Genomic DNA, 412,191 nt, shown 5'->3' on the forward strand with positions numbered 1-412,191 from the left:
TGTGATATTTACAAATTTGGAAGCACTCAAAAATATTTAGATGATTGAAATACCTGAAAATTGTAACTGACCAATAGACCAGACTGATTGCCCAATTCCTCTGTTGGAATATATTAGTTTTATTTGTAGTGTTTACATGTAGTTAACACCTGTTAAATGACGTTATCTTGTTTTCTTTTAATCCCTTTTTCTTGTGGCAATTGAACTATTAAATGCAAGAGATGTGGACTGTGACATACCAAGTGATGGCCCGTCATGGCAGATGAACAGGAGCCATTTATCTTAAATATGTCAACTAGGAAGTGACATTCAAAATTTTCTGGGGGAGCAACAGATGTTTTAAAACCCCATTAACCAGAAATCAGTGATGTAAACAACATAAACCTTCTCGCTCAGCAGTAGAATGACAGTTAGTGGTGTCGTGCTAAAATCTCTGGCTTTAGAGACAGCTCCTGCTTATAAAGAAATGTAATCACAACAAATTGTAAAATACTATCCAAGAGTAGTGCGTCACTCAAATGCACAATATTGAAAAAATATAAAAGCTTGAAGACCAAAAAAAATTATTTTAACTAAAAATATAAATTAGGGAAATATTTCACATATTCTGAGAATATCTCATTCTAGATAATAATAATAATGATAATGATAATAATAATAACGTAAATGCATGAGTTTGTTGTGCAGTTTTTAATGGGACTTATTCGACTGCAGACCCCTGAGTAACCTGACAAATTACTGCTGAGTGGAGAGCAAAGTGATCACCATCAGAAACAAAAAGCTTAAAATTAGTCAGAAAAATTTAAACCACTGTACAGCCTGATATAACAAAGAATGTGTATAAAATATCACTGTATTAAAAGCTGAACGTCAGGTACAAAGGCAGAGCCATGTCAGCTGTTAATAAGATAATTATTAACTTAATTATTAAGATGATGTAGGGTTTTTTCTCAAAGATTTATTTATTGCTTTTCCAACAACATTTTAACCAACAGGAAGAGAGAGTTCAAATGAAATAGAGGAGGAAATTAATAAAAAAAATTGAGTGTATAATAATAATAATGTATGTACATCGTGTATGAACAGTGTTGGGGAAACACATAGATATGTATGTACATATAGTTGTACATACTCTCCCATGTAGATCATTCAGATATTATTCCAGAAAAAAAAATAGATAAGTAAAATAAAATAAAACAAAGCAAAACAAAACAACCCCCCCCCCCCCAAAAAAACCCCCAAAACAAACAAACAAACAGAAAAAAACAAGGGGAACAGACAGTGCTCCAAAAAAACGGGTATAACACAGTGAGACAATAGGTTTAAGTGCATTATTCCAGGGCTTCGGGCTGAAGTTTAGTCCAAGGGTGTCAAGTTAGTTAGAGAGGCATCCGACCTAACGGTTGCAACGATGAGCTGTGTCCTCTTCAGTTCCAGTCCATTTAATAAGATGATGTGTAACTCAAATAGAAACACTCTCAGTACTGTGATGCTGTCTGTGAATATTGCTCTGTCATAATGCCTTGACTTTTATATATGTACGTATATAAATTTAACAGTCCTCCTTGGTCTTCCTTTGAAAAACATCAGGTCAGTTTTTTTAAATGTGAATTTGTTGTGAAGCAGGATTATTACAATGAAACAGCAAAAACAAAAAACAAAAACTACAAGAAAACTTTTCACCAAAACATATTTTACATGTAAGTGCATTAGTGCATTTGAGCAAGTTCGAAATGAACTATGTCAATACAGGATTCTTTCTCCCACAATGTGGAATTACAACATTTAATCTAAAACAGATACCGAATGTCCCAAATGAAACTTATGACCACATACATGCTCATATTTTGCAAAGGATGGAAGAAGGCATAAATGGTTATGGGCTGAGTTAGGGTGATGATGGTGAACTGATGTAGGGTGGTGGTGCTGGTAGTAGTAGTGATGGTAGTGATGGTAGTGGTGGTGACGGCGCTGGTGACTGGTTGAGGCAGGGTGGTGGGTTGATGTAGAGTGGTGGTGAAGGTGGGTTGATGTAGGGTGGTGGTTCAAGCTGAAAAACAGGACACATTTGATGAAGGAGCGTGCTTATTACTGGATTAAGAATAGACTCAGAGCCTCATCATTGTCATCATCATCATGACGTCATAAATGCATGAATACTTACTATGTATGGAGGAGGAGGACTGTCATTTCTTAAGTTGTACACAGGAGGCTGAAAATACAGTTCATAAATGTGAATTACTTCCTCCTCGTCCCGCTGCTGCTCGTCCAGTATAGGGATCGTGTACACAGCGGGAGAATTATTGTAACTAGATGAGCAGTATTGTCCTGGTTCTCTATTATAAGTTAGGCAACAAAATATGCACACAAGGACGAGGACAATCAACCCAGGAACCCTGGAAAGAGAAAGGCAACTTAATCATTAACTAACATTAATAAAATGAGGTGTTTGTATCAATCTTGCCCTGGAAAGAAATACTTACAAAAAAATAAGAAGGTCCATCAGATTTTTCTTTAAACCTAAGTAAGGTTTAAGAAAAAAGAGCACAAAATAAATACATTTTCAATCTCATTTTTAACTTTATGAACTTAACTCTTCTTTATGGATGTTATGCAATCAGGTGTTCACTATCTGAGTCTTACTAAGGAGAGGTTCAAAGGTAGATTTTATCTTCTTCTACTGTCAAACTATAACAAAAAAAACCTGGAAATACTTTATATAATATGGCCTACAACTTAAGGTATAATTTCCCTGTAACTACAAGGAATTTAATGTATTTTACTTAAAATTACAATGAAATACATTTACCTACAAATACTTAAAGCTGGGTACAGGAAGCACTCATTTCCTGTATTTAGAAAGTTATGTTTAAACAGTGATGACTTGGCTCTATCATTATATGGTCACATAGGCCTGTAAAAGAACAGCTGACTTAGAGAACATCCATCATGAACATCAACATATTGAGTATTAAATAAAAATGTAAAAAGGGAAGATTTATTCCACACCATATCACGGCCAACGCCCCATAAAATAAGGCGTGAGTATAGTGTTTGGTATTCCACAAAATGACAATGAAATTTTACACTACTTTAAATTACTTATGCAGTACATACATTTATTTACCGTAACATTTATTTACCATTTAATTTCTTTATTTCCTGTAAAAACCCGAGTTGTTGCCCACCTATTTTATTCAGTTATTCCTACCTTTAAGTATTTGTAGCTTGATATAATTACATTATGATTTAAAATAAAAAACACTGATTTAATTACAGGAGAATTACACCTTAGTCACAGCACATATTATAAACTCTTAGCGATGGTTGTTTAAGGTAAAGCTAATCAACATTTACGTTAAAACTTCATTTAACACAGACGTTTAATTGTTGCTAACACACTTTATATCACACCTCAGTACAAAATTAAACCTCAACAAAATTTGGATCAAACAAAGTGGAGGAATACAGCAAGCGAGGACAATTACGAAACATTTATTTTTCCTTTTGAATGACATGTAATGACACAGGCTGTGCGTGACCAGGCTTCTCCTCGTGATATGGGCCTCGCTCAAGAAAAACCATTACTAATAGATTCATCGAATTATTTCCATTTTTAAAATAAAGCTTACCTTCAGCTATATGTAGGTTAAGCAGAATGTTGACTTATATCAATGTACAGCCTCATGGACTTGTTTAAGAAGCGGAAATCACCTAGATTGACGCAACTTATCATCAGTTATGCTCTTGCTACACAGTATATTGACAGCTGCGCTGGGCTAAAGTCCACTGCAATTAAAGGTAACAATATGCAGGTGTAATAAGGAAAGGAAATCACATTTTGGGGTGGGGGAGATAAGCAGACAAGGGAGAGCAAGAATCCCTGTTTCAGCTTGTTTTTAAGGAATGCAGTCGAGGTGTTGTTGAGACATGTTGGAGGAATCTGTAGAGCGGCTGTCTGTACCAACAGAACTGCCATTCAACAGGCTAGCTGTAAACCACTGCAAGCTCTCAAACTAAAAAACGAAACAAAATGAATGTTGATCTCACGTCCTTGTTCACAGTCTGAGTAACTGCAAGTAATATGAGAAGTTATTCTACCAAGTACAAGAAACACTGTAATGTTACAGTCTTAGGGGAGGTGGGGGAGGCGGGGGAGGCGGTGGCGGTGGTGGCGGCACATTAACAGAGGTGCCAGTGTTGAGATGTGGTCCTGAAAGAAGAGGAGGCGGAGGAGGAAGAGGGAAACCTGCAGATACGGGACGAGGTGGCGACGGGAAGGTGCTTGACGGGCTTATAGCTGGTGGAGGGGGAGGTGAAGGGGGAGGTGAAGGGGGAGGCGGGGGGAGATCTGCGGGCGAGGGGAAGGTGGGCGGAGGGGGGAGGTCAGTGTCCATGGAGAAAGAGGGAGGCGGCGGGGGAGCAGGCAGGTCGGGGTCCAAACAGGCTGAAGAGGCCGGAGGAGGAGGAGGCAGGCTGTTGTTGGTGGGGACTGAGGGTGGTGGCACAGCGATGCCGTGACTGGAGCTGTAGACAAGACATAAACACCATGAGCACTACTGATAACCTGACAGCGAAACTGTGGTTTAGAATGGAACAGTCCACATTTGTGAAATAAAGAGATTTAGAAGAAGTTGGAAACATGAACGCCACTCATGACCATGAAGGAGACTAGTGCTGGTGCACTGGTGCTCACAGAGACCACTCACACTCACCACTCACACCCAGGACCTCACAGTGAACCCAGGACATTACTGCTGTGATGTGAGAGTGCTAAAACCCCCACAAACATACCAACTTTTTCCATATCATAATAGTTAATTTTCATTAAGTTAAGGGTGTTAATTAAAACAACAATTATGTCAGTGTTTCCATAAAAAACTAGCCACAAAGAAGAAGGGTCTACATACAAAGAGGTGTCTGCAGTGCTCTGTATGCTGTCTGCAGTTCCTGCTCTCTTTCTGGGTGCTTCAGTGACCTGTGGAGTGAAGAAAAATGAAGGCCACAACACTTCACCACATATAACATGTACCATACTGGGAAAACAGAGACAATTTTTCTATAAAGCTTTCATCTAATAAGAAGGAAGACAAGCCTATCAGATTTTGCTTTACCTGAAAACTGTGTCCTATGTTGTCCAGTATGAAGTACGAGATTGGCTCCCTTGAGTAGGCTTCCATGGGCTCCTTGCCTGAAGCTGGTGGGGTCATAAGCTTGGAAAAAGTCTTGTTTTTGGGGGTAGTGAACACACCGATCTCTCTCCTGGCCACCTTCTCACAGTGGATAGCTGCATCCTGCAAAGCACAGTGGAAACAGCTTCAGTCAGAAAGATGCAAAAACTCTCAATCACATCACTTGTTCCCCTGAGAACCTCTGACAAAGTTACTCTGTGGCTTTAAACAGAAATGTTACATTGTAAACGACCAGTTTCACATACATGCAGCTAGCACTGTACTAAAAATATATGGCTATTTACCAGTGACAGCAGGTTGATGGAGGACTCCATGTCTTTAATCTTCCTGGCCTGTAAGTCCAGCAGTCTCAGCACAGAGCTGGCCACATTGTTAATCTGATAGGTCACACTGGCCAGCGACTGGTTCACCAAAGCCTTGATCTCTTCAACCGCCTTGGATTGATCTTCTGCCTGAATTGTTTAAAGATTAATTAAAATAATGATGATGATGATGATTATAAAAGATCTAAACATGCAAACCTATGAAAACTGTTTTTGTTTATATACCCCTTATGGCCCTTTTTTGGGAGTGGGGGCATTACTCACCTGAACATAATTGTTATCACAGTAATCTGCCACTCGGTGGAGGTTGCTGCAGTTATCAACAAGGTCCTTCCTGGCAGCCGGCGCCTCTTGTAATATCTGAGTAATAAGTTCCGAACAATTCTTTTCCTCCGTCATTTCTCCCATGGGTGTCGCTGAAAAAAAAAAGCCCCGTAAAACCTTTAAGTGTACTTGTTAGTATCTGATGAAGATGGAAAAAGTTTTCTGGAAAGAGGCAGCCGAGGCTGGGGAATGTGTGGTCGGTGGGGAACGCGGAAAAATACTGCAGGGTACAGAATTTAGAGCAGCTGGTCCCAGGGCAGGGCTAACAAGTGAGGTCTCGACTAGGACTGATTAAGCAACATCTGTCTCGCGAGAAACAAACAAACAAAAAAATAGAGTACCATTTTTTACATTTATTTTTGGTGGGGGTAATGTTTTACACGCCCCATAGTTTGCTTGATAAAATAATTTTAAATAATTTTGCAGGTTTTTAAGGAGCCCGGATGAAAGTCACTTGTATTATTCGTTAAGTCCACTAGAGGTCAGTGTAGTCTAAATAAAATAACTCAAGGGCTGTCGACGGCGGTTGCCCTCTGCGGTGATAACAACGGTGGGGGTGAGGATGATGATCGTCGCTCCACACGTTTGGATGCAATCTGTGGAAAGCAGGTATTTTTTTAATGATAAATTCAGGTAAGTATGAGCCAGAGAGATGATGACTTTTGTAATTAGGTTCTTACATAATTGCGAAACGCTTCGCCAAGTTTAAATACACTGCATTGTTTTACATATCCTGTATAAACACATTCAATTCCCGAACATCCTTCTTTGAGTTCTGGGTAAAAGTTCACAAGTCCCTGACTCCAGGTTTCCAACAACTTTGCGTTGGTTTACATGCTTATGCCCTTTTTGGGGCCATGCGATAAACTACAAGAAGAACTGACCTTAACTCCAGTTATTTTGAGTTTGATTACAGCCTTTTATCTAAACAGTAAAGAGAGAGAGTACGAATCATCATAATACTGCAAGATATATTTAAAAACCTTATGTTGTCTTGTTCTGATCACCCATTCACTTCAAATTAGTTCAGACAGGTCACTTGAAATATTTCCTACTACTGGATTGACTGCTTTAACATTTGTAGACGATCCCTAGAGGCATCATAACAATCCCCTGACTTTCCCCTAGTGGTACCATGAGTTTGACATTTGGACTGTATTTGAATCTCTTAATCACGATTACCTAACTGGCACTTGATACAGTTCCCTGGAGTTCATAGAGGAAAGCTGCAGACCAGCTACTGAGTTAATAAAAACAAACAATTTACAGTTAACAAGAAACATCAAGAGGCTGTGGCAAGACAGCCACAGCCTCGTCTGTACCAGGAGCATCTGGAGAATAGAAAACAGCCAGCCTGTAGTTTACTGCCACTAACACAGGGATGGTTCTAATTTGACAAAACAGCTCTGTGATAATCGAGCTTTCTTGCTGCCAAGGTCTTGTGAGGAGACCCTGACAGACGTAGTTAGAAACCCTTTTGGATGTAGTTCCATGCAGCTTCAAGCCCTAATCACACTTTTATACTGAAGTAGGAGCCATCGCAAAATGAATGTATTCTTTCTTTATCATTATTTTAACTGGCATCTGCTTTTTTCGGTCTTTCACAGCACACGAGATTATAAATTGAACTATAAACACTTACTTCACTGATGTTAAAATGATTAATTGTCCCAGAGATATCTTCTTCTTCTTTTTTTTTTATCTGGTTATAAATTTCTTTATCTTTTAACTTGAGCCTAGAATTCAAGTCATGCTTATGTTTGGCTAGTATAATAGATTTTTGCCACAGTGTGTACAGTTATCAGTTTAGCTGATATTACAGAGTTATTAGGAGCCGTGGTGACTGATAAGACGTTTTTGATAACTTTATTTCTTTATTGGATACTTGTTTCACAAGACTAATATTCAGCGCAATATCAAAGCTATCATATGATTAATGAACTCCATCTTTATCATTTCATTTATTTTAATTTGTCGGACATTTTATCTTATTCCTATCCTTAGTTTGACTTGAGTCTTAAAGGCTATATTTTAATTGATATGTAAATTCCCTCCAAATTTGTTTGATTTTCTGTGTTTCTGCACTCTTTGAAAGGATTTATAAAAGTAACGCAGAAATGTGTTGTCACATGTGCAACACCTTTTGCGTGAATTTTGACACAACATGTGTAAAAAAGGCTTAAAATTACCTTCAAACAACTTTCAAAATAAACACGTGTGTGACAAATCTGACACAACGTGTGTTGTCCCTGAGCTGATGCAACACGTGTTAGCATTTATGTGTTGTTGTTGATACATCTGTAAGAGTGCAGGAAGGGCTTTTTAAGGCTGGCTTTGATTGAGCACTATACAAAGAACATTTCTTCTTCTTCTTCCTCTTCTTTTTATTTGGTTATTATATTTGGCAGCGTTTGTGTGCATGCGTGCCATCATTCTGTCTGTAAACACAATAAATTTGAATGATGTTTTGAATGAATTCTGATAAAACGTTTAGGGAAGTAGAGTTAACCATCAAATAAAATTTGCCTTACATCCAGTAAAGTCTACAAGGTCAGCTCATGTATTGGTGAGAAATTGACAAAAAGCCTCAGAAGTTTAGTGTTTATTGGGAATATATAGAAAGCACCGTATGCAGATTTAAAATATGTCCCATTTGACCTCTGACCTGTCTTTGGAAGCCAATAGACTGACCTGAACATAAAGGCATTTGAGGGAATTCTGAAAATCACATTACAATAACAGATTACAGTCATGTAAATGCATAACATTTCTAATATGTGTGCAGTGTTTCTGAATAAGTCTAATTTTTTAATAAAATAAAATAGACTGATGATCAAAACCTTTTTTTGCTTGCTAAGCATTACTAAACATTTAAACCCATTTACTAAACAATGAAATGAATGCTACAAATGCATTATATGAACAAAAATACAAATAATAAAAAATAATTATACTTAAAATAATGTCAGATATAATAAAATTGGTTTCAACAGGGCAAATAACAAAGGTCAGATTTTTTTAGGCTTTAGCTTCAGTTGAGCAGATCTTTCATTTCTTTTGTTTTATTTTTATTGATCGTTTTATGAATGCCAACACCAGTTCTGCAAATTGTGCCTTGTGCTGCAGCAGCACTTTATCTAAGCTCCCCAGTCATGACAAGCAGTAGTGATCCAACACACTATGCCAAGACAAGAAGTTGTGGGCTCACAACATAACATACTACAGAGCAGCTGAGGAAAGGGAAAACACTCTATACTTACCTTTCTGCACTCTCACTGACCTCAGACATTATGTCAACTTAAATGCACAACTGTGGTGTTTTAACCTGTTCATTAATGGTTGTGACTGTGCTTCTTTAGTCCTCTCGGTACTGGAAAAAGAAAAGGTATGCGTGAAGAGTGTTAAGTAATGAACAAGTTCGCTACTTTAGCTTTGACCATCTGATAAGATCTGAACTGTTACTTTTATCAGTGAACCCCAACCCACTGCAAATGAGTAGTATTCAAATCTAAGTCCAACGTGCATATCGGTCAGGACAGCACGAACTGCTGTTTTATGGTCTTGTTTACACCGTGGAACTATTCAAGTGAGAAGTGTTTATTTGCTTGTAGTCCCTCAAAATACATCATATTCACTAGAGGGCATGGATAAATATATTCTTGGTCATTTTAATTAAATATCAAAGAACCTGGTAGAAGCAAGTCAGGTTCAAATGTGTAGAGCAATGCTGGGACTAATATAACATCAACAAACCCGAAGGAGAAGTCATATAGATTAGGTTTGTAATAATTGCAAGAAAAGTGAAATCGAGCCTCTTGAACTGAACAAATCTACGGTCCCTGGCGCTGGTTCATGCTGCATACTTATTTGAACAGAAGCAAAAATTGTAAAAATAAATGTTCTGTTGACATTCTATGTCTGGGTGTATTCATGAGGGTTGAAGAAACAGTTTCCATAACATTTAAAAATATTTTCAATATGACGTTGTTTATATGGAGCAGTGTTCTCCTCCGTTGCCTTTTTTTGGGCTACTTTTTACTTCTGTTGGCATGTTATCACTACCAGCTGTTGAAACCATTGCCTGGATGTGGTTCATGTTGCACTCAAGGATTTTTTGTGTGCAACATTGCTCCGATTAATGCCCTGCTTTGATACTTCTATGAATCTTAATGAAAGGTTCTTTTGGCTGGGCCCTTGTTTCCCATGGGGCTGCAGCAGTAGATAGACAATCATGTCTGATTTTTATAACACATGCTCTTCATGACGCAGTGCTCCTATTTATCTCTGCTTGGGACTGGTACTAGCAATAAACTAGCCTGAAATCCCCCTGATGCTTTTTTTTTTTGGACTCTTGAACTGGAGATGTCCCATTATTCACTTTTTCTGCTTCACTCTCCATGTGTTTATACACTACTTTGCATTTAATCATTAGTTATTAATCCCTGGCTCTCTTCCACAGTGTGTTTTCTGTCCTATCTCCCTCCCCTCTTCCCTTCACCAGAAACTCGAGCCTGGTTATGCTGAAGGTTTCTTCCTGTTAAAAGGGAGTTTTACGTCCCCGCTGTTGCCAAGTGTTCACTGATAGTGAGTTGTTTGATAGTTGGGGTTCTCTCTGTATTATTGTGGGGTCTTTACCTTACAATAAAATGTAATTACTGTTGATTACTGTTGTTTTGATTTGGTGCTATAGAAATAAAATTTAATTGAATGTGTTAACCACTACATCACTGTGAATATTTGCTGACCATTTAAAAAACCCCGTCAAGAGTTCCTTTTAATACCAGGATTACACCTACCAAGTTTGGATCAACTGTCTTTGAGACAGATGAAAGAATAACAGATGTATAGAGATTCCTTTATTCATCCATAAGAATAAGTCAGACAAATGTTGATTCATCTGGAATAATAATAATAATACAGATGCCTAAATAGAGTTTAGGTTGTTGTAATCGTAAGGGAAGAAACTCCATCCTTGTTTGGCTTAATGTCATCCTATACACTGCCATACCTGCCTGCATACACTGATACACACATACAGCCCAGCAGCTGACATTTCCAATGGCGTGCAACATATAGCTGTATGTGAAGATTGGATATTCTGGGCTATCACAGTTTCTCCACACTTCACAGACTTCCATTAAACGAAAAGCCAAATTTAATTATAGTTCTAGGGAGTGCAGGAAGATTGCATTAAAGGGACACATATCACACAGAGACACACACAAAAAAGGCAGCAGTTAACACTCTTTCATTGTCTCTCTGGGTATGCGCAACTGACAACTCAATTCCAGTTAGTCTTCAGGCACCTGCTGCCCTAGTCATAAATAGTTTTTAGCCTATGAGCCACTGGCTTACAAAAAACTCAGAACTTTGCGTTTGATGAATTTCTTTTCTTATCACAGCTGTGTCATTCTTTCAGGATACAATAGCTTTCTTTACACTTTATATAGATTGTGGTTTTCTTAAGTACAGTCAGTGTCACAACAAGATGCTATCAGAAACACGTGTGAGGACATGAAAAGTCGCTCACCGTCATACCTGATTAGATTTCCATCAGCTCAGCTAGGAAGTGTTCAGTAAATAAGTGTTCAGGGTCGTTGCACGTGCTGAGCATATGGCGCACGTTTTCAAAGAGGTCAGCAAGTCCGAGCGCAGAGACTTTAAAATCTCTTTCAAGATATCAGCTATGTGGTGTGGATATCCATGACTTCTAGTTGCCTTAGTGAGATAGATGGAGATTCACATGCAGGACAGTACAACCTAAACTGCTGTCACACAGTTACCCACTTAGCTTAAAAGACAGAATGGCTCTGATTTAACGGTTCGGCTTTAATTTTCTGTTACAAGGATCATACTGCGGTTGTCATTTCAATGTTAATTACCTTCACTGGCTAAAGTGACCCGATCATAATAAGCTGGCCAATGTGTTATAGCTCACACAAAGTGCTCAAGAGTTCATTTACCTCGTAAATAAAATGTCAGCATCAACTCAATTACAGCTGTTATCTGCTTCAGAGGGAAGACGTTATCAGCAGCAGTGCAATAATTTCCACCAGCAAAGTCATCTGGTGAGACATTAATTTTATATCCCCCCCCCTCCCCCCTCCCCACAATCCTCCAAACTCCTTAACATAAAAGGATTAGACATTTTAGAGCCCTAATCTATTAATTTACTGTAGTCATGTTAAAATCAGGGTTAATGACTTGGCTAACTGTCTTTAACAGCTGTTATAAATCAAAGTACATGATGCCGTAGGTTAGTCTGAAGAAGTATAAGCTGCAAGCATAAATGACTCTTAAACAAGCAACTGATGCTTTGACCTATAGAAAAATATGATTGATCGAGGTGCCTTATTTAAAACAAAACAGTAAACTAGTGTCTTAAGAAAATGTTGTTCTTCACTCGATCCCTTCTTATGGCCCCATTTAGTCACTGCACTCACTACCTGTGTTACCCAAGTGGCTTAAAGACATAATCCCTCATTTTCTCACAGGACTCTAGAGTGCATATGATAAAACAACAACATCATCAACAACAACAAATCAAAAACAAAACAAGCAAACAAAAAAAGTCTGATTTCTTTCCTTAAATGTCAGGTTTTCAAACTTAACACACATTCACATGTGGGCTCAACATCAGCAGCAGGACAATTTTGGATTTCAATGCTTTGTTTTTGTTTGAAAAATGTACATGTATCTAATAATAACAGTGATGCTTACATCTTAGCTTAAGAAACGCTTTGAAAAGACATCAGATCTTATTGGATATCTATATTGATATGAACTGGATCTCTTCCCAGACCTGGACCAGTTCCTGGACAGTCTGAGGTGCAACCTGGTGGCCATCATTTACCCAGAACGATAATGTTAAAGGCAGCATGTTCTCCACAGCTTCTCCAGATCCTTTTACATCTGTCATATGTCCTCAAGGTGAACCTGCTCTCATCTGTGAAAACACAGGGTGACAGTGGTGGACCTGCCAGTTCTGGTTTCCTATGACAAACGCCAATGAAGCTCCACGGTGGAGCGGTGAGCACAGGTCCCTCAGACCACGTTAAAATTTGTTTCTGATTGTTTGGTCAGAGACACTCGCATCAGTGGCCTGCTGGAAGCTATTTTTAAGGGCTCTGTCTGTGTCATACAAAATCCCTGTCATTTCTGTTCCTCTTTGCACAAAGAAGCAGATACTCATCCTGCTGATGAGTTCAGGACCTTCTTCAGGCCTGTCCAGCTCTCCTAGAATCTCCTCCATGCTCTTGAGGCAGTGCTGGGAGACGTACCGAACCTTTTAGCAATGGAACATACTGATGTGCCATCCTGAAGGGGCTGGACTACCTGTGCAACCTCTGTGGGTTCCAGGTATCACCTCATGCTACCAGTAGTGACGCTGACCAGTTCCTGTTTTGGGGGTTTTCTCATAGTTATCACTCTGTTGTTAATTTCATTTACACCAAAGCAACTGAAACAGTTTAAACCCCCCCTTGCTGCTTAACTGACCAGATCAATAACCCACAAGTTGAACTGACTTGATACTATACTCTGATCAAAAGCGTTCCTTTCATTTTTTTTTTCATAGCCAACACATATGATATAAAAGTAAAAAGCAACAAAATGTCCTTTCTAACACTATGATTTACTTTTTTCCAAGATCTCGTTTAAAGTGTAACTAAAGTCCGGTGAATGATCTGCTGGTTGGTAGCAATAAAGCCAGCTGACATATTTCAGTACTGTCTCAATGTAGCTTCATGTCACATAAAAGTGTGAATGTAACAGCAACATAATTTACCTTTTAAGAGGACTGTTTTGTTTGTGCATACCTGGTGACACAATGAATGCACCTGCTGGTGCAATAAGGTAAGTCACATAGCTACAAGCCTGTAACTCTGCGCAGTACAGGAGGGTGACTGCAGTATGCTTGAAACCATGTTGGAGAGCAGTGAATGCAAACATTTATACAAAGCTAAAATGATTCAGTTAGAACAGTTTATTACTTTTGTTTGTTTAAAATTTGAGGTCAGTTTAAAGCTAAAACTGGTGACAATAAATGAAACCGCAAACCAGTGCTAGGAGAAAGTGAATATGGTGAACAAAGTGGAACATTGGACTCCTGAAGAGACAGCTATCCAAAGCTCTATGAGGTTTTAATCATGAGGTGATGGAAAACATGACTGTTAATGAGTGTCGGCTTATGTTCGTGCAGCTGTTAACTGTTAACATACCTGATTCATACTCCCATCCTCTCCACACCTTCTCACCCAGCATTACCTCTTTGGCTTCTTCAGCCTTGTGTCATGATCCTGGGTTGTCATTGTAGTTTTCAGTTTGGATATTACATTTGCATTATGTTTTCATTTTGATCTTGTTAGTTATTAAGTTTTTCCTGCCCACCTATTCACCCCCCCCCATGCCTAATCTGCATTTCTATGTTATCTCCCATGTTTAGTCAGTTTTGTTTTTGTAGTTACTTTTGTCTGTCAAGTTCATGTGTCTTAGTTTCAGTCTCAGTGTGCTTGTCACTTCCTGTTTTATTTTGATAGTCACGTGTGTGCAGTTAGATTATGTTCAGCTGTGTTCCCCAGGTGTTTCCTCTTTGCCCCGATTCCCTCTTGTATATAGATAGTCTGTATCAATCTCTTTCTAGTGTCATGATCTCCTTCATCCCTCTACTGTGTGTTCTGCCAGTTTGTATTCCTGAGTTCCTGTTTTTGTCAGTCTCCTGCATTTTGGATCCTACCCTGCCTTCTTCACACAGCATTAAATGACACTTTGAAGGTCTAATAAAGGCAGTGAAAATACATGTATGTATGTATTGGGCTGTAAACAGGGTTAAGAATGCCAAACATAGTTTTTGTCTTGTTTCTTAGGTATTTATAAGCTGTAGATGATTTCACATTACTCTGCTCTGTAATGCTGTGTGTTTACTGTAATTTTATTCAAATGGCTTTGTCAGGGGATTACTGGGAAGTGAAATACTGTAGCAGTTTGGTTTGGGATGAAGAAAAACTCAGTGAATTTGGTTTGTCTACTTAATTATGGCAGGAACACGTGCACATGGTTCTTATTTTAGAGAAAGGAAATGTCTCAGAATATTTCCCCTTTACTGAATAAACTTCCACTATTATTGTTTTGCACAAATTGCTCTGACGGTTGCTGTGCAACAGCCAGTGAAATAAGGCTTGTTACATGCTACATTATAGTGGGACTGTACGCTTAACTGCAGTTGTGTCGCATAGCCTGAGTGGTGTAAACATCCTCATTCTAGGTAATCTAAACAGTGGCGTTATGAATGTGTGGGAACCAAGAACATAATGATGCACACTGACCACAATATTCAACTGAAGTTACTCACCATTTTCTTGTTACTTGCTTCCTTTTTCTGCTGATCTCTCAGTCCTTTTCTCCAGAGTCCTGCCACCCCCCCCCCCCCCCCACCCTCTAGCTTCATTCCCTTATCCCCTCTTTCATTTGCCCTGTCCTTATAACTCCCCCTCCTGACTGAGCTAAAGGAGGGAACTGAGAGCAAAGTATGTGGAGTCCCTCCCAGACACTCCACTGCTGGTTAGTGAGGAGCCACTGCCAAGCAGGCAGGCACACTGCACCAGTGTGTCATAGTCTGTATCTCATCTTGCTCTGTTACCGAAACTTCTGATCAGCCAGCCATCCAAATCCTCTCAGGCTGGTGAACAGAAACGGAAACAAGGGAAGGGAGAAAATTACAGAGGAAGGGGGTGTATGGGGTACTTTGTTCAGTGGTGTAAAGTAGTAAGAGGGAAGGCTGCAGGGAAATGTGGGCTGGGTTACACTGGCACTTAAAAAGAAGCTCGCGTTGGCTCCTGTGCATTTCACCAGCAGCCAGGCTGGGAGGCAAAGAAGGGAAGAGTGAAGGAGTGGATGAGACAACAGCTTCAGGGGGAAGGTGCACTCTCACTTCATTGAAGCAAGTGTATTTTTAGCCCTTCCACCCAACTACTTCACTTTACGGCTTTTTCTTTCACTTTGTCTTGGTGGGGGCTAGCCATGGGTACTGGTTTGGACAGGTTTCTGTGGTCAGTACTGCTGCTGCTGCCAGTCTTTGGGCAATCTGAGGCTCTGCCAGAAAGCTGGCTGCCTGGGGAATATTCAGACACCATCAGTGATGCACAAAGGTTCCTCAGTGACTACAACAGCACCGCCGAGGAGGTGTTTTTCCACAGTGTCTCTGCCAGCTGGAACTACAACACCAACATAACAGACCACAACTCAAAGCTTCAGGTAAGACATCTGCAGTCTCGAGCTCACAAGACAACTCGGTGGCCAACTCTTTCTCTCATGCTGATGTTTCATTGTCCACTGTGCATCACTCTTGTCAGTACTAGCATCTTGTCACCAGAAATGCAGAGTTTTCTGGGGAACTCAGCTCTGCTTGACTTGGAGATTACTACTATTCATCTCTCTCCAGCATTGCATGCTCAGTTTCCTCCAAACGCAGCCAACTCTGCTTGCGCTTTACTGGAAAATAAATGAGATCTGAATGCCTGTGGTGTGAATGTCTTTAAAATATAATTCTAATGGGTCTCGCCTGCTCTTATGTTGGCCTTTTTTTCTCGAGTAACTGTTTGCTTTATGATTCTTCTGCTTGAAGTATTTTGTCCTCATGGTAGCACTCTCTACTAAATGTAGTTTTGCACACACCAGTAGTCTTTATAGCCCGTTGTGGCAATATTTGCAGCCAGTAAAATGCCCTTTTAAAGCAATTTCAAAATGTGTTTTCTTAGAAGGGAGCTGCGACACGTTAATATCAGATTGCAATTGTTCTAAAACTGCATGTTACCACAGGTTTGAGAAACAGTTGCATTAAAAGCTTAGGGACACGATAAAGCCAGTAAGGCAGCAGAAAAGTACAGTGAGACTGGAGACAGAAACCAACAAAGCTGCTGCGGTGTGGAAAAATCACACCCATGAAATAGTCAAACATCCAAGTCCTGTTGGACAGCTGTCGAAACAGGGATTTGGTAAACTATCTAGGCTTTGAACACTACTTCCCTGACAAACACACACACAACAGGTGTCCCACACTGAACTCCTTGAACAGGGTCAATCTACAGAATGTGTTTTGTTCCGCAGCCTGCTTTTGTGATGGAAGGTGAAAGACAAGCAGCCTCGCACATGCTGCGCATGAGCATATTTTCCTCCTCTGAGTTTATTTTAAAAGAAGGATCAAAGTGAATCTGAGCATAGAACTCCGTCTAATCTGGCAACCAGTCAGCTTGACAGAGACATTTTGCGATATGGGCTGCTCAGCAAATCTTGTGCAGTTAAATATTTTGAAAAGTCATATTTGCACACTGATCGTTCACAAAAAGCAAATATGTGCATAAACACACTTTACTTGTAGCTCCATTTCATTGCAAACATACAGAGCTTCTTTTTTTCCAATGCTACTTGTATGTGTTCATATTATAGAAAATGTTGCATAACTTAGTGCACATTTTTCTTCAACATTAGTGTTTTTTGAGATGCAGATGTTTTAAAAATATCTTTAAAAAATTGAAATGTAAGGACTGTATTTCTGTAATCAGTTTAAATGCTAATAATAGGTGAGCCAGCTCATTCCAAAAGGTAAAATTGAATTTAAATTTGTAAACTAATTTATTACTAATAGAAAATATATAAATGTAGCAGAAATTGAGTGCAAGCTTGCAGAGAGAAAATGATTGAGAAAAATAGAGATTGAGAGGTAGAGCACAAAGGTCAGAGTTAATGCTTCTCAGCCGCACCGTTTCTTTGTTTTTTTCCCTTCTCCTGCAGCCTGTTATTTTAGGGAAGGCTGCTAAAGAAGCAGATAAGAAAGGCTTACAGTGGAAACATTACTTGTGAGAAGCTACTGTTCTGTCAGCATGTGTGTGGTTGCATCAATATGCGTGTGCAATTATTTTGTAATCTTTTTCATACTTATAGAAGCTAGTCTGATTTTCTCTACACCTACTACAAATAATAAAAAGCTGCAACACCATTAAAGGAATTCTTTACAAAAAAATTCAGAGGTGCATATAAGATGCACAGTTTATAGAGGAGCAAATGAGTGTTGAATGGCACAGCGGCCTTGAGTGCATCCATTCTTCTGAGACTTATTGTTCATGACCTATGTCTTCTTGATCGCTATAAAAAGAAGCTCTTGACACTTACTGGAGCAGCAGATAAGCATGTGGACTTGAGTAGCTATAGTATTTTTTTCTTTTTAGAGATGTTATCCTTGAACAAGGGTTATTTCACTTAGCACTTGCTCAGTAGATAGGTAGAACTCTTTATTGCCACCACGGGGAAGATGTATTGTTACAGTTATCAATAAACCAGCAACTTGAAGACATATTCTAGTTACACAGTTACTGGACAAAGACAGAAGGCTGGTAAAACAAATGGTTAAAGAACTGGAAAAATTATGGCATTAGATGAAAAAGTAGAAATGACAAAGATTAGCTTAAATCCTTGCATCAAACTCCATGTTCAGCCATCCAGCAAATTTCAAGAAATCTGCATGATTCTTTAAGGGAGACTAAATGTAGGCTATTGCTCTTATTTTTAAATGTAATTATTTATTTTTAATAGATTGTAAACATAAATATTTATTTATTTTATGTGGGAGTCACTTTTTAGTTCAGGCTCAGTAGTTTGACTGCGTATTTCAGTATGCCACTGTAGTTGTGCTGCTTGGGCAATACAATCCCAGTTTCTCGAGGACCCACACGAGAAACTGGGACTGTTGTGGAGGGCCACACCGACCAGTCCTATTGAGTTGGTGCAGCCCTCCACAACAGTCCCAGTTTCTCGTGTGGGTCCACGGAAAAATTAATTGCAGACTCATGATGCAAGATGAAGAAAGACACCCGCGTTGCACAAGGTATGTTTTACACGGATGCTGGCAGTTACATTGCTTTGAAAGTGCACTCTGGTCTATAATAGCAGCTTGTAAAACTGATCCGTCCTTTCATTTTCTGGAGGATGACAGTCTTCACAAAAAACTGGCATGTGTTATAACAAGCTGATAATAAGAGTCCAACCCCGTATGTCTTTGTGCCAACAGCTAGTTCCTACAGTACAGCTCAACAGAGACTTTCACCAAGTCTGAGTTTTCTCAAGTGTTCACTTATGCTCTTGACAGATATCAATAATTCAAATATTTACAAAAAAAAGAAAGAAAAAAAAAGAATGACCCTGCACCTTTGGCTTTTTCATGGTTTAAAAAAACACATGCCATAAATATTTTTGATAATTATTATTTATTGCTACCTCTTGAGAGACCTATCAGTGCACTGTTTAAAATATTTAGTAGCCGTATCATTTACGTCTACCTTGTTTTGTCTTTAGGTAAGTGCATTTCTTGAAGAACAGGCATTTGTGGAGGCATGGGGGATCAAGGCTAAGCAGGTCTTCTCTTCTGGAGTTCTCGACACCCTTCCTGACCCTAAAGACAAAAAACTGATGGAAAAGATCAAGCACCTCGGTGCTGCCAACCTTCTCCAGGAAGAAAGAGAGGAGGTTTGTCTGTCAGATATTTAACGAGTCGGTAACCATGTTTGTGACACTGCTAAACTCTTTTGTATCTTTTTAAAAAATTCTCTACAGTATAACACCATTCTGAGCACCATGGACAATATTTATTCGACATCTAAGGTGCACCCACAGCCAAACATCAGCTGGAGTCTGGAACCTGGTGAGTTCACTATAATAAATGCTCAGTTTTGAAGATCAAACAAGACAAGCAAATGATATGATGCAAGAATTTTTAAGATGTTCAAGTCGAAACAAGGCAGTGTTAAAGAATATGAACAAGTCAACGATGCCTGGGGAAGAAAACACTTTTAAGTGATTAAGATCTTATCAGCTTTTAAAAGTAGCAGGATGGGGATATTCACTTCAGGGAGGTCTCCAGAGGAAGTGCTGTGGTTATGTTGAGGGAAAATCTAGAGAAAAAAACACATGGGTAGCTTTTAACTTCAACATTGTTAATTGTGAATAATGGTCCTTTGTGCTTTGCTGGCAAAAACTTCATAAAGTAACAGTGAGGCAAGAGTGCAAAAACAATTAGTTCTGCTACAATTTCTTTGTTTGTATAAGTAAATGCATTCATTAAGGTGCAGTCCCTGTACTTGTTATTGGTTTCTTATTCTTGGAAATCATCCATCTTGGGTTACTCCATGACGCATTCCCCTCACAAAAACACTACTGTCTCTATCATAACAAAAACTTCCAGGTGTCGCTTTTCCCTGCCATTTTCTGTGCAGCTCAACTTTCACCTTTTCCTAACCTTCATTTCCTCTCTCTGGGATTTTGAAGAAAATTGTTGGTTTAAGTAATTGTCAAAATAACACTGAGTTATCACAAGTCTTCCTGCTGTGATAACGTGAGCAGACAGAAATCTAACCACCAGTACATCACCATGTGTTCAGGAAAACCTGAAGCTTTTGAGTGTAATGCACCGGATTAGCATCTTCCTGATTGTGACACTTTTTCCACATCTCTTTGCATTTCTATTTTAAAGAGCTCACAGAGATCATGGCTAACTCCAGGAGCTACAAGAAGCTGCTGTATGCCTGGGAGGGCTGGCACAATGCGTCAGGCGTGCCACTCAAACAGTACTATCCAAGCTTTGTGGGGCTCAGCAACAAAGCCTCACGAGCTGATGGTAAGTACTCCTTTCTAGCTGTTGATATCGAGCAGGAGATTCCTAATGGAGGGAAGAAGAAGCAGAGTGAGGACACAGAAGTAGAAATGACCACATTAACATTTTTGCCCTGTTCAGGATTTCAGGACACTGGAGATGACTGGCGCGCTTGGTATGAGACTGAAACTTTTAGGCAGGACTTGGAAGAAATCTACAAGACCATTGAGCCGCTCTACCTGAATCTGCACGCCTTTGTGCGCCGCCAGCTCTATAACCAGTATGGCCCCAAATACATCAACCTTAAAGGACCTATCCCTGCTCACTTGCTAGGTAAAATGCATGCAGTATCCATCCAATATGAGCTACATGTACATGCATGCATTACTTAGGAGTTGGTCGGCCAAAACAATATAGCAAAAAATGAGAAAGGGCAGGGTGGTCTTTAATTTGTAATTTATTACGATGTATTTATTTTTAACATTAATGTCTTTAACATAAACAGTAATTTTTTTACTTTTTTTTTTACTTTTACTGTTTTTTCTGTAGTAAACACATATGCCATGGCCAATATAAGCTCAGAGAATTAGGATGCAGGCACACCATGGGAGTAGTATAATGCTCTTATCTCATTGCTGTGCATAAACATGCTGCAGCAGGCATTTCCTACAGTGCTTGTGAGTGGTCCACAACACAGTAAGTCAGAACTGTTGCTTAAGTGTGTTTTCTTCCTCACCCCCAGGAAATATGTGGGCCCAGACCTGGAACAACATTTATGATATGATGATCCCATTTCCTGACAAACCTAACATTGATGTGACTGATGAAATGGGCAGACAAGTAAGTAGGACGGGAAGCTTTTATGGAACTAGATTAGGTTAAAGGAGGAGGGGAAAGAACATTCTCTGGTTCTTCCAGACCATCAAGCTTTCACTGCAATTCTGATAATTTTGTCAAACAGCAGTAATTGCGACTAGTCTGATTGTTTCCACTTCGCAGGGCTATAACGCCACACACATGTTTCGTGTGGCCGAGGAGTTCTTCACCTCTCTGGGTTTGGAGAGGATGCCTGAGGAGTTCTGGGAGGGATCCATGCTGGTTAAGCCTCAGGGTCGAGAGGTGGTGTGCCACGCGTCTGCCTGGGACTTTTACAATCGCAAGGACTTCAGGTAAAGTGAATTTTAGTTGTGCTTCCCATACTTTTCATTGCTAATAAAACATCAAATTCTATTCACATTGCATTCCCTATTTAAGAATTAAGCAGTGCACCACAGTCACGATGGAACAGCTCTTCACTGTACACCATGAGATGGGACATATTCAGTATTACCTGCAGTACAAGGACAAGCCTATGGGCTTTCGCAGTGGAGCCAACCCTGGTTTTCATGAGGCTATCGGTGATGTTTTGTCCCTTTCGGTTTCTACGCCCAAGCATCTGGAAACCATTAATCTTCTGGAATCTGTGACATCTGACATCGGTAATAGCATGAACACAGAAATAAAACCTTTCCATACCACCAACATCCCTTCTGGTGGGCTTCAGTACCATAACTAAGAAGGCTTCCGTATAAGGGCATCTTTTAGAAGCAACACTGCAACACTGTGTAATTTATCCCCAAGACTCTAATACCAGAAGTGTAATAAAATCCAGATTTTTAGACACTCAGACAACTGAGATTAATTCTTATATCAATATCTTTCTTATCCTATTTGTTTGTTTGTCTGGTTTTACTAAACTACGCTTTGTGTTTCTCTAGAAACTGACACCAACTACCTGCTAAAAATGGCTCTGGAGAAGATAGCCTTCCTTCCCTTTGGCTACCTTATTGACCTCTGGAGATGGGATGTCTTTAGTGGAAAGACCCCTCAGGAGCGTTACAATGCTGACTGGTGGTATCTCAGGTAGGAGGTTATGCATAGAAACTGTTGTACAAGTTAAAAGAATTGCTTGTGAAATATGTTTGGACAGAATGGTTTTCTTGATAAGCCTATAGTCGAGTAACAAAAGGCATCTTTGGGTGCTAGGCAACCAGCATAGACTCAAGAAAGTTAGTGCTTTATTCATCTTGGAGGGAAACGATTGCCAGTAGGAGAAAAGAATTACAATGACTGACATGGGACAAACTGGTAATTATTAGAGCAGGGGTCTCAGATTTATTGGCTGGCTGGATTAACCTGTCTCTTATTTCTTTTAACAGGACAAAATATCAAGGCATCTGCCCACCCACCAGGCGTACAGAGGATCACTTTGATGCTGGGGCAAAATACCACATCCCTGGGAACACGCCGTACATCAGGTAAGCATCCTGTGATGGAGACGATCGATTGGATTATTAATATTTTCAGGACAGCCATCTGTAAAGCACGATAGAGGCTCTGTCATGGTTTGGGGCTGGATGTCAGCCAGTCTGACAAGGAGATCTTGTCAGTATTATTGGAATTATGAAATCTTTAATCCACCATGTAATATTATGTTATAGATTTGCAATGACTTACATTTTCAGCATGACAGTGATCCCAAACACACTGCCAGTACATTAAAAGTGTACCGGGATAGGAAAAAACCACAACATGGAACAAGATCAGTCATGGATCGGCCTCCCCAGAGTCCGGACATGAACATTATTGAAGCAGAGTAGGATCATCTATACAGAGAACAGAACAAAAGGCAGCCAACATCCAAAAAGGAGCTTTGAATGTCTCTCAAGAAGAAGTTTGGAGAACTATTCCTGAAGACCTCTTAAAGAAATTACAAGAAAGTTTCTCTAAGAGAGTTCAGGCTGTGTTGAAGAATAAAGACGATCATATTAAATATTGACTTTCATTGTTCGAATCACACAAACTATGTTTTTGCCTTGTGTACTGCATTTCTATGTGTGCAGACTTTGCACAGTACTGTATTAGTGCCTTAATAATAGGTATTGTGTGAAGGGCTCTGTGGCTGAAGTAAAGGCAGTGAACATGCAACAATGCCTGACAAGCTGAACACTTTATTGCGGTTTTAAAACAATACTACGGGCCTACAATAGCAGGAAATGTAGCAGAAGCTGGGGTGGTATGAGAAAATCCTCTGACTCCATCTGGTTTCATTTAGGAGATGGAAATAAAAATCACAGAATCAGTTACTTTAACAGAAAAAGATTGCAGAGCTTTCATATATGTGGCCTCAAACACATAATTTATATAATTCGTATCCTCTGAATAGTCATTATTTTCTGTCATTAAATTTTTTTTCTTCATTTTTTTTAAACTTTTTTTTTTCTTTTACCTTGTTTGGTATACGACCTTCATTTGCAAAAGTTAAAGCTTTTCTCCCCCCCCCCCCCCCCCCCCCGCAGATATTTTGTCAGTTTCATCCTTCAGTTCCAGTTTCATGAAAAACTTTGCGAAGCAGCCAAGCACACAGGTCCCTTGCACACATGTGACATCTACCGGTCTGCAGAGGCGGGAGCCATTTTAAAGTGAGCTGATTATACCTTCAAGTTAAATACCAGGATTATAATTAATGGCTTATGGGGGAAAAAATAAAGATGCAATGCAATTTCACTCTTATCCCTCCAGGAAAGTCCTTCAGGCCGGCTCATCTGAAAGCTGGCCAGTTGTGCTCCAGGATGCTATAGGCACTAATAAATTAAATGCCAGCTCACTCATGAAGTACTTTGAGCCAATTATTGAGTGGTTGAAGAAGCAAAATGTGAATGAGACGTTGGGATGGCCAGACTTCAACTGGGTCCCACCTATGCCTGAAGGCTACCCAGAAGATATCGGTAAGTTACCGGATTGAGCACAACAAAGATTATTTACATCTTATAAATGTCATCACAAGTTGCAGCATTAGAAACGTGAAACATTAGTTCGGTGACTTATTTTTGACTGACTTTCTTTTTTCCTGTTTACACAGACAAGAACACAGATGAGCTTGATGCGCAGAAGCTTCTGGAAGAGTACAATAGTACAGCTGAGGTGGTATGGAATGCATACACTGAGGCCTCCTGGAAGTACAACACCGACATCAATGAAGCCAATAAGCAGGCAATGGTGAGGCCCACTGACCAACCAGCTCAAAGGAGATTACCTTAACCATGCTCAAGCATCAGCTCTGCTCATAGTTTTGCCGAATCAATAAAATGAATTTTCTCGATCAAACTGTGTCATTGAATCAATAACTGATTGAGTTGATGTGTCACTAATAAATGCATGTGTGCATGATTCTAATTACCTATACACTGGTCCATCCATCCATCCATCTGTCCATCCATTTGTTGATCTGTCTGTCCATCCATCCATCCATCCATCCATCCATCCATCTGTCCATCCATTTGTTGGTCCGTCCATCCATCCATCCATTCATCCTGCTTTCATTGGCATATAATGAAAATGGTTTAATATAAAATAAATGCTATTCATTATTCTTCCTTAGCTTGAAAAGAACCTGGAGATGTCAGCACACACCTTGAAGTATGGACTGCAGGCCCGTCAATACGACACCACTGACTTCCAAGATGGCTCGGTCAAACGCATCATTAAAAAACTCAGTGACATCGAGAGGGCTGCGCTCCCCTCTGCAGAACTGGAAGAGGTGTGAAGGAAGTTCCTAAATTCCTGAAATGTGTGAGAGTATTCAGAGCTGCTTGCTTGGTGTTTAAAACACCTCTAAGTGTTCCTCAACAACGATGGACATGCAAAAGGGAGGGACAATATAAGCTACCGCAATCAGAGACTATACATGAAATACATTTAAAGGAATGTCTCTTTGTTTTGACCCCACTTGCACCAATGTGAATATGTTGGCATTGTTTTAGGAAGGTGCAAATAACCCTACTCTATACTAAAAGAAATGCATTTATCTGATGAGGTCTTGGCTCCAGAGCAGCTGTAGAAATCTGTCAGATACATTTAATAAATGTCACAACCTACTAATAATTTCACTTGGATCAAAAGTAGTTTTTTTTTTATTTTTTTTTTTACCTTTTTAGTACAATACGCTCCTGTCCAACATGGAGACCAAGTACAGCGTGGCTGAGGTCTGCAGAGAGAATAATGAATGCCTCCCTCTGGATCCAGGTATGACTATGGAAAAAATGCTGCAGATTGACTTCCAGATAAATAATGGCTTTTGGTAGCTGATACACGTGATAAGGCTAAATAGTGCAATTATTATCACACTGCCTTAGAGAGTATACAGTGAGCAAAGTTTGCATGATGAAATATTTTAAAATCTGTTTCAGATCTCCAGAAGATCATGGCAGAGTCCAGGGATTACGATGAGCTGCTATTTGCCTGGAAAGGATGGCGAGATGCTGTTGGCAAAGTACTCCGTCAGGATTATAAGAGATATGTTGAACTGGCCAACAAAGCTGCCACACTAAATGGTATGACATTTAAATGTAATTTTACACCTACTGTGAGATTCTTCATTAATCTGTCCTGCTGGAAAACTTTCAAAAGTTTGGCCTTGATGGAGACGGCAGTTATAGAACAGATTTTTTTCAGATGCATGGCAGTCAAAGTGTGGTTAGTATAAATAAGTGGAGTCAAGGAACTGCTTTAGTCAGTCCATCATATTTATACTCATCAGATACTTTGTTAGGTTCTGAGTTCAACCCCCTTTTGCATTCAGAACTGTCTCCTTGGCAGAGATTCAACAAAGTGCTGGAAACATTCCTCAGAGAGGCATTTCACCCAGAGAACTGCTGCTTTTATTCTCTATAAAACTCAGAAATGGTTGTGTGGGAAATATCCAGTAGATCAGCAGTTTCATAAATACTACAACATTGAAAACTCACTCATATCACCTCTCTTCTTCATTTAGATGCTCAGTTTAAACTTAAACAGGCCGTCTTGATCATGTCATATACAGTATCTCCAAAGTGACAGAGCTGTGTGTACACAAAAGGTATCTGGCTGATGGTATATCTAAACAATGAGGACATATAAGGATTTGCAGTTAAACTGTCGCACACAGATTCACATTTTAGACCAGGAGTTAAATCATTTGCTCCACAGCACTTATCCTCAGCCAGAGTCCCAAGCTTCATCACACCCAAGGTTTTTCTTTTTCTTTACCTAAAAGAGCCTGAAAATTTTAAACAATTTGTCTTTTAAAAAATTGTCCTGTCAGGTATTTTATCAAAGAGATTTTTCCATTTTGCAGTGACACAGCAGGATGTATTATCACACCAGGCGGCTGACGTTATATAGCAATAAAAACACACTTTATGGTATATAGTTTATGATTACACATTACTTGTCAGTGTTTAGGAAATGAAGACTTAATAAAAAGATATCTGCTATACAGTCAGCAGATTTGAACTATATATACTGTTAATTATTTACTAAAAATTGTTGGACATGCTAGATGAATGTTTTACTCTCAAATAAACAGCAGCCTTTTTCTGACACCCCAGTAATATGAAATAAATCACTTCTCCAAATCAAAACACTTTACATGATGATGTTTAAAGTATTCCTCTGATTACTATTAAGATATTTCTCTCTGGCATTCTCTGTAGGTCACTCTGATAATGGAGCTTTCTGGCGTTCCCTGTATGAAACGCCTACCTTTGAAGAAGATCTGGAGACTCTGTGGAAGGAGCTGGAGCCACTCTATCTAAACTTGCATGCTTATGTTCGAAGGGGTCTATATAATAAGTATGGCTCCAACTATATCAACCTAAAGGGGCCTATTCCTGCTCATTTACTTGGTAAGTAATGCGATTTGACTGCACTCGAGGCTCTATATGGACTTTAGATATTTAGTTTTTTTGATGATAGCAAGGTCACAGGACAGAACCACTTTTCAGCCAGCGTTTCACTTTGGAATCCCAAGTATTCTAACTCTATAGACAAAACTCTCCTTTTATGTCTGAGAGTAGCCCCTTCATATTCTGTCGTTGACTGTAGAAGCGTTTGGATTTAGCCAAGATTTAATTTGCTTTCAGGGGCATCAAGCGTGAGATTGTGTGTGACAGTTCCACATGGTCAGGGATTGGAGCGACTCACAGTCCTAAATCCCACTTGGTTAAACACTGGCACAGCCGATGACCTTCTACCTGACTTCTTAAGACTAAAAATATGGAACATGAGTACTGTTTTTTCTCTTTTTCAGGCAACATGTGGGCACAGACGTGGTCTGGCATAATGGATTTGGTCATACCCTACCCAGACGCTACACAGGTTGACGCCACCCCAGCCATGGTGCAGCAGGTGAATCGATGCATGAACCAGCCGTTGCTTTAAAGCCATTACTGCACACTTCCAAATCCAAGGAAGCATGCAGAAAACATATGCAAGCATCTTTTCTTACAGTCTTTCTCATTTCTCTCACTCAGGGATGGGATGCCATCAGAATGTTTCAGGAATCTGACAAATTTTTCACCTCACTTGGTTTGGAGCCAATGCCGCCGGAATTCTGGAGCAAATCTATGCTGGAGAAGCCGTCTGATGGACGCCAGGTGGTGTGCCACGCCTCTGCGTGGGACTTCTATAACCGAAAAGACTTCAGGTTGAGCCTAACTTTTTTCCCCTTCAAGGTAGAATCAAGAGACACGTAGCAGCCTGGAAGCCTTACCAAAATCTTACAGAATATCAGTCAAATCTCAGAATCTTTATATGATACTTAACAAAGGCACTCCCCGAAGAAGCCTGGTAATGAAATGGGATGCCATGTACGAAAAACTTTTATAGTCTTCTTCTTTTCACGCATGTTCAGCTAATGTAAGAGCCTCATTTGCTTCACTAATACGGTTGGTTTAGAATCAGCAGCTGCCCTAACATGCTGCTCCACTGTGGCATCCACCTCAAATCTTCTCCAACCTTTGCTCATTTCTAATATAATTTCCAAACTGTTGGAGATTATATCATATGTCTCTTTCCAGTTTGACCTCAAAGAAAAACTATTGGCTCTGAGAAGGCAAAGATAGGCATGGCTAAGTAAAAGGGTATTTTTGTATTACTTTGGATATTGTTTTAGCAGAACATGTCAACTATATATGTTTACTATGTCTGTTATTAGTATTATTTGTGTGAGGTGGAGTCATGAGTTTGTCTTTGAAACATTTTCATAATTTGCTCTAATAATTTCTTTGTTTGCTTCTCCAGGATCAAGCAGTGCACTGTTGTCACAATGGATGACCTGATCACCGTGCACCACGAGATGGGCCACATTCAGTATTTCCTGCAGTACAAAGACCAGCCCGTGTCCTTCCGTGACGGAGCCAACCCCGGCTTTCACGAGGCCATTGGAGATGTACTTGCCTTGTCTGTGTCGACACCCAAACATCTGCAGAGCATCGGCCTCCTGGACAAGGTTGAGAACAACTATGGTGAGTGATGTTTGCAGCAAAAGCAAAATCTTCGAATGCATGTTGCTGTATTACAGCATATGATTTTGGCATTTATAAACACCTCATTTAGAGAGTGACATCAACTTCCTGATGAGCATTGCACTTGACAAGATTGCCTTCCTACCTTTCGGCTACCTGATGGACCAATGGAGGTGGAAGGTGTTTGATGGACGCATCCCACACACCGAGTACAATAAAGAATGGTGGAACCTCAGGTAAAGTTTATATCACAGAAAATGCATTTATTGCATTCATAGATGATGGTTCACTAAGGAATTATAACAAGCATGCATGCCTCTTTTCTTTGCATTGCAGATTGAAGTACCAGGGATTGTGCCCACCTGTAACACGCACTGAGGAGGACTTTGACCCAGGTGCAAAGTTCCACATCCCAGCTAACGTTCCCTACGTCAGGTAAGGCTTTCTGATTCTCAAGAACAAACGCATGTGATATTTTATCACTGATAAGTGATAAATAGGGATGGGTATCGTTTAGGTTTTATCTGATACCGGTGCCAAACCGGTACTTTTGAAACGGTGCCGGTGCTTAAACGGTGCTCGAACCGGTGCTTAAAGAATGGAAAACACAAAATTGGTCCAAAAACCTCTCATGTTCAGCTGTTTTTTTTGTAAAAAGATAACAATGTTAGCCTTTTCTGCAGCTATAGGGCATATATGGTATCACTCTTGGCTGGAAGCAGCTTAAACAATGGAAAAAACACAAACTTTGTCCAAAAACCTCTCATGTTTAACTGTTTCCCACTTTTTATTTGGTCATTTTAGCCTTTTTGGCCAGGGTGAAGGGAGTATCTGCCATCAAACAAGAAGACAGCCGCATGTAACTATGATGATGTTTGCTAGTTCACCTTACATGCATTAATGTAATAACGTGGTTAGCCTACTCAACATAATTATACACGAACAACATTAAGCTACTCACGCAGAGAAGAACGGCTGCTGCTGCCATCATCATCCTTCATCATTTCTGCTACACTGGCAGGGCTAGGGGCCAGGACTCTCCTCTTCAGCTTTTTGGGGGATGTTGCTAACTCTAGGTCCGATAACAGGCACCACACCCACCGTAGATGTGCTCGGTGTGAGGTCCCGCAGCAAGCTATCAAATACGGCGCATTTTTCGGCTTTTAAAAAAAACGCTATGCGTCGCCAGGTGTTTCATCAGATTTGAGGTGTTACCTCCTTTGACAGTATCACCTTAAAGCACTTGTTGCAGCTGCTGAGTTTGCATCTTTTGCTGTGAAGTACAGCCAGACTTTTGACCGCTTCTCCTTGGGCATTTTTTATCTGTAGCTCTGCTCTAAAAGAACGTACGTACCTGTACCCGCCTACTATCCTCGGAAACGTAAAATGATTGGCTAGAATTCAAAGTGTATCACATCTCAGGAAAAAAAAGCACCGAAATAAAGCACCGAAATGTGCGCTGCTTTTCGGTCTGGTTACTACCGTTTGTGTCAGAACCGGTGCCATCATGGCACCGGATACCGGTACCCATCCCTAGTGATAAATGATTCAATACTCACCACCTCATCATCATCGATAAGATAAATATGCTGTGGAACACAACACGATCTTACTATTGTGCAGTAGCACAACTGTACACTGAGCATAGTGCTAACCCTACTTTTTTTTATCATCTTCAATCAGGTATTTTGTCAGCTTCGTCATCCAGTTTCAGTTCCACAAAGCTCTGTGTAATGCTGCCAAGCATAATGGACCTTTATACACCTGTGACATCTACCAATCCAAAGAAGCTGGAAAGCTCTTAGGGTTAGTACGCACACTTACACACACGCAAGTGGAGACGTTCATATGTATGCTATTTTTTTGTTTTCAGCACTGGCAGTTTAATTGTTTATCCGAGACATCCTTATTAGTTATCCTAGTCTTCTCTGACCTTCTCTCTAACCTTTCTATTGCTGTTTTCAGTGATGTAATGAAGCTGGGCTTCAGCAAGCCCTGGCCTGAGGCTATGGCTATGATCACTGGCGAGTCCAAAATGAGTGCCCAGCCACTCATGGAGTACTTCCAGCCTCTCATTGAATGGCTTGAGAAGGAGAACAGCAAGAACAATGATGTTCACGGATGGCCAGATTACGACTGGAAGCCTTTTAGTATGTTAACAGAAACACATACATGTATTCACTCATCAAAACTTTGCTAATAAGTTTTCCATAGTCAAGGGCAAAAGTTTCTGAACACCTACTCTGAAAAAAAAAAAAAGAAACACACATGGGACTTCTTTGTGTGTGTGTTTCTCCTCTGCTGCAGCTGAAATGAATCTCCTAATCATTTTGTTTTACAATGCACACGCTCTGACTGAATTGATAAAAACATTACCAAGAAAGTGAAAGAAAGGCCCTGGTAGGGATAGTGGAGAAAAGTGAACACATCTCTTATTGGAGAGATTAAATTATGAAACCAATAACTAGATGCAAAACTAAATGAATTAGTATGGAAATGATTTTTAATGCTTTTTAAAAGTATTAATTTCATTATTATTTTTCATTATTATTATCTGAAACTAGTACCAACACAGAAATGTTGTTACACATGTGCATTGTTACTCACAGAACAGCAGTTTTCTAATTAAGACATATCAGCTTGCGCCACCTCTTGGTATGAAGAGGAATAGCTCTTGTAAATACTTAGCTACAGCTGGGCCTCTTGTTTAAGCAGCTTTTACTGATCTCTGTAGATGGAAACGTTTCTTCCCCATAGCTTTCCAAAATAAGCACAACAAGAAGCCATTTGAAAATGACTGCACACGTACCCTTTATGTTTTAATTGCTTAGTGAAAAACAACCATTTAAACATGTTTGTATCCCCAACAGGTGAATCTCCGACAGGTGAAGCTAAAACAGTGGATTTCCTGGGTTTAAATGTGAACAGGTCGGCTGCCATAGCCGGCCAGTGGATCCTGTTGGCCCTCGGCGTGCTGCTATTGGTGGTCACCATCCTTATGGCCTACATGTACAGGAAGGCAAGAAAGCCTGAAAAGTCCTTGTCTACTATGGAGCTGAAGCAAAAAGATTAGCCGTGTTTGAAGACTGAACGACGAGAGTGAAGCCTGACTTACTGTAGCTGGCACAATACCAACCTCAATGTGAACATCAGTGTTTTTTGTGTACTGCACAACATCTGAACAAATTTTCTCCTCATGTTTTCTCTGCCTACCAAGTTTTGCATATTTATTGTATACACAAAAACACAAAATTCCTTACTTGCCTATGCAAAAGAACACATGCAATTTTTTTTGTAATTTATTTGTAAGCTTTGATGTTAAAGAAGGAAGAGTTTTAAAATGAAAATTTGTAAAGTCATTCATTGTGTAAGTGTTTCTGAATATTTGATTTTTTTTCTAATAAGTTGAATCCTCAGCATTTCTACAATAAAGACATTAAATATTTATTCTGCCTCTGGAGACGTGACATGAATGAATTACAAAAGTTATTAAAAACAATTTCATTACAATAAAAAAATGCACAGTAACATAAAAAAGGCAACACCACACGATGAAAAAAAATAAGAGCTTGTGCACTGTTTTCAGCCCTTCCCTCTTTACTCACAGAGTCAATACAACCTCTTTAGTGGCTACAGTTGCACAACAGAATACAGTACCTGCAGGCTCTCAGGTAACACAGACTGGAGCAGTAAAGCAACACTTAGTCCCATCAGAGACTGTTTAATAACAGGCTTATAACAGCAGTCTATCATTGGTCTTACAGGTTTGCCTTAACGGGGGCCACAGAGGCCTAGAAACAATCCAAGAGAAGGCTTACTGTCTTTTAAAAATACAAAGCTCAATGAGTGAGAAAAGAAATTCATTAAAACAGTCAATTTAACGCAACTTGTTACTATATACAATTTGTACGTACCTATGTATGCTGGATCGTAAAGTCTCCACATAGACATCATCCTACTAAACTAATCCAGTGTTGTGACTCCCTGTATGACATTCTTTAGATATGTATGTTAATGTATTAGCCTAAGATGATGTAATAAATAATAGTCAAGTTTACTCCCTGACTAAATCAACACACAGACATGAAGCTATTGCTTTTCAACTTGTTACAAACCTGCTTTCGGCGTTCACTGCTGTGGAATTCAATGCAGGAAATTACAGTGCATCCGCTGGGGCTGTTTAAAGTATTACAAGTATTACTCACCTATAAGTACAAATCCTGTTTCCCTGAAACCAGGCAAACAATGCAAGTACATAACCTGAACAATATATAATGTCACGTTCTGCATTTGAGGCTAGCGCCAAAACCATTCCAACGCAAAGTCAGGGTACATTTGATGTGAACATTCACTTATAAGAGAGCGGCTGCTGGTCATTATGTTCTAAGTGTAGGGGTTGAAAATGATCTACAAATCAACTTATCTTGATTTAAATCCCTAACAGAGTCACTGACTCCTGACCACAAAGTGATAGAAGCAGAAAGGACATTTACAATCACAGATTAGATATATACACTCAGATTAGATATGGAAATAGGCACGGTGTGAAACAGCACAACAAATGACCAGCAACATTTCTCAGAAATTTTAGGAAAAAAAAAGATATAAAAAATACACATACAGAAAAAAATTTCAGTACATTAGCTCCTACAACACAATCAAAACCAGCTACTTTTGTATGCGACACAGCTTCTAATGTACAAAGTACATGTGCATTCACAAGCGCTTAACAAGTTACAATCTCTGGAACAAAATGTTCAGTGTATTGCACAAAAAAAAGAGTCTATAAAAAATAAAACCATTAAAAAAAAATGAATGCACTATCCACAGTTGGTCCATGTTGGTCCATGTGGCTCAGTCTAGCCCAGGGTTTTTTGGCCTCTTGACACTGAGCAGTTCAGGGTTTAAAAAAAAGGCCTCAGTAGTAGTAATGCTGCATCTCTGTCCAACTTGTGATCCAATACTTTTTCTGTGGCTCCTCGGGCTGAAACCCCAGATTGAACTGATAACGCTCAGCCCTGCGAATTTTCACTCCCTGGTGCTTTGGCATTATTCTGTAGTAGATGGCTCTCTTGAAGAAGCCAAGCTAGCAGGAAAAAAAAAAGAAAGGAAGAAGGTGACATTAAAAAGTTTGAGAGCTGAGTTTTTTAATGGCTTAAGAAGAAGATTTAGGATTTAGAAGCTGAGTAGATTCACGCTGACAGAGACAGAAATACGCACTACCCTGCTGATTAAGGGAGGATTCACATTCACACACAACTTGGGAGTGATGTCACTTCCAAGGTGACTGCATTCCAGTTGTAAAGTTGGAAAAGCGCGTAAAAAAATGTTTTTGTTCTGCTTCTTAGCAAGGTAGAGCCATTCATTCATTTATTTAACCAGTCATAAATACAAAACAGTGGCAGCAGAGATCAAATGTTTTACATTTTTGCTACTGTTTTTCTTCACTGCCACCATCTTGTCAACTTAGGAACCTGGAACCTGTCAACCTGGAACACACCAAAGCAGCCGGTTGGCTGCTTTGGTGTGTTCCAGGTAAAAATTCTAACTGGGAACTCTGAAATTCCATCTTCCAACTTAATCTGGAATGCACTAAGAGTTGCTGGTGCGATCATCGATGTGGCATCAACCAATCAGTCCCAAGGCGAGCTAACAGAGCTTGAATGAGCATTTAAACAAGCTAGCTGTCTGTTAGCTCTCTTTGTTCATATGCTACATGGTGATTATTTATAGCAAGCATAAACGTCACCAGTTTCAAGCCAAACAAAAAGTTGTGCAAGCACCTTCCATCTCTCTTAATAACATTATTATTTTTATTATTATAACATTATTTTTCTCAAGTATTCAGCAAAAGCAGCGCAAGGAAAGCTAGGCAGTGTATATATGTATATGTGAATCCTCCCCAAGATGGAAAAGAAGCAGTGAAAAAAAGTTAGCCATACAGAGATCAACAGTGCAGTGTTAGCCTGCAAGGAAAGCAGTCGAAGTGGTTAGTTGAATCACATCCCAAACTCGGTGCTGTCACTGACAGCATCTACAGAAAAATCCTTTCAAAGGGGTGTTTTTACCCAAAAGCCCCAATGGTGTATGCTGTTGGGAGACATGGGGCCTCAGTAGTCCTCAGTTAGCCTCTCTGTCTCAGAGGGCTGGATCTTCATCTCAGCCTTCTGGGCCTTGGCCTCATACATCTCCCTCCTGCTGGCTCTCTGGAAGAAGCCACACTGGAGGAAGGCGCATGAATTCTGGGGTTAGACTAAGGTGTCAAAACAGAGGTTAAAGCTCAATAAAACAATCTCACCTTCCATAGTATAAGAATGATGATTCCTAGCAGTGCAATTCCTGCTACAGCTGCAGAGATGATGATCCACAGGGGAAGCTCATAGGGCGTCTCCACCCTTTCCTCTGGTTCTATTTGTACTTTGAACTACAAGAAAAGTGAAGAATGTAATATATTATCATATCATAAGCATCATTTTCATTCCTGCCATCATCATCACATACCAAGGCCGTCTGACTCTTCATCTTGATGTTTGATTGATCATTAATAAGCTTCAGTGTGGCTTGGCCTTTAACTTCAACTACAAATGCATCAGAATAGTCCTGTAGGCACACACAGACACAACATCAGAACATTTTCCCAAATGTCAGGGCATAAACAGTAAAATAGGATTGCTATTTCAATTTGCACTTATTTATATTTGGTCATATAGCTCTTTTCTAGAATAAACTCCTTTCACATGTGTACAAGGAAAGCATGCAGTGGGTAGGAAGCACCTCCCTGCCCTTCTATTTGCACACATGGAAATCCTGAGGCACGGACATGCCAGAGACAGACAGCAGATATCACAGTGATCAAGTGAGACACAGCATGAATAGAAGACAACGTGTTAAAGTGTGAAGAAGCTTACACAGCACCTTGCCAAGTGAGTTTTTGGCCTACCAGATCTAACAGCACACTTGATATATAATTAAAAAATTACCATGAATCTACAATATATATTAGCTGGGGAGCTCACCTCTAACATTGTACTATTCCACAACCGGGATCGGACATAAATTGTGGCTGAATTCGAAACATTGAGCAGCGGGCAGGTAAACGTTACACACTTTGCTGTCCCCTTGGAGCAATCCTTTAACAGGCCATAAGAAAGAAACTATTAGAGAGTGAACATATACTGACAGTTAAGACTAGATTTAAAAAGAAAAATCCTACTATCTACAATGGATGACTCAATTTGTATATTAAATGTTAATCCTACTGACGTTGGTATTTGCCACAGTGTGAGGTTGTCAGTCCACTTATTTTGAAAGATATTAAATTCTGTACACAAGACTCCTCACATACAAATGTCACACATATACGCATGATTATGTTAAGGGAATATAAAGCTAGGACTTACCAACAGGTAACTCTTTTTGGGAGTAGAAGACAGTGTGACTGCTGCCTGTGGCTCAATAATATTTGAATGGGTCATGTCATTCTCACCTTCAACTCTAATCTGTCGCTTAGTACGCTTAGGTCTTCTCTCTGACAACTGCAAGATGGGAGAAAAAAAAGAAGAGAGAAAAGGGAAGAAAAAAAAAGAGGAAACAGAGGAGACAGAGACATTACATCAGAGGGTTAATTACTGGTTTGATAAAGACATTACTACATTTTTCTCAGAATAGCATTGTCATTTCAGCTGTCTATATATAGGCTGCATGCACTATGGCTTTCTATTTTGGGGCTTTGTGAGGTCTCTGTGTGGCGACAGATGTTTTTTTCCAAAATGTATTTCTGAACAGTGGTTTGGCATTAAGACCATTTTCACACCACTTTTATAAAATTGACATTTATTCATACTGCGCTGACTTGAGTTCATGCTGACATCGGCTTGAGCAACACACGTAACAAGTCGATGACCCACCTAGCTTAATGAATTCATGCTAATGAATTTCTCAAAGATTGATATTTGAGAAATTGTATTTAGAGGTAAGGTTCATGGGTTTAAAATATATCTCACAGTTTATGGTTCAGTACCTAATGTTTGTTTAAAAAAGTAATGATAAGCCTTGGCTGTACTTTCTGTTTAGTGCTAATGAGTAAAAGCTAGCATGCTAATGTGCTAAATAAAGATGGTAACTGAATTAAACATATGCACTTTGGCTTATTTGGATGCTGATGGAATTTAGCTCAGAGTATATGTCATATATTTAACTTTAAACTGCTGTTTAATTCTCTGCGTCTTTTGACACTGTCAAAGAGACTATGGAGTCCTCCTTGTTTAAATACCGCAGTCGTTGGTCAAACTATTCTTGACACTGTCACTTCTGTTCTAAACTGAAACCTAAACAATGGCTGAATGAAAACGTTCGCAGTGTCAGATGAGACCACAGGAAAACAGAACATCAATAGCAAAAGGTAAAGTACAACTGTTTTTTGATATTCTTAAGGAAAACTTCACGTTGTTATCAAAGACCTGTAAAAGCTGAAAAAAACCAAGCAGATAATATTTTTAACAACTGTCACAGACGCTTAGTGAAATTAACTCTTTGATTAAAATTCCTCAACTTACTTAACTCATGACATGTTTCAACGAGGTACACCGTGGCATGTGGAGTTCCCCAAGGTTCGATTCTGGGGCCAGGCTTGTTTTTTACCTTTACCCCTAGGATCCATTTTTAAAAGACATGGCAGTTCTTTACACTTTTATATTGATGATCATCAAATTTACCTACCCTAAAAAGATCTTTAAAAAACACAGAGTGTGTCCGGTGACGTCATCCCGACGCATGGCAGTCTAACGAGTAGCTCTCTCTCATAACTAATTCGTTCACCCTGTGAAGTGTCAAACTCAAATTCTCAGTTATAACTATTGCTCTCCGGCTCACTTGGTTGTTCAATATCCAATGAGTTGGCAAGCACAATCATTGAAATATTTAGGAGTTGTTATTCCCAAGGATTTAACTAAACTATTTGAGGAGAATTTTGGTTCCCTACAAAGGAGAATAGTGGGTGATATTAGACGATGGAACATGATCCCCTTTCTTTCTCTACACTCACGAATTGAATCTATCAAAATGAATATTTTGCCAAGATTATTATATTTATTCCAAACACTACCAATACCTATTGATTCAAGCCGTTTCAATGAATGGGATAAAATAATATCGCGGTTTATATGGGGGGGGGCACATCCCACCCATATTATGTGGGACTGTCCTGTGCTACGGACTTACTGGAAGGACATTCATGGTACATTACAAGGCATTTTTGACTGTACACTCCCTTTGGACATGAAGACAATCTTTTTTGGTTGTATACCGCAGAACTGGTCTAAAAATGATACATGTCTGTTAAGAGCTTTACTTGTTGCAAGTAAGAAAAGTATAACTAAGAAATGGTCCTTGCAAGATATACCGACCTTGTCATTATGGTGGGAAATTTCGCTAGAGATTTATAGGATGGAGGAGGTAACAGCTCATGTCAATGACAGGGTGGGTTGGTTCCACTTGTTTTGGGATAAGTGGGTTCTATATGCCAATACCCATAAACCGAATCTTCTTTTCAAAGCTTGAAACCACCAACCTAGCTAACTGGTCACTCCTGTTTTTTCTTTTTTTCTTTTTTCTTTTTTTTTTCCTTTTCTCTTTTTTCTTTCTCTTTCGTTTTGCTTTGTTTTTCCCTTGTAAATTATGTTGATTAATGCCTGTAATCACCTTCATGAATTAATATTTTAGAAATAAAGAATTTAAAAAAACCAAAAAACACAGAGTGTTTCAGGGACATCAAACCCCTAATGGCTCTACATTTTTAAATATTCAATGACAGTAAAACTGAGGTTGTGATACTTAAACCCAGTGATGCTGGCATTGCCTCAAAATTGGGCTCTGTGGAACCTTATATTACTCCCACTGTAATCAACTTTGGAGTTCAAGTGAACTGTGATTTTAAACTGGATAAACATATATCCATAAATATACAGCTTTATCCATCGTCAGATCACTTAGTGATTTTGAGAGTTATAGAAGTGTTTATTTGTATGTAAAACGTATATATTTTAATTATGTTCTTACTGTGTGAAATTAATATTTTGGGTCAGTTTTTTAATGTGTTTTATAAACAAGGTTGCATCAGACTGAACTGGATTGAAGGTACAGCTAGCCTCTCTGTATGGCTTCACAGAGAGGCTAGCACAGATGTTGACTCATTTTTATGTGACGCTCAAGTTTTTGAATGTCTTAAAAGTTTGATTTGTGTATTTTTTGTTGCTGTTAAGTTTTTGTTTTTGGTCTTACTCTGGGTCATCTTCACAGATATCACACGTTTCAAAAAGTGTTAAAAAGAACCTTACAGTTAGGTTAAGCATGTTGACCACATTTCCAGGAGGTTTACACTCCGTTTCAGAATCCCCCTGAACAACAATCTTCGTCAGGTACAGCAGCCACTTGCCGTTTGCTACCTCACAGGGCCACTCAAACTCCACAGCCAGGGTTGCTATGTCTTGCAGCGATTGTCCCATTGTGTTCATCTAGAGGTGGAAGCAGTCAGAAACATTAAAAATAGAAGTGAAATACATCAGATGGTATGAAATAACAACATGGTGACTGTAACTCCTAAACAGTATCCACCCCTGCTCACACTTAAACCACAAACCATGGCTGACACAACAATCCACAGCCCACGCAATATTAAACTTCTGAAGTGCTGGCTTCAAAGAAAGGGTGGGGATGATGGAAATGTGGGTGAGTAAAACACATAATAGATACAATGTACAATCTCTGAGTGGTGAAGATGACTCACAGTAAAGGTGAACTCCACCAGACTGCCCACGTCACTTGTGTTGACCATGGCTGACTCGCCCATCACTGTCCCACCAAACTTTACTGTTTCCACCTGTGTCTTTTCACTGGATAAGCTAAAAGACAGATATGTTTCACACAGTGTAAGTAAACAAACTGTAAGGAGGGTAATATGATGCACTGACCATTTTATTTACCTACTCTTTATGTACAACAGGGGTTCTCAGATTTTTTGATGACCGAGTACCGATTTAGGAAGATGGTTGATGGAAGGAAGGAAAGAACCCTCCCCCAAAAAACCACATAAAAAAACCTAAAAGTCCTCTAGGGGCACGGGAGACATGCCTAACCTAACAGATGTATAAGAAATATAGTAAATGCAATGCATATACTTCCCATGATGCCTGTGATTACTCTCAGTAATCAGGTGGTTTATGTGCTAAATACCTGCATTACTTTTCTACTATTTCTCACTGTTACTGAGAACCCTGAATGTACAGTATGTCATGAAACATTTGCGATTGGGACTTACAAGCTGAAGACTGGCTCAATGGTGTTTTCAATCAGCAAGGCCATAGGAACAGGCGTTAGGTCACTCTGCTCACTAAGACTGGAGAAATTACAACAGTGTGCATTATCTTAAAACAGCTTAAAAATTTAAACTTCATTAAAAAAATGCAAAAAGCAGAAAATGAACTTAATTATTATACACAACAGTATTATATTGACTTGTTTTCCCTGTTTAGTATTAAGCAGGAACAAAATACAATGTGCAACCAACATTATAAAGCCCTTACGTTGACAACAGCAGCTGACACTCAATCTTTCGTGTGTGTAGGGTGATTCCTGATGTCTCAAACTTGAGCAGGAAAGACACCTATTAATAAAGCAATGCAAGCACATGAGAACTGTTGCAAACCCAACTGTCCAGTAGAAAAATATAAAAATAATTGTCACCTGTTCAAACCTACCTTTTCGTTTTTGCTAATTGGGTTCCCCACCTCACAAATGACTGTATCAAGAAGAGTGCACTCAACTTTGTTATTCTAAACACAGAAGAAATAAACAGAATTAGTTTTAATTTTTAAGGAACTGACATGACCAGAGATGTGGCTATGTGTGACATGACCAAACCAAACCAATACAGTGTGCATCTTGTAAGAAGAGTAGCGTTAAAAAAGAAAGGACATTTAAATAAAAATGGCCATCTCCTGCCCTCCAGTGGACCTACCAAAGAACTGACACTGGCATATTTCAGCACATCAGGGATAGTGACATTGAGCAGGACTCTGTGGGCGTCTTCAGCTAGCTTCCCTTCAGATTGATAGTTGGTAACGTTTACCGCGAGCCCTATTTTCTTTATGGAGCTGTTGAACTGGAGCACTTGAACTTTGCCCAGACTGTAGAGGGACAACATGTATTAGCTTTGTTATTTAATGATTATTTTGCTTAACTAACACATTCATGACATGACATAACAAAGAACAAAATGGCTAACGATGGCTAAAGTGCTAAAATGGACCTTTCCAATGGGAGTCCATAAGCAAGGGGGAACCCTCACAAGTTCACACATTTCACACTTCACTTTGTTTTCTATGTGCTAAGCTAATGGTAAGCTGGTACTGGTGGTAGCTTCATATGCATTATATATACAGTGGGGCAAAAAAGTATTTAGTCAGCCACCGATTGTCATCATTTTAAGTGGGGGAACTTGCACAGAGGTCAGTAATTTGCACCAGAGGTACACTTCAACTGTGAGAGACAGAATGTGAAAAAAAAAAAAAATCCATGAATTCACATGGTAGGATTTGTAAAGAATTTATTCGTAAATCAGGGTGGAAAATAAGTATTTGGTCAATAACAAAAATACAACTCAATACTTTGTAACATAACCTTTGTTGGCAATAACAGAGGTCAAACGTTTACTATAGGTCTTTACCAGGTTTGCACACACAGTAGCTGGTATTTTGGCCCATTCCTCCATGCAGATCTTCTCAAGAGCAGTGATGTTTTGGGGCTGTCGCCGAGCAACACGGACTTTCAACTCCCGCCACAGATTTTCTATGGGGTTGAGGTCTGGAGACTGGCTAGGCCACTCCAGGACTTTCAAATGCTTCTTACGGAGCCACTCCTTTGTTGCCCGGGCGGTGTGTTTTGGATCATTGTCATGTTGTAAGACCCAGCCTCGTTTCATCTTCAAAGTTCTCACTGATGGAAGGAGGTTTTGGCTCAAAATCTCACGATACTTGGCCCCATTCATTCTGTCCTTAACACGGATAAGTCGTCCTGTCCCCTTGGCAGAAAAACAGCCCATAGCATGATGTTTCCACCCCCATGCTTCACAGTAGGTATGGTGTTCTTGGGATGCAACTCAGTATTCTTCTTCCTCCAAACACGACGAGTTGAGTTTATACCAAAAAGTTCTACTTTGGTTTCATCTGACCACATGACATTCTCCCAATCCTCTGCTGTATCATCCATGTGCTCTCTGGCAAACTTCAGACGGGCCTGGACATGCACTGGCTTCAGCAGCGGAACACGTCTGGCACTGCGGGATTTGATTCCCTGCCGTTGTAGTGTGTTACTGATGGTGACCTTTGTTACTTTGGTCCCAGCTCTCTGCAGGTCATTCACCAGGTCCCCCCGTGTGGTTCTGGGATCTTTGCTCACCGTTCTCATGATCATTTTGACCCCACGGGATGAGATCTTGCGTGGAGCCCCAGATCGAGGGAGATTATCAGTGGTCTTGTATGTCTTCCATTTTCTGATGATTGCTCCCACAGTTGATTTTTTCACACCAAGCTGCTTGCCTATTGTAGATTCACTCTTCCCAGTCTGGTGCAGGTCTACAATTCTTTTCCTGGTGTCCTTCGAAAGCTCTTTGGTCTTGGCCATGGCGGAGTTTGGAGTCTGACTGGTTGAGGCTGTGGACAGGTGTCTTTTATACAGATGATGAGGTCAAACAGGTGCCATTCATACAGGTAACGAGTGGGGGACAGAAAAGCTTCTTACAGAAGACGTTACAGGTCTGTGAGAGCCAGGGATTTTCCTTGTTTGAGGTGACCAAATACTTATTTTCCACCCTGATTTACGAATAAATTCTTTACAAATCCTACCATGTGAATTCATGGATTTTTTTTTCACATTCTGTCTCTCACAGTTGAAGTGTACCTCTGGTGCAAATTACTGACCTCTGTCATCATTTTAAGTGGGGGAACTTGCACAATCGGTGGCTGACTAAATACTTTTTTGCCCCACTGTATACATGAGCACTGCAACAATCTTCTAACCTAACTGAGCAAGCTAACTAGTGTATTTTAACCTTTAAAAGTCAGCTTTGTGTCTATACATGAATGACTCAAAGGATGCTTGGTTGCTCACTATATAAATTTACCTGGGATAAGGCTTTTCTTCATTTTCTTCAACAAACTTTGCTGTTAGTTGCAGGTTACTGGTACATTTGTTGTCTGAGCCACACGCCTTTTGAAAGTGAATCTGCAGGAAATAGAATAAGCAACATCATCTCAAATCTTACAAGGGGACACTGGACTGTACCATTTCTTTACCATCTCCAAGTTACTGAAAAGGAAACCTGTAAATGAAGTGCATGCAAGACTCCATACCTCAGTTCTTCGGCTGGATTTCTGCTCTGGGCTCAAAATTGGGAAGAAGTCCAGGTTCTGTAGGGATCGTCTGGCTCTAGGTATTGGTTCGTATAATGAGAAGTTGAGGAAAAAGACCACTGGTTCCAGTTTGTCCCTCACAGGTTCCTGTGAATTAATTAAAGAGTTTCTTTTTGCTTGTCTCAATAAGCACAGGACTATCAGGTAGCCGCAGTTTATTTGTTCTCTCCAATCACTCAGCAAGATGATCATTTGCAAATAGCACAAAATGCACGGCTCAGTCAATACAACATCTGCAATAGTTGCGTTGTGCACTTACGACTACAAACAGCTTGAGAGTTTCACACGCAGTTTTGGAAGCTGTCATGGTCAGGTTGCCAGTGTAAGTGTTGATGTCATTCTGAAAACGAACACGAGAGCTTCCTCTTCTCTCCCTGTCGGCCTCTACTATATACGTCACCACTTTACAGAGTGAAAACAAACAGAAAAGATTTCCATGGTGATGCACTTGTTTGTAAGTTGGAAACACTGTTCATTTGAAAAAGAAAATTGAACACGGAAAAACTTACTGACAGGTCTCTTGAAATTTGTATTTCCGGTGCTTAGAGTGAAAGACATGCACAGAGTAGCTGTAATGCTGTGAAGCACAAAGAGAAAGAGAAGAAGAACTGAGACCTGAAAAAACACTCAATAAGCCAGTTTCAGAATGACATAAATTTAGGAGACATCTCACCATGGTTTATCTCCAGAGCACATTTTATCGTCCACAATCTTAGGCTCGACAGTGAAGTCTTGGGTTAAGTGCACAACCGGTCGAGCTCTTATTTAAAAAACAAAACAGAACAAAACAAATAAATTAATCATTATAATAATAATAATAATAATAATAATAATAATAATAATAATAATATGAGAAATAACTCCATGAATACTGAAAAATAATAGATGTCATAAAAATAGTTTGTCGTAACTTATGAGACAAATGTCACTGTAGAAAATCGCTAAATATTATATATACAGTCACTGGCCACTTTGTTAGGTACATTTGTTCAACTTCTTGTTAATACAAATAATAGACAGTCACATGGTAGTGACCAGCCCACAACCTTCCAGCAGAATAACGTACTATGACACTACGTCAGAAAGCTCAACAAAGACTTTGCTGCACTCAAATGATCCCGAGATCACAATAAAATTGCCCAAAGAGCACCTCTGTGTTGTGGTGGAACAGCTGTGATTGTTTTGATTTTGTTTGGGAATCAGTAAAGTGTGAAGTTTTTTTAGTAGAGGTTTCAGATTATTTCCTGATAAGCTAGTCTTTGAGTGGTAAACTACTCCATCTTTAAAAGAATTATAATTTTTTTTTAATTACTTTAAATTACTGTAAATCCTGCACATTCAGGATTTACATCATGAATGTGCAGCCGATACATCAGCAGTGTGTGTTATGCTATGATGTCAATAAGGGGGTCCAACTAACATTGAAATATCTTGTTTAACTTTGTTTTTGATTGTGTCTACCTGAGGAGGGCGATGTGATCATCCAGAGAGCCAACTAAGATATCAGGGTAACTGTTATCATCCACGTCCATCCCTCCGCTGATGGAGTAGCCGAAGGTCCGGAATTTTTCACCAAACGTCCTACCCATAATGGTCTGCAGAGGGAGTCATTGACACAGGTTTTCAGAAGAGTACTTTGAATAAAGTTTTTAAATGACCACAGAATGTCAGACGTTACCTGACTAGGCTCCCTTGATATTCCCTTTTTGCTTCCCATCCATATGTAGACCATTCCTGTCTGGTGGAATGGCGCTCCAACAGCAAAGTCTGGAGACATTAGCATTACAGTTAAACAAGTGCTGGAAGCATGGCAAGAAAAGATGCTAGAAAAGAAAACTAGGCACTCTTTGTGTATAGGAAATATTTGTCCTCTAGGTGGCAGCAGAGAATGTTTTCAGGACTCATTTGAAACACGACAAGTTAAATACCTCTTGTTTGCAGCTGAAATGATTTCAAATTACAGAAATATTCCTTTAGCGTGCTTTATGCTCACACCACAGTTTACCTGTGGTCTGGTGCACCACTTTGATTTCACTTTTTAAAACTAGAATATTATCAGATGTAGGTCCAAAAGAGATGCTGGGTTCATGGTCACACCTTGGAATCCGTCTTGGTTGATGTCGCCAATGGCGGCCAGTGCAAGGCCAAAGGCAGAATCAGATGGGCCCTTCAAAACCATTGAGGCGGTCTTCTGGAAAAATCCATTCTCGTTCATGAAAATGTACACTGCTCCCCCCACTTCATTCTTACGGTCAAAGTAAAAGGGGGCACCCACAATCAGGTCATTCCAACTAGAATATGCAAGACAAAAATCCACATATGCATGTAAATACAAAAATACATACACATGGCTAAGTATAGCTAAACATTCAACACAAGTCACCAAAGCTATATTAACTGCATCTCAAAAGAATGAACTACCTAGAATCTTAATGACCAACTAGATTTCTAGATAGAGAAACACCTGATTTCTTCATAATTTCAAAGTGAATCCCTCATCCCTGCCACAGAAAGTCACTATTATCATCTGTGTTCAGACACACACTGCTTCACTGTTATGCACCATATGCATAAAAAGGCAAATCACAGCCAAATCTATGTGAAAAAAAAAATCATTGTTCATTTCCCCACAGTTTTCCCCACAGTTACACTCTCCGGTATAGAAACGCACCTGTCATTGTTCAGATCTGTCACTGCCAGGCTGTTTCCAAAGTAGGAACCCACTTGTTCCCCGAGGATGATCTGCTCCAACAAAAGCTTTGGTTGAGTTTTATTTGAAAAAATCACAGCACCCTTAGACTCATATCTGGGAGCCCCTGTCACAACTGTCGAGTCATCATAACTCAGCAGCTTCTTTCCTTCGAGAACTGAATAACCTGTGAATGAAAGTGCTTGAGAATCAGAGATGTTGTTTTTGACAATTGGATGCTTATCTGACGGTAGGGAGATTGAGTGTGAATCTCACTAAGGTTCCCAATGATTTGCCATTTGAAATGTTGTAAAGACACACCAACACTTACCTATATAACTATATGCTTTCTCTACACTTTCAAAGTTTTTGTAAGCATAGTTCCAGGGGTTTTGTGGATCTATCCGTATCACATGAGCATCTCCTTTAAGCAGAATCACACAACAATGTTAAAATCAGCTTAATACACAATTCAAGAGTATCCAAGACATAACACAATCAAATCCAACAGACTTGCACAGTGTGCAAATAATGAGTAACCCCATTATTTCAGCAGTAGGCAAAACAGGTTAGCTCGACAGTTCCCACCTTGCCAATTGTAGCTGCCTGGAGAGCCTAAATAGACATCAGTTTCCGATATACCGCCTGAGATGCCCATGTTGCACATGCCGTCCAAGTTGTGGTCGTTGTTGTGATTGCAGACGTCATAATTTTCATCCTGCCACTGATCATCTTGGTCAAAGGTCAGGTCATTACTCCTTACATAACATTTTCCTAACATCCGCCACTGATTCTCTGAAATAACCTTCACATATCGATGTCCGCATGCCTGGAGACCAGAGAAAGTATTGAAGAAGTGCAGTGTGTCATATCAGAAATAGACAGTGCTTAAACTGAGATCAATTCAGTGACTAGGAAAAACAGCTTCAAGTAAACTGAAGAATCTCAAACATCAATATAATAAGACCAGTGTCGCTGCTTTTTAATTTACACAATGGAAACGGTCCTCCCTTTGAGCAGTTACACGAAATAATCATTTTCTATGAGCCAGATATCGAGTTTTTCCGTCCCACGGTCACCAAGTGCTCACTCATAGGGGGGTGTCTGATTGTTGAAGTTTTCTCTGCAGGGTCTTTTCCTCTTACAATATAAAATCATTTAAGATGACTGCTGTTGTGATCTGATGCTATTTAAAAATAAATATAAAAAAATATATATATAAAAAAAATAAATGCATTAATATGTAAGATAGAAAAATAAAAACATGGAGATTACACCAATTAGTGCTTGAACAAAAACTGAAACATATTGACAAAGACAGACTAGGAACAACATGCTGTTAGTTTCCCCTCACTGTAAGTAAAATGTGTTCTCCAGTATATTGTAATTGTCTAAAATGTAAAAGTAATAAAAAAAATCTCTTGATCAAAATATAATTTCTCCCTAAACATGAGACATTATTGCATTTTCTCCCTGTGTGTATCATCCTGTCTCAGGTGTGTGTGTGTGTCTACAGTAATTAAACATTGCAACAAGTCAAATGTGTCATCTCTTAGACTAAATAATAAAAAAAACATCCTGTGTGTCAGCTCACCCTGCCTTGTACATAATATCACCGGTAGTAGTGACTCATAGAAAGAAAACAGGAAGTCATCTTACCAACACGCGTCCATCTGGCTGGCCCTTCTGACTGGACACTGTCACACCCAACCACATGCCCTCCACAATCTCAGAGGTAGTTGCTGTGGATGCGTCATAAGGAGGTAGGTCAATTATTAAGGCAACTGTTTTAATTTGTCATCAAGCTGGTGCTGACAGGTAGGTCTTTACATACAGAGTAATTACCTTTTTTCTGCTTTATAATGTTCCCTGTTTTACTTCTTGTTCTTTTATTTCAATAGACCGTTTCCAACCAGATTTCTATTTGCCATCATACACTAATCAAATCAAACCAGCATGCAGTACAAAATCGACCATTCCAGACTATTTATTACATTAAAAGAAACATTCAGCATGGCTATGGTGATCACAGTCATCAGAACACCTACTCAAACTGTAAATGCAAACCTTCATGCAGCCTGGATCATGCCCTGACAAATATTAACCACAAAAATGTGCTGAGACTGCAGCAGCACTCATTCTAACCTCAACATGAAAAGTGATTCAGAATCCTCTTATTATACCATTTACCCCTAGGTTTGGATGGGAGGGGGGTGGGGTCTAACATTTAATAACAGTCTGTTCATGTAAAGGTGGACAAAATAATTCCAAATGCTCCAAAGGATGCTTGATGATTTTACTGAAATGATCTGACACAGTTCTGTAGTCCTTACTGTAAAATGAGGAAGCTAGCTAGTGTTCATTTAAAGGTTATTATTTTTTGTTCCTCACATTAGCTACATCCTTTTGAGGCCCTGCGCAGGGGAAACCCAGTTTTAACACATGAAGTTCACTCAGGGAGTACAATCCTAAATAGAGCTGAGCTGTGAGTCTCCTATGGCTGTGTGAAGTAAGTGTTGTTGAATGTCTCAATCATATGAGCGATTCCTAAATTTTAGTTTAAACCCAAACTGGTTCTGAACAGTGTGCTAAGTCAGGAAGGAGGGTTTTAAAAAATGTATGTACAACATGCAGTCTGGGTATACCATGGCTAACTGTTTGGGGGTTTCGTTTTTTTTAAATTTGCTTCTGTTGGAGATCTCTGCGTTTGCCGTTTCATTTTGCACCACCATCTGTTATGTTTGCATCAAATCTATGGAAGTGCTATACAAACTCAGTTAAGGTGCTTTTAAAGTATTGTGAAAGATGGCTCCTTGCTGGTGCACTGAATATGAAAATCTTCAGAAATGTTCAAAAGCACTCTCACTCACCATCGATCATCAGAATACCAAATAAGTGAACATCTTTAAGAAGAATGGTGTTCAATCTCATCATTATTTTCCTTACATATATAGATGTATTTTAAAGGAAACCCCCCTCGAGCTCGCTAAAATCCCTTAATGGAACAGTTCAGAAACAGCTACAACACTGCAACCAAGCATTCCCTTCATCACATCAGTGCTTCGCAGTGATCTTACTCGAGGTAACCAGGTCCATTCTGGAGCAGTCAGTGGTGTCGGTGGTAATGGGACAGAAGTAGACGGCGCCTGTTTCATTGACTTCCGGCAGAGATTGTGCTTTTTCTTTGGGCGCACCTATAAGAAGCCTACAAAGGCAGAGAGGAACACAGAAAGAACAAAAACACAAAAAGAACAAAAACACAGAAAAAAACAAAGAGAGAAAAACAGAAAGAAAGAGACAAACAATGTTTGAAATCACAATGGAAGTGTGGCACAGTGTTAGACAAAGCTATGACACTATCAGCAACGGTTTATCAGATAACCTTCGAGACACAAAAAAAGCACACCATGCAGCTTAACAAGTCAATCATTTATATTTCACCTCTTGAAATTTAGCTATTTGTATATATTACAGCTATTTATTATTTTTCTAAATGTTCTAACATATTGTATTATTTAACTAGTTCAGTCTGTTACTGTTGTTGTCTTGGAGGAACTGTAACTCACATTATTTCCTTAAGGATTATGAAAGTATTCTGATTGTGATTAAAGGCACAACTTTTATGCACAGCATTTACCCACTTAGAGTGTGTGACGTGACCTGAGATGTTAAGATTCAGGGTCTAAACACACACAAAAAAGCAGACTCATTTCACATGAAAAGAAAGAGTGAAGCAGTCGGACCATGACCTGTGACAAGCTTGGGCAGCGTACACACACACGCACTCACCCCCATGCACGCACGCACACATATATAGAGAGAAATTTGCTTCTTGGCTCTTTTTGTCCACTCATCGAGACACTCCCTGCATCTGCACCTCTTACCACACCACAGAGCTTTGAAGTAAAGAGATTACTGCTCTCTGAGGCTCTGTGCAGGAACACACCATTTAACGTCAGCAGAAGATTTATTAGCTCCACTTTGTGGGCGAAAGGTGTGGACAAGCTAGTTTACAATATGTGAGCGAGTGACATACGCATGAAATGAAAGCACTCAGTGCTTTGGTCAAAGTGGGTAACACAAACATGTCATTCTTCTCATTTTAGCGTCCTGAAAATGATTTCAGTGCTGTCAGTGCTGACAATGAGTTATCAGCATTGTGGGAAAGAGTAGAAAATGAAAAATAAGTAAGTCAAGATGTTCACGATTGTTGACCTAACTGCGAGTATAGTGGGAAGCCAGCTTTCTCTCTTATTCACACTGACAAGTTAGAATAAATAAAGGTCCCAAATGTAAAGTTAAAAATAAGTCTTCACAGTAAAATCACTGTGCTTTTAAAATCCCACTTTCTCCCACGAGTCAGCCTGGGATTACTCCAACTTGGGGAGAGATCATTTCTCCTGAAAGATGAATCACAGCAAAAGGCTGTGCTATGCTAAAAACTGGAGGTCTGAAGACAAAGCGGGAAATCACTGAACAGGGTCTGTTAGCACTTGCTCTTGGTTATTCATATCTGATTAAACACTGCTCACAGGTTTCGTGGTTTTTCATTCTGTTTAAACACAGCGAGCCCATGTACCAGGCTCCACCACTCCACCACAGTCGTCTACATATATACACACATTCACAGTGATATCGACATTAACATGCCCCTATAAACATTTACAATCTTAATCTGACTGCAGGCCTAAGAACATAGACAAAATTATTCTCTTTTTGATGTCTCACCTGAGCATGCAGAGAGTCAGACATGCAAATTAGTCACATGGCCCGACTTCCACTGATTTTAGATCAAATTACTCTAAAAAGTATATGAATTGTGGCACATAAGCTGACAAAACACTGAACTCAGATTAGACGCTGTGGCACACATAGCTAATTCCTTGACATTAGATCTGATCAGATATGTTTATAGGTAAGACATCATCCCTTTCCTTTTATGAACGCAGTATGACAGCACCGGCACCAGCACAAACACTTCTCAGTATAACGACAACCACAAAGAGACAAGACGGCTGCTGAGGGCCAGCAGTTTCCAGGTTAAACTGTCAGAAGAGACCTTGGGTGTGGTAATTATTCAGTAATGTGGACAGTAAATAAGATACAAGATACCACAGAGGTTTGCAGTGGTGGATGGACATAACAGAAACATGGAGAGGAGTCCCATTCAGCGTGGCGTTGACATTCTTTTGTTTATCTGAGTACATGTCTATGTGTGTCTATGTGTGTGTGTGTGTGTGTGTGTGTGTGTGGTCTTACACTACAGATTAACTAAGCCGATGAGAAGCAGGCGTGTAAAGCTGTTGTGTTTTTGAGCCGCAGGACACAGTGTCCCAAAACACTAACTCAGATCTTATTGTAAAGCCACACAAGGCCTCATGGGAGCATTATCCAAAGCACTCATAAAGGGAACAGCGTCAAGCCGAAGACTGGGCAAACTTGACACACAGATAGCAGTTTGAACTTTTCTCACTCTGAATAGAAATCATGAGGAAGCAGGGAAGGGTACAAAGTCCAGTATTAATCATGCATGCTTTAGGGCATCTGAAAATCTTGGCTAGCAGGGTGCTGATTGGAGAAAACTAGAAAAAAAATACTGTCACCATCTTACTATCTCAGTGGCGCCATGTGGGTCATCGGTGTTTGTTGATGAAATTTAACAAAGCTGTGTGATACCATCACATCTAACACAGGACAGGGGTTATCAGCTACCTTAGGTTCATGTACGTGCTACATGAACATTTAAGAACAGGTTGACAATTCGGCTAACTGACAAATGTTAGATGAGAATTCTACGTGTCAGGCAAATATGAACAATCAATAAATATTTTTTAAATATCATTTATTGTCAATACTGGAGGATAATATATATCATATATTAGGCTATTTGTCATTAGAGAAAAGTGTTGCAGATTGCAAAATACAAAAGGTTTACCAAAACGCCTTTCTCCATAGCTTCAAGTGTATGCTATGTTGTGTATAGGACTACATAAACAAAGAATTGTACCAGACACACGACACAATGAACCTACCCCTGTTTTTAAAAATAAATGAGAGCAGAGTTAGCTCAAAGATTCAAAGGGCTATCTTTATAGTCAACCAAGATGATACCAATACATGCTCATAATTTTGATATATTGACTAATATTTATTTGTTTTTCTTTCAGGGACATGACACATAAACGGATCTCCCTAGCAACATTTATGCGTAGTTATATACTACAGATGAATTAGACAGGCTCTAGTTTTAGCATCTTTTAGCAACTTTTCTTTTTAGTCTTTTTTTTATAATTTTTTGATCGAGTTAAATCCTGCGGTAGAGAATCAGGGAGATGAATGTCCTTCCAAGAGAAGCTTGACATGTGCATTTATGTTCATATTTGGCCCCTACATGTCAACTCCTGCTTGTTAATGTATCACTTGGCATGTTTGATTGTTTCTGACAGGCCATAATGATCCTAATCCCACTGAGAAATGTCCCAGTGCTCCCAACAATCAGACTGCCACTGTTAATTTTTAATGTAAACACATAAGAGTAGCTACTTTTGGCAACAACAAAAAAAAAAGAAGAACGAGCTTAATTTCCAAAATTTCGCTTGAAAAGTGACCTTGATATCCTCATGATCATGGATACATGGAGGACAATAATAACTGAAGGTTTTCACTTTTTCAAGTAATGCAGCACAGAACCATAGACTAAACATCATTACTAGCCCGCCCTTCACATTCCTGATCTTGAGTGAACAACTTGCAACCAAATGTCAACTTTTTCATTAAAAGCAGATCTTTTTTTTTTTTTTTTTTTTTGATGAACCCACATTTCTCTGTTGCATATGTAACCCTCATAAAATTGGCGCACACCTGATTAACAACGAGGTGACTCGTACGTCATATTCCGTCCTGTCCTAGCTGTGTGCTCTCCTCCTTATCTCCTTTCATGCTCATCACCTCCTCATAAACAGGCTGTCAAAGGCTCGGCTAAATGGAAAGGGAGAAGCAGGCAGCTGCATTCCAACTCCAGGACATGTTGCAATTTGCCCCTTCTGTCTAACAAGTCATCCAAAAGGCTGGCTAAACCAAACATTTACTGTTTGCACCCAGCTAGGGGTGGGCAATAGTGATGTGTCGGTCGCGAACGAAATGGCTTTTAGAGCCGGTTCTTTGACGTGAACGACGCAAGCCGGCTCCTTATCGCGAGCCATGGGTTTTTTCTTTCTTTCTCTCGCCCTCTCTCTGGCACTTTTTCCCCGCTTCACTCCGCATGTGGTACTCCGCAGTGCGGTGGTTACACTCCGCAGTGTAACCACCGCAACCCGCAGTGGTTACACTGGCAGTAGCACAGGAACAGAGCGGGAGGGAGAGACGGAGAAAGAGAGCCAAGGACAACAAGCCACATTAGAAAGATATAGTAATCATCCGCAACTGAAAATAGTTGTGGATAATCCTTGATAAAGGATTCAGAAAGTTTATTCATGCAGGCCCATATGACAGAGAATATGCATCTTCTTTTTGTTTTCATACTTTAATTTATATTTAATTGTGTTGTGGTTTGCAGTGTTTTGTGTTGTTTCACTTTAAATTTGTTTAAAAGGAAAAAGCTGAAAATTTAAATAGTTAAATATTGAAATGTAAATAGTTGTTTTTGTATTATATGATTTCTTTATTACATTTTATGTGGAGTGAATAAATAAAAGTATATTTACGGTGGCCCTAGAGACAAAGCATGTACAAACTTGAAAACACGTAAAAACTTGAAAACACGTAAAAACTCTGAAGCACGTACAAACTCCAAAACACGTAAAAACTCAGAAGCACGTAAAAACTACAAAACCCGTACAAAACACAACAGAAGTGCTCCAGGATGCTAGGCACAGTGTTGAGCTTTTGTTACCTAGTGGCTACACAAGCCAGCAAGTACCAACGACCGGATTTGGTGTGTAGTAGTAACAGGTAAATTAACTTTTTTTTTTATTATTATTATTATTTGAATTAATATGGGTGCTTGTGTATAAATACACAAACCATGCACGTATGCTTTCAATTGTGTAATTTAAGTGATCTAGGTAGCTCTGTTTTGGAAGTTCAGTTAACGCTAGAAATGTGTTTTGGAGTTTGTAGGTGCTTTTTGGAGTTTGTAGGTGCTTTGTCTCTAGGGGCCACCGTATATATTTATATATAAACATATATAAATAAGACCACTTTTTTTTACATTAGTAATTCCTTTTGTGCATAATTTTAGATTGTTGTTAATAATAAATAAATTAAAGCTACAAAACAACCTGAAGAGCCGGTTCGGAGCTGAAAGACCCGGGGTTTTTTAGTGAGCCGAGCCGAAAGAGCCGGTTCTCTAAAAAGAGCCGGAAATTCCATCACTAGTGGGCGATATAAACGACATACATAGAAACTATATAAATTTGGCCAACGATAGAGATTTTGACTATATCGCTCTATCGCGATAGCGCATGTTGATGATGTCATCAAGCTGCGCCTGTTTTGGTCAAAGCATCGCAGAGGCTAAAACCATTATCATCTGCAAATTATGGCGAGCAACAGCCATAGAAATATGGGGAAAGCCAAAAACTGCGCTTCCTCCACTTCCGTAACATTGATTCATTAATGTTGAATTCTCTCGCAGCTGCTCTATTCCCATGTTGTTGCAGTATATTAATAACTAACCTTGTATTGTGGATGAATAATCTCAGTTGTTCTCCTGACTGAAGTTTGGCCCGTGTTGGCGTTGGCGTTCATCCTCCAGCTTCACTGTGCTAATGTTATGCTAACATAGCTGTGTCGCTAGCAACATTATATACCAGGTAGTCCAACTTCAGTAACCCTGCAAACACCTGAAGGGTTTAGTTTTCTGTCTTCATTTATGTTGGAAGTGGTAGCAGCTGTACGTTTTAATTAGTTTCAAAAATCTCTCAGTCAGAACATGGTATGAAATGTTTAGGTGTAAACTAGCGAGCTAACTTCCTGTTAACTTCTAACTCCGTTAAATTTAATAAATTCTGTTTTCATGGATGCCTGGATGTAAAACTTAATTGTTACACCCGATAAAGCAGCAACGCTGATGATTTAATTAAAGAATTTAGACCGTTTTTAACTCTTAGTGTTCGTTTGACTTTGGGACCTGAAGTTGACGGAGTTTTGGACCCAGATTACTCCGCGAAGCTCCTCACTACGGCAGCCGTAATGCGCTGACAATCCATCAAGCAGTGCGGCTTACCAAAGTTGTACTAAAACATTTTTTAACAGATTTCTGCACGCCCAAATCGGTTCGAGGTCAGTAAGCACAACCAGAATTCATACATAAGGCACACTCTCGATTTTTGAGAAAATTAAAGGATTTTAAGTGTGCCTTATAGTGCGGAAAATACGTTATACAGAAGAAAAGAATGATATATATGGTTACCGCACATGATTCAAATTATATCGCGATATGAATTTTAGGCCATATCGCCCAGCTAAGGTGAGACTCAATTAGGCTGCATTCTTGACAACAGGACTAAAAATCTTAGACAGTTTGATGGACTACTGTATATTTGTGTCAGCCATTAAGTTAAACAAACAGTGGTTCATTTATCTAGTCATGTTAGCCGGCACTGCCTCGGAAAAGCCTCTAACTTGAAGAAAGAACAGATAGTGGGAAAAGTCTCTCAACAAATGAGGGGAGCTGCAAGGGAAAGGGCTGATTGTAAGCTAATGTCAGAGTCAACACAAACAACTTCTCTTGCAGTTAATTAAAATTAAGCCACGCTCACCTATAATCTTTACCCCCCACATGTCTATTTGCTGCTAAGATAACACCAACAACAGTGAAACCAGGAAATCCAACTTAATTAAACCCTTTTTGGGATGACATTTCCTTTCCAACTCACAGGATTTTGAGAGATTATCAAGACGAGACAAAGCGCAAGTTAGTCGTGTTTACAGTCAAACTGGCGTCTCATTAAGAATACACACATCTTCACGTCAATCAAGTCGGAGCCGTTATGAGACACGGGATACAGGTGTTTAACGGGCAAATTTGTATTTTTTTTCCCCCCCTTAAAGGCCTTTATCTTATATGTGAAGAACAGGAAACATTTAAAAGTGGGTGAGGGAGAGAAACCACCACAAAGAGATTCAGATGGCGGAAGGAAAGGTGAGCGACACGAAGCAAAGTGGGAAACTTTCTGACTCACGCCTGCTGTTTAATAAATTGTGCCTGCAGAGTGTATGCTGTGGTGTTACAGCTGCCTGTAACATGCGTGATTGATTGCCCTCCGGATATAGCTTAAGGCAACATGTCTGTCACAGGATTTGAACGCAGCCCTTTTAATAATATTAAAAGTAAACCATGTGCCACCGATGACATGTCAAGTTTGCATAAGTGACACTGATTTTGCACAGCAAACTGAAATTAGCTAAAAAAGAGAAGCTATGAGGTGATTGTAGCTCAGTCACCAGTCTGCTTACCAAAAATCCTCGGGCAAGACACTAACCCCAAGTTGAATGTGTGTAAATGTTAGACTAGAAGCACTTCCAAAGAAAAGAAATAACTGCTTGTGTGAATGGGTGTGAGTGAGTGAGTGAGTGCTCAGAGTAGAAAAGCACTATATAAGAACCAGTCCATTTCAATTGTCATGACACCAGGTAAAGATTGTAATATTTCATAATATTATTATTATTAGAATTATACAGTAGTCACAGCAAAACAGTAGTTCTATGAAATATTTTATATTTTACTGTTGACCTGGACCAGCACAGCCATTTTTCACACCAGTGCTGTACGTGGATTGGGGTACAGTATGGTGACACCACACTGTATCACTCTAACTACAACACAAGGTGGGTCACTAAATTACCCAAAATGCACAAGCAAAGAAAAATGCAATAAAATATTATTAATCTTCACCCTTTATCTTAAAAACACAACATCAGACACACATACATACAAAAAAACCCTGCATGGTCTCATCTACTGCATCCTCATTGTTTTTCAAGGAAACACTGCTCTTCTACTAAAGAAGAAAATAAATACAGATCATACTAAATAGTGACTCAGTTTGCAGATTGAATTAAGCCTAACGATGAGAAGAGACTAGACGTAAGATCTTTTTATGATCTTCTAATGACATAATGACTTCAGTGGACGATGAGAATCTCTGATCCACCTCTCCCACCGCTCATGAACAAAAACCCTGAAAACTCCTCCACTTGGGGCAGCAATTCCTCCCCAACCGAGAGTGGGCACTCCACCCTTTTCTGGCTGATGACTTGGAGGTGCTAATTCTTATTCCAGCTACTGCACACTTGACTTGTAGAAGCACATCCTCTGTGATACATACAGCACGTCATAACCTTACTGACAAAGATGGCAAGGGATGAATCATGGCAGCTTTCAAGAAAATGAAGGTGAATGCAGAATGCCGCATTTTCCAGGAAAAATGAACAAATTATTTTTTCTTTTTTGTGAAAGGCAAGCCAGTGTGCTTCCTTTGTGGTGAGGCACTGGCAATAATGAAAAGGGCAAAGGTTGAGCACTCTTACAGTTTGAAACATGCTAAACTTGATGAGTAGAGAGGAGAAATGCACTCGTAACTCAAAATGAATCTTCATCTTTTTGAGTTTGAGTGCTCAAAAAGCGGCTTTCACACAACAACAGACTGACAGCGAGAATATTACGTGTGCAGGTTTGGTGGTGAGTGCAATTTATAGCCAAGAAGCTGAAATCTCATGGGGCTAAGTAACACAGTATCTATAGACTTTTTTGTTGGTCTTTCGTTTTTGCATCCCTCGGTATGTGTTCATAATAGTGTGGCCCTCAGACAACTATATAAAAATTTAAATGGCTCTTCACATGAAAAAACAAAACCCAACAATCAAACACATGGAGAGTGAAGTAGAAAACACACAGTGCAACATAGGAAGCCCCTCAGCCTCAGCCCATTGGGAACGTTACTTTAAAGTGCAGACTTCACAAAGGCCTGAAATAATTATCCACTGCCAAAAACACACAGCACTTGCAAATTCAGCATTCTGACACAAAGGTAGAGAAGAAACCCAGAGTCAGAGGGAAGTGAAATGTGAGCGGCTCCTGCCACAGCCAATCAGCGTGCAGCCTTTATTCCTACCTGTACCTGTGTCTACTGAGCTGTGCCAGTATATGCACATAATTTAGCCTATACTTTATAGTCAGTGCTAATTATAAGACAAAGCATTTCAGTCTTTTCAACATTCATGCTGAAAGACTTTCTTCAGCGAGTAATTTAATGCCTTAGGAAACGAATAAGTGTGTAATAAATTACTTCTTTGAGTAATTACTCAAACAATGAGTACAGCTGTGATGAATCCAGGTCACTGTACTTTCAGGAAACAAAGAAACTACATGAGGCGGTGAGCACACACTTCGCTTTCATATCATTCACAGTAAGCACACCTAGTTCTTAACACACTTAAAGAACATTTGCCTGCATTTACAGAACAAAGTCGATGAGTCATCTCTGGTCAAACAGTGATGAAAGAGTGTGCATGAAGTAGAAAACATGGCTCACACAGACTCACCTTCACTTTGCATCCCAGGATTTTCATATATTTATGTCAGGGCAGGGCTATATATATATATATATATATATATTAACATGCCAGCATGAACAATAACAGCAAACTACAAAAGCCTAGCCTATCACAATGTCAAATTATCTACTTTAAAGATTTACATTCTTGCAATATGGACTAGACTACGATTAAATGTCTCTCTATAATGACAAGCATCACTGTTAGTGCATTTAAATGTTTATACAAAAGGGAGAAATGTAGGAATGCACTGCAAACCACTTTCACACATAGCAGACTGCTGCTAAACTTTGTTCTCTTTTTTTCACCAGGGTACTTTTTTAGTGGAAATGAAATGCAGACGAAAGAGGAGATGACAACAATGTCATACAGTTGAATAAAGAAAAAAGAAAGGACTCTGCACCTGTAGACAGGCACCCACACTAACAGGGTATCTCAGCTGGACAAACATCCTGTTTGAAAACCACCATCTGTCTTTGGTGAAACAGTAACAGGAGACCAAACTAATTTAGAGCCAGCTCGACAAATTAAACATGGCAGGACATCCCCTTGATGATAAAGAAACTCACTTTTTATTGGCAACAAGTGAAACCTAGTCTGAAGCGGGCAAAGAAAGTTTAGCTTGTGGTTGCAGGTTTGTCTCCTGTCACTGGATGAATAATTTCGTCAAGTACTGCTGCAGGGTGTAGCCCCCCCCCCCCCCCCCCCCCCACACACACACACGCGTGTATTTTTATCTTTGTGGGGACATCTCGTTGACATAATGCTTTCCCTAGCCACTTACCCTAATAAGTGGCTAGGGAAAGCATTATGTCGTCCACCCTAACCATCAAAAATGAATGCCCGACCGTGACCCTTACCCTAACCCTAACCATAACCTAATTGTAACCCTGACACTAAAACCACATTTCGAGTCTCAAAAATGCTTTCAAACTGTTTGTCCTATACTTGTGTTTGTCCCCACAAGTATAGTAAACTACCAATTTTTGGTCCCCATGAAGATGTTAATACCCGTCCACACACACACACACACACATAACTGACATAGAGAAATATACCGATCAGGCAAAACATTGTGACCACCGACAGTTGTGATAAATAACTGATCTTCTCTTCATCATAGTATCCGTCAGTAGGTAAGATATATTAGGGATTAACTGAACATTTTGTCCTTAAATAGAAATGGGTTAAAAGCAGGAAAAATGGACAAACGTGGGGATTTGAGTGAGTTTGACAAGTGCCAAATTTTGAAGAGCCTGGCCTGTGTTGTCTGATCCAACAGATGAGCTACAGTAGCTCAGATTGATTAAAAAATTAACACTGTTTCTGACAGAAAGGTGTCAGAACACACAGTGCATCACGGTTTGTTGTGTATAGGGCTGCATAGTCACAGACCAGTCAGAGTGCCTATGCTGACTCCTGTCCACCACCAAAAGCACCAACAATGGGCACACAAGCACCAGAACTGCAACACACAGTAATGGTCCAGTGACCTGGTCTTATGCATCACATTTTCTTTTACATCAACGGGTTTGTGCCCATCGCTTATCTGTATAACACCTGGCACCAGGTTGCACTATGGGAAGAAACAAGCTAACAGAGCAGGCTTGGGCAATGTAACATCCTTGGCACGTACCATCTAAATGGACTGGTTCTTATATAGTGCTGTTCCATCCTATCAGAGCACTCAAAGTGCTTCACACAACTTACCTCATTCACCCAGCCCTTTTTTCTATGCTCTAAGTGCTTTCTATTTAACATTCACACACATTCACACTCCAATGGCCAAAAGCCACCCCATGGTCTACAATAATACCTAAGCATTGTTGTAGACCATGTACAACCTTTCATGGAAACTGAATCCTGTGAAGGCTGTGGCTTCTTCAGCAGGATAATGCACAGTGCCTCAAAGCAAAAATGGTTCAGAAATGGTTTGAGTAGCACAACAATGAGTTTAAGGTGTTGACTTGGCCTCCAAATTCCCCAGATGTCAATCCAATCACCCATCTGTGGGATGTGCTGGACAAACGTGGATGCCCCACCTTGCAAAACTGTTGCTAACATCTTGGTGCCAGATACCACACTACACCTTGAGGGGTCAAGTGGAGTCCACAACTTGATAGGTCAGGGCTGTTTTGGCACCAACACAATATGAAGCAGGGGTCATAACATTATGCCTGAACGGTGTACATACAAATGTATACATGTAAACAGGAATACACATACCCCTGGACTAAACCTGACCACATGCTTCTCAGTGATGCCATACCTCAGTAGTGAACCATGAAGCCAGAAATCACAAGAGGCTCACAGTATTAGTAACAGTATTACTATTAAAATGTTGTCCATTGCTTTATGTAAAAGAAGAGAAGCAGCTGTGGGAGACACAGATGGACAGTCAGCCACACAGCTGTAACAGAGCTGACAGCAACGCATGTTCGCGTGCATGTTCAGTCCCAAGTTTCTCTCAGATATTACTCAGCTTATATAAAAGAAGTGCAGGTGTGCATGAAACATCTGCCTTTACCTGCTAATGCCTGGAAATTTTCCAACGCCAGATTTTTTTTTATCTCTCTTTGTTTACATATTCATTTCATACATGTATTTATTTATAAATATTTATTTAGCCTTTTATCAGTAATAAGCGTTGGAACATCCTATATTTATAGCAGCACTTATTTGTATTTTACGGACGCACAACAAGTTGCAGCACACGCACACTTCCTAAAAAAAATACCAAGTGTAATCCAATACTTGTGGATCATTTCTCTCTTCAAAGGTGAAAAATGGCATGAAGACAGAGAGGTACTGGAGCATATGGGTTTTTCAAGCTACAGGTAGCTCCCAGTAGCCTGAAGGCTAGCTTCTTTTCTGTGCAGCTGAGGGCATTTATGCAACCGGGGGAGGAAAGAGGGAGGGGATCTCTTACACTTTTGTTAAGATAAAAACAGTCCTCACTGCAGGTATTTCTAATGAAAGCGCCACCATAACCAATCTCCTCTGTGGAGATTAGCGGGAACCCCGAGCCGTGCTGGGATCCATTTCAACATGTTTTAGAAGCAGTTTTTGTGCTGCTACACAGAATGCAACTCATGTCATTACCAGCTGATCAGATACAGCGAATAACTGCGTTAAGATCAGGGCCCGTAACCATGGTAAAGGGATTTTATAACGACAGCAGTCGCTCAGCATAAAACCACTTTAACCCCATTTTAACCTACTTGTTACTCCAAATTTCTATTTGATCTTCTATTTGAAAATGATTCTGTGTCAGTGTAAAACCTACTGGCTTGCATGGGATAGACATGAAAGTGTTGCATCGAGGCATGACACTAGCCCTTTGATAGACCTCGTTCAATGACAAAGACCACTATGATATATGTATTAGCAGGAATGTTGGATTACAGTCACGTTTACGGCCCACAGGCTTTTATCACTGATCAGTCCAGTGAACAGTTCTATTGAGTGTATAAGGCCCTTACAGAGCTTACAACCCATTGCACAATACTGTACTGGAGCACGTAAACGACACAAAAAGTTGTGATAAAAGATTGAAAAAGTAAAATCACCGGGGTGCTTTGAAAAAAAAAGGGTTTGCCAGAAAAGTTTACTTCTATTGAAACATATGACGAAAGGTGACGTATGTTCCTGTGCATGTTCTAACTGAACAGTGGGTGGACCAGTTTAATTTGCACCTCGCAGCAGAAAGGGGAAGGCCCCGTCAAATTAAATCGTTGACTTTCATAGCCTCTGGCTGCTGCAGTCAGACAGGGATGATCCTCGATCCCAGCCACGTCAACTCTGATCAAATATTCATCAGTCAAAAGACTGTGTTATAATGTGTTATTTTTTCAGCTTTCATCTGTAAAATGAAGCAGTTTTTGATCAGTTTGAGTCAAATATTTGGAGTTTTTATGTGTATTGTCTCTTGGATAATCATTCTCCCTCCTGTCTTGTCTCAACCTGAAACCTGGCAGGTTGTAACTGTGCAGAGAAGAGTAATACATTCCTAAAATACCATAAGGTCAGGGGACTGGAAGAGCCAATAGGTGGCCAGCTGACTGCCCTGTTTCCCCCCCTTCCCTGAAACAACAGAGAGAAAAAAAAGACCTTCTCGGGAAAAAAAAATCTCTCTGAGACCTTAAATGGGTGATCCAAACAGAGAGGGGGAGTGGGGAGGTGAATAGTTGGTACAAATTGGCTTCAGGTAGTTCTTGGATTATTTGGTAAAGCCCATCCCCAACAAGAAGCAATGCTGATCTACTAATTGGATGTGCAACCCATATTCAAAATATATTGTTGAAATTCAGCTCAGCAACCATTTAGTATAACTGGATAATAACCTGCATCTTAGAAGGTTTCAATTAAAAAAAAAACAGCAACAAACAAAACTCTTTATTCCAGAAATGGGAGTGGAAGCCATTTGACTCGACTGGTATCCTGAACTCTGACTCACAAGGACAACAAAGAACAGTGTTCTTCTCTGTACATGTCATGACTGGTGCATACGTCTTGGTGTTTTTCAGATATTCACACTGCAGTTCTAGCCAGAGAAAATATGTCGCTAAAAGCTGTGAGGTTCATCGAGACAGACGTGCAACCACAAAAGAAACTTATTTTAAAATCCCTTCCTCTAAGATATTGCAGACACCAGCACACTGTTATGTCTTTACAGAGTCATGCACTCTTATCGCCTATCGACTCGGCCAACTATTGTTTTGTGAGCGCCACTATCTCCAAACCACATATCAAAGCGGGTTTCACTTATGTCTCGTAAGATGAAATAGGTGACATCAACAGCATTGTGTTTTTTCCCTGCAGATGTGTGCTACACTGCATGCCCACAACATGACATGCCCTGCTGTGTGATGTGAATCTTTATGTTTAAGCAAAAAAGGTATATTCAGTGTGAGATTTAGGCTACAATTATATTAATATTGCAGTAACGTTAGTTTTTATGGGTTAAACAGAGCTAGCAGCATAGCTAACACTGGCCAATAACCAGCACATATGGACTTAAGCTTGGCAGTACAGGAGTATGTTATTCAGGTAATTCATGCAGACATATATTTCTTCCCCTTTCCAGTTTTATGCAGAACCATCTAGGTTTATACCTACAGCTCAGACATGAGAGTGAGTTTGGTCTTCTAATCTAATCTGTCATTGCATGACTTGCAATGAGAAATAAACCTTATATCTAACTTCACTGATGAGAGCACAGAGGAAGTGGGCTCTGATCTGAAACGTTTCTTCATGCTTTACTCTTCAAAGCAGAACGACACTGATAACAGCACATTACAAACATGCTGTGTGATCATGGAAGCGGATGGATGAAGGGGCTGCTCTAATTGACCGAGTGAAATCCTATACCGCACAGTAACACAGTTTGAGGAGCTCTCATTAGATATGCCACGAGCAAAGATGTGACATCCCTGAACATCAACAGATACAAAAGCAGTCACTTCCTATGTAAACCCGTGCAAGTGCTCCACACTGGTGTTAAGTTGTGAAGTGTCACAGGCCAGTAAAAGCTTTAATAGGAAACAACCCCAAGTTCTCTCTAGCCGATAGCGGCAACAATAGTTCCACCCAAATACAGAGTAAGTAGATGTGCAAATGTTTACTTTACAAATATTTAATAACTGAATATAAAACAGCCACCCACATCATGACTGAAAGTTCAATCGCAATGCACTGAAATGCACATCACGATAAAAATGCTCTTATTGTACCAGGACTGGCTTCCAAACTAGAAGCATACACGTGGTTTACAAACCAGGAGTTATCTGTGTTCAGAGAATTGTGAATTCTGGTTAAAAACAAGTGTGTTTGTGAGTGTGCCAAAAGCTGGACCAGCAGCAGAAACTATTAAAAATAAATCTCATCTATTCATTTTAAACAATGCGATTTTCAGTTTCGTTCATTATTGTTGCAACAATGAATAAAAAAAGACAAACCGAGCAAGTGAGAAGAAGAAAAACTGACAGTGAGATAAAACAAAGAGAGAAATGTAATTTGTGTAAAAGTCAAGTAATATGGTGATCGTGTAAAACTGAAGAAAAAAAAAACCAGTTTTGCTTTCAAAACAGGTCACATCAGGCCGGACGTGTTATGAGACACGTTTTCTACAGGTTGACAGTGCACGGCAAAGATTTACAACGCCGCCGGGTACGAACTTCGTCGAATTACTTCCAAAGAGCGTAGAGCACCTGTCTTATATTCTCACTATACTAAAAAAAATGTCTGGTTTGGTCTAACTAAATATGCAGACGTGGTCTCCAGCAGGTTGTTTCTCTCACAGGTAGTATGTAAGTGGAGCACAGAAACGCTCGACAGGTGACAATAAAGCGTCTCCGTCTCCGTATCGTATGAGCAGTTAACCGTGCCCAGTACGAGGTGAACAGAAAGTGTTGCTTTACCACGACTGTTTGCCTGCCGACATATTACCTCTAAATTAAAAAAAAAAAAGAAAATATAAAGCAATTTCTGAAAAATGCATTATCCGACTATACTTACAGATACTGTCTGGAGCCCACCGTCTGCTCATGCAAAGCTACAGAGAACCCAAACAAGCTCCCCCTGGTTTTCCCCTCTTTGATCACAGGAAACCGTTCATCTATATTAAATCCAGTGCAAGTTTGCGTCCAGTGGCACACGGCCAAAACAGCGCAGAGTAAAAGTCTTTCAGACATGTTTCCGTTGTTTTCTCCCTTGTTAGGTGCACTCAGCTCTCGCAGGTCCACGATCAGCGAACGAGCATGGGGTCCGGGTGGCAACTCTGCCGCAATGAGCTCCAACAGGTAGGCTGCTGCTTCACAGAGACCTGCCCATTAACAGCCCCTCTGTGCAAAGTCACTGCCTAGGTGTCGGCGCCTCATGCTCGCTCCGCTGCCCTGCCCCTAGTGGTGTCCCTCCCTTCCTGTCAGATCTCGACATCCTTCAGAAGCAAGTGCATTAACTACAGGGAGCTGCAGACTCTAGTGGTGTGCGATACAGCGAATTTTAATATCGATCCGAAACCAAGTAAATACAGAGCCCGTTTTGTTGATACCAATACCGATACTTGTAAAGGCAGCTTATACAAGGAGAAGCAGTGTGCTATGATTTATGAAATGTATCATCAATTTGGAAATTCTCTACACATTTTAATGACCGCGTGATCGGTGCGATTTTCATTTCCCACAATAATTAGCTGATACAACAAAACACACCTTTCAGCTTTTCATCTCTTTTAATGTAATTTGAAGCTAATTTTTTTTTTAGGAGACTTGAAATGTAGACGTGCCTATCTCTAAAGCACTTTATGTCAACTTCTGTTGTTTAAATGTGCTATAGGCTGTATAGGATTTTTTCATTGTGCACGTTTGAGGTATATTTTTTCATTTCCACGAAAATTATTTACCTAAATCAGTTCAGTGGGGTGAATACTGAACTTGGGGAAGAGAAATAAAGTATCCTATCCTATCACACTAGTATCGATCTGATACCAGTACCAGCTTTGGTATCAATATATATTTGGACCTCTAGCAGACATTCTGTAAACTGTGGTTAATGGTGTGAAAACCTCGTCTCTAACTATAACTACTTGTCACTCTTTCAAACCTCCTGTTCCTGCTCTCTATCGCTCTGCTGGCTGACAGAATCAGCAAGTCACTCTACAGAGGAAGACTTGTTAACACTAAACAAAAGCTACGGACGTATGTAGCTTTTGTTTTTTTTTGTTGCCACACACACACACACACACACACACACACACACACACACACACACACACACACACACACACTGCTGCAGTGGCGAATGGTTTGCTTTAAAAAAAAATAAGGAAACAAAACTCAATATGAAAGGATTTCCGCTCGTAGCGGACAGCTAATTTGAATCAGGCATTTCACACATCAGGATTATCTTGAATGCTCTGACTCTAAAAAAAAAGATATTTAACTTTTCCATATGCTTATCAACATCAAGAAACCATCAGAGGAGTTTCTTCCAGCTAAATAATCTCTGTTTTAGTTTTTTCAGTTTATATTTGGAGTATTTTTAATCTAAGAGTTGCATGATATACATGGCTCGCCCCTCACATGAGTACTCTTGTGACAGCCACCGTTTGCCTCACTCCGCTGCCTATTGCTCAAACTGCTGGTGTCCAATGGGAAGTTTATTAAACCCTTAATCTCCTTAGTGAGTTCATGGAACAGGCCAGAGTTTTTTAAAGCAGCCTTTCCTTCTCTCAAATCTCCCTCCACCCCAGTTCCTCTCAGGGTTTTTTTGTACTTGCTTCCTTTCTTTATCAAGAAACTGCAGCTCCATCTCCTCCCTATTTTCCTGTACTCCACAGCAATGTGCTATCTTTCATCATGTCTACTTTATTGGCTGACCACTGGCTAAAACCTGGCCTAGCTGACCTTCTCTAATTGATGGAGTAAGCTCCCACTCTCCCCCTTCATCCTTTAGGAGCTGCTCTCTCCCAGAAGTACTCTCTCCTTCATCCCCAGTGAAATAATGCCCCTTGGGGGGGTTGTAGTTCACTGTGCACTTTTCACAGGCAAATTGCAAACACTTTATCTACTCTTTTTAAAGAAAAAAGTGTGTCTCAGGTATTTAGCGCAGGTTTTTTAGTCATTGCAACTGCTCATAGGTCTTCACCATCACTGTTTGGATATACACAAGAAAAAGTGTGTTGGAAAACAAAGAGAACAACTGCAACGAGCAGGTTAAGTTGCATTCCACAGATTTTAGTGTAGCATGAAGTCTGCCCTGGATCTTTGTTGGAGGTCATGTGTCTGACACCCTATACTTTTCAATCAGTTGTAGTATAGTAGCATTGGTACATTTGGGGCACTATCTTGCAAATGAATGTTCTTCTTTTACACAGGTGAGTGCACAAAATGTCTGTGTCTACAGTGTCAACATCCTGTTGTGACCTTATCGAGGCACTCATGTGGTACAGCGCTGACGTTAAACAGATACGAGCGTGCTCCAACTCAGCGGAAGACAAATGTCCTGAGAGGAACTTAAAGCGAAAAAAGAACAAGAGATGAGCAGCCTGACCTCCCCCTTTAGATTGGTCTGTGCCATACCATTCCATAGTAAAAGGGCTGCAGAACATCTGATCCTTAACCCCTTTAGCTCTTAGACCTGCCTTTTTATCACCTGAGAAGTGTCCCCTGGGTAGCTGACAGATAATGACAAACCCTGTCTCTATGTATTAGCAATGAATCATACAATAAACTGTGAAATTGCGCTGACAGCCAGCTGTAAATCACTTTTATGACTCTGTTTCTTTTCATAGAATTAATGGGAGTTTAAAAAAATACAAAAACTATATCTAAATATCTAAATTAGTCACAAAACAGGAGTTCACTTTAAGACCCTACATACAGCAAGAAAAAAAATGTTCCAACTTTTAAATATGTATTCCCCTGACCCATCTGTAAGCTAACACCAGTCTCTGTGAACCATGGGGAAAAAGAGCTAAATACACTCGGTTCCCCTAGAGTCTGGTACTGTTAACCCACAAGACACACATGGAATGTAATTTGCAATTTATCTGCCTGCTTCCTGTTTTGTTTTTTTCTCTACCAAATCAACCACCATCCCCTCCCCCATCACCATAGTACATAACCCACTCAAAAACCTAAATTCAACCCTTCCCCTAATTCAAATTACTACAATGTTTGTCTTTCTGCACCAGAACATTCACTTAATTCATCAGGTTAGGATTATATGCTTATAGCATCTCCATGCTCAGCTTTCCTGCTGCTTTGTGGTTTGTTACATACTCCAAACTGAGCTCTATGAAGGCCTCCTTTGACAGAATGCTGAAGGCTGATGGGATGGGGTGGATGCTATGTGGAGTTCTGATCTGAATGCCTGATAGTGGAAATGGACTTGTGTATTGTAGAGGGCTGTGGAAAGAGCAGAAATGTGAGGGCATGATTATCCTCCATAACAGTCCCATAATAATTAATCTTCCTGACAGGACTTTGTACTGTACTCCCCTGCCTTGTAAACCTGAAATTACACAGATTTTTTTTAAAAGCATAACTAGATGGCATCCTCATCTTGAATTTCTATGAATATTAATCCACATTAGCTGAACCGGAGAACAGAACATACAGAGCAGAACATTGACTAAATATGAAACACAGCACGCTCTCACACCGAGCCCTGAGTGCCCGGTGACGGCTGAGCTGCCTGTTGCCATGGAGCTGAGAGTTGCTATGAAGGCAGTATGTTCCGAGCGGTGGTAATGTCTGTCGAGGACACTGTGGTCTGTTTAAACTCCAGCCAGTGCTCTTGCTGGGCTCAAATGACCTTTCGCAGGACAGAACACAATCTATTCAGGAAACCTAAGAGTATTTATGCACACAGCACACGTATAATGTGTCCTTTATAGCAATGTGGACACAACTTCTTCTGCACTCTTATTATACCTATATAAAGTGAACTTTTGTCCAACCAGCAGGAGACAAAAGACAACAAACTCCATTTTTTTCCCATGTTGTGTGACTTGAGCTGTCTGGCCCCAGAGTAATCTATTTTTATAACAAAATATGAATAAAACATGAGGATAATCTAATAATATGACATTTATTCTCATAAGCCTGAATATTGTAGCCAACTTCCATTCCCTAGTTTTTAAAGAAAAAAGTTGCAGGCAGCACTGCACCACTGTAGGGCAGTCCATTAAGAGGTCATAGTCACATTGCCCCATTATATCTCCCAACAAATGTTCACAACAGTAAGAAACAACTGACAGTTTGGTATGAAGGCAAGAATTTTACCCATTTTATCAACTGAAATCTCATTATTAGACAGATCTTTAGCTTGAGATTGAGGAAGCAAAGGATGGAACCCCCTTTAGGGCCACCACACACATTATGTATATATATGGAACAGTTTGCCTGAGATTTCCATCTTCCTTGTTTCTGCGGTTTTACAGAATCCTCATTTGGGAGTGGGAGTGGGGCGTTTGCAGTTTTCCATGCATCTGTGCCGTATACAAATGTGTGCATGGTATGTGTCTGTGTAGGTGTAAATATTTGAGAGTATATGCTCACATTTGTTCATGTGAGCGTGGGGGGATCTATGTCAGGATTCACATGTCTGTGTTTGGTTTGTGTGTGTAACAGGAAGGAAATGCAGCAGGGGTTTAGGACCCACGCATGTCTGGGGTGGGGGTGTAGGGTGGTCCTCTAGTGCTGTAGCATAGGAATGTATAGCCTGAAGAAGAAGGCGTGGCCCTGAACACTCTCCCTACTGTCCAGAAGCACCTGTTTTTCAGCTTAGCTTTCGGATAGAGAGCTGGGAAACAGTGGGATGTAATGACTGCATGACAGCTGCTTCAATCCCACAATTCACAAACTCATTTCTACTTCAGTCCCCAGATACCGAACACATTTTATCTTTAAACTTCTTTAAAAAGTAGTTTTGCATTTGGAGAGTTGACTTAAGGATTGATAGCAATTTCATATCTTTTACATTAAAACTGAAAAAAGGAAAACATAATTTTACTTGCCCAAACCAACCAGTTATTGGTTAATTTATCCTTTAGCCAGTTCTGTAAGCTGTAGAAAAGCCAAACTAAAAAAGAAGAAGAAAGAAATTAATGATTTGAGCTTTAACAGGGAGTGCCAGGCTATTTCTGAGGAGTGAACAGTAACTTCCTGGCAACCTCAAGGTGACAAAGACTCTAACAAGACAAATAAATAACATAGTACCCAGTGACCTTTAAAACGGACGGATTTTTGTTCCCCTCAGAGAGAGCTACGCCAAACCCCAAGAAGCTCACTGGCTGCTTGCTATAGTTTACTACACAGCTATGAGAGAGAAAGGCTGAGCCTCCAAATAACCTCTTAAAGGTGCCCTTTTGCACCTTTAAGAGGTTATTTGGCTTGAACCAATCACTGTAATCTCAGGAAGAACTAACAACTGAGATTGTTTTTGCAAATGCTCGGGGTGACAGGAATGTTCTTAATGGACTATATAACCTGCTAGAAATGCACTTAGTGCGATTTGCTGACAGGAAAATAAAATAACAAATATTAATCAATTCTAAACTGTCATGAAACATTGCGTTAAAAGTAAGAGGAATGTAAGTAAACGATTGAGGAGCAAAAATGAAATTAAAGCACTGACACCCTCTCAGCAGGGTTTAATCATTAAAACGGAGCGACTGGATGCAGCATTCCTTTCTGTGCTCGTAGAGAAACTTTTGTTTGAAAGAACAATTCAGTGCTGAGGAGTCATAGGTAGGTCTACATAAAGAAATGCCCGAGGGGAGGCTGGGTTTGATTTGGCTTAATGCCCAGAGGGCCGATAACCTTGGGCATGAATTCTCAGCCTGAAAGATAGAGAACGAATAACCACAAGAAAAATGTCCAAAACAATACAGTTATCATTCACCCAGTGCAACTTAGTTATATATGACAGTTAGATCTTCAAAAGAGTGGCAGAGTAAAGGAGCTATTTCTCTGGGGAGTGATACCAGCTTGACCTTTAGTCAGAAATCAGTCATAACAAAACTCCCTCTGACCACACTAGTCATTAGGAATAGCTTTTGTATGTGTGTGAGAAAGCAAAATATCTCACCCCTCTTCCTCCACCCAGGGGGACTCATTAACTTAGAACTTGATACTTAACAACCCTATGAAGCCCACACCGTCAGTTGGCTGCAATGTTTACTAAAGGAGCAGCTATCTATCTCAGAGACTTAAACAATCCCCTTTCTGTCACAGAGGGCAACATTATGTTTATGGGTACACGGGGCAACATTGTGTGCTGCAACAGTGTAATCGCTGGAGATGAGGCATCATGAAAAGATGGGGAGCTGGTATGCAATTGTCTCTGAAAATAGCCTCGACAAACCCCCAAAATGATATTCCCATTTAGATTCACCTAATCCAATTGTTAACAACCTCAATATTCTTCACCCCGGATAATAGGTAGATATACAGGGCAGTAAATCTGATGCATGTTGCTGTGACTGGGCGTAATTTTATTCCGTGGACAGACCATTGAGTGATGAGACAATCTGGAGGGCAAACGCAGTAAATCTGAACTGCAAACACAGTGTGGTGGCCCATTGCTCCTTCTGTCTCTCTGCTGTGGTGAAATGAGTTGCTGTGATTTACAGTGCTGCTTTATAAAGCCTCCTTCCTGTCTGTGCAGCATATACTGTAGGCTGTCTGGTTTCCTGACCCCAGCTTCACTGGTTATCCCTTAGACTTCCTATAAACACTCGCCCTCTTTTGATCGGCCGTTTGCTGTGGATGCTCCGTGACCACATGGTGCCGTTTTGTTTATATCTTGCACGACCTGCAAGTAAATGTTGGGGCATAAAAAGATGTGTTTTTTGATTGGAAACATGTGTTGGGTTTTGATGAGCGGCTCTTGGTTCTCCACGTGTTGAGATTAGATGGTCAAGATTGGATTTGTAATAAAACTGCAGGAAGGTTTCATAAACTGACTGCACAGTTAAGGCAACTGTAGCTACAAAGATTTATATCTGAAAGACTTTCCGTACTGGTAAATTGTGAAAATATTCTTAAAACCTTGTGCGTACAACTCTTGATACAAAACACTGTGCCTGTGCGCTAATCCACTCTGTCCCTCTTTAACTCTGTGTGTGTGAATGCAGAGCTGCCCTGCGCATTTTCCACTCAATTGAATGGCCCTCTCAGATCATTAAATATCCATTCATTTGTGAGGGACACTGGGAGGAACTCAGCAGCAAGGCAAATACAGAGAGGCCTGTCTGAGGGGCACCGCACTTCACAATGTGGCCTGGAAGAGGATGGGTGGCAATACCACTCAAAAATGCCCACCGACTCAGTATGTAGCTATATATCTATATCTATATCTTAAAAAGTTCAGATTCAGATAAAGTTAATTAGCTAATCTACTCTAAAATCTGTATCTGTAGCAAGTAAATGTACCCCCTGAGGAACAAGTGCCTCTGTTTTTCTGGTCTAGACTTGGTGTTTTTACTTCTCTCCTGGGGACACCAAATCCTGAAAAAAAGGAAAGGGGGAAAAAAGAAAACCCGCCAATACAGGAGGGAGTGGTGGTAGGATACTCATCCCCTGCAGCAAAATATTTCTGCATATACTTTCACACTAACGCTCCAAGGCTGGCTTTAACACCTGATTGTCTCAGATGCGCAACATTTAATTCAAGGGACATGAATTCAAAAACACGGAGATGAGAACACACAGAGTTTGAGAGAGAAATGTGCTGGAATGGGAACTCCCGACTTTCGCCATGCTTAGACATGCCTGCGAAAATCTATGCTGTGTTTACAAGCCCACCAGATAAGTAAAGTAGGTGGATGTCTTACACAAGACTTTTCTGTGATTTTTCTTTCAAGCATTCATTTTCCAGTCAGAGGTAGACGGTGGGAGCAATATTAGGCCACAGAAAGGTGCTGAACACTAGCTGATTTTATGTGCCTTAAAATGTGAAACTCTTCGGAATTTAGCATTTTATTATTAACAGTTACACCACAACTAGAAGTGAATTACTGTTAATGTGTGAGGTCAGATCAGAAGCAGAAATGCCAATACATTTGATAGTGTTTATGGGAAAAAGTGGTGTCACACTGACTGCAGATTTCTTATAGATAGGCTGCTTCCAAGGAAGCACTTTCATCTAATTCGTGTGTTTCAGTCTAAGCCCGAATAAACATGTCTGGATTTGGGTGGGGCTTCCTGCTTAAATCCTGGGAGAGGGCATCTCAACCCAAAGACTCAGGAGAGTGTTGCATATTCACTCTCCAGGGATCAGTGCTAGAAGAGACTATGACAAAAGGGGTGAAGGGTCGAGATGGACTGTCAAAAATTGGTACCGGGAGTCATGAGAGACAGAGACATTTGCAAATATTACACATAGTTTAAATTAAAGTTTAGCAGGAGGTTCTGGATAGCAGCTGGCTGAAGAAGCAGATAGCTTTAAATTACAAATCACAGCAAGTCTAGCCTTGTGAATCCACTTGGCTCATGGCCCATTTAGAGAGTGGCCTCAATGAATGGAAAAGTTTGAGTGGTAGGTGAACAAAGGGGTGGTAATCAAAGAAGTCTCTCTCTTTTGATCACTCCCTGAACAGCTGTTTCTGCGGACCGCTCTTACTCATCCACTCTTGGCAAAGTGGAGCTAGAGAATAGGCGCATTCTTGTCAGGGAAGCTGGGGCTGCCAAGATGGGGACACTTGTACGGATGCATCTGTGCAGCTTCTGGTTTCGGTGCCAGCTGAATCGATGGAGTGGACAGACTATGTGAGGAACACAAAAAGATGTAATACTGCTAAAAAAATTAAAATGAAAAATAAACAAACAAACAAAAAAGGTTAGCAAAGAGGAAGTGGCCAGAGGATGCACAAGATATTGATGTGGACACCTTTTTTTTCCCTGTGTACGAAAAGGAACACACAAACAGTGCGTTGTTAGGCTGCCTATTGTTCAGCTCAATGGAGTTGGCTCTGCTCTCGCACACCACTCAATTAGTGCAGTGCAGTGTTTCAAATACTGACTGACATGGAATGCTATACAGGTCATAGGCCTGTTGTCTCTATCCAGGAGGCTGTTTGTTTATGTGCCTGCTTTCAAACTGTTAAATAGTGGATACTTGTTGAAGTAGTGTGTCATCACAGTGGGAGGTCTGATTACAGTGGAGTCATACTGGACAGCTTGGTATGATTAAAATGAAAATAACCAGTGATAGGTTTTTAATATGCATATAAGCACCACTTTCTATTACTACTGGCTATTTTATCTATTTAGCCACTGATTTTAACTTTTGATCAGTTATCATCGTAATTTGACCAGTTTATTTTTAGAAACATATTTAAACTGTTTATCAGTCACCTTTAGCCTTTTCAACATTTCAACTACTTCACAGGGTTTTTTTTACTACTTAAGGTACTTCAGTTATTGTCTTCAGGCACATATTTGAACTCTGAGTTACTGGCTTGAGTCTTTTCTACAGTCATTTGCTCAAATTAGTAACAGTGGTTAGTAAGGTTTTATGGGAAGCCAAAATAATTCATGCACTTGCCTATATAGGTGCATCTGACAGACACAGATAATAATTATTTCTAACAGAAAGTATCACTGTATTTCTAGCCACCAAAACAGTCTTATAGACTGCAAGAGACCTTTAGGATACAGCAGCTGCTCAAGCACCCCAAATTTCATCACAGCACTCCTAAAAATAACTAATAATAGCATATTTAGTATTATTTTCTGACATTGCTTCCTAAATGCTATATATTCCTAACTTGTCTATTGACGACAGTAGAGAATATAATGAAAACAGGTTTTGTAACCTGTGTTGATGTCATGATGTTGCACTGCACTGACGCAGAGGCGTTGTTGCTGTGGCTTGTCATCAATAGCCTAATAAGACTTCCGTTGCCTCAGCAGAAGGAGAATGCAGAGGCAATTTAATGACGCAAATCAGTGATGCAGATTTAAAACACACTTTAACTGAAAAACAACAAAAGTTCAAACTGTTCTGATAATGTGGGGATGTTGCTATGACTTATAAAGTGTCTGCTTATTTTTATTTGATCAAAAAATAGCACCAAAAACATTCGCTTAGCTAATTTTAACCTTCTGATCCACTAGTCTGCTGGTATATCTGCCAGCAAAGGAGCTGATATATATGCAGCAGCCTGTATTTAGTTTGAGTATTGCTATATATTATTGCTATATATACTATATATATATTGCTATATGAATCAGTTTGTCTTTCATTCTCTGTAAGATTTAACTTTTGGGTGATGGTGCAAAGACTGAGAGAGGAGGACAGGGTAACATGTAAGAGTGGACATGTAGTCATATTCACCCAAAATCATAAAGCTGTAGCTTCTGTTTTACCCACACTCATTGATGTTGATTTCACATAACTAAGTAGTGTGCTGTACTCTTATAATAATTACTATAAGATTATATTTTTGTGTTTTATAACAAATACAATTCTAGTTGAGCGAGGAGGATGGTTGGAGAGAGGACAGATAGGATAAGAACAGGAAGAACAAGGAAGCAAATTGTGAAGCTAGCTGGAAAAACAATAGTTATTTTTTCACGTGTTTCGTGGATATTTTTGCATGCTTTCCAGCAGCACACTTAAAAAATGCCAGTGCACATTCTAAATAGAGCATATTGATACGAATGATCGCATTTTACAGGATTTATACCACTCTGAACATCAACACTACATTGATGTGATGACTGCAAATCTGTTGGGGTACATCATGGTCAGTGCTGAGTCTGCATAATAAAGGGAGGGTTTGCATGAATTAAAAAAAAACTTTAATATAAAACTTTATTATTCATTTTTTTATGTACAGGTCTGTGGAGTGACAGGGTGATTTTCCAGTGTCGGTACTGAAATTGTGTACAGACACTGTACATTTGATTGTTGGGTTTTTCTCTGTGTGTATTATTGTAGGGTCTACCTTACAAAATAAAGCGCCTTGAGGCGACTGTTGTTGTGTTTTGGTGCTATATAAATAAAATTGAATTGAATTGAATTGAAAAATGCTACGTTAAGTGATTGATGATTTGCTGGACTGCATCTATGCGGTTAAGAGACTAAAATAATGTTGTTTCTCTTACTTACCTGCTTTGCCACAAATATTTATTTTACTTTAATGTCTGAGCCTTTGCCTGGGGTTTGATAACTAATTTAGCTCCACCCTAAAAGGGGTGGATTATATTGAAATCTCTGATTATTCAAACTGAATTATTCTTAGACGCTACAACAGGTCATCCAACTAATTTGGCCGATTTTTGTCCAGTTTAGTGAAGGTTGGCAGACACCTTATTCTACCCCCAACTATCATTCAAAACAGTCCTGCCCCTCTGTTGCATTTAAACCAGGGATGTCAAACATAAGTCCATGGTAATAAAGATTCGGCCTGGCAAAGACTCTAAACCGACCCAGTGGACAACTTCAGAAAATATGATGGATGGCATTCAGTTTTGGATTGTGTGCTGTGTTTTTTCCTGCTGATATGAAATGGGGGAATTTAGCTTCAGAAAATAAAGCTATTTTGGTACTAGGCTGTAAACATGTCTATTCCTGCTTTAAAGTTTGGCCTTTTAATGTGGTACTCTGTGGGGACAGAGTCAGTCTCAGAGGTCCACTCAGTAAACCATTTGGCATTTTAATGCTGGCTTCATTTTTCAGCCCCAGAGGTTATCACTTGGATTTTAAGTGCTCAGAACTTTTTTTTTACTGAAACACCCCCCCCCCCCCCCCCCCACACACACACAAAAACAAAACAAAAACAAAAACAAAAAAACATTAGTACTTATTTTTGGCCCATTATGTTTTGCTCAAAATTATCCATTAGCACAGTTTGATTATATATCAGCACAATAACAGTGACAAGTAAAATAACAACAAAAAACATAAATTAACAATAAGTAACAATGCAGAATAGGAGATGATGCTAGAAGAACAAAGACAGATGTTCAAAGGAAGTGGGTTTCCTCCTTAGCGTGACGGCAGAGAGACAAGTGTCATTAGTGCTCCATTAAAACAAGCAGATGGCCAATAGTCGTGGATCAATTCTGACTTTCAGCCCACAGGAAGAACCCAGTGTGGGTGGAAGACATCCTGCAGAGGAGCATTTAACTTTAGTAGGTGTTTTGGATATGTTTACGTGTGTGTGTGTGCGTGTGCGTGTGTGTGTGTGTGTGTGTGTGTTTAGAGAAACGGGGTATGCCCTTTAACTTCTGGCCACATATGTCTTCCATTAGCTCAACGGGCAGCTGTGGACCCCTGGGAACACATACCTGGGCTCTTTCCTCTGGTCCACTTCGGTATACAGCACACACGTGTACACAAATCTTTGCACAGAGCACGCTGCTGTGGTGTGAGGAAGCCTGAGAACAGCTTCAGTTCCGTGTAACCAAGCCAACTTACAACACCACTGGGAAGCTGGAGCCATCATTTGTTCCAAAAAAGGTCCCAGATCAAGTCAAGTATTTTAAGCTCAGGGATGGGAGCCCTGAAACTGGCAGACAGTTTCAGGGGAAGCCAGTTATTGTAGTAGCTTTCCGATGACCTTGAGTTTCCCTTTGAGCATTTATACTAAGTCTTGCCCGGGTAATGCATTTTGCAGACTATGTATAGTTACCTGGAAGAACTTAGGGAAAATGCTGGCAAGCGTTTAATCACAAAAAGAAGTTGAAGTTTAAAGATTCAGGTGATTTTCTCTGTGTGCACAGGCCTACATCATGTAGATGTCAGAAAGTCCTTGACTTTCTTTTTTTTAAATCTCTAATCAGAACTAAAAGAAGATACACGAATGAGATAGCATTTAATAGACTTCCAAGTCTCCCACTCATGAGAGTGTTCTGACTCCCTCAGGGAGCTGGCCATTCAGTCAGATCAGCACAAACCGGGCACTTCATTATCTCCGGGAGCTCCGCGCTGCTGCCTTGAAGTTTTCAAAGGCAGATAAAATTGCGCTGATTGTTGTGGGGGCGTAGGAAGCAATAAGGTTGTTTCTCTGGCGACACAGACTCGGCGTAATTAAGGTCTAAACATCCTCCTCGATGTAGGTGTGTGTACGTAGGACCACGTGCACATTACTGATGGGGGGTCCCTTTGTTTAATTTATGTGTGTAGGCTGTAAATATGACACTCAGAGTTGCTGTAAGAGTTGGTAGTAAGCGCATGCATAAATGTGCCATTTCTGAGTGAAAAGTGCCGTTCTGTTATTCTTTCTGAAATGTTAAAGAAAGAAGGAATGTAAAACATTTGTCCCGAGGGCTTCCTAATTTTGAGGGACACTCATTTCACTTTGGAGTGCGAAGGTGGTGTTTTGAAAATCAAAAACCAGAGAAGAGGTGGGACAAGACACACAAGGAATACTTATACTTGGAATTAAACTTTGATAAGTGCAGTACAGCAATCTTTATCTTATCTAGGTGCTGAGAAAAAAAAGGTCAACTGCCTCTGATCCCCTCTTCATGTGTCATATGCGAGGGTCACTGTCCATAGTATTTGTCCTTTAATCACACTGATGACTCTGTTTTAAAAGTTTAAAATGGAAAAAATTGCTTTCTCTGGGGGAAAATTGCTTCATTTGTAAGGTACAGTACAAAAGGTACTTTTTTTTTTAAGGTCGACAACAATCAGGCTGAACCCAGTCGATAATTGCAGGGTTTTCTCCCTGAAAGGTTTGAGCTTTTGTCCTGTGTTGGCCCAAAGCCAGTTGTTCCACTTTTACACACTGCATTAGAAAAGTACAAAACAGGACCCTGAATGCTGTCTCATGTTACCGTGTTGTGAGGGTTTGATCAGCTTACTTGCTGAGAAGTTCATTTGACCAAAAGATTCTCGCCTATATTGCACATTTCCTTTTAAAGTTATTCGAGACACAGACTCTTACACGCATTTATGACTGGCTTCTGCAGCAATATGTGGAACTGGACATGCAAAACGAGAAATGTAGGAGTTCTTGGTGTGTGGGGGATCAGCACTATCAAGTAACAGTAAAGTCAGTATCACATTCAAAACACAAATGGCTTTTAACAGTCCAGCATCAGTTGTTCTGCACTCAGCCTGAAGCCCTTTTTTTTTCCCACTAATATTAGAAGGTCCCATGTCTGATATGACAGAGAGTTTAGCTTAAACTTTAAAAGATAAATCCAGTTCAAATTAATGTAGTCTAATGGGACCAACTTTGTTTTAAGACATGTATTAATTCAACTGTGGGGCATTTTGCTGTTGAAACATGAGGGGGTAAACCCAAACTGACTTTTAGTGTTTTGTCCATTCAAATAATGTAAATACAGGTGAATGGTAAATACAGGCTAAATTGTTAAAGCACCCTTCTGACGAGTGCAAAACAATTTGGTGTCGCTGGTTATTCTTCAAAAATACCATATATTTGAATTCATGCGGAAAATGAGATCCTCTGTAAAGATGGGATTTATTGGAGGACAGTGTTAGCTGGTTATACATAGTACTCTGACAAATGATTGTATATTCACTATACTTCATAGAAACGTGCATGTGCCCTGAGATAAAGAAACTAGCTTTAATGACTTTTACAACATTTGCACCATCTACTGGTAACTCTGTAGTATTACAACATCTGTTTCACAACAAAACTGGAACTTCCATATGTCAAATGTTGTCGCTTATTAATTTCATTCTATTTCTTTGCTTTCGAAAGGCAAACAAATGACATTTTTCTCAAGGTAAAACTCGTAGAATCACTTGTTACAAGCAAGGTAGGGAAAAGACATCTATGAACACACATCACATTAAAGAAGATGGGTTACAGCAGAAGAAGAACACACTGGTTGACCACTCCTGCCAGCTGCGAAAAGAAAACTGAGGCTACACTTTGGCTTGGCTCACCAAACATAACATTGGGAAAATGTGTCCTGGACTGATGATTTCTGCTGCAACATTTACAGGGTCACAATTTGGCATAGACAACACCTGCAACACAGCCATGTGGATCACTTTATGACCACAGAGTACCCATCTTCTGACAGCTGTTTCCAGCAGCATAATGTGGAATGTGACAACGCTCAGGTCATCTCAAACTGGCTTCTTGAAAATGAGAGTTAGTTCACTGTACTCAAATGGGCACCACTGTCACCAGATCTGCCAGTAAGGCACCTGAGGTATGTGATGGACCAGGGATGGACTCATCTACTCAAAGATGAGTTGTGGCCGGTGAGCATAAATAATGCAAATCAGTAGGTGAAAAATATAAACAGACAGTGTGTGAGGTCTGAAAGGGCAAGGACAGAAGATGAGTCTTAATAAAGTACATGCATGTACGCCATACTGAATGCCGTAATGTACCGGTACCAAAGACCTCCATCCCAAAGACCTCAGCAGCTACAGGCCGGTAGCCCTGACATCACATCTGATGAAGACCCTCGAGAGGTTGGTTCTAAACCATCTGCGCCCCCTGGTGAAGTCTTCATTGGATCCACTGCAGTTTGCTTACCAGCCTGGCATCAGGGTGGAGGACACCATCGTCAGCCTCCTGCACCGAGCTCTGACTTACCTGGAGAAGCCTGGAAGCACTGTGAGGATCATGTTCTTTGATTTCTCCAGTGCTTTCAACACCATCCACCCTCAATTTCTGAAGGACAAGCTGGAGCTATCAGGAGTGGACCACCACATGTCCCAGTGAATACTGGACTACCTCAGAGGATGCCCACAGTACATGAGGACACAGGGCTGTGTCTCTGATATGCTGGTCTGTTGGCACTGTTCTTCTTCACTCTCTACACTGCAGACTTCTCCATCAACTCCCCACGCTGCCACCTACAGAAGTTCTCTGACGACTCTGCCATAGTCGGCCTCATCACAAGTGAGGACGACTCAGAGTACAGACAGTGGACTCTGGACTTTGTGGACTGGTGCCAGCAGAAACACCTGCTGATCAACACCAGGAAAACCAAGGAGTTGGTGGAGGACATCTGGAGACGCAAAACCACCACACTGACACCGGTGAACATCCAGGGAGTGGACATTGAGATAGTGGACTCTTATATGTACCTGGGTGTTCACCTGAATAATACACTGAACTGGAACCACAACACTAATGCTCTTTACAGGAAGGGTCAGAGCAGACTACCTGCTGAGGTGGTTGAGGTCATTTGGAGTCCAGGGAGCACTTTTAAAGACCTTCTATGACTCTGTGGTGGCATCTGTCATTTTTTACAGTGTGGTATGTTGGAGCAGCAGTCTATCAGCAGCTGAGAGGAAGAGGTTGGATAAACTCATTAGGAAGGCCAGCTCTGTTCTGGGATGCACCCTGGATCCAGTGCAGGTGGTGGGAGACAGAAGGACTCTGGCCAAAATAACATCTCTGATGGACAGAGTCTCCCAACCCATGCATGTAAATGCTGCTGAACTGGAGAGCTCCTTCAGTGACAGGCTGCTGCATCCTCGATGCATGAAGGAACATTTCCGCAGGTCCTTCCTCCCTGCAGCTGTCAGACTGTACAATCAAAACTGCTCCCAACAAACATAGATGTTTACATAAGCATAATTTGGACTAATCAACCGAACAACTACTACTGTTATAACTTACACATTACGTTTCTTCGTTTATATATACTAACTCATTGGAAGTTTACATGTCTACTTTTTAATAACCAAAACAATAAACAATCTGTACTTTTCTAATTATCCTAAATATTCTTAACTGTTTAAACATATTTCAGTATCCTGCTCTGTTTGCACACTACAACTTGGTTTTGACACTTATCTGTACTTGAATTTTAATAACTGTACAGTACTGTTTTGGTAACTATTGTCCATGATGTAAATATGTAAAAAATTTGTGTACTTCTGTTCTATGTCCTGTGTCCTGTTCTGTTTGTGTTTGTATTTTTTTTTGCTGCTGTTACAACCAAATTCCCCCCAGTGGGACAATTGAAGGATATTCCATTCCATTCTAAGTCAATATTTGATGCTCATGGTCTTGAGACCATCAGGTGACACTGGATTAAGTCAGTGAATGAGCTCAGGAACACTTCCAGAAATGACCGTTTTCTGGGCAAAGCTCTTTGTGCCATACCAATACAGGCTAAAGCTCTATCATACAAAGATGAAGCCACATGTGAGCATGTTCCAGTTATTTCAAATGAACAGAGGCAAAGTAGAAAACTATTCTGTGATCAGACAAAAATTGAAAAAAAAAAACACAGATGCTGTGTCTGCTGGACTAAAGAGAAGAGAGACTCTGTAGCTCATTATCACTGCCCTGTTCAAAAGCCTGCATCTCTGACAGTATGGAGCTGCCTATGGAGTTGGCAGCTTGCACATCTGGAAGGGTACCGTTACTGCTGAAAGGCATATTCAGGTTTTACAGCAATATATTCTCCATCCCTGTAAGGTTTTTTTCAGAGAAGGCTTTGAGTATTTGAGCAAGATGATGTTAAACTCCACACTGCATCTATAACAACAGCACAGCATAGTGGGAGGAGTTAGGGTGCTGAACTGGTCTGCCTGCAGCCTAGACTTTGCACCAATTGAAAACATCTGGCACATCATGACATGCTATATAGCAGGTGCTGTCCATGCAGTGCTTTATATGTTAAAATGGTTTAAAGTGGATTCTGATTTTCACGGGAAGCCAGTGAAGAGATGCGAGAATAGGCGTGATATGTGAGAGATGCAAAGATGAAAGGTCTCTTCATCTTTCATGAAGGGAGAAAATTAAAGCGTGTACTAAAAGTTACAGTAAATTACAGTAAAGATTTGATTTTTTGCAATTTGCAATATTTATAAGGTGAAGGAAAAAAAAGACTGGACGGGCTTTGAGATGTGAGATACAAAATCCAGATACTGGTACCGAGGTTCTGAGCAGATGATTTGTTGTTACGCTTCATGACTGATTTATGTTTATCGAAAGGGTTGGTGTTATTTTAATGTCTCTGAAATTACAACATCAGGTTATAGGCTTCCACAAATGTAGGCAAATATTAGTCAGCCTTTTTTCTCACTTGTCATAAATAATTATTTAAAAAGGGTTTACCAAACATTACACTCCCATTAGTGCAAATTAAATAAATCAGTTGTCTCATTGCCATTTAAACATTTAGACCTCTTCTTTTAGAGTTCTTTTAACTTTGGTTCTAACACTGGATCAGATTTTAGCACCAACCGGGTATCTCCTTTAAATTTGTCTCATTTAAAATTTCGTGAACGGAACTTTTTAAACTACAGAGCGGCGCTGCAGGAATTTACCTAAAGAGGGCGGCAGTTAACAACACATGAGAATCTAGAGAGTTGCATAAAAGCGAATCAGAAGCTTCACTTGACAAGTTTTTAAATAATCCTTAATAGTGAGTCTATGAAAGTTGCTCATTCAAAATTTTAATTTTAAGCTGTAGATAGAAAAACAATCTTCGTACACCTTTAACTGTATGAAGCTCCAGGTTTTCCTTCTTGCAGGAAGAAAATGAAAGATACATTTGCAATCTCGCACAGCAGGGGGCGCTGTGCACTGTGATTTCATCCGGAAGGACCTAAGCCAAGAGAAACACAATGAAAATTAGAATGAAAAGTTGTATAAGTGAGAAGGGACGGATTTTAATCATTGATAATAGAATAAAAAACATTATATAATAAAACTACAGTTTACCTCTAATATTATCTAAAGACTGTTAAGAACTGGTACAGCGCAGTTCTTAACCGTCATCTTAAACAGTGTTGGTGGAATTTGCATTTACAAAAAGCAAAACACGGACAGTGTGGAGGAATTCAGCCGTAGGCATTATCAGTTGAACGAGTCTTTTATCTATTTGCTGCATCTCTTTCACGTAAAGTCCATCGTCCGCCAACACCTTTAAATGACAATAGGAGTCTGTGGGAGACGGGTATGCAGCTTTTCAACATGCTGAGCAATGTCTGATCTCTTGGTACTGTTACGAAAACATTGCATAAAACATTGAGGAGACGACCTGACTGAAGGATTAGTCTTTAGAAAAGCTCTGGGCTACTTTTGTGTTGAAGCACCACGACCCCACTATGCAGCCTGTAGAGCAATTGGGGAGAAAACTGGGCCTTTGGTTAAAGTTTGAACACAGTCTCTAAATGCAATACTTCACGTTTCCCACGTGAACAGGTAAATTCAAATGTAAAGGGAACGAAAAACTCGGGGCAATGGGCTATGAGTGCACATACGCGCTCTTAGCTAAAGGCTGGCTTTCGCCAAGGCTTCGCCCGGAGCGCAAAGGAGGAGGAGGAGAGGGGGCAGTGGAACCAATAGGAAGCCAGCACTAGCTCAGTTCTTTATAACTGTGTCACAGGGGCAGAGCAATGCCACAACCAAGTTTCTGCAGCTGGAAGAGTTTCAGTGGACTATAGGCTCGTCACAGTCGTGCGTTCAAAGAGCGCGCACACAGCAGTTCTGCGTCGCGAATTTGCTTTGCACAATCCGCAGAAGAAAGGATCCACCAGTGGACTTTCTTTATTCTGGGGGGACTGCTTTCACAATGAGCGCCGGACAGACGTACGAGAAGAAGATTGCGAGTATTTTGACCGATCTCCCAGGATCTATGAGTTGCCATCCGAACTCGAAGGACTCCCCTACTCTGCCCGAGTCGTCCGTGACGGACATGGGCTACTACAGTGGACAGACGGCCCACGGCCATCATGAATATTATCAGAGTCAGCCGTACGGGCAGCCCATGAACTCTTACCATCACCAGTTTAATCTGAACGGAATGGGAGCTGCTGGAGCGTACGCCACCAAATCTGAATACCCATACACGAATGGCTACAGACAGTACGGACATTACAACAGAGATCACCTGCAAGCTTCACCTCCGGGCTCAGGTAAATGATGAGATAATCACAAGCTGTGTTTTGTTTTGTATATCTCCAGTGTGCATAATGTGATCTACGCCAACTTTAAATCTAATCACTTGTTGCCCTCTTGCATGATCTGGTTAGACATTTTTTTAAAAAGAGGCATCCCTTATAACAAGTTACATTTCATTATAAACTTTATTTCCTATTTGAATGCCAACATGGCGCACGTTTTGTCATTTTGATTTGATAACAATTGGTAGATATCCAAGTAATCCAAACATAAAAGTATTACAAATATAAAAGCAACGTGGTGCTCATTGATTATTTTATTTCTTGTGCAGTCATGCGTAAAAGATAACATTTTTTCAGTGGTAGTGTGCCGTTTTATGCTACTGTGGTGTTATAATTCCCTACCCTGGACTGAAACAGCAATTAATAGGTATGCATAAACCGGTAAGGGTTAGAGATGGTAATATATTCACTTCATAAATTTTTAATGTTACCAACGTTTAACCTTTGAAGTGAAATGCAAGTTTAGACAAAAAGATGTTTTAAAGCGTGAACAGTTACAATTTGGTTTCCTTCTTTGCCTCCGATGTTCTTACTAAAGTGCCATACTTGTGTTTTCAACTGAGGAGATTTTATTATTATTATTATTTTGATTTAGGAAAATTATTCTCAGTTGTTGTTTCCCCCCCTCCCTGGCTAAATTCCCATATCGCCAAATGTCTTACTACCGTGAGACTGCTACCGTTTTGTTTTTTGTTTTTTTTTATTTTATTTTCCTGGTGTTTCATGTTTAAGCCTTTGAGGCCGCTCGAAGTTTTATTCAGTGGTCAATATTTATTTATTTATTTATGTGTGTATGTATTTATTTATTTGCAGTGAAAGAAGAGCCAGAGCCGGAGGTTCGTATGGTAAATGGAAAGCCGAAAAAGATTCGCAAGCCGAGGACGATCTACTCTAGCTACCAGCTTGCTGCTCTGCAGAGACGCTTCCAGAAGGCACAATACCTCGCCCTGCCTGAAAGAGCGGAGCTGGCGGCTCAGCTTGGCCTCACTCAGACGCAGGTAAGCCACCTGTAAACACCTCACATTTTCCAACTGATCAGCGCTTTAAAGTCACGTGAATCAGGGTTTCCCCAGTATGGCCAATAATGTAACCTTTAATAACACCCTGGTGCGTAATTACGCACAGCATATATGCTTTTTGTGTCTGCACTGGATATCCCTAATTTAGGTAAACGATTAACAATTAAATGCGCTGTTATCCTGAAGTTAAACACTCTTTGAATAAACTAGAATCATCACAAATATTTTAACATAACAGTTAATGCTGATCCTCTGATTCTTAGGTCAAGATCTGGTTCCAGAACCGGAGATCCAAGTTCAAGAAGCTGTACAAAAACGGCGAGGTTCCCTTGGAGCACAGCCCCAATGCCAGCGACTCCATGGCCTGCAACTCCCCGCCATCGCCCGCAGTCTGGGACAACAGCAGCACCCCTCAGAACACCCCGATCAGCAGACCTCAGGTGCCGCAGCCGACGCACAGTTCATCGCCGCCGTACCTGGAGGATTATAATAACCACTGGTACCAGCAGGGATCACACCTACAACACCCGGGAGCCGTGCACCACCCAGTCCCGCAGCAAAGCGTGGGAGCTGTTTATTAACACTGACTCAAGAGCAAATTTCTGTCTTCGGTTTTATTTCAAACGAGGTCTCTCCACAATGACTCTGCAGAGAAAACGATGACTGGACCGGGAGACAAACCTGAGATGAAACATTGCTGTGTTTTTTTTTTTTTTTTTTTGTTTTTAGATGATCAAGAATGTTTCAGAACTGGGTTTCCATTCACAAAAGCACATAAGGGATTTCTGATCACTTGTGGCAGCATATTTAACGGACATCTGGCGTGTTTTTAAATTATTTATCGCTTCATTTTTTTTCCTTACCTTCTTTTGTAAATGAATAAATGGTAAATATGCAAGTTTTTTTTTTTAAAATAAATAAGATGCCTATACACAAACCGAATAATAGCAAAAAGAAAAACAAAAAAACAAAACTGTGCGGTTGATCCATGCTACATCAAATCTTGTGGGTTTGTAGAGAGCGCTCAAAACAACTCAGGTCATATTTATATGGATTTGTACAAAATGTCGAAGGCTGTAAATACGTGTTTATATGCAGAACCACTATGATCATATTTGTTCAAACGGAACGACTGCACTGTGGTGCTTTCAAAAACCTTCTTTGTTTTTTGTTTTTTTATATTCATGTAATTAGTCCACTTGTTGCCTTCCTGTCAATTGAATAAAGGTGTTAATTGTACGTGGTGTGTGAAGCCCCTTTCATAAAGAGCCTGTCGAGAGACGCACTGGAAAACCGTGCACACATCTCAGTGTTTTCAGTTTATGTCACCTTAAACTGCGACGCATTTTCAAACCAGTTTGAACTGGATTGAACTGTGGAAGATTTATTTGCACTGGAAGCAGACATTATAATTACAGCTTATACGGACATGTGTAAAGAACAACAAATATGCAGGCGGTGGCCTATGCTTTAAATGTATATTTAATATATTTGCTATATGTATTTTACGTAACTTTATTTCAACTTCTAAACTGGCCAGTGCCAACATCTGTGCCGAGAGGCGTCTGCTGTTACAGGCGCAGGTACACTGCGGCTTTCTTGGGATTTAGTGGCGATCTGACGTGTAGACACGTTGGAGTCACTCGGTTTTATTACGATTCTGCTGCCAGATAACAAGACAGAGTTCAGTGTGTTAGTGGGGGAGGGGGGCGGGGTGGTTAGGTGAAGCAAGACTGTTCCGAGGGGAATCTCCCACGCGCGTAAGAACGCACATAAGAATGGACGAAAACAGTGCCAAATATTGAAGGTACGACAAAACACAAGCGTGTTTGTGTGCGTGGGGGAGTGCGCGCACCCGTTTAAAGTTTTATTCATTCCTTTTGCGTTGGCAGACTAGGTCTCCTCGCCTTCGCTACCGTCATTCACACAGTGACATAAAAGACACATTTTTATCTCACAAAAGGGCTTTCCCAGGTGATAACATAAAACAGGCTCGGCTGTGTGTGCGTTCACAAAAGCTGGGGGAAAACACCTATATGAATTACCTGAGAGACGCTTCATAAACACGACAGCGACTGTTGTGACAGCTACAATAAGGCTGTCACAGGAAAAGAAGAAGAAGAAGAAGCAGAAAAAAAAAAACAAAACAGCTTCCCCCGCTACACACCACCCTCTTCCCCAGCCTCGACCCTTGCGTCAGCTAATAAATAATGACAGTGGACAATAACCTCGGTTTGGCCACATAAACCCTGCGTTATTAAATATGCAGCCCAAAACTGACATGATGGAGAGCCGCTAATGGCGAGCTTATCCACATGGACCACCAAAGCGCCATTACGCACTGAGAGAAAACGTAGGGTGGGGCAGGGGCAAGGGGTGTGAGAGGTTTATAACCTTTTCTACTGCTTCTAGTAATAAGAATGATATGCCTCCATGAGTGGAGCTGTTAATGTATGAAACTTCATTACAACATGTTGTCGGGTTTCCCTAAATAATTTCGCTGATTTCTCAATTTACCTGAGACAGGAATAAAAAAAAATGTTTGAATAAGGCTTAATACTGATATCAGCTTTAAAAAAAATAATTCTCGTTTCTAATTAATAAATAGTTTTATGTTAGGAAATCAAACCTTGGATAATTTAGCTATATTAGCCAAACGTAAATCTCAAAGTGCAATATTGGAAAATAGTAAATTAACGCAATTTACAATAAGAAAAGAGCTTTAAACTAAAATAATAATAATCATTATTATTATTAATATTATTATAAATCGGTAATCAGAAAAAACTTGTAGGGATAAAACAATAATAATAATAATAATAAAAAATATTATTATATTATTATTGTCGTTGTTGTTGTTGTTCGATATAAACTGTTTTCAAATTGTTTAATTATTTTACATTTAATTTTTAATTAAAAAAGAATAAATAAATACACAGCTATATTGACTCAGATAATGCAAATCTGAGGGATATTAAGAAATATAACGGCAGCTATAATAATAAGTATTGGACTGTAGAAAAAGAGTTTATACTTTAAAATATTGGGATATATTTCCCACGTAATTGTCATTAAGCTGTAATAAAAACCAAGTGTTTTTCCACACCCTTTGTAGTGTGTTTAGAGATTACGTTTATCCTCAAAGTTTCTGCCAGACTTCACACACATTCTCTCATAATTCTGCTGTAAACAGTGAAATGTATCACAGCTCCCAGTTCTGTTTCCCTAATGTCCTCTTGGCTTATTTCTCTGAACCCAACACCAGTTGCCTATGGCTTCAGTCATCATGTCGGTGCCCTGTGCTGATTTGACAAAAGCACTATGATTACTATTGCCTTTTAATATCAATGAAATCTCATCAAGAGCACATGTGACCTCCCTTCAGCGGCTCCCTCAGCGTGTGTGGGCCTCGGCCGTAGCTGTCAGGGGAAACATTTGTGCACTTGTGTGTGTGGGCTGTAGGACATGTCGATGTATGTCATGCCTAAACATCAACAAGTGTAAGTAGCCACGGAGGTGGAGGTGAACTGTTGAACTTGAATGTGATCCTGCATGGCACGACATCACAGCACCCTAAATAGAGCTGTTGCTCAGGCCGCTGTAACCCTTCTTCTCCTTTTTCCCACTGCAACAATCAACAGTGTGGTGTCAGCACTTGTCCCCAGGGTGCAGCAAAACGGGTTGATGCGGAGGTCGGCAACTCAAATGTATCCATGGAAAGACTCTCAGCAGCTGTCCTGCATTGAGTCCCTGCATGGGCTGGGCATTGGCTGCATTAGGATCACTCATGCTCTCCATTTTGCTGCAAACTTGGATGAAATGATGGGAGAAAGGCATTCTTGACAGCTGTGGACTTGTGAACCCTGCCTGACCTCAGGCCATGGCTGGGCCGGGCTGTGTGTTGATGCTTCACAGCCAGTCGTCACAACCCGATGAAGCCACGAGGAGACCTTTGTGCATCTTACCTTGGCCTATAAATTAAAGCTCAGGATTTAAAGGCTGTCAAATGCTGAAAAGGAGATAAGGAAACTATATTTTCCCACACTTTCATTTATGATAACCCAGGCATGCTCGAATTGAATTCACTGAATCTAAGTGTGAGTCAGTGTACATACCTTTCTGCCTGCATTGTGTTTGTAATCCCTCCAGACTCTGTGTGCATCATGCCACAGAGTAAGCCAGGCCTTCCTTCAGACGAAACCAAATCATGCATTCACTCTCTCTAACAGGGAAGCTGCTCACAATTACCCGAGATGTCAGATCACTCAAGTTAATAACAATAATCACCCCAGAGACCTGCTATGCCATTCACCCATTCAAAGCAAGTGGGATTTAATAACAAGCTATTTTCCCTCTTATTGCTATCCTGCAATTAAAACCCATCAGACAGTTCGTATCTGATAACCCAGACCATCCACATCACTGATACAGTCAGACTTGGCTTTATCATTACCCTTCAACCCACCACCCCAGCTTCCACCCCCTCCTCTTTAGCCTGTCTATTACACCAGGAGTCTTTTCACTTTCTCTTCAATCCGCCTGCATGATAATTGCCCCCCCGTTTGAAAGGTCCTACTCTTCTCTGTCCAACTCCACAAGCCCATTATTCTAATCTGGAGATGTGAAATTGCCTATAATTTTCCCTGATGCCCCGTCACTTGCTTCAGCAATGCTCGCCTCTTCTTCCCTGGGTCCGCATGTTTAACAAGGCACATAATCATCAGGAATGAGGAAAAGGGCACGAGGGTGTATATATATATAAAGAAGGAGATGTTAATGTAACACAATGCTTGTCGTTATGTGAGAAAATCAGCTCGGAGGAGCGAAAACACGGGGCTATGGTGTGGCTTTGTTCTTCACAGGAGCACCACAGAAGGCTTTAGAGCTCCTGAACAAGGCGGCACTTCTCTGACTAGGTAAGGCAGGGCTGATTGCACGCTGTGCGACTGAGTGTTCTGGTGATTTGGTGTGGACATGCAGCTAGAAATGGGTGTTATTTTACATGTTTTTGTATCTAAAGAGGCTGTTGTGCAACTAAACCTTGTTTTTACCAGGTGCTCCGCTAGAAGTTCACTTAGCTTTTGTTTAGAATTATGAAAGGTGGCTGTCTGGATTATTATGAATGCATTTTCTGGGAACTTCTCTACTTCAGCATGAGGCATGAAAATCCTTACACCACACAACTAAAATATGCAGAATTTTCAGCAATACAAGTTCAGGATAAATATTTCCAAAAGGCTTCACTTTATTTTTTTAAACCCTGAGTGTGACATCAAGAAAAAAAGATAGCTAATGTTTGCCAGACAGTTTGAAGCAGCAGAGTGATGAATGGAAAAGACAAAAAGAAGTCACTGGCTGTTTCTCTAAGCTTCATTAAGCAGAAATCAGCTCTCCATTTAATCAAGAGCATCAGCCCCGATTGTTTGCAAAGGTATAAATAGCTAATTCTCCGTGTTTAAACAGTCTAAGCACTAGAATTAGCAAATCATTTCAAAAGACTATAAATCAGGCGAGGTTTATTGTCAGAGCAGAGCAGCCATTTATCATCTGATTATGATAAGGGCGAGTTTGCTTTTTGATCTCACTGGAAAATAAGGGAAATATTGGAAAAATGCTGTCTTGTACGTCATCTCCGCTCTCCACTTTGATGATGAAAAAAGGTGGATGGTGGATATTCTCTTGAACGTCTTTAAACGCACACAACTGTGTGTTTTTAGACTAAACACATTTTATAACAAACACCCAAAACAAGCAATAAAAATGCAGTGAAATGTTATTTTTGAATAATATTAAAGGTATTTTTAGCTGTAATACTGGCTTTCAGATAAAAGCATTTGAACAGCACGTGTCTTAGAGTTTTTATCCTGCGCAGAAATGTTATGATAAAACTCAGCCACGGTGCGTAAAGGTGGCCACTCGGATCCCACCCTCTCTTTTTTTTGTCTCAGCTGGAAACAACTGCTTTCCTGTAAGGGAACAGCCTTCCTTTCGATTTATATCGAGCCCAGTCAAACGTGCACGGTAAAACCAAAACAGCCTACGAAACCGAAAAAAGATACCAGGGCCGATATTTGCTTATTGTCTAACGGAAATCAATCCCCAGGTGTTTTGACAATGGCTGTCGAAATTCAAGCAGGGTCGCAGGTTTTTGTGAATCGCAGTTCAGGAGTGTTGATGGACAAAAGACAGCTTTTATTCTCGCACAGGCTGAGCTGTGCAGTGCTCAGAAAGCTCTGAAGAGTTTAAGCTTGTGTTTGTCAGTGTCTCATAGCACCGGTTGTTATTAATCCAAGCTTCTTTAAGGAACCGGCAATTCCATCTTTCTTTTGAAATTACCTGAAAGTGACGGGAAGATAAAGAAACCTAAGCAAAGACATTTAGTGACAATAAAGTGACAGCTGGTTAACTGCTGGCTAATAAAGCAGACGCACGGACACAGTATATTTGAAAAAAGTTATTTTATCCAGAATGTCTTTTAAACTGCAAACACAAACCCACGTTCCACTGATGTCAGACCCTTCAACACGAGCTTGCAGTGATATAACGCCCCCCTTTTTTTCTTTGATGTCTGAATATTTCTTGTAGTGAGAATTCTAAAATTCAAAACACACACAAAATACAGTGAATATAAACAAGGTCTCCTTAACTCTCAGTTCTGAGAGGAGGCCTCTGGAGGCACCAGCAAGTTCAGTGCAGCTCGATGGACTCAAGTGTCCAATAACTGTCCACTCACATCATCTGAGGCCTGTGCATCGCGTCCTGATGATGAGGGTGATGATTCGGATACCAGTGACCGAAACTGTTCATGTAACTGCTCGGATGGACCGGGCCTCCTTTGTTCGCCATGGAGACCTCCCATAGCTGTGGCAATGCGGGCGAGCAGGGAGAGATGGAGCTGGTGCCGTGGAGATGTTCTCCCTCTGATCCGCTGCCATGCTTCATGATCTTTTTGTACTTGGAGCGCTTATTTTGAAACCATATTTTCACCTAAAGTGGGAGAACAAAAGAGAAAATGGGCATAATTGTCACTGCAGTTAACAATCAGCAGCAATATAAAAGAAATCTCATTGTCGTTTTCTTTTTATAAGCATATTTCCCCCGCATTAAACTCGGTGCTCTTTTCATCATAAACTTCCCCGAAGGGAACACTGTGAGCAATAAAGAAAGTAAAACTCATAATAACTCATCTTTTGGGGTTGTTTTTGCAAGTCCCAGGCCTAATCTTGGCGCACAGTTAGCTATTCAGCCTTGCAGATGAGTGGCACTTGTTACCCATTAAAGCTAAGCCCTTTTATTGTTCGCTGTTTTATAAGTCTAGTGATGCATGAGTGTGACAGCGACAAGCCGGAACTGAGAGAATTGTGAAATAAAAGCGGCTCCAAACGCGCCGTGATAGGTCAGCGAAAATTTTTGTGGGTTCAGTTCATGATGGCTATTTTTATACCCGAGAACAATGGTGTGAATATTCATTAAAAAAAAGAAAGCACCAAAGAGCCCGCTGGATATCTAGGCAACAACAACAGCACCAACAACCATACGAATGGCAGAACAACTGGGAGATAATTGTCAAGTGTTCAGGGATTAAGAATAAAGTGCAGGAGGCGGCTGAGATGACAGGGTGGATTTCACAATATTGTTTATCTTCTATTTTAAAACTCTGACGACTTAATCGTTTAACTTTAGAACTCAACTGAAACAAAAAAAAGTGATCCAAAGGTCTCATTTTTGTCCCATCCGAGGGGGGTCAGTTGACACGTGCACCTGTTTGTCTTGGAAACGCGTGTAATTATTATAGTGCGTGTGCATGCGTGCTTGTGTGGCCTATAGGTACGTGAAAGACTTACAACTACACCGTAAAAAAGTACGTAAACACGAATAAATACAAGCATATCTCATTGTTAGGGGCTGGTTTAATGCTCTATAATAAACTACTGCAAAACATCTGTCAACCACTGCTTTTGCATATATTTTTTCCTCCTTTTGGTCATTTTGTTCCTACTGCAGCCACTGATCACAAAAAACACTTCAAGGACCGCAAATGACAAAAGAGATTCAGCCAGAAATTAAGTAAATAAGAAATGCATTAAGGGATAGGGGTATGAAATTGCTGTGATCCTCGATAATGCTGCAAGTATTTCTTTTCAATAATATCCAACACTATCCTCTTTCACTAATACATATATTTTATTCGGTCGACCATAAGTCACACTGATTCAAAATTGTTGTATAGAAATTATTAGTCTATAAAAGGAGTGGAAACTTTGCAAGGGAGTCATTTTAACCATAATATATTGACTATTTCTAGCTTTCACTACATCCTCCTAAATAATCCGGTTATTAGTTAATATAGTGCATAAACGATAGAGAGCCTCGCAAAGTGATGCGTTTAAGGCCTACCTGAGTTTGTGTGAGCCCCAGCTTTGCCGCAAGGTCTGCGCGCTCCGGTAAGGCCAGATACTGAGTCTGCTGGAAGCGCTGGTGCAGAGCCTGCAGCTGCAGACTGGAGTAGATGGTCCGAGGCTTGCGAATTTTCTTCCCTTTTCCGTTTAGACGAATGTCTCTGCCTTCAATCACAGCGGACTTGTCGTGGTCTTGAAGATGAAACACAGAGCACAGAGTTTGAGCAGAAGAAGACGTCCGATTTATGAGTTTTCATCATGTCCGTCAAACCAAAGCGTAAAAGTCCCATTGGACAAGCTTTGAACGTGGTCTCTGAGCAAAACCTACAGTTTCAAACAACACGAAGACCAGAGGAGTAGTTCGGTTTTACAGCCTTAATGCATACAAATTGTAGTCCCCGGATACTGCATCTGATAGGCCCTGGACGCCAACACAAAACGCCAGGGCCTGAAACGAATTATATTTGAGCATCAGATATTAATCTAATGCTCCCAAATTCTACCTTAATCTGGACGGAACATCTTAGTGCGAGCTTCACGTGGCAATGTTTACACTTCTAAGCTTTCTGGATCAGAAGGCCCTAATGCCAACAACACACGCAGCAAATTATCACACACACAAGGATGAAAGGACGGTTTTATTCCGACACCCCTGGGTTAATGTGCATTAACAATAGGGGTTCCTATGGTAGGCCCAGACCATACTCACAGAATATTATTAATATAATAATTAATATTTAATGCGACTGCATATCTTTCTTATATAACAAGGCAAAGTAGAACACCCCACCGAGACTTAATCCTTTATTATTTCTGCATTAATAATAATAAAAATACCCCAATGTGAACGTGCCTCCACGAATTTTGTTTTAGTAAATCTTTGCATTAAAAAAATAAAAATAAAAATAAATAAATAAATCTATCTATCTATCTATCTATCTATCTATCTATCTATCTATCTATATATATATATATATATATATATATATATATATATATATATATATAAAATCAACTCACTACACATCTAAATGCGCTCCCCCCCTCTCCCTTGCCATGTGCGCAAATAGACTTAAGGCATATCAGTTTATGGCCGTTAATGATTTACAACAGTTCAGTGATTTTCTCACGTACCTGTGTGCTCTAATCTGCTGTGGGTCACACTGTTGCTGTTGCTGTGATTGCTGTGTTGGTAGGGCATGTAAGCGGACGGGGGATGAGTGTTCACCGTGCCGGGGTAGGCGTAGCCCAAAGAGCGGCCATAGGACGCGGTACCAGGAAAAGGGCTTTCGTGCTGGGAATGGCCAGCAGCTTGCAAGCCGTGAACCGGATAAACGTGAGAGAGTCCGGAGGAGTGTTGCTGGTGCGTCGAGTGTCCGTGTCCGAACTCTAGAAAGGCCGACTTGGAGGGATCTGAGCCATTCAGACTGTCAGGGATAAAACCCACAGACATCATTAGCTAATGCGTAAGTCCACAAACCGTCGCTCTGAAGAGGGTTTCATGAGTTCTGTCGGACAGCCTGGAAGAAATCCACGCGTAACTCCAACGCATCATCAGCGAGAAAAGAGCCCCCAGTGGTTACAAGTTGCGGGGTGCATGCTCATAACTGTCGGGGAGTCAAAAAAATCAAATAAAAGCGAAAGGATCCGTCTTTACATCACGAACAGAGCTCACATGGTTCTTCAAACACCTCCTGCCTGCAGAACCTCAAACTCACACTGGCTTCCATCTACAAGCTCTCTGATTGGTCTTCGGCAGCCGGCTGTCACTGAAGCTCCGCCATTAACTTCATTAACATATGATAGAACTGGGCTGCAGGATGCAGCTCTGCAGCCCAGAGGCACCTCCTTCCATAGATTAGCAAATAAATATAATTGCTATTTATTCCTTTCTCCATTAAGCAATATAAACAACAACTCCCAGGACAATAATCTAATTTTGAGAATTTGAAAAAGAGAGAAAAAACGAGCCAAATGAAATTTATTTGACTTTATTTATTGAATAATATGTGTTTGTGTGTTTCCATGTGCCCGACGCTCTTTTACAGAACGAATCGGACTCATTCGGGGGTATAAGCAATTTAATAACCAGCAGAGAAAACATCATGTTAAGTTTTGCTCATTCTTATGTGGCGTTAATGATCAAGATTAAGGTCGGAATTGTGAACGCTGGTTCTTTTTCCAAAGCTCCAATGTTTTTCTTCTGGTTTTAATAATCGAAATTAAGGCAAACGAAGTTTCTAATAAATTCTTCCTGCATCAAATCTGCGACAAAAAGTTTAATTTCTAAATTTCAGCAGTGTACTCAACGACATTCCTGCACTGTGCTGCCAGAAAAAAAAAAAATAGTAGTTTACTGCGAATAACCCCTGAACTAACTCTAAAATCGTCGAGAGACATTTTCCAGTATTTGGAAATTCACTTCTTTGATATTGCAACAAACACTTAAAAAATCTTAATAAATGGTGCTTATATGCAAGTACATATACAACTGCTTACAAAGCATGCTTTATTTATTTATTTATTAAAGTGTAGCAGGAAATGTTTTTGTTCGTTTAATGCTCATTAAAATATCATATTTTCATTATTTTAGCTCGTGTAATTCTTCTACAGTCAATTTAAACGCAGGGAAATACGGGCAATAAAACACAGATTCACAGAGTAAAGTATGTGTCATTTATTAGTCTTAGAAGGTTCTGGCTACTGCAGATGTGTGAATGTGACAAATATTTCCAGACATATTTCCATACCCTGGAAGCCAGAGGGAGAAATAGAAGACAAAGAATAACAAAGTCCGGTATTTATTTATTTTGATCTGTGAAACTAAGAAAAAAAAAAGGTCAGCCCACACGTCACTCATATTGTCACCACACGATAAGGTTTATAAAACAAGGGAAACTTGCCAAAAGAGGGCAGAATTGCAACTGCTTGGTCAGCAAAATCTAGAAGGTGCACGCGGATGCAGATGGAGAGACAACTGTGGCAACAGGCCGAAGTAGTAATAACTGTTTTTATATTTTCAGGCATGCCTGTTTCAGTCTGGAGCTGCAGTCTCAATCGACTACTACGAAAAAGCTACTGCGGCTACCGAGGCTTTTGCTTTCAATAAAACCACGTTTTACAGCACAGTTTGATACAGATCGCAGATAAATCACATATAAGCTGCAGCGAAATTATAAACAGAGTGTTTGGTGGGTTGAGTGTGGTGCTGCGCTGCTGTCCAACCCCGTCATTTTGGTCATGTCCCTACCCTGCCTGAAACTACTGGGAATCCAGCAGCATTAAAGGGCCTGCTGGGGGCTGGACTGCTTCCCAAATCTCCCCACAGGCCTCAGCCATGCAGCCAGTCAGAACAAAGCCACAAATTATTATCACAGTCAAATTTCAGTCACAATAAAAGAAGAAGAAAAAAAATCGGCAGTGAGGCCAGTTTCATATTGTGGGCGACGCTGGCTTCACACATAAGAGTTGTAAATGGAAATGGTCTCTGGGAAATTAGAGGTATTACGTCCATTGGCGTTTTACTGCAACATTATTGCGTTACTGCAGCGTGGAGATTGGAGTTGGAGGGAACTGATGTGACTTTTGGAACAGGTGTTGCTTTCACGGCTTAAAACACCATTGCGCACCGCACAACCCACGGCCTCAGTTTAATTTTTTGAAGGCATGGCCCTGTATACAGGCACGGCTCTGGTCTTAGGCACTTCCTGGATGTGTGTCAGAGCTAAGGGAAGGGAGAAAGCAAGGTGAGGAGGCTCTTTAAGGTTTGTAATTATGCCTGTATTACCGGTAAAGAACAAAGGCGGGCCCTGCAGTCATAGGGCAGGGATGGATCCTCGCCGTTGCTCTATTAATACACGCACAGGGATGATGTTAGAAACAGTCACACTCCTGAATGCAGCCCAGACTTACTGGCGTCTTACTGTGCTGCACAATGCGCATGAGCGTCAAATCTGCAGAGGTGTGTTTGACGTAGGTGTTTTCTCTCTCTCTCTCTCTCTATCTCTCTCTCTCTCTCTCTCTCTCTCTTACACACACGCACGCAAACCGATCGAGTTTGTCCATCTCTAATGCAGAGTGACAGTGTTCTTTGTGTACACACCAGAAAAAACACACACTCCCAGGCAACTGCCGCCACTGTGATCTTCCCCACTGTGGCACGTCTTGTTCTACAAGTAACCCTGTGCTGCTGGAGCTGAGCTGAGGCCCAGATACAGAATGACAGTCCATGACCCCCGCACACCCCGAGAAGTGGATGCAAGGATTTATTATCAGGCTCGACTCAGCACATAAAAGACCCGAATAAAGACCCACATGTCCAATTTAAGCGGCACAGCCTGATGGCTCTGAAGCCGAGGCGTGCTTTGACACAATTATCCAACTAGGAATGGATCAGAAACAACATCCCAGGATTTTCTTAAATCAATCTGTGAGATTGAGGAATATGTATGTCGCATATGTGCATACTTTCGTATTTCGTAAGTGTTAGGATTGAAGAAAGCTTCCTGGTTTGCCGGAAAAATGTAAAAAAAAAAAAATTAAAAAATAAGAACGTGTCCGAACGAGGCGGCTGTGTTTCATCTGTGCAGACAATAAGGCTGAGATTTTTCTGACTGTTCTTTGCCCCAGGAAAAAAGAAAATAACGAAAGAAGTAGAGAAGAGAGAAGGTTCCAGAGTGGAGCTGAGGATGAACAGCCTTAATCTCACCTCCAGGCGAAGTCATCACACAGAAACACTCATATCTGCACCGGCCGGATCCTCATTCCTTAAGTGCCGTGCCTTTGCTGGCAGCCTGTGAGGGCCCACAGAGTTCAGCTGTGTCACATGATCAGCATCATTCCAGTGCCGGGTACACACAGATCTAATGTGTACTCACTGGTTCCTCTGACTAAAAATAAAACACCTGCTCATTGGATTATTTTTTTCATCACGCAATTTCCTCATGAAATTTGGTTTTGCCATTCGGACAACAGAGAAGACGGACTGCGGTTTCATGTTTCCCCCATTGCTCATTAATTTAAATGTTATTTATAATTTCACAACAGAACAGCTCACCACTCACCACTTCAAGTTCATGATACCTTTTTTTAAATAATCTCCTCATTTTCGAATAATAAAACTTACAACTAAGTTTTTTTTAAAAAAAATTCAAATACAAATATGTCTTTCCTCCTTAAATTCAACATGTTTTCGTTCGTAAATATATAATTTTCAATAAGTTTTGTTTAATAAGGTAGTTTTGTGAAAACGTTCGTGTCTGCAGTCTAGCTATTATTATTTGCAATTTAATTAAATTAATTCTATTCTGTTTTCACTTTTTTTCTTTTTTACTAAAAAAAAAGTTTTGGAGCCAATCAATAAATAAATAATTAAATATACCAGTGTGCTAGCAATCAATAAAATGGAAAGAGAAAAATGCTAATATTACTATTCAGCATCTTCAAATAATTAAAATGCAGAGAGAAACGATCTTTTTCTTGATGAATTCTTTGCGAAATATTCAGACTAAAATAGCCCAAAGATCCAAAATATACATTATTATAGCAGTTATAGTTCTTATGACGCATTTTTGTGCAATTACAAGTGAATTTATTATTTTTTTTAGATTTTAATCCGACCCATTTATTGAGCTATTTGTCAAAATTCGGCACCAAAATAAAGACGAAACGAGAAAAGGGGACACAGGACATAGAGAAAATGGGTAGATAGCCTGAATAGCTCAGAGGAAAAAGACACACGTACAATTAAATCTAAAAGCTAAAGTGACTCGAAGTGAATATTATTGCGTGGGAAATGCCGGAATGTGCCTGGTTTTCCAATCTTGACTCGAGCATTGAATTCATCATTGGCATAATTGTTGCCAGACAGCAGATGACAGCAGCATCGCCCACTGCCGCTCACGGTTAAACTTAAACTTAAAACTGACTGGTTAAATACAGATGTCTAAGCAACTCTGTACAAAAAAAAAGAAAGAAAAGAAAAAAGAAAAAGATATAAATAAAAATCCTTCAGGAAACCGTTAGCCGCAATATGCAGGATGAACCATTCTAGTGCAGCCTGAGCTTGATGACACAGGGGGGCATCTGATTTAAATGGCTTCATTTGCATTTGGCATATGGGTAAATTATGCATTGCTGATTTTTTTTTTCTTTCTTCCAGCCTTCTTCTCTGGTTTGGTGGCGGCTCAAAATACCCAGTTGGTATTATTCTGACTGTGGGTGCACACCGTGACCAGTGCACGCACTTATCTCTCCATGAAAATGCCACTGTGTCAGCAGGCACTAACCTGTCCGCATGGATACAGTGAGAGCCCAGCTGATGGACAGGCAGTGGGAGTGTATAGAGGTACATCTCCAGGCCTGCTCCACATCTGGAACAAAGAAGCCAGTATGGGTCTACCCTCGGTGTTTACAGCTCTGTTGTTTTTTCACACTCCTCGCAAAATCTTGCCCAAACACACATTCCAGACTCACCAGCTCAACATGGGGGAAAAAATATACTATATTTTTCCACTGTAAATCTTGCCCCCAGTACCAAGGGAGGCGAGCAGAACAACAAAAGCTTGAAGCTGGCATGGATCAGTGGAGGCGACAGGAGGGTGGCAGCGGCTCCAGAGAAAGAGAGAAAATCCTGTGGCTGAGTGGCTGACACGGCACATGAGTTTAACTGAGGTCGAAACGGCTGATGGGATGGTATCACAGGCTTTTACAACATTTCTGAAGACACGTGATGCTAGATTCAAGCAGTATTTTTTATTAATATTAATTTTTATCAACAGTGATTTTGACAGAGAACATCTTCAGGCCATAAATCTCCTTCTTAAACAATAAAAAGATTCACAGCACTCATTAAGTCACAACAAAGGCCCACAGGTTTAACAAGCTGCATATGTTTAGACAAGTAAGAAAATAAAATGTGCACAGCATCACAATAAAAAAAGCAAAACACTTTTTCTCTCAGTCGAGAGCAGATGAGGTGATGGGAGGTAGAAATGATAAAAACACTGGGCGATGATTTCCCTTGGGGGAATCACAGATGCACACCTGATCAACATACAATGACACAGGGCTCAGGGTTGCCAGGTTTAGACACTAGGTCCTGTTAAAGACCGGTTTACCAGGTCCAAGGATTATCCATCTGAAATTACCTGCCCCTCTGGTAACTTGAACTCCTTTTGTGGTCTGCAGGGCAACTGTGTGCAAGACAAGCATCGGTTTGAAATGCCAGAGGTGACGGGGATGACAAACCGTGGAGGATGGGACGCCTGTCTGAGCAGCAGAATGGATCACACGGGCAGCGGCTCCAGGTTGAGAGACACGGCTGTAACCTTTATCTCCCATCGACGAGGATCTTGTGAGAATTTCTGACAAGGAACATGTAAACTAAGTGTCAAAACAAGTTTCCAGTAAAGCAGAAACACCTACAGCAGATCGCCTATTATGCATGACTATCCTTTAATAAGGGAATTAATATTTGGCCCCATATAGATCTTTCACAGCCGTGAGGTCAAAGCCCTTTCTTTATATCTCTTCACTGGGAACAACTTGACTGGATCAAGTTTAGCTCCTGACAACAAGCCCTGGCTCTGTCAAGTGTTAAGTTCCATTGTGACCTACAACAAGACACAATGCCCCTGCAGCACCCTGCCTCTACTGGGCTGCCTATCAAATGACAACATCTCTCGGAGAAAAGCTTGGCAAATTGATATTAAGAAATGCATCTTGGAAGTATCATGTGCTCCTTTTTAAATTTAAAAAGAAAATAATAAAAAAATCAGTAAAGTGTACATATAAAATAGGAACAATGATGTGTACAGTACAGATTCTATCCTGTACCTTTACTGCTTCCATAGGAATTTAGAGGTTAAGGAGCAGGTGGGTGCTGCTAATCAAATGCACTTTATTAACTGATCATCAGCAAGTGTGAGCACCTTTATAAAAGCAGAGGCTTTGACAGTTCTGATCCCTCAAGAGCTACATATCATACTCTACAGGGCTCAGTTAGCGTGTTAGATGTTAAAGTTTGTGACGGTACGATTACAGAAAGACTTCCTCCAAAATTCCTCCACAGCAATGCGAGGGAGTCATAAAGTCATATGGAAAACAATGGCTTCAAGTTACCAAGTTATTGCTGCTAAAGGTGCTGCTACAAGCTAACGAATCATGGGGGGTACTTATTTTTTGCAAAAGGATGTCGAGTACAAACTTCTATCAATAAGGAAAAAAATGTTGGTCACATGACAAATATATTATGCCAAGGTGCCACTATGACAGACAGCACTCAGCACAGAGTGAGGCAGTATAAGCTGGACAATGACAAATTCTCTCTCCTCCTGTTTCGGTTATTATGAAACGACAACTGTGATAAAGCTCAGAAAAAAATTTATAATTATACAGCACAGCATGTAAAAACGATATCCTACATACAAGTACATGTAACATAGTATGTATAGAGAAATATATGAACATATACATTATCCATACTTTTAATTCTGTTTTCAACTACCAGCTCCTGTGCCTGATTCTGTAGCTGCTAAATCCTTGACATGCACACAGACTACAACAGTGGGAGTGAACCAAAACAATAAACTTTGTTCCTGAAAACCAACAAAGTGAGTTTAAGAAGGTTATAAATCTTAACAGAGCTGAGAGCGACATCTGGAGATAATTCTCCGTAGGGTTGTCACAACAAGCAGGCAGCACCCTTCAGTTCAGTTCAGTAGTCCTGTGATGATCAAGTCTCAATATGAAGATATTGATTAAAGCAGATTTGACACTGATGATTTTCCTTGAGAATAAATTGACGAATGAAGGGGACTCTTTATGCTTTAAACTGTCATAAATAAATGAGCAGACTGTTCAACTAGAAAGCTATCCCAAGATTAAAGTTGCTCCCCTGACCTTGGTTTCATTGTGACATTTTGCTGCAGTACTTCAGGTGTTTAACCTTGTCACATTAAAGCGTTTGTAACTGCAGGGCTAGACGACTGGGGCCAGGATGGGGCACGGTCTCAAAAAAAAAAAAAAGGCCTGCGCTCCCAGATCATCAGATTGTCAGTGGCCGCCTAAAGCCTGCCAAGAAACATCAAAGCCTTCGAGACTGTCTCGTTTTATCTTTGAACCTCACCAAAACACGCCTTCTCCGCTCCGCTCCCTCCCTGCATCCTTAAACCACCGGTTTAATTTGGTAATTAAAAAAAAAAAAGGGAAAAAATTCTAAAAAGGAGAACACAATCAAATCAAGTAGAAAGATAAACACAGAAATCCACTGAGGGTTTTGTTTGCGTGTAGTTTTTGTGTAGATGCCTGACATGTCATGCCATTCCTCTGTCACGGCAAGGAGACAGTCTCAGTCTGAGCAAGTCCGTCCTCACAGGGAGCAGCCTTCCATCAGCTCCTGGCTAAGAGTGATGGCTGTGAAAGAGCTACCTGAGGCAGAGATCAAAGTCAGACAGGATACATACGCCCCAGCATTTAACTCTTTTCATCCCTCACCGATTCTCTGTGACTCATCGTGACCCTTCACCTGCCTGTCTGTTTGGGCTCGGTGTGACGAGCGGCAGTGGCATTGAAGTGATTATGAAATGTTGCTGTATTGGACAAAAACAAAGGGGAGAGAGCCTAAAGTTTGGAGAATGGAAATCTACTGTCTGATGCCGCTCTGACAGCCAGGACTGAAAGTAGCCTGGATGTGATTTTTGGCTTTTATTATGTGTTTTTACCGACTCACCACAATAAGCGGGACCTTGGTTTCTCCACTTTCGGCTCACCTCGCAGTGGAGGCCAGTTGCGAGGGCTATTTGCATTCCAACAGCGAGAGTGAGGACAATTAAGCCATTTCCCCTCCAATCTATCTCCCTCCAGCCAGCTATCCCAGCATCCCCTGGTAGATCAATGGGAAGTGCAGCTGCGAGGCCCATGTGTGCCAGGCTGTGAGACGAGGGAGGAGAAGATTGGGGTTAAAACCCTCCTGGCCCTCAGATTGGCTCCATACCTGAGTCAAAGCGCCAGACAAATCCACAGCTGTTGCCGGGCAGAGGAGGGAAGCAAGAGGCTCTCACCCCATCTGTATAAGCATTACATGCTTTCTGGCTTCGGTCCACTGTTTATTTTCTTAATGATATGAGTTCAAGCATCTGCATTTTGTATTTAGCATCTTGCAATTGAAAGGAGAGAGCTAATGTAGACACAGGTTAATTTCACCACCTGTTACACATAAAGGAAGCAGCCTCTGCTTCTATCACAGTACATCTTTGTGCCCCCCCCCCCCTCCCTCTGGGCACTCAGACTGGCCACTCCAAAATCAATTAGCCAAATCACATATCACAAAAGTAGCTGAGCTCTGCTTTCAGTGGCCAGGCCCCTCAGGTGTCATGGAGTCAGCTTAAAGGGGCAGGCGACAAATCTTGGTTTAAGTTGTGTGGGATTAGACCAAACAAAGAGCCATAGATATCCAGCCGCACCTGTGCAACTTGCTCCTCAAGGACCGTTAACAGGGAGACGATTTGGTCCAAATGGTGGTTTGCTCAGAACTTAATCTCCCAGCTCTCGCGGGCAGTTGCAGGTATCTGTTTCCACTGCTCCCAGCAAAAGAGACTGTCCTGAACACTGACAAAAAGAATTGCAGAGCCATCGTGCAACAGGGACTTCCATCAGCGCGGCCCCCGCCGAGTCCAGGTGATCAATCATTTACATGTGTAATTAGGAACGGGTGTCAAAACAGAAACTGTACACTCACCCGGGGACCCTGTGTGCAGAAGGCTGACATCAGACTTGGCAAGTTAGTGGGTAAACGGGCAGAGAAGAAGACAAATGAGATGCCGCAGGTTTTTCTGACACTTTCAACTTCTTAGCACCCAAGGGGAAATCTCCTCTTTACCATATCAAGTTATGTAAGACCATGTAATTAAATAATACTGTGTTTAACTTTAGTAGTACTGTAAGCGTATCCCTATATTTCTGAATTCAACTTGGCATACTTTTCCACATTTAGTTTTAAAGCTTTGATGTTTTATGATTCGCTTATATTATGTTTAGCTCACCTTGTTGGACAGGTGACCATATGCCACAAGGCTCAATACAGTAGAGGCCAGGGTCCTTTTCCTGCATGTCTTGCCCCACTCTGTCTCTCTGTCTGAAAAATCTTCACTGTCGGATCAAATAAAGGCAAAAAACACCCCCTAAAATCCTGGGGAATAGGAATTTTTTGCAGATCAGAGAGAAACACAAACGTAACTGTCACCCTAATGAACAAGTCAAACTACTTCTGTTTCCCTCAAGTGGCTAAATGAGCTTCTAAGTGCCCAAGCAGCCATCCATTTGAGCCCACAACAAGGGATTACACAGCAACAACAAACCTGTCTCAGTGAAAGCTGATACTTTCAAGACATATGATAAAACAGTAAAGAATGCAAACTTCTTCCTGTACCATAAAGTTTTAATCTTTTGTACAGGTCATCTTACACTCTCTTTTTTTTTTTTCATATATCCTGTCCTGAGATCAGAAGTGAAGCATAGTTCAAATCTTATGTAATCGCGTTCCAGAAATATAAAACTCGCTTAACTGAAACAATCTGACAGGAATTCGCATAAAAATGATGGTGACATTTTCCCACGCTCAGTGGGCGTGTTTGTAGCTGGACCAAAAAATGCTGAAATACCAATGCCCAATAATCCACCCATCACCTGAGGGGGATAGGTGTGGTGCTGCAGGGCTGAGGAGGAGATATGTGCGGGCTGCCGTGACTTACGTGGACTCGCCCAGCCACCACCTCACTACCTGGGGGGGGGGGGTTTCAGGAGCCTATCTGGGGGCCTAAGTTTAAGGTTTCCCAGTGCAGAGTGGTTCAGCTTTGAAGAGGCAGGTTCAGTAATGAATTAGAGTATTGTCTACGTGGAGGGAGAAGCCTCTGGGTGGGACATCAGATCAAAGGAGGTCTTACTTTATTACTGACTGTGTGAGTTCAGGTATGCAACTGGACAGCACAGAGGGCAGACATGCTGACCCTTAAAAAGCAACGCAAGCACCCTGACGTAAATGTTTAGGATAAAAGATTGTTGTTGCAGCCCAAGTGAAATGCAGAGATTAAAATAGGAATACTATAATAACAGTATAATGGCACCAAGTGACCATTATTATATTTTAAAGCTTACATCTTATGCAGAACTGTAAGTCGACGTCTAGTGAAGAAGGTAAGTGTTTTTTCCCTTTTTAAAGATTTCACTGGTTAAATTGTTTTTTGTAGACAGGAAAGAGTCACCAGTTTTGTTCTCATGGTATGTTGTGTGCTGCAAGGTCTGTAGCTGAGACTGTGAAACAGGTTCTTTCTCTCAAGCATGTGATGACTTCTTGTCTTAGCATCGTAGGGCCACTCAGCCTTTACGGTGGAATGCAATGACCTCTCCTCTCAGGTGACTCCACATTGTCCTGGGGCTTGATCAGCCTCTCGCCGGGTCATTCTCCCATGACACTCTCCTTAGTGTGGAGAGGGAACAACACACCTTTGCTTTGAAGTCAAAAGTAGTCAGGTTTAGGGGATAGGGCAATGATGCGAGAGACAAAAGCACCTGGAAGTAGCGTAACTAAACAGGAATGCAGCTTAGATATTACATGAGCGGGTGCCATCAATAAATCTAAACTATTTTTTAAAAAGTAGTACACTAAAAGAAATTAGACTGTTTAAATCAATGTTAATGTTAATGTTACACAAAAATGATTAACAGTCAAAGGGCATAAATGAGCTTATTACTAAATAGGCAAAAGCTCTTGATTGGTTAAAAACGTAGACAGCGCGATGGTCACTTGTATGTGTCTCTAATGAGAGAGCCTACAGTGATCAACAAGTGCATAATTTCCAGCAAAGGTAAAGCATATTTCATATTTCATATTATGCCATCTCTGAAGCAGCAGTACATGTAAGGGTCTTTATAAGATGATGGAGCACTCTTAGAAGAAATGTATTAACAATAACCTAAAAATAAATGCACTGTCGCACTTGTAGCACAATTTAACACACATTTAACAGAATTTATGTGTAATTATGTGTCAATCCTACTTTTAATTAAATCAAATTGTGTATTAATTGCTGTATAATAAGAATATAAGCAGAATAAAAACTGAATCAGTCCTTGCCATTTTTATTTGGGGCAACATGTGTACTACATTTAGAAAGAGATTGACCCTAATTTAGTTAATCTTTTACTTCTCAAGTGGACATGGAACAACCAATTAGGGACCTTGTAGGCCTACTATAAGCACACAAATCATTTTCATAATTTAAGGTTCTAGAAAAAGGTACTAAAAAACCACCTAAATCATTTTATTATATCAGTTTCATTGCAACAATGTGAGCTTTGATTATTGCAGTACTGGAATGATCATCATGCATTGTTGTATGATGCAACTGTGTTTCACTAAAATGATCCCACACCCTTAAAACAAAAAAACAAAGAACAAAAAAATTAACAAAACCAAACATGTGACTGCTGTTGTGGACTTTGCTTTATTTTTCTTATTCAGCTAACAGTATTCCTGTGGGACTAACAATAAAATTCTAGCTTCAATAGCCTCAGCAAATATAGAAATTCTCACAGAGTCTTTAAAAATTAACATAAAAAATTTGCCTTTACAACTTTCAGCTGCTCGCTTAACTTCTTCAGAAAATTGCCAACCATATGTGGTTTAACCCAAATTTTTTATCCCAGATGCAACGCTCCATTTATCCGAGATTGGGACCAGCGTGGTCCCAATCTCTTATGTTGTCGTACAGTTGCAAAGTTGCCTTTTGCTTGTGTGCCAAACATGTTATCCCCTAGACGATGGAAACACATAACGTTGTAGCTAACTTTCAGCTGTGTCCCCTTCATTTTCATGAGCGTGAACTGCAAGCTAGTGTGTTTTCAGTGCCCCTCCAAAGCCCATATAAATGAGAGCCTCAATCAAGAAGAGTGTCTGGTATTAAAAATCTTTGCCAAACCAAATATTTCATTGTTAACTGCACAGGGCTTACTGTAACTCAAGTCAATAAAAACAGTAAAAAGTTCAGAAGCTCAAAAATCTATTGAATTATGTTGCCTTGATATTTTTGGTTTTCTGTCCATCCATCCATCCATCCTTATTGTTTTGCCTTTGTTTTATATGTTGCTCACTTATGTCAATCTCCATTGGTTGACAAAAGTCAAACCCAACAGCTAAATGAGACTACAGTCCTAAATTGGCTGAGGCATGAGTATACTTAGTAATCTGTCAGCAAATAAAAGTTTAATAAATGTCATCCATTAACTGCAAAAATACACGTACTGAGGATGAGGCCCGATGACGAGTGCTGACACCGTGCCTGATATTTATCTGTGTAAGTTATAGTTAATGGTTGTGAATATGAAAAAAACAAAACAAAAACAAAACCCCCCACACACAAAACAAGTTCGTCTGCGTCGAATCTTGAGCTGAATTGGATCAGATCATTACAGCTCTAGTCAAGCATCCATCATCACCCACAAATGAAGAACATAGTCTTTCCATGTGGTGGATTGCTTTCCTGTTGGAACAGTTGCTCTCTGGTTGCCCATTTCTCCCTTCTGTTTCCCACCAGCTGGGACTGCTGCTCAGCCACCCAGCCATAATGTCATAATTGTCCTGTTTCTCTGCTCCTCTTCAGCAAGCCTGAAACAATGGACGACAGCTTAGGCTCAGGGCCCGTGGCATACTGGGTGGGTCTCCGATTATTCCCCACACCTGCTGCTCTCACCTGGGCACTGTGAAGATCTCATTCAAGGAGTAGAAAAGCAGCCTGGTGCTTCAAGTGAAAGTTGTAATAATCCCTAACTGGACAAATATCTGACTAAAGGAATATGTCAACTCTTTTCAGTTTGGGCTAATGCATGAATGCCATCTTAGTCACCAGACAGGGAATTTACTGTAAAACAACTCCAAAGCAGCTAAAAATGAAATCATCCTTCAGTGGAGTTCCCCAGGTCTCAATTAGGCCTGATGACTAACCTAGAGGGAGCTTGTGTTTAAGTCAGCGGAGGAAATTATTGCTGGGGAGGTGTGTTAATTGATTTTTGGCCACAGAACCACAAAACAATTACTGATCACTTATTTATGTTTTGCCAGCCACGACAAACAAGGGGTTTCAATAAAGCAGCAGGAAGGGGCACACTAAAGCTGTACACAGGGGATCAAAGTCACACTGGGAAACTATAATTGCAAGAATATTTCATTCAAAGCTATGATTAGATTTCTTTTTTGACATTCATTTTATATATCTGGCCCGGTGGCGCCAGTGTCCGGCAGCCTCGCCTCTGTCAGTGCACCCCAGGGTGGCTGTGGCTACAATGTAGCTTGCCATCACCAGTGTGTGAATGTGTGTGTGAATGGGTGCATGACTGGTTGTGTAAAGCGCTTTGGGGTCCTTAGGTACTAGTAAAGCGCCATACAAATACAGGCCATTTACCATTTTACCATATCTAACAGCGAGCATAAAAGTTTCACTGCAATGACACAATGAGCCAAACATGTTTCTACATGTTTTTGAATATAAAAACATCATCCCTTGTGGATCATCTGGCTAAAAGACAAGCGCACATACAAAATGGGACACAAAGGACCAGGGAACAGGTGTCCTGGATGTACTGTATGCAGCTTCATCAGGTAAATGAAACCACAATACCATCTGCCTCAATCCTCTATCCCCCTCTTGCAGGATAGGTGTGCTGAGAGAAATAACGCTTACCATGTACGCACAACTGCGGAACATTTCAGCATTTTTTTCCCCAAGATTTCCTTATAAGCTCATTTGTGGTAGACGTGACCGGCGTCGGCAGTGATGTACTTCCCGTTGGTTTGTCCCTCCGTCTAGCCTGTGGAGAGATCCTATGATAAAGATTTTAAATGGGGCCTGTTTCTCACCAGCTGCCTCCTCCGGTCACGTTAACTTGGACCTCATTAGTCATAATCTGGTCCCCAGGGCCTGCCTTGAAAAACCTCTGCCTGCCTGGCAACTGCATAGAAATGCTCCGAGCAAAACGTTCCTCTCATGTGCCTGACCCAGAGACGAAAGAAGCAAAATCTTTTATCTGATGGATGGAGCTTTGGCAGTTTTCCTGTTCGAATGAGGCGGAAAGGAAACACTTTCTCCAAGAGCTGAACTTCAGATAACAGATACAGCCACTTCTGAAAATCTGAATGTGTGGATACATAGCTGTGCAGTCGAGTGATTGAAAGCAAAACATCAAAAATAATGTTAGTATATATTTTTTTGTGGCTACACCTAAAATGGTAACCATTTTTAAAAGGCAGGGACAGAAGCCGAGAAACAAGCAGTGACCTGAGGATAGTAATCTCTGGCTGGAGAACAGACATGATGTAGTGATAACAGCAGCAGAGTCGCTGATCCTGCTCATACCCAAACATGTAAGCTCTTCGTTGGCTGTGTAGAGACTAGCATGATATCAAACACATCCATATTTCAGTGACAGCAAGCTTTAGGCTAAAACAACCCAATTAGATGTATGTACCTGTTATAAATACAGCCCACAAGGAGATGTAAGCCCAGCCCTGGGAGGTTGTCTGAGGAGATGTGCGTTTCAAAACTGCATCACGACTTTGATCCCATTAGGCCCAGGGAATCTTTTTTTAATGTACCCTAAAACCAAATGCTCCAAGTAACCTAATTAAATTTATATTATTATACCTTAAAAATGTTGCTATCTTAAAATTGATAGTTTCTTGTAGAATTTCTCTACTTAAGAGTTATTAGTTTTGGTTTGTGAATTAAGCACCAAATAAAATGACACATATAATGACAAATATATAAAATGATCGAACATTAATGAGAATAATCAATAATTAAAGGAGTATTTGAATTATAATTTTGCTGAAAATTTCATGTCATCTAGGTCTGATTCAATAATTCAGAGGTAACAAGTGAAAATATAATTAATAAGAATAAAAACTTAAAAAAACATATAAAACATTGCACGGCCACGCTGCGCTAATTATATATTTAAAAAAATAAATGTAGAGGTAGGAATTGCAATTAATATAAATCTCAAAGTATTCACAACATTCCTGAACAGAAATAGGCCTCTGCACCTGGGGTGAGGGTGTGGCCATGAAAACAATGTGACATGCCATTGGATGTTGGGACACATAATAACATGACGCTAAGCATTGGCCAATGAATGTGAACTAGCAACCACAAGGTCGCGGGTATGGCTGCACTGTAGGAAAAAATCCTAATATTATAATAAGTATTTTACTGTGCATTTTACAGTTTTGTTCTGTTCTTCTAGAATATCATTAAAGTTACATAAATAGACTGATTTCACATTTCAAACGTAAATTAACGTTAAATCACTGTAATGTAATAAAATATAATTTTCATGATTATTAAATGTATCTGTCTGTACATATGCATATTTAGATTGTTAAAATACATTCACAAATGTATCATGATTTCACAAATATCGGTCCGTTATTTGAAAGATTGAACTGTTGAATTCAAATGTAATGCTATGGAAAAGTATATAATATGGTTCCTATAAGCTTGTGTTACATCACATAAGCATTATTATCTCTCGGTATTGTGTCCATGGTCAAGACTCTTCACCTACCGCCTACTGATGATGGCCAGAGGGGCCGATGGTGCGATATGGCAGCCTCGCCTCTGTCAGTCTGTCCCAGGGCATGCAATCCATTATTATTTAAACCAACTGTATATTTCTGTACATTTACGTATTATGATTCATATTGCCACATTCATTGACCTTGTTTATAGGTAATTTCATTGTTTGATCACGTTAAAATGTTCCTAATTTAATGTCTAAAAGCACTTGGAAAAGGCAGAATCCCATGTAAAATCAGTGCAACAAACTGTATTGTCATTACTGGAAATAACCGTATTTTTATGAGGAATTTATTTTCTGTTATTTTACGGTAGTATTTTGGTGCTCAGCTGCCGGAATATTACCATTTTTTTAAGATGTTTTTTTTTAACAGTGCAGGCTGAAATAAAAAAAATGAAAAGAACAGAAATAAGCTAATAAAACTTTTAAGAAATAATGGTGTTTAAAAGTAAACCGTTTAGTTTAAAACATGTAAATCAGCCTACTTACTAGTTGTCTAATACCATTTATGCTGCTGCATACAGTGTAAAGAGTTGAAAAAAAAAGTAAACTCAAAATATCAACATGATTCAGTAGCTTTTTGAGTTTTCTCAACTTTTGCCAGTTTATTACATTTTGTATTGCTTTATTTTAATTTTATTTTTAATTTACTAAGATATACAAGATTAAACAAGAGGTTTGGCAACTTCATTTTTCCTCATCACATAATTACAATATACCTCTGAGGCTAACAATAAAATTCCAGCTTCAGTAGTATGCATTCCCAGCTTCAAATAAAAAAGAATATCTTGTTAAGTAACAAACAAACAAACAAACAAACAAACAAACAAACAAACAAACAAACAAACAAACAAAAAACTTTAGTGTCAATAACATCTGCAGAATTGGTTTGGCAGTTTTTTTTAAGCTAGATGCAACCATCCTATCTCTCCTGGATTGAAACCAGCAGGGTTTGTACAATAATTTGTAACCACTGACTTAAAATTTGCTTTGCTTTTCTCTCAATGGCGAAAAGCAGACGTTTTACAAATGAGGTGAATGTGCCAACACCTACACTATTATAACACATAACATTTAAGCTAACTTTCAGCTGTATGCTCTTGATTTCATTGATTCAGTAGCAGAGATACAATTATAGCAAAATTTTAAAAGGTTAATGTATTTCAATATTGTAGGGGTTAAAAAGTTTACATAGCACATGAGAGGTCCCGAGATCACTGATCATTTGAGATCACTTGATACCACTGCTGGTACCAAACCTGAATAATTGCCAAACTAAATATTTTACTGTTAAACTTATGGAAATATTATAAATAATAAAGTTCAACTTGTCAGTGAACAACAACAGTCAAAAGCTGAGGAAACTCAAAGGTTGTTGAATTAGTTGCCTTGATATTTTGAGTTTTCTTTCTTCTATTTTTACAGTGTAGGTCACTGATGAAACACATTCCTTTGGAATTGCATTAAATAGCAGTATTGACTCATTTTGCCTGGAGATTCTTGGCATATTGCAACGCCCTATTAATTTTTTTGGTCTGTTTTCTTTGCCTGTATCTCGCCCATCTATGCACTATAGTCTGCACATAGTTCATTAATACTGTAACACATAGAGAGTGGGATTAGCATTAACAAATCTTAGCTTTGCTACACATAATTATTATATTTTTTTTATTTACAGTTAGAGTTCAGCTGCTCAGCTTGTATTTTATCTGCCATCATATTGGAATAGGTTTTGATGCCATGTGTGAAATGAGTTGCTAGGTAGATTACTATCAGTGTGTTTGAAAAGATTCATAAAGTGTGCCAAAAAAGGTAAGATATTTGAGGTAAGATGTCTTATGGAAGTTGATACAAACTCGGTTATTGCTCAGTAAAGAAAATATGAAAAATTATTTTATGGAAATATTGTAAATATTTTAAATACAATATTGTAAATATTGTAAATATTAATTAATCATTTGATTTGAGTAGAAATTATGTTACTTATAGCTACATAATGTAAGGTAATTAACCACAACAACAACAGCTTGGTTTACGCAGAATATTTACAGCAGCAGCAGAATATAGCTGGAGTTTGACGTCTGGATTCTGAGATCACTCCCCACTGGGATGCTGGGCTAGTGAAGGGTTGAAAGAGCCGGCAGGTATGCACGTGAGCAGCAGCACTGACATGTCAGCTTAAATGACGTGGGGAGAGGGAGGTATTTTCCTGTTGTATGACGCTTGAGTTGACTGCCTGAATTAGCTCAAAGGCTTCGCTTTTCAAACTGAAACTATGTACTTACGTGATCTGGCTGTACTCAAATAGGACATATGACATGTACGCAAAATGTTTAAATTCTTAAGTTTGTCACTTTAAGCCAGTTGCTTTGATTTTTTTGTTTACAGTGTGCGTCCCATTTATTGAGTGTCTTTTGCAGGTTGCCATTTTCATTTTCAAAAGGCAAATCAACCTTTTTTGATGCACAGATAGACATTTTCAAAGGGGAGTGTGCATTTAAGATGAGCAAATATGAAAAGTGTGATGTTAAACTGTTGATATAAATAATGACACTGCAGCTAAACAGTGAAATAATTAACTGTTGATTTCAGAGAGAAATATAATATTTAGTAAATCATTTTTAGGCAACCTTTTTCCCTGTTTACTTTTTTAAATCTATTTTTTGTGTTTGAAGCCCTGAAGGCCACAAAGTCCCCAACTGCCCGAGGGAGGTCACCTTCAATTGTTTCCCATTAGATTTTTAAATCCCGTTGTTTTGTCATCTTTGTCCCTTCCTGCTACTGTTCTCTAGTGCACACTAACTCCAGAGCCAGGAGGAATGTTGGAGTAAGACTGGCCAACAATGACCAAAAAAACCCAACAATCACAAAAGCCAAAGGGCCAGATGCGACTTAGTCACCGCCCCTACATACACAATGCCCATACTTGCCTCAATGCTTCACCCTGCCCCGCCATTTCAACCCAATCCTTGCCCCCCTGCCAGGTCAGGAATGCTGAGGGACAGCAGCCCTTTCCCCCAGGAGTCCCACCTGGGTTTCTCAGGAAGATTAGGAGGTGGTAGAGGAACTGGGAGTGTCCCAGCGAAGCTCGCTGTTGTTCCCACTTAGAGAACCTTTTGGAGAAGGACCAAGTCTGGAATTCTCAGGTCTTGAATTTCATGCTGTATTGCAACAACCTTGTAGGCTTATTTCCGCTTCACTGGTTTGGCAACTATTCAAAAATGCGAAACCAACGCAACTGCAACACAGCAGTTTTCTATTACTGAGCTTTCCATTATGAATAACTGAACACAGCCTCATTAAAGGGGCTTCTCCTCAGTGGCAGCAGACTGTTAGCAAACATAAAAGTGTGATTGCTGATTTTATGGGCTTTGCTTTCAAACTTGGTTTCCCTTGACTCCCGTGTTGGCGTTGGAGCGTTGCTCAAAACCAACGTTCCAGCCGTCTGCCAGACTCCCAGGAGAAAAGAACCACAGGGAGCACCATCAGGTGTGTTCACCGTGCTGAGGCACTCATCAGGTGGCCTGAGGCTCCACAACAGCTGTGTGGGTGGCAACACAGGGCCACCAACTGCTGACATTACATGAGCACTGCTGGTTACACAGGGAGCATGACAGCATATCCTCAGCCCCCGCAGACTGTGTGCTGAGCATGAAATGAGAACACACACACACAGCGTGTATGGACAGCATGTACAGGAAAGTCAGTGTGTGAGAGTGCGTGGGTGTTTAATTCTTATTAACTCTAAAACCCACTTATATTTCCTTCGTTGTGACTATAAATTTCAAAATACTCTACTGGATGTCAATGACTAGTAAAGTAAAAATTCTAGTCTGTCGAAAAAATGTTAAAAACAAAATGCCTTAATGTTAAAAGAGCAAAGGGGGGAAAAGCGCTTACATCTGCACGGCACATTTAAGGATTACCTCAACCATATAAAGTCTCACCATGTTACACACTGGCGAAAAGACAAACAACAGCAATAGTGGCAAGAAAAGCGAACTGAGCGAACTCCAGATTTTAAGATCGCTGCTACAGCTGGGTGTTACCTCAGCAAACCAAACCAAGGAGCCAAACTTCAGAGTTTTCCGCAATTAAACTGCAATGTCTGAAATTCCAGCGCTGAGATAAAAAAGTAATCCACATCCTTCGGTCCCGATAGCAAAAGTGTTACCAGACCAGACAATGTGATCATCTGTTCTCACATCTTTGCACTTTAAGTTTTTTCATCTCACACTTTCCTCAGCAACCGAGTGTTATTCAGTTGGTAGCAGTTTGATCTGAATATGAAACTGGGTTCTGGTGTTTCGTAAGCATAGCTTCACATGAATACATTTCAGCTATATAATAATAACACTAAGTACACTTCAGTGATCGAGGGAGAAGCGCTGACTAGTAATTGTGCAATAGTCTGCAGTTTTCTCAATCTTTCTGTGAACTGTAGGAAGATTTAAGGAATCTTTTTTAAGCTGAGATATAATCTTGCACTCCTACAAGTGAGCCACTGAACAGCATACATCATAATATAGAACATAAAGCAGTGAGATTCAATTTCACTCGTTTGAAGGCTGTATGTGCATAATTATACATTTAAAAATGAGGTAAATAGCTGGAACATCATATACTTATTTTACAACAAAATCATCAATTTTATTGCCTCTTTCAAGATTAATTGTGTTTCAACTTGTCTGAACATTAATAAAATGTGTCATAAATGTCCATGCTAAATTCCAGTAAGGTGCAGCTAGATTTACAAGCATGAAAAAGTACTTAGACTCACAGCTTCACTGTACGGTAATAGACTGTAATATACTTTAAGTCTATTAAAGTGATGCATTCATAACCTGTGTGCCAATAAATCATATCCAAGGGATACAATTTTAAGACCAATTAGTTAGAAAACCCAAACAATCAATAAAGGTTTTTAATTGTTTTCGCCACAAATGATTATACCATATTTGCTGTGTAAACAAATTAGTGATTCCACAGTGTAAAGCTCATCATGCAAATGAATTGCCAGTCAAAATCAATAACTCCTAAAGTTGCCAGATCTTATCCATTTAGATGTCTCTTTTCAGATATTGACCATGAACACAAGACGGATTTTGGCTTAGGAAACTTAACATCATAATAGCTACCTTAAAAAGTTTAAGTAGTGTAATGCATTGCTCTCGAGTGAATATCTATTTTCACCCAGTAAATGATTAATCTCAGCAGGACATAGCAAGTTTGTTTGCATCTAAGTGAAACGGAAACCCAATCCATCAGGGCAGGGTGAGGCCGGTGGGCCTGTGCTGTGTGACATAGTCCAGACTCCTTCCTGACAAATCTGGATTCACAGCTGACACATGTGTTACTAACAGCAGACACTGAGGGAAACAAGGACACCAAGAAACTATCAGAAATCAGGACTGACCATTATCTTACTCTGCTTTATTATAGCTAAAACAAATTAATAGCTAAATTGTTAATTTAGAAATTGAAACAAAGATGGTATATATAACTATCCCAGCCTCTCATAATGTGTTTTATCATAAAGCTATTTAATAAAACAGGTTGAGAGCAGTTTATTAAAATGCTAATTTAATGACTTACTATTATGATTACTAATTGTAATTTAAAATGTTTGCAACAGCTCTCACTGCCTCTTTATCCAGGCGCTGATAATCCACAGGATCCTAATGCAATCAATCCTTTGTAAACTTTACAACTTAAGCAAGTTGGTGTCCTCTGCTGTTTTATCTCAACCTCTCTGTGACCACAAATAGGTCTAAATCAACCCAATTACTTACTGCTTCCTTAAATGCTTAAATGTATGCACTTACTTGCCATAATCTTACTTGTTTAATCTATATGCCTTTGTCACAAAACCAGCCATGTCTCCTTTGGCATCTATCCTACACCTCACTTGTCAAGGGTCGCATTGCAGACCACAACCTTTTTTTAAACTTAACCAATTCGTTTTTGTTACCTACACCCCAAACATAACTAAACACCAACCAAATAAACTCTCAAACTGGAAACTGAACCAAGGTAGCTTAGTTGAAAAAACGTACTCTAGACTTACTCTACTGTCCTCTCTGCAAACTGCATTTAAGCATGGGGATATTGTGTTAGGCCACCAACATAGACGGACACTTGTGCACATCTTTGAGATGCCGGATGTAGTAATCTCTCACTCAGTAACTCAGAGGTTTTACATTCTTTATAATGTTTATAAGATTCCATTTTCCACAAAACTTTCTATTTAAATCCTCACTGAAGATATTTTAGAACACGCTTGCACATAGTTACACCATGCAGTGCTGCATAAACAGAAAAAAACAGAGAGACAGTGAAGGTGACAGATGAGATTCTCCTCTCTGAGTGGGTTAACATATGGTAGCAATCAGAGAAAGTGAGGGTCTGCCGGCCCAACAGTAATTAGCAGACGGCCTCATGTTCATGTTTCTTTTAATAGCTCAACATGGCCCACTGTGGACTAAAAATAAACAGGGCAATTAGAGGCGGCAAGGAAGGCCGTCATTTGAGGGTCTGACCTTTGAACCTGGGTCAGAACCCATATAGAGGTGTCCATGTGGACCACCTGCATCACCTTGGACTGGGGAAAGGAGCCCTGTAGTGTTTATGTTAAGGGTCAGACACAGAGGTAGGCCTTTGTTGGATAAACTAGACGTGTGAGTAAATACTGTCTATTTATATCATATGAGGACTCTATAAAGCCTTGTTGTGCTTAGGATCCAAGATGCAACAGTTGCACCAGCTGTCTGCAAGTTCGAACTTGTCCGAGTTGTTTACTAAGTGAAGATTTATGAATTATTAAATTAAACTATGCCATGCATGAATTATTCATCACATGCACACAGGTGTAACTGCTGCACAGCCATCTCAACCACATAACACAGTTGATGTTAGATTGCTTGTGACCCAACAGTAAGAGGGCGTGGTCAACACTTCTGACCAGACAGTGGACCCTATTGCTAGAGGATATTTCACTGTATTAAAATAAAAAACAACAAAAACATTACCACTAGCCATTACATAAAGATCTGTTATAATAATTCAATGTGTTCTCGTCAATGCAAGTAGTACGAACTCAATGAACACCAGCCTTTGCATAAATTTTGCATATATAAACCTATACCTTGTTTTGCAAAATAGGTTTAAAGTTACAGTTAAGTAAGTTATTAGTTTGGAGTTTAGTTACAAGTTACTTAAGAGATTTTTAATGTAACTGCACATATTGTATCCTTTTATGTGATGCTTTTATTCACCCTGTGTGCTCTTTGCCTGTTTGAAGCCACACGTTTGACTGTCATGTGTCCTAGACTTGGTTTCTCTTATAAAGTGACACAGAATGTGAATGAATCCAGGCCCAGTTCATAGGCTATGAAACATCCCTGTAAGTAAGAGAATATACATGAAGAGGGTGTTGGGCTTGGATCCAACAATCAACAGAATACAACTCTTTAACAACCAACTATATCTCCTTCTTCCTTTCCAGCTCATGACATGTCCAGACATTTGAACTAGTTTCACATATGAATTCCAGAAACTGTTCAGAGAATCAGGTCATGACATTGCCAGAAGTTGCCTTTTCTTAAATGCAGCACACAACAGGCAATGGGAAATGTGAGTCAGGTGCATTCACACTTCTGGAACTACTCAGCTTGGTTTGAGCAGCGGTGCTTCCTGGATGGGACGTACAGGAGGCAGCAAGCACGACGCCTGCTTGTACACATACGTGCCCCGTTCTCATGTGGACTCAATCAGATATTACATTTGTACTCTGGAGCTGGCAAGGTAATGAGCGTCTTGTGTCCAGACCTCCTGCATCAGATATTTGCATTTTCACATGAAGGGAGGGAAACTTCTGGGAAAGGTCAGGGCTGCAGAGCATGTGTGAAAACAGCTTGGCAGTCCGGCACAAGAACTTTAAAACAGATATCCTCGGTTAGAACAATGAGACAGAAAATTGGGAAAATATCAGCCAACATCCACAGCTCCTAGTATCGGCTATTAAAAACCATGAAGTCGGTTGCTGTGCAAGTATTACTGCAGTAGGTAAATGTTTTTAAACATTAAATCAAATATTAAATTTTCATATTTGATATTTTTACTTGTCAGATTAAAGATCTAATGAGTGAAACACTTTTCTCATTTGGGCCTTAGTATTTGCTTTAGTGTGTATCATTATGGTTATATCCTTATATCCTGTCACACTGTACCCATCACAATTAACCAGTAATTTATTTAATGCCACTGGAGGACACAAACTCCTGTAGCTCACCAAAGGGCATCTCTATGCAGTTTATTTGATGCCTGTGAAGACTGTATTATGTGAAAGTGTCAAAAAGTACTTTAGCGAAGAAATGCAAAGAGGTTTAATTCCCTAGCCATTTCTCCACCCATAAGTGTATTTTCTCAAAATTACTGTGTTTAAGGGGATTTCAAAGTCTCGAGCTTCAGCGTGACTCTTATTCTCTGCACTGGCTAGTAGTCCGACACAGATGTTCACAAAGGCCCAAGAACAACAAGAAAAGCTTCTCACACATGGCAACTCTCAGGCAAAACTTGGCACCAGAGAACATACAAGGTTGTCCCAGATTGACCTTTCACCTCTTGTGATGTCAATGATCCTCTCGACCAATTAGATGCTGGAACCTGCCCTTGGATTTGCCGGCTCCAGACACAAAGACAAATGATTCTATCAGATTAAATGTTTTTTAATGGCAGACAGAGAGGCCAAACGTGGGTCTTTCACTTGAAGCCATATGTGCATTTCTCGGGTTATCATTCAAAATGAGGCTCATTTGTAACCAATATGTGAATGAAAGGCTAAGTTCTGGCAGACATGCAGAGGAAAATTTCTTGTTTGTTAACTCAGTAGGGGACAGCACACAAAAACAGCAATGTAACAATTTATTTCCTTTGGTCAATATTGCTGCCTCATCTGCATGTTCTCAGATTTGATTGACTGTGAGAATAACTGGCAGGCTGTAGTGACACGGAATCATATTATGCAGCTTTGCATATGAAGCGGATTATGGGTAATATGCTCTGACCTCAATCTGCTAAGAGAAACAGTGAGAGCAAGCCACACATCACAGGCCTCTCTATTTTTAAACCCACATTTGGACTCGGCGCTCAGTTCCTACCACAGCAAAGGCTGCTGGAGCCATCATTGAACCCAAGACGAAAACATTGTCCCTGAGGCTGGAGCTTCAAAGGATCAGCAAGGTCAAACACTGTAGTTTTAATTGTTGGTTCTGGGCTGCGCTGTAGGGCCAACTGGACCTCACATTGATTTTCCATGTACACAGACGCAGACCTCTCGTCTCTCACTCATTGCACTATTATGAGGGAGCAGGATTTGGGGTTCTTTACCTGAAGATGTGGTGACCCAGTCACTCTCATGGTCCTCTGTCGGTAGATTAGCTGCCCCTACCCTCAAGAGAAGAAAGATCCATAAGTCTCTTATGAGGAGTTTGTTCTTCCTTGTCAGCCTTCAATTGAGGATAATTGTGTCCTTTAGATCTTGAGCGCCTGTGATCAGCCATCCATTCAGCCCAAAAGGGGGTTATGTTTCACCTCAGGTTGGACAGGGTGCTATTGGAAGGCAGTGATTTCAAATTCAAACAGGAATGCCTTGATATTATTAAGAGAGCAGACTCAAACCAATATGGCAAACCTGGAATGTTAAGAGAAAAGTTAACATCTGGGACTGATGATCCAAACATTGCACACGATCTTCAGAAGAGGGTGATTCATGGAATTATTCAGGTTGAAAGTCACCGGTACTCAGTAAAGTGCACGTTTTATTGAGGGTTTAGTTTTCTTCCTTTTTATATTCTGTTTGTTTTATTGTTGCTCAGACACAGCCATATGCTTGCACACACATACAAACTACTTCCTTTCTACTCCTTCCCCAAGCTGAACATGCTCTGCATAGCAGTCAGTTAAAATTTACATTTACATTCCATGTCCAGGACTGCTGACATCAGAGAGGGTTTCCTGCTCTTCCTGCCTTTTCTCTTACACCTGCAGCTGCTCGGGTCACATAATCAACTCCCAATGGCAGTCCTGTAGCAGAACAGCTGTGCACCACTGTGGGAAATTAGCATAAGCTGAGCGTCTAAGATCATCTGTGCATCTGCACAACATAATAATTTTCAAACTCCAAGTGCAGCCTGAATGTTGCCTCAGCTGTCGTCATGCATGCACCCACACAACATATAAACACAACACCCCTCCTTTCTCTCTATCTCTCCATCGTCCCCTCCCTCTCTCTCTCTCTCTCTCTCTCTCACACACACACACACACACACACAAACACACACTATCTAAATTGCGGGGCAGTACCTCATGTGGTGACAATGTGTGCACTATGCTGTGGTGGTGGAGGCAGCAGCCAGTCTGCAAAAAGAGGAAGTGGTGCTGTATACCCCGGAGGAGTAGGGTCCTAGGGAAGAATGTTTATCCTGTCCACCTCCTTTGATCTTTTACTGTTAATCACTTCCTGCACACTGTATATGAACTAAACAGCCACCAGTGACAGGAAGTGGAGGATTTTTGGATATTCTCCGCACTCACTTGCATACTTTGTTTAATATGTTAATTTTCATGCAGCACACTATGTACACAATGTACTTCCTTACATAGTGCATGAATTTCAACACGGTAGTGTTGTCTCAAATTAGACTCTTCAGTTTTGCACAATTTTTCACTGGGCCTGTCCCTAGTTGCTAATTTTGTGCAGCAGCTTTGTGAACATTTGGAAATTGAGTATTATGTGAGGTTGGACCACACATAACACTCAATTATTCTGTGGCAAAGATAAGATTTAAACCTTTGTAAATACTAAAAGAAATCCCACAACTAATATAGTCTATAGTTTTATCTGCAAAGCTTGAAAATAAATCTCCAGATGTTTGCTAGCTCGATATGCTATGGATAAAAGTACACCTAGACGAGCTGCTTGGCCATGGCATGAAGCTCCTAGCACAGCGTTTGCGCTGATGTTAATGCCAGAGGAGGTTTGTAATTCTACATTTATTGACTAAGCAAAGTGTTGGTGGCCTTTACTAGCTAGCTAGGCGCCTCAGAACTCAGTGACCCGGCTCTTTAACTTTGTGGCTGAGTTACTGGGCTAAATACTTCCATTTTGCAGTAATAACAGTTACAGTTGATCACGAAATTTTAGAAGACACTTGTTGAATTCAAATTCCGTGAGCTCTTTCAACTCATCTGTTCACAAATGTTTCTAACGGTACACTTTGTTGCACAGTGTCCAATTTTATTATTGGAATTCAGGTGTTTGGGAGTGCAAACACCTGAATTCAAAGATGAAGAGGTGTGGCCCAGTTTTCTATATAGTGAAGCATTGGCATCATCATCGGCGCTGAGAATGAATCATCCTCCTTTTCGCCCATGTCGCAAAGATAGCTCTGTTTAGAGGGCAAGAAGTGTATAGTGTTCCTCTTGTAGAATACCTCGTGTAGTTGTACATGTTAGCATGCAGTGAAAATAGCAAACAAAGAAAAATGTCTGACAGCAAAATAGTTAAAAGAGTGAAATATTTTGCTGTGTTGCTTTATAGACCACTAAGAACAAAATATATTAAAGTCCAGAGCTGCACAATTGTCTTTTAACATGTAACAGCATCGTGTGGGAGTTCCAGGAAGAGCAACCATGAAGAGTTACAGTAATTCTGCCGTGCTTGAGACTTACGAGGCCCTTATTTGCATCTACCAAACCGTGTGGTTTGACTGGCGGTGACAGTCTGTGGCAATTATAATCCAAAATCTCTGCCTGTGTTATGAAAGTCTCCAAGCCAATGCCACCAATCGCATGAGGAATGACTCAGACGTTCTCTCATGTACAGACTAGTGGCCTGGATTTTGCTTTCCATCTTTGTCTCTTTTTCTCTGCCTTGCTGTCAGGACCCTGCGCAGCACATCTAACCAGTGTTGGGTAAGTTACTTTAAAATAGTAACTTAGTTACATTACTAGTTACTTCTATCAAAAGTAACTCAGTTACTTCAAGTTACTCGTTACTTTCAAAGTAACTAGTTACTAGGGAAAGTAACTTTGGTTTTACTCAGAATTCTCTTGTTAATCTGTTGCTTCCATAACTTTGCCAGTCTTCTAGCTTGCTTACTTGCCACAAGTGCACTGTGCCACCTACCAATAGAAAGGAAAAGATAATACATATTTCCACGAGAGAAATCCCACGCCTGGACCGTCATTGACTGCTGCCATGATTCTAGCCTACGTCACAGCGTCATGTGCGCCTTTTACATCCAACACAAAAAACTGCAGTCGTGGTGCTTTCGATTGTACTCAGAACTTGGAAATTCTGCCTTCTGAATAGGAAGATGTAGGTAACACCAGACTGCAGATGAGCTGCATACAGGGCTGGACGGGGACAAAAAATCGGCCCGGGCATTTTGACTAGAGACCGGCCATTATAGGAAAAATCATAAAGCCTTTGAATGAAAACAAACGCTGTTGTGACAGTGATGTACACTGTTTTGATGGTATATATGCATCAATCATTTGTTGTAAGATTCAGATAATTCTTTTTTAAAAGCTAGACATTTTAAATGAGAATAAGAAAGAAAAGTATTTCTTTGTGCCCCCCTCTCCCTGTTAATGCCCCACCTGGCGCCCCTGGCAAAACTTTGCTAGATCCGCTCCTGCACAGTTACCAGCTGTCAGCTACCTAAAAAGGATCCTGGGGTTATTTGTCTCTCAGAAACAGTTCATAACTTCCCTTCAACTCATTTATGTCACCTAAAAGGTAAACCTGTTTCTCCCTCACCTGTTCAGCTCTGATGATTCAGTAAGGACATCTCCTGGTTTCATCTTCATGTTTCCCTCTCACCAGATAACCAAACCGACATCATGACCAGCAGCTTTTTTGCAGCTGTGGCTCCAGCAAACATCAGCTGATACTAGGAATTAATATTAAATAAATCCTAACAACAGCTGATCAAGCTTAAACGTGCTGCTGTTGTTTAACGCGACATCGGCTGGTTTCCTCTTTCTGGCGCAAAGTGGGCGATAAACAAACAAGAGAGCCGATCAGCTGATCATTGATCAGTTTTCATGATTGAAGTAGAAACGGGAGAGGGAGGGGGAGAATGAAAGAAGAAGAGGCAGCTGTGCAGCAAAGACACAGAATAACTCCAGCTTTGTGCCTTTTTCAATGTAGCCGAATTACGGGACAAACTGTTCCTTTTCACCTCAATAAGAAACGCGTAATATTTTCTCTGAATACCAGACGGGACGGTTGGCAACTCTAATAACTTATGAACAAAATAAAGTTTAACATCGTTAACATCATAGCACCCACCCAGCTGTATAGAAACTCCGTCATGCTAGCTAGTACGCAGTACGGAAAAAGTCAGAATAACGAAAATAAACTCCACCTAAACTTGGTTTATATCTGACCCAGATAGACTGCAGGTCATAACTTCTTACCTGAAGTTCAGTTCACACTTGGACCGGTGGCCGCTTCGGGTCTCTTTTCCTTCTCTTCCACCTGCTGCCTCCAACACTTGCTAATGTTATTGAATCTGTGGAAGCTCCGCGATAGCCACCACACGAAGTAACGAGTAACGACCCTATCTAAATCCCAGTAACGACTAACGCGTTCCTGATTTTGGCATAATAACTAGTTACCGTGCTCGTTACCACAATAATAACGTAGTTACTGTAACGCGTTACTTAATAACGCGTTAGTCCCAACACTGCATCTAACCCCCTGCCCATTTTAACCCCCAAGCATCTGAGAGCATTTATACAGCTTAGGAATTCAGAGGGTCTAAACCCCACACCTGGCAACTAAAATTAGGATCTGCAACCAAGGACATTCAGACTTAAATAACACCTTCCTGACCTCTTCAAAAGCCACAGCTTCATGTCTGACTTAAGCTGGGTAGGGCAGAAAAAGAAAACATTAGCTTGTGACAGGTTGAACAGCACCCATCGCCTGCTATGGCAGTTGCCAGTTGGTTGGCAATTGCCAGTGGGTGGATGCACCGCTGAAAGACAAGGCACGAAAGCCTTTGTCAAGTCGTGACCGCTGTGTATTGTGTGTTGCCATGGCAGACTGCATGTGTCATGAAATGCTGTGAACAAATAATTGTCATCGCAAGACGAGCTGACACCAAACAAGGTTGAACCGAGGTGAAGATTTGTAAGGATTCTGCTCTTATTTATTTTGGATTGCATGTGGCAGTGTATGTATTTATGTTTGTGCAGATGAGCGGGTGTGTCTGTGTAAACTGTGTCTGTGTCAGAGAGTGAGTCTGTGTTTGGAGTTTTGTTTTAAACGTGTCTCCTATCAGTCATTCAGCAATGCCCTGCAGCCTGTTCTGAAGCATGTATCCTGCTAGAACAGTCCCTCCTCTCTCACACTTTGTGCTTCTCACACATTTACTGAAATATGCAGCACGCTTAGCGACGCTCCACAAGGGAAATCACAGTAGCAGTGTGTCGTTGTTACAGTACTTCCAGTAGATATGTGAACTCAACTGCTCATGCAAATAAACAAATCCTAATTATCCCCACACAGTTCTCACTTCTTCTCTGAGGCCGAGACAACCGAGAAGTTCAGAAATACAAAAATCACGGCCACAGAGAATACGAGAATTTCCAAGAATTCCGCATAACCACACAAACCACAAATATGGCCTTACACAGCATGTAAAACTACCATTCCGAGGTACTCCTTTGACTCATTTCATTTAAGTGTGAGGTTTTCGTCTGCGAGCTTTCCTGTGACTGTGCAAGTGTGCGTGCATGCACCTATCTCTGACAGGGCTTGCGTGACTAGTGAGGGAGTGTGAGCAGAGAGTGGAAAGGTTCCTCTTCTGCCTAAGGGAAATAGCAGTGTGTTGTGTGCATCTAACCTCATTTAATCCCACAGGAACTTTTAAAAGGCCATGTAAAACAGCGAGCCCCTCAGGTAGCTGCACACACATGCATTACCATAATGTTAACATGCGTGAACACTACAGCTCCCACAAAGCCTTTGAGCCACCATGTCATGTTAGTGTAACGGCAGTATTGTTCTTCAGTTTATAGTCTTAAAAACTCTGTTAAAATCCTGCAATTCTGCAAGTAAACTTTTACCAATTTAAAGCGTTGCGTGCAGCTCCGTACTTTTCAATAACAGGTTTCAGCAGCTCTCAGCTGCTTGGCACCGCGGCCGTGAGTCAGAGTCATGCTGTTCACGGTGACTCACTGCTTGTCATTTCTCCACCAAAACATTTATTTCCTTTTAAAAATAGTAGTTACTTAATGAAAATTAACCAAGCATGTTCACACCAAGCATATTCATACCCTCAGGCCACTCGCTATGTGACCTTCAGCTGATGCTGAAAGGTAGCATCCATCTACCAGAGCTGGCTGGATAGTCTATACCCAACAATACACCCAAGGTTGTTCTGTTATAGAAATAATGTAGAAATGAGTTTTAAAGATGAGGAAAAAATGATATAGAGCGTTTCAGTAGCATGTTTGGTCACTGTGTGCTAAGGAACAGCTTCAGTACTTCTTGGTAATGAGTCTCCAAGTTTCTGGAACTCTGCTGGTGAGATCTAACACCCTTCGTCCAAATGACAGTTTTGCATTTGGTGTGTAGTTGGTGTGTATGGTAGCGAATGCAGTTCAACGCAAAAGCATAATTCATCCATAATTCATCCACTTGCTGCACACAATGCCACTTACTGCACATCGTGTCCCCCATGTATATTCACTTAATGTATATAATGTTCTTCTCTCCCCTTTTGCACATTCGAGGAGTGTGTCAGGATACATTTCACTGCGTGTTATAAAGAATAAAGAATCTTGAATCTTGAAGTTTCCAAAACTGGGTGTAGACTGCGAAGACCATGCATTATGATTCATACAATTTTCATAATGTACTATTTGATGACACCTAATGCCCTTCAGATGATGTCACTAACATCCTAGAAAGGACTACTCCCATCATGTTAGGAATATTTCACCATAGGGAAAGGTTATTTTCCTTTGCAGTAGCCGTTCCCACCAAGTCAGTGGTTTCTTTCTAGCCCCACTTCAGAAAGCAAAAGAATTCATGCCCCACTATTTACTTTTTAAAAAGTAAATAATATAACGAGAAAAAAAGGTCCAAGATGACCAGCAACCACCTTCTTTGTTTATTTATTCATTCCACTTATTCTCCTGATCCCCTGGTCATCCACATCTAAACTGCAGTAGCTCCATACACCAGCCCTAAAGTTTGCAGAGAAATAATGGACCCAAGCCTTGCCAAACAACCCCCACACACCACCACCAGCACCTCGACACACACACAAACCCGCACCTCCCTGCAATTAATGCTACCACATTTTAGCCCCTGTTGCGCTAAGTAGCTGTAGTGTTTGTGTACTGCAGTTACTCAGAGATCACTTGCTAATCAAAGGCTGTGGGCAGGACTGCGGTGTCTTTTTGGGATTTGCTGTTAATGTTGTTTGTGTTTCTTTTATTTGTCTGTCCAAAAGTGGCAGATGTTGCTGCTCACGCTAACTGCACAGATCAAACCACTGCTGCTGTTTCTGGAAAAAGGAAGGAAAATGGTATACTTGCTGAGCAGACCGTGGATAGTTTTCAACAGCAGAAAGAAAACTCTGGGCACCTTCAGAAAGCTCTCAAGCTGGATGTCTGGAAGGCAGCAGTAAACTATAAAATTTACTATTAAATTAAAAGCCTGCAGAAGAACAAATAACAATTTATGGTAAAAAAAAAATTGCAGCGAAGCAGTTGGACTTATATGAGAATGGGTGGGTGTAACAGAGATGGAGTATGTAGTAGAGGGTGGAAAGGGTGGAGGGAAGCACCCTGCTGGTTCTTAGTCCAAGTGACAGAGTGACAGGTGGAGCTGTGTGTGTTTGAATGCAACAAAACAAGAGCAGGCAGGGCCTTAGGGACGAGGAGGGGGGGCTCTTACCTGTTCTGCTCGTGTCCTGACAGGTAAGATCCCCTTTCTGCCAAAGACCCCACCCCCAGCTCAACTACTGCCAGACTCCACGGTTTCTTTTATTTCTTCTCAGGGTTCAGTTTGGTCAGCAAAGCCCCCCCTTATGTTCTGGTTCGTGGGCAGATGTTCTGAAGCATGTAGATGGCAGCTTAAGGATTCCCATCTGCTGTCCTTGACGCTGTGCCAGAGGAGCTGGGAATGGCTGTCTCTGTTGCAGGAGGTACAGGGAATTGTTTTCTTACACAGGGTCAGCAAGGATTTCAGGACATTGATACAGCAGGATGATGAAAAACAAAAAATCAAGATGCTTGGAATATCTGATGTGTCTGTGATGAATGTATTGAGACATTAAAACCTGACAAAGTCAATAACACTTATCCTTTTGTTACAATAAGAAGCCTTTAAACAATGTTGCAAGCACACATAGCCACATTACCAAAACTACACAGAAATGACTTTGAGGAACTTGAAACTTAAAAAAAAGCCCAAACCAATGACCCAGCATCCAAACTGCCCAGGTCCATGAGATGCACAGGAATAAGCCTCATCCACCACAGCACCCAAAGGATCTTCCTGGTGCCAGACATCTAAAAAAGGATGTGCCCCAGAGGTCCTGTGTCCATGCCACAATGGGTCAGAGCTGTTTCAGCAGCACAACGGGGACATATTAGACAGATGGTTTTAATGTTTTGTCTATTCTGTCTCCACATCATTTTTTTTTTTTTTTTTTTTAAGAGAGTGAAGGTCTGAAAATGCTGACCCAACCCTTCAGTTTGGATTAATGTCCCTGGGGTTGAAGTTAGATTAAACTTGATATGGTTTGGTTTTGGGTGGTTGTGGAGAGGTTTTGGACACAGTTTCACCTTCTTTGCTCTTAAATGCCACCCTGGTAGAGCTGCTTTTTATATGTCATCATATGAAAAACTTTCATCTTCTCACATAAAAACTCTGGGATAGTCCTTAATGATAAGACAACATCTTGACTTCTAGGTTCTCGTACCTTTCGAAGGTTGCTTTTCCCTTTAGTTGTTTTAGCAGTACCATGATACAATGACTGTTTTACTTTAAATGCTCTTAGTAGATACAGCAATTATCAGCAAACATCCAAATGGCATTATGACAAATAACCACAGCTACGTGCTTCTCTGTTATTCCGTCTGTTATATTTCTGTGTGTTCCCCCTAAGGTAGACAGGGAAGTGGTCACTTGGTGCCAGTAAACACAGAGCTTTTGTTTGTGGGAATCGGCCTCAGGTGCAGTTGACCCCTGACCTGTAAGCCTGTAGGTTGAACAAAGGGCCATTAAGGAGCGCTGGGTATGTCTCCACTCCAAAATGACTGAAACAGAGAGGTTTGTGGAGAGCATTCAAAGGGTCAAGACTTCAGAAAGGCGGGTTAAAGACATTTTGGAATTTACTTTTTTAAGATTACAAAACAGTCATGCAGAGAAAAGGAAATGCTAAGCAGAAACGCCTCCTGTCTTGTTTGTAATATTTATCAGTTTATTGGCATTTTTGAGGGACACCCATCAAAGAAGTGCTGACAGCTGCCATCAACACTTGTGAATCCAGAGCAAGACACTTCATCATCAACCGATCTCTAAAACAAGGTTCCCTTGGAAGTATCTCCTTGTCCTCGTGTCACTGTTATAACAAAGTAGAGACAGAGGCCCTCTTCTTAGGGCTATAGCTGGTGACAGGCAAGTCCCTCAACCTCAGCACTCACAATGCCTTCAGTCTCTTGCAGCCCCCGAGGAAACAACTGGGTCACTTAGGAATAAAATAGTTTTGTGCGTAGTGTGGCCTGTCCTTACACCTGAAAATGAACAGGTGAACTATGGCTGAGAAATCATTTAATGAAAACAGAAAAATAAGAAATCTAAAGCAATTTCTCCCTGTAGCGTTGTTTTAATGAACTTATTGTTGCTTGTCAACATTCTCATCTCGCCTGTTGAGGACATACTGTACTGTATGTGCATGGAGCCACAGTCCTCCTCTCATCTTTTCCCTCCTCCATCTTTCCCTCCATTTTGGCTCAACACTGCCACCCAGTGATCCAAACCAGCGGGCTTCAGTTCCAAGGTCTGTGGTTAGGCAGACAACATGACCTCACTGCCAGGGAAATACAGAGGACAGGACAGATTGGGATTTTCCATTTCACCCTGAAGGGAGTTTGCTCAGACCCCTCTCAATCCTCAAATGATGAGCTAACGCAGACAAGTGGTTGACACAGCCAGAAAAGTCTGCAGCAGACACCTATGAAGGTCTGAAAATGTGATTTACACCACAGAGCTGCTTTTTGTCCTGAAGCTGCTCTGATTTTCTTTCCCGTCCTTCTATCAGTCTTTTTTTTTAAAAAAAGCCATCACAAAAGCCAAAATCAAGGTAGACATCTCCCTACGCTGCTTTCAGATTTATTCCGAGGCGCAGTGGAAGGTTTGTGTGTCTGTGCCAAGTGTGATATGCAACAAAAAAGTGCATCAGTGGCGCCAGCACCAGAAGGTTGAATGACACGAAACATATATTTACATCTGTCATGTATACAAACAAAGCACTCCAGGAAAATAGGTCATATCTCAGGGATGACTGTGCAAGTGACTGTTCCCTCCGAAGTAGACATACAACTAAATCACGATGGTGTGGATGAAAGGTTGTCATTAAAATTAAATATATAACATGCTAAGATGTTACTCCACACTGAAAGGTAATAACAGGCAATCTTCACTTTTAAACAGGCCAGTAAAGTAATTTGCGAGGCATTAACAAACTGCCCCTGTACCCAAAGTGCTTTAGATTATCATCTTCTGCTATTATCCTAACAGGGAGCCTTTCAATAGTGGTTCCTCTGAGAAGACAAGGCATACCATGAAAGTGTAGATGTAATTAGTGCTGTGGAAACAGGAGCTGACGGGGGGCATCGTACTTCCCGGAGATCAGCGGCAGTGTCGGTAAAGATGTTTAAATAATTCAAAGTACAGCAATAAAGCTGCTGCTCCCCATACCCCTGCCTAACTTGTTAGTCGATGAATGGGGACTCAAGCATGCAGGTCAGAAACATGCATGCACAAATAGACGGGTGTTCTAACATTCACACGTTAAAGAACTTGACAGAACGGTAAGTTATACATTTTATTAACAATGACGACATACAAAGTCATAAACTACTCTGAATACCATTGGCACAGCTGTCATTGTTGTTATCGGTAGTGGAAAGGTTGAATCCAAAAACCTACCTGTCACTTCCTCGCTGTGAGTTTTATTTTCATACACCTACACTATCCTGTAAAGAGCCTTTTTGGATTAGAAAATAAATCCATAATAATTCACACAAATGACTTGGCGAAATAGAAGAAATTGTAAATATATAACTTTGCAATTATTTTGTCGAGTTTTTGTTTGTTATTTTTTACTAAATATCAAACTTTTTCCGCAATTTCCAAATGCAATATACACCAAATCTACAGGCCTGCATGCACAGATACTGAATGTTTGCATGTTTTGAACATTTAAAAACACATGAAATTCAGAGCGGCGGCGTCCTCCTCCTGCTCGACACCTCGTAGGGATTACAGGTGTTGGTTTTCTTTCCACTGTGCAAGAAGAACCAAGGTCCTACTCCCCATGCACTGGAGGATTTGTAAGTATACAAGAGCACCGGAAACCTGATCCTATTTAATAATTCATGACAACACTGAAACCCCTTCACCTCCATCCATTAGTTCCTCTAAGACCTCTGGCCTAACACTACTTTGTAACTTTTGAGTGTGTCTTCCCACGGCTTAACATTTAGAGTGACTAATATCAGCTGTTGCTTGCAACTCTGGGTCCCACTCATCAGCTGTGTGATCGTGCAATGCACATTTTCAATGATATTTCCAATTAAACATGCACAATGGGGGGTAGAACGCCAGTATAAATGAAGTGCCATGATGTCCAGCTACACTTTGTCTCCATTTCCCTAATTAATGTGCGCTTCTTGCTCCTGCCATGGACACCGGAGCTATAAATCCTAGCTGTCACTGACAGTGCGCATGTGGTGGTGCTCGCTAATAAATAATTCGCACAGCATACCTAAGAGTGTGACTAATCCAAAGCTCTTGACACGAGATGGCCCAGGCTTAGCCGTGACAGCCGCTGACAACGTCCTGCGCTCTGGCGCCTCTTGGCCTTGGAAGTGCACGCGTATGTGCACCTTGTTCCAGAATAAGCAGAAAGAAAAAGAAAGCATAATAGATGGATTTTCAACATGGACTGAGTCCATCTGCAGTAACAAGCTGGCAGCACAACAAAGGAGAAGACTGTCACTGGAATCGTGCCCTGAGCGCTCTGTAAACTCACGAGTTCGTCTGAGGTGAATAGCTGATTACATTCATCGGTGCATTCGTTTTAATCCAGAGTGCCACCCTGTTCTTCTAGTAACACCCCCAACACACCCTAAACAAACTTCTTAAATATTAAATAACTTTCTCATGTAAAATCGACTATTAGAAACTCTTTTATTTTGCTCTAGAAAAACAGGCTTAGAGCGAGAGGCAGTTATTTAAATTGTTTCTCAGGGTAATCTAATAAGTGCAGTCATAACAGTCGGCAGATCCAGGCTCATGCTGCACCTGCTGGAATGCAGGTTTCCCTTGATAATTGGAGCAATTAGAGATTCCCCCTGCTTCAACTATCACTGGTCATGGAGGAACCCTGTTATTATTATTATTACACAAGTCAGCTAGGAAAGACTTACCTGAGGGTCTATTACTAGTTCGTGCTAATTATCATATCAGCTTTCCTGTTAGCCAAATGTAAATTATTGACAAAAGGATGTAGGCCCATTACAGCATAATGAGTGCTATTACGAGGTAAATGAGGTTGCAAATGTGTGAAACACTTATCTAATTTTAACTGGCAAGAGACTGGATATGGGGATACATTACATTAAGTTAGTCTAGGCGTAATCAGTGTACGTAACTTTTTAATGGACTATATATTTTTGTTTTTTATGTTATTTTCACTGTTTAATCACCTTCCCACTGCCAGAGAAACTCTTGAATAAAAGCGTGTTACACTGAAAGTAAAGAACACTTTCGCTGCTGTTCATGAAGCCAAAAAGTGACAACTGAGATCACAAAGAAGGCAGCGTTTAGGTGTGGCTGTCCTAGAAGTGCAACTGTAGGAGTTGCTCTGGCATCTCTCTCTTGAGCAAGTGTTTCTTCTTGTACCTCGTGACAGCTGATGTCAATCATTCACTTTTATTTGCCAGCTATTACTTAAAGACCCCGCAAATTCTCACACAGGACGGGCCTTTCCTCTCAACTGCCAAGTTAGATTAATATTCTTCACCCACCTTTTTCCACACATTTGAGGCCTTGTTGTTGTTGTGGCTTGGCTTTGGGAACGCTTCACAGAAAAGTCTGGGGGATGACATGGGAGAGAGAAAATACAAGAGGAATATTGTGAGTGATGGAGTTGTCGTTTCAACATGAGCAAAACCAAAAATAAACACGAGATATGTAACGAAAAGCTCAAGCCCAGGTAGGAGTACCTGTCAGATCCACTGTCTCCACTAAAGCTCTTGTTTTACAATACACAGTGATGGAGACAGCAGACACAGTAAGTAAGTGTTTGTGTCGGGCAAGGCTAAGCCCCTTAGACTCCGATAGTCCCCTGACGTCTACTCCGGTTCCTCAGGTTCTCAGGGTTGGACCTGTGTTCTGTTCCCTGAGTGCTATCATGACACTGGCCCTCAATGCCCACAAACACAAACAGTAATTGTGATAAAGTCACACAAACAGGCACAGTAGCGCGCATGTACACAAACACACTCGGTGTACCACCCCTCCCTTTGCGCAAAAAAAGCATCCCAGTGGAATGTAGTGGTGTGTGTGTCTGACGCCACGCTAAGCCACCTCAGTCCTGCTGAGGAGTCTACTTTTGCAAGCCCTGTCGTCTGCGTCTGGCCATCACAATCATGAGAAAATCACTAGGTGCCTGCAGGGCACATCTCCCTGGTTACAGGTATGCCTGTTGACACATGCCAAATCCCCCTCTTTCTCCCAGCTTGGTGGTGAACGCGCTGGAACGCCCTGTCTAAACCGCAGACATCACATAGGCCGCTAAAGCAGGGCAGGACATGTCGGGTCACGTGATGGAACCGCTGCCTGCGTCGATGCCTTGTAAACATGCATGAGTGTAGACCTGTCTGCTGATCTTTACCTGCACGACAAACACACACACACTTGCGCATGAGCATTCTAGCTGATTAACCAGGTAAGGTGCTGCTGCCCCGAAGGCTCTCTGGGGCCTACAGCGAGCCACGGCTCTGCCTGATCTAGTCGAGCTACTGATGGATGGGAGTGCTGGCACATTCCTCTGACAGGTGATGGGACCGACTCCTATTTGATCTGCCACCGAGTGCAGAGAGAAGAGGAAGAGGCAGAGAAAATAAAGCTGGCCTGCATGCAAATCTAATGACAAACCTGTTGGGTGGTAGCATGTTGATCTTCAGTAGTTGTCGATGAAAGCTGATATGACATCTGAAATAGAACCCAGTTTCCCCCCCGCCCCCCCCCCCCCCCCCCCCCAAAAAAAAATTGGTCTGCTGTATAAAATGTTAAGAAAAACACAGCGCAGTGATTTGCAGATCATTTAAAAAGCCTCTGTGAGTTTGAAAATACGTAGCACTTGTTCTCAGAAAATGTCACGTCCTTTTGAAACTGATGCCAGTTGCATATTCGAAAAAAACAAAATAGTTGAAAGAGGAGCATGTTTATTAGAACCTGTTGGGACGCGTATATATCAGTCAACTTTAGCGGCGCCTTCAAAGCGTTGCACCATTAATGTGCCCGCCCATGCTGTGCCACTCTGGCATCAGATTCAGAGCAAGCATTTATTTTTCAGATGTCTTCGACGTGTGATGTGACATATGCTGTCTAATTCTCTGGATTCCATGAATCTTTTCATCGTATTATGCAATGTAGATGGCCCGGAATGAGTTAAACAAGATATTTTCCCATTTTTGTCTTCAGTTATAAAAGACCCAGTCTCTCCCCAAAGTTGTTTTTCACTAGCTGGCCCCATGTCCTCATTTTAGTTTTGACAGCGTCTTAGTAGGGAAAGGTGAATGCTTGGACATGCATTGAGCTGCAGTTTGGGGAAGGCCTCAAAAGGGACTGGCGACGGTTCCCGGGCCTGGTTTGGAGGCGTTGTCGCGCTACTGAAATTTTGATACATAATCTCCAATTATATCCTATTCATGCTACAAATCACGCTAAGTGTGAGATGTTTCAGTTTTGTTTTGTTTTTTCTCTGCTATTTTATATTAAAAATTATATCCGTGCATCCATTGTCTTCTGCTTATCCAATTCAGGGTCGAGGCCTGGAGTCTACCCGAGCTGTCATAAAGCAAGAGGCAGAGTACACCCTGCACCAGAAGCCGGTTTTTCAGGGTGAAAACAGTGAGGAAGACAATCATTCAAACTCATGGCCAATTTTAGAATCACCAATTAACCTAACGAGCATGTCTTTGGCCTGTGGAAGAACACCAGAGTGGCTGGAAAGAACCATGCAAGCGCAGGGAGAATGTGCAAAATCTCCACAGAAAGGCCTGAACCAGCTGAAACTGAAACCCAGAACCTTCTTGCTCTAAGATAGCATTACTCATCACCACACATCTGTATCCTGGCATTAAGTCATTAGTGGAGGAAAAAAACAAAACAAAAAAACCCAAGTACATTCATTTACATATTATACTTTTAAATATGTAAATATATAGATATATAAATGACCTACAGATAAAATGGTGACAATTTATGTGCAATCTTTGTTATTCTAAAATCTTCCTACAGATTACATTACCCTATGAATGTTCCATTATGACCGCTCTGATCCCGTACAACAAAAAAGTCTGCTTACATGGAACAATGGAACAGTGGTAATATATAATAACATACCTAAAATATAACCCAGAACTTGGTCTTTCAACATGAGTGCATTTATTCATTTTGCTGTTTGTCTCCAGTTGCATTTTGAATGCACCAGTACAATGACTGACTGGACATAAACACTTACAAGGTTGAAAACTGATCCAACAATTATATTTCCTCGTAGCCAGACGTGTGGGTACTTCTAGTCAGCTCACGTTTCAGAAAGTCATTTAACCAACTCTGCCAGCAGCATCTTAACATTTCACCGTGGCCGTGACATCACAAAATTCTCCCATTTATCGTCAGTTGTGCTTGAAACCGCACTGTGTACAGCACAATGCACTCTAAGTCTAACAACCACAAATGCAAGCAGTGCCACAATGCATTCTGTACACCTTAATGCACTATTGTCTCCGCTCGCAAACCATAACATCCTTTAATGTGGGTAAAAGACGCCGCTTTTGTGATTGAAATGCTACCTCTAATGCGAGTATTTGTTTTGCCGCCATAGTGACAGAATCCAGGCGTAGGAGGGAACATGAACAAGCATGGAAACAGGAACAAGGAGACTCAGGTGATCAGTTTGGCTTTATATAAAAAACACAGGATCAGACTGTTATCATCACACACTGCAGAATATGCTACATTATGCCAAAGAGAGAAATGCCTATTTCACAGCACACACTGTGTATGTGTTCCTATCAGCACCAGCTCTACTTGTTGGTTAGCCCCTTGCAGGTATCTGTCATTCTAGCACTAGAGACACAACAAGCTTGTTCACACCCCTGGCGAAGTATTGCATTTCAAAGCCAGGCTTGACATATAGGCAGGCAAGAGCAAGTCTGAAGCAAAATGAAATTCAGTGGTGAGCAAGGGGGGAAAAAATTTGATTAAAAGTGGATATCATCAAACAACTTATTCTTCTTTGAATGTGAAGTGTTTAATTAAATTTACTCTCTTGTGGCATCAGCCTCTCTGGTGCGTGTAGCTGCTGCCATCACATGCTATCCTTGTAAATAAGGCTGGCTTGTATTTGCTGCTGCCTGGCTGGCACGCCATCTTTCTGCATCCACTGTGCTGAGGAACTTGTAAGAAGAGAGGAGGAGATGAAGTTGGTGAATTTGTGCAAGCGTGTGTGTACTCATGTGCTTTTCTGTGAAATGCACTCACCCGTATATGTGTTTGGGGAGTGGGCTGGATTGTGGAGGGAAGGTGGTTCAGCCACCGCCCTGACTGACTTCCAGGCTCCCGGCAGAACCGCAAAGCCCGCTTCCCCCCTCTCTGCTCACCTCTGCAGAGGCCGCTGCCAGATTCAACACAGCATCCACGAAACAAACACAAACTCCCACTGTTCTCCTCTACGTGGCTTGCAGCGGTTGTGCAAGACGTTTGGTAGAAAATCCTTGTTTATATCTCAACCATAAAACAGTAGATCTACAAAGAGAAACTCCGGCCCACGCCAGAACCACTCAAAACATTACTGACCACCTTTTAAACACTGAAATTGAGCCTCATTGCAATGTAAAGGTTTGGGGCTATGGAGGTTTGGCTCACCCTTACACAAATTCTGTTCATACTTTTAAATGCGTAAAAATATTAGGACACACATTTTTAAGTTTAAAGTTTTTGAGAAATTTGTTGGAAAATATAAAAAAAGTCTTTGGGTATATGTCATATTTCTGCACCAAAGCGTGACATTTAAGACTATATACATCAGGTTGTAAGAGCCTCAGGAGGGCTGGTTCCCTCACGTCCCTGCTCCTCCATGTCCCCCTCTATAAACCTCCAGCACGCCTCTCAGTCTAAGCACTGCCACTCTGTAATTGTGGGGAAACCACAGCACACAGCCCCATATATAAATACTCTATTCTCCCAGCCTTGTCAAAATAAAGGTTATGTGGGGAGAAAGAAATAGGGCTTTTTTGGTGGCCCTCTCCCCCACTTTGGAGCTATTTTTGAGTAAACTAACTCTTTACCTTTGGGTGAAGCTGCACAGATTGAATATGATGCTTGAAGACAAAAGTGAGGAAGTTCCTTCCTTGTGTGAGTATTTTTAAAGCATAGCTCAGCATCAAAAGAGCTAAAAATAAAATCGCGTCCCTCTCTTGGAGTCGAGAAATTTTAACAGCTGCACGAGAAAGGTGACTGCATGTAAATATGTTGACACAGGCAGTTCAGAGTACGTGTCATGGTGCTTGTGGGACAACACACAGGTGAGCTGATGTGACAGGTTTATGAAAAAAAGGTATAAATCCTTTGACACAGTGACAAAGAAAGAAATACAGCGATTTGTAAGCCAAGGCCTGAACTATGTACACAGTGCAGCCTGTTGATGTGCAGCCAGCTTTGATCTGCGTTTTCAGTGTGCCGAGACTTCCTCATTGTCTTTCCAGCCCACTCACCTGTCTGTGTCTACAGCAGGTCTCGTCTCTTCCAAACACTCTCTCAAAACAAAAACCTCTCCATGAAACCTGTCCAATGTAGTCTCAGACCAGGTGTCTTAGAACTAAAACCACATTGTTTAACTTTTGCCGTAAAGCTCCGCAAGCGGGGCACAAACTTGCAGTCACTGTCTGTCACAAGCAGCAGGGTTCAGATTAAGATCAGAAAATTGCATGTTACACTAACAAGGCATTATCTAACACTGCATGACCTGCCTGCTCAGTATGGAAACCTGTTAACTTAGCACTTAAATGCAGACAGGTTAATGTTAAATGGTTAAAGTAGGCCTTGATAGATTTTAAGCACTTTCTTCCTTCTGTAATACAAACTTACACACTTTGATTAAAATGATAGAAACTGAAAATGTTAAAAAAAAAAAAAAAGCTGTAAAATTGATGCTAATCACAATTACAGTTTATAATATGTCAAATATCAACATACTTTATCTTTCAGCTGCACTCATTACACTTCTGGAAAAAAGTGGGATGCTAAGTAGTAAATAAAACAGCAAACAAAAAAAAACGTATAGTTGTATAAATAATATAAAATTGTGCCAATAAAAAAGAATTTTGAATTTTATGCCAGCAACACATCTCGGAAAAGCTGCAACTGTGCCATATTTAACATCTGTTGCATTACCTTCTCTTTTAACAGCACTCTGTAAGCATTCAACAACTGAGGACATCAAATGTTGGGCGTTCTTGCACAATCTTGGACTTCTAGTCTTAAAGTTTCTATTCTCATATTTTTTTATTCCATTTTGATTGAAATCAAGGTCTGGACTGCAGGAAGGCAAGTTTAGTACCCAGTTGAGTACTACTATGAGCCATGCTGTTGGAATACATACAGAATGTGGTTTGGCTTTTTTCTTTTCTTTTTTAGCCAAACAAGCAAGGCTTCACCTGAAAAGGCAACATCTGTATGGCAGCTATGCCAAAAACTACAAATGTATATTCATTTGGCCCAGGTCTTAATATTATTTCCAGTGATTTAAATGATTTGCTGATACTCATATTATATTTATATTTCCATTCAGTGCCTTAATCTTAAGCTATATCATAAAATAAAGCCAAAATGCTATCACCAAGGACAGTTAAAATATAAATTATATGTTATTTACAAACAATTTTAAAAAGTAGGGGGAAAGATGAGGACAAATCTGAAAAGTATTTCAAACAACAGCCTTTCCTGTTCATTTACTTATCTAAGATTTTATATTAAAACTGCAATTTAAAACAAACATATAGGCATGGTGGCAGCAGCATTATGTGAAAGGGGCTTTCCAGATTTACCAATGTGTCTTAGTCTGTTAAATGTTAAATCTGCTAAATTAAAGCCCAAGTTTCAGAGGATTCGTGATGCTACAAATTCATGTTTTCTGACTTCTGTCTTTAGCACAGTTTTTCATCCACTAAGAGTGAAACTAAACTGCTTTGCTTTAAATAAGTTGCACAATAATAGACTGCTTGTTCTAGTCAAAAACATTCAAGAGCAACTCATGTAAGTTTTCTAAAGATGTTTGTCTGTACAGTGGCTATTTAATCAAGTTGTTCTTCTCCTTCTCAGCCTCAGATATCACCACAGTTACTGCTTGTTGTCACTGATCTGGCCCTGTTTTTGCCTTTGCTGCACTATCCACTCAGCAAAAGATGTAAAACATGCACACATCCTGTGTACATATGTTTATGAACATGCAAACATATTGGATATTTCACACATCTCCTTCCCTTGCTCTCTGTCTTATTCATATCCACACATACACATACAGGCAGGCAGGCAGCCATGGGAGGAGGGAATGTGAGGAATGCTCCAAACCCCGGGCTGGTGTTCTGACTCGTCCCAGACTTCATGCCGTCACCGCCGGGGTCTGTGGCCAGACCTCCCTGTGCCAGACCCACTGGCTCCAACACCCGCCCAGGCCAGCCGAGCAGCAGCTCGCGACCCATAATTAACCAGCAAGCCGCACTGCAGAGCATATCCCCGCCCCCTCCCCACACTAGTAAGCCAAGGGCCCCTTGGAAAATCAGAGGAAGAATATATGGACTCATACTGCAAGAAGTGGAGAAGAAGTGGAGGTATCCATAATGCATATATACGTGTATTAACATCCTTACACGGCAACAGTCTCAGTCATTTGCCTTCGGGTGTCACAAACTCCCTGGTTGTAATTTAGCCTCTGCTGCTTAACTCATAATTATAGCCAGCAATCTTGGCAGAGATCAAAGTCGCAAAGCTAAATGGTTTTCTGAAGAGTTTACCAACTGGAATCATGAGAAAACAAGAGTGTAGAACCTTTTGATACAGAAGAAGCAAGTGTGTGTGTATCTTAGCGTGTATTAGAGGTAATGCCAGGGTGCCTGTAATTCTCCTAGACTGGCATAATTATGACTGAGACGTCTGGAGTTGCACTTAAAGAGTAAGCAGTGATCATCTTCATTCTTCTAAAGGCTGATCTCTTGTTCAGGCAGGAAAGACCTTTATTCAGGGTGAGGTTTCTTTAAATCAGGGTTTTATTCACGAATCTCATACCAGCCAAGTTTGGTATGTACGAACATTTGCGCTAAACCGTGACAGAGGTGCTTGACGTGTCTGATTTATCGCTTTTTTTTCTTTTGAACTCAGAGCCAAACTCAGTACTTTGATTACTTGCTCTGAATCTGATTAATAGACAGTAAAGATTTTTGAAAAGCAACAAGCTAGCTCCATCAAGCGCTAGACATCAAGTCATAAACCTCCGTCCATGCCTCCTCTTCCCTGTCAGAGGAGTCTCCTTCCCGCTGATGTGGGGTCATGGCTTGTAAATTTAACAGGGCTTCCTCGAGGAATACCTCATCCTTTGAAAAAGAAACGGGAAAATTACACACTAGACAGCCCACTTGGTTTTTCACCCCCTTTCTTGCACTGTAATTTGCTGCTAGAGCAGGTCGGCCTAAAATAACCTTAACCTAATATTCACAACATAAGAAGACTTTGAGTGATGCTGGAGGTCTCCCCTTGGGTGGCAGTGCACTGTCCTCGTCCCGTGGGCGTCAAGAGATTGTTTACTTGCTTACCTATCTCAGATACATCAAAAGCACAAAGACAGGGTACTCATTTGAACTACTGATTTATTACAAAAATCAAATGACTTTCCCACTTCTCAGTACAAGTCATGTTTGAAAGAAGTAGGCGTGATGTGAATACAATATATCGCATTCTCTGCATCTTGGTGAATGGCTCCAAGGCTCCGTTTCAGCATTATTTCCCGAGTCTCAACCAAAAAACCACTAAACCAAAGTGATGGGCATCAAAAGAGAATGCCCATGATCTCACTTGAACCAAAGTTTCCTACAGGCAGGTTTCTCATTAATCTGAGGCTCCGCTCTTCTCCATATCCTCATCGTATTTCCATGCTCAGCAACCATGACGCCCCCAGATGTTTATGCAGGAAAGGTTAGAAAAGGATTGGCTCGATTGCAGCTCCAGTATTGTCTCTTTATATACAGTATCCATAAATTTGAGAGGGACTGATGATTTGTCATTCACAAAATACCGACTTGTAGCTCCTATATATTGCGTAGCATGTGCCACATGAATCAGTGAAGGTTACTGTTTTGTTTGTTTCAGGGTATAATTTAAGTGTAACGTAGACAAGGTGTAAAGTTTCTGATTATAGAATAGCATAGTTTTTTAACAACGCTTTAAATATAAATGCTTTTGTATGCTAAGCCACGCCACACATGCCAGCACATATAAGTGTAAAGCTAGCATTTCCTCATAAAAGTATTCACACACACAGGCACATACAAACTTGCCCCACCACCCCCTTCTATTCCTCAACCCCCAACATTCACATATACCACAAGTCACCACACACACACTGATTCTCATATGGAATATCGTGGGTGGTGCTGGACCGGTAGAGGGCTCTGTAAATAGCTCGGGAGCAACCCCTCCATTTCAGCGACCCAAATTTCCTTTTCTGAGGTCGGCTGCCTGGGCTGGAAGTGCTGTGCAGCAAGCCTCCAGTCGCCACGGGAGACCACAACAGCCACGCTGACAGCACTTCACAGGGACCACGGCATGGCATGGGTGACCAGATGGCCCTCCATGCACATCACATGACAAAGGCGGCCTGAGCCCTCACACACACCTCGTGCGTGCATACGCTCCATGCTCCGGTGCTTTTAGCCATGCACTCATGCACCTTCATGTCTTCAAGTCTTTAAACACTCATTAATTCTGATCTGTTGTTAAGCTTACTGGGAAATATGTGGGACATGCAACAGAGATCCATGCACAAAAGATATGCAACTACATTCTGTCTAAGACACTGTCAAGGAAACAGTGGGTGGGAAGATGGGAGGATGCATGTGGTGCATGTTTGTGTGTTTGGTTTGTATCTGTGAGTGTAGGAGGTGATTAGTTTGCTTTACTTTTTGACTCTAACTATTTTTGACATTGGTTTGTATTATATATGTGTGTTTGTTGTGAGGGTAAATCTTGGAATGGAAGAGGTTCTTTCCACAACCACCACAGATCGCTTCAATTTTACAGTTATATGTTCACATTGCAGGTATGCTGAACACTGGTAAAACTGGTAACTCAACTCATTACTGGCACTTTAACGTTTTAAAGTCTGACAATGTTTTAAATTTTTTCTGGTTTCATATGTTTCATTTACACCGCTACTTTGAGCACTAAGCTGGTGCTTTGATTTGTTTACGCCCACTGGAGGGACTTCATAGTTTGCATTTACATGACCCTGAAAAGCAAAAACACCATTACAGCTAACTGGCCAATGCTGGATAGTAATTTTTCCAGCAGTTTCAAACAAGCATATTTAGACCACGTCTTGAAAGAAGAGCAACATTTAAGTATTTTTTATCCATATACCGGATCTTCCAAAGTATTTTCATAGCTAAAAACAACAAATTTACTGCCAGAGGAGTGAAGAATCCCACTTCTTACAATGTCACTAAGATAAAAGCAAAGTACAAACAGTCATGCATATTTTCTGTCAGGATGTGTCAATAATGTAAAAGCTAATTAGCTAACCATAGCTAGTTATCAAATGTTCATCCATTTGTCATTCAGAGTGCTTGGGGTAGTAGTGACAAGATGCCAATATGACTTAACCTATAATAATAGGATATGATAATACTTATTTCTTATGTAAGTATGACTCACCATTAACAAACTGGGATTCTCTGGAGAAGGAGAGATTTATGCTAGTATAACAGCATTCCTGCATATAATGTAATACTTGTAAATAAACGGTTTGGCTTATAAATGTATCTTACTGAACAACTATTCACCCATTTGAAAAAAAAAAGGCAGCAGAAGGAAGCCTTGATTTCCTCCTACAGGTAAGTTATCCTATAATAAATCAGTGTAACGTAAAATTAAACCATAAACACTGCTTAACACAAACAGTTTTGATCAGGCACAGGTTCCAGCGGTGTTTCTGAGGGATGAAAGATAGTCATCAATTGTTTTACCCTGCATTATGGATGCAACTAAATTGCAATATCGCTCTATAAGAGAAAACAAATACTTGTGTCCTGTTTTTATGGAAAATATTAGTGGTATTTTTACAGAAAGGCAAATAGAGACGATGTCTGCCTTTCTGTAAAAAACAAAATAGAAAAATCTTCGTCACAGAGTACTCATTTACCGGCTAATGCTGGGTCAGTTTCCACACAATGTGCAGATTGTATTGTAACAGATCTCAGAGTAGTGAAAGCTGTGCCAGCAGCAGCTTGTCTAGCACGCTAGTCTCCCATGAATTTCACGTGAAAGACCAGAGGCTTATCCACAAAAATGGCAGTAGTTCAAATAATGATGACTAGAATTTTTATGACCTAATCATGTTTGAGCGCTAAGAAAGGAAATCATTTTTACTTAGGTTTTAATAGGTTTTAATTTGTTGCCTTTTAGATTTCACTGGATAAGCACAGCTAACTTTGCTTGCCCTGACACAATGATACTGGTAAATAATATGTAATACTTTTTTGAGTTCAATCATTAGCATTTAACACCTGAAAAGCTTGGCTAAAGGAGCACCATGAAGCTACATCATTAATTTTTCCCAAACACATTTGGCTGTTATGAAAATAGTCTGGGTTTTATCATATACTTTTACTATATTTCCAACTAATATAAAACTGTTTAAAAAAAAAAGCAATCACATGGATTTCACAGACCAAATTTTATAAGTGATGATATTTCCAGGTAATTTGAAATCATTACTATACAGAGGTGATACTAAACAGTTAGAAGTACTATTCTTTGGGGTTATTAAACCATATCATGCACAATATCTCTGCAAGAAAGCACAGAGCACTTACTACCAACATAAAATGAACTATGAGAAAAGTAAAACATAAGTGCCTGAGCAGCAAAGGAAGAAAAAATAACAATGACTACCCAGTGTCTGTACTTCAAAAACCCTTTTATTTGTAGTGGAGAAACTGAATGTTGCCATTCACCTCGGCCATTTTTACCCGGGACAATATTTTATAAGCCCTTCAGAGAGAACCTTTTTGCTTCCTTTTCCTGTGGTTTGGCCTGGGCTGAGCTGTCGGCAGAGGGGAACAGCCAAACCCAAATGTAGATGCTCAACTTGGCAGGCTCTCCATGGAGTGTCCTGACCAGACAAAAGCAGAGAGAGAAATACAGCCATTTATTTATATTCACTGTGGTTTTGCGTGCTGCGTCCTAGACTTCCAGACCCCGGGTGGATATTCCGTCTGAAGACGAAGACAGATGGATGGCTTTCCATTGACATACTTAAAGGAACCTTGAGGATTAATGTCAGATCCATATGTGTTAATCGAGTGTGAGCATTTGATGTGTGGTCCACCCTCATCCCCCAATGCCATCCTTTTTTTTTCTAAACAGAATGCTGTAGGTCTATCTTTAAGACAAGCTTATGGCTGACGACAGACTATCCTCTTGCTGTATGATGGTCTATAATAACAGCACTGCAAAAAATATGAAATTTGAGCATTGTCAGAATCACTGGCTCTTTTTTTTCTGTGAGGGATGACCTCATCACTGTCAGCCTGTATGGAAGCAATTTAGAGGAGCTCCCCTGAATTGCCTGTGTTCATATTTGTCAAACTCCAGTACATCTGGGCTCACTTCCACTTAAGTTACATGCATACTTTACTATTGCGGAGACTGTGTGTATGGATTGGGGGTTATAACAAAAACTGAAAATTCTTCCAACAGAAACTTTACTCGAGCCTCTCTGACTCACACCTGGGTACTGTGTCTATGTGGGAGAGCCCATAAACGAGGCAACCGTAGCTATTTCTATATAGTCTTAGAAGCTGGAAGGGGGAAAGGGTATATATGTTCACACACAAACACACACACATACACACACAGTGGCTGCGGCTAGCTAGACCTCTCTGGTCAGGAGTCGATGCCAAGACCAAGCCGAACAGTGGAACACTGGGAGTCTTGTGACTGATTTTGGAGCCTCTGGCTCTCTCCCGACCTTGCTTCAAAATACACTGCGGCTTCGAGGAACAGCACTCTCAGCAGTAGGGAGGCCAGGCATGGAAAATTTAGACGCAACAAGAAAGAAGGAGAGAAAAAAGAGGCCGGCAAAATTTATGTGCTCATTCACATTTGCGGCCACGGGCATTTTCTTAATGCTTTTAACACACTTACTGTAAAGAGAAAAGCTCACAGAGGAAATTTCAAATCTGAAAGTGAAAGAATAAAAGTGCACTGTAACAGCAGGCTGGTTTGTGACTTTATCCAAACAATTAAGAGACTCTGTATATGCTGCAATGTGATGACAGGTTTCATAACTAGACATTTCAAAATGTCATTTTGTATCAATTTTGATTTATTTTTGAATGTTTTATTCCAAAACCAACCATATTTTCTCCAGAAAATATCAGCTAATCAAGCTATGAAAACAAAACATTACTTTTCGTTTAGAAAAGATTTATATATTTGCCTTTTTGTTAATGTATTTCAGAGAGCAGGTTGACTCGTTACTGTGTAAGTCTGCTGATCTAGCAATTGTAAGCATGACACACAGCCGCTGCTCTGACATCTCACCTGACACCAGAGGCATAATAACACCTTGTCTTGCTAATAGTGTGTGTTATTGCTGCTCTACCCTGTAATCTCTTCCCTTTCTGACGCTCGCAATGGCTTGAAATATCAAACTGGCCTGCAGTGAAACAATCCATACAAATGCATGTAAACACAAACAGTATGTCATTCAATGATATAAACACACACACATGCACACACACACATACATGTGAGTGTTTTAGCAGCAAGTGAGCTCATCTGATGAGAGAAGGCCACATATTTTGGTCAACAAGTGACGTCTATTTTGTTTTGCATCCTCGGGAGTGTTATTGTCGTAATCTAACTCTCAGTAGTTATCTGTTTTTTATTTTATTTCAGTATGTATAAAAGCATGTACTCAGATTTGTATGTTGACTAAAGAATCTGCATTAAAAGCACTTCACTTCAAAAGAATAAAACCAAATTTCCATCTTAGATCCAGTATATCTCAGTTGGTTATCTCAACTCACTTTTAAGATATGCAAATGGAAAATGTAGGGAAACAATGTATTTGTATTTGTTTTTTGAGATAATACTAATAATACGTTCTGTTAACAAGGTTGCCAAATTTCCAAATCCGAACATAAACTTACAAATTCCTATTTTCACAAATGTGTGCACATGCCAGCATTTTGTAGCCATTTTCTTTCTTTGGAGCTCACAAAAGACGTCATCACATTTAGATCAGATGAAGTGTTATCAGGCTGCATTAGCTAGCTTGGTTAGCATGCTACATCCATAGAACTTTGGGCTAACGCTAAAAAAACTAAAAATTCACTCACCAAAAGAGTTGCCAGGTACACTTATCAGCTCTAACTAGGGAGAAAACAATTTATAAATTTTTTGTGCTAGGTGGTTTAGTTCAATGCTGACATTAGATATTTTAACACAATAGTCAATATGGATTTTGTAAGCCTCAAGTGGCCACTGGCGGAAATACAGTTTTGCTGCTTGCCATAATATATGGTCTGCAGAAAAACAGACTATGAGTCACCACAAAGGAAATGCAGCATGATTTTAGACCTGACAAAATAGATAAAGATGATGCTTAATTTTTATGAATGATGAGAGCCAAAAATGAAGCCACTGTAGCTGTCTGCATTATAATTTATCAAAGCATAACAGAGTCAGCTAGGGCTAAATGTAGTAAGAGCTACATTTAAAAATACAAACATACTAGTGAGTACACTGAGGCTCAACCAAAACACTCAGTAATTTTGGATACATTTAAAAGCATGTCAGTGTCTCTTTGGGCACTAACCAGTAAATCTTTGATCACAGCTCAGACATTTTAAAACTGTCTGTGTTTTCATGTGTGCTTTACACGTGTAACTGATATGTCACTGCTTTGAAAGAGCACAGGTGAGAAGGCAGCCACAAGAGTGGTGGTGTGGTTGTTAGAAGCACATATCAAAGTCAGTGGGATTTTTTTAATGCCACGGTGAAGACTTCTGTGTTCCTTTCATCATTTTATTAGCTTGATTTGGAGAGTCACTGTGAGCGTCTTCTGTTTTCTCTGTGAAACAAACAAAGGCAAGACTACCTCTTTCATTCACCAGAGCATATCTGACAGGATGTTTGATCATTTGTGTGCGGCCCCATCCTGTCTACCTCAGTGCTAATCCCATTGCTCCGATACACATATTAGTACACAAACCCCACATTTCTCCAGTGGGAATATAAACAGTTAAATACCTGAAAGCCCAGATCACATTTGCTGGTATTTTTATTAGGATTTTGTTTTATTAGCCTTGCTCTGTGGGAATTTTACAGTTATTTTAATGGCACCGGCTTTGTGAAACATAGCGTATTAAAATGCAGTGTAAGGCATGTATGGTAGCCATGTATGCATGGAAAAAAATACACCTAGATTTTTTTAAAGGAAAGATGAGTAATACCAAAATCAAACATGTTTTGTCTGCTAGTCACTGACAGTTTACACCTCAACACACCTCAACACACCTCAGCACACTTCAACACCAAGTGAGTTATGATGCACAGGCACGCCTGTGGGTGAGGAAGACAGACAAAGCGAAAGAAGGGGATGAAAAGAAAAAAAAAGGCAGTTTACGAACAGAAACTTGGCCCTGAGAAGGGAGAGAAGAGGTGCAGAGAGGGAGGTGGAATAGGAAAGAGGAAAAGGGGGTGGCAAAGCGGGGAAGACATGAGGAGTGAGCAGAGAGCTAAAGGAGGGTAGGAGAGGATGAAGGGAGGAAGGAGGAGGGGTTGCTTCCTGTCGCCATTCCTGCCTGCCCACATAGACAGCCCGAGAAGGAGAGAGAGGGAGAGAAAGAGAATATCTGGGCGGACTGCAGGCCACATGACATTCTCTCTGGGTCCCTTGCTTTTCCTCCGCGCCGAGTGATGTGCTCCTTCCCTTCCCGTTCCCTCCCCCTCTCCCTCCCTTCCTCTGCCCTTCAAAGCTTCGACATGTCATCTCCCACCACAAAAACAGAGGTGGGAAGACTCGCTGGCGCTACCGCTGCCTCAGGGTGTCTGGCACTAAAGCTGACTGCAAATACAGCAGGGAGAGGAGGAGGAGTGGGAGGAGTGAAGAGACAGAGAAAGACAGAAGGAGGGAGGGAAAGAGGAAGAAGGAGATGGAGACAGAAAGCTAAAGAGAGATAGACTGAGGCAGCAAGCAGGACAGTGTGCATTAAGCAGGACTCATAAAGCCGTGGGCATCAAAGTGTGTGTGTGAAGAGGAGCTGTTATTAAGGTGGAAAGACTGACATGAGTCCTGTCTGTTCTTTGTTTTTTAAAGTGACACTGTGACAACCGTGCTGGCTGCATCTTCTGTCTCGCACACAAACAGAGTGAAGTTTATGAAGAGGGATTTAGGGACACATCTCAAACTATGTGGTGGGAAACCTGTCAGACACAGAGCTGGGACACTTTTCTAGCTGTGTGGTCTCTCCCACAATCAGAACCGCAAAAACACAATGATGCCCTTAAAGGTTAACAAATAGGATGAATTGTACTAAGGCTAATATGAAATGCATGGAAACCACAGGCTTATAATTGAATGTATCATCCCCAATTCACATGTAATTTCCTCCAGGACACTGTAATATTTTCTGCGACTCTAAATGCATACTATGAACAGCTGTTCCTTGTGAATAAACGATTCCAGGCCAACTTGCCGCTCGGATACCACGAAATTTGCAGATTGATTTAAGGAGCAATTATGCACTTGGCTTTTGAACCTCTGAGGCTTTGGGAATGAATTGGTGATTGGCTCCCCGACAAAGTAAGCAGATCTGACCAAAAGAGGCCTTGCCATAGGCTGAGAGTGTCAAAGAAGCCACAAGAGCCCAGCAAACAAGAAGACCAGTAACGTTGTTTATTATGGGCCTCTGGAGACCAGTGGGCACTGACCGACCAACTGATGTTGGAGAATGCTAAAGAGAGGCTGGGAAAAGACAACAAATAATCACACTGAGACAGAGGAATCCAACATATAAATGACACAGACAAGAAGTTCAGTACAAGTCTAATGCCTTAATACTAAAAATGAAGCTACATTCTGCATTCAGTTCATGTCAGAGTTAGCATAATTTCCAGTTCTCCCCACCAGTGAATAGGGAAACAGCTAGCATGCTTCAAGCCAGAGCTATATCATGAGCACACCTCTTTGTTTATATGAGTAAAACATGAAAAACATCAATTTTAGAGGTTCTAACATGTAGATTTATTTGTCTCGGACTGAGCAGAGCTGAGGCTCAAAAATTAGGCTAATAGATACCAACCCAAATGCTAAAACTGCAGTTCATTGTGTGGCCACTTGGGGCTGGTGTCAAGAGAAGACAAATCTCATAGACTCTCATGTTCAAGTTTTACAGTATTAAAAAGTTAAAATGCTATATATATATATATATATAGCCTGGTGCAAAGCTGTCACCAAATCTATGGCTCACAAGAAAACTTCATAAAAACTCTTCAGAGGTTAATGTTTTTCTAAAAAGCTGTTTAGATTAGCTTTCCAGCGTGAATTAGAAGGTATCTGTATACCTGGGTTTATCTTCCTAATGAAGTGTGTTTATGTTAGCAACATCCCTCTGTTATAGATGAACAGAACCAAGTAAACTGGTTCCCTTGTGTTTAACTAAGAGCTAAATTATACTTTCCACATCTGCAATTCCAATAAGGTCAGCTTGAGACCAAGTGACATAAAATTTATTATCAATTAAAATCAATGAAGTATCTGTACTGTCACAATAAGCATACAGATGAGTGTGACATTTATCCTTTCTTCACAGGGCACAATTGACAAAATGTTAGCTTATCCCTTAAGGCAAAGGATGTGTAGTTAAATCCAGTGAACAGAGTAAAACAAATCGATTTTGAATGGAATCTAAATTATTTGACCTACCTCAGAAAAGAAATAGTAAAAACTTATAAAAGACTTGCATAAGATGTGGCCTACTTCATATAGTGAATCATATAAGGCTTATATGATTTACTCATGAAAGTGGCCACTTTCTCATTACTTTCATATATTGTTTTAGTAAATTATCCAAAACATACAAGTTTGATTTATATAATTTTTCAAGGGATCTTATATCTGTTTTCACTCTTGTATGTTTTTCATACAAGTTTCACAAAAGACAGATACAAACTTTATAAGATTTATATATATCTTTTCCATATGGGACATATCTGAAAACTAGTATTAAGAACACTTTGTTTCCAACAAAGGTTAATCGTTAGAATGATCAGAATAACCCAGTTGTGTAACGTCAAAATCAGCTAACATGGCCCACAGAAGTTAAGGGTGGAACTGGTCTAAACCGGTAAGACAACGGCTATGTTCAACCAATGCAAAGGAAATTTATTTTTTAAAAATGTGAGGATTTTCATAATACTAAGGGAATGATAATTTTTTTTGATGATTTTATGCGGTAACACTGAAACACCAACCCTCTAGTAGTGATTTTGAGGAGCTCCAAAGTAAACAATCAGCTGCTTCCAGCACACGCCTCTCAGAGAGAACATGTTTCTGTCTTTGACAAAATTTCTCCACCTGACATCACTTCCAAAAAAGCATGACCACTGCGATAAGATATACACACAACCTGCTGATGTATGAGGCAGTGGAATGCCTTTATCATCTATCAAACAGGAAACGGCTCTTTATAATCTGTTTACACTGAAGACTGCTTACTTTTTAAGTTGCGTGAAATGCTGCCATCAATCATGGCAAAGGTATCTGTACTTTTATTTTTTTTCCAATTTTTTCGAAAGAAGGTTGAGATGACAGTGCTGGAGCAGCTGGTGTGGTAGAATCAAACACATCTTATGCTTCTTTTGGTTCAATCCCATGACACCAGGCTGTCTCACACTACTGGAGAAAGCTAGAGCCACCACGATCAGCCTGAAGCCCCCAGTCTGAACATGCAAAGGCAGACAGTGGTATTTCATTCTCAGAGAGCCTTGAAGAGCCAAATTTATGCCTCTCTAGAGAAACCACAGTAAAGTGCCACAGGGCACCAAACGAGAAAAACAACTTGGGGAACAAGAGAGTTAAGAGAGGCGTTCAGACTAAGTGAAATAGTGAAATGTTTAATATTATTTATAGTTACGTGTATACTGCTTTGTAATGCCTAACATATGAGTGGACTCTTCCACACAAAGGTTGTTCCTGTGTGATTCATGAAAATGATGGGCATCAGGTCTGTATGGGGGTTACTGACAAAACCTGATCTCTCTTATATCGTAACGATATTTTTATATGCACTTGTGTTTTTGCTTTTAGGTATGCCTTAGTGTGCTCAGAATCTGAGCGAAATATATAGAATAATTAGCATTATTACATAATTTCCTACCGGTGCCAGTTTTGAAACTTTCTGACTCGGAAAGTGTTGAAATGTGTTTCACATTTATCGACACTGCGGCCTGAGCAGATGCCATCACACAAAGTCTCAAGCATTTATTTATGCAAAATGGGTACTTTCGCAGCAGCAAAAGTTTCATGTTTTAATGGATGTGGTTTAATGCCACTTCACAGTGTACAACAACGCACAAGCAGATGTCTTTGTAGTGGTAAAATATTGTTTTCATTAAAAAAAAGAAAAAGAAAAAAAGACACAAAAAAAGACAAAAAAGAACCACAAAAATTAAAGACAAATCATAACATGTGTGATGATGCCCCTGACCAAAACAATACTGCCACATTCTTTCATTTTTGACTATGCCATATAAATAGACAAAAACAAGCCCATGGGGAGGAAAATATACTCATCAAGCCTGGTCTCTCCAGTGAGGTTCTGGTGCTTTGAATTTGTGTGTTAGACAACACTGACACCTGCTGGATAAGATGTTCACTGTATACAGGTACACATACGTTTATATAGACATAACATGACTTCTCCAAATTCATACTTCTGCTTTCTAGTCAAATTGTTCCAAATCCTAATTTAACTGCATGATCATTTTGTAGGAGGTAGTTTGTAATAAACTAACCATCCTTAATTCAACCTTAATTCAATGAATTCAGTTTAATTACATCACTTTTTTATGGAGCTACATGGTTTTGACACTATTCATGAAAAAAATACATTGTGATGTGCAGTACTGTGCAAAAAATTAGAAATAGGTGAAATGATTTATTGAAATATGCAAACATTCATGAAAGTCAAAGTCAAATTTATTTATATAACACATTTAAAACAATAACTGCCCCTTGAGTTAAGTGCCTTTTTATACTTGAATGATTCATAGATCAGTGTTAAATGGCTTAACAAACAAGCACAAATCCTTCCTTTGGAAATGATCAATGCAAGAACTGGACTGAAAATAAGTGAAAAAGCAGCCAAAGTCCAAAGAAAGAGAGAGGGTACCTTTGGAGAAGTCTGAAATGAGGGGCAGCCAAAGACTTTTGCACACTATTGTAGCTCCTACACATATTATACACTATTTTATACCAGCACAGTGACCATGCTTTGCCACATTTTTAAAAAAAATTCATTCACTGGTTCATTCAGTTCAACAACACCCACTTAGTTTCAAATGAATGGACCAACTTGTTAGTATTAAGATGGATTAAGATATGCAGATAAGAACTGTGACAACCATAAAACCACCCCAAGGCAGGAAGAGATCGTATCAGTCCAGATGACTAAAGTTACCACAGCGAGACATCTTACAATACAGTGTCTGTCAGCAGGATATTATGACCCCCAGCTCTAATGAGAGATCCGTAACTGATGTTGTCAGGTTGTGCCACCTTGTTTCATGTATTGGCATTTATGTATGTGCCTGTAGCCTTTTAAAGCCACTTTAAAGTCTATCTGAGCTGTCTCAGAAAGTACCATCCCTATTAAAAGAAGAGCGTGGTGATATGTGAACACCATATGAAACCAGTTATGTAATGGACTCAACAATACAAAAGAGTATGGTTTGCATTAGTTCAGACCACTGATAAATTATCCACAGACAGCATATTGGTTTCTGTCATGCATAATTTCCCTGCCTGATGTTGATTAGTGTAATACAGTGGATGTGTTTCAGTGCTAATATAAGGAATAGCCCCATCTGATTACTGTTTTATTGAACAATGTTTACACATGTGAGGAAAGTTCTAGCAGTCTTTGAAATGCGGATAAAGAAGTAGACGAAGAGGATTTACTGGGAAATGCTGAATGCTCTATTAGAGGCCTGGGTAAACATGACATCAGCATGGTTGCTTGCTGTAGAAAGCTCCCACCAGAGACACAGAAGACATTAAAATGGTTTTCAGAGGCTGCGTAGTACTAACAACAGTGTGTGTGTAAGTTGTAATTGTATGTCTCTTTTAATATAATGAAAAGATAAGAACAACGAGAACAGTCCTAACCCATATTTCACTTATTTAAAGGTGAAATGGATCACAGGTGAAGTTCAAACTCAGCGCCCCACAGTGAATCACTGTCAGAGCAGCGCAGATCCTGAAAAGGCCTCTACCACTGCGTCACATGCAGCGTTCTGTCATTACAGGAGCTCTTTGTGACTCAACCATTTCATATGCAAATGCCGTGCCTCTGATTTCTTTTGATTCGCCACTCCACGTTAGCCGTGGCTTAGACTACGTGCACACGAGGGCTGTTCAGGTGTAATTGCCTTTCAGGGATAATTGTCCCGGGCTCGTCTTCCTACAGAAGCACCTGTGTGTGGATCAAAGCATTTGATGTGTGTGTCAGCTTTGTTTCAAGTGGGTGTCTTTGCAGCACACAGATTGTCAAGTAATTGCCCCTCCAGAAATTTCTATGACCAGAGTGTGTGTGTGTGTGTGGGGGGGGGGGGGGGGGGGGGGATGGTCAGCTTTCATTAAAACAGAGCATTTAAATGGCTAAGTAAGTAAAGAGTATCAAAAGGTTTAATAACAGTGTAATTATCTCAGGAGATGGAAAATAAATCACCTTGGTGACATATCGCTTAATGGAAAAGTTACAAATATTGACATTGCCAGCATTTTCCACACATCTGAGGTCACAAATGTCATGTAACACAATTCATACATTCTTCATTGTGCTTGAATTTCATCTGCGTTTTTGAGAACTTCATCCATCACCTTGTTGTGTATGACTTCTGACCATCAGGTGCACCACACAACCTTCAGCGCCTCCACGTGTGTTAAATCGTAATAAGTCAACGCACTTTTATTTCAGTCTATTTGACCTTTGAGGTCACAGCTGTGCTCTCCTGCTTAATAAATTCCCAGCTAAACATTCACCAAGTCAACTGGTGACCCAATAAAACCTTCAAAGTAGACGGGTATATTTACAAAGCATCACTCAAAGACCCGACACGCCGGCGTGCCCTGCCCTCTTCCTCTGTAATATCAAAGAAGCATGTGAACATCACAAGGTCACAAATGAGCAAGAGGAGAATATTTTTAGACCAACCACAATCTAGACGTCTAATAAAGATGGAAATGAAAGGCGACCTTCTCAAATGTAAATATTTGATATTGAAGAGGTGGGATTTTTTTTCTTAGAATTGAACCCTGCCTGTAAATTTTTAGATGACGTCTTATAGGTCCAACTATTTAAAAAAAAAATAGTTTAATTGTTAATTCAATCACATTTTCTCCCATTTAATGACTACAAAGTATGAGGGAAAGAATTTTAAAGCTTGATCTTTTACAAATACTCCAATACAATAAATTAGGGAGTTGTAATAAATTGAATGGTGGCAAGTGAATAGTCCTGTTTAGAGGGGAGGGGTCTAGTAGCAGGGGTTTAGAGGTATAAAGGCGCCATGGATGCAGCTGGCACAGACTGAATAATACGAAAACCCTTCCTGCCAACATCATCTGTAATGTATTATTAGCTTTTGCTGGGATAAAAAAATATATTTGATTAAAAAGAAGTAGAAGCAGAGCTTTTCTCTTTGAGATAGCAATGGATAACTGGAAGATCCAGCTGGTTATTGTGACTTTTTGTGCTGTGGTGCAAACCTATCAGAGATTCTCGTGCAGTGCAGAAGAGCAGAGAGGACTTCTGAAAGAGTGGAAGGTGAGAAGCACTATTGTTTTTATAATGGGTTGATCAATGGACAAATTTAAATATCAAAGCATTGAGTTCATTCACTTATTCTGTTCAAGCTAAGGTGAAGAGGAGAAAATCTTAGATGATTGTTGAGATTTCTTGCTTATATACAAGAAAAAAATATACGTTCAAAGAAGTCTGAAAGCTGTGTGTTTTAAAATTCTGCATTTGTTTTTTTGTTTTTTTTACAAGAGCCAAAGTTTTGTAAGTAACACATATTATAATGGTGCATATGTATTTTTAACATTTTTGCAAATGAATCTGTATTTCCTTTTTTTTTACTAATTTGAAAGAAGATACAGAAAGAAAACTCAAAATGTTAGACGACCATTGCATTAACAATGCGTTTGCTTGTAGACTCTTATGTAGATATACTTTTTAAATATAAAAACTGGTTTACTTGAAGTAAAATAGTGAAACGTTTCTTGCAGGATGAATCACTGCAGACAAGCCTGACCAGCCCAATGTCCAGTGTAATAAAAAGATCCAAAGCCCTTCGATTCTACGGACTGATGGGTAAACGCTCAGGTAACCTTGAAACTTATCCATGCATAACATGTCTAATTTTTGTGCTTATCACCATTTTTATGTCTCATAATAAGTATTAAAGCCTGTTGCAGGACAATAGATTTAATTTATCTCTTCACAGATGCAAAAAAACCCTACCAAGTAAAAAGACGTGAGTGGCTTGATCTTATTGAAGCAGAACTCTTAGCATACTAACGGTTTTGAAAACTAGTAGTTCCAGAAATTGTAATCTAATATTTAATCACAGCATTATTGCATATTTCTTATTCTTATAGGAAATAAAGGAGAAATGTTTGTGGGCCTGATGGGAAGAAGTATTTCCAGTGGTGGTAAGCATAAAATCAGCAATAGACCGCATGTAAATTGTAGATATTTAAAAATATCAAGGCAGCTTTATTGATATTAAAAATATCAAAGTGCTAATACACATTACACAGCTATGATTCAAAGTACAAGCCGAAAACCATCCTAGTCAAACGTTTCCTGTTTATTACAGAATCTCTACCCAAAGTAAATCGTTCTGCAAAGACCACTGCGATCCATGATTCAGAGAACCCATACAAGCAAGGTACGATTGTACCAGTATAAAAACCTGAGGCTGTTTTGTTTCTATGTGCATTCATATAGTGGTGTTACATTTTTATTTTATATCCTCAGCAAATTAAAAATCTCCTCTTTCCCCTCATCATTGGCAGGTTCAGCAAAGGAATGGATCAGAATCCTGTATTGATGGAATTAGATAAAAAAAAAAAAAAAAAAGACATTATGACGAAGATCTATACAATTTTATACCAACCAAAGGCGTGTTACCATAAATCATACTCATTAAAAGTACACCCTGCTCAATTTCATGTTTCGATTCATGCTAACAGTTACTGTAAAAAGAATAACCACCATTGTCAAAAAGCACATTTCTCAGAGTAAATAAAAATAACCTCTAAATGCACTCAAATGTAGCTATTCTAATCTAACATTAATGTTATCAATCACATTGGACCGTTCATCATTTAACATTCAGCACACAAAGGCAGTTTTAAAGCAAATCCTCGACACTCATGTTTCACAATGCTGACAAAAAGCATTTGACTTGGAACGTATGCTGGTTTGGCTAGAAATGACAGTAAAATATAAAAAGGTGTTTAAAAAATTCACATTACAGACAAGAAGAAATAAACAGGGTCAAAGGGATGAAAGAAAAAAAACACTGATCTTTATTGACAGTTCATAGGTCTAGGCTACTTGTGGCTGGTGAGGCTAGAGGCGAGTGTTTTCAGTAGCCTGAGCTTCTCAGTGTTTATGTCCCTTTGGGAGGGGTCCATTTTAGCGAGCTTGGGTCGATGGTTTTGTTGCTATTGCCTCGCTTGATCTCCTTTGCTTTCCACTCATCAATCAAGTCCTGGGATGAGAAACAGGGTAACAAGTTAGATTATCACATCTAATTTTTCCAGTGGGATAGAAATGGAAAGCAGGGCCTGGTATAAAACGTGTTTTACAGCATTAGCGTAAAATTTTACTTCCAAAATTAATCAAAATATTAGAAATAGACAGGTAAATGATCTCAGTAACCCAAATAATTTGATACAAAAGCAATTATTTCAATAAATAAATACAAGCATAAATAAAACAGAGAGGAGCCAGCTTACCTGACGCTTCAGTACTAAGTGCTTTCCCTTCCAATACTTCAGCATCTGAAGAGACTGCAGGGTGCTCACAATGTCCACCGGGTTGACAGCAGTTTCCTGACTGATCTCTGTGCAGCACGCAAATATTAAAACAAATATTCATTGTATGCATTTGTCTTGTTTATTAAATGCATAAATCTTCTTGTGCGGATTCATTATGCTCTTCCTTTTATCTATCATCGATATACATTCTGAGATCAGTGTATGTACAAGTAATCTTTAAGGGCCTAAAGCTCAAGCTTCAGACTTCTCTAAACACTCTGGTTTAGGCATTTTTTCCTGCTCTTGACTGTCAATGAGAGGCAGCTGCTGCTGCGCAAATCTTTTACTTGCAAGGGACAGCCAAACAGAAAAAACATAGCTTAAGAGGTGAGCTAAGAGCGAAAGAAGCTAAACTGGCTTGTTACTAGACAGAAGATGGACTTTGGGACTTCACCAACGCCAATATAAGCTAAAATTAAGATTATTTTAAACTGGTAATTGGTAACTGGTAACAAAGTACAGAGCCAATTTCAGCTTTTTTTGTAAACATATAATTTAAGCTGCCAAATTATAGGGTTTGTGCTTTCACTTACCTTTGATGGAGATCTCCTTGCCTTGAAAGTTGTACATGTATCTGAGTAATACCTCCTTCCAGTAACTCCTGTAACTGATGAGGCCCAGATCAGAGAGAGGTCTCTCTGGCGAGCCCACCTTCTCCTCAACTTTAGACAACAGATAACCTAAATAAAGCACAGGACAGTCAGAATGAACGCTTTCGGAAGGAAGAGAGAATTATCTGTATTTCATTATGCAAAAAGACTAAAATGCAATTTAATTATTACATTGAGAATAGAATAAATTAACATATATACATACTAAAGTCAATGAGCATCTTTCCAAAGCCTTGTCTCATGTACTGTGGCATTGTCAGGATACAGGATACATTGTAGTTCAGGAAGGAATTTTTCTCCTTAAAGAAATAAATAGAAGGAAAAAACACTTTTTAGACATTTCTGTTCTGGAAAATAAATTCAATCATTGTGTGGGTAAAAACGAGACCATTGTTCTTCTTTACCTTTGAAAAATAGCCTACTAAATGGCAGCCAGTGTTGTCAGCTTCAGTCATGACGTAGAAGAGAAAAGGCTCCACGTCATAGTAAAGTGTTTTGTGGTCCAGAAAAAGCTTGGCAAGTAAACACAAGTTCTGACAGTAGATCTGGGGATGATATGACCCTTGATTACTTTAAAAGTGGCTTATATATTTGATTACAATTTAAAAAGAAAAAAAAAATGCCAGTGTTCACTAAGTAAGACTCTTACCTTATTCTTTTTGCCATCGACTTCAAAAACAGATATAGACCCCTTTCTGTACACCTCATCTCCTGGAGGATGCTTCCACACACATTTGGCCTGAAAAGACAAATAATATACTGTACTTCCAAACCAGTGAGTTCATAAAGATAAATTATTCTTATTTAAAGGCCACCGTGCAGTAAAAATATATAATGTAATAAGAGCAACGGTTGTTTGCCAAAACTGAACTTTTTATAAAAATCATTTCTAAGTGTAGCACGACTCCAATGACTTGGGATTACAGTCTCTCTCACCATGTGTCGCCTAAGGATGGTCTGGCTCTTCATGTATTTGAGGCAGAATTCACAGACGTACAGACGACCCAGACGCGCATACTCCTCAGGATAGGGCGAGTGGTACCAGGTGTCCAGCTCGTAGCGACCAAACAAGATAGTCTTGATCATGTTACTGCCCTCGGTGATCTGACCCTGGATGCGCAGCTTCTCCTGCAGGCATGAAGATGGGAAACATTAATGTCCAATGTGTGTGATGAGGTTATCAATCAAAAAACTGGAATGCTAACAAACTGGCAGTTTAAAAAATAAATAAATAAATAAATAAATAAAACAAAATAGTGACAACTCTGTTTTTAAAGACAAATAATGTAACTGGAACAATGAAAGGCACCAGTTCTAGCTTCATTTCCTTTTATCTTATTCTAAAATGCTAAAAAGCAAGTACTTATGGAGATGTGAAACCCCATCATTACCAGGTCTTCAGATGCTCGGGCCTGTGCTTTCCTGAACAGCTCCAGGTCATATTCACTGGTGATGTTCTCCAGCAGAGGCTCTCTGGTGTTGCCGTGTGTTTGCCGATGCTCCTGTAGGCCACGAGAAAAGGCAAGCAGGAAATGAAGTAACACGCCAGCTATGAAGTGGAATAAGCTTAGAAATAGCAAAACAAAAGTACTGGTGATGTACCACATGCTTTTCTTTCTGCTCCTTCTGCAGGCCAGAGTTTCGACCCTTCCTTATCTCAGCCACTTGCTCCTTGTAGCGAATCTGTTTTGGTGTTGGTGTCTACAAATAAGGATAAATAACCAATTCACTTTCCTGGTATGAGAGATTATTGACAGTAGTTAAAATAATAAACAGATAATTAAGCAAAGTTTAAAATTCAATGTCATGCTCTCATTTCTAAAGCAGACCTACCTGGTGACGAGTTGCATGGCGTGAGTTGCTGTCCTCCTGTGCCTTTACCTCCTCCTCTTGTTTCTCACGGCTAATGGCTTTTACCTGAAAAATAAATAAATACATACATACATAAATAAATAAATAAATAAATAAATAAAGCATGGATTATATCTCTTCTTGGTCTCTCATTTCTCTCTGATACGGCTCAGGCAGCCAAATACTCATACCGGCCACTTCAACCTACAAAATTAATAACATTTGCTGGGAACATCCGTGTTTAAGTGATGAAGTGTGTTACTTGTGGCTGTTTTTACTGATAGCAAAAGACATTATGTACTTGTACTACAGCTGAAATTGTCTGTTACTACACTCAACCTTGGGAGTATCAGTTATGTGCCAAAGAAAGTTGTACAGTCCAGCCACTGCCAGTGTTTTTAGGTTAATAACTGTATAGATAAAGTAAATTCACATAATATTGTAAAGTATTCTGAACAACCAATTTAGGTGTTACATCAGAAAGTAACTAAAAGATAAAAATATCAAAGATGATTTATAATAATCACCTTGCATTCATCAGCAGAAAGATTGTGGTAAAGAGGACAGCCTGACACAGCAAAATGACGTTCATGCTTTCCTGTGAGGTGACCTGAGCAAAAAGAAATATAAGCATGATGTTTGCTGATATGCCATATTTCCCATTTTCAAACTTTTAATAACACTTTTTTTGGCAAAAAAAAGTAAGATATTTTACCAAGGGAATTGCACCCAGGGGTTGGACATTTCATGTTGAAATTATAGGTTTCGTGACAGCGGCGGCGTTTAGGTCGGTGGGAGAGATCTTTATCCGAATCTCTGTTGGCTTGGTCCTTGGCCTGGCTCTCATCATGTGAGGCATTGGGACTGGAGATGTCCAACTCTGATTCAGAGGAGGGTGCGTTTCCAGTGGGCGTCAGTGGTGGAGATTCATCGTGATCCACAGCTCGCTTTAATTCCTGAGTATCTAATGGAAAATAAAATAAAAGTAATCTTCAAATCACTGTAAAAGTATATATATACATATGTGTGTGTGTATGTGTATATACACATGTATGCATATGTATAGGCTATGTTGCCAACCCTGAGAGCTTTGGCTAAGGCGAGTAGAGGCTCTGGTGAGGCGCTGTCTCTTGGGCACAGTCCCTTCACTTTCTGAGCTATTGGTCTGTTCTCTTTCAGCAGAGGAGTCAGAGTCTTCAGTTCCATCTGAACCACTCCCAGCCATGTGTCTCTGTCAGCGGAACAAACGGTAAATGAAAGGTACCTTTTACTAAATAATGTCAAATAGAGGTGCGGAAAAAAACAAGCATGGATAACACTGATGGTATCCACAAGCCAAAAAGACAGAGTTGTTCTGGCGATAGCAACTACAGTTTTACAGAGCAGTTAATTCAGCATTCACAGCATATCTATTCATTGTTGAGTCATAAATCCACCAAATTAAAAGCGTAGCTGAGGTAACACTGTAAAAGTGCTGTTTGTGAACATTTTTCGTTTAGATTTCTGACTGGCTACAATCAAATGATAGCTCTCCATTAGCTTTTTAATTATTATTATCAGCATAAACAGGTCTTAACACCATCTACCCCTTACTAATACCAAAGCAATATATTCCGCCAAGCTAGTGTTAAAAACTGGCCAAATACTGTCACACGTGTAGTAATTACCACGTCAAAGTAACCAGTCTGCTTAGCACGTCAACTGTTATTGTTGTTAGCTTAGCGTTAACGGTTAGCTCTGTTCTTGGTTTTTAGTATTTGTTTTTTTCCCAGCCAATGTGGCACAACACTGTATACACAAACAGAACAATTTAAGCAGCACTGGTCTTGTTTTGGTCTTAGGGCAAAGCCTACATATACATGAACCGCAAAGCGCCGTTACATTTCACCAAACGTGAAGTAAAAGTTTTAGCTGCTTTTAACTGTACACTGGGTGTTTAATGAGCTCGAACAATACCGACACAAGCTGAATGTGGCAATGCAGTTCAAGTCAGTATGTTTAAATTATTCTATGCAGATTTATCAGCTGATGCTAACACCGTGTTTTAGCGCGTTACACTGTCAGAATATTGAATGGAATATGGTGGAACCTTCTGGTTAACCATTAGCGCTAACTTAGCTAACGTTACCCTCTTGTGCGACCTACATGTACTCTTACCTGTCTTCTACGAGGCATGTTCTTCTTGATGGCTACTACTTCACGATGGTCTAAAGCAGCAAATGTAAACGTTAAGTTTTAAAAATAAACTGTTTAATGATTTATATATTTTTTACTTTATTAGTTTATATGTACACAGCGTTTAGTAGCTCGAGCTGCATTCCTCGCTCAGACAGAGCGAAGAAATGAATTTCCGGTAACCACTAGACCAGCAGGGGGCGACTTCCGGATAAAATAAATTTATTACTAATGCCTGTCTAAAATCTGAAGTGGGTTGGGTGGGGGTTAATTTGAAATGCACTGTTGTAGCATCGTGTCTTTTTTGTCTTTTGTCTTTTTTTTTCTTTCTAAATATGACTCCCAAGGAGCCAATCTTTTTTGCCATTTTTGAAAAAAGTGTTTATGTTCAATAGATCCCAAGGCTTTCTCTGGGACATTTTCAGTCCAGTCCTTGTACCTGACCATTTTCAGAGGAATGCTTTTTTGTTTGTTAAATCACTGAAAATTGAGATTTACAGCAGATGAACAGTATCTGAAAAATCATGTGCTTAAGAAATAGGGGGGGAAATCCATCAAGGACCTGAAGATTACTTAAAGAAGTTACAAGATAGCTTAACTAGGAGAGTTCAGGCTGTGTTGGAGAATAAAGATGGTCATACCAAATATTGACTTTCAAACTTGTTAAAATTATCCAAGCTGCCTTTTAAACTTGTTAGATTTTTACCAACTCTGTTTTTGGCCTACCTATGTTTACACATGCTCCAGTCAGTTCCTGCACATAGTTCCAATTTCCTTACCAAAATATAAAGAAGGGGTGGTTCAAGACTTTTAAATTGAATCTATTAAATTTTGCTTTGCCGAATTTACTGATTTTACTGAGCTGTTTCACTTAGAAGAGCCATGTTATTGTATATTCATATTTTGTTTGGTTAACTTCAATTTGGTCATATCGTTATTATCATATATTGTATTTTATGAACATGTTTACTTATTGAGCCCTGTTATTTCATTTGAATTTATTTTCCCTTTTTTGTGCTTTTTTTTTTTTTTTTTTACCTTATTGGGTTATTGTGTATTTGACACATACTTTATTAATATATTCTACTCTATTTAACCTTTTTTATATATATGTAGTGGATGTTCTGGCTGGTCTACCACGGGAATTTTTTAATTTGAAACTAAATCAAGTATTTTATCTTTACTGTATCTACCTTCCTATATCTACAGTTTACATTTACAATTCTACTCTTTAAAAAATATCAAGGTATAAATATTTAAGTAACTTAATTTTGTTGCATAAGATTTAAACTTAATGAAACACTGTCAAATGAAATTCACTTGATTATTCATTTAATTGTATGTTGGTAAATGATTCATAAATTCAGCAAAATCAATTTTAAAATTATCAATGTGTCCAGATTTTGTCCACAATTATTAAAGTTCCATTGCATCCCTCAGGCAATGTTGGTCAACAACCTCCCATGTGTTGAAGTGGGTCCCATTAGGTAATTTTCTGTTTGGATTCTCCCTGCCCCCACCTCCATCCTCTTAAACAATCAATTAAAGGTGGCTGAACCACTTTGAGAACCCAGAAAATGCATCTGTTTTCCTGAGTGTTCCACAGTCAGGCTATAAAGGGCACGGAAGGGGCTGTGGCAGGCAAGTGTCCTAGCAGCTGATACCAGATGGTCTATATATAGCTTCTAGGGCCTGGCCACTGCATCAGAGCACACTACTAACTCAGCTGGACACGTGTGAGTTAGCTTTCTCTTGGTAAAAAGGAATTGTATAGCAACTTCTCTTTTATTTAAAAGCAACAACAAGAATGAACAAACCTAAAATTGTCAGACCAGAGGAAAGGTAAGTGCTGCCAAACTCACTGAGCAATAAAGCATGTTTTTTTTCCTAAATCTTTCATTATGAAAAGGTTTCAGGTTTGATTCATAAGCAGTTTCTTGGTGTTTTAACAGCAAGCCAGCACATGCGCTGTGGTTTGACAGGAAGAAATACGTTACCATCAACTTCATGGTTCAGAAACCTAAAGATGTCCAAGTTGATATCCAGCCAGACAAACTGATTCTGTGGTGAGTTTTTAAAGACGTTCCCTCTCTTGAAGTCTGCGCCGGTCACATGTGATTCAGTGTAGAAAATGTCTAAAATGGTTTCTTTGACAACCCCATTGCCTCTCTGCAACAGCTGCAAAAACGAAACAGATGATGTGTACTACAATGAGCTGCACTTCTATGACAAAGTCCAGATCCACGTAAGCATCCGCATTATATTCTGTATTCTTCATTGTACAGAAAGCAGGCTGTTAAACGCTCCTTTGTCCTCACTTGAAAGGACTCCAGAGAAAGGGTCTATGACCGCACCGTCAATGTCTTGCTAAGGAAGATGAAACCTGATTGTGCTTGGCCTCGTCTTCAGAAAGATCCAGCTAAGGTAAGCACACGTGTTTGTGTCTGTGTCCTTAAACCGATCAGTATTAAGGTATTCTATTCTTCTCAGCTGGTATTTACTCAGGTTCATAAAATAGCATGGCTCATGTTAAGACTGTATTTATGAGGCTGAAGATTTTTTTTTTTTTTACCAATGATACTTCCTCACTATTCATTTACCAGTTTAGTAGTACACTTCAATCCCAAACCCTAAGTTGAAAAAGTCTTAGCTCACTGTTTCCATCTCATAAAAATGCATTATATAAGCAAAGAGAAGCTTTATATAAGTATTTATCTAAAGCTATTAATAGAGTGCCTGAGGATATTACAACTAACTAAGTAAGATGTTCTGTAATCCTTGCAACTTTACTTTTAGTAAATAATACCTAAAATGGTGCTGTTATGTCTTCATTCCATAGGCCAGTTGGATTTCAGTTGACTTTGATAACTGGAGGGACTGGGAGCACGAAGAAGATGAGGGAAAGGAGGAATATGACCATTATGTGGATGTGAGTGAATTCAGTCTTCTTAGTAATAAGATCAGTCAAATTCCAATATTGCTTCTGATCCCAGTGCATGTAATATGCAATACCCTCCATTATTTTTTGTTTAAATGGCTTTCCTTTTACAGATGATCCGAGAGATGGCTAACAATGACAAAGGAGAAGCTCCAGATATGGGGGATCTTAGTGATGTAAGTGAAGTGTTCTCCATATAAGTGAGGAGTGTACAATGTAAAATTGGGAATTGCTTCTGCAGTAGTCTATATTTAAGTATTCTACAATCAATGCAGACTGAAAATCTCTAACTTATATTGATCATTTGATTGTGGAGACTGACCATTCATCCATTTTTTCCCTTTCAACAGTCTGACTGATACTTTATCCTCTCTGGTGAAGCCTGCTGTAAATGTATAGCTCAAGATACTGAGGACAACAGTTTGTTTGCTGAAAGCTGTATTATATGCTAAAAATGGATGTGCTATTGTCCAAAATGCTGTTTTTACATGTATGATGATATTTTATGTGAGATTATTTATTGCTCTGTATTTGTTTACTGTACACCGGCATGTGATTGATAATAAAAGTTTTATTAAACACAAAATTGCATTATGTTGCTTGAGGTAATAACACTGGCTGAATGAACTGGGGGATATAGAACATGATTGTCTCGGTAACTCCAGAAGATGGCAGTAACGTTGCAGTAAATTTAAAAGTCTCAATCAGTAGCCCAAATTTAGTTTACACTTGTAGTAATGCACTAAAAACACAGCCTCGCTTTTTATACGTAGTCATATTAGTTACCTGTTGCCGGTTAACATAACTAGTTGTAAAAAAAACTTTTCCAGCCTTTTGTTGCCATCGTCCAAACTTTTTTGAAATGCTGTCTAATTTGAAATTACCCGATTTTTTTCTTAAATCGGTACATTTCATCACTTTCAACATTTGGTATGTTGTCTGCGTTCTACTGAGAATCATTTATGGCTGTATCAGATTTTAAAAATCATTGCATTCTGGTTTTATTTACATTTTACAATTCGGGTTGTAGTTTATTCGATTTTATAGAGCATATCCTACGTTTTTTCTCTTTCTCCTGTTAAAAAAGTGCATTTAAAAGATGATTAAATAATAGTGGCTTAATTAATCTTTCTCGCTTAAGTTAAAAAAGTTATGAAGCGAAAGTCGAAGTCATTAAGTTTGGGCTATTATGGTACCCGTCGGCGTCAGCTGACAGGTGTAGGCTTCACCTCCCCGTGCTCGTGCTACCGGCTGGCGCAGTTTTCCTTTCAAAAACAAGACAAAATGGCTTTTCAGTGTCAGCGAGACTGCTATATGAAAGAGGTGCGAAGCTTTTAAAAGCATGCGAAAAGACCTCCCGGAAATTTATCAGCAGTTCGGTGCAGAAGTGATTAGCATGCCTGCTAACTGATGCACCTACTAGCTACCTTTGTAACCAGAGCAAGGGCTGGCAACTGATTTATAGCTCGTTTATATAGTCTACGAGTCGCACTTTTATCTTACATAACCTTAGATTTATTCAGTTTAACTTTGTTAGAGGTTGTAATTGTGTAATTTCCACACTCTATATTTCAGATCGTATTATTTTTCTCCTTTAAAACGCCGCTTAAATGTAATAAATCACCTTAAATGCTATGCATTTAGAGAATTTAGGATACTGTCTCCTTTTTTAAGTCTTCAGTCTTTGTACTTGCTGTCACATAAATTGTCCTTTACAAAGCCAGACCTTTATAAAGTCTTGTATGAGACTTGCACACACTTAAACAACTGCAGTACTTTAAGAAGTATGTAATGTTTCTGGTTGTAAATTTTATATGACACGATTATTATCGTTATTTCTCTGGTCCCCTTCCAGTTTGTTACCTCTGTAGTCTCCTGCTGCCCGGCGGAACTAAAACAAGAAGTAAATGGAAAGAAAGAAACTATTAAAGGATTCCACATCAAGCTACAAGATACCATCTTGTTTCCTGAGGGAGGTGGCCAGGTAAGCGTGTTCATTTTCTTTTTCTTTCAAGCTCTTACTCCATTATTTAAACGTGTACGTCACATGTTCCTTCATTGCAAATGTTTATGCAAATGCAAGACTGTACAATGTCACTTGCAAAATTTGCATGCTTTACGTTGTCCTCCTGCAGCCAGATGACCATGGATTCCTTGGAGATGTCCCAGTTTTGAGAGTGACGAGGCAGGGACCAGACGCCCTGCATTTTGTGGCCTCACCTCTGGAGGTGGGTCAGGAGGTTCAAGTGAAGGTAGACTGGGAAAGGAGATTTGATCATATGCAGCAGCACTCGGGTAATAATCACCACAGAGACAGGAAAAAACGCCATCGCGCATTTTGTTTTACCTGTTGCCTAAGCAGTGATTGTTTTCTTCTCGACTCTTAGGTCAGCATTTGATTACAGCTTTGGCAGACACAATGTTTGGATACAAGACCACATCCTGGTACTTTACCACTGCATATGTTCTTTTCCATGTAGCCACTAAGCCTTGTAGGTTTACAGATTTTCTGGGTTTTTATCAGGGAACTGGGTCGTCAAAGAAGCACCATTGAGCTGGACACTCCCTGTGTGAAACCTGGCCAGCTTCAGGAACTGGAAGAATGTGTAAATGAGAAGATCAGAGCTCACATTCCTGTCATAGTTCAGCTTCTCTCTATAGATGACCCAGCTGTGGAGAAGGTACAGATATTGCACTTACTGGTTGTAAAAGAGACCTGTTGCCCTGTGTTAAGTGTATTACACAATATGTATTTGTACAAATCAGGTGAGAAGTCGAGGGCTGCCAGAGGACCACGCAGGACCCATTCGGATCATTGATATAGAGGGCATAGATGCCAACATGTGCTGTGGAACCCACGTCTCCAACCTCGGTCACTTGCAGGTACAACATTGACATTTTCACAATTATATTTAGTGTTTGTGACATTAACCGTTGTGTATCAAATTTCTTTGTATTCAAATTTGAGGTAATAAAGCTGCTGGGAACTGAGAAAGGAAAGAAAAACAAAACCAGCCTAATTTTCCTGGCAGGCAAAAGGGTACTAAAGTATACAGAGAAAAGCTACAACACAGAGCGGTCACTGGTGTCACTTCTAAAGTAAGTTCTAAATCTGAACAGTCAAAATTTAACTTTGGATCATTCAGAAATTCTAAGTGAAAACTCCTTTTGGTCATTTTTCATCAGAACGGGACCAGATGAGCACGTTGAGGCAGTCGACAAGTTGCAGAAGTCTGTTAAGCTGCTACAGAAAGTAAGAACATTTTCTTTCTAGATTACTGTTTGACAGATTTGGTTAAAAAAAAGAAAGAAAGAAAGAAAGAAAGGGTATGGTAATAATAAATTAATAATAGAATTATTTTTTGACAGGGTAAATATGCTTCAGCTTAAGATATTGCATATAAGGCTCCTCAACTACTACAAAACTGTCTTTGGCAGACTAACCTGGGCCTGCTTCGTGATATGGCGGTTCTGATTGCTCAGAGCTTTAAGAATGATCCTCACAAAGACTTCTTCACCTTCCACAAGTAAGAGGTTCTGCTTAGAGATATCATTGCACACTGCACTAACCAGTTAACCATTTTTTAAAAAACCCTCAGAAATGATCCATTCTTTACAACCTGGTGACGTTTTGGCATCAAGGTGAGTATGTCAATAACAAAACGGTGTTCTTGTTCTTCTTGTAGAAAAGAGGGAGACAATGAGTTTATGAATATCATTGCCAATGAAATAAACACTGAGGTAAGATCATAATTTCACTGCTTTACTGCTAGGCATTACCACGTCAGTATATTTATTTTCAATCCCTACTCTGGTTATAGGAAACACTGGTTTTCCTGACTGTTGGAGAGGAAAAGGGACCTGGTTTGTTTCTGCTGGCTGGACCCAGTGAACTAGTCACTGAGATGGGACCACAGTAAGAGTTTTCATATTTATGTAGCTTCTACTGTTAAAATCTTAATGTAGGTTGGCACTGTATCTGTGTGTTTACTTTCCAGAGTGTTAGAATTGCTCCAAGGGAAGGGAGCAGGGAAGAACGGGCGATTCCAAGGCAAAGCCAACAGCCTGGCACGGAGAGGCGAGGTGGAGGCTTTACTGAAGCAGCGCTGCAATCAACGCAACTCACAGGAAGAATGATTTTTCATTAGAAAGAAATGTTTTATACTTCCAAAAGGGGAACATTAAGGTTGGCTTACATGGCTGTTTTATACATCCATAATCTGTGGTAATCACTAAATGATGTGTTGGGTTACACATCATGAGGAAGTGACCATTTTGTGAAAATGTATGTAATTCGACTTCTGTACAACATGTACTGTACATATTTCAATATTAAATGTAAAGTGCTGGCTTTATTCAGTCAAAATCCAAATTTTTGAACCCGTCTTTTATCCAGGTAGGAAATCTCAGAAAGTTGTTTGTCTTTCTGGTTGTAGCATTTTCAGTGGGAGAAACATTTCATCACTTGTTCAAGTGACTTCCAGCTGGACAATTGTCAAAGCTTGGAAGGTACCTAAAGAATCCAGGCGATCCAGGAGGGGAAAAAAGGACAACTGCTGCCTTAGAAAAAACCTGTAGTGAGTCCTCAAGTGTGAGGAGTATCAGAACATCTAAGATACATTTTTTTTCTCAAAACAGCATCTCTGTAGCTTTTAAAATCCAAAACACACTACGCCCTAAGGATCAGGTCTCCATTGCGAGATGAGAAAGATGGAAATTTCCACATTGCAATTTTTGAGCAGTCAAGTAATAAAAATACACTTTAAAGAAACTTTGAGCTATTAATTGTGATCCCATTTATATATAATGTCCACAAATATGGAAACATTTTAATAAAAAGAAATATTCATTTTAATAAAAGTGATCCCGAAATATCACCCAAACTGGGCTAATGGCAAACACCTTTTCCATACAGTGTCCTAAACAAAACCCTTTGCAAACTAGACTGTGATGGACTGTATTGTCACAGTTCTGTGGTGTAGAAAATGTGTTCATATGTTGAAATAGTGCAAATGTGCAAGCTCCCCTTCCCATTTGTTAAAAAAAAAAAGTTAAAAAAAGGTACAAGTTGAGATAATCTGGCAGTATCTGTGTGGAGTTCGTTGCTCCTGGTGGTCCTTATTGCTAACTTAAGGGTTTCACGATCTTCATTGAGATGTAGTTCTGTAAAATGCAAGAAATAACAATCAATCACACATTGACAAGTTTCCTATAAGTACAAAGATGATAAGACTGAACAATTTCATAATATGAGAAAACTTTGTTGTCCAGTGGTTCGCTTTTGTCTGTCCTTACCGGTAAAGAATACAACAGGATGGCGATGAAGAGGACCACTATGATGAGGATGATAAGTCCAATAAAGACCCACTTGAACCTTCTCCACACAATGAACTTCATGGTCTTACATGGGTTGGTGAACCAGAAGAAGGATGTTTCTGGGCGACTAGTAGTTGACAGAAAATGTATTTAGTAGACATCATAGCCTGTATACCTTTCAAAATTCAGCCCAGCTAATCTTGTAAGGCTCTTACTTTGGAAGGTCCAGTTTTGGATTCATGTTGGGTTCATCCCGTCCTTTTCCTGCAGGTCGCTCGTCTGCATCCACTTCACTCACAATCTCCAGTGTCATCTCCACTTTGCCCTGAAAACCCAACACAAACAATGGAGTGACAAGACAACAAGGACCTGCGACATTTTTGGAATACTTCAACTAAATTAAGACCAATTTATCTGACAATCTTCTGCAAGTAACCCATTTCCAATTTAGGAATTTAGGACTAGTCAATAGAAAATAAAGTAGAAGTATAATGTTGTCCAAAGCTCTTAATCTTTTCTCTTCATGGCACTTTGGGAATATTGTATTTTAACTCTACATTTCCAAATGTCTTGTGGTTCCATCTTATCAAATGAAAACTGAAGTTTCTATTCATACTTACACCCAGGACCTTCTTTCCATCTTGTTCGATAGAGCAAGGCCACCAGCCTCTGACTGACTGCTGAGCAAACAGAGACTTGTTCTGCTCTGCCTTGTGTGGACCTATTTCCACATTATCCATCATATCCAGAGAGCATTTCTCTGGGGTCTTCGCAGGAGCAACCAGCTTACGCAAATCCAGCTCCACAGTACCTGGGATCACAGTACATTGTACTCAGGTTTTCTAAAGGTTAGGCATAGACACACAGGTTGGACTTGAAAGTTTCTTACCAAGGTAATCATCCAGTGAGAATTTGTCATTATCCCAAATCTGAACAATCAGTTTGGGAGGAATCCGGAACTCTGTTTTATCAAGTCTCCAAAAGTGTTCCTGTTATGAAAAAAAGAAGAAGACATTAAAACAATACCTGTGTTATTTTTTTAAAATGGTATTAAAATAATCTTTGATCTACAGTATGATAAACCAACTGGCAACAAGCCTCACCTTCTTGGATACAAGGCAGAGTTGTTCAGCTGGCAGGTAGTCAAGCCCAAAGACGAATCGCCAGTTAAAGTTACCATCGCCATCCAGAGACCTGTAGTGGACATCAGTCTTCTGCTTGTCCTCCTCCATTCCTGGCATCCAGCTAGCACATAAACAACAAGCATGAATAATCATTGGCCTTTGACCACAGTAACCCTCTAACACAAAGTGCTGCTACCTCCTAAAGGAAGATTTTGGAGAAAGTAAACAACAATAGATTTGGACAAACAAGGGCTTTGATGCAGAATTAACACACCCTTTCACATAGATGTCGCTCATGCGCTCTCCAGTGATACTGGTCTCATCCAGAGTCACATCTGTGGTGTTCCAGATGACAGCACGCAGGAAATACCTGAATATTTGAACACAGTCATTGTTAGCTCTCAGTGACATATGCAGCGATGAAGTACTGAAGAGAAACACAGCACTTACTTCTTTGGTTTGCGTGGTGTGATGTCAAAGGGAGGCTCGGGGAGGCCTAAGCTTTTGGGAAAAACATCCACCCACATCTGAAGTTGTCCCTAAACCAATGCAACATATACATTTTACAAAAATAACTGAGCCTGAGTCATTGCAGCCAGAAACAGGTACAGTATGAGATGTCTAACCTGAGAGAGGTTGGGCTGGAAGGTGCTGTGAAGCGTCCTAGTTTCCACATGTTCAGGGACGAGACCCTGTGTTCTGAGCACGTGCAGACAGAGGCGTTCATAAGGTGGACCCAAGTGCTGATGAATTTCCTTGTTGCTCTCTTAATGTAGAAAAAGAAATCAATCACTAGATTGGTATTAAAACAATCTAGTGTTATGGGGCAAAACAGTTCAGTCACAACAATATTGTTTTGTTGTTGCGACCTACGCATCTACTAATCAGAGGGTTGGTGGTTCGATGCCTGCCGTTGCATGCCAAAGTATTCTTGGGCAAGATGATGAACCCCGATCTCCTCTCAGTACATTCATCGGAGTGTGAAAGTTAGATACAAAGCCCTTAAATGTAGAATAAAGTGCTTGTGTGAATGTGTATGTGATTGGATGAATGAGACATGCTGTACAAAGCACTTTGGTAGCTGACTAATGTGCTGTATGATGATCAGTCCATTTATCATTTAAACAGTAAGAGATTCAAATGAACTGATTCATCTTCTTGAAATCTGAACATTGGAGACACATCTGAATTTCAAAACAATTCTGCTACTTTAGCTGCATTCAAATAAATTTTGTTTAATTAATAAAATATATAGTATTAGATGTTTTAGGGAACTAAACTATAACAATATGTAGCAATGTGAAATGTGCTAAAGACAAAACGTACTGTTAATCTTTGCCAAACAATGAGGGCATGTAGACGGGCATAATAGGGCTTAATTGTTGCTCATTTTTCAACAAAAACAAAACATCTAAATCACTCATTTATACTATTATACTTCTAACCCCTTACCAAACTGAGCCAGTGTGTATTCTTTTCCATTGAAGATGAGTGAATTTCCATTATCTTCCGTCCTGGGCTTAGAAAGTCCTTTAAGACGAGCCAGATTCTCAAGAATCTGAGATGGCTTCAGCTGGTCCCGCCACTGGTTGATGCCAGAACTAGATGACAGGACAGTTGGAATTAATATTTCCTCAGCTCTGACTCCATGTTTTCCAAAAAATATTAAAAGGTTTCCCACTCAGGCACATCTGCTTCCTTACATGCAGTAGCTTTGAGGCAAGCCGCAGTATGAGTTATATCGAGACAGGAAGCGGTTCTCCAGGTCGATCACTGTCTCGCCGACCTTCTCGTCATGAGTAAGCAGATCATAGTCATAAACAGAGATCTTCAGGTCCTTGTCCTGGGGCAGGAAACACGTCATCTCAAACATCCTAAACAACAAAAAGGACGGTTATAGAAATCTTAAGATGTAATACATTTTCTATTTATACCTGTTTGAATTCATTGACACATAAGGTTTACCTTCCAAACACAGGGTTGAGGGTGTTGGGTAAGTAGTGGTCTCTGTCATCGATCGTGTTTTTTCCCAGTGATATCTTTATGTATGGATCGCACTGAGCAGAAAAGACAAGAAACGGTACTGACCGTACTATGTTTGACAAAATTTGTATTACTGTAGGTAATGCAGATTAACACTCACGCTGCCATTATTGTCTTTGGGCTGGAGGTCCATGCCCCGAACCACATAAATCCTAACCAGACACTCCTGAGGTCCGCTATCTGGGAGTTCTCTGAACTGACGCGGTGGAGGAGCTACACCTGGGTCATCTGGCAGGGGATACACTTTGAACGAACCCTGCAGGTACAAGAGTAAACCCCACACTCAAACAAAGAAATCAAGTTCACTGTACTCCCCCCCCTTTGTAGTTAATTAATGTTTTTCTCTATCTCCAAATATTATTGTTCTAAATGATGTTAGACAACCTTAAACTCTCCAACCACAGTAGGATCATCATCGCCATTGTCGTTCTTGCCTCGCTGGAGTTTGAAGGTGTCGCAGAAATCAGTAAGCCCTTTGAATTCTGGGACATCTTCCAGTTCGCAGTCATAGATCTGAAAATGAACACACTCACATTCAAGTTGTCTGTAACAACCAAAGAGGAGCGTACGTACTATTTGAAATACATAGACCAAGATGAATGATTAGTTTATGAGTGTTGTGTGAGGAAATGGAGCTGGCTTACTTTGAGGGTATCGTATCCTTTCTTGAGGTAAGGACCACATTTCTCCTGGTCTCCTAGCGAGACGTAGAATTTACTCCACCAATCAACTGTCTCTTTTTCCTAAAGATGGAATTGTCCTGCATTTTAATCTCACTGCATTTGGGAAAAGAAGTTGATTTGTCTGCTATTAAATCTTATTTCATCAACTACTAATAAGTCTTACCTTCTCAGCAACCTTTGGCGAATGAAGATGCACCAAAAACAAAAATAAAAACAAGTCAAAAATATTTATATCAGTAAGAAAAAAAAGTAAGAAGACAAACATTAAATGGAACAAATACTGAAAAGATAGCAGAAAATCGAAATGCAAAGAAGAAAAAGTTGATAAAGTGCTTTCAGCCACAGTTTGATGACTGAGTGATTCTGTGAAAGGGTGTAGCAATCAGCAACAACAATAAGCTTTTAACACAGCAGACATTTTCACATATCATACTGAGATCTATTCATTTCATTTAGTGTATACCCTAATATTCGACATTGCTGTTTTAATATCTTACTAAATAACTTACTGAATCAATGTTGATTTTATTTTTCATATATGCCCTTCATGCTATGCCAGTTTAAAATGTCTGCTGTGAAAAGGGTGCTAATAGCAGGTAGCGTGGCTCTGGTGGTGAGGCCCATTGCCTGCCATGACTGACATCTGTTTTTAAAGAAATCAAAGGACTAAATTTTCACTTCTTTCATAGATTTCATAAGTTTCATTTGTGGTCAGAACAACAATGTATTTATTGGTCAACTAAAAAAAAAGACATTTTGGGAAATACAGTATTGTCTTGAGCCGCCCCTCATTTCTGCATATTTTACTTCCAAGCATAATTGTCTGCGCTGTGTCCTTAAAGAAATTTAAGGACACTGGACAAGTGGAATACAAAAAAAACTAAGTGCAATGCCTCTTCTAGTATCCGAAGCCTCATTAGAAATGGTCTCGATGTAAGGATGGCTGTCAAGAAGCCATTCTTAAGGAAGGGAAACAGGGAGAAAAGGCTGTGTTATGCCAAATTGTACAGGGGCGATTGGTCTGACAGAATGATGAATCCAAATTTGAAACATTTGGTTCAAATCTTTGTCACCACAAACAAGAGAGAGGTACAACAGTGGCTGTCTACAGCCATCTGTAAAACATGGTTTGGAGCTGCATTTAAGCCAGTCAGGTTGAGCATCCTGTCAAAACCGATGAAATTATAAATGCAGAAATGTAGCTTCTGATTTTGCTCCCATATAAAATAGCATGTGGAAAGCATTGAATCAGCAACAGCCTCATATATGAATGAGAGGTGGCTTTTGCACAATACTGTACCTTTATTTTCTTGAGTCACAAGAGTTAGATGCAAACCGTCATTATGATTCCACACACATCTATGTGCTAAATTTGAGTCTACTGCCACCACCCAGTTATCTCTGCATAAAGACTGCCGTTGTTAGTAGTAGTAGTATTTTTTTACAGATTTAATACTGGCTACTGTTTGAACTGTTGAATGAATTAATAATAGCACTTAGACTGTACCCACGGACAATCCCAGACTAGCTTTTTCTACCTAATTTGAGTCTGAACTCGAGTACTAGCAGTAGCATCACATTTAGCATTTAGAGCAGTTTCAATTTTCAAACTCTATGCAGGAAAATATAGGAAAAATAAGGGTATTTCCCAAAGTATCAAACTTTCTTTAAGTAGGAAACTTGTAGGCAAGTTATTTTTGAGGTTTCAGTAGCAGCACTAGCTTCTAAGTTTAGATGCCTGAACATCTATGCTACAATCGATGCTACAATAACAATGTGCTCAATAAAATATGCCAGATAAAACTGCAGTTATTGTGGCAACTCCCCTGTAGATTCATGGCTTTGTGATAGGATTTTTGTTCAGCTTTCTTTAGCTCTGTGATTGTCAGCCATTCAGCATCATTGGAGCCCCGCCTTGTGAATTAGAAAGCCATAATAAGTAACCATACATACAAAATGGGAGGTAGGGGATGCCATTTTGTTGACAGCAGCTGACATGCTGTACATAAACTGTAAGCCAGAGTAATCAGAGTAAGTTTGTCAGATTTGACTTGATAGTCAAATTCTGCTCTTACGTGAACAGAGGAAACTTCTGAGTGTTAGGAAAGGTGGTGGGGCTTACCTGAGCTTCTAGCAGTGGCCTTGTCTCCTCCATGGTGATAGAGACATGTTTGTGAGGCGACGCCATCATCAGAGCCACTGTTAACATTGAGCAGTTACTTTTATCTCTGTGCATAAACTGTATCAAAGTTTGTACCTAGCGTTTCTCTATTAACATACTACAGGCTGTATAAACAACCCTAATTCAAAAAAGATGGGATGCCGGCAATAAAAAAGGATAAATAAAGATTCAGAAATCTCATAAGCCCAATAAAAACATATCAAATGGATTAATTTAGGAAAGAAAATTAGTTCCTTTTGAATTTGGTGGCAGCACTGTTCACCACTGTATAGCATCCCATCTTCTTTTAACAAACAGATTGTAAACATCTGGGAACTAAAGAGACCAGCTGCTGGACTTTTGGGAGGGGAATGTGGTCCCACTCTTGTCTGATGTTAGATTCTAGGTTTTTGAACTTTTGAGTGCTTACAACAAGCCAGACAGTTCCTCTTCTATGTAGTCTGGAGGATGTAGCGTTCATGCTTTGTCTAACCAAGGAGCAGCTTTCCAATTTTCAGGCTTGCACACAGAGATTTCTCCATAATTTTGGAATCTTTTGGTGATATTATGTGCTGCAGATGATCAGATATTCAAATTCTTTGTAATTTTACATTTGTAATTATAAGTTTTTACACACTGGTTAACATCTGCCCATCTTCTGAGAAGCTCTACCTCTATAAGATAGTACTACTTGCTTTTCCAGGCTTTTATTGCCCTTGTCTGAACTTTTGAGACAAGTTGCTGCCATCAAAAGTAATTTTTTTCTGAAAAACACTTGACAAGTTTTCTATTTTCTGTTGTGAATAAAATATGGCTTGATGAGATTTTGAAATCATCGCATTATTTTTCTATTACGTGGTTGCACAGTGTCCCAACTTAAGTGCCTTAAACTTAAATTCTTTCTAATGGCCGTAGGGACCAATTCCTCTGGTCGCAAAGCAAAAGTTAACTGCTAGTTTTTCAACATGACGTTCATTGCAGGTTGCTGCAGTCTATGATCTGCTCTTACTTTTAGATGACATTGCTCCTTCGGCGGTGACGACATATGGATCACATCTGAACTGCTCCAAAGAACTGATAGTGCACTGGCCTACCACGGGCTTCCTGCCAAATGGACGGTGGTCTATTACCTTCAGCACAATTGGAGGTGTGTACATCTCTTGCTTCGGAAGGAGCTGGATGGAGAGTATAGAGGAAATGGAATAAATAATCAGGGTTTAAATCATAACGTATCAACTTCTTGGGATTAATAATTGAATCTTAAATTGAATGATTCGGGTGTTGGTGTTTTTTTAGACTTTTTCAGAGCAAGAGTAAAGTTTCCTTTTTTTGACAGAGCATATAGTTGGTGCTTGATCGGGTGACCCCATATCCTCCCTTAGTTACACTGCAAGAGGTCTAGGTTGCTATGGGCTTCCCATGATGCACTGATTTTCTTCTTCACTCACTGAGCGTTTATACACAACTCTGCATTTAATCATTTACTTTTAATCTCTGGCTCTCTGCCATAGTATGTCTTTGTTTTGTCTTCCTCACCTCACCCACGACACATAATAGCAGATGTGCCTGGTTCTGCCCTGGGTTTCTTCCTGTTAAAAGGTTTTCCCTCTCACGGTTGGAAAAGTGCTTACTAATAGCGGGTCTTCTTATTGTTGGGGTTTTCTCTGTTTTTTCTATTTTATTGTAGGGTCTTTACATTATAATATAAAGTGTTTTGAGGCAACTGTTGTGCTTTCGGGCTATATAAACAAAACTAAACTGAAATGAATCGAAAAAAGTTTAAACATACTCATTTCAAAATTAAAAGTTAATTTAGTTAAATTTTTCTTTTTTTCAGACACTTATTTTCCTAATTCTTATGCATAACATAGAGCTTGTGTAGTACTGCCATTACCACTTTGATGAAGAGGACAGAGCTCGGGAAGTTTGGAGTCTTCTTCATGTTCTTGATGACGGCTGACTCTACCCTCTGCCCCCCACATTCCACCACGAGGCTGGGTGACGATATTGCTGCCAGTTGGTATGGCTTCATGTTCCTCAGGCCCCATGCAAGAATCTGAAATCAAACATAGATTGGGGAGTTTTAATGAGGTCAAATTCCATGCGTGTCCATCACTTTAGAAGGGAAAGTTATATATAAGGCTGCATTTTACCTCCACAGCAGTCAGTTGCACCACAGGGCGAATGCCCTGAGGTACCATGTAGATGTTCTCTCTCTTTGGGGGAACTAGTGGAAGATCTGAGTCTCCTGACTACAGAGACAGAGGCATTCATTAGGCTTTATTTTCTTGTTATTTTTCCTACAAGATTACACTTGGTTCCATGGGAGTTATGAAGGAATGACGAAAACAACATTACACCTTACATTTCATATAAGAAATGTCAACAGTAATCACCAAAACTACATGGACATGATAAAAGGAGATGAAAAGATGAAGACATTGTTTAAGTTAAGGATTTATTACTCAGTATGTATGTATGACAGACTGCATGCGACAGAGGTAACACAGTTTTGAGGAAGACCTGAAGGCCCAGAGAACAATTTTTAAAAAATGCTATAAAACAGACTATTGTCCACTACTTTCATTTCAAACCTTGTTTTTAAGAATGAGTTCAGCAGCCACAAGAGCCTCCCCGGCTACCTTCCCTTTCTGGATGATGGGATGCCACAACAGTTTTGGTGTCTGATCCATACCAGAATTCAGTTTTACTATTGGGGTGCAAATACTGCGGCCCAGTATTTCGTCCTTCCCCTGAAACAGAAACTTCCAAGATTACCATACATATTCTGATATGTGTGCATAATTAAATAAACATGAGTTTTACAGAGGATGTTGTAAGAGTAACAGATGAATGGTGTATATTGCTTTAAAGACAATTAAAACTGTGTAAAGGAAGATGTCAAATGTTTTTTCTTATAACTTAAGCTGGAAAAGTAAAAAGTTTCACTGAAGTCAACTTCTGCGTGATTTCAAAATACAGTTTTACTGTAAGTATCTGCACAAAATCATCAATCAGGGATCTTACAACACTGTAAGCACTGAACAAACAGATTCATTGTGCAGAAGACTTCTCTATATACGGTCAATATCCCTCAGCGTACCACTTGGTCACTATCGTAGAACTCCAGGACAACATTGGGAGGGCGGTAAGCAATCTTCTGGGGGTCTCCGTAAATCTCTACATCATTAAAAATCAGAGTCTGGTCCCAGGTTGGGTTCAGAGTTGCTCTTAGCTTCTCTGTTGTCTTACTGACATGCAGGAAGGAGACATGTGCATATGGATCTGTGGTGGGAAAAAAAAGTAGTTTTACCTTTTATTTAACAAAGGGCTTTTGCAGTGATACTTATTTAAGTTCAAATCTAAATCCACTCGAAGTCTTAAGTTTTATATGCATTAAATTTCATTCTTGATTTAATCTTACCAGAGAAACTATCTTTGTCCATGGAGGTCATGTTGCGTGCCTGATGGACGTAGACACGGAGATGGTACATATATGACCCTAAAGAGGAACACAACATGAATGAAGCGGACAGTCAAAAATCCTTCTATGCAAATGCAAAATGCATTCATATGTTCATATGTTGTATGTGCATCACTCACTGTCAAAGGAGCAGGACACAGTAGGCGTGTTGGCACCAAACAGCTTGGTAGCGTCACCCTTGGAATCTTTCTCTTTCTCCTCTGTGTCAATACCCTGCCAAGAAAACCAGAGAGTTATTACCCATTCATATTTCACACGCTCCCAGGAACAAAGAAAACACACACACACATGACAGCTCTGTAGATGGGGTTAATTCATAAGCAAATATTTGGTGACTCAGCAAGATCAAGTTGACTTCCAGCTTTGTATAACATCCCATCCTCTCTGGCTTATTCTCGCACTATTACTACTATGCCATTGTCAATCAGATATTAAAAAAAAGTAGTTCAACATCAACAAAAAAATCGATTTTCTCATTCTCACCAATGCTCCTTCCAGCTGGAAGATGGCAGCTGCTCCGAGGCGACTTTCCGGTGCCATTTTTCTCCTCCAGCGCCTTCGCCGAAATGTATCTGATGACCTCTCATTTCTGTGGAATTTCCAGCCAATCAGAGAAGAGAATTCCCAGCCCTCAGGGTTGCCTTGATCCCGCCTCTGCGTGCAAAAAGGGACTTGTAGTTAACAGGTAGAAACATTTGTTCTACCTGGATCTAAGAACTAAATTGAGCATAGCATTAGTTCAGGCAGGCCACCAAGTCAAACACAGCCACAGCCCTGGCAGATTATTTCATGTATGTGTCAATGCTCATGGAAGTTGCAATTGTATTTTACAAAATCAGAATAGATTATAAAAGAAATGGCAAAGCAGTACATAGCCCTGCCCTACTGTGCAGTGCTGACCTCCACAGCTGCTCCTCCGGGGACTTTACTCCTCTTGCGGGGTCGAATCAGCCTTCTTCTGCGGTGAATGTGGTACATCTTCTCTGCAGGAACCCAGGACCGAGGCTTGTCATCTGGAGGAATGGTGACTCCATATTCCCAGCCTTTAAACACCACACAGACATTCATACCAAAAATGTCCTTAGTTATATGGTTTAATTTTTTTTTTTTTTTTTAGTTACGCTGTGAGGTGAGTGTCTGCACCTTGATCATCCACAGCTCTGTTGATATCCACAGTCCACTCATCCTCCCAGATCCAACCTGGGGGACAATCAAACTCTGTAGGGTTGCAACTTTTCTCTCCATTCTGCACAACCAAAAAGAGCCACTTAGTGGTATATATGTTTATAAATGTATCTATATTAAGAGTGTGGGATTATTATCTATTCCAGCCATTTGGGTGAGTCAGCAGTTAACGTGTAGGGTTACATTAATGCCTCGATATTTGTGTATCAAGGCGAAAAGAAAACTGTTCTCACCACATCAGTGAAGGGTTCAGAAGCAGCCTTCCAGTCTCCACCTGGGAAGCGGGTCTCATTCTGGAAAACCTCATCCATGAATTCAGTGTGTCCTGCATCAGCTTCTGTTAGCAGACTGAAATAAGAAATAAGACTAAATATGAAAAGAGAATTCAACAATGAGAATATCTACTATTGCAAACGTCAGTATCAAAAACACAAAACACGCGGCAACATCAGTGCACTGTTGCGTGTGTGCGTGTGGTGTGAAACACAAGGAAGCGTTTAGATAGTTTGTCGAGCAGTGTTTACATGTTGGGAGTTTCCTGACTGATAAGTTAGCTTAACAAACCCTGTGCTCATCTTACTGAAAGTATGTGCTCCATATTATTACTGTTAGGCTCACGTCTGACACCCTCCATCAAAAATTTTTGGGAGTTCTGTTTTCTTTACTCTGCTTTTTTTGACAGCTAGAAGGTTGGGTATACAGTGAGAGGCAAAAATCGGCTGGTAACACTTGGAGTGCAGAATGTGTTTGCCTCTGAGTTTACAGATAGGTTAAAAAGATTACGTGAATGACTTCCGTCAGTTTGATACATTTCCATTAATTGACTGCTCAATGGCATGAGGAGAATGTAAACATGAGAGAGTCCATGTGGCCTACTTCCTTCACTGCGCAGACTCAGTGTTTACCAAGGTAAGGTAGTGGTGAAAACATCAAACAAATCCTGCTTAGATGACCAAGTCCAATTACACTCACGCTTTCTCTGGATCAATGAACCACTCAGACTCCCACTCCCATCCTCTGGGTGGAATGAAGTACTCCTTTTTTAGCTTCAGTTTGCCGGTTACATCAGAAAACTTATGGCGCCCCACCAGTCCCGTAGTCCCCCACTTCCCGAACACCTGAGCCTGATTTTCATACTGTAATACACAGGAAGACGGGCTTGGTTTTAGGAGCTGAGAACACTTCATGTAATAAGACACATGTATTACAATGTAATACTTGTGTGTGAATCCCAGGTATGTGTGGGAGAAACATACCAGTTCGGCAAACACACTGAAGCTTCCCTCGGAGAATGAGCTGAATTTTTTCTCATGTGCAGACAGACCCAGCCACATGTTAACTCTAATCTGAACTGGCACCTTTAAGCCCTTGTTCTTGTCCATGGGGTACTGTGGAGATGGAGAATAAAAAGCATAGAAAAGCAGCTGATTACTACATAACATTCAAACATTTATTTATTTAGCCTGTTTTTGACAGTTCATGTGTACCTGTAAATACACAGTCTGTGTCTTGCCGCAATGCTGCCCACAGGCCTGCTCACTGAATGTAGAGTAGAGGATCTGATGAGCTGGGATGCGACTGCAAGCCACTCTTTTCTCACCCCGTAGCATCCAGATGATCACATCAGGCATGCTGATCTGGGGCTGGACACAGAAAAACCATGTGAACTTATGCAGTGCTTATGGAAAACTGTGAATCATGCCTTAGCACACATATTTGTCCAATAATTAGATGAATGTCTTGCATTCTTTTGACATGTTACTGCATCACGAGGCTTTTGCATGACACAGTGTATATAATCAATGCTGTACAGATTCCTACAAATACTATTTTTCCTACTAATACAATTTTTTTTAATCAAAGAAGCATTTGGCTGGTGTTTATACCTCTTCAGCCAGCGTTTTGAGCTTTTCTACCCAGGACTCCAAGTCGGACAAAGTGTCACGGATCTCTCCGGCCTCCTCTCTCATGCGTCTGGCTCCATCTTTGATGCTGGTCAAAGCCCTGTCTCGCAGCTTCTTGATTTGGATGTCCAGAGTTGTCAGGTTGGAGTGGCCCTCGAGCTCAGGTGTTGGGAAACTCAAGGAAAGCAGACAAAATCCTAATCATTTCAGCCAAAAAAGTTAAATAATTAAGCAGTTAACTCTTCATAACTGAAGCCGGTTCTTTCTCAGCCTACTATCATCTTATATACTCAAAATCCTCTCAAGCAAATATGTGGCATATCTCAACTGTTATGAATTGCTGTCAAATTAAGACAGTGTTTTATGTAAAATCCTTTTTCCCCCCATTTTTACCTAATATATAAATCATGTACTCTAAATAGTTTGTGTACTTCATGTAGGAATCAGGCCAAGTAGTCATTATACACTGCATGTTTCTTAGGCAGTAGGTCACTCTAGAGATAAAAAATGACCATGATCTCTAAACAGTTGCTACACATTAGAGATATGACAGAGAATTCATTCACAAATTAATCTCAGCTAGTGAGTCTAAAGGGAAACTTTTCAAAGGCTAAATTGCCAAGTGTGTGTATCCATAAAATGTTACAATTTTTTTGAACAACCCTCCATGCTAATGTCTTATGACCAGTACTACCACATATCTAAGAGTGGCTATAGTAGAGGATAAATAAGACTTGAACTAAAAAATGCAATTCAAAACAGGTGAGATAAGTCACAGGTCCTTTGATAAATGGATTTTGGAGAATTTAAGACAGTAAATTTCAATTTTTAGCTGTCAAAGAACAAGCTTTGTGCTCAAAATGCTGCTTAAAAATACAATATATATATATATATATATATATATATACACACATACATACATACACACACACACATACACATATATACACATTTCTATTCACGGGATCCATCCTGTGACTCACCAGGATGTACTTGTGCTTCATTTGTTTGTATTTCTCACAACATGTTCCATTTACCTTTCTAGGTCTTCAATCAGCTGATTGAGTAACTTCAGCCACACCTCAGCTAGCTGGTTGTCTGAGACTTTTGCCAAGATTGCCGTTTTAAATTCCTCCAAGTTTGATTGCTGCAACAACAAAACAGTGGTGAGGATTATGTTCCCACCTCACGGAGTTACAAACACATGTCAAACATTAGCAGAGCTGTTTCAAAGCAGGCTCTGTACAGGCAATGAATCCTAAACTCAACTGAAAGCATTCATTGCAGTATTACCAAGCGGTGAGTAATGTAGAGGATGATGTTGACAGAGTCCAGACGGTGGCTGATGTCCTCCCAGTATGAGGTAACCACAACCACTGGCTTAGTGTTTGCCCAGGGCAGGTAGTAATAATGATTACCTGGAGAAAAATTACATGCCATTAAAAATCATGTGGTCATTCAGTGCTTGAGAACATGTATTCAGTGCAGATTTCACCACTCACCATCAAATATAGCACAACTATATTGTGTGGTGGAGGCCAGCGGTTTGCAGGTGGTGTCCAGTTTGTTGCCATAATTACCGATGCTGACCTCAAACTGGATTGGTTCTCCAGGTTCCTGAATCATTGAGGCGCTGTGGAAGACTGCACAGAGGCAGTATTTTCTCCTCCTCTGGTATTTCTGATTAAGGAGGATACACAGAACAGAGAAAGAGAGGTAGAAAGTTGTTGACTATAGGCTGTATATAAAAGATGGCCATAGCTTCTGGTCTTAAAAACTGAACCCAGAGCTAAAGGTGCCTTAAAAATGCATTGTTCCTAATGGAAAGCAGGAGGTGACTATTGGTTCCAAAAGGAAACCCAATTCTATGTCCATGAGAAGTCTCTGACAAAATTAGTCAGCCTTTCACACAATTCATTGGCTCATTAAACATTTTTCTAAAAATCTTATGATTTCAATAACTAGCTTATAATCTTGTTGTTTATTTTCTAACTTATGGGCTCATTCAGAATAACATGGAAGATAAAGCAGGGCACACCTTAAGCCAAGATTTACAAGTCACTCATATAAGGGTGATATCCAAATATGCATCCATCTTTTATATACAGTCTATGGTTTTGACCTATGAAAAAAGTAACTGGAAAAGTGAAAATGGAAACCAGCCACACGACAGTCAATACCTGTACCACCAGGACGTCATCACTGTGGATTTTGTCTACTGCTTGGTCTGCTTTCCCCTCTAGCTTAGTGGACAGCTCGACCAGAATCCTGCCTCTGTACGCCACGCCTTCTCCCTTTACAAGGACAACATAATGAAATCTTAAAAACCCAACAAAGGCGATTGAAGAAAAAGCATGAAAGAGAAATTCATAAGATAGCAGTTATTGTGTCTTCTCCACTACCTTGCCCAAATTGAGATCCTCATAGGGGTCTGGGAAGCCAGTGAACTCTCTGGGGCTGCCATACAAGTTGATATAACAGGGCCCAAACACAGGCAGGAAGCCCACCTCAGACTCCCCTGAGTTACCTGGAGAGAGAAAATGGCAAAACAGTCAAGCTGATATAGTGAAGCAAAGTCAAGCTAAAGCAAAAGGTTTGATGCCACTAGGTGTTACTAGGTGACTATTGGAGGTGGCGGGTGGAGGCAGTGAATGGTGGGGCAAGCAGGTGCAGAGACTCTGACAGCAAAACATTCAATATGAAAACTGAGCAACGCACAGTTATATTGGCAACAGGGAACAAAGAAAGTTAGACATAATCAACATTGTAGCACGAGCATCATGCGCTATGACCCATGCAACACAGAGCAAAAAGAGAAACCTTCATAAGACGCCGTTCCCCCATAATCCGGATGTTCCTCTATTCCAGGAGAAGAAAAGGACAAGTCGAGTACCATTTAGAAGGGAACACAATGAGGCACATTGGTATAATGCATTCTTTCATACACTCATACAACAATATCTAGATATGCGAGATGAAGAAAAATTCAAATTTTTTTATTTATTAATTTAATTTAAAGCTAAAATGTAACGTCTTGGTCCTGTTTTCTGGGATAAAGTAGACATAAATAAATGATTACCTTCTATCTCTCCACCAGAGGAGGCTATGTTGGCCAGATTCAGGTACGTGGTGCCGATGGCATCATTTCCTGTCAAACGATCCCTGCAGTCACACATAACAACTTCAGGCCCAGTCCGCACAAACATGCACACATAGACACATAGCCCGCACTCGTGTGATTAACTGTAAAATGACATGCAAATGTCACAGTGTATCTGCGGTGTTACGCTCTGCTTTGTCCACTACCACTATGAAGTAGGACATTGAACAATGGCTCACATTTTATTGCTTTTTGTTGGAAGTTTTGGGGTGTTTTGTTTTTTCTCTCTTTTTTTCACAGTGGACTTTATTGCCCTCTCAGTATATTTTCAACACCTAACAGACTTTTTTCTAACCTTTTCCTCTGGCACTTTTTTTTCTATCCAGCTTTCCTGGAGCCGAGTTATCTGACAGTTGCTTTTCTCAGAAACACACAATAATGTCCCGAGAGTCAGTGCCAGCCGAGCATGTTATTCAGGGAAGGGTGTGGCTAGCACAGCATTATTCTCTTAAAGCTAGTATTAGGACAAGGATATGCACACACATGCGTGCACACACACACTGACAACACTACACAAACTTTGTGCAATACTTTTTCAGCCAAAAGCAAGTGCCTCGTATTTTCTTTAGTAATAATAAAAAAAAAGAAGAACAGAAAATTACATTTAAACCGTAATCGTATTTAACTTACCAATCAAACACCGTTAGTTTGACACGCTCACACATGGAGGGGAACTAGAGACACACACACACACAAAAAAAGAAGCTTAAACACACTAATTTCTGTTACTTTCTGCTATTTAGCTTTTATCTTAAGGAGCACTACCTTGACTTGAAGGTTCAGTACTTCGTTCCACTCTGGGTTGGCATTCGTCTCAATGATTTGTGTGCACAACTGGAGAGGCAGAATAACACACATCAGCATTTTTTCTCTATAGGATAAGAATAAAAAAATCTAATTTTCTTAATCTAACATTATAGCCCCAAAAAAGGAGGAAAATCGAGAACCTTTCTGCCAGCAAAGCTAGCCTCCAAAAAGGGATCCACCAGGTTTTTCTTGTTTGCTTCTCCTCCAAAAATTTCTTTCAAATTCTGGACAAATGCATCATCCACTGTAGCAAGAAAACAGTTGTTAGGTAATAAATATATAATCTTAAATGCTTATATGCTGATTATTATTGGTTTATATGAGAGAGGCCCAGACTTTAGTGTAAAACTAGGTTACAGGCTGACCAGAAACTGCATGTTTTTGTAGAATATGAGCTCCAGACAGAGTGAAACAATTCAGACAAAAGGGTGACAGGTTGCCCTCGCAACAGACTTTAGAAAAAGGAGGTTATTGCAAGCTGCACAGGAAGTTTTAGTGCACAGGCATATCAATAAAATCAGACACAGAAAAGAGGAACTGAATAGAAGAAGTTTTGTGTGTAATGAACAGAGATGGGCAGTAACAAGTTACTGTAATCCGATTACTTTTTTTCAAGTAACGAGTAAAGTAAGGGATTACTATTGCAAAAACGGTAATTAGATTACCGTTACTTTCCCGTAGGAACGCTGCGTTACTAAAACCGTGATTTTTTTGCGAGAATGTCTCATGACAGTGACGTAAGCAAGTGTGACGTTGGTGACAACAGCTGTGTGCAGATCAACAATGGATCATATATCGAGTGCGGGAGAGAGTATGAGCGTGCAGCGTTTAAAGCGTGGAAGTACTGACCTTACTTTAAGTTTGATTCCATAAAAAGTGACAAAAACATTAGCGTCTGTTGTGCATGGGAAGAAAACTTTTTACAGCGAACCCCCCCCCCTCCTAAACTTCCAAGCAAGCACCGAATGCACTACGATGTAATGGGAAATTCACAGAGAAACTCGCGGATTCTTCCACTGACCGCTGCTGCACACCTGCACCAGGGTAAACCTCCGCCTACGCCACTCCTGCTTTACAGGTGAAAATAGAGCAAAAGGACCGCTAGTCTTTGACTTTATTTATTTTCTGCTGTGTTTTACTTGCATCTATTTGAAAGACTGAGTGTAAACACAAAAAAATATATATTTTATGTGCTGGAATGTGCAGAAAATAGGTTTAAATATTAAACAAATTTCTTCCAGTCAGAGAATGTTGCATTTAATTAAATTTTTGCTTGATGCATAAAGTTAAAAGATTAAAACGAATAAAACAAGTTTTAAAAAGGGACTTTTCCATTTGATTACATTTTGTATGATGGATTGTAGAAAAAGTAGAATTAGGCTGAAAGATCTATCGCTTTATCACCTATTCAGGTTGTAAATCGTGTTTTTAAAAAGTAACTAAGTAATTAATTACTTTTGAAAATAAGTAATCAGTAAAGTAATGGGATTACTTTTGGGGGGAAGTAATCAGTAATTAGTTACTAATTACTTTTTTCAAGTAACTTGACCAACACTGGTAATGAAACTGTGTGTGACTAAGTGACGTCGAGAGGTACATAAATAACCTGGCTTCCTGTTTTCTGTTTGAGACTGGCTGATGTGAGCAGGCGTTTCTGTGTGTGCTCAGTCTCCATATCTCGGGATATGTAAATAAAGATATTTTTTTAAAGTAAAAGACCACTTTTGAGCCGTGTCTTTTTGGCCCTATGAATCAAAAGAACCGTTTTTAACACAGTGCAAGAAAGAATCAGTCTTAATTTATTTAAGACAATAAAAACATCAGTTTAATAGGGTTAACAAGGAGAACTAAACTTCATTTTATTATGATTTAAATGACCAGTCGGTTTGGTACAAATGCAGAGTGAATGCTGATCTAGATCTGCTCTTACTCTGGGGAATGTCCTCAGCTCTGAACACCTTCAGTGACAGCATGGCCCATCTAAGAGTCACGCCCGCTGGAAGCAGCAGATTACTCTCTATGTCATCCTGGTCGTCATTGGACTCTCTCTTTTCCACCTGCAGCGTTTGAGGCAGAACAAAGAAAGAATGCATGAGAGAAAGCGAATCGTGTAAGCAGCCTTTTTACATTGTGAAGGAGGAAGCAAAGAGCTGCAGTCAAAGTCCTCTGAGAGCTGCAGCTCATCGGTCATACCGGAGGATCATCGCCAGTCCCGACAACAAAGAGGCTGACTTTCAGGTAGCCTTTAGCCCCAGAGCTGGAGTCATCTAGGTCATTCAAAAGGAGCCACTTCCTCAAGACACAATGGGCTATAAAAGGACCACGCACATAAAAACACCACATAAGATAAACAGACTTTATTAGGGCACCATCAGTTAGAGTGTGTGGAGAAGTTAAAAAGCACTTCAGACTTTGTAACTTTGAAAAAAACTCAGAAACAGTAAAAGAAAATTAGTTTTCAGCATTTTACATGTGGAGATATTAAATAACATAGTGGTTACTAAATCTGGCACAAGCTTTTTGGCCCCTTGTTGGCACCGGTAACACAGTACTGACATTTTGCCTACAAAGTTGTAACTGGTCCTAGTTTTTGGTCTGGATTTTGACCTTTAAACTGGTCACTTCGTCTAAGATTTTCTCCTCCACCATGCATTAGTCTCTCCACCAAGTGAGGAGCAATTGATACTCTGTAGTTTAACTTCACTTCAGTATTTTCATAAGATGGTAGCTTCTTTTTTTTTGTCTGCGTGCTGAGTGATGTTGAGCTTTTTCACTGCGTCAGATTGGAAGCGACACTGACAGCAGCCCACTGCATTATGATCTCCACAAAATAAACTAAAGTACCATCTGTGTGGATGCAAATGACACTCAAATCTGTAGTTGAACCAGCTTACCTGGCTCATCATAAACATAACCAACGTCCACCTGTTTGAGAGAATAAGATGAGATTAGCCAGACTTGTTTGTCATTTTAGATGTTTCAACATTTTGTATGGAGGAGATTAGACCGGGTACCTTGAATTCTCCCATAAGACTGTCAGCCCTCAGTGAACAGGAGTTATACACCTGCAGAGAAGAGTGCAACCATCAGCAGGTGGTATAAATGCTAACAGAGGACTTCAACATTTCCTATTAATACTAACCCGAAAACTAATGTTCTCATCAAACAGATCGGACGGTAACATGTGGACATTGTAGAAGAATATCTGCAAAAAAGGAAAAAGAAAAAAACACCATACAAGGTTCAAACAAAGCAAAACATTTCACATCTCTGTAGAATCTGGTGTCGCATGTTTGGATAGACTCGACTTTAATTAGTTATCATGAGATTGACAGAATAAGAAAAATATTTTTATCCATATCTGAGTTTTGCGTAGTCACTCTGTGCAAATAAATGGCAGAACCTCATCGAAGAAGGGGTTGTTTCCCCTCTTAATCCTGGTCCTGTGGGTCTGCCCACAAACGTAAATCTTGACTACTGGTTTGATGTTGTTGCCAGGCAACTGACGGGCCTCGATGATCCGGACTCGAATCTGAGAGACAGAATGAGGGAGGATACATTTACAGGCACACCACACAAAAAGCCTTTTGACTTCAGACCTGCCTTAATTCTTCGTGGTACAGATTTAACAAGGTGCTGAAAATATTCCTCACAGATTTTTGTCTGAGGAATATATATCTTGTCTATAAACAATCTTCTCCCATGAAGGGCGATCGTGGCTCAAGAGTTTGCATTGTAATCGGAAGGTTGCCGGTTCAAGCCCCGGCTTGGACAGTCTCGGTCGTTGTGTCCTTGGGCAAGACACTTCACCCGTTGCCTATTTGTGGCCCGGTGGCGCCAGTGTCCGGCAGCCTCGCCTCTGTCAGTGCGCCCCAGGTTGGCTGTGGCTACAATGTAGCTTGCCATCACCAGTGTGTGAATGTGTGTGTGAATGGGTGGATGACTGGTTGTGTAAAGCACTTTGGGGTCCTTAGGGACTAGTAAAGCGCTATACAAATACAGGCCATTTACCATGACCATAGAATCAATGCACTGTACAAATCTGTACACCACCAACTACATAAATATTTTAGTAACGTCTCAATCATGAAGGGCTTAATTTAAAGCTCACAATCCTCATGTTCTGATCCTCACCAGCACATCCAAAGTTTTTTTCTGAAGTTATTGATCTTTAATGATAATCAAACTGACCTGAAAGTCCTGAGGTTTATTTGCAAGTCGATGTCGACTCTGTGCCCTGGCAACACCCCGACGAAGATTAACTGACTGACCACCGGATGGGGACGTCCCTGCAGGGCCACTTTGGCTCCCATCTGGAAGAGTTTCATTGCCCTCCTCACCGCCACCACCACCTCCTAAAAAGCACAAAGACAGGGCGATCACAGGTCAAATACCTGACACCTCTAAACAAATGTAATACTCTCAGTAGACACATGCTGTATTGTGCAGTATTACTGGAAATTACATAAACATACCAGCATCCACTGTAGTTTCTCCTGACGGAGGATCATTGGGGTTTGGTACAACGTTTGCTGGAGCATCATAGCCGACCAAAAGATTGATTGTTGCCTGAAAGGAAATTATTGGCTAGTCTTCTATTTTAAAAATATAGATTTTTTATGAAATTATATTTTGCTTATATTTTTGAGTTCATATCAAAGGATGAAAACTTACTCCAATATTCTGTCCACTTTCACTGACCAGGGGAACATTTTTACACGGCAGTGATCTCGCTTGACCTGAAGCGAGGTCTTTCAAATAGATTTTAGCAGACCCGAGGAATCTATTGGAAAAAACAAACAGTGTCAGACAGCCTACTTTTCTATACATGCAACACACACACACACAACTTGGTGGACTTTGCCTGGTGACCATTCTGTTTCAATGTCCTGATTGAATCAGGCAAAACATGTGCTACCATTTTAGTCAGCAAATTCACCAGTAATCAGATTACACAGATTACACAAAAATTAAAAGCAGCATGTGTGCACAGTGAAGACTACATTCACACAAAAAGCCGTGGAGAAGGTCACCACGCAGAGCTAACAAACCATACCTGTTCAGATGCACAAACACAACACTATGAGCTACCACTCACTCAATACTACCAGCCTCTGTTTTAAACAGCAACAACTTTCTGCACCGAGGACGGAAATGAATTAACGCTTCCTATTTGGGAGACCTTTAAAAAGTGGGAGTGATAAAGTTTAAACTTCCAAATAATAATAAATAAATAACACAATACAAAAAAACACCACTGCCATATGTATCATGCAATGATCGAATAAAACAGGTAAATCATGCGTCTTTGAAGGCATCAAACATCTACTAAAAGTAATATTACTTACAGCATTACCCAATTATTTCATCTCCAAGGTCAAGTAATTATTAACCCGATTAATGTTCATTGGGAAAAACAGGATTGTGTTCCTCAGTTAACGTGTCCTTTAATGTTTTAAAGAAAAAAAATTAAATGAAACTATGTGAGCTATGCCCAAAACACCAGTGTCACACAGTGTATCTCAGCATTGTCCTTTCATTGCTTATTGTGTCTGTGTCTGCCTTGGCGTGCAGCCAAAAACTACACTGTTTCCTGTTTATCTAATTATTCTTTCACAATTACAAGAAATTTGACAGCAACTACTAAAATTGCAAAACTTGCAACTAAACGTATAAAAGGCCAGAATTTCAAACCCATGTTTTCTCCTCCTGATACAGACAGAGAAAGCATTACTGTGTCCAAAAGGAATACAGCTAACCCAATGGAGTGTTATGAACACCGTGTAAGTTGTCTCTCTTTGGGTGGACACTGTCATTTTATTTTGGCAGCATTCCTGGCGGAGGAATTCCTGCAACATAAACTTGCTGCTGACCTACATCTGACACCAAAGGCTACAGCATTTAAACATCTTGTGTGAAAGCTTTAAATATACTACTATCCATGCACTATAATAGTGTACTCAAAAAACCTCTGCAGTGAGTGTGACATGCTGATATGATGAGCAGTAACTTAACTTGTCGAGATTACTTTAGGACACTGTACAAATACTTGGACAGAATTTATTGTGGGGAGGAGATCCAGTCATTATTCCACATGAGGAAGGAGGCCGACACTGGTACTCCCTAGACATTCAGTGACTCATGAAACTGGCATTTAACCTCATATTAAACCAGCCCTTTTTGTGTATTTTATTGCACAACAGAATTTAAAGCTCTATCAAATAGTGTTTCCAAGCAGGAAGAGCCTGTGTTAGAGCTTTTCCTTGCATAGTCTGACCAAAATCTCTCGACAAATGAAGGCCACTCAGCGGAGAGTTTGATGGGTCATTCAAAATGCACATGACTTTGCATATCTGCTGTTTTTAGAACATTCAAATACTAAGTAGTGCCGTACTAACTGTGTTAGCGTCCTCACTGAGCAGTGGGAAAATCATTAGAGCCCCGGTGTAAGTGTAGAGTAGGGAAATGATATTTGGAGTGCCAACTTCCCATTTAAACAAATAACAACCAGCAGACTTTGTGACCATTGTCGAGGCTTGGTGATGTCATGTTCAAAATATTGCTCTCGCCTACATGCAGGATAAAATCTGAACTCATACCGAGTTATTATTGTAATAACTCAGGGTTTTTTTCACTTTGTCAGATGTCTAAGAATACAAATATACAAGGGTGCCTCTGACACAATGACATTCTCACTTATATCAGTTCAGTCACTATAATTAACTATGTGTTAACGGGAATGAGTGACTTACAGTACAAATAACCTTGAATGTCTGTCACCCACCCTCTGTCAACATTCATTTCCCTTTGCACGACCGCTCGGCTTTTAAATATTGCGGCTCGTCTGAGATACATTTGTGACAAGAGTGTGAAAATCACCCATGGTGCACTTAAAAAGCTTAAAAGCCCAGAAATATCTTTCATCGGCAAGTGAAAAGTGGTTTGAAATATTTGCACAGACCAACAGGAAATGAGACTACTTAAGCGTCTGAAAGACGCTTAAGTAGCCAAAAACTGTGACAAACTGGAAATCTCTGCATTTCAAATATACACAGTCAAATTTTATACGCTTACATTTTTTTTTTTTTTTTATTGTAGAGTCATGAACCATTCAGTTATTTCTAAAAGCCTACAGCTCTATTTGAGCCTCAACTGCATAACAGGGGAAATGGAAATCTATCAGGGATTGATGCAAAGCACGTAAAGGGAGGATAGTTAAGACCACAAGGTTTCAAATGGACTTCCAAGGTAAGTTATTAACCAGAAGCTGTGGAAAACAGTGTCGCAGTTACAACGAAATATGCTGTAGATATTCATTGTCTGCAGGGTATGAACTATGATGGCTGTTGATACTTGGACTCTTTTTTTCTCTTCAGTTTCATGTTAAAGACTGCATCGCTGTTTGCACTGGGAGACTTTATCCCACAATCTTCTGATTCCTCCCAAAATCAAATTAGTCAGGAAGAATGCTTATTTTCCTCCCTCCTGTTGCTACAGCGACAGGGAATACCCATAACAGTATCTGCAAAGCTATTTGAGAAGGACAAATCCTCCTCTGCTTCCACCCTGTAGCTCTTTAGAGAGTGTGTCAGATGGCCAGCTCAGTGGAAAACTTTACTCTGTATGGAGACACATTTGCAAAGCCCCTCCTTCAGTTATGACTGTCCCATGCACAAGGGAAACTTTTACTCAGTTTAGCACATGTGTGCATAAATCCACAGAAGATCCATCTCAGGACTGACATGTTTCATACAAAACAAGAACTTTTAGCATCATCGGTTTTCTTAGCATAAAAAAGACCTTGATCGTGATAATTAGTGATGTTGGGGAAACATTCCTTGTGGTTGGTCTGAATCAGTCCCATATGGGATTCTGGCTTTAGCTGGAAGTGAAAACCTTTTAGAGTATTTTTGGAGCAGGTTCAGGCTTTTTCAGACATCTCACTCAGACGGTATTAAAATAGCTCATATCACTACATCTACTACAACAACTCCACATTAGCTTTGAGAATTTGCTTTGTTCTCTATCACACTGTGCTCCATTGTTGCACAAGAAGGCATCCCACACAGCTCTGCAAGTCTCAGCATGGCAAGAAGGGTGTAGCAGGCTGTGGGGGTTGGAAAAAACGAACTACATAGCTGCAATATTGAGTTATTATGAACACATCAAACTTATCAAACTTCTTTTTGTTTATATTGGTGTGTCCTTGTTCACACACACACACACAAACACACACACACACAATATGTTGATGCTGTTATGTTGTTCTGATCCTGCTTCTAAGCAACTGGTAGTAGCAGCCTGTGACATGTTCAAATAGCAGGTAGCCCATGTACAGCTCAAGCTATGATGGCTCTGCAGTAAGCGAATAATCAGTTTCTTAAAAGCAACAAAAGAAAAAGAGACACATACCTCTACCTGTGTTGACTAATCTGCTACCTGACTAAACAGGCTCAATTCCTACAAGCTCCTGTTTCAGACAATACTAAGCTTGTATTGTAATTCAGTAAGGTGAGGCACAGCTTTTCATGACTTGTTGCAGAAAGCTGAGAGGGGATCTCAGTCTCCAGGCATGCAGTGTACTTACTTATCTTTCCCAATAGTTTCATAGTCTTTCACAATCACGTCGATGTAGGAGCTGGAGTCCAGTGCCTTGCCTTTTAGATCAAATTCAACCAACTACAAGCAAACAAATGTGAGAAAAGCATGCCATCAGATACAGAACCTAAACTGCTGTCATGTCTTAAATAAGCACATTTTATCAAGGAACAACATATATATTACAAATAATCATATATGTGTGTATGTTAGCCACGTGGTGTGTGGGACTGCAATTGCAGTATGGAAAGTTTGCATTAAGTATTGCTGCATTCCTGGCAATGCATCTAAACTAGTTAAAAAATAATAAAAACAGGTAAAAGTGAGTGAAGTATTGCAGAGTGTTTCTTTGTCTGTGTGATTTACCTCATTCCACACCGGATTCAACTCTTTGTCAATCGATTTTGTTTTCTTCTTGTCATCTGAAAGGGGAACACATTTTTTTTCTTAATGCTGCAACTTTCCCTTTTTATTAAAAAGTTAAGAAAAGTAACATTCACATCTTATTGTTTTAAATCAAATGACACGGTGCCTTTATAGCAACAGCAATGCTAGGATCAGTACTGTAAGTCAGTACTGTGTCTGCTCTGTCTTGTGCAGAACTGTCATATATGATTTTAATTCTGTGGCTGAAGCCAACTTTGAGTACAGACTCAAACTTGTCTGTTCACTTCTTTCCCCGAGCTCATTTCACTCTATCACACACATGCAAACAAGTCACTCCCCAGCTATGCATCAGGAAATTAAATTATTCTTGGATAAAATTAATTAATTAATTAAAAAAACACTTGTTTTTTAACATTTGTAATCTGGCCAGCTCATCTGATGAGCTCAGCAGCACCTCTGTACCTCAGCTACCACAAACCAGATGAAAGAATATTAAATTAGGTGCCTTCAAACTTCAAGCCCTGCAACAATCACTATTACAATTTACTTTTTACTGAAGACAAGAACACACCCAAACTTTTTTACACGTAGAGAAAAGAGACCTACCTCTAAAAACCACAGTGGTAATTGGATCAGGAACTCCAAGGGTCTTTTTAGGTAGACCCTTAGCCGACTCTACTACAACCCGCAACATGACACCAAATGAGTTTAAATGAAAAGAAAACTAAACTAATCCGTTTAAAAGAAGAAATGTCCACGCAAGACCGACATCCTCACGGCCCCATCACAGAAGCTGTCAGGGCAGGGCTGACAAAGTCTAGCTCCAGGATTCAGGAACAAGGGCGGATCGCGGGTCTATAATTACGCTGAGGAACAGCCTTAACTATTGCTGCCTTCTGTTGGTGTGAGTGGAAAAGAGAAAACGCAGCTGGAAAACGGTTCACTGGGAAATAGTTGTTTCATTGGCTACAAAAGTGTATTCACATTCCTGAAAAAGAAACGGATAATAACTTAAAAAATAAATCTTTAAAAACGTTTGGCAAGTGTCTTTTTCAAAACAAAACAAAATTAAATTAAATTAAAAAAATCCAGCTGTTATAGCCAAGATCATCATTGCAACCGTGGCTGGCTCCATCTGGTGGCAGTACCCGGATGCACGACCTGGTCTCTCAGCAGTTCCTGAAATAGTCACAAAATGTCTATTGGACACGAATTTTCATGCATTTATGGATTTTAACCAAACTGGAAAAAAAAAATCGGGATCAAACATGTGAGTACCTGAGTAGCTTTCATAGGTCAGTTCATCGTTTTTTCAAATTATGGCTTTAACTACCATATTTGTGTTTTTGAGGTCTAAATTGCTATTTACAAGTTTGTAGTTAATTCTCCATGTCGATGTTTGTGTTAGTTTCAGAATCTTACGTCTTGTGTGTGTGCGTGTGTGTGTGAAAACGTCGGGTTGTTTAAGCCATGTAGATAAAGGAACTACAGTACCCATAAACCCCATCGACCGAGGGGTTTATGGGTACAAGGCGTACAACTGAAAGTTTGGGAGCGTCCAGGTAGTAGTTATGCAGGTTTGCAGTTAGTGGGGTTGGGTTAATTGGTGACACTTAAATTGGTGTGAATGTGTTAAGCTCCAGTCTTCCGGACAGGATGAGTGGGAGACAATGGATGAGTAGTTCTGGGTAGTTTTTAATAATGTCTACTAACAGTATATCATATTTTAAATTATATATAATACATATACATAATGTTTCCTCTAACAGTTTCTGCCTGTGCAGGTTATTCATTCTGGACACACCAAAACCAAATTGGGGGTACTTAATAATATAATTATTAACAAATGTGTTATCATTTCCACTTGTCCCTTTTTATTTTTACGTGCATTATAAAGCATTCAGTGGGTCAGTACTTTTGAGCTCATTCGTTATTATTGACTTCTTGACTGTTATTGACTCTTTTATCAGAGGGATAGAAGAAGGTTGCTGTGATGGCCAAACCCGTGGCCACACTCTAAAGTCTGTAACTTTTGTATTTTCATTCTTCATTTGAACATAGTAATACATTTTAGTTACCAATAACTTTATTGATTGGTTTGGATACATTTGTTCTATTTGTAAGCGCACACATTTAGTTTACTTATGTATTCATACTACTTCATTTCTTTGATTTTTGACTAACCTTTGTCTTTTCATTTCCTACCTGGCAATCACCCCTGGGAGTTGCTGGACAAAAGATGGCAGCCAGGGTTTGAAACCATTAAATGCAAAGGAAGATAATTGGACCACACCACCACTTCCTGCTGAAGGGGAGAATGTGTGTTTTCTTTACTTTAAAAACAAAGTATTTGTATTTAATTAAATATTTGAGTTTAGGGTTTAATGGGGTTTTTGATTTTCTTCTTTGGTGTTTAGTTTATTAACAAACTAGATTGTACTGCATCGTTTGTGATTTATGATTGTGTTTTGTTTGTTACCCCTCATGTGTCACAATGTTCTGATCAGCCATTATATATACCCTTGTATGTCATTTCATGTTTTAGGTCAGTTATGTTTGTTTGTAGCAGTCATTTGGGTTGTTAAGTTTGCAGTCTTTGCCTGAGTTCAGTTTTGTTTCTTTGACCTCTTTTATGAGCTCAACATTTATTACTCTTGTAAATATAATTTTAGGGGGTTAAATAACTTGAAACTATATTTTTCTAATAATTCCTGGGACTCCTCCTGTTTTTCAACTCGGTCCATCACAGTTGTTTTAAATGACATTGCAAGCCTAAAAGGAGATCAAGTTCAAGGACTTGCTCAGCAGACTGTGAAACACTGGGACTTGAGTATATTCATTAAACATTAGTAAGACAGCACTTTTGATAGCTCATTATAAGGAACCAAACTGCTGCTGGTTGCCTGGCAATGATTAAACTACATCAGTTGAAGAACGGTAAGAATAGCTGAAAATATGCCACCATATCATGACTTTTTCGCTTTTACCCTCTCTTAATTTTGAATATAGATGTTCCTGATTTAATATCTAAGATTTCTGGACTACTTATGCTTGATCGGAGAAACTATATCCCATATACATAGATTCTTGATAAAGCTCAGAAAGCTCAGCCTTTTCTTGGTGGTGAATAACTTTGCTTCTTTAAATGATTAACCCACAGAGGGCACGTCTGTGGGGTTTGTGGCTCTGTTGCCCCAAATAGACTTTGGAAATTCTCAGGTCTCCTTGGCAGTCTCTTCAGAGATGTGTTGACTATCTTTTGTCGGTGTGGTCAAACATTTGCGACCGATAGCGTCTGTGGATGTGGACATTCCTTCCCTGTCTGAAGACAACAGGCTTTGTTTGAGGACTGCATGAAAAGCGAGAGGAGTGGACAGAAACAACGGCTGCGCATGGTTAGGCTCAAGGCACAGCCAGGATCGCAGAGTCGACTTAACTCATTTATACAGAAGTCTTGGCTTCTTTCTTCATTTCTTTTTTCATGCTCACCATAAAATACAGATAAAAGAAGAGTTTAAGAGTTCAGACTGTGATAAAGGTAGAATCGGGCTATCACTATGGATACTTTTAGAAACAAAAAAAAATTGTGGACACTTTATGAGAAAGAGGTGCCACACAGCAGGTTTTGGTAAGTTTCTTTCCCCTTGTTTGGTCTTGGCAAACATAAAAGATTATTTTTAATTAGGGATTGCTTTATGTAGAAAATCTGTTTATAAACTTTGCACATTGATATGGATTTTTGTCACCTCTGGATAGTAGTGCCTGCTAACACATTCTTATATCTGATTCTGTCCTATATTTTCTAATAAGCTAAAAAAAACAACAACAACAAAAAAAAAAAAAACGTAGGAAAACATTTTAACTTTCATTATTTGTACTTCAGTCCATTTTTCCACCTTAAACAATTCATGAAAAGTCAATAGAAGCTGAACACTGGTATCAAACTTTCAAATAACTTCTTAAATTCACACGTTTCTCCATTAATTTTTCTTCCATTTACTCCACACAGTTTAAACTCAGAGACAACAGCTTCTTTATTACTTAATTATTTTATTGTTCCATTTGCTGATTGTAAGTAATGTGTATGATGCAAAGGACCACTCATGCATGCCCCAAAGGACCAGGAAAAGACCTCACAATGGTAAGACATGTGACTTATTGTTAGTTTCCCTTAGCAACAGGCCCACACCAGAGTTGCTGGTGGCAGGGAGCGCTTTTCTTAAAAACACATCCCCCTAATTTTACATATTCTTTCATTACTTATTCCCTTTATTTGAAAAGAAAATGTGTTATATCAAAACTACCACATGGGAGTGCTGCATTCATTCTGCAGTAAGCTTTTTACTAGCTGTCAGTGATGTAATGGCTTCAATAAAGAATCAGAAATAAAAAATAAAATAGGGGTTAGACACTGAACTTAACAGTTCTTTAATGCTTAAGAAATGATCATGTTTTTATGCTCAGTTAAGCTGGGGTGCTGCCTTATTGGCAATGTCCTCTACATTTATTCTACTTCTGCTTTTTCGTTTCACTGATCATTGATGTGCTGCTTTCTGCAGTGATCCAACCTGCGGTGTCAGTCCTGCAGAGAAACTGAGCCCAGAGCACCTACAGCTTCTGAGAAATGCTTTTACCTGTTCAAAGGCTGGACTTGAGACACAGGAACACAAGTTGAAGGGAAGCAATAGAGGTACAAGTGAAGAACGTGCATTGATGTTTGAGGAGTTTTGGGACATTCTGAAGTCTGTCGTCGGCCCAAATATTGAGGACACGTGGTGCAAGAGATTCTTTGATGAGGTAAAAAGTAATAAAGTTTTTTTTTTTATAAGTCTTGACAAAACTGGATACGGGTTATATTGTAATCCACGATTAAAAAAAAAAGTTTATAAAACAGCATCCTGTCAATCGATTACTGTTTTGAAGTGACTGTCCTATTAAAAGACAACAGTGGCGTATTGCTGATTTGACTCTTACATTCATGTCTAGGTAGATATCAGCTGCACTGGACAAATAAAATGGCAGCAGCTGTGTTCCTACTTGCTTTTAGAGTACACTGAGCGACAGCGGGCGTCCAATCCCACAGCTGCTCTACTGGAGGCCCAGCCTCAGATTAGACACTGCTCTCATAACAAGGTAACTCTGGTGCATTGTGGTCAGATGGTCTGATTTTTGGACAGTTTTTTCTAATTACTTACCAGAATTAGGAGACTACCTAGTCAAAATTAACATTTAGAGAATTCAAGTTTCAAAAACCTCCCAAAGGCAAGAGCTGAGTACAGCAGAAAAAAAAAACTCAGTCTCAAAGCAAAACTGCTATCCAAATACTAAAATGAACAACATTATAATATGACTTAAACTAACTTGGGGAAAAGAAACTCAAATGGATTAGAGTATTTTGTAGCTCTAAAGGAAAAACAGTTATAGAGAGTAAATGGTCAGTGACTTCAAGTTAGTATTTGGGAAAGGACATAAAACTTAAAACAATATGTCATCACTTTTTAAGATTAACAGTATATTACAAAATGGAACATTTATATTTTACTACCCAGTAAAAAGAAATACAGAGGAAATGGAATTAACCATTAATAAATGATTTGTACAGTATAAATATATTTGTGGGTTCACACTGGTTACAGTAGTGAAACACATGATTTGTGATGACTTTCTTGCCTCAGCCATAATGGTTACAGGCTAACCGGGCTGCACTAAATGGCTAAAGAAGCTAAACAGACCTTGGAACTTTATCAAATTTTAATTATTTTCACCTGGCCTGTGAAGATATTCTCATATATTATTATAGTATCATTCACTACTTTTGGATTTCACCCTGCAGGAGTTAAGCAGGGCAGTTTGCCAAACCTTTTTAATAACTCTAGGGTTCATCAGGGTCTGTTAAATCTAACCAATGTAAGTATAAAAGAGTGCACTCAGCTGCTCCTATAAATTATAATGAATAAAGTGTTCCATTACTATAATAGATGAAAGATGAAGCATCTTAATTTTTCCATTTCTCTGCCCTGAGTTATATGTTGTTTTCGACAACCATTACTTTTTTCCTCCTGTAACCTTTCTCTAATTGATTACACTTGTCTCATACTTATTGCTCTGCAGCGGGAGCCAACAGTTCGTGTGGTTGCTCTTTCCCATCCTCCTCCACTCCGCTATATTAGCATCAGTAAGGGGGGTCAGATCACCGCCTGGAACAGCAGCCTACACACCCTCAAAACTTTAGGGGTGAGTGACATCATGTTGCTACTTTAATATCCACGTGGAATTACAGCACACTCACTCACATTTTTCTATTTAAACCAGCTTGCTGGAGACCCAACAGAGGAAGTGGCAAACACAAGGAGATTCAGGGGTTGGACCACTGATGCTGTGTACATGGGCAACGTCCACAAGATTGCCATAGCAACTGACTGCAGGGACTTGCGCTTTGTTACTATTTCTTCAAACTGTTTGTTGGAGGAAATTCACTTATATGGTACTTTTATTCCTAACAAAAACCACGTGAAGCCCGGAAATATTGTTAAGTCTTTGTCCTATAATTGCTCCCAGGGTTTCGCAGTGTGCCGACCTGTCTGTGTTACTGGTATGATGTGCAGGTAGGACAACTGTTTGTACGAGATGTTACTGTTTTAGCTGGATGCCTCCATTTGGAAAGCACTAAATGCATCACTTCAATCTAAAGGGTTTTCACTCCAAGAGTCTAGAACAGCCTCCTCTGCTGCTACTGGGGGATGAAAAAGGAGGAGTCCACCTGATGTGGTTCCTGAACTCATCCAAGGGACTTTTTAAGAAACCATCAAAGAGAGACAAAGGTCCACAAAGGATCTTTTTCCAAGTAGGTTTTCCCTCCTCTATTTACTGAATTCTGTTACAGAAGCATGGAAGCAAGAAGCTTTGAAGTGTTGCTGCTTACACTACAACTTTTCCTTAAACATCATTTGGACTCACTGTTTTTTTCTTGTTTCACCCTCATTCCTCACAGGATCTTGGTGAACACAGCGACATGGTGTCTTATCAACACATCCCCAGCATGCACCGGGAACCAATTACCAGAGTAATGTTTGAACCCAGCACCAATGTCATCATGACATCGTCAGAAAGTAACACCACATCTGTGGTCTTTATGAATGTGTCATTGAAGCAGGAGCCTTACATTTGGAAATTTAAGCAGGTAATTAACAAGGTCAGTTTGACTGATAATACACTCATTGGCCACTTCATAAATACATTTTGCCAGCACCAGGTTGGACTACTTTTGTGAGCATTATTTATTTATAATATTTCATAATTATTGTAGCACTGAACATGTAATATGTCATCTGCAGTGAAAACAGTTGCTATAGCTTTCATTTTAATGTGGCCTCTACATGCTAGAGTGAGCCAAGCCTGGGTCAACTCCGTTGATTTGTCAGGATTTAAGCTCATTAACATTGCCTGTTTTATTTTGAATAACAGGCCTCAACGGCTACATTTATTATACCTGAAGAAATTAAATCAAAGGTGTTCTTATAAAACAACTTCTAGATTAGTGTCTAAATCAGTATCCTCCCCTTCCATGCAAATGCATAATATACATTTTAGTTGAATTGTTTTATTTATAAGATCTGGTAACATCACTGCCTGTTGTGGGCTATTGTTCACACAAAATACAGTTTGGCTCGATGTAGCAAAAGTGAACTGTGATTAAAGGTCTGAATACAAAAAATGTTAGCTTAATGTAGTTTCACTTTGGTCCGGTATAAAAATACACACCCAGAACATGTGATTGGGAAACTTTTATCTTTATTTCATATTTTATCATTTTAAATTACCAGTATGAACAAAAGGCACACTTTTACTTTGAAGGTGAATTGCTTCTTTTTCCTGTTTGTGACATTTTTGTTTAATTTTCACTGTGCAACTTGGAACAAAGAACAAGTAGTAAATTGTACTGCATGTCTCCATTCACAGCAACAGTAAGAACAGCAAAGTTGCAATTTGCAGTTTACATATTTGCATTATTGTCCTACTTACGCTAGACATGAAAGAAGGAAATGTCCCCAAAGGCTGGCATTTCTCTGTATACAATTTCAGCAACTTCAAATCAACTTCTCATGTTGTGGCTATTATTTATTGAAGATGTTGAAATATCCAGATGAGAGAAATATCTCTGTGGCCGCCTGTCAAATTTTTTTTTGAAAAAGAAAAGTAGAGGAAATCGGCGGATTTTCGTAGTTATCCACTTCTGATCTGGATCAAGGTCAGTCAGACCTGTGCTTCACAGCACTGGGGACTGGGTGACACAGACCTATGAGGGCAGGTTGACATGTGAAAATAAACTCTGTTTAAGAGAGAGAGTTTTATATAGTATTAAATGTCCTAGTGTGACAGTGTTACAGTGTAGTAAATGCTGTTATAACTGGCCAGTTTTATCTAGAAGAGCAAACACGGCATGCGTTGTTTAATAAAGTTCAGTCCCACCCAGTAGAAGCAGACAGTGTCACCGGCTGCTATGAAAGGAGTAAAACTGGGTGGTTTTACTTGCTCACAATGGCTTGTTTTTTTGTTTTTTGTTTTTTTTGAATGAGTACCCAAGGTTTACTCTCCAAATAACTGTCTGAACATTGTAAAACAAACATCTCAGTCATGTATTTTTGAAAGGAAAGAAGCATTTACCACCACTTCATTTATATTTTCACCTGCATAAAACACCATCTTCTGTATACTATACGGTATTAATGCTTTTGCCTCATGTCAGGGAGCCAAGTGTTTCGACTACAACGCGTCCCTACAGTTGATGGTTACAGGAGGCTCTGACCGAATAGTCAGACTGTGGTCACAATATGTGACTTCAAGTCCTGTGGCTACACTGCCGGGTCACCACACCACGGTACTAGATGTTGCAATTTACCAACATGTCAGGCAGATCTTCAGCTACTCTAGAGATGCTGTGAGTGAATTAGGATTTACCATAAATGCACACATAATTGTATATTTTATGTGAATATATGCCGGTAGAGCTTGTTTATGTTCAAATTAATGATGATGCATTTGTCTTCTTTTGCCAGGAACTGAGAGTTTGGGACATTTCTACCCATCAGTGTTTGAAAGTTCTCCGCCTGCAGTTTCCCTGTCTGCAACCAGGTCGCATCCCAGAACATGGAAATTTCCCTTTCCTGTTGCTTAGCCCTCCTCTTCCTGATGAGATGCAACCTCATTTAGTGGTGGCCTGCAAAGATTACCTGGCAGTGCTCAATCTGTCAGAAAAGAGAAGAGGAGGAGGAGGTGGTTGGTTGACTGATGAGGAATTCAGGACAGAATTTAAACAGGGTCCATACCTCTCCTGTGCCTTGTACAACCCCACCCTGAGGCAGGTGGTGACTGGATATGCTGACTCATCAGTCTTTCTGTGGGATGTAGAGACAGGAAAGAGGCGGCTTTACATTTTAAATGCTCATGGAGAAGAGGTGCTCTCCTCGATGGCACTGGACTCCTCTCACAGAAGACTAATCACGGGAGCTCGTAATGGCACTATTAAGGTTCAATACATCTTATTACTTATTATTATATAAAGAAAGAATTTTGAGTGTAATGCATCAATGTGTAAAATACTTAAATCAGAGTGTTGGCCACTCCCCAAGCAGGTGTGGAATCTACTAAATGGCCTAAACTTACACAAGCTGGAGCCCGTCACCAACTCTGAAGTCACTGGGTTGACCTGCCTCCATGACAACCATTTACTGGCTGTGGGGTGGAACCAGTGCATCGCTCAGTACAGCATTGCAGGAGACAAGGTAAAATCAAGGGTGCGTTAAAGTTATAATCCACAGTGTCACATAAATACAGTTTTAAGGGTTACTGAACACCAGGCTGGAAAACAATGTTTTTCTTCCCGCTCTAGTTTTGCAGAGAAGAAAGAAAAAGTATTTTCAGGAAGGATTATAGTTTATCTTTCCATCCTAAAATATCCTAAAATTAAGATTGACTTGGTACTCTTGGTTTTACTATCCTTTTCGGCTCTGTCTTGTCTTTTATCTAAAAAAAAAAAAAAAAAAAAAAAAAAAAGCTCCATGGATGCCATTTATGCAGTCAACACCCATCCATCCATCCATTTTCTTTACTGTTTCAGGGTCAAAGAGCCTATCTCAGGTGTCATAGGGTGAGAGAGGCCGGGTACACCTTGGACAGGTCACCAATCAATCACAAGGCAAACGGCAAAGAGAGACAAGCATTCACAAATGCGCCTAAAATTATTATATTCAACCTAACTTATATGTAACGTGTATATTCAACACAGCAAGAAACCAGCTGGCCTGTGGTTTTGACAGGGATAACTGTAAGTTTTCCAAAAGCAGTAATCTCTAATCGTCACAGGAACACGCTGAATTTGTAGGCAAACAGCAGAATGCGAGCTACTGGAACTTTTCTGTTGTGGCTTGCAGTATTGACCAATCAGGTTTGATCAGGCATTGGTTAAGTGCAGATAAACAGTCCCGTAAAGAACGACAAGCATTGAGAGTTTGAAAGAAGGCGGCAGAATGTCCTATATCTTATGCTGCTTGTATGAATATATAGAAACATAGGTAAGGTGTGGTAGATGAAGCACGTAAGACAAACGTCACCCTCATCACCAGAATTCCACTGTACCGCACACTAGTATCGCCCATTCTTCTCTATGGATCCGAGACCTGGGTCATCCTCAAGCACGACCTCAACAAGCTTGAGGTCTTCCACATGCGCTGTTTGCATCAGATTCTCCGGGTGTCCCCCCATGACCGTCTCAGCAACAGCACGATGCGTAGTCAATGTCACCATCAGCCCTAGATGGAAGAGCTGATCCAGAAGCGATGACTGCAATGGTTTGGCCACCCACTAGGGAATCAAGCATGACGCTCCCAAGAAGACTTGGATCAAGCAAACTGAAGACTATCTTCAACAATGATGTCTAACCCTCAAGCAAGCAAAGGTCAAGGCCAGAGATCGGAAGTCCTGGAAGTGCATTGCTGACAAAGATGGAAACCCTGCGGCACCCACAGCGACGTATTGGCTTCGTGGACGACCTTCCCCGCTGACCGCCAGCTAGGGACAAAAGAAAAAAAAAGAAAAATAGTTGAAGCATGTGGGGAAGTGCTGTTAGCTGGAACGACTTTACAAATCTAAAAATGTCCATTTGCTTTTTGCTTTTCAAGCTCTCAAAGCTACTGTGATCTGGATGACTGAGAACCTCCATAGGCAGCAAAAGGCACGCTAAAATGTGTTCTCAGAACTATTTTGCTATAACTTGATAATGATTAACTTTTATATTTGCTTTTAAAATTTACCTGCATTTGTAACACTGACCTTCATCTCCACACTCTTAGTCATCTGACGGTAGCTGCTGGTTCTCAGATTGGAAAGGCAGTGAAAAAAATTCATTAGCTGTGGGTCAAGAAAGAACAACATAACAAAGTATTAAATGCATTACATAAACTTTTGATTGACAGGTGATTCTGGGTAATGCAGTCCACCCATTTACCACCAAGAAGCTCAGATATATTAAGATGCTATAAAATTAGTCTCACAGAGTTTTAGCCTTGACATATTTTTTTTCTTTGCTACAATTTCTTCCCCAGATGTTAAAAGCAGCGTGATGAGTCCTACACAAACAGCTGTCACCATAGTGACTAATCTAGTACAGACTCAGAAAACATTTAAGTGTTTTTCTTAAGAATGCCAACAACAACTTGGGCTTAAGAAGACTGGTCCAAATTAGGCTCAGAAAATATTTCCTCCAATAGTAACACTTAACTTGTCCCATCATATTCAGTATAATAATTCAGAAGTCTTGTGTTTTCCTGTCAGTAGTGAAGAAAGTCTCTAAAGTCTTTTCAGCGCATAAATACAAACCCACATCCACCTACAGCTATGCATGCTGCTGCACAGGTCTCAGTGTATAAATATATAACAGTCTGCATTTGCACATTATTCTCAAGCTTCAAATTCTTGTGTTACATTTTACCTTTCAACCTTCAGCTGCCATCTGCTCTGTGGTTGGAGTCATCTGTTAAAGCGAACAGTAGTAGCACTGAGTATTTATGCTTCTGCAGCAGATTCTTAATGCTGCTTTTTTTCCTTTCCTCCGCCCAGTTACATAATGTTTCTCACTGTAAAGTCCCTCGCTTAACCAGAACTTAGCTTGTCTGTTTCGTTATATTTTTTTTTCATTTCCAAAACCTAGAGGGGCAATCACAAATCAGTAAATTGCACTTATATATATGCATACGCTATATACGCCCCTGGTAAGTTCAAATTCTTCAAACATCCATAATTTGTTTAAAAAAAGTCTACTGCAACATGGTACCCTTTTTCTGAGCAACCTGGGGAAGTAAGTAGAGCTTCTACAGAAGAGACAATTACAGGTTATTTCACCTCATTTATAAACATAGTTTATAAGCACATAGTTATCATCATTTCAACCAAAATGCTTGTGCATGAAGCTGTGCTTTATCTTTCTTTTACTCGTGCACTGAAGGACTTGAAGGTGAGAGCAGACACGTCCTGGAAGTCCAGCGGTGTCCACAAATCAGACATCTTGGCTGTGTGTCAGTGCTCCGCTCTGAGCGTTGTTGCTACAGCCAGTTATGATGGAGAGGTAGTGATCTGGAGCATGGAGACACAAGGACCGATGCTCCACCTGCAGAGAGGGACGCAGGCACGGTAAGGAGATGCAGCTCTGAGTGCTGTCTTGCAGTCAGTGAGCGTTTACTATTAAACTTGATGTGTATGACTTGCAGGTTTTGACACGAAACAAATCAGCATGGATCAGTTTACTAATGATTTATCTACTAATTTACATCATGTTTCATTATATCCCAGATCAAATTTTGTTACTGGCGTGGTAAGAAATTATTTATCTTTGGCTCTCTGCAGTCTTTATTGACGATAACGCACAATAAAAGCTTAGATTAACAAATGTTCAAATAACATGCAGATTATTATTGAAATATCAAATAGATGTAAAATGTCAGAACTCAAAGGTATTTCTTTTATCATCATGCATGAATGATAAAGGTATAAAAGAATAAGTAATTAAAGTAACGAAGACATAATCAAACTAATTTCTCATAAATTTTCCTGACCGTTAATTAAATGATGAATAAATGAAGTCAAGTATCTTGCATCCTTAGCTGATAGTGACATATTCATGATTGTGGTTTTCTTTCTGCTTGCGCGCGTCCAGGTCAGCTCTCCCCGTGGATAGCATCTTGTTCCTTCAGCATCGAGCTGGCAGGAAACAATTAAGAAACCAGGGTGTCCTAGTGTCATCCCAGGGTGGTTGGCTGTGCTTTTGGAGCGTCACTGATGAGAATCACAGTTATGGTGAGTGGGATGCACAAGAAAAAGCTTAAAGAAGAGATTGATGTGAGGTCCTTTGGGGGGAAAAAAAAAAGATGCTGCACTAGAAAACATTAATCTAAGATAAAAACTCTTAATCATCTGTCACTTCTAATTCTCCTCCTCCCATAAGAAGGATTTACAAACAGCCCTTGCAGGCAGTGACAGTTAGGCTGAACTGTCGACTTGGCTGCCTGCCGGTACCATTCCTGGCAGCCCACAACTATGTCTCTTTCCAGATCCCATCTGTGTTTAGTGGTGTGGGATTCATGCACTGTAACCACTGCATATGGGTACAGGCTTGCATGAGTGCATGTGAGTGAACTGTATGTCTGTATAGATTTATATATGTATCTATGTGTCTGTGCATGCTTCCAGCAGAGAGGGGGATTTGAAATCATGACATAAGAGGAATGCAGGTGACAACTAAAATCTGTTGAAGGGCTTGCAGTTTGTCTCAGAAGTACTTTTGTTATTGAAGTGAAGAAAGAATTCTTGAAAATGGTACAAAAACAGAATATAAATAGATTTGCTTGCATGCAGTTTTGAGTGAACCAGCAGACTTTTTAACTGCCTATAAAGATACATCCAAGCCTATTGTTACAAGCAAATTTCTTTTAGATTGTACTTAGTACTTTATGCTTGGATGCGTTTACGAGCACAAGTCTATTTTTTCTGCTTTTTTTTTTTTTTTTTTTCCCCTCCAGGTCATTTCTACGCTCCAGAGCAGCCAGGTGAGCGTGTGCTTAGCCTAAACTCAGATCAGTCTAAAAACACCATTCTGGTCTCAGGTGACACAACGGGCTCACTTCAGATTTGGGACATTTCTTCCTTTGCAGTGGACATCCAACCTGAGGTGTGCTGGGAATAAGATTGCACCTGGTGTACTGCACCTCATATCCCCATATACTTGACATAGTTTTCTTCATACAGGCAACTTGTGAACAACCTCCACTGCTGCAATCTTGGAGGGCTCACACAAGGGCTTTGATATGTGTGGAAGTCCTTGAAGTGTTTGACAGACTGTTTGTAATGACAGCATCAGTTGATGGTTCAGCTGGAATATGGACAGAGGACGGCAATCATGTGGGGTTTTTTGGGCAAGAGATGATGTGGAATATCGCTGACCCAGGAACTTATCATAGGTAGGTAAACTGGCTTGTGTCTTTTTTAACATCTCTCAGCACGTTACCTTCATTAATTATTAAAAAAAACACATAAAGAATTACAGAGAGCTTTTTTGGATGATGGTTCTGGATCCGCTATTTGAGTTATTTTGGCTTGCTTCCTCTGCAATCTGCTTTGCAACCCACCTCCTCCATTTCATGCTGTTCATGCTGTATCCAACTTAATCAATGTCAGGTCTACCGTGCATTCCCATGCCCCTGCTCATTTCTGCATCTTTCCATGCTTGTGCACGGCATGGTGGAAGGTCCCAGCAGAAGGCCGTACTTCCAGATATAAACAGCTGTAGATGGAAATAACATTTTTATTGTGACTAGTGGTCTTGACAGAAATGTGTTTAATACACACGGGGGAAGAGGTCAGTAGAGAGAAAATAAAATTGAGCCAAAACGTCACTCCTTGTTCATTAGAGGCAATAAATGCTAAAAGTGATTGCACACATAATAATTTGAAGCACAATTTTTATTATACATGCCAAGTTTCAAGATGAGGCTTGCAAACATGGCAGTCTTTTGAGATTAGATCATTCAAGAGTATCAACAACTAGAAGAGTGGCAAATTAAAGCTGCCAGTGTCAAACAGAAGACAAGTCCAATAAGTGATAATATCAACAGTGAAGGGTTTGTACCAAATCTAATATAAGTATGAAATGTAAGAAATGTACGTCATGATTGAACATGTTCTCCAAAATAAACTTCCCTCACTGTTCCACAAACATTTGAGTCTTTAATAAAAACTTCATTTTGGTTAAAGGTCGTAAACTCTGGCTTGGCTCACATCTTTGCTCTCTGTATTTCTGTCACATGCTGGGTAACATGGACCATGAAGGAGAGAGCTGTCAGGAATAATTTAATTTCAGGGGATGGAAAAAGCACAGTTCAAGTTAAAGACAGAGTCAGCACATGCTTAGAAATATAAATAAATGTCTGCATAAACCTCACCGAGGAGCAAAATCATGACAACAGTATTGTTTAACTTATGGAGAGTGTACATTTAATGTCTGTGTGAGGAAGAGAGTGACCGAGCCAAAGTGTAAATAGAGAGCTGCAGGGATGGTGGTTTTTTTTCATTACTCATTGTTTCATATAAAAAAGGAGACTTTTTCGTAGGTTTTTGAATTTAGAATAAGCTTTATGTGAAGTTTGTGACATTTACAACAAGATCATCTTCATGAATTATCACCAATATTAGGCTATAAATAAGCACATCTGGAGATAAAAAATCTTGGATGCAGTAAAACTTGCAGTTGCTCCAATAGTAGAAGCAAACAAGCTCACAGCCTTTTGTTTTTTTTTCCCACCTTTATAAGATCCAAGGGGTGGTGGGGGTGGGGGTGGGGGGGTTAGGAGTGAGGCCACGTTTAGTGATAAGTAGTGACCACCGACAATATAAAACCTGGATGTAACTTCCAGGTCTGTCTGAAGACCAACTATTAGATGTGGTTGCAAAAAACAGAATCAATGGGAAAATGGCTTTATGTCTTGACCTTTGTGGACTATTTTCTAGAAAGGTTCAGTCACTAATTTTGGGTCACATTGAATAAAAAAACAAAACAAAACCAAAAAAACTTGCTTTGTAAACACAGTACTAGTTTCTCGCTTGTCAATCGTTGTGATTGAAAATAGTACTGTGTTTACAAAGCATGCACAGACACATATACCAGGGCCAATGAGCATGGAGTTCCACAGTTAGACCCGCCCTTTCTAATCACATCTAGAAAACCAACACGGTGACAGAGGAAATGCTCATCATAGCAGTAATTACTAATAATTATTTGCGTATGTGCATTGTGCAATTTATGTAGCAGCTTGCTACTATAACATTAAGCAATAACTTACCATGTGGCCATCTTTTATATATAGTCAATGACTGCGATGATGTTTAATAGGCCTAATAACATCCATAGCCTCATTTAGCCACTACAGGTTTGGGAAGTGTAAAAGATTTAAAATTGTGGTTGTTTTGTTTTTATAGATTTTATATTATAGAACAAAATTCGAAAATCTCCTAAATTTTTATTAAAGACAGACCTTATTTCAGACAGAGAAATTAATAATAATAATGATAATAATAATAATAATAATAATAATAATAATAATAATAATAATAATAATAATAATAATTAAAAAATAAATAAAATAAAAAAAACCCATTAACTTTGATACAACAGAACTTGAAGTGGAAAATAATAACTCAGTTCTGAGTTTTAGCACTCATTCAAGCAGCTTGTTGTCAGTTATACTCTTTGTATGGATGGCACTTCACCACTCTCTGCTGCTGCCACTTTGGCTTCAAATTCTGTGGGTGGTTTAATCAGCAACCCACAGAGCACTAGACAACACGCAAGTGTCCTTTAACATACTCTGGTTGTAAGGGCAGGTTCACAAAGCCGCTTACATGTTTGCTTACCAGTTTTTAACCCAGCAGTATGACCAGGATTTTTCCATCATTCCAGCCCAGCAAGCTCAACGAGGAAGCAATGCAACACACCATACCTCATTCAACCACAGTGTAGGTCATACTATGCATATAGCAGCACAGACTGAGACCTAGGAAACAGTTTTCTTCCATTCGAGTCATCCTAGCTGACTAAACCTGTATAGCCCTAATTAATAGAGTTGGATTTTTAAAATGTAGTACCCACCTCAGCAATGATTATAAACATGTACAAAAGTGACAACTACTGACATAAGGCACCATTCTTTGAACAACCAAATTCAAAACAACTCTTTAGGGCATTTTTACTGTGCAGCCATAAATCAAACGCTGGCTCCCTAAATTGTCACTTAATTATTGTAACTTTGAGAATTCATCTTTTATATCTGACACAGCAAATGTAAACATCGTAACTTCACATTATAGCAGTTTTTCATGTATGTAACTGCGTCACAGATGATACCAATTAACTTTTAAAGTATCTTTAGCCTCATTTTACCACTAATGTCAACTGCTTAAAAATGCTCTGCCGGCACTTATTAACTTGTAAAGTTGTGAAGTTGAAATCTTGCATATGTTGAAGTCATTATGTCAGTTTTAACTCATCCACTAAAGCAGCGCGCGCACAAACACACACACAGACACACGCACACACAGAAGGAGCACACAGCGTACTCAAATGCTTCACCACAGAGATCGAGAACAGTAACAGCTCTGGTTTGAATCAAATCTAACAACAAATATCCTCACAGATATCGGCCTCTGTGACAAATCTTCATCCAAAAGGATCACTGACCCATGTCTTGTCTATCAGGAGATTGACGTGCATGAAATTGGCAAACCCATATCTCAAGTAAACACTGGTATTGTTTTGCTCTGACACTCTCAGGAATACACGGAACAATCTGAGAGAAGAGAGGAGGACTGAAGGTGAAAATATGGAAGCCAGTGACGTACAAAGTCAAGTACCTGACCCTACTAGCCGCGATCAGACTTCACAGGAAGAATGGTGTTCTGAAGGTAAACACACACACGCACGCACGCACACACACACACACAATCAAGGCCGTTTCCAGTAACATTTGGCTACCCCTTCCAGTAATTAGCCATTTCATCAGATAACCTTCTGCACACATATGTGAGTTTGCACAGCTGCTGCTGACAATATTCATAAAAAGGGGTTAAACAGTGCAGGTCAGGATGACCTTCTAAGCTAATCTAACCTGATACTCAGATTCTATCATGTCCAATTTCTCCACATTATGAAGAGAAGAGTCAGAGCATTCTTCACATTCTCCTCCTGCAAAGTTTGGAGCTCGGCTCTGGAACATTTGGGCAATGTTCTCCTTTAGACACACAGGCCAGAATGTTTTTTCCTTAACAAAACCCACAAATACTCAAGGTTGGTGTGTGAGGGTGTGTATCTGCAAGACGTTTCCTACACTTTCCTCTCACAGTCTGCCATTGCTCAGGACTTGCCAATATAAGCGATTAGCTGTGCTTTTTCTGCACACACACCCAGGCAGACATACACATGTATGCTTTTACTCACTTTTCTTTGTCTTTTGTCATCCATCCTCTTTCAGCTTCATCCACCCAAGCAGGAGTGAATGACCACGAGCAACCTCAGCAACCTATGGTAACCTGGGAGCACAACATCAGCTGCTGCTGAGTGCATTTGTCATATTTAGTTCTATTGTTTAGCTACCCCTCCTCATGCAAACACAGTTTTTCATCCTCCATCTTTACCTGTCTATGCGTGTCTCAGTATTCATGTGAGGACCTCTGCCAGACAGTAGCTTTGTGTTACGAGAGGAGAGGACTCTTTGAGGACATCGACCACAGCAATCGCTGCTGATTGGCTGTGTCTTGTCTCTTCAGACTCAGGTGGTCCTGCTGGTGAGATTTGTGCTGATTACTTGATCTTATCCCCTCTCTTCTGCTCCTGCTGGCTTCATGAATACCTTCTTTTATGTTCTGTTGTAAGAAATAACTCATCTTTTTCATCCTTTTTCTATCCACTCTGTCCCAGACAAATGCCAAAAATTCTGCAAATTGAACTTACAAGAATAGTTCCACATTTTTGGAAATTCATTGTTGCCAAATGTTCCATGAGAAGATTTATATTGTCCATTGCTATTCTAAAAATATTAAGCTACAGCAACCAAATGACTGAACTTTTCATAAAAGCTGTGTGAATTTGGAAGCTCTCTCCAAAGGTAACAAAATGTGCTCAATGAACCAATAATGCTCACTAGTTAACACATCAGCTTGGTGATCGTTGCCTTGGTTGGGGAATTACTAGAAAACTGCTGGTGTTTTGTTTGAGGGTTTGTTTGTTTCTTTCCAGTCTTTATGGTAAAAATAGTTTGGTATACTAGACTACAGACTTTGACAAATGATGCCCTGTCCAACCATGTCAAAGTCTGTAGTTCTTCACAGCAGCCAAACCTCATGGTGTGGTGAAAGGCAGCAATCATAAACAAGAAAGAATACGGGATATAGTTTAAATGCTGGAAATTTTTAAACACTCCCACCTGGAAAACATTCATAGTACTGCATTTGTTTTTGTTTTTAAATGGGACGATGTTCAAAATACAGATATAAAATATGTTCAAACCCTGGGTTCCTATATTTTACAATTATTTGACCATTCACTAATCACACCTGGCTGTTGCTTCTTTTTGTCATGGCAATATGACCACCACCCTCGCCCATGTCACGTGTAGCTTGCTTTTTGGAAAATGAGAATATACACTCATAGGGCATTTTATTAAATACACCTTGCTAGTACTGGGTTGGACCCGTTTTGCCTTCAGAACTGCTGTAATTCTTCATGGCAGCGATTCAACATGGTGCTGGAAACATTCCTCTGAGATTTTTGTCCATATCAACATGACAGCATCATGAAGGTGTTGCAGATTTCTTAGCTAGATATCTTTGATGTAAAACTCCTGTTCCACCACATCCTAAAGGTGCTCTGTTGGACTGGATCTGGTAAGTGTGGAAGCCATTTAAGTACAGTGAACTGACTGTCACATTCAAGAAACCAGTTTGAGATGATGTGAACTGACATGACATGTTATCCTGCTGGAAACAGCCTGGAGAAGATGGCTACTCTGTGATCATAAAGAGATGACCGTGTTCAGCAACAATATGGAGGATATTGGACCAAGAGGAACCAAAAATTTGCCAGGAAAATATTGATATGAGGCAGGATGAAATGCTTATGCTTGCATGTTGTTTATGACAAATTCTGACCCCACCTTTCTGCTGAATGTCACAGCAGAAATCAAGACTCATCAGAGTCTCAGCTTCCTCTTCTGTGGTAACATCAGTGATATTTGGTGAAGTCTTCTGCTGCTGTAGCTCATTATGTTGTGTATTCACGGACGCTCTTCTTACCTTGGTTGTAACACGTGTTTTTTTTGTTTTTTTGAGTTACTGTTGCTGTCCTGTCAGCTTGAAGAAGTCTGGCTATTGTCCTCTGATCCTGCATCAACAGGACATCAAGTGTCGCTAAATGGATATTTTCTTTCTTGAAGCATCCTCTGTAAACCTGAGAGATGGTTGTGTTGGAAACTCCCAGTAGATCAGTAGTTTCTGAAACACTCAGAGCAGCCTGTCTGGCACAAACAACCATGCCACGTTTATATTCTCTTAAATCACCTTTCCTCTCCAGTCTGATGCTCGGTTTGAATTTCAGTATGTTGTCTTGACTATGTCTACATGCTTAAATGCAAAAAGTTGCTGCCATGTGATGAATAGATATTTGTATTCATTTATATTACAGCAGGTGAACAGACAAGGCTTCCGGATCTGAAAAGTAAGGCCAAAGTGGAAGAGGCATAAACGTGCATTCGTTGTCCAGCAGGGGGCGACTCCTCTTCTTGCTAATTGTCTTGAAGTTTATGAAAAATGCACCCACTGTTCATGTTTCTCTAATTATGTTGTGCTTTCATTTGCTAGTTTCAAGTTGCATTGAGCACGATGTGTAAATTATGGCTCCATGTTGAGCAAAACAGACAATAAAATGGGGTATATTATGGATCACAGCTACTGTGTAGTACTAGCTTTGTAGTCTAGGTTTCTGGACAACACAGATACACTGGTCAGCACATGCAGCTATAAAAGACTCGATCAATTTTGCAGGAATGCGACAGCTCGGTTTCACCTCCTTCAGTCAGTCTAAAGTTTTCCAAAAGAGCTTGATTGATGGGAAAGTAAAATGGGACGGAAACAGAAGCAAGAAACTAGTTCTGCTACTCTATTTAGGATGCATCTGGTCAGAAATTTGTCTTTTCTGATTTTCTTGCTTTTCTCCCTCTGTTGATCTTCTTCATCCTCTCTCACCCTCTTCTTCTTCTGCCAGCCCTGTCCTTTTCTTAAAACTACCACATTGTGCATTTGTGGCCTAGACATGGAGGATGTTTTTTCCTGTAGCTGCCAGTTCAGTTCATGTGGACTGACCATTGAGAGGTCAAGAAGGAGCCCTGCACTGATTAATCGAACATTTTTATTTGTGATCTGACTTAAGAATGCTGAAAAATGTCTTCACGATATCGATCTGTGAAGTCTTATATTTGTGTTTTCTGATATTGAAAAGTCTGGTTTTGATTTTTTCTTCTTTTCTTTCACTCATTCCTTCTCCAGGAGGCTTTATTGAAGATTTGCCCACAATCGGCTGTGTGTTTTATCAAAATTTGACTGGCAGCTCAAAGCTCAGCGTGCAGCGTCTGAAAGAAAAAAGTGAGTCAGATGTAGAAAGAGATTCAAACGTGAACATTGTTCCTTTGTGTTCCTTTTATGAAGTTATTTTGAAACAGCAAATTGAATGTCCTTTTGAATATGCGATGAACTCACTGTGCTGGAAGGATTTTCAGTGTCACTGCACTGTCTCTTCTGCATTTCATATGCTGTATTATTTTTTTGCCCTTTGTCCCTCGCTTTCAGCTTTCATCTTACATCTTATTCCACTTTAATATTTGCAAACTAATGTCTGTTGTTTGGCCCATTTATTCATAATATACTTCTTTTATATGCAAAAAGAAAAAAATACACATTGGGAAATATCAACACTGATGGTGGTGTGCTAGCCTAGCATAGTAGAGTGTAAATTATGTAAATGGCTTGCCTGGCTCTGTGCATCAGTATTGAAATTTGCCTAATCAGCACCTCTAAAAGCTCACAATGTGTAACAATGAGAAGAAAGGGTTGGGGTGGGATTGTTCTCTGTGCTATTCTTGTTTTTGGTGCAACTTAGTCATCCTCCCAGGAAATGACTATACTGTATTTCCATTTGTGTTTGTATCTATTTCCCATTTTCCTAGCAAAATATGAAGAAATGATGTGCTTTTGTACAGTATAGTGGGATGCTTAGCATTTTGTTACCTTTGGAAAAAGCTGAGCAAACTGTTTCGCTGTAATTCCCCACTTTATGCTAAGCTATAGCAAAAATAATGATATAACTATGGAAGGACAGAGAGCTGAAGTAGTTTTAAATGAAGTCTAGCTGTCTGACTTGTTGCAGCTGTTTGTAGATAATTTGAAGCTTCCTGATATGATACTTCTAGGTCATCCAAACAGTCATCTAGACAGGAAAACATCAGAGCCATCGCATCGCTTTATCTCAACAAAAGCCACCCTGTACTTATCATCACAGTTTGGCTAAATTGCAGAAATTGGTGACACAAGACTCAATGTCCTATTTTCATGTGTTTTCTTCATACATTCAATTTTGAAACATCTTTGCACGCACTTTTCATGTTATTGAAGAACTGGGTTAGTTTAAGTATGGATGTTCAAGCCGGGGTGGAGGCATGCTCAGAGCTTCTTCCCTAGTGTGCTTCCCGGGGATAAATGCGAACAGACACAGCTGGGACAAACAGGGCAAGTCATCCGCAGAGCATTTTGCCCCCTCCAGCATCTTCAAGTCAACAGTGCATGAGTGAACTCCACCAAATGTGTTGTCAGAAATATCTCCAGCCTGCTCATGAACACGGATGGTTTGATTTTAAGTCATTACCACTTAACGTTCCTGTCTTTTTTTTTTTTTTTATGCGTTGGCATAAAAGCATAAATATGGCTTGAATTTCATTTTGTTGCCTTGAAAGCTTCCAATAAGACTGTTGCCTTAAAAGTTAAGTACAACCAGGAGAAACTTAAATAGATTATTTATTCAGTTATGAAAAATGTGACCTCTCCTTGTACTCTTTACGCAAATACGTAATGTAAAAATACAATACTGTGCAAAAGTCTTGAGCCACTCTCATTTGTTTAGGAGGTGTTGCTTTTAGCAATAGTTCTCCAAATGTTCTGAAAGTCTTTCGAAGGTTTTATTTGGACATTGACTACTTTTTCACTCATTTTCAGTTGAGTCCTAGTATCTGACCATCTTCAGAGTAACTTTCTTTTTTTTTTTTTTTTTTATTTCAAGCATAAAAAACTTTTTTTCCTGACTGAAAATTGTCAAAGATAAAAAGAGTTTGATCAGCATAAAATAATATTACACCAACAAGATGATTTAAAGCATGGTGTGCAGTGTGTTCTTAAAAAATTTGAGGAGACTGGAGAAATGGAGGGCAAAAGAAGTAGTGGCAGAAAACACAAATGTTGAGTTTTCAGGGCAGTTTCTGTGGTATGAATACAAATAAACCTAGACACATTCATTTGTCTTATGGAGTCCATGCTTTCCTGGGTCAGGGCTGTTCTGGCAGCGCAAGTTCATGTTTCTTGTAATTCTGCATACTTCTGGCCTATAAATACATCTACTACAGATTGACAGTATCTGAAAGTCATGTTGTTAAAAAAATAGACAAACAATTCCAGCAAATGCCTGACACAGGCCCTGAGAGATGCATCTGGTCCTTCAGCTGATCCATCTACTGTTCATTGAAGACTCACCAGAAATGGTCTCAGTGGAAGGGTGGCTGTCAAGAAGCCATTTTTAAGGAAGGAAAACGGGGAGAAAAGGCTGAGGGATGCCAAATTACACAAGAACAGAGTGTCTGCAGCCATCTCTAAGACACGACAGAGGCTCTGTTGTGGTTTGGGGCTCTATCTCAGGCAGTGGTGGAGATGTTAAAATTGATGGAATTATAGAATCGGAAAGTACCATCAGATTTTGATCCACCATGCAATACCATTTGAGTGGCAATGGCTTCGTTTTTCAGCATGACAATGATGCCAAGCACATCACCAGTGAAGAAAAGAAAAGAAACATGACATAAAATACAAGAACACTTGCCTGAGAGACTTCAGGCTGTGTTGAAGAATAAATGTAGTCATGCCAAATCTTGGCTTTCAATGTTAGAATTGTACAAACTATATTTTTCCCTTATATATTGTATTTCCATGCAAGTTAGTGTTGCACATATTTCTCATTTTCCTTGCAAAACAAAGGAATGGGTGGTTTTAGAAATGGTGGCACAAAACTTTAGCATAGTATTGTCTGCTTTTAGACAACAGCATCCCCTTTTCTTTGACTCGTAAAAAAGACCAAAAAAAAAAAAAGGAAACTGTGGTTGTAGTGGCAAAGCTCATCTACAGTCTGGCTAATTGGCAGGTTAAAGCTTCCTGTCACTGATTTCCAACATCAGCAACAGCTTCTCTCGCCCTGCTTTCTCTTCTGAGAGGGTAAAACACCCTGGAGAGCTGCTCCCAGACATCAACACATCACTTTGCCAGAATTACACCCAAACACATACAGCCAAGCAGACGACAGATGTTCCAAAATACCACAACAGTGCAGATGCAGGCTGGGAAAAGCCCTGTGAGGTTTACATTGCTTCACCATAAAGCTGCCTAGGGCTTTTAGGGTTGACGTGAGCGACAAGCAGACTTTGTGACTCAGGAATCAGGAAGACAAAGAATAAGGAAAAGTGTCCTAACACAGTGAGGTATTGGATTTCTTTTTATTTCCTCATTTCAAGTTGTGCAACAACTTCTTTTTTTCCCCTCCTGCACTGCCTTTTATGAACGTTTGTATGAGTGTGGTTCAGTGCAAGAGAGGTCAAGGAGTTGTGTGTGGGAACTACAGCAGGAAGGAAAGCGCAGCTGGGAGTTTTTGCCTGGAGCGAGACAGACTGGAGGTCTGTAGCGTAAAAGGGGGCAAAAATAGAGGCAACATAAAGAAGAAAAGGAGAGAGAAAGAAACGAGCAAGGAGCGCAGACAATGAAGAGAAGATGAGAGGACTTAATGAGCTTTGACAAGAAGTGAAAGTGGACTTCATGAGGAGGAGTAGGGTGGAGACAAGAAGATAATATAAGGAAGGGAAACTTTCCTCCACACCCCTCTTGGGGAAAAAAAGAAAAAGAAAGGATGGCAAGGCAAATAACACAGTCACGCCACCTTAACTCATTTCTACACCTGTGCATTTTAAACATGCAGATTTAAATCTTCCTGTCAGAAATCACGCAGGAAGGCGGCCAGCTTAAACACACGATAATGAAAACCGGACCTGGACCTGCACACAAGCGCTGGCACTGCCTTAGACCCGCCATGCCAGCTGGACGGGGTTTTATTCAAATCTGTTGTAATAAGCAGAAGTGCGTTGTGTTGCTTCCGAGGACTTTGCTCTCCAAGAGTGTGTGAGAGTTGTGTTTTCTGCACCCCCCCTCTGCACTCGCCGCTCTCTCCCTCTGCTAACCTGTAATTTGATGTTTGTGTACATACCTGCACATGCACACCCACACGCTCTGCTCTCTCTCTCTCTCTCTCTCTCTGTCTACCGCTCTCGCTTATATGTACACTTGCACACGCTCTCTCTCGCTCTTCCTCTGAGCAGCAGGTCCCTGGAAGCAGCCAGACTGTCACTGACTGCTGTTAGCACATGTTCGCTCTCAGCTCGGCACTTTCTTCAGTAGCTGCCAAGAGAGGAGGAGGAGGAGGAAAAGTGAGGCTGGAAGAAACAGACTGAAGCACAGATAGAGAACAGAAAGAGAGAGACTTGGACCAACCTGTGACTGCTTGCCTCTGCCTGGCTGACTGTGTGTGTGTGTTTGTGTGTGTGTGTGCGAGACTGGAGGGAGACTACAAGTGATGCCTCACACAGTCCCGAGCAGCACATAGCCAGGACTTTGCTCAGCTTTCTTTGCCCCCCCCCCCTCCCATACCCCCCTCTTTCTGTTTCAATGATGAGAAGAGATCGCATCTTTTTAGCTGTGACCCTCACGGCCGTCTTCTCCGCCGACCTCTACTTCATCCTCTTGCCAAAGATGCGGAGCAAGGGCCTGACATCGGGACACTCCTGCTCATGTGGCCCCAACCAACTCACCCTCCCCCCCAGCCAGGGGGGTCTGGCCACGCCGCAGCTCTCCAACTGGACTTCTGCACCACTCCTGGACGGCACCACGTCTGAGCCTGCGTACGGAGGCTCAAAACTGGTGAGGCTTTTCTCTCACCCTCTATACAACATCCAGACTCCGGCTCTGGGGCCAGAAGAGAGACTGCTGCAGGTGGAACAGCTGATTGACTACTATAGGAGGAAGGTGTCGCACTGGGAAAGGTCAGTTTCTGGTGTCATGTTTCATCATTCTAAATTAAGATATTGTTTGTTGTGACAATAATGCCACTGATTTTGCAACGCGTGACTTGACGGAGTTACTTCACTTTATTGTTAAATCGCGTGTTCGTTTTGGCTCAGAGTTCCCACTGTGGTAGCACGTGTTGAGGCTTGACTGTGGTCAGGAGGCAGGGTCAGTGACACTGGGGCCAAACCCACCCGAGGCACACACACAAACACATATCCATGAACTTGGATGCACTTTGTTCGTGGTGACAGGCATACACCCACAGGCAGACATCCGGATCTGTAGACAATTCTGTGCGTCATAAAAAAACTCCAGTGTCATGTGGGCTGGGTCAAAAAACCTCTGACAAACACGTCACTTCTGAGAGCCAGCATCTGGAACGGTTTCTTTAAGGTAAACAAGGATTTTTAAAACTGCCGGAGCCCATCTCAATCTTTGGGACTTGTAGCTGTGTTGGCTTGTGAGGCTGTCTGTCTGTCTCCCTCAGAGAGATATAGATATTGGGCTCTCACAGTGGAAAATAAGAAGAATTATGAGCAATGGATCTCCCCACTGTGCTGCCTTACAAATGTGCACTAAAAAAAAGGCAGCTCACAGGCTTGTTATTGCAAAATATTGCAACAGCGTCTAAACATCGCATCTACTGCACTTTTTGACAGAGACTGCATTCGTTGTGTGCATTTGTGACTTATCTGTTTCCCACAGTGTGTGTTTGGATGCACGCTCTGCGGTCTACACTTGTCCAGCGTCCTGATTACTCTGTGTCGCTTCAAATTAAATGAATGAGGTGGTAGGAATGACAGAAAAACAAACTTCTATTCTTAGCACTTTGCTCCATTATCTCATTTTGTTATCCGGTCTGTGATGGAGTTTGTTTGGGTGGAGAAATGGCAATCCCACTCACTGTGGTCAGCCCTTGTCATGTGGTGCCCCTCTTACCACAGACAGTATTTCTTTTGGTATCAGTTTATTCTTATTCCTACTTGGAGGGGAAAGGGGGCTGGGCAGTTTAGATTTGTTAAAACTCAATTTAGAAACAGTAAAAAGCCTGTATGTAAGAGACTAATAAAACTTGGCTGACTATAAATGGAGGCAGGAGTAAAGTGGTAAATAGAACAAGTACTTTATAACACAACATGTTTTTCTTTCCTTTGCTTTAATGTATGACAAGCTCCAAAAAACCTGTTGAATGTGACTTTATGCCAGGAAAGTCTGGCACCAAAGCATGCAGCTCCAAACCTGTGGCCCATGCAAAATAAAATACTAACCATAATTATTTAATACAGTCAGGACAACTCTTTTCAAAAGAAGATTGGGTTGCAAAGTGGCATGCAGAGAAAGCAGCATCTACAGGCAGGGTAAAGCAAAAATAAATAGCATGCTTTATATGGTGAATATTCTAGTTAATACATATTAATAACACTCAGATGCCTGCCTGTCAGTCCCTACCAGCAGTTCTTAAGCTTGTCATCTTAGGTTCAGTGTAAGCATCTCTTTAAATCAGCTACTCTGTTGTTTCAAATAACATAGGATTAACAATGGCTTTACAGAAAATTGATGTGTTTACAAATGTTAACCATTTATTTAGGGCTCTGGTAATAGGGAGTTGACAGCATCCTGTATCCCACAGCTAACATCTGTCCTATGTGTTATTCGTCTTCCTCAGACATATGAAGCTCTACAGTGTGGCAGCAGCTCTGGCTAACATCACTGTGACTAAGCATGAGGTGACCTACGACCCTGATGCCAGCTGGCTGAAGTTCCACCTGGGAATAAACCGCTATGCTCTGTACTCCCGTGATGACCCTACTGTCCTTCAGCTTGTCAAGGACATGCAGAGCATGACAGTTATCAGTGCAGGTGAAGGTCAGATGGGATTTGGAGCGTCTAGCTCGATGATGTCAGGGAAAGAGTATCGGCTTCCTGTGTTTATGCTGTACTGTCATATCCCTCATGGGGTCTAATTTTGTGAACTGGGTGGAATTTTACATGTAGTGCAGTATAATTGAATAAATATGCAATGAATGCAGCTGATTTTATTGTATTGTAAAGCTCCTTTACAGCACAGGACTCTAATGTTTTTTACAATAAGGACTGTTCAGCTAGCGTTTTATGCAGATGGCAAATCTAGCACCCATTACTTTTCTGTAATTAGACAGGTACATTCCCTGCACTAAGTGTGCTAATTTATTACCTAACAAGTTCATTGTCTTACAGATTACACTCAAGATGAGAAAGCCCTAAAAGGAGCGTGTGATTGCACCCAAGGTATGACAACGTCATCGCCACCTGTAATGAGCCTTTTATCCGTTCGGGGACTTTGGGCTTTTATTTTCTTTACCTCATATCTCATGTTGTGCAACCGCATGAGTCTGATTTCTCACTAGCCTCTTTGTTTCTCTTTTTGTTTGTCTGCCTCTCTCTCACTCTGCCTTTTCTGCTTGGCAGTACCATGAGAGACAAACACACTGTTGCCTTTGTGATAGTGAGGATTTTTGGTTTTTCTATTGGCACCAAAATCCAGATTTGTCTTTCTGTATAAGACACTTTGCTCTGGGGGCAAGGTGCAGCAGGTGCTCAGCACTTACTTGTTCACTAAGTAAGTGCTGTAAAAGCGTCGCAGGTAGAAATGTAAACATTAAGGAGGACAAATAGCTCATTATTGGTTTTATATGTTAGATTTTTCTCCCAGCTACGTTTCTTCTTCTTCCACGCTGACTTGTCTAACCTGTCTCGTTTGTGCTTTGTCAGCATCCCTGCGCAGTGAAGTGCATGACCACACTAACATCACTCACTGCCAAGAAGAAACAAGCAACAAAACAATCGCTACCCCCCACAGTTTGAATTTAACCTTCTCATTATTTCAGTCACCAAAGAGCGACGTAATTCATCGGCCACAGAAGCTGTTTGTGCCAGTTGGATTCGCGTTGAGTCATTGCCAGAAATGGTTTTATATTATAAACCTTGCTTGATTGTTAACTATTAAGAACCTGGAGTTTCACTGAGCACTGTGGGGAGAGGCTTGTATGTGCTGATCTGGACTACTGCTGTGACACAATATGGAGCCAGTCAGAGAAAGCGCAGGGTGCATCCAATTACCTTATTACTCGGGCGAGGCAATGATTCACATTTTGCAAATCTAAAATCTTAAAATAATGAGTCAGTTTGCATGCTGCTCACTGTTTGCTTTTCCCTGGCCAAAAACATTGAGATAAGTGTGGAGTGGAAGTCATGTAAGGCAAATGTTGTGGTACAAAAAAACGTCTTGATCTCGCACCACACATCATGTTTCTGCATGTCTTCCCGCAGTGGTGAAGCCCAGCGGACATCACCTGAAACTGGCCCTGAAAATGCGCAACCTAGCTAAAGCCATGTTTAAACCAATGAGGTGAGGAAATCTAGTTGGTCATTTTCAGTTGGTGAAATCAATGAAATCACACAAAAACATGAAATGCTGAGTTAGGTTACATAGCATGCTATTACAGTACTCAGTCTATGTCATGTTCTGTGTGAATTTATGTCAGTCAAAAGCCCCGAGTTGGCCATCTGTAATGTCTTGATTATATATTGCAGAGTGTTGGAACTGACAGTTTGATCGCTCTTTGTGCGTGCACGTGTGTGTGTGTCAGGCAGCAGAGGGACGAGGAGACTCCAGAAGATGTCTTCTATTTCGTTGACCTCCAGAGACACAATGCAGAGATTGCTGCTTTTCATCTGGACAGGTGCAGCCTCATTATCCCTCACTGTTTTCACGTCTTCTCAGTCATTGCTGTTAGACTGGGTAATTTTAATGTCCTCTCACTGTGGTTATATGACTGCTTTGCTTGCTGGGGTTAATTTTAGTTTTGATTGCACACATGTTATTTTATTGATCTCAGTTACGTCCTTGTATATACAAAGGTACTATGGCTGTTTTTGGAGGGAGGACGAATGCGACCAAATGGGAGGAAAAAAAGCTTATTTATCACTTTGATTCATTTTCTTTTTTTCTTAGTCAATTATCCAATTCATTTCTTGAGGGGAACGATAACATCTGATCCAGATTTCATTATAACCCATAAAAATGACCAAAAGCCAGCCCCAGCTTCCTCCCACAGTCAGAAGACTTGCATGTTGGGTTAATTAGTGAGTCTAAATAGCCAGAAGGTATGAATGTGAGTGACAGCTGTGGACAGATAGCCAGTCTATTGCAGTGCCAATACACTGCAATAGACTGGCTATCTGTCTGTGGTGTACCCTGCCTCTAGCTGTATGCCAGCTAGGCTCTGCCACCTCTGTGCCTCTAAATAACTTCAGTGACTGATGTCATCACAGCAGGCAGCATGGTGGTGCTATGATTTGCACTGTTGCTCCACACCAAGAAGTTCCTGGGTTTTAATCCACCATCTGGCCATGGCCTTTTTTGTGTGAACTTTCCATATTCTCAACATGTCTGTGTGGGTACTTCAGCTTCCTCCCACAGTCCAAAGAACATGCAGTTAGTGGGGTTAGGTTAATTTGTGGTTCTAAATTGCCCATAGGTGTAAATGTGAGTGTCTGAGTTTGCCCTGTGACAGACTGGCCAGGATGTACCCCACCTCTTACATTATGACAGCTGGGGTAAGCGCCGCCTTGGTTTGTGATTGGTTACATTAAGAATGTGAATATAGTAAACAAACAAGCTTAAAATCCGCATGGTTAGATGACAGTATTTGGACACTCAACGATAGACTGTATATAAAAGATGGATGCATGACATCACATTTTTTAACTTCTATTCTAAAGGCTCAATTTTGTTATTATGAAGCCAGAAAAAAATCGCATTTGAGGGAGGTGACAAAATTCTTAGTTATCCCAAATGCTAGCTAGCTAGGCTAGCAAGCTGCATCCACATACACAAATGTTTGCTAATTAGTGCTAATGAATAAATAATTGCATTAAAATGCTCCGAAAGGTACTGCAAACATAATAATAATGGATTGCATTTATATAGCGCTTTTTCGGGACCCCTCAAAGCGCTTTACAATACCACTATTCATTCACTCTCACATTCATACACTGGTGAAGGCAAGCTACAGAAGTCACTGAGCAACAGGTGGCATGCAGCTGGAACAAATGCAACTAACGAAACAGGGGAAACATAACTGAACATAATTCACTTGAGACAAGGGACTGTCAAAATAAAACAGGAAGTGACATGCACACTGAGACTCAGACAAGGACATGTTAGCTGTTAACAGAGGATAAACAGACATGGAAACACACAACAGACTGGGAAGACAAAACACAGACTGGACATGAAAAGGGGAACAGACATAAAAGCAAGCAATAACCAAAACTAGAACATAACCAAAGCGCAGAAGCTCCTAACTAAACATAACCATCTCATAACTCCAGAGAATAAGAAAGTTGAAACAACTTCATAAACCTGGATCAAAGACCCACAACCATGACACAAAGTATGAGTGACAGTAGCCGTCCTCCTAATGATTCAACTCTGAGCCTTGGCAAACTTTTTTTGTGGGTATGTTATATAAGAATTTGCCCCAAGTGACCATTCACAAAATTCTTATTTTAGATTTTTCCATTTCCATGCTGAATTTTACATCCTGATGTTAGGATCGGGTCTAAACTTTGTGAAACTCTTTCTAAAATGTATAAAACAAAAATCCTAAAATTGACCAAAAATGAATCCAATTTATTTCAGTTTTTTTCTCTAGCGCCAAATCACTACAACAGTCATCTAAAGGCACTTATGATTTTGTAAGGTAAAGACCCTATAATAATAATCCATTTTTAGATTTATGGATCCATCCATTATGTCTTAGAGTGGAAGTGATGAAATTAAAGAATCCTCAGAGACGATGTGGCAGCATTCTTAACAGCGAGATTCAAAAACATCCTTAAAATCCCAAACCGTCTCCAACAATTAAGTCTAAAAAAACAGGTCCCCCTGTGCAAACGAATGTATCATGGAGCCTCGAAAAAGATTGCAACATCTTGGCACACCCTCAGATTTCCCAACGTGCTGATCAGTTCAAACCACAGTGTTTGGACACAGATGAGGACACACTTATCTTTATGCAATTACACATTAGCTGAGGCGAGGTGATTCACTCATCTGAACTAGACGGTATCATTAACAGACCCACACACACACAGTGTTAAGTCACAGACAGAAAACAACTCCAGCACCACGTCAACAGCTCGAACAATTACTGTAATTACTCTCAAACGGTGCCTTTTCACCTTATCTGCTCATACTTTATCTGTTATTCTTTAAAAAGTGAGAATGTTGTACAATTCCTGTTCCTATTTGCCATGTGTGTAATCTGTGGCAGTGTGTTGCCTCTCTCTCTTCGTTGTGTCTCACTTGCCAGAAGCCCTCATCATTATCACTCGCAATCAGGGGCTGGGGAATGCCAACCATTTTAGAAACAGCAATTCGGCATGACACGCTGATTATTGTTTGATTACTATTTGCGAGACGTGACTAAAACTCTGCCTCTGGGTAGTACAAGCTCTCGATAGTTTATATGAACGCAGCCAGCTGGATTACACAGCACGGCGGCTGTCAAGCGGACTCATTCACTGATAAGAATCAGTAAAATCAGTGAAAGTGGAGCGTGGTCTCCTGTGAGATGAGGATTTAAAGTTAGATAAGACTACCATCACCTTTGGAAGGTTTACGCTACATTAATATTTATGCCGGCACAAGCTGTCTCCCTACACGAGTAAAAGGTTTTCCTCTGAACCACATCAATATATTTTCTAGGATCCTAGACTTCCGGAGAGTTCCTCCAGTGGTTGGCAGGCTGGTGAACATCACTAGTGAAGTCCTAAAAGTAACTCAGAATGAAGACCTGCGAGCTGTGTTCTTCACCTCCCCGGGTAAAAAAGCAAACACATCAGTTCCTCAAAGTAATACCTTTAGATTAGACTCAACGCTTATGCCTGTATGTTAAATATAAACTCCTTTACAATAGTTCAAATACTTGATTGACACATGAATAGTGTTTCTCAGTAGCTGTGCATCTGATCGGCAGCTTGTTTATCTTTGCCCTTTGCATATCTTTGCAAACAAGCATGTCTGCGTGAAGCTAAGCTGATCCGCGAGTTATTTTTTACTCAGTTTGATGTTTGTTTGTGTTTTTCCTTGCTGTTGATATGGCATCCAGCTAGAGGGAAAGGCAGAGCTGATCGGAAAGCATGTAATCGGAAGTGAACAGAAAAACTCATTTTGCATTCTTCCGTTTTTGTTCTGCTTCCCAAACAGCGAACAACACATGTTTCTTTGCCAAGTGCCTGTATGTGTGCAAGACAGAATATGCAGCGTGCGGGAGCCCCGACCTGCTGGAGGGCTCCCTGTCCGCCTACCTGCCGGGCCTCAGCATTGCTCCCCGCATCTCCATCCCCAGCCCGTGGATCCGTTCCTACACCTTCACCGGACGGGAGGAGTAAGACCTCTTTTTTTTTTTTTTTTTAATGCAGCACAAAACTGTTTAACTGCCAGCAAGCATTCTGCAAAATGGTGAGCTGGCAGTTGTTGATGGCAGTTGTTCAGCTTGAGGCTGAAGGGATGAATTTTTCAGCAGTTGCAAGACAAGCTGGTTGATGCACGAGCCAAATTCTTAAATGATTTCAGCTTTACTGACACCAGTTATTATGCAGAATGCTTGTAAATTCACTGGTAAACAGTGCATTCAACTTCATTCTTGGCACACAGTCCACTGTTGCCTGCAAGATTTTAGACTTAAAGTCTGTTTTCCAGTGACCAAGCCTGTCATCAACTTAGGTTAGGCCAAATCTTGCCATGTAGACAACAGAGAACCGATGCAAACATCACTTTAGTTATGAGAGTTAGTTTCATTTAGTTTATCCAGACAGGAAGCAATAAATTCCACATTTATCAGAAGCTCCTTAACCAACACACTCTTCCTTTCCTGCCTAGATTCCAATCAGTCAGCAATTTTTATGGACGATGATGTACTCTGTCACACTGCAAAGCAGCTAAAACCGCTCCCTTCAACCTGATAACGTTAAAATAATGAGACGCTTGTCTCAGAGTCCTTATCTTAACACAGTCGAGAATCTGTGGAAGCTCACTGAGGACAAAATTAAGGCTCCATCCTGCAGGAACAGATGTCCTCAAGTCATTCCAAGAAAGTGGTGTCCATCACATCCTGCCGGTTTTTGAAAACTGGAACAATAATAATTTTCTGTATTTTGCTACTACTTGCTGCTGTGGTTACTGTTCTGTGACTCGGATCACAATTCTTTATAAAACTTCTTATTTAAGTTTTTAATTCTGATATAGAATATTTTAGTTTTGGTCACTTTAAACAAGAATAAGTAGTGGCGGTGGAATTCAGGAAAATATAATAATAATAAGACAACAATATCTCTGCTGTGTATATACAGTTAATTTAATGGATACTTCTTGCTACTAAAACACGAGTGTCATTTTCCATAAATCAGAGTGCAAGATTTCAAAGACTCTTTTATTTACTATAGCATCCATTATTTTTAAGGCCTCCAGATTGCGCCAGTCAAATGAAAACCACTTCCTGTTTTATATCATTAAAAAAAACCCTCAGTAACTTTGTCACACAAAATAAATAATGCAGTTTAGAGGCCTCCTGACTCGGTTATCAGGTTACATCATTGTAATAACACATTAACATTGCACTGTATAATGCATTTTAGAGCATCATACATCCAGTTGATGCCTTTTAAAGGGAAGATTTTGCTTATTTTTGCAAGACTAACCAGATTCTGCAATTACCACAGGTCTGTAGAGTTATTACCAGTTAATTACATTTGGGGCCTTGTGAAATTAAAAAATGTGGCAAAGCAAGCACTAAACTGTTAAGACGTAAATAAAATAAAATAAAATAAAATACAGCATCTGTCTACTCAGTTCTGAATGCTTGCAGAGTGTTAAGAAATGAGGGAGGTAACACAGTGTTAAACATCCCTTTGTTTTGCTGGATCATCACATTGAAAGTGAGCAATAAAAAGTTGTGGCTAATTTATTTTAATTGCTTCATTTTCCAAAGAATATTCTCCATCGGCTCCTTTTAATTTCCTCTCGTTTATGCTTCTTTCAAAAGGTGGGAAGTGAATCCTTTCTACTGCGACACAATAAAGCAGCAGTACCCCTATAACTCAGGAAACAGGCTCCTAAACATCATAGACATGTCCATCTTCGACTTTCTCATAGGTATTTCATTACCTCTGCATTATAAACTGTTCATGTAGCGTCAGATATTTTATATTGCGACAATCTAGCTACATGTGTAGAGGTTTGTTCCCCTCGCTAAAGTCACGCCTTTGTTACAGGGAACATGGACAGACACCACTATGAGATTTTTACCAAATTTGGGGATGAAGGCTTCCTTCTTCACTTGGACAATGCCAGAGGGTGAGACAGAACCGCTGCTGAGCACTAAATGATGCTGCTTTTGTTCGCTGTCGGGGTTTAACGTGTGTGTTGTTTATGCACCAGGTTTGGGAAGCACGCTAAAGATGAGATGTCCATCCTGTCTCCACTGTCCCAGTGCTGCATGTGAGTATGACTCAGTCTATGGAAGTTGTGTACATAAGGGCATAAGTAAAAAAAAAAATTAATGAAATCTGTGAAGGAATTAAGGAAACTAATTTCTCTTCTCCTGTTGATCATGTGTTCTGCCCTGTCCTCTTACCCCCAGGATAAAGCAATCCACCCTGCTGAGGCTGCAGCTCCTGGCCCAATCAGAGTTCAGGCTTAGTGATGTGATGAGGGAGTCCCTGCAGGAAGACTCTTTAAGGCCCATCCTGACAGAGCCCCACCTGTTGGCCCTGGACCGCAGGTTGCACAAGGTCCTCCGAGTGGTCCACCGGTGCGTCCGGAGGCTGGGCAAAGACGAAGTGATCACTGAGGACTTTTTTAAATCCACAGGGACTCCCGAGGCTGCCACAGACGGCACGATGCAAAGGTAACAGAGGATGCGCTCGGCTTCTGGCTGCTCGGGAAGAGACTCGTATAAATAAGACTCGATAAATTTTTAGGAAAAAGACGTGAGTCTTCATCACAGAAGGAAGGAATCTCTGACACCTTCACATGTTTAAATAAAGACCCTGTTTTGTTTTTTTTGTTTGTTTTTTTAAATGAAATAAAATGAAGCTTTGTGAGTGGAAACTTACAGCATCTGATACGTAGAGCCACCACTGGATCAGCTTCTTTTTTTTTTTTAAATGATTGCTGGTTTACACTGTGGATGTGGAAAGAGAGCTCTGCGCGTCCGTGACATATAATCACAAAATAAAGTCTTTATGTGATGATTCTGCAAGTTCTGAGGAGAAGTTATCACCTTAGAGCGGCAGACTGTGTGTGTGCGCGCTCAGACATATGTTTGTGAGAAAAGTGCTACCTATTAAACAGCCACTTAGTTTACTCCACCCTGTTTTCCAGACTTGTAATCCTCCGTCTCATCAGAGTGTTTAAACAGCTTCACAACGTCACCGTCAGCTCCAAAAGGCAAGGATACAGAAACAGCAAACCCAAAGCAATTAGCAAATATGCATTTCGTTGCACCACACAAATAACTCTCACCCAAGCGGACTTATTCCTGGTATAAATTTGTGAGTGTGAGGTTTTCGTCTGAACATGTCAGAGCTTTGACCCGTTCATTCCCTTTGTTCTCCTCCAACTAACCTGATAAGTCTGCGTTGCTCTGTGATGTAGAGTAAGATAAATAACCACAACTATTTTTAAGAGACTTTAGAGCCAAGTGGAGTCAGACTTGAGCTTGACAAAGCAGACAGAGTGGCTGATAAGGATCCTTTACTTAAAACAGGCCCTCGAGCACAGGTAAATCCCTTCATACCGAAGCATTTTTACAATACGCCTTCTCTAAAAGCTTTCAGTGAATGAATGTCTAAAATAAAAGATTTACCAAAGGAAAGCACAGAGAGGATTTCCAAATAACCAGTAGCTAAAGTTTAGAGAAATATAAATGTTGGGTCATAGTGCCAAATACAACAATCTAACTTTAAATGTGCTCAGTTGAATAATATCTGCTAAAGACTGAGTTTTAAAAAGCTTGAGAAAGAAACTAATTTATTATAAACTGGACAACATTCTCAAATGAGGAATGAAGAATTGTATCTGTTGTTTAAATTGTTTAATTTGGGCTTTTGCTTGTTGAGCAAATCAATGTTGTTTATTTTTCTGTGCAATACCTCCACCTAGTGTGCAAATTTGATATTACATCTTTTTGAAAATACAGGGACATGGCGGCCAGGTGCTTTTTTTAAACTTTACTATTAGATATTTCGAGGTGTTGAACTGCTGGTTGGGTATTTTATGAAATAAGAATGACGTTTGGACCCAGACAAAAACAGAAACAAATCTGTCCACCATCGGCTCCAATTTAATAATTAAATTCTTAAAACAGTCTTGTAATGATGATATTGTGATGCAAGGAATCTTCCTGAGGAAAACATGTATTTCACAGTTATTTGTCACAGTTAATTAGTATATTCTAATGTCTTAAACTATCCAAGTAATTATTAAAGCACCTAAAGCTATTACACTACAATTATTACAAGGATTATACATTGTACTGTGTAAAAGTCTCGAAACACCAGTCATTACTTTGTTTCACTAAGAAAATGAAAAATAGGTGTAGTGATTTAGTGAAATATGCAAACATGCATGTACATACAGTATATAAAGCAAAAGTTTGTACAATTTTAATGAGCTTGAAAGTCAATATTGTTGTGACCACCTTAATTCTTCAGCACAGCCTGAACTCTCTTAGGCAGCTTTCTTTAAATAGTCTTCAGCAGTAGTTCTCCAGGCTTCTTGAAGGACATTCAAAGCTCTTCTTTGACTGGCTTTTGTTCTGTTCTCTGTGTCAACATGATCCCACACTGCTTCAAAAATGTTGCAATCCAGGCTTGAAGGAGGCCGGTCCATGACTGATAGAGTTGCACTGTGTGTTTGGTACGTTTTCCCAGCATCATATGTTTAAAAATTAAACCACTGGCTATCAGATTCTATCCAGGTGATATTGAATGGTGGATCAAAATCTGACAGTACTTTTCTAAGGTCATAATTCCATCAGTTTGGACAGGATCTCCCACAACACTGGCTGAAAATGCAGCCACAAACCATGACAGGCTCCACTGCAATGGCTGTAGACACTCACTGTAGTACCTCTCTCCTCAGCTTTTCTTAAGAACACCTTCTTGACAGCCACACTTCCACTGAGACCATTTCTGATGAGGCTTCAGTGAACAGTATGAGATACATATTTTTCTTCCTATTTCTTATCAGGACACGTGATGTTCAGATACTGTTCATCTGCCGTAGATAGCTTTTGAGTCAGCAATGCCTTCTTCTGTCCTCCATTTGTAGAGTTTCCTCAATGTTTTAAACACATTTGACACCATGCTGAGATATAGCAAGTTTCTGGGTAAAAGCTCAGCTTGTTGGTGCAAAAATACTATTGTACACCTGTCAAACTGTGTTTTATCTTGGACATTTTTCATTCAGTGAACTAAAGAAATGAGAACAGATTAAAAAAAACAAAAACAGGCTGCTTGTAACAAAATGCCCACAATCTACAAGATTTTAAGTTATCTGTTATGTTGTGTAGACACGACACTGGTCAATCCTTTTAGTTTCAATGATTCACAGGTCCATGTTAAGTGGCTTAAACAAAACCACTCTTCTGAAAATGGTCAGGTATGAGGACTGGACTGGAAATGAGTGATCAAGCAGCCAATGTCTAATGAAGAACCCTGCACAGTATTGCAAGTCTGCAAAGGAAGAAGTCTGAGACAAAGCCGAGTTTCTTTTTTACTATTTTATTGCTTAAACTGCCATCTGGAACAATCTATACCAAAAGGATAAACATCTTTGCACATACAGGAGGTCAAACTAAATACAGGACAGAATAGAAAAAGAATGGTCCTCTTATAATCTGCAGCTTTCTGTGCTGCAGGCCTAACAAATTCACTGAAGGTCAGGCTAGCAGGAGTGACTGACTTCTACTGTAAGCCCAGGTTAGGTAAGCTAAGGCAAACTGGGACGACTGCAGTGTGGCTAAAAACTTTTGGACTCAAACCAATGATGCAGCTATTTACACGAAAACAATATTCTGACAGAAAGGTGAAACCCTCACCCCTAACGGAGCCATTTCCCAGATGTGTTGTCAGTGGACACAAATCCACAGGTAAGCCACATCCGCAAGGTTTAACCTGAGGGTTAGGGGCATGATGATCAGATTTAAGCGTGAAGAAACATACACTCACATCCATGAGTGTCCATTCTCACCAACCTGACTACCCTGCAATCGGCACATAAAACCAAACACACATCTCAGCTGTAAGAGAGTACAAACGCTCTGAATGAGAACCAAAAGAAACATGATTACAGGTCATCTCTGTTAACAGACAGTGATGCAGGAATGTAGAGTTAAGCGTAGAATCCAGAAGTCAACATCATGTGATTTGGTAAAGGTTTTTTTTTTTTGTCTGTTTGTTTGTTTGTTTTTTAAAAGAAATATTTCATTTTATTATGGCATCTAAATAGTTGTGAAGCAGTTTAGCTAAGGAGTAACAAACCAAATATTCGACAGGGTTCCTGCGTCTGCAGGACTTTTTTTCCTTTTTTTTTTTTTTTTTAAATACACACTTCCATTCATACCAGATCACTGGATGCCTAAAACATCATGCCAGGTAAGCATAGAGAACAGGTCACAAGCTACTCTGATGAAAAGACAGCCACCTTTTCAAATAGGCAATAAGCAATGACACTAGTTTTAAATAAATATTCGCTCGCTCTGCCTGTCAACTCGCCCGTGCCGAGCTGTGAAACAGAAATACTTCAGATGTCCTGAAAAATCCTTTAAAACCGCTTTGTACTCCCCGCTTCGATAAACCTTTAATTATCCCTTTGATCTATTTTAAAAAGTTTTTACCCATGACATTTTACACAATACAATTACATACTGTTTCATCAGTTGACAAGAAGAAGCATTTATTTTTACTTTGTGGCACTGGACACCTAAAATAGAATTTATGGAAAAATAAGTGTTTACAAAAAGACAAAGTTCAACATATTTTTTTTTAAACAATCACCATCACTCCAAACCATAAGTTTATCATTTAGTCAATGATAATAATATAACTAGGATCATTTTAAGTATACTATAACATTTTGATTACAAACCATAGCAGAAGAGTGACCAAGTTATTTGGTATATACTAAAGAAACTGAATACTGAAATACACTTAATACTCTTTTTTTTTTTTTGTCTTCCTTTCTTTTTATTTATTTATTTATTTTCCTCAGAGTAGTCAAGGCAGTTCTTGTATGGTCGTCCTATTGATTAAGATGACTACAGGGTGATAACTACTTCCTGTTTGGAACAGAGCACGCATTGCATTCCCACGGCTATGCATCTTTGCATTGAATGACAGTAATCAACATTTGGCACGAGCCTGGTAGCTGCACAATAAAAAATATTTGTTGTACAAGCTCTCTCGAACTAAAAGAGACATTGTTTTCTTGTCGTACCAATCAAACGGTAACCAAAGTCGAGCATTAGATCTTCACGCCCTCTACAGTTTCCCGGTTCTGCTCTCTCTATGTGTGTAGTCAAGCTAATTGATGTCCAAAAAACCCAAAAAAACCCAAAAAAACAAAAACAAAAAAAACCCGACAACAAAGGAAACTTTTCTTCACTTCAATCTGCAACAAAAATAATAATAATTTTACTGAAAGCGCAATGTAAAGTCTGATTGTCTGTCTCATCAGTCTGAGAACCTTTCAGATCTCCCGCTTCGTATCGAAAAAAAGAAGCTTAATCAGCAAATACATATATAACATAAGTTACATGTGGTGTAACTGTGCCTACAAGGTAGCGTACAGCAGCTGGTACAAGCGCTGGTGAATGGCTAAAAAAAAAACAAAAACAAAAAACAGTCACAGCAGCGTGACCGGTGGGAACAATAAAATGATTTGTGTGTGAAATTAAGAGTGGGAATGGGGAACTGAAATCAGAAGAAAGTGACAGAAAGCAAAAAAAAAAAAAACTAAAAAAAAAAAAGAAAAGCACTGGTGGACCCCTGGGTCTGAAAGGAGAGAAGAAGAGGTGGAGAGGGTGCGGCGGGGGCGGAGAAGTGAGTGTGAGGAGAAACGCTCCCTCAGACAGACAGCGACACAAAGCTGTTGTACTGTTGGATGTTGCGTTTGAGGATGTCTGAGCAGGGACCCAGGACACGCTCGAAGCGAGGCCGATCGAGCTTGACGCACTTCAGGGGGCCGCGGGCAACCACGGTGGCGGCGCGGGGGCGGTTCATCAGCAGAGCAATCTCACCTGGGGAAAAAAAACAAGTGTCACAGACTTAAAATTCAAAATACATGAAAACATCCTTCAGTGTCACACACAGAGACATGTATACAGAAATATAGTGTTGGTCATAGTCACAAAGATCTGTTTTTCCACCATTTTTAATGCTCCCTATCTTTTTTTGTTACTTAAAATAAAAAACTACTGAGTTAATGGCATGACACATACTTACATACATGCATATATATGTAAAAGACTCCTGTGTAACACTTTAGTTCTTACCAAAGTAGTCTGATGGTCCTAATCTCCCAACTTCCACAAACTCCTCATTCTCTGAGCGACGCTGCAGCACAGCTGCAGAGCCCTGAAAATACACAAACATCAGCTTATTATCATAAAAGTGCTTTTAGTACATTGATGAATCAAGACTGCGACTAATGAGTGTTTTAGTTGTTTAAAACAATGCTTATTTTGTTCAGTGGTACATTTTTATAAAAACTACAGTAAAGAAAAAACAAAAAAGTTGTAACAACTTCATAACAACCTTAAAGCTAAAGATGTCCATGTTGGAATAACGCAGATAAAGAAAAGCTAAGCTGGAACTGAAATATTCCATAGTGTGGGATTATTCCATTTTTTCCTGTGAATTAACTTTCTGACACTAACAGAGACCGATCATCTGTCAATCACATACATGACCACAAGGGGGAGTGTGTGGAAACACAGGTCAACAACTGTAAGCACTAAAGGGGAAGATATTGTTCCAGCCACTTATATTTATTCATAGAGCAGCTTTGCATGATTCAGTTTAAAATTAGTCATATTTATGTCATTTTGTAGCTTTGTGCGGCTCATTAGTTTATGTAAATATGGCAGAAAAGCAGGAAAAGCAGGAGCAGACAAGGTCATTCAAGTCATTGACAAATGTTTGATAAAGTAGCCATTTACATTTACAGAAATGTAAAATGTTGCTTGCTGCCAGCATTACAAGATATAGAAACCAGGTAACCAAAGGAAGCTGAGCAAAAATTCACCTATGATCCTACCCTCTCCCTGCTGGCATGCTGCTAGCACTGATGCTAAACATACTGGTGTGCACAAGACATACTTTGGCCAAAAAAAAACAGAAAAAAGAAAAAAAGATTTCAACTGCTGGATATATTTAAAGTGTTGTCTGGGCGTACGCTGCTGTCACACAGCTCTTTCTGAAGAGGAACTGAAGCCTCCATCTCTCTTAAAGCCGTCAGACTTTGATGAAAAAGAAAGCAGTAATTTAACACTGCTGAACACAAAGCTGCTGAAGTTTGTTTGTGTGACTTTAGGATATGAGCACAATTATGGTGTATCGCACTAAAAGCTGTTAAACATCAGAGCTGCACAGGAAACCAGTGTTTGCCAAAGTTAGTTTGGATCATTTCTGGAATCTGGTTGCTTAAAATAAAGAAAATATGAAAAAGGTCTGCGTAACACCAAGCAAAGCGTTGAAAATACAGCCCACAACTAACCAAACTAACACTTTCATGTATTCCTGTCACCTTAAGAACTGAAAGCTCAGTGAATTACATTAGCCAATCATGTCACCATAGGAAAAGGAAATCCTGTTGTTTTCTAGGGAGGGCTCATGTGACCTAATTAGTACGCACACAGGTCAGAGGTCTGGGGGCAACATAACGATGAGAGACAACCACAAAGTGTAGAAAAGGGCTGATTCATAACCAACAGAGAAGTAGAGACGTGCGTGTTCATGTCATTTTACGTGTTTCCGTTACATTCAAATGCTGAACAGAAATCCAGCTGAGTGTGTCTTCTCCTGTCCTGCACTTCACACTCATGTACATATTTATCTGTTTCCAGAAAACATTGTGATCAGAAAATATTGAGTTTAAAGACACTAACTACAAGGGGAAACTGCTAACATAGTAATGCACTGCACTGCTGAAATTGAGATTTTTATAGCTGCGAGGTAGTCGAACAAACTCTGCATTCACAAACACTGTGCTGAGAATTTAGCTCTATTCAAAAGTGAAATATCCACACACAAAGAAAGAAGCCACAGAGTGTCTCGTGCATGAGTGTCAGCAGCCGTGCACTCTGACCTCACTGAACTGAATGAGCGCCAAACCACAGATACACAAACGTGTGGCTCAAAAAGCAAAATAACGCTTTGAAACTTGAAATATTCTGGAGACAAGTGAGACTAATACTAATATGTCATAAAGCAGTACAACGCGGGACCTTTAATGTGCGTAAAAGGAGACGAATGAATCAAGTGGATACCTCTAAGATGATGAAGAACTCATCTCCGGGCTCTCCTTGCACAACAATCTTTTGTCCATCCTCAAACTGGACAGGCTCCAAGGCATCGGCGACTGTCAGACGCTCCCATTTGTCAAGCGACTCTGAGGAAGGAGAGCAGAGCAAAGTTTAATAATGAGACATAATGATGACAGAATAAAAAACAAACCAAAAAAGAAATTCTTCTGAAGGCATGAACCTGTTACTGTTTTTCTTTTAAAAGTGAGATATTTTTAAAGTTCTTTTCAGGTTATTTTAATCTCAGCAACAGACACAGGTAATGTGCTTCCCTTCCTCTGCTTTAATTTCTGATATGGTTAATTTAAAAACAAATAACCCACCTAAAATGGAGACTTTTCTGAGAAATTCCTCATACATCTTCCTCTTTCTCAAAGTGCTTCCCTAAAAGAGAAGGACATTTTTTAAAAGTGTAAATGCTTAAAAAGAAAAACAAACAAACAAACATAGCGTCAAGAATATGCTGGTGGATTAGAAGTGTGAACATGAGAACGATGGCACACCTATAAGAAGAAATTAGCTCAATACAACAGCAAAAGAAAAAAAGAGCAAACAGTGAATCTACAGTACGAGAATAGATCAAAAACATTTCAACTTCAAGCTTTAGAAACGCTGGTCTGCAGCCGCACATCTCCTCACCATAAGTATTCTCCTGTAGCTGTCTCTGTCGATGCCCCACAGTTTAACGTTGGTCTTGGCTCTGACAGTAGCCGCTCTTGGGGTGCCGTAGATCAGTGCCAGCTCTCCAAAGCTGCCACCTTCCCCTATGCTGGTCACCCATTCATTGTTCACATACACCTACCGGATTGGAAAAGGGACAAACCAAAATAAATACTTGCAAATGTTAAATGTGATTTTAAATGAGTCATTTAACAGAGCTACTTGACAATCCAAACACTCACATCCATCTCTCCTTGGTCGATGACGTAGAAATTGTCACCTTCGTCACCTGAGGGCATAATGCCGAGTCAGTTAGCATGACAGAAAGCAGTGCTATGATTTTGGTTAATGCTTTTTTATGATCAATGCTGACAAGCTGTAATCGTACCCTGCAGAATAACTGTTTCCCCAGCAATGTAGGTGACTGGAAACATTGCGTCAAATATGTCACTAAATAAAGAAAAGAAACAGAGGTTAGCCAGTCATCCAAATCATCCCCACGAATATACTTTTTTAAAATTATAAAAAATATTAAGTCTGGTACCTCCGCTCATTGTCATCCAGGTGTGAGAAGAGAACATTCTTTTCAATAGCTTTGGCCAAGGCAGCCATTGTTTTGTAGTCTTTTGGAATGACCTTCGGAATCAAAAAGAAAGCAGATGTCAGGATGCTGGCACAAATATAAATCATATGTGCCATAGCGTCGTATCTACTGTATGCATTTACCTTTCTGACATATGAGGCGGCATCCTCCTCTGTGTAAACCTCTGCGCTGAAGGCGCCTCTCCGCCGGCGGCCCTTTACCACGGGGTTCATGGGTGGAGACACCTCTTCATCACGAGAGTCTGAACGGGAACTGCTGGCCTTCTGCTGGTTCTGAATCTGCTTGGCCTCCTCCTAAATAGGAGGGACAGGACTGAGTCAGTCAGGGAAACAAGATTTATACAGTCACAACTAATTGTATGATAGAAAGCAACGCATCCTACACTCAGGACTCATGGTAATGTTTTCCTCCAGCATGCATCAGATGGGTGTGTTCCTCTATTGCAGACACTACACTTTTGATTTATATGCAATTTATTTGGACTGCAGTTCACATGAGGTGAAATCAGTTTGTTGCATTTGGTTGAATCTGAGCACACAAGAAGCCACTGTGTACCCCTACACTCATCCTGTTGTTTCTATGAGCAGTGAAATGATCAATACGTTTTATTGTCCCAGTTCCACTGGCAGTCACATGTGCACAAGCCACACTTTCCCCTTTCCATCGTTCTGAGGTCGATTTTTGCTTCATCACTCCATATAACATTGTGAAATCTATGAGTTCCACTCTCGCCCTTTTGTTTTTGTAAGCTGGACTGTAGCCTTTATGTTGTGATGATTTCACTGGGTCTGAAAATTTTAATAAATCCTGAGAGGTTCTGGTGCAGCCCATTATCCAGTTGTTCATGTGTACGTAACAAGATTTTTCATGTTTTTTGTTACAGGCAGTACAACTTTGAAACATATGCATTTCAATAGGAAGTATGTTTCCTGTTTGCACCATGCATGCTGCTGAGACTCTTCAGAAGGAATTCATGAAACCACATTCTTTTTATAACAAACACTAAGTATTTGTATTGCCCAAAACTGAGGCCCCTAGTGTATAGAAACACACACAAAAAGGACAAACAAATTGAGTTTAGAAAACCAACAAAAGTAATTAATATTGTAACTATTTTATGAAATTGTGTTGTCTGGTTTATTTTAATCATGTGCTGGACAGAAATCTAGACTAGCCATGGGGTTATTTGAATAAAATAAACTAAAAAGAGTCGTCTTTCCCATGCAAATTACATCAACAGTTTCTCTTTTAGATCTAATAGTTTATTTGCATTTGGCAAACCAGATATTTGTAATGTTTTTATTTTGATTCATCATTATTATCTTCTTCTGCTATCGTTATTTTGTTATTCTTCATATTGCCAAGACAATTAAACTCATTCTAAGTCGAATAAATCATCTCTAAATCACCTCTGAGCTACTCCTGAGCTCTTTTCAGCAATGAATACAATGAAATGACATGGCTCAAGAAACACTTTGGAGCCAAGCGTCCGATTACTTTTTAACCTTTTATAATTCAATATTGACAAAAGCCTCATGTGACAGACTGGCGACCTGTCCAGGGTGCACGCTGCCTCCCACCCTGTGGCAGCTGAAATAGTCCGCAGCCACACTGCCATGGTGAATTGGATAAGCGAAAGAAAATAGATAAAAAGATGGACGAAAGCCTCAAATGTTCTGAATGTTGAATGTAAATAACTGCAAACCTAAAGAAGAAAAAACTGTGAAACTGTCCATCTATGTATGATCATGCCTGCAGTTGAAGAAAATAATAATATAAAATAAACAAAATAGTAGCTAAGGTATTATTTCATTTTCCTGTCTCTGGAACATAAAAATCTGCAAAAGATCTGACAGTAACCAGACTACTAATTAATTGTTTTACTTATTCGCTGTTCCTTCATATGAGCTATTGCTGACTCTGGCTGGCAATATTTTACTAATATTTAGAGTAAACTATAGCATCCACTTCTCAAGAGTTTTTTGGAAGTCTGTTCTCCAAGTGTGCACGCACATTTGGTGGGTCTAAATATTTTTCCACAAGATGTGTTTTGAAAAAAAGAAAGAAAGAAAAGAAAGGGGAAAAGGTATAATCTAGGGCTTGTCTGTTTTCCCCCATTGCATGCTGAAAAAATTAAAAATCAAGAACCAACTGTAAATAGAAAAAGGTCAATGTGGGAGGTTAGGTGCTGTCAGCCTGCTGGACCAAAAGCTAATCATTCTGCTTTAAAGTGCTATGAATTTTGGCGTCACTGTAAGTGACACAAATCAGAAGGTAGGTTACAGTAACTGGCAGTAGTACAGTCCAATACAAGGGTATAAGATGCCCACCCTTCACTGACAAATGGCTTGCATTTGTCCAAGACACAAACATACATTAGCACACAAACCTTCTCCAGCCTCTCGAAGTACTCCCTGAGGAAAGCCATGGGCCTATCTGGCCTGGAGGTGCACAGCTGGACAATGCAGTCCTTCAGCAGCTGTTGAATGTTGTGTTTCTGCACGTACTGCTCACACTCCCTCAGGCTCCGCTCCTCCTCACTGCTCGTACTTCCAGATGCCATGACGACAGCCGCAACCCTGCTCTGTGACCTCTAACCTTTGTGCTGAGAGGAAAGGAAAAGAAGCATGGTGTCAGATCATCAGCGCACAACACTGAGGACAGAGAGTGACACGGGGTAAAAGAGCCTGAGCGACTCAATGTGAACTGGACACACAGAAAAATGTGAGAATGTGAGAAAAATGGAGCCGGAGTGAGAAAGCACAGCATGTTGTTTTTGTCACTATGGAGCCCGAGTGCTCCTAATTGTCTGGAGCGAAAACTGGTCATATGATGTGATCACACACAGGCAGACACAACAAAACTAAAACAAGCACACCGTTTTTCTTGGTTTTATTTACACAAAACAGTTCAAGTTTTTTTCCCCCCCAGACTGAATTAAGCCCTCTATCAATGATAGAGCAGCTGGCTAAGGCTGAAACATTATCATAGACAAGGCCTAAATTTAGACGAATGGTGAAATGTAAAACAGGCCAAAAGCAAGCGCACATGATTGAGGTTTCAACATTTGACGCCACAATACTGGTGCTGAGCAAAACAGCCTGACAGCTCCTTAGATCATCTGATCAGCCTCTGTGATATAAGTTTCTTCAGACAGCTCTGAGCTTGATCTGGCTATGTAGTCTAAATCAGGAAGGCCTCTAAAGTCCTGATGTAACCCATGTCTGCCATTTAGAAGGGTAAATGAGTAAACAAGTCCTGCGGAGTGAGAGTACAATCTATTCTGTGCCTGCAAGTGTATCGTGCATGTGCATCAGTATAATAGGATTCGGATAATTTCTAATCTGACAAGGCCCAGGGGAGATTACTAGCCATGTTATCAAAGATGAAGCTCGCACAGCCGTTATGCACAACTAACTACGCTTGTGGTGGAAACTTGGCAGGCTTGCTTTAATCTAAACCCAGCACAGGAATAACTATGTGGTAAACGATACTGTTTTCGGACCAGGTGGTATAAATTAAGAGCTACGGCAACCTCTACTAGGAAAGCTCTCCTGTCTTATGCAATAAGAAAGTCTTACTTTATTTGAAATGTCTTAAAATAGTTACATTTATATTTAAATGTTGATTCTTTGAATCAGCTACTATCCTGCAGCATCGCCTAAAACTAACTATGCAATTAAACAAAACAACAGCGAGGCACAATGACCTTGCTAAACAGCAGACAAATGAGCATAGTTGATGATGGATTGTAATAACGCATTTAATGGTTTAAAAAGTAGTGAAATACTACCACCGTTAGAGTAAATATGAAGCAGATGCCCTGTCTGTAACACTGTCTAGGTCAGGAAGGCTTCACAAGAAAGCTGACGGCTGTAGTCAAGTAACTTACACGAGCAGATTAATGCTAATAAAACGAGCAACCCGACATATGAAGAAGCAGCAGAAAACCCCTCAAATGAGCAACACGCGTATCAGAGGTTTGCTAAACTACCTTCGGCCTAGTTTATGTATGTCAGGTTTGATGCCTAGCTCGCTAGCTCCGTGCAAAGGCAAAGCGCTCCTCCAATGACGCCATCTTGAGTTCTAGCATAAACAAACGAGAGACGGAGGAAACAAATTTCACCTATACAGAGGTCATATGTTCCGCGAACCAAAACAACACGAGTACTCACAAGAAACGGTAAAATCCTGCCGAGCCTTTAAACGGTGACTCGGAATGTAAGATATTTCTCAAAGCGCACCGTTACCAGATCTTCCTCCTCTTTTCGATTTTTTTCCCCGAGCCCTGGACCGCTGCCCCACCGGATACGGCTGAGAACCAATCAACAGCCGTCACTGACGTCAATTCTCCTCGTTCTGACATGTGAGCCGGTAACCCGTGGCAACCTTAAAGGAGACCGCACGGAAATCGTGACGTCAAGGAAAAGGCAAAGAAATCGATTAATATTTGATTTCAAAAAGTGGTCGTGAGCGCAAAAGCAACAACACTACAAACCTCAACTACAAAAACAAATCTTTCATTTAACTTGTAACGGTAAACAACTTTAAAGAAGTAGTATCAGAAGCTGAAGCAGCTACTCATTGGGGAGAAAAATGTCTCATATGAATGTTATTCGTTATTTTTACAGATATAGTGTTATACCTTATTGGGTTATTCAGTAATACTGCATGTATCCACAGATGATATTGTGATAGTGATCTATGGTGAAAGTAAGGAGCAGGTGGAAGAGAGCACGGAGAGGTGACCATATAATCTGAAGGAAAGGGGAATGAAAGTCAGTGAATAAGAGGACAGGTGTAACAGTGAAGCTGCAAGGAGCAGGGATAGTGAAGGTAGAATGAGTTTAAATAGCTGGGGTCAACAATCCAAGGCAAAGGACAGTGCACAAGAGAGAAGAAGGGCAGGGTGAGGTGGGTGGAGATGAGTGTCAGGGATGATTTGTGACAGAAGGAGCAAGAGTGAAAGGGAAGGTTTACAAGATATCAGTGAAACCTGCTATGATGCATAATTTGGAGATGGTGACAGTGACAAAAAAGACATGAGACTGAGCTGGATGTGGCAAAGGTGAAGATTTTCAGTGGGAGTGACCAAGATAACCGAAATTAAATGCTATTATATGCTGAACATGGAGCTGCTGCTGGGCAGGAAGAAAAGGAAAAGACTTCAGTGGAGGTTCATGGATGCAGTGAAGGAGAGCATACACAGGGTTGGTGTGACAGGACGCTAGGGATAAGGTACAATGGAGGGAGATGATCTGCTTCGGCAAATTTAGTTTATTTATTATTTATTTAACAAGATTACTGCATGAAAACATTGCCCTGAAATAAAATCAGTGACATGTTCATACATGTTTGGGTACTGACATCACTTTCAGGTCACATTTGTATATTATGGATATAACCCTTATTTCAATGGAATCGTGTGTCACTTTAATACGTTTTTTTAAATAAGAAATGTATTAATTAATAGGTTTCCTGTTTCCAAACTCTGTTGCTGTTTCTTTTGCAAGACTGGGATATTTATTCACAATTTCAACATCAGTTAAGTATTTAAAAGTCCGAAACTGATGCCAAGTGTGCCACTGAATTTGAAAGCTATTTCTCTCAAAAAGAAAAAAAAATCCCTTATTATCATATATTAAATTAAAGCAGGAAGTCTGCACTTCAACTGCATCTAGACGTGGCTCATAGAGCTAACAATAATGACTCAGTAATGTATTGCACATCCAAGTTTTTAATTTACATTTTTATTTTGTAAGCATGACAAACGAACATAGACACAACAGAGATGAACAGCCAACGCAAGTAGGAACTGAAAGAGGAAAGACTTTCTTTGGGTCACAGTTTTATCTTAATAGTAAAAGCTTTAAACTACTTAATCTTTTGTTTGTTTTTATGGTTAGTTTTATTAGTTGTTTTAAAAACCTGAATTCACGTCAATGCTTTAAACCAAAACTTTGAAATAGAAATATTTTCGTATAAGAATAAATTAAAAATGTTCTTACATAAAAATATTTTTACATATATATTATAATAGTATATTTAATTTCATATTACTTTTTTTTTTTAAGTAAACTATTACCAAAAATTGCGTACTGTAATTTAAGCTGTTTGCGTGTCACTGGGTTTTTATCCAATCAAATCATCAAAACAATTCCTCATGACAAGACTGAAAGCAAAACTGGCCAATCACCAGTTTTTCCTCTTAAACAAGCCGCTCGGTTGATTGATAGCTGTTTGCTAAAACCATTCTTGGATTTTTATCAACTTGACCAATAGAAAAGCCAGAGAGGCGTGCAGACGTATGGTTGGAAAGCCAATCACGATGTACCTCAGGGTGACGCATCCTCCCATCAGCTGTTTTTGTTTTCCTGTGTGGACACTGGAAGTTAATAACACAATAATAACAACGGGAGTGTAGCCTCTCCGAAGTGAAACGGTCGTCAGTGAGCTGTTCCTGTTTATCTTTGCTCCCGTTCCGGTTAGCCATAGCAGCTCACGCTCCTGTTTACGATGTGCACCATCTGAGCCAGCCTGCCCGGACATTCCTGTCCCCGAAGAGTGTGAGCGTGGCGCTTACAGTCGGGGAGCAGCAAAAGGGGAAGCGGGTTCCGGCGGGGATCGACCCAGGCCCAAGGCCTCCGACCTCTAGAGGAGGGGGAATTCAGCTGCTGGGATGGAGTCACCGGACTTATCCGACGACCCCGGAGTGCATCGAGGTTTCATCTGTGCCTCGTTTAACCAGGACACCACGTAAGCGACCTGCGAGCTGGGCCCTGCATGAACTCAATCTCCTTGATACACCTGACCGTTGCATAATTATTTTCAGCTGCATTTCTATAATGTGGTTTATTTTCTGATGGGACCTGCAAAGTGAGCGCATGCAAAATGAAGTAACCTTTTTGTGTGCACCATTTAAACTTCTAGACGAGAGTCCCATAGAGCTGGATATGAAGTAGGCCACTGTGTGGCCTATTGCACTTTAGAGTAGTCTTTTAGTATTATAACCAAACTTGTAGTAACACAGATTAACAGTCTCTTGCTTACACTCCCAGTCAACGTGCAGTGCTATTTGTTAATAATGAAAATAAAGGAGCTTTAAGAAAAATCTGCTTTACAGTATCTCATACTGAACCAAGAATTCACAAACTCTTGATTTTAATGTGTGTCTCCTTAAACAAAGAACTCCTTTGGCTAAACGGCCAAATAAGCCTGCTGACCACAATGCTATTGTGCTCCTCTCATCTCCAGCTGAGCTAGGAAGGCAGGCATCTTTATGGAAATTAACCGCTTTTAATGGTAATTGCTTTAAGGCTTTGTTGCCTAAGCATGATAATGACTCAGGTGCCAAAGACTTATGCACATAAACAGATGTTTGCCTGAAATTCTTTGTGGCAGGCTTAAGCTGCCCTAAGCCTAACAAAGTAGTTCTGTGATCTGATAACCATGTGCTAACCCTGTTGTCAGTTATGGTCATGCTACTATTGCATCATGGACAATGATGGGTTAGTTATCAGTAGAGCTGTAAGGAAGTCAACTCAGGCCACAGTGTATTATTTTCTTGCTTAGAAAGTAGCTATTACAGCATTGGTATCTATGATCCATTATAACCATTCACAATGGTTTACAGTATTATACTAGTGACCATATGTGTGTGTTGGTGTATAATACTAAAGACATTATTTTTTTTAAGGTATTCCAATGTATCCAACTTAAATTAAAGGCTGATGGTATACTTTGTAACTACAGTGTTACTAAAAAAAAGCTCTGTATTTGGGTGTGCTTCCATTGTAGCTCTCTATCAGTGGGCACTAAGACTGGCTACCGGCTCTTCTCGGTCACAGCTGTGGACAAACTGGACTGCATCCATGAAGGGGGTAGGAGTGACACTGTTCTTCACTCTCTTTAATCAGCAAACAAACCAACCTGCATTCTGCCCCCTAAATATGACACGAGTACACAGTGACAGAGGTCTGCACAGCATAGCTTGAGCTGTGGTCATGTTCACCTTAATTTAGGCTGTTCAAGTCATGTTTAGTCTGATGTGCAAGGTAGGTAAACGCAGACGGGGCACTTCTTCTTTTTTTTGTACCAAAAGGCTGCCACGAAGACTGGCAGCAAGTCTGCGACAGGTCAAACCATTCTCACAGCTCACAAATAGATGGGATACTGTGAATGTACTATGAATGAATTTTGACATGAGGTACTTTCCATAACTTCTCTGAGTAGAAGTATGCAAGTATTCAAGAGATTCATCTGTTTTTCTTTCCCCAGTGGAGTGTCCAGATGTCTATATAGTGGAGCGGCTGTTTTCCAGCAGCCTAGTGGTTGTGGTCAGTCTGTCCATGCCACGACGAATGAACGTCTATCACTTTAAGAAAGGCACGGAAATTTGTAACTACAGCTACTCCAACAACATCCTCTCTGTCAGGCTCAACAGACAGGTAAAAACAAGAGCGACAGCTTTGCATACCCCTTTATCATCCCGGTTTGTGCTGATAATTACATGTTCTTGTGCTCGTGTCTCTTTCAACATCAGCGGCTCGTGGTGTGCCTCGAAGAGTCGATCTACATCCACAATATCAAAGACATGAAGCTCCTTAAGACGCTGCTCAACACACCCACCAACCCCTCAGGTAGACTACAGCTTTTGGAAGAAATTAAAGCTTTGCCTGCTGAAACATGACAAAAAAAACCCCAACTGTTAGAGAGACAGCCAGATGTTGCCAAATTGTTCTGTGGGCTGGAAGACACTGAAGCATTAATAATAGTACAGCACCTTTAAAAACTCTTTAGAAAGTTTTTTAATTAAGGCAAAAGAAGGATGCTTAGAAGGTAAAGCCAGTCTGCAATCGCAAACAATAATAGATTAAAAAAAAGAAGATAAAATTGATACAAGAAAAAGGGGCATAGAACTGAATGCAAAATGTCAGTAGAAAAAGAACAAAAGCAAAGTAATATCAGAAAGACAAACAGACACATCGCATAAAACCTGGTCTATAAAACATGTTTTCAGAAAAGATCTAAGGGAAGTCAATGAAGCTGCGAGCCACAATAGCCGAGAGGCCCTGATGGCAGACACATGGTCACCTTAGAACAGCCAGAAAGGGCTCAGCTGAGATTTTAAGGTTGCCATACTGTTTATGAGGGCTGCATACAGTTCAGATGGGATCAGCATGTCTTTTACGTAGCCTGCCGGAGATTCCAGTTGGCTTTAAAGGTGATTAAGTGATTAAAGAGAGAGTTAGAAGTTACTGTGTGCAGAGAAAATAAATGCAGCTACAATTTGGTTTGACATTATGCTATCCAATGCAATGAAATTTATGCATTTTGTGACACTTGAATAATATATGGGAATATTTGGGGGACTGTAAGGAAAAGTATTATCAGCTGTGTATTTAATCATGCAAGTGGAATTTACATTACTTTTTTGACTGGAAGCCACTGTGGATACATTTTCAATTTACAAAACAAGCAGACAACAATCATAAAGTCAGCAAATGGACTCTGCTATATCAATACTGATTAAATTTGACAAGGCGCTTCAGTTCCTGTAACAGTGATAAGAATTTTGCATTTCATAGGCTTTCCAAAGCACTGCGTTTAAAAAAGCATGCAACAGTTGCTTGATCCAATGTATTCACAGGCCCGACAGCATTATTCTTTATAAGTAATAAGTCAGATTAGATAATGCATGTTAACTCCAATAGGCAAAAAAGCCAAATCAGTGATTATGAAAAGAAAAAAAACGATAAAATACTAAATAATCCTCTTGTCTCCTTTATAGGTCTCTGTGCACTCTCCATCAACCATGGCAACTCCTTCCTGGCGTATCCCGGTAGCGCCACCATGGGAGAGATCACAGTCTATGATGCCAACAATCTGGTGAGGCAACAAAGGAAAGAAATGCAGCTGTTTTCATGTCACCTGGAAACCCCATGGGGGAAAAGAGCAGCCTTGTGTTAAAGAGCATTGTTGCCCCTTTAGAGCACTGTGACGCTGATCCAGGCCCATGACAGTCCCCTGGCAGCTCTCACATTCAACGCCTCCGGCACGAAGCTGGCTAGTGCTTCGGAGAAGGTGAGGGCTTGATTCCCTTTTTCACCTTCCTTCTCTTTTGTTACACATCAGTCCCTCCTGACCACGCTTTCCTCCACAGGGTACTGTCATCAGAGTCTTCAGCATCCCTGAAGGACAGAAGCTGTTTGAATTTCGCAGAGGCATGAAAAGGTCTTTACTCTTCTTTTCTCGTAGTTTAGGCATCAAGTACTGACCAGCAGTCAGAATTGAAAAGGAAAAAAAATCATTGAACAAACATGATTCATAATGTAGGGAAGAGGTTTAATAAATTTCTCGTGACATGAAGGTGAGCAGTGCAAATGAATCTGGTAATACTCACCAGCAGTGTTGGGACTAACGCGTTATTAAGTAACGCGTTACAGTAACTACGTTATTATTGTGGTAACGAGCACGGTAACTAGTTATTATGCCAAAATCAGGAACGCGTTAGTCGTTACTGGGATTTAGATAGGGTCGTTACTCGTTACTTCGTGTGGTGGCTATCGCGGAGCTTCCACAGATTCTGTAACATTAGCAAGTGGTGGAGGCAGCAGGTGGATGAGGGAAAGGGGACGCAGAAGGAAAAGAGACCCGAGGCAGCCGCCGGTCCAAGTGTGAACTTCAGGTAAGAAGTTATGACCTGCAGTCTATCTGGGTCAGATATAAACCAAGTTTAGGTGGAGTTTATTTTCGTTATTCTGACTTTTTCCGTACTGCGTACTAGCTAGCATGACGGAGTTTCTATACAGCTGGGTGGGTGCTATGAAGTTAATGATGTTGAACTTTATTTTGTCCATAAGTTATTAGAGTTGCCAACCCTCCCGTCTGGTATTCAGAGAAAATATTACGCGTTTCTTATTGAGGTGAAAAGGAACAGTTTGTCCCGGACTTCAGCTACAATGAAAAAGACACAAAGCTGGAGTTATTCTGTCTCTTTGCTGCACAGCTGCCTCTTCTTCTTTCATTCTATCCCCTCTCTCTCCCGTTTCTACTTCAATCATGAAAACTGATCAATGATCAGCTGATCGGCTCTCTTGCTTGTTTATCGCCCACTTTGCGCCAGAAAGAGGAAACCAGCCGATGTTGCGTTAAACAACAGCAGCACGTTTAAGCTTGATCAGCTGTTGTTAGAATTTATTTAATATTAATTTCTAGTATCAGCTGATGTTTGCTGGAGCCACAGCTGCAAAAAAGCTGCTGGTCATGATGTCGGTTTGGTTATCTGGTGAGAGGGAAACATGAAGATGAAACCAGGAGATGTCCTTACTGAATCATCAGAGCTGAACAGGTGATGGAGAAACAGGTTTACCTTTTAGGTGACATGAATGAGTTGAAGGGAAGTTATGAACTGTTTCTGAGAGACAGATAACCCCAGGATCCTTTTTTAGGTAGCTGACAGCTGGTAACTGTGCAGGTGCGGATCTAGCAAAGTTTTGCCAGGGGGGCAGGATGGGCATTAACAGGGAGAGGGGGGCACAAAGAAATACTTTTCTTTCTTATTCTCATTTAAAATGTCTAGCTTTTAAAAAAGAATTATCTGAATCTTACAACAAAGGATTGATAGATTGATGCATATATACCATCAAAACAGTGTACATCACTGTCACAACAGCGTTTGTTTTCATTCAAAGGCTTTATGATCTTTCCTATAATGGTGGGCCAGTCTCTAGTCAAAATGCCCGGGCCGATTTTTTTGTCCCAGTCCAGCCCTGTATGCAGCTCATCTGCAGTCTGGTGTTACCTACATCTTCCTATTCAGAAGGCAGAATTTCCGAGTTCTGAGTACAATCAAAGCACCACGACTGCAGTTTTTGTGTTGGATGTAAAAGGCGCACATGACGCTGTGACGTAGGCTAGAATCATGGCAGCAGTCAATGACGGTCCAGGCGTGGGATTTCTCTCGTGGAAATATGCACATTATCTTTTCCTTTCTATTGGTAGGTGGCACGGTGCACTTGTGGCAAGTAAGCAAGCTAGAAGACTGGCAAAGTTGTGGAAGCAACACATTAACAAGAGAATTCTGAGTAAAACCAAAGTTACTTTCCCTAGTAACTAGTTACTTTGAAAGTAACGAGTAACTTGAAATAACTGAGTTACTTTTGATAGAAGTAACTAGTAATGTAACTAAGTTACTATTTTAAAGTAACTTACCCAACACTGCTCACCAGTTACATGTTTTGGTGAGTAAGATACTTTACTGCTCTTCTGCTCAACAGCCAATGATACATGGCTGTGAATGTGCTGAGCAGGTTCCAGTGTCAGTGACTGACTAACAGTAATGTGAGTGGTGGTGTCATGGAAACATTACACTGTAAGATAGTATGGAGGCTGTCATACACAGCGTTTCAACACTCACACTGCTGTGACCGGACTGTGTGCAAAGGTTTGCAGAGTCATTTCTTATCTCAGACAAAAATCCTTAAAGGCAAAGTCGTGCACGGGCTTTAATAATACATCACTGTAATGTTAGTTTTGGATTACTTAAAAGAAATTAAATCTCACTGTTTTGTTTCTCTTTCTATTTCCTGTGTGTGTTCCAGATATGTTAGTATCAGTTCGCTGTCCTTCAGTGCAGATGCACAGTTCCTGTGTGCCTCCAGCAACACTGAGACGGTCCATATCTTTAAACTGGAGCAGCACAGCCCAAGGTTGACTCTCTCTTCCTTTTTCAAGCTTCTTTTTACAGTTACTCACTATCTAATTTTGAAAAGAAAATTGTGTTGAGAATAATATTAATCCTATTGTCCTATTATATAAAGTCATATGTTAATTAAATGTAAATATTCACAGTCACTTTATTAGGTGCATCTAAAAAAGTAGTTGGCACTGGATTGGACCCACTTTTTCTCTTCAGCATTAATTTTTAATGGCAGAATTTCAACACGGTGTTTCTGTGTGGGGTTTGCATGTTCTCCCTGTGTTTGCGTGGGTTCTCTCCAGACACTCTGTCTTAATCCCACAGTCCAAAGACATGCAGTTAGTGGGGTTAGGTTAGGTGATTCTAAATTGTGAATGCAAATGGTTTTCTGTCTCTAAGTGTTAGACTGGGGACCTGTCCAGGGTGTACCCTGTCTCTTGCCCTAACAGCTGCAGCCTTGTATTGGATAACCAGAAGATAATGGATGGATGCTGAAAATATTCCTTAGGTCTTTTGGAGCATATTGACTTAACGGTATCACACAGCTGCTGCAGATCTGCCTGCTGGTCAGCTGTAAATTTCCTGTTCATCAGATCCCAAAAGGTGTGAGGCTGGAGGCCATTTGAATACAGCAGACTCCCTGTCATGATCAAGAAAGGGATGGCTTGAGCTTTGAGATATAGGGTGTTATTAGACAATGGTGCACCGTGTATAGGGATGTTCATGCTCAGTAACAATACTTTGGTAGGCTGAGTAACATTTAGATGATGCTCAGTTGTTTCTAAGGGACCCAAAGCTAGCCAACAAAATACTCCCCCACACCATTACATGTGTGGAGGAGTATTTTCTTGGCCAACTTTGCCTAAACCATTGATAAAAGGTAGGAGGAATCAATTTTTTCATGTTGTTTATGCCAAATTCTGACCCTACCATCCAAATATTTCAGCAGAAATTGAGACACGTCAGATTATACAATCTTCTTTTGTCCAGTTTTGAAATGTAGCCTCAGTTTCCTGTTCTTAGCTGAAGGAAGTGGCACTTAGCGTGTTCTCCTCCTGCTTCAAGGTTTGATGTGTTTTGTGTTCAGAGATGCTCTTCTGCCCACCTTGGTTGTAACAAGTGGTTTTTCGAGTTGTTTTTTTCTTCCTGTCAGCTTGAAGCAGTTTAGTAATTTTCTCCTGACCTTCTGACATCAACAAGGCATTTTCACCCAGAGAACTGCTGCTTACTGGACATTTTCTCTTTTTCAGATTTTCTGTAAATTCTAGAGATGTTAGTGCGAGAAAATCACAGCAGATCAGCAGTTTCTGAGATGCCCATCTGGCACCAACAACCAAGCCTCATTCAAAGTCACTTAAATCATCTTTTTTCCTCTGATGCTCGGTTTGAACTTTAGTAGAACTGGTGTACCTAATAAAGTGGCTGGTGATAACTGATAATAAACCATTATTTAGATGAGTATTATCCTGCTTCACCATTACTATTATTTTATTTTGCACGGGGGACTCACTGACAGTTGAGATGCTTTTGTCTCAAACGTTGTTCTTCCTAACCAGAGTAAATGAATGCCTAGCCCTCTCTGCTGTGTTATTATTAAAAAACAGCACTTTTTTCTAACTCTCATTGCTCCATTATATTATAAAACTGTTATCTTTAGTAGTCATTTATTCATGTTAAATGTTTTCTTTCTCTTTAACTACAAAGCATCTTGTTTGATTCCAGCCAAGAGGAAGAGTCCCCTACATGGTCAGCATATGTGGGGAAAATGTTCACAGCAGCCAGTACCTACTTACCCACTCAGGTATCTGACATGATGAATCAGGACAGAGCCTTTGCCACAGTGCGACTCAACATGTTCGGTCTGAAGAACATTTGTGCCCTCGCTACGTAAGAGAACTACAACTATACAGGTATATTAAAAAAAACAAGTCTGTATCTGTGCAGGTTCATTTATATTGTGTGTGTGTGTGTTGTTTTTGTTGATGCTGTTGTCAGGATTCAGAAGCTTCCTCGCCTGCTTGTGGCATCTTCAGATGGGTATCTTTACATCTATAATGTAGATCCACAGGATGGAGGCGAGTGTGTCCTTGTTCAAAAGCACAGGTGTGTATATCTTCGTGGGATGTACAGGTTATAAATATGTCAGGAAATCCTAATTCTAAATTAAAATGTATACTTATTTTGGTTCCCCTTGACTTACTCTAACTGAAAAGTTAGACATCTTGAGGCAGAAAGAAAGGTGAAGATGAAGATGTAAATATAATCACATGTAGGAGCTGAAAGGGCTTGAATGCTATGTTTTTGTATCTGTATGCATTTAAACAGTTGTCCATTTCCTTACTTCCATACTTTTCCATCTTTTGTTGCTGTTTAAAAATCTCACATTGTTGTGTATTCCTGTTGTCGCATTATCTTCGGTGTTAAATCCTATTCAGCCCATTTCTTCCATGCTTCCTCAGGCTCTTTGAGTCCAATGAGGAGCAGGTGGACCAGAAGGAAGAGGAGAACCCCGAGAATGTCCCTCCACAACCAGCTAGCCAAACATATGCTGCCACTGTGGCTCTCCCCACGACCGCACCCTCCTCCACCACTCTAATGGGTAAGATTTAGGGCTGGCATTATAAAATGAGCATAGTCATGTTTAAAGGCTATTAAACACAGCTGTAAATTGTGTGTGTATGTTCAACTCTTAGTATTGTTGTCAAGCGACTCCTGTTTAAATGAAGCTTGTTTCTTTATAGTTAAAACCCTAGCCATCCAAATATGATCAGAAATATTTGAAATTTTAAAATGCTCTTTCTTTGCTTCTTTCCAGGCTACTCCGAAGACGGTGGAGCTCAGAAGGGTGAAGTCATCCCCGAGCACGAATTTGCTGAGGGCCCCGTTTGTCTGGATGATGAGAATGAGTTCCCTCCGGTTGGAAACCAGAATAACTGACCAAATTCCCCAGGGTACCCTCCCTGCCCCTGCACACAAACCAGACTTACCTGTTTCTAGTAGGAAGGTTGGACAAAATATTCCTAATGTGTTGCGACATTGTGGCTTCCCAACCCTCTCACAAGTTACCCTGCACACCTAAAGTTAAATCTTGGAAGGATATTACCTTCTTGTATTTCTGTATTTTGTGTACCCATTGTTATTTGTAAAGGATATAGAAAAAAAAAACACTAAAACAGAGCAGAAGGTCCATTAATCCTAAAGAAAGAAAACACCAACAGAACATTTGTTCTTTAAGTCAAAGGCTGTCTGAACCATCCTAATGTTAACTCCCATATACTACCACTAACAACAGTGTTAAACATGTTGAAATAATCACTGTGCACAGCTAGAAATTCTGACTTTTATACTACTGTTGAATATATATAATGTCCAATGACAAATCATTACTATGGTAGCAACCTAAAGAGCAGGTAAGTAGTATGAGCTGACCGACAATACTTAAGCTCAATAATATCCAGGGGTTAAAATAACAAAAATGCTCCTATGGGCTCAGTCACACTAGGAAAAAATTGGCAATCGCTAGTGTTTTTTTTGGACCAAATACAAATTGTTGACCAAGTGTGTACAGTGCCCCCAACCTCTGATATGATTGCAAGGCATTTGCACAGGTCATCTGGGGGGAAGCAACCTGCCTCCAAATTATTTCAAGATTTCCAAATAATTGCCAGCTTATTTATAAATGCAAATAGATCGCCAAAATGTTGCAGTAAGTTGCTGCAAGCCGGAGTCAGTCTGCGTGGATGAGCATCTCGTCTGCACCATCATGTTTATTTCTCCAAGTGAGGATACAATGAATCGTGTCAGTGTCAGTTACAAAGATTTGTGGTGGGCAACTCACTGCAAGCTGCACTGAATTTAATGCTGTAAAGCATGTCTTATGTTCAGACTTTCAGAAGGCTGTAGGAAAACCACATATGAGTATACAGCTTGTTATCCTTTTTACAGTGAGTTACAGTGTTTAATCACATTTTAGCGTTGCCTTTTCTCAGCAGCGTGCACACAGAGCAAGATTCATTTTTCTTTCTTTCTCTTTCTTTCTTTCCCTCGACAGACACTAATACATACATTACATGTGTCTTTCAAAATGGAGCTATTAGTGGGACTGTGCTAGTGTATTATAGCAGTGTCTGAATGTTATAGTATGTTAGGATTAGTTAAATTAATATTTTATGCTTAACAGATGCCTTAATTCAAGGTTTTCTAACTGTGGGATGTGAGACAGCAGCCCAGGTGCATAACTCCAATTCAGATTCACAAAGTGTACATAGATTTCAGGTATATGAAGGAAGTGTTTGCAGTGAAGTAAATCTCTGGATAAAACCTGGGCTCCACCTGAACCTTCTCAGGGCCACACAGTCCCCAGTTATTCATAACAAAATAAGAGATCACCCTTATCCTTTTAAAGTCTGAGCAATGAAATTAAGACTGAAAATTGAGCGTTTATTGACCCTTCTAACGCTTTAAAATTAATTAAATATTAATTTTGATATATGAGTTTTAACTTGTATCATGCTTACCACATCTGTGTTTTTCTTTGCAATTTATTTCTTGAAAAAAATTTTCAGGGGGGAAAGAAATCACACTGATGATGTAAGATTCTCTAAAACTCATGTATCAAGTTTGACACACTAGAAGTTAATGTGTTGTAGCATAAACATGTTGATTCTCCTTCCGCCTTCTCTCACTTTTCTCAACTGTCCCACTGTTTTCAGAGCAGAACGTCCCTGAAGTCTGAATTCAAACTGTATTGTGTTGTTATTACATTTCTGGTATCCTCATTTTTGAGCCACACAATTACGTTGCTTTTGATATAATGTTGGTCATTAATGGAATGAATTAGCTGCAGCTGTTTGTTTATAAATTTATAACGTTTTCCCAGTCCACTGGTGCTGAGTCCACCCCTGGCTCTGGTAGGACTGACTGAGGACTGAGGTAGACGGCAACAGATTTCAATTAGGGTATTGCATACAGCGCTTAAGTGCCAACTTAACCCTGTTTAATCAAAATTTATAGCAGACTGACTTCGTCTTATTACCGTTTTATCCCAGTTTTATTGCCAAATTGATGCACCAAAGTTGGTTTAAAGGCAGCAGCTGATCATCGCTTCAAAATGATCTGTCTTTGAAGAGACCATTTCAAAGGCAATACCACTGCAAGTTAATTGCATACAGGCATAATTTTTTTTTCCCGCACAGCAGTCTCCAACCACTGTTTTCCCTAGTGTGACTGGACCCTGGGAGTTATGCTTAAAACTCACCTAAGATTTTACTTCTTAACAAGCCAAGTGCAATGTTAAGTCTTAGGACATTTATCAGGGCCATTCCTGTGTATGGGGCTCCAGAACATTTCAATCAGTGGTCATAAAAATGTATGATACCTCAGGAGAGACAAACAGTAGTTCACTCACAATAAATTATACATAGATATTATACGATACACTATTTAAATCACGATACATGCCATAAGTATCATATGACTTGCCGATGCAGCTGTGATACTAATTATGGTAGCAATACACGAGACTGAAAAATCCTGCAGAGTCACAAATGTAACCTGATAAAATATTTTGCTCTGTGGGTGCAGCAGTCGACAGCTAAATGCAAATCCTGGGACGAGCTGTACACGACAAAGCTACAGGTCCATTGTTTTCAGTGCAAGCCTAAAAAACGTGTTATTTACTTAATAATTCTGAATATGTTAACATATACGTCAAGTTATTTTTACATTAATGCATTAAGTATCCTTTTTGTGTAACGTGTTACACATCAACACATAGACCTAACATTTGTAAAATATATGTTAATGGGTTTTTACAGTGTATAATGTGTATATAACATTTCTTTATAGTACTGTTGTAATAAGTAACATAGTAATATGACTTGCCAGAAGGTGGCGCTGTTAGGGCACCTGTAAGCTGCATTGAGCTGTTCAATACTGGACATTTACACCAGAGACTCATTAAATCTCAGAAATGATTTGACCTCTGCAACAACTTTTGTTTTGTTTTGTTTTTATTTGTAATTATATTATAAATGTTTGAATATTATATTAAAAGTCATCAAATATTCAACAAGATAACAATAAGGATCTATTTTCAGAAGTTTGGTCTCCAAAATTTGATTATCGCAACAAAAGTCTCTCCCCTAAGCCCAATCCTATCCACTAAATTTAGTATGTCTTATGATCTGATATAAGATGTGTTATTTTTCTAAAATTACTGAGAATTACTCCAGTTACTGTTTTACTAACAGGCCAAAGTTCATCCACCTACTTCTCTTTGCCCTCTCTTCCTGTTTGTACATGTCCTGTAGCCTCTGGCCATTGAACCCCTTCACTAATGGCTTCTTCTACAAACAAAGTGCTAATCACATTTTTTTAAAGAGTGAGACTTGTTTCTCCATCTGTGAGCCTGTCTTATCAGCCTCTTGTGTGAGTGTTTACATGTGAATCCCACCCTCAACCCAGCCTGGGGCAACGACAAACAGTCTGTGTCAGGTCACAGCACGGTGCTGCTGACTCGTCTGTCCTGTAATCTGCGATGGACACTGACTTGTCAGTGGCGATGTCCCATAATAGCTTCTCCCTCCTCCGTGCGATCCTCTCCGCTATCACCTGGTATTCAGTTGTCTTGACATCCAAAGGTGTTTCCTCAGCCTCATCACGCTCAAGATTAAATATTAGTGGAGGATCATGGACCTGCTGCTTTCCTGTTTCTCCACCGCATGCTTCTGCTGCACCTATAAAGAAACAGGAATACATGCATTCCCCATAAGCCCCTTTTCGCCTACATTAAACTGAAGAGTGTTCTGAAACGCTGCTGAGTTACTACTTTAGTTCAGGGTTTAGAATTATTTAAATAAATGCAAAGATAGTCATTTTTGCAATATGATGCTTCAGGATGAGAATGAATCTGCTACAATGAAGCCTTTAGGGTTGTTTTTCTCTTTTAAACATCTGTCTGCAGAGCAGGGTCACCAGTCTGGTACCACCATGATGACATTATGTAAACAATCCACCACAGTGGTAGGGCATAACAAGCAGCACTGCAAACACACGTGAATAAACACGTCATCAGCATTAGAGAAGTTTGTTTCTCAAGCTGTTTTAATAACATGACATCATGCCCGACTGTAGTGTAATGGATTGTGGATGGTGGGCACGCGTGCCCTCCATTTGACCAGTACCTGTGATGTAGAAAGCTTTGTGTCTCCCACTGCGAACTGTCTGAAGGTCACCGAACCTCCCTGCAGCACCACTGTTAGGGTGGAAGAGAAACTACAGAAAAGAAGGATTGATGTCTGTAGGCAACTCAAAAATACAACATCACTGTGAAAAGTACACTCGCAGGCCACTTGGTAATACACCTTGCTAATACCAGGCTAAACCCTCTTTGGGATTCAGAACTGCCCTAAATCTTCACGGTATAAATAATCAAAGCATTCAATAAGTTGTCAAAACTCTCAGAGATTTTGGTCCACGTTGACACGATAGCGTCAAATAGTGGCCCAGATTTGTCAGCTGCATGCCCATGATGCAAACTGCTTGTTCCACCACATCCAAAAGGTGTAAGAGATTGTGAGGTTTGCGACATGGCATTTTATCCTACTTGAATGAGCTATCAGAAGATGGGTACATGTGGTCATAAAAGCATGGATATAGTTACAACAATACTCAGGTTTTGGCATTTAAACGACTGGTACTCAATTGGTTCTCAGAGAATATAAGAAAGTATCCCTCACACTATTACACTACCAGCAGCAGACTGAACCATGGACACAAGCCATGATCGTTCTATGCTTTTATTCTATTCAAGCCAAATTCTGACCCCGCATTTAGATAGCTCTTCGCATAGCTCTTCTGATAACCCCGGTTGTAATGAGTGGTTATTTGAGTTACTGTTATCTTCCCATCAGCTGGTCATTCTTCTTTGACCTATGTCATCGACAAAGCAGTGTTGACCAAAGAACTGTCGCTCACTGAATATTATCTCCTTTTCCTGGACCATTCTTTGCAAACCCTAGAGATGGTTGTGCAGGAAAATCCCAGCAGATCAGCTGTTTCTTAAATACTCAGACCAGCCTGACTGGCACTAACAACTGCTGAACAGGTGTACATAGCAAAGTGGCCAGCAAGTGTATACAGCTAAATATAAATTCAAAGTGAATTTTTTTTTCACCTCATGGCCCAACTGTTCACCATGTAGGAGGATATTTGTGGCATCAATGCCATCATAACGTCTGTCAGAAGGGAGTGTTACCCCCGCCAGAGACAGAACAGTTGGGAAGATGTCCATACCACTGCACAAAGAGATAAGGAGTGAGTAAGCACTGTTCTTAATGGCTGGTAAAAGACTGTTGGGTGAGTCAGTAAACAAGGTTCTTCTGTACTCTTTGGCTTTATGACCGTGTAGGGTAGTCATATATTTTATAGGATCTATAAAATTGCTCATCTATATTCACAAATATATTGTATGCATATACCTATTTAAATGATATAAACTAGCCTTGCATGCTACTAAAGTGGTGCACCTGAGCAGGGCCGAGCTGGTGGTATTTGCAGGAATCCTTCCAGGCCAATAAGCCACTGTAGGCACTCTGTGACCACCCTCCCACGTAGTCCGCTTAGCTGAACCGCCACCTAGTACACAGGCAGAAAAAAATGTAAATATGATGATGCAAAGCAATAAAGTGGACGTTATACTGCTCAGAAAGCTTATTTTATTTACCTTTGCTGGTCTGCCATTTGCCTCTGAAGGGCCCTACGCTTCCTGCATACTGGCATTTCTGTTCCCATGGACCGTTGTCACCTATAAAGAGTGTGCACACGAGGCAAGACATTCAAGACAGTATTACAGGCTTTGTCAGAATATCAGACATGAATCCAGGTGACCAACCAGTGAACCAGATGAGTGTATTGTCTCTGTCTGTGGCCTCAGAAGCATTCTTTATTGCCCCAACCAGACTATCCAGCTCTCGCAGACTGGCAGCATACACTCCACTATTTGGGTGATTATCAGTGGTAGGGGCATCTGGAGATAGTGGAGGGGCCAAGGGGACGTGCATATGGGCAAGTGCTATGTAGAGCAGATAAGGCTGTCCTCGCTCACTGAAAATACAATTAATAAAAGGAAACTGTGTCAAAAAATAAGGCTGGCAGATGCTGCATTGAAAAAATAAACTATTGGCTTACAAGCAGATTTGTATTAAAGCTAAATGACCTGACAAACTCTTCATTCACTGACTGCCAAATGCTATTTCTGACACTTGTTACAGCAACATAACAGTAATCCTGGACAAACACGGTTATGGGGTACTTGGAAAGCAGCCATCAGCGGTGTATTTCCTGCTGATGATGCCTCAGGATATCTGCCATGCTATTGTGCTGTATTGTGCTTCATTCAAAAGCTCCAAACCAGCTTCTACATCAGAATTACCCATTTTTACTCATGCTTAAACTGAAACAAAAACATGTCTGTCAAAAAACAAGCAGTTCTGTGCTTGCAATTTAATTTTTCCATCCAAAACACAGCATTATCAACTTAAAAGAGCTTCACTGATAAGAAAAATACAAAAAAAACCTTCTATGTCTTTGCAGCTCATTACTTATAATCACAGCTACACTCGTTCAAATGATGCAGTCATGTAACATAAAGGCATGTTTTTTGTTATGTTTGTAAATATAATATAGCATATTTCAAAAATATATACTCTACTGCTCTGTTAGCAGGTTATCCTGTTATTAACAATTTCCATCAGGAATGGTTCAGAAGTCATAAAGCACACCACAGAGCCATACTAAAACATTGTGGTAATGTTCTTTCATTATGTTAAACATAGACAACTGTGTAGACTGCAGCAGTTTCTCCTTTTCTCATCCAAGGCAATCAACTACAGATGTCTGCAAGAGCTAGTACCTGGTTTCACCTGATTTTCCTGGCTTTTCCTGCTTTTTTGGCTCAGACACATGGTTGCAAAATAAGGCTCAGGAAACGCTGTGCTGCGTTAATGTACATTTTTTACAGCATATTTGCCCTACAGTAACCTTTCTAAACTTAACACAGGTAACTCATGAGGTGCAAATATGTTTTTAGCTCATACAGTTCTGTACTGGGTTCAACCCAGTACTAGGAAGGTGTAAGGTCTGTGTAAATTAGTGCAACCTCATTGTACCTTGCATTGTGTATAATCCGGAGTGCAGCAGACTTGTATTGCTCTGTTAGTGTCCACAGGTCAAGCGGCTGCTCCACAATAGTGCTATTTTCAATCAGAGGAAGGCCGATTCTGGAATAACAACCTCCATGTATGTTCCTCTTCAATCTAGAGCACAAAAACAATAGATTGTAATAAAACTACATTTGGCTTGGTGAGGCCTTGGAAGAAAGAACTGGCATCTATTCATGGTTGTTATAGTATAGTAAAAAAAAAATACTTCTAATAAATAAATAGCTACTTGCAAAGTATTGCTAGTCACTGTGCAACCTATACTTTCATTATTGTTTGACACTGTCACAGTACTATACCTTATCACTTGTGGTCCATATGAGTCACAGGGGAGGCACTGGGGCAGGTTGTATCCTGGGATATCAGTACATCCCATGTCATTACTGAAGGGAATACCTAAGTAGTAGTCAAAACCTGCACAAGAGGTATATAAAATATTGCAAATATTGATCAAAGTATCAGCATGTTATCACCTTACCATAAAAAAGGTCTTATTTTTCAACTCTCTACATGTGTCCTTATGGTAACTAGAGTAGTCAGGTATTATTCCTGCACTACCTGTTTATAACTGCCTGAGCACAAGGCCAGTCAGTGCTTTAAAGATGCTGATGTGAAACTTTTGTGGTTGTGGTGCAGGGAAGGGGATGGGACGGGGGCAATTGCAAGTCTGTCCTGTGTGTTGTCAGGTGCAAATATGTTGTTTCACTAGACACAGCTGGTTGGAGGATGTGATCAGTGACCCTGTGCAGTCTGCTCCCTGCAGTGAGGTTGGGAAATGTTTCACAGATACCAAACAACAAAACTTAAGTGGAAAGATACAGCATTGTGCAACAGGAAAACTGTCTACATTAACCCACTGATCACTGTTTTATGTGAAACACACAAAAAGTATCGAATGCTCAACTGATAGATAAATACCTGCACATTAATTTTTTCAGCATTTCTTCTGGCTGTACTGCTGCCATTTTGCTAACTCTTAGCAGCTCTTAGCAGCTGACTATACACTCTTATACTTCTATAAATTCTCAAAGTATAGAGTAGCTTGTGGTTTCCAGTTGAAACATACAATTTACTGTGATTTAGAACAGATTTTTTGAAACCTTATCAGTACATTTAAATAAAATTGCGTATCAAATTGCGTATCAAAGGTTTACATATTGAAGTGACAAAAGCAAAAGTCTAATATACTGTCATGGTAAAAGACAGCACAGTGTGTGTCGTTTCAAAGGTTTTAAAGGTAGAATGGTTTAGTTTTGTAATGTTAAATGTGAACAAAGCACAAGACTTCTGCATTGATTTACCAAAGTATTCTAGAGTGAAATGTGAGGCCATTTGTCTGACAGCCTGTCCAACACATTACAGTGATCCCACATGTAGCAGCATATCCACATCAGAATGACTGACAAAGACAAAATCAAGATGTTATAATGGCCCAGTCAAATTCCAGACCTCAACCTGACAAAAATACTATGTTGGGGCATTAAAAGAGCTGTGCATAAATGTCAGCAACCTTTGAAAGCGAGGGAAGACAAGATGGGGGACAAAGTCACTCAGAAAATGAATATTTAAAGTTATTGCTGCTAAAGGTGATTCTATAAGCTATTAAATCATGGACTACACTTATTTTTTAAACACTGCTTCCAAATTTTGGCTCAGTTTTTGTTAAATAAATGATGACACGGTGTAATATATCATTATATTATTTTATTATATTATATTATTATGCTTATATTTTGCACTTAAATAGTTCTTATCTAAAAATAACTGCTATTTTTTCCACTACATGAAGTTGACAGACACTTTGCTTAAATGTCCCACATACCTCTGTTAGTTGGACTGTATAGTCCATTGTGTCCAAGATGCCATTTCCCGATCATGGCAGTGTGATATCCTGCCTTCTGCAGTAGCTGGGGTAAGGTAACTTCAGACAGAGGCAGGCCAGCTAGAGAATTCACCCCGAAGTTGTGAGTCACCCCGTTTCTTAGGCCATAACGACCTGTCAGGATAGCAGCACGGGACGGAGAGCATGTCGAGGCTGGGGAGTGGAAGTCGGTCATTCTAGAGAATTAAAAACATAAAAATATTTTATCATCATACCGTCGTGTGGTTTTGTGTTATTCTTGAATTTTTAAAGTTTCTGTTTAGTTTTCATTATTATTCTAACCACATCAAGCTTCACTTTTGCTTTATTTCACTGTCATTTTAGTGAAGTTTTCTTGCAAAATCACTGACTTCTGATTTTATTATTCTATTTCCCAGACTGTGTTCCCTGTTTTGTTTATGTATCTGTACTTCATAACTTTCATTGTCTCTTTCATCTTGGTTAATGTGCAGGAGTCTTCTTGTCTCAATGTTATCTGACTTTTGCTTGTTGGCAGGTTTACATTGGAGATTTCTTTTTAGTGTCTAGTTCTGGTTATCCTTCCTGGCTTTGTGACTGTATGCATCTCTCATACTGACTCCTCTTGATATGAACCGTTTCCTTGTGTGTTCTGCTCTGTGTTATCTGTGTAAATACATGATCAAGATGCTTTTATGTCCTGTGTTTCATGTTTTCTGGATTTCTGTTTGTTCCGGTATTGCCTGATGCCTTCTGTCATGCTTTGTTGTTGTTGTGCTTCCACTTTTGTTCCTTTTCCCATGGTCTGTGTGAGTACTTTGTCTTTAAAAGGACTCACAAATAAAGGCTCCACTTGTAACTTAACTTCCTGCCGCAAAGTCTTCCTCTAACATAATATCCCATATATTTTCTCTATGGACTTCAGGTCAAGCAAACTGGCTTGCTAATCAAACAGTAATAACATGGTCAACAATTTATTTGGTAGTAGTTTTGGCATTGCTGCTGTGACGGCCAAATCCATGGCCACACTCTAAAGTCGGTAACACTTGTGTATTTTCATTTCTTCATTTGAACACAATAACACATTTTAGTTTCCAATAAGTTTATTGATTGGTTTGGATACATTTGTTCCATTTGTAAGCGTGCACATTTAGGTTATGTATTCATACCAGTTCATTGTTTTGTTTGATTTCTGACTAACCTTTGTTTTTTTTTCTACTTACCTGCCATCATCCCTGGGAGTTGCCGGACAAAAGGTGGTGGACAGGGTTTGAAACCACTAAATACAAAGAGCGATAATTGGACCGCACCACCACTTCCTGCTGAAGGGGAGAATGTGTATTTTCTTTAATTTAAAAAAAGCTTTTGTATTTGATTAGATATTTGAGTTTAGTGTTCAGTGGTTTTGATTTTCTCCTTTGGTGTTTAGTATTGCTAGTCACTGAACTGAAAAAAACTCTCAAATGACATCCTGTACTTGTGTACAACTTAGCTTAGAGAATAACTTGACAAGGCAACTATTTAAACACAAACCTGGCGGTACTGCATCATTTTTGTGGTTTATAATTGTGTTTTGTTTAGTTACCCCTCGTGTGTCATAGTGGTCTGATCAGCCATTATATATACCCTTGTGTGTCATTTCCTGTTTAGGTCAGTTATGTTTGTTTGGGCAGTTGCTTGGTTTGTTAAGTTTGCAGTCTTTGCCTGAGCTTCGATTTGTTTCTTTGATCTCTTTTATGAGCTCAACATTTGTTACTTTTGTAAATTTTTGAGGTTAAATAAATGGAAACCCTATTTTCTATTCATTCCTTTGAGTCCTCCTGCTTTTTCAACTTGATCCACAGTTGCCATGTGCTATGCCTTGCTGGAAAAGGAAATCAGCATCTCCATAAAGAATGTCAATAGATGGGAGGGCTCAAAAATCACTAAGCTGATTGTGGATTTCATCAAACACACTGAACCATCCGCCACTAATATGAGAAGATAGTATGGCACTCAAAATCACAGACTCCCACCGGACTTGTATTCTTAATCTCTCTGGTGTTCCTCTAGAGTGTAGGTCCTCGATTTCTAAACAATATTGACTTTTGTCTAAAAAGAGAACGTTGGGCCACTGAACAACAGTCCACTTACTTTTCCCCTGAGCTCAGATAAGATTAGACTTAATTAGAAATGCAAAGGTCACAGCTCTTTTTCAGAAGACATCAATGTGTGCTACCTCTTGATGCACTGACAATATCCTCACTCCACTCCTTGTAATGCACTGGAGGTTGGAACCATCCCTGTTGCTTGTACATCTTTTCCTGTGACACTAATTATTAACTAATTGTGGTAGTGTGGTTAATAATAATTACTTATTATTAATCTCTAGCTCAGTTCCAGAGTGTGCCTTCATCCTGTGTTGCTCACCTCAAACCCAACCGGCCGTGACAGATGGCCGCCCCTCCATGAGTCTAGCTCTGCTAGAAGTTTCTTCCTGTTAAAAGAGCATTTTTCCGTCCCACTGTTGCCAAAGCACTTACTTAATTGAATTGTCCCCTCCAGTCCACCTTCCATTAATATTTTTTGATACAGTACCCTGTGAACACCAAGCCTTTTTAGCCTTTATGACTGTCAAAGCAGATTCTCCATCACTGAGTTTACTAGTACTGAACTATATATGCTGGTGTACTGTGCCTCAGATAATAGTATTGAAATACTGACATCAAAAACACCCAAGGGTAGAAACATCCGTCTGATACATAATGAATATAAAATAAGAAAAGTTTCATAGATCCGAATCAAATTCTGTACCGTAGTCCTTGCAGGGCCATCAGGTTGAGGTAAGGTGTGTTGTTTGCCCTCTCTTCGAGCTGATTGGCATCCAGATCACCCCAGCCAATGTCATCTGCCAGTATGATGATGAAATTGGGTTTCTCTTTGGGTTTATCAGCTGTGGGTCCATGCTGGGACACTGTGTGGAGCAGCAGCCCGAATAGCAGCATTGCAGCAAGAGGAAGCTGGGGTGTGCCCTCCGCCATTTTGAATCAAAACCTGCAAAAGATTACTCGCAATTATAACCTTAATTCCCAGAAAAGGGATGCTTTGTAATAATAAAAACAGAAAGCAATGATCTACAAATCTAAAAGCCCATATTCTAATCCCAATAGAACAAATAGAGCAAAGAAAACATAGAAATATTTCACAAAGACTGTTTGTTCACTTTCAATTGTATGGCAGCAACACAGAGACTGAAAAGGAAGGAACAAGACTGAAAATCAATACTGGATGCTCGTGATAGCTCCTCCGTCATGGTCGTGGATCTTTTGACTCAGCATTTTGAGTTATGGACTAAGATTTATATTGTTTAGTATTCTGAGTTATTAGTTCCAATTTTTTTATCCATGGATTGTAGATATCAATGGTGTGCTTCTTTGTTTATATCCTTAGGATGTAGTTTAGTTCTTGGTTTTAGTTTGTTTACATTCTCTTCCTTTTTGTTACATCTCCCTCTGCATTTCCTGTGACACCTAACTCAGAGAACTCTCCTTTTCTGCGTTCAGTGTTCTCTCATTTTAGTTACTTCCTGTTTTATTTTGGTAAACTTTGTCCCAGGTGTTTAGCTTTCGGCTTTACTTTCCCAAGTCTTGTTTCCGTGATTGGTCCCAACTATGCTCCCACCTGTTTCCTCTTCTTTGTCGTCGTCTGAATGTCCCCTTGTTTTTTGTCATTTCTTTCCCACTTGGTAGTGTGTTGTCCTTGTTCCACGTCCACTAGTGATTATTGGTTGTTGATTATTAGCTCAGCTTTTGATGTAAGAGTTCCATAATAAACCTGCCTCTGGAGCTTATTTTCTATCAAGAGTCCTACATTTTGGTCCACATACTTCCCACCACACTGCCAAATTGTGACAGCCTCAGGAGGAAGTGCATTAAAATCTGCATATGCAGGTTAAAGCTCTACTGTACAAAGCAGAACCAGTGTTTGCACATGATCCAGAAACGCTGCTGTCTGCTGAAGGGTATATACAAGTTTTAGAGCAACATCTAGATTACATTTTTTTCAGTGAAGTCTTTGTATATTTGAGCACGATGAAGATAAACCACGCACTGCAACGATTACAGCAGCATGACTTCATAGGAGAAGAGATCAGGTGCTGAAGTGAAGACCTTTCACCAGCTGAAAACATCTGGCACACCATGACAGGAAAAATATGACAAAAACGACCCAGTACAATGTGACCATATTTCTCTCTCAAATGTCCAGCAGCTGGTCTCCTCAGATTATAAGCTGTTGTTAAAAGAAGGCTTAATGCTACAGAATGGTGAACATGCTAGAGATCCCTGTGTATCAACACAACACATCAATAATACAGCTTTATTAACTAGTATCAGGTATTGACCAGTGCTACTAGTTTTAAATCTGAGTGTTTGTGACTGTTGTGCAGTCTAGGATCAGAGTATTATAAACTAGCATGGACCAAGATGCCGCCATGTTTAAGCTTCTATGGAAAATTACTAACTACATTTCAAGATTTTGAAGAGTAAGTTTACACAGAATAAAGAGATCAGATCCAAATTACCTTAAATCATTTCAAAACCTGTTACATATCCTGTAATAAGAGACGCGATCTCTCTAATCATGCAGGTAGTGTTCCTGTTGCAACCCACTTTTCATCAAAGCAGCCTAGTTTGTTGAGGGCAAATCAGTTCGCCTCTGATCACGACCCGTGCTCAACTTTCTGCTTCATCACACCAGCACGTGTGATGTTTGTCTAGTTCCTAACAGTTTTAAGATGGTGTCAGCATTTGTGGTTAAGAATTAATCAACAAAAAAGCTGAAATTTTATAGGTGCATCGAAAGAGTCATCAGTAAGCCCACTGGGTCAGATGTCAGTGAGTAAAATCTTTTGGCATAGAGCAGCAGAGTTAGTGCCTTGGACAGTATGTGTTTTTTAAAGAATCCTTAAGAAAAAAACAATTATTACATTGTGTATGAATGGACAGTGTAACTGTAGAAGGATACCCTAAAAAGTGCAATCCTTAATTCAGGTAAATGGCAGTCATCACTTTTTAATCAAACAAAGTTTAGGGATTTAAAAAACAAACAAACAACAAATCTGTAATTTTCTGATTTGACAAAACGTTTTTCAAATATTCAAGCCTGAGGTTGGGCGCAAACTCCCTGTCTGTCTCTCTCTCTCTGGCCAGCTATTAAATCAGAGCACCGCTCAAACAACTCAACACCCCAAGTTAAAGAACTTTGTGTGTGTATGTTTGTTTAGTTTGCCGGGGTACTATGAAGAACTGGCTGCAACCAGATCTCTTTAACCCCTTCTTCCACTCCCCACCCCGTTCTCGTTCATGAATGTCAGCTTTTATCTGATACAGCATGCTTGTACACGTGCTTACATATATGTAATATATGTGAGTGTGGGTGTCTGTGTACACGTGTGTGTCCTTGTGAAAAAAAACGCCTGTGGAAATATGTGTACCATAAGTTAGCTTAAGTTTGGAAGTTCATTGACGTCGCTCGCGCGCCACTTACGGGATTAAAGCAACGAGCGAAGACAGGACCCTCTGAAAGTAGCTTCTTACAGGTGAGACAGCTCAGTCCGACTTATTACAGCCATGTCATTACAAACGAATACGTTCGCTTTTAATTAGCTGCTTCAAATAATTATCCGGCCAACACGCGACGCACGAATACTTACAAACTATTTGTGAGCACTTATTTAGACGTTATTGCCCAAGGGTATCACGCGCCCCCGCAGACGGACCGGATTGCGTCAGTCGCACGAGAACGGACCGTTGGGGTGGGGCACCCAAAGGTTAACATTACCACCCGCGTCTCTGGCTCTTAATTTAAAGTTATTTCTTTACAGCTAAATATTGTTCAGTGGTCAATTTCCGGCTGTAATTAAACCGTTATATATATATATATATATATATATATATATATATATATATATATATATATATATATATATATATATATATATATATATATATATATCATATTTCTCTATTAATTCGGATCCACACAAAGATGATAAAGGTAGAAAAATCCCCAAAAGAAAAAAAAAAACAAGCTGCAGTCTGTGGTTGTCAGTTGGTATTTTTCAAGGCCTTAAACATGTGTGACCCATTGTCCTGTAGGAGCCATATGAGTTGTTCCTTTTTGACTATGTGGTTTGGTTTAAATGGACTCACTGTATTGGTGCACGGGTGTGGGGCGCGTCTCATGGGTGTGGTAGATGATAAATGTGGTTGCACTCACCTGTTCACAGCACCTGATGTTGATGAGCAGAAAGGTAGGGTGAGCATGAGGCAGAACTTTCTGTTGACCGCAGCTTGATCGCAGCTTGAGCGCAGCTCGAATTATTTTGATGTATTTTAACTGGAACTTGATGGGTTTTGTGTATTTGTGCACTAATTTGATGCCATGGACCAAGTTGTAATTTGGCATAGTAGTTAGTGCAGTTATTGGTGAGTTGCAGTTATTTGTTTGTGGTCTGTGCATTTGTTTAATAAGTTAATCCCAGGCACTGATTTGTATATTGGACAGTTGCATGTGGAATAAAAGGAGCAAATGGTACAGAAGTGTATTTTATGTGTTCATTGTTGCGCGTCATCTGTGTCCTCATGTTTAGCCTGCCGCGGCCATAGGTTGGAGGAGCCGCAACATGTCGATTATATCCTTCGGGATTAGTTTCGTCTTGTGACTACTTCCTTGATGCATTTGATAATATTTAAGAAACGGATCACTTAGGTTATGAAATGATACTTTTAAAGAGCCGAACCATTTGTGCTTACTGATTAAACATTAGTTAATTTGTTAGTAAATTAGTTAAATGTTGACCTTTAAAAAACAGTTTATTAAAATCAGTTTTATTTATATATCACCAAATCACAAAAACAGCCCCCTTGAGAGGTTTTATATTGTAGTTATATATATATATATATATATATATATATATATAATTACATAATTACATAATTACAACAATAATAGAGAGAAAATCCCAACAGTCAGACAGTAGGAAGGAAAAACTCCCTTTTAACAGGAAGAAGCCTCTGGCAGAACCAGGCTCAGGGAGGGCAATCCATCTGCCACAACTGGTTGAGGGTGACTCACCAGCTATTTTATTAGGTACACAACACCAAAAACTATCCCCCACACCATTACACTACAACCACCACCAATCTTTTATGTTGTTTATGCAAATTCTAACTCTACCGTGTGAATCAAGACTTATCTGACCTGGCAACATTTTTCCAATTTTCTATTGTCCAGTTTGGACATGAGTGACACCCAGTGTGGTCTTCTGCTGCTTTAGCCCATCTGCTTCAAGGTTTGATGTGCTGTTCATCCATAGATGCTTATTTGCATACCTTGGCTCTAACAAGTAGTTATGTTATTGCTGCCTTCCTATCCACTCAAAGCAGTCTGGCCAATCTAATCTGACCTCTGTAAAGCCCAGAGATGATTGTGTGGGAAAATCCCTGCAGACCAGGCCATCTGGCACTAACAACCAAAGTCAGTTAAATCACCTTTCTTCTCCATTCTGATGCTCAGTGACCATGTCTACAATCCTAAATACACTGAATTTCTGCTATGTGATTGGCTGAGTTAACAGCCAATCACATGTTCATCTGCTTGAGATAACAAGCAGTTTATCTAATAAAGGGACGTGTAAGCATATGCATAAAATTAAAATGTTAATGGAAGATTCACTGAACAGCTTAGTAAGTGTCACAAAATATATGTTAAAATGTTTTTGGGAGTTTGCCTTGTAATCGGAAGGTTGCCGGTTCAAGCCCCAGCTTGGACAGTCTCGGTCGTTGTGTCCTTGGGCAAGACACTTCACCCGTTGCCTACTGGTGGTGGTCAGAGGGCCCGGTGGCGCCAGTGTTTGGCAGCCTCGCCTCTGTCAGTGCGCCCCAGGGCGGCTGTGGCTACAATGTAGCTTGCCATCACCAGTGTGTGAATGGGTGGATGACTGGATGTGTAAAGCGCTTTGGGGTCCTTAGGGACTAGTAATAGTAGCTAGCCATTTACCATTTAACTGAAAATTTACAGCAGGTGTACAGAATGCCATAGTTGTTTGTTTGTTTTTCAACAATATATGACATGTAATATGAGAAGCCTGTATATCAAAAACAGGATTTACACTATGCTTAACATACCAGCACAGCTTATGAAGGCTAGGTTCAGAAATTTTACAAAATCTGGTAGGAGGTCGATACTTACACAACAGGTTTGCAGCTCTGGAGAGTTATGAGGTTAAACAAACCACGCTGGAGATTATAAATCCAAACACAGGTAGGTTGGGAGACCTGGGAATCCCATAAAAAATACTCAGATGCATGGAAAATGTATAATTCCTGCACATAATTTCACAAAGGAGCTGTATTTCTATATCACCTGGTGGTACATTTAAGGATTTAGGATTTAATCTGTTATTATTGCTTCATTTTTTCTCCCGTTCTTACAAAAATAAAAACATATTTGTTCAGCTTCATTAATAATTGATCAGGGAGAATGGAGAGGCTGAACTTCAGCGGCTGTTGCCTTTCCCCCTCCTGACCATCTTTGGTTGCAGCACTGCCAGTGTTTGTACATTAAACAGATGTCCGTAAGAATGTACAGAGAGACTTTATTTAAGAGGCAAGCAGCTAAAGAAAGACCGATATAAAAGAGGGTGTAACACTATATGAACTTCTACTGGAAAGCCCAGCCAGTTATCAAATCAGCTGATTTGAGCAATTTGACAAGGATCAGGCTTACCACCTCTTACTCAGACTGTCTGATCAGAAGAGGAACACTTCAAAAAGCTTTTTCGGGGAGAGTGACTCAGTCCTCACAGAGCTGAAGCTGGCTTTTGTGCGGCAGGTACCTACAGCACCACAGCAGCACGTGCGCCCCCTGATGCTGGATCGTTTATTGCTAGAAGAAAAAAAAGGCAACTCGCTTCTCCTTACATTTACCACTCAGGCTGCCGAACCCGGAGAGCAATTTCCAGTTTAAGATGAATTTTCCCCGAATGCGTCATTAAAGTATTCCTGCCGTTTTGTGTGAGCGAAACGGAATTGTGGGTTTGATCTGTAATAACTTACTGCGAGTCCCGACCAGTGTCCTGCGGCTATGGGCGCATTCTCGTTCTGCTCGCGTTGACGCGTCAGAGCGCCTCTACAGTAACAGTCCAGCATTTGTTGCCACCCTACTTTGTGGTTTTGTCTTAATTCGATCATCCATTCAAAGTACGCACATTTGATTTATTATTATTATTACTTTTTAAAAAAATTGATTACTTTGCAGTTATGCTAATCCGCTGTTTTTCTTTCCACGGCATGGGATTGAGTGGTTTCTTGGGGCCCAATGTGTACTCGGAGGTCCCTGACGGTGGCTGGGGATGGGTGGTGGCTGTGGCATTTTTCTTGGTGGAGGTGTTCACCTATGGCACCATCAAAAGCTTTGGCATCTTCCTCCAGAACTTGATAGACGAGTTTGGAGAGACCAACAGTCGAGTCTCCTGGATTGTTTCCATTAGTGTGTTTGTCATGGCATTCAATGGTAAGCGTTGTGTCGTTGCTATGTGGCTGCAGCTTTACAAAACTTAACATTACATGCATACAAAAATAACATTGAAATAATGAGAATCACTGTACCACTTAGCTCCTTTTGCTTCCATGATGACCAACCGCTTTGGCTTTCAACTTGTTGTCATGACTGGAGGACTGCTTATTACTTCTGGCACCATCGCCACCATCTTTACCAGCTCCATAAACCAAATCTACATCACCTACGGATTAGTTGCAGGTATTCATTTGGTCAATTTTTCACTACTTTTCCACTTCAAAAAACTTTGCACATAATGCTGTTATTCTTTGAATTTCTTGTGCATATTTATTCAACTGTGCAGGCATGGGTTACTGTCTGACCTTCCTCCCCACGGTGACCATCCTTTCTCAGTATTTCAACCATCGGCGATCTCTGGCCACTGCTGTCGCTTCTACTGGAGAGTCCCTGTCAATGTTTGCTTTGGCACCAGGTGGGATATTTTTTTATAAAGACGCTTTAAAGACAAGTGTGAGTGACAGGGGTTAGAAAAAACGTGATTAATATTCCCAAATAATATCAAGAAAAGATTACAGTTTCAAGATCACATTTTCATTTCATAAAAGCCAGATCTTGAACATTACATACTTAATACTCGTGCAGATTTGTTTGTGGACACTCATGGAATGCCTCTTCTTCCCTCTTAGCCTTTGCAGCCTTAAGGGACCATATTGGCTGGAGAAATACCATGGCAGTAATAGGAGCTTTGCAAAGTGTCATCATCATCTGTGGCGCATTGCTTCGGCCGATAATTATTAAACCCAATGAGACGCTGAAACCAGAGGCTGACACCTTAACCTTAAAAGATCTGAGCAAACATAATGACTGTACAGAGGGCACAACTTCAGGGGTCTCTGTGACAAACAAGGCATTCTCTGATCAAAATACCTCCTGCAGTTTGACTAATGAGCTAACTACAGGCTCTGTGAGCACTGCAGACTCTGGTGTTCAGTCTCTAAATGACACTGACAGCGGCAAGCAACAGGAGACATCTTTACCTCACAAAGAAGCAAAGGTGGAGATTGAACGGGAACAACTGGAAGAAAGCAAGGGAGAAATAAAAACATCTGAAAAAGAGGAAAAAACAAGCAGAGCTGCAGAAAAACAAGCGATGAAAGAGGAACTAAACAATGCAGCTGACAAAAGGTTATCTGAAAACAATTCCAAACTCTTGGACTTCTCCATCCTCAAAGAGTGCAGCTTTATTTTCTATTCTCTCTTTGGACTGTTTGCCACTCTGGGCTTTTTCGCTCCACAGCTCTACATCATCCAGCTGAGTGAGAGTCGAGGAGTCGAAAAGGACCACGCGACCTACATGCTTTCCACCATAGCCGTGGCTGAAATCTTAGGCCGATTCTCTATCGGATGGATCCTCACACGGAGGCAGTTTAGGAAGAAGAAGCTTTTGGTGCTTTTAGCATGTGTGATTACACTGACTGTGGTGCTGGTGGGATTTACTTTGGTCACAGAGTTTTACGGCCTAGCTGTGTGCTGTGCTCTCTACGGGTTCTTCTTGGGAACTGTGGTGTGCACCCACATCCCTCTGCTGGCTGAGGATGATGTGGTGGGCATAGAGAGGATGACTTCAGCTGCTGGCGTCTATGTTTTCATCCAGAGCTTTGCTGGGCTGGCAGGACCACCACTTGGAGGTACTGAGGAATGACATATTTACTGGAGATAACCTCCAGGATCAACTTTACTACAGATGATACAATATCTTAAAACAATATATATTTTAGTAGTGAAAAACACACGTTCATTTATGGGATTCATGGTAATCTTATACTTGTAGTTACAGCCCATAATCTTGCAAAATACACACACACCAAAAGTCCAAGTGTGGCTGGATCATCCAGATCAGGATATTTGATTCAGTCCCTGCAGAGCATAACAAGACACAATACAATTGCTTCCAGCCTTTGTTTAAGATGAGTACATAGACCTTTTGACAAGCTGGCTTTTTAGTTCTTACTTCTACCTCTATTCTCCTTTGCTCGTCAGGCATGCTGGTGGACATGACCCATAACTATGGATCAGCCTTCTACTCTTGTGCAGCTGGCATGGCTCTGAGTGCTTTGTTCCTGGGTTTGGTGAAGCCTGCTAAGAGAGGATTTTCCTGTATGAGGAGAAGACGCTCTGAAAGCAATGCAGCCCACAAGGAGGAGAGTGAAGAGGAAAGATCCAAATGATTTCTGACTTTGACACTAAGTGATGTAGAGGGTGTTTTACCTTTTAAGCTGATGTAAAATGAGAGTAATAAAGGGTTCAAGCCATAGAACGGTAGTTAAAGGCTAATGCTGATAAACTGTAATGGCATGAAAACGCTGAAAAGAAAGACGCTTACTAAGTGCTTAAAATCTGCCTTTGTAGGTCTGGTTTCTGAGAGCAATCTCAAAATTTTTTAGACCACAGAATCTAAGTAATAATCGTGCCTTAATTACCTGATATACCAAACAGTGTTTTTAATAGTGTCAGTACCTTTAAATTATCTTTGAAGAAGCTTCATTTAGTCTTGCACTTAATGTATGGCAGTGACAAAGGGTACGCTCAGAGTGATTAAGCGTTAAGGGAGGTGTCTTAGTTTGACAGGAGACTTTAACACTGACGCTCAATAATTACCTCAGTGATCAGTTCAATAACGATAGCCAGACAAAATGTGATGCTAATGTAGCAGCAGGAACAATCAGCTGTACAGATCTTTGTTACACTTGTTATGGGAAATACCTGAAGCTCAGGAGAATTTGATTATATGTGTCTTACTTGCAATCAAATCAAACTGTCACTAAGTTAACGGTGCACTGCTATTTAATACGGGATGTCAACCCGCAAACAATTTTTGCATAAAAAACGTGTTTGTTCGTAATAAAGCAACACTGTGAAACAGACAGGTGAACGTGGTTTATTCTCTAAAACCCAGGAGACAAATTGACAACATGTTCATTCACTGAACACAACATTTATTTGAAAACATGCAAATTAATCCCAGAATGCACAGATACACTGACAGAAAAGGAATTTGCTGGGTTAGTCTTCCAAAACCTGTAAACCTATAAATGCTAACATTATATGATAAATCTTATATACATACTACATGTTTAATTGAATTTACATTGTGCAAACACAGGTTTCCAAAGTGCTACCATCATGTCATTAAGTAAAATAGAGTTGTTTAGTGTTTTAGTCTATGATTTTAAGTGCTTTCTAAGCATTACATTGCACTGGGGGCAATATTTTTCAGATTGAAGGAGCTGAGAAATAAACCACTGACTTTCTGATCAGTAGATGACCCACTCAACCACGCAAGATGCCCATTACATATGGTTTTGGGTTCTAATCGGCACAGTTCAGTAGACGTTTTACAGTGGTTAGCCAATACTTAGACTTTGGATACATAGAATCTACTTTGAAAATCAATAGAAAAAAATTGGATGGCGGGTGTAAGAAAGCACTCTCAAGTACCTTCATCAAAACACCAAATGAGGAGGTACGGCTTTCTATTACTCCAGTAGTGTTAGACCTGAAGAATGAAGATATAAACATTTTTGGGATCGTAAAAAGTGCTTGTATGACTGAGTGGATGAATGCAATTTATAAAGTGCTCAAACAGAGTAGAAAAGAACTACTGATCCTTTTCCAGAATTTCCAAACACCTGCAGACCCAAAGTTTGGATGCATTAAAGGCTTCGGTGGGTTTTGTAAAGTGAGGTGCGGTATGACTCGCTGATGCCTTCACTGATGTTTGAGTCTGATCCTCTTCCATCCAGTGAAGTAAGGCCTGATAAACAGTAAAAAAAAAAGAAAAGAAAAAAGTTAACTGATGTTTATTATATTATTTTACATTATTAAAAATATAAATATTATAAAAAATATAAATATTAAAAATAAATATTATTTATTTTTTATGATTTTTATTTGATGTATTTCTGTGTATCTTTCCATTTTCAATACTGTGTGGGAGATTCTTGCATTCTTGCTTAGACAGTGACTGTTATGCTTCATAAACAACAAATAAGTGAAGTGTGATGACATTTCCGCAAAACGTGGAAAACAAAATAAAGTATGAGAAAAAAACGCCAAGTTAAAAATCAAGCTGGCACTGTGAAGCAGCCTGTGTGAAATATGTTTTTTACTATCTACTTGCTCAGCAAGCATGTCACGTGGGCTGAGGACACAGTGCAGCGCATAGATTTTGCTAGAAATCTGAAATAATCAATATTTTTAACCCATGACCCCACATCAAACAAGTACCCAGATGAACTCTCACTATTCCAGCACAGAGTATACAAAGACTATATCTTTGTTAAAATAACAATGGTCTGATAAACTCCTTCCAATTAAGGTCTTGCTTATTCAATAACCAAATAGTAAAGAGAGTAAAGGGATTAATATTGTAATTATCTCCTTGTCTTCAGCAATAAATGTGTCATTACCTTGTATCTTTCAGCTATATTGAAGCCGATTGCGAACTGCAGTTTGCGAAGGCAGATGGGACAAAAGTCCAAGGGCCTTCGATCAGACTCATCGAGGTGGTTGGAGCCTTGCATGACACAGCTCAACCACTGGCAATGTGAGATTCCAAACATGTGGCCGATCTCGTGAGTCATGGTCTGGAGCAGAAACATCAAAGTTACAATGAAGACTGAAAACAGACACAAGAGTGAAGGTTTACAAAGGTCTACGGAAATGAGTGCTTTGGTAAGACGTGTTGATACAAGTGGGCAGATCACGACCACTGGCAAACCAACAATAACTAAATACATTAAGTAAACTGAGATGTTTCTTAGTAACCTTGCAGGATCGAAGCAGCAGAGTGCTAGTGATCGGTGGAGTGTAATAGCCATCAAACACAGAATAATCCTCCTGCCTTGGCTGAAGATGCTTCTTCAGCCTCCCAGCATAACTTCTCTTATAGAAGTTGTCATCATATCTGGCAAAACTGAAAACTCCCATTCCTGTACACATTTAGGAAAAATTTGAGCACAGGAAGCTATCTCCCCTCTAATGTATTTCACTTTAGCACTATCTAGTGGCTACTCAGTCACATTGCATCACACAAAAAACTAAGCATCTCCTCCCCAATGCTCATGGAACAAATTGCATCAAGATTGATTTGTGTTTGAATAACCTAATGCTTTTAGAAACCTCACCCTGTGTCAGAGAAGCTTGTCCAAAGACAAAGTTCCATGAATCTTTGGGGTAGAGGTCAATCATTGTGATTCCAACAATACAAAAAGCATCTTTTGGTTTCCTCTTCTTCAGAAATTGTAGCAGATCGCCTTTAGTTAAAGAGAAAAACAGTACTGACAAAGACAATTGCACCAACCCAGATTGACACTGCAAGGAAAATGTCCAAAGTCACTTATTGATATGGAAAATTGTTAAATGTACGTTTTTTAAAAAAAAGTCATTACCAGTAAGGATTTGAAGGTTGTAAGAGTTACTGTTGACCCTGAAAGAGCACTTTGTTTCAGACACTGCAACTGCTGGAAGCAACTTCACAGAAAGCCCGTAGAAGAAGGCTTGGCAGTAATCTCGCAGCCACTCCACATACTGGTCTGTCTGGGCAGCAACTTCTCCAAAAGAACCTACAACAAACAAAGTGCAGAATTAAGCCTAAGTAACCAAGTGGCATGCTGAATTTGGAGACCACACCCTTTTGTTGCACACAGTAGACATACTTTACCCATTTGTAATGCCCAAAATTAACTGACTATAGTTTTTTCTTTCTCATTTTTTCTTCTCATGCTCTCTATGTCCACTGCTAAGGGCATCAACTGAAAGCTACTGAATCCTGTGAGAAACATTTCACAACTCCCCACACATACTCCGCTAGAACTGAGAGAAATAGAGATTCTAAGTACACGATATGCAAATATGCACACCTATGGTTTGAATATAAATAGTACTCTGGCTTTCATTTGGGGTCTTGCGATAAGGCTTTCTGTAGAAGGCCTCAAAGTCTTCGGGCTCCTCGGGGTGAGCGAGGATCCAGTCAGAGTCAGAGTGCACGGTGATGAGTTGGAAAAGGGAACCCGGCTGCCCTGCGTGGAATCCTTCCTCCAGAAGGCGCTTTTCTTCTTTTGTGTACTTACTGTAAACCTTAGTTAAATACTGAGAATTGGAGACCAAAGCTGTTTGGAGTTTCTCTGGAGTGTACTGGATCACCTTCATCTGCAGGAGAAATGCATTGCATTAACTTGATTACCCTGCAGACAAGACAATGTTTTCCCCCATCTTTTATCCCCCCTCACATAAATTGATTCTTTATACTCCTTTTACATGGATGTCTTGCTCTCTTTGGATGCATGTGGCAAGGAAAAGTTTGACATTTTCCTTGTATTACAAATACATTAGAGAAATGTATTTGCAAATGTTTTTGCTTTCTTGCCGAGAGTTAGATAGGAGGACTGATCCACTCTAGTGTTTTGTGATAAACATTAAGCCACCAAGAGATCAAAGTAAGCTAAACTAAAATTAAAGGGAAGTGACTGCACCTGGCCAAAACAATTACAATTACGGTTCGACTACCTTGGATTCTCTGAAGGGAGGTACTGTGTGTAAAATGGCTGTACTTCCTGAACAGTTATTCTAACTCTTTTGTCAAACCCCTTGAATATAAAAGCTAAATACTTATGCACTAATTGTAGGCTAATTATATCAGGTCAGTCCAGTTCTGTCAGCAGCTAAATAGCGGAGACTGGAAGAAGAGAAAACCATTATCACACATTAATTACAGCTACATTACATTACAGTAAATATAAACTCACAAGCTAGCTTAATGCTATATGATATTTTCTAAAGAATAGTTAGCAAACGCGTTTTTGCACTTTTGTTCGACACACAATAAAAAAACACTTAAAACACTTAAAAGTACAAATAAGGCAAATGGGTCAATAGGGAAGGATACAATAATGAGAAAATACCTTAACCGACACTTCTATTTGTTCACACCGGAAGCTATATTTACGTCATGTAAACAGAGGGGCGGGGCTAAAGAAAAAAGAAAGCTCGCTGTCGCGATTGTCTTCCAAAAGACTTCGGAGTATCGCGTATTGTAGTGCAGACATTAAAATCAGATTTATCGTAAACTTCCCGGTCTGGTTTCTCGTGGCGGACTGTTGCAAACTAAAGAGAACAATTCAACACGCTTATTGGCAAGTAGACGTCATACGAAAGCGGAAGAACTTTCGGTTAGTGCAGCTAAAGTTAGCTAGATAAGTGGCTACTCAAACGGTAGCAGGTAGCAGCTAGCGGGCTAGCTTGCTTCTTTGCTGTCATGATCGGGGCTCCTCGAGATTTCACAGCGTAAACGAGAATACCTAGCAACTTGCTTGTTAGCTTTTATTCGTTCGGCTAAATTTGTGGCCCCGCCGAGACGCTGGCAGAGCGGAGATTTTTTGCTTTCCTGTGGCTACCGGTGCTTCTTCAGCCGGCTGAAGATAGCTCATTTTACACACCCTGGACTTCCCAGTGAGATGAGAGAGAGCAGCATTGCCAAAGCATTTAAATAAGACATCTTAACCCGGCTGACAAGGAGTGTCAACCTTTCTGTTTGCCAAAAATAAGCATCCGATAAGACTGGAGAAATGCTGACTGACAGCAGGTAAAGACGAGAACATACATTTTCACAATATTTCACAATTATTTATTATAGGATCATCATCATATGGAAAAATACACTGAGCGATTATGTCATTGTAATTAAATTTTATGACTAAGTCACATTTTGCAGGCATCCAAGTTCTAGTCATATAATTCATAGCTTCATACAGACCCCAGTAAAGCTGTGTAAGTCTGTATGGTCTCATAGTACCAGTGCCACATGCCTGTTCATATAACTGTTTCAGTCTGTGTTGCTATTTTTGGTTCCTCGTCATGTACTCTCTTTCTGATACTCTTGGCTTCCTCCGCCCAATCTGTCTCCCCCTCCCTGCATCATTTGTCACACAATCTCTCTGTTCCTTGCATCGCTGTTTTGTACAGGAAAAGGCACCATAGCTGCGACAGTGAGGAAGACCAACAGCTGAAGCCTCAGGCCAAGAGGTCAGGAGGAGGTCCCTCGTTGCTTGTATCAGATTTGGACTCAGAGGTGCGACACATACATAGATTGTGGATTTGCTCCTGATTGTCTATAAAAGTTGACGTCTTTTACCTTATAATGTAAATCTTGCGGCATTTTTGCAGATAGAGCACATGTCTTGGGATCACATACAGTGCGCCGCTGTCAGAAAGAGCTCAGACCGTCTTTATTCACAGGATGTGCATCCATCATCCATCTGTGAAGCTGCTGTTCAGACTCCAACTCTGTTCTGTGTTTGCAGTCTTCCAGCAGTGACAGCAGCAATGGGATCAGCAGTCCAGAGAGAGCAATAGTGGCCACCACCAGACCATGCATACACAGCCAAAACAGCTGCAGGACCCAGGACCCCGTCAGCCCAAAGCCTGAAGTCTCTGCCAGCTCCTTGCAGCACGGTTTCCATGGTGACGGAAGAAGTGTCTCATATGACTACATCAACAGAGTCCTGAGGGAGGCGCACTTCAGCAGTCTGCAGACCAGAGGACGACCAGGGTCGACATGACCGTGACCTCCGGCCCTCGCCCGACCTTGCCTCCTGACCATTTTGTCCCTCACCCATCAGTGTCAACACTGCTGGCATGATGGTGCCTCCCAGAAAGCCTCAATAACACCATGGGGTCAGGTGTAAGGCGATGATGTGTAGGGAATAGGGTTGCAACAGTATGATATTTTCACTGTCTCTGAAAATATCATGGTATTACAAAGTTCTTGTTGTTATTATTATTATTAATAACAACTCTTAAAGTATTTTTTATTGATTGAAATGTACGTGGTATGATAACTTTCAGTTGTCGTACCATTGCACACGACATATTATGAAAACAGCATACAGCTGCAACCCCACTGGGGAGGTTTATGGATCCTGGGCTCATCCCCACCTCGACATGTACCATTTGTCAAGATCATGAGCACATCCGCCTTTCCATGGCCCAGCCACTGTGGTTTTCTGTGCAGTATCGATGTGTACGTGTGGATTTGTGTGTATGTGTGTGTGTATGCATGCACCCCGTGCACTTTATGAAGAGGTCTCCTTCTCTTTACATGCGTGCGTCGATGCGTGGACATTTTCATTGGTGCTAATCACAAGAAAAGTGTGATGATGATGATGATCCAAAGTGCTTGCAGAACTAAATAAAGCTAAGCACTTTACTCTGTAAGTCTTTCTGTTTACTCTTGACTGGGACAGTCGGTCGCTTGTTTCCATCAGAGAAGTGGGAGTTATTGTGATCCCATATGGAGAAGGCCAATGGATTCACTCCTAAGGAGCACGATCAATACAATCCATTAAAGAATATTCTAGGCTTTATTTGTTTTCTCTAACCAAAGCTATAAAGTTAGAGCATGCTACTTTTTGCAGTCACTGGCTAAATGAATCTAAAATGTCTAGGTGTGGTTGGTCAGTGGGTTTAAGAGGATGGAACAGAGATCCTCATAGACTTTTTGGCTGAAGTCCAACCTTAGATTAAACCCTGGCTAATTATAGGTCCATAAGAAGGCACTGTGGAAAGTGCAGGTCAGGCAGCACTCCGCTCGGCACAGCGCTTCTAACAAAAACAGACTCTTTAAAATAATTTAGAACCCAGTGTTTACTTGTTCCACATTTTCCACATTGTGTATCTGTGTGTCATAAGCCGGTCAGCCATACTTGTTTATGGGTGGTTTAATATGACCAGTACACTGTGTTTGGAATAAAATGAAATGTAAAAGTGATTCATATGTAATTTCCCTGAATCATTTGAAATAAAGTGTTGCCAAAAGTGATGTGTGCAAACATGTCAGATTAAAAAAAAAAAAAATCACATCAAGACTGCGTAGTGGTTAGTGCTGTGACAAAAATACAGCATGCTTTATTGTCCTGCATGTTGAACAGCTTGGCTTGTGTTCACTGAACTGAAACACATCAGTGGCGTTCATTATAGTACAATTACGCTGAATTACGATTTAGGCGTGTAGTTTGAACTACATTCCATTGCAGTAAATACGTAACTGAAACAATGAAGGCAAACCTTTGCTGAAATGAGAAATCCTTTATGACTGCTTACATATGATCAAACAGTCGAGACATTAGTTATGCACACACAATAACCCAAAAATATTAATTCCCAAGTTTTTTTTTTTTAAATCATGCACTCTACAAGTCTCATTTTAGTCAACAGATCAGACATAATAAATAAATTTCTAAATTTACACTTGGAACATTTACAATGACTTAATAGCTTAGTACCAAAAATAATGGAAGACAACTCTCTTTTGATTTGAGTTCATAAGAAAAGCGATTGTAGTGCAAATTTCAAACAGAGGTTCTCCCCCTCAGAGGTTCAGGCCGTGCTGCAGAGGTGGAAGTTGTTACATAAAAGAAATCCTGAGAAAAAGCAACCACCAGTGTGCCCCGCAAAGCCAAAACACAGTAACTGCGTACTTTATTAGATTTAAATTTAGGCCTAAATCTGTCATTTTACTATTTAAACATTATGATTTCACAGAAGTGTCATAGGGAAAAATGGAAAAGTAGCTGAGTGGGAGCATTTTGTTTGCAAGGAAATAAAACTGGTGCTGCTGATGACTAGCCTCGCTTAGACTTTGGTTTGGACTTTTATTTGATCAGCCTTCCAGATATTGAATAAGCCTTTTCATAAACCATGAATTTATTTTTTTTTTAAAAAATAAGTATTTATTTATTAGTTCTTTTCCCCCTCATGCTTAACACATGTCAAGGCTGTGTTTTCCTTGCACTATGTAGAAAGGGGACCCATTATGTTTTTTATTTGCTTATACAGATGGTGGAAGTTTCAAATAATGAGGTCAGTGTTTGCTCAAGTAATTCTTGTAAACTAAAAGCTCAGGCTTCAGATTGATCGAAACATTTTTTTCCTATCCGTCTCTGTATGACATCAGTGAGAGCAGATACCCCTAATGAGACCACCTCAGGTACACAGATCTGGCCATGAGCACAGAAGAGTAAAAGACAGCTCGTTTCTGACGGTGAGGACGAACTGATGAGCTGCACTGAGGCCCAGTATGACATAAATAAATGTGATTTTGAACTGTAATGTCATGCAAAGCGGCACAAGAGTCTTGGATTAAAGATACGGAGGTGGAAAAACAGCATAAGTCACCCCCCTTAACAGTTAGGTTTTCTAAAATAAATGTTACAAAGATCTCTCATTTCATGGTTTCTGCAGTTATTGTCCTGTGACTTTGTAAGGCAGAGTAAAGACCTCTTATTCAAGACAACTTCAGTCATTAAATACTTTTAAAATATACTGCAGCAGACAAAGACCTGTCTTTAAGAAGACAAACCATCCATAGATGGACATGATTTATGAGTCCCAAATCTCTCTCTTGGCTTCTGAAGAGGCACACAGATAAAAGAAACTGAATTAGAATCTGCTATCCACTTACAACTTAACTGGTTGGATCTTGGTTTGGAACATTAAACAGGTTTCCAAAAGGATCAACACATGATGACATCATTGGTTTAAAGTAGAACAGCTCTAAACGGTTGCCTGCAATCAAAAGTTGAGAAAGGAGAAAGCTGATACTGACTGGCTGCAATTAGATGCAGAGGAACTGCAAACTGAGGGAACATCCTCACTGGTTTTACTGGTGATAGACGAGTTCACTGAACAATCGGACTTATGCACAGCGTCCATCTTCTTTATCCTGTCGCCTATTTTGTCCTCCACTTCTTCATGTGATGTTTCACTGTTAAACAGCGACCTTCCTTTGGTCACCAGCTCCATGCCACTGAACAGAGACAGTCTGCTCTGGGGGTGTGGCTTTCTCTGAGGTTCACATGAAGCAAGGGTGCTTTTATCTTGAACAGACTCTGAATCGTCAGCATGCAGTCTCACCTCGGCTGTCCTTACTGGTTGGACCTGATCTTCTGCTAATTTGTGGCTCTGAGCCAGATCCTGACTAGGAGGGGGAGATGGGTGCTTTGGTGGTTGAGTGACACCTGCAGATGAAGTGTCCGGCTGTTGAAGTTTGAAACTGTCAAACAAGTGTGTTGGCAGTAAATTGCTGCAAGAGGTGTGAAGCTGATTCACTGTTGCCTGATGGCTGTTCAATGCATCCTGCCTGGTAGCATGCAGAGATCCGCCCATCAAAGCCTCAAACTGTCGCAAGATCTAGTCAGAGGAGATACGCAGATTTAAAAAAAAAAAAAAAAAGCACAAATAAGTATTATTGGGTTTACTACTTGTCCTCAAGTAGTAAAGTAGTCTCCTTCTGCTTCGTTTACCTTGGTGGCTTTATTTGCCACCGGTCCTGGAGGGCCCTCGCTCAGCTGGCGAAGTCTGTGCTGTGTGGCTCCAAACATTTGTTCCAGAGAGAGGAGGTCAGAGGTCATCAGGGATGCGACAGCACACAGCGCCCGCTGCAAGAGTAGACAAACAACACTATAATCCGAGTAAAGCTGAAACAAAGAATTCTGATTTTCGATGTCTTCTCATTGTTACCATCTTAATGGTGTAGGAAGGATCTTGAAGCTTGCAAGACAGCAACTCCACCACAACCTCACAGTTAAGAATGGAGCACCTGACAGAGTTTTAAAAAAACAAAGAAAAAAAAAAAAGAGAGACTGAAATCGTGCCACAAGTCCCAACAATTTACTGCATCACAGAAACCAAAACAACCAATAAAAAAGCTTAAAATAGAATAGAGTAAAATAGTTGAATTAAATAAAAATAACACAAAAGCAGGAGCACAAAAATATATAATAAGATGAAAATAGCTCAATTAATAATATTAAAAAAGGCAACTGAATACAATCAGGAGTTTACTAAAAACAAATTAAAAATGAGAAACCAGCTTGTAGAAAAGAACCAGCTGTTGTGTTTTCAATGGGGTTTTGGTGCACTGACTCTTTGATGAAGTGTTGGCTCTCCTCTCTGGAAAGGAAAACTTTGGAGCCTTCAGTCAGTTTATTGATGAGTGCCATCTCCTGACCACAATCCCCTAGCTGCAAGGCCTCCACCCTGGAAACCACACAAAGTATGAGAGGAAAGTAACAAACTTAAAGAAAACACAGGCTTATAATGCTCAGGAACATGCCTTACTGCATAAAAAAAATCCTGGCAAAAGGTTTATTCTTAGGTGACCAGTAAACAGTAAATTGTACAAACTGCACACAGAACATTTGGAGATTATGCTACAAGCTCCTAAATGTGACTGCACTGGAATAAAAACAGCTGGTTTAACAAACTAAAGCCCTCTTCAAACATGAACAATTTTCTGATGTTTCCTTTTCTCGTGTGTCACACAACAGGAGATTAAATGCACTGTCACTGTACAAGCATTGTGTAAAGTCTGTTTAAAATCCAGTACCTGCTCTCAGCCAATGCATTAAAAAGGGAAAAAAAAGGCTCGAGGGCATGATGTGTTAAAAGGGTTAAACTTTTTTGACACTGACCGATCTGATAGGTCCCCACTGCTCTCCCTGCTGGCCCCTGATTGGCTTCCTGTGCCAGCTGACTTGCTGCCCACCGACGCCCTGCTATTGGCAGCGATGTCCTGAGAGGAGTTGTGAGAGGAGCTGTTGCCACTGTCCGTCTCTTCCCAGCCACCTCCTACCTGCCCCGGACACCACTTAGTTACTGGTGAAGTGAAGACACATGAGGAAAACCTTAATTTATAAACATCTGTTCGCTACTAAGGCTTCAGTTTATACTTTTTCTCAATCTTGCCTCAATAAAATGCGTAATTGTGCCAGCTTCATTTCTGACCTTTCGGTCTACAAGCAGGCAGATTATAGGCACACGCTGGCACGGCCACCTCTATGGGTGCAGAAGGCGCCACCACGGCCCGGTAATGGTTGTCATGGAGACGGATCCCCTGATGCTCAGTAGGGGGAAGGACAGCGCTCGCCACCACCTCAGCTGCTTTCTGAATCTTATCCAGAAGTGAGTCGCTGCCTGCTGCAAGGCAAAGGTCCAGAAATTTACACACGCAGTAAGTTTGATTTGTATGTACTGTGCAGCTCGGCTTCCCTCACCTGTCCCCTGCTTTCTTGGACTGTATCCAAAACCCTGCATTCCTGATCTGTGGGAAGTGGCTGATCCCATACCTAAAGAGAATGAAACAAATTAACTATTGTACACACAATGCAATTTAATGACTACTTCTTTCATCCCATCTACAGATACCCATTCTCTTCTATTACTTGTTTATTACATGGAGCTAAAGTCAAACCTGGTGGCAAAGTGATGTACAATAGTTTGGCATAGAGGACGTAGTACATATATTTGGGTCTTTAAGTCTTTAAAGCTTATATCTTTCATCAGGAAAATTATACTTTCTAATTCATTTTTGAGTTATCACTTTCACAAACTTTGGTGTCCACGTCGCCCGCCTGCCCATCTTTGAAAGATGAGTGCCGTTTATGGTCATAATCAATGTGTGTTAGCACTTACCCATTGTCGGGGGGGCAAGGTTAAGTGAAGAAATACTGTTTTTGGAGGGAATGACATCTGTGAAAAGTAAGCGGGCCACTTCCTGTAAATGGATGAACAGCAAAGAAAAAAAGTTCTTATTCAAGCCACCTTCCCTTTCTGTGTAACTAACTATATTGAGATGAAAATACAAAACAACCCATGTCATACCTGTGCTGTATTCCTCACTTTCTCATATAATGCTGTGCCATGGATGGGATCAGGAGGGCCGCTGTAAACTTATCAAATAAAAATGACCCAAAGTGAATATTTATGAACGATGGCAGCAGCAAAATAATGAAAGTTGAACGCACAAATGAGAAAAATCTAACCGGATGCTTGCTGGATGAAGGTGGAGTTCCTTCTGAGTTCTGTGAGGAAATGGTTGGACCCATGACCACAGAGGTGGACAAAGATCTTCAGCACCTGATACACCAGAAGCAAGAACAGAACCCACACTTACTCATAAACTGCAATCAACAATGTACAGGTCCTTTAAAGAGACAGAAACAGTAGCAAAAGCAATTCTCTCACCTTCAGTTTGACATGACAGGACTCCACTTGTAGCCTCTCCAGGAGGTATTCCAACAAACACTGACCACAACCTGAAGACTCATGGGAGATTTCTACAGTGTGCTTAGAATTAAGGATATAACACTTCATCACACAGGAATTACTATTTCCATGGTTTAGCGGGTATATCCTAGCCATGCTCAAGGTATGTACCCATCAGTGATTATGTAAAGTCATGGCCACAGCCTACTTATACAGCTCTAAGATGCAAAAGAGGCCAGCAGGAGTATGAACTTTTTGCAGATCAACAGCAGAAGCAGCTAAAGGATACTTCCAATCTCCTGGAAAAGGTAGCCAGGACAGGGGTTTTCATCATCTGCTGTAGCCTTCATCAGGGTGGGCACCTTGGATAGTTAGACGAAATTGTGGTTTACCACTTCAGTTGACCGCAAACTGACCCTTAAACCAGTGTGCAGCATTAAGTTTTAACGAAACAACCTGACACGTCCAGTGAAAAACAGAAAGTAAAAAGCCAAAAGATGTTGGTTAAGGTTGTTAGCTAGCAGGCTAAAAGAAAGCTATGGTTTCGCAAAAGCTAATAGATTTAAATAATAAGTACGTCAACGCTACGTGACATTCAACGTGTTCGTTTCGGGTTCTCTGTGTTCTTTTTTTAAATAACGACTGTCGATATTACTTACTTTCTGAAGAAAGGCTAATCGTTCCATAAATGTTGCCATGATTTAGCAGTCCCAGCTGCGGGTTACTCATCTTCCTTCGAGGTGTACGATGGAAAGGCGGGGCTTGAGGTGACCGCTAGCCAATAACAAAACACTAAGCAGCAATCCTCGACTCTATTGGCGTTCTGGTTAAACCAGGAGTTGAAACATGACGAATCAATCTTCAGAAATGTTTTTTTCTGACAAGGAAATGAACGAATCATAGTTCAGATTTTTTATGGGCGTAAACAGTCGTCAACATGGCGCTGCCCAGGGTTTTCACCGGAGCTCCGTCTGTTAGTTGTATGATAAAAATAATTTTGGTTCTTTTGAGTTGTCAGAGATCTTAAGAAACTATTTGACACGAAAATATTGCTGCTTCGTTTTTTAAATCGTTGACTTAAAAAAATTATCAGATATTAAAACAAATCTATTTACGCCTGAACAGCACCATGTCTGGGTCAAATGTCTGGAGTCGCACTAGGGAGAAAATGAGACTTTTCCCGGAACGTTTTGCACAGTGTGCGAACGAGGTAAGTACATGGTGGAAAAATACTGCTTGGTAGATTATCCTTTGAACGGGTTCAACTCTGGAACCTCTCTTCTTCTCATTAGATATGATTAAACTTAGCTGCCTCTCCCATCAAAGCCAGCTGCCATCTCTGCAGCAGCTCCCAGTAGGGGACATCCTAACTATTTCCTCATTTAAGCTTTTAACAATATACACGTGCTGCCATGTACTTTATTATCTCAAGATGTAGTTTACAAAAAGACATACCAGTTAATTATTCTTTAAAGCACACATAAGCACTTGTTTGTATTGTATTATTATTTTTTATCACTAGATTTACCTAGTTAACATTTTAGAGCATGGTTTAGCTTCTGGTGAATTTTTGGCAATAAAGTTAATGTGCCAATTCTTAATAAACGAAACAGTGGATATTAAGTTAATAAAAATGGGTACATTTGTTAATAAAACTGGTCCAAATAATTAAAGTAATGCAGTTATTTATTACATTGACAAATGTGCTTCCTGTGACATTTTAATTTGTGTGTTATTCAGGCAGCAGTGTATGGAAAGTGTGTAGCTGCAACCACAACAGGCACACAGGAGCTGAGGAAGGATCTGTGTGCCAAAGAGTTTGAAGCACTGAAGATCTGCTTTACCAACGCAGTAAGTGCCAGCGTCAGCAACTGTCACACTGAAAGTTCTGTTTAATGTTATCCATTTAACTATTTATATATTTGATTTTATTACAGGCCAAAAAAAGAGCCAGATGAATGGAAATCAGGCTTATCTGGACCAATCTCAAGAAGACCAAGTGACTGACTTTTGATGCTAAGAACAGTTTTTCGTCAGTGTGGTTGAGATAAGCCATTAAGAACTGCCGTAGTCTTTAACGTGAATACCTGTGTGTGTCTGTGTGTAAATAAATAAAACCCTGACTTTGATGTTTCGATATATGAGCTTTATTAATTTTTATCAGCAAAATGTACAGAAATAACATGCATGTAGAAAAATAGTCACAAAAATAGCCTCTTTTATAAAGCAAAGGTCTAATGTGTTGAAGTGCTAGCCAATGAAAGACAATACAGAAGTCCAAAATACCTTCCATTATTATATCTTCAAATAAGATCATTTAGTGGAAGAAAAAGACCAGATATTGAGGGAAAAAACTGCACATTTTGTTTGAATAAAATATACGTTGTAGTATGTTAAGTAAAAGGCACTAATAAATCAACCTGGAAGAAATACTAGGAATAAAGATGGAATGATTAGAAACTACAGGTATTGATCCAGGTTGTCTGGTTCGAGCTGCTCTGTTGTCCACAGTTTATGGAAATAGTAAGGCTACTCTATATCTCAAAACTCCAGCGTGTAGTTAAATACCTCATTTTGAAAGCATAAAGCAAAAACACTATCAAGGGGCCTGAAGCCACAGTACATTAAATTTGGGGTAAACGGGTTCTATAAGAAAATACATGGATCACATTTAAAAGCATTTACAACATTTACAAAGACCAAGGAACAACTGAATGACAAAAGGAGTACATGTCAAAAACACTCCACAGAAAGGTAATTGCATAGATGTATGTACACTTTAAACATTGACCTCTTCAAAATTTTCTCTGGAAACAAAAATAAGTTAATATTTACATTCACTTTTGCTCTTTGATAAAGACTTTGGGTTCCTGGTAGATTACACAGTATCAAGAAAAACAACACAGTCCACTTCTTAACAACTCCGAAGGCAAAAGAGAATGTAAGGCAGCAATATCACGGTCCACAGTATTAGAGGTTCTGCAGGTCTACAGTATGTGTTTGACCGCTAAATAAGAATGTGTGTGTGTTATTTAGCTTCTTCATCCTCTGAGGCCTGTTTAATCTGCCGTGTGTGTAGCCTTGCCCCAGCCAGTAGCTGCCCCTCCAGGGCTGCGTGCAGATCTTGCCCCCCCAGCTCCAGCAGGGGCTCCAACCCTGGAACGCCCCTGGACGCCTCAGTGTCCTCCAGGGGCCCTCTAGCCTCTCCGAGTGACCTACGCCTCCGCTTCAGATCTATCTCTCCCTGCTTCCTAACTTTCTCGTGGGAGCCCTGGGGGTGAACCTCGCCATCTTCCTCCCCTTCTCCGGGTTCTGGCTGAGCAGCAGCTTTCTCTTTGAGGTCTCGTCCTCCTTTCTTCAAAGCCTCACCATCATCTATCTTGCCCCCCTGTGCAGCTTTTCCAGCATTTTGAGCTTCTATGGCCTGCTGCAGCTGAAGCAGCCTCTCCTGAGCCTCCTGCAATGCCTCCTCTTTCTTTGCTTTATCAAGTATTTTATTGTCAGCTTTCTGCAGCTCCTGCTCATATCGCTCTTTTGCAGCTTTGTCGCGTGCAAGTTTCTCTTTTAATGCTTTTTCATTCTCAAGCTCTTGCTCTCTGATCAGATTCTCTTTTATTTCCCTTTCCAGTCGTTCTTTTTCCAGCCTTTCTCGAACTTCTTTCTCTATCTTTTCCCTCTCCAACTCTTGTTTGGCCACCATTTCCTGTCTTTCCTTTTCTATCCTTTCTTCCTCTAGCCTTTTCTTTTCTTTTCTCTCCATTTCTAGCCGTTCTTTTTCTAATCTTGCCTGAACTTCTTTCTCTATCCTTTCTCTCTCTGATCTTTCCCTCTCTAACTCCTCTTCCCTGGCTAGCTTCTCCTTCATTTCCCTCTCCAGCCGTTCTTTTCCTTGTTTTGCCTGATCTTCTTTGCCTACCATTTCTTTCTTAAGTTTTTCAATTGCCTCTTCTTCTGGTAACTGATCATTCTGAGCTACAGGTTCAAGTTTTTGCTTTCCCAATGGCACTCCCCTCGCCCCAACCTCACTTTCCTTATGTGATTCTCCTGCGAGTGCAACATTTGCATCCTCCTTGTAAGCTGCTGGTATGGCTACTTTTGCAGGGTTAGCTTCAGCACCTTTATCTTCAACCTGAGCTTGATTCTGGGCCAGAGCATGAGCCTCATTTCCTCCATCCTGTGGAGCTCCAGCTCCCTCCTTGGGCTGCTCGAGTCCAGACTCCTTAGGTTTTGCTGCTCCACCTTCCATCATCTCTGGTTGTCCTTGGATGCCTTTCTCACCATCGCCTTCAGCAGCGCCCCCTTTAAATGCAAAAACATTACATTTACGTTAAGGGCCACCACCTATAATAGCTGTGTTTTCTTTACAAGTTGTCATGACTACAAAAAGAAAAAAAAAAGAAGGTATATACACACCAGCAGGTTGTTTCTGGTGGATTTCCTTGTGTTGTTCTTCTATGACAGCCAATAGTTTTTCCTGTTGGTCCAGAAGCCTTTTCTGTTGTTCTTGTTGCTCCTTAATGACCTGCAGAAGCACCGCATGGTCCAGCTGACCCTCTACATGGAAACAAATTCAAAAATATTTAATTAAAATAAGTAACGACCTGTTCAGAGAACAGGGCATTAGTTAGGAGGCTTAATAAAACTAGGGCCAGACTCTGGGGGTGAGGGGGGCAGACAGGAAACAGTTAATAATCTACTACTTCCAGTTAACACGCTCTTCTAGACTGTAGCCTTAAACAGGCAGGTGTGGACACAGATTATGTTAAGAGGTAATGTGAGTGGGTGCTTTGTTTAGTTTACTAGTATTAAGTTTAAATATAAACACACACAGACATAAAAAACACACAACTGTATAAGCAATCATTTCTTTTAAAAAAAGATGAGCCATTTTATAAATGTTTAAAAATTTGAGTGATAGACAGATTGAGATAAACTGAAGAAGAGGCAAGAGGGAGTTCATACCTGCAACCAGCTTTTTTATCACTGCGACAGGAGTCCGGCAGAGACAGAAAGAAAAGATGGAGAAAAAAGGAAGAGAAGGCAAAAGTAAACAACAGAATAACAGAATGAGAAAGTCAACAAAAGCCAAAAAAGAGGATCGAGCTAAGTCAAGAAGTGAGAGGAAACATCTGTACTTCTTTTTCCTTTTTAACACCATCAAACAGGGAATAATAGGCAAGAAGGGATCATTAAGATAAAACAAGCGAAGCAAGAGAAAAGAAAGAGAGGAAGTGGGCTACACAGCAGTCTAAATTAGTCAATAAGAGGAATACTGCATCATCACTCTCCCACCCAGAAAACAAAGAGGTTAAATTAAGTGTTTGTTATTTATTTATTTATTTATTGAGCCTTTCCTGTAACCTGACTTCATATTTAGATTTTAATGTCCAGCATTTCATTTTTAAATAAAGTCCTCATATATCACTTAGTTAAAGTTTCACAATTTTACCAGTTTGACATTTTTAATGTTCAAAAACACATTTTTTCACATGCTGATTTTCCTGCAGCAGATCCTTTTACTCTGAAACAACATTTTATCTCCAGTCTCTTCAAATCCTGCCTCTGGAAAGCTCAGTCTGCTCTGATTGGTCAGTCGATACCACATTAGCGAATCAACATTGGCTGCATACATCCAGTACAGCTCTCTAAGAGCTGGAAACAACAAGTCGTCTTCTAAATATAACCAACACCAACACACCTGCTGCCTTAAACGTCAAATTCAGCAAAGTGATTTTGTAAGAAAATATTTGATATTTGAAAATTAGAACAATATAAATATAAAGATAAATGTACTGGGATTTTCCCATTAATGTTGGGACAATGTTGAGGCCATAAAGGTAATTCACTAGGTCTTCAGCTTCTCAGATGCAGTGAATGCATGGAGACTCTTGTATTGAGTCTTGCTGGAAACAAGAGAACGTCTCGTATGTGTTGCTCACAGCGGAAGCAATTTAAAGTCAGAGTTGGCGGAAGTGGCTCTAGTGGGACAATTAGGGTGCATCTGGATTCCATTCAGGCAGCAGCTCTTTCCATGCTTAGCAAGCTCTGCTACAAAGTTATTATGCCAGTGTTACACAGTGACACAGATAAGGAAAGCCTGGACCACATTTTAGCAAACTATTAATATAAAATAAAAACCCAAGTCTGTGTCTGCACAAATGTGAGGGCATCTCCCCCGACCCAGAGCAGGTCATGGTTTACAAAACGCTGCGGCTACATTTTAGGTTTGACATCACTTTCAGCATCTTAATCTTTAAATTACTATGTTACATTTAGCTGCAACCCCCCCCCCCCCCCCCAAAAAAAAAAAACAAAAAACAAAACAAAACAACACTAGAATCTGTATGACTGTTAGACAACAGTCCATTAACTGCAGAAATCAAGAATATGAAAAACTATCAGCCACTATAAATGCAAGTGCAAATTGATTTAGGCTGATTTTTAAATGTGGATGTGATTAAGGTTTTTCACAACATGCTGAAAAAATTGGCAGCTACTAAATAAATGAATTTAACTTTGAATTTTATTGAACATGTCTACTCCACTTACCTTCCATCTTGTCATCTGCTGCATCTTTGCCTTCAGCAGCTGGAGCCTCTTCTCCAGCAGGGCGATGCTCTCCTTCAGCAGGTGGAGCTAAAAGGTCATTACATATCACAAACAATCTCTTAGAACGCCTTTTTCATCATTTTGCTTAACCAACAGTTAAACAGCTTGAAATGCTCACCTTTCTCTGCAGCATCTGCAGCTTTCCCCACTTTATGGACTTGGGCTGCCGCATCCTGATTGGCTTCTGCAGCCTGATTGGCTACTACACCTGCATTATCTGCAAGGGGCTCTTTACCAGCATTGAGATTCTCACCCTCCTTTAATGGGGCAACATCCAACTTTTTGCCTGCTTCTGCAACAGGCTTATCAACCAGCTCGTTCGACAAGACTTCACCTCCACCCAGATCCTCTTCTTTTGCAGGTTTTTCATCAACCTTGTCATCTTTGCTTTCTACCTTCAAAGCATTCTCGAAATCTTGCTCGTTGCCTCTTAGAGGTTTTTCTTCACCACCTTCTGCAGCAACAGGTTGTTTGTTTTCATCTTTCAGCTCTGCAATGTTCTTTCTTCTGTCTACCATGACTTTGTCATGAGGAATGGGTGGTTCATGACGATGGGCCTCTCCCTCTGGCACTGCCACACCTAGATAAATAAGAAATGGAAATCCTTACAAGTTCGACATCCAGTTAATGTTCCGATTTTGGTTCAGTTTCCTTACCCGCATCAGGACGATCCAACTGCACCTCCTCGTCCTTCTTCTCCTTCGATAGATCAACTGGTCCTTTAATCTGGGGGGGCTCACCTGGGTCCCGCTCCACAGGCTGCACCACCTCCACAGGCAGATGATTGTCAGGCTTTTCTATCTCCACTGGCTTCTTGTTTGCAGGATTGTCTGCATGTAGGTGCAAAAAAATGGAACGTCTCATTAATGCTACTGTTCTACTGTTTCACTATGGTCAGCTAATCTAATGCCAGATATCATCCCAAAATTTCCCCATATTTTCATCACAGTTTTCTGACACAAACAAGACGATAGGTAAGCAAAAATTTATGCAGACAAATATATGAGGACAAAATCTGTGATCGAATGTATTGACACTTTCGTCAATGATTAAAAGTTTCTGGAGAGATGAGATCAAATCAGAACTAATTAAGTTGTGAATAAGGCTGGGACGAGTTTAGTGATCCAATTAGAAGTTCTCTTTTTGGAACAAGGCTAAACAAAAATTTGATCTGCCCCCAGGTAACAGTACAGGTCTTTTTGTTTATTTCCCTGATTATATTCACTTGGGAAGAAAAGAAAACACGACACATACCCACGTTTCAAAAATAAGAAAAATAAGCTGCTTTGTAAACTGTGTGGAGCAACCATCACCGGTAAAAACATGACAAACTTTACACTTTATCTTTTAGTCGACCGAATCAACTTTAGATTTTAGCCCACTATAGTCTTATGACATTTAGTTGATTAAAAGTCTAAGATTAAAACAGTTAATCATAGACTTAATTTCTTGGTGCTATAATTCTCATACTAAATGCCATCTGAAAATATGGAGATTTTTGGTTTTGGACGTGTACAGCCACTAGGGGGCAGCAAATACTGAAAATGGCAAGACTGGCATCAGTGATGTGTAGAATTAATGAGGGTGACAGGAGAGAGAAATGATATCAGAGTGTGGCAGAAAGAAAACAAGTTTTTATCCTGGCTCTTGTGAGTTTAGTGTGAAGCAAAGCTGGGGGGGAAAAAACAAAAATCCACAAATGAGAGTTTCTGGATGGGAGTGAACAAGAATGAACTGCACAGTAAGAAAAGACCACGAGAGCTGAGGATGATTAACTGTCAGGACTCCCTCCATGCTCTTCTTCTTTCACCCTAAAACTGGAAACATCAGCTCAGAAGGTTTCCTCTGGGTCTCGTCTCCATTTTTTTTTTCATTTCTCCCCAAACCCATATCATCATCACCCCACACCCCATTTCCTTTTATACAGCCAGCGCTTGCAGGCATTTTATAGCTGCCATGTGAGATATGCAGGGAGAAAGGGGGTGTAGACAATGTATTTTGGGGGGAAGAGGTTTGGAGAAGGGTGGCAGGAGAAATGAACAGAGGTAGAGGGGTGGAGAGAAATTGCTGGAGTTTGAAGGGCATCAATCTCGCTTCATCAGTGTCAAGCACTCAACACTGCTTTCAGATATTATCAAGAGGTTATCTCCTCACCCTGCCTGTCTGTCTATCAGTCACTCTGTCTGTCTCCATCTTTTCTTCTCCGAGAGATAAAAGAAAGCCTTTCTTCTGCCGTGGCTTTGTGCTTTTGTTTTAGTCTCACTGGCCCTTTGCTACTGGTTCACATTCTCTTTACAATGCGCCTTCAAGGTGCTGCGAGCAGTCTGTGACTTTAAAAATAAGACAAGAAACAAACATGTCTCTTGTACTGCTGGCGCATTTTAAAGGAAATAATTACATGCAACTCTGCTGTCCAATCTCAGATGCTACAGACAGCTCCGGCACTGGCCCACTGAGGTAAATGTTTCCATGGCTCATTAGTAAACCACTTTCATTTACAGCCCATCTAGTTCCTAAGTGATTGCCAGCCATTACAGAAACTCGCGATCTTTACCGTGCAGTTCAGAGATGTCTGGTAGTTCTTGCTGGCTGTTCTTGCCAGGTGCAGGAGGAGGAGGTTGGATCCTTGGACCGGGGCTACTGGCCGAAATTGAGAGAGTGGTAAAGGTGCTGATCAGCAGGATGCCCAGACCAACAAAAAGCACCAGCTACAGGACAGGAAGTGGAGAACAACAAATTGTCAGACAAAATATTTTCCCCAAATAAATATACTGGAAAAGTGCAGAACCAAAGCTTCTAACCTGAGCAATGATGCTGTTCTTTTGGATCTTTCTGTAGATGAGAGCAGGACAAATGAAGCAGATGAGGCTGCCCATGGTGGCTCCAGTCAGACCCAGAATAGTTTCCACTAAAGACAGGAAAACCGGTTTTAAAAAAAAAATCTGCGGGCCTGTAGTGCACTAGTTCCAAAACAGAGGTGCTCACCAAGTGTTAATGGATAGAGTGCTGAAAGAGTTAGCTTAAATGTCTGAAATGGTTATAACAAACTGGACAAAAGTTGGCTTGACAAGCAGTAAAACAACTAAACTAACAGGAAAATGATCTGGAGATCCAAGGTGTGCCTCCCCAGATGTTGCAGTACAATGAAAACATAATTAAACCAACCTAAACACTGTTAAATCAACATGGCACCAACGTTACCAGAGCTGAAGCGTTTCTGTCTGTTTCAGTGCACCGGTTCTGTTTCTTTGTGCCAAAAAAAAGACTGGGTGAAAAAAGACTGCTAGAGTCCCAGATCTGGGCTCCTCATTACAAACTGGATTCATAACGGCCCCTCACAGACGCCATCCGTGGCACACTGCTGCTGGCAGCAGCGAGCCGTGGCCACACCCAAGTCACAACGAATGGGCCTACTGGGCGTCAAGCCCGGAAACCCATCGTTCATCTAGAGGACGGACACCATATTGTTTCCCTCAGATTTAGTGCCCATTCCCCCCAGGGTCCTTACCTCCTTTCTCCGCAGTCTATTAGCCTGATTAAATACACAAAGAGCCAATCTGACCGGCTCTGTGTGTGTCTCTGTGTTCACCCAATCAAAACTTTAACAAACAGTGGGTGGACAAAACACAAAATAATGCTAAGCTTCACATCTATGCTATTTTGGAGCGTTTTGTGAGAGAGACAAGGACTTAAGGAAGCTGACGGAGAGCCAATACTGTTGTGTACTGGACGTTTGTTTGTGTGCGAGTGTGTGAGAAAGAGTGCGGGAGAATAATAGCCCTATCTTCCTGTCTGCCCATCTAAAAGGAGATAAAAGTAAGGGCCCTGATTTAAGGACTGTGTTAGAGTGTGACAGTCACTGACTCGTAAAGTCACATTCACACACATCGTAAAGCTCCCCAGCTACGCCCACATAAAGGAACACATGCACCTTAAGACCTCCAGCGAGCAGCACACATACACACACCATTTTATTTTAGTCCATGCAATCCACAACCAATTTTTCACACACACACACACACACACAAAGTATGTACCGTTGGGGATGAGAATACCCCCCAGCATAGTGCCAAACACAATGCACAGGGTGATCATCTTGAAGCGCAGAGGAGGCATGTAACCCCCAGCGGCAAATGTCCCATCCTTCTGCTGTAAGACAAAAACGGTAAGATAGAAAAAAAGAACTAAAGAGGGGATTTAGTGATGTAACAAATCTCACATTTACAAACTGATTACAGATTCAATACATTTATGCTGCGCACAGCAGGGAAACACCTGCTGTTTGTGTTTATGCAAAACACTTCTAAATGCATGTTCAACCTGCATGAAAGAAAGAATGGGAGGTTCTCTTTCACAATCTAATTTGTATCCAAATTCTCATCCCTCTACTATTAACAATTCAGTAAAGTGAGAAAACCATCAAGCAAACGAGCATTAAGACTTTCTTTTTTAAAATGTAGAGGACAAAGGGAGCGTCTGAGTATATCTGAACTCACTTGCTGCTCAAAAAGCATAGTGTTGATGGCCTGGCGGCAGGGCAGGATCATCATGGGAAATCCAACAGCTACAGACATCATAAAACCAACGCGTATCATCTCTGTCACCAGGTTGGATGGAAAGTTCATCAGCACGTTCCCTGCGATGTTGTCTGTAAAGCTGACGTATCCAAAGAAACCCACCTAGAGACAGAACCAAACGTGGTGTTTGGGGAAAGCAAAAAGAAGGAGAAATGAATATGGGAGAACTTGTTTTTTTATTTTATTTTCTTCATTTCTTGAGTTTTCTTTTTTTTTTTCTTTTAAATGTGAAAGTGTGTACACATGGATGAAATCTTTATAGTTTCTGATGTCAATATCAGCCATCAAGACAAGTCTTTGGTAACTAGTGAGTGAAGTTAAGGTGGCTGTTTGCATCTTTTATATACAGTCTATGAATAACTGACTGATTTGCAAGCTCCAGATTCAAATCAATGCCTTACACCAGCGGTCTCCAACCTTTTTTGCGCCATGGACCGGTTTATGCCCGACAATATTTTCATGGACCGGCCTTTAAGGTATCGCGGATAAATACAACAAAATAAAACTAGAACTGGTACCGAAAAAAATAAAATTTATTCATAACACACGTGAAAAGACCCAGGAAAACCGAGTAAACGATAAAAACAATAACAAAATAACGCTGAAAACCGATAAAAACCCTGAAAACCATACATTTCACACCTGAGCCTCAACTCTCGCGGCCCGGTACCAAACGACTCACGGACCGGTACCGGTCTGAGGCCCGGGGGTTGGGGACCGCTGCCTTACACCATCCAGATTAGTCTGATATTGTGTAATCTAATCCCATTAAAAGACCTTAAAAAAAGTGAACTCATGTCATTAGCTTTTTTGGCAGTGACCTGTTAAAATTTTAAGATAAGTAAACTCAGATACTCTTTAATATTTCAAAATAGGAGTGGTGTGAACACAACTGAGAAAGAGTGGTTCCACTCACTGTGATGTAGAAGATGGTAACAACGTTGAGAGATGAAGTGAAAATGGTGCTCATGCGCTTAACAGACGGCTCATCGAGGCTGTCGTAGGTTGGTAGCACTTGCCTGTAAGAGATAGTAAGCCAAAAAAAAAAAAAAAACACCCTGTATACTGCATGGCACAACACTATTGTTGCAATGTGATCTTATACTGTCTGAATTATCAGACATACAAATTCTACAATGCAACAGTTCTAGCAGGGAGATCGAGGAACGTAGTCCTACAGATGTTTCATTTGATTTTTGTCCCCCCAAACAGCTGGCAATATGACAGTCTTCACGGCCACTTACTTCAAATTTAGAAACCGCTCTGTAGCGTTCCTTTATTAAGCAGCCATATGGGGGTCCATTTGCGCTGCTCAGTAATCAAATGATGCATCTCTTCCCTCATGTCCTTGTCAATATCCACATATATATAACACTGGATAGTTTAATCTACACGATTTCATCTTCTTTGTTTAGCCCATTAAAAACATATGAATGCAATGCCATTATCAATAAACATTTGAAATTAACACTTCAATCTTCTACTTAGATGTAATCAAACTACTTTAAAAAGTCATTCGACTCAATCAATCATACAACATCATATAAATGAAGGTTTTTCAACAATTGGAATCTTCATATTGAGAATATGAATCTTAATTCATATTAATATCAATTCATGCTTTAAGTTTTATTTTTTTAATGCAGTCATTTCTCACGATGGCAGTAGATGAAAGTAATGTAATGGCAGTGGTAGTGATGTATGCACAAGTGTTTGTCTAGATACCACTGCATATGTGTTTGTGTATGTGTGTGTGAGAGACACAGTATGGGTGACAGTAGTGAAGGCCGGCTGAGGCTGAAATGCTCGTCTATTAACACAGGTGTCGACCTCCTTTCATCATTTCCTGTCCTGTGCTTTAAGGCGAGTGTGGGAGTGTGGAGGGGACCGTCGGCACATTAACCAGTGAATTTACAGGCTTTATATATAACTGCAAGTGGCTGGACAGGTTTTAGAGCATTATAAACTTTCCTGGCAGACTCTTTTTACTCGCCTCCTTTTTCTCTCTCCCTCCCTTTCTCTTATACATGTGAGAGGCAAAAGACAGAAGAGAGAGAGAAACCATAACTTTCACTGGCCTTTGTTCTCCCTTTGCCTGACTCTCTGTTCACACACTCGGTTTTATTAGCTAGCATGATGCCATTCCTTGTGCTTATTTAATGTGGAAACCAGTTAATGTTATAACCGATGTTAAATAAAACGTTATACTGCAAGCGCAGTGCAAAAGCATCTAATGGTTGCTCAATAGACCTGACTCGGAGGCTAGTCCTTGAACACAATGAAATCTCAAATATGATGCAGACTGACTGTGGGAGAAGTGAGTATGTGGAAGACAATGTCATTAAATGGGACTGGAAAACACAGCAGCAGTAGCATCATAGAAAGATGTTTCTGCCATACATGTTTTTCTTATGTCCCTCTATTATGAGCTAACTGCTCCTCGCTGTTCAGACGCTCAGCCAAAAAACAACAGGGCCAGCTCCCATCCCATCATAATGGTGATGTTAAGTAATGTTTTAACTGAAAGTAAACACATTTCATGAATGTAATAAAAATCCAATGTGCTGAGAGCTGTTTAATCAGCCTGTGAATACATCAGTGTGTCTGTGAGATGGCGGCAGTCCAATGTGTTGATTAGTGGTTTGGCTTAAGCTGCCTGCCGCCTAACGGAGCGCTTGCCTCGCTCAGCCTTACCACAGGCCAAGAAATCGCCATGCCAAATATCACTCAGCACTACTAGTGGGACGACGGAGGAAGCACACATAAACACATACAAGCTCATACTTTCTTCTTCTTGGATCACATGCACACCTCGCTTGCTAATGATCACGCCTGTCTGCCATACCATAATGTTATGTTAGCTTTGTGTGATTACATTAATTAAAAAGTCTTGTTTCACTCCCAAGGCTACAGTCGCCCACTTCTATCACTTACCTCACTCTTTCTCACACAAAACAAAACCATACACTGCCACCACCCAAACATCTGGCCCCTGATGACCTCACCGTAACACCCTACAGCCCTCTCCAGCACCAAAGATTAACTTGCTCCTGTTAGACATTCATGTCTAACAGGATACTGGTGCAGTGAGCTGAACCACCTGCTCAGCTCACTGCACGCCCAGAGTGGGCACTGAAGCGTAGAGGACAGGACAAAAAGAGGCAGTGACAAAGCATGCAAATGAGTGAAAATGGAGACAGTAAAGAAGAAGAAGCTGTGATCAGTGAAAATAAACCAGTGAGCATTGTAAACAGCATGCAAACGCTGTGTTGGAAACCTTCCTATTATTTACTGTTAGTAAAGACTGCAGCACAGCATTCATTACATATAAGAGCCCAACCGATAGGACGCTCAAACTTTGCTAGCTCTTTTGACCTAATAAATACATTATTACCATTACATGTAGTGGTATAGCATCAGAGCTGGGCACACAGCGGTCTGGAGTCAAACAGGGTCTTTACACTAACACGTTTCTTAATAAAACATTGCTGGAAAGTGAAAAGAACACCTCATTTCCCCCCATCATTTTTCACTTTCGCTAATATTAGGGTTGATATCAGATGTTCACCACACGAATATCAAGGCCAAAAGAATTCACTTTTATCCTTAACCACTTATCCAATTCCAGATCACTGGGGCTCCCCGAGTCTACTCCAGCTGTCATTTGCTAAGAGACGGGGTACTTTATTTAAAGTGCACTTTAACTAGAGCACCAGACTGCTGTGACTCGATCAGGTGAGTAACAAACTGAAGAAACCTGCGACTTAAAGCACAATAACGGAGTCTCGTGTGGCGTTAGTGTTAGCTGACGAATGCAGAGGAGAGAGGAGGAGCAGCGGCACAAGAAGGCAACAACACGGAAGCTAAATTAAGAATTAATTCCTCAACAGCTTAACTCTCCCTGTGTGAGCATCGCAGTTTGATTTAGTGGGATGGTTGTGGAACGTGAATCTCTCTCTGCGTGTAAGAGAAAAGTTATCACAGCTACAGAAAAATTCATGGATTATTAAAGTAAGGTGACCACCTCACTTTAAAAATGCATAATATGTGTAGGCAAGAAGAAGCTAGTGATGGATTGCTCACATATATTATCAATTGCTTCTTCTGTATGTCATGATTATCATCAATAGCCATATATTTCAACACCTCTGGTGCATATTTATAGACAGCAGCTAATGCATAGTCAGCTTCAAAAATCCAACATGCCTTCCTCTCAAAAAGCATCCAGTACTTTGCAGCTTTTGCAAATCTAAACCATCCCCTTGATTTTATTTTTTCTTATAAGTGTCCGCTCATCTTCTGTGTCAGATTACGTCATTTTCTGACTGAATTGGAAAACACAAAACGAAAAGTAAGCGCAGATGGTTAAAACTAAAGAAAGCGCATCTAAGCAACAAAAGCAGCTTCTTTTTACAAATAGCGATGCCTTATCAACCACCTCCACCACAAATCTGTGTTTCTCTTTACCCCAAATCCTCCACCGTGGCTTTAAAAAAATGCTGTGAGTATTCATGCACCAATTGTGAAATTTTCTCTACATGCAGCGATAAAACATTTAGTTCCCTGTGTGGAAGAGCAGAAAAGCCCACGTTTTGGGAGTTGCACTGCACATATTTATAAGACTAATATCGAGCGTTCACTATAGGTCACTGAGCTTCCAACGTCAGAATTCTATTTAGTCGTGGTTGACATTACTTTCATCATGTGATCCTGCACAGGTGGAGGAGTACTTACGACTGGCAGGCGAAGGCCATCCCACAGATGGGGAGACAGCGAAACACACCCTCCCAGCGCACCATATTGATGTGCCCTAGCCACCAGCCGCTGAGCAGCCCATGTTTGAACGAGGACAGCACCATCTGAGGGGAAGGAGGCGGGGGGAAGGGGGAGTTACAGCCCAAACCAAATGGAGAAAAGTTGGGGAAAGAGTGAAAAGAAGAATGGGAACAATACCCTCGCTTATGGCTCACAGACAGATAATGAAAGTAATAAATGGGGAGAGAAAAACCAGAGAAAATGAAGAGCTGGAAATAACAAAGAGACGTGACAGGAAATCCCACACTGAACAAAACCTGCTGTAGTGGAAAAACTGGAGTAATGAAGATGATACAAAATGAATAAAAGCAAAAATCATAAATTTGCAAGAAATAAGAGGCATATGAAAGGAATATGTAGACAAACACTAATTCATAGGTTTTCATCAGCATGTGCTCTGTCTTGCTCCTCACAGCACCTGATAAGATCCCAAAGGAAAACCTGCCACACCCACACAGACCAGGACTGAAGGTGAAGGGCAGCAAAAATGAGCCTGTCACTTCACTATGTTCTCTGCCTTATTACTACTGCCACCAAAAACACACACACAAACACACAGAGCTCAAATGGCTCAGACCAGATCACAATCAAAGGTGAGATTGCGGATGATTGAAAGAAGGAGGAAGAAGGCTCAGGTAGGTCGGAGGAGGGTGTAAGGAGTGTCACACTGCGGGGGAAACATCGCGCTTCCTTCACTGACCCCCTCTCCATCCCCACCGCCTTACAGTGGTATGTTATATTTTTGGGGAGGGGGAGGGGGGTGGATTCCATGGTTTACTTACGGGTGACAGCAGAAGGTTGTGGCGATAATAGGCAGGCACTGAATGACCCCCTTGAAGCGCCACAGGTGAACTCGCTCCACCCAGGAGCCCGAGATTATGCCGTAGCGCAGAGACGACAACACTATCTACAGCACCAGAAGCAGAAACAGCAGCGGAAAAGGAGGGGGTGGGAGGGAGCAAACAAAGGGTGCGGAAAGATGAGGAGAGTGGAGTGAAAGAGTGATGGTGGGCAGAAGGACGAGAGAGACAAGACGGGAAAGAAAGAAGTAAAGTAGTACAATGGAGAGAAACGAAAGAGGGGGACAATTAATGGTAGGATGAAAAAGGGAGGGAAGCAGGTACATCACTGTTAGATGGTTAGGGGTCTGGGCCAGGCCGGGCCTGGATCTAAAGCCAGACACACTCCACACCACTGTTCCACCTTATCGACATGCCACAGAGCTAGAACTCACATCACACAGAAATAGTACAAACAGCATTTTGAAGTCTGTGGAACCAGTACTGCAGGTCAGTAAAACAGAGCTACCCACGCATGCACGCACCAACTGTGTGTGCATATTTAAAGAGTAAATGAGTTGAATCACATGAGCCAGAAAACTGCTGCTGGATGGTTTCTACACTCAAACTTTTCACCTCTGACCACACTTCAGACTAAATGCATCTTGTGCAGGGGGCTGTGTGCAAATGCAAATGGCAGCGTGCTCCTGCGGTTCTATCAGAACGTGCTGCATAAAGCATCATTTCTGGTCCCACCAGAGTGCATGTCTGCATACACGCTTTTGCTTGGATGGGGTGCAGAGAGGTTTTTACGGACCAGACGTGCTTCCGTGTGCTGTTGTGTGGGCCAAAATAGTGGCGCGAGCAACAGTGGAGGTTATCGCGAATGGGAGAAACATGAAATACCTTCAAAGATCAAAAATTAAAGTATGCAAAGCACAGATAGTGTCTCAAATGGACACTTTTCATTGTTTTTAACAGTTTGGCTTGTTGTATGCTAGAACTTTGCTTTTCTCTGCGTCGGCCTAATAGACTAACAACAACACAAACAAGAGTGGCCCACAGACCGGTTGTACCACATTCTCTGTTGTTAAAAGGAGAAAATGTGCATAGTTCCCTGCAGGCCAACAGGCCATCTCCGCCCTGCCAGCGGACTGTGAACGCGCTCTTCCTGCTGAACCATAAATTTCGCCTTCGTGGCATACAACTGCACTTCTTTTAGAAACTGTTCAAAATTCTGAAATCTGTTGCAAGAAATGTGCTCCGTGCTGCACTGACGCCTATTTAGACTGAACTCCATATGCATGACATGCAGTTACTGTGGCCAGAAGTGAAGCTTCATTTAAACATTGGGCTTGGCCACAGAGCAAAAGTTGTAATTTATGTAACTTCACAAACTGGAAGGTTATATTTGGATTTCTTAAAGGAAACTATGTCCCAGTAGTTACTACCGCAGCCAGCTCATGTGGTGGTGCTGTCAATCAGTGCTGACTAGCTGCTCCAGAAAGATATGCACACACACTGTTTGGTCTTTAAAGAAAAAAAAGCATTTTACATGCTGCATAAACAGCCAAAAGTTTAAGTTTGATATATGTAAAATAAATCGGACATATGTGGGAGTTTCTGTTCTACAGTTGAGTTTGATGTTTATTGCAACTGACCATTTATTCTCCACTTACTTTCCATTTACACAACTTTTAATGTCTCTTGTGGCCATTTCCAAGTAGTGCCTTCCCAGGGCAGAGCCTTTTTTCAGTCTATAACGAGCAGCGCAGCAACTGTTCTCTGTCTCAAATGATTTCATGCAGATTTTCTCTTTAAAAATAGGAGCAAGACAATATTGCATTGCACGAGGATGTCACAGCTCTGTACAATGGTGCGCATAAGAAAGAATTAACAGGGAAGACAACAAAACGACCACTTGGCCAAATAACATTTTAAAAATCAAATAAGCAACCATGGCTAATAAGCTGTGCTGCAACTTACACATGCTTTAAATCTATTTGTACTCTACATGCTGTACTAACAGACAGGCAACAAAAACAATCATTTTTAATCTTTTTTACTGATAATTATGCTTCAACTATTTGCTTCTCAAGATCTACAACCAAAAAGAATTTCTGCTACAGCCTATTCACATAAACTGTGAAGTTTAGATGTATGTGTGTGTGTGTGTGTGTTGGTGGGCTAACCGTGAACATGAAGAGGGTGTAGAACATCAACGCCATAGCTGAGAAGGACTGCAGAGTGGCCATCATGTTCCTCTGCAGACTCAGAGGGAGTACGATGAACAGCGACACTATAATCAGCAACAGCACGCGAAAACTGCCGGTCACCTATACACAACAGAGTGACAAAACAACACACTTGCTTAGTTTCAGTATTTTTCCTGTTTTCACAATAGATTTTGTGATTGACTCCATTCAACATTTATTACAAGTGTTGGTCGCAAAAGCCTAAAATTATGAAAAAGTAGAAGCGAGTAGCAACAAAATCATGATATCAAACCTGTAAACCCAACAGCTGAGCAAAGAAATTTGAGCCCAAATCAGCAATGACAACATAGAAGGCGATACAGGTCCCCAACATCAAACCGATCATGCTGCAGGGACACAAAAAGAGAGAGACGAGAGAAACCTTGTGAAAATGTGTGTTTTTAAACATGATCTGCATAATCTAAATATCCATTGTAATGGATCCATTGTTTCCACTGAACATCTAAAATGTTCCAGTGATCCAATAACTGTATTACTGTTAGGCAGAAACTAAAATTTGTCAATGAACTTGCCTCGTTTCCACCAGTGCTTTTCCTGGTTTCCCGTAAGCGTGGAAGGCTGCAAAGGATAAAAGTGCTATCAGTGTGAGCTACATGCAGAAAAACAGAGGGCAGTGCACTAAAAATATTCCGTCCTGATAAAACTAACAATCAAACAAGATTAAATGTGCTCATTCATCGTTTGTAACACATATGGTAGCAGCTTAAATATTGTCCTTGTGGGCAGAGATTTGTTTACTTTACTGTTATTGACACTTCTGCACTTGATGTCATCTAACATCGTTATAAGCAAATAACATTCTGCGAACAGTTATTTGCTTATAACTGTTCGCAGAACTAGTGACAAGTAACAACTTCTTTCGCCACTTTAACCAGGAATCAGCTGTTGCTTAAAATGGGCACCATTCCCTATAAAATATCAGGCTTTTCCACAAACATACTGGCGACTGAAAACATTACATAACAGAACAAAATGAATACAAGTAAATATTTCTCTTGTTTGCCACTTTAGCTCACCCAGTCCAGCATAGGTCCTTCGTTTGGTGCTGCTGGCCGTGTGGACCAGAAACATACAAGACTTGTGGGTCATCCATGAACAGAAGAACAGCAGGATAGTTCCCAGCACTATCCCACACTGTGAGAAGACAGATGGAAAGTTAGCAGGCGTGTCCTCAAGCCAATTCAAATGAGATCATTCTTAAACTTCAAACAACAATATTTCTTCCTTCAAACTACCTGAAAAGAACAATACAGGGGAGGAAACCTTCAGCCAGCTGTAAAACAAGTATACCCTGGAAAAGATTCTGATGCTAGGCCTACAGAAAGGAACAGCCAAAACGAATACAAGCACACTTGGCATGACTTGACATGCTGATCATTGTATGTATATCTCCAAACATGTAGTGGTGCTAAAAAGGCATGACAAAGTTAAAAGTTTGGGAATGGCTTAGTTGACTAAAAAGAAAAATCATGTAATAAAGCACTAAATGTGATGTGAAGGCATTACATGTTCATAGAAAGTGGAGATATCCTCCAAGATAAATCTGCTAAATCTGCTCCATCCCTACTGTCATAGGCTGAGAACCTAACATTCGAGGAAACCAGAGTACCCGGAGAGCACTGATGAAACCGAGCACCACTGTGCTCCCCAGAAGGTGAAATCCTTCACATGAAAACACCTCCTAATTTCATATTGTGATAGCGATGATATAAATCCATCTCTCTATGAAAAGTGCTGCTGATGGATGGAGATGCTGCTTACCAAGTGCTCACTGACATTCTGAAGAAGCTGGCGATTCTCACAGTCACTCATTAATATCCCGTCATGCTTATTCACTTTTATATCTCGTTTTGTTGTTATTCTTCTACTCTACTACCTTTAAGAGGCAAATAATGTATTTCTTTTTCAATCACATAACCCTTTGACATTGATTTATATTATATTTGTACTGGTAAAAATGAAGCTACCTGACATTGAATAACACTGTTAATATGTTAAAGTGAGTTTTCCTTTTAAAAATTAGAAGATGAATGCAGTAACAGCAGATCTTTCCCCCAGCAGTCCCTTTCTTATGAAAGATGTATAAGTTACTAATGTTACTAATGATATTAATAAAGGCCTTGTTCACTTCAGGAGCTTAGTAACACCTGTTTACCTGTTGTACCTTACTAAAACGTTTGTGAAACAAGATTATGACCTAATATAACAAAAGGAGGAGAAAGGGATATGAGCATTCCCTCTGATCCTGCAAATATTTTAACAGAGAGTGGGGGTTTTCGGAGAGACTTAAGGACAAGTCCCGCAAGGTAAGCGTCGCAGCAGCAGACCCACCTGTTTGAAGCAGAAGGGCATGGTGAGCACACTGACTCCAACGATGCTGTTCACCACGTTCATAATGAGGCCCGAGTTGGACGCCGTCATCTTTAATCTCCTAAGCGACGCTTCTTCCTCCTTCAGTAAGAAAATGTCAAGCAAAGCGGGACAGCAGCAAGCTGCAGGAGTGACGGCAGCGCACAGCTGGGACCAAACTCATCCGCCGATTAATGACGTGGCGCTCTGAGAGGAAAAACGGAAACAACAGAGCTTAACCCGCGACACACGTCCAGCCTGTCTTCCTTTCAAATGTTACAGTAAAATCGGTTCACACCGCCGAGCTCAATGTTTACAATGCGACCGGATAAAAGTATTTTAAGTCACAGGTTGACCCTTTAGTAGTGGCACCACTGTAGTCTCATTAGCTCACCTTTCTCTTCCACTTCTGTTCCTCGCCCTCCGCCTCGCTGTCCTGTTTACGTTATCATTGGTAATTTTGTGACATTAAAGGTCAACTGTCGTCTTTTTGTGTATATAAAAAAGGCAGTATGAAACGATGATAAGTCCACCAAGGTTGTTTTTCTGAACGCGTTTCCAGGAAGTATAGATGGCAGCCGAGGAGGTGAGTGAAGACAAGTCAGCCTGCTAGTTTCAGTACTGTGGAAATGCATGGGCGCCCACTAGTGGTCACTTTGTTATTTTATTTTTTCTTTATTAGATAGATAGATAGATAGATAGATAGATAGATAGATAGATAGATAGATAGATAGATAGATAGATAGATAGATAGATAGATAGATAGATAGATAGATAGATAGATAGATATTTCTAACTTTTATCCTTGTTTAAAGCCACTGCAGTGTCAAAACACAACAGCTAAGTAGACTACATTGATTTTAGGCACAGACTAGCTCATTTTTATTTATCCTTGCTTACTTCACTACATTTCAATAGGGGATTATTGGGGTTTCAGCATATCAGAGTTTATCTAAAAGTTGTGGTTATTTTTCAGACAAGATTTCATCATACATACAGATAATAAGCTTATAAATGAGCTCACAATGACAATTTCTTCACATCTTTTCCATACTTCTCATATGGTTTAATTTAACGGTGCTAAGGGTGCAAAGGGTGCAAAGGGTTATCCAATTATTAAATGGTTATAACAACATTATTTCTCCAAATTATAGATTAAGGGAAGAATGCACATTTAAAAAAGTAAATCTTGTAATATCTTTTTTTTTTTAATTAATAAAAGAATAATCATCTCATGACCCATATTTATTGTGCCCCTTTGGATATATATATATATATATATATATATATATATATATATATATATATATATATATATATATATATATATATATATATATATATATGTGTGTGTGTGTGTGTGTGTGTGTGTATGTATGTATATATATATCCTATCCTATCATATAGTCCTATGATACATTTTTACAGAGTGCTTTCAATACTACTTTTGTTTCTTTTCCCCTGAGTATTTTGGCATTGTTGTATTTGCACTTTTACTTAACTAAAGAACCTAAATAGTTCTTCCGTCACTGATGAGCTCTGTAACCACAACAGTACCAACAACAGACACGCTTGAATCCTGTTTTTCCAGAGCCCTCAGATATTCCCGTCAGGAAAGGGAAACAAGCAACAAAAGCTGAGAAGAGAATAGACCAAACTTGAATGACGTTGGAGAAAATATTCAGCCTTGCACCTGAAACGTTGCTGGCAGTATGGGCGGTTTATTTCCGTTAGCTTTAGTGCCTGCCTGGTGCCCTCTCTGATAGATGACTATTGTGTTGTATGACCAGGAAAGAGAAGAAGGAGCCCCAGGTTGGACGGGGGGAGAGGTGGGGGTTTGACCTAAGAGCGCTTCCCCCCCACACACCAAATTCGGGTGTGCTTCCCCCCGGGGACAAGGGATTTTCAGCAGCAGGGATGTGATGAAGCTTTAAGAGGCGCAGGAGGGGAATTTTGAATTGTAGAGAGGTGTGTGTGTGTGTGTGTGTGTGTGTGTGTGAGAGAGAGAGAGAGAGAGAGAGAGAGAGAGAGGAATTTCCAGCCTTTCAGTATCACCTTTATCTGAAAACACACTTTTATTTGAATATATTTCTCCATTCTCCTTTAATCGTACTTATTTGTCTATTTTTTCAGCACTTTGTATATTTGCCGTTCATTTTTTAAAATTTAGATGGTCTAATGTTTATTATGTATACATGTGCATGAGTGCGTGCTTGTGTGTTTATGTGTGTGTGTGTGTGCATATGTGTATGATCAGAGAGGTTAAGACAGGAAAACCCTGGCCATTGTGCGCCAGTGACCCCTCAAAATCAATGTGACAGACCGGCTGATTGGCTGGAGGGTCCTGTCTCTCTGCACATAATCCCTCAAGGTAGACCCTCAGCCAGGCCTCCTGCGCTTGTGTGTGCTGTGTGTGTGTATGCTGTGCATGTGTGCGTGGCAATATCTCTGCTCGTATGTGTGTCTTTCTGCACCTAATCCCTCTAGATAGACCAAAGGCCATGGGATGGGGTATTAGTGCAGTTACAGCAGGTCGGTCCAGTGTGTGTGTGTGTGTGTGCGAGCGTGTAGGAGATAGAGAGCTTGAGTGTGGGGACTACTTCACAGTAGCCCAATTAGGCTGCAGAGTGCTTATGTATTTCAGTAGGGCGCAGTTATGTGTGGAGGCAGTAGTGGGTTTTAGAGGGAGAAAGGGGGGGGGGGGGGGCAAATTTTAGGGCAGATTTGGACGGATAACCCGGTTGGGGTAAAATTAGACGCAGGCCTCTGAATTTGACCTCAGGCCCTCAGCATGACCCCAGGTCACTTAAGGGTCACGGGGCACAAAGCAGAGCACTGACCCTGCACAGGTCAAGCATGCAGGCGGCTGAAAGGACGCCTTTGTGGGGCCTGGCATACTCACTATTTCCCATGAGCACCAGGGGGACTGTGTCTGCCCAGGAAACTGGACCGGAGAGTGAGCCAGAAAAAGGTGTGTGCGTGTGTGCATGGAAACCATAATTGATTTGTGTTTATATTTCTGCTTGTTTGCCTTACGATTATCACCAGTGAAGGTCATAGTTAATGCTGATTTCTTAAAAAAAAAAATTAAAAATTATTTACCTTTGCATGCTGTGGTATGTGTTTGTTTTTGTGCATTTGTAATAACACAACTCAACTAAACTTCATGTTTTAAGTTTCAGCTGAAGGATCATTTGGTTAAAAAAAAACATTTTCAGCTTCTCAGCCAATTAATCCTTTGGGCTTATTCCCTGTTAAATCCAATGGTGCTTTTCTTAGTAGCCGGATGGTTGAAATTTTAGAGTTAAGTGATATTTTACTTGTATTTGAGTTTGTGTCAGAGTGAGAGATGGCTGGGAATTTTTAGGTACGCCTGTGGTTGTTGCTCGTGTACATCTGTTAGCGCCTCCTTATTGAGCGCATGCACGCAGCCTCCAGTCCTGTGTGTGGCCCTCAGAGAGGGAGAGAGAAGCCCTCTGCTCCAGTAATCACATTTAATTACGCACCAGCATTAGACAGCCTATGAATAGGGTTTTTAGGCAGGCCTCTCACACAGAAATTGGCTGCATCCAGCTGAACATTGCCCACCTTTGTCCTGCCCGTCCTACTATATTCTATTAAGACTTTGTCATTTGACCATCATCAAAGCACCACGCTCTAGCACTAACAACTGCACGACTAATGCTACACATTAAAAAAACGAGAAGGTAAAGGGAACAATAGGCGTTTTCTTGGCTGAACGACTAGCGTCTGCCCCATTAATGAAGCAAATGGACCACACATTAGACTTCATCCACAATTACGTAGCACCTAAAATCGCAGATAAAGAACACATAGTCTCAAGAAAATTCTCCATGTCTGCTTATCTGAGGTTTAAGCAAAAATCTGTGGGTGCTTCTTTCAGACACAAGAAGTGGAATTTACTTTGTTAATCTCCAGGAGGAGGGGAGGGGTACGGGGGCTTCCTGCACTGTGAAATCAATTTGAAAGCAGAACAATTTTTTTTTTTAAGATGATAGGGGATTTTGTGTTGCAGAGAGGAAGATGCCAAGTCACCATCTGCACCGTTCAGCTCTGTTTGCATGCGTGATGCGTGTTTACGTGTTAATATCGACTTTAATCACTGTGTTTACATGCGGTAAGAATTCTCGGTCGGCGCCTGTAAACATCACAACTCAGACAGTTTGCGCCCTACATTAAACACGTTATTGTCCACTGTGTGAGGCTACTGTAGAATTAATGGAGAAAGCCTGGATAGCAATGCAAGTTAAATATCTACGCATTAATACTGATAAACAGCAAGTCACTGTACTTGACTTGAGTCTCGGTCTGTTGCCAGGATCTGCTCATATATGAGCACAATCGTGTTGCATCACGTCGCACTACCTCATTACCATGCAGGTGTACAACACTGCAGCAACCTGAGGAGAGTCTCCCTCTAATTATGGGCAGCTTTGTGCTGGCACATGCAAAAACTTACGAGAGTGTAAATGTTAGATACAGATAGTTCATTTAGTAGTACCGTGATGGTTATGTGATTGTTGGGGATGTGTGATGTGGTTTTCAGTGTTTGCGCAGGCAAGAACAATAGTTTCAGACAGTAATTGGCCACCATGACCAAGACTCCTGGAGCCTCTTAATCAGAGCCAGCATTCATCCTCAGGGTGGGTAAAAGATGTTGAAAACCGATGCAAAGTTTTAAAGATTCAGATCTGCAGGATTTAAGACATTTTACAGTATGAAACCATCTATGAAGATAAAGCTGGCAGTGTTACTGCGGCCTATTATAATTTTTTACAGCAATAAACTGTTGTGGTATGAGCACATTGTAAATTAACAGTTTTATGCTGCTACTTTTACTTTACTGTAATTTCATGGGGAAACTTGTTGGTGTATGGCATTAAATCATTTTAGTGCTTATCTTGTACTCTTTTGTTCTTTTGTTTGTCCCCTTTTTGCTGTTTAATATGTTGTTTTTTAAGATCGAGTTACTATTTTTCCTAATTTTGCATAACTGAGAGACCAGTTAAACAAGCATCCAGTTGCATCATCTAATAATCCTTTTACTAAACCAGAGAAACTTCAAATTGTGATCTATATTGCAAGAAAATATAATATTCTAATAAGAGAAGGATGTAAGCACAAATGGCAAGTAAATGTATTTATATAGTCCCTTTTATTTATTTATAGAAATAAAAACCAGAGCATTTATAAAGCAACATTAAGAAATAAACAGTAAAACAAAATGAAAGCTTCAGCTGTTTTTGAAAGAACTACACAATAAATTAAACATTGCACAAAATAAGTATAGCTTTGCAACTTTTATATTTCAAAAAAATCCAACACAAAACATCTCTTTACTCCTTTTTTCCCCCTCAGTGAAACACGCTGTGGTGTTGAAGTAACACGTGGCGCTGCTAATGATCTCGCCACTTTAAATGTTTATGTTGTTAAATTCACTTCTCTTGACAGCAAACGAGACAAATTCTCTACTTGAGCCCCACACACCGTCTCTGAGATAGTGCCCAAACCTGCCATAAATCCAGTGTGTTTTTAAAAGGCCAGACTCATAAAGAGAAGGGGTGACAGAGCAGCACTGATGGGTCAATATTACCCCCCACCTCGTTGCACACACACACACACACACACACACACACACGCGCTAAGATGTCACTTGCACGGTTAACGTCCACACATACAGCTTAAGTACACCCACAGTCACATTTGCATGAAAACACCTTCAGTCAGATTCATATACGAACACTGTATATATATCCAACCAGCCCCCCACACACTCACAGTGCATAGTGAAGCGCATAATGTGCAGTATGTTCACTCCTGTATGTGTGTCTATTAACATGCACACACTGGCCCAGTGTGTTGTGAATGGTGTGTTTGACTGGAACAGAATGACTGTGGGGATTCATGCTGGGTTTCCTCTATTAAACTCTGCAATAAGGCTCACTGTGTATGAGAGTGCTGACGTCCCTGCCCACCTCAATGATCTACAGCCTGTGTGCGCATGCTAAACTCTCTACCTGTTCCCAATGATCTATGGCTCCGGGGGATTTTATATAGCATATACGAACATTTGTGTGCATTTGTGTGTGTTTAAATCAATGTTTGCGAGTGAGCGTGTCCACATGGGCGTGCAGCTGCATGCTTCACAGACTCCGTTTGCAATGGTTTGGGGTTTGGCACACAGAGGGAGGGAATTCCTTTAGATTCGGACCGAAACAGAGGAGGGTCTCACTGGTGACTCCAAACCGCTCCAAACCTCGGATAGAGGGGGGTGATAATTTACAGTCCGAGTGGGCTGCAACTAAAGGGGACTCAGTAAAGTGGTTGAAACAGGCCGGCCCGTATATCTCTCAGTAATTGACGGCATTTAAGCCGAGTGCAGAGTTCAGAGCCAGGAGAGATGGTGTTACCCCAGGTTCTCTTCAGGTTCCTCCACTCCTCCTTTCTCTCTGGCTGTTTGCGGCTTGCTCGGCAGAAACAAGCTTTTCATTTGAAACGCTCCTTTATGTGGCTCTCTGGTGCCAGCGGCATCATTAGGATTTTAGGAGGGTACTTATCACATGAACAGCCAGGTCCTTACCCACGAATATGAGGATTTTTCTGCTTTTTAAAAAAAAGTGCTTTACTGATTTATTACGGACAGCGATAGAATAGACAGGAGTCTGAATGGCCTCAACAAATCTAGTAAACAGCCTTTATGATAGGATCCAGACTAAAAACATGGCTTGTTAATAAATATGTATGTGAAACTACTATCACTTTAATGGTTGAAGAGTTTATCATCACTGCTTTCAACTCTGTTGACCATTTACCAATCATACAAAGGACTATTCACTGCAGAATATAGTGGGCTCACTGGGGGGGGGGGTAGCAATTATGGAAAATATTCAGGGATGATTCCTTTAGAAGCTTTATTTCTGGTTTTGTTTATTTGTTGTATTTGATTCATTTATTTTTGCATTTTTTGCTTTTATTTCAATAAACGCAAACAATCCCAGATCCCTGATCACTGCACTAAAATTCACAACAGCAAACCCTTCCACCAAAAAGTCACATTCTTCTTACTAGCACATGACAAGGGGGAAAAAAAGATTAAATAAAGATTAAACTAATAATTAAATAAATACACATTAGGAATGCATCAAAAGGAATGTTTTTTTTAAAAGGGAATTAAAAAAATTGCTGTCTCTGGGTGATTTTAGAAGTTCAACTGGAGGTAATATTTCTTGTAGGAGCAATTCATTAGGCACGCCGTTTACTTTTACTTTCATATCTAAAACTTATATAACAGCAAGCTGTTCTAAATTGGATGTTAAGTGTGGTTGTTAGTCTGTTTTGGTTTGGTTTAGTTCGGATCGGTTTGGTTTGGTTGTCCGTCTCTGTGCGCGTGTGTTAGCCCTGTTAATGGGACCAGTCCAGGATCTGTCCCACCTCTCACTCTATGACAGCTGGGATTGCTTCCAGCCCCTTTGCAGTTCTCCTTCTAGAGTGCTGAGGCCTTAATATGAAAAATCTGAGCAAAAATCGTAGGTCACAGTCAAACTCACAACTCCAGATATGTGTTAACATCCCCAATAACATCACGCCAGGATAGAAAAAGAGTGACTGATGATGCGAATCTTAACTAACAGCTGCTGGGTTTGTTTTTTCTATTTATTTATTTTTTGTTGTTCTTTTCTGTCTCGTAATACTTGTGTGTTAATGGATGCGGCTCCTCGCCCTATAAACAGGAAATATCTGTTAAATCTCAGCAAATAAGACACATGCACAGCCATTCATTTGTCAGCACAAATTATGGCCCGAGTCTCACAGTTATGAATGTCATCTCAGTCTTGCCAAAGCGCACATCCAAACACCTCAAAACGCACTCACTGAGGTTCGTTTTCAGCATCATAATCTTATTTATTTAATTTTTAATTATTTCTTGCTCTATTTTCAGTATCAAGACTCGGAAGGGCCTACGCACTCTCGTTCGGTCCCCTACATACTTTTCCACATTCCTCCCATTTCTTTCTCTCCCTTGAACGATAGATATACTATCCTCCTTCCCTCTCTCCCTTTTCACATGCCTTCCCCGCCTCTACTTGTTCTCCCTTCCTCTTCCTTTCTTCTGCTCTCATCGAAATTCAGCGGTGTAATTCTCTCTCCGAGGACACCATTGATCTCTCCCTTCCCGCATGTTTGAGAAACACTGGGCGGGCAGAGCTGGGATTTTTAACGTATGAGGGGAGCAGCGGGGAAACGGTGAGAGGAGGAGGACGAACAGGAGAGGGGATGACAGAAGCGAACTAGAGAGGAACAGGAAACAGAAAGAGAAAAGGGGGGAGAGAGGAGAGAGTGAGAGAGAGAGGAGAAAAAGCAGTGGGGGGAGAAGGGGGAGGCAGAAGAGGACTGCCAGGCCCCCCCTCCCTCACTCCCTCTATAGTGACTGCAGAAGAAAAGACACGGGCTTTCCTCGTGATCACATCTTCCGCCCCTCTTTTTGAAGCACAGAGAGACAAGAGAGCAGCTATTTACTGGAGCACACACATAATGGCCACTTTTATTTACTTTCGTCCATTTAGCTTCTGCCAAGGACTCTCTAGTGTGTGGGCCAAAAACAGAAACCCGAGGTGTTTTACAAAGTACCAAAGTCCCCCTCCTCCTCCTCCCCCTCCTCCATTTTCTCCTCTATATGCATGTATTTGGGTTCCTTATTTACTTGCTTATAGCTAATTCTTAACCACCCACAAAACAAAACAAAAAAATCCAAAGCAGAGGTGATATCCAAACCCCTGCTCAACATGTGACCACATTTATATATGACCTGCCTTCAATCCTCCTTCAGGCCAGGCCACATCCAGATTCACACACACACTCCCCTACTCTGACATCAGAAAGGTCACTAGTACTACCCAGGCGGTGATGGAGCTGACCCTCTGTCCCGAGGCGAGCCCGATGACCAACCAGCCTTCAGCAGCAGCAGTCGTCCTCTCTTCTAAGTTCACCGCTGACCTTTAAGAGAGTTTCATTGCTACCAGACCTCAGACAAACTGCAGCTCATCAGGCAGAAATGCGTAATCCCCTCAGCCTCACGCAAGTCAGACTTTCTGTCTTTACACAGGTTTCGTTTTTGTCTTTGTTTTTTTTCCCACCTTCATATGGAATTTATTTAATTCCTTTAAACTCAACATTGAGAAATAGCTACAGTTATTTATTTATTTTTAGATTTTTGTAAAATTTTGCATCTTAGTACACCAAATCTGATCATCTCCTTTTATTTTACACATATACATTTGTTGTATTTATTTATTTTATCTCTGCACATATTGTACATTTTATTCTGTATGCGTGTTATTTATTGTGATCACTGCTTGCCTTTCTTTTAGCACCAGCATGGGAGAGTAGCCTACTCTAATTCTGTCGCACTATTATACAGAGAATAACAATGAAGGGGTAAATATTTAAGGAAATTCCACATTTTAAATTTTATTTTTAATATAATTTTAATATCAAATTTCTACTAGTCTGAATAGTTACAGTAAAAGATTTTTGTTCAGGTCAGGAATAAATTATTTGAGCTTTTAGTTACCAAGGAAGGTGACACTTTTTTATTTTTTATTTTAGTGCATCTACAGACTTATTATTTCAAACGTGTCGTCTTCACTGGTTGAATAATGACGCAAAATAATTTCATATTTCATTTAATTTCTCAACTGCTGAGTTGCGGTGAAGAGTTTTCTTTTAAACGTCTGAACAGCCTTCATTTATTTATTTAGAAGTGGTATAAGCGGTCTTAATACAAAGTGCTCGTTTTGCAGCCTGTAAACTGCCCTCACCAAAAATTACAGGTTTTCTGACCATATTTCCCTCTTGGTTTTGTAACCGGATCGCATCCATTTCTCACTTCTTACTTTTTCCCCACTCATTGTGCTCTTTATCACCGAAACTTCATCTGTTGTGTGACTAATCATTCCGCTCTTGTTTTCTCTTTCGCGAAAAAGAGAAGCCACTTTCTCTCAAATGAAGCTCACAAGGGGGCTGATCACAAGACGGAGCAGGTCGTGTGTCTTTCTCTCTTCCTGCCTCGTTGTTCTGTGTGTGTGTGTGAGTCTGTGCGTGCGTGTGTGTGTCTGCTGACAGTATAGTGACGGATGCCCCTCTTGCCCTGTGCTTGATGCCTTTACTTAGGGGCCTCTGAGCCTCCTGCATTCAAAAACAAATAAGCTGCCACATAAAGATCATCCCTCATTTCTTCTCAAGTCACTCAGAGCCTCGTCCCCCGACACAAACGCACACAAAGATGTACCAATCACTAACGTACCAACTTCCTTTTCAAAAGTATCCCGCGTTCTCTGCATTGCATTTGTGAACCAGGCACACACGGCTCAACACACACATACACACAAGCACACACCAGGGGCTAACATCTGTAAGGGATTTGTACAGTGAGATGATACTCAATAATAAATAATGTGAACATTTGAAACTCATTTCAGTCCCCCTCTGTGCGACCCCAAACAAGGTCAGAGAAAAATGTGTGTGTGAGTGTGTTTTGCAGGAGAAAGGCAGAGAGAGAGAGAGAGAGACCCCCGCGCCCACGTTTACGCTATATCTGAGTATTATTCATGCATGTCTGCGATATGACGACTCCCAGAATCTCACAGGTGTTCCCAATTCCCAGTTACAGCAGTGACCTCGGCTTGGTGTCCCCACTCTCACCCTTCACCATTTCCTCTCAAAGAACTGGGAGAAAAAGTCATGTATCATGTTTTCTATCAAATCTCACCTCCTCTGCTAACTTTTAATCTTACGGATCCTTTAATTGGTTTACTTAACGAGGTTCAGATGATTCAGGATCAGACCCCTAGCCCCCCCGCATTTTATCTTTCCTCCTCACAGTGTGCTTTGGTATGTGGCCAGTAGGGGAGGCTGTGGTCCATCCTATAAGGCTCCACAGAGCACAAAAGCAGCTGATGTTGCTGGTCAGAGGTCAGCAGACAGCCTCTGAGAAGCACCAGGCGTTCCAGTTGAGCTGACTCAGAATTTAACAGGCCAAAGAAACCCGAAGAAAGGCAGAGAAGGGGTGTGAAGTCACTTTACACTAAGAGAGAGGAAAGGACCCCTCATCTGTCCTCCACCTACTCCTCCAGCCTTTGACCTCCTTGTCCTCCCTCCGTTCTTCTTCTTAAAGGACGGCCGCTTGCGTATTTTGTTGTGGCCGTGGAAGCTGGAGGTCTGCTTAAAACTGTGACGAGATCACCTGTTGTGTCATCTGACCCCACTCTGAAAACACTCAGGTCTAATGTGATGTCATCTACAACAAGACCTCACCAGCATCCACCACCCTTAAAATGAAGCTCAGATTCAACGTGAGCGTTCATGTGTTTGTTGCACATGTGCGTGTGTGATTGCATCCTATAGAGGAATGCAGAAAGGCAGGAACTGAATGTGTGTCTGTGTCCAGTTTCTGGTAGGTGAGGCGGGAGAGGTGGGAGATGACGTGTATGTCAGCTAGGGGTGAAGGAAGATGGAGTAAATCTGACTCTGTGGCACACCTCACCATGTAAACACACACGGGTAAATGCACACACACCTTCACATCTGGTGTGGTCATCGGTCCACTTCTCAGTGGATGTGCCCCTCCTCCAACACACACACACACACACATTAATTCCCCCTGTAGTGCTGCTCCTCACCCCTTTCTCTATCACTGGCAAAGTAAACCCACCATGTGAGAATGATGAATGGGCTATTCTGCACCGGAAGCACACGTTGGAAACCTCCTGCCACCCCTGCCCTGCTTCTCTCTCTCTCTCTCTCTCTCTCACACCCACACACACACCTGCACACACACATGCTGCCCCACTTGCTTTCTCTTACCCTCTCGAGTCTGTTATCGTCTCTCCTCCTCTTTCTCCCCTGGTGACCTCACAGGCCTCCTTCCTTCCTGGTCGCCACATCTCTCTGCACACACAAGATCCTGATGTCTGTGTGTGTGTGTGTGTGTGTGTGTGTGAGAGAGAGAGAGACTAATACAGAGAGCGTAGTGTCTTGCAGACGGTGTCCAGTGTTGCACACACACCTGCAGGTCATGTGCTTGTTTATTGAGCACTTTGTGCAATTAGATGTCCAAAAAAAAGAGAACCAAAAAAAAAAAAGAGTTAAAAACTATGTTTGCTTTTTAAAATCTTTATTTGAAAACGTTAGCATGACTTATAAATTATTAATTATTGCAGATGAAACAGAAAATAACAGCATGCAATCCACGAAACACTATATGAATTTTTGAATTGCAGATGAACCCCCCCCCCCCCCCACACACACACACACCACCACCACCCCTTTTCATCTGTCTTTTCTTCAGCCATAGACGTCACATTGGTGTGAGGGAGTCTGAAATCAGCCAGGGGAAATGTTGAAACTCCAGGTGGTCGGCAACCAATTAAATAAAGCGTCACTGTGCTTCTTCTCTTTTCTTTTTTTTTGAATTGCACACACTCCTTTTGATGCAGAGACAAAAAGTAAAAAAAAAAGGTAATCTAAAACAAACACACACGTATATATGTATGTATGTATGTATATATATATATATATATATATATATATATATATATATATTCCTTTTACAAAACCTCGACCCAATGTGGAGGAAAACGGGGGGAAAGAAACAAGTTTCATTTGCTGTCGAAACATTTGTAGTGGAATTAAACATATGGATGCCACAGGCAAACTGAGGGCTGGAATATATTAGAGCCGCACAATGTTACACTAACCCTCCAGTATCTTACACCGCTCTGAGAGATTAATGGAATAAAGAGGAGAGAGGAGGTGGGGAGGTAAGGGTGTGGGGGTGTAGAATTGGGGGGAGAAAGAAAAAGAGTGAGTGAGTGTTCGTCTGTCTTTCTCAGGCTACTGCAAAATCAATATTTTGCCATGATACACAGCTCTCTCCTCGCAGCTTTTTTGGCTGAATACATCCAGATCTGTCCATCTAAACCTAAATATTAGGTATCCCGTGCCGCAGTCAGACTTCAAAGGCAATTACGCACATCTGTTTGAAATTGTAGTATTTGATTTGTTTATGAATCTGTTCATTTGAGGTTTTCCTTTTTTTTAAAAAAACAAAATAAAACAGAGGAAAACATACAAATAAAAAATAAATCCCGTCACATTGTCTCTGTGCAGCTTTTCCACACGCTCCCGCAAAGTGTAAGTGGGTCATCATTCCTCACTTTACAGATAATATTTTGCATCCTGTTCCAACACGTTGGGTCTCATCATGCCAGCATGTTGGTGTCTGTGAAGAAGAAACCCAAGGAGCAAAACGCTGAAGTGATTTTATTTTATTTTTTTCCTATTGTTAAATTAGTGATTTTCAGCACAGCAAGGTAATTGAAGGGAAAGGCTTGTATGAAGAAATGTCACAGAGAAGAGGAGGAGGAGGAGAAAAAAGGAGGAATGTGCAGATTTGTTCACAAATGAATAGTGTGCTTGTTGTTCTTTATACCCCGAGTAAGGAGAGAATTGAACTGTCTCAAGGGGAGCAGAGCCGGATGTGAAGAGCAGCTCAAATCTCGGGTTTAAAAAGTTTGCATCATGAATTTAGGTAGGACAAAAAGTGTGACGTTTAAAGAAAGAAGAAACAAAAAGAAGTCATTATGGTTTTCACTTCTTCTTCTACTACTATAAGCTCATGTATCTGACAACAGGGAGATCCCACTTGCTGTGATATGAACTATGAATATGAGTCAGACACCGAGTGTTGTGGTTTGACCTCAATGTATTTACACGCTCGCTCGGAGAATCTGACTAATATCTATCACAGTTCATGCGGGTAGTTTCATAAACTGCTGTGAAATGAAAGTTCACCTATAATATGATACGTATTATATTTTAACATGTGATCTTTTTTGTGGTATTTTCTTCATATTCTGATTAACAGAAGGCTGTGAGGCTGCAGAAATTTGAATTTCAGTTTTTATCTGATGGTGAAAACAGCTGATTGAAGGGAAACGTGGTGTGGAATTTTACAGAACAGCTGGTCAGGGATCAGTCCAAACGATAATTCATCGTTTATTCATCACAGCTGATTTATATAAATGGTCCTTTTAAATGTTTGATCAAAATTAGTCTCTTATTTCATAGTTTAATTTACAGCGTAATTAGAAAAAAGGGGGCCACACGTTCCTGCTCACATTTGGTTTCAGTAATAACTGACACACACCTTTTAGATTTCAGTGCCATCTCATAATTATTAACAATCGACCGAATAGATAGTCATTCTTTCTAGTTCTCCCCGCTGATCCTAAAACTTAGCGCACAGTTTGCAGATTTCACGCGAAGGACTGTGAATGCGCCCAAAGAATATTTTTAAATGAGTTCACGTGGTTCACACACAATCCACCTTCCATTCCCCTCTGACTGGGCTCTCCCTGCATTCGTAATTATTGTTTACATCGTTTACTGCTAAACACTTTTTTTTTGCCATGTACTAATTTCACGCTAGACAGCTGCAAAATTATTCAGCATTCTCACAATATGCAAAAGACGTAAATAAATACATTTTTATTTCCTCTCTCGCTCTCTGGGTAACAATGTGCCAGTTCTGGCCCCCATGTAGCAGTTTGACCTTAAACACGCGCTTTTAGGCACAGACCTGGCTACTGGAGCAGGAATTCCCGGACAAAAGGCGCAGACGGCCTTGCCGCCCCCTCCTGGACTAAATTTGGTAAACCTAGTCCCTGCGCATATTTTACACAACCTCAGCTCGTCCAGATCCTACAGTGTGAGAACGACCCGCCAATTTATCATTCATTGCGGCAAATCACGGCGGAGACTGCGTTTAATTGAGTTTGCATTGTATTTCGTCGCTGGGTGCCTTTCTCGCTATAGGGTGTGTGTGTGTGTGTGGAGCGAGGGGGTGAGGGGGATTCTGTCTCAGGCCGTCCCAGTGCAACTGCGGTGGGAGGAGGAGGTGGTGTGTATGGAGAGGAGAGGAGAAGAGAGGGCAACCTTACCCTCCCCCCCTCTTCCTCCAAGACCCCCCCCCTCACTCCTTTCCTCCCGCACCTCATCCCCTCCTCCCCTCAGCTCCGCCTCTGTCTTACAAAACAATCAACTGGTAGTGAATAATGTGCATTGCTCATGTAAAGCGGAGCAACAACTGCATATTGACGTATCTAAAATAGATTTTATAAATGCAAAAGCACTTACTGATAATCACAGTGATCGAAAGAAGACGGTTGACAAATGTAAACAAACAAGGCTGAAAAGTGTGTCTAATTTCTCCAAAGCAAAGCTGACCATGTAGTGGGAATTTTTTTTTCTTTCTTTCCTCCCAGATGATCAGTTGTTAACATTTCACGTGCTGCCCATTTGACTCAGTTGTAGGCTACTCCACTTCACGGGCCCACCACTTTGTTAATTTGCCTCTTAATTGTCTGCGATGCAATTACGGCGATACGGATGGGCTGCGTGACGCCCATCAGTGCCGCAGGAGGACCGCGCAGGGCCGCTAAATCAGCTCCTTGACACCCAGAACGTCTCCGGGTTATGCCGACAAAACTTGCTGTTTTTGGACCTCGACCGGCTGCTAAAAAGCACCTCAGCGGGCACACATCCCAGCATGCCCCGCTGCTGCTGTTTGCTGCTTGCTCCTTGTGGACCCATCCCACTCTACAAACCCTCCACCCGACTGATAGTGGAGTCTAAAAGAAGAAAAACGGACATTTGCACTACATTCAGTTGAAGCCATCTGGTGCAGACTTCTTTCATTGCATATATTCAAACACACGCAAACACACACACAAAGCTGTGACGTTTGTCTTCCAAATTCTTTTTATTATTATTTTTTTAATAATTCAGGTAGACCCGACCGGGCTACAACAACTACAGTCACACACACACACACACACACACACACACACACACACACACACACACACAAGCATCGCTTTAAGGCACCCAGACTGCGGCTGACAATGTAACCCCCGCCCCCCTCGTTTTAATTACATTATGAATATTCATTGTGACTCAAAGACAAGAACCGAACGACAAAATAAAAATGATAAAACGTTTAAGTCTTGGAGTTAGTCAGCTGGTTTTTTTTTTCGAATAAACATCAAATCTGCTCGGGCTGTTTCGTCTTCATTCTAGTTTTCTGTTTATTTGTTTGTTTCTGTGAGTTTTTATGCGAGAGAGGAGAAATACAGAAAAAGAAAAGCAGTGATGTGCTGTATGCAGCCCGAGCAAATTTCCCCATAGCAGAGCAAAACGGGTATTAAGATACACGTTACAGCTCGGTGTAATGTAAGTACTGTAACTTTAAAAGAATAAAAATAGAACCAAAACAAGAGCAGAAAAAAAATGACCATATTAAAAAAAAATTGTAACCTCAAGGTACACACACACACACACACACACACACACACACACACACACACACACAGAAAACTTCAGCTCACAACAATAAACAGCCTCAAATCTCGGCTCTGATACGGTAAATTGTTTTTCTTTTTATTGGTCAAGTTTTTTTTTAATTTATTAATAAAAATAAATTAAATTAATTTAAAAAGTAAATAAACGTTATACTGGCTTGACTGTAAGCGTGTTACATTGACGTACTTTTACAGCTGCTTCATTTTATGTATTTTTTAAAAATATCAACTATTATTATTTTTTCTTTTTATTATATATCTTTACTGTGTTTTTTTAAATTCACATTATTAATGCAGGATTTTATTATTATATTTTGTATTATGAATTAAATTAATAATTTAAATGAAAATGGTCAAATATACGCTTTTAATTGCATGATTTAGGTAGCTAGGCAAAAGAAAAACATTCACAGTAAATGCTATTATTATTATTATTATTATTATTTTATAACAATAATAATAATGATTATTATTAGTAATAGTAGTAGTTTAGTTTTATTGGGATTGTGGTATCTGTAAATCACTGTGAGGTCCACTTATCAAACACACTGTGAAGAAAAATTATATATAATTTATATATATATATATATATATATATATATATATATATATATATATATATATATATATATATATATATATATATATATATATATATATATATATATATATATATGTGTGTGTGTTTTAAAGTCACCCTTCCACGACTGCTTGCTGTCTGTAATGTTTCCCTCAGTCCCCTTATTTCCCCCCTTCTCCGTGTTGTGTAATAGTTGTTATTGCTATTATCGCCTCATCGTGCTGCCACAGAAGAGCTGCCTGTCCTGCTGCAGTCACTTTGAATTAACTTCACCAACACGGAAACTCCTCACAGCCACAGAAACGCGCAGGTTACTCTTTTTTTCTTGGTGCAAACTGACTGAATGTCATCCAAAATCAGCTTAATGCGGATACGTGTTTAAAGGCGTTTTTCATTAGAAGAGACTCCTCAGCCAAACTCTCGGCGCTCGCGTGTGTTGACGGCGAAACAAACGATCGGAGAAGTGCAAACAAAACGCCGCCTTTTGTCAAAAATATTCAAACCCAACTGTAAAAAGTGCGAATAAGATAATAAGGATAATATCGGCGCATTTTAATGAGCGGCTGTTGCACGCGCTCTGATGATTAGGAGAACTAAAAGCGTGTTCTTCAAAGTGAGCAGACCGGTCCACCGTATGTAATTATGTAAAACGGGCTTACTCCTGCAGCCAGCTTGTAATTTTAGATTTTTTTTCTTGCTTTTTCTGAGGACTGTAGGCTTTAATAAAAAGATACAACGTGAGATCAGAAGAAGCAGGGCGAGAGGAGAATTCCCTAAAATTAAATCTTTCAATGTGGAAAACAGACACACACACGCCAACTCTCTCTCTCTCTCTCACACACACACACACACACACACACACGATGAAATCATCATTGTTTTGGGTGGGAAAATATTACTCTCTCACTGGTGTCAGATTTGGTGAAGGTTGTTGTGTTTAATGCAACTAATATCTTAATTCTTTCCTTTCATTTAGTTTGTTTTTGTATTTATACATTTAAAAGCATTATTAATGTATTTAACATGTTTATATTTTTGAGTTAACAGAAAGGTTAGACGCACTCACATACACACTCTCTCTCACACACACACAAAGGATATCAACATGGCGAATAAACCTCGGCTACAATGATCGATTTATTTGCCGGGTGGGTGAGGGGGTTGTGCCTCATTTAGTGAAACGGTAATATATTTAATTTAAATTCAGTCATATTTTATATATATTTGTAAAGAAAAATGACCGCAAAATTACAGGTTAAATAGACTATAACCGAAATAAATATAAAAATATTGAAATATTTTAAAGTCTGTTATAATATTCTATAGCGTTAAACAAGCTCAGGATTTTTTTTACAAATTTAAAAATTGTTTTTTCCCCCATCTATAGCTTTTACAGTTAAAGTCTGCTTAGCTTTTTTGTTTGTTTACGTCAGAAAGGAACTGTATGGAAAAGTCAAATTCCATCTAACTAGCGCTGATATCACGGCCTTGCTGATTTGCGGCTGCTTGTTGTAAATAACCTCCCTCCCACCCCAGAATGAAATCTTAAAGCTCCTCACCTTTTGCAAGAATAAAAACAAACAAACAGAGAAAGTGAAAAGAGTAATAGATGGCGTGGTGGAGATTCCGTCCACATTCCTTTGTTTTCTTCAGTCCGTGCTCTCCTTCGTCAGATAAGTGTGTAACATGAGAAGGCAGGACGGGCTGCAGCCCTCCTGCAGCAAAACACACACCTCGTAGGCAAAAGCAGGCTTTTGAAAATGGCGCCCCAGCAAACGCCTCCACCTCCCCTCCCGCCTCCCCTCCCGTCAGTGTGGAGCGGGGAGGAGGCGAGAGGGGGGCGTGCCATGTGTGCCGTGTTGCGCGCAACGGGGCTGTAGCCTCTGCTCCCGTGTCGGTTATAGAATCTGGATATAAAAAACCGTCCCCGGTAGGCTGTTCGCCCGGCACGGCCGCATACGTTGAGCTCCCCCTCCTCCTCCTTCTTCACGTCGACAGCGAGTCGTTGGAGCAATCGGGGAGGGAGACGCGTCGTGTCATTACGCACCGAATAAAAGCGCACTTTCGGGCATCCGTGGATTTCCAAGCCTTTCCCCACCCCCAACAGCCTACCCTCCCAACCCCTCCTCTCTCCCTCGCTCTCTTTTGAAAATCACAGAGAGGTTTCCCGTTTTCGTCCGCGGCTTTCGTGCGCACACGGGCTTTTCTTCGTCTCCTTCGTCTGTCCGTTTAGATCCGTGGCCGCTTTGGCGTGAAAACGAGCCGTCCGCACGTCGCCATTCCTGTTCGCAGGCAAGCTGCTTGTGTAACCGCGCGGTCTAGCCAGCAGCTGAGGCTTCCGGGGGAGAGTTGTGAAGTGGGGATCTCTCTCTCTCTCTCTGGCTCTCTCTTTCTCTCCCTCCTTCCCTCAACGGCGGAGCAGCAGCGAGGGAGAAGAGAGAGAGAGAAAGGAGGAGGAGGAGAAGGAGGGGGAAGCCCACGCTGATAGCTGGAGGGAGCCCCAGCGCGTTGATCCTCTGTGTGTGCGTGTGCGTTGTGTGCGAGTGCATTATAGTCGTTGCTAGGAAATCCTTTCTGTTAGTGTGTGAGGGAGGACCTGCAAGCAGGATCAGAAGTCAGCTGCAGAAAAAATGAAAAAAATGAAATCTTTTGCTAAATGAACTAAACTTTCAGTGCTTTTAAATATAGATTTTGGGATTGTTTATGTATTTATTTCAAAAAGCATAAAATCTGGATCTGTTCAGGAATGAGTAGGAACACATGCAGTGCGCGTATGTATTTATAAGAGCAAGTGCGCAGCTTTGTGCGAATACACAAACTGATACACGGTGGTGATGAAACAGGCGGCTTCGTCTATAGTAAAGGAATTGATTCAGGACATTGTTATAAGTGTTAACAATGCGTGTATGTGTGTGTGTGGTAGTGGTCTTGGCTTGCAGAACAGTCAGTCCTCACCTATGTAAACGCACCCCTGAGGGTAACAGATTTATCTGCAAGAGGACCATCCTCCTCCCTCTTTTACCCCCCACCACACACACACACACACACACACACACACACACACACACACACACACACACACAAAGACACAGGCACACATACCCTCCCCTTCACCTCTTTCCCTGTCTTTACCTCTTCTCCCCCCCACAGCATGGAGATGGATGGCCCATGTCCCCTTTGTCTAGATGCAAATGGACTTTAACCCCGAATTAATTGATAACTCCCCAAAAAGGCCTAATAGTGCTCTGCTCACATGATGTGCACACGCTCACTGGCAGCCACTGCCAGCCTTGTTAGACATGTTGAGTCAGTCTCCAGAACATTTACACTAAATACATCAAGTTTTTTTTCTTTTTCTTTTTACAAGCGGGGACTTGATGCAAAATGCACACTAACTACCATTAATTGCCAAACTTGTGTTTTTCTTGTCTTTCTCCACTGGGATCGCTTTCAAATTTAAACCAAGCCCACCTGGGAGGAGGAGGAAGTGGGGGTGTGGGAGGGGGGAGTTCAGAAACCACACAACCACAGTGACCAACCTTTTCTCTACTAAAGAAATCCTGCAACCGTGCTCACCGGCAGGTCCCCCCCCCCCCCCCCCCCCCCCCCCCCCCCCCCCCATCCCAACCTTCCTGCAAGACAGAAATATCACATTGTTGTAAATCTATTTTTACTTTATGTGCAGACATCTGAACTTTCAGGCCTGTTATATCCTGTTCAGATTGCACAAGATGAAGTTGCTTGTAGCAACTTCATCAACATGTAGCTCGGTTTGGGAATGTGGGACCTACACATGATCCCCACTCTCTCCCTATTAACTGTGATGCCACGCTGCTCTGCGACATTACCACGGCACTAAAAAATTTATTCCAGCGCCTTGCTTTCTCAGGTCGATCAAGAAAAAGTGTGCGTGTTGGGGGTGGGGTGTCAAAAGTGGATGCTTTGTGTATTTAAGAATGAGTGCATGTACAACCACTTCTTAAAATCTTGTGTACAGTAAACCTGCTTGGTGTTTGTGTACCTATCAATCCTGAGCACAGGGAACAGTCTGCTTCATGTCAGGAACAGACTGCATTACCACGGATGTAAAAAATCATCTGGGGAAGAGGCCACTTGTTGCTGGAGATGACGATCGTCGGTTGAGAGAAGGGGATTGGGGGGTGATGAGAGAGGGAGAATAATTTCATCCGAGGAAGATGGATGGTTAAATGCATCTGCTTCGTGTACTTTCCTCAACAAGCCACATAAACATATGTGATTTCATTCACTCGTCATCACAGAGGTCACTTCAGTATCCCTCCAAATGATACTGCTATTACATTACTTGTTTCTATTGCATAGGTCAACAATTCTTTTTAACCTTTTTGTTGTTTATTCGAGAAATGGACAAATGCATGTTGAAACCAAAGAGCAAATCGCTTTTTTCCCCTCTTGTTTTTCTTGGAAGCGTATTTGGTTGAAATACAAGCAAATACAGAACATTCATAATTGCAGCAACCAGAACACATAAACGATCTAGTTTTTCCAAATGTTGCTCTCTTGCCTCTCACCAGCACACTCATCATCTGAACCTTTCACTCATTCAGCCTCTGGTTTTGCCACATTGGTTCAGTCTCATGATCGGTGGAGGGTGTATATACACATGCAGCTGTTACGGAGAATGATCGCTGCAGTACACGGAGGAGCTTTGTCATGGGCTTTACTTGTGCTTCCTGATACAGCGGAGTAGCATTAAGTTACAGTTGCATTGCGGCAGCACAAAAATGCTAAAATACGCAGATTTGTGTTGCTTGTGGGGACCTGAGATTTAACTACCAGGGCATTTGTGCTTTAAGCTGCAGATGTACGGTATGAACAAAGTCATGTGTTGTCTCAGTGAGTTCCAGTTTTGGAACATCTTAAACTTTAGGACTGGTTCCCATACCTTTTTCATCTGATGTACCCCCGCTGGCCTGTCAGAGTCACTCAGGAATCCCTTTGTCGACATCACATCTAACTTTCAAATGGGTTCATGTGACCCCAGTTGAAACTGGATCTAAGTTACTGTCAGCTTGGCATTTACGCTTATGGATTTCACTCAGTTTACCAGTTATCAATTATGGCAAGTGAACTGTCTCAACCACCACTGGCTTATTATTTGAATCGTCTATCCATAACTTTTAGCTATTTGAACTTCATTTAAAAGCTGTTCATCAAAATCACCAGTTTATACACTCACTGGCCCCTTTGTTAAGTACATATGTTCTACTGCATGTGACACAAATATCTAATCAGCCAGTCAAGTGGTAGTAAGACTTGCAGCACTTAAAAAAAGTGTTTTAAATGACTTTGAATGTAGAATGGTTGTTGGTGCCATACAGGCTGATCTGAGTATTTCAGAAACTGATCTACTGGGATTTTCTCACACATCCATCTCCAGGGTTTATAGAGAATGTTAAAAAAAAAAATAAGAGAGCAAATATCCAGTGAGGGGCAGCTCTTTTAGAGAAAATGCCTTGTTAATGCCAGAGATCACAGAAGAATGGCTAGACTGCTATGAGCTGATAGAAGGACAACAGACACTCAAATAACCATTTGTTACAACCAAGGTATGCAGAGTATAAGAGCATCTCTGCAGGAGCAGAAGACCACATAGAGTCGGATGATCCCATTCACATGTGCTCACCAAAACTGGAGAATAAAAGATTGGAAAAGCATCACTTGGTTTGTTGAATCTTGATTTTTGCTGTGACATTCCAATGATTTCAGGAGCTCAGGCTGCTGCCGATGGTGGAATAGTGTAGGGGATATTTCACTGGCAAACTTTGAGCTCTTTAGTACCAACTGAGCATTAATGAAATGCCAAAGCCCACCTGAATATTGTTGCTGACCATGTCCATCCCTTTAAGACCACGATGTATCCATTTTCTGCTTCCAGCAGGATAACACAGCATGTCACAAAGCTCAGATTATCTCATACTGGTTTTGAACATGACAATGAGTTCACTGACCTCAAATGGTCTCAACATCATCACATCTGATCTTGTGGATGTCCATTCAACAACTCTTCAGGATTTGTGTGATACAATCATGACAGTATGTACCAAAATCTCTGAGGAATGTTTCCAGTACCTTGTTGAATCTGAGCCGCAAAGAATTAAAGCGTTTCTGAGAACAGCCAAGACGTAGCATGGTTTAGCTACTAAAATGACCACTGAGCATACATTCAGTCAACTAACAATTTTCTCATGCTGTTGGCAAACAATTTCAGCTGTTAGCTAGCTTTCAGTTAAAAATTTCAACTGCCAGCAAGACTGCTAACTAATCGTTTCACTTCATTTAACTTCTCTCCTAATGGTAGTTAGCTTTTTAACTGTTTATGCATACTATTAGCAAATGATTTAACTCTTAATCCTAACTCTTAATTTAACTCACTGCTTTAATTCTTTTTCTCCTCTTTTGGTGATTTATGTTTGTTTGCTTTGTTTAGTTTTTCTTACATTCCACATATACATAATTTTTAGTTAACTGTTACAGGTCCACTCATTTTTGTAATTCAACTGTATTCTTTCTTTTTCAGATTAGTTGAAGTAACCTGTCTGTGTACTCCTCGGGATTACCCGAGACTGGGAACATCAGCTTGAGGGAAAAATGCACATGAGATGATGTCTATCTGTTAACGTCCAGCTCCGGGACATGTTTGGCTGAAGTCTCTCTTATTCTGTTGATGTTTGGTTTTGCTAGCCACATCTGTGCATCTTTAATCAAAGTCACGGTCAGTCTTTGAAGAGAGATATTTAGCTCAGACCGGAGGCCAAAAAGCTACAAAGAAATGAAAGATAAGTATTAACGACAGTGAAAAGAGGGGTAAGATAGCTCAAGCTACAAAAGGGCCGACTCACTTTTACTCTGATTACATCAGAGTTGAGATGACCTGTGACCTTCCAGCTGGACCAAAAATGGATTTTGACACAAACTTGCCTTTTCTTCTCCCAGGCAACAGCCACCCCGGAGATCACATGACTCTCGAGGCCGGCCACGCCAGGCCGCGTGATGCTGCTGCAGATGTGAAGAAGAAGGAGGGGGGGGGGGGGATTATAAAAGGAAGAAAAGAAGTTTTTAGTGAAAGATTGGAAGGGGAACAAGGGCTAGGGGATGACATGGAGAACAAGCGAACGCGTCAGCAGACAGTGAGGAGGGGGTAGGGGGTCACAAAGCTAGCTTTGTTTCTGCTCTGGCTGCTACATTAGCAGCTGCAATAAAAAAAGCTTAGAGAGATGAGGATGGATGGACGATGGCATGGAGGGGTGAATGGCCTGGCATGACATTTAAGAGATGTCTCTGTTTGTCACTTCAGCACACTGTGCTTTAATGCTGGAGCATAGAATATGCATACAGGCCAAACTCGTATAAAGACACAGAGACCTTCGTGGCAAATTCAAGAGAAAGGGACCACTGTGTGCCCAGTGATGTAACACACTTTTATGACTGATATGCATTACAATATGAGAACATAGATGAAAGAATTTAGTGCTTTGGCAAGAAGTCATATCCCAGGATGCTTTGCTCTCTTAACTCACCCGTTTGCAGCCATCCCGGTTATCCGGTTGGCCTCGCCTATGGGGTCACTAGGCCTCTATAAACTTGGGGGCTTTCTTTGCAGTCCTGTGCGTGTGTGTGTGTGTGTGTGTGTGTGTGTGTGCCTCTGGGGCAAACAATCTCCGTTCTCCAAACATCACATGACCACGTAAGCTGTTGAAACCGGCACCGTCTTCAGGTCCGGTGGCACCTTGAAGTGTTTTTCATTTGCCAGAGAGGAGCTGGCCTCAAATGGGAACCAGAGAGAGGTTTAATGTCTGATTCTTAACCTACTGCAGCTGTGTCTCGCACACATACAAACACACACACACGCACGCGCACACAAATATCAGGGGTCCACACACACGCGCAGGCGAGCTGTCTCAGAACAGGGTTAAGAATGAGCAACTGTATTACACCAGAGCAAATGAGAAGCATCACATCAACGGAGGAAATCTCAAACATTTGTCCACGTTTATCAATACTGCCATATGCGTGCAACATCATGATCGGCTTAAAAGCTTCTTGCAAACAAGCGCCAAAAAGCTCCAAAGGGCAACTATTGTCTCCTCTGCAGCTGCTGTATTTTGTAACAAGCATTACAGATGTTTCCTGTGTAAATATGTTTACTGCATAATGACACGCAGTGTGGCTTTTTTAATATATATATATATATATATATATATATATATATATATATATATATATATAAAGTACAGCACGAAACCATAGAAAGATGTTTTTTGGGGTTTTTTTGCACTTTCCTAGCAAAGGAACAGAGGCATGTCACTGCCCGAAGAAATAACTTTGTTCCAGCAGGTGCTAATGTATGTGAAGGAATTCATGAGTGAAAGCCACCTGACACCTCTGATAGTATCTTATTAAGGTGTGTTTACCCAACATGAGCAGAGTGTGGAGCAGTGGGAGGGGGTAGAACTAGTTGCAAACTGGCTTTGTTTGTGATTGTTTTAATGAGGAAGAGGGGTTTGCGCTTCAGGCTGTAGCCGTTGGTTGAAATATTCTTCTTGTTTTTTTTTCTGTCAGAGATGACATGGTTGGGAGATATTTAACTGGTTAGTCCGAGTTCAGTTTGTGCATGCACTGCTGGGGCGGCTGAAACGGTGCTCTTCGCAACTGTGACAGGAAACAAACAATTGAGTTTCTGCGATGTCTTGTGGAAGAATTGAAGAAGCTGATGTGTGAGATAGAAACACAGACACAATCATTTGAAGTGGTAGAAGTAGCTTTAGGGTGTAATGCCGTGCAGAAAGAAAGAGAAAAGTTGTGTAAATGTCAGGAACACCTAAATTAAAATAGGATGTAGTTTAGACGAGCTTGTGTTGACTTCAATGCAAATGTAAAATGGAACGAGAATAACTTTTTCCAAACTGCATGACCCACAATGCAACAGCAGGCCATTGACAAATGAAGGTCATGTTCCTCAGTGGGTGGGGTATGCTGTGACCTACCCACTTCCCCTTCCCATAAATCCTTTCAGAGGCAGAGCCAAAACCATACTGGAAGGATTTATGTATGTATTGTGTTGCTTTTGGTCTTGAGAATAGTTTATATTTTTCAACACTGTGATGAGGGCAGCAGCGGTTTGGAAGAGTCATAATAGAATTACTTAGCTTGAACTCTGAGTTTGTCTAAGTGCATTTGCCTTCTGGGGCTGGTAAAGCATATTTCTTGCTGTTGGGATGGAAACGTCTGATGTCACATTGTCAAAGCGTTTCATTACTTAGACGAGTCCACCAACACCACCCCCAAAAATCTAACCAAGAGTTGTCATGTAAATCTTTTTTTTTTCTTTCTGCTTTGAGCATGTTCATGTCTTCGCTCACTATTTTTAGCCTCTCGACTGCAATACTTCACGTTTTGTTCGTTGTGTAACCATTTATATGGCTTGGGTACTTCACGGTTGACGAGATTTAAAATTTCGTAATTGTTGAAAATTCACAACCGTTACTAAAAGAAAGAAAGAACAAAAGACAGAGAGAAATTAGCGAATGCAGACTAATTACCGCAGATATTCTGAACTGTAGTTGGTGAATTGAAATAAATTAAAAGAAACCTGTTCCTCATTTCTGCTGGAGACACTCAGGACCCGCCCTTCGGGGCGCTTGGAGGTCCTCGGCACCCCAGTTTTTGAGGATCCCCTCCTCCCTCCTTCTGTACAAGCCCACGGGGTTCTTGGCCCTGCTTGCGGACGCGGTGATGCAGGGGTTAACGTGGTGACGTGGTGCTCCTGAAGCGGTGACCCGCGGGGCAGTCAGTGTGGTGTATGAGTGAGGTGTGGTGGTGGTGGGGGCTGCTGCACTGGAGGGGGAGACGAGGAGAAAGCCGTGGCTGAGGTGCTGTCCGTGAAGAACAGGCGACTCCCAGCAAACAAGCGGCACAAACATTAGTTTGCGATGACTTCCAAGCTTCTTCTCCATCCTGCGTCTCACTGGTTTTATGTACGTAGGTGTCCGCTTTATCAGCGAAGCGCCTTTCCTAAAGGGAGCACGGTCTTCGCGTGCGATTTCATTTGAAATCACGTCTCTGTTTCTTTTCCCCCCAGTCCACAGCAGACGCAGCGAAGCAGGCTCGACTTCCTTCCCGTGGAGATAAATTCACTTTTACGCGCATACTTGTCTGGACCGTTCGGACTTGATCAAAGGCGGCGGAGGCGAACGCGCAGAAATACCGCGGACTCTTTAACGCCCGCGCTAAACGTTTATAGCGCTTTACAATTGAAAAACCCACCGTGTATGGCGGTGGGTTTTTTGTTTTTGTTTTGTTTGGGTGTTTTTGTTTTGTTTTTGTTTGTTTTGCTTATCTTCAGAAATAAACCTCCCCTCAAAAAAAAAAAACAAAAAAAAAAAAATAGAAACTCTGGAAAGCGTCTACATACAGAGCAGGCAGTGATGCACCCAGTGGTGAATTTAAAAAGAAGAAAAGAAAAAGAAGAAAGGTGGGTAAACTGTGACCTCCAGGCGGTAATTGGGCCTACCATTTGCCAAATAACCGCCACTATAAACAAATGGGCCTATCAATTAGATTTCCAGAAAGGACTGATTGCTCCTTTTCATGCCAGACTTGAACTATTCCGCAAATAAAAACAAGGAGTTTGGTGTGGTCTGCCTTCCATTACAGCGCCGTGATAGGGCAAAACATGGTACGCAGATGAATGGTAGACCTAGTTTAGTAGTCTGATCGAACTTGTGGAGTGAGGAGGAAGCAATGGGAGGCCAGTTTTGTGAAAAAACAAAACAAACCCCCTCTTAAAGCTAAATATCAGAAAGTTGCACGTGTGACTGGCCTGCTCTCCTCCTCCTGCTCCACCTTCAAGCATAGATCCGGTTCAGCACAATCACAAATGAAAACAAACAGTAGTGGTGAGAAAAAGGTGTGAGTGTTTGAGTAAATGTGTGTGAGCTCAAGCTACACCTTTGTTGGTGGGAATGGGAGTGGGAGTATTCCTGGTGCGCGACTCATATAAGCATGCCTGATTATGTCCCTTTGCCCCCTCCCCTGGAAAAAAAAAACAGAATGCAAGAAAGCTTCTAGTCTCCTGCAGGAGACGAGAGTGCATGGGAAAGAGAGGGAGAGGGAGCAAGGGAGAGTTTCTCCATCAATTTTCTATTTAATGTCAGCGCTTTAGCTCCATTGTGGGAGCGAGAGGACGCGTCATCCGGGCATAAATTTGCTATTATACAAGCTTCACGGAGACTCACATCCAGAAGATCCTGCCGCTTGTAGACGGGAGAAATCCCTCGGTGGGTAAATTCGGCAAAAAAGAGTTAACATGTAAGTAAATGGGAGGACTGTTTAAGGCTACACAGTTGAATGCGTGTTAAGCTCGATTATTTTTACGTTTTGGGGAAGAAGAAAGACTCATTTGATTTTCTTTCCTTTTTAGTTTAAAGCTGGGCGCTTTGGGGGAACATCTGTTTATTAGGTAGGTGGTATTTTGTTTTGTGTTTGATGTTATTCAAGGAGTGCTTTCTTAAAATATATATCTATATATCGAATGCCATTTTTTAAAACCTAGCCTAAACATTTCTATAAGCGTTTTTTGAGCCGTGAGCCGTGGCCCTACAGTCCAGTAGCGTATGCGTACATGAAATTATTTATTTATGTATATGTTTGATTGTACAGCTGTGATTATTTATTTAGATCTAAAAACGCACAAAACGTTGCAGAATCGCTTTTGTAGGCTGAACGATTCCAACAACGGTTTGTCCTAAAACGTGATATCTGTCATTAGACACAGATGGATACTTTTAAGAGTATGAAGTTAATGCGAGAAGGTCTGTCAGTTGGGGCCTCTCTCTCTCTCTCTCTCTCTCTCTCTCTCTCTCTCTCACACACACACACACACACACACACTTCTTCGAGTGACACCCTTTAGCTGGGTGTTATAATTTATCAGGTTTTCTCCTGTTATATTAAGTTACGCGGCAAAACTGTGCACTTACACTGAGCTCTTGTTTATCTGCTTGTCTCCCTCTGTCTCTGTTCACACAGCAACACACACACAATAACACACACACGGGCAAAACGTTGGCAGGCAGTTCGTCTGATTTCTGCCTTAGTTTGATAAAGTGGCAGCAAGGGGGGGGGGGGGGGGGGTAGTTTTGACTGATCCTGGATTTGGAGACTGATGCAGGGATTTCTCTTTCCAGCCCCCCCACACTCACCACCACCACAAAGTTTCCACTGCATTATTGCTTTGTACTTGTGCTTTATTTATTTAAAAATAAACGTTCAAAGACGCATCCATTGTTTAGATAATTAACAAAAGATTGTGGCCGACGTGATTACGTGAAGTCAAATACAGTGTTCACGCCCGCGTGCAGAGTTCCCAGAGCCAACACACCGACGCTTTATAGGAAAAGAAAATAAACTTCAGTTTGCAGACACGGGAAGTCTGAACGAAACACTCCCTTTAATTCTGATCGTTTAGACACACACACATCTGGAGTTTGTCCTAAAAACTAAAATAAAAACTAGTAATTTAGTATTTTATTTTACTAGTATTTTATTTTATTTCATGTCCCAAAATTATCTAAAATTATACAGCAAATTTTTTAGCAGGTTGAATAAAGCTTGCTCCAATAATGTAGCTTTTAATTAGTGTTCATTTTGTATGGACCAAAAAAAAATAACATTATGTACATATATATAGTTAAAGTTATCTTCACATTTGTTTAACTTAATGTGACACTGAAAGTTGTTTAAAGCTCAATCTCTGAACACATATGAGCACACTTCCAAATCTAATTATTGTTGGATGGGTTTTAGATGATCCACAATCTCGTGATTTGTGTAATTATTATCAAATACATTCAAAATGAGACTTCCGTTATGGTTTGAGCAACAGACTCCAGGACGTCCTGAGGACTGTATGTTCAAAACTATTCAAAACATCTTCCTCAGAGTTGAAAGATTTCTGAAACTCTTGTTTCTTCAGTCAGATTGCTGCTGGTGCGTCACCGTGATGGAATCACGCAAAGTCCTGTGTTGCAAAAGAAGTCCGGTTAAAGGAATCAGTGGCGTTTCTTGAAATGCTGTGTGACTAGTTGCAGAAAGTGGGTGACCTCTTGACCCCACTGTCCCTCGTGGAGATACTCTGTATTATATGAACATTTTTTTGTGAGCAACCAGACAAATACAAAGGCGTCTTTCATTTTCAACGTCCCGCGAGTGTGTGAGTGCATGTACACGTCTCTGCGGTGGAGGAAGTGCTGTCGACGTCTTAAAAGACAAATACACAAATTAAGAAGGTACCAGGCTGAGGTGGCCCCGCTGCCCATCAGACACGCGTTATATTTAATCCACTTATTTGTGTGTATAATACCAATATCTCCCAAAGTTGCTTACTCCCCCACCCCTCTCTCTCCTCACCCTTTGCTGAGTACAAACTTACAGCGCAAACAGCGCAAAGTCACACACGATATGGCTGTTTATGTTCGTATGGTAATGATAATTAAAGCCTCCACCTGCGTGTTTTGATGGCCCATAAATAGATGCCGGTGCTTTCATCTCATCCGTACAGGCCTGGCGGTGGTTACAGCCGGATATATGGCTCTGTGACAGGCACTAATTTGGTTCCCAAGCCATTCCCTCTGTCACCATCATCACCATCATTATCATCATCATCATCTTCCTCCGCTACACAGTGTCTCGATCTAAAGGTGTCAGTAGACATACGGCTTTACAGTGTTTCCGTGGAGGAGTGCAACTTTTTTTTATTTATTTATTTATTTATTTCGCATTTCCTGACTCGTTATAGCAGCATCTGTCCGGCACACAGGAGAGAAAAGGTCACGTTGTTTGCGTGTGTCCAGTCAACTTGTGTTTTCACCACGTTTTCTCTGTTGTTTTTGTTGTTGTTTGTTTGTTTTTGTGATCAGGTTGATGTCTTAAAATGTGTTGGGAACCAAAAGAGAGAGAGCAGCTATAAGCTCGGGGAAAAGGAACAGCCCTTTTTTTCTTCTTCTTCCTTTATTTTATAACACAGTCCTAAGGCTTGGCAGCGCTTCTCTTCTTTTCTCCTCTCATATGACTCTATTGTCTCACGGGGGTTGCACCACCTTGGATTGTCGGGGCGTCTCCCTGGTGAACGACCCCGTTTGGAAATTCTCATCATTAAAGGCCTATCAGAAATATCTGGTGAGAATAAGAAGGGCTGCCCTGCACGATGGGCCTCCCGTGGAGACTGCTCTCCATTTGGACACGTGTAAAAATCAACCAGTTCAATGTGTTTCCCGTTGGCTCTTGGGTTATGCTTTTAAAAAATAATGTTTCCCATTTAGAAGTTCAGACGTTTATTCGGTTTTGTAGGATGGGGGAGAAGGCAACTTAAACGCCCTTTAGCTATCTACTTTTAATGTGCGGAAAATTCCTCCTTATGGTGATGTGACTCGTCACGAGATAGCTAAAGTTGATATATTCAGACATAGCTAATCTGAAGTGAACTGATAGAGTTGCACAGTCTGGAAGCAACCCCCCCCCCCCCCTCCCCACAAAAGTAGAAAAATAAAGTTAAAAAATAAAATAAAATGCTGGGTTGTTAGATGTGACAACCGAGCTCCCGAGCAGAAAAGTGCCTCTGCTGGCCGGGGATGGACGTCAGGAAAAAGCGGCCGAGCTCGAGCGGTCTCGCCCACTGCTCCCAGTGTGCGAGGGGAGAAAGGGGAGGGCGAGAGAAGGAAAGAAGCAGTGGAAAAGAGGAAGCGAAGAAGGGTAGGTGGAAAGTGTCAGTCAGGAACGCTTCATTGCTCGAGGACAATCCGCGCGCAGGACCGGTCTGTTTCAAGAGCAATCAGTCAATCCGCATTAATTACCCCCCACCCCCCTCCATTCCTCTCCCCCCTCCTTCTAGGGTAGCACACACTGGCACACGGACCAGAGGAGGCTTGGGTGTGCGTGTGTGCGTATTGTGCTTTCTCGTCTCTGTCTCCACACACGCACGCACCGACCCGCACACCCAGCCCCCCACTTCTTTTTTAAGTGAAAGAGAACCAATAAAAATCAAGCAGTAAAAGGCTTTTCCTTGTCACTAAATAAATTAAATGCAGATTTCTGTTTTAAGTGGCGGAGCCCTTTTTTGTGAGCTGCGGAGCAGGAGTCTTTATTATTGTCCCTCTTGTCATTAGCGCGCAGGACAACACCTTCAGGAGACTGAGCGGGGACATGAAGTCAGTTAATAGTAATAATAATATTAATTATTACTGACCAGGTATAGTCAGTATAGTCTGCTGCACATGCATTGCCATTGTGTATAAGGGTTGGATGTAGTACTCGTTTTCCTTCTAATTTTCCTTAAAAAACAACAACCCCCCCCCCCCCCCCCAAAAAAAAAAGAAAAAAAAAAGCTCTTGGAGTCAGGAGAAGCGTCAACATTGATTTTAATCATTTACTGTAATGGTTAATTAAGATCCAAATTTACGCTGTATTCCGCGGGAGTTTTTGTTGTTTGGCGTGAGATAAAGTAAAACATATTTGGTCTACCTGGTCTTTTAATATATTTCTTCATGCAAGTAATAGAACTCCCTTATTAGAAAAATAATTATTCATTAAAAATAAATAAATAAAAAAGTCTATTTCTTCACACTGAGGCCCGGTGAGTAAATACACAGCCTGCATATTTTGATGGACCAACAGCACCAGCTTTCACAATGCTAATTTGTATCTTAATGGACTCTAATGCGTTATAATTTAGAGGCGTCTTACTGGCCTCAAAGCACATTTGGGCTATGAAAATAGTCACTTTGAACAACAGTGCGAGTCTTCATAAAATCCAGTTTTGTGCGTCTTTTTGTGTGTGTGTGTCTGTGAATGTGGTGGCTGAAGCCTTTTTGAGAGCGCAGGGCTCGGACACGCAGGCTGCTGGGCAAATGGGAAAAGACGGTAACGATTATCTAATTACAGCCGCGATAAATCTGCGCGCTTTGGCGTTATTTGATTTGAATTTTATATGTATCAATTAATTCCTCTCACACGAAAGTGTCGAGATCCCACCCCCCTCCCTCGCTCCGTGCGAGTACAGTTTTATAAGCTATCTATCGGCTGCAGACCAGCTTGGCTCACCCCAACCCCCCCTTTTCCACTCCCCCCACCAATGTTTTGTTTGGGACTGGACCAAAGCAAAGGGAGAGAGTCTCTGTTTTAATGTAAAGGGACATCAGTTGGAACAGCCTGGATATACTTTATAAAGTGCGTGCTCAGTGGTGCCGGTGGTGGAAAAGTTCAGCTAAAAAGCACACAGGCTGGCTGCAAGGATTTGTCTGCAGAATGAAACATGACCTTTTTTTGTTTTTTGTGTGTTTTTGTCATAGGACTGAACATTTAGCCGAAGTAATAACATATATTTAAATATTCTAATTAAAAATGTTTCCATTTTTATGGAATATTTTATATATAATATTTTATGGAATATTTGAAAACAAAAACCCTCCGACACCCTTTCGCAAACAATTTAAAGACCAAATTATTATCATCACAGACCTACCGTTTATACTCCCGCGTGAACCCGGAAATGTCCACTTAGTTATTGATTAGTTGGCAATAGAAAAAGAAAAAGTTTTTGGTCAAAACACCGCGTGCGTGCCGCCCAAAATCAAAGCTCAGTTCCCACTATACAGTGGTGTCACCGTTTTAACGTTTAGATGAGAAAATGCATTTATTCTGTTTATTAAACTCAAAAGAAAAAAAAAACACACATTCGGCCGTCTTTCCGCTGTCTCCTTTGTAGACAAAACTTTTCTTCCACCATAAAAGAAAGAAGAAGAGCTCCCTCTCGGCAGCGAAATAGTTGCTTTCCGGTTCTTGTTGCCGTCCTCGCCTCCATTTTCTAAAAAACAAGTTGTTATTGCACCATTCCGCGAATCTATCCCCTACATTTATTACAACGTGTAATTTGCCCCCCTACCTTTTTTGTTGTTGTTTTTAACCGTATTCCCTTTGATTTAGTCACTCTTGACTCTCCTTTTGCTCTGGGGCCAACGGGGTTCGCCGTGGGGGGCGCCTTGAAACCGCCCCTCCTTATCTCCTTTCATCGTTCAGCACGGGGCCGCCTTGAAACCGCAAGGGCAGTAATTGCTTTTTTCAGGCAGCCCAGTGCGGACTGGCCAGCAGCCAATCAGAGCCTTGTTTACACTCGGTGATTGACAGTGCTCTGGCAACCTGCCAGCCAATCGGGAGCTCCGCAGCGCCGAAGCACCCGAGTTTTAACCCTTTGCCTCCACGTATAAACAAACCCGCGCGGCAATATTAGCCTATAGCAGCTCATATATTTCGACATGGAAACACACAAGCCCCCATATCCTTCCACTTTTAATTGGCTAAATTAGTGAACCGTGTGCAGGGCCAACCCCAAGGACAGTAATGCTTTCAAATTATGCAGTGATTCAATTTGCCTGTGTGTGTGTAGCTTATATATATATATATATATATATATATATATATATATATATATATATATATATATATATATATACTTTTCCCTAAAACAGATGCAATATTTTTAATCCCCCGCCATATAAACTAAAAGGTGTAAACCTATAACACATTCCTTTATACAGAGCCTGAATTATCCTGCATTGACCATTAAGGACTCCAATAGCATATTTTTCCCTTTTTAAGCAGACTATTATTATAATATAGCAAATCTGCACTCTACACTGAAACTTCAGGCCTGCTAATGTAGGTCTCGTTGTGACTTTAGTTGCACTCACATGCAAAACAGAGCAGGCTTGTTCACTAAAGTACATTCAAATTCTAATAAGGATTTATTTAGCAGATGATCAAAAAAGGAGAGCATAAAAGGGAGATTTCCCTAAAGGAGCGCCAACAACACTACCACGCCATCACTGTCAGGCAAAATAACAATAATAATAAAACAGCGTTACAGTCAGACAGACAGCACAGAGGGCTGCAACGGGATCACACGGCATAAAAGGCTAGACGCTGTTTGCTCTCCACCAGCGATCAGAAAGCGCAGGCAGAGCCGGCTCCTTTCCTCTCCCTGCCGCCTGTCTCCTCCGCGCAGTGCGCCGAGGGCTGCAAATCAAACGCCCGCCGTTTTGCTCCGCGGATCCTCCGGCTTCCTCATTGGCTCCGAGCGGCAACCAATGGCAGGGCGCATTTACTGTAGAAAGGGGAGGTAGTGGCTGTGTGTGTGTGTGGCGTAGAGGGGGGTGTATAGAAAAGGGTAGGGTGGGGGCGGTGGTGGGGGAGCGCCTCACGGGCACGCTTTCACATTGTCGTTCTCAAACCAATAGGCCTGCGAGTCCACCCCTCCCCGCGCACACACCCCTTCAACCTCTCCCTCCTCCTCCTCCCTCCCTCCCTCCTCCCGGCGTGTCTGAGTCTCCGGCTGCATGAACGAGCCTCGATTCACTACAAGCCTGAACTTCTACGATGCGTCTCTCCCATACCTCAACTGACTGCACACCACAGTCTGCAGCAGCATAGGATGTAATCAATCCCACATGTTTCATCTCTGCGACTCCGGGATTTTCACTTTGAATATTTTTCGTACTTTTTCTTTCATTATAAGCCACTCGCCGCACGGTGGATGTAACTTGCCAGTGAGTAGGAAATTATTTTACAGTTCTGTTTTTGTCATTTTTGTTTTGTTTTGTTTGTGTGTGTGTGTTGTGTGTGTGATTGTAGCCGTTTGAATGCTGTTTTTTTTTTTCATGTTCATTTTTTTCAAGTAAGAGGGAATTTTAGTTTACACATTTATTATTATTTTGCCTTTTTTTAAAAAAATCTTTTTTTGTATTTACATGGAGGTGTACCTTGGCTGTTCTCTAAGCGCACCGCTATCCGCTGTCATTCCATTAGAGGCAATAAAACGCGAGATGGTCTGATGTTCTGTGCAGAATATTAATCTGTAGGCATCTCTCATGTGCTAAATACATTAAAGGAGCAGATCTCACGATTCTACTGTAATCTAGAGGAGGGAGGGGAAGGGGGGATTTATTTCACGTAGTTTTATTTCCACCGTTTCCTGTCCAGTGTGCAGTGCTGAGCTGTGGGCGATATGTGTCACTTCTTGATTTGACCTCTCCTCACAGCCGAGCGTGTGTTTCTAATTCATTCGGGGTGCTGCTCCACACCTTTCTGCTCTTTCAGTGAGCCCATTTTCATAAATTTTTAAATTGTAGATTATTTCTTTGTTAGTTCTCCATTGTGCAAGTGTGTTTGTGTGTCTATCTCTGTGTGTGGGAGAGAGCGAGAGAGAGGTAGAGGTTTTTTTATTGCAAGCTGCAGTGCTCCCTCGGTGTGAAGGCTGTGTAGACGCCGAGCTGTCTTCGGCTCAGCCGGGCTTGTCTCTCACGTTTAGCCGGCCTCTGAATATCCGGATTTAGTGCGCCGGTTATGCTTTGTGACTTTACTTTATTGCTAAATTGTTGAGGGAAACCAGTTGCCCTCTGGACCCGGACCACTTCAAAAGGAAATGCCTTTTTTATTTTATTTTATTTTTCATTTTTATCCAAAGATTCACGCATTTATGATATAGTAGATTTATGCTCAAACAGCACACACACACACAGAGATAAATAGGCGCATTTTTTCTCTCTCCTTTTCTTCTTTTTATGCTCGAAGCCTCAGTTGCATTAGTTCTGACAAACGCAATTCTTTGCGGATTTGCTGGCTTTTGTGCGAAGTTCATGTGATGTCGTCTTGACCAGCTTCCCTTACTTTTGTAAGGGAAGGGGGGGATTTTCTTCTGACGACAGTTTGACCCTTTTCGGGGCACTGCTTACTGGATGTGTGCTTGTGTGTGTGTGTGCTTGTGGAGGTGTGTGTAGAAGGTTTAGGAGGTCTGGGTAGAGTGGAAGGAAGTCTGAACGCCTTTCACGTATGTGGGCTACACACTCACACACACACACACACACACACACACACACACACACACACACACACACACACACGCTACTGCAGATTCAAATGATGATTTTTTTTCCTTCTTCCCAAAACTGTTACGCGCGATCTGCTCACGCCGCTTGTTTGCGTGGCGTGCGATAACACGGGATTTAGACTCAGGTTGTTAAATGTAGTCTGAGTGGCTCTCTGTTGACGTGTAATGTAAATATCCAGGACGTGTGTTTATGGACAGAAAATGTAAAAATGTATAGACAAATGTCAGACGATAGTAGTTTATGATTGATGTCCCGTGGAGAAGGGCCATTGTTTCTCACTGCCTAGGGGACAGGAGAGTCCATTTTGCCTTCCCAGTGAGCTTGCAGCAGCAACAGCAGCAGCAGAAACAGCAGCAGCCTCCGTTTCTCCCCCCATTTATTTTTCTTTTACCCTTATTTTCCCCTCTTACTGTTGACTACATGTGGTCAGAAAAAAATAACATCCTGCAGCAAACAAAAAGGAAATTAAATTATTTACATGCCCTCGCACTTTGCGCAAAAATATCCTTATAGGAAGCGTTACGGGGAATGTTTGGACGTATAACACACACACACACACACACACACACACACACACACACACACATTTTCACGATTCACGATCACATTTGCTGGGTTTTATCAGAACTGCGAAACTTTAGGGAGCTAGGGTGAAAATCCCCTCTAAAAACACAATTCCTGAAAAAGTTGAGTCCTAGAGCAGCGTCCGTGTGTGTGTGAGTGTGTGTGTGTGTATGTGTGTGTGTGACTTAAAGAAGACTTGAATATCCGAGCTTATGAAGGCTGTTCTTATGCACTTCATAAAGCCCCTGGTCCACCAGAGCATTTGGTATTTTCTTTGTTCCTCTATCTTGGTTCCTGGGAGGTGCTATCAGCATCTACGGAGCACTAGATGGACGTGCCACGCATTGAAAGGCCTAATAGATGGACTGCTGAGGTGTGTTTGTGTGTGTGTGTGTGTGTGTGGGGGGGGGGGGGGGGGGGGTGGTGGAAATTGAAGCACCCAGAGCTCCCTATGAGCATCGCAGGGAGTCCTATTTAAATAAATGACCTAGGCTATGAGGTATACATATAAACGCGATGATTTCCTAGTCTATTTCACTGTTTATTGCCCACCTCACAACTCTGGCGATGAAGCATAGAGGTGATTTGATTTGTGTTTGTGATTACACTGTATCCCATTTATACAGTACGAGTAGCAGAAATGCATGGCTATTGTCAGAAGGCGATGGCCACTGCTGCTGACTCCGTATGAGTTGATAGAAATAGCTGTTTCGTCGCCAGTTTTCCGCAATAAGCAACGCAACGAATAATAATCCCGATTTCAACGGTGCAAACTATCAAAAGTCAAACAGCGATGGTGAAGCAACTTTGGTAAACACTTGTATATAAAAAAAGAGAACAGCAAAGGCGCTTTTGGTTTATAAAACCTATATAAGAAATGTCGATCCAAGTCAGAAACCAACATTTCCTCCACATATGAACCGGATCAGATTCGAATTAAAATCTCAATTTACACCAAAAGATAAACGTATTGACTGTATCCATCTGAAACCAAAGAGTGATAGGCTATTTGAGTCACTCGAAGGAGGAAAAAAAGAATATGTTTTTTTACGCATTTTATACTTGGTGCAGATGGTTTCCTTAACGTTTTAGCGCAAGTGCCCCGAGGTCCAGCCTGTTTATGACCGGCGCTTGTTGAGCCTCAAGACTTAACAGCTCCTTCACCGGGAGAGGCTTTATACCGCCGTGAACTCCTGTACTGTATATGCTTCATTTGTTCGTCATTTGCTCCACTCCTTTTTTTTCTTTTTTGCGCTGATAAAGGAAGCTCCCGTGTTCAGGATTTACATTGTGTTTGGTCGCGAGGAGGGGGGGGGGGGGGGCTCCTCTGTTGGGGCCAACGATGTAGTGCGGGGTAAATCCACGTAAACTCACTTCACCCACATTTTCATCCACGGAGCAGACTTCACTCACCTTTCCGAGCTGGCGCATATCGGCGTTAGAAAGTTAGTGTGGAGCGCAGAACCAAAGTTGGTCAGTAAATGTGGGGATTTTATTTTATTTTAGGACGTTTGTTGTGTGTGACATTTGAATAGCTTCTTATTCCTCCTTTTTTCTTCTCTCCCCCTCTCTCTCTCTCTCTCTCTCTCTCCCTCTCTCTCTCTCTCTCTCTTTGTAAACCGTGCTTGTTTGTCTAAACACGAGCAGCGACTGTCTCTCAGTCAAGCCTTTTCTTCAGCGCCACATCCCTGGCTGGCTCGTCATTGTCAGCGCTTTGACTCGTCTCCTGCTCTCTCTTTTGTAGGACATGACGGGGACTCCGTTTCGACCCTGCAAAGCCAAAACCGCGCTCAATGCGAGGCGAGCCCGAAGTTCATAAAAAGGGATTATTTGCATCTGGGTGCCTGAAACCTTCGGTGCCTCCGGATTTTACTTTGGGATTTGGGATTTATCGCTTCTCATCGGGATGGAAAGCCGAGATTTCGCTCCTCCGCACCACCTCCTGACGGAGCGGAGCGCCTTGGTTCACAGCGCCGCGTCTCGGATGGCGCCAGGCGGACACGGATCCGTGCAGCACCCCGCTCACTTCCAGCCCGGGAAATATTACTCATCCCACCTTTCCATGGGTCCGCACTCAGGTCAGTTTTGGAAGCAAGGTGTTTTTCCCTCCCGTGTAACTACAGAGAAGTGTGGATTAAAAGAAAACAAAACAAACAAGCAAAAAAAAAAAAAAAAAAAAACCCAAAGAAAATATATACTCTGTGTTTCTCTCTTTCTATGTCTCTCTTGTCTGAAGCACATCTTCCCCATATTGCAAAATAAAACCTTGGAGCTCTTCAGGGACGAGTTAGAATTTAACGCTGATGGAAAGTGCTCCGACTTTCGGAGGTGGGGGGAATTTAGGAATTATCTTTTTTAACTTTATTCAATCAACTGTTTATGGCTGTTTGCCGAAATGCAAGAATTAAATAAAACTGTATATAAAAGCACATAAAGGAAAAAGGGTAATGTGTCTTCTTTTTGCAGATAGAATTAACTCTAAATTTACAACTCAGTCCAAGCTCACCTTTGTTGTTGGTGTTGTTGTTTTAAAACTTTAATTCCAGGGTTATTTGGTTTCATTTCTATTCTTTTTTTTTTTTCACATCAAGCTGGGATTATTAGTGGCATAATCTTGTCATAGATTTATTTGGATTCATCAATTAGCGAAGTACTAATCGTTGCCAGTTGATGTAATTAATTAGAATTGGGTTATTCCACCGCTTATATTTCCCATTAAACAATAAATTAAATCTATTAGCCGAGCCAGTTTCTGCGCAGCGCCTCCTCCTCCTTCACGTGTGTGTTTTTTTTAAATTATTTTTTCGTGGTTTTGGTTTATGCTGGGCGCAAACTGGGGGTCGCAGTTGCCGGGTGGAGAGCAGAGGGGGACTGAGTGAGTGAAGGGGAGCTCTGGCTAATAGAGGTGAGGGTAATACCAGAAAATCCGGTTTCTATATTGAGCGGAGACGTGACGGGGTGCGAATGGGTTGACAGTGCATGCATTAGATTTAACAAGTAGCTTTGGTATCCTGTCTCAATAGGGGGGGGGGGGGGGGGGGGGGGGGGAGTGCGCGCGCGCGTGTGTGCGCGCAAAGAGAGAAAGAAAAGACTGTCCGAAATCATACTGCGTTTATACCCACGCGCTGGATGAATGTATGCGTGTTAGATGAGAAATCTCATTAGTTACCGTGTGTCAAGAGTGGCCATCCACGTCTCGCGTGTATTTGCTTGTTTTCATGTATAAAAGGACAAAAAATGAGGCAAACCGGTTTTTCATTTTTAATTAGTTGCTAAAATACATTTCACATTTCAGGTCAACACGAGTGGATTTTTCCAGAAATCCTATTGTGGATTACTTTTGATATTTCGTGCTCCAACTCCTGGTCCTGTGGTTCTGGTTTCTTCACATGAGAGGAATTTTTTTTCAATTATTATTATTTTTTAATTTAAAATGCAATTTTACGTCAGCTTGGTTTGTTTAATATACTTTTTATTGCACGTGAGCATTTACGTTTGTAAAACTTGGGCTCTTCCTCTGCATTTTTTAAAAATATTCATATATAAATATATTAATTATATAAACTGACTTAAGGCTGTAAAGTGTATGTTTCTTAAAAGTTGAACTGATACTGTACGTTATTTATTTATTATTTAAAAAATATATTTTATTAAAAAAAAGTCTAAATTGCAACACATTTTATTGACAACACATCTAAAAACACGTGTTGTTGCACAAAAGTTATTAAGCTTCGCTTTATTCTCTCATACGTACATTCTTTTCAGTATAATACTTATTAAACAATTCACATAAATATTGATCAATACTTTACCACATTTAAATATATTATAAATGATTCAGTCTCCATGCATTAACTTATATTGATAAAATATTTTCTATATTTTATGACACGCTGAGCTGCCTGTCTGTTTCTGATTTCCACACACACCATTCGAGCAAAAACACGCCCAGCTCATTTTCAAAGCTAATATATCAAATACAAATGTAACCTGCATTGCAGTTTAAATAGCACCTTGACTGATTTTGCTGTGCGCTGACATGCATAATGGCCCAGTGTAAAAATGTTTCTTTAATGTTGAATAAAGGGGGTATAAGCATAGTAATGCAGGGTGATAATGCTATTGAAATATATTCAAGAGGGCCTCTCACTGGGTCTCAAGGTGCATGACACTGTATTGAGATTCCAGATATCCAGACTCTCCATGCATGTCCCTTATGGGGTTTTGACAGACATGATGGGCATAGAGGATTGTTGTTTAGAGATGGGGGGTTGGTGTATGTATGTGTGTTTGCTTGGAGGTTAGGATGCGGGTTACCTTTGTCCTTGCCCCCCTTAGAGATCCAGAAAGCTGTATGCCTGGCCCTAGGCCTCAGCACAGGGGGTAGATGTGATGTGGAGCTGGCCATAGCAGGGACAGGAGGGTGGAGGGGGAGGTTTTGACAAGGGTTTGTTTCAGATCTTTGTGAAGACACCCTCACTATTTCTTTATATATATATACAGTCTCACACTATCAAACTGAGTATATCACTTAAAAAAAAATCCAAAATGAAAAAAAAAAAGACTCCCCTCATTCCCCCCTGCTTCTTCATATCCTGGAAAACCTGCAATCCATCAATTTGCTGAAGCCTCTTATTTAGATCAGCATGGTGTCTGCTTGAATATGGTCGCGCTTGACAAGGTGATGGAATGACAGACGCATACCAACGCCATAAGACTCAGCCCACATTTGATAAAACCCCACAATGATATTACACAGGCGTTTAGATTACTGATAGGAGCAGTGGGAAAGCCTTTGTCTCTGTCTGTCTTGCTCTCTTCCCCTCCCATTTTCACTGCTTTGCTTTTTATTCCAGTCCCCCCTTCTCTTTCTCTTTCTTCCCCTTTCTGTGATGTTAGCCCCTGGGCAGTAGTTGTGCAAGTGTATATGTGTGTATGTGTGCGTGTGTGTACGTGTGTGTGTTTGCGTGTGCGATTAGGGTTAGGTTTAGCCCGCAGAAGCACAGGTGTGCGGTATTATGGAGGGCGTGGCTGCTCTTGTCATTGAACAGGTGTGTTACTTCCCAGACAGCAGACGGTTTTTGTTTACATGATTGTGCACGTGAACGAGTGTGCATTTGTGTGACTAAGTAATGCAGGCAGAAGGAGTTTACATTCATGTTGTGTGTGCACACATGCAGCTGCACAAACGCACAAACGCATACACACTTTGAAGAACGTTAGTCTTAAGCTGCTTGTTTTTTGTGCTTTAAAACAGCAATAAACCATAACCATAATGTCATAGACTAGATTATCTCTCTGCCACTTCTCACTTTCTTTTCTCTCGGTCGCTCTCGGTCTTTGCTCTCTTGAGCTCTTTCTTCAGCTTATGCCCCCTTTTCATCCCAGCATTTTCCCTTTCCTTCTCCCCATGTTCGGTGTTGTTAGTGAAACACAAGACCCTGTAGTTACATTCTGCATATCTCTACTACAAATGCCTGTAGCTGTGCGTGTGTGTGTGTGTGCACAACCATCCAGTCCATTCATCAGGAGGCTGTCAGTTATATCTCTCTCTTCCCTTGGAAGTTTTTTGTCATAGGCTTTGAACGTTGCGGCAGCACAGATGAGGCACACCCCTTCACCTTACTACCTGCACACACCTTGGCGCACAAACAACCTGCACGGCAATGGAAGGAGACGGCGCGTTTGTACGCGTACGCATGGGTTTGGTTTCTGTCCATGCTTGTGGAATTAAAGGCCTGTGGTTACTATAGAGTAGTGTGTGTGTGTGTCTAGGGTACTCATTATGTTTAAAGGCAAAGGGAAGCCCCGTAGATAGATAAAGAAAGAAAGGCATGTGAAAAAAATAAGGGAAGAAATGATAGATGGATGGAGCCAGGGAGGAGTAAGGAAGAGGAGGAGGAGGAAGGGGGAGGGTAAGGGCGTGAGGGGGGTAGATAGGCTGAATGTTTCCACCTGGTTGGTAATCCAGTCAGATTACCACCGCCTGACAGCACCCACTGGCCGTCACCCCCACCGACTCCCCAGCCTGGCGTCTCCTCTGCTTCTCAAGAGTGTGAGTGAATGAAAGCGACAGAGAGGAGATGCTTGCCTGTCCCTGCGAGTGTATGTGTGTGTGTCTGTGTGTAGGATGAGTCAGCAGTGAACGAGCCCAATCACCCCTTTCCTACACCACCCACCAATCTCCAATCCAACCAATGCAACCCGGGGTGTACAGGGGGCACATCTAGGGTGCAGTGTGCAAGACGGCCCCCTGTGTGGAGGAGACAGCTGGTCTAGGCTGCGGCCAGCTGAGCTGCGACTGGATTTGGTGAGGAAGGAGACGAGTGTAAACTGTCAATTCAGTTCAATTAAAAAAAAACAATGACTGATCCACTTTGTGTCATCAGCACTACGCTACACCGAGTGACCATAAGTGCATAAGTGAGTAGGAAACCACTAGGGAAAATTTTCTAAATATATGTATTTTTGTTGGATAATGTACAATTATTTTCCTTTTTATAAATTTCACAACAGAAAATATATTATATATGTTAAATAAAATCAAAATAAATTTGTGGCGATTTCAGTGCAAACTGGTTGAAAATCTGCAATATTTGACTTTGAGTAGAAAAATTAATTCAAGTGTAAAAAAACATTGATTCCAGTTAAAGCTCGCTCAGCATTGCATTTAAACACACTGGACTAGGCTCTGGAGTAATTTTAGTGTGTGTCATCATAACACACACACACGCTACACACACGCTCACCATTTTCTTTTCAAAATTGCATTTTACATACATGATTTTTGGTCTGCCTCAAAATATAGCAAATCCGATTCCCCACCCACATCAGCGCTGTGCACTTATCAAGGCGTGAGATTAAAATATGCAGCAGGGCCAAAGAAATCACTTAAACGAGCCTGACTTTTTGGAAATTTGTTGACACATTAAAAGCATTAAGTCATTAAGTAAGGGCCGGTAAAGTCATTAAAGGCATTTCCATTACAAATGAGACTCTTGTGTATGCTTTGATATTTCAAGCAAACCGTGGCGCGTCATTTAAATATATTCCACAATAAGGTCAAATTGACCTCGGAGTAACTGTGGCTGAGATTTAAGGCGTCTAAAAGGTCACATCAGTAGAAAGGAGAAAAAAAATTAAACAAATTAAGGAAAAATCTTTTGATGTTTGAGTTTGGAGTGAAGCTTGCATTTGTTCTGAAGTTGCACTTGCCACTGTGACAGGAAGACTTTTGTCTCATCTCCAACTCTCCTCCAACACGAGAACAGCTGCTTATTGTCGGTAGCAGTGATTTGAAGGGTGTGGGGTGCGTTTGGTTGCGACATCTCCGGGGTGTGAACACACACCACCATCTGATGATTTGATGTGTCATGATGTGAATGGAAAGCGCCAGACTTCCTGTGTCCATGTGCTCTTTTTTTCCTCTTTCTCTATCACTTGCTCCTCTTTTCTCTTTCTCCTTCTTCTTCTGTTTCTCACTGGCCAGGCCTCCCCCCCCCCCCCCCCCCCCGTCTTCCTCACCCCTCTTTAATCGCACGCTCGCCCTCCCCTCTTCCTCCTTCTGCTTTCCTCTTTCACTTCCCCTTCACTATTGCATTTGCTCCTCTCAGCTTCTCGAGTGGTGCTCCAGCCCTCCTTCCTCCTCCTCCTCACAGCCATAGCCCCCTTCACCCCACCCCCTTTTCTCTCTCTCTCTCTCTCTCACTCTCTCTCTCTCTCTCCTCTCTTTTCAATCGATCCCCCCACCTCTTATATCCATCTCCCGTCTCTGTCTAACTCCCCACACGCCCATCGCCTCCTCGCGTTGTTAGCAGACCTTCTCTCAGCAGTCCTCCTATTTCTGTCTCAATTTCAGCCTGCTTCCTCTCCCTTTTCCACATTGTCTCATTTGTTTCTCCCTTCTATTCTCTTCCCTTTTCCTTTCCTTCCTCCTCACCTCCTTTCCCCCACCACTCGGACAGTTGTTAACGGGCCCGTCCCGGTGCTACTCGGCCCGTGGCCAACTCACTAAATCAGAAACGTTTGGAGGATTTGGCAAGAGGGAGTGAGAGCTCAGTGAGGCGCCTTTGAAGTCAGAGAAACGAGAGAAAAATGACATTTTAAACAGCCCGCAAAACACAAGGCTAAAACAGCTTCTTACTCTGTACAGGAAGACGGGGGCTTTGTATGTGTGAGTGAGTGTGTGTGTGTGTGTGTGTGCACGTGCATAAAAAACAATATAAGTTGTTCGCCGTTGTGGCTCTTATTCATGACATGAGTGCATGTAAAAAGTCACCACATATGTGCAAAGAAAGTGTGCAGATGCTGTAATTCCCAGCTATTTTATGGCCTCTCTCCTCTTCAGAGGGGTCAAGGCAGTTCCCTATTTACGCAACATGACAAGGAGGTGACATCACTTAGCAGGGGGACAGACATGATGTCACAGTCTCGGTGGATCCACAGGTCTGCACCCCCTGCAAAAGCAGTGTTGCAAGCACCACGGCAAGGTAACCCTTATCAGAACGGCTACGGACACCTGAGACAGGCCTCTGCTTTTACCCTGTCTCGAGGTCACATTTTGCCTGACTCATCGTCACTTGAGCTGACTCGTTTGACTCAGCCCGGGCCGTTTTCTCAGCTGTTGTGTTTTGCTTCTCCACTCGATTCATTTCAGCTCTGTTTGGCTCATTCATATTGTAATGGCCTCCATTCAGGCGGGTCTATGTCCAGTTTGTTTTGCTGTCAGGGCTTTAGATGGATGGCGGTGGCCCGAGGTTCATCTGGAGGTGAGGTTAAAGGAGGCGCAGTGGTCGGCCTGCCGCCTGAATGCAGGACCCTTCAGTGTTTTTCAAGAGTCAAACTGCTGCTGTCATACAGATTGAGCAGATTTAGTATTTGGTGTGAAATACAGCTAATGTGCTCCTAAACAGGAAATAGGTACATATTTGTGTGTGTGTGTGTGTATGATTGTGAAGGAGGAAGAGAGTAAGAAAAAGAGAGAAGCAGCTGTGTGGAACAGCATGGATCGTTACACAGTGACACACATGAAAGCATTAAGTATATTCAGGAGCCTTTGTTGAATATACATGGAGCTGTGTGCAGCTTTGTGTGTGTGTGTGTGCATGTGTGTGCGTGTGTGTGCGTGTCTGTGTGTGATGGGAGAGGGAGTATCCTCTCCCATGCTCTTGCCTGAGCTGAGAGTAGTGAGAAAGAAAACAAGAGTGAGAGAGAGCAAGGAGGAGGGAAAAAAAAAAAGCAAAGATCCGTCATCAGTCATTCATGGCTAATCAGTCTCGTGGGACGTGCACAGTACACACACACACACACACACACACACACACACACACACACACACACACACACACACACACACACACACACTCACACTCTCACACACTCACACACACAGTGCCAAGGCCCTAATCCTACAGGGACTGCTCGTGCCTCTGTGTGTGCCTGTCTAAATTTTGGATCCAGGCTGATTAAAAGCAAGCTCTCCCTTTTTTCCCCCCTTTTCTTCCCTTTTTTTTGCACATCTCTCTCTCTCTCTTTCTACCTCCACTTCCCTCTCCTTCTCTTCCTGTCTCCTCTCCTCTGCATCTTTGATTGCCGGTAAAGTGTCTCTTCTCTTTCTCTCTGTTTTTCTCTCTTGTCTCTTTAATAACCACCTACTGTCTTTTCCGGTCGTTTTGATGTGTGTTTTTGTAATGTTTGGAAGCATGCATGCATGCATAATACAAGGACTTCTTTGTGTGCGGATGCTCACATACGTATGGCTTTTTTTTTCTCTTTTTTTGCTTTTTTGCTCTCCATGTGTACGCGTCTGTATGAATGTGTTGCTTTCTCAGAAGCTCCCAGTGCTGGCCTTGCTGCGTTTTATCATTTTGCTTAACTTGTGCAGGCTCTGTCTTTTTTCAAATCAAATAAACGTTAGTGGAGCAGATATTAACGTTGCATCCAAAGCTAGACTACAAAATACTCAATACAATGCATTTCTGCACAGAAGGGGAGAAAAAGAAAAATTAGAAATAAGACATATATCTTAAATAGTATAATCCTACATATTTCTATATATTTTTATATATATAAAAGAAAGCGTGAGAACAAAGAAGCAGCCCTGTGTTTTCTTTTCAGTTGTGGCATACTGATTTATTTTGCTGCTCGGAAGGCTGCAGTTATGCCAGGATGTTTACCTTTTTTTCTGATAGGGGATTTCTCAACATGCAATGTGACGTTGAGTTTGGTGTGAAAATTCTTCTTTTAAGTCTGTGCAGTTTGGGGCATTCAGGGAAATAGTGAAGCGCTGAAGACACGACATGGCTTACAGCCTGGATTTATCTTTTTCTTTTTTTATTGTGATGTGAGAAATTATTCAGTGTTTTCTTGCAAAGAGGATTTTTTTTTGCACCATCTTAAAAACAATTTAGCAAAATGAGCATTTTTAAATTATTATTATTATTCTTTTTAAAAACAGCATTGCTCATTTGGTTTCCTTTTACTAAAGCGTTATAGGCATTTCTGTCAAAACAACGTAATATCAATTCATCACCTTAACACTATGCACAGTGATGCTCTGTCATTCTCAAAGGTCCAGTCTGGTCTAGGAAAAAACCCAAGTATTAAAAAAAAAAAAAACCCTCAAAATTCCATATATAACAGCTAAGAAATAATTAATTGGAGCGATCCAATAGCCGAGTGCTCAGGGGACATCCCAACTGAACACGCACCCCCCTGAGCATTGGATTCCTGGTTAATAATCCCAGTGGGATGACTATTTCCTGGATGTCATACCTGTGCTCTCTCTTCTGCATATTCAGATTTTTTCTTAAAACAAACAAGCAAATCATAAAAAAAGGTTTTTATTATTCACAGATTTGTTGCAAATTATACCTGAACAAAACTGCATTATTTGGGTGAACAGCAATAGGCATGTCTACATTATCCCAGTACAATAAATAACAGTATTGTTTTAGATCTAACTATCAGTTTCATTGTAGATTATCAGAAAAATCCATGGTAGTCTAAAACCTTAAGGTATGTCATTTAAGATCAGGTAAGACGGAATAAAGTCCAAATTCAGGGTGAAATGTAACCTAATAAATTTGACATTTTTGCTTTACAATTAACAAATTAGGACTTGAACTCTTTCAGCTCTGTGTTTCATTAAAATGTTGATGATTGATGGGCAGATGTTATTCATTTAATCTGCACATCTGCGAGTTATTATTTGCTGTTGTGGAGAGACACATTTAAAAAGTGCACTTTAAATCTGTGTACATTTCAATCTCATAACATTTCGAGCGTGTTTTTCCTGACGTTGGGGATCTTCATTGGTTATTGTTATTTTTAGAGATTTGTCTGTGATACGTTCATAAATAACGTATGAAAGCTGAAGTGATTGGACTCTTTTGATAAGGATTTCTTGTTTTTAAATATCTGAATCGTTTTTAAGCAAATGCCAAATATTGGCACGTGAGGATTTTCTGCTTCTTTTTGCATTATCAATTAAATTTGAAGCTTGAAGGTTTTGGCTGCTGGTTGGAGAAAGCAAACAAAACAGTTTTCCCACAGTACGAAACAAATCAAGAAAATCTGGCAACCTTATTGATGACAATAATAATCAATAGACTCTCTAATCTGAGGTTTCTTCCCTTTGGTTTTTTTCTACCTTCATGAGTGTCTTCATCTTTCCTTATGTTTATATTTCCCCCCCTCCCCCCCTTCCTCTTCATTTCTTCTCTGTGGATCGCTCTAATAATCTTTTATTCCTGTGTAAATATTACAGCAATGAGGGAATATAAAGAATGGAAAAGCCGTGCTGAAATAAGGTCAGACTGGGTTATTCTCACCTGCTTTCTCTCTCTCTCTGTGTGTGTCGCTCACTCTCTCCCTCGCAGACTCCCACCCTTCTCGCTCGCCCCATCCTCTCCTCTTCCTCCCTTGTTGCCTCTCTCCCTCTCTCTCCCTCGCATTTGCCGTCTGCTGATCCCGCTCCTCTCTTGGCATTCAGTCTCCTCTCTCCCTCTCTCACACACACAAACACACACTGACTTTCTGACGCCCACACACACACATGCGTGCATTCATTCAGTATACTTTGCAGACACGAGCGTACGCACATGCACATATACACACAATGACACCTGCACGTCGAGTCGTTGAGGGTCTAATTTAAGTAAAGTGCTTCTCTAGGAACCACAACCCCTCAACTCATGATGATGGAGGATGATACGGCACACCAGAGTCGAACACACACACACACACACACACACACACACACACACACACACACACACACACACACACACACACACACACACACACACAGTTGCGCAGGCACATTTCCTCCAGTGATACTGGGATATGAGTCTCAGTGGTGTAGGACTGAGGAGAGCTCTGCAGATGGCTTGCAAGTAGCATATTTCAAAAAATAATGTGATACTTGATCCCTGCTGGGAAATTCACCTTTTTCTGGGCTGCTGGCAAGATCTGACTTTAGGGTCAGTTGAAGCACTGGCGGTAGCCGGTAGGGATTCAGTGTCTCGCCAAAGGACACTTCAGTAGGGTGGATGCTTGCTGACATGGATGTGGTTAAATCTGGGTCTGCTGGTTAAAGGATGCTGTCTTCCCCTCTGCAGCCGTCCTCCTGCTTCGCTTCTGCTGCGTAGGTGTGTTTGTTTCCACTGGAGTCTGTGCTAACTTTAGATGAAGCGGGACTGTGCTGCACTCCTGCTGCAAATCTCGGGCTGCGATCTGTAACCTTCATAGTAACATAAATAGATTCAAGTCTTAACTTCAGCCTAAGATAAAAGGAAGAGTATTTGACATGGCTTACATTTATTTCTACATCACTTAAAATAACTAGAAGCTTTTCCCTCTCTTAAGTATTTTTTTCCACATTTAAAACCAGCAGTATACTTTGAAGTAAGATTTTGTTACCGATTTTAGATCACACTTGCTAGTATTTCCTGTAAATTAGGAATTTCTTTTTTTGATTGGGGACAGAGCTGTGGTATGTTATCAATTCTTTAATGATCACAAGCAAGTGTAGATACCACAGTCATGGTTATTTACACATCCTCTGGAATAAACGTTTGCACGTGGAGTCATGTGTGTATCTGGCTTCCTAAAAATGTTAAGTCGATAAACTAAATATATATATATAAATATATTTCTCTGCAAAAGAAATGCTCTGCTCTCATCAGCAGTTCATTATTTGTCCTTATATATAAATAAAGGTGTACTAAACAGCCAAAACAATAAGCGCAAAGAGGCTAAAAGGGGAGTTTTGAGCCTCCCCTTTCATCTACGAGCCGCATAGGATGCATTGTTAATGTACAATACTGAGTGCTTCAGAGGATCTAATACAATCTAAATACTGACCCGTTGCCTTGCACAGCTTTGACACATTGTTTACCTAAGGTTGGGTTTCAATCATATTTGTAATCATAAATTACTGTTGATAAGTAACAGGGCTGCGGCACCAAACCACAAGTGTTTATTAAGGGCAGCGTCTTAATCTGTTATATAAGGAGTGAGTATAAAGGGCTAGGTGTCAGAATTTAATTGTGTCTTAACTTCAGCAGATCGCATGATTGGATATGACTTGATATGAAGAAACACACTCTGCTCTCAGCTCACGGTGCTGTGTTTTCTGTTAGACTCACTCTTCCTGGCGTCTTGACCCCCAGGTGTATTTAATCCGCACACAGGTCCATGCAGCTTCGAATCATTATAGCCTGTGTATGTGAATGTGTGTGTGTGTGTTTGCTGTGGCTGGAGGCTGAATGGACCACAGAGGCGTGGCACGGGCATGTCAGACTGGATGACGACCAAATCTTCCAGAACAGGCTTCTTCACTCTATACCAGAGCTGCAAAACCACTGTGGTGGTAACTGTGGGGAGTTGGGGGTGGGTTGGTGCTACATACACATCCCTGTACACGCGCGTGCGCACACACACATGCGGAATTGCATTATTGACCCTCACCGCGGGCTTTCCTGAAATATCAGCAACCTTATGCTTTTGATTAGTGTATGTCTGCATGTGCCTGCACATACCATTTGTGTTTCATTCTGACCCAGGCAGCAGACCAGTCTCATATGACCCCTGTTCTCCAAATTCCCATGTTTTCCTTGGTAAAACCTGGAAAAACTTACTCTGACAGCCCCGCCGCCAAGCCCTCCCCATCCACCCTGCTTCCTAAGAATCTCTCCTGTTGTGAGTTTCTGTTCTTCGAAGCCATATATGGTCCTTCCTGCAGCCGCGGGTGGGTGGGTGTGTGGCGTCCAGAAAGTCTGTGGTCAAAAGCAGGAACATTTTCCTCTTTTCTCAAAGTTTAGCGGTGCGTTTGTGGACTATGTTCGCCAGTGGAAAAATCGGAACAACTCCAGAGGGTGTGCATGTGTGTGTGTGTGTGCGTGTGTGGGGGCTCGAGCCGGGGGTGGGGTAGGCAAGGTGCAACGTTTTCTTCTCATTGTTCATTTAATTCTTCCAGCTTTTGATTTCATTTAATCTTCATGGAGCAACAGCCAGCAGATTCGGTGCTTTTTCTTTTAGGATACTTGCTGTTGTTTGATGTTAAAACACACACGTGTAGGTGCTGTGAGATAGGAATGTTGCTACAGCAGTGAATGTGCAGAGATGGTAGCCGAGAGAACGTGTGTGTATCCACGTGTGTGTGTCTGTGCGTGCTTGTGCGTGGATGGCGAGGCTCTAGTCCGCAGCCTGGGAGTCAGGCTTTGAGCAGTGCTGTTCATAGTCTGCTGATTTATGCGCCTCACAGGGAAATCTCTCATTTGTAGCTCTTTCATCTCATTTTTCCCCTCCACTCTTTCTCTCTCTCTCTCTCTCTTTCCCTTTCTCTTCCTCTGTCCTTTCTCTTCTTCCCTACGTAATGTGATTCAGTGCAGCTGCTCGTCCCAGGCGACATGCCATGCTTTGCTTGCACACCCTACTCTCTCTAACATGAATGAGTCAAGAGGAATCGTTGATGAATAATAAGATAGAGCAGAAGGAAAATGCTATCTGGATCTAGTCGAGCAAAAGAACTCCTTTTCTCCCCTGAACATATTCTTTGTAAGCACCGCTTGGGCGCTTACTCACACATTGAATGTGTTTGTGTCCCCAGTGCCATAATGCTTTTATGGACCTGTGTGCGTGTGTGCGTGTATGTGTGTGTGTGTGTCTAAGCGCCTTCCACGAATGCCTTGTTTGAGTAGCCCTGTCACTTGTGCAATTCCGTGGTGTCAAAACAGATCAAAAAGGTCTGGCTTGACTCCTGGCCCTAAACACACAGACACACACACACTTAGATATACACACACATGCACATGCACACACACAGACTGAAGGCTCAGTGCCAGGGCCCTTGGTGGTTGGAGGCTTATGAAAGGGTCGGACTGACGAGAGGTTGCCAAGTGTACGGCAATAAGCGTAACAGCCAAGCTAACGAGAGTCAGAACCTCTGACACACGCGCGACACACAAACAGACACACACAGAGTGCAGTTTCAGACTCTCGAGTTCTTTCTGCGAGTGACAGCATGTGTGTGTGTAGATGTGCATGTAGGAGAGAGTTCAGTATATCAGGGAGCACAGAGGCTTTTATTAATTGGCAAATGTGACGATACAACACAAGAGGCTATTGATCTTCCATCGGATGGAGATTGATTTAACTCATCATCCTTCCAGGTGTGTGTGTGTATGTATCGATCACCAGCAGTCCATTCAGTCAGATGCAACAAAGAATATACCTCCATCACTTTATCTGTGTTTGCTTCTTTTACCACAGGACTTTTTTTTTCTTAACCACTTGCAACAAATCTGCCTTCCTCTTCCCCTCTCTCGCTTCTCTTCTTCATCTCCCTCTTCTTCCTCTTTCGAAGAATGAGAAACCTTGGGATGTTCTGTCCTGTTTCATGCTTTTTTTTTTTTTTTTTTTCACAGTAAACTTCATCAAGCGCTCTTCAGTAGCTGCCGAAGCACACAAAAGAGGCTGCAGAGTTATATCTTTTCTCACTTTTAAGCATTTTCGTCTGAATTGACGCATTATATTGCATATAGTGTAACTTAATTGGTTTAACAAATGCCAAAGCAGATCTTTTTATAACGTAGAAAAGAGAAAATAACCTTGATGTTTTGGCCGCATTCCTTCATCAGACACTTGCCTTGGATTTCTCTATGAAAGGGTCTATGATGTTATTGTTTCTAAACATGACTGCCAAGGTTTTTAAGTAGGCCTGATTGGTTGATCCTTGATTAAAGCAGTCACGAGTTCACCTTTTTTTTTCCCAAAAAAAAAGGGCATTTTCATTGTATGGTTTGAGTCAACATTCCTCTTGGTACAGTTTAAAGGTTCCCCCCTTAAATAGGCCCATACGATCACTCTCACTAGCAACTGTGTTCTCATTTTTAAGTTCCTTTTCTGTCATTCTTTATGTTTATATATATATATATAAATATATATAAATAAATAAATAAATATATATATATATATATATATATATATATGTATGTATAAACATATACAGTTTTCCTTCTGGAGAGACAGCAGTGTAGTGGTGACTGTGACCATAAACGATGGCGTGTAATCCTGACATTTATCCTGCTGAATTGTCTTGCTGGAAATAAAACAACATCCATATATATATATATATATATATATATATATATGTGTGTGTGTGTGTGTGTGTGTGTGTGTGTGTGTGTAATTTAATTTTTTGGGCCCCATGTTATCCACGAGAATACCAGAAATATGCCAAGCCACAAAAACCTGCCCAGAAAAGTAAGGCACATATCCAGCCCCTTTTTTTCTAAAACAGTGTTTAAGTGTTTTTGAGTGGATTTTCCCCTCAGCAAATCACATTACAGTCAATCATGAATAAACTAAAGCAGATTTTGCTCACTGTAAGTACAGCTGCCTGTATTACTGTGAATAGAAGCTGATTTTTATTACTTTGGATTGTCAACATCGGAGGATTCGCTGGCTGTGTGTTTATACACTTTTCCAAGTTACAATGCCAACTTGGAAAAAAAATGGGAGGGATACGAATATGTTTTCTACTTTAATTACTGCCATGGAGACTTCATGTAAGTATCTACTTAGTTGGGAACTTTTATATGTGGCAAATAACACATGCAAACACAGAGATAGGTGGTATACAATCCTAGTATCACTGGGGTTCACAATGTATATTTGAATAAAATGGATATTTGCAGCTGATCAGAAGATTAAAAGCACTCATGAGTAGTGTCTGCGCTCCTTCATTGACTGAGGCTAATTCAGCATATTTGCATTTGTCTATTGGTGTTTCTGCTGAGAAAAAGGGGAAACTCCAAGTGGATGCAGCGGTGACAGATGGAAAGGGAATGTGTGGATCAGAATAAAACAAAGGCGGAAACGCAGGCCAGGAGGAGAGGAAGAAGGGGAGGAGAAAAGAAAAACAGGGACAGAAATGAGGTTTATGTTAGTGGCTGGCCTCTGAGATGATTTTCCATATCAGCAGGCCAGAGAGACAGAGTGGGCAAATATGATTTTCTCCTCAACTCAACCAACAGAAAACAGACAGAGAGGGTCAGGAGTCAGGTGACAGGAAAAGGGAATAAGGGGGGGGGGGAAGAGGAGAAAAACGAAAGTAATGAGTAAATGGAAAAAAGATGGAGAGATGGGGGAAGGGCAGAGATCTGATAGGGGTTAGAGATTAAAGAACAGCTGTGGGAAGAAAGACAGGAAGGAATGCAAAGTATTTACATTGCTAAACTTAAACCACAGCACTACTATTTGAAATAGTCGCCTAAGCTTCTTTTTCATTCAATACAATTTTATTTTGTGGCCAAGATTTGTATTTCTTTTTAAAAAGCCCATTGCTCGTGTGAAAGTTGTCTTTCTTTTCTATCGTCTGTTGCACAAGACTTGATACAGGTAGCGTTATGTGTGCATCAGTGTGTATTTGACGTGTCAGTGTCAGTATACGTCTGTGCGAGAGTCTGCATTGCCAGGGGCCTTGAGAGCAGCCTTATACAAGCTGTGTTTTATTATGACTGGCTGAAAAGGCCGCTGATCTACATTTGTACAAGACAGGATTTGGAGGGAGGAGGGGGGGGGGGGGAGAAAAAGAAAACACTGCAACGATCTGCTGTGAGAGAGGAGAGCGTGCGCGAGAGGAGGGAGGAAGAGAATAGGGGAAGATGGAAAATGAAAGTCTCGAGTGTCTTTTTCGTTTCCTACAAATTTATTATGACTACAGAGGCTGCGGATATCAAAAGCAAAAGATGGAAAGATTTCGACTTTTAAATATTCTGGCTTGTGTGTGTGTGTGTTTGTCTTGATCACTGTGTGTGTGTGTGTGTGTGTTCTGATGCTTGGGATCCAGCTGTATAAATAGACACACACACACACACACACACACACACAGATTTGTCTTTTAATACTCGCTGCTACCCCATCTTGCTCTTGACTTATCCCAATACCCGCCCTCTTGCATATGTGTGTGTATGTGTGTGTGTGTCAGAGACAGATTGGCAGACAGCTAAAGGCACTTGTGGTTGTGGTTGTTAGGGCATCGGGACGTCGTTGAGGTGAGGGTACTGTACGCGTGTGTTCCTGTGTGTGTGTGTGTGTGACTCAGATGTGGACTGTTGTGGTTGTGGTAATTGCCTCTGATGCGACGCAGCGTTTATGAGTAACGACCCAACCCACCACCTCTCTCTCGCCCTCTCTTTTTCTCTCTCTCTCAATCCCGTGACTAATTACCTGATTCCCTGTGGATTTGTTTCCTCCTTCCCCTACAACTGTTCAGTTTGTTCCACTAAATGAGAGCATGCTGATGAGCCAAACTGAACTGAGTCTTCTTGCTCAGTTTGCCGAAACTGTTACAGCATGAGATTAGACTTGCACTCAGTTCCGTGTAAGAGCTGAACTTGGTTGTGACCCCGTGTGATGGTTTATGAATGATCAAATCTTTTGAAGGTGCAGAGCAGGCCCAGCCGACCAAATATGTGACCGCAACAGCAGACTCGTGCTAAGACATGAGATCGAGTTCTATAAATACTGTACCTCTGTTTTGTCTCTTGTTGATTCCTTTACTAGTGTAGGAAACTTGAGTTGAGGAATCTCTTGGGAAGTTGGGTTTGCATCTTTGTTCAATTTTTCTGCGAGGAGTTGCAGTGAGTCGGCGACATGTCATTTCAGCAGTTTTTGCAAACCGGTGTTTTACTTGTAACTACCTAACGACTTCTATCCCACCACTTTATCCCTTTAACACTGATTCTATGCTGGACTCGTTGCCAACCGGCGACTTACAGCTCAGTACATGATAACGGGATTCTCACGTTACGTCAGCAGTGCACACACGTGGTAAAGCTAGAATTATGCCTTTGCTTGTAGGCAGCTACAGTATTCAACAGGGGAAGGCTCAGGTAATTGCGAGGTTAATTTGTTTATGCTAGCACATATAACACCACCTCACGATGATTCGAGTCAGCTAACCAGTTTTTTTTATATGTTATATCTTAAAATTCTCGTTCATGCTTGTACTTGGATGGTGCTTGTTCTGATCACAAGTGGTGAATGTAGCTTAGCTAAAAATTTAAGCTAAGCTACAAGCTAACCTAAGTGCCTCAAACTAGCTTGCTTCTAATGGCCACCAGGAGTTGACTGTATAGAAGTTCATGAGAATATGAATTTGCTGCTCACGTGATCTCTTAACTTAGTACACACTTTGTGGATGAGTTTATGATCTTAGTTGCTAGTTTTAAGTTTTACTGAATACAACGCAATGTGCGGTTTGTAAATTATGTCCCCTCTTAGAGTCGGAAAGGAGGATAAAGCAGCATGTGTTTTAGGGTGGCTGTCTTATGCTTGACCTGTCTTTATGCAATGAACGTGCAACGTCCTTTGGTTTCTCAGTCGCATCCCACCTCGTTTGTCAGATCTGATCTCAGAAGAACAAGAGAAGGCTTCAGTAAATATTTCTCACTGTACTTCCCTCACCAGCGGCTGATGTAATGGTAGCTATGTCCACTTTCTATTTGCAGCCTATGGTTCTGATTCATGCAGGAACAACCACTCTTAGACACAATGGAAACGCTACATTACCACATCTTCTATGTTGACCACGTGATGCACATCTACACCAAAAAAAGCTTTGGCATAATAGGAACAAGCGTAAATAAATGAATACATTCACACAGTTGTGTGATTATTTTACCCCAATCATAAGTGGTGAGATAAGAAGTCAGACCGCACTACAAGCCATGGTTATTGTGGTGCCTTTATTTGCATATTTTGTAGACTTTAGCATGTACGTTTGTGTTCGTGTTGTAATTAAATGTATATATTTAGCACTTTAGGCTAAAAAAGATTAGAAGTAATATTAACACAGTTTGCAGGGCTCAACTCTCGGGGTTTGTGTTTGAGTAAAAGATTTAGGGGGTAAGAAAATGTTTAGGTGTCACATCAGGGGGCTGGTTTTTCATGCAAGGTCAGCTTAAATTCAGTAAGTGGGGCTTTCACAGTCACTTGTGTTAGGCGTTAACGCTTTTTAAAAATTCTCTCCACCAGTGGGAATTAGCCACAACACCACTTCAACCTTGCAATCTTTTATTTTATATCTCGTCTTTCACTCTGCTACATGATAGCTATTTGAAGAATAACAGCTAAAATTGCCTCCCGGTGGCCCGAGTCGTTCAGCTGTCTCGGTTTGTCATTTGATGCTAATTCTGGCTAAGACCTGGCATCAAAGTAATGAAAATCATCTAAGGTTAAAGGTATCATCTTTGATTAAAAAAAATAGTTTAATGTCACATTCATGCCTGAGACCCCCATTCTATACCCACGAAGATCAAAATGGAATTCCTGAAGGTTTTTAGTGATTGTAGTTTTAAAGAGAAAAAAAATCCGATCTGTGTGTCACATGGTAAGAGGAAAAAAATAATCAAAATTGGAGGACTTCCATCTGCAGTGCGAATGTAGCCTGAGGGGATTAATTTCTCCTGGGCAGGTCAAAAATGAGTGTTATTATTATTTTTTCTCAGCAGTAGTCAGTAATATTAATATGTCTGCAACAAACTACATCTCTTTCTTGGCACAAGGTAAAATCAAAGGCGTTCTCAAGTGATTTACAGGCGTGTGTGCTCATTGGCACCATAGCAGAGTCCCCATGACTCCCCTTCCCCCATTTATTCCCCTATCATTTCTCTAACCTCCAGGCCCTTTCTGTGTCCCTCAGGTGCCTCCTTCATGGGTTCATTCCTGGCTAGCAGCCTCGGGTCCCCGTCCTCCCACCCCACTCACCCCTCAGGACCTGCTGCCTCCCCTTCTTCCCCCTCCTACAGGTCTGGACCCCATTCAAGCGCCTCCCCTATCTGGTACCCACATTCGCATGAAGGTAAGTTTCACACACACACACACACACACACACACACAGGAAGCAACGCAGAGAGCTTGGGTCTCTGGTTAATCCAGGGTCTTGGTTTGGGATTAGATTGTGATGGAGCCATTAAGTGGTTTAACCAACACTGAGCCGAGGCCAAACACGTGCAGCAGTGATGCCTTAGATGATGCTACTTATGGAAACACACACACTTCTTGTTCTGTTTGTTAGCAAGCATGCGGTTTTGTGTTTGTGGCTGCTTTCTAGTTCACCATGTTCAAGTACCGTGTCAAAAACTGATGAGCAACCAAAATATTTCCCTTCTCTCTGGCCCCAACCCATAAAACAGGCCACACATGCACGCTCAAACCTCAACACAGCGTAAAAATAATGTTACAATCAGAAATTATTTAAGAAAATTCTTCAGGCTTTCACCCCTCCTCTCTTTTAGGAGGGTGACCCCACCCCCGGTAAACACACATAATCACACACTGAAACTCACCCCCATTTCCAGCATCCTCTCCCTTTCCACAACCCCTCCCCCTTCTGACCGCAGCCCCACCCTCAGGGCCCCTTCTGGGCTAACCGACCTCCAACGGCCCCCTTCCTGATCAGACACACACAAAATGTGCGCATCCACACGCATCATGTCCTCTTTTCGACTGTTAACCGTTTGTGGTGAAAGACTGAGCTTGACTTAGTTATCTGTCCCTTTCAGGTATGTGTATGCATGCTGTTTCTGTGTGTGTGTGTGTGTGTGTGTGTGTGTGTGAGACAGAGAGAGAAAACGAGACAGAAAGAGAGAGGATTTCTCTTTTTGACAGTGAGATGGGTCAAAGAGATAACTTCAACAGAAAGACAGTTTCCGCCACAGGCTGCGTTTCTTAACTGACTGAAAACGGCCAGAATCAGGATTTTCACGTTTCACTAGCTTTTCACTAACTGATCGCTGGTAAACAGTAACACACACAGTGACGTCCCCTCAAACCACTGCAGATGAATTAAACAAACAGCCAGTGCTGATGTCGATATCATAAAAAGCAGTGACCTTTAACCAGCTATCTGACACATGCAATTATAATTTTTTCACAGCATTTGAACACTTTTAGCACGTGCATTTAATGAAAACAATAGACTGTGTACCATTCGGGTATGGCTGTTCTACTATCCTGATCTTGTCCTTGCTGACTCATGGATTTCAAAGCCTATTGTGTATGTAGTACACCTGCACTATTCCTGCCAAGACAAGCCAAAACGCCTACTGTAAAAAAAAAAAAAAAAAAGGCCTCCTCTGACTCACTTTACCTGCCAGTGATGCCACTAACTACTTGAGCAAACAATAGCAAGCTCATACATTTGTCACTTTAATTGCCTCTAACCCTTACCTTTAATCACTCTGAACCAGGAGAGTAAAGAAAGCAAGCTCGGCAAAGCAAAAAACATCCCCTTCCCTTCCTTCTCACACCCTGCTGGCGACCAAGTGTACAAACACTGAAATTTAATTTGGACAAACACGCCGCCTGTCACTCACGCTGGCGGTACACTTCTCCACTCTGCCCCGAGTTTATGTTTTAAACACTAGACAAACTCGCAAGAGCTGGGTTTTTACCTTAAGGAACTTCTCCCGGTGCCTCTAAAGACTTTTGTCTGTAACGACTGCCTCACTCTCAGCTCGTCTAGCTGCGAAAGGACTGCAGTTGAGCCCTAAAAGTGAGCACCGTGTGAGCTTCTGTCTTAGTTCAGATTCATAGAAAGAGTCAGAGGCAGGACCTGAACGGAGCAGCAGTGAAAGGAGGCTAAGAATGTGTGTGCGTATCAGACGTATTTTGTGTGTGTGTGTGGCTCAGCTTTGATGTTTGAGCACACACACTTACGCAGGAGTGCACGCACCCACATGCACAAACACGCGCGCACACACTACAAATGATTGTTTTTAAGAATTCAAGCCAGGGAGCTCCGGTAGGCGGTCTGCCAGCTGGCCGGAGTCCAGAGAGTGGAGCGTAGCCAGCACGGAGAGAAGAAACCTGGCCGATACACACACACACACGCGCGCACACACACACACACACACACACACACACACACACACACACACACACACATAAAGTCACAGATGAGACATATTACCACACACCCACACCAATACACACAGACACTATTATAGCCCCTTGTGCGCTTGCTTTCTCCTCTCCACATCTATCCTTGTTTTTTTCTGTCATTTCTCACAAGCTCATCTCCTTACTTCCCCTTACCCTGTCCTCTCATCTTCACCATCTATAAGTCCTCCACTTCCCTTTGACCCCCGACCCCCCCTCACACACACACACACACACATTCCCCTCTCCTCTCACCATACGCCTCACAGCAGCACCAGATTGGGGGGCTTTTCATATCGACAGCTCTGTTTGTCTGGTGTCTTTTTTTTGTCTCCCTGTTCATTCAGTTGCTCACCTTTCCTCCCTCCCTTTTTTCCTTTCCTCTTGCTTTTTATTCCTCATCTCATTTTTTGCCACTCTGCCCCTCTGCTGTCTTTACTCCCTTCTCTCTTGTTTCTCATCCCCCCCCCACCCCTCCTGAGTTTTATCACTCGTCATTACCCGGGGGATTGCCCTTAGATGGCTGATAGAGCCTTTTGGCTAATTGTTGCCATTTAGATTCACTGGTTGTTAACCAGTCAGAGTAATCACACACACACACAAAAACACACACACACACAGGCACACACATACACACAGTGGCGGGTATGACACATTTGTGCTTTTACACTGCAGCGTGAACACAGAAAGCCCCCTCCTCCTGACACACACACACACACATGCTGGAAGCAGTGAGGGGGTGTTGGTGGTTTTGCAGTGTGACTGTGGAATGCGTAGGATGAGTTTTTATGGAGTGCTGTTTACTTTGGCCACCGCTGTTAAACTTTTAACGGCTGCCAATTAACAGGCCGGCAAGGACACTCTGTGGGGCATGAAACCAGCTGCTGGAGAACACACACGCATACGCAAACAATCCCAAGCCATTTTTCTCTCCACAGTGCTGAGACGTGCACCTCTTGTATGGTGTGTGTGCGCGCGTTCACGTACCTATATGGGATTGTGGTTATTTTTGTGCGTTTTCTTTTGTTTCTCCCATCCAATAACACCCTTCCCCAACCATATACACACACCCACAGTGCTGTTCACCCATCAATGCATCCAGCCACCCCCCTATCAACACAACCTCCAAGACCTCCTCTATCCCACGATGCAGTTCAATGTCCTTGAAGACGAGGAACAGAGTGAAACGACCATTTACCTCCCAGTGACCTCATGGGAGGACCCCGTGTGTGTGTGTCTGTGTGCGAGTGTGTGTTTTAAAGAGGGGGTGGGCTGTTCAAATGCTTCATAATGTTTGTCTTGGGTTTGGGAGAAAGAGCAAATTCCATCCAGTAAAATGCTGCAAACACTTGGCAGTAGCTGTCGGCTGTGGTTTTTGTCACCACTTTGTCCACTGTAAATAATGTCAACTCATCTGGCATGTTTGTGCGAAAGTGCATTTATGGTGAAAGTAGCTCTAACCGGACATGTTTTTTTTTTTCCTGCATTTTCCAAAATGGCCCCGTTCCATGATAGATTGTAGAGATAAACTGTTTGTTTAGAGGGCTGCTGAATGTCAACGCTGCAAAGAAACATCAATTCTTTCGTGCTCTGCCTCCCACTGACAGGGTACCCCAGCTATTCAGGAAGTCTAGCGTCTCCTTTTCTCCCCATGAGTCCCCTGGATCACCATAGCAACAGCCTCTATGGACAGCACCGCTTCTATGAAACTCAAAAAGGTAGGTGTCTGTGTGTGTGTGTGTGTGTGTGTGTGTGTGTGTGTTCATGAAAAAAATAGCTTTTTATATACAGGCCATCCCTAAAATGCTTAATCAGCATCACCACAGGAATAAGAACACCTAGATACTCAGAGTCCAGTTATTCAACATGGTGCTTTCTTGTCTCTTTTATGCAGAAATCACTGTAGGAACACATTTTTTATATTGTTATTTTAGTAAAATTTACATTTAAATAAATGTAGAGTCCTATAAATCTTCAACCCTAAAGATCTATTTTATCCTCTATATTTTGTCCTTTTAGATCACTTCTACCTGAGAGGCCTTCCTCCTCAGCCACCTCTTCTCTCCACCAGTCACAGCCTTCCTCCGTTGTCCAGGACCGCTCCAGGACACCCACTTGGCTCTTGCAGCCGGGAGACAGACAGCGGGGGAGTTGGTGGCAAGAGCACCAAGGATATTGGCGAGAAAAGCATTTCGTCTGTGTCAAAGGAAAAGGAGCGATCGAGCAGCAAGGAGAGGCACCAGGAGAGCAAAGACAAACTTAGTCATCACCATCTTCATCAAATGAGCCCTGCTACCACTCCGTCTGGCCACCACCAACAAGCTTTCCCCCACCCTGCCCTTCTTCCTCACCTCAACCTCCAGGGAAGGGAGGAAGACCACAGACACGCTGCAGAGCGGTATAAAGAGTACAGAGACAGTGACTCGGGCAGTCAGGGAGTGAAACATATGAGTGCCTGCAAATTGTCCGTTGGCTCGGGGGCAGAGGCTGGCTCTCGAGGAAAGGCGGGAGCACTAAGTAGCTGCGGTGGCGGTGCGGGTAGACCTCTATCTGGAGGCAGCAGAAGGTGCTCAAAAGATGGACCTATAAATGGGGAGATGAGGATCAGCGAATCCTCGACTTCCTCATCTGAATGTATGAGACGGGGGACGGCTGCAGCAACAGCAATCTTGGCACCTCCAACTCCCCACTCAGTGGCTTCCTACTCTATGCCTCCCCCTCCTCCGCCGCCACCACCTCCTCATGCCTTGCATATGGGATCCACGGTTGCGGGAGGGTGGTTACACCATGCCCATCATCATCCTCATCCTGAGTTTTACTGCTCTCCCGCTCCCCTCACACTTACGCCCTCCAAAGATCCAGTATCCACACCTGGCAGGGAGGCAAAGGTCATTGGCCCGACTTATGTGCCCTCAGTGGGGCCATTGGGGGACCTGGGCGCTCCAGACTGTCGTGGAGCAGGAGGAGGCGGGAGAAAGGCAGATGATAAAAGTGGAGAAGGATCGCATGAAAGTCTCTCTCATCACCTTAGTCAACTTAGTAGCTGCCAGAAGAAGGACAAATCGCAGCAACACCAGCAGCAGCTGGGATACGGCAAGGCTGACAAACCTCCTGACTGGAGTATGCAGACGCAACACTTCCACAAACAAGGCTCCAACGTGAATTCTCAGCCAGAACTGAGGTCTTGCAGCCTTGAAACTTCTTCGTCCTTCAGAGATGTCGAGGTTGTGGACGACGTTTACCGACCCTCGCTCCCGGCAGATGCCCAGGAGAAAAAGTCAGGTGAACAGGGCTTATCAAAGAATTGCCCCGATGCTAGCACTTCTCCCTTGGGGGACTGTTCCCACTCAGTTTCTGATGGGAAGATTGGACCGGGAGCAACACCTTCAAGGGAGGGACAAAAGGTTGCAAGGATAAGGCACCAGCAGCACAGTAGCCACGGAGCATGTGCAGAAGACAGGGGGAAAGACGGAACTCAGACAGCACTTTCATGGGGGGCACGAGGAGACCACCAAGAGGACCAGAGAAAAGGTTCGGTTGGTAAAGGTGAAGTAAAAGGGCTGAGCAACAAAGCTCCACACAATGATCCCAACCAGCCACATTCGCAACTGCCTCCACCTCTGTCCTCCTCATCTGCCGACAGTGAAGGGAGTGCCATGAAGAACCTCATGAACTACAGCTCCCAGCAGCCTTTGCTTCTGCCACAGAGGAGCCCCTTTGGAGGTCTAGGCTGCCTCGAGCAGGGTGGAGACAGATCAGAGAAGGGAGACAAAGGAGGAGCTAAAAGCAGCACCTCCCAGCAGGACCCTCCCAAACAGTCACTCCCTCCTCGCCGAAGCTCCGCTAACGAGGGGCAGAAAAGTGACAGAGGTGGAAAGGAGGCAGGGGAAGCAGGAGAGGGGGAAGTTCGACAGCCTCCAGTGGGTATTGCAGTCGCAGTAGCCAGGCCCCCCCATCGTTCCCCAGACAGCACCCCTGGCCACAGCAGGCAAGGCAGGGTACTGCACAGCATGAAAGGTCAGACATCATTTGTGCTCTGTGCGCTGAAAATCAAAGCAAAATTTCAACATGAGGCTACATTAATGGAGAATATCAACAATTAAACGCACAAGAACAGCTGATGGTGTTCTTGATTCACTTTGACATCTGATATCTTTAGAATGACTCCAAAAACCCTCCACACTACTTATCATTTAGCACGTTCAAGAAGAAATTTATTACAAAAGGCAGCCATTGCCCTTTCAGGCAGCAGTCCCCAATCCCCGGGCCATGGACCGGTACCGGTCCATGAGAGTTGAGGTTCGGGTGTGAAATTGATGGTTTTCAGGATTTTTTTCAGTTTTTAGCGTTAACTCGGTTTCCCTAGGTCTTTTCCCGTGTGTTATAAATAAATCTTCTTCTTTTTTGGTACCGGTAATGGTTTTATTTTGTTGTATTTATCCACGACACCTTAAAGGCCGGTCTGTGAAAATTATTGTCGGACATAAACCAGTCCGTGGCGCAAAAAAGGCTGGGGACCGCTGCTTTAAGGTATATTTTGACATAGAATATATGGGATACATTAAAAGTTAGCAAATTCCATGTAATCTATGTAGACCATGTACTGTCTTTTGCTGTGCATTTATTTCCTATACCTGGTTGGAAATTGTTTACATCATTTGATTGTACATGAAAGTACCGATAAGTTATATGTTTCTCGTGCTGTATTTGTGTAATTCAGGGGTGTCACGCCCTGTGTATCCTCTTGGTCGGGAGGCTGAGGAGAGGAAGAGGATCAATGAGGATCAGATCGGTCTTCATCACCTGGACAGAGACAGAGAAATGATCATCAGGTACTCTTAAACACATATTAACACACACACACGCATGCACACACAAACACGTACGCACACGTTCACACACCAGCATCTGTTCATTTTTGCTCTTATCTGATAAGCTGTAGTTCTTTTATTCTCGGCTTCTCTCCTCCAGTCTGAAGCTGCGCATCTCTTCTCTCTCATCCCCTCACTCCATTTACTCTTCTCACCCTTTGATGTGGTATTTCTGTACACCCTCACTCTCTCGCTCTCTCTCACTTCTCTTCTCTCTCTTTCTACCTAAGATGAGATGTGGTGCATTAATGTTACGGGGACTAATATGGATGTCTCTGAAGTATTGGGCTCTTATTATGTAGTCATATCAAGGGAAGAAAACATATAATGAGAACTCATAGACCAGGCACAAGGTGATGGCTGTTCCTGTTGCCGTCACATTTCCTTTTTCTCGATGATTATAATGGCGGTAGTGGTAATGAAGATGACAAGGATGAAGATAATGATCATAATGACAGTGATGATGGTGACAATAAGAGGGATAATCAAGATAATGACAAAGTTCATACCGCCTACTGCCACGACAGGGAAAACAAGGATTGCATGGAGTTCGCCAGGATCCACCCTTCCAGCAGCTGCCACGGGGATCTGACCTCTCACCTCTTGGTCCCCGGAGGAGCGAGCCAGTTGGGGGCTGATCCCGCTGCACATGCTCACCCAGCTCACCGCCACTGGATGCAGAGAACAGGAAGTCCATCCCTCTGGATGGGGCATTCATACGGTGAGTAGAGATCTAACTTTATACCTTCAACTTGTTCTGTTCTTTTGATGCCCTCCAATAGACGGCATAAAGTTATTTCTTTATTTTTTGTTGCAATTCCAAGTTGCTATATTTTTACATTATAGGTCTGAGTCACGTGGGAATGACTCCAGGGTTTCCTCCAGGTCTTCCCAGCACTCTGCAGCCTGTCTTGGGGTCGCTTACCCAAGACCCTAACTCCCCACTAATGGTTCTTCCAACAGAACCAGGGCCTCATCATCACCTTGGTATGCTAAGCATCCTCATACACACATACTCCTCCTCCCCCTTTTCATTTGTATCATCAAAGCCTCTGCCATTTCTCTCCCAGAGTTTTAGTATCATTGGCTAATCATAATATAATGCTCAACTAAGTCCTTCTGTCAGTGGGACCATGTTTTATAGCTTCGTTAATGGGAGCAGCTATTCTGCTGCCCCCCCTCTGCGTGTGCCCGGCATTATGCAAACCATTTTAACTGGCGTCTCATCTCTCTTGTGGTGGAGCACTGATGTGTTTGGACTGGACTTTGTGCTTTCTGTGTGTGTGTGTGTGTGTGTATGTGTGTGTGTTTAAAGTTGTGTTCACGTCTGAAACAATACGATATGCGAAGAGTTTTATTGGGCACCTCGGCCATTGCTGGAGAGAGAAAAGTGTTTGTCTTTGTGTGTGTGTGGTGAGTGTGTGTGTGGTGAGTGTGTGTGTCAGCGCTGCTTTGCAAACAGGCTGTGAAATTTAATTATCTCCCGCCTCCCTTGCCTCGCTCCGTGAGAGTTCCTGTGGAGAGGGGAAGTGCATCCACTGAACCCTTCCCCTGGGAAACATTAGCCCACTCAGGCTAATCTCACAGAACAAAGGTTCCCAGCGACAAGGCAGCCAAGGAGGGATGTGTGTGTGTGTGTGTGTGTGTGTGTATGTATACTCATATGTGTGTATTCACATTCATATGTGCTAAGGGAGAGGATGTGATGAAAATATGTGTTTCCCTGTAAAGAAAACCTGCATAGAAAGTGTTAAAAGTGGTGATTACAGGTTGTTAATCATGCATTCACTATTCAGTGATTGTGTCTGAGGCCAAAACACAGCTCATTCGGGCTACAAATGGTCTATTTTCAGTCTTGCAACAACATCCATCAATGTCTTTCTTCATACTTTTTACAGGTTTTTTTTTCTTTAAATCAAAAGAAAACACTCAGCAGTTTCTCTCATTTACAATTTCTACTCTAGATGTTCTGGAGCCCTCAGGTCTGTGGCCTCCTGTTTATGGAGGCAGAGGCCCCCCTCCTCACCTGCAGCATCACCCAGTTTACTCCCGCCCCTCCTTTCTACGGCAACAGGAGCTGTACGCCCTGCAGCAGCAGCGAGCCATGGAGCATATCCAACGCCAATCTTTAGGACAAGTAAGACCAGTATAAACCAGAAACCTATGACAATGAGTTATTATTGTGAAACTGTGGACAAATGAGAATTGGGAAATACTCTGAAGTTGCGCAATGGCACTTCTTCCTCGTTTCAGCTGTTACGACTACAATACGCGACCACTACTCAATTGTTTGAAGATCTCTCAGTGCAGATATCCTGACTTCTTAACACTGAAAGAAAAACATATGCAAAAATCACACTCAGCAATATTTATTTAAGCCAATGACTTCCTCTTTTGTTGGAGAATGGTTTTACTGATAAAGACACATTGATATGTTGCTTTTGCACTTTCACATTTGCCAGATCATTTGGCAATCAAACGGTGTGGTCATTTCTACAGTTCTTCTTCTCCTCCCCCCCCCCCCCCCCCCCCCCCCCCCCCCGCTGCTTTTCTGTCATGTTGTTTTTCTCTTTTTTTCCAGAATTAATGTTTGTGTTTAGGTGCTATTTGGCTTGTCTTATACAACTGCATTTCCTGCTGTCATACAGTCGTAACTGGCCATGAAGATCAAAGTGTTAAATTAGCATCGTGTAACACATTTAAAATGTATTCATCCAATCATTGTAAGGATTACTTCTCAATCGCTTGTTCTCCGTTTCTTCTCTCATAGAGAAAACATGATGATAGCACTATCACCCTGGAAGATTCAACTCATCAATCTCCACCATCCAGGACTCCCTCTTCTTCTTCTTCATCCATGTCCACTGCCTTCTCCCATGCAGCCAAACCCTTCTCTCACACCCCACCTCCACCCAAGACATCCACACCATCTCCGGGAATGTGCCCCACTAGCCGTCAGTCACCCTGCTACCACTCCCCATCCACGCTTCCGCACCCGCCAAATCCTCTGACTCCTGCACCGAGCCCCGCTGCAGCAGCTCCCCGGTCCCCAGCCCTCAGCCCTGCTCCTTCACACCTCTCTAAAGGACTGGAGAGGGGCAGTGACAGAGGAGAGGGACAGCCACCTCAGGACTACCCACAATCCCTCGAGCCAGGTTTGTGTGTGCAGAAGCTCCCGTAGGCTCGTTAATGAATCCACTGTCTGAACTGAAAAATCTGTGCCAGCAGGCTGGACCATCAGATAGCATAAAGATGGCGAAACAGGACACAGAGACAGACAGACAGAGCATAAGAGAAAAAGAAAGAGGGAGAGTGATGGAGGCCGCTGCTGCTGAAATGCAGCACTGGGCTTTGAAGTGTGGTATTCTTTTGATTTTGCAGAAATTGTTTGAAGCATGGCTGGTCCCTTACTCGGTGTGTCCTTGAGTGTATGTGTGCACTTTTTTTTTTCTGTGCGAGCCAAAGAGGGACAGCGGGCAGGCAAGCCATTAAGGTCAGAAAAAAGCATATGGGCACTCTGTCCATGTATGCGTGTGTGACCTGCCAGTGTGCATATGTGTGTCAGTGAAGGTCAGTGAAATCTTCAGATAGAGCCTCCTTATCCTTCAGGGGTCCTTGAGAAGAACACGCGGAAGGATACGCATTCATCTGGCTGCGTTGTCAGGGGGGCGGAGGGATATCATCAATAATAAGAGAGCAGGGGTGACAGGGCTGGCGCTGCAATCACAGGAAAACGGCAGGGTGTCATCAATATCCCACCTAGATCTATATACTTACACTTCTACACCCACACACACACACACACATGCTGTATAATACACACCACTGTGGGCACATTGTGTTTTCAGCACCTTGCTGTTAATGTATTATGCCAACTGTAATCACTGGCTTCATCCTGTCTACCTGAATGGAATTGCAATGAATTTAAAGAACAAGAAACTACAAATATTTTCTATTTGTTGCAGATAAATACATTTTGTTTTCCCCTATTTCAGGCTGATTTACAGACTTTAATGCTAAGGAAACTATTTGACCAGTGCGCTCTCTCCTTTTCTCCCCCAGACTTGCCACCTGTTTATACTTACCCTCCGATCACCATGGGTTACAAGGCCGGGCCCTCGCCTCCAGAGGCTCGACTGGCTGAGCAACCTATGTTGGAGGATGAGCCGGCAGAGCCTGACGCTAAGTCCCTCCCACACCAGTGCCACATCAAGCCTCTCACTGTTGAAGTTGAAGAGCTGGGGAAGGAAGACAATGAGAGGGTCTGTGAAGTGGTGGAATCCCAGTGTGCACTTACAGAGGAGGCGAAGCAGGAAACAAAAGGCTGCTCGGTCTCTCAGCCTCAAAGTGAGATTTCTGGATTGCCGCCATGCCCTTTCCCAGCTCCAGTCCCAGATCCAGCCTGCTCAGCCACAGCCACAGGCAAAACCCTAAAAGTAGAGCTCTCCCTGGGTTGCCCGGGCCAGCAGGCTGGCCTGGAGGAGCCCCAGCTACCCGAAGAGCAGGAGAATGATAGGGAGGATGGAAAAGAGGACATCGAGGGGGATGAGGGAGAGAAAATTCATCCCAAACCAACAGAATGTAAAGTCTCTGTGCCTGGAAAAGTCGAGGCAGAGGAGGATGGGCACAAAGAAGGAGAGAATGTAGAGGTAGTGGAGGATGAGGAGGATGATGAGGGGGATGGGAGAAGACCAAGTGAGGGCTTGGTGGAATTAACGTGTAGCTCTCCCGCTCCTACCACATCCGCCGACCCGATCGTCCCTCCAACGGCAAGTACAGCAGCCCAGCTCCAAGGGGCCTACATGTGGAGCCTGGAGCTCCTAATCGCCGCAGCTCTGTGTGCCACCAGAGATGCCTTGTACCCACCTGTACCTGTTGACCAGGCCCCGTGCCCTTCACCCAACCACGGCATGGAGATGCTGGGGGAACTGGCCGAGCTTGAGATCCAGCAGAGGAGCAGGGCGAGCAAAGCAGGTGAGAAGAAATTCATTTGAGAATGCATCGTCTGTCTGTGTGTCTGTGCCATCACGGCAAAAAGTGGTCTAATCTGCTAACACATCTACAGACATTGGTCCAATTCAAAGCCTATGAAATGAAACCAAAATAGTTCTAAACAGCCCCAATAATTAGGTCTGCCTTTCTTACATTATCTTCTTATAGTAAAAAAATACTAAAATGCCCTTGAAATTGAGATCAAGGAAAAAGAAAAGAAAAAAACTGTCACCGTGCTTTTCTTCTTGCTATACAATCACACACACTTACAGTGAACACATGAGAGAGCTTTGGGAGATGTGTGCAATCCAGATGTGTCTCATGTCACACACACCAACACACATGCACAGACACAAAAAATTTCCCACTAACTATCCTGCTTCCTTCCTCAGCTCTGTTTCTCCGCTCTTGCCTATAGACCAAATTTTTTCCCTCTGGGAAGGATGCTTATGTGTATATGCCAGTGTGTGTGCATGCACGTGAAAGTATGTGTGCATTTCGAGGGGACCCAGAGATGGACAAGCTAAGCTTTAGAAACAAGCCAGGACGCGCACACACACACACACACACACACACACACACACACACACACACACACATACTCTGCCCAGTGTGTCCCCCAGGCTCTGGCGTCTTGCTTTGCTAATTAGACCCTTTCCTTTAAAACACTTCTCCTGTAAGCGCTCCTATTTTCCTCTCGTCCCTCTGAGAGAAAGTGTTTTTATTTATGCCAGCATCTGTGTGTGTGTACGATTTGTACGTGGCGTGCACGCGGCTGTGTGTGTGTGTAAGCTGTTAAGTAATCCCAGATGAATCCCTGCTCTCCTCCATCAGAGTCTACGTGTCTCTCCACCAGGCTGCTTGCTCCCTGCCTGCGCCTCCTCCCGCCTCTCCTCCCTCTTTGTTACCCCCCCAACACACGTCTCCTTTTTCTTTTTTCTTTCTTTCTTTTTTTTTTTATTTATTAAACCAATGTAATCTTGTGTGTAAATCCTGCCTCTGCAAGCCTTGTTGACGGAATTAATAAGTGTAAAAATCATAAGTCGCTCAGCTGCTGTCTGTGCATGTGTGTGTGTCAGAGATACAGCGCGACTGTGCATTTGTTTACATGTGCATGCACGTGGTTACCATGTGTAATAGGTGTGAAATCAATAAGCCCTGTTGTGGCGTGGAAAACGTTCTTCAAGTTGCAACACATTTATTTAACCCCCCCCCCCTCCTGCTCTGACCTCATCGCCGAGAATGTTATTAATACCGCTGATGGCGTTTTTGTCATTGTGAATGCGTTGGGGGAGATGAAACCGATCCCAGACAGATGCGTTTATGGCATTCCTTGATGCAGAAGGATATCTCAGCTGTTCACTGGAGATCACAATTACAGATTAAGGAATCAAGAGATGTGCCCCCACCCCTTCTCTTCTTCATGAATTATCGCCATTACTTCTATTTACACGTAGACAGAGGAGGTATTTGTGTAATTTATTCCTTCGCATTTCCTTTATTTTGAAATTTCACACCAATAAATTCCTTAATGGTCTCTAATGATGACTAGGTCCACAGCAGCTGTAATGGTTTTTAATTTTCCTCTACTGTTTTTGTTTTTCCCCTTGAAATCCCCTGTGCCGCCTCTTATTACACCCTTCACCCCCGTTAGAGACACGGTATGGTATTATTACTGTGCAAAGATGAGTGTGTGCGTGCGTGCATATGTGTGTCTGTGCGCTGTAGGCGGAAGGTATCTATCGATTGTGGCCATCCTCCAGGATACTAAACTAGGTGTGGTGATGTCAGTAGTGATGTCATCCTGTCAGGGTAATCGGAGCATGCCATTGGCTCAGAGGTCTGACAGATGAGACGGCATTGACCTCTGCGAGCCGGGACAGGACAAAGCCGCATCTCTCAGCTCCTTCCCGCTTGCTCTGTCGCTCTCCGAGGAGTTACCTGTCAATCTCACATCCGTTTGTTCACGCACGCTCTCATTTCTCTCTTCACAGACAAAGACTGCCCTCCTTTTTTTCGTCGCTATTTGCCGTGTTTTTCTGTCTCCATCTTCCACTCACTCACACACACACACACTCACACAGGTCTTAATGATGTCAGGTGTCAGTGAATGGGCCGGAGTGGCTCCAGTACACAGTGTGAGTGAATGAGGAAGACCTCTCCTCACCTGCCTCTCTTCTCCTTTCCTCGTCTCCTTCTTTTCTCTCCTCGTCTTCTTCTCTAAGGGGAAATTGGATTCTGTCCATGTTCATAATGAGGAGATGTAGGAGAATAAATAGATAGCTCAATAAACACTTTGCCTCTTATTGCTTCTCCTCCCCTTTACTCCCCATCCCTCCCTCCCTTTTTCTCACCGCATCCCACAGTCCTTCTTCTCCTCCTTCTCTTACCATCTCTCCAATTCTTCTTCACATAGCCTCACGCAGTTTGCCCATGTCTGCGTAGCTCAGCGAAAATGCTGTAGGGTGCCTGTGTGTATTCTAAATGAGTGTTTTTTTATTTGCGTGTGTGTGTGTGTGAATGTGTGTGGACCGTCTCATGAATATTCCGTTTCATCTGCCGCTGCCGTGACAATGACAGAGTTAATGACAGTGACAGATGTAGAGATCGTTCCCCACAACCCCCCCTCCCATGCGTGTGTGTCTGTGTGTACGATTAGGCATGAACACCAGTATACATCAAATAAACTACACAGCTAATATCATAAATATCACCACTTTTCAAGACGCCATTTCATCGCTCGAGAAATAAATCCTTTCAGCACACGGCGTGTTTTATAACCAGGTGTCAGCCGCTGCGTGATGTACCAATCTAAATCGAAACAATCCGTCTCCGCGCAGGTGAGGAGGACGTGCCGACCTTTGACCTCCACAGTCTGGCAACTCTGGTGGCCGCCCGTGCCCTGGAAGTCGGAGGGGGACGGGTAGGTGTGGATGCGGATGGTGCCGTGGACCAGCAGTGTCCAATCAGGAAGAGGGTGAACCTGCGCAGGAAGTGCAGCTGGACGCCTCGGCACGAGCCGGTGAGGCACGGGTGTATTTTGTGTTTGTGCATGAGGACGTAAATCAGTGAGGATTCAAAATGTGGCTCACTGGAGTGCTGAACAGTTTGAACACAAATGAATTGTTTTATACTTGTTGTAAATAAAACCAAAACAATTTTTTAAAGAAATCGAATTTCTGAACTGAACAGCTAAGAAATCATAAGGAAAAAGCCTGTTGGTTATTATCAGGGATACAAATGAGAAATAGACTAATTTCTAAGAGGTTAAATAATAAGATTAAAGCAAACATGCCAGTAAATTCAACATAAAACATAAAAAATTAACATTTTTACTACATCATGACTTAATGTGTTTTATTTGGCTCTTTTCCCCCCCAGTTTTCCACCATGTAGGTACCCAGTATTTCTTAAATTATTTACAGCATAATTTATTTACACTCTCCTAAAGGAAATTCCCCTTTATTCTCTTATTTCCCCATATCTACTTTTAAGCACTGGTGGGAATCGATGAGTGTTTTACATGCACTGATCCATACAATAAAATGACACCATAAATTCAGTGGAATCACAAGATAAATGTTGGAAAATCACACTATAAAATTAATGCATTGTGTAGTGTAGCAAACGAACACTAAAACACGGGTGCAATAAATATAATCTATCATAAGAAACAAAAAGCAGTGTGGATTAAAACCAATAAACTGTGTGTTCACAGCAAAACGTGTTAGTGATTAAATAAAATGGATGGATAAAATTTAGAAAAAAAGTCTTTTAGTTTGATCTGTGTTGAAATTAAAAATAAAACATTTTCATATTTTTTTGTAATGTTCAAGTAAAGATGACACAAGTGCTTCCTGTGTGGTGGAGCTTTACATTTCTTATTAAATTCTAAAAACTTCAAAACAAGATCCGGCTTCACCAATGCTATCAGGTGTTTGATTTTAAGACTTCAATAAGCTCACATTTATCCTACAGATTATTAGATAACTACTTGGTGAAACCTTTTTAACGTTTACAGATTGATTTTACTTATGTTAATATTTGTTATCTGCCACAGAAAGTGCCTAGGGAACTACATCAGCCTATTAGAAATCTGCCAGTAAGAGCAGAAGTTGTTGATTTGCTAAAATTAACTGCTTCACACAAACGTGTGAGCGTTTGGTTACAGGAAAGTCCTCAACAAGCTGGCCAAACACAAGCTGGCTACATATCCAATGACTGCTGTGCTGAAGTTGGTGTTCAGCATTTAAATTCCTCTGCTCTGTGTGTGTGTGTGCGTGTGTGTGTGTCCGTGTTTGTGTGTGTGTGTCAGGTGTGCCCAGTGAAGGGCTCCATGGAGACCATGGGAGGGGAGGAGCTGGCCATGCGTGTCCAGCTGGCTGAGCTACAGCGCCGCTACAAAGAAAAACAGAGAGAACTGGCCAAACTACAGAGGAAACACGACCACCAGTGAGCAGAGACAACACACACACACACACACACTTATTTTGTCTAGTCTGAATTCTGCATTCCAATATTCACTCTTCTGCTTTCATGCTGCATCCTCCTGATTTATCAGGACTTGCTGCGTGCTCATATTTAATGCAGTTTGACCTGTAGCCGATACAAGCTTCTTCCTGATTTCTCCCGCTGTCCGGATTGCATCTTTAATCTCCCTCTCCGTACCACTCCACCTCCTCTTCCTCCTCCTTCCTCTCTCTGCAGGAAAGAGGAGACATCTCGAAGCCCTGCTCGCCGGGGGCCCGGCCGCCCCCGTAAGCGCAAGTCCACCCCCGGCCCAGCTGCTGCAGAGAGCTCCAAAAGACTCAGGTCAGTCCTCTGATATTGCGTTGGTATAATCAGTGTGATTGGCAAGCCCAGCTCATTCATCCTGATTTCTGTTTGTGTTTTTAGTGAAAGGCATGGTTGATTTTCAAGAAGTTCTTCTTCAGCTGAATTGATTCGAATGCTCTCTAGCTGATGATTTGCTTGATTGGGCACTGGAAGGAGCTGCTCACACACACACACACACTGATGCACACACAGACACACACACTCACATACACAGTGGGGGTTATGTGATGGGAGCTGTAAGCTGGGTGTGATTTTTAATGAGAGAAGGTAATGGAGATGAGGGCTTCATTAATCACCATTAATCACTTTTAATCATATTTATCACTTGTATTGATTATGTCCTGATTCCATGCGAACCTCCAGCATATATTAATACAGCTGGACAAAGTTCTGATGTACAGTTATTACAGTGATAAATGACTCCACGCCACCCCCACCAGCTGCAACACGCAACCACACATTATTTAACACCTCACACATGCAAACCTCCACACTGACTCACATTCATGGACACACGCACGCGTGCTAGTGCGTGCAAGCAGCCGGGATTCAGCAGTGATAAATGTGTTTTCTCATGATGCCCCACCTCTGTTAGCATGTGCACCCCTCGCCTTGATAAAATGATTAGAGAAACTCGAGGTTTGTCACGGTTACCATGATTAGAAAGCGCTAATGAAAATGACAATGAAAGCCTTTAGTCATACATGCCAGTGCACTACACACACACACACACGCAGAGAACTTGTTTAATTAGTAGAGCTGGGTGCTCCGTGCCTGAGCAGTTGTCATTAACAAGCAATGTATCATTTGTTTATGCTTTCATCTTCTAATGAGAGTCGGGGTGTGGGTGAAATAAAACTGAAAGAAAGCGAGATGAAGAGGAATGGTAGCTCTTCTAAAGTCTGCTGACTAGTTCTCTTGATATCTGGAATATGAAGCATATATGGTGAAAGGTGTGCGGATAGCCAGCTTGGATTTTATAGGTAAACCTAGCCTATCGTCTCACCTCTTGCCAGTTGCTCTTGAAGTGATTGGGCTTTTAAAGTTGTATAAAAAATTGTTAAAAGCACTTAAAGATGGTTTAAAGAACCTAGCAACCACCTTGCTGTTTTGTGCCGCGTACTCCCAAACACTAATTTGACTGAATCTCGGGTTAAACGTCAGTCATTCAGGGGAATGAAACAGGCAAAGGTGATCTGGATAGTTAGAATCTTCCTCTCCTCTGCTCTGCTCTCCTGGGAGCAGAGATGCTGAGAGCCAAACCTTCCCTCTCTGGGAATATAGGATTCACCTGCCTCAGACACCAGCTGCTAACTGTTGTGTGCCTATGTGTGTGTATATGAATGTTAATGTGTGTGTGTGTCGACTGCCTGTGGTGCGAGAGAGCATGCGGGCAATGAAGGAAGGACAGAAAGAGGGAGAGAGAGGGAGGAAGGGAGGAGTAGTGTTCAATAGAGGTTAGTGTTTATCGATTGAGCCCTGAAGCTCCGGTCAACGGACAGACTCCCCCGAGACTGCTTCATTTCTCTCTCTCTGTCTCTTTCCCTCCCCCCTCAACCATTCTCCTCCACCCACTGTCTCTCTCTATCTCTCCCTCTTCTCGGCTCTCTTCACGACAGATAATTTCTTACCCTTTTTTAGTCTCGCGATCCGAATATTCCCGTGTTTGCCGTCAGACCGCGCCGAGGCTGTCTCTTACCTCATCAAAGTTACGAGACAGACAAGATGAGTGGGAAGAGGGCGAGACAATGAGTGAGCTTCAACACAGATAGAAGGGACGCTAAGAAGAAAAGAGCAAAAAAAAAAGAAAAGGGAAATGCGGAGATGCAGAGAATAAAGACGTGTGATTAAGCTGATTCTTTGTTTTCACATAGGATAAATTCTCATTCAGCTGCGTCCCTGCTGTGTTTTTATGTTTTTTTTCAGGGCTGGACTGAATGTACTGGAGGAAAAAGCCAGGGATTCAATGTCCAATCACAACTTCAAAAGCCTCAGCACTGCACAGGTCAGCCGCTCGCTGTTTCTCATGGTTCATCCGCACACACAAACACACACGCTGAGAACTATTTCCTCCTGCTCCTGTTTTTTTTTTTTTTTTTTCTAGATATTTCAATTAGTAGAAAGGAATGAGTCAATAATTAGTTGTTCCCTGACTGCAGATGAAAGCTCGTTGTAAGCACAGAGGTCGACCCAGCGCCCTGAGCTCCAGGCTGGCCAGGCGGGTGACCCAGCTGAAGCAGAAGGCTGCAGCCCAGCGTGGTTCACAGTCAGCAGACATGCTGCACAGCAGCGAGAAAGACACATCCAAGAGTCACTGCAGACAAGGCGGAAAAGGTGGGGGAGAGAGAGGGTGCATAAAAACACTTGTTCACTAGGCAGCACCTCGAAACTCAGCTCACCCCTTTTCTGCTTATCTCTCAGACCTGCAGCAATCCCACAGCGCCGCTCAAACCGGGAAGAGGAAGAGAGGTCGAAAGCCCAAAGTTCCCTTGGACATCAACCCTAACAGACCTCACCACAAGGACAGCCGAGTTACTGAGAAGCATGAAATAGATGATGAGAAGAGTGACAGCGAGAGCTCAGAGCATGGTGAGGTTTTTTTTTCTTAATATGCAGTCTGGTTGTGTCGCCTTGCCAATTAACCAAAAAAGGATCACGCAGTTGATGCTTTGGCAGTAAGATTTTGCAGCCTTTTTTGGTCAATGGAATACACACATTTTGCTGATAAGAGCTTTATGACAAAACTACAAAGTTTCAGAAGTTTGGAAAAGCTCACTGACAGTTTCACATGCGAGTCAAGCGGTGCTTATTTGGTGTGTGGGTCAAAAGACACCAACCAGATCTTGTGAGATTTTGCTGTGAGATTGTGTGTGTGTGTGTGTGCGCGTGGAGCATCTGAGAGTGAGATGTCTGCCGTCATCAGGGGTGTCCTCTCACTTCCCAGCTCGTCTGTCACACTGTTAAAACAGTTAACGACTTGCCACGGGCATGCGACACGGCCCTCCGCCCTCATCGGCATATGGTAATGTGAGCCTGCACTGGCCTCCCCGTTCAGAATGTCACACCCAGCTCCTCCCATCTCTCCTTAACCTCTCCAACCTTGTGAAAATGGCCACACTGAAGTGCCTCGACTTGAGGATACACAATGACACCCGTCCTGACTTTTAACGGCTCGCCAGAGAGATGGGTGCGCCATGAAACCAACATAACATGGAGGAAAACACTAGAATTTCACTGACCCCGTGGCCTTATTGGCATGAAGAATTTGTGGTTCAGTTAAGTGTGTGTGTGTCCGTGTGTGTGTCTATCTGTGCATGTGTGTGTGTTTGCCAGTGTTTGTATGTGTGTCAGGGAAAGCGTTGAAGAGAATGCCATGTAAGTGACAAGTGTGTCAGATGTGTCAACACCCGACGCGACCCCTGCAGCCAGCGAGACACAGCTGCCATTAACAATCTGTGTATGTGTGTGTGTGTGTGTGTGTGTGTGTGCATGTCAACATTTGCTCCCTGTCACTGCAGTTAAGTAGCAAGCAGGGCATTATTGTTTAGCCATTAAAGAAGGTTTGCTCATTGAGAGTTAATTTGTGACAATATGCCCAACTTTTATAGACCCTCATAGAAATTTGACTTGCTTGGCATTTGAACATGCGCACATTTAGCAGCAGGCCTTGCAGATTGTCCCAAAATGTTAAGGAATCTCGAAAGCTCGCTGTCGATGCATCTCATCGAGTGAGTCCTTGGCTGTTAACAGAGTTTACATATAAATGGCTCTGACTCTCATACTGATGTCGTGATTTCACAATTTCACAGAGGAAGATGCCAGCTATGACAGCGAAGACGGAGCCGGTGACATCAAGATTAGCTCATCCTCTAAAGAAGCTCCTGCAAACCCTGCTGGGGGCATATCTTTTTCATCACAGTCCTCCAAGCTGCAAACAAACCAGAAAGCCAGGAGTAGGAGACCAGGACCTCTTGGTGAGATGTTTATACATATCTTTAGATTTCCAGGAGACAGATTTCCTTTCTTCCGCTTGTCTGGACTGGTTGTATTTATTTTCTGAATGGACACTTTTCCATAAGAAAAATTCCATGAATAGAGACATATCATGTTATCTGTTTGAACTGCACACTGTTGCGTTAATGAAAAGGCATGCACAAGGATTAACTAACATGTGTCAGTAACAGGAATAACTGACAGAAACCTTCCTTCAACAGGTTTGAATGGAAACGTTCACTTGAGTAGTTTTTGGCTATTAACGGTCATGCAAATTGTGATGTTGCTCCAAAATTCAGAGGAAAACATTATTTTCTCTTCAGACGTCTGGCGAAGCTGAAGAGTTATAATCTATTTTGCATGTCGTCTCCTCCTCTTTTCCCTTCACGCGCATGTTTCTAAAATGTATCTTTTTTCACAAAGAACCACAACCCGATCATATCAACTTGATATCAGTTTTAACACGCTATCTTTAATTTACGTGATGCTTTCGTCTCCATCCTCAGGCATGGGGATCTTACCCACCACAGACCAAAGGAGAGCACCCCTCAGGCCAGGCCTCGCCAACACAGAGAGGAGTCGTTCAGATCACCTGCCGACCAACAGAGCATCTCCCCTCAGCTGGGGCGTGTTGCCAGTGGGCTGCAGTTTTGGCGACAGCCATGAAAACCACAGAGCTCTGACTGAGGCGAAGAGGATCAGCAAGGAAGATGAGAGGAAGACCTCTGCAGGACAGAGCTTTCGTGGAAAGGTGGGACATTGGATAGCGACGTGTAAACTGACATTCAAACCTCGGATCCCCGCACTCAACTGCCACACCTGTGCATCTCTGTGGCAATGATCAGAGGAAAGAGAGGGCACTGATAAAAAGCAGCACTTCTGAATTTTTTTTTACAACTTACTTTGCATGACCGATGCTGATAACGTTTGTTATTTGCTCCCTTGCATGGAATAGGAACTGTACTTTGAAAGAAATATTTGTAATTAATATGATGCTCCGAGGACAGTGCAAATAAATGCTCTCCCAAAGTTTATTTATTTAAGGGAGAGAGAGTTTATGTGCTCTACAACTATTTGTTTCCCCTGATCACTACACAAAGTAGTAGGATTCGAGAACGGAAAGGTGAGATACAATAGCCACATTTAGAAGCTTGGTGGAAAGGTTTTATAGTGAGCATTGAGCTGTTACAGAGTGCTAAACAAGGCAGAAATAAAACATGATTTTTGAGTAACAAAGCAGAATGGGAACTGGTTACCGTGAGTAAAAGAGGGCAGGTGACTCGGAGGTTTACTCCCTTTGGCTACTGCATGCAAAGTAAAGCTGAGAAAGAGAGAAGAAGAATTAGGAAAAGCCCTCGCCGCAAGTTCACTCCTTGCTTGTTTAGGTATGAGCCACACCCTGCCAGGAAGTCTTGAAAATCCCATAGATTAACACTGACAGCGCCTACCAATAACTCCTGCTCCCATACGGGCAGATGCTTAACATCAGCTATAAATCAGTCACTGTGGCAAATGCATCGTTTGCTGTCGTTATAGGTGCATGTTTGCAGGCGCGCCGGCTGTGCTAACAGACCGCTGGCCTCATTTTATCTGTGCGAGCAGCGGTTGGCGAGACACTCGCATTTCGCTTTAATGTGAGATGCCCTCAGGTTGCTTTAGTCTTTGAGTCATTGCAAGGGAATGTCCAAAAACACATAACTCCAAACCAAACAGAGGAATATAAAGATAATCATTGGCCTTAATGCTTCACACACCCATGCGTGCTGGCACACAAACACACACATATCACCGGCGTTAAAAGGAAATAGTCACCCATGCCCTCTGGTGACGAAACTTCTATTTATAAAATATATGATCTCTTGATGTGGAAAACCTAACACACACACGTCAAATATTATGAACGCTTCTTCTTCGGAAAGCCTAAATACAAGCAGAAACCTGTTGGGTGAGCTTACTTACTTCGTCAGTCATCTGTCATCTTTGGATGAACTAGCTGAAACCGGTCTGGAGATGGGTAGTATCTGGTGTGAGTTTATGTTCGTACGCGATGGTGAGAACGTCCACCTCAGGTCAAGAGTCCTCCAGCAATAAGGTGGATGTGCCTGTGCACCTTCAGGCAACAAACAATGGCAAGTGTAAAAACTAAAAATTAAAAATAAAAAATAAACCAAGAAAAACAAAACAAAACAAACAACATCCTTGAGGCTTTAATGAAGTATCACATTACAAAAGACATTGACGCCTGGGGTTACTTTCCAATGATGCATTAACCACATCAGTTACATCAGACTGAAACGACTCTTTTAGTTGTCTGCAGGTCCTGTGTACTGATAATTAGTTTGTATGTGACAAAATACTACCACATCCTGCTTTCTGACCACTGATGTAATGTCCGGTTTCTCTTTTAGGAAAAGGGTTATGCCGTAAGCAGACTTCTGCAAAGCTTCGCAGCTGATGACGGCTTTCGCTTGGATGAAGAGAGCAGCTTCTCTGAGGGAGAGGAGGATGAAGAGGAGGAGGCCAAAAAGCTGCTGGTCCATCTTCCTCCCAACATGCCTTCCAGAATACCTGGTAAGTATAAACGCTGACATATAACTTAGTATTACACAGAATCACAGGCTTGCTTTACCACACACAAATGCTCCGTGTCTGCTCCTGTGTCCATCTCCTCACGTTGCACCGAAACTGACGAGTTCGCTCAGTGCATGCTCAAATTTTGTGTATCTCAGCTTTTTTCTTCTGCATCAATCCATCTTTCTACTCTTTCTACTCCCTCCGTAGCTCTGCCAAACTGTGTGTTAAGTAAAGAGATGTTGGTAGATGGACTGAAGATCCTCATCTCCAAGGAGGACGAGCTGCTGTATGCCGCCTGTGTCCAAACTTTGGACCTGCCTGACATGTAAGACCCCATTTACCTGTTAGTAGTGCATAAGGCATTTCCACTTTTTGTTTTTTTTATTATCACAAATGTGCTTGTCAATGCAACAATGTGACATATCAATCCCTCAAATACAGGTGTCTTTATTTGAGGGATTGATAAATTGTTTATTAATCATGAGATCTGGAGTGTTTTTCGAGAGGCGAAAACTGCGGAATTTATCACCAAGAAGGCATTTAGCAGCAAGACTGTTGTGTGATTTTCAAAACACTCGAAAACCGAGCATATTTAAATGCCTGGCAGCTGTGAGAATCCTGACAAACAAGTTGCTGAGATAATTACAAAGCCTTAGGACAAAACCCCTTTTCTTGGTTCCCAGAAGACTGCTTTGAAATGTAACAATAAAAACTGCTAAAAATTGGAACTCATAAATTAAAATTACAGTTTTTTTTTTCAATGTTTTAATTTTTTTTTTTTTAGATTTAGTGTTGTAATTGAAGGGGAACGAGGAAATCGCCCCAGGATATACTCTCTGGAGCAACTGCTACAGGAAGCAGTAAGTGAGACCCCTTAGCCTGTATAACGTTTGCAGGTTTGTGATGACCTTCATCTGAAAAGTTTTGCAATTTTTTCTCTCTTTTCCAGGTGCTGGATGTGAGGCCACAGACCGAGGCCATCCTGACTGCAGGGACGCGAGTGTGTGCCTACTGGAGTGAGCGCTCCCGTTGCCTCTACCCTGGCTACGTCCACCGAGGTGAGTTACACATGCCAATCGCCTCACTCTGCACGCAATAACAAATCTTCCCAGCAACCCATGTTCTCCCTACTGTGTTGGGCAATTAGGAGGTCCAGGTGAGGAGGAGAAGGACGGCAGTGTGATGGTGGAGTTTGATGATGGTGACAGAGGAAGGATCTCCCTTGTGAACATCAGGCTTCTGCCGCCCGGATACCAAATTCGCTGTAAGTATGGCTTTGACTGTAGGAGTTATTGAAAATAGAAGCAGTGCAGAAGTATATTACATATATATATATATATATATATATATATATATATATGATATAAATCACTTATCAACCCTTTTCTGTCAGGTGCTGAACCCTCTCCAGCGCTTCTGATCTCTCCTGGACGACGAGGTCGACGAAGCTCCACCCAGGAGAAGAAAGACACAGAAAAACCACCCAATGAGTCAGAAGGAAGGCCTCAGGAAAAAAGACCAGGTAGGAGAGAAGGAACGACGGCTTAGATTAATCTGTAGGGACTGAATATCTCTTAGGTTTTTAACATATATACTGCCTGAGAAGTGCAGGTCCACATGCATACATGCGAAGCAAAGCCTCTTACTGTTCCAACTATCAGCTAATAATCAGAAGCTCAGAGTGCAGGTTCAATACCCAAAGCCTCATAAATTTACATTCCTAGTTAGCCACCTGTCATTTTGTCTAGGTGTAGACTATCTACATGAATCATGATTTCATCAAATGTCGTCGGTGTCCTTTGTAAAGTTAAGCAACAAACAAGGAACTGATCTCAAAGTAAGAATGACAATAAAACTGGGAGGAGAGACAGGTTTACCAGGTTTGTTGTAGTTTGAGTAATGGATATGTTGAAACTTAGGCAGGTGAAGATGAAGGAGATAAAGATATTACGTTTCACTAAAGCCCTTACTTCCACAATTAATCATAGTTTGTTTGTTAGACCTGACATTTTCTACTGATATTAACTTCCCTCTGGTGCTGGCTCCTTTTACAGTTGGTAGACCGAAGAAAATACATTCGGTGCCTAAGACTACCAGCACACCGACATCAGTGACTGACACCATAACAAAAGGCAGCTCTTCCATGCTGAACTGGTGCGTTCCCAGGAAGAGACCGCCAGTGGATTTCTTCCTTTTCAATGGGACGTCCCGTAAGACCCAGAAAAAGATCAGAGAGCGAGACTTGGGGTTATTTCATGGGCCTTCCTCCCACTCTTTGGCTCCACCAACCCCTATCAAAGGCATCTTTGGCTCTCCTTTTGAAGTTGACTCATTCAGTAGCATTGCTAATGGGTACTCTACCTTTGGAAGTGGTGGAAACTCTGGATCTGGGAGACCAGTTAACGCAGTAGCCTCCATGGGGCTCCGGGACTCCTCGTCTTCTTCTTGCTCCTCGTCTGTCACCATGGGTATGACAGCTGGGAGCCGGAAGCCAGCGAGTGAACGTGACAGGAAACACTTTCTTGTGAAGTTAGACCACGAAGGAGTGACCTCTCCTAAAACAAAGAATGGCAAAGCCTTGCTTCGGCTAGGGGGGGCTGCAGTGAGAATAGGGAAGAGCCACGCCTCCACAGGGGCACCGCTGCGATACATCCAACCCTCCCTGCTGGTGAAAGATGGCAAGAAGGGAGGAGGGGAAAGAGACAGTGGCGGGGCCCGCTCTAAGGCTCCTGTAAAAGGCGTTCCACATCTGAGAAAGGATCTTCTCTCGGCTGGTCTTGGAGTTCAAGGCGGAGATTACAGTTTGGACTACCCGAGTGACTGTCCAAGCTCTTACTCGGAGCTGGATGAGGATGATGAGGATGACGGTCAAGACCCTGACACACGAAGAAGAACTGTCTCGTCCCATCGGGGTGGTCGTTTTCTGTCTCGTCACGCCATCTGTTTCTCATCATCTTCCTCCTCCTCTTCCTCTTCCGGCTCCATCTCCTCTTCATCCCTCTGTTCCTCCGACAATGACTCCTCCTACTCCTCTGATGAAGAGTCCTCCTCCGTGCTGCTGCGCCGTGCACTGCTCCAACAGGACAAACAAAAGCACAGACCGAGCATGAACTCTGATCTCCTGAGCCCTGATCTTGCCACCTCCAACTCCTCTCCATCTTCTTCATCTCCAGCTCATGGCTATGTGACAAAAGCCAACATGGCCATGAGCTCAAAGATGAGAGCCGACAGAGTAGAAGACAGAAAGGACTACGTATCAAAAGGAAGTATGATGAGTAACAGCAGCAGCACAGCTAAGAACCAGTTAAAGAGGAAGGATGGTCCCAATACCCACCATCACAGTCAAAGCAGTGCTGGCTGCCAGCAGCTGAAACCTGCCTCTAAGGACCCGGCAACAGCTAAGAAGCAGAGGATGTCTTCACCCGAGCCCCTGCCCAACATGGCTCCTCTACTGCCTGGACGCCAGCTCTGGAAATGGTCCGGCAACCCCACACAGGTAAGAAGATTTGTGTAGTATTTGACTACTTTTTATCAGTGTTTAACAAGGCTTAAGAGATGGCTATTTGTGAGTAATCAGTGTTTATTGATTAGTCTATTGTGTTCCTAGACTGTTTTTTGGCACTGTTTCAGCTTTTTTGTCATTGGGAGAATTTCAGAGCAGCTTTGATTTCTAATTACATTCTCATAACTAAGTCATTTGTTTCATAATGCAAATATATTATTTTGCTTTCATTGTTTTTACAAAATCAGCTGATCTAAACTTGCTGGCTCAGTCCATATGTGTCTGTGAGTCCTGTTGGCAAATCGTATACGGTGCTATTTAACCTGCATAAGGCTCATACATTTGTTCTGCAAGTAGCTTGGCAACCCACCTCTACCCGAGCTCCTCTATTTCACGATGTTCTTGGTGTTTCTGACTTCTGCTTTGTCTGTTGTCACTGATGCTTGCTCAGTTCTGCTGCTTTTCCAGCATTTCGACCTTCCATATAAGCAAATGAAAGGCCAGAGTCACACCACCAAAATAAACCTCATCAGTCAACCATATATTGACTAAAGGGGTCTTGCCAGACTTGTCGAGTATCAGTATCCTACTTAAGTCCTCCGATCTAAGTAGGTTACTGATTGTTGCTCCAGTTTCTGCCGTGTCATACCTTGATTACACACGGTAAATGCGATGATCAAATATGGTCTATCTCAGATTGCGTATTCTGCTTCAGACTTTGTACACATTAGCAATCTAGCTTAGTTGGTGTGCTTAATCTGTGAAATTGTTATCCAGTTTATTAAGTTGCAGTCCCGAGATAACAGAACGAAACCTTTTGAACAACCGCTGCCATTCTCTTCTTTCATCCTATCACGCTGTTTGCTTAGTAAACACCTCTACATCTGTCGTCTGAGACGTGCAGCTCGAAAAGAAACTGACCCTTCGGTCAGTAAATCAAAAGGTGCAGCACAAATATAGGTACATTACTCAACTTGTGCATAAGATTCAGTATTATTGCTTTATCAGAGAGGATTACTGGTGTTATTGTAAATGTTAGGTGCTAGAAATCATCCACTAAAAGTATGTGTGTTCCCATGCTAGATGAATACATTATGGTGGCCCTGAGAAAAAAACACACTAGTAAATAGAAAATGTAAAAAAAAAACCCAAAAAACCCCACAAAAGCTTACAAAAACCTTAAAAATGTGGCGTTGACCGAGCATAGAATGGTTTGAATGGTGCATTTCATTTGCTTTTGTCTGTTTGCAGCTAGTGTGCATCTGCAAGCCACCTTGCAACCCATCTGTATCCTAGCTTTTCCTTTCGTGTTGTATTTGACTTTATCAATGTTGTCACTGATGTCATTCATTCTTCTTTTTCTTACTGCCACTTTACCCACATCCAGCTTCGGATGGTCCCAAAACAAAGCCACATTGCCAAATATAGATAATTGAAGAAATATTCATACCTTAAGATTATACTAAAAAAAAAAGAAAGCTGACTGGGCTGTTTTTTTTCTCTTTTTTTTCTTTTGTGTTGGACAGATTTTGTTGGATTGGTAAATCATACTGAACCTTGCCCTAGTCTGCTCTGGTGATGAAACAAACTGTAGAAACTGTCTAAATCAACTGAGTGCTGTTTTCTCTTTCCTTCACAGAGGAGAGGTCTGAAGGGTAAAGCCCGCAAGCTTTTCTACAAGGCCATTGTGCGGGGCAAAGAAACAGTGCGTGTCGGGGACTGCGCTGTGTTCTTGTCACCCGGCCGGCCCCAGCTGCCCTATGTGGGCAGAGTGGAGAGCCTCTGGGAGTCATGGAGCTCCAGTATGGTGGTCAGGGTCAAGTGGTTCTACCACCCAGAGGAGACTCGCCTGGGGAAGCGACACCGCGATGGCAAGGTAAAAACTGGGAAGTGCATGCAGAATTTCTGGAAGGGAAATGGCCAAATTAACAAGACTGTGAAGTTTTCATGAACATATATTACTTATTTTTATTCCATACCCCCAGATGATTGAACTTCCACTTAGATCATAAAGCTATTAATATTTGCAGTGCTATAAAAACCAAGCGTACAGTGACTCAAGATTAATCTCAGCTTTACATAGTCGTGCATTTTATATTTCTGGAAATGAAATGGTTTATTTGGAATAAAGAAGAAAAAGCAAGATGTTAAGACTGAGCAGGAGCATATATTGTATGAGCAAAGACAAAACTACCATGAACACTTCTAAAACCTCAAATTTTCTCATTGAAAACCCCACAATCAAAAAGGTATTTGTAGGAGTGAAAACACTACGGAGTATACAAAAAGCATGAAAATCTGTTTAAATATGACATTTATTCTATTCTTCCAATTGTCTCTCTTCCAGAATGCCTTGTATCAGTCGAGCCACGAGGATGAGAACGATGTGCAGACAATTTCCCATCGGTGTCAGGTGGTCAGTAAGGCCGAGTATGATCACCTGATGCGCGAACACAAGCCGGGTACCACGGCTAATAACCTCTTCTATCTGGCCGGAACTTATGAACCAACTACAGGCCAGCTGGTCAGTGCAGATGGCATGGCTATTGTGTCCTAGCACCACCAGCTAGGAAGAAATCAGAAAACTGACCTCGTCTCCGGAGTTTCTAGGATTGTTCTTCAGAAGACAACAGGGGGACAAAGGCAAATCAGGACAAAGAACGGAGGGCTTTGGTTACTGATTTACACGAGAAAAGGCGCTAGCCCGCCAGATAAAGCCTGGCAACACTGGCACTTAAGAGGAGACTGGTTTGTTCCGAGGAAAAATCTGATCGACGTCAAATTTAACCACTTTATCAGAGCATCTTGTAATTGTGGCGAGATCGCTGCAAAACAAGTAGAGAAACCAAGGACATGAGCACTTTGGAGTGTAGTATTTCTGGAGGCATAACGGAGACTTTGCTTCCTGAAACAAAGAGAGCAGCAGAGAGTGTCTGCTAAGGAGAGACATGCTGTAAACCACACTGGTTTGGATGGTTTTAATGGTCTTATACTGGTAGTGTAACTACAATGTGGAGATTGAAAGATATCCAACAGGACCAATAAACACTGTAGTTTGGACTGTGTGTTTAAATGTGCGTATTTGTGTTTGCAGAGTGGCTGCGATGACCCTGTTTGACATATAATTAGCTCTAAGTAAATAGTGCTTTAGCGTGTGTTTATACTATATGTGTGTGCGTGTGCGTGTGTGTGTGTGTGTGGTCATGGACAGGTGTGCTCATACAGCAAAGATGTCGACGTCATGGCACACCGGTGGGCATGCCTCTGAATATTAATCAGCCCAGTACTATTAAACGTGCAGTTTTCAGTCTTTGCAACTGAAACACAACATTAAATTTTTTGCTCTTTTCAAGCCATACACATCAATACCTCTCTCTCTCGCATGCCCCTGCTCGGGTGCGGAGACACATGTACAGGTAGTTGGATTGTTTATTTGAACTGTGCGTGCATGTTGGGTGTGCGTTCATATGTGTGCGTGGGAGCGCGCCTGCGCTTTGTACAGCATTATGGGAAGGATTACATGATGTAAATAGTATATATTTGTTCTTATTTCTTGTTTTTCTTTTTGCAGAGAAGATTATTTTATTTAGATTTTTTTAGGGTGTGTGGGTGAGTCTGGGGTGGGCGGGGGGTGGGGAGGGATGTCAGCCTCTAGCAGAGGTTTCTTCGCTCTCAATGCACTGAACAGTATCAGATGTTTGGATTGGACATCAGACTGTATGACTGATGTGATGACTTTGTGGTTGTAGCCTCTGCTTTAGGCAAAGGGTAAATATGTAGAAAGGGTATTTGGGAAATGTTTTTTATAATGTAATCAGACAAAAAAGCTCTTTTTACTTGTGTCCAGTTCTTTCTTTCTTTTTTCTCTTTATATTTTACTCCGTTAGGTTAAGAATGTGCATTTCCTTGTTTTGTTTTTTCATTTTTATTTAATTTTTGTTTTTTACAAATACTGGAAAAAGCAAGCTGACTTTCTGCTGTTCTGCGATCCTGAAAGAATCTTCTGTATCTATTCTAGCCTGTATTATAAAATGTAGATATTTATCCGGCAGCAAAAAGAAACATACCAAAGCACCTGTGAGTTTACGCTTCACCACATTAGAAGAAGGAGGAAAAAAGGAAGAAAGAAACAATTTTATGAAAGACGCTCAATCAAATCTGAATCTGGGACCTCTGCAATCACCGAGGTATTCGACAGAGTTCCCTCTTGTTGTCCGCTCGCGTACATCCGGCGTTGCTATGACGGCCCCTGTTGCAGCAACATTGTCTGCACACCGCCCGGCTGATGCACTTGAGGTCTCAATGGCAACCAGAAATGGCGTCACGTGACTGTGAAGGACAATCAGAGCCAATCAATCGGACAATGCCGAGGGACAAAAGAACAAACAAAAAAAACAAGGATCAAATCATGACTTATGCTTCTTGTCACTTTTATTCCTGCTTTGCCAAAAAATGTCTATATGTGTGTGTGTGTGGGTGTGTGTTGTCTTTTGTTTTTTTTAATGTTTGTTTGTTTTTGTCATTTACCATTCTGTTCTTGTTTATGCAAGCCTGTGCTGGCTGTCTGTGTGTCGGATGTAAAGGGGGGAAGAACATGAATGCAACCCCCCCCCCCCCGCCCCCCCTTTTTTTAACTGACTTTTAACAACATTGTTCCTGTTACACTGCAAAGCAAAAGCTTTAAATGGAAACTAATGTGAAACTCAGTTTGGAAATATTACTTTTATGGGTCTTTAATTTAAAAAAAATGAAAAAAGAGAGATTTAAAGCTTTTCTTTAAGAAACACTGGATTCAGTTCTAAACATCACATTTTGACAGAAGCAATTTTTGTTTTTGTTCTTTCTTTTTATAGACCCACTGGAACCTGTTTTGTATGGTTGAGATTGCCTACTAAAATATATTATGTGATTTCAGTCATGCTATGGAAATATAACTTAAATATTTCCTCATGTACAAAAAGAAAAAAAAATATTTATCTTAATTTTATTGCCTTTTTTGTGTTTCATTAAAAAAAAAAGAAGAATTCTTACAAAATAAAAGCATGTCAGTTGTTTCTTTTCCCACTCCACGCCCTCCCTCCACCTTACTGTTGGCTGTGAGCTTGTTGAATACCTCCCAGTGATCATCAATGCCGATCATTTGTCTGCTGTAAGAAAATGGACTGCAGAAGAAAGCAAGAATGAGGAGGCAAGTAGGTGGGGGAACACGAGAGGAGGAAGCAATTTGAAACTGTAGCTGTAGCCGATAGAGGAGGAAGAATGGGGAGAGAAAGAGCAACTGTATCTTAGGGTGTTTCATGAGAGACGACGGGATAAAGTCTCTGCAGGCTCTACAGGTGGGTCAGGTATTCAGAATAATAAAAAAACAGAACAGGATCATTAAGAGAACAAAGGGAGGATATCAGATTTCAGCTGGCAAAGATTTCAAATCTGCACTCTGCGCATTTTTGTGCTAGCACACAGCTCATGTGAGAGTCTATAAACCACTATAAATAAATTATGTCAGTGCATTCCTGCACTGCATGGGTTTTCTGCTAGTGTGTGTGTGTATTACCCAAGAACAGTTGAGATTATATCCCCCCTGCAGGCTGTGGACTGCCTGGGCCAAAGTTTGCAAATTTGCTGGTGCTTTATTCGAGACTTCCTGCAACATATTCACACCTTTTGTATCGCATTGAGCCTTTTGTTATGCCGCTCACGGCAAACTTCTACTTTACCTTTGACCTCAAATTACAATCCGGTTGCCTTGTGGCCCCTTGCATTGCCTTGAACATCAGTCATAAACTTTTTCTACTCTGAGCTGTGGTTTGTTTTTTTGGTTTTTTTAAATGGCAGCCCCTCCTTCACAGTTTTTTCCATTTTAAAACTCGGGCCAGCGTCTGTTTTGCTTGTCAATACATAACAACTTTACTCATGGTCCTTGGCCATACATACACACATTCAAATAGGGGCCAGTGGTATGTGTGCATATTTGCGTTTCTTTTGTCTTTTGCATTTAGCTGTTTCGGCAGTTTGACTTGTTATTACAAAGATATGAAACAGTACTCCCACCGCACACACACATGCTCCCTTTCTGCTTACTGTTGGTCTTTTACATCCTCCTCATCGGCCACTCAATCAACCGACGCCTTCAAAACACACACACGTTAAGTGCAGTCTTTGACTCCTTATCAGCAGGTTTGCACTGGGCTTATCTGGTTGACATTGTTAAACTACTTTACCCAGAATGCTGCAGGAGATAGGGCCACAATGGGAGGCTCGGGTGCCCTTTAGGTTAATGAGAGAGGGCTTTCACATTGTTAGAGCAAACATGCTGAAAGCTGATGTGTGTGTGTGTGTGTGCGCGCGATGGGTCAAGGTGTCATAGAAAGGTGTGGCAGTTTTTGTTGCATATCTCTGTTTTCAGGTGTGGGTTTGTGCAAAGGCACAACATCTGAAGCATGCTCACCTCAGCAACCACTGAGGTGAGAAACAGCGAAATTTGGCAGACTGATACAGGAAAAAGTGTGTACCTAAGATGCATATGTGTGTATGCATGTGTGTGTGATGCCAGGAGGTGGGGGATGGGTGGGTCCAATCCAGAGAAAGCCCTCCATTTAGATATAGCCCGAGCATGTCACCGGAGTGAATGAATGGCTGTCAGCTGCAGCGGGATGCTGCATGTGTGTGCAGATAGTTGGTACGTGTATGTGTGCGTGAAGTTTTATATGCGTGTGCGAGCTTGGGTATATTCAGGTCACTCAGTGTGGGAGTGAGGAGATCAGCGGCTTCTCTGCATCACCTCATCCATCGTTCATCTGAGCCACAGAGAGCTCGTCACAATGATCCATCTAACTATCTGTGTGTGTGTGTGTGTGTGTGTGTGTGTGTGTGTGTGTCTGTGTGTGTCTGTGTGTGTCTGTGTGTGTCTGTGTGTGTGTGTGTGTGTGTGTGTGATACTGTAGATGTCCCTATAGCCAGCCTGACTCATTTGTAGTTGTGCAACGTATTCTGTGGCAACAGATGGAAGGCTTACATAAATCATGGATTCTTGGCAGTGTGGAAGTCATGTCCATGTCTTCCTACATTACAACACCAACAAGCGTCCACTGTTCCATTTCCCCCAGTTTTATGACTTGACTCTGGACCATTACATGGAATATTTAAAGGAAAACATTAGGCTTGTACTCTCTTCTGAATTCCCACAGATAACTGGCCAAGTGTAGATGATACGGCCATGTTTTCAGCTTAACATATGAGTAAAAATATTTGACAGGTTTAAGGCAGTAAATATCAGTATTTGATGTCAGTTCCTCAGAGAACTGGGCATTCATTTTATAGCTGCCATTCTGCATTACTGTTCGGGGATCATAATAAACAGTGTATTCTGTACACAAAATACACTGTTTTTATACTTTTAAGACTTTTAAGACATCTACACTTGGCCATTAGATTATTCTATCATCATTAGATCATTAAAGTAGACCTAACGTGGCTTGTTTCTTTAGCTTCCTTCAGTCCAAAAACAGCTGGAAAAGGTCTTTTGAATGCAAAAAGGTAGGAATTTGTAGGTCTTTTGAATGCTGCTAAAATTGTTGTTCAAACAAAGGTTTTCTTTCTTTTTGCAGGTTCAAGTCGAGTTAAATGCGGTATGACAGGTAAGTGTTCATTGTTCTCTCAGGTTGCAGGCACCGGACGGTTGCGGTTACTTTCATGGGTAGAACTGCAAATATTTTCTGCAGATACTTGCTGGGAATGATTCCCTTTTCTTCAACAGGCTCGTGTTTCTTTGTTAGGGAGAGGGGGGGTCAGTAAAGTTTAACCAAAAGCAGAATCCCCAAACAGGTCAGGAACGTACGAGTTAGCAAGCAACACGGTGTTAAACTAAGAGACCAATATTACGGAATTAGTACACTGAGTAGCTTTACAATCCAGCGTAGGAGAACCAAAAAGAAGCAGTTCAGAAGAGGATAGAGAAGAACCATGACAAGATTGGTAACCTGTCCATGCTGTACTCTTCCTTTAACCTTGTGAAATTTTGGCTCCAGCCTCTCTGTAACCGTGAACTGGATAAGAAGATAGATGGATATGTACTGTTATAACAGTTGGCCCTGCTATTAAACATGGTCAAAATGTTAAATAAAGATGTCAGTACAACTACAATAAATTCCTGTGAGCCAAAAGTGGAAGGTTCCTACTGCTCTAAATATACTGTTATACTGAGAGTGTATCTCCTCAATATGGTAATCTCGAGCACAGAGCTCTGCCTGAGAGCTCAGAGCCCCACTCACCTGCTGTTCCTTTCTTCTGCCCTTCAAAATCAGGAGGTTTTCCAATTTAGAAACTTATGAGAAAGTTAGCTTAAAGCAGGGATGTCAAACAAAAGGCCCGGTGGCCAGACTTGGCCCACCAAACACTCGAATCTGGATGATTCAACAGCTTTGGAAAATGTGAAGGAAGACGTACATTTTGGACATTTACCTATATTTTCACAAGGTTTACAACTTTTCTACTAATTAAGATCTCCTCCATGGGAATTCATATCCTTCATGCACCAAAGTAAATGAGAACTAAACAATGAAATGACAGAGAGGTCCGATTTGAATGATTTTTACTATGGGTTGACTTAATAACAAAGAAAATAAAAGAAATAAAGGATATTATCTTTCAATTATTAAATAAAATACACATTTATCACAGAACAGTCTGAGTTAATAATGATCTAACAGAACTTCTTCTGTTATTTTTACTAATTTATTTCTTAAAACTAAAGCCAGAACAGTCATGCTGACAGACGTATTTTGTTTACTACAGCAGCTTTTCTTTTCTTTGTAGAAAAACTGACATGTATTGTTTAAATATCAATTCTTTCATATTAAAACACCTCAAGGGTTAAATGTGTGGCTAAACTTCTTTACAATTACAGAAAGGGGAGTTTCACTGGTCCAGCCCACTTCTAATCAAAGTGGGCTGTATGTGGCCCAGGATGTAAAATGCCTGGCTTGTTAGGATGCCTGTGTCGTTGACCCGGGGTTTTTGAGTTTATTATAATAGTTATCATTTCTAGTCTTTGGTTTCTTTGAGTTCTGTCTTATGGTTTATGTTTCTGTCTTCTCTAGTTGCTCTGTCTCCCCTGGCAGCTGTATCCCTTTGTCAAGTTCGCGTCTCTGTGTATCCTTAGTTGCTACATCCCCGTGTCCGGTCAGTGTCTGTCTGCCCTGGTCCCATGTCTCTGTTCCCTCTGTTGCAGTGCCTGCATGTGAGTCTCTGTCTTTAGTTCAGTCTGTGTTATGTTTCCTGTTTTACTTTGAAAGTCCGTGTCTCATGTATATGCGTCTGGTTTTGCTTCCTTTGTCTCGTTAGGCCTGATTTGCCCCAGCTGTGTTTCCCTCCTGTTACCCATTCCCTGATTGCTCCCTCTGCGTATTTAAGCCCTGTGTTTCTGTGTCTGTGTTGTGGTCTACCCTCGTTTATGCTGTGTTCTGTCTGCTTGTGCATGTAAGTTTAGTTGGCTTTTTGTTATGTTTTGCCAGCAATAAAATCTGAGTTTTAAAATACACTTTTGCCTCCGAGCATCTGCACTTTGGGTCCTCCTTACCACCACTCCTGCCTGCACACAGCCCTAACCTGACATGGCTGTGACAAAAGCAAACACATTCGTGTTAACACATATTGTTTAAAAGAGGATGAACTGAAGGGCTGCGCCAAAGATCAGATTTGTTTTGAACTGCGAATCGTGTAAAAGATAGAAAAGGTAGAGTCCAAAATCTGCAGCTGGTAATGAGAGACAGCATGAAGAGCTGACGTATCAAAGCTGCCACTGGTGAGAAAAGCATATTTTACACATGCTTGTCTTGCTGTTTGTGAAAGCTGTGGTTTGTCAAAGCAATCATTGTTACATGTGGCACATTAAAGGCTGACGTCTTTAAATATATTTTGTTTTCTTCTTTGTCTGAATGATAAAGGTAACAAAAATAAATAAATTGATCCCAAAATAATGTTTATAGGTTGATCTAATGGTGCAATGCAAAACGCATTAAAGCAACTGTTATTTATTTGAGCACAATATGAGTTAATTGAGAAAATTCTGCTCAAAATAACTGCATTAAAATGACCAATTTAATCAATTTGTATTTTCTGATACACCGTTCCATGTCAAGGTAAAAGCCTTTATCATTACAAACATTGTGTACACATTGAAGCAGGGAAAAGAGTGACAAGAGTAGAAAGAAGAGAACAGTGACGACAGGAGAAGAAAAAAGAGGAAAGAGGGGCTGAGGAAGAGGCGAGGATCAGGATGATTTTGCAGCCAGGATGCTGTCTCGGGGTGACATAGTGCCAAACTTCTTTCATGAAGTCCTTATTTCACTATTAAACCACAGGAAAAGTAATGGTTTCTGTAATGAAGCTAAAACAGACTCCACACACATACGTGCACACGCTGTACATTGCTTAGACTAGTTCTGGCGGTTATCACTGATGCTGGTATTTGATATTTGGAATAGTAGAGGAGGCTTGGCTGACTTGTGGCCACCTGCCCCGACAATCAGAATAGGTCAAACATCTTGTAAAGTCTTAGTGGACACAGCAACCCGATCTGCAGACACCTGATAGCAGCAGTGCGGGGATGTGTGTGTGATATTTATGATAGGATCTTGATGCAGGCAGGAATTTACACGTATCTGTGTGTGTTTGTGAAAGAGAGGCACACTCGATTGCCAAACCTGCCAACTCTACCCCAGCGACAGCAGGAGAAAAGATATATACAGTGTATTTATATTAAACAACTAGTGTAAACCCACCCACCCACATACACACACACACGCACATATACATATCGCAAACAGGCCTGTATGTTCTTTCCTCTTGATCTGTTGTCAGCTACACTGTGGGGGTCATCAAAATACCTGTAACATTACACCTATCTGGATGTAACACGTACAGTAAATTAAAGCGAAACCTGAACTGTGTGGCAGCGTTGGAGGATTTATCACCTCACATGCTTCTATCACCACTTGAAATGTGAATTGATGCAACAGGCAGACAGTCGGGTCCCATTTCCTAACATTTCATCAGGTTTTTTTTAAAACAATATTCCATATTAAATGGATACTATATCACAGGATCACTGTAACAGTTTTCATCGATGTGTGGCGTGCTCACAAGTCCATATCGCCTCTGTGTGAAACTGTTTCTTAAAAGGCCACTTGTTTTATGTCATATGTCAGGATATCTGGGGAATTATGGGAGGTTAAATTATATACTGCTGTTGTTCTGTGTGTAAATTTAGACCGATGAGAAAACTGCTGTAGCTTTAAGTTGTGTATGGAAATTGTTTTTTTAAAAGTTCAAGAGAAAGTGAGTCTCTGGAGTTTCTTATGGTCATTAGGGTATTCCCAGATCGGTTGGCAAGTGCTTGATGGCTGACGCCTTTTAAAATAGTTTGCAAAAAACTTTCCTGTCTCTCCTTTGGTTGCTACTAGATTGCTGCAATCGCCCTTAATTACATAAAAGATGCTGATTTGTCTGTAGACACTATTCACCATCATCACTTTCCAAGAAGCTAGCATGTTTTTTGGTCACTAGCAGTTTGCATGCTAGTAGCTGTGCCTTAAGAGAGCAAAAGGCCCAGCTTTGGAGTTGTACTCTTCACAATTACACTATAGCTTAGAGACTAGTTTGCAAATGTTTGCAGACTAGTCTGCATCTTCCATACAAACTACTCTTGCAGCTTTAAGGTGGTGTTTGGTACCGCACCGGATAACTCTTTGCAACCAGTTTCACAGTACCAACAGCCAGCAACTACTCATGAACCATTAGCAGGTTACACACTTTTCCGCAGTTGCCTGGGGGTCACTGATTGTTGTCTATACCTACATGTCTGAGGCTTTAGCAACTGATTTTAAAATGACTGCCAGCAGCTTTCACGAACCACTCGCACCCGACTGGGAAATGTCTATTCTTCCCTTATGATGAGTGAGCATACTGGTTGGCCAGGATCAACGGGCCCGACCACTGATCCATTTTCCTAACTCCTTAACCAGCTTAGTGTTTGTGGGAGTGCTAGAGTTTGTCTAACTCCAAACCTAACAAATTATTTTAGTTAATGAGGCTCAGAGGTGATGGGGTAGAATTTAAGACAAGCTACTTATTCAACCCTCTAGTCTTTAAGCTAAAGGCCCTCTGGGTGCTGCTTTGTATTTAGAAGAATGACTGAGGCATCTGTCGTCTTAATAGTTTTTATTATTAATAATATTTTTTATTATCTTCTCCTGTAAAAAACGCAGAAAACATGTTTCCTAATATATGTAACTTACAACAGGCTTCCTCTGTTGACTAGCTTGAAAAGCTGCCTGCAGTTACTTATAGAAGTCAGTTTGTCATTCTCATCCCACGTAGGAAAGAAAAAACACATTTTGAAAACAAACATTTTCTTGCTCTCTCTTTTTAAGAAGCTCTAATTACTGAGACACAAAAATAATATCACCTGATATCTGGTAAAATGTGAAAGGCAATTTGGGGTAGATTCTCTTTTCTTTTCAATTTACACATATGGGAGATTTGAAAGCAATTAAGAACACATAGAAACTCTGTAG

The 412,191-nt window shown here is 41.0% G+C and overlaps 22 protein-coding genes and 5 long non-coding RNA genes across 45 annotated transcripts; 12 read left to right on the forward strand and 15 right to left on the reverse strand.

Annotated features, from left to right (window-relative positions):
• Positions 1-1,234: 1,234 nt before the first annotated feature.
• abi3b (ABI family, member 3b) lies at positions 1,235-6,157 on the reverse strand. The gene is made up of 6 exons (XM_085170352.1): positions 5,780-6,157; positions 5,477-5,644; positions 5,115-5,294; positions 4,911-4,978; positions 2,165-4,527; positions 1,235-2,050 (listed from the first exon to the last, which is right to left on the reverse strand). Exons 1-5 carry the CDS (start codon positions 5,921-5,923, stop codon positions 4,125-4,127), a joined length of 963 nt encoding a protein of 320 aa, XP_085026478.1. The 5' UTR covers positions 5,924-6,157; the 3' UTR covers positions 1,235-2,050; positions 2,165-4,124.
• Positions 6,158-15,135: 8,978 nt separating this feature from the next.
• Positions 15,136-32,248, forward strand: ace (angiotensin I converting enzyme (peptidyl-dipeptidase A) 1). The gene is made up of 25 exons (XM_085170551.1): positions 15,136-16,090; positions 19,184-19,354; positions 19,442-19,529; positions 20,358-20,501; positions 20,619-20,810; positions 21,220-21,317; positions 21,477-21,646; positions 21,732-21,955; positions 22,235-22,379; positions 22,676-22,774; positions 23,816-23,938; positions 24,039-24,244; positions 24,379-24,515; positions 24,898-25,056; positions 25,454-25,541; positions 25,706-25,849; positions 26,990-27,181; positions 27,586-27,683; positions 27,809-27,981; positions 28,578-28,801; positions 28,893-29,037; positions 29,138-29,236; positions 30,485-30,607; positions 30,767-30,951; positions 31,672-32,248. Exons 1-25 carry the CDS (start codon positions 15,857-15,859, stop codon positions 31,872-31,874), a joined length of 3,864 nt encoding a protein of 1,287 aa, XP_085026677.1. The 5' UTR covers positions 15,136-15,856; the 3' UTR covers positions 31,875-32,248.
• A 1,505-nt stretch (positions 32,249-33,753) lies between these two features.
• On the reverse strand, positions 33,754-65,388 carry itga3b (integrin, alpha 3b). Its single transcript, XM_085170552.1, has 26 exons — positions 65,030-65,388; positions 49,033-49,160; positions 47,615-47,697; positions 46,544-46,784; positions 46,287-46,379; positions 45,938-46,142; positions 45,364-45,557; positions 44,945-45,033; positions 44,728-44,861; positions 43,940-44,026; positions 43,776-43,843; positions 43,526-43,668; positions 43,207-43,353; positions 42,978-43,078; positions 40,815-40,983; positions 40,555-40,629; positions 40,381-40,460; positions 40,116-40,193; positions 39,585-39,699; positions 39,136-39,312; positions 36,202-36,336; positions 35,818-35,931; positions 35,303-35,401; positions 35,100-35,225; positions 34,870-35,022; positions 33,754-33,887 (listed from the first exon to the last, which is right to left on the reverse strand). The coding sequence occupies exons 1-25, from the start codon at positions 65,203-65,205 to the stop codon at positions 34,912-34,914; spliced, it is 3,168 nt and encodes a 1,055-aa protein (XP_085026678.1). The 5' UTR covers positions 65,206-65,388; the 3' UTR covers positions 33,754-33,887; positions 34,870-34,911.
• Positions 53,504-65,023, reverse strand: LOC146512956 (uncharacterized). Its single transcript, XR_014875741.1, has 2 exons — positions 59,341-65,023; positions 53,504-59,309 (listed from the first exon to the last, which is right to left on the reverse strand). It is a non-coding gene; the product is annotated as an uncharacterized LOC146512956 (long non-coding RNA).
• An 18,932-nt stretch (positions 65,389-84,320) lies between the features above and the next one.
• Positions 84,321-86,891, forward strand: dlx3b (distal-less homeobox 3b). The gene is made up of 3 exons (XM_085171518.1): positions 84,321-84,850; positions 85,712-85,896; positions 86,181-86,891. The coding sequence occupies exons 1-3, from the start codon at positions 84,508-84,510 to the stop codon at positions 86,496-86,498; spliced, it is 846 nt and encodes a 281-aa protein (XP_085027644.1). The 5' UTR covers positions 84,321-84,507; the 3' UTR covers positions 86,499-86,891.
• A 5,368-nt stretch (positions 86,892-92,259) lies between these two features.
• dlx4b (distal-less homeobox 4b) lies at positions 92,260-96,657 on the reverse strand. Its single transcript, XM_085170855.1, has 3 exons — positions 95,451-96,657; positions 94,315-94,508; positions 92,260-92,904 (listed from the first exon to the last, which is right to left on the reverse strand). Exons 1-3 carry the CDS (start codon positions 95,770-95,772, stop codon positions 92,647-92,649), a joined length of 774 nt encoding a protein of 257 aa, XP_085026981.1. The 5' UTR covers positions 95,773-96,657; the 3' UTR covers positions 92,260-92,646.
• A 32,038-nt stretch (positions 96,658-128,695) lies between these two features.
• Positions 128,696-148,377, reverse strand: LOC146512959 (uncharacterized). The gene is made up of 3 exons (XR_014875676.1): positions 148,170-148,377; positions 145,779-145,936; positions 128,696-134,355 (listed from the first exon to the last, which is right to left on the reverse strand). It is a non-coding gene; the product is annotated as an uncharacterized LOC146512959 (long non-coding RNA).
• A 7,775-nt stretch (positions 148,378-156,152) lies between these two features.
• LOC146512960 (uncharacterized) lies at positions 156,153-161,017 on the forward strand. The gene is made up of 4 exons (XM_085170009.1): positions 156,153-156,881; positions 157,346-157,442; positions 157,564-157,593; positions 157,718-161,017. The coding sequence occupies exons 1-4, from the start codon at positions 156,768-156,770 to the stop codon at positions 157,840-157,842; spliced, it is 366 nt and encodes a 121-aa protein (XP_085026135.1). The 5' UTR covers positions 156,153-156,767; the 3' UTR covers positions 157,843-161,017.
• kat7b (K(lysine) acetyltransferase 7b) lies at positions 157,802-163,926 on the reverse strand. The gene is made up of 14 exons (XM_085170002.1): positions 163,786-163,926; positions 162,709-162,859; positions 162,344-162,592; positions 162,156-162,238; positions 161,611-161,694; positions 161,380-161,478; positions 161,169-161,279; positions 160,714-160,905; positions 160,427-160,516; positions 160,182-160,322; positions 159,983-160,076; positions 159,700-159,846; positions 159,086-159,192; positions 157,802-158,838 (listed from the first exon to the last, which is right to left on the reverse strand). The coding sequence occupies exons 1-14, from the start codon at positions 163,801-163,803 to the stop codon at positions 158,737-158,739; spliced, it is 1,668 nt and encodes a 555-aa protein (XP_085026128.1). The 5' UTR covers positions 163,804-163,926; the 3' UTR covers positions 157,802-158,736.
• Positions 163,927-165,153: 1,227 nt separating this feature from the next.
• ptges3l (prostaglandin E synthase 3 like) lies at positions 165,154-167,611 on the forward strand. Its single transcript, XM_085170007.1, has 7 exons — positions 165,154-165,645; positions 165,756-165,869; positions 165,982-166,048; positions 166,129-166,227; positions 166,643-166,732; positions 166,855-166,917; positions 167,092-167,611. The coding sequence occupies exons 1-7, from the start codon at positions 165,611-165,613 to the stop codon at positions 167,098-167,100; spliced, it is 477 nt and encodes a 158-aa protein (XP_085026133.1). The 5' UTR covers positions 165,154-165,610; the 3' UTR covers positions 167,101-167,611.
• Positions 167,612-167,915: 304 nt separating this feature from the next.
• Positions 167,916-171,107, forward strand: aarsd1 (alanyl-tRNA synthetase domain containing 1). The gene is made up of 12 exons (XM_085170004.1): positions 167,916-168,064; positions 168,597-168,725; positions 168,877-169,036; positions 169,129-169,186; positions 169,266-169,422; positions 169,508-169,624; positions 169,710-169,840; positions 169,928-169,994; positions 170,180-170,268; positions 170,428-170,482; positions 170,563-170,657; positions 170,740-171,107. Exons 1-12 carry the CDS (start codon positions 168,026-168,028, stop codon positions 170,876-170,878), a joined length of 1,236 nt encoding a protein of 411 aa, XP_085026130.1. The 5' UTR covers positions 167,916-168,025; the 3' UTR covers positions 170,879-171,107.
• Positions 171,108-171,513: 406 nt separating this feature from the next.
• On the reverse strand, positions 171,514-198,416 carry LOC146512964 (myoferlin-like). 5 transcript variants are annotated; one of them, XM_085169997.1, is made up of 55 exons: positions 198,200-198,416; positions 197,573-197,628; positions 197,196-197,287; positions 193,283-193,391; positions 193,084-193,177; positions 192,800-192,963; positions 192,012-192,140; positions 191,751-191,813; positions 191,623-191,673; positions 191,503-191,533; positions 190,802-190,917; positions 190,539-190,665; positions 188,749-188,852; positions 188,567-188,635; positions 188,432-188,475; positions 187,721-187,803; positions 187,462-187,500; positions 187,044-187,168; positions 186,822-186,935; positions 186,144-186,321; positions 185,935-186,059; positions 185,679-185,788; positions 184,624-184,816; positions 184,225-184,380; positions 183,994-184,125; positions 183,710-183,873; positions 182,971-183,085; positions 182,696-182,798; positions 182,453-182,595; positions 182,036-182,206; positions 181,672-181,765; positions 181,493-181,570; positions 181,172-181,353; positions 180,663-180,821; positions 180,222-180,320; positions 179,963-180,124; positions 179,078-179,243; positions 178,030-178,106; positions 177,861-177,917; positions 176,071-176,082; positions 175,869-175,967; positions 175,609-175,737; positions 175,325-175,480; positions 175,147-175,238; positions 174,885-175,055; positions 174,634-174,782; positions 173,808-173,947; positions 173,632-173,720; positions 173,456-173,551; positions 173,161-173,302; positions 172,947-173,046; positions 172,678-172,868; positions 172,273-172,382; positions 172,037-172,184; positions 171,514-171,904 (listed from the first exon to the last, which is right to left on the reverse strand). In XM_085169997.1, the coding sequence occupies exons 1-55, from the start codon at positions 198,285-198,287 to the stop codon at positions 171,866-171,868; spliced, it is 6,225 nt and encodes a 2,074-aa protein (XP_085026123.1). In that variant the 5' UTR covers positions 198,288-198,416; the 3' UTR covers positions 171,514-171,865. The 5 variants fall into 5 exon arrangements, with proteins under 5 accessions (XP_085026123.1, XP_085026120.1, XP_085026119.1 ...); XM_085169994.1 differs by lacking the exon at positions 177,861-177,917 and having other exon boundaries at positions 187,044-187,159; positions 198,200-198,414; XM_085169993.1 differs by lacking the exon at positions 177,861-177,917 and having other exon boundaries at positions 198,200-198,413.
• LOC146512965 (uncharacterized) lies at positions 196,838-197,189 on the reverse strand. Its single transcript, XR_014875674.1, has 2 exons — positions 197,021-197,189; positions 196,838-196,946 (listed from the first exon to the last, which is right to left on the reverse strand). It is a non-coding gene; the product is annotated as an uncharacterized LOC146512965 (long non-coding RNA).
• A 423-nt stretch (positions 198,417-198,839) lies between the features above and the next one.
• LOC146512966 (cilia- and flagella-associated protein 337) lies at positions 198,840-220,982 on the forward strand. 3 transcript variants are annotated; one of them, XM_085169998.1, is made up of 19 exons: positions 198,840-201,221; positions 202,153-202,390; positions 202,580-202,726; positions 203,705-203,827; positions 203,906-204,077; positions 204,152-204,198; positions 204,285-204,437; positions 204,585-204,773; positions 206,340-206,531; positions 206,650-207,120; positions 207,226-207,375; positions 210,093-210,277; positions 210,801-210,940; positions 211,663-211,811; positions 211,889-212,100; positions 215,466-215,596; positions 216,163-216,215; positions 216,345-216,475; positions 219,230-220,982. In XM_085169998.1, the coding sequence occupies exons 1-18, from the start codon at positions 201,151-201,153 to the stop codon at positions 216,432-216,434; spliced, it is 2,913 nt and encodes a 970-aa protein (XP_085026124.1). In that variant the 5' UTR covers positions 198,840-201,150; the 3' UTR covers positions 216,435-216,475; positions 219,230-220,982. The 3 variants fall into 3 exon arrangements, with proteins under 3 accessions (XP_085026124.1, XP_085026125.1, XP_085026127.1); XM_085169999.1 differs by having other exon boundaries at positions 216,345-216,463; XM_085170001.1 differs by having other exon boundaries at positions 198,840-200,530.
• Positions 206,137-210,578, reverse strand: LOC146512967 (uncharacterized). The gene is made up of 5 exons (XR_014875675.1): positions 209,580-210,578; positions 208,922-208,999; positions 207,257-208,660; positions 206,920-206,988; positions 206,137-206,838 (listed from the first exon to the last, which is right to left on the reverse strand). It is a non-coding gene; the product is annotated as an uncharacterized LOC146512967 (long non-coding RNA).
• Positions 220,983-221,856: 874 nt separating the features above from the next.
• fam20a (FAM20A golgi associated secretory pathway pseudokinase) lies at positions 221,857-239,095 on the forward strand. Its single transcript, XM_085170003.1, has 11 exons — positions 221,857-224,082; positions 225,774-225,967; positions 226,325-226,375; positions 227,417-227,495; positions 227,737-227,829; positions 230,862-230,977; positions 231,363-231,543; positions 233,200-233,309; positions 233,429-233,510; positions 233,595-233,654; positions 233,797-239,095. The coding sequence occupies exons 1-11, from the start codon at positions 223,709-223,711 to the stop codon at positions 234,065-234,067; spliced, it is 1,611 nt and encodes a 536-aa protein (XP_085026129.1). The 5' UTR covers positions 221,857-223,708; the 3' UTR covers positions 234,068-239,095.
• prkar1ab (protein kinase, cAMP-dependent, regulatory, type I, alpha (tissue specific extinguisher 1) b) lies at positions 236,926-247,361 on the reverse strand. Of its 2 annotated transcripts, none has more exons than XM_085170006.1 (11): positions 247,252-247,361; positions 245,397-245,612; positions 243,130-243,300; positions 242,948-243,039; positions 242,792-242,853; positions 242,646-242,692; positions 242,383-242,541; positions 242,067-242,127; positions 241,708-241,829; positions 239,713-239,794; positions 236,926-239,457 (listed from the first exon to the last, which is right to left on the reverse strand). In XM_085170006.1, exons 2-11 carry the CDS (start codon positions 245,568-245,570, stop codon positions 239,285-239,287), a joined length of 1,143 nt encoding a protein of 380 aa, XP_085026132.1. In that variant the 5' UTR covers positions 245,571-245,612; positions 247,252-247,361; the 3' UTR covers positions 236,926-239,284. The 2 variants fall into 2 exon arrangements, with proteins under 2 accessions (XP_085026132.1, XP_085026131.1); XM_085170005.1 differs by having other exon boundaries at positions 247,183-247,340.
• A 1,892-nt stretch (positions 247,362-249,253) lies between these two features.
• On the forward strand, positions 249,254-261,699 carry wipi1 (WD repeat domain, phosphoinositide interacting 1). The gene is made up of 12 exons (XM_085170050.1): positions 249,254-249,763; positions 250,805-250,887; positions 251,285-251,454; positions 251,550-251,646; positions 252,798-252,895; positions 252,998-253,090; positions 253,170-253,240; positions 255,610-255,717; positions 257,430-257,594; positions 257,703-257,810; positions 258,167-258,306; positions 258,523-261,699. Exons 1-12 carry the CDS (start codon positions 249,687-249,689, stop codon positions 258,642-258,644), a joined length of 1,332 nt encoding a protein of 443 aa, XP_085026176.1. The 5' UTR covers positions 249,254-249,686; the 3' UTR covers positions 258,645-261,699.
• Position 261,700: 1 nt separating this feature from the next.
• On the reverse strand, positions 261,701-273,555 carry arsg (arylsulfatase G). Its single transcript, XM_085170048.1, has 11 exons — positions 273,294-273,555; positions 270,561-270,800; positions 267,750-267,985; positions 266,227-266,341; positions 265,877-266,023; positions 264,601-264,812; positions 264,433-264,513; positions 264,236-264,344; positions 263,884-264,004; positions 262,892-262,982; positions 261,701-262,444 (listed from the first exon to the last, which is right to left on the reverse strand). Exons 2-11 carry the CDS (start codon positions 270,785-270,787, stop codon positions 262,164-262,166), a joined length of 1,620 nt encoding a protein of 539 aa, XP_085026174.1. The 5' UTR covers positions 270,788-270,800; positions 273,294-273,555; the 3' UTR covers positions 261,701-262,163.
• A 1,253-nt stretch (positions 273,556-274,808) lies between these two features.
• On the forward strand, positions 274,809-280,252 carry LOC146512972 (monocarboxylate transporter 7-like). Of its 2 annotated transcripts, XM_085170046.1 has the most exons (5): positions 274,818-277,322; positions 277,425-277,568; positions 277,672-277,800; positions 278,015-279,016; positions 279,369-280,252. In XM_085170046.1, the coding sequence occupies exons 1-5, from the start codon at positions 277,070-277,072 to the stop codon at positions 279,554-279,556; spliced, it is 1,716 nt and encodes a 571-aa protein (XP_085026172.1). In that variant the 5' UTR covers positions 274,818-277,069; the 3' UTR covers positions 279,557-280,252. The 2 variants fall into 2 exon arrangements, with proteins under 2 accessions (XP_085026173.1, XP_085026172.1); XM_085170047.1 differs by lacking the exon at positions 277,672-277,800 and having other exon boundaries at positions 274,809-277,322.
• A 51-nt stretch (positions 280,253-280,303) lies between these two features.
• Positions 280,304-284,404, reverse strand: LOC146512973 (archaemetzincin-2). Of its 2 annotated transcripts, none has more exons than XM_085170052.1 (7): positions 284,291-284,404; positions 283,460-283,538; positions 282,779-282,952; positions 282,515-282,643; positions 282,156-282,319; positions 281,798-281,974; positions 280,304-281,142 (listed from the first exon to the last, which is right to left on the reverse strand). In XM_085170052.1, exons 2-7 carry the CDS (start codon positions 283,536-283,538, stop codon positions 280,987-280,989), a joined length of 879 nt encoding a protein of 292 aa, XP_085026178.1. In that variant the 5' UTR covers positions 284,291-284,404; the 3' UTR covers positions 280,304-280,986. The 2 variants fall into 2 exon arrangements, with proteins under 2 accessions (XP_085026178.1, XP_085026177.1); XM_085170051.1 differs by having other exon boundaries at positions 283,250-283,538.
• A 427-nt stretch (positions 284,405-284,831) lies between these two features.
• LOC146512974 (protein VCF1) lies at positions 284,832-288,098 on the forward strand. The gene is made up of 3 exons (XM_085170053.1): positions 284,832-284,970; positions 285,351-285,456; positions 285,689-288,098. The coding sequence occupies exons 1-3, from the start codon at positions 284,954-284,956 to the stop codon at positions 285,944-285,946; spliced, it is 381 nt and encodes a 126-aa protein (XP_085026179.1). The 5' UTR covers positions 284,832-284,953; the 3' UTR covers positions 285,947-288,098.
• tepsin (TEPSIN adaptor related protein complex 4 accessory protein) lies at positions 287,936-293,257 on the reverse strand. 3 transcript variants are annotated; one of them, XM_085170044.1, is made up of 13 exons: positions 293,090-293,257; positions 292,720-292,792; positions 292,410-292,501; positions 292,208-292,301; positions 292,047-292,114; positions 291,858-291,939; positions 291,440-291,511; positions 291,171-291,359; positions 290,858-291,041; positions 290,310-290,423; positions 289,905-289,983; positions 289,688-289,822; positions 287,936-289,574 (listed from the first exon to the last, which is right to left on the reverse strand). In XM_085170044.1, the coding sequence occupies exons 1-13, from the start codon at positions 293,126-293,128 to the stop codon at positions 288,957-288,959; spliced, it is 1,839 nt and encodes a 612-aa protein (XP_085026170.1). In that variant the 5' UTR covers positions 293,129-293,257; the 3' UTR covers positions 287,936-288,956. The 3 variants fall into 3 exon arrangements, with proteins under 3 accessions (XP_085026170.1, XP_085026169.1, XP_085026171.1); XM_085170043.1 differs by having other exon boundaries at positions 291,171-291,362; positions 293,090-293,255; XM_085170045.1 differs by having other exon boundaries at positions 291,171-291,362; positions 292,720-292,847; positions 293,090-293,195.
• An 80-nt stretch (positions 293,258-293,337) lies between these two features.
• Positions 293,338-294,559, forward strand: ndufaf8 (NADH:ubiquinone oxidoreductase complex assembly factor 8). Its single transcript, XM_085170054.1, has 3 exons — positions 293,338-293,640; positions 294,171-294,281; positions 294,368-294,559. The coding sequence occupies exons 1-3, from the start codon at positions 293,560-293,562 to the stop codon at positions 294,386-294,388; spliced, it is 213 nt and encodes a 70-aa protein (XP_085026180.1). The 5' UTR covers positions 293,338-293,559; the 3' UTR covers positions 294,389-294,559.
• slc38a10 (solute carrier family 38 member 10) lies at positions 294,555-333,313 on the reverse strand. 5 transcript variants are annotated; one of them, XM_085170039.1, is made up of 18 exons: positions 332,414-333,313; positions 313,818-314,042; positions 312,503-312,620; positions 311,999-312,044; positions 311,719-311,812; positions 311,403-311,546; positions 309,214-309,338; positions 304,533-304,635; positions 303,536-303,718; positions 303,077-303,188; positions 301,841-301,947; positions 301,594-301,747; positions 299,696-299,869; positions 299,158-299,619; positions 298,980-299,066; positions 297,393-297,413; positions 296,844-296,984; positions 294,555-296,729 (listed from the first exon to the last, which is right to left on the reverse strand). In XM_085170039.1, exons 2-18 carry the CDS (start codon positions 313,905-313,907, stop codon positions 295,459-295,461), a joined length of 3,432 nt encoding a protein of 1,143 aa, XP_085026165.1. In that variant the 5' UTR covers positions 313,908-314,042; positions 332,414-333,313; the 3' UTR covers positions 294,555-295,458. The 5 variants fall into 5 exon arrangements, with proteins under 5 accessions (XP_085026165.1, XP_085026164.1, XP_085026163.1 ...); XM_085170038.1 differs by lacking the exons at positions 309,214-309,338; positions 332,414-333,313 and adding exons at positions 308,351-308,475; positions 314,230-314,498; XM_085170037.1 differs by lacking the exon at positions 332,414-333,313 and adding an exon at positions 314,230-314,498.
• A 7,936-nt stretch (positions 333,314-341,249) lies between these two features.
• On the forward strand, positions 341,250-403,998 carry bahcc1b (BAH domain and coiled-coil containing 1b). 4 transcript variants are annotated; one of them, XM_085170255.1, is made up of 29 exons: positions 341,250-342,203; positions 342,316-342,354; positions 353,142-353,475; positions 372,609-372,767; positions 376,456-376,566; positions 376,868-378,865; positions 379,569-379,680; positions 380,247-380,440; positions 380,566-380,706; positions 381,684-381,856; positions 382,490-382,874; positions 383,782-384,693; positions 387,552-387,733; positions 389,027-389,163; positions 389,419-389,523; positions 391,474-391,552; positions 391,707-391,881; positions 391,969-392,136; positions 393,357-393,521; positions 394,047-394,291; positions 395,949-396,111; positions 396,322-396,439; positions 396,899-396,974; positions 397,064-397,172; positions 397,262-397,378; positions 397,508-397,636; positions 398,169-399,610; positions 401,256-401,492; positions 401,964-403,998. In XM_085170255.1, exons 3-29 carry the CDS (start codon positions 353,304-353,306, stop codon positions 402,171-402,173), a joined length of 8,214 nt encoding a protein of 2,737 aa, XP_085026381.1. In that variant the 5' UTR covers positions 341,250-342,203; positions 342,316-342,354; positions 353,142-353,303; the 3' UTR covers positions 402,174-403,998. The 4 variants fall into 4 exon arrangements, with proteins under 4 accessions (XP_085026381.1, XP_085026382.1, XP_085026380.1 ...); XM_085170256.1 differs by having other exon boundaries at positions 341,250-342,354; XM_085170254.1 differs by lacking the exons at positions 341,250-342,203; positions 342,316-342,354 and adding an exon at positions 349,256-349,492.
• Positions 342,480-348,042, reverse strand: LOC146512979 (uncharacterized). Its single transcript, XR_014875698.1, has 2 exons — positions 347,833-348,042; positions 342,480-347,754 (listed from the first exon to the last, which is right to left on the reverse strand). It is a non-coding gene; the product is annotated as an uncharacterized LOC146512979 (long non-coding RNA).
• Positions 403,999-412,191: the final 8,193 nt, after the last annotated feature.

This window comes from Neolamprologus multifasciatus, chromosome 8 (assembly GCF_963576455.1).
Source record: "Neolamprologus multifasciatus chromosome 8, fNeoMul1.2, whole genome shotgun sequence".
Lineage (NCBI taxonomy): Eukaryota > Metazoa > Chordata > Actinopteri > Cichliformes > Cichlidae > Neolamprologus > Neolamprologus multifasciatus.

Bases quoted from the DNA above. Each gene is read 5' to 3' on its own strand.
- abi3b (XM_085170352.1), bottom strand. From the start codon at position 5,923: ATGGGAGAAATGACGGAGGAAAAGAATTGTTCGGAACTTATTACTCAG. The intron at 5,295-5,476 runs GTAAATAGCCAT...TGTGCTTTGCAG, and splicing joins CCATCAACCTGCTGTCACTG to GATGCAGCTATCCACTGTGA. The intron at 4,979-5,114 runs GTAAAGCAAAAT...TTCACTCCACAG, and splicing joins ACATAGGACACAGTTTTCAG to GTCACTGAAGCACCCAGAAA.
- ace (XM_085170551.1), top strand. From the start codon at position 15,857: ATGGGTACTGGTTTGGACAGGTTTCTGTGGTCAGTACTGCTGCTGCTG. The intron at 24,245-24,378 runs GTAAGTTACCGG...CTGTTTACACAG, and splicing joins AGGCTACCCAGAAGATATCG to ACAAGAACACAGATGAGCTT. The intron at 29,038-29,137 runs GTAAAGTTTATA...TTTGCATTGCAG, and splicing joins AAAGAATGGTGGAACCTCAG to ATTGAAGTACCAGGGATTGT.
- itga3b (XM_085170552.1), bottom strand. From the start codon at position 65,205: ATGTCTGAAAGACTTTTACTCTGCGCTGTTTTGGCCGTGTGCCACTGG. The intron at 46,380-46,543 runs GTGGGAACTGTC...TTCTGCTTAAAG, and splicing joins AGGCAGCTACAATTGGCAAG to GAGATGCTCATGTGATACGG. The intron at 43,844-43,939 runs GTGAGATGTCTC...TGTGCTTCACAG, and splicing joins TGCTCTGGAGATAAACCATG to CATTACAGCTACTCTGTGCA.
- dlx3b (XM_085171518.1), top strand. From the start codon at position 84,508: ATGAGCGCCGGACAGACGTACGAGAAGAAGATTGCGAGTATTTTGACC. The intron at 84,851-85,711 runs GTAAATGATGAG...ATTTATTTGCAG, and splicing joins AGCTTCACCTCCGGGCTCAG to TGAAAGAAGAGCCAGAGCCG. The intron at 85,897-86,180 runs GTAAGCCACCTG...TCTGATTCTTAG, and splicing joins TTGGCCTCACTCAGACGCAG to GTCAAGATCTGGTTCCAGAA.
- dlx4b (XM_085170855.1), bottom strand. From the start codon at position 95,772: ATGATGTCTGTGGGTTTTATCCCTGACAGTCTGAATGGCTCAGATCCC. The intron at 94,509-95,450 runs GTACGTGAGAAA...TTCATCTTCAAG, and splicing joins CAGCAGATTAGAGCACACAG to ACCACGACAAGTCCGCTGTG. The intron at 92,905-94,314 runs GTAGGCCTTAAA...CTCCCACTTTAG, and splicing joins TGGGGCTCACACAAACTCAG to GTGAAAATATGGTTTCAAAA.
- LOC146512960 (XM_085170009.1), top strand. From the start codon at position 156,768: ATGGATAACTGGAAGATCCAGCTGGTTATTGTGACTTTTTGTGCTGTG. The intron at 157,443-157,563 runs GTAACCTTGAAA...ATCTCTTCACAG, and splicing joins ACTGATGGGTAAACGCTCAG to ATGCAAAAAAACCCTACCAA. The intron at 157,594-157,717 runs GTGAGTGGCTTG...TTATTCTTATAG, and splicing joins ACCCTACCAAGTAAAAAGAC to GAAATAAAGGAGAAATGTTT.
- kat7b (XM_085170002.1), bottom strand. The intron at 159,847-159,982 runs GTATGTATATAT...TGCTTTATTTAG, and splicing joins AAAGATGCTCATTGACTTTA to GTTATCTGTTGTCTAAAGTT. The intron at 159,193-159,699 runs GTAAGTGAAAGC...CGTGCTGCACAG, and splicing joins CAAGGAGATCTCCATCAAAG to AGATCAGTCAGGAAACTGCT.
- ptges3l (XM_085170007.1), top strand. From the start codon at position 165,611: ATGAACAAACCTAAAATTGTCAGACCAGAGGAAAG. The intron at 165,646-165,755 runs GTAAGTGCTGCC...GTGTTTTAACAG, and splicing joins ATTGTCAGACCAGAGGAAAG to CAAGCCAGCACATGCGCTGT. The intron at 166,049-166,128 runs GTAAGCATCCGC...CTCACTTGAAAG, and splicing joins ATGACAAAGTCCAGATCCAC to GACTCCAGAGAAAGGGTCTA.
- aarsd1 (XM_085170004.1), top strand. From the start codon at position 168,026: ATGGCTTTTCAGTGTCAGCGAGACTGCTATATGAAAGAG. The intron at 169,995-170,179 runs GTAAGAACATTT...TGTCTTTGGCAG, and splicing joins CTGTTAAGCTGCTACAGAAA to ACTAACCTGGGCCTGCTTCG. The intron at 170,658-170,739 runs GTAAGAGTTTTC...TTTACTTTCCAG, and splicing joins GTCACTGAGATGGGACCACA to AGTGTTAGAATTGCTCCAAG.
- LOC146512964 (XM_085169997.1), bottom strand. From the start codon at position 198,287: ATGTTGCGGGTTGTAGTAGAGTCGGCTAAGGGTCTACCTAAAAAGACC. The intron at 188,636-188,748 runs GTTCTCGATTTT...CTGCCTCTCCAG, and splicing joins CTAGCTTTGCTGGCAGAAAG to TTGTGCACACAAATCATTGA. The intron at 175,056-175,146 runs GTAAACCTTATG...TTTGTTGTTTAG, and splicing joins CTCAACCCTGTGTTTGGAAG to GATGTTTGAGATGACGTGTT.
- LOC146512966 (XM_085169998.1), top strand. From the start codon at position 201,151: ATGGATACTTTTAGAAACAAAAAAAAATTGTGGACACTTTATGAGAAA. The intron at 210,941-211,662 runs GTGAGTGGGATG...TTTCCCCTCCAG, and splicing joins TGATGAGAATCACAGTTATG to GTCATTTCTACGCTCCAGAG. The intron at 216,216-216,344 runs GTAACCTGGGAG...TGCGTGTCTCAG, and splicing joins AGCAACCTCAGCAACCTATG to TATTCATGTGAGGACCTCTG.
- fam20a (XM_085170003.1), top strand. From the start codon at position 223,709: ATGATGAGAAGAGATCGCATCTTTTTAGCTGTGACCCTCACGGCCGTC. The intron at 224,083-225,773 runs GTCAGTTTCTGG...CGTCTTCCTCAG, and splicing joins AAGGTGTCGCACTGGGAAAG to ACATATGAAGCTCTACAGTG. The intron at 231,544-233,199 runs GTAAGACCTCTT...TTCTTTCAAAAG, and splicing joins ACCTTCACCGGACGGGAGGA to GTGGGAAGTGAATCCTTTCT.
- prkar1ab (XM_085170006.1), bottom strand. From the start codon at position 245,570: ATGGCATCTGGAAGTACGAGCAGTGAGGAGGAGCGGAGCCTGAGGGAG. The intron at 242,542-242,645 runs GTGAGTGTTTGG...CCAATCCGGTAG, and splicing joins TCGACCAAGGAGAGATGGAT to GTGTATGTGAACAATGAATG. The intron at 239,458-239,712 runs GTAAGAACTAAA...TTTTTTCCCCAG, and splicing joins AGGACCATCAGACTACTTTG to GTGAGATTGCTCTGCTGATG.
- wipi1 (XM_085170050.1), top strand. From the start codon at position 249,687: ATGGAGTCACCGGACTTATCCGACGACCCCGGAGTGCATCGAGGTTTC. The intron at 250,888-251,284 runs GTAGGAGTGACA...TTCTTTCCCCAG, and splicing joins GGACTGCATCCATGAAGGGG to TGGAGTGTCCAGATGTCTAT. The intron at 253,091-253,169 runs GTGAGGGCTTGA...TTTCCTCCACAG, and splicing joins TGGCTAGTGCTTCGGAGAAG to GGTACTGTCATCAGAGTCTT.
- arsg (XM_085170048.1), bottom strand. From the start codon at position 270,787: ATGGCGGAGGGCACACCCCAGCTTCCTCTTGCTGCAATGCTGCTATTC. The intron at 267,986-270,560 runs GTACAGAATTTG...TTAATTCTCTAG, and splicing joins ATGGCCCTGCAAGGACTACG to AATGACCGACTTCCACTCCC. The intron at 266,342-267,749 runs GTATGTGGGACA...CCTCTTGTGCAG, and splicing joins ATACAGTCCAACTAACAGAG to GTTTTGACTACTACTTAGGT.
- LOC146512972 (XM_085170046.1), top strand. From the start codon at position 277,070: ATGCTAATCCGCTGTTTTTCTTTCCACGGCATGGGATTGAGTGGTTTC. The intron at 277,323-277,424 runs GTAAGCGTTGTG...TGTACCACTTAG, and splicing joins GTTTGTCATGGCATTCAATG to CTCCTTTTGCTTCCATGATG. The intron at 277,569-277,671 runs GTATTCATTTGG...TCAACTGTGCAG, and splicing joins CACCTACGGATTAGTTGCAG to GCATGGGTTACTGTCTGACC.
- LOC146512973 (XM_085170051.1), bottom strand. From the start codon at position 283,538: ATGAAGGTGATCCAGTACACTCCAGAGAAACTCCAAACAGCTTTGGTC. The intron at 281,975-282,155 runs GTTACTAAGAAA...TTTCTGCTCCAG, and splicing joins TGCTGCTTCGATCCTGCAAG to ACCATGACTCACGAGATCGG. The intron at 281,143-281,797 runs GTAATGACACAT...ACTGTTTATCAG, and splicing joins ATATAGCTGAAAGATACAAG to GCCTTACTTCACTGGATGGA.
- LOC146512974 (XM_085170053.1), top strand. The intron at 285,457-285,688 runs GTGCGACACATA...CTGTGTTTGCAG, and splicing joins TATCAGATTTGGACTCAGAG to TCTTCCAGCAGTGACAGCAG.
- tepsin (XM_085170043.1), bottom strand. From the start codon at position 293,128: ATGGCAACATTTATGGAACGATTAGCCTTTCTTCAGAAA. The intron at 292,302-292,409 runs GTGAGAGAATTG...CTGGTGTATCAG, and splicing joins CCTGTCATGTCAAACTGAAG to GTGCTGAAGATCTTTGTCCA. The intron at 291,363-291,439 runs GTGAGGGAAGCC...TTTGCCTTGCAG, and splicing joins TCCAAGAAAGCAGGGGACAG to CAGGCAGCGACTCACTTCTG.
- ndufaf8 (XM_085170054.1), top strand. From the start codon at position 293,560: ATGTCTGGGTCAAATGTCTGGAGTCGCACTAGGGAGAAAATGAGACTT. The intron at 293,641-294,170 runs GTAAGTACATGG...TGTGTTATTCAG, and splicing joins TTGCACAGTGTGCGAACGAG to GCAGCAGTGTATGGAAAGTG. The intron at 294,282-294,367 runs GTAAGTGCCAGC...ATTTTATTACAG, and splicing joins AGATCTGCTTTACCAACGCA to GCCAAAAAAAGAGCCAGATG.
- slc38a10 (XM_085170039.1), bottom strand. From the start codon at position 313,907: ATGACGGCGTCCAACTCGGGCCTCATTATGAACGTGGTGAACAGCATC. The intron at 301,948-303,076 runs GTACATACTTTG...TCCTGTCTTTAG, and splicing joins GGGTATTCTCATCCCCAACG to TGGAAACTATTCTGGGTCTG. The intron at 296,730-296,843 runs GTGTGTATATAC...TTGCATTTAAAG, and splicing joins CCACCAGAAACAACCTGCTG to GGGGCGCTGCTGAAGGCGAT.
- bahcc1b (XM_085170256.1), top strand. From the start codon at position 353,304: ATGGAAAGCCGAGATTTCGCTCCTCCGCACCACCTCCTGACGGAGCGG. The intron at 376,567-376,867 runs GTAGGTGTCTGT...TTGTCCTTTTAG, and splicing joins CTTCTATGAAACTCAAAAAG to ATCACTTCTACCTGAGAGGC. The intron at 382,875-383,781 runs GTTTGTGTGTGC...TTTCTCCCCCAG, and splicing joins CCCACAATCCCTCGAGCCAG to ACTTGCCACCTGTTTATACT.